This window comes from Canis lupus, chromosome 32 (assembly GCF_003254725.2).
Source record: "Canis lupus dingo isolate Sandy chromosome 32, ASM325472v2, whole genome shotgun sequence".
In the NCBI taxonomy this organism is placed as follows: Eukaryota; Metazoa; Chordata; class Mammalia; order Carnivora; family Canidae; genus Canis; species Canis lupus.
The window spans coordinates 31,978,268-32,554,983 of record NC_064274.1 but is presented as its reverse complement, the minus strand read 5'-3'; the positions used below and the strand labels follow the sequence as shown (position 1 = coordinate 32,554,983).

The following is a 576,716-nucleotide window of genomic DNA, read 5'->3' as shown; positions in this document are numbered from 1 at the left end:
ACAGGAGAGGGAGAAGCAGGCTTCCCACTGAGGAAAGAGCTGGATGCTGATGGGAAAGGAGGCTCCATCCCAGGACCCTGGGATCAAGACCTGAGCCGAAGGCAGTGCTTAACTGACTAAGCCACCCAGGGGCCCCTTAATCAATTACTTAAGTATAAAAATGTCTTGTATGGCTCTTCTCTCAGCCCTAAAATTCTAATTATACCTTTCAGATAAACTGAAGAAAAAAAAAAAAAAGGCATACTGGTGATTTCTGGCACTGCATGAGCATTAATTACACACTTACATCTAAAGTAGACCATGTTTCTAATTCAGGGCAAACTGTTAGCTTCATGGAAATAAGTAAATAGATAAACCACAAATTAAAAAATTAACCTGACATTTGCTTGGGCTTTCTTAGAGCTAGAATGAATTCCCTAGGATTAACAGTGATCCAATCAGTTTGGAGTATTTTGAAGTTCCCACATCCTTCTGAAGAAAATATAGTAACACATGCTAATACTGAAGAGATTGAAGATTGTCCACCTAAAGTATCTATCGTTCAATAAATATGTCAAATTTGTTTATTGTAAACAAGAGTTTACATTTAATCTTTAAAAAAGTAAGAATATATATATTTTAAAAATAAAAAAACACTGTCATAAAAAGTAAATTAGAAAGTTTCTTTCATTAGTATAGCATTTATGAATTTATACAGCATTCAGATATTTCAGAAGTTACTCTAACATATCTTTCTTTTTTCTTAAGATGTTATTTATTTATTCATGAGAGACACAGAGAGAAAGAGAGAGAGAGAGAGGCAGAGAGAGCCACAGGCAGAGGGAGAAGCAGGCTCCATGCAGGGAGCCTGACTTGGGACTCGATCCAAGGACTCCAGGATCATACCCTGAGCTGAAGGCAGATGCCCAGCCGCTGAGCCACCCAGGCATATCTCCATCTTTCTTTTTAAATGGCTTACAACTTTATTCACTATTTTTAAAAAATATTTTATTTTATTGGGGCACCTGGGTGCCCCACGAGGGGCAAAGTGGGGCTCAATCTCACAGTCCTGAGATCATGACCTGAGCTGAAACAAAGAGTCGGATGCTTAACCGATTGAGACACCCAGACACCCTTATTCACTATTTTTAATAGTGTAAATGACATTTGTTACTTCTTTCTCATTATTTTTTTTTTAATATTTTATTTATTTATTCATAGGGACACAGCTAGAGAGAGAGGCAGAGACACAGGCAGAGGGAGAAGCAGGCTCCATGCAGGGAGCCTGACATGGGACTCGATCCCAGGTCTCCAGGATCACGCCCTGGGCTGTAGGCGGCGCTAAACCGCTGCGCCACCAGGGCTGCCCCTCTTTCTCATTATTGATCCAAGATGACAACTGGGGAAAAACAGAAAGAATTAAGAGGAAAATAAAATGATTCAAACTATTATTAATGACAAACCTTGCATCTTCTTGTTCCCCTTCTTTCCCTCACCCACCATATTCGTCAAAAAAGATTGTGAACTCTGTCTCCTAAGTATTCAATACCACCCACTTTTCTCTATCTCCATTGATGGCACTAATCCAAATCACCATTATCTCTTCCAGGATTACTGTACTATCTTAACTAGTCTTGCTAACACTCTTGTCCTCATTCCACTGAAGCACCATACAGTAGCAATTGATAAATTTTAAAGGTAATTCAGATGATGTCACTCATCTCCATAATATCTTTTAATGTGGTGACTGATTACTAATAAACAACTCCTTATAGAAGTTTTTCATCATGACAGTGACCTTTTGTCCAACAAAAATAACCGTTGTAGTTTTTCTCTACTTCATTTTTCCATGGAAATGACACCCCTTCTTTCCTTTTTGAGGATTATTCTGTCTCGTTTCAATTCCTATCTCCTTTTTCCACATTACATTAAGTCCAAAAGTAATTCAGCTGCAAGAGATATTAAAGGCCATAAACTGGGACTCCTGGGTGTCTCAACGGTTGAACATCTGCCTTTGGCTCAGGGCAATAAAATATTTTTTTAAAAAGAACTTAAATAGATAAATGCATAGCAACCCAATATATAAGTGATATTGGCTGTATTTTATTAGGATAAATGTGTTATATAAATTCAAATAGGGGTGCCTGGGTGCTCAGATGGTTGAACCTCTGACTTTTTTTTAAAGATTTTATTTATTTATTCATGAGAGACACAGAGACAGAGGCAGAGACATAGGCAGAGAGAGAAGCAGGCTCCATGCAGGGAGCCTAATGTGGGACTCAATCCCGGGACCACAGGATCACATCCTGGGCAGAGGGCAGGTGCTCAACTGCTGAGCCACCCAGGCATCCCTGAACCTCCAACTCTTGATTTTTTGGCTCAGGTCCTGAGCTCAGGGTCGTGAGATCAAGCCCCACAGTGGGCTCCACTTTCTTTTCTTTTTTTTTTTAAGATTTTATTTATTTATTCATTCATGAAAGACAGAAAGGCAGAGACACAGGCAGAGAGAGAAGCAGGCTCCATGCAGGGATCCTGATGTGGGACTCGATCCCTGGTCTCCAGGATCACGCCCTGGGCCAAAGGCAGGCACCAAACCACTGTGGGCTCCACTTTCAGCAAGGAGTCTGCTCTAGATTCTCTCCCTCTGCCTCTGTCTGCCCCTCCCCCTGCTCTCTCTCTAAAATAATTAAATGTATTTTTTTAATTCAAATCTATTTTTTTTTTTGTAAAGACACTGCATAAGACTCCTCTAAGAAAATAACTGAGCTTATTGTGTGCTTGGCATGTGCTACCTGGACCAGCAGCACCAGTATGACATGGGAACTTGTTAGCAATTACAAATTCTCAAGGCCTAATCAGAAACTGGAGGTGCAAAAAAAAAAAAAAAGAAAAAGAAACTGGAGGTGCAATATCCTTTCATTCATTTTAACAACCCTGCCACCCCAACCAGGGGCAAGAGTGATACTCTCTGAAATCTGAGTGCCTAGGATGAGGGAAGTGAGTGCAGTAACATTTCTGGACAGCACTGAGACCCTTGAGGTTCAGGATTATTAATCTAAAGGACAACCAGGCACCATCATTGTGTATTTTTCTTTGATCAAATTTAACAATGGGGTACAGGCTTGAAGTAAATGGAGATTTTAATTTAACTCAAATTTGTGGTTTTCAGTTATTAAATTTTGTACTTAACATATTTTGGTGTGTAGGCTTTTAAAAAATGTCTATAAATGAAACAAATATATTTGAAAAATAAAACCCAAACTACATGTTTTTCATTCCTAAAGCTGAAACAGTTTTAAACCTAAACTAACAGATCTAATCCAGCTTCCTTATCATACAGGTGAGTAGGCCTAAATTAACTAAATGCGTCCTTGTTTTATTCTAATTGACAAAAATTCCTATTTTAAATAGAAAATTGGACAATGATAATATTCAACAATGACAATGATATTTTTTAAAGACTTTATTTATTTATTTATTCATGAGAAACAGACACACACACACACACACACACACACACACACACACACACAGGCAGAGAGAGAAGCAGGCCCCATGCAGGGAACCCGATGTGGGACTTGAATCCCGTACTCCAGGATCACACCCTGGGCTGAAGGCGGGCGCTAAACCACTGAGCCACCCAGGGATCCCCAACAATGATATTTTTATTAAGAAATATTTTTCTGGAAACTTCTTAGCACACTTGAATTAAACCAATGGTCCTCTAATATTTTCCTCTGTTAATAAAGGAGAAGGCAACAACACAGATTTGTCAGAACAAGTGATTGGAGGAGAGGTGGGGGGAAATTGCACCCAGATCTCCTAGGGTAACATCAAGAATTTGGTAACTTGGCAAAAGGGTGTGGGGAGAACAGAGGTAGCTTTTATTTTTTATTTTTATTTTTGTTTTAGGATTTATTGACTCCTAAGAGAAAGAGCGAGACAGAGACATAGGCACAGGTAGAAGCAGGCTTCCCACAAGGAACCCCTTACAGGACTCGATCCCAAACCCCAGGATCATGCCCTGAGCCAAAGGCAGAAGCTCAACCTCTGAGCCACCCAGGTATCACCAGAGGCAGCTTTTAAAAGCTTGCCTCCCTCTCTGGAATCACTTAGGTATTTTGTTGATAACCTCAAGGTTGAAGGGTCAATCCCTAGACTCATGAGTATCAAATGCACTCCTCTCTGCTTGCTATTTGTAAGCACGTGCCATGGCCCCAAATTAGAGAGCAGTAAAGTAGTAAAACCCAGCACTCCTGCTACAGAAAGGAACCACTCATTCACACAGGCTTGCTTCCAGGCTCAGCCCTGGGTTCTTTCATCTGGAATGCATCCTCCCCTACACCTTACTATTTTAAGTGTTTCACATAATTTAACAGCAGACAAAACAGACTCTTCCTTGCTTACTTTACCTTTGCTTCTCTACTTTCATCGAACTCCTACAGAATGTATTATTTTTACCTTGCAAATCAGAATTTTCCTGAGCCCACAGACTAAGTTAAGGTGCCTGCTAAAATGCTGGCAGTATAGTTCTTACCATTCTCAGAGCCCCCATTAAATTATGAGTTAATCAAATCACTTGAATTGCCTGATGTAGGCTTTCTCAAGACAAGGCTCTTGTACATTTTGTTCAGTTATACAAGTGGTATTCCTGGTGCCTACTACATGCAGTGGCACAGGATAGATGCTTCTCCTTCTGCCTATGTCTCTCCTCTCTCTCTCTGTGTCTCATGAATAAATAAATGAAATCTTAAAAAAAATAAATAAATCAGGGGCAGCCCTGGTGGCGCAGCAGTTTAGCACAGCCTGCAGCCCGGGGTGTGATCCTGGAGGCCTGGGATCGAGTCCCAAGTCGGGCTCCCTGTGTGGAGCCTGCTTCTCCCTCTGTCTGTGTCTCTGCCTCTCTCTCTCTCTGTGCCTCTATGAATAAATAAATAAAATCTTTAAATCAATCAATCAAGCAAGCAAGCATTAGGTCCTGTTAGCACTTTTCTCTTAGCCATGAAAAATAACTAATGTTTCTGAAATATTCCCTAGGTACCGGATATCATTTAATTCTCACAACAGCTCTATGCCACACAGATTATCCCTAATTTACCAACTTGGAAATTGAGGATTAGGGAAATGATTTTAGCCAGTCTGAGGTCACATAGTGAGCAAAATTCAGAGCCAGGATTTGAACCTAGACAGAGAATCTTCAGAGCCTAGATCTTAAAAACACCAAGGGACACTCTGGAAAGAGCTGCCACCACCACCACTACTCAATAGTCATAAGCATGTTAATTGTGCTCCTTAAAGAAAGATTTGCTGTCAACATCTTCTAACTGCTTTTCTCTCTCTAGTTTCATTCAGCAATGCTCCCCTAGGGCTACTGAGACAATGGGCAGTATCACTGCAAGTTAGTCCTTCACCAGCGCCTATGAGCTAGATGATTCATGACCCATTTTATCTCTACAAAGGATTTGCAGGAAAAAAAAGTTAACCCTACCAATATTCAGCACCTTTGGAAATGATGTAATTGCAAGGAAAAGTCTATGTGACCAAAGATTTCTTCTCCACCTGGTAAATGCCTGAAATATGCCATCACAGAGGGGAAGTGACGAAGATCTGCCATATTCTTCTGTATACCAAGTTCTCTGGACTCAATTTCCTCAAACCCTGCACTACTTACTATCTGTAGCATTCATGTGGTATTTATATTCTATTCCCCTTCTTTTCTAATGTGGTAAACAACACACAACATAAAACTGGGACTGTCTTGGGGCAGCCCCGGTGGCCCAGCAGTTTAGCGCTGCCTTTGGCTCAGGATGTGATCCTGGAGACCCAGGATCGAGTCCCACGTCGGGCTCCCTGCATGGAGCCTGCTTCTCCCTCTGCCTGTGTCTCTGCCTCTCTCTCTCTCCGTGTCTCTCATGAATAAATAAATAAAATCTTAAAAAAAAACTGTCTTAACCATTGCAAGTATACAGTTCTGTAATGAAAATTATTGAACATATTAATGAAAACTATTCTATACTGATTAATATGAAGAATCAGAAAATGTACATGACAATATCTTTCCAGTAGCTTAAAATCTGATTGAAAGGAAAAGATATATATATATAAAGATATATAGATATAGGGATCCCTGGGTGGCGCAGTGGTTTAGCGCCTGCCTTTGGCCCAGGGCCCGATCCTGGAGATCCGGGATCGAATCCCACGCCGGGCTCCCGGTGCATGGATCCTGCTTCTCCCTCTGCCTATGTCTCTGCCTCTCTCTCTCTCTCTCTCTCTGTGTGACTATCATAAATAAAAAAATTAAAAAAAAGATATATAGATATAAATAATTACAACCAGGGCAGCCCGGGTGGCTCAAGAGGTTTAACGTTGCCTTCAGCCCGGAGTGTGATCCTGGAGACTCGGGATCGAGTCCCATGTCAGGCTCCCTGCGTGGAGCCTGCTTCTTCCTCTGCCTGTGTCTCTGCCTCTGTGTGTGTGTGTGTGTGTGTGTGTGTGTGTGTGTGTGTGTCGTTAATAAATAAATCTTTTTTAAATAAATAAATAAATAAATACAACCAAGGAAAATCAAATATACAAAATCTCAGTCACAAAAAGACAAATACTATATGATATCCTTGATATAAGGTATCAAGAGTAGCCAAATTCATAGAAACATACATAAAATGGTGGATACTAGAGGCTGAGGTAAAAGGAAATGGGTAGTTGCTGTTTAATGGGCACAGTTTCAGTTCTGCAAGTTGAAAAAGTTCTGGAGACCAGCTGCACCACAATATGAATATATTTAACACTTCTCCATCGTATATTTGCAATGGTTAAGACAGTCAGTTTTATGTTATGAGTTGTTTACCACAATAAAAAAGTAAGGAAATAGAATATAAATACCACATGAATGGTACAGAAAGTAAGTAGTGTAGGGGTTTGAGGAAATGTGATATCCATTCAGTGTGAACGTCAATGTGACAGGAAAGCCTCTTTGTAGGAAATAAAATTGGTGGCAGTCCTTGAAGATGATTGAATCTTGACAGGTAGAATTTGGGCAGATTGAAGACATGAGAAAATCTGGAAGGTAGAAAAGCCATGATGTGTTGGGGGATAGGAAAAGAACTACCCTGATTTCACACTAAACATTATATACAGGGAAGAAATACTTAAAGAACCACAACCAAGGGAATTTTTAATTCATTGTAGTTAGAGTTATATTTCCACTGTGTGTCATTTCTTCATAATTGAGAGAATATATGAGATTGCCCTAAGGAATGAACTTCTATTGCTTCAATTCTAAATTGATAAGAACACATTATGATGTATCATTAGGAACAGCTAATAACAGTAATGATTTAATAAGTGTAATGCAATCTAAGACACTTCACAAATAAACAAAAATTAAACCAAACCGGGCAAAATGCCCAGATTACTTCCTACACATACCAACAAAGTACTATAAAAAAGTGAAAATGAAAAGAAGTGTCTTACAGCAATGGTGGGTATTTTGGGGCAGTGAAACAATAGAAGACCTTCTCTGTATTACTTTTTATTCCCATGTTGTTGTTTTTTTAATTTTTTTTTATTTATTCATGAGAGACACAGAGAGGGAGAGAGAGAGAGAGAGAGGCAGAAATACAGGCAGAGGGAGAAGCAGTCTCCATGCAGGGAACTCAACACGGCACTCGATCCCAGGTCTCTAGGATCACACCCTGGCTGAAGGCAGATGCTAAGCCACAGAGCCACCCAGGCTACCCCACTCAGCCACCCAGGCTGCCCCCCATGTTTTAAAAATAAGCATGAATATTTTTTCTGATGGAAAAACATTTAATGAAACAAATTGCTATTCTAATAAATGACATTGGAAAATGAAGTAGTCCTTGGGATCCTGAAAGAAAAATGATGGGGATCATATTTGATAAAGTGAAGGGACATGTTCTCTTGGTTAGATTCCCTCAGAGTTCTCAGATTACTCTCTACATCTCTGTATCACCAAACAAAGTGGGAATTACAGCTGTTTGGTGGCAAGTGGCTTGTCTTTCATTGATTTTGCATACCCCTAAGAGTTCTTCCCCACATAAGTTCTCAGTAAGTAACTCCGGACAATTAATGAGTTTGATCACTTAATATGGAAAGTCACTCAGCCATCCCTGAGGTGCATTTTGGCCCTGAACCTAACTAGAAAGAGGGAATAGCAGGAATGATTCCATCACTTACTACATTAAGGATAATGTTTTATATAACTTGAAAAGTCCCATCAGTGAGCCAGTTTGGATAGTTGGTTTCCTCCCCAAAAGAGTAGAAGATATAGCATCTTCTCTCTCTCTCTCTCTCTCTCTCTCTCTCTCTCTCTCTCTTTAAAAGCTTTATCTATTTGAAGCAGTAGAAAAGGAGGGTAATAGGGAGAGAGAGTCTCAGGCAGACTCCACACTGAGCTTGGAGCCCAACATGGGGCTGGAGCTCACAACCCTGAGATTATGACTTGAGCCGAAACCAAGAGTTGGATGTTTAACTGACTGTGCCAAAAAGACACCCCCTATTTTTAAAAATTTCTATGCCCCATGAGGCTTGAACTCACAAACCAAGATCAAGAGTCATGCTCTATGGACTGAGCCAGCCAGGCATCCCATTGGCATTTTCTTTTAAGGAAAGTATATAGGTAGGCTTACAACTGAACTCACACTCTTTACTCCTAAAGGAAAGCAATATTATCAGTTCCTTCCATGTCCTTCCACAGATATTCTATGCCTATACATATATGCATGTTACACAAACACACACATATATCATATTGCATTATATATCTGGTCTCTGTTTCCAATTTTCTAATCTCTTTCCACCTCCAATACTCAACCTATACCCATAATATTAACTCTTGATGATCTCAATAGAAGTTAAATTGCTGCAATGAACTGAAAAAAATTTCATGTATTTCTTCCACAAATGTCTAATTTGAGCTAGATGTTCTGTCTATGCCAGTGAACAAAACAGAGTTCATGCCTTCACTAAGCTTAAAATCTAATTTTCTTTTTTTAATATATAAATATTAATTATTTAATTATTTTTATTTATTCATGACAGACACAGAAAGAGAGAGAGATTGAGAGAGAGAGGCAGAGACATAGGCAGAGGGAGAAGCAGGATCCATGCAGGGAACCTGACGTGGGACTCGATCCCAGGTCTCCAGGATCATACCCTGGGCCAAAGGTGGCGCTAAACCTCTGAGCCACCGGGGCTGCCCTTAAAATCTAATTTTCAAAATCATGATAAGTTATTAGCCTAAAACTTACCTAATTTGTTAAAAATATATACATATGTAAAACAACTAGAGAAAAATTGCCAATGAACTCAAATGCTTGCTCACTGGTAGAGTTCTAGGCTACCTGTGGAATAGATACTGAATCTCCATTGGAACCAGCGTCAAGAGACAGAAGTGGATAGGCTTTATTTAAGTGAGAATTTTATATCTGGAAGACATTTTAGATATAATCAAATCCAAATTCCTTACTTTTAGATGAGGAATCTGAATTTCAGGAGAAATAATGAGTACTAGTTAGAGGGAGATCCAGGCTCTTTCCAAACCAGAGTAGCCCATACAGTTTGGTGTTGGTGGAGAACCATGTAGATGACTTCTAAGAGTACATTCCAACCTTCAATCGTGAGGCTGCATTCTGTTTTGTAGAAAACACTGCAAGGAGAGAACATTGCTTTAGGAGCAATCAACAGTAACAATGTAGAGTTTAAGACCATGAACTTCAGGGATCCCTGGGTGGCGCAGCGGTTTGGCGCCTGCCTTTGGCCCAGGGCGCGATCCTGGAGACCCAGGATCGAATCCCAAATCGGGCTCCCGGTGCATGGAGCCTGCTTCTCCCTCTGCCTGTGTCTCTGCCTTTCTCTCTCTCTCTCTGTGTGACTGTCATAAATAAATAAAAAAATAATAATAAAAAAATTAAAAAAAAGACCATGAACTTCAGAGCCTGACTAATACAATAAAAATCTCTTCTGTGCTACTTATTTTTTTTTAAAGATTTTATTTATTTATTCATGAGAGAAACAGAGAGAGAGAGAGAGGCAGAGACACAAGCAGAGGGAGAAGCAGACTCCATGCAGGGAGCCCGATGTGGGTCTCAATCCCAGGACTCCAGGATCATACCCTGGGCCGAAGGCAGGCGCTAAACCACTGAGCCACCCAGGGATCCCTGTGCTACTTACTATCCATGTGACCATGGACAAGTGACCTCAACTGCCCTGGCCTTGATTTCTTCATCTGTAAATTACAACGAGAATGATAATGGTATCCATTTTATGGAGTCATTGTGAGAGTAAGAGGAGTTGGTGCACACAGTGGTGTGATGGCAAATGTTTAAAATTGGTCTAGGGGGTAAGATTGCTTTGTAGCAATTACAAATTTCCTACTGATACAAGGTCAAGCTACCAATGTGAGGTCAATCAGCTCATGGAATTTTTGATATTTTAACAAGAGGCTCTATTGAACTGGTAGATGGCACAACACTACATGTAAAACATTTATAAAACAGGCACTTGGTAAGCCTATTCTACCAATTAACTACTTTTGCAGTTTTAATTTTATTATACATAAAATGTGTAGATATTAGTTACTATACCATACATAATATAAATGAGACCATTTCCTCTGATTTTGGAGTGTTTATATACACTGTAATTTTCAGAATAACTAAATTCATAGTGGTGCCTAGGGTGACTCTTCTTCCCTAGAGGCCCCAAAAGAACATACAACCTAACTAAAACAGTATGTTTGCTCTACAAATTCAGCTTGAAGCCAGATTCCTCCAATGTTTCTGCCCCTTCTAATCAGATTTCCACCTTTAATCTCCTTCTAGATGGAGGAGAGCCACTGAAAATGCATGGATAATTCCTACTTGGATGACATCATTAATGATATGTCATTTATAATTTCATAACAATTAATTGAGCATATCCCATATTCTCTCAATAGATTTCAGTTAGTCCTTACAGCAACCATATTGGGTGGATATTATTTTCAACTGAAGAAACAGAGTTTCAGAGAGGCTTCATAACTTTCCAAAGAGCTTATATCTAGTAAATAACATATACTTGGGTAGCCTGGGTGGCTCAGCGGTTGAGCCTTTGGCCCAGGGTGTAATCCTGGAGTCTCAGGATCGAGTCCCGCATCAGGCTTCCTGCATGGAGCCTGCTTCTCCCTTTGCCTGGGTCTCTGCCTCTCTCTCTCTCTCTATCTCTCCCTCTCTCTGTCTCTCATGAATAAATAAATAGAGCCTTTAAAAAAAAAAACATATACTTGAACCTCATCTTTTGAGGCTGTCTTATGGTATAATCACATATGTGCCGTAATTAGAACAAACTTTGTTTTGTTTTTCAGTTCCATGTAAAAATTCGAGGTAAATAATTTATATAACAGCATTTTAACAATAACTATACTGCACACTACAGTTATTATATGCTGAACCATGTATATAATATTTAATTTTATGCTTAAAGTTGCTAGTAAACCATTGCTGGATACTTATAAACACTAAGAAAATTCATCTTATTATATATTTTCAGTAAATTACTCAATGATTCTAAAATCAAGAAGGCTTAGGGCTGTCTGGCTGGTTCAGTTGGAGGATCATGCAACTCTTGAGTTTGGGATTGCCAACTTCAAGCCCAGGTTGGCTGTAGAGGTTACTTACAAATAAAATCTTTAGGGATCCCTGGGTGACTCAGCGATTTAGCGCTGCCTGCAGTCCAGGGCGTGATCCTAGAGACCCGGGATCGAGTCCCACATCGGGCTCCCTGCATGGAGCCTCCTTCTCCCTCTGCCTGTGTCTCTGCCTCTCTCTGTGTGTGTGTCTCCCATGAATAAATAAATACAATCTTTAAAAAAAAATAAAATCTTTAAAAATAATAAAAATAATAAAATAAGATAAAGAAGTCTTGTACTTTGATTTCTGTACTTTTAAATTTCCCCTTGCAATAACAGAATTCTTAAAATAAGCTTAGTTTCTGACTTTGAAGATATAAACACAATACTGTGTAATATGAAAATTTTGGAAAAATATTTCTTTAAAAGACTGTCAAGATGGGATAGAGTGGGAGGTGGTAAGGGGAGTGGAGGAGAATCTCACTAAATACAGTTTAGGGACTGTGTACAGCAATATTAACATTCCTCTGTTAACTGTAGGAGTATAGAGAGCAAAAACATATATGATTATGTCAATATAATCATCTGCTTTCAAACAAATGACATTATGCCTACAAGTATAGAGAAATATAATACCTATATTTTAGTCATACCAATATGCATTTGTACATGCTCAGTGTCATAACCTGAAACACGATCTGCCTATCCTACTTCCGAGGCCTCATTCTACCTCACCTAGTCCGCTTAAGCTACAATGGCAAGCTCCCTATTCCTGGAATGTATCAAACTGCTCCTACCCAATGGGCTCCTGCCCATTCTCCTTTGCTTAACATCTGACTAAAATGCTATTCCTCTAGATGTGTGATCCCCTCCTTCGTATGCTTCAAAACTCTGCATGACTCACCAGGGAGGTCTTCTCTGACCACCAAATATAAAGTAGAAATCCACACCCCCTTTACCTTCTGTGCTCCCACATCTTTCAACTGTCTTTGTTTTTTCTTTTCTATAAACCATAAAGATAGTTCCTTCTTCCCTTCTTTCTTTCCTTCCTTCCTCCCCTCCTTCCCTTCTTATTTTTTTTAATCGTGGTAAAATATACATAACATACAATTTACTGTCTTAACTTTTTTTTTTAAAGATTTTATTTATTTATTCATCAGAGAGAGAGAGGCAGAGACACAGGCAGAGGGAGAAACAGGCTCCATGCTGGGAGCCCGACGTGGGACTCAATCCTGGGTCTCCAGGATCACACCCTGCGCTGAAGGCGGCGCTAAACCACTGAGCCAGCCGGGCTGCCCTGTCTTAACTATTTTTAAGTACAGTTCAATAGTATAAAGTACATTCACATTGTCATGCAACGAATCTCCAGAACCCTTCATCTTCCTGAACTGAAACTTCATACCCATTAAACAGCTTCCCACTCCACCCTCCCCATAGCCCCTGACAACACCCTTCTACTTTCTGTCTCCATGATTTGATTACTATAGGTTCCTCATATAAGTGCAATCATACAGTGTCTGTCCTTTCGTGACTGGCTTATTTCATTTAATATAATGTTCAAGGTTCATACATTTTGTAGCACATGTCATAATTTCCTTCCTATTTAAGGCTAAATAATATCTCATTATATGTATATACCACATTTTGTTTATCCACTAGTCCACTGATGGACACTTTGGTTGCTTTCACCTTCTGGCTAGAATGCTTCTATGAAAATGCATGTACAAACATCTATTCAAGTTCTGCTTTCAACTCATTTGGTTTTATACCTAGAAATGGAATTACTGGATCATAGGGTAGTTCTGTCTTTAATTTTTTGAGGAACTGCCCTACTGTTTACTACAGCAACTATATCCATTTTACGTTCCCATCAGCAGTGCACAAGGGTTCCAATTTCTCCACATCTTCACCACTTATTTGCTGCCTTTTGATAATAGCCATTCCAATAGGTGTGAGGTGGCATATATTTATTTTTATATCTTTCTTTTCTATCTGTCCTACCCACTACAATATAAACTCCACAAGGCCAAGACTTCATTTTTGTCACTGTTGCTTCCCAAATTCTATAACATTGCCTGGCAGTGTTATATAAGCATAATAGGCATCAAAAAATATTTGTAGCGGCGCCTGGGTGGCTCACTCAGCTAACATCTGCCTTAGGCTCAGGTCATGATCTCAGGGTCTTCAGGTGGGACCCACATCCAGCTCCCTGCTCCTCGGCAAGTCGGATTCTCCCTCTGCCCCCTCCGCCCCCCACCCCCGTGTGCTTGCGCTCTCTCTCTCTCTCTCTCTCTCTCTCCGTGCACACTCTCTCAAATAAATGAATAAAATCTTTAAATATATATATTAAAAATACTTGCAGAATGAATCAAGTGTACCACACCTTAAAGATTTCTTTTATCCTAGAAGCATAATTTTCTTTTTTTCTCTTTTTTTTAAGTAAACTCTATGACCAATGTAAGGCTTGATCTTGAGATCAAACGTCGCATGCTCTACTAACTGAGGCAACCAGGTACCCCTAGCTTAGCATAATTTTCAAGTTGAAAGATAAGAGAATAGTTATCGTAAAAATTATTTTATAGACCATCGCAACAGATTTGCTCAGAATATAGTGTAAAATTGAGGCTCTTATCTCTATTGATGCTATTTTAAAATTTAAATCCAGATGTAATTTCAGTAATGTAATGCATATATCACATCAACTGAGGAACAAATTCTTTCAAAACACATTCCCAACAATTGTCAAGGACCATTTTTGTTTATTCCTGTGATCATCATCTAAACTATGTCCTTTGCTGTTAGTTCTAAAAAAATGCTCTTAGATGATGATGCTTTTGTTCACCATGGAAACATTAACCACAAAGTTTATATCAAGCTCTTTTAAAGACAGCTAAACAGAAAAAAGAATTTAAAAACTACTTTTTTTCCACTGAGCATGATAAATTGAACATAAGATTCAGTATTTAAGCCAAAGTAGTAAATATCTAGTAAATTAGTTGCAGATTCATAAGATCTAAAATTCAATCAAGTTTTAGCTATTTAGGGACACTGGGTGGCTCAGAGGTTGAGCATCTGCCTTTGGCTCAGAGCATGATCCTGGGGTCTCGGGATCGAGTCCCACATCCCGCTCCCTGCGTGGAGCCTGCTTCTCCCTCTGCCTGTGTCTCTGCGTCTCTGTGTGTGTGTCTTTCATGAATAGATAAATAAAATCGTATTTTTTTTTAAGTTTTAGCTATTTAAATGTAGCAGATATTGTTGATTTGCTACCTAACACCTTTCTCTAATCTTCCCCAGCCATTTTGGTTGAATGATAATGTACTCCAACACAACACATGACATCTCGTTATTCATTCCTAGATATTTTTCTAGGGGTGAACACATTATCCAGTTCTATCAATGAAATGGAAGGTTTTTGTGGGATGGCTTCTAGGAAAGATTTCTTTACCCTGATAAAGAAAAAAAAGGAGGGATCCCTGGGTGGCTCAGCGGTTTAGCGCCTGCCTTTGGCCCAGGGTGTGATCCTGGAATCCCGGGATCGAGTCCCACGTGGGGCTCCCTGCATGGAGCCTGCTTCTCCCTCTGCCTGTGTCTCTGCCTCTCTCTCTTTCTATGTCTATCATAAATAAATAAATAAATAAATAAATAAATAAATAAATAAACAAACAAACAAATAAATAAATCTTAAAAAAAAAAAAAAAGAGTGTCACCATCTCCTCAGCCCCTAATCTTATTTTCTGCTTTGGTCAACATTATATCAAGATGTCATGCAACCATGTGATCCTGGGGTTGTGAGTTCAAGCTCCATGTTGGGTGTAGTGAGTACTTAAAACAAGGGGGAGGGGGCAGCCGGGTGGCTCAGTGGTTTAGCGCCGCCTTCAGCCCAGGGCGTGATACTGGAGACCCGGGATCGAGTCCCATGTCCGGCTCCCTGCTTGGAGCCTGCTTCTCTCTCTGCCTGTGTCTCTGCCTGTCTCTCTGGCTTTCTGTCTTTCATGAATGAATAAATAAATAAAATCTCAAAAAAAAAAAAAATGAAAGTGGAGCCCATTGTGGGGCTTGATCTCACGACCCTGAGATCAGGACCTGAGCCAAAAATCAAGAATTGGAGGTTCAGGGATGCCTGGGTGGCTCAGCAGTTGAGCACCTGCCCTCTGCCCAGGATGTGATCCTAGGGTCCCAGGATCGAGTCCCACATCGGGCTCCCTGCATGGAGCCTGCTTCTCCCTCTGCCTGTGTCTCCGCCTCTCTCTCTCTTTCTCTCTCTCTCTCTTTCTCGAATAAATAAATAAAATCTTAAAAAAAAAAAAGACATGATGTCTAGAACTGTAGTAGCCATCTTGTGACCAAGAAGGATGACACAGCTTACACCTGAGGATTACAAAACAGACCCGAGAGGCTTCAATCATAGATAACATTATTAAGCCACTGAACTAATAATCCTGGAACTAATAACTTCTCCTCCTCCTTGTTGGATAAACAGTAGATTCTTTATGGCTTAAGGTAAGATTAGATGAAATTTTTTCTTTTTAAGATTTTAGTTTTTTATTCATAGAGACACAGAGAGAGAGGCAGAGACACAGGCAGAGGGAGAAGCAGGCTCCACGCAGGGAGCCCGACATGGGACTCGATCCCGAGACTCCAGGATCACGCCCTGGGCTGAAGCCGGCGCTAAACCGCTGAGCCACTGGGGCTGCCCCTAGAGGAAACATTTTAAATGGTGCATGTGTATGTGTGTGTGTTTTAGGTAGACTCTCCCATTAAACAGTTAGGATTCTGGACCACAACTTCATCATTTGCAGAGAGAGAGGGAGAAGGATGGAGAGGAGAGAGAGACTGTTCGGTGTTCCAAACTTTAAAGCTTTGGAGACTGAAGTAAGCATAAATTTTTAAAAAGTAGAGGACCAAACATAAGAGAAACTGCAACTATGTTATGTTTGCTGGAGCTGTTCCTGCTGGCCTTCAAGCAATTTAGGGTATGCGGAATGGTGGTAGCTGATTAGAAATCACTCAAATAGGGGTGCCTGGGTGGCTCAGTCCTGGGATCTAGTCCTGGGATCTAGTCCCACATTGGGGTTCCCTGCTCAGTGGGGACCCCGTTTCTCCTCTCTGCTGCTCCCCCTGCTTGTGCTCTCTCTCACGCTGTCAAATAAATTAATAAATTTTTTTTAAAAAAGAGGGCGCCTGGATGGCTCAGTCTGTTGAGTGTGTGCCTTCAGCTCAGATCACCATTCTGGGGGTCCTGGTATCAAGCCCCACATTGTGCTCTTTGCTCAGCAGGGAGCCTGCTTCTCCTTCCCTCTCTGCTGCTCCCCCTGCTTGTGGTCTCTCTCTCTCTCTCTCTCTCTCTCTCTCTCAAATAAATAAATAAAATCTTAAAAATTAAAAAAATAGAAAGAAATGACTCGAATAACATACCTGCAGGGTCAGGGATCTGTGGACATAAAAGTTAAGGAAGCAAATCTCTTTTTAAAGATTTTATTTTTAAGTAATGTCTACATACAGTGTGGGACTCAAACTTACAACCTCAAGATGAAGAGTCAGATGCTTCATCCAATGAGTCAGTCAGGTGCTCCAAAATCTTTATTTAAACAAAATATTTAATAAAAGTTAATTTTAAAAAATGCTTTATGAGATTATGTTTTTTCCATTAAATTTAAGGATAACAAATGAAATCCAATAATAATGCATGTAAGATATGCAAATTCCCTCTCTGATGCTTTCAATTCTCTTCTAGGAGAAATTCACTTTCAGAAATCATTCTAGATGCCATGAGTGTAGATTAGTGTGATCCCAGATGATTCACCTACTCAAACAATGACTTGCTTTTGATAGTTTAAAAAAAAAAAAAAATCTAGGGCAGCCCAGGTGGCTCAGCGGTTTAGTGCCACCTTCAGCCCAGGGTGTGATCCTGGAGACACGGGATCGAGTCCCATGTCGGGCTCTCTGCATGGAGCCTGTTTGCCCCTCTGTCTGTGTCTCTGCCTGTGTGTGTGTGTGTGTGTGTGTGTGTGTGTGTGTGTGTCTCATGAATAAATAAATAAAATCTTTTTTTAAAAAATCTCTATGCCCAGTTTGGGGCTCAAATTCACAACCTGAGATTAAGAATTGCATGCCCTATGAACTGAACCAGCAAGATGCCCCTAATATCTTTTAGAATCACTTCCCCTATTTTCTATTTCTCCTATATTCCAATTTGGAGGCTCACAACCTTTTTCCAGGTGTAGAGGAACACTGTCTTCCTTGAGGCAGCCAAACCCCTGGTCAGCTCCAGGATGATAAAAGTAGTCTCCAATATCTTCATCACAATGGCAAACTCACTTCTAAGAAGCACAGAAGAACTCTCAATCTCCTGCCCTATCTTTTCCTCAGTATCTTCCCTTTCATGTATCCAACCTTTAGAGTGGCCTGGGAGCATGGGTTTTCGAACTCGAGGATTCAGGGATTTTATTTTCTATGCAGCAAGGAAAGGATAAAAAGAGCCCACAGATACTGGCAGAGGTGGGGGGGGTGGGGTTTCCTAAATACTAAAATAAATCCGTAGTACTTTTCAGAAAAACAACAGTAAGTAAAACTTCGAAATCATGGAGTCATATGTCCTTTATCCTTCTCTAACAGTCACAAAGTTAAGTTCTTTTTAAGTACATTATGGGTTTCTCATTTGCCAACACAATCTCTAGACAACAAATATTTGAGTTATCCATTACATAGTAAAGTGCTTTGAAATACCATAACAAACATACATTATAAAACCAAAGTATATTTTTTTCCTTTTATCCAGTCTACATGTATGAAACTTTTTGTGGAGTGGGGAGCAAATAGTGAGATCCTTTTAGACATGTTATGTTTGAAGGGCCTGCGGATAAAGATGAGAAGGTTTTCAGAAGATGAAAATATTAAGTCAAAAGAGGGGTTGCCACTAAGATAGTGATGGAAGAAAGCTCTGCATATGGGTGGGAATGTAGACTATGAGAGTGAATAATTTGTCTGGTAAGAAGTTTAAATATATAAGAGAAGAAAATAAAAAATAGAAAACAGAACCCTGAGAGACACTAATAATAAAATAATGAGTGGGCAGCCCCAGTGGCTCAGCGGTTTAGCACCGCCTTCAGCCTGGGGCGTGATCCTGGAGACCCGGGATCGAGTCCCACGTCGGGCTCCCTTCATGGGGCCTGCTTCTCCCTCTGCCTGTGTCTCTGCCTCTCTGTCTCTGTCTCTGTGTCTCTCATGAATAAATAAATAAAATCTTTAAAAAAAATAAAATAACAAGTGAAGGAAGAAGAAATGATGGAGAATAATAAAGAACTGCTTGGGAAAGCACTGGGAGGAAAATCATGAACGAGTCATGATCATAAATAAGGCTTTTTATGACCTGGCTCTCACTGAATCACCAGTCTCATCTCCTGTGACCACCTACAGACACTCTGTTCTAGCCATTCAGAACTGCTGATTACTCTGTAAAATGCAATATTCTTCCTACTTCTATGCCATTGCACCTGCATGTCCTCTGCCTGGAATTCCCTCCCTGTCTTAATCATGTCGAAAACCTGTACACTTCCCTCAAGCCCCAGCTTCTCTTTGAGGCCTTTGCTGAATTCCCCAAGTAAATAAAGCCCCTCCCCACCCCCAATGTCTAGGATTATACCTCCATCATCCAAATCATCACAATCTGTTTATTTACCATTATACTGTAAATTCCATGAGTAGTCAGTGTTTTCACCTCTGCATTTCCAGGCCTTAACATGGCACCATGGCATGAAGAGGTGGTATTATATGCTCTATTTAAAGATGTGATACCTTAAATGTGGGTATAAATCCCTTACTCAGCCATTAACTTGGTTGTATGATCTTAAGTAAACTACTAAGCCTGCTTCATTAAATTGGGATAATTATTGTACCTATCTCCTAGAATAGATGGGTGAAATGAGAGAATACATGTAAAGAACTTGGCTCACACTCAGGCTCAGTTAAGTATGAGCATCATATTTCAGAGGGAGTTCAATATAATTGTGGAATATATGAATGGTGCTCTACAATCCTACCTGGAAGAGTTTCAGGAAGGAAGGAAAAAACAACAGAATCTAAACTGCTGAGAAGTCTAGTAACATTAGATCTGTCAGTTTGATAAATTTTCGACCAAAGCATCTTTCTCTTCTCAGCAGTTTGGTTTCTTTAATTTCACCATCAGGCTCAATCCTGCTCCAGTCTCTATAACAATGAAGATATAAAGTTGGGGGAAAAAAGGAAACAATTCCTGAACAAAATAACACCCTAGAATAGGCAAAAGGAGTGTGATCAAGGTCAGGATAACTCTCCCTCTGAAATAGGAAGAAAGAAAACAAGAATATGTAAAAATACTATGTTTAGAGGTAGAGGTATGTTTCTAGTCTTCTTTTATATTTGAATAAGGTGACTATAAAAGAGGCATTTATAGATATCACATTTTTTACTCTGAATGAAAGAATTAAGTCAGTAATACAACAACCTAAAAAAAAAAAAAAAACCTAAGCTTTTATCGAAAATAGGAAGGGGATCTCTGGGTGGCTCAGCGGTTTTGCGCCTGCCTTTGGCCCAGGACATAGTCCTGGAGTCCCAGGATGGAGTCCCAGGATGGAGTCCCAGGATGGAGTCCCACATCAGGCTCCCTGCATGGAGCCTCCTTCTCCCTCTGCCTGTGTCTCTGCCTCTCTCTCCCTCTCTCTGTGTCTCTCATGAATAAATAAATAAATAAATAAATAAATAGATAGATAAATAAATAAATAAATAAATAAATAATCTTTAAAAAAAGAAAATAGAGAGGATTTTCTAAGTTGGCATACAAGTTCCCCTACCCAATTAGAATTCTAATTTAGTTAACAGCTCTAGAATTCTTGTACAACATAGCTTCTTATATTTACGAATGTGTGTTTAATTATTTTTAGGTGTCTAAATAAACTGTATGAGCACTTCTTAAAAAAGATTTTGTTTATTTATTCATGAAACACGGGGGGGGGGGGGGCAGACTCACAGGCAGAGGGAGAAGCAGGCTCCATGCAGGAAGCCCGATGTGGGACTCAATCCTGGGACTCCAGGATCACGCCCTGAGCCAAAGGCAGGTACTCAACCACTGAGCCACCCAGCCAACCCTAAATGCATGTAATTTTCATTCTATATTGTGAGTTCCATTAGTCCCTATGAATTATTTATTATCTTCATAAGTCCTACATTAAAGAACCTGGGGGTGCCTGGCTGGCTCAGTTGATAGAACATAGGACTCTCCATCTGGGGGTCATGATTCAAGCCACATGTTGGATGTAGAGCTTTCTTAAAAACAAACAAACAAAACACATCTCTTCCAAGCATTGTTATAAAAAGATATCTAGTCTCATACCTGGATATTAGTCAAGATCCTGGTGCTCAAATAAGCCAAACCAGATAATCAACTCTATTACAACATTCTTTTTCTTCTGAGTGTTCTACAAGTTACATTTGCACAAAATGATCTTAGTTAGAGCTATGATATTAAATCTATTATTGTTCAGCCTTTGAAATAAATTATTCTTTCAACTAAAATCCTTACATGCAATGACAGCTCCAGAATTTCTACTTAGTTGGGACCAAAGGAAGGCAAACCGATAGGAAGACAGGGAGATTCTAAGGAAGCATGGCATGAAGTTACTTATGTAGAATGTAAACATATTGTTTTTCTTGGATTTTATATTACAGAAGTTATGAAAATAGCAACGTTTCCTACTGTTATTTTATTCACATTTTAGTTAAGACTGAAAATATATCTTATCCAGGATTAAGTGATGATGATGATGACAATTATGATAGAGTCAAGCCCTACCAGGGATTCATTTTCTATAGATTAAAGACCAAACACTAGTGAATTAAAGACTCTCCATGATATACCAATTATCTTTCCAATTTTATCTTTCATTAATCACTCCTTGTCTCCTACTCTGTAGCCAGTTTTGATTACTAACCATTCCGACTATTCTTCGATTTTTTTCCAATTTCTGTGTGTTTCTTCATGCACTCATTCTATTTTTAAAATTGTATTTAAATTCAATTAACTAACATATAATGTATTATTGGTTTCAGAGGTAGAGGTCAATGATTCATTGGTCTTTTGTAACACCCAGGGCTCATTACATCACGTGCCCTCCTTCATGCCTATCACCCAGTTACCCCATCCCCCCTCACTCATCTCCTCTAGCAACCCTCAGTTTCCTATGATTAAGGGTTTCTTATGGTTTGTCTCCCTCTCTGATTTTGTCTTGCTTTATTTTTTCCTCTCATCCCCTATGATCCTCTCTTTTGTTTCTTAAATTCCACATATGAGGATGCACTCATTCTAAATCTCAAATGCTTTTTATCCAGTCTCTACCTGTCAAAATCAAACCAATTCAATATACATCTGAAACTTGAACTACTTCACCAAACTTATTATGATTTCTTCCAACAGTCTTTTATCTGTCCTCTTATTGTATTTTTTTTTTTTTAAGATTTATTCACTTACTTGAGAGAGAGCGAGAGAGAGACTGCAGGAAGGGGATGGGCAAAGGGAGATGGTAAGAAAGAACCCCAAGCAGATTCCCCGCTGGGCATGAGCCCAACGTGGGAGTGGATTCCACAACCCTAAGACTACAACCTTAGCCGAAATCAAGAATCAGACTCCTAAACCAGTCACCTCTGTACTCTATTATTGTATTTACCATATTCTATCTATACTATATAGTAAGCTCTATACACTGCTTGATTTCATCTTCTATAATCGGATAGTAACATTCTTGAGAGTAGTGATAAATCTAAAGTCCTTTTTAAGAAAAATTTCCAAATGAACTATAACTTCTATAATCATGGCTTATCTTTTGAAAAACCTGAGGAAATTATCTCTATAATGACCATATAAGGATATATTCCAGGTGACACCTACAATTTTAAATTTGGTTTTTCATTTTAAGATGGGGCACCTGGGTGGCTCAGTGGTTGAGTGTCTGCCTTCAGCTCAGGTCATGATGCTGGGGTCCTGGGATCGGGTCCCATGTTGGGCTCCCTGCAGGGGGCCTGCTTTTCCTTCAGCCTGTCTCTGCCTCTCTCTGTGTGGCTCTCATGAATGAATGAATGAATGAATGAATGAATAAAATCTTAAAAAAAATAAGAGCAACCTTTTCAAATGTCCAATGAAAATGTAAAGGAGAGTTACATTGTCGGTGTATCTTCTATCAGGCAATAGTTAAAATTGAAAATGTGACTGTCGATAGCTCTCTTGTTTGAAAGGCAATAAAGTTCCATTGGTTAAAAGCAAATAGTTACTAATCAGGGCTTTGTTCAGACTGTCATTCATTTGCTAGGTAATCCTGAGCACATTATACTCTATGTGGATCCATTTACCTTATCTGAAATCTAAAATACAGATTATTTACTTTCCAAGCTGTTACAGATATTAGTCATTAAATGACTGTAAAGAATTATACTGAAAGAAGGAATCTGAAAAATAATCACGAGTACCAGAAATGGTACTTGCTAATAACACTGTGGAGTTTGGGGCACTTGGGTGGCTCATTCGGTTAAGCATGGGACTCTTGATTTTGGCTCAGGTCATGATCTCAGGGTTGTGAGATCAAGCCCTGCATTGGGTTCTGAGCTCAGCACAGAGTCTGCTTGAGATTCTTGCCTCCTTCTGCCCCTCCCCCTACTCGTGCTTATGCTCTCTCACTCTTTCTCTCTCAAATAAATAAAATAATAAAATCTTTAAAAAAGTAAACACTCCAGAGCTTAATAATCTAAAGTGATCTAAAGGGGCACCTGGCTGGCTCAATCAGTAGGGCATCTGACTCTTGATCTCAGGACTGTAAATTCAAACCTGAATATAGAGATTCCTTAAAATAAATAAATTAATTAATTAATCAATCAATCAATTCCTTAAAAATAAATAAAGTGATCTAAGAAAAGAATGGACTTAAATCAACGTTTCAGCAAAAGTATGTATAATCTATAATGACTCATCACAATATTATGATAGCTCTTTACCTGATACATTGACATTTAAGCATGTAATAATTAAAAGTGGAAGAAACAAAAAAGGATTTGCAAGATACAAAACTTGGTTGGCAATTGTATACTTAAAACCAAAATTGATGTAATTCAGTTTGTTACTCGGGGTTTCTACCATGTTGAAATATAGTACTCAGAAGTGAGAGGAGGTTAAAAACTAGCCTTTTATGCAACAATTTTACTTCTGGGAATTTATCTACCAATACATGTATTCAAAAACACATTATCCTTAAACAAAATGTGCAAGATGTTCACTGTTGCATAACGCTGGAAACAACCTAAATGTCCAATGATAGAGAAAGATTGAAATGAGTTATGATACATTCATTCAATAAAATATGTAACTGAATAAAAAAGGAAGTGTATGTATCAAAATGGAGTGATGACCAAAATAAATTTTTAAGAAAGAAGCAGAGTACAAAGCAGTGTGCATAGTAAGATCGCATTTTTATGTAAACAAAAGGAGAGAGAGGTATGTACCCAGATACATTTTTCTATAAACAGAATATTTCTAGAGGGAATACATAAGAAGTGGTTGGTTGAGGGGTAGGGGATTACAGAATTTTGGTTTGGAATAAGGTTTACTTAGAGTCATTAGAGTCTAATAATGGGCCTATAGGATAGAATGATAATTATTTGCATTTTATAGATTACAAAACTAAGGCTTAGCAAAATTAAATAATTTATTTACTCATAATAATTTATTTATGCAAATAGTGACAGGGCAGCTATATAAGCCTGACTTCTGACTTTTAGGTCTACTTCTCAGCAAGAAGACCTTTATGTCTGCTTCTGACACTGTCCTTGGGGAAGGAAAGGGGCTAATATTTATTAAGTATTTCATGTATAATAATACCTAAAATTGGGCAGCCTGGGTAGCTCAGCAGTTTAGCGCCACCTTCAGCCCCGGGTGTGATCCTAGAGACCCAGGATGGAGTCCCACATCAGGCTCCCTGTATGGAGCCTGCTTCTCCCTCTACCTGTGTCTCTGCCTCTCTCTCTCTCTCTCTCTCTGTCTCTCATGAATAAATAAATAAAAATATTTTTTAAAAGATAATACCTAAAATTATTTAGTATTTACTAAGTGCTAAGCATTAAGCAAATGCATTGTGCATTGTATTCATTATACTATTTAATTCTTTTTTTTTTTTTTTCTATTTAATTCTTAAACTAATTTTATGCAATGGATACTGCTATGATCCTCACTCCATAAGTGAAGAAACAAGACACAAATAGGTTAAGTAGTTTGCCTAAGGTCACATGGCATGGCCAGTAAGCGCCTAAACCAGACTTTGCACTAGCCTTTACTGTCAAACTTTATCTATATCCTCCACACACAATACTTGGGCCAGAGGTCTACACATTGACCTCTCAGTCTGCTCTTTTTCTTTTCTTTTTTTTTTTTTTTAATTTATGAAAGAGAGAAAGAGCAAGCAGAAGCGGGGGGGTGGGGGGGGAGGCAGAAGGAGAAGCAGACTCCTCTGCTGAGCAGGGAGCCAGACATGGGGCTTGATCCCAGGACCCCAGGATTGTTACCTGAGCTGAAGGCAGACACTGAACCCACTGAGCCACCCAGGCGCCCCTCAAACCATTCTTTAGAGAACAGACTGGAAGGAAAGACTGGTTCCCACCCAGAAGGCAGACTTGAGGTCATTGGAACAGAAAATTCTAATTCCTGACTACCTAGAGCATAGTTTCAAAGACAAAGTGCTGATTCAACACGAGCAAGTTCTTTGGCTCCACACACTCCTCACTTAGTAGGAAAGGATATTGTCAGAGGAAGCCCAGTGGGAGCCTCCACAGGCCAGGGCTTCTGCTTGTGTCTAAGGATAATACTGTGTAACTCCCTCCAAACTCCAATGGTAAAACCCAAATCCAGGACTACTGAGCAACTGAAAGTCAGGCAGAGTATATTTGGTGTTTTCATATAGTGTTTGATAAAGATTTAAATTGGAAAATATTCTCTCTGAAATGTTTATTTAACTAATTGTTGTCACATGTATGTTACCTCCTAATCCAATGACAAAAATAATATGAACATACCAGCTTACTTTGTGTTAACTTCGTTTTCACTCCCTCTGGTAGATCATGTTTCAAAACGTGGCCAATATTCCACATGCTATTCTTACATTGTAATATTGATATTCATCCCTCTCATAGAGTAATGGGATCTATGTCCTCTCCCCTTGAATGTGAGTGAAACTCTGTGATTGCCTCAACCAAGAGAATATGGCAAAAGTGGCCCTATGTGATTTCCAAGGCTCGGTCATAAAGATGCCATTTACTTTTGCTGTGATTTCGTGGGACTTACTCTGAGACCACAGTTATCATGCTGTGAGGAAGAGAAATATCTATATGGAGAGGACTCATACAGGTGTTCCAACCAACGGCCCAGATAGCATTGGCCACCAGATTTACCAGAAAGCAAAGCTTAGATGATTCCTGCCTTCAGTCATAAAGTCACCTCAAGCCTTCCAGTAATCCCAACTGATTCCCAATGTCCTCATCAAGGCCCTGCTCATTTTACAGGTTAATGAGCAAAATACATGATTACTATTGTTTGAAACTACTATGCTTGGGGTGATTTGTTATGTAGCAATAGATACCTGAAACTTTATTTATATATCCTTGCAATAAAAGCTAAGTTTACAGGGGTGCCTGGGTGGCTTAATTGGTTGAGTGTCTGACTCTTGATTTTGGCTCAGGTCATGGCTCAGGGTCCTAGGATGGGAGCCCAGTGTCAGGACTCCATGCTCAGTGTGGAGTCTCCTTGAGATTCTCTTTCTCTCAACCACTGCCCCACTCTCCACTCCCCATCTCTCTTTCTCTCTCTCTCTCTATCTCTCTCTCTCATAAATAAACCCTTTTAAATTATTTATTTATTTATTTATTTAAAAAATTTATTTATTTATTCACAAGAGACACACACACAGAGAGAGGGAGAGAGAGAGAGAGAAAAGCAGAGGGAGAAGCAGGCTCCATGCAGGGAGCCTGAGGCAGGACTCTATCCAGGGTCTCCAGGATCAGCCCTGGGCTGAAGGCGGTGCTAAACCGCTGAGCCACCGGGCTGCCCTCTTTGTTTTTTAAAAGCTACATTTATAGAATACTAAACTCAAAGTTGTATGTGTCACTAGGAATAGATGATTAGCTCCTTTTTTAAAAAAAAAAAAAGTTCTATACTCCACGTGGGGCCTGAATTCATGACTCTGAGATCAAGAGTCTTTTGCTTACTGATTGAGCCAGCCAGGCACCCCCCAACTGGCTCCTTCATATATCATAATCTACCCGTAAAATAACTTTTTAAAAAATAACTCTTTAAAAAACATGAAATGCCAATGTTCTATAAAACTTATACTGAGTTAAATTTAAAGTCCCATTTATGTTTCATTTCATTGTCCATATTGAATATAATTAATCTAGAATTTTTCTCTAAAGACTCTGAAAAATCTCTGTATTTATCAAGTAGGTTCACAACATGATGCATTATCTTGTCATTTTCCATTTGTTACCTTGATATAGTTTTATTGTATACATATTTCTCTACCATAAATAGCTTCCCTCCCAGACATGAGGGCTTGCCTTATACTTTCATATAATGTTCAGATTGAAAATTATGTAAAAAAACATATTAAAAAAATAAAGTCAGGGACGCCTGGGTGGCTCAGCGGTTGAGCGACTGCCTTCGGCTCAGGGCGTGATCCTGGAGACCCTGGATCGAGTCCTGCCTCAGGCTCCCTGTATGGAGCCTGCTGCTCCCTCTGCCTAAGTCTCTGCCTCTCTCCTTCTGTGTCTCTCATGAATAAATAAATAAAATGTTTTTTTTTAAATAATTAAAAAATTAAGACAAAAATATATTAGTATCATTAAGGTTTCCTAAAAATTACATGACATAGGGGTGCCTGAGTGGCTCAGTTGATTAAGCAGCTACCTTCAGCTCAGGTCATGATCCCAGAGTCCTGGGATCAAGCCCAGCATTGGCCCCTCTCCCTCTGCTCCTCCCATTGTTTGTACTCTTTCTCATTCTCTCTCAAATAAATGAATAAAATCTTTTTTTAAAAAATTACATGATACATACCTTTTTCTAAAATCTGAAAAACTCAAAATATCTAATGGGGCACCTGGGGGTTCACTGAGTTAAGTGCCTCCTTCAGCTCAGGTCTTGATCTCAAGGTCCTGAGATCCTGAGATCAAGAGCCACATAGGGCTCCCTGCTCTGCAGGGAGTCTGCTTCTTCACCTCCCTCTGCTTCTCCCCCTAATCATGTGCGCACTCTCTCTCTAATTAAAAAGAAAAATCTAAATCCAGAAGACAAAATCCTGAAATGGACTCATGCCGATATGTCAATTGATTTTTTTATGAAGATGCAAAAGCAATTTAATAGATAAAGCATAGTCTTATCAACAAAAAGTGCTGGAATAACTGGATATTGATAGGCAAAAACCGGGGGGAGGATCTTGAGCTATAAGTTACAAAAATTATCTCAATATGGGTGAAAGACTTAAATATAAAATGTTAAAACTATAAAACTTTTAAAAGAAAATATGGGAGAAAATCTTTGTGACTTTAGATTAGGGAAAGAACTATTAAATATAATAAAAGTGTAGCCCATAAAAGGAACAATTGCTAATTGGACTTCATCAAAATTAAAAATATTTGCTTGAGACAGACAGTGTAATGGGGATCCCTGGGTGGCTCAGCGGTTCAGCACCACTTTCGGCCCAGGGTGTGATCCTGGAGACCCGGGATCGAGTCCCGTGTTGGGCTCCCTGCATGAAGCCTGCTTCTCCCTCTGCCTGTCTCTCTGCCTCTCTTCTCTCTGTGTCTCTCATGAATAAATAAATAAAATCTTAAAAAAAAAAGGCAAGAAACTAAGAAAAAATGTTTTCAAATCATATATCTAACAAAGAACTTAAACCCTGAACATGTAAATAACTCTAAACAATACGAAAACAACAACCCAATCTAAAAGATGGCCAAAGTATTTGGATACTTCTACCAAAAAAATGTAAGGATTGCAACTAAGTATATGAAAAGTGTTCAACAACATCAGTCATTAGAGAAATACAAAAAAGAGAAATTAATATTACAATGCGATGCCTCTACACACCTATTAGAATGACTAAAACAAAAAATGATAACACCAAATGTCAACAAGGACGTGGAGCATTAGGAACTCTCATCGTTGAGAGGAATGCAAAATAGTACAACCATTTTGGATAAGTTTGGCAGTTTATATAAAGTTAAATATATACTTACCATATGACCGAGTAATCCTATTTCTGAGAGAAATACATCTGAGAGAAACTCAAACTTTATGTTCACATAAAACCTGCACACAAATATTTAATAGCAACTTTATTCATAATTGCTATAATCTGGAAATAACCCAAATGTCCTTCATATCGATGGCTAAAAAGTGGTACAAGGAAATACTACTCCATAATAAAAAGGAACAAAATATTAATGCACGCAGGACGTTAGATGGATATTTAGAGCATTATGCTGACAGAGAAAAGTCACCTTCAAAAAGTTATTATTTAGATCATTCCCTATAGAATGCATTCTGGCATTCTGGCAAAGGCAAAAATATACAGACAAAGAACAGGCAGTGACTACCAGGTGTTGGAGAAGGGAAGATCTGTTTGACTACAGTGGAATTAGCACAAGGGACTGTTTCAGGGAAAGAGAATTTTTCTGAACCTAGGCTGTGGTGGTGGATCCACCACTTAAGTATTTGCCAAAACTCATAAATCTGTATAAAAAGTGAATTTTACTGTATGTAAATTTTTAAAAATTAAAAACTCTACACCAATTATATCAATGTATCGCAATATTATTTTCTTGCCTTGTTCTCCCTCCCTTCCCTGTCTAAAGGAACTATCCTTTTGTAACTCAAATACTTTGCATAACATGAAAATTCAAAATATACGTTGTCTTGACAACCATAAACAAAGAATAGAATTAACATCAGATGCACTGAAAAACTTGAAAATATAAGCCTGTTTATTTGTTTGTTTCTTTATGCCTGCTCAAGAAGACTGTCCATTAACCCAACTGATTCTTAGAATTATTTTTTCTCAGGACATCATAGAAACAGCAAGAATAATTGAGGAGTTCTCAGGGGTACACAAAAGCTAAATGAGGGCTTTAGTCTCTTCTCTCACCAACCATGACGCTAACGAAATGCTCTCTTAGAGAATACAGAAGTGAACATGGAATTCAAGTTATTCTCATTTGAAGAGTAAGAGTAATTAAAATTACTTCAACTGTCCTACAGTTATTTTCAAGGTAACCTGAAGGAGAATTTCATAAAAATGGTTTCAGATAGCTCAAAGTAGCAGGAGTGCTAAGATACACTCCCACAGTAGTCACAATGTCTGAAAAAAATTAGAAGGGGAAGACAATAATAGTGATCGTGAAACAAGGCATGGTTAAGACCACATTTTAAATCCCTGAGTTGCAACTTCCTAGCTATGACCTTGGGCATGTAGTTCAATTTCTGTAAACTCATTCTTCTCATATGGAAAAGGAGACTAGCAATACCTCCTTCAGGTGACTGTCGGGAAAATTGTACGTAGCTTATCATCACACCTGACTCATAAATATTTCACTATTACCATGTGCAAGTTCTCTAAGTTTCTATGGTAAACAATGAAGGAACACTAGTTTGCTGCCATAAGTGCAATGACACCAACACTATAAATCTTGGAGAAGGATTGATCATGAAACAAGAAAGACACTAAATGTTACTGGCACCAATTTATAAAGGATGTCTTACAACTTACCAATTCTCAAAGCAATCATTGCTTTGGAAACTCCCATCAGAGTTCATCAGAAAAATGGTTAAAGCCCAGAAAGATGCTAGCAAAGTATCTTAACCTCAAGATCTCAATAAATACTCATTTAATTAATTGATTTAAATTATCTGGCAATGACCACAAGAATCATGTGGGTCTCTTAATATACATAATACAAACTATTTAAAAACTTAGTTTCAAAACTTTAATTTCTTAATATTTTCTTTCACAAAGTGAGAAAATGAATAAAGAATAAACACAAGATGAAATCTAGAAATTTGTCTTTCTATTGGTAACTAATTTGACTTAGATGTTTAAAAAGTAGGTGAAATTTCTGTACCTCAGTTGCATTGCATATAAAATAAAGATAACCTTTTTCTTAAAAGAGGAAAAAAATTACATATCAAGTATCTTAGGAGCCTAAGACAGAGTATATTGATCAATTATCTCTCCCCAAACATGACAGAATGAAGCTGAAGGTCATTTTCCCCTGACCTTCTCATTTTTGGAATCTAGATTTTAACTATACTACATAAAGACACTGGACTACTTTAGCTATTTCATGCTGCATCAGTATTTCCCAAAAACTTAAAAAAAAAAAAACAAAAAAAAACTTTGTCCAGAAGATCAAGTTGTAAAATAATATATATAGTATCTGATATGTAATTCTTATATTAAATAATTGAGAGAACAGAAATATATCAAGTAAATGCAAACATGCATTCAGCTGTACAGTGACTTTTTAGATATATGCAAACTTAGGTATTATTTAGGCTCGTTATTAGAAGAATGATCAAAACAAAATCTAAGAAATAAACATTTTTTAAAATAATGTGGAAAGGACCCTATAAGCAGTTAAAATTTCAAACATTTTGTTAGTCTTTATTAAAAATACGTAGGTACACCTCTTAATGGTAAGATTTTTTTTGTCCACTTCCCTCCTTTATCTTTAGTAATGAAATATTACTTTATGCTGAATAGATGTTTGTTGAATAAATTAATCTTCACATAGCATATTTGCATGGAGATTAGAAGTTAAATACACTAATTTAACAATTATATTTATACTCACCAAAAGCCCTTTTTTAAAGTATTTTTCTTTCTAAATGTTCATTATATAATTAAAATTCACCCCTTTGGACTTCTATGCTTTCTCAAGTATACTTTTTCTCTTAATCATGGTTTAAGAAGGAAGAAAAATTAGATTTTAATTCATTCTGATTCAATCCAGAATTGAGTTGAATTATTAAAAAACAAGGAGAAAGATGTCTGAGAAACAGTGACACAGTTAAAATATACTGGGACTGGGGCCTAACATATTTCACCACTTGCAGGAAAACACTGTTATCCCTTTTGTCTTTTATTTCTAATTTGTTCAAAATCACTTGCAGGCAAATGGTGATACTGCAGTCAGAGGCTGTCAGTATTTTTTTTTCCCACTTGCCTGGATGAATCAGGTAGAATGGAATGACCAATAATTTCAGCAACCTATTTCTACATCCTATGCAAATTAATGCACCAATAGCTAAAAGAGTGCTTCCATAAGGTCAAATAAATGAAAACCTAAACAGAGGACACCAGTCCATTACTTGAATGTTGCAGCATTATGTCATTTATACAGCTTCTAACTGTGAGTCCTCTAAGTAGAGTATCTACTCTGCAAAATAACAATGACCTTTCTTGCAAATTTTTTCTAGTAATTCTTTTCATACATACTATGTCTTAGGTCAACAGGAGTATTCTAAATATAGAATCAGATTTCATAGGGAATTTATGAGTACATATATCCTATATAATTAATATGTTTGTCCTTAATGCTTATATAAATATACATACATGCATATTTGGCCAAATAGATACAAAAATGATTTTTTGCATAGGATGTGCTCTCTCTTACGTTGCAAGTACCAATAATTTCCCCTTCGTTTTTAGATGCATAAATATCACAAAAGACAAATTTAATGATGACTGCCACTACAATTCAGGGGGAAAAAATAGCTCAAGTGCAATTAAAAATGCATTGTCATAAAATTAAAGTCCTGTAACCCATAAGAATTTAAAGCCCTAACAATTTGTTTGCAACACAAAGTGCCATAAAAAAGTATACATTAATTTTTAGTTATGGCATTAAAAATGTACATAAGCAAAGGTTGCCCCTAAAATAACATTTCCTATACATAATAAAATTCAAATGTGGCAAAGACCTTGCTAAGTGTCAACCAATTTCACCGTCAGACTTTCAGAAATTCTGCAGCCCCTGGTATTCGAAATTTCTACATCACCCTGAAGAAAGACCATTCTGTTGGGTATCCTCTTCCCACCCAGTTTCGACCAACCACTTTCACTCTATTTCTAAACAGGAATCCAATTCTCTTTGGTAAAGAGGTTGCCTACTTGGAATCAGTGGATCATATTTTCACGCCCATGCACTACTCTGACCAGGCAGGGCAAGCGGACACTTGCATTTCTACCACGATAACCTAAAGCGGTAATGCTGTAGTTCAGGCAATGACAGCAGGAAACCAAAAAAAAAAAAAAGTCTTAGATACCAAATCACAGATCACAACCAGATGGAGTACTCCCTTGTTTTAATATTACCATACAAACAGAAAACAGGACTCACTCTAACAGTCAAAGCAATGTGCATCCCCCCCCCCTTGCAGTGTTGGGGAAAAAAACTGTCTTTGCACACGAGAGAGCAGGAACACATGTTTTCTCGTGCTGCACGTCTGATACAGGGTTGCAGTTGTCTGGTGTAGCTCTGTTTGAAAGTGAAGAGCTGGAGAGTAACATCCAGACACGGTTCCCTCCCTCCCAAGGGTGGGGAGTGGACGCCTGCGGCAGTCCCTGAGTCCCCCGCGGATCTGGATCTGGGGAGCATTTCCACCCTGAAGGCACGGCGGAGCCCTTCTAGTGTGTAGCTCCGCAGCAGATCATGTGACATTTGGGTGTGTGCCCCTGTGCGCGGTGGGGGGAGAGGATGAGTTTGCAGGGGTGTGTGTGTGTGTGTGTGTGTGCGCGCGCAGAAGTTACACGGCTGGTTTGGGACGACGTGTTTTTCTAGGAGTGTGTGTGTGTGTGTGTGTGTGTGTGTGTGTGTGTGTCTGTGCATGAAGTGGAACTAAGCAAAAAGAGATTCGGAGAACGGTCCTGGGCCGGGCGATGCGGCCAAGTGCGCCTATGTCAGCCCCGCCTCTCGGCGGCCTCCGCGCCGCGGCGAGGTCCCCGTCCCGGGGGGAGGCGAGGACAATGCGGGGCGCCCCTCCCGCACCTTGTGCACCCACCTGGCGAATCCGCGGCGGGTTCGGCGGGGTGCAGGCCCCGCCTTCCGGGGCCGGGGAGGTGGGAGAAGCCATCTTCCCGGCGCTGCGGGCTCCTTGCTCCTGTCACGCCCGGGTCCTGCGCGCCGCGCCCGCCGCGCCCGCCGCGCCCGCCGCGCCCGCCGCCCCGCGGGGCCCGGGAGGCTCCGCAGCGCCGCGCCGCGCCGACGGGCTGCTCCGCCGCAGGGGGCCGGGCGCCGCCGCCCCCGGAGCTCGCCGGCCGAGTCCTGGCCGCAGCGCCTCGCGCCTTCCCGCGCCCACCTACCTCCCGGCGGGGGCACTCGGGGCCATGGCGGGCCGGGGGCGGCGCGACCCTGGCCGCGAGGCTGGGCGGACGGCGGCCGCTCCCGGAGCTCGGTGTGCGGGCGGCGGGGCTTATTCTAGCGGCGCGCGGAGAAAGGAGGCGGCTGCCCTCGCCGCGGCCGCGAGCGCCGGGAGAGCGATGAGCTCATGGACAGCTCCCAGAAATATGTCTATATGCACCACTGACTGCCGAGCTCGGGAGGTGGGTGGGGACAGGGAGGCTCCTGCGCGGCCCGGCCTCCCCCGGGAGGCCCCGGCCTGGAGGGCACGGCCAGCCCAGCCCTCCTCCGCCGCTCTCCGGCCCACCCGGCCCCTTCCATGCGCGCTCCTTCTCCCCCTCTCGTCGGGGTGGGCACGCGCTCACAGCTGGCCCCCGCCGCACGCATTCTTTGTTCTGCCAACCTTATCTCCACCTAGAAGCAGGAATTAATGCATGGATTTTTTAAAAGATTTTATTTATTTATTTATTTATTTATTTATTTATTTATTTATTTATTTATTTATTATGAGAGACACAGGCAGAGGGAGAAGCAGGCTCCATGCAGGGAGCCCGACGTGGGACTCGATCCTGGGTGTCCAGGGTCACGCCCTGGGCTGAAGGCAGGCGCCAAACCGCTGAGCCACCCGGGGATTCCCCTAATTTATGGATTGAACGCGGGTGTGACATGCACTTCAATGTCAAATGTGGGCTGATGGAGTGCCTTAGGCAGTGTGTCATTTCCTATTTGGGCTTCTCCCCTCGCATCTTCATTCACTGTGAGAGAACCTCGTCCAGCTACCAGATGGGTAGTGAGGGCCCCATCCTCACTAAAGTGAAGACCACATCCTCAAGTGAAGCCCTGTGAATAACTTTTTTTTTTTTTTAAGATTTTATTTATTTATTCATGAGAGACACACACACAGAGAAAGAGGCAGAGACACAGGCAGAGGCAGAAGGAGGCCCCATGCAGGGAGCCCGATGTGGGACTCCATCCCAGGACCTGGGATCACTCAAGGGCTGAGCCACCCAGGCGTCCCCCCTGTGAAGAGCTTAAAAGACAGGCCCAGGTTTTGCAGATCTCAGTATGTGCACAAACTTGTGGCAGGAGGAATGAATCCCACACAGGGCCCAGCTTTGTTTGCATTATTGTTTCTCAGGGATACAGCTGGAGCTATCATTGACTAAGCGCAAACCACTTTCCAAGACCTGATCGTTTTTTTCCAATTATTGGCTCAGCTGCCCCATTGAAGTGAGCAATTATGAGCAATTATTTCCATTGAGGTGGAAATTACGGCTTTTTACAGATAAGGTGACCCTCAAGAGAATAATTGTTCCCTGTCTCATGCAGCAATTTCCTCTTTCTTATGGATCTAGATATAAACATACTCCTACCTTTAAAAAAACAAACATTAGGGAGTGCCTGGGTGGCTCAGTTGGTTGAGGATCCAGACTCTTGATTTCCGCTCAGGTCATGATCTTAGGGTGCTGGCCTTAAGCAGTGATAGGGACCAGCGCTCAGTGCAATTGGCTTGTCCCTCTCCCTCTGCTCCCCTCTCCCCCAGCCATGCTCTCTAGCTCTCTCTAAAATAAATCAATAAAATCTTTAAAAAAGAAAATGTTACCACAGATACCCTTCCTTGCCCGCCCTCCCCAGCTAGTGTTGCAGTTCTCTACACCTGTATCAGCAAGATCTTCTACAAAGTTTCAATATCTCCTATCCTTCTCCTTATATTCTCCACTGAACTCAATCTGTCTCAATCCATCCAAGTATTCCTCCATTTATTCCACCAAACTTTATACTGACAAGGTTCCAATGATGTTCATGTTACCAAATCATTTCTCAAGCTTCATTTGGCTTGATCTCAAAACAACATATATATTTTAGAATTTATTTACTTATTCCTGAGAGACACAAAGACGTAGGCAGAGGGAGAAGCAAGCTTCCGAAGCAGGATTCGATCCCAGGACCCTGAGATCACACCCTGAGCTGAAGGCAGATGCTCAACCACTGAGCCACCCAGGTGCCCCTAGAATCTGTATTCTGATTCATATTTCCAAATGTTTATCTCTATCCTCAATTTCCCCTTTAAGTTCAAACTCCTATTGCCAACAGCCTCCTCCTCTACTGAGGTATCTAGGAGTTTCAAACTTACCATGGGCAAACTGAGCTCCTTGTTCTCTTCCCCTGCCAAATCAACTGCTCTGCTATAGCTTTACCCACCGTTCAGATGCTCAGGGCAAAAACCTTAGAGATAGTCTTAATTAAGTCCTTGCTTGCTCTCATGACCCACTTTTGATCTAACAGTAAATCCTGTTGGTTCTACATCCATACAGAATCCAACCACTTGGTTATTTCTACCACAGTCTTACTAGTTCAAGTCCCCATCATCTTTCACTTGCCTGATAGCAAAAATCTCTAATCAGTCTGAATTCTTCCACTCTTGCGCCTCACAGTTGGCTTGCAACAGAGCAGATAGCCCATTCTCAAAGACCTCCTATGTCTATTCACCTTACTCAGAGGAAAAGCAAAGACCTTTTGATATAAAATGAAGTCTGTGTAATCCAACCTCCCTTCCTGCCCACTACCTTTTTTCTACTTCCTGAGCATTCCTGGCATAGTCGGTTTCGGTCCTTTTGTACTTCAACCACTCCTCTCAGAAGATACCGGCAGACATCATTCCTGCACTTCCTTTAGGCCTCTGAGCCAATATCAGTTTATCCATGAGGGGGAGGTCTCCTTGGTGAATAGTGTCTCCCAAAATTTATCTAATGAGTCCGAGTCCCTGGTACCTCAGATTGTAACCTTATTGGGAAATGGAGTGGTTACGGATATAATTTGTTAAGATAGGGTCATAGTGGGGGGATCCCCAATCCAATATGACTGGTGTGCTCATAAAAGGGGTAAGCTTGGATGCAGATACACACACAGGGAGAATGCCATGTGAACATGAAGGCAGAGATTAGAATGATGCATCTACAGATCAAGAAATGCCAAAGTGTGCCAGCAAACTACCAGAAGCTTGGAAAGTGGCATGAAATAGATTTTCCCTCATAGCCCTCAGAAGAACCTCCTCTGCTAACACTGACCTCAGACTTCCAGCCCCCAGAACTGGGAGAGGATAGATTTCCATTGTTTAAGCCACCCAGTTTGTGGTACTTTGTTACAGCATACAGCATCCCTAGAAAACTAATATGTCCTGTAAAATAATAACACTTTCATCTTTCTTCCTCTTCTCCTCAGTATATCCTTCCTGTACACGTGTCCCTAATACAGTTTATATATTTACTTGTTTATTGATGCTTATCTATCACTGGAAGGTAAGTTCCACGAATATAGGAATGTGGCCTTATTCACTATGTTGCTTTTTTTTTTAAGATTTTATTTATTTAGTCATGAAAGACAGAGAGAGAGGCAGAGAGAGAAGCAGGCTCCATGCAGGGAGCCTGATGCCGGACTCAATCCAGGGGCTCCAGGATCATGCCCTGGGCCCAAGGCAGGTGCTCAACTGCTGAGCCACCCAGGCATCACCATTATTTTTTTTTAAGATTATGTTTATTTATTCATGAGAGACACAGAGAGAGAGGCAGAGACACAGGCAGAGGGAGAAGCAGATTCCATGCAGGGAGCCTGATGTGGGACTCGATCCTGGGACTCCAGGATCATGCCCTGGGCAGAAGGCAGGCACTAAACCGCCAAGCCACCCAGGGATCCCCTTCACCCATTTATTTAACAGAGAGAGCACAAGCACAAGGAGCAGCAGGCAGAGGAAGAGGGAGAAGCAGGTTCCCCCCTGAACAGGGAGCCTGATATGGGGCTTGATCCTGGAACGCCAGGATCATGACCCAAGCCAAAAGCAGATGCCCAATAGACCGAGCCACCCAGGTGCCCTTGTTCACTATTTTTTTTAAGATTTTATTTATTTATTAGAGAGAGAGAAAAAAACAAGTGAGCACAAGAGAGGATGGGGGAAGGGTAGAGAGAAAGGTAGAAGCTTTGAATAGGGAACCTGATGCGGGACTCAATCCCAGGACCCCAAGATTATGACCTGAGCTGAAGGCAGTCGCTTAACAAAATGAGCCACCCAGGGGCCACTCACTACTTTTTAAAAAGATTTTATTTATTTATTTGAGAGACAGAGAGTGCTCAAGCCTGAGTAGGGGGAAGGATAGAGGGAGAGGGAACCAGACTCCCCACGGAGCAAGGAGCCAGATGTGGGGCTCTATCCCAGGACTTGATCCCAAGACCCTGATATCATGACCTGAGTCAAAGGCAGACATTTAACCGACTGAGCCACCCAGATGCCTCTCTTGTTCACTATTTTATTTTATTAAAGATTTTATTTATTTATTCATGAGAGACACACAGAGGCAGAGACATAGGCAGAGGGAGAAGCAGGCTCCCCATGGGGAGCCTGATGCAACACTTGACCCTGAGACCCCAGGATCAAGACCTGAGCCAAAGGCAGATGCTCAACTACTGAACCACCTGGGTGTCCCTAAGTTAACATTTCTATTCTAAGTTTTCTTATATGTGAAATGGAAGTAATAGTACTTAAATTACAGGGTCATTGTGATTATTAAATAGATATACAGAAACATTATAAACACACAATGAATGCACTCAATAAGATAGTTATTACTATTAACTTATGTAATGATATCTACCTAGAAAATAGGAGGCTGAGAATAAAAGTAATTAAAAAGGAAACCCTATATTTCAGAGAATAAAGGAAAATTTAGCAAGACAAGTAAGTGTTATGTAATGCTGCTAAGACTCCCTGCTGCCTATGTCATGACTGAGCACATCATAATCCAAAGCAGGGTTTTCGATATCTAGTGATTTGAAGTACCTATTTTATTTTTTTTTATTCTTTTTTTAAGTACCTATTTTAAATTAACAAAAAAAAATGAACATATCAATGAATAACATTAAAGGTTTAAGTAGACAATAGATATGGATATATAGATAATATAATCTTATAAGTAGGATACTACTCCATTTTTCACTTTCATAAATCTTGGTGTCATTTGTCACTTGCTATAACAGTTAATAGTGTTTCAGGGAAGGGGTAAGTTGGGTGGTGTGGTCCATTAAGTGTCTCACTCTTGGTTTTGACTCAGGTCGTGATTTCAGGGTCATGAGATCGAGCCCTAAGACAGGTTCTGTACTCAGTGTTGGGTCTGCTTGGGATTCTCTCTCCTTTTCCCTCTGCCCCTCCTGCTAGCTCATGCTTGCTCTCTCAAATAAATAAATGAATCTTTTTAAAAAAGAAGAGTGCCTCAGGTAAGTGTTACCTAGCTTCAATGGGTTAAGAAAAGACATCATTCAGCCCTTAGAATATAAAGCATTCAAAATACAACACATGGGATCCCTGGGTGGCGGAGCGGTTTAGCGCCTGCCTTTGGCCCAGGGCGCGATCCTGGAGACCCGGGATCGAATCCCACATCGGGTTCCCGGTGCATGGAGCCTGCTTCTCCCTCTGCCTGTGTCTCTGCCTCTCTCTCTCTCTGTATGACTATCATAAATAAATAAAAATTAAAAAAAAAATACAACACATGCCTTTTCCCTTACCCATCCCATCTATCCATCCATATACTTTTTAAATAGTCAGAACCAGCTCCAACCTCTTCATTCCTAATCTACATAAAGTGTCTGACTGTCAGGGCACATGGGTGGCTCAGTTGGTTAAGCATCTGCCTTGGGCTCAGGTCATGATCCCGGAGTCGTGGGATCCAGCCCTGCGATTGGAGTTCCCATATGGAACTTCCACATATGGGAATGTATAATGGAGCTCTGCATTAGGCTCTCCGCTTAGCGAGCAATCTTCTCCTGATCCTCTCACCTCTTGTTCTGTCTCTCACTCTATCAAATAAATAAATTTTTTTTTTAAAGAGTCTCACTGTTAACTGAGTCACTCAAACTAGGAACTTTAGTGTCATGTCTCACATTCTGTAATCTTCACCAAACCCTGTGAATTCTAATATGGTAAAGTCCTGCTTCCTTTTCTCCATGTTCATGGCTTTAGTCCAGGTTAGTTCAGCTACACTTAGTGTATTGTTATCGTTTCTTAATAATGGCCCTTCAGAGCTTTTTCTATTCTGGAACATCCTGCATAATTCACTCAGAGTATCTTCCTTAAAAAAAAAAACCTCCCATTTCAAAAGCCCTGATGGCTTTCCATTGCCCTCAGGATAAAATCTACAACCCTTTGCTTGGAAGTAAAAGCTCTTCTTAATATTAATATACGTTTCATGTATTCAGGAAGATGTTTCTAAAAATGATAGCTAGAAAAAAACATTTTTAAAGGAGAAGTGATATATTTTTCTATATAAAATTGTAAAACTTCATTATATTAAAACTCATTTTGTTATAGGTTATGAAGATACTTGAGTATATATTTGCATGTGAACAGAAAATAATTAAAAGCTAAGTGAAAAGGAAAAATATTTACACAATTTTTGTGGACAGAGGGAATTAATAACCTTGATATATAGACAAGACCAGTACCTTATCAAAGGGGAGGAGGACTTTTAGGAGAACTCACAAAAGAATAGTAATTTCCAATGAGCAGATGGAAAAAATGTTTAGTCTGATTAGAAAGAAAAGAAATGCAAATTCAAATGACAAATACTATTTTCACTTATAAATTGGCAGAGAAGAGAATTTTAAGCAATGAAAATCCTTCCAGAGCTTCAGAAAAAATACTCAGGCATTACTGATAGAAATGTAAATTTGTATGAATGTTCTGAAGGGTATCTTGTCAGTCTGTACAAAAAAAAAGCCATATGGGAGCCTGGGCAGCTCAGTCCATTAAGTGTTCAACTCTTGATTTCAGTTCAGTTCAGGTCATGGTCTCAGGGCCTTGGGATTAAGCCCCACGTCAGATTCTGTTCTTAGTGCAGAGTCTGCCTGTATCTCTCCCTCTGCTCCTCTCCCAGTGCTCTCTCTTTCTCTCTCAAATAAATAAGTAAATAAAATCTTTTTTAGAAGCCATAACAATATATATATAATTTTTGAGTTTGAAAATAATCAACATGAGCAAAACATGAGCAAAGATCTTTTTTATTGCAGCAGTCTTTATAATAGTGAAAACATAAAATAAATAATACCAACGACCTGGAAATCACCTAAATATTCTAAATGAGGGAATGGAGTATATACATTATGGAACTTCCACATATGGGAATGTATAATGGAATGCCATTCAGCCATTCAAGTAATACTTTAGGCAAATGTTTCAGGTATAGTAGTTATCACAATAAAATCTCTTCAAGATATTAGTTGTTTTTCTTTAATGCCCTTCGTGATCTTTTCTGCAACTGGCCTTTTGAGCTTGTTTCCTTCTGCTCCTGACTCACTCTTTGTTCCTGCCACTTTCTTGTCCTTGGAAGCCAGCGTTGACTGTGCCTATGGCCCTCCACATGCTGGGCTCCATCTGTCCAGAATCTCCTCACCTTTATTCTTCACCTAACATCTGTGCACCTTGCAAGACCTAGATCAAGAGAAAGTCTTTCCTTACTCCCTTAGATAGAGTTTTGTTCTCAGTGCCCCCAGAGCAATTTTAGCTCGTTCTATATTAATATTTTCCCATCTGTAATGTTTCTGTCTGCACAATTATCTCCCCAACCAGATTATGGGATCTCAAAAGTCAAGACTAGGCTGTATTTTTTTTTTCTGAGTTTTCAGTGTCTAGCATAGTTTTTCACATTTAGTAAGTGCTCTATAAAGGTTGTGATTTCAAGAAGCACAACTTGAAACAATATTGAATCATAATTTATAACTACAGCTAGCTGTTTGCTTTGAGTTTCCATCAAGCTGTGTGTGTGTGTGTGTGTGTGTGAGAAAGAGAGACAGAGAGAGAATGTGTGTATGTATAGGTAGGTTTGTGTGTTTGTGTAAATAATTGGGAGAGCATTTTATCAAACATGAAGCAAAGAAACATAACTAGATAGTTCTTAACTTACAATTCTCAGGGGTGCCTTGGTGGCAGTAGGTTAAGCAACCAGCTCTTGATTTCAGCTCAGGTTATGATCTCGGGGTTGTGGGATCTAGCTGCTCATTGGGCTCTGCACTCGGTTGGGAGTCTGCTTGAGAGTTTCTCTCTCCCCCTCCCTCTGCCTTCCCCCCATGCTTGCTCTGTCTCAAGTAAATATTTGAGAGAGAGAGAGAGAGAGCAGAGTGAGAGAGAGCATGAATGGGGGCAGGTGCGAGTGCAGGTGAGGAGGGGCGGAGGGAGAAGGAGTAGCACATTTCCAGATGAGCAGGGAGCCTGATTAGGATCATGACCTGAGTAGAAGGCAGACAGTTAACTGACTGAACCACCCAGGTGCCCCTAAGTAAATAAATCTTTAAAAAAAATTTTTTTTTCTAAGATTTTTTAAAAAAATTATTTATTCATGAGAGACACAGAGAGAGAGAGGCAGCGGGAGAAGCAGGCTCTCTGCAAGAAACCCAATGTGGGACTCGATCCCAGGACTCCAGGATCACACCCTGGGCCAAAGGCAGACACTTAACCGCTGAGCCACCCGGGCATCCCTAAAACAAACAAACAAAGAAACAAAAACCTTATAATTCTCAGAAAACAGTCGTCAACATTTCTCAGAGGTGTAGGCTTTGTCTTCTCAAAGACTTATCTCCTTTTATGGAGATACAGAAATTTAAGCATAAATTTGTAAAGTCTCATATTTTCTTAGGTACATAAAACTACCCAAATAGTATTATATACATTATAAATATATTTAAAATCTGCATTAATTACTACTTCAATCAAGCTTCAGAAAACATAAGGCCTACAACTTCTCAAATGTCTAAATATCTACTGATCTCTATTCCAGAACAGAGACTCTTACCATCACTGGGAGAATATATAGATATTTGTACAGGTCCAAAAACTAAAGGTATGTATTTTAGTGTAACAAACTTAGCTTTAAGTATGGATTCTGTAACTTATAATCTGTAACATTAGATAAATCACCCCTTTAAACCTCATAAACTGTGTGTATGTGGTTGGAGTTGGGGATTTGGTTGGGATATAAATCATTTATTGTGTCTGGAAACTCAATGACTGCAAATGTTAGGTACTATTTTCTTCCTTAATCTGACATTCTCATATTTAGAATTACTCTTTTTTTTTTAAAGATTTTATTTATTCATGAGAGACAGAGACAGAGAGAAAGAGAGAGAGAGAGAGAGGCAGATACAGAAGCAGTCTCCATGCAGGGAGCCTGACGTGGGACTTGATCCTGGGACTCCAGGATTATGCCCTGGGCTGAAGGCAGGTGCTAAACCGCTGAGCCAACCAGGGATCCCCCTAGAATTACTCTCCTAAAAAATTTTTTTTTTCATTTATTCATGAGAGACACAGAGACAGAGGCAGAGACATAGGCAGAGAGAGAGAGAGAAGAGGCTCCCTTTGGGGAGCCTGATATGGGACTCAATCTCAGGACCACAGGATCACGACCAGAGCTGAAGGCAGATGTTCAACCATGGAGCCACCCAGGAACCCCTAGAATTACTCATGTATTTGTAGGCTTTTACATGTGTCATATATTTTCTCTTCACAACTATTACGTGGAGTAGTAGGACAGTGTTATCCTTATATTACAAATAAGGAAAATGACATCCAGAGTTTAGATCTATGACCCAAGTGGCATCCTTACTACCGCTATTTTCAGAGCCCTTGTTGGACACTTGCTGCTGAATTATAGTACATTGGAGCTTTATTAAAATTCGCAGGTATTTTGGAGAAGAGAGGAGGAAATCCACAGGTTTTTTTCTGATTCTGACTAAAAGCATTTTCTTTTCTTTTAACTCTGAGGCTTTATTTCCCTCTACCTGCTTTTCCCTATTTGCTAAACTGAAGACCACAAAGGACATGAAATGCATGCTTCAATTTGTAACCAGATTACATCACCTAAAATGCTGAATCAACTTCCTTGGAAGTTATGGGTCTCCACTAATGTGCCACTACTTGACCCCTTCTGATGTTTATCAAAGGCTCAATTCCAGAGGATCAAATTTATGTGATGGTACCATGTGAATGATAAGTAGCCAGAGCTTACAAATGTCAAGTATCAATGCCCTCAGCATATCACCTGGTCACAGTGTTTTAATTCGTTTATAGGTGTTTTCTTCTCTAATTCCATGTGTAACTGGGATAAAAGGCTAAGGACTCATCTTATTCATATGAGAGGATAGTTTTAATATGGCATAATTGGTATTTTAGGCAGGATTGATAGTCTAAAGGCCTTAAACCTTACTCTCCACACTAAACTCTGAGATTAAAAAATGGCTATGTGTGTCAACTTTACTCAAAAAAGAAGAAAGAAAGAAAGAAAGAAAGAAAGAAAGAAAGAAAGAAAGAAAGAAAAGGAAGAAAAGAAAAGAAGAAAAAAGAAAAGAAAAGAAGAGAAAAGAAAAGAAAGAAAAAAGAAAACAAGCAGAGTTGCTGAAGGGGAGGGGAGGGGAATGGGTTAAATGGGTGATGGGCATTAAGGAGAACACTTGTGATGAGCACTGGGTGTTGTATGTAAGTGATGAATCACTAAATCCTACATATGAGGGGATCCCTGGGTGGCTCAGCAGTTTGATGCCTGCCTTTGGTCCAGGGCGTGATCTTGGAGTCCCGGGATGGAGTCCCGCATTGGGCTTCCTGCTTCTCCTCTACCTGTGTCTCTGTCTCTATCTGTGTCTCTCATGAATAAATAAATAAAATCTTTTAAACATGAATAAATAAATCCTACATATGGAACTAATATTACACTGTATGTTAACTAGCTGGAATTAAAAAAAAAAAAAAGCTTGTGGGGGTGCCTAGGTGGCTCCTTTGGTTAAGTGTCCCAACTATTGATTTCAGCTCAGGTCATGATCTCAGAGTGGTAAGATTGAGACCCTGGTAGGGCTCTGTGCTGAGCAGGTGCACTTGTTCTCTCTCTCAGAAAAAAAAAAGAAAAAGAAAAAATTTTTTAAATCTTTCTACAGCTTCCTGACAAAACTGAGAAGGGTAACAAATCTCTAAAGAAAATTGGGCCTATTCCCAAATAAACACATTAAATCAATATGTATAAGGTCCAGAGCAATCTTAAAAGTAATCAACTAAAAGAACAGGAGCTTCACCTACACAAAACAAATCAATAGATTGAAATTCAGATATACCAGCCTACATAGACCTTGATCCAAATTCTATTTCATATTCAATATAGGCTGAATGTTAGGAAGCTGACATTGAAGACTTCACATTAGGACTCCTTTGTTTCTTTCCAATTTTATTTCCTATCTTTTCTTTACATAAACATTTTTTCAGCTGAATTGGTCTAATTCTTAACCCCTACAGAGGCACAGGGCTTGCTCAGTCAGTAGTAGAGCATGCAACTCTTGATCTCAGGGTCTTGAGTTAAAGCCCTGCATTGGGCATGGGGCCTGCCTAAAAAACAAACAAAACAAAACAAAAACTCCACATTTATTTCTGCCTACTAGCTAGAGTATTACTGGATTTCCCTGTATTTTGTAGTGACTTCATCCTTTGCTTATTTATTAGCACTTATTGTCTGTAGCAATCATGTAATTCTATGTGTATATAATACCTGTAGTATAATACTTATAGTTATCTGTATTTTATGTATGTAGTCTATTTCCCAGTTGCTATGTCATTAACATCTTTAAGTCAGGGGTTATGTCATATACTCGCCTTTATTTCCAGAACTCAGCACACATTCTACACAGAATAGGCATGAAATAAATGATTGATACTGATATTTTGAAAAAGTCACCAGAAATGGAAAAATCCCTAGAAATGGGTATTTTTTTACACAAGAACTCTAAAAAAAAAGGATTATTTTCCCATTTTTCAGTCATTCTCAGTTTCTTCAAAATAATAATATAGAGAGACAAGTTTTGAAGAACACATTGGTCTTCAGTTGACAACTTATACTGTATATATATTATTCATTATATTGCATTACATTCATATATTAAATAACAATATACCTTATTACTTGAAGTTATTCCAGATGTTTTGGACCCTTTACTTATTTATTTATCTTTCTTAAGATTTCATTTTTTTTCAGTTGAGCAGATGTTTATTGAGCACCTATTAAGTGCAAGGCACTGTGCTAGGTGCCATAGGAAATACAAAGAGTGAACACAGACGGTCCCTGCCCGTGAGGAGGGACCTCACAGTCTAGAAAAGATTTCATTTTTATTCATGAGAGACACAGAGGAAGCAAGAGGCTCCCTGCGAGAAGCCCGATACAGGATTTGATCCCAGGATTCTGGGACCATGACTTGAGCCAAAGGCAAACAGATGCTCAACCACTGAGCCACCCAGGCATTCCGGACCTTTATATTTATAAGCATATCCCAGTATTTTACAAAATTTTATTAAGATTCTAAATAATTATTAAGCAAGAATTTTTTTTTGTAAAATATTAGTTATAGAGGCAATGCGTGTTTGTAGTAAACAACATACAACATACAAACATGCAAAGTATATAAAGTGAAAAATAAGAGTCCTTTACTTCCCATTACTTTAGTCCCATGCCCCCCCCCCCCCCCACCCGCCGAAGTCAACTACCATAAATTGTTTCTTATTTTTCCTTCCTGGACTCTTAGCATACATGTCTGCAAAGATCTATTTTTTTTTTTTTAATTTTTATTTATTTATGATAGTCACAGAGAGAGAGAGAGAGAGAGAGGCAGAGACTCAGGCAGAGGGAGAAGCAGGCTCCATGCACTGGGAGCCCGATGTGGGATTCGATCCCGGGTCTCCAGGATCGCGCCCTGGGCCAAAGGCAGGCGCCAAACCGCTGCGCCACCCAGGGATCCCCTGCAAAGATCTATTAAGTACATTTCAGGAAATATGCTATGCTACTTTACATGGTGGGGTTTTTTTCCCCTTTTTTCCCCCCACAAAGTGCTTTTTTTTCCTCTTTGCAATATAACACGTTTGCATATCAGTATATATAAATCTACTTAGTTTTTAAAATTTTAATATACTTGATACCCACAAACAACTTATGTAACAGATATATAATAATTAAAATAAAACATGATGAGATGAGCCTATATTGATATAATGAAACCATGAATTCTTGCCATTACTTTTCATTAAATTAAACTTTTTGAGATAATCACATGCAATCATAAATAATACAGCAAAACCCCTTGTCCAGTTTGCCCAGTCACCTCCACAGTAACACTTAGCAAAGCTATAGATAGCACATCACAACCAGTATGGTGCATTGATGCAATCTGCCAATCTTATTCAGATTTCCTCAGTGTTGGTTTGTACCCATTTGTGTGTACGTGTATGTGGGCATGCATATGTTTATAGTAAGTTCTATACAATTAAAAAAAATTTTTTTAAAGATTTTATTTATTCATGAGAGACAGACAGAGAGAGAGAGATTGAGAGAGAGAGAGAGAGGCAGAGAGAGAAGCAGGCTCTCTGTGGGGAGCCCTACTGGGGGCTGAATCCTGGGACCGCTGGATCCCAACCCGAGCCAAAGGCAGATGCTCAACCTCTGAGCCACCCAGGGGTCCCAAATTCTGTACAATTTTATCACCTATTAATTTAGATATCTGCCTATGCAGGCAAGATATTAAACTGTTCCCACACATAAGGATCCTTCATGCTAACCCATTTTATAAACAGTCCCTCCTTAACCCTTGCAACTACCAATCCATCCTCTATATCTACAATGTTGTCATTTAAAAAATGGTCTATAGGGGTGCTTGGGTGGCTCAGAGGGTTAAGCATCTGCCTTAGGCTCAGGTCCTGATCTCAGGGTCCTGGGATTGAGCACCACGTGGTGCTCCCTGCTCAGTGGGGAGCCTGCTACTCTCGCTCCCCCTGCTTGTGCTCTCTCTCTCTCACTCGCACTCTCTCTCAAATAAATAAAATCTTTAAAAATATATATATTGGGATCCCTGGGTGGCACAGCGGTTTAGCCCCTGCCCTTGGCCCAGGGCGTGATCCTGGAGACCCGGGATCGAATCCCACTTCGGGCTCCCGGTGCATGGAGCCTGCTTCTCCCTCTGCCTGTGTCTCTGCCTCTCTCTCTCTCTCTCTTTCTGTGTGACTATCATAAGTAAATAAAAATTAAAAAAAAAAATAAAAAATATATATTATATAAATGGAATCATACAAAGTGTTGTCTTTTGAGATTGACTTAAAAATTTTTTTTTAAATTTATTTAGTAGGCTCCACACCCAGCATGAAGCCCAACGTGGGGCTTAAACTCACACCCTGAGATGAAGACCAGAGCTGAGAGCAAGAGTCAGATGCTTAACCTACTGAACCACTCAGGTGCCCCAGGATTGATTTTTCTTTTAATTTTAACTTTTATTTTAAAAAGATTTTATTTATTTATTCATGAAAGACACCGAAAGCGGCAGAGACACAGACAGAGGGAGAAGCAGGCTCCATGCCAGGAGCCCGACGTGGGACTGTATCCTGGACCCTGGGATCACGCTCCGAGCCAAAGGTAAACGTGCAACCACTGAGCCACCCAGGCATCCCTGACTTTTTTTTTTTTTTAACTAGAACATTTACTGTGTGAATCTTTGTCATTGAAATGCTTAAGATGAACTGGATGTTCCAACAGCTGCCCTCTTGGTTTAGGTTTTGTTCCTTCACAAAATCCAGGCCTGAATCTGCAGAATACAATTTTTAGGTGCCTTATTCAACCTGTCCCAGTGCTATTTTGTCTTTTAGTCTTGGTACTCCTCCTCCTCCTGGCAGGATAGCCACATTTGCCAAAGGTCAACTTCTGAAGGTGGTAGGTCTTTGACCAGAGCAGCAGTACAACATGTGTATCTTACTGCAACACTTTCCAGATGATAACATCTTCATCATCTCGTTTCTGTAACTGAGATCAAGCTGTTGAGATACATTTATTGCTTAGAGAAATTCTCTGGAGATTCAATCAGGTTATTGCATGCATCAATAGTTCATTTCTTTTGATTGCAGTGTAGTAGTAAGTCTTAATACCATAAACAATGTGGTATTATCAAACACCACAGCATCTTCTATCACAACACATTTTAATAAATCAAATAAAAGCAACTCTAAAAGTCAAAGACCGTATTATAAAATTTACATAGGCCCACTGTGACTGCATGCTTTTTTTTTTTTTAAGATTTTATTTATTTATTCATGAGAAACACACACAGCAAGGCAGAGACATAGGCAGAGGCAGAAGCAGGCTCCCCATGAGGAGCCCAATGTAGGACTTGATCCCAGGACCCTGGGATCCTGGCCTGAGCCAAAGGAGACACTCAATCACTGAACTAGCCAGGGGTCCCTGTGACTGCATGTTTTATCATTTGGTCGACATGATACACTTTGACCTTAAGGGACAAAAACAATAATCTTAGATTGAAAGAAATCTCCAGAAGGCTTCTGACCTTCTTCTCCACTGGAATATTTCTAGTTCATCCAGGGCAATATGCCTGGTACATGAAGAGCCCACGTGAAAATCAGCTGAGGAGGTCAAACAGGTGAAGTACTCTTTTATGGACTTGCTCTAGGGTTTGAAACAACTTCTGTTGAAAGACAGGAAGTATCACAGTGTATTAAGATACTATTACTCCTCACCCACTAAACAGATAATACTCACCATTCAGAGCAATTAGAAAACCGTAAAGTAAAAAAAAAAAAAAAAAAAAGAGGAAAACTGTGAAGTAAAAGATACCTGAGGAAAACTGCAAATTGAGGATACATTTCACCTCACAATTGCTGAAACAGCTATAGAAAGTGTTTCTGAAAATGTGAAATAGTGGGTGACAAAACATGAGAGACTCCAAACTCTGGAAAATGAACAAGGGCAGTGGAAAGGGAGGCGGGGGGGGGGGATGGGGTAACTGAGTGACAGGCACTGAGGGGGGCACTCGACAGGATGAGCACTGGGTGTTATACTATATGTTGTTAAATCAAACTTCAATTAAAAAATACGTATTTTTAAAAATATTTTTATTTATTTATTTATTCATGAGAGACACACACAGAGAGAGGCAGAGACACAGGTAGAGGGAGAAGCAGGCTCCATGCAGGGAGCCTGACATGGGACTCGATCCCCGATCTCCAGGATCACACCCTGGGCCGAAGGCAGGTGCTAAACCGGTGAGCCACCTGGGCTGCCCAAAAAATATGTATATTTTTAAAAAAATAAAATGAAAACCCCTTATTTCAAACCCTGCCAGTCCAATTCTAAATGCAAATAAGCTCAAAGCCGTTATGACCCACAAGGAGAAAAGTCCATGAGAAGTGAGCTCAGTGCCCTGGAGAAGCCAGAACCGGATGTGCATGCTGTAATTATAATGTTTATGGTGCCGGCCAGCTGTGGGACACCACTCTCGGCTGTTTCCCATGTGCTGGCAGCCAGTACTCATTGGTTTGTTTGTAAATAAACTTGATAGGAACTTAAAAAAAAAAAAGAAAATGTGAAATAGTACTCTTTCAAAAAGCAGTTTTGTAGGGGCACCTGGGTGGCATAGTCAGTTAAGCATCAAACTCTTGGTTTTGGCTCAGGTCCTGATCTCAGGTTTGTGAGATTGAGCCCCATGCCCAGCCCTGCATGAGGTTCCATGATGGATGGGCAGGAGTCTGTGTAAGTTTCTTTCCTTTTCCCTGCCCTCCCCCCCCCACCTTTTTTGTTCTCTGTCTCATTTATTTGAGAGAGAGGAGAGAGCACAAGCAGGGAGTAGAGAGAGGCAGAGGGAGAGGGAGAAGCGGACTCCTCGCTGAGCAGAGAACCTAATGCAAAGCTGGATCCCAGGACTCCAGGTCCATGACCCAAGCCCAAGGCAGATGCCTAACCAACTGAGCCACCCAGGCCCCCCACACCCTTTTGTTTAAGTGCTTTAAAAAAGACTTTTCTAAAAGAAGAAAGTAGATCAAAAACAATATTATAAAATATATAAGAATTTTTGCCATGTGATAGATTTTTCTTTCCTAATAGATATTGGTTCTTGTTGAGGTGATTAAGAAAATAAAAACAGAGGAAATCAAGTCAGATATAATTTTATATATGAGAGAATGTGGATTTGACACTTTATGTTTTTTTTTTTATCAATTAAAACGTGATCTAAGAATCTGTAAATTGGAGCAGAATATTCACAGGCAACTAGGAAAATTTGAATAGCAAATTTCATAGTTTTGCAGATGGCACATAAATGTAACTGTCTAAAAATAGATCAGAGAGACAGGAAAGAAATAAAGACTAATTTACTTCAGTGCCAAAGCAATGTCTAGATCTGCAAACTAAACAATTATTTTCCTGTTTATGTTAAAAGTGCTTTATATGTTACTTAGCTTTTAAGTATCTCTATTTTTTTTTCAATTTGACATGCAAGCATAGTTTCAGTTGGTGTCCTTGAAATAATTTCTTCACTTCCATGCCTCTTTTTTTTTTTTTTTTTAAGTACAAAAGGGGATAAGGAGAAAAATAATACTGAAAGACCAGGATGAGGATAAAACATCCTTTATATAGGTCAACTATTCAGACCCAGCAAGCACCCCACACAGCAGGACCCAAACCAACTTCAGCTGCTTCTCTCAGTACAAACCACAGTGAAACCCAGAAATTCAGGGATTATCCTAATCTCCTTCTTCTCTTCTACCAATCTTCCCCACATCAGTTATTAAATTCTCTTCATACCAACTTCTTTTGTGACAGTCCCTTTCTCTTTCTTCCCAGTAGCCTCGATTTTAGTTTATTGCCTCTTTTTTTCCATTTTACTGCAGGGATTCTTGACTGCTCTCTCCCGCTCTGATCCTGTGAGTTCCTGTGATTTATCCTACAACGATCTTTCTGAAACAGAAGTCTAATCAGGTGGCACTTCTGCCTACACTCCTTCAAAGGCACTGCATAGGATTCAGGATAAAATCCAAGCCCATTAGTTTAATTGCACAAAGCTCCTCATGGCCTGGTCCCTGCCCGTGGCTATTGCAACATTGGCTACCATTTTCATAAGGTGCACACTGCACACAGCACCCCGAATATGTATCGCTCCTTTCCTGCATCTTGCCTTCAAACACCCTGCTCCCTAGGACTCAAATGCTCTTTCCCTATTTCTATAAAACAATGCTTCCTCAAGGTCCTTCTTCTGGATTTTGATATCCCCACCCACATTAATCTAATTTTAAATCCTGTTTTAGGGATCCCTGGGTGGCTCAGCGGTTTAGCTCCTGCCTTTGGCCCGGGGTATGATCCTGGAGACCCGGGATCGAGTCCCACGTCGGGCTCCCTGCGTGGAGCCTGCTTCTCCCTCTGCCTGTGTCTCTGCCTCTTTCTCTCTCTCTGTGTCTCTCATGAATAAATAAGTAAAATTGAAAAAATAAAATAAAATCCTGTTTTATGTTCTTATTTTACCCATGTTACTCTTCGATTCGTTTAACAGATACTTGTGTGCCTACTACATGCCAGGAATTACACAATACTGTCACTATGCCCTGATGATTTATGTGTCTCTCCTCCCTGCTCCAATGTAAATTCCCTGCATAGTGGATTCAATTTGAATGGTGTCTAGTGGATGGATGGAAGGATGGTTGGATGAACAGAGATTTTAAAGAATAGCTGACAGTGCTCTTTATAAGCACCAAAAGTCTTTTCGTATTAATCATTTTATGTAGAAAATGTTCTAGGGAAAAAAAAAGAAAAGAAAAATGTTCTAGGCTATATTAATTTTATTCTTTATTTATTTATTTATTTATTTATTTATTTATTTATTTATTTGAGACACAGAAAGAGAGAGAGAGAGAGGCAGAGACATAGGCAGAGGGAGAAGCAGGGTCCTTGCAGGGAGCCGGATGTGGGACTCAATCGCCGATCCCAGGATCATGACCTGAGCCGAAGGCAGGTGCCCAACCGCTGAGCCACCCAGGTGTCCCAATGAAATCTTTAAAAAAAAAAAAAAAAAACAATAGTCATGAACTCTAGAGTACTGGACTTTATGACAACTATTTTTATGCCTACTCAGAATACTTTCCTTACTTCAAGATTTTTTTGGTTCTGGATAGCAGTGGTCTTAATGTATCAAATTTTAGTACCATTTTAAAAACTAAGATCCACCAAAATAGAAATTAGTGTGTGAACATATACCTGTTTAAAAAATAGTAGTAAGATATAGTATTGTGGGCATGCCTGACTGGCTGCATGGGTAGAGCATACAAGAGGGTTGTGAGTTCAAGCCCCATGTTGGATGTGGAGTCTATTTTTTAAAAAAAGAAAATATAAATAAATAAAAGATATGATATTGTGAAAAGACAAATTGTAAAATTGATTTGATTTAAATATCTGGCACTGTCTATGATATTCCTCAGTATATGGTGAAATGAAAAGAGCATGAGCTTAAGAAAAGATGATCCAGGCCTAAATCCTTGGTCCCTTTGGGTAACCAGCTATTCTCCCTTTATTTCATTTTTTTTTTAAGATTTTATTTATTTATTTATTCATGAGAGAGAGAGAGAGAGAGAGAGAGAGAGAGAAGCAGAGACACAGGCAGAGGGAGAAGCAGGCTCCATGCTGGGGGCCCGAGGAGGGACTCCATCCGGGGACTCCAGGATCAGGCCCTGGACCAAAAGCAGGCACTAAACCACTAAGCCACCCAGGGATCCCTCTTTATTCCCTAACCTGAAAAATGAAAACAAAAACACTCTTCTTACTGTGTTATGAATAGACTAAGATAATTTAAATAGTCAACAATGTATTTTTTTAAAGATTTTATTTATTCATTCATGAGAGACACACAGAGAGAGATTGAGAGAAAGAGACAGAGAGAGGCAGAGACACAGGCAGAGGGAGAAGCAGGCTCCACGCAGGGAGCCCGATGTGGGACTCCATCCTGGGTCTCCAGGATCAACACCTTGGGCCGAAGGCGGTGCCAAACCGCTGAGCCACCCGGGCTGCCCCAACAATAATGTATTGTACACTTAAAAATTTTTTAAGGGAGTAGCCATCATGTTAGGTGGACTCACCACAAGAAAATGAAAAAAATTTTTAAAGATGATAGTTTGAGGGACGCCTGGGTGGCTCAGCGGTTTAGCGCCTGCCTTCAGCCCAGGGAGTGGTCCTGGAGTCCTGGGATCGAGTCCCACGTCGGGCTCCCTGCATGGAGCCTGCTTCTCTCTCTCTGCCTGTGTCTCTGCCTCTCCGTGTGTCTCTCATGAATAAATAAAATCTTTAAAAAAAATAAATAAAGATAATAGTTTGAGAGCAACTGCTTATTGGGCATTTTCTCTTGCAGAAATGAACTCCTCCAAAATAAGATAGGCGTATATATATCAGTAATTACAGAAAGAAAACTAAAGCCTCACCAAAATGGTAAATCATCAATGTTTTATCAGGTAAATCTTGTAATCCCTTTTAAATTTATGCTATCAGTGCCTCTTTCAAACAATCTTGTAACCTCCACTAAGCTGATTACAGGTTACAGGTTACAGGCTTGCTCAGCCTACTGTCATGAGATCTCCCCTCCTTTACTCTATTTGATTGTCAACCAACTTTGTAGATCTTCCTCTAAGGGCTACCAGGCCATTTTTTGGAGAAGGTGTGTTTTTGTTTTGTTTTAACTCTGAGTTTGTGCTAAGCACTTTATATCCGTTAACTCATTAAATCTCATGAGACAAGTTTTTGGGTTTTTTTAATGTTATCCTTTTATTTTATTTTATTTTATTTTATTTTGAGCTGTAACTGACAAATAACATTGTATTAATTTCAGGTGTACAACATAATGATTCAATACTTATATATATTGAAAATGATCACCACAATAGGTCTAGTCACCACACATAGTTACAAATTCTTTTCCTTGTAGTGAAAACTTTTTATGATTTACTCTCTTAGAAACTTTCAAATATACTAATACAGTATTATGAACTATATTTGCCATGCTGTACATTACATCCCCATGACTTACTTTTTAACTAGGAGTTTGTAGTTTTTGTTTTTTAAGATTTTACATATACATTTTGAAGGTTTTTTTTTTTTAAAGATTTTATTTATTTATTTGAGAGAGAGAGAGAGCACAGAGTAAGAGGGAGAAGCAGACTGCTGAGCAGAGAGCCTAAAGCGGGGCTTAATCCTAGGATCCTGAGAATATGACCTGAGCAGAAGGCAGATGCTTAACCAAATAAGCCACCCAGGTGCTCCCATTTTGAAGCTTAAAATATATAATACAAATTTGGAAGATTTTACAAGGTTGGACTCCCATGAGTGATAAGTATATAGTGATCTTTTCACCATATAAACAGTGTGCATTCATTTTTAAAATATTGCCAATTTGATAGGTGAAATATGACATATATTTTTAAAAGATTTTATTTATTTATTTCAGACAGAGAGTGAGCAAGCATGAGTGGTAGGAGGGTGAGAGGGAGAAGCCGACTCCTTAACAGAGAGCTTGTTGCAGGGCTCAATCCCAGGACCCTGGGATCATGACTTGAGCCGAAGGTAGATGCTTAACCAACTGAACCACCCAGGTGCCCTGTGAAATACTGCATATTGTTTTAATTTATTTTTTTGATAACTAATGAGGTTGAATTTATTCTTTCATTTTTTTTTTTTTTAATGATAGTCACACAGAGAGAGAGAGAGGCAGAGACACAGGCAGAGGGAGAAGCAGGCTCCATGCACCAGGAGCCCGATGTGGGATTCGATCCTGAGTCTCCAGGATCGCGCCCTGGGCCAAAGGCAGGCGCCAAACCACTGCGCCACCCAGGGATCCCTATTCTTTCATATCTTAATGGGCGCCTTTGCTTGGAAGAATACCCTAGAGATTGTTTTCCTCACCTCATATATACATATATGTCTTTGTGATAATAACGAAAGCTAGTATTTGCTGGACACATACTGTGTTTCAGGTATTATGCTAAGTAGTTTATAGACATTATTTGATTATTTTTCTTTTCAAATTTGTATTTAAAGTCTAGTTAGTTAACATATAGTGTATTATCGGTTTCAGGAGAATTTAGTGGCTCATATATAACATTCAATGCTTATCTTAACAAGTGCCCTCCTTTTTTTTTTTTTTTTAAGACTTTATTTATTCATGAGAGACACAGAGAGAGAGGCAGAGACACAGGTAGAGGCAAAGGGAGAAGCAGGCTCCATGCAGGGAGTCCGATGCAGGACTTGATCCTGGGACTCCAGAATCACGCCCTGGGGTGAAGGCAGATGCTTAAATGCTGAGCCACCCAAGTGTCCCTACAAGTGCCCTCCTTAATACCCATCACCAATTTAGCCCATTCCCCAACTTACCTCCCTCTATCAACCCTTAGTTTGTTCTCTATCGTTAAGAGTCTCTTATGGTTTGTTTCCCAATATTTCTCTTTCTCTTTTCCCCCTCTTTTAATATGTTCACCTGCTTTGTTTCTTAAATTCCACATATGAATGAAATCATATGGTATTTGTCTTTCTCTGAATTACTTATTTCATTTAGCATTATACTCTCTAGCTCTCTCCATGTCTTTGTAAATGGCAAGATTTCTTTCTTTTTTATGGATGAGTAATATACCTGTGTGTTTGTGTGTGTGTATACGACATCTTCTTTATTCATTCATCAATGGACACTTGGTTTCTTTCCATAGTTTGGCTATGGTTGATAATGCTGCTATAAACATCAGGGTGCATGTACCACTTCGAATCTATATTTTTGTATCTTTTGGATAAATACCTAGGTAGTACAATTGCTAAGTCATAGAATAGTTCTACTTTTGGTAGATACTATCTGATTTAATTTCTACCACGAAAAAAAAAATAATTTCTACCACGAGCCTACTAGTTACCTGCTATGATTAGTCCCATTTTACAGACAAGAATACTGAAGTTTGGAAAAGTTAACTCCATTGGCCAAGATCACAAAGTCAGTGAAGAGTTGAATAATCTTTTCATTATTACAGTAATTCATATATGAATAAGGCTTATAATATTCAGTCCACCTAAATTGTCTGAAACAAATATATGGAGCATGCTCTGTGGAACCAGTGTTTCTAGGTAATTAAGACTGCAGCAAGGAGATTGAAATAAAATTTTAGGTCCCCAGGAGTCATATTTATAGAGACACAACCTCAGAAAAATATCAAGCAATGGCTACTACCATATTTCTTCTGTCATAATTTATATATAATTTTCAACATAGATTAATGTTTCTCTCTCTCTCTCTCTCTCTCTCTCTCTCTCTTTTTAAAGTAAGCTCTAGACCCAATTTTGGGCTTGAATTCATGACCCTGAGATCAAGAGTCACATACTCTACTGACTGAGCCAGCCAGTAACTACTCAAAATATTTTAAAAAATTCAATGAATCAAAATATTCCTAATTTGGTACACAGGTACATTATAGTATCTTATATACCAGATGTCTAGTAACTCTCATTGTACAGCTCTGCTTACCACATTATCTTATAGCACTAAGACATTTTGGAACTTTTCAGCTTTAAAAACTAAAAGAAGTAACGAACTTAAGGTATCCTTATTACAAATCTTTGAGATAATTCAGAGGGAAGAACTTATCATTAATCTTTTGACCATTAGTAATTTTGTGTTGTAGTTTTCAAAAAATTAATTTTGTATATAGCAGGGAAAAACTCAAGAACATCCCTTGCTTTAATGGAGCTTATATCTAGGGAGATGGAAGGGGAGACAGGTGTGGCAAATAAATATATACAATTTCAGATAGTTAAAGGGCCTGTGAAGAAAAAAAGGACAAAGTCACAGAAAATGACAGGAGAGAAATAGATGTGAATAGTGCTACTTTTAATAGAAAGATCTGGGAAGTCCCCTCTGACATGCTGACATTTGTGCAGGGACCTAAATGAAGTGATGGAGCAAGGCTTGTAGTTATTTTGGGAAAGAGCATTTCAGGCAGAGAGCGAAGCAGGTGCAAAGGACCTAGGGCAGGAGCAAAAAGCTAATGTAGCCAGAACGGACTGAAGAGAGGCAGCAGAGGAGGTTAGAGGGAAGTAGGGCAGGGCCAGGTGCTTGCAAAGGGCCTGACTAGCCACTTTTGATCATTTAGATTGTCATTGAAAATCATTGGAGGCTCAGAGCACAGGAGTTCTGCATTCTGAGTTACACTCTTACTGCTTGTTTGTAGACAGCAAGAATGAAGGTAGGCAGGCCAGCTAAGAAGTTACCGCATTTGCCCAGTTTTACAAGTTTGGTAGTTTAGACTAGAATGGTATCAGTGTCGGTTACAAAAAAGGTCAGCTTTGGGTTGTGTATAAAGAGAAGGCTGACAAAAGCTGAGAATGATCTGGATGTGAAATGTGGAAACAAGTTAGCAGTTAAAGTGGCCTAAATACACAGGGCTTCATCTTATTTCATTTATTCATTTGTTGATTCTTTTAAAGATTTATTTATCTCATATTTCTGCAAGCTGACAGAAAGCCAATAAATGTGCTGGATGCTGGAAAGGTGAGGAAAGAAAGCCTTTCTGTCTAACAGATTTTAAATTATTTATTTATTTATTTATGATAGGCACACAGTGAGAGAGAGAGAGAGAGAGGCAGAGACAGAAGCAGGCTCCATGCAGGAAGTCCGATGCGGGACTCGATTCTGGGATTCCGGGATCACACCCTGAGCCAAAGGCAGACGCTCAACCCCTGAGCCACCCAGTCATCCCTGCAAATTGAATTTAAATTTAAAGCTTTTTTTTTTTAATATTTTATTTATTTATTTAGGATAGTCACAGAGAGAGAGAGAGGCAGAGACACAGGCAGAGGGAGAAGCAGGCTCCATGCACCGGGAGCCCGACGTGGGATTCGATCCCGGGTCTCCAGGATCGCGCCCTGGGCCAAAGGCAGGCGCCAAACCGCTGCGCCACCCAGGGATCCCTGAATTTAAATTTAAAAAAAGAAAAAATTCCACAAGAACAGTCTTTCTCAAATTATTTGTTTGGGGCTCAATCCCAGCACCCTGGGATCATGACTTGAGCCGAAGGCAAATGCTTAACATGCTGAGCCAGTCAGGCTCCCCTATATCTTTCTTTTTTAAATGTATATGAAAAGATAATTATTTAAAAACTTTTATTACTATAGCTTTACTGTTATTTCATATCAAAAGCAATATACTTATTTTTAAAAATTTAGAAAGAGGACAGCCCCGGTGGCACAGCCGTTTAGCGTTGCCTGCAGCCCAGGGCGTGATCCTGGAGACCCAGGGTCGAGTCCCATGTCGGGCTCTCTGCATGGAGCCTGCTTCTCCCTCTGCCTGTGTCTCTGCCTCTCTCTCTCTAGTTGTGTCTCTATGAATAAATAAATAAAAAATCTTAAAAAAAAATTTAGAAAGAACGAAAGAAGTAGGAAAAACAGCTTATTCATTATCCCATGACCCAGTCACTGTCATAGAGAATTCATAGATTTCCTTTCAGTTACTTGTTTAATACTTAGATTACTTTTATTTTTTTAAAAAAACTTATTTTTATTACTATAAATATGATTTTACATCGTGATTTATTCATTTGACATTTTCCTATACTAGTTTTCACAAGAATACTTTAAATGAAAATAATGTTCTGTGGAATTTATTATGGGTATCAATATGATTTGCATTTTACTATTTTTAAATAGTCATCCATCAGAGTTTATTAGATTAATCTATCAAGTCAAGTGTTGTTTTTGTCCTCCCTTAGCACCCCATGTCCATCCAACAGACTTCCAAAGAGTGGAGGTATACTTACAGAAGTCTCCATGCCAGATTTTCCTTAACTATTCACTCATTATTTTGAGTTTCCTTAATTCTATTTTGGTGCTACATTTGTCCTTACATAGGCTTTCCAATTTATTTGTTAGTTTTATACTTTTAATATTTTTGTAAGTTTTCATGTATATTTATGAATTGTCACTTAAAGAATATTATGAAACAGACAAGGAAAAAAAATACAAACACTGTAATCCAAGCAACAAGACTAACTCCTGGAATATACCATTCTACATCTTTAAAAAAATGTTTTTTTTTTTAAGGATTTTATTTATTTGAGAGAGAGCAAGCACACAGAGTGAGAGCACAAGCAGGGGGAGCGGTAGAGGGAAAGGGAAAAGCAGGCTCTCCGCTGAGCAGGAAGCCTGACGTGGGGCTCAATCCCAGCACCCTGGGATCATGACTTGAGCCGAAGGCAAACACTTAACCTGCTGAGCTAGCTGGGCTCCCCTATATCTTTTTTTTTTTTTTTAATGTGTATGTATGTGTATTTGAGCCTTGCACTTCATCTGCACTTATCTGTGTTGTCATTAACAGTGAAGAAAAACCTAATTTTTCATCTTAGAAAAAAAATAAAAGCTGCATCCTTGGAATGAAATTTCATATTCTTGTGATGTTTTTCTCAAAGGGATTTAGGAAGCTTTATCTATTCAGATCAGGAAACAGGAAACACAAAGTGAGAGAAGGTTGATGCTGGTTGTAAAATAAAATGGAAATAATGAGTCAAGGTTGAAGAACAGGTTGAGAGGCCCTGGATCCTCAGCTGCTGCTGCTTCTCATCTTGCACCGGGCCTCCTGCCGAACACCAAGTGCCTGCCCTTGAGGAGACACACGTTATGACATGATAAGACTAAACTCTCGCTCTCCTGTGCTAACCCTACAATGCACATGCCCATGACATTCCAGCTGGTCCTAAATGATTTCTTAGGGCTTCTAGTGATTGACATTGCCTAGGGCACTTCCTTGTGTTTTGATAACATTGGTGCCTCAATAAAAGATAGAACTGTATTGCCACTGAAATACACAATTTAAATAGTTTAATTATGTTTAATGTTCCAGAGAATAATGAACATATATATGTGGATTGTATGCTTGATATATATCGATTCTACTTTGTAAAATAGATGTTCTATTTTCTCAGTACCCTTCCTTTCTTTCTTCTTTCTTTCTTTCTTTCTTTTTTTATTCAAGAGAGACAGAGAGAGAGAGAGAGAGAGAGAGGCAAGAGGGAGAAGCAGGCTCCATGCAGGGAGCCTGACGTGGGACTCGATCCCGGGTCTCCAGAATCAGGCCCTGGGCTGAAGGCGGCATTAAACTGCTGAGCCACCCAGGCTACCCCCATCTGTGCTGATAAAACATGAACTTTACTGTCAGATAAATTTGAAATCTTTCTCCTGACTTTGCCACTTATTAGTTGTAAGAACTGCGTTGAGGATTTTCCAAGCTTCAATTTCCATAGACAAAATGGAGCTAATAATATCTAACCAAAAATCTAAGTCTTTTTAAAAAAATATTTTACTTATTTATTCATGAGAGACACAGAGGGAGAGAGAGAGAGAGAGAGTCAGAGACACAGGCAGAGGGAGAAGCAGGCTCCATGCAGGGACCCAACGTGGGGACTCCATCCCAGATCCTGGGAACACACCCTGCATGGAAGGCAGGTGCTAAACCACTGAGCCACCCAGGGATCCCTAAAAATCTAAGTCTTAAATAAAATAATTTATTCAAAAAGACGAATATATGGCCAGGCAGATAGTTTCTTTTTCTTATTACAGCCAGAATGGTGTCTCATGTATGTGCTGCAACTGAGGGAAATAGATGAGCTCATGTAAACTTGAGTTCAAGTCTTTACTAGTAGAGGCATCTGAGAAATTTTGTAAGGGAGAGAGAAAGCTCTTTGGTCTTTCAATGCTGCAAAGTGGTGCTCAACATTGCCATGTACTTATCCCACACTAAGGAGTCTACTTGGGTGCGTGTCAAAGAAAAGAAAGGGATTGGGAATTTGAAAGTGTGGCCAGTAGGACATGCAGGAGTTTTCTAGCATGTTGCCATAGGGTCTGCACTACTGAATTGACAGCCAAGTTACATAGGACTTGCATTAGCCATCAGCTTCAGAGACTCTGGATATAAATCTGATTCAAGCAGAGAATTTAGAAAGAAAAGAGAAAAGACATAATTTCTCTGCCAGGTCCTAGAAAGAATTTAGGATTCAAAAGGAAAGAGCCATATACATGAATATGAATGAATATGAAGATCTAAGAGTTGGTCAGCAATCTTTAAAAATATTTTATTTATTTATTAGAGAGAGAATGAAAGTACAAGCTGGGGCGAGGGAAAAGCAGGCTCTTTGCCGAGCAGGGAGCCCCACATAGGGCTTGATCCAAGGACCCCAGGATCATGACCTGAGCTGAAAGGAGACACTTAACCGACTGAGCCACCCAGCTACCCCTCAGCATTTTTTTTTTAATGATGAGTTAGCAATAATGGGTTTCCCTTAATGATGGATTTACAGTAAGAATATTTCTGGAACAATGTAATCTGAAACTTTTTATTTCCTATTTTACCTCTTCTCGCTGAAAGAATAGTTTCATTCTCACACTACCAGCAAAATTCAGAGCACTGTATGGCTAATGGTGTCTGTAGACAGAGAAAGAGAGAAAATGAGGTATTTCATAAAGACACGCCCTGCCTAAAAATATCTTTCTATCTCTGAAATTTTTAATTTACTTTACTTTACTTTACTTTAATTTAATTTAATTTAATTCAATTTATTCGTGAGAGACCCAGAGAGAGGCAGAGACATAGGCAGAGGGAGAAGCAGGCTCCCTTTGGGCAGCCTCATGTGGGGCTCAATCCCCTGACCTGGGATCATTCCCTGAGCCGAAGGCAGATGTCCCTATCTCTGAAATTCTATTTCAGAATCTCCTTATTAAATGCTTATCATAGTGCCTGTGCATATTAGTTGTTCAATATATGTTGGTTATTTCTAATATCACTGTAATATACATATTACATATTGTCATTACTTTATCTCTACAATTTTGTAGTCCTAAAAGGGACAGTACTTTTTTTTAAAAAAAATTATTTTTTAAAGATTTATTTATTTATTTATTTTTAAAGATTTTAATTTATTTATTCATGAGAGACACAGAGAGACAGGCAGAGACATAGGCAGAGGGAGAAGCAGGCTCCTCGCAGAGAGCCCCATGCAGGATTCTATCTGGGATCCTGGGATCACAACCTGAGCCAAAGGCAGGTGCCCAATCACTGAGCCACCCAGGCATCCCTAAGATGTTTTAGATCACATTCTTCCTCTTCTTCTTTTTACAAAGATTTTATTTAGGGACACCTGGGTGGCTCAGTGGTTGAGCATCTATCTGCCTTTGGCCCAGGTCATGATCCTGGAGTTCTGGGATCGAGTCCCATGTCAGGCTCCCTGCATGGAGCCTGCTTCTCCCTCTGCCTGTGTCTCTGTCTCTGTCTGTCTCTCTCTCTCTATCTGTGTCTCTCATGAATAAATAAATAAAATATTTAAAAAGAAGATTTTATTTATTTATTTGACACAGAGAGAGAGAGTGCACAAGCTAGGAGAGCTACAGTGTGATCCCAGGAGCTGGAATCATGACCTGAGCTGAAGGCACTTAACTGAGCCCCACTGAGGAGCCTCTAGACCACATTATTCTGCTCAAAACCCTCCAGTGTTTCTCATCTCCCTCAGAATCAAAATATTTTTTTTTGCAGTGATCCCCAAGGCTCCATGTCATCCGACCCGCAGCATCATGCTTGGTCTCATCTCCTGTTACTCTCCCCCTCATTCATTCCACACCATCCAGGCTGGTCTTCTTGTCATAACTTAATATCTGAGGTACACTCCCACCTCAGGGTTTTTGTATTTGCTCTCCCTGAGCTTGAAAGCTTGCTTTCTCCTGTCTCACAATCTTTTAAGTCTCTGCTCAACTGTCATCTTCTCAGTGAGACCAACCCTGAGTGCCTTACTTAAAATTGCAATATCTGTATACACGCCACCCAGTCGAACTCCCTATCTCCTTTCCTGGCTTTATTTTTCTTTATAGTGTGTATCATAATCCTACATAGAATGTGCTTGTGTGTGCATATGTGTGTGTGTATATATATATATATATATATACATATATATATATATATAATACTATATATAATATTTCTTGCTATTTCCCACCCCTAGAATTTAAGCTCAACCAGGGAAGATATATTATTTTATTGCTGATGCTTATCCCATAATAGCTATACAATAAATATTTGCTGAATGAAAAAATGAATCATATACATTGCCATTTGTAATGGAAGATCTAGGAAATATTTTAAAGATTATTTTTTTAAGAGAGAGAGAGAACAAGAGAAAGCGAGAGAGAGTGAGACCACGTGAATGTGCATGGGGGAGGGCAGAGGGAGAAGCAGACTCCCCCCTGAGCAGGGAGACCACTGCAAGACTCAATCCCAGGACCCTGGGATCATGACCTGAGCAGAAGGCAGACACTTAACCACTGAGCCACCCAGGGTCCTAAGAATTTTTTTTTTTTTTTTTTTTTTAGATTTTATTTATTTATTAGAGAGAGAGAATGAGCAGTGGGGAGGGACAGAGGGGGAGAGAGCGAAGCCAACTCCCTGTTTAGTGGGAAGCCCAACCTGGGACTCAATCCCAGGACCTTGAGATCATGAGCCAAGCTGAAGGCAGATGCTTAACCGACTGATCCACCCAGGTGCCCCAGAAAATATTTTAATGAAAGTACAATCACGAAAGGCAGCAGGAGAATCAGATGGACATCACCCAAGAAGGTGAAGGACACAGAATGGGCAGCCCTTTTTTTTTCCCTAAGATTTTATTTTTAAGTATTTTCTACTTAAAATGTACACCCAATGTAGAGCTAAAACCCACAACCCCAAGATCAAGAGTCACATGTTCCACTGGCTGAGTCAGCCAGGAGCCCTGAGAATGGGGCAGTCTTAGAGTCTGAAGATAAATCTGTTTACTTGATCATTGGGCAGAAGGCTAACTCTCTGTAGTGGGCCAGAAATAAGACTGCATTAATCCTGCAATTGAGGGGGAGCCTGGGTGGCTCGGTCAGTTAAGCATCTGCCTTCAGCTCAGGCCATGATCCTGGGGTCCTGGGATCAAGTCTCCATGAGGCTCATGGAGTCCTCAGGTCAAGCTCCCTTCTCAGTGGGGAGCCTGCTTCTCCAGCTCCCTCTGTAGTAGCTTCCCCTGACTGTGCTCTCTCTCTGTCAAATAGATAGATAAATAGATAGAGAGATAGAGAGATAGAGAGATAGAGAGATAGATAGATAGATAGATAGATAGATAGATAGATAGATAAAAATTTCTGGCAATTGAGGAAAACCCAAACCTCATTTCAAAAATTTCACTGCTGTATTAAAACCCTTTTGTGGCCATTTCTCATTTATGTTATGAGATCCAAAAAAAGGGGAAAAAATTACTTCAAGGGCCTAGAAAGGAATGACTAACTAAATATAGCTACATTGTACTGTAAAAAATAAAGCCTGCCAAAATAAGTCTGCCAAAATAAAAGCCTGTCAACGAGGCACACATTACGGTGTTCCTGGTTTCAACTTTGAGGTAGGAAAGTTTAAGAAACTAAGGTTAACAATTCTGTATTTTGCATATAATAATCACAAATTTTAAAAGTATCTGGTATTTGGCTCATCCTTTCAAAGTGCAACCTGGATATTTAAAGGCAAGGACTACGTGACTCCAGGCAAAAATACACTGTATCACGTTGGAAGCTCCGTGTGCCTTCCCAGCTGCTGCAGAACATTTATCATGTGGTGACAGCATTCTCACTTCTGAGAGCGTGAGCAGCCTCAAACCAGTACCTTGGCCTCTGCTACAGTTTCTGTGTCTTCCTGAAATCAATTTTCAATAACCTTTTGAGAGCAGAACAACATAAGGGAGGTCTTAAGTCCCCTCCTACCTTTTCAAACCATTCCAAAGTTAAGTGTATCATCAGAAGAGGCAACAGTTCAATGATGGCAGTTTGGGGCCAGAGGTGTGGTAAAACCCAAACACTTCTTCAGGCCTGCACACAGTCTCACAATTTTGGGATTAAACATCAGCTTTGGATGCCAACTAAAGCAGAGTCATCTTGGGACGACTGGGTGGCTCAGCGGTTGAGCATCTGCCTTTGGCTCAGGGCCTTATCCAGGGTCTGGGGATTGAGTCCCGCATCAGGCTCCCCACAGAGAGACTGCTTCTCCCTCTGCATGTGTCTGCCTCTCTCTCTCTCTGTATCTCTCATGAATAATCAATAAAAAAAATATATTTTTAAATAAGTGTGGTTCCTGGACAAGCAGCATCAGCATTACCTAGGAACAGGTTTAAGATGCAAATTGTCAGACCTATGCCATCAGAAACTTTGCAGGTAGAGAGTTTAACAAACCCCCCACACGATGCTGATGCCACCTTAAAGTTTGAGTACTACAAGATCTCAACCCTAGTGCAGTAATTCTCCAACATTTAATAAGTGCCAATCAACCTGCTGGTAGATAGATCATAACTGCCAATGCCCTGCACAGAATAGATTCTTCATCAGTTCTTGTGACTTGTGGAAGACAGGAAAGGAGGGATGGGAGAGCATTGTCACATAAATTGAAGAAGCAGAACTACTCAACTTCCATCACTCTTTCTTACTTTTTGGCTTTTATTATACTCAAACTTACAGAACAAAAATTAATCTCTAATGCTATTTACATTGTATGAAATAAATGTACATAATATTTTACTGAGTTGAAATCAGTATATACATCCTATTTTGTGATTCAATTTTTATTTTTGTTTTATATTTTGTATATTTATGCTTTAGCTTTATCTATTAATTATTTGAGGCTATTCCTTTTTTTTCACTTGATTTATGTGCCACTTCCATGTATCAGTTTAATCCATATGCTTACTATTTTTATGCTTTACAATCTTTGTTTCCTTTTCAGTGGTTTACAAATGTTAAGCAATTAACTCTGACATTTATTTTTTTTAAGATTTTATTTATTTATTCATGAGAGACAGAGACAGAGAGGCAGAGACACAGGTAGAGAGAGAAGCAGGCTCCATGCAGGAAGCCCCACGTGGGACTCGATCCCAGGTCTCCAGGATCACGCCCTGGGCTGAAGGTAGCGCTAAACTGCTGAGCAACACAGGCTGCCCCAACTCTGACATTTATGACAAGTAGTGGCAATAGCACTGAATCTCCTACAGAGGAGAGCAATTAGCTACCTAGTGCTAAATTCAGCTCAAATAACAAAGAAACAAAGAATCAGTCCCAGCTCCCTAGAGACAACAGTTACATGAAGTAATTTAAAGAACTTAACAAGGACCATAATAAGAAGCACCTCAGAGTTTCAGTGACTGGGGAATATGCAGGAAAAAAATGATCAGAATGGGTAGGCTCCCCAGAGAAAGTTAAGTTTTGGACCAGCACTGAGAGGAAGTGATGGATACAGATTGGCAGAGATGGGGAAAGCATTCCAGGTTTAAAGGATGGCCTTTCCAAGGGCCACAGAGAGGAACTAGCAAGTCATGTGCTGGGTGCTATCTGCCAATTGACTTGGCTCAAAAAGAAGGTCATGTTAGGGAATTACAAAAGATGAGGTTGGGGAGCTGAGAGCAAGCCCAGAATGCTAAGCTGAGAGATACGGTAACCAGTAAACAAGGAATCTTGATAGATTCACAAATGAGGCAGTGACGTGATAAAAAACACTTTTAAAAAAGGCTGACTTCCAAAATGACTATTGATATAGAAGTAATATCCATGAGTTATATTGTTGGCAATATAAGCCATTTAAAGCAAGAATTATTGTGAACAAGATATATAATAACATTTTGCACTACTAGGCCTTTCTCCTGTTGCATCCCTAATGTGCTTTCACAGTGCTCTGTCCTATTTCCTCCAGCATCACTGTGTAAAATAGCCTGTTGAAAATTTGTGCTGGAAAGAATAGCCTTTGACTGATACCCCGAGTTCTATCATACAAAAAAAGTAGTTCAAGTTTTCTTGAACCAATCTCAACACTATATTTTTAAAAATATTTTATTTATTTATTTAAGAAACAGAGAGACAGCATGAGCAGGGAGGAGTGGGAGAGGGAGAAGGAGAAGCCGACTCCCCACTGAGCAGGAAGCCCAACATAGGGCTTGATCCCAGGACCCTGACCTGATCATGACCTGAGCCAAAGGCAGACCCTTAACCAACCGAGCCACGCAGGTGCCCCTCAACACTGTATTTCTGAAATACATCTTTTTTTTTAAGATTTTATTTATTTATTTATTTATTTATTTATTTATTTATTTATTTATTTATTTATTTATGAGAGACACAGAGAGAGGCAGAGACACAGGCAGAGGGAGAAGCAGGTTCCCTGCAGGGAGCCCAACGTGAGACTTGATCCTAGGACTCCATAATCACACCCTGAGCCGAAGGCAGACGCTCAACCACTCAACCACTGAGCCACCCAGGCGCCCATGAAATACATTTCTGAAGCCCCTCCACCTGCATGGAGCTGTAAAGGCTACACTGTTTAAGCCTCATCAAACCAGTGCAGTCCTTGCTTGCTATGAGAGATATAGAGAGAGAGACAGAGACACAGGCAGAGGAAGAAGCAGGTTCCATGCAGGGAGCCCGATGTGGGACTCGATCCCAGGTCTCCAAAATCAGCCGCGGGCCGAAGGTGGTGCTAAACCACTGAGCCACCCAGGAATCCCCCTTCTATGTGATTTCATAGATGCTGGCCTCACAAATTAAACCAATGGATAAAGATGTATCCATTAGTTAAAATATGATTTAAAGAATAACTGAAAAGAATTACACTATTGTGACATAAACTGCTCGGCAGTGCTTCAAGATGGACTAGCAGAGTGCAAGAAAATGTCACTAAATAGGAATCATTTGAAGTTAATAGGATATGTAAATGAATTTTATTTTATTTATTTTTTTGTAAATGAATTTTAATAAAAATAGCTTATTTATTAAAATAAGCTTAGTCTATACTTTTGTCTTTACTTATTTAATATATTTATTTTTTTCACAGAGAGAAAGAGAATGCAAGTAGCCAGAATGGCAGGTAGAGGTAGAGGGAGAAGCAAACTCCCCACTGAGCAAGGAGCCTGACGAAGGGCTCCATCCCAGGACCCCAGGATTATGACCTGAGCGGAAGGCAGAGGCTTAACCAACAGAGCCACCCAGCACCCTTATCCTTTTTCTTTTTCTTTTTTTTTTTTTAAGAATTTATTTTTTTATTTGAGTGCGAGAGAGAGCGAGAGATAGCATAAGCTGGGGGAGAGGCAGATGAAGAAGCAGCAGACTCTCCACTGAGCAGGTAGCCAGATGCGGGGCTCGATTGGAGGACCCTGGGATCATGACCTGAGCCAAAGGCAGGTGCTTGACCAACTTTTATCTTTCTTAAGCGTAGACAACACAATGATTTATGTATACATTGTGAAATGATGATCACAATCAATCTAACACATCCATCATCTCACATAGTTACCAATTTTTAATTTCTTTCCTTTTTTGTGGCGAGAAAGCTTAAGATTTACTTTCATAGTACATTTCAAGTACACAATACAGTATTATTTTTTAAAAAAGATTTTATTTATTTTAAAAGAGAGAGAGAGAGAGAGCACTCACATGAGTGCGGTAGAGGTGCAGAGGGAGAGGGAGAGTGAATCTCAAGCAGAATCTGCACTGAGCAGAGTGCCATTGGTGGCTCAATCTCATGATCCTGAGATCATAAACCTGAGCTGAAACCAAGAAGAGTCAAATGTTTAACTGACTGCGCCACTCAGGAGTTCCTACGATACACTATTATTAACTGTAGTCACCATGTGTACTTTAGATCCCCAGAACTTACTCTGTTATATCTGAAAGTTTATAGCCTTTGACTAACATCACCTCATTTCCACCATCCTCAGCCCCTTGCAACCATCATTCTAAGTTATAATTCTATGATTTTGACCTTTTTGAATTCCACATGTAAGTGAAATCATAGTGTTTCTGTGTCTGACTTATTTTACTTACTTAGTCACTAATGTCCTTCAGGATCATCAACATTGTAACAAATGGCAGGATTTCATTTTTTATGGCTTAATAATAATCCACTGCCTCCATATACCATTATTTTCTTTATGCATTCATCTGTCAATAGACACTTACATTGTTTTCATTTCTTGGTTAATGTGAATAATGTGAATAATGTTGCAAGGAACTTGGGAGCCCAAACATCTCTTCAGGATACTGATTTCATTTTTTTTTTTTTTTGTATATATACCTAGTAGCAGGATTGCTAGATCACATGGTAGTACTATTTTTAAGTTTTTGAGGAATCTCTATACCATTTTCCATAATGGATGTACCAATTTACATTCCCACCAACAGGTACAAGGGTTCCTGTTTTTTCATACCCTTACCAACACTTGGTATCTATTGTTCTATAGATAGCAGCCATGGTAACATGTGTGAGGTGATTTTACTGTGGTTGTGATTTTAATTTCCCTGGTAATTACTGATATTTAATATCTTTTTAGGTACCTGCATACAGTACCACCATCTGTATGTCTTTGAAAAAATGTCCATTTGGGTCCTCTGCCCATTCTTTTAATCAGATATATGTATATACATATTTGGCTACTAAATTATATGATTTCCTTAGATATGTGATTTACAAGTATTTTCTCATTACATATGTTGCTTTTCATTTTGTTGGTTGTTTCCTTTGCTGTATGAAAGTTTATTAATTTGACTTTTTTCGACTTCTTTTTGCCTTTGACGACTAAGCTTTTGGTGTCCAATCCCAAAAATCATTGCGAAGACAATAATCAAGGAGTGTTTTCTTTATCTAGGAGTTTTATAGTTCCAAGTTTTACATTTAGTGAAGCCTTTATTTATTTTAAAAAATGATTTTTACTTATTCATGAGAGAGAGAGAGAGAGAGAAGCAGAGACACAGGTAGAGGGAGAAGCAGGCTCCATGCAGGGAGCCCGATGTGGGACTAGATCCCGGGACCCCAGGATCACACCCTGGGCTGAAGGCAACGCTAAATCGCTGAGCCACCTGGGCTGCCTGCTTTATTTACTTTTTAAAGATTTTATTTATTTCTTCATGAGAGACACAGACTGGAAGAGAGAGGCAGAGACATAGGCAGAGGGAGAAGAAGGCTCCTTGTAGGGAGCCCTACACGGAACTCGATCCCAGATCCCGGGATCACGACCTGAACTGAAGGCAGGCACCCGACTGCTGAGCCACCCAGGCGTCCCAATAAATATTTTAAGAAGGAGAAATATTTAGCAGTTTCTTACTTAGGAATTCATGGACCACTTCCTTTGTACTCCACCACTTGCCTGTCATGAACACTTCTAGAAATTTTTAAGAAAAGATTTTAGAGAGAGAGAGAGAATGAGAGCACGAGTGGGAGGGCAGAGGGAGAAGAGATAATTTCAAGCCGACTCCATGCTGAGTGCAGAGCCTGATGCAGGTCCAAGCCCAGGGCCCTGAGATCATGACCTAGGCCAAAATCAAGAGTTGGTTACTCTACGGACTGTGCCACCAGGTGCCCCAACACTTCTAGGAATTTATCCAAAATGCACACATACCAAATGTCAAGTAATTATGAGTTGATTAATAAGTTATAGCAGGGGGCGCCTGCCTGGCTCAAGTCAGCAGAGTGACTCTTGATCTCAAGGTTGTTTGAGCCCCATGTTGGGTATAGAGATTTAAAAAAATTTTTTAAAAAAAGATTTTATTTATTTATGAGAGAGAGAGAGAGAGAGGCAGAGACACAGGGAGAGGAAGAAACATGCTCCACACAGGGAGCCTGATGTGGGACTCAACCGCGGGTCCCAAGGACGACATCCCAGGCTGAAGGCGGTGCTAAACCACTGAGACACCCGGGCTGCCCTGTAGAGATTTAAAAATAAAATAAATCTTACAAGCTATAGTAGGTACATAATGGTGTAACAAGTAGCTATTAAAAATAATGATGCTATTGTTGAAAGATGCACAACTGACCAATGACTACCATATGCCAAGCATATGCGAGATGGTACATAACATTACCATCTATAACTTGTAGTTTAAAAATCTGCCTTGGAGGGGCGCCTGGCTAGCTCAGTTGGAAGAGCATGGGACTCTTGATCTTGGGGTTGTAAGTCTGAGCCCCATGCTGGGTGTAGAGGTTATTTAAAAATAACATCTTAACAAAACAACAAGAAACCTGACTCAGAGAACATAATATCTATTGACAGAAAAATTTTTACTGTATACTATTTAGTAAACATGGGAAGTTAAGAAAGTGTAAGAACACATATACAATTTTGGTGACTTCCGTTTCTTTTTTGTTCTCATGTATTTTCTAGTTCTTTTTCTTAGTGAATTTGTGTTCTTTATGTAACTCAAAGATAAAAGAATTTTAAGAAAAAATGTTTATTTAAGTAGGCCCAATGCGGGGTTCAATCCCATGACTCTGAGATCAAGAGCTGAATGGAGACCAAGAGTTGGATGCCCAACTCAGCCATTCAGCTCCCCCCCCAATTTTTTTTTTTTTTTTTTATAGTAGGCTCCACGCTCAACCTGGGGACTTTAGCTCACAACTCCAATGGGAAGCCTTGTTGGCTCATTCCGTGAAGCATCTGACTATAGGTCACAAGGTCATGAGTTTAAGCCCTATATAGGATGTAGAAATTACTTAAATTTTAATTTAAAAAATATAAAAATTTGGCCTAGGCAGTTAAGCATCTGCCTTTGGCTCAGGTCACGATCCCAGAGTCCTGGGATCGAGTCCCACGTCAGCCTCCCTACTCAACAGGGGTCCTGTTTCTCAATCTATCTGCCTCTCTCCCTACTCATTCTCTCTCAAATAAGTAAAATCTTTAAAAAATAATTTTTTATAAGTAAATAATACAAAAATTTAAAGTTATTAGGGTGCCTGGCTGGCTCCATCAGTACAGCATGTAACTCAACCTCGGGGTCATGAGTTAAAGCTCCACCTTGGGCATGGAAGCTAAAAAAAAGTAGTAATTTATTATTATTTTTTAATTATTTATTTGAGAGAGACAGAGAGAAAAAGCATGACTGGGGAGGGGAGAGGGAGAAGTAGACTCCCCATAGAGCATGGAGCCTACACGGGGCTTAATCCCAGGACTCCAAAGACTCCATGACCTGACCTGAAGTCAGACACTTAACCAACTGAGCCATCCAGGCACCCCAATAGTTATTTTTAGTGCTCGTAGTAATTTAAAAATATATATTCATTCCTTTATTTAGTCTTTCTTCCTTACTCTTTATTAGACTTCCTGGCTTTTATTTTTTTTTTCTTTTTATATCTAGTGACAGGGCAAATAGTTGGTTTCCTTAGTAATAGCAGCTAAAGCTCCCAAACATTCTTTTCTTTTTGTTTTTTTTCTATTACTTTCTTTTAAAACTGTTTGGATTTCCTGAGTAATAGATATGCATACTAATTATCAGTCTGATTTTATTTTAGGGAACTTGAAAAATCATGACTTTGAAAATGGCCTGATTCAAAGTTAAACCAACAATTTTAACAGTTCAACAATTTTAAGTGGGTCACCGATTACACCAAGAATTTTTAGGCCAAAAATGGTCTGTTGAAAATAACAATGTAATTAGAGTTCACGGGCCAATGTCTTATTGCACAGGTGTCAACAAGGGTTCTCAAATTAAATATGAGGATTATATTTGAAAGATTCTTTACTTCTTACTTATATTTAAAAAGATGAATAAAATTCATGTTTATTAAAATGTGCAAATAGGGCACCTGGGTGGCTTGATTGTTTTAACCATCTGACTCTTGATTTTGGTCATGATCTCAGGGTCCCAGGATGGGGCCCCCAAGTTGGGGCTCCATGCTCAGCACTCTGATTGTCCCTCTCCCTCTGCTCTCCAACTCCCCACTGCTCAAAGGTACTCTCCCAAATAAAATCTTAAAAACAAACAAAAACAAAACACAAGCAGGACACAAAGACCTAAAATAGTATATTTATTTCAGTTCTTCTTCACCAAAGTGATCAGTTATTGATTTCTTGTGTATTTAAAAAATTTTTTTAAAGATTTTAAAATTTGACAGAGAATAAGTAGGGGGAGGGGCAGAGGGAGAAGCAGATTCTTCACTGTGCACAGAGCCTGTCTCAGGGCTCCATCCCAGGAACCTGGGATCATGACCAGAGCCTAAAGGCAAGTGCTTAACCAACTGAGCCACCCAGGCACCCCTAAAATGTGTTTAATGAATGTAACAGCACACATTTGATACATGCTTTTTAAAATTAGACACATTAATATATGTACTCAGACGGGCTCATCATCTATTATTAGTGACTTTTAACATTGTTCCTCCACTTCAATCTTAACCTTTGCAGAGCATTCACAACTGTATAAATGTATGCTGATGTAAAGAACTGGTTTCTTTTTGAGGATTTAGAAGTTTTCTTGGAAAGAGCAAACCAATGACACAAAAGAACATTTAAACATTTGATTCTATTTATATAAAGTACAAAATCAGTTGAAAGTAACCTATGCTGTTAAGCCTTCTCCATTTGTGGAGGGAGGGTGACTGGAAGAGAGGCTCAGGGTGCTTATGTTTCTTCAGTTGGGGGTTTATCCAGGTGTTCCTTTTGTAAAATTTCATTGCGCTTTACAAACTTCAAAGCAGTTTTTTTGTTTTTTATTTTAGAACCATTCACCACTCCATCTTTTTTTTTTTTTTTAAAGATTTTATTTATTTATTCATAGACAGAGAGAGGCAGAGACACAGGCAGAGGGAGAGGGAGAAGCAGGCTCCATGCAGGGAGCCCGATGTGGGACTCAATCTCCAGGATCACACCCCAGGCTGCAGGCGGCACCAAACCACTGCGCCACCAGGGCTGCCCTTTTTTTTTTTTTAAGATTATTTTAAAAAAAGCTCGAGGAGAGGGACAGAGGTAGAGGGAGAAGGATAAGCAGAATTCCCACTGTGCCCAGGGCTCGACACAGTGCTCAATCCCAGGACCCTGAGATCATGACCTGAGCCAGAGTCAGAAACTTAACCGACCAAGCCACCCAGGCACCCCCAGTTCTCTATTACATGTTTTACTACTTCAGGTGCTTTATGCAACATAAAATGCTTAGGTTACTTTTATTGAATTTTAGCTGTGCTTTTGCATATATAAATGACTAGATGACTAATATATAAACCTGGGCAGCCTGTGTGGCTCAGTGGTTTAGTGCCTGCCTTCAGTCCAGGGTGTGATCCTGGAGTCCCGGGATTGAGTCCCACGTGGGGCTCCCTACATGGAGCCTGCTTCTCCCTCTGCCTGTGTCTCCGCTTCTCTCTCTGCGGCTCTCATGAGTAAATAAAATCTTTAAAAAACAAAAAACCCCCACATAAACCTATACTCCGAGACGACTGCTCTTTCATCACAGCTTCAATAGCAGTTATTTGGGGGAAACCCATGTCCTTGTATTTGGCCTCTGCTATTATCTGATTATAGTTTCTATAATTGTCAAACAATTTGTTGGACTTTTTCATGTAGAACTCCACCCCCAAATTAACACATATTAAAAAGCTTACAATAACTTTACACCACCAGCCCACCTCCTGAAAATCAACTCTCATTCTTTTTTTTTTTAAATCAACTGATGTGTTTGGTCACCTAGCCTAAAACCTCCTAGATAGCTTTGGCTCTTTCATTCCTACCATTTTTTTAAGATATCTGACAGAGAGAGAGAGAGAGAGAGAGAGGGAGGGAGGGGTGCACACAAGCAAGAGAGAGAGCAAGCATGCGCACACCCGCTGAGCAGGGAGCCAGATGTTGGGCTTGATCCCAGGAAGCTGAAGGCAGATGCTCAACAGACTGAAGTACCAAGGTACCCCTCCACCAACACTTTTATCTGATCAGTCACCAAGGATTGTCAGTTCTTCTGGTGACCCAGACCTGCATTCACAAAATGTTATTTTCACTGAACTCCCATTTCTTCAAGACTGAAGTATTTTAGTAGCTTTAACCTTGATTCACTGATACCTGTTTCTTCCTTTTTCCCTTCCAGTAGTCGACATATTGATGCTCGTTTTTTGAGACCTATACTTTATCTTTCCCTTGTTTATTTTTTTCTTTCTTTCCCTTGTTTAAAATCTATAGTTGCTACAGGGCAAATCCCTGAATATGACATTCAAAAAATTTCTATACCGATCCTTAGCAATCTTTCTCACTCTTTATCTTGTCCCATTTTCTTTTTACCAACTTTCTTCAGCTGGTAAGATTTTTTCACTGTCCCAAACACACCAGGCAAGTTCCTACTTTAGTATCTTTACATATGCGGTCTTTTAAATTCTAGTGATGTAAAAGAATTAGTAGGTTTGGTGGTAACAAAGGTCAGCTAACAACCTTTGCCTTCGTTAAGAACGAATTATCAAACCTGTAGTTTTAATGTATTAGAGTATCTACTTCTAATTGGTTAATGTAAGAATGCACCTGATTCAAGCTTGATCATCACTGTCTCCTAATCAGGGAACTGGAATTTTAAACTTAGTGTCCATGAGCCTAAAGAACAGTTGCTGAGTCAACTTACAGTAATTTGAAGTAGCCTCTCTAAAAACTCCTGTCAGGAAATCCACAGCTGCCTGGTCTCCTGTACTTCATGAGCTTTATTATTCATCTACTTCCTCAGATTTCACAAGTCTCCCACATATTTAATCTTTTCCTTTGCTTAATCTAGTGCAGTTAGTTTCTATTTCTTGCAACCAAAGAATAGTAAATAAGCAGGGCAAAGGCGCCTGACTGTCTCAGTTAGTAAAGCATGTGACTCTTGATCTCAGGGTCAGGAGTTTAAACTCCTATTGGGTGCACAGCCTCCTTAAAAAACGAGTAAATAATACAATTTCTCACTTGCTCTTAAGCTTTATTCTTTTTTCTGTTTATTTTTCTTCTCTGGCATACTTATTGTATAAATATGCTGCTGAGTCCCATACTGACCTATCCTTACTCCAATGGTGAAGTCAGTCAACAATCACTGTTTATTTCATGAACTGGGCAAGTATAGCACAGTACAAAAGCTCTCTGCTTATTTTTGAGTCTTGTGCATGCCTGAGAAGTAGCATGAGACCTACCGGGCTAAGTATGTGGGAGGAACAGGGATACCTATAAACCTGGAGTAAACGAATGACTTGGAACAAACTGGGATGGTGGCCTACTCAGATAATATGACTGAGACAAATGGGTGCCCCTCCCACTTGGTATTGCATAAGCATCCAGAATACTGATTCAACTTTAAGAAAAAGGGAGAAAACCCTAAATTGATTAAGAATTTTGTGGGATATGAGGCTTGAAATAGAGATTAACCTGAATTTTAAGAAAATAAAGTTGTATTTCTTGCACACCTTAATTTTTGGGCTATTTATATTGCAACAGAAATAATGGATTTTATAATACTTAAGTACTGTAAGATACACATTATTATTTTAGGATATACATTATTATTTGACCATATCCACTGGGTTCAAAATCTAATCAGCTGAATAATGAATTTACTAGTTAAGCCAAGGATATCAAGATTAATTTTAATACATCCATCCAATTTTTGTATAAATCACTTTATTTAAAATACACACTAGGCAGGTATATGTTTGAATGGTTCTTTTTAAAAGTAATTCCAAGAAAAGTTCTTCAAGCATAGGGGGGAAAAAAACCCCTTAAATCATGATAGTTTTTTTAAAGCTGTATGCCCAACATGGAGCTTAAAACTCACAACCCTCAGATCTAGAGTCACATGTTCAACCAATTGAGACAGCAAGGTACCCTTGACAATTTTTTTAAAAAAAGATTTATTTGAGAAAGAGAACATGAGTGCAAGAGGGAGAAACTCAAGCAGACTCTTGATACTGATGCAGGTGCTTGATCACATGACCCTGAGATTATGATCTGAGCCAAAATCAGATCTACACAATCAGAAGTTAACCAAACATATCAAATGGGCTCAAGACATAAAATAGCTTTTTGTTTTCCTGGCATCAGCTACATCTTTTGGAGAGCTATAAGCATTTTGATATTGTTATTCAAGAGGCACCTGAGTAGCTCAGTTGGTTAAGTGCCTCCTTTGGCTCACATCTTGGTTCTGGAGTCCTGGGATTCAGCCCAGTTGGGCTCCCTGTTCAGCAGGGAGTCTGCTTCTCCCTCTGCATCTGCTGCTGCCCACTCCTTGTGCTCTGTCAAATAATTAAAATCTTTAAAAAAAAAAAAAAAGTGAACAAGACTGTATCCCTATTTCCACGAAACTTACCTTCTAGTGATTGTTGTTGCATCTCATGGTAGTGATGTACTGTAGTTTATATAACCATGCTTCTGTTGAACTTGTAGTTGTCTGCTCTTTCTTACTACTATGAGCAATGTGGCAGTTGTCACCCCAACAGTGAGGTAGCCAATCTCCTCAAATCCCTGGCTCCTGAAAGTAGTTTCCTGACTGTAAGTCTTTCCTAATGCATAGAAAGGGCACCAAATCAAAAGTGCACCCAATTTTGGACAAAGCTGATGGAACTGCATATAGTTTATAGCCTAAGGGAATAAACCCCATGGCTGTCCAGAGTACATTTTTGATATTCTGATATGGGATTAAGATGCCATTAATGAATAGGCCCTGTGGGTTCAGTTCTGAGAAGACCTTAAATACTCCAGGTCTGAAATTTTCCTGAATAAAATACACATTTTTGCTTATGGCTGATTTTTAGATTTTTTCCCTCCCCATGTTCACAGCATCTGGTATATGTTATTTTAGACAAAATAAAATGTTTAATTTCATTTATGAGAAACAAACTCAATACTTTTAAAGTTTAACATTTTAATTGGGAACAGTTCATATGGCCCATTTAGTGGAAGCTCAGGTAAGCAAAGTGCAAGAAACAGAATGAAATATCACACATATGTCTCTGTATAAATCAACATGAAAAGATATCCTAGACATTTGAAAAGCAAAGAGCAAATTACAAAATAAGTACAGTGAATCCAATGTCAAACATTTTTTTCTACTATATAGTATTATTTTTGCAAATATTGTTTTTGTAATATAAAAACAACAAAATTAATGATAATGTTGAAAACATTTACTAAATCACTTTGGGGTTGATTTGTGTAAGGTAATTTCAGCAAATAGAATTTTTAATGAAAAGCTGTGGTATACATGTACTTGTCTCAAGAAAGTCTTACAAGGAACAAAAGTATTTCTTCTAATTAACAGAGGTTTCAGAAAAACATTATTTATTACTATAAAATAAAATGTATTTCCTAAGAAAAGTTCAAGTAACCAGTGAAATCTTAAGAGGTGAAGCAAAATTGTTTTTCAATCATATTCAGAAAATCTAATATGTTTACTTGCTTGTTGAGTCTTCGCAAGTCTTATCTTTTCAGCTTTGGTGATTAACTATGGAGAAAGAAATTTAGAAATTAGAATATATTGGACACCTAAAACAAAAAGATAATTAAGAGTAAAAAAACTTCAAAACTATCAGTTTGAATACAATTTTTTTGGAAAGGTGGGGGTGCCTGGGTGGCTCAGTCATTTAAGTATCTATCTGCTTAGTCCAAATCAATTAGAGGGAGAACTATTTAGGTTTATGGTTTATTAAATATAATAGATATTAAATTAAATCTTTAGAATTACTAAAACACTCCCACTATAGTACCACATTACTAATATTTTTTCAATTAAAGATAGCCAATCCATGTTGGCAATTTTTAACCTTTTAGGAGGGTTTGGGACCCATTATTTGTTAGTTGTCTCATATTCCCTTGGGATTCAGTATTAATTACCAATATGTTTCTTAAAGGATACTCAGTCCTTTGTAAATACATAATAAATGAGAATTCATTATTTGAATGAGACATTTTATTTTGGGCTGAGTGCTACACAAACGTTTGCTTACAAATTTGAAAATTAGAATATTCCAATTAAGGATTTGCTTTTAAGAGTACTTATTATTATTTATTATAGCCTTACATAAAGACTTTAACTTTAAAAAATTTTTAAAAAAGACTTTACTTTTAATTAATCTGTTCACTGAACATGGGGCTCGAAACTCATGACTGAGATCAAGAGTCACACAACACACTACACTGATTGAGCCAGTCACATGCCCCTTTAATATTTTTAAAGGCGGCAAATGAAATGTAGAAAGCAGACATCAATATTTCGATGTCAAAATATTCCAAAAGTTTTTTTTTTAAGATTTTATTTATTTATTCATGAGACACACAGACACACACAGAGAGAGAGAGAGAGAGAGAGAGAGAGAGAGGCAGAGGGAGAAGCAGGCTCCATGCAGGAAGCCTGACACGGGATTCGATCCTGGGTCTCCCGAATCACACCCTAGGCTGAAGGTGGCGCTAAACCACTGAGCCACTGGGGCTGCTGAAAAGATTTCTTGATGTAAAATTTTTAATTATATATCCTTGGAAGAAATAAAAATCTTATTCTCTTAAAAATACAGATTCTAATAAAGTATTCACTAGAGTTTCTTTGAGGTGTCTGGTGACTGTGGCTTTGGCAGGAAGTCACTTGATTTATTTTTTAGTTTCTTAAAATGTTTAGTAAAACATTAAAAGTTTACTCAAAATCTAGAGAGTGAGTCAGTCAACAGACTGGCTGGAAGAGTTAAAAATACATGTATTTAAAGAAAAAAAAATTCAAAAGTTGCCCAGGTTACCAAATGATCTGTTTATGACAGAAAACAATAATGGATGGCCACAGTGAGGACCACATTGACCAGTGTCATTTCAAAGGTCTTCGGACTTCAGCAAAGCCAGAATTAAGGCTTGCATCTATGGAAGTAAAGGTTTGGTTACTTTGGAAATGAAAATAGGGGTACCCTGTATTTGTTGTTTTCCTAGGAATTCACTTTAAGATTAAACTAAAAGCTTTTTCATCAGTGAGGTGAGTCAAAAATATAAATATTTATAACTGTTCACAAATTTTGTGAATTCTGTCTTTACTTGCTGAATATCCAAATACCAGTAATTTGTAGAGAAAAGACCATGGTGATAAAAAACATTTCAAATATGTTTTAAAAGCTAATGACAAATGAGAAAAGACAAACTCTGTCTCCAGTAGCTGTTATCTACTCTTACCAAGTGCTCAAAGTGATAGGGAAGACTACAAAGGCTTGGTGTAGCAAGGAGGAGACCCTTTCTGATAGAGATTTCCCTCATCTTACCAATCTTTTGTGGGAGGTCTTACCCACACTTGATTTAAAAAAAATTATTTATTTATTTATTCATGAGAGACACATACACACACACACACAAAGACAGAGACAGAGACACAGGCAGAGGGAGAAGCAGGCTCCCTGTGGGGAGCCCAATGTGGGACTGGATCCTAGGACTCCTGGATCACGCCCTGGGCTGAAGGCAGGTGCCAAACTGCTGAGCCACCCAGGGATTGCCGCCTCACACTTGATTTTTATATGTAAAAATACCAAAAATAGAAAATAACATTTTCCTTCACCTATTCCTCTTTTAATTCCGTATAAACTGAGGCTTAGGAAAATCCCCAGTCTCCTGCCTCATAAGGTGAAAATCAAAAACCAAGATTTATTATCAATGCTTTTCTTTATTCAATTACTGGCCAAGTAATACAATACTACCGTGGAAAGGTTGAGGTGTCATATGAAAAAAGTGCCAATGTTATACTTTTGGCTGCTAATAACATTGAACTTCTGTTACTAAGGTACTTACTCCCAGTATTCTAACTGTAACAGCCTCTTTCCCGTCAAGGCTTCTGTACTTTTTGTTGCCTCTGCCTTGAAAGCTGTGCATTTTAAACTCTCCTGCTGGTGTGCTGACTTTCCTAATGTCACTTTCACAGAGTACTTCCCAGACAACCTCACTTGACTTAAAGCTATCTCATGATATCCTTTAATCTGATTTTTCTACATAGTACTTGTCATCACCTGACCTAAACTGTTCATCTATAAACTTCATGAAAACAGGGAATTTTGTTACTCATGGCTCTATGTCCAGTTCCTAGAACAGTGGTCAACACAAAGAAGCACTCAGAAAATATTAATTTAATGATTATCAAAAAAGTAGACTGACATACTAATTACTGTCTTCTCTGAAAAGCCTGTATAATACCCACTTTGTGTGGCACCTTATGTTCATTTTGTGACAGGAGCCAACTATCACAGTTCCTAGGTCCAGCTAGGATCCTCTATTGTTTACAAATCATGCTAAGAGGGCAGCCCGGGTGGCTCAGTGGTTTAGCGCCACCTTCAGCCCAGGGCCTGATCTTGGAGACCCGGGCTAAAGTCCCAAGTCAGGCTCCCTGCATGGAGCCTGCTTCTCCCTCTGCCTTTGTCTCTGCCCCTCCCTCCCCCCAATGAATAAATAAATAAAATCTTAAAAAAAAAATCATGCTAAGAAAATGCTTGGTGGTGCAACAGATAAATGAGATCAGGAAAAAACGTTCCAACTCAATAATAGAGCTATGCATTGTGTTCCAAATGAATTTATAAAACTCCCTAGTCAGTGCTTACTTCCTTGCCTTAAATTTAGTTTACTGAGGTCAGCCCTTTCTGGAAACAAAATGCTTAATTCCTACTTTTAAAAACATATATAACTTACATGAAACTTCACATCAATCAGAAGGATAACTATTATTTACCAAAATGATTTCATTTTATTTTTTATTTATTTATTTTTTTTTTAAAATGATTTCATTTTAGTTATGAGTTCCGGATCAACAATTTTTTAACATTTAAATAATCTCAGGCAGGCTTTAAAATGAACACCTCATAGACTTGAAAAAGTCTTTAGGGAGGAAGGTAGCCTTCCTACATCTCAGCAAATTAAGTCTGTACTCATGCAAACAGAATTAATAAAGATCAGTAGGAAATCTTCCCTCAATCTCAAATTCCAGTGAATCCTAAGCAATGCAAGGTTGATGAAAAAACACTTGATTTTTATTTGATAAAAACAAAAAAAAGAGAACTGTACAAATAGAACCCCGAAGCAATAAAAATAGGATACAGGAAGTGTGATTTTAAGTGCTAACCAATCATAGAAGAACATATAAGTTTTCAGATTTATATTTTATAACAGACACATTTTAAAATTTTAATAATAGTATTAGTTTTTATGTGCCCTAATTAGTCCTAAGCATGTACTAATCTTTACATGTAATTTGTTTTAATAGAACAAACGTGACAGCTCACAAGCAACAGTAAGCATGATAAATTATTGTTATTTAAAACAAAATTACTGAGAATCTTGCTTTAAGTTGTTTAATTTACGCTTGTTTGTTTCACCTGTTGAGTATTCTAGAGAAAAAGGAATAAAGCTTATCTTTGCTGTAGCAACTATTATGCATAAAGCCTCCCAATCTTATCTGGGGAGGCTCATATCTTTAAAAACTACACTCTTTAAATACATTGGGTTTTACCAATAAGACAATCTTTAAATAATCATTTACTACCAAACCACAAAACACAGCAGCTAGAAATCAATACTGATTAAATTGCCACAACTAGTTACAATAAAAGAATGGAAAACAAGAAAACTCTAAATTGTGTACCCTTACGGGGAAAATAATTCTAATTTCATAGATTTCATGTATGTTAAAATCCAGAAAAACAAATGTTCTGTCGCAATCTACTAAGTCTTTGTTGTGTCTGCATATTATTAACTTTCAGAAAATATTTATCTAAATGTTGAATTTAGGCTATAGAACAATAAGGACGACAACAAAAACCAAAAAATGAATTACCTTCTCAGTGCCTCTTTTCTTTTCACGAGGCTGATTAAGTTTGGCTTGCCTATCTACCAATATCTTCTGCCAATACCTCTGCTCATGGTCACCTTAAAAACAAAAACGATGATCACTGATACATATGAAGAAACATATTCAAGGCATTAATTTCATTTCAATAATAAAACTATAGTTGTCTGATGGCACTTAATACTACTTTTTGTATATTAGAATATGAAAAGAAAACTGGTTTCACTAGCCAAACTCAGAAAATCTAACAGAATCACCCCTAAACAAGAATTTAAAAAGATTATTTTGTGAATTTTTACCAGAAAGGATCTCCAGTTTCCAGCAGTATTTCTTTTTAATTTCTGTACATGCATTTATTACTGCTTGAGCATCTTCAGGACTTTTAAATCTAGCATGGCACTCTGTGTCTCCTTCTAGCAAATCAACATAAACAACTTCTGAGATTGCTGCCAAAGTATCCTGCATTAGAATTCAGAAAAAATTGAAATAAATAATAAAAATGTTTCATGAGAATTCTAAATTATTCACATGGTTTTGTCAAAATGTAGTATACAAATAAGCCACATACAGTTTGAAACGAGTAACTTTCCTACATTAAACATTTCTTCTAAAATATACACAAATATATTCTTTTAAAGATTTATTTTTAAGTAATCTCTACACCAGACCTGGGGCTCAAACTCAAAACCCTGAGATCAAGAGTCATACACTCCATGGACTGAGCCAGCTAGGCACTCCTAAAACTACACAAATACTCTTAAAAATGGACTTGAACAAACTTGAACTCTATTTGTAACTCTTTTAATTAAGCACAATCCTAAAATATTAATTAGAATGGGAACACTGCACAAGGACAATAGATTTGTAGAACATAATGTACAAAAATTTCTCCCAACCCCCAAATCAAGAAGGTACCAAGGTGCTGTAGTTACAATAGTGAATAAAATTAAAAATTATCCACTCACAATGGATTGGTGGGCACAGTGTTTTCATTCACTTGTACAAAATCACTTATGACTTAAAATGTATGTAAAAGACATTCAGCTTTTTCAAACTCACGAATGGAAAAAACGTTTCTTGGGATTCTACAAAAATCCTAGGTTCTCGAGTAGATCTATGGGAATATCTCACTATAGCTCACATGTTCTGATGACAGGCTTAAAAATCTCCTCTGAACAAGTTGTGGTCACCCAGCAAGGAAAAGTTTAACCTATAATGCCTGCTGTGAGGGCAAATTAACAAGATTCCTGCATTCCTAATCATTTTTTCCCCAGCAAGTTCTGAGGTGTAAACAATGCAATTATGCAGGAATGTTAACATAATTCTTCATTCATCAACTTCCATTCAGAAAGCTAAAGAAATTACTCGAGATTCCCAACCTAAGAAAAGGTATTTTACTCAACTGGCTTCCTTTCATTTTGACCCAAATTTCAAGCCACAAGGAATTTAGGTTACTTTTAGCAGTTGGGTTTTTTTAAAGTCTGAAATACAGAAAAAACTGAGCAATACGTGAAAATATTATTTCATCATAAAATAAGGAAAGCTTATTAGATTTTAATAATGATTAAGCAGTAAAAATCTGTGAAGCCAAGGACTAAATTTTAACTCATCCCTACTTTTAGCATACTGCCTATCTCAAAATATACTTAATTCTTCCCATTTCTCTACATACTTAAGTACTAAATTTAGACATAAAGCAAACCATTAATTGATAGCAAGCTGATGAAATCTGAATGTTAAATGGTAGTATGAAGTTTTGTACTAAATTTAGACATAAAGCAAACCATTAATTGATAGCAAGCTGATGAAATCTGAATGTTAAATGGTAGTATTAAGTTTTATAATCGATTCGATTACTACAATCAAAAGATATTTATGATATATATACATTATAATGTTAGGCAAATCTCCTGAATTAAAAGCCTTCTTAAAATTACAAACTAACCTGGTAATCACAGGGGCAAGTCAGGCAGCACTAACTAAATGCCTTATCAATATTTAAGAATCGAAATTTACGTGTTAGTGATATTTTATAGAATAGAAGCAGGGTTTCAGGTAATGAGTGTTTACAAGATTTATGCAAGTTAAGAAACATGAATGATAGGAGTCTATGCAAAACCAAAACATGAATGTCAGTATAACAATTTTAAATATATTTGCCATACCATATGACATTTTACACAGGAATATGCCACTGAGAAAGAAATATTATTGTTTCGGTACAAAAGGCTGTTAGATAAAATAAAATTGTAAATAAAAAATGATTGTAAAGTAGATGTTTGTAAACTGTAAAACTATTTGCACACCAATACAAAACTTTTGTGGCTTTTCACAAAAGATTTTAACAGTTTCTCATTTTTGTAACTATCCAACACAAACTGAAAATAACAAAAACATTTAAAATAAAATTTAACAAAAGCTCTTTTCTCCAAAAAAAATCTTGCATTTCTACCAGGAAAAAAATTTCAATTTCCAAAAGGATTAACATACAAAAAGTTTATATTAAGATAAAAAAATGCAATTGATCCCTTTTATATCAAAATAGTTCTAGTTCTGACTTTCTTTAAGTCACAAAATCGTTTAGGAATGTACTGAAAGCTAAGAGCTCTAATAAAAACACAAACTCTCTAGCTTGCTTCAAAAATCTACAACAGTAGATGATTAAAAGTTCAAAATAATTTCAGAGAACTCTAATGCTGATTAAAGTTTTGACAGAAAGTATTTTCTAAAACCCATTTTCTCTGAAAACAGATAAAGTCTAAATAAGGCATATTATAACAATATTTTACCACTTTTATTCTTTTTTTTTTTTTTTTTTTTTTTTTTTTTTTTTTTTATTTTTTTTTTTTTTTTTTTTTTTTTTTTTCACTTTTATTCTTTTAAGTTATAATGACCACAGTAAGCCTTCGTCATTCAACTACACAACAACCATTAAGGGCACCTTGAAAAATAAGAAAAAAGTACAGTTCTATAAAAGGATGTTTAAACTGTACTCAAGTCTGATCTAGTGTACAATTTTAGACTTCAGATTTTGCTTCAAATCAAACACAATAATTTTTGTGGAATCAAATCATACAAGTATTTTTCCACAGAGGAATAAATTCTAATTTGATTTGCTTGGTTTTCTATAATGCAAAACATTTTCATACAGGGAAATTTTAAAGAGGAAAGAGTTAACAACTACCCCTGACACACAAAAGCATTACCCTGACTTGTTTCCTGCCAGGTAGAGGCTCAGTGCTAATGATCTTCACAATCACGCCACTCACAAACTGTGGTCCCGCTGCATTAACCTTTTCCTGGGAACAACACTCTTCACTGTTTGCTGTTGATTTGAAAAGGAAAGGCCAGAAATAAGCCTCTTACACTTAATAAGTTAACATAGTAGGCCCATTTTAGAATAACAATGAAGACTTAAGCTGATTTAAATAATTAATTCAAACTTAATTTTAAATTAACTGTAAAATAATTTAGTAAGTTATGTTGCCTGTCCTGCTTATTGCAGATTACCATGAAATAAAATACCGTAACTTATACCACTCTAATTGCAAAGTGTTGTTAGAAAAACATTTGTAAAACCTTAAAAAAACAAACCCCAACCCTTTCCCTTAATCAAATAAAAAAGTACTGAACTTAATAGACACAAAATAAGTAAAAAGATTCTATAAACATGATTAAAATGTGAAAAAATTATACTTTCAACTTTTAAGAATTCAAAATAATATCTTAATATATTAGGATAAGTTACGGATGAGAAATTACAATTTTTGTTACTACAAAACTTGCTTAATTCATAAACTAGGCACTCATTACTAAATCTGATGAAGAATGAAAATTTAATTATGTAATGCTACAAAAACTATCATAGTGCTGTTTACTTTTTTCAGTTTTTATTTCAGATGTAGTAGGTACTCCATTTGTTTCCATTTTTGACTCTGATTTCATTTGGGATATCGTTTTTTTTAAGGAAGCCATGCTGGCCTTTTGCAGTGCTAAATACTCTTTTTTCAAATCCATCCATTCGCTCCTGCAATGAAAAGAATGCACTTTTGAAATAGTGAACACAGATGAGCAAAAGTAAGTATCTAAATACATACATTCAGTATCTTGTAAGCGCTCCTAACTTTTCCTTCTTTAAACACACACATTCAAATTACTTCTAGAGTTCTAAGCGATCCAGGAAATATGAAAAGGGAAGTTTCCCCTGACCTAACATTTAGATTAAATGTTTTAAATTTTGCAATTCAATTCTTGAGTATGTTTCAAATATTTTTATTTATGAAAATAAAAATTTTGAATTAATTAACTAGTGACAATTAGTCATCTCTGGGAGAATAATTGCAGATTATAATTTAAAGATTATTAGTTAAACTGCTTCCAATTTGGGAGATAACATCCTTTATTATTTACCCGAATCAAAAGGAATTTCTAAGAAGAAAAAAACACCCCATGGAAGCAATTTATTTATTTACATACATTTAACATGTAGATGTTTCTTCAAACAGCTAGAGGTCCTCCAGATAGAAACACAATGCCTCTCCAGGCTCCACAGGAGCACTCATTGTTACTCTAATCTATGCCATCAAACAAGCAGATAGGGGATTTTTTTTTTTTTTTTAAAGAGGAGGATATCTTGTGGTAATGGTCTTAGCTGTTATTATTGACATCTGTATACTTCAAAAAAAAAAAAAAAAAAGTATCCAGACCCACCCAGGATCGTACATTCCCTGAGAGCTGATACATTAGAATAACAAAAACCTCTTGTAATGATTCTCAGAGATAAAAAGGCAAAAGGAATTCAGCAGTTAAGAATAGTATAAATACAAGTGCCCGAAGTCCTTGCCTTTTAACCTTCAAGGGGAAGACAAAACGCTGGGAGAGTACTATTCGGGGAAAATTAAGAAAATCTTTCTTCCCAAAGGTATGGAATTTTTTTTTCTTTTAACTTGCCTTCCACCCCTCAAGTGGATTGGACTCCCTTTAACTTTAACATGGAAGTACTTTCTTTGACTTTCAAAATAGTAAGTGCTTCCATGTTTTAGTAGAAGTGAACCCAAATTATTCCTCCGAATGTAATAAGGCAAGTTTGTTAATTTTAGAGCCCCGAGGGATTCCCCTTTGCTTTAACATGGGGGTACCTGCTGTGTAAAACAAAAGTAAGTGCTTCCATGTTTCAGTGGAGGTGTCTCCAAGTGGACACGACTTAATTTCTAAGCTTACTTTACAGGTTAAAGAATCTTCACAATTTACGTTTTTCCAAGACTGGGCTCCCCACCACTTAAACGTGGATGTACTTGCTTTGAAACTCAAAAAGTAAGTGCTTCCATGTTTTAGTGATGGTAAGTCTTACTTTTACATTTTAGAAGTTTATAAATATTTAAGACTGCCTCACTGAACTACCTGTCTGGTATACTTACGCTGTATTTTTTTGAGTCTATAAGGAACGCCCTCTACTTTAACATGGAGGCACTTGCTGTGACATGATAAAAATAAGTGCTTCCATGTTTTAGTGTGGTGGTTCCTTTTTAATCCTCAGTCATCCTAATCCCATAATTTATGCAGATCTTGGCTACATGCCATGACTGTTGCTAATATGCAACTCTGTTCAATACAAATTGGAATTGCACTTTAGCAATGGTGATGGAGGGTGTCCATCTACACCAGAACTCTATTGTCTACCTACTTTGAAAGGACTCTTAATGGTATAACTTCTTCTCCCATCTTGTGCCTCTCTTTGTGTTTTTTCTTATGCTTCCTTTTTGCTTTTAAAAGGGATCCATCTTTTACATCTCCAGTATCCTTTTCCTCTTCAGTAGAGACTTCTAAATCTTAAATGCCAGAAAGGAAAGACATAAGTTTAAGAAAACTTTGATTATACAAGCTCAAGATAAATGTTGTTGATACCTTTGTTTTCTTTGGAAACTTCTAAATCTTCTTTTTTAATGTCTTTCTGAGTCACTTTCTTTACTTTTGACCTGGGAGTTGGGGATTCTGCTTCTTCAGAAATACTTCTCTTTCTCTTTCCTGTTCTAACTATAGGTAGGCTGGATACTTCTTGTCTTTCCCGTTTTTTCTTTTTCTTTGAGGGCGGCTTTTGGGGTTCAGTTATTTCTACCTCTGATCCCTCAGACGTGGTCCTCGATCTTTTCATTTTAGCAACACTCTCCTTATCTGTGTCCGTATTTAACTCTTTGGTCTGGATACTGTCTTCCTTCTTCATTCGGCCTTTCTTCTTCTTCTTCTTTTTCTTTTCTTCTGTAACGATGCTATCATTAGTTTTCATTTTCCTTCAACTACATATGCTTAAGTATTAATATTGAATTAAATTACCTGATACTCTAAGGACAGGAATGGGCTTATTTTTTACTGTCTTAGGAAATACACCAGGTTTTCTTGGTGCTTCTTCTGGTGGGTTGTTGAGAAACTGAAAAATCAATAAATTAAAAACCAATTAAATTGTCACTAAAAGTACTCGCTAATTTTTTTGCTTTTCCTTTTAGGTTCTGGACCTACCTCAATAGCTTTTGCTGCTTGTTCTTTTGTTTCAAATTCCACAAAGGCAAATCCCTTTGGATCTCCAGTAGATTTATAATGTGGTATGCTTATATAAACAACATTGCCACATTTCCCAAATACTCTTTCAATCCAGCTGTGATTAACATTTTTGGGAAGTAATTCCTACAATAAATTAGAAGCAATAGTAAAGTCCTCAAGGTTAATAAATTTTTACAAGTCCTCAAGGTTAATAAATTTTTACTAGTAATATTAAAGTGTTTCTGTCAATTTTGTCTGTGATCACTATCTCTGAGCTTTTTTTTAAAATGGCTTACCACATACACTGTCCGTTCATCCTCATCCTTTGGTCGTTCCCCCAGGGGCTTTTTCCTCCGGATTCTGGTGCCTTCCAAGTCCAGCTTTTAAATGGGTACATGAGGTTAATAAACTAATAATTATGTGATAAAATAAATTGTGTAACAATTCTTACCTCTACAACAGAGGAGCTTTTTAGTGCTCTGGCTATTAATTTTCCATCTGTGGTCAATTTTTTCATTTTGTTGAAAGACACGAGAAGTGATATATCAACATCTAATAGAAATACAAAAGTTAATACATTACAGAATATAATAAAGTAACAAGCCAGGACTTCTGGATAAAATATTAATCACACTCCTAAACTAAGTTTTGGTTTTGGAGTAAATAAAATGCCTTTATGCATAAAACCCATAGGAATTAAACCTGTAAGCACATAAGAAAAACCCTGGACTTCTAGGCCCAAAGTAATGCTCAAATTGACCCTGATGTCAAGAGTCTACCTGAGTTGCCAGGAGCTCCACCACAAAAACTAGGATGTTATCAAAGTAACTGAAATCTTGGTCTGAATTTGTTGCATCCTACACTAAGTCCTTTAAGGAAATTCGTGTCCTTTATGAGGGTTTTACGTGGGAAAATAAAAGTTGCTCCTGTATATAATATGTGGTGTACCATAATATATATACTACATTGTTAACATTTGTTGTACAGTAAAATAAACCTACATCCGTCTCTGGACTTTTCTATTTGCTCTCGAAGAAATCTATCTTTGTGTAGATTTGCATCTCCAAACCAGAAGTCCACTTGCTTAGCAATATCTGCCAGCACTTGTTTAACTCGTGACCGTTTCTTTTTTTCTACTTCTTTTTTCTTTTCAGTGCATTCTTCCATTGCCTTTTCTTGATTTCCACCTTCAGTTTCCATTCCTGTTCATTGAAAAAAGGTAAATTTATATAGGAAGACTTTCAGATAATTATTAGCCTTTAATTGTCCGAAAGCTTAAGAGACTGTCAGCTGGCAGAGGACAAACTTTGGGGTAACACCTAGCAATCAGTTAAGGAAATTTTCATTTGACCCATCTTCAGTCTCTTAATTGTCACTTTTCATTTTCCTTGTTTTACCTCTGAATCCTAGCTTTACTTTTTGATGCACTTTTACTGCAGGGCCAGATTATCTTCCTATATAGTATGTCTGTATTACACCAAACTACACTTTAACTTTTACACTTTTAATCCAAACTGTCAAAGTGTAAGATTAAGGGATTCAGACATTCTCCATCTCAAACTCCAAGTAAATAATTTATTCCTGATTATTTAAAAAAATTTTTTTTAAAGAACTTATTTTTCAGCAATTTATCCAAAATGTGGCTTGAATTTACAACCCTCAGGTCAAGACTCCCACGCTCTACTGGCTGAGCCAGCCAGATGCCCCTTAACTGTTTTTCTGTTTAGAAGCGGAACTTAACTGGTAAGCTATAGAAGCGGGTTTTTCTTTTCCAAGGGACCTTTCCCATCCCAGTGTTAAAACCAATCAAGTGTCATTTAGTGCTGAGTAATCCCATTTTTCACCCAAATTCTCCCTTAAACCCATTCTGTCAGGCTTCTCTTTCCACCATTCTAGTGAATTGAAACCCGTGATCTCCATGGACTACTGGAACCCCTCAGGGGCATCTGCAGTTAAACTTCCTTGAAAACCTTTTCTTCATTTGGCTTCTAGGAGAGTTTTCTTAATCTCCTTTACTGGACCATCCTAGTTAGCTCTATCTTTACTTGCTATTCAGTCCTGGGTTTCCATCTTATCTCCACACATATCCTTTCTGAGGGTCTCTGGCTTTAAGCTTTTTAGCTCCATGCTGATGTTTCACAAATCTGTATTTTCTAGAGCTGACTTCTCCCATTTGCTGCCCCCCATTCCATCACTCAATTGCTCATTTGACATCTCCACTTATTTATCTTAAGAGTTTCTCTTATGTAGAATAACAAAAACCCAACTCAAACCTATTTTTTTGCCATGTATTCCCAACTCAGAAGACACTGATCACAACACTGCTGAGAGTAAAATTCTGAAATTCTTTTCCTAATATGCCACAACAAATCTAGGAGCATTTATGTTAGCTCTAACTTTATAAAATATATCCTAAATAAGAATACTTTCTATTTTCACAACCACCTGGTCCACACTATCATGTCTTGCCTACTCTCCTCCAAGAACACTGTAACTTGTGTTTGCTTCTACTCTTCCATTATCAATTCTCCAATCAATCATTATCTTCCATTTTCATCAATTACCATCAATTCTCCAGATAGTAACCAAAACAATCATTTAAATATGTAAATCAGAGCATGCCAATCTCTGGGACAAAATCCTCCAAAGGTTTATCATACTCGAAATCCAAAGCCCTTACTGTGGCCTGCCTGGCACTATTTGATCTGGCCTGGGGATATCTAACTACATTTCTTACAATTCTTTCCAACAGGCTCACTCCAACTATGACATACCATTCCTTAAACATGCTAAGGCCATTCCCACCCCAAGTCCTTTGCTCTTGCTGTTCTCTTCACCCTCCTCCCCACATCTGGAGGGATTACTTCACTGTTCATTCAGGTCTCTATAAATGTCACTTTCTCAAAGAGGCCTTTCACTCAATCTAAAAACATTTCTGTTCTGCCAATCCTAACCCTATCCATTCCATCTGCCACAATTTTGTATCCTTTAAAAAAAAGATATTATTTATTTAGAGATAGAGAATATGAGAGACAGCACAAGCAAGGGGGAAGCAGGGAGTCCCATTGATACGGGCAGGGGCCATCCCAGGACCCTGAGACCACAACCCAACCCAAAGGCAGCCACCCAGGCACCCTACCACTTTATTTCCTTGTATCCTCTTGTTGCTACCTGGAATTACAATTTTATTGTCTGTCTACCCCACTAGAATGCAAAAACTACAAAGGCAGAGACTTAAGCTTAATCACAATCCAACCATTTCTTAAATACTATATTTAAAAGGACCTCCTATTACAAAGTGTTTAGCATTTCAAGTTCTTTTGAAAGGGGGCAGGCTTAAAAAAAAAGGGTAGGATTATAAATAAAATACAAACAGAAGCTATAAATGATCAATACAGGAGGATTCAATGCTAACCTTCTCTTTTGCAAAAACTCCAAATTGTAAAGGACAGACTATCAGCTCTCCAATTCCTTTTGTCAGAACCACTATCTAAGGAAATAGTGGACAGAACTGTAGAAATGCAGAAAGTCCAAATTTTTCCCGAAACCAGATTTTCTCCATCACTCTCATCTCAGAGACCTTCCTTCATTCTCTTTTCTAAGGTTTACTTTCGTGACTTGAAAAACTAAGTTCTAAAACTCTTGCCTAGTGTGCCTAACATTTGTCTGTAATTTGTGATCTTAAGAAACATATCCTGTAGATAATCAAATATATTTTCATACATAAGAGAAAGATACAAGAAGTAACAAGATATGGTATAATTTCACTTCCCAATGCAATGGCTATGAAAATCAAGAAGTCACATAGCAGTACTTTCGTGAGTCTTGATCCTCTGAGTCTACCTTCTCACGTACTTGACAAAATGTAACATTATCGTTATTTTATCATTTACCAATCTGTCACCAAGTCCTACCGATTTAACTTCTGGAATGGTTTTTATTTCCCTCCAATATTTTCCACAAAGAGTATCACTACAATATGGGAACAATTTATAAACCGTTCTAGAAGTCATTCATCCTCCTCATAAGCTGTGTAACTTGTTTAAAACACAGATCTAATTTTTAATTTTAATGTTAAAACTTTTCAACATTAAAAATTCCTTAGTACCTTCTTAGAATATGTAAGTTTAAAAAATTGTTGATGAATCAGTGACATCAAATTGGCTTCTAAACAGGGGCTTTTACACAAACAATAAAGGTACTGTGTAACAATTCCAGTTACTTTAAATATTGTTTTAAATCCTCACAATCACAATTAGGTGGTTCCTTTCAAATTCTTTTTTACAGAGGCTTAAAAATTAAGTGAATTGGCCAAAATCAGCTGGGTAAACATGCTCAGTTAAGTGAACAAGCTCTGGTAAGTCTGACTCCCTTACACTGCCCACCTTTTAGTAGAACCTCTTACAGCCTGTCATGATACATTCTGTATTCTGACCCAGATATTCTTAACCTAAAGTCTATGGAATTTTGGGTGAGTTTCAAACATTCCTATGAATTCTGTGAAATTGATGAAAGATAAATTTTATTATTATTATTATTTTAGATTTTATGTATTTATTCATGAGAAACACAGAGAGAGGCAGAGGAAGAAGCAGACTCCCTGTGGGGAGACCGACCCGGGACTCATTCTGAGGAACCCGGTGTTACCACCTGAGCCAAAGGCAAACGCTCAACCGCTGAGCCACCCAGGTGCCCCAAAAGAGAAATTTTAAACAAAGGAATTTAAATATAAATTAACATAAAATGAATACGTATCAAATATTTTATTTTAGTGAAATTAATCAAGGAATTAGTTAAGTGTTAAAAAACTAGTTCAGGGGACACCTAGGTGGCTCAACGGTTCAGCATCTGCCTTCTGCCTTTGGCTCAGGGTGTGATCCAGGGTCTGGGGGTGGAGTCCCGCATTCGGCTCCCGGCAAGGAGCCTGCTCCCTCTGTCTCTTCCTCTCTCACCGTGTCTCTCATGAATAAATAAAATCTTAAAAAAACAAAACAAAACAAAAGAACTAGTTCTGGAGGGGACACTTGGCTGGCTCAGTCAGTAGAACACGCGACTCAATCCCGGGGTTGAGAGTTCAAGGCCCATATTGGGCATGGGGTCTACTTAAAATAGAGTAAATAAATAATAAATTTTAAAATATTCTATTAAAAAACTAGTTCAAAGGAGAATTAAAAGATCTAAGCAATCAGGAACACTGAAATGAATTTGTTAATAGATGCAAAACTGGTTAGGGACATAACTACAAAATTGATTAACTACAAGACTTAAGTTCCATTATAATCGTTTCCTACAACTAACACAAATGTAAAATAGCTCAATGATAATGAAAGAGAGAACCTGGAAGAGCCAGCTAGAGAAGACATCCAGTATCTTTTTTCTTGGCCATTTCAAGGTGTTCCACAATTTCCCAACAAAATCATACGTAAAATATCTTGACGTGCATGCATCTTCCTAGGATGCTCATCCATAGCCTTTACCATTTTTAGAGGAAACGGTGTCAAAAACGTTAAGTCATTGTTCTACCATGGCTGACCATTCAACGGTACCAGAACACCGTGCCTGTTCTTTCAATTAGTCTTGTCTTTACTTGCCTTATAAACTCCTATTCAATTTTCAAGGCCCACGTTAAATGGCATCTTACTCTCTCCAGCTTTCCACCACCACGTCTCCCCTAATTTATTGCCTCCTCATCTATTTTCCCTCAAGCACATTTATTAACGCATTCAGTACACTCCACTGACATTTATAATTTGTTAGCTCCCTTCCGTAACTGGATTTTTCGATTCTCTGATGACAAAAACTAGAATCCCGAAAATAAGAAAGTGACTTAACTTTAAAAACTTAAGTGCTCACACTCGCTATCGTTTGGCCGCCAACGCTCACATCTACGAGGCCCGGCGATTTCACCTCTGGCTACGGCCCCCCGTCGACACCAGTCCTTTCCCAAGTACGCTGCCCAATACCGGGCGGGCCCCCGATCTCCTAAAGCCGGACGATATGCGCCCCCAATCTCCGAAAACTGGAACTACAAGGGCCGCTGAAGGACCTTTGCGCGTGCGCAGAGGAACAGGACGAGCAAACCGATGGGCTTGTGGGAGGGGACGAAGTGAAAGGGCCGACAGATGATAGAATGGAGCGCGTGACAAAGGACTTAGAAGACTTGAAGCCTCACTCAACCTGAGCGACACGATCTACAGTTTACTTCCAACTTACTCTGTCCAGTTCCCAAAATACTGGGCCGGTGATTTCGTCCTCCAACCTTTCCGTCTCCAGATCCTTATAGAGCTGGTTTCCGCGTCATAGGGTGGGCGACACGCTTCTCCCGTACGCCTCCGAAAAGGCGAGCGCGAGGACGGAGACGGCGCGCCCGGCGCTTGCGTCACGGGCGTGAGCTGGCGCAAGGGGCGGGGCGTCGGGTTACCCGGCTGGCCGAGGAGGCTCACAGACCACGAGAAGTTTTGATTGGCGGTTTGCAAACGTCGGTACTTGTGGGCGGGCTGAGTAGTGGGTCCTGATCCCGTGCGGTCCCGGGTTGATGACGTCACAGCCTTCCGCGGGAGAAATTCGAACGTGTGTTTTACGGACCGGTGAAGTCCTCTGCTTCTCTGGGAGTGAAGGTGGATAGGAAAGGGGATGTGAACGAGAGGCGGCGTCGCAATTTAGGGCAAAGTGTTGAGAGGCTCTATTGCGCCGGAAGCGAGCCGTTGCTGGTGCTGTTTGGAACCAGGTGTGGGGAGTGACAGCCTTTCCAGCCTCTGCGTTGCACTTCCGGCATAAGTGTAAGGACCAGAGAGAGTTTTGCTCTTTGTGTTTATCTAGGCCTGACAGAGGGTCAAGTCTCACTGCCATTCGGTTACACAGAATCATGGTAATTATTATCTTGGCAATGAAATGTGGGCTTCTCTGGGTCATTTGGACTGAGCGACTTCTTAACAGGATACTGGGTTTGAGACTCTGGAACTTTTAAATCTGAACTATTTAGGGATTCTAAAGATCTTGCTTGTTCCAAAATAAAAAGACCAAAAACATCTCCTCGTACTTAAACATAAATAAGACTGGTTCATATTTTATGGAGAACACAGAATTTTATATATGAATGTATAAAGCAGCACAGGGACGTATGGGTAATGTCTTTGGGGAGGTAATGTGCACATCTGTGGTTATATAATTATTGCAAACATCTGAGGTATCCCTACCGCTTTTAAAACTGTGCACGTTGAACTTTTACCCGTTGGAGGTGGGTCAACATTTGACGTAGATGATTTTTAGAAAAAAATTTTTCTTAAAGATTTTATTTATTTATTCATGAGAGACACACACACACACAGAGAGAGAGAGAGAGAGAGGCAGAGAGAGACACGGGCAGAGGGAGAAGCAGGCTCCATGCAGGGAGCCCGACGCGGGACTGGATCCGGGATCACGCCCTGAGCGGGAGGCCGAGGTCTACTCAAGGGCTGAACCACTCAGGCGTCCCCAGATTTTTTCTTTTTTTCTTTTTTGTTTTTACTTTTCACTTAAATGCCATGTTGTTAGCTGATACCATTTCAACTATTTAACGGTAAACGGTATTTTAACTCCTTTGTTTTTTTTTTTTTTTTACTCCTTTGAACGTAGGACTTAGGCCTCTTCTAAAGATTTTAGTATTTTATTTTTTAAAGATTTTATTTATTTATTCATGAGAGCACACAGAGAGAGAGGCAGAGATGCAGGCAGAGGGAGAAGCAAGCCCCTTGCAGGGAGCCCAACGTGGGACTCGACCCCAGGTCTCCAGGATCACACCCCAGGCTGCAGGCAGCGCTAAACCGCTGCGCCACCAGGGCTACCCTCCCTTATGCCTCCTATCAGCAACCAGAGCGATCTTTGTAAAACCCAAGTTAGATTATGTAATCTTATTCTTAAAACCCTACCATTTGCACTCCCTTTATAGAAAATTCAAACAACTTGGCATAGCATAGAAGGCCCTCTGACTCCTATTGCTCATTTTTTTCAATCTTCTCTCTCACTCACTATTCATTGTCTTAACTTGACCCCTTAATTGAACTGAATTCCTTGGTCATGCCTTGGTGTGTCTTTCACAGGACCTTATACATTGATTCCTTTTTGGAAATACATTCCTGGCATCTTCTTTTGGTTATGGTTATTTCAGTTTACAGCTTAGACATTACATTCTTAGGGGGAAGCCTTATTTGATTCCATAGACCCATTTGGGTGCCCCTCCTATGCTTATTTCTGTCATGTTTTATTGTAAATACTGTTTATCAACATGCTTTACTGAAAATGCCTTGATTAGGAATTGTATTTGTTCATTTTAGTACCTCAACCTAGGTGTCTGGCAAGTAGTAAATAAATATATGTAATTTATACATAATATGTATGTGGTATATGTATGAAGGGGGAATTGAATCCAGAATTGTAAATTATAGTTTTATTGAATCTCTCCTAGGTCTTTTAGCCCTGTGTTCTCAAACTTGAGCATGTATCACTAACACCTTCAGAGCATATTAAAACAAAGTATGGGTCCAACCTCAGACTTTCTGATTTAAAAGGTCAGGTGTAGAACCCAAGAACTTGAATTTCTAACTAGTTACCAGGTGGTCCTGATGCTATTGGTCCAGGAATCCTATCTTTGGAACCACTTCTTTAGAAAAATTTTTTTTTCTTTGGGATCTCTGTTTACTTCTTCAGTTCACCAACAGTAGATTTAGATTTCCAAATTTGCCCACAATAACAGTTTTATCCAGTAGCATAGGATAAATACAGTACTTGTTGCAATGATACTGAAAATAATGTTCCTCACACAGGAAATTTGTGTATTAGGTCCTTGGATACTGTGATGTATTGACTTAAAGACATAAAAGGAAAAATTCAAAACACAAGGGGGGCTGTCTTGTGGTGGCTGTAGCATTTCAGAAAATGGGAAGTTGAAGCTCTTTCCATAAGGAATTTAAATGTTGGGGGAAGAGGGATCATTTTCTGATGCATGTTAGGGCACTTGGAAAAGAGCTTTGCACACTGCTAATTATTTCATATATTTTACTTAGTTTTTCTCTTTACTTGGCAAATTCATTTTCCACAGGATGGGGTCACTTTTTTATTGTGTGCTTAGTATCAGATAATTTGATTACACCTGGGTTTCCCTTGGTAGTCACATAGTCTTAGAATTCTTATTCCTTTCTCATGTCAAGAGTTTATGGGGAAAAAAAAGAGTTTATGGGAAACAGTTGAATTTGATATTATTTTCATCAGAGTTGGATATTTCTTGTCTATTTTCATTTTAGATCATATAAATAATTGAATAACCACGACTATTTTCTGGACCAGACTGATTTATAATTTTAGAAGAAATAATGGAAAGCCAGGAATTTATTGTGAGTTGTATACCAGTTTTCACTATTTCCTTTATTTCTTTTTTTAATCCTCTATTTAAAAAAAAATTTTTTAAAGATTTTATTTATTCATGAGACAGAGAGAGAGAGAGAAAGGCAGAGACACAGGCAGAGGGAGAAGCAGGCTCCATACAGGGCTGACTCATTTCTGGGTCTCCAGGATCATGCCCTGGGCTGAAGGTGGCGCTAAACCGCTGAGCCACCCAGGGATCCCCATACTCAAAATATTACCCCAGAGAATTTTGATTATGGGGCTTATATCTATTGATGTCTTTCATATGAGAAATTATAACAAATATAAAAAGTATTTGTTAATTCATTAAAAATAGCCTGTTATATTGAACATAAATCACTTTTTAAATGGAAATAGCTATATTTTCCAAAACAACAACAGAAAAAAACACACTGAAAAGAGTAGCATTGCTATACCTTTTTTTGCAAATCCCCTTAGCATTTGATTTCATAGAACACAGCTAAATTCTTAGATCCACCCCTGCATTCAGTCTGAAATTGAATCTTGCAACATTGCACCTACATAACCCTGGGAGATGACTATGCATTCCCAAAGAAATGAAAGTAAAAAGACAAATAGCATCAAGAAAATAGTTTTGACCTTAAGACCCCTGAAAAAAGTCTTGGAAATCTCTAGGAGTCTCTGGACTACATTTTGAGTATAGATTATGACTATGTGTAACCCAACAGATTTTTTCCTTCCCACTGATGACCGAGAAGCCCCAAATTATTTTTTTTGTTTAGTTTTCAGTTTTCTCCTTAAATTTTATGTGTCCTTTCTACCCTGTTTTTTCTTTTACTACCGAGTTTTGTTTTTTGAAATTGATGTTTTGTTATTTATTTAATGTAAGCTCTATGTCCAACATGGAGCTTGAATGCACAAGCCTGAGTCAAGAGTTGTATGCTCTACCGGCTGAGCCAGTCAGGGGCCCTGATGTTTTGTTGTTATTGTTATGGTATCTTTTATTTCAATAAAAGATACCTAAATATTTTTTATATGTGGGGAAGGGTATAAGGATGTATAATATTTAATACATATAAATAGAAACCATTTCTTTTGTACTTTTGAAAATAAGGTACTGTATACTCATCAAAAGATGAAGAAGTCAAAAGTGTGGCAAGATGGAATTCTGAAGATCACTCACTTAGGAAACAAAGTAAGTACAAAGCAGTTGACTACAGTGAAAGCTAGATTTTTAAAAAGATAAAAAGAAAAAAAGAAAGCTAGATTCTTGCCTTTGATTGAATATTAAGAAGACCTTGTAGAGGATAAAATGTTGGATATGTCCGTAAGCTGGTACAATATGAAAACAGAAGTTACCACATTACGCTGATTAATTTGTGCATTTTAAAAGTTCAGTAAACATTATTTAATTTGCTTTTTGATTTTTAAAATTTGAATTAGATTTTCTATAAAACTTTTTAGTAATTTTGGCACATTTTTTTCTTTGCAGGCAATAAGAATTTAATGATACAAAAAAACCTATATTAAAATATATTTCTAACACCGTAATGCTCTCAGTGAAATGATATATGTAGAGTTGACACACCATTTTAGGAAACTTGCCAATTTCTAAAATTAGGTATAGAGTTCTTCTATTTTCCCTTTCCTTTTCTTTTTTCTTTTCTTTTCTTTTCTTTTCTTTTCTTTTCTTTTCTTTTCTTTCTTTTCCTTTCCTTTCTTTCTTCCTTCCTTCCTTCCTTCCTTTCCTTTCCTTTCCTTCCTTTCCTTCCTTCCTTTCCTTCCTTCCCTTCCTCCCTTCCTTCCTTCCTTCCTTCTTTCCTTCCTTCCTTCCTTCCTTTTCTTTCTTCTTTCTTTCTTTCTTTCTTTCTTTCTTTCTTTCTTTCTTTCTTTTCTTTCTTTTCTTTCTTTTCTTTCTTTTCTTTCTTTTCTTTCTTTCTTTCATGAGAGACACAGGCAGAGGAAAAGCAAGCTCCATGCAGGGAGCCTGACGAGGGACTCAATCCCCAGTCTCCAGGATCACACCCTGGGCTGAAGGCTGTGCTAAACCGCTGAGCCACCTGCTAAACTGCTGAGCCACCGGGCTGCCCTAGAGTTCTTCTATTTTCACATTTTCTCTGAATCATTTACTTTGATTATGATATGATCCTATCAGTCTTGAGAGAATTATTTACTGAGGTTGTCTTTTACTCTATTAGATATGGTTATCTCCTTTATGGGTTTCTTTTCTCATTCCAAGTGTCTCCATGTACTGAATTGTAATTTTTTTTTACCAGTTCTCATAACCTTATGCAACATTCTTGGATCCTCTATTCTTCGCAACAATTCTGAGTTGGAGACTCAGAAAGAGCCAGTGTTTCAGTTTGGGTCAAAAGGCAGGAGAGCACTCCTGTCACAGCTCAGAGATAGGCAGGAATTTTCTCTTACTCAGTGCTTCTGTTCTCTTCAGTCCTTTTGCTGATTGGATGAGGCCCACCGAATTAGGGAAAGCAATCTGCTCTGTTTATTTTTATTGAGGTATAATTGACATTTAACATTCTATTAGGGATTCCTAGGTGGCTCAGTGGTTTAGCGCCTGCCTTTGGCCCAGGGTGTGATCCTGAAGTCCCAGGATCGAGTCCCACATCGGACTCCCTGCATAGAACCTGCTTCTCCCTCTGCCTGTGTCTCTCTCTCTCTCTTTCTCTGTCTCTCTCTGTCTCTCTCATGAATAAATAAATAAAAATCTTTTTTAAAAAACCATTATATTAGTTTCAGGTATAATGATTTGATATTTGTATATGTCACAAAATGATCGCAATAAGTGTAGTTACCATCTGTCAGCATACATAGTTAATAAGATTTTTTTCTTTTCTTTTTTTGTGTTGAGGACTTTTAAGATTTATTCTTAGCAACTTTTATTTTTATTTTTAAAAGATTTTATTTAACTGCTCTTTAGTCCTGATCTTCAGTTAAAGATCTCCCATATTCTTTTTTTGTAATTTAACTTTATTTAAATTCAATTATCATATAGTGTATTATTAGTTTCAGAGATAGAGTTCAGTGATTCATTAGTTACATGTAACTCCCAGTGCTTATTACATCATATGCCCTCCTTAATGCCCATCACCCAGTTACTCCATCCCTCCACCAACCTCCTCTCCAACAATCCTCAGTTTGTTTCCTATAGTTAAGAGGCTTGGGACATCTAGGTGACTCAGTCAGTTAAATGTTTGCCTTTGGCTAGGGTCATGATCCTGGGGTCTTGGGATCAAGCTCTGTGTTGGGCTCCCTGCTCAGTAGGGAGTCTGCTTCTCGGTCTTTCTCTGCTGCTCCTCCTGCTTGTGCTCTCTCTCTGTCTTTTTTTTTTTTCTCTCTTTCAAATAAATAAAATCTTAAAAAAACAAAGCAAAACAAAAAAAAACTCTTAGGGTTTGTCTCCTTTCTGATTTTGTCTTATTTTCCCCTCTTCCTCTACGATCCTCTCTTCATGTGATAATTGTCTTTCTCTGACTTACTCTATATTCTGTTCTTACTCCACTTATTATCTATCATTGTGAAGTTATAAGAGAAGCTTTACAATGTAGAGAGCCTACTTATTATTTGTAAATTAACATTTAATTGATTAAAACAAAATTAAATGAAAAACTAGTTTTGCTTTAAGCCTTCAATTTCAATTTACAAATCCTATTAACTTTAACTTTCAATGGGTTTAGTGTTCAGTCAACTTAGTTGTACAAGCTAGATACTTTTTTTATTTTATTTATTTGCGATAGAGTGCAGAGTAAGAGAGTGAGCAGAGCTGGGGAAGGGCAGAGGGAGAGGGAAAAGCAGGCCTCCCACTCAGCAGGGAGCCCTACTAGGGTAGATCCCAGGACGCTAGGATCATGACATGAGCTGAAGAGAGGTGCTTGACTGAGCCACCTAGGCGCCCCACTAGATACTTTTTTAAAAATGATTTTATCTTATTATTTTTTATTTTTTATTTTTTATTTTTCTTTGAGAGACAGAGCTCTTAAGTGTGAGTGGGCAGAGGGAGGAGAGAGAATCCCAAACAGGTTCCATGCCCAGTGCAGAGCCTGATGCTAGGCCCAGTCTCATGACCCTGAGATTATGACCCAAGCTGAAATAAAGAGTCAGGTGTTCAAACAACTGACCACCCAGTTGCTCTAGTTAGATACTTTTAATAATCTATTAACAAACATAAAAATTTTGAATATTTTAAATTTACAAATTTATTTGATTTTTAAAACATTTTCTTTATTTTTTTAAAGTATTTTTAAGTAATCACACCCAACATGAGGCTTGAACCCACAAACCTGAGATCAAGAGTTAGATGCTCCTATCAAGTTAGCCAGGAGCCCCACACCGCCACCGACTCTTTTTAAAAGTGATCTCTCTACATCCAAGGTGGGCTTAAACTCTAACTCCCAAGATCAAGCCTCACATACTGTATTGACTAAGCCAGCCAGCTGTCCCTGAGTTTCTTTAGCACTTTAGTTGTCCTAACAAACAACAGCCTCCCAATTAAATCCTTCTAGTGTATCTAAGAAATTAAACATAAACATAATTATTCTTAAAATACTGTAAGTTTTCTAATCCTGTTTGTAAACAGTAAAATTAATGTACCATTTTTCAATTAAAAAGTAACACCCAAAATTAATTTCTGAGTTACACATTTAGAGTCATTAAATGTGTAATTTGTCTAATCTGTTAGATGCATGTAAAATGTAAATTGAAGCATTATAAGTTTTTTTTGAGAAAGAGAGGGAGCAGGGATGGCGGATAGGGGTGGAGGGAGAAGGGGAGGCTCCACACCCAGCACAGAGTCTGATGTGGGGCTTGATCTGATGACCCTGAGATCATAATCTGAGCCAAAATCAAGAGTTGGACACTTAAACTGACGAAGGCACCCAGGTGCCCCTACTTTAAAATAAAAAATATTTTTTGAAAATTAAAATAACACAGAATGCTTTAAAATCATTGGTTGCATAATTACTAAAACCTATTCATGATCTTAATTCAAAACATTGCTATATTTGGTTTGAATTACTGCCTTATCACTGTCCATTTCAAATGTTTCAGGAGTTAAAAGGCACTTTCCCATAGGGGCCACCTGGCTGGCTCAGTCCAAAGAATGTGTGACTCTTGATTTCAGGGTCATGAGTTTGAGCCCCACGATGGGTTGAGGGATTACTTTAAAAATAAATAAACAAACTTTAAATAAAAATGTTACTGTCCCAAGTAAATTGGAGTCCTCATTCATATTTTTTCATCATTTGATTTGTCCTAATGAATCCATTCACTGTTGATGATATTCTATGTAATTTTCTTTCTTTCTTTCTTTCTTTCTTTCTTTCTTTCTTTCTTTCTTTCTTTCTTTCTTTCTTCCTTCCTTCCTTCCTTCCTTCCTTCCTTCCTTCCTTCCTTCCTTCCTTCTTCTTTCTTTTCTTTTCTTTTCTTTTCTTTTCTTTTCTTTTCTTTTCTTTTCTTTCTTTCTTGATTTTATTTATTTATTCATGAGACACAGAGAGAGAGGCAGAGACACAGGCAGAGGGAGAAGCAGGTTCCATGCAGGGAGCCTGAGGTGGGACTTGATCCTGGATCTTCAGGATCAGGCTCAGGGCTGAAGGCGGCGCTAAACCACTGAGCCACCTGGCTGCCCTCTATGTAATTTTCTAAAAAACGTTTTTCCTATTTCATTGGGCCAACTCTTCAAAGTCTCACAGATTTTGTAATATTAAAAATCTCTGATTAGATTCTGCATATCCTTCCTGTCTTCGGTACAAATTTATAATATTGGGTCACACTAGTGTTGTAATCCAACTTTATCTTCAACTATAGCATGTATCTATTGAATGTCCATTTTATCCCTTGTATTGATAAGTCTTAGGAAAACAAGATAAATTCAAGTTAGTTGCAGGGATTTTCTGTGATCCATGAAAGTTAGTAATCTCACTGTATACTAAATAACACCCTTCTTCTCAAATCCAAGCCAGTGCTTATTCTCTTGCTAGTATTACCTTTACCTGTCCAAGTCTTTGCTGTCGGGGTTGATCATCTTCATTATTTGAGTCATCATTTAATAAACATATTTTGCTGGTAGGCAATGGGACAATTTAAATAAGACATACAAAGCCAATGTAGAAGACCAGTTAATGTCAAATGGACCTGAGTTTGAATCCTGGCTCTTCACTTATTAGATGTATAATCTTGACAAGTTATTTAGCTTCTCAAGGCCTATGGTCTCTTTAAGTTGTCTTGAGGATTAAATGAGAAAATGTATAAACCTCTTAACAAAGTGCTTGGCACATTGTAAGAATGCAGTAAATGGTAACATTATAGTTTTTGTCTTCAAGGAGCTTTTATCTAAGAACATAAGGATTATAATATGTATAGAGATATGGTTAGGGTTCTATAGAAGCGATATCAAAGTCTGGTTCAGAGGAGTCTTTCCAGATAAAGAGTATTTTTTGAGTATTTGTTTTTTGTTTTGTAAATAGAATTGATAGGTTGGAGGGACAGGAGCTAAAGTTGGTGTCACAGTTATAACAACATGGAGGCATGAAACGTAAACATTTGGGGAGCTAGAAGCCATTAAATACGCCTGGAATGAAGGGCTCGTATTGGGAAATAGTAGAATGTATGGCTTAAAGGGGTAGTCAGGAGTCATATCATGAGAGAATTTGTATAAGCTTTAGGAGCCAGTGAAGAATTATGACCAGAGAGTAGCATAATCATGTTTCTGTTTTAGAAAGATCACTCCGGCAGCAATGTCTAACATAACTATTAAGCTGTGTAGGATGAAAGTTTGAATTTAAGAAGACTGTAAGCTAAAGAATAACACAAAAATGATGGGGATCTGACCAAGTAGTCATTAGCAATGACAATGGAGAGAAAGGATGATTAGAGAGAAATTATGAAAATATTATAGAATCTTAAGTTCTTGGATATGGAAGATGTGAAGAATCCATAATTTTTAGGCTTTTGTATGGTGATTATGGTACTGAATAAGATATCTTGAAAAGAAAAAGCAAGTTAGGGGAAAAATGGTGATTTTTATTTTATTTATTTATTTATTTATTTATTTTTTATTTATTTATTTATTTATTTATTTATTAAATTTTTATTTATTTATGATAGTCACAGAGAGAGAGAGAGAGAGAGAGAGGCAGAGACACAGGCAGAGGGAGAAGCAGGCTCCATGCACCGGGAGCCCGAGGTGGGATTCGATCCAGGGTCTCCAGGATCGCGCCCTGGGCCAAAGGCAGGCGCCAAACCAATGCGCCACCCAGGGATCCCTAAATGGTGATTTTTAAAAAAGATTTATGTATATATAGGGAGAGAGAGAGAGAGAGAGAGAGCGCGCATACGCGCACATGTGCTTGCAGAAGCAGGGGGAGGGGCAGAGGGAGAGAAAATCTTAGGCAGACCTTGCACTGAGTGTGGAGCCCAATGTGGGACCAGATCCCATGACCCTGAGAGCATGACCTGAGCCGAAATCAAGAGTCAGATGCCTAACTGAATGAACCACCCAGACACCCCCAAAATTAAGACCTTTAGTTCCATTTTGAATGTAATGAATTTTTTTTAAAGATTTTATTTATTTATTCATTCATGAGAGACACAGAGAGAGGGTAGATACATAGGCAGAGGGAGAAGCAGGCTCCATGCAGGGAGCCCGATCTGGGACTCGATCCCAGAACTCCAGGATCACACCCTGAGCCGAAGGCAGATACTCAACCACTGAGCTACCCAGGCGTCACTTGAACATAATGAATTTGTAGTGTCATAGGACACATTTAAGTAATTGGCTCTAGAGACCTGGAACTCAGCAAAGTTCTGGACTACTAATACAGATTGGGAGTATATGGCATTTAGATGATATTTGAAGCTTCTGGAGGTGATTCATTCATTTATTTCTTTAACAGATATTTTGTAAGCACGAGTTACACACTGTTCTATGGGATGCAGAGGGAACAAAACACATGAATCTCTGACTTCATGGAAAAAGCAGGGAGGAGACAGGCCAGTAAACTAAATGAATATGTTTTCCTAGTCGTTTAGGCAAACAACTAGGAGTAGAGTGAGCAAGGATAAGAATGGAGATCAAGGGGATTATTTAGGCCTTATTGGTCATTGAAAGAACTTTTGTTCTTGTTCTTTGGGAGCTGTGGAGATACTGGAAGGATTTGAGCAGAAGCATGACATGCTCTGCTTTGTGTGGATGTTATTACTCAAGAATGGGGTATAGACAGGTGCCTGGGTGGCTTAGTTGGTTAAGCATCTGACTCTTGATCCTAGCTCAGGTCTTGATCCAGGGTGGCGAGTTCCATCCCTGTGTTGGACTCCTCCATACTGGGTGTGGAGCTTACTTAAGAAAAAAAAAAAAAGGATAGAGTATAGAATGTAAAGAATAGCAGAGAAAAGATAGAGCCTTTGTAAACACCAATCTTTCAAACAGCTGTATTGAGATATAATTCACATGCTCTTCTTTTTTTTTTTTTTTTTTTTAATTTTTTTTTATTTATTCATTCGAGAGAGAGAGAGAGAGAGAGAGAGGCAGAGGGAGAAGCAGAGGGAGAAGCAGGCTCCATGCACCGGGAGCCCGACGTGGGATTCGATCCCGGGTCTCTAGGATCGCGCCCCGGGCCAAAGGCAGGCGCTAAACCGCTGCGCCACCCAGGGATCCCCACATGCTCTTCAATTAACCCATTTAAAGTATTCAGTTCATTGTTTCTTAGTATATTTACAGGATTTTGCAACCATCATTACAATCTAATTTTAGAACATTTGTCACCCCAAAAAGAAATCTAATACCCACTAATGGTCACTACTTAGTACCCACCTCCCAGCCCTGAGCAATCACTAGTCTACTTACTGTCTCAATAGATTTGCCTGTTTTGGACATGAATGGGATTATATAATTGTGGCCTTTCATTGAATGACTTCTTTCATATAGCATGTTTTCAAGGTTCATTCATGTTGAAGCATGCTTCACTTTTTTTTTTTTGTTTTAAGATTTTATTTATTTATTCATGAGAGACACAGAGAGAGAGAGAGAGAGAGGCAGAGAGACACAGGCAGAGAGAGAAGCTCCATGCAGGGAGCCCGATGTGGGACTCGATCCCGGGTCTCCAGGATCATGCCCTGGGCTGCAGGTGGCTTTAAACCGCTGAGCCACCGGGGCTGCCCTTGAAGCATGCTTCAATACTTTATTCCTTTTATTGCTCAGTAATAGCCTATTGCATGGATATATCATATTTATCCATTCTTCAATTGATACACATTTGAGTTTCCACTTTTTGGCTGTTATGAGTAATGTTGCTGTGAATTTGTGTGCAATTTTTTGTGGAGACAGGTTTTCATTTCTCTATATATACTGAGTGGAGTGGAATTGCTATTTTTAACCTTTTAAGGAACTGCCAAACTATTCTCTAAGATGATGGAATCCGCAGTATATAAGGGGCTAGAGGAGAAACTTCTATTAAAAAAAAAATGGCTAAAGACACAAGGAGAAACCCAGAAAATTATAATTACCTTAGCTTCCTTTTTTTTCTTCCATTCAACTTGTAGAGAACTCTTTATATATTTACTGAAACCTTTTTCAGATATGTGATTTGTAAGTATTTTTCCCAGTTAGTAGCTTTCCTTTTTAAAGTTTTATTCCTTATACCTCATAAACAAGTCTCCTATCCCAATGCTGATGACTTACTTCAAGCATTGATCATCTCCCCAATCCTCCATGCCACACCATTACTGTAATTTGTTTACTCATCTTGCTTCCTGTTTTGCCCTATAATGCATTCCAATTCTGTTTTTTTCCCAGTTCCATTCCAAGATCCTCCTGGTAGAGATTAAGTTCATGAATTTCTTATGCATTTACTTTTGTTTTTTTGCACAGACTGAATAGTTGCTTAGGAAACATTTGAAGTAGATGCACTTTCTAATCCAGAACAAAGTGGGTATTTCTCTCATGATATGATTTACTTATATAAACAGTTTTGATTTGCTATTGAAGATGTTTAAGAAAAGCAGAATTATATTGTTTCTTTTTAACATTTATTTTGTTTTAATATAGGCAGTTTTATATGATGACAAAGGAGAATGTTTGGAGAGTATATTTCTTAAGTGCCTTGAGGTATTTTAATGTTTCTATTTTTAAGTTACTTAAATCTCTATATTTAAGTTAAAAAATCTCTTTACCTCCTTTATGAATATTGTTCAAGTCATGGTATCTAAATTCGATACGGTAAAACATAGACAATAAGACAGACTTTATTGTGTTGGTCTAAAAACTTGAAATAATTTATATAAAGTGCAATTTAGTAAGTTTTTTTAAAAGATTTTTAAAATTTATTGATTTCAGAGAGAGAGAGCTTGAGAGAGAGTGCAAGCAGGGGGAGGGGCAAAGGAAGAGGGAGAAGCAGGCTTCCCCACCGGATAGGACCGAACAGGGAACCTGATATGGTACTTGATCCCAGGACCCTGGTATCATGACCTGAGCTGATGACCTTTAAGAAGACCCTTAACCGACTGAGACACCCAGGCACCCTAGTATGATGATTCTAAAAGTGTTAAAATGCATATTCTTATTATTGTTATGTTGATTTTGGCCATGATGTTAAACCTTTTAAAATTTTATGTGACATTAATAGTGGTTGTGGTATTTTTGTATTTATCAAGAGGGTCTATGAAAAGTACCTGCTCAGTAGATGCTTAATTGGATATAACTACTGTTGTTATTACTTCATTTTAAATCATTTCATTAGAAAAGACTAAGCATATTATCTGTGATAATACACAGATTTTGTATATCACCACTAGGTTGATAATCTTATTTATTTTTTAAAAATTTTATTTATTAGAGAGCAAGCAAGTGTGTGTGCACAAGCAGGGGGGAGAGGCAGAGAGAGAGAAGCAGGCTCCCCACTGAGCAGGAAGCCTGGCCTGGGGATGGATCCCAGGGCTCTGGGATCATGACCTGAGCCAAAGGCAGCCGCTTAATTGACTGGGCCACCCAGATGCCCTGATGATCATTTTTATGCTTCAGTCAGAGACAATAGCGAGTGCTATATTTTGGGGGTTTTGTTAGTTTGTTTTGATTTTTCAAAAAAAAAATTGTTATTAAAGTAATGAAAATGCTTTTTTGAAATATGATTTAAGCAACTGTAATTTATAATAATATTTAATATGTGGTAATTATGAGCATGTAGTTGACATGAATTTATAAAAATGTATCATTGGTATTTGACAGCTCTAATTTTAAAAAGTACATTTAGTTGTATGGATTCTTAGTGCGCTCCTTGAGAGAGTGCATATTTGTCTTGCTTGGTGAGCTCCTTGAGAGAGGGCATATTTGTCTTTTTTTTGTACCTCCTGCAAAGGGTCTCACATATATAATATTGAATAAGCAAATTAGTGAAAATTTTTTTGCTATATTATTATCCTTTTTTTGTGCTTATTGATAGTTAACTGGTACATGAAAATAAATGAAGATTTAGTTATTGATTCATACATTGTAACAATTATTTATTGAATATTGTGTTTTGCTAGTGCTAATGACCTACTGGAACACATAATCAAATAATTAGATGTATGTGATTTTAAATTTATTTTCAAAAATTCTTTAAAATTTATTTAAAATTTAGGTGAAGCCTGGAGATGACTTAGAAGGTGATCGATACTTAATCACAGTTGAGGAGGTTAAAGTTGCTGGAAGCATTGCTATTAAACCGGATGTCATTAAAGAAACATCAGAGTTAAATCCAAGGAAATTTATATCCTCTGGGCGGTCCCTTGGATGTCAGCCTGCTGGTTTAAAAAGGAAGTTTACTGTAAGTTTCTCTGTTGAAAATAAGAAATCAATGTATATTTATATTCTTTCAAGAAGTACTGAATTTGAAATTATTGTACTCTATCATTAAAATGGTACTTCATAATGCAAGTTTAGGTAGACAGGAAGTAAACCCCAATTAGAAAAATCTTATTAGAAATGAGTGTTTACATTTTAATTTTACAAATTTTATATCTTTATTACTTTACCTTGCAAAACACACTCCCTTTCTTTTTTCTTTTTTTTAGCCAATTCACTTCATAGTTTCTTTCTAGATAATGGAAAAGCTAACAACTGTTTTAATATTTTTAGGGTTTTCAAGGACCACGTCAAGTGCCAAGGAAAATGGTTATTACAGAAAATGATGAATCAGCTGCATCACCTGAGGCTAAGAAACCTGGCCCTATTTTTTTTTCTCCCTTCTACAACACACCTCCTTTGTTTTCTACTGCTGGCAAGAAAGATACAAATAATATGCCACCAGACCCTGAGAACAGTGTCATTTACAAGAACAGAGAGAAAAATGGCTTATATTATTCTTCTGTTGTCTCTACTCCATCCTTTAAGAATAACCCAGAAATGCTATGTGAAGAAAATTATTTTTGCTCACCTGTCTATTCTGTAAATAAGCATTCAGATTCTTTACTATCCAATGAGGCCATAAAAAAAGATGGTTTGACATCTCACTGTTTAGGAGTTTCAGAAAACATCAGAAGCAAAGCACAGATATTAGCTCTTCTAAAGTCCAAATCAACTAGTATGGGTAAAGAACTAGATTCTGGGATTACAGAACATTTCCCTCAGATACAACTACAAGAAAGTGTAAACATTCCTTCTAAACCAAAGTGCATAATTGAACAAGACAAGTGTGGTGAGGTGAAGAGCACAGACAATTTATACTACCAGCATCAATCGGAAAATACTATGAGCTATAAAAGCAGATGGGCCATGTATTTATCCTCACAGAGTTCACCTGTACGTTCTTCTACTGAAGATGGAAATAATATAGAAAGGAAACCCAAAACTCAGGGAGATAATGTAAATTTAAATTTGAAAGACCTTGTACAAAAAAGGATACAATTTTTTGAAACATGTACTGAAAAGGGTAAAAACTATAATGAAGACAAGCCAGTAGGTGATAATGATCAATCTTGCGATCAGGAAGTAAAATTGGAAATTCCTTCATTCTGTAAAAGCAACAGCTTACCATTTACCTGTAGCAGTGTAGAGAATGATGGCTTATTATCAGAATCTGACATTCAAAAAAATAATAAAATACCTGTTAGTCAGGATGACCAGATGCGTCTAAAAGGATCAATTCTCATTAGAGAAAATGCTCAGAAGATAAATATATGTGGAACCCCAGAAAAGTATGACCAACCCATGTCGTCCCTGCCAGAATCTGAACATCTACAAATTGAGTCTTCTACAAGTAACAATTCTAGGATCTCTGATGACTTTACCAATATGCTTTCTAAAAGTAATACTGATAATGAAAATCTTAATAGTATTCCTGAACCAATGAGTAATGTAACACAGCCACTTGTGGAGGTGACTTTTAATCTGAACAATTTTGAAACCAGTGACTCTGAGGAGGAATCACAAGAAAATAACAAAATTTCCCAGGATTCAGAGGGTTGGGTAAAGGAAACTCTGGTTAATGATGGCAGTTCAAGTGTTCAAAAGAGATGTGAAAATATAAGCTGTAAGAAAGTTGGCAGTGAACATTTGTCTCATTTAACATCTATGGAGGATAAGCCTACAGAGACATTTCCTAAAGAGACTCTGCTGTCACAGTTTTGTGATAAAGCGTGTATAGGTTTTGACACAGGACCTTGGAAAACTGGAAACAGAAAAGAAATAGAAGAGTATAATGACACATTAAGCAGTTTTGATTCATCTTTAGAGTGGACTGATGATGTATATGTAGATAATAATGAAGATGCTAATAAATCTATACAAAAAGTCAGAATTAACTATGATATTGCTTCACTACCGAGTAAGTCTAAAGGTATAAGCTCAAATTTACATATTCCTCAGTTAAACATAGCCACTAATCAGATTCCTAAAAACAGCCTATTCTCGGAACAGTCTGGGCTTAAGCCTTTTATAATGGGAAATAAATTAGACAAAAATGATGAACAGGTTTTACTGTCAACTTCTAGCAGTGACATCAGTATCCAACAATTAAATGTTAATCAGAATCACTCTGAAGAACCTGTTGCTCTTGGTAAATCAAATACCCAAGTTTCCAATTCTTTGTTGTACCTTCTCGGAGAAAAGCATCCTATTTCCAAAGAAACAGAAGCGTGTATTCCTGAATCCGAAGATTTGGGAAGGATTAGAAGTTTAGACCATGACCATATTGAAGTAGAACCTGCTGGAGAAAGCAAACAACATTGGAATAGTCCTAGGAATCCTTCAGAACTCTCTGGATTAATGAATAACATTTCCCTTTTAAAGTCATTGTCTGAACATAGTACAGCTTTAGAAGGCTTGGAAATATTGAAAAAGAAAAATACTACCTTTAAACAACAAGGAACTCTACAGACATATAATCCAGATAGTAATTCTGAAGGTTAGATTGACATGTTTGTTTTGGATTGTTCTTTATATATCTCAGAGGATGAAAAGTATTTGCTTTGGAAGCTACATTAAAGAATTACAGAATTTTTTTTTTTTTTTTTTTTTTTTTTTTTTTTTTTTTTTTTAAGAGAACGAGAGAGCAGGCGGAGGGGCAGAAGGAGGAGAGAGAATCTTAAACAGGCTCCAAACCCAGTGCAGAGTTTGACAAGGGCTCAATCTCATGATCCTGAGATCATGACGTGCTGAAACCAAGCATCAGTTGTTTAACCAACTGAGCCACCCAGGCTATAATACACACCAAATGGCTTCCAAATTATTACACTATTATCACTACTAGCAAGTTTGTAAAGTTCACAAATCCTTTGATTTTTTTGTTTGGTTTTGCCATGTATCCTACTGAGAAGATATAGTTAGAGTATTATGTTCAGAAGTTGCTTGGGTGGGGGCATCTGGGTGGCTTTGTTGATTGAGCATCCAACTCTTTCTTGGTTTTAGTTCAGATCATGATCTCAGGGTCCTAGGACTGAGCCCCACATCAGCTCTGTGCTGGGTAGGGAGTCTACTTGAGATTCTCTCCTCTCTCTCTGTCCCTCCCCTGCTCATGTGCATGCTTTCTCTCAAATAAATAAATCTTTTAAAAAAGTTACTTGGGTTATTTTCTTTAGTGTGATTATGTTATCATTTGATGTTAATATAGTTAAAGTTCACTGTTTATATTCAGTATGAGGACTTTTTTGCCCATCCTTGTTGATGTATGTAAAATATTAATCTAGTTCAGGAATCGAAGCTGTATAAAACCATAAACTCAGATCTCTTCCTTATGCCTTTCATCCTGTTTTTACCTACCTGTTATATGTAGCCAATATGTCATCTCTGTGTTTCTTTTTGCAAAAATAAATACCTCCATATTTACATTCTTATTCCCTAACTTTTCAACAAAAGATCGTATACTGTATATATTCTTTAGCACCTTCTTTTTACTTACTATGTCTTGGAGATTGCTTCCTATCAATTCAGAGGACATATCTTCATTTTATTGTTTACATCTGTGTAATATTTGTGGATAAACCATCATTTATGCAACCTGTCTCCAATACTTTACTATTACAAATAATGTGATACTAAGTAACCGTGTGTGTGTGTTTGCACATTGTTTGAAGTGTATCTTCAGGGCAAATGTCTAGCAGTAGGGTTGCTTGGTAAATATGTGCCTTTATTGGATACTTCAAAATTCCCTCCATTTCTTACCCCTACCAGTAATGTGGGAGAGTGTTTGTTTCTCCAGTCTTGCCAAAAGTGTGTTACCAAGCTTTGGAATTTTTGCTAATATGATAGATAAGAAATGGCATTTCAGTGTATTTAAATTTGTATTTCTCTTACTACAAGTGAAATTTAACATCTTTTCATATGTTTAAGCATCAGTTGTATATATTTTTCATGAACTGTCCTACCCTTTTTTCCAGATTTTTAATGGCTGTTGGTCTTTTTATTCTCATTGATTTTTAAGAGTTCTTTATATTTTAGAGATGCTAACCTCTTTATGATATGTATTGGGAAAATAATGAAACCAGAAATAACAGTTGACTAAAAATGAAGTTTTAACTAGATTGAGCTATGATTTTTTTTTTACAATAAAGTTTTTTTTATTTAATCTCTACACCCAACATAAGGCTTGAACTCATTACCTTGAGATCAAGTTTTTCATGCTCCCCCACTGAGCCAGCCAGGCTCTTCTGAGTTTCATTTTTACAAATAATAACCACTTTAAAATTATAGTCTTCTTAAAAGAAATTGATATGATTGAATATGTATCTTTTTCTTTAAGAAAAAAAAAAAAAAATCCAGGGCAGCCCCAGTGGCTCAGCGGTTGAGTGCTGCCTTCAGCCCAGAGCCTGATCCTGGAGACCCGGGATCGAGTCCCATGTCAGGCTCCCTGCATGGAGCCTGCTTCTCCCTCTGCTTGTGTCTCTGCCTCTCTCCCTCCCCCCTTCCCCCCTCCCCCCCTCATGTTTCTCATGAATAAATAAATAAACTCTTTTTTAAAAAATCCTATTTTTAAACAGATACTCAAGTAGGTAGTATGGCGTAGCCACCCTGTCCTCTTTTCCATTCTGCAGACTTGTCAATTCTCCTGTTGGCAGGAGACTCTCTGCCTGTTCTGACTTTTGTCTGAACACCTTTATTCCTGGCATAGCTAGTAGCTTTTTCTTGTATTCAGATCTCAAATGTTGCTTCTCATGAGAGATCTTTCTAATCATCCTATCTAACATTATTCTCTATCATATCAACCTTTGTTATGAAGCTCTTTCGTATCATAATCTGAATTTATCTAGTTGTTTAAATTTTTTGTGGCCTTTTGTTAAAGAGACTACTATTTTCCCAGTGCCTGGTACAATGTACTTAGAAGATAGTTGATTTTTTTTTCCTCAAACCAGAGTCAAATGGGTTTAAGATAGATTTAAAAATAGCATTAAGTGCTTTTTTTCTTGTCTGTATTTGCATATAGCAGCAGTTTAATAGTCTTAGCTTTATTCCAACAGTTAATACTTCATTTTTAGCATATTTTAGTATAAGTTATTAACTGTTGGCTTGGTATTTATTTTTCAATTAGTTTGAAAAAAGAAAAGGAAACATTTCTACTATTGACTTAGAAAGTAACCAAAAAAGTATTTTTTCTTGAATTTTTATGAAATGTTTGACTACACATATACTATACAGATATACAGAATAGTGAGTGAATCCTGAAATATCCAGATTCAACAATTATCAAAGCTACCCTATCTTCAAGCTTAAGTTGTATTCCTTGCTTTATAAAAGAGGATTTTTGAAAAGATGTTATTATTTGTAAGTAACTGCTATACCCAACATGGGATTCAAACCTATAACCCTGAGATCAAGAGTAAAAAACTCGGGCAGCCTGGGTGGCTCAGCAGTTTAGCACCTGCCTTCGGCCTAGGGCGTGATCCTGGAGGCCCCGGATCAAGTCCCATGTCGGGCTCCCTGCATGGAGCCTGCTCCTCCCTCTGCCTGTGTCTCTGCCTCTCTCTCTCTCTCTCTCTCTCTCTCATGAATAAATAAATAAAAATCTTAAAAAAAAAAAAAAGTCAAAAATGCTCCACTGACTGAGCTAGCCAGGTGCCCCTAGAGATGTTTTTAAAATATTTAAAAACCTATACGTCTGAGGAATAAAATCATATTTTATTTATTCTAGCTAGGAAACGATCGACTGCAGAAGTTTTGCAAGCTTTACCAAAGTTGCCTCCTCTGAACCAGGATTCTCAACAGGTACATTTTTTCCTATATTGTTTTATTTTGATATAGAATGTTCTGTTCATGTAATGAGATTACAATAATATAGAGAGTCCTGAGATATTTGGTTTCATGACCTGCCCCCTGTATCTCAGTAATTGTTTTCATTACATCCTTTGGGGGAAAAAAAAAGCCTAGCAATTCCATTTATTAGATAGTAGTGAACAACTTACTAAGTATTATGTCCTGGTAATTTTGTAAGCTTTTTATTTTTTCCAATTTTATTGACAAAGTTGACATACAACATTGTACCAGTTTAAGATGTACAACATAATGATTTGATATATGTATATGGATTACTGTAAGCATTTTATTTTATTTTATTTTACTTTACTTTACTTTTTATTTTTTACTTTACTTTTTAAGTGGTCTCCTTGCCCAGGGCAGAACCTACTATGGGGCTTGAACTCAAAACACTGAGGTTAAGACCTGAGCTGAGATCAAGAGTCGGCATTTAACCAACTGAGCCACCCAGGCACACACTCCCTGACCCTGCCTTTTTTTTTTTTTTTTTGTAAGTATGCTCTACTCCCAGTGCAGAGCCCCATGTAAGCATTTTATTTTTAAATACATGCAATAACTAATGGAATATATGCACTTGTTGGGTATTGCACAGCTTCCCAAGCTTTAGAATAGATTAGTTTTCTTGTTCACATTGATTTTCACATGGTAATTGATTTTTATCATAGCAGTTTCTGAAAACAGCTTTCAAAAGATATGCCATTGAAAGAAATGACATAAGATCTGAGGTTGAAACTGAACTACCTTGAGTTAGTTCATTCAATGATCAATAGATGTCAAGCGACACTTTATTTCCCTTAAATTAATTTTTATTTTTTTATTTTTATAATTTTTAAAGATTTTATTTATTTAGTTGAGAGAGAGAGAAACTACACAAGTGGAGGGAGGAGCAAAGGGAGAGAGAGAGAGAATCTTTTGTGTGGACTCTGCTGAGTGTGGAGTCCAGCATAGGCCTCAGTCTCACAACCATGAGATCACAATTTGAGCCAAAACCAAGAGTCAAATGCTCAACCAGCTGAGCCACCCAGGTACCCCTTCCCTTAAATTTAAAACATTTTGTGGAGACCCTGATGAGTTTACTCTGGCACCCCAAAGTACCTTGTTGAGCAGTTTAGGAACCATGGTAATACTATTAAAATTGTAGCACTAATTAGAATACACTGAAATTCCAGAATAAATCATTTAAATTAGTTTTTCTTCTTGGGGATGCTATTATCATATTTGGAGGGATATTCATTATATGGCACTGCTCTTTCTAGAAGACATGTTTGAAAGAAAAGAAAGTGAAACATTTCATTTACCCTTATTTTGTATCTTACTCTATTTTCCATATTACTGTTTTTTTTTTTTTTTAATCTTGAGGGGTGTTTTCTTTTTTAAATACAGAAACAAGTGAAGAAAAATAAAACCTTGCAACTGATAATTATTACTGTTTCCAGCATTTTTTGGCCTATTTTTAAAAATATGGTTAGATTGATGTGTATAGATAGTTTTGTATCTTTTCCTCTTAATATATTATGTTTTTCTTGAGGTGCCTGGGTGGCTCAGTCAGTTAAGCGTCTGCCTTGGGCTCAGGTCATGATCTTGAGGTCCTGGGATCGAGCCCCACATCAGGTTCCCTGCTCTGCAGAGAGCCTGCTTCTCTCCCTTTTCCTCGGCTGGCCACTCCCCCTACTTGTTCTCACACACACTCTCTCTCTCTCTCAAATAAATAAATAAAATCTTTTCACACACTCTCTCTCTCTCAAATAAATAAATAAAATCTTCTCACACACTCTCTCTCAAATAAACAAAATCTTAAAATATATATATAATGTTTCTCACATTATTAAAAGACTTCTTAAATATCATTTATCTATTTATTTATTTATTTTTAAAGATTTTATTTATTTATTATTCATGAGAGACACAGAGAGAGGCAGACACAGGCAGAGGGAGACGCAGGCTCCATGCAGGGAACCTGACATGGGACTCGATCCCGGAACTCCAGGATCATGCCCTGTGCCGAAGGCAGGCGCTAAACCACTGAGCCTCCCAGGGATCCCCCTATCTTTTATTTATTTATTTATTTATGTTTGTTTGTTTGTTTAGTTAACTTTTTAGCTGCTTGGTTTGTAAGTTTATTATTGTCTTTGTCTGAAAAATCTTAATAGAAAATTGTGTTTTGGGTTATTAGCTCTCAGCAGTCTGCTCCTGAGCTCAAAGGAAGCTTGCCTTCCTTTTAGCTACCCAGTCTTTCTTCTTGAGCAAGGGTTATTTTGTAATGGCTCCACCTCTTTCTAACTTCTTTATTAGGCTTCTTCTTTTTTTTTTTTTTAAGATTTGTTTATTTATTTATTCATGAGATACACAGACAATCAGAGATACAGAGGGAGAAGCAGGCTGCCCACAGGGAGCCCAATGCAGGACTTGATCCTTGGACCTGGGATCACACCCTGAGCTGAAGGCAGATGCTCAACGTCTGAGCCACCCAGGGGTCCCCAGGCTGTTTCTCATAGCCTAGATTCTCTCATATAGCAGCATGAGCTTTCTTATACATCTCCATTTTGTCTGGAGTTATGCTCTTTATGTATTGAAAGAGTTGTTTCTTATAAGCATGTTCATATTCTCCCATTAGTAGCACATATAATCTGCAACATTCTGACTCATGATGTGCTTTCGATGCACTTCTGCATTGAATTCCTCGTTTTCTAAATCATAACTAGGGCGGCAGCCCCGGTGGTGCAGCAGTTTGGTACTGCCTGCAGCCCAGGGTGTGATCCTGGAGACCCTGGATCGAGTCCCACATCAGGCTCTGTGTATGATGCCTGCTTCTCCCTCTGCCTGTGTCTCTGCCTCTCTCTCTGTTTCTATGAATAAATAAATAAATAAAATCTTTAAAAAAAATTATAACTAGCGAATCATTTGGTACTGTGAGGGACAGACAAGCCTCCATTCACAGCTCCCTGGAGGGCCCAAAAAGCTTTATTTCCAAGAGTAGTTCTGGCAAGCCCAGCATCCAAATAGCAGGAGAAGGTACCAGTTGACCATCAGTTTTCCAGTCACCTCCACTTGGCCTTCATAGAACTCGGCAATGTCAAACCTATTGAGAACCTGTGGGCCAGTAGCCTGCAGGTACAATATGCTGCAGCGTGATTTGTCAGGGCAACCTTCACTCCATACTCTGGGAGCTCATGATGTAAGTTAAACAAACTATCATATCTCCTATATGGGCATAAGTAATCTGTCAAATCATATCTCTGTTGGTTACACAAACTATCATCCTGTATTAAGATGTGTTGTACCTATTTTTTCCTGAATTATCAAGTGTTTCCAAGCATAGTAAACAGCTTTGCCCTCTCATCATCTTCTGAATTTCACTTGGTATCTCTTAAAGTAAGCCTTATTCTTGACAACTTTAACAAACCCTATCCTGCAGAACAGAGACCACGTTGGCAGCTCACCACAGACCAGCAATTAAATATATCTTTTAAAGGTTACTTACCATCCCATCCTATGGATATCCTATGCTTTGGATAAGCAGTGCCCTATTTTGAACATTTAAGTTATTTCCAGCATTTTTCTAGGATAAATAAAAGTTTAGTAAATGTTTTTGCACATAAATTATTGTTCACATTTTAAGTTTTTTCCTTAGATTTGAGTCCCACAAGTGGAACTGATGACTTGAAAGGCTAAGAACAATTTTCTTGATTTATATCGTCAAAGCTAAAAATCTTACAGTATGAATATTTATTTTACTTCACATTCATCAGTACTAAGATATTTTCAATTCTGGGGCACCTGGGTGGTTTGGTTGGTTTGACATCCAACTCTTGATTTTGGCTCAGGTTGTGATCTCGGGATCTTGAGACCAAGATCAGCGTCAGGCTCAGTGCGCACTCTGAGGTCTGTTTGAGATTCTCTTTTCCTCTCCCCTTTCCCTCATTCTTGTGCTGTCTCTCAAATAAATCAGTCTTTTAAAAGTATCTTCAATTCTTGCTGTCAGAATAGTGTTAAATTAACATTTTGTTTTTACTCATTTGATTATTAGTGATAGTGTTTTTATTTATGTCCAATAGAATTTATATTTTATTTTGTAACTTACTAGTACCTTTTAGTTATTCTTATATTAATATTCTGTTCCTAAGATTATAAAAGAAAATGAAGTTGAACCAAGTAAACCACTTCAGTCTTTGCAGGTAAGTTAATTTTTAAAATATAAAGTAGCCAGAAATTGAATTGTATGTATAGATGTGGCATATTGTCAGCTTTCAGTCTCATTTGTAATTAGTTACCCCTTTATACTTATTTAGATGGGCCTGCTGTCTTATATAAATGGTTAATAGGATTTGGTTAAATAACAAATCTTTTGTCACCAATAAGCTTGTAAACTTGCAAGCATTACTTAATCCAGGAATTGTCATTACATTTATAGCTGTACTTGCAACTCTGTTCCCTACAAGAGAACAAAACAATATTCGTATAGTGGTGGCTCAATTATTTTTCATCCTTATATAATAAGATCAAATATATAAAATCATAATTAGCAACTGCCTTATTACAAATGATCACATTCTTAATTCTTTTTTTCACTTGAAAAAATAGGGCTTAAAGTCTTTCAAGGACAATTATCACAGAGTAAAACTGCAAATAAATACTATCACTTTCCAGAAGGAGTTGCCATTTAAAACAAATATCATATATATATATATATATTTTTTTAAGATTTTATTTATTTATTCCTGAGAGACACAGAGATAGAGGGAGAGAGACAGAGACACAGGCAGAGGGAGAAGCAGGCTCCATGCAGGGAGCCCGACGTGGTACTCGATCCCAGGTCTCCAGGATCAGGCCCTGGGCTGAAGGCGGTGCTAAACTGCTGAGCCACCCAGGCTGCCCCAAATATCATTTATTTTTAAAAAGCTGTTGTAATCTCACAGTACAGAAAAACATTTTACGATCTTTTGCAAAAAAAATTTTTATTTAAATCTTTAGCATTAATATAGGAGCATATTTGCATTTTTGTAATACCTTTCATACTACAACTTTCTAAAAATCTCTTCATGTACATTAGTATAGAAAAAACTGAAAATTTAAAGTTAGGGTGCTCTTTGAGGATATATTTAATGGCACTGCTATTTTATTTCTGCTAATTTTATTTCTATAATTAATTATACATTGTAAAGCAGAAGAAAAAATGTGCTAATTGATTTTTAAACTCATTAAAAAAATAAACTCATTGTATTAGAAAATACTAATTCTAAAATATAAGTTGAATGTTTTCAAGAACTACTTAGTTGGCAGATGTGCTAATGTATTGTTTTTTTTCTTTTTTTAAGATTTATTTATTTATTCATGAAAGACACAGAGAGAGAGGCAGAGACATAGGCAGAGGGAGAAGCACGCTCCTCGCAGGGAGCCTGGTATGGAACCCGATCCCAGATCCCAGGATCACATCCTGAGCTGAAGTCAGACGCTCAACTGCTGAGCCACCCAAGCATCCCTAATGTATTATGTTGTTAGTGGAAAGTAACCATTATTTGAAGAAATACACTACATTACCTCTTCTATTTAGGGAATTTTTTTCTCTATATTTTTTAAACATAAAAGTTTCTCAGTTAAATTCCGTTTGACTATCTAATTCATAGTAGAAATTATGGTTGTTGGGATCCCTGGGTGGTACAGCGGTTTGGCGCCTGCCTTTGGCCCAGGGTGCGATCCTGGAGACCCGGGATCGATTCCCATGTCAGGCTCCCGGTTGCATGGAGCCTGCTTCTCCCTCTGCCTGTGTCTCTGCCTGTCTTTTTCTCTCTGTGACTATCATAAATAAATAAAAAAAAAAAAAAAAAAAGAAATTATGGTTGTTTTATATAGTTACTTGGGGAACTAAAAATTACTAGTTGCTGTTGTCTATATCTTGTTTTTATAGTTGCTAGAAAATTATTCTTTTCTTTTCTTTTCTTTTATTATTTTTAATGTAGCCTGATGTGGGACTCCATTCTGGAACTCTGGGATCATGCCCCGAGCCGAAGGCAGATGCTCAACCACTGAGCCACTTAGGCATCCTTAAAAGAAATAAATCTTTAAAAAAAAGCCATATGCTCTACTGACTGAGCCAGCGAGGCTGTCTGATTCATTCTTTAAATAAACAACACTGTTTACAATTTTTGCTTCTTTGGTTTCTTACTAATTTTTGAATGAAATAATCTGCATTAAGTATTAGATTAGGTGGGTAATTATTGGATATGCAACAATTTTTTCTAGTTTTAAAATACTCAATTTTAACTCAAATTCTAAAATTTTAGAACTAGGGGTGCCTGGGGTGGCTTAGTCAGTTAAACGCCTGCTTTCGGCTCAGGTCATTATCTTGGGGTCCTGGGATGGAGTCCCATGTTGATCTCCCTGCTCAACAGGGAGTCTGCTTGTCCCTCGTCTTCTGCTCCTCCCTCTCACTCATGTGCACACTTGCGCACATGTGCACATGTACTCTCAATAAAATCTCAAAAAAAAGATTCTTTCTCTCCCTTTCCCTCTGCCCCTCCCTATGGTGTGTGCGTGTTGTTTCCTCCCTCTCTCTAAAAACAAATTTTTTTTAAAATTTTTATTTATTTATGATAGTCACACACACAGAGAGAGAGAGAGAGGCTAAAAACAAATTTTTAAAAAATTTTAGAATTAGAATTTTTTATTGCTGAGTTTTAAAAATTAATTAGCATAGTACCTTATCTGCTGGAGAACTCCTTTGCCAGAGGTAGCTGTATGCATGTGTGTATGTATATATGTGTGTATATATACAGAAGCAAGATTGAAATGGCAAGTATATTTTCAAATGGCAAACTTTAAGTTTTGGGAATATTTTCCCATCAAACTGATGTTCTGCCTATAAAACTATTCTAGCTAACACACCTATTGATATTTTATTCTAGTTCTTTTCCTTTGGAGATAAAGAGACTGCTTTTCTAGATGTTATGCCTAAACAATCAGAGAGAAAAACCTGTGACCTTAAGGTAAAATTTGTGAACAACTTTGATTTTCTAATCAACTGTCTTTTCATACCACCATCAGTTTTCATAGGCAGAAGGTTAATGAGCATAATGAATTAATCTGGTTGTAGGAACAAGAAAAACTAACTGATTACTGCTACTCCTTGTTTGATCTTGAGCCCTTTCTCTTTACTAATGAACCAATAATGCATTATGCGTATATATAATGCATACCCTAGGGGTTGGACAGAAAGATAAAGTATAAATAATGAATGTTCTGTGGAGAACAAAATGAAAATCTTTATAGTCTAGAACATACTATAGTCTACTCTACTACTTCTACTTCTGTAGAAGTACATATAACCTAAGCTCTAATAGTGCCACCTACTCCAAATCAAAAATTTATAGAGAAAATAGCTGTAAATAGTTGGGTTTCATAAATACTGATTCTATTTAAAACCCAACAGACTTCTAGAAGAGATCTACAGAGAAGCATAGAAAACAAGGCATCTATCTGCTTGTGGAGAATGTGTATTCCCCATAAAACAAATCAGAAATATACAGAGTCTAACAGTTGAGACTTTGTAAATTGAAATGTGTATGCTTTTAAAATTTAGAATATTTTCAACCAAAGTCTTGTGTAAGAGACATTTTAGATTTGATTTTCCTTTCAAATATGTGATTTAGAATCTTCATTATTATTATTATTTTTGTTTAAAAAGATTTATTTATTAGAGAGAGAGAATGCCTACAGAACAGCAGAGGGAGAGGGAGAAGCAGACTCTTTGCTGAGCAGGGAGCCTCGTGCAGGGCTCGATCCCAGGGTCCTGGGATCATGACCTGAGCCGAAACCAGAGGCTTAACCTAGGTGCTGTAGAATCGTCATTTTTAAATAAGAGAATATTCAGATTATTTATTATTGTAATTTTGTTAATTTATTAGTTAGAAATAAATTTGTCCTTTATGTACATTCCTTTGACTCTATTAGCAATCTTAATTTTCCACTTTCTGGGTAGAGTTTGTCACCCTGTGAGGAACAAAAATTTTAGAACCCTCAAGGGGGCAGCAGAGAAAGCCATTTGAAGCCTGAAAGCTGATCAGGTCTCTAAGGGGATAATAGTACTGCTCTAAGGTACATGCCTGTATTGGCATCATATTCTTGGGCCTTTGTTCTCAGAGCAATAGGATCAGATATTCTGGGAGGCAGAGAGCCCACCATCCCTCTTCTGTGAAGCCTGATAGTTTAAAAAATGCCTGAACAACGGAAAATGCTTCCTCTATTTCTTCCCTTACTTCCTATTATCATGTTTATCGACTGCTTCTTATATGCTACGCATGGTGTTAAAGGCACATGATACCCTGATGAAACAAAAAGGTCTTTTCCCTTAAGGATCTTACAGTATAGTTATGATATAGATGAGAAGAAACTTCATTGTAGTATAATGTGAAAAGTCTATAATGGAAAGTTGTATAACGTACAGAGCAAGCATAGAGAAAAGAACAACTATATCTTTCTGGTTTAATTAGTCCATTATAACTATACTTCTTATGTCATAATAAAAAAGTTCATATTTATTAATGTTGAACTTGAATTCAATTAAAGCAATAACTGAATTATGTTTTATAATTCACATGTGTTAGGATAATAGTTTTTCTGGTTTTCAGTATTAGTCACTTAGATTATTTACAGTAAGTAATATTTAATAGAAAGCTGAATTATGATTTATTTCATTATAGTGACTATATATTAATATGTATTTATTATAATACTAATTTTTAATAATTTACTTGTAGCCTGTTGAGTTTCAAGGGCACCAAGTGAAAGGATCTGCTACTAGTGCTGTAATGATAAGAGGACACAGCTCACAGCTAGAATGCGGTCAGTTTCCAGATAGTATTGGGTATGAAAACTGCACAAGAGACACTTGTTTATTGACACCAAAATTGACCAGTGCTTGTATGCAGATTGATTTCCTGCAGGTAAAAATATCTTTTATAGTTGTCATTTTCTTTATGTCAATACTAAATTTTATGAAGAGATTATATTTAAATCTTTGAACAAACGTAAGTTATCCCTTCCCTTACTTCTTTAAGTATGAACGAAGCTTCTCTCTTTGCTACCAAATAGAGATCATTAAGAGAATGATATGCATATATTCAAAACTATGTCTGTTAAAGAGATTAAATTTTTTCTTTTTTTTAAGATTTTTTTTTTTTTTTTTTTTTTAAGATTTTATTTATTTATTCATGAGAGACACACAGACAGGCAGAGACGTAGGCAGAGGGAGAAGCAGGCTCCATGCAGGAAGCACGATGTGGGACTTGATCCTGGGACTCTGGGATCACGCCCCGAGCCAAAGGCAGATGCTCAACCACTGAGCCCAAGCATCCCAGAAATCTTGTTGAGTTCTTCTATCCTTCTGATTAGGTACGGGTTACTGGAGGAATTCTCAAAGTAGACATAATCTCCGACCCGGTACATGTTGGCCGCCATGTCCGCCCGCCCGCCCGCGGAGCCCGAGCCGAGCCCCCTCTTTTTTTTAAGATTTTATTTATTTATTCATAAGAGACAGAGAGAGAGAGAGAAAGAGAGAGGCAGAGACACAGGCAGAGGGAGAAGCAGGCTCCATGCAGGGAGCCCGACGTGGGACTCGATCTGGGGACTCCAGGATCATGTCCTGGGCCGAAGGCATTCACTAAACTGCTGAGCCACCCAGGCGTCCCGATTTTTTTTTTTTTTTATTAACACATAATGCATGTACAAAATAAGTGCATAATTCAATAATTACCACAAAATGAACACACCCATATAACCTCAACTCTTAAGAAATAGAACATTAAAAAAAAAAAAAGAAAGAAAGAAAGAAATAGAACATTACCAGTATTCCAGAAGTCACCTGGCACCCTTTGAACTGCTACGCTTTTCTGTTCCCTCTGAAGATAACTATTATCTTGACTTATAATACCATGTTAGTTTTGCTTTTATTTTAAGATTTTATTTGAGAGTGAGCAAGTGGGAGAGAGGCAGAGAGAGAGCACAAGCAGGCACATGAGCAGTGGGGGAGGGAGAAGCAGACTCCCCCCCTGAGCAGGAGCCCAGTGCAGGGTTTGATCCCAGGACTTTGGGATCATGACCTGAGCTGAAGGTAGACAACCAACTGAGCCACCAGGCACCCCTTAGTTTAGCTCTTAAAACTTGATGTGAATAGAGTAATATAACAATGTATTTGTTATGTCTGGTTCTTTTTGTTCAACATAGCACTTTTGAAATTCATCCATGTTGTTGCTTGTGGTTGTAGTTTATTCATACTCATTGCTGGTATACTAGTCCATTGTATGAATGCACTCCACAGTTTATCCATTCTTCAGTTGTTTGCATGTGGGGCCTATTACTGATTATGCTGATATGGATTTTCATGTGCTGTCATAAATATGTACACACGTGAACATTTTTCTGTCAGTTATACTACATTGGGGTGGGATTGTTGAGTCACGAGATGTGCATATCTTTCTTTTAGTAGTATATAATGCCAAACTGCTTCCCAAAACTGGTTATAGTTTATATTTCTATCAGAAGTGTGTAAGAGTCCCCATCACTCTATATCTTCATTAACACTTAGTGCTGACAGTTTTTGATTTGAATTTTAGTTATTCTGGTAGATATATAGTGGTATTTCTTTGTGGTTTTAGTTTGCCACAAACTAAATGAGATTGGGACCTTTTTGTATACTTATTGGCCTTTTTTGTATGTTCTTTGATGAAATGTTTATTTAGGTTTCTCCTTCAGTTTTTTTTTTTTTTTTTTTTTAAGATTTATTTATTTATTTTAGAGAGATAAAGAGAGTGATCATGGGGGGAGGGTTAGGGAGAAGGAGAGAAGCAGACTCCTGCTGAGCATGGAGGAACCCAATGCAGGTCTTGATTTCAGGCTGCTAAGATCATGACCTGAGCCAAAATCAAGAGTCACACACTTGGGCAGCCCCAGTGGCTTAGCGGTTTAGTGCTGCCTTCAGCCTGAGGCGTGATCCTGGAGCCCTGTGATCGAGTCCCATGTCGGGCTCCCTGCATGGAGCCTGCTTCTCCCTCTGTTTGTCTCTCTGCCTCTCTCTCTCTCTCTGTGTCTCTCATGAATAAATACATAAAATCTTAAAAAAAGAAAAAGAGTCACACGCTTAATCAGCTGAGCCATTCAGTGCCCCCCTTCCTCAGTTTTTCCTTGATGTGTTTATCTTTTTAAAATTTTTGGAATTCTTCATATAGTGAATATATACTCATTGTTATTTGTATACTTTGTAAATATCTTCTGCTAATTTAAACAAGTGATTATATGAACAGAATGACTAACTTGCATATAGTTTGTTTCACTTTCATAGCAGTGCCAGCTATGTTATAACTATGGCCTGTGTTACAGAGATGTAAAAAATGTCATCAGTGTTAGGGTGCATCCGTTGTTTCAGTGATGTTAAGATATAAAAAATGTGAATTATAAGAATTGATGAAATATAATGTACTCTGCTTTTCCTGAATAGAGTTGGCTTCATAACATATTGCTTCTGTTCTTCTGTGTCTCAAGTTATAATCATGAACTGTGTATGTGTGTGTGTGTGTGTGTGTATTTATAGGAGGTAGATAAAGATACAGATAGATATATACACATACACTTTTTCTTTTTACTGAATAAACTGAGAAATGGATCTGTTTTTCTAGTTCCCAGATGAAAGAAACATTCCAAAAGAAGATATTAGCTTTAATATTGAAGACAATTTTCAAGTGAGAGCTGAGTCAAATAAGGACTCAATTGAAAATGACTGTAAGTAATTTCTAAGTAAAATATAACTTAAAAGGCTACTTGACATTGTACAAACTGTTGTGTAAAAATCTGTGCTTTTTTTTTTCTTCACAGTGATTTTGGATTTCTCTCCTAAAAATTCAGAACATTTCTATCATTATTTGGATTCTAGTTTTAAATCAGCAGAGAAGACTTCATGGGAAGCAAATAAGGTATGATGTAAAGACAGTTTTAATAGTAGAGAGTAAAAATTCTTGGTAATCTTGGGATGCCTGGGTGGCTCAGTCAGTTAAGCAGCCAACTCTTGATTTTGGCTCAGGTCATGATCTCAGGGTCCTGGGATTGTGCCCCGCATCAGGCTCCTCATCAGCAGGGAGTCTGCTAAAGGTTCTCTCTCTTCTCTCCCTCTGCCCCTCCCCCTGCTCGTGCATGCTTCCTCTTTTTCTCTCTCAAATAAATAAATCAATCTTTAAAAACAAATCTTGGTAATCTTAGAAGAAATAAATCCAGCAAAAACTAAAAAGATAAAAATCTTCAGATGATTATTTTAACATGATCAAGAAAATTTATCAATAACCAACCAATATTATTTTAGTGATTAAATAGCAGCATAATTTCTATTAGAATAAATAACAAAATGTGGATGGCTGCTATTTTATTATTCAAAGATGTTTTGAATTTTCTAATATGACATGCTATGAGAAACATACACAATTAGAGAGGAAGAAATAGCATTAAAAGAAGCAGGAAAAAAAAGAAAAGAAAAAAAAAGAATCAGAAAAAAACGAGAAGTTTAAGAAGAATTTTGTAAGGGAGCTAAAGACAAGGTAAACTTGGAATATTAAATGCCTTCCTTTTTTATTATTATTTTATTATTATTATTATTATTATTATTTTATTAAATGCCTTCCTAAACCAGTTAGAAAACATAACAGAAAACGCGTCCCAACAATAGTAACAAATGATACACAATGCCTAGACATAGACTTAATTGAAAATGTGTGGAACATGTGTGAAATAGACTATGAAATTGTACTGTGAAATATTAGATTTGTGAATAAATAGCAGTTCAACAATACTGAATGCCCTGTATAGGTCAGAACCATAAGACTTGAGTATAGAGTGATGGACAAAACAGGTATGATCCGGTCTTTTTTTTTTTTTTTTTTTTTTTAGAGATTTTACTATCTATTTATTTAGAGCAAGCAAGTAGGGGAAGGAACAGAGCAGAGGGAAAGAATCTCAAGCCTTGCTGAGTACAAAGGCAGATGTGGGACTCGAACTCATGACCCTGAGATTATGACCTGAGCTGAAATTAAGAGTTGAATGATCAACAGACTGAGCCATCCAGGTGCTGTGATCTCTGTCTTTACAGGCCAAGGAAAAAGAGGTTGAGTGGGAGACATGTTAATCAAGAGAACAAGCAAACAAATTAATGGAGATAATTGCTTTCTAAGAAAGCTGTCAAAGTACTCTAAAATTATAGGGAAAAATCTACTTTATGCATAATTAGGAAGGCTTCTCCAGCTATGGCAGCAATGAGGGGAAGAACATACCTTGCAATGAAATGGCAAGTGTAAATACCATGAGATTGGAAAAAGTTGAGAGGCTTGAGAAAGTGGAAGAAAGCCAAAGTAGTGGGATTATAGTGAGTGAAAAGGAGTGGTAATTAGAGATTGAAAAAGTGAGCAGGTCTTGCAGGTGAGGTTAAGAATTTTGATAATATTCTATGTTCCACTGGGAAATCCATGAAGGGTTTTCAGCAGAAAATCACCTGACTTAATATACATTTTTAAAAGGTTTGCTGGCTCTGTGGAAGATGGATTTGGTGGGCACTGCTGGTGGAAACCAGTTAAGAGGAGTCTTGAATGATAAATACTTGAAGGTGGGGATTGTGGCAGTGAAAGGAGTTAGAAACATGGATGTTTCTGGATTGAATGTAGAGAGTGGTTAAGGGAAAGGGAGAAGAAAGATTCTTGGCTGTCTGACTTAACAGTTGTGTGGACTCAGGTGGTCTTCACTGGGTGGAATAAGATGGAGGAGTGTATTAGTCTGCTGGGATTGCCATAACAAAATATCATGGGATGAGTCTCTTAAACAACAGAAATTTATTTTGTCATAGTTCTGGAGGCTAGAAGTCCAAGATCAAGGCTTTGGTTAATTTGGTTTCTGATGAGGACTCTCTTCATGTTGACTAACTTCTCATTATGTCCTGACAAGGCTTTTCCTTGGTGTGTACACATGTAGAGAAAGAGAGTAAGTGAATGTAAGCTCTCTTTTTATAAGGACACTAATTCTATTGGATTAGGGCCCCACTCTTATGATGATCTCATTTATCATTTATACTTTGTTACCTCTTAGAGGCCCTATCTCCAAATAAAGTTATATTGGGGGTTAGGACTTCAACATATGAATTTGGGGGGGGGGGGAGCACAGTTCAGTCCACAGCAGGGAGGAGCACATTTGATGAATATACAGACAGATAAGGAATGCCTATGAGCCAGGCAAGTAGAGATGTAAAGTTAGAAGTCGGGTACATGGGTCTGGATCAGAGAAGTTTGGGTGGTCATTTGCACACAGCCAAGTTTAAAGTACTGAGAATGGAGGGGTTCATTCAAGAGTGTGTACAGAAGTGAGAATGTGTTATATCCCATTCTCAGGAATTGGGAGGTGAAGAGGGTTAGTTATGTCAATTACTGTTGTAAAATGAAAGAAACGTGTTCATTTGGCAACTTGGAGGTCATTGGTGACTTTGGCAAGAGCAGTTCCAGTGAAATAGTGAGGGTAGAAACCTGTTTAGAGTGGATTAAATAGTAAATGAGAGGTGAAAAATAGTGACTGTAAATATGGAAAATATGGAAAACTTAAAAAGTTTAGCATATCAGTCACTCATTCCTCAAATATTTTTTTGAGCAACTACTCTATGTGTTACCCTGTTGTACATGCTAGAGGTAGGCCTGTGAATAAAACAGGCAAAGATCTACTCTCCTAGAACTTGCATTCTGCTGAAAGGAAACAGATAATAAGCAAGTATGTAGTACCTCAGAGGGTTTTAAGTGCTATGGAGAACCTTAAAGCTGTATAAAGGGGACAGAGTTCTATTTTATAGGTACAATAGGGCTTCTAATCAAATGACACTGGAGTAAAGATCTGGAAGGAGAGAGAAAAGGAGGGAAAGCATGCACATGTCACGCAGATATCTGGAGGAAGAGCATTCCAGGCACAAGGGATGGCAAGTATAAAGATTTTGAGGCAGAGGAATGCTGGCCAATTTGTAGAACAGAAAGGGGATAGCCCTCTGGAATGAATGAATGAATGAAAGAGAGAGAGAGTAGTAAGAAGTGAGATCAAAGAGGAAGTGAGGGGCCTGATGTTATAAGGCAGCTGCCTCCGACAGCCTTCTTATACTTTGAGAGAGTTTGGGAACCATTAGAGTTTTAATGAAAGGAGTGAAATGATTGAACTTATGTTTAAAAAGAATTCTGGCTAGTTTGTAGAGCATGCACTGCATGAACAAGGTGTGGTAGTAAGTACCAGCTACTTTTGTCGAAAGTGCAATACAGGGCAGCCCGGGTGGCTCAGCGGTTTAGCGCTGCCTTTAGCCCAGGGCCTGATCCTGGAGACCTGGAATCAAGTCCCACATCGGGCTCCCTGCATGGAGCCTGCTTTTCCTCTGCCTGTGTCTCTGCCTCTCTCTCTCTCTCTCTCTTTTTCTCTCTTTCTCTGTGTGTCTCTCATGAATAAATAAATAAAATCTTTAAAAAAAAAAAAAGGAAAGTGCAATACAATCAAGACTGCCTCGGTTTTGAATGCCAACCCAGCTAATAAGCTGGGTGAATTTAAACAAGTTTAATTGCTTACCTACTCTTCTCAATTTTCTCAGTGGTAAAATAAGGAAAATGGGAGTACCGATCTCATATGGTTGTGGTAAGGATCAAATAAGTTAAAAATATAAGGTGCTTAGGTTAGTTCCTGGTACATAGTAGGAGTTTGTTAATACAATAAGACTATTACTATGGTGGTGATTCAATGTAATTTCTCATTGGTTTGTTTGTTTCTTCTACTAGACTGAATTCCTTGAGTGTGGGAATCATGAGTATTCATCTTCACATCTTTATTTTCTAGCACAGCACCTAGAACCAAATAGCTAATCAAGAAAGTGTTTTAAAATGTATATATAAATCTTTTAAAAGATTTTATTTATTTATTTGACAGAGAGAAAGAGAGAACAAGCAGGGGGAGTGGCAGAGGGGCAGGCTACCCACTGAGCAGGGCCTCATCCTGCATTATGACCTGAGCCAAAGGCAGATGCTTAACCCACCAAGCCACCCAGGCACCCCTGTATATAAATTTTATACTTATTGTAATTTACTAAAAAAACAAAACAAAAAAACCCAGATACATTCTAACAAGTTTAAATCATTCAGAAGTATGTAAGGTTACAAGAACTCTTTCCTCTTAATTCCATCTTCATTAGAAACCAACCATTCTTAACAGTTTGGTATGCATTCTTCCAAATTTTCATTATTTTTATTCTATTGTTATGCAAATATATTAAATGTGATCATCATATTAAGCTGATTAATTTCTGCAAGCAGCGAAAAAATTAAATACTTTTATAAGAATAGCATAATGAGTAACATGATTATTCAGGTCTAAAATATATCAAAAAAGTTTACTACATTTGGGAGCAATGTTTTGCAGTTTAAGTCAACTATAGATAAACCCTAGAGCTGTGGACATAAGAAAAACCTGTTCATTTCTTGAGTCTGCAGGAAGTTTTACCTTCACAGCTCCAAACATGAGGTTTAAGTTAGTCTTAAGCCCCACAGACTGGAAATTCATCCTCAGAACCGAATCCCCTTAACCCAGATCTATCTAAATCAGAATTTGACCCATTTCAAATAAATCCAATAGTTTTTATGTTCTGTATTTTACTTTTTATTATTTTTATTGATTTTAGTGAGTTTATTTTATCCTGCCTCTTTGGGAAGAATCTTTGCCCTAGTATAACTTTATATAATGTGCTCGAAAGCATTATTTTTATAATGTAGATTACGAGAATTAATTCAAACAATAGGAAAAAAAAGTAATAACATTTTGGTCAATAGTTTTGTTTTTTCTTTCTGAATAGGTAACATCACCAGAACAGAAGATCTCTACATTAAACCCTGATTCTACTTTTTCTTTGAACTCACGAGATGAAGACTTTGTGCTAGAATTCTCTGAGGAGTCCCTGAAAGAAAGAACTTTACCTGGTGACCTTTACTTCCTCAACTTAGCTACTGTCGTAGTGCTGTAATATCTGTGTAAAATTAAGCTTTTTATATGAGAAATTGTTACTAAACTAAAAATATCTTAGAATCAGATTTAATGTCATACCTCTCAAGCCTTCCCACACCCTGTTTCTATTTCAGATGGCTCTTACTTCCAAATACAACATTCCCTTCTAAGTCGCAGATTCCTTCTTTCTTTTGTCCGTATCTCATCATGGACCTCTGAAAGTGTCTTCTGTCATTACAGTTCTTTTCACAGCTCTAACTCCAGAGCCAGGTCCTTCTATTGCCCTCTTCCCTCCCAGGGGAGTGGTTCATTGTGAATGTCTCATCTACACCATTGGTTGACTTTGGTCTAAAGTTTCCCCTCTTTTTGCTCTGGGATTGTGGCAATATCAGGGGGATCTTCAACTCCTGCTTTCACAGTTGCATTCTCAGGTCTCTGTGTTTTCAAACATTTTGACTCTTCCCTATGAGTAATTTCCTGCTTTTTAATAAGTACAATACATTCTGTAGGATTCTTTCCACTAACTTTTCTTTTCCTTTCTCCTTTCTTAAAATTTCACCTATGGATCTTCCCCTGATTATTTTGAAAAAGGAAATAAAATCTGATTTTTTTTAAGGCAAGTTGGTACTTTTTCATATACATAGCTACTGGTTTTTAGAGCCTAGGTGATGACTAATACATTTTTTATTTAATCAACTCTTTTTTCTTTTTTTCAGTTATCAAAAAATCCAGTTCTTTGGAGAATAAGAACTTTCAAAGGCTTCCATTAGTAAGTAGAACCCGAGTTCCACTAACTACTTTGCCACCTGCTGATTCAGATTCTTGTTCATACGTGATCAACTGTGACAGGCAAGAATATTCTGGTTCCTCCCCCATATTCAACTTATGTGAAGAATCAGGAGTTCTTTCATTTAGCTTGGGGCTTGAGGACCAATGTGAAACTTCCTTCTGTAAAGAATCTAGAGAAGTGACTCCACAGGACGTTTTGCTTCTCAATAATATACCTACTCAAAGCAAGTGGCTGAAATATCAGAACATACCCCAGTGCAACTTCACTACTCCAGACAGAGTTGATAAGAAAGTAACAGATGGTTTCTCTGGTAAAGTTATTTCTGGGACACATTTAAGTGATATACGTGAAAGACAGAGTGGTGCTGTGAATGAAAGCCCTTTAGACTCTATATATTTGCAAATGATAAAAGGCATGCTCTATCAACAGCAGCAGGATTTTAGCTGTCAGGATTTGGTTTTCAGAAAGAAAGCACTCTCATTGAATTTAAAGCTGACTTCCCAGACTGAAAAAATTCAAAACACGTTAAGAGAGTCTGCTGCCTGCTACATCTACAGTGTAACAGGAGATTTACAGGTGAGGAAATGTACCAGTGTATTTTGGTGCATTTTTCCCAATAGTTATTTCAACAAAAGAATTACCAAAATCATACAGGAGCAATGATTTTACTCTTGGAGCTGATGGCTTTTTTTCCCCCTTTTTTGAGTTTTCCAAAATTCTAGGTACAGTCATATCTTCTTTGACTTAAAATCTTCCCTAGTAGTGTGAGCATTAAATGAAATTATGTATTTAAAAGTGTCTGGTGCAGTATCTGGCACATAGTACGTACTTAATAAGTTATAGCTCCAATTGTTTCCACTTTACTACTACTATTAACTGTGATTGTTCTCATTTTTCACTATCAGCTCAGTTTTGCCAATCAGATCATTGTTAAGGTAAAGTTACATCTTATTATGCGTTGGTTGTGCAGCTGTAATTGTAACCAGAAATTGAAATATATAATGTTGTTCTTATCAGCTGAGATTTTCCTAGCAAAAACTAAAAATTTATTAAGGGACAGATTAAAAACATTTAATCTTGTTTATATGATTTAAAGTGCCAACCATAGCCATTCTTGCTATATTCAATGTCTCATTTATTTTTTTTTTGAAAAATTTTGTTTATTTGGGAGAGAGAGAGAGAGAGAGAGTGATCAAGAGAGCACAAGCAGGAGGAACGGCAGAGAGAGAGGGAGAAGCAGACTCCCCACTGAGCAGGGAGCCTAATGTGGCTCAATCCCAGGACCTGAGACCATGACCTGAGCTGAAAGGCAGACACTTAACCAACTGAGCCACCCAGGTGCCTCTCAATGACTCATATAAAATTAGCAAATGATTTTTAAGAATTCTGAAAATTAAAAGACAAATGTGTTAAACATATCTATAGAACATAATTTACTCATTAGTAAACAGTATTTTTCTGGGTGTGCCTAGATGTGTCAGTTGGTTAAGCATCTACCTTTGGATCAGGTCATGATCCTAGGGTCCTGGGATTGAGCCCTGTGGTGGGCTTCCTGCCCAGTGGGAAGTATGCTTCTTCCTCTCCCTCTGCCTACTGCTCACCCTTCTTGTGCTCTCTCTCTGTCTAATAAATATATAACATCTTAAAAAAAAATCAAAAAATAAAAACACAGAAAACAGTATTTTTCTGGAGTTGTTATAATAACTTGAATTACTCCATTTCAGGAGATAAATGCCTCTGAGCTATGCTTCCCAAGTGGGCAGAAAATAAAATCTGCTTATCTTCCCCAAAGGCAAATTCATATACCAGCTGTTTTTCAGTCTCCTGCTCATTATAAGCAGATTTTTACATCTTGTCTCATAGGTATGATTGTTATCTATTTTATTATGATTGGTTGCTGCTTGATATAAGTAGTATAGCCTTGAGAAAGCATATCTTATATTGTGAATTTTCATATTAAATTCTCTACTTGAGATTTGTTATTTTCTATATGTTTCTTCCAGTTTTCAACTGTAACTTGTGTTCTAATTTCAGATCAAATTGAATTTTGTAAGTGGAAAATGACAGTATTATCTTTTTTAAGTTATAAGTTTTCATGTTTTTAAAACTAAAAGTGTTACAAATGGTTAAGAAATTTTAAGCATGATGCATAATTAATTTTGATCTTTTTGCCTTTAAAAAATAGATATTAGCTTTAGGTTATAGATTACTCTCTTAAAAGGCTATTTTCAAATTTAGCTAACAAACAGGACACATGATACAAACACAGTTATTTTGTATTTAATTTTCATCTGTACTTTTTTTTTCTTTTTTCATAGAACACTTAAATATATTGTTGTTTGGGTTGGCACAGAGGTTGCACAAAGCTCTTTCAAAAGTTGACATATCATTTTACACATCATTAAAGGGAGAGAAACTAAAAAATGTAGAAAGTAATGTACCATCCTGCCATCATCATCAACCTGCAAAACTTGTCATGGTTAAAAAGGAAGGTCCAAATAAGGTATTGTTCTCTCTTCCTTGCTTGTTGTCCCACCAATACTTGAAAAAGTTTAGGTACCTATTACTTTATGACAAGCTTAGTTAAAGAGCAAGTCTTGATTAGGAGTCTTCTACCTGGGGTGTTGTGACTAACATACAGTAAACTCCCAGGAAATCTGTGTTCTAGGATACACAAGTGTGAGTTAAGATCATCCTTCAGATTGCTTAGGAACTCATTGCATAGTGGTGGATGGAGAAAAAAACATAAAAGGTAATTTTATATAGTACTGTAATTGATGTAGTAGGAGGGGTATGCCCAAGTTATAGTTAGAGCACTGAGAAGGGAATATGTCCCAACCTAAAGTTTTAGAGAATGCAGAGGTGAGCCTGAAAGAAGTGAAAGTTGAAGTAGTCTGCTATGTGATACCCAGTATGAATAACAGATAAGGCCTGAGTAATATAAGAGCATAGTGATTTAATTTACATTGCTGACAATGTATTATTATGAAGAAGTCAAGTTAGTAAAATGTTTATGTATTGTATATGTGAATTTATTTTAATTTTTTAAAGAGAGTTTTTATTTATTTATTCAGGAGAGACACAGAGAGAGAGAGAGAGATAGGCAGAGACACAGGCAGAGGGAGAAGAAGGCTCCATGGAGGGAGCCTGATGAGGGACCTGATCCTGGGACTCCAAGATCACGCCCTGGGCTGAAGGCAGACACTAAACCGCTGAGCCACCCAGGGATACCTGTGTATGTGAATTTAGATGTAAATTTAGTTGTCTAAAGCAAGAATTTATAAATAATATAACCATAGAATGAAATATAGAACCATCAAAAGTCTTTTTTTCTTTTTAAGATAATTTGATGACATTGTTGTCAGTGTACAGTATGTTGTACTGTAAAGGTTAGGTTACGGAGTAGAAAACACATCATAATCTGAGTTTCATTTAAAACAACAACAACAACAACAACAACAACAAAAACAGGGATGCCTGAGTGGCTCAGTGGTTAAGCGTTTGCCTTCAGCCCAGTGCATGATCCTGGAGTCCCAGGATCGAGTCCCACATCAAGCTCCCTGCATGGAGCCTGCTTCTCCCTCTGCCTATGTCTCTGCCTCTCTCTCTGTGTGTCTCTCATGAATAAATAAAAATAAAATCTTAAAAAGAAAAAACAGTAGAAGTGTATGTATCCTCATGTGCATATGCACACACTTATGTGAGTGACAAGCCGAAAAGAAATGCACAAGATATTTCTTGTAGTTGTTTCTGGGTAGCTTTCTGGTTTTCTATAGTGAATGTTTTAAATTAGAAAACAACAAATTTTATTTTTCAAATAAACTTATATTCTCAAAATAATTTTTTGATAAAGAGAAAGTAAATGGTTTACTTTAATGGTTTTAAACTTTAATGTGTTGTTTAAAGTTAATAAAAAGATTAACTTGTATAATGAATAATTTATTGGAATATATTAATGCCTAACAACTTTTTATATAAGTCTTGACAGACATAATAAAAAAACAATAAAATATAAAATTTTTCTTATTAAATTGTAAATGTTTTTCCTTTTAGGGTCGTCTTTTTTATACCTGTGATGGACCCAAAGCTGACCGATGTAAATTTTTCAAGTGGCTTGAAGAAGTGACCCCAGGATATTTGACACAAGAAGAGTCTCTACCTAGCATAGTTTTAAGTGATATAAAGAGTATTGGCTTATACTTAAGAAGTCAAAATATACCCCTCTTTGAGGAATGTCAGCTTTTGGTGAGGTATGTTTCTTGGTACCAAATAATGAGTGTAGTTATGTCAGAAAATAACCTCATATGATTGTCATCAGGTTTTGTTTAAAGGTTTATTTATTTGGGAAGGAGAGAGTGAGTGTAGGGTGAGGCAGAGGGAGAGGAAGAAAGAATCTTAAGCATACTCCCTGCTGAGTGTGGAACCAAATGTGGGGCTAGACCCCATGACCCTGAGATCAGGACTGAGCTAAAATCAAGAGTCAGATGCTTAACTGACTGAGCCACCCAAGTACCCGAGTTGTCATCAGTTTATTTATTTATTTTATTTATATATATAAATGTATTTTTTAAGATTTTATTTATTCATGAAAGACACAGAGAGAGAGGCAGAGACATAGGCAGAGAGAGAAGCAGGCTCCCTGAGGAAAGCCTGATGGGGAACTCCATCCCGGTAGCTAGGATCACGCCCTGAGCCAAAGGCAGACACTCAACCACTGAGCCACCCAGATATCCCATCATCAGTTTTAAAAAAGAGATTGAGATAGGAAAAATATCTAAAAGTATCTAAAACCTCAATTTTTCTAACTATAAGATAGGAATAATTTTTTTTTTTTTTAAGATTTTAGTTACTTATTCATGAGAGACACAGAGAGAGGCAGAGACATAGGCAGAGGGAGAAGCAGGCTCCCCAGGGTCCCGACCTGAGCCAAAGGCAGATGCTCAACCACTGAGCCACCCAGGCATCCTGGGAATAATTTTCTAAAGCTATTTTGTTCCCCTCTAAACATCAAGCAGTGTCAGCAATATCAAGATGACTCTCAGGCATGGAATTTTTTTTAATACTTTTATGTATGATCACAATCTTAAGGGAAACTCTGTTGAACAAACCACAATAGTTTTTTATCAGTGTAGGATAACAGTGGTCATTCACAAGAACTAGATAGTTTTATAGGGTAATAGAATGCTACATTAGGTAGCATGTCTTATAAAGGTGGAATTATCCAAAATGTAGCTATAATAAACATTTGCATTTTAGTAATATCTATGGGGAGTTTATACATGCTACACTCTTCTAAGCACTTTACATGTATAATTTCATTTAATCATCATAATAATCTATAAAATATGGAACTAAAGGGGATAATTTATTTTAGAGTCTTTGAAACTGAGGTACTCTATTATATACTTTTTAGGTACTTTTCCTATCTCAATCTCTTTTAAAACTAATGATAATTCTGTGATGGTTACTATTATCTATGACACAGCATTTTTAAAAATTTGTGTTACATGTATAAAGTATATAAACATACACTCACCATGGTTCTTTCCTTTTAATATTGTGTTTTAAAAATAAAAAAAATATTTGGGGATCCCTTGGTAGCTCAGTAGTTTGGCGCCTGCCTTCGGCCCAGGGCGTGATCCTGAAGTCCTGGGATTGAGTCCCACATCAGGCTTCCTGCATGGAGCCTGCTTCTCCCTCTGCCTGTGTCTCTGCCTCTCTCTGTGTCTTTCATGAATAAATAAATAAAATCTTTAAAAAAAAAAAAAAAGATTTGTACCTTCAAACTTCTACTTTCAAAGTCCTGGGATTGTAATATACAGTATGGTAACTGTAGTTAATAATACTATATCATACATATAAAAGTTGCTAAAAGAGCAAATCTTAAAAGTGCTCATCTTGGGCACCTGGGTGGCTCAGTTGGTTAAGCATTCAGCTCTTGATTTTGGATCATGTCCTGATCTCAGGGTCATGGGATTGAGCCCCACATTTGGCGGGGAGTCTGCTTGAGCTCCTCTTTCCCTCTCTGTCTATCCCTCCCCCTACTCAAATACATAAATAAATCTTTAAAACAAAAAAGTACTTATCACAAGGATGGCAGTTTGTAATTCTTGTGGTGATGGATATTAACTAGACTTACTGTGGTGATCATTTTATAATATATGTATATATTGAACCATTTTAATCTACACCTGAAACTACTATAGTATTGTATGACAGTTATATCTCAGCAAAAAATGTGCACCTTAATATTTAAATTCATTTTTATTTTTTACTCATTTTTCAGGAAAGGATTTGATTTTCAAAGAAAACAGTATGGCAAACTGAAGAAGTTTAATACTGTAAATCCTGAATTTTATAGTGAACCTAAAAGCAAACTTTATCTTAAGCTGAGTCGGAGGGAAAGTTCTTCAACTTACAGCAAAAGTAAGTTAATCATGTTGGCAACTTGAGTTGACTTGAGTCTAGCCTTGTATCTCAGTTTTTTAACAGCTCTGTAAATTCTTTAAAGAGGTTTTATAAAGTACTGCTTAATAGTAGCATATATTGTGAATTATTGTATAATAAATTGGATCATTTCCAAAAAGCATGTTTTAAAATTTTAGTTTTTAAAGACTTTACTAAAGGCTCCCAAATCTATTTAATTTTGTTTAAAAAAACATAGATTACTATGTTAATTCAGTTGTATCTAACTTAATATGAAAAATAAACTGAAAATGTAGTGATTTTTATTGGTACTTCTGTTACTGTCTGCACAATTAGACAACACTGGACTATAAGATTTGTATATTTGGAAGTAAAATCCTTAAAAGAATTTTTTCTAAGGAGCTTAGATGCACTAAATGGGATTCATCATTGTCTTTGGTTCTTATCATTGGTCCTCACATTGCTTGCTTTAATTGCTTTAATTATTTAATTATTTAAAATCTGAATCTACGAACCAAAGCAAAATCTAGTACCTTTATAGCTACCTAGGTTTAATATAAAGTAACCGCACCAACTCATCTGGCTGTCTCTCCTAACCTAAAGTAATTATCATTTTCATCCCTGTGTTCATCAGCATCTTTCTTCTCTTTGTTTATAGGTTTATGTAAATGAATTTGACCTTTTTTTTTAACTTCTTCAAAGTTTATTAAGGTTTTCTTAATGACATAGTACATAAGGAAATGTTCAGTCCATTTGGAGGGGTTTTTTTCTTTTCTTTTTTTTTAAAGAGTGCAGATTTGGCACTTTATTTTTTAAAAGATTTTATTTGTTTATTTATTTATTTAAGAAAGAGAGAGAGAGATGGAGAGAGAGCATGAGTTGGGAGAGAGTCACATGGAAAGGGGAGGCAGACTCCCTGCTAAGCAGGGAGCCTGATGCAGGGCTCCATCCCAGGACCCTGGGATCATGACTTGAGCTGAAAGCAAACACTTAACCCACTGAACCATGCAGGCACCCTTATTATTTTTGGATTGTATACATTGAGATTATTTTATTTATTTTTAAAATTTTATTTATTTATTCATGAGAGCCACACAGAGGCAGAGACACAGACAGAGGGAGAAGCAGGCTCCCCGCAGGGAGACCGATGCGAGACTCGATCCCAGAACCCCAAGATCATGCCCTGAGCTGAAGGCAGACGCTCATCCGCTGAGCCACTCAGGTGCCCCTGAGGTTATTTTATTATTTTAGGCATTTTAAATTTATATTTTAAATTGCTATTATCTTCTTGGTAAATTGAAACTTTTATTATGTAAAGGATCTCTTCATTTCTAATAATACTTTTTTCTTGAAATCCAGTTATTAATGTAGCTATGTGAGCTTTATTTTGCCAAATATTTGTTCAATACATCTTCTTATCTTTTTGTTCCACCTTTGTATGTTCCTACATTATAGTTGTGTCATTAGCATATGTCTGAATTTTTAAAATTTGACTTGTAAATGGAATAAGTCCAATGGTTAAATTAATTATAATAATTGATATGCTTGGGTGTATTTCTACAATCTTAAGTTATATGTTTATCCCACTTTATCTGCTCTTTTTAATCCTTTCTTGCTTTTAAAAAAAATTGATGCTTAAAATCATACAGTTCAGGGATGTCTGGGTGGCTCAGTGATTGAACATCTGCCTTAATCCCGGAGTCCCAGGATCAAGCCCTACGTTGGGCTCCCTGAATGGAGCCTGCTTCTCCCTCTGCCTGTGTCTCTGTCTCTCTCTCTGTGTCTCTCATGAATAAATAAATAAAATCTTAAAAAAAAAAATTTTACAGTTCAGTAAGAACTTTAAAGCACTGTCTTCACTTGTTTCTTCCTTTTTTTTTTTTTTTAAAGAGCTTGTTTCTTCATCTTTTTCTTTCTTGTTTTTTTTTTAAGATTTTATTTATTTATTCATGAGAGACCCAGAGAAAGGCAGAGAAAGGCTAAGTGAGAAGCAGTCTCCCTTCAGGGAGCCCAATGTGGGACTCCATCCCATCCTGGGATTCTAACATGCCCAAGGTTGAGCCAAAGGCAGATGCTCAACCACTGAATCACCCAGGTGTCCTTGTCATTACGTTTTCTTTCACTTTTCCCTCCCCTACATCTTGTTGATATTGTCTAGAATAGTGCTGCTGGGTGTTATACTATATGTTGGCAAATTGAATTTAAATTTTTAAAAATTAAAAAAAATAGAATAGTGCTACTCAAAGTATTATCAGCACACTGGCTTTGGTATTCTAGTCCACAAACTGTTACTGGTTCCCAAAGAGAGGTGAGGAGCTGCCCCAGAGTATAAATCCATTATGTTAATAAACAGACTAGTTTAGTTGTGTTTCTCTTTGTTTTGTTTGTGGTAAGACTATCTGAATGAAGGAAACATGATGTTGGTTTGTTAATTGCATTCTAGCACAAACTTCATGTTGCAGACCAATAACAAAACTATGTAAAACAGACTACTTTGAATAGCACTAATCTAAACTCATAAATTTTAGGTTAGTATGGATTTTAAGCTCTTTTCATTTAATACTTTTGATCTGCAGAAGCAGCAATTTATGTTTTAACCACATATTAATATGCTTGGTAATGCCCTTACTGTTGAAAAATCTGATGGCATTATGATCCTTACTCCTTTATATTGTTATTTGCTCTTTCTGGCTGGCAGCTTTAGAATTTTAATTTTCTCTCTGACTTTTATATTTCCCTATAATGTGTCTAAATATGGGTTTTAAAAAGTTTTTTCTCCTCTTGGGCACATTATAGGCCTTTTAAATCTAAAGTCCTCTATCTCCAAACTCATCCAGTACATGTATAAATACGTATAGCTTTTTGTATGTCAGTTGTACCTCCATAAAGTGGTTTTTTTAAAAAATTCTGAAGTCTCTTATGGTTTCTCTTTTTTTTAATTCTGGGAAATTGATTGCCATGATTTCTTCAAATAATATTCACTTTATTTTTCCCTCTCTAGGACTTTTATTATTCCAATATTAGCATCTCTGACTCTCTTAGCATTTCTTTTATATTGTCTGGGCTTTTGTCCTTCTTCCTTCTTCAAAATAGCCTCAATATGGTCTTCTAAATTGCTTAGTTATTCCTCAAAAGTATCCATTCTGCTATTTATCCCATCAATTATAACTTTATTTCAGCTACTATATTTTTTCAATCTGGTATTTTTGTTCATTTCTTTTCATTATTTTCTTGTTCTTATTTTGCAATGCTACTATCATCTCTTACCCCATGTAAGAAAATCTCTTTCCAGGCTAAACTTAAATTATTTGCCCATCTGTTCTGGCATTTCCTTTTCTGTAGGACTCTGTAATCCAGTAAGTTCTTCTTTGGAGCCTTTGTTCTCCTTAAATGTCTAATTATTTTGGCCCGTAAACTAATTTCCCCCTGGTGATATCAGCTGTTCTTTCTGGCAATGCATATAGGTGAAGGCTGACCCCAGTCTGGTCAGTTCCAATGAAGTCAGAGAGTTGAGTTCAGTCCCAGATCTGCCATTTACTGGCCTTGTATCTATGGATAACTTACTTAAACTTCTTTGGGCCTCAGTCCTCCTTCATCAATAAAATGGTGATAATAGCTCCTATTTGACATTTAAAATGTCTATTGACCCAGCATATAATATAGGTTACTGTATGAAGGTTTTTTCTTCTTGGTTGTTGTTGTTGTTGTTTTTTAATTTTATTTTTGAGTCATCTCAGCACCCAGCATGGGTGATCTTACAACCCTGAGATCAAGAGTCATATGCTTCGGGATGCCTGAGTGGCTCAGCGGTTGAGCATCTGCCTTTGACTCAGGGCGTGATCCCCAGATCCAGGATCGAGTCCCACATTGGGCTTCTCCAGGGAGCTTGCTTCTCCCTCTGCCTGTGTCTCTGCCTCTCTCTCCCTCTGTCTCTCATGAATAAGTAAAATCTTAAAAAAAAAAAAAAAAAAAAAAAAAAGAGTCATATGCTCTACTGAGCCAGCCAAGTGCCCCTGGGTTAGTGTGTTTTATTAAAAAACAAAACAAAACAGTATTCCCACAGATACATGACTTGCCTGCTAATGGATTCTGATCAATTTATCTATCCCTAGTGGCAGTAGTTATGTGTGTTGCCGCCCCATTTCTCTAGCTCAAAGTCCTCCTGGTAGTCTTTGTTTTAGCCAAAGCCTAACTTACCTTCAAGACAAATCCTAGAGTCAACTGCTCCAAGAATGATAGGATTATTCCATCATCCATTAATTAATGTCTCAGCTGACCTTTTATACCCACAATTCCTCCTTGTCCCCTTGGTTGGTGAGTTTGGGGTTATCCCGGGAATCTGCTGGGAAAACCCTTTCTCCTCCATTCCCAGAATTTCTTTCAATCATCTATAAAGGATTAGGAGTTTATTTATTAAAATCCCTGACCTAAAACAACTTTGAAAATTAACTGACAAATCACGAGTTTTAGCTGCATCAGAAAAGATGATTTACTGCGCTACATTCCCATCTTTGAAAGTCCAATGCATATCAGTATGTTTAAGGTTCTGAAAAATCTTAGATTAAGGTTATTTGCTTAACACAGCACTTTCCAAATTTATTTAGCCACAGAAAGTTAGATGTTGTGTTGCTTTATTTACATTGTTTTTAGTATAATTGTCAAATGACTTTAAAAACATAAAAGTAATTGCATTAAAACATGGAAATAAAATGTATTCATGTCTTAGTTTGGGTGGAATCTGGTAGATGATAAATAATTTTGTGTTTTGAGAAAATATATGACTGAGCATGTAAGAAATCCAAAGTATTTTTGAATTGAGCATAGTTCTGAGTTCTTTAAAAAATGTTTGTCTTTTCAGATGATCTTTGGGTGGTTTCAAAAACATTGGACTTTGAATTGGATACTTTTATTGCATGTAGTGCTTTCTTTGGACCATCATCTATCAATGAGGTGGAGCTACTACCTTTGAAAGGTTATTTCCCCTCTAACTGGCCCACTAACAGTAAGTATTACCATGCCCATATTAATTATATTGAAGAATGGTAGATATAAGATACATTGTGAGCAAGAATGCTAACTTTGTGTGGGATTATTTGATTAAAACCAACAAAAAAACAGCTACCTCCCGGCACCTGCATGGCTCATTTGGTTAAGTGTCTGACTTTTGATCTTGACTCAGGCCATGATTTCAGTGTTGTGAGATCCAGCAAGGCTCCATACTGGGCCTGAAGCCTGCTTAAGATTCTCTCTCTCCTTCTCCCTTTGTTTCTCCCCCTGCCTTCCTCCCTGGCTCATGCGCTCTCTCTCAAAAAAAAAAAAAAAGCATCCATCTCTACTTCCTATTATTGTATACAATGAGTTCCTGAAAATATATATAAAAGTTGAAGATGGGACGCCTGGGTGGCTCAGTGGTTGAGCGTCTACCTTTGGCTCAGGGCGTGATCCTGGAGTCCCGGGATCGAGTACCGCATCGGGCTCCCTGCATGGAGCCTGCTTCTCCCTCTGCCTGTGTCTCTGCCTCCTGTTCTGTGTCTCTCATGAATAAATAAATAAAATCTTTAAAAAAAATAAAATAAAATAAAAGTTGAAGATATAAATATTTCTGCAGTTCAAGTCTCAGAGGGCTAACAATATAATAAAATCTTGAACCCACACTTAAATATTTTGTTAAAGTTGATTCTTTTTTAAAGATCCATCCACTTATTATTTGAGAGATAGAGAGAGAGGCAGGGAAGAGGTATAGGAAAAGGGAGAGAGATTCTCAAGCAGACTCCCCGCTGAGCATAGAGCTGGATATGGGGCTCAATCTCATAGACCACAGACCTGAGCTAAAACTAAGAGTCGGCACTTAACCTATTGTGTCACTCAGATGGTCCCTCAAGTTGATTTTTATATACCTGATTTTTAAAAATATAAACATTAAAAGTATAAATAAGAATTTTCTCAAATAATATCTTACATCAAGTTCTGATTCTCTTGGTTTTTAAATTCTTTTGGTTTGTTAATCTAATAAAGTCCATTTAGTAAACACATCATTTATTTTCACATTGAGAAAGTCTTATAGATTTTGCAGGGATTTTGCCAGCAGTGGAACAGGAGGATATGATTTTTATGTTCAGAAATTTTTAGTAAGATAGTAGGCTACCAGCCTTATTATTATTTTTTAATAAAGGAGCTTTTAGTAGGTTGAATCTCTATCCAGTTCTAAGAATCTATAGCTTTCTATATACATCCTGATCTCTGGAATAATTCCTGATGGTTGAATTTGGCCTATAGCAAATTGGAGACACAACATTTAATGATTCATTTCAAATATTTCATATACATTTTTAACTTTTGATTTTTTTCAAGAACTGAAAAAACTAGTCAACTAGCTTGAGTCCAGTCAAGTCTAATTACTTAAACATTTGTTAATTTGTCACTTTTGTATTCATATTTTCACATTTGTTGCAGTTGTTTCACTATGTCAGCATTCTAACTTTATACTTTCCACATATTCCTTATAAAATAACTGAAGAAATCAAAGAAAATGTTCAAAAATTACACAAATACTACTGTACAACACAAGATGGTATGGTAATTAGTTGGAACTGTCAAGCAGTGTCCCTGTATACTAATTCAGAACAGTTGTTCTTGCTCATTAGTTGTTGTATAGAAGTCCAAATTTGATTTAAGTTGTGCAGTTTATGGATACCCATATAAAAAGTATGAATAACCAGGTATTATAGTAGTTATTGGATAAAAGGACCTCCACATGTACTTAAGGGTTTATTTTATGTCATGTGATTAATTCAATAGCTGAGCTCTGAGTTACATGAACATTTTTGGAGTGGAGGGGTTGAGGTAGAGGAAGAGAGAATCCTAAGCTAGCTGCATGCTCATCATAGCGCCTGACAGGGGCTCGATCCCATAACAATCTGAGCTGAAATCAAGAGTCAGATGCTTAACCAACTATGCTAGCCAACTGAACATTTTTTTTTTTTTTCAACTGAACATTTTTAATAGTTTTTTTTAAATACATTTTTTTCTCATTAAATGTTCATTTTCTGCATTCTCTCTACAGTAGTGGTACATGCATTGTTGGTTTGTAACGCTAGCACTGAGCTGACGACTTTGAAAAACATTCAGGACTACTTTAATCCAGCTACTCTACCTCTAACACAGTACTTGTTAACAATGTAAGTCATTATTTACCTTTGGGTCATTGGTATTCCAATATGTGACTAAATGTAAATATGAAAATGTAATTGAAGTACATTACATAATTTTGCCAATATTATTATTATTATTGACCATGAGATTAATGTTTGTCAGTAGTTAAAAATAAAAGGATGTTACTGCAAATTTTTTTCCGTTTGTCAAGGAATAATATTTTCAGGATCTTTTGAGTGTTGATTTTTTTATTCATTTGTATTTTTATGCCACATATTATTTAATATCTAAAAGAATCCTTTTATAGGTTGAATTCAGTATGTATATTGATACTAACTTTATTCTTGACATAACCTATAACTTTACTTTTGATATTTCAAGTACCATACCCCTTTTAAAATATTGCAAATGATATTCTTTTTTTTTCTTTTAAGATTATTTATTTATTTATTCATGAGAGACTCAGAGAGAGAAGCAGAGACATAGGCAGAGGGAGAAGCAGGCTGCATGCAGGGAGGCCGATGTGGGACTCGATCCTGGGACTCCAGGATCTTGCCCTGAGCCGAAGGCAGATACTCAACCACAGAGCCACCCAGGCATCCCTGCAAATGATACTGTATTAAATTCACTAAAATGGTAGAAAAACTCTAGATTCTAATTTGAAATTTTATGATCTATCTTGTGGTGTTTCATTTTTCTCACCATAATGAAGTTCCAGGTAAAAAATAAAAATCCTTGTGATTCCATTATTATTATCTATGTTACTTAATCTTTGAAATGAATTCATTCTTTATAGAAATAAAACCACTTTGTTTATTGTAGTATTACGTGAAATAGAGGCTATGTTAATGACCTGAGTCAGCCTTTTATAGTAGAACATGGGCTTTAAAGTCAGTACACCACTTACTATCTGTGTGCTTTTAGGGAAAAGTTTATTTCTGTATCTCTATTTGGGGTGGTTATTTCCTAGTCTTGTTTTTAAAATTACATCAAATAATACGTAAAATGCTTAGCATAGGCCTGCACATGGTTGGTAGTCAACAAATGTTAGTTCTCTTCTCTTTCCCCATCCTTCAAATTGGAGCATATATCCATTTGTGCCTTTAAAAAAGTGTTCTCTGTGATATGTGTAAAATGAAAGTTAAATTATGAATAAGTTTACTTACTACTTCAAAAACCGTTTATTTTTTTTTCTTTCTTTCTTCCTTTTTTTTTTTTTTTTTTGCTGCCTTTTTACTAGGTCTTCATCAACTATAGTTAGCAACAAGAGAGTCAATAAGAGAAAATTTATCCCACCAGCCTTCTCAAATATCAATACAAAATTTGAACTTCTCAGCCTAGAAGCCACATTACAGTTAGCTAGTGAATTAATTCAGGCACACAACTTAAATAAGGATCAAGCTACAGCTTTAATTCAGATAGCTCAAATGATGGCATCACATGAAAATGCTGAAGAAGTGAAGAAAGTACAAACCCATACCCTCCCTATCACAATCATACATGGTAAGAAGTAAGAAAAATAATAGTTTTAGCAACTATACTGTTATATAAGCTTTTGTAATTTACTTTGCTTGTAATTTTCCTCGTCAGACAATATTCCAGAATAGCTCTACATAGATTATTTTGAATCTGAACATGCTTTAATTAACTGTTAGATGAGAGCAGAACTGACGATTCTCAAGGAGAGAATAGGTTGCACATGCCTGATGAATGAGTAACATTATACACACATTATTCACAGTGTATCTGGATGGGATTTAGATATCTACATGTTGCACTATCAGAGTAAACTTCACCTCTAAGCAGCAAAGCCTTTTATTACTTTCTAGTCCACTCACTCTTTCATCCTCCCACAGCAGCTATTCCAAACCTTCATTTTCATAACCTCTCCTGGCCCCCGCCCCACTCTCTCTGAAATTCATCTTGCTCTAAAATAGGAAATGGAGTTTATAACAGAAACACCTCTCAATATCCTACCCTCTGGGGGATCCCTGGGTGGCTCAGCAGTTCAGCACCTGCCTTTGGCCCAGGGCATGATCCTGGAGTCCCGGGATCAAGTCCTGCATTGGGCTTCTGGCATGGAGCCTGCTCCTACCCCTGCCTGTGTCTCTGCCTCTCTCTCTCTCTCTCATGTCTATCATGAATAAATAAAATCTAAAAAAAATAAATAAAATATCCTGCCCTCCTCCAATTTACCTAAGTTTGAACCTATTTTTAACATCTTTTGGTTCTGTTCCAGTAAAGGAGCTTTACTCTCCCCTCTTGGAGCTGATAATTCTGTGTGGATTCTCTCACCTTCTCAACTCATGTCCTCTCACAGACCTCCACTCCAGAGCCGTTTTGTGCTGCTTTGAGGATTTACATCACATATACCCTGTCGACCAAGTTAGATATCTGGGAGTCATATTTGATTATTCTTTCTTCCTAGATGAATGACCTTAATCCTCCTCCTACTCTCTGTTTATCTTTCTTCATCAGGTCAGTCACTGAGATATTTTCCTTTTAGTTTCTACTTTTCTTTCATACCAGTTTTCTCCTCTCCAGATCAATAGCATCCCCTCAATCCAAGCCTTCATCATACCTTCATATAACCTACTAATGAGAGGGTGGGCTCTACAGCTAGAATCCTGGATTTATATCCTGCCTCTTTCATTTACTAGCTGTATGATCTTGGGCAGATTACTTACCTCTTTAATTTCCTGCCTTAAAACATGGAATTGATAATATCTATCTCTTAGGACTGGGGGGATTAAATGAGTTAACTAGCTGGTAAAGGCTTAGAATGGTGCCTGGCATGTGGGAGGCACTCAGGAAAGTTAGCATGTATTATTGTTATGGTTATCTCATATTTCTTCCTAGGTGACCTACCTTTAGTATTACCTTTCTTAATGTTTTCACTCAAGTAGTTTTTATAAAATACAGTCTGCCTAAGTAAATTCTATTGTTTAAAATCCTTCAGTGACTTTCCCTGGCCTGCAAGACAAAAGTTAAACTTTTTAGCCATACCGTGGAGAACTCTTATGATTTATCCTCTTGCTTATCTTGTCAGCCTTGTCTCTTGCCTATTTGCTATATGCTGTATAGAAATAGTTAACCTCTACATGCTTTATCATGCCTTTGCCTAGAATGATCCTTTCTTTAAGCAGTCTGGATATGTTATGCTGGAAGACTTAATTCTGCTACTACTTATTTTTAGGAAACATTCCCATCTCTATCAAAGCAGAAAGAAACATTCTTTTTTTTTATATCATAACAGTGTTACTTACATATTATTTTATCATTGTTCCTTTACTTTGTCTATTTTCCTAAGTAGACTAGGATCTCATTAAATTTGGAGGTCATTGGTTATCTATCTACTTATCTCCTGTGCTAAGCATGTAGTGGTCACTCAGTGAATGTTTTTGAATAAATTTATTTAAATGGAGAGAGGAAGGCAGATGGATGAAATGTTTCTTGTGCTTTCATAAATTTATATTGCCTTTATTTTCCCCCCTTCCTTCAAAATAATTAGGTGTTTTTGGAGCAGGAAAGAGTTATTTGTTGGCAGTGGTGATTTTGTTTTTTGTACAGCTGTTTGAAAAGAGTGAAGTTCTCACAGTTGGAAATGTAAGACCTTGGAAACTTCTCATTTCTTCTTCCACTAATGTAGCTGTGGACAGAGTACTTCTTGGGTAGGTATGGCTAGTGTGTTTAAGTAGTTAATATTTTATTATTTTATCTTAATTTAAAAAAAATTTATTTAAGTAATCTCTACCTGCCACATGGGGCTTGAACTCAGGACCCCCAGATCAAGAGTCACATGCTCCTCTGACTGAGCCAACCAGTGCCCCTGAGTAGCTAATATTTTAAGTTATTGTTGAGAGAGGCAATCCATCTTGGTCCCTGAGTGTTCATGCACATTTTTGTCGGTGTCTCAAAAATGTAAGACCTTTGTTTCTGAATTAAGAGCCAGCATCCATGAAACCGTAGTAAACTAACTCATTAGGTTGTAATAGGATAAAATCAAATACCAAACCTGACAATTTTGGCACAAGGATAGGATGCTCACTTAAAAATTAAGTTCAGTGAAGAACACATAGGGCTAAAAGTATATTGTTGAGGGACTCAATCTGCTTTGGGATACTGAGCATCCCAGTAGGGTTTCAGTAGGATCCAAGGCCCAGACCACTATTAGCCAGGACATTTCTCAGTGTTTGCAGCAAGCACCTTGATTGACCAGGTCCAGGACAAAGAACAGCTTGCTTACTGATTTATAAAAGTACTGGCTCTCCAAGTTCGGTATTCCTTTTCTATGGCTCAACACCTTGCATGTGCAGGGATCTATCTGGACTCTCTGGTCTTTCCATTGGACTTGGGCACCAAGGGAATTGGGATCCATATTTGGGGATGCTTATACTGCTTCTTGTGCCATGAATAAAAATCCTTTGACTCAAGAACCTTGGAAGTAGGCTAAAACTACAGAGCCAAATTATGGGTTATTCTCTTATATACCTGTCTGTAGGAACATATAACAGTAAAATAGCTGATCAGTTTAGTCAGATTAAGTTTTTTATTTCAATAAGAAGGATCTAAGGAAGGCAATCACAGTCTGTCCTACAGGTGTAAAATTTTTGTGATTGTGTAAAATTTTATTAAAATGCAAAGAAAGGGGCACCTGTGTGACTCAGTCAGTTAAGCAGTTAAGTGTCTGACTCTTAGTTTCTGCACAGGTCAGGATCTCAGGGTCATGAGATCAAGCCCTGCTTTGGGCTCTACCTTCAATGCAATCAGCTTGTTCTTCTCCCTCTCCCTCTGCCCTACTTGCACACCCTCCCTCTAAAATAAAATATATTTTGCAAAATCGTCCTTCAGAAAGGATCTGCCAGTGTACACTCTTCTAAGTAATCTAAAACAGAAGCTGAATATATTTATTAAGACAATGAGGAGTTACTTGGGGGCTAAACAGGAAAAAGCTTTAGATTGCTTAGCTTGAGATGAAATTTTAACTGCATCCTGTTAGAAAAGAGAAATCATAAAGTTAGAACAAAGAAGGAAGGTAAGTATTGAATACTTAAACATTTAGGAAAGATTCTTCAGTGTTTAAGTTTCTGATAAGGACCTGAGAAATATAGATCTATAATCCATATTTAGTCTGCATATAGGCTAGACTCACGCATTTCTTCACATTAAAATAACACTTAGCAGTGTATTTGGACAATATATTCTGACTGTAATGGACAGGATGGAACAAAGAGTTTCTTGAGAAGAAATGAAATGTACTTTTTTTTTTTTTAAGATTTTATTTATATTAGAGCATATGAGAGGGTGAGGGAGGAACAAAGGGAGAGGGACAAGCAAACTTCAGCTGGGCTGGATCTCAAGACCCTGAGATCATGACCTGAGCCAAAATCAAGAAGATACCTAACTGAACCACCCAGGTTCCCCCAGACATGCTTTTTACCCTATTTTAGTGGTATGATGAGGATATTGCATCCTCTGTTACCATAGAATTAACATAAAATTGCACTGAAAAAAATGTAATCTATGTTTTCAGACTAAAAAAGTAGCTGAGTGTTCTCCAAGATGAGGACTATGAAATATGCAGAAGTTAAAATCTATCCATGTATTGACCTTAAGTAAACTACTTTAAAATAATTTTGGAAAACTATATGTGGATAGTTTATTTAGTTTTCTAGTCTTTAATTTCCCATTTGAGGTGACAGAAGGTGTTGTAGAGGACTGGATGTTCATTGAGCTCCCTATTCTGTTCCGAGCATAGAGCCAGAGCTGTAAGATACAGGAGAGGGAAGGTGGGTGAAAGTTGCTTCTTCACAAAGTCCTAATTGAGGGTGATGTATGTAGAAAAATGATCATAGCCTTTGGAGGTAGACAGACTTGCCTAGGTTGAATCATGGCTGACCCTACTTATTAGTTTTGTCCTCAGCAAAATACTTCACTTTTGGAGTCCTCATTCTAAGATAAAATACTACCATGCAGAGCTTTAATGAGTATTAAATGAGATAATGTATGTAAAGATGAGGTATGCATTCCTAATAAATCCTGATGCTAAGTATATGATAGCTATTGTTTTCCATACTATTATGTCATTAGAGACAATTTTATTTGTCATAAATGCTGACATTGATATCTTATAAACATTTAATGAACCTTCAATACAATTAAAAATTCCCTATAAAATACATTATATATAAATAGGTTTTTTACTTACATTGCATCTACTGAGTTTAAGCATATCAGATTGAATTCTATAACTATAAAATATACCGTTAAACAAAATTAATTTTAATAACATAAATATTAGATGAAACTTTGCTTTATATTCTTTGAAATGATCAGAATCTATTTTACCTTGTTTTCTTTAAAGGCTTCTCAGTCTTGGTTTTGAAAAGTTCGTCAGAGTTGGGAGTGTCAGGAAGATTGCCAAGCCAATTTTACCTTATAGGTAAGAACACTGAATTCCAAAAGTCACAGCGCTCAAAGAAGTATAATAATTTTATATAATTTTAAATTTAGTATTTTTAAAAAGATTTTATTTATTTATTCATGAGAGACAGAGAGAGTCAGAGACGTAGGCAGAGAGAGAAGCAGGCTTCTTGGAGGGAGCCCAGTGTGGGACTCGATCCCAGATTCCAGGATCACTCCCTGAGCTGAAGGCAGACACTCAACCACTGAGCCACTGAGGTGTCCCTTAAACTTAGTCTATGAAGAAGAGTGGAGAAGGTTTTATCTTTTTTTTTTTTTTTTTCGGTTAGCTGAGAAAATCTTTATTTTACTTTTTTACAATGTTGTGAAAATGGGATCAAGAGGGGTATTCTTTTACGTAATTATTTTTTTAGTTTGCATGCTGGCTCAGAAAATGAAAATGAACAACTAAAAGAACTACATGCACTAATGAAAGAAGACTTGACTCCTCTGGAAAGGGTCTATGTCAGAAAAAGTATTGAGCAGCATAAACTGGGGACCAATAAAACCCTGCTGAAGCAGGTAGGTTTGTTTCTTAATTTTATATATACTATTCAGAATCCCTTTATTCCTGCTGATGGAAAATATTTCCTTTAAATAAAATAAATGACTGTGATAGCTTAGATTAAAATAAGGTGTGTGTATGTCTATCCAGTGCATGTTTTATCTTATCAAAGAACATTCTTCAAATTTGTGAACAGATCTAACTCACCAGGTCTGAATTACCTTTCTCCTTTTCCATATTTGTATCTTTTTAAACACTTAAAGAGGAAAGAGAAGGGGTAGGAATAGATTACCTGGCAAGTTAAAAGAAACCTGTTTTTTTTTTTTTTTTTTTAAGGTGAAATGGGGAGGGAAAAGAAGGTCTGACCCTGGGCAAAATACCCAAGTGAGATTTGTCTTTAATGCTTTCCTAGCAAGCCAAGCCTTCCAGGGTCTGTCTATATCTGAGAATCTAGGAGGCTGAGATACTTGCTTCTAAGTATGGGCCAAGACTGAACACACAGGATCCCAAGCTATAACAAGTAGCATCATCCCCTTTATCAGCTTCTGATTCAGGGCAGCTCCCTTCAGATGGTAGCTGATGAGAAAGAAGTTAATGAGTAGCTTCCTCCAGTGAAAGGAGAGCATAAGGAAAAGAAAGAGGAAGGGAGGAAAAGAAGATTGTTGACTTCTTGGACCATGTGGACATTAGTTACTTTCTGCAAAAGATTTGGAAAAATCAACATACTTGGGTCCGCATATTGCTTAGCTATTTCAGAAATAATACTGCTTAACAAAATCTCAATAAGACAACAAACTTACGACTCTAGAGGTCAATTGACATGGCCCCACTGGAGGCTATAGTTCAGGTCTCTTATTCTGAGAACAGCAGTTGCCTATGGCATGATGGCTTTCTCTTGATACATGGCAGAAGTGCAAAAAGGCAGGATGAATCACAAAATACATTTAAAGCTTTTGTACATATCGTGTCTGCTGATACTCAGTTTGCTACAACAGGGTCTTATGGCCAAGCCTAACATTAGTAGGACAGGGAAATATACTCCACCTACTTCTCTAGTGGGAAACACTGCAAAGTTACATGACAAAGGGTATGGATGTATAATACTGTCACAGGGAGGGAGGGAGAAATTGGAAATAACAACCAATCTACAAGTTTTGGTTACAGAAGTCCTTGAAAGGCTTCAGACTAGCTTTCTATTTTGAGTTATAGAAGTAACTCTATTTCCTTCTCCCCAACTAAATCCAGAAGGGCTTGGTTTGTGTTCAGTTAATGCAAATTACTTACCATTTTACTCATCCAACATAATATTGATTTGTAAGAATAATTGTTAATGATTTTTTGATAATTTTCTGATCGTATTTTTTTTCTGGTATATAAAATTTTTTTTGTATATTTTTTAATTGGAGTTCGATTTGCCAACATATAGCACCCAGTGCTCATCCCATCCAATGCCCCCCTCAGTGCTGTCACCCAATGATTTTTTGATAATTTTAAGTGAAAGCCCAGATAGCATAATCTGATATCAGCTCACTGATGTTATCTGTTCACAAATGAAAACTCTTATTTATTTATTTTTAAAGATTTATTTATTTATTTTAAAGAGAGAGAGAGAGTTCATGCTCATGAACACATGTGCGCATGAGGGGAGGGATGGAGGGTGGGAATCTTCAAGCAGGCTCCCTGCAGAGCTCTGAGCTAGATGCAGGGCTCCATCTCACAACCTATGAGATCATGACCCATGAGATCATAACCTGAGCTGAAACCAGTAGTCAGGTGTTCAACTGAGCCACCCAGGAGCCCCACATGAAACTCTTTTATTTTTTTAAAAAAGATTTTATTTATTTAATCATGAGAGACACACACACACACAGAGAGAGAGAGAGAGAGAGAAAGGCGAGAGGCAGAGACACAGGCAGAGGGAGAAGCAGGTTCCATGCAGGGAGCCTGAGGTAGGACTCGATTCCGAGTCTCCAGGATCAGGCCCTGGGCTGAAGGCGGTGCTAAACCGCTGAGCCACCCGGGCTTCCCATGAAACTCTTTTAAAGGGAACATATTGGTTGGGGATCTCTGGGTGGCGCAGCGGTTTAGCACCTGCCTTTGGCCCAGGGCGCGATCCTGGAGACCGGGGATCGAGTCCCACGTCGGGCTCCCGGTGCATGGAGCCTGCTTCTCTCTCTCTCTCTCTCTATGTGTGACTTTCATAAATTAATTAATTAATTAATTAAAAGGGAACATATTGGGCAGCCCTGGTGGCTCAGTGGTTTATCGCCACCTGGAGCCCAGGGCGTGATCCTGGAGACCCTGGATCGAGTCCGACGCCAGGCTCTCTGTATGATGCCTGCTTCTTCCTCTGCCTGTGTCTCTGCCTCTCTCTGTCTATGAATAAATAAATAAAATCTTAAAAAAAAAATAAAATAAAGGGAACATATTAAAAAAAGTTTTGTCTAACAAATTTCTAAGGTCCAATTAGGCATTCAGAGCTAACACTTTTCTAAAGTGATATGTCTTTACAATAAAATTAAATTTTAAAAATGCCTCATAGTTAATTACTATTTCCTAGATCAATAATAAAATCTCTTCAGTGGGTAGAATCTTAGTACAATATAATGACAAAAGAAAAAAATCAAAACATTTTAAAGAAAACTTAGTTCTTTAGGCTTTTGTGTTAGAAATTTCTTTAAAAAAAATTGCTTCCTGGTTCACAACTTTCAGGGTCTCATTCTTAGGTTGTCTTTATCAGATACAGTTCCTGGCAATTAAATAATGAATGATGTTTGAGAGTGGCACTATGAGCAGTGTACATTGCTACGATGGTATCTTCTGCTGGATCATTTTAAAAGAGCTGAATATTTAAAAACTGTGGAATTTCTATATAAATGAGGCTTTGGGATTTTTTTTTTTTATTTTATTTTTTTTAACAAAAAGAAAACCTGACAGAGGGCTATTGTATATGACGAATGTTATTATTATTTTTTAACAAATTATTTATTATTAAATAAAGTATGGTATAATATTTATTATTTCACAGGATATGTGGAGGCAGTATTAATTCATAAAGCATATTTGTGTCAGTCACATTTACTGACAAAAAATATCAGTTTGTGTGGACTACCCTTGCTACCAGAAAGTGGAACTATATTTCAGATTGTTAGGAGAGAAAATTATATATGCATGTGTGTGTGTGTGTAGCTATTAGACTATTAGGGCAATTGACTACATCTAATTAGAAAGTTCAGTGATTTTCCTCTTGTTTATATTTAGTTCAAGAGGCTAAATATTAGCTTTTTTATCAGGCTTTTTGTCTTGAGAATAATGGTATTCTGTTTTAATATTTGAGAATTATTAAATTCAAATATACTTATAGGCCACAAGTACACTTTAATTTACTGTAGTTTAGAAATAGTTAGCCACCTTTATTTTCTTAGATAAGTAAAAAATCCTAGTGTGCTGAAGGTTAAGCAGAGTACAGTTCATTAGCATGTTCGGAGCTCCTTGTGGAGAACTTTGGCCTGTGTTGATACTAATGCATGTTGTATTTATTCAGCTTCCTCTAGAAGGATAAAATATGTATGTCATCCTTAATATTTTAAAAAATCTTTGGTATTGTAATACCTTCCTTGTAATATCAAAACGTGCCTTCTATTTGTTCTTATTAAGGGGGTTGTGGCTTAAGTAGCCTATGTTCTGTGATATCCATTTCCTATGTGGAAATAATAAAAATGTGGAGATAAAGTGACCTGTGATTTTTGATTGCCGATAAGTAAATAGGACAGCTCATTTCTTATTTTAGCCTTAAAAGTTCTTTGATAAATACATTATCTTATTTTCTAAGAAAGTTGTTGATTAATAATAATATTCTTGTTGTAATAAAGGTACGAGTAGTTGGAGTTACCTGTGCAGCTTGCCCATTCCCATGTATGAATGATCTTAAATTTCCTGTAGTTGTGCTGGATGAGTGTAGTCAAATAACTGAACCGGCCTCTCTCCTTCCTATTGCAAGGTAACTTAAAAAATTTTTTTTCCAGAAAACACTTAGCTGTCATAATTATTTCAAATAAATTTGTGCTTCAAACTCTTACCAAACTTTTATGAAAATTCTTAGCAATTTAGGTACAAAGCTGATTTTTTTAAAAGAATGCAGAGGAAAATTTAGGGGGGTGGTTAATGTGTCAAAATTTTGTTAGATCACAGTTTAGATACTTGGATCGCATAATTCTTTTTTTTTAAGTTTTAATTTTAATTTCAATGAATTAACATACATTGTTACATTATTTAACACTTATTTAACCCTTCCCCCCCCCCCCCCCAACCTCCCCTCTGGTAACAACCAGTTCTCTATAATTAAAAGTTTATTTCTTGATTTGTCTCTGTCTCTCTTGTTTTTTCCCTTTACTTGTTTATTTTATTTCTTAAATTCCACATACGATTGAAATCATATAATTGTCTTTCTCTGACTGATTGCTTAGCATTATATCCTCTAGATCCTGTATATCATTGCAAATCGCAAGATATCATTCTTTTTTATGGCTGAATGATACTCCATTACACACACACACACACACATACACCATTTCTTTACCCGTTCATCAATCGATGGACACTTGGGCAGCTTCCATATCTTGGCTATTATAAATAATGCTGCTATAAACATAAGGGTGCATTGTCCCTTTGAATTATTGTTTTTGTATTCTTTGGGTAAATACCAGTAGTGCAATTGGTAGATCGTAGGATAGTTCTGCTTTTAATTTTTTGAGGAACCTTCATACTGTTTTCCACAATGGCTGTACTAGTTTGCACTCCCATCAACAGTGCATGAGCTCCTTTTTTCCCACATCCTCACCAATACCCATTGTTTCTTATGTTGATTTAAGCCATTCTAACAGCTATAAAGTAGCATCTTGTTGTAGTTTTGATTTATATTTCCCTGATGATAGATCACATGATTTTTTAAAAAGATTTATTTATTTATTTAAGAGAGACAGAAAACATGAGTTGGGGGAGGGGAGGGAGAGAAAGAGAGAACCTCACGCATACTCCCATTGAGGATGGAGCCCGATGCAGGGCTTTATCCCAGGACCCTGATATCATAACCTGAGCTGAAATCAAGAGTTGGAAGCTTAACTGACTGAGCCACCCAGGTGCCCCAGTTCACATAATTTTTAAAGCCTTGATAGGTCTAGTGCTCTAGGACCTTGCAGATTTCTCTACTTCATTAAAGGTTCTACTTTAGTCCTACTTTGAGAATATAAGCCAACTGAAGAAGATTCTTCAGTTGCTTACTTTGATAAAATTCCAGTGTTTAGGTTCTGAAAATAATATTTATATTATGAAAAGATATAAAATATATAAAGAAAAATAAGTTGAAAATGTATCTACTAAAATTTAGAAGACTATGACATCTAAGCTGTATCAGCTAATTGAAACATTATGCTTGTAAAGCATCTCTAATTGAGGGATCCTAAAGGTGGCAGAAAGAGTGCTAGACTAGGACTCAGTAGGCCTGAGTTTTAGTCCTTGCTCTATCCCCAATTAATGAGGGTACAGGGTACCAACTCTCATGATTTGCCCGGGACTTGGGAGGTCCTGCATAATGGGAATTTTAGGGTAAACTGGGACAGTCCTGGGCAAACCAGGATGAGTTGGTCACCCTTCTCAGGAGCCAGGAATAGAGGAACAGTAAGGCTTTGCATGGAGGATAGTGGAGTATTACTTGTGGAGCACCTACTGTATACTAAACACATTATATATTTCACTAAGTCCCTAAAACAGTTTTGCAAGGTATTAACACATCCAGGTTACCAGTAAGAATACTGAAGCTTGGAAAAGTAGAATAACTTGTCTTGTCCATAGAATATAATAAAGCTGAGATTTGGATATAGGTTTTTCTACAAACATTTTCCCACAATATCCTACCTCTATTTAGAAAGACATTTAGCCCCAGGAGACTAATTTTTATTTCATCTCTAAGACAAGAGCTTAAGCCAAATAACTTCTAAGAAAACCTCTGAGTTTATAGAATTTAAGAGTTCTTGTTTCTCAAAATGTGTTCTGCAAAATGCTAATTCCATGCAGAGGCAGGGGGACATTTAGCAAGTTTTATGTGGAAAAAAAGTTGTAAAGGACTTTTTACTGAATAACTTCAAATCCCTTTAATACATTTGTTAACATTATTAAGCATTGTTAGTGTCCAGAATTCTTTTTTTTTTTTTTAAGATTTTTAATTTTCAAGTAAGCTTTACACCCAGGTGGGGCTCAAATTCATAACCCTGAAATTAAGAATTGCATGCTCTGCTGACTGAGCCAGCCAGGCACCCCATTTCCCAGAACTCTTTGTGGTATGCAAGTCCTTTGAAATATAGGTTAGAAAATAGTGCAACAAGGGGCACTTGGTGGCAGAGTTGGTTAAGCCTCTGACTCTTGGTTTAGGTTCAGAGTTGTGATCTCAGGGTCATGAGATCAAGCTTGTTCAAGCTCCATCAAGCCTGGTTGGGCTCTGGGCTCAGTGAAGAGTCTGCTTATGTTTCTCTCACCCTCTCCCTCTGTCCCACCACCCTCACCTCTGCTCTCTCTCTCTCTCAATAAATAATTAAATCTTTATTTTTAAAAAAGATTTTATTTATTTATTTGACAGAGAAAGAGTGAGAAAGAGCACAAGCAAGGAGAGAGACAGAGGCAGAGGAATAAGCAGACTCCGCTGAGCAGGGAGCCCAACTCCGGGCTCCATCTCAGGATCCTGGGATCATGATCTGAGCTGAAGGCAGATGCTTAACTGACTGAGCCACCCAGGCACCCCAAATAAATAAATCTTTAAAAAAAAGAAAATAGTGCAATAAATGATGTTGATGTGTGCTTTTTGTTATTGTTGCTTAGATTAACTCTTGGAATTCTGTTTTTAGGTTTGAGTGTGAAAAGCTGATTCTTGTTGGAGATCCTAAACAGCTTTCTCCTACTATTCAGGGTTCTGATGCAGCCCATGAAAATGGATTGGAACAAACTCTTTTTGATCGGCTTTGCTTAATGGTACTACTGCTTAATTCAATACATAATCATCATTTATTGATTATACACTGTATAGATTGATAGAAAATTAAAATATTAGAACTACTCCATGCCCTAAAATAATTTTAACTGGAATTGTTTAGAAAGTACTCCTCTTTTTTTTTTTTTTTTTTTTTTAAAGATTTTATTTATTCATGAGAGACACACACACAGAGAGAGGCAGAGACACAGGCAGAGGGAGAAGCAGGCTCCATGCAGGGAGCCTGATGTGGGACTCGATCCTGGGTCTCTAGGATCACACCTCGGGCTGATGGCAGCACTAAACTGCTAAGCCACCAGGGCTGCCCCAGAAAGTACCCCTCTTAAAGATTAGTAGAACTCTGTAAGTTAAGTGCCCTTTTATAAAATGAATCTTTTCCCTATGTACTTTAGCAGTGGGTAATAAATACATTGCTTTTGCTCTAAAATTTTTAAAAATTCTATAATGTCTCTATTATCCATGTCCCCTATTGTAGAGCTGTTGTAGAGTGCTGCTACATATTTAAAAGAATCTTTTAAATTAATTATTAATATATTTTTAGGGATCCCGGGTGGCACAGCGGTTTAGCACCTGCCTTTGGCCCAGGGCGCGATCCTGGAGATCTGGGATCAAATCCCACGTTGGGCTCCCAGTGCATGGAGCCTGCTTCTCCCTCTGCCTGTGTCTCTGCCTCTCTCTCTCTCACTGTGTGCCTATCATAAATAAATAAAAATTAAAAAAAAATATTAAAAAAATATATATTTTAAAGATTTTATTTATTTATTCATGAGAGACACAGGAGAGAGAGAGAGAGAGAGACAGGCAAGGGAGAAGCAGGCTCCATGCAGGGAGCCCGATGTGGGACTCGATCCCTCGTCTCCAGGATCACGCCCTGGGCTGAAGGTGGTGCTAAACCTCTGAGCCACCAGGGCTGCCCTAAAAAAATATATTTTTAAATTGAAGTGACATTCACATAACATAAAATTAACTACTTTAAAGTGAATAAGTCAGTGGCATTTAGTACATTCACAGTACTATGTAACAATGATCTCTCTCTAGTTTCAAAACATTTTATTACCCTAAAATAAAACCCCATACCCATTTAGCAGTTACTCTTCATTCACTCCTTCCTCCAGCCCCTGGAACCACCAGTCTGTTTTCAGTCTGTATAGATTTATCTATTCAGGAGATTTTATATCATATAGTCTCACAACTTTCATATCATACAACTTGGAATCTGTACAATATGTGACCTTTTGTGCCTGGCTTCTGTCACTTAGTACAGTGTTTCTGAGGTTCATCCACAATGTAGCATATGTCAGTAATATATTACATTTTTTAAAAAGTACATTCACAATGTAGTGCAATCATCACCCTATTCATTTCTAGAACATTTTCCATTATTCCAACGGAAACTTTGTACCCATTGTTTAATGCCCTTCTTTCTTGAACTGATAACCTCTATTTTACTTTCTGCCTCTATGCATTTGCCTGCTCTAGGTATTTAATATAAATGGAATCCTACAATATTTGTCCTTTTGTGTTTGGCTTATTTACTTGGCATAAGCTCATTCAGGGTTCATCCATGTTGTAGTTGTAGTATGTGTCAGAATTTCATTCCTTGTTAAGGCCAAATAATATTCCATTGTGTATAATACCACATTTTATTTATCCAGTCATCCATGGATGGATATTTAGCTTATCTTTCAGCTATTGTGAATAATTGTGCTATAAACATTGGTATACAAATACCTGTTTGTGCTACAACTAGATCATATAGTAATTTAATGTTTTTTTTTTATCCATTCTCAGTTTTTTGTTTTTTTCCATTCTCAGTTTAGTTTTTAAGTTTTTATTCATATTCAATTGGTTAAAATTCAGGTGTACAATTTAGTAATTCATTTCTTTCATATAACACTGGGTGCTTCTCACAAGTGCCCTCCTTAATCTCTATCACCTGTTTAACCCATCCCCCTACACACTTCCCCTCTAGTAGCCATCAGTTTGTTCTCTGTAGTTGAGAGTCTGTTTCTTGGTTTGCTTCTCTCTTTTTTCCCTTTGCTCATTTGTTTTGTTTCTTAACTTTCACATAGGAGTGAAATCATGTTATTTGTCTCTTCGGACTGACTTATTTTACTTAGCATTATACTCTCTAGCTCTATTCATGTCATTGCAAATGGCAAGATTTCATTTTTTCTTATGGCTGAATAATATTCTGCTGTATTATATATACCACTTCTTGATCCGTTCATCAGTCAGTGGATACTTGGGCTGTTTCCATAATTTGGTAACATCGGGGTGCATGTATGCCTTTGAATTAGTGTTTATGTATTTTGGGGGTAAATATTCACAAGTGCAAATACCCTGGATGATAGGGTATTTCTATTTTTAACTTTCTGAGGAACCTCCATATGATTTTTCAGGGTGGCTGCACCAGTTTGCATTCCCACTAACAGTGCACGAGTATTCTCCTTTCTCCACATGCTTAATTTTATGTTTAACCACCAAACTGTTTTCCATATCAGCTGCACGATTTACGTTCCCAACAGCAATTTCCCTACAAAATGTTCCAATTTCCCTACATCTTCACCAGTATTTGTTTTTTTGTTTTATGTTTCTTGGGTTTTTTAAATAATAATTCTCATTGGGTGTGAAGTAGGTATCTCATTGTGGTTTCCCTAATGACTAATGACACTGAGCATTTTTTCATGCACTTATCTTCGGAAAAATGCTTATTCAAGTTTGAATTGGGATGTTTGTTTTTTTGATGTTGAGTTTTATATATTCTTTATATATCCTGGATATTAAATCCTTATCAGATACATTGTTTGCAAATATTTTCTTCCATTCTTAGGTAGTTTTTTGTTCTCTTGACAATATCTTTTTTTTTTTTTTTGAGTGAGAGAGAACACATGAGCAAGTAGGGGGGTTGGTAGAGAGAGAGAGAGAGACTCTTTTTTTTTTTTTTTTTTAAGATTTTATTTATTTATTCATGAGAGGCACACAGAGAGGGAGGCAAAGACACAGGCAGAGGGAGAAGCAGGCTCCATGTAGGGAGCCTGATGCAGGACTCGATCCTGGGGCTCCAGGATCACTCCCTGAGCCACCCAGGTGTCCAGAGAGATAGACTCTTAGGTACACTCTAGGCCAGTACAGAGTCTTCCATGGGGTGTAGTCACCACACTGAGATCATAACCTGAGCCAAAATCAAGAGTTGAACACTTAACCAACTGAGCCACCCAGGCACCCCTTGACAGTATCATTAGACACACACAAGTTTGTAATTTTGATGAAGTCCAATTTATCTATTTTTTTTCTTGTGTTGCTTGTGATTTTGGTGTCATAGAGATGAAATTGTTGCCTAGTCCAGTGTCATACAGATTTCCCCCAATGTTTTCTTTTAAGAGTTTTATGATTTTGGCTCTTACAGTTAATTCTTTGATCCATTTTGAGTTAGTTTTTGTATATGGTATAAGGTACAGTCCAACTTTTTTATTTTCGATGTAGAAATGGTGCTGTTTTTCCCAGCACCATTTGTTGAAAAACTGTCCTTTACCCATTGAATGGTTTTGGCATGCTTGTCAAAAATCAGTTGACTATGTGTGAGTTTATTTCTGGGCCCTCTATTCTATTCCATTGGTCTATATGATTAAATTTTATGGCTGAATAATACTTCATTGTATGTATATACCTCAATTTTCTTAGCTATGTAATATAACTGTTGTTTTGATGCAATAATCTAAATCAAGCTATTTTGATAAGAAGATTAAAATATTAGAACCAAAAGGATTATAGAATATCTGTTGCCAAAAGAAAAATTTTATCATTGTTGCTAGTTTATTTATTATTAATTATTTATTTATTTTTCATTGTTGATAGTTTAAGTTGCATTTAAGGGGTTATTTTGCTGTTTCAACTTTTTTTTTTTTTTTACTCTTTGCAATTCAGTTTGGGAAGTTTTTTGTTTTGTTTTGTTTTTTTAAAGATTTTATTTATTCATGAGAGACACACAGAGAGAGGCAGAGACATAGGCAGAGGGAGAAGCAGACTCCATGCAGGGAGAGCCCAATGTGGGACTCCATCCTGGGACTCCAGGATCACGCCCTGAGCCAAAGGCAGATGCTCAACCACTGAGCCATCCAGGCATCCCTGTTTCCACTTTCAGTAATCTGTACTTTCTTAGCAGAGGTAGAAAAACTGAAATGAAACTAGAAATGATTAAATCTCAAATAAATATTTCATCACCCATAAGAGATATTTTTTCCTAAAAGATCCTCTCACAAGAGATTTTAGACAGATTGATTTCTTTGCTCTAAAAGGTAGAGATATTAGCGTTCTTGTGCTTTCCCTTCCTTTCTTATCCCTTCCATGTTCCTATGTTTTAGTTAAATCATTATTCTTTTCGTTTTACAATCATAATTTGTACAATTATTTAGAATCAGTTCTGTTTTTAAAAAATTCACTACATCTTTTCACCTGGGTGCCTTGGACTTCATCATCAGTTTTCTGTTTGTTTTTAATAATGGCTCATAGATGCCTACTTTCCTGAGTTCTTTTTGTTTCAAAATGTCTATTGCCTTTAAATGTAAATCGCCCTTTGACTTGTTGAATTGTTGCTATTACTGTGAATTTTAGGGCCAGCCTGATTATTTTCCCCTTGTAACAATTTTTTCTACCTGGATGCAAGAACTCTTTATAACCTTGAAGTTGATAAAATTCATTACTGTATATCTCAGTGTGGAGCTTTCTGTAACTAATTCTATCATATAAGTTCTCTCAAAATGGAGATTCTTTTCTTTCTTTGTTTCATGAAAGGTTTTCGTTCCACCTGTTGAATTCTCGATCAGTAGCTTAGTCTGTGCAGCATGCTATAACAAAATGCCATATACTGGGTGGCTTAACCAACAGACATTTATTTCTCACAGTTCTAGAGGCTGGGAAGGCCAGTGTCAAGGTACCTTCAGATTTGCTTCCTGATAAGAACTCTCTTGGCTGTATCGTCACATGGTGGAGAGAAAACTCTGGCCTCTTCCTCTTCTTATAATGAGAATAATCTTTCATGAAGACCCCATCCTCATGATCTCATCTAAACTTACTTACCTTCCAAAGGTCTCACCTCCAAATACCATCACTTTGAGGTTTAGGGCTGTAACATAGGAACTGAAGTGGGGGACACATTCATTCTAAAACAGGTCTCCCAGTTATTCTTATATTGGGTGTCTTTATTTGTCTTCCATTTATGTTACTTTGGTTTCATCTTTATTATCTGTGAAGCTGTTCTACTATGTCTTTTCCCCTTACATTGAGTTTGAAGTTGCATTGAGTTTTGAATTTGGTTATAGTGAGTTTTTATGAAGAAATCCTATTTGTTCTTTGCTGCTCTTAGTTTGTTCAGTTTTTAATAATACTAGAAAATTACTTTGTTTCTTTAGGATTAAAATTTCCTTTTTAATCTTCTTATCTTTTTCATCATCTGACCTCTGAGATTTTATTTCATTCAGTTATATTCTGATTATATTCTAAAGCTTGAATACTTGAAAATTTTCTTGCTTCTTGGTTATAGTTTGTCTAGGCTGGGTTCTATACATATTGTTTTCATTGTCTTCCTTTATTTCATTAATTTGGGGAGAGAAGCTATAGTATGTTTGCATAGTTGCCATTACTGTTTGATTTCTTGATGTTAATGCTTGGGTAGCTCCCTCAGATTTGTATTCTATATTCTCTATTTTCTTAGGATCCTGAAAATATGGTGGTAGTGGAGTATTGTAGGGATGGGATTGGAATAGAACTAAATTAAGAATATGTGCTGTCTTTTTTAGCTTACATGCACTCTCTCATTTCTAAGGTTTTGTTGTATATCCTGTACCAGGATTAACTCCACACGGTTGGAGATATTGTCCCTTTCCCAGATGAGGAATATTCCTGGATTTCAGGTGTCCTCTCAGTTTGATGTTTACTTTGAATTTTGAATTTTGATCTTTTCCCAGGCTAACAATATGTGGTAGGATCCTCTCTCATGATGCTGGGCTACAGCTCCCAGTCAGTCACATGATCATTAAAATAAACAACTCATACACTTATAACCATTCTGCACCCATATAACCATTCTGTTTTTCACTTTCAGTACAGTAGTAAGTAAGTCGCTTGAAATATTCAACACTTTATTATAAATTAGGCATTGTGTTAGATGATTTAGCCCAATTGTATGCTAATGTAAGTATCCTGAGCATGTTTAAGGTAGGCTAGGCTAAGCTATGGTGTTCCATGGGGTAGATGTATTAAATGCATTTCGACTTTTGATAATTTCAACTTATGGGTTTTTCAGGTTGTTATCCCATCATAAGTCAAGGAAGATCTGTATTGCATTTCTCCCTTCCACTTAAAATTTTCTTTCTTGATGACAAGTACTTTTTAAAGTTTATGGCATTGGGTTGGCTATAAACCTTTATCTGTTGCTTGGCTGCTAATTTTTTTCTTTGTTGTTTTTAGTACTTTGTTATCTTCGTTCCTTTAGATATTAGAGAATGGATTCTGCAAGGCAGTTTTATTCTACCTTCTTCAGAAGTTTCCCCTTACACTGAGTTTAAAGTTGATTTGAGGGATCCCTGGGTGGCGCAGCGGTTTGGTGCCTGCCTTTGGCTCAGGGCACGATCCTGGAGACCCGGGATCAAATCCCACGTCAGGCTCCCGGTGCATGGAGCCTGCTTCTCCCTCTGCCTGTGTCTCTGCCTCTCTCTCTCTCTCTCTCTCTCTCTCTGTGACTATCATAAATAAATAAAAAAAATAAAAATAAAAAAAAAAATAAATAAAGTTGATTTGAGTTTTGAGTTGAGTGGTACTCAATTTTGTGAAGACTCAATCTTTCAATTGTCTTGAGATTTTAATTGTAACTGAATTGCACAGCTTTCTACCCCTTCCATGTCAGTGTTAAGATTCTTTTGAGCCAGATCTTTCCAGTGGCTTTTTAAAAACCTTAATTTAAAAAATTATTTAGATTCTTAAAACTTCTTTTTAAAAGATTTATTTATTTTTTCATGAGAGACACAGAGAGAGAGAGGCAGAGATACAGGCAAAGGGAGAAGCAGGCTCTCTATAGGGAGCCTGATGCGGGACTTGATCTTGGATCCCAGGATCATGCCCCGAGCCCAAGACAGATGCTCAGCCGCTGAGCCACCCAGGCATCCCAGAACGTTTTTGAATGGGTAACATAGTCACGTGATTCAGAATTTGTGAAGAGGACCCAAAAGGTAGAGTGAAGACTTTCACTGCTATCCCCCAACAACTCAGTTTCTCTCCTCCAAAGCAACTGTCACCTTTTTCTTGTATCCTTCTAGTGATAATTTACGCCAATGTAAGCAAATACATAAAATATTTCCCTCTTTTTTTTTATTTTCCCTCTTTTAATGAATGCTAGCATACTATGCATGCTGTTATATTAAAAAGATTGTTTTTTTTTACTGTTTTTCTCCCATAAAAAATACCTCATCTATGTGATCATTAATCCTGCCTTTTACTATGTGTTATCATTATTAGAGTACCTTGATGTTATTCAAAATGTTCAAACAGGGCCATGGAAGATTTTTCAAAGAAATAACATGCTCTAGAAGAGTCCTAAAATAGATGAAGTATGAATTTTATGGTGCACTAACAAAATTGGAAACTTCTCTGAAGATTCGAAATGAAAGATGGCTTGTGCCCATGGAGCAAAATTAAGAAATGAGTTATCAACAACACTTTCTTTCTTTTTTTTTTTTTTAAGATTCCTTTTCAATTTAGTGTCAGTCCAACTCTGCATAGGTTATGAAACCTAGGTTATGTTAGGTGCCAAACTTATTAGATAATAAATTGAAGATTTGACATGTTTTATATTTTATAATTTTGTGGTATAATAATAGTTTACCATAAAACTATTTTAAGTAATTAAAAAATTTATTTATAGTCTATTTCATCATGGTTGTAATTCATTTTCTACGAGTGCAATGTGGTGATACTTTTAAATTTTAAAACGTTATTTTTTTTTCCCTGCAGAAAAAAATGCTTCAATTTTTTTTACTTTTCTGCATTTAAATTTCTTAGGGCCATAAGCCAGTTCTGTTGAGAACCCAGTACCGTTGTCACCCTGCAATCAGTGCTATCTCTAATGATCTGTTTTATGAAGGAAACCTTGTGGATGGCATTTCTGAAACAGAGAGGGGCCCTTTATTGGAATGGCTCCCAACACTATGTTTCTATAACATTAAAGGACCTGAACAGGTAAATGACATTAATGTTAATGAGAGTCAACATGGTTGAGTTTCCTGCTTTAATTTTACTATTGCTGTTTATATGGTTTTCGTGGTCTTTCCATAGCCTTTCTGGGAAATACAATTTAGGATCTGTTTCTTATTCCAGATTGAAAGAGATAACAGCTTTCATAATGTGGCAGAAGCTGCTTTTACACTCAAGCTGATTCAATCACTGATTGCGAGTGGGATAGCGGGCTCTATGATTGGGGTGATAACATTATACAAATCCCAGATGTACAAGGTTTGTATTACATAGTATGGTACTTATATATTAAATACTATAATTTTATGTTAAATAATTTTTGATATTACATTTGTTGTAGTGGTTTGGTTTGGTGCTTAAAAACTTTTGGGAATATAGTTAACATATTTTTTAAAATTCAGAGTTTTGTCTGTCTGGCTTTTTTTCTGTATAATTAAATGTAAACCTAACAAGGTTTAATTAAATTCAGTTTACAGCTGTTGGGGCGAAAATGCAAATAAACACATTAGAGGGAAGAAGATACAGTGTGTGCTTTGTGTTTTGGGACAGATGGGATTCAATCTTTGTTTTCCAAAATGTTCTTTCATTATGATTTCATTTTACTAATCAAAGATAGATACCAGATATTAATGTACACATAAGCCAATTACTCCTAGCTACTTTTTGCTTTTTTAAAAAATATTTTTCATCTTATTAGTTTGTCAGCTCTGAATTAGCATATCCAGATAAATTCCCCAGCAATAGATAAATCATCAATTTGATTTTGTTTCCTAATTTATATTTTCCCCTACTTATTTATGTATCATTTTAGAAACTTTCTACCAAATCTGTGCGAATCATAAAAAAAGAAAATGAAAATTACCCATTACCAGTTAAATAAAAATGGTTGCTGTGAATAGGTTCAGGGCTGAAGTTCTTCATGTTCCCTCCCCTGTATGATCTCTTCCTTCTTTCCTCCATAGCTTTGTCATTTACTCAGTGCCGTGGACTTTGACAATCCTGATATTAAAGCTGTGCAGGTATCCACAGTAGATGCTTTTCAGGGAGCTGAAAAGGAGATCATTATTCTGTCCTGTGTAAGGACAAGACAAGTAGGATTTATTGATTCAGAAAAAAGAATGAATGTTGCACTGACCAGAGGAAGGAGGCATTTATTGATCGTGGGAAATTTAGCCTGTTTGCGGAAAAATCGACTCTGGGGACGTGTAATCCAACACTGTGAAGGTAAAATAAAAATATGTTTTATACAAGCATTTTGAATTAAAACTGACTTTTGATGGGCACCTGGGTGGCTGAGTCAGTTATGCATATGACTTCAGTTCAGGTCATGATCTCAGGATCCTGGGATTGAGCCTCATATTGAGCTCTGCCCAGTGGGGAGTCCGCTTGTCCCTCTCCCTCTGCCCCTCACCCCCACTCATATTCTTTCTCAAATAAATGAATAAAATCTTTAAAAAACAAAACAAAACAACTGACTTTTGAGTTAGCACTTGGAGTGGTTCAGGTGGGAACAGCCCTGGATTTGCCACTGTGAGAAATGACTGAAATGGTAGGGGACCACTATGAAATATTGTCTTATGTTTTATATCTTTTTAAGGAAGGAGAGATGGATTACAACATGCAAGCCAGTGTGAACCACAGCTGAACCATCTTCTTAAAGAGTATTTTGAAAAACGAGCAGAAGAAAAGCAGAAAAAAAGTGAAAAAGATAAATCTAAAGATAAATCACATTCACAAAAAGATATGGTATAGATAATTTGTATTTATATAAATTCAAATTCATTTTATACTCTATAATTTTTATTAGCCTAAAACTTTGTTATTAAAAAACTTTATAATATTTAAATATAATTAAATAGCCACATATAAAAGATTTGCTCTTCAAAAAAATGCACTTGCTTATATTTAGATAGGCAGATGTTGAAGGTAATATAAAATCCTACTAATAAAAATACATTTTTTTCTAAAAATTATGGTTTCTGTTTGCTAAAGGAATAAATTTTACAAAAGGCATGGAAAAACCTTCCTGGAGAATACCAGTGTTACTTCAAAAATAAATATCTAAAAATTCATCTATTAGAACATGGCTACAGAGTTGTATTAATATACTACTTTCTAAAGTATATAGCTCTATTAGAATCTTTTAAAAATAAATATATATAGGGATGCCTGGGTGGCTCAGCAGTTGAGCATCTTGCCTTTGGCTCAGGGCATGATCCCAGGATCTGGGATCAAGTCCCACATCAGGCTCCTTGCTGGAAGCCTGCTTCTCCCTCTGCTTCTCTGTGTCTCTCGTGAGTAAGTAGATAAAATCTTAAATATATATATTATATATATTTAATATATTGTAACAAATATATTAATAAATATATATATTTATAAATATATAAATATATTTATATATGATAATAAATATATATAAATAGATATATTTATATATACTTTTATATATTTTATATATATATATATATAATGTCCTGTTATTTTATAAATGAACACATTCACAATAAAACTTTTTAGAAGTATAAAAAGAAGAAAAACACTAGAAATTCACTCCTGGAGTTAGCAGGGTCCAGTACCTGGCCATAGCCAATACCCAGCACATACCTGGTATAGCAGATGCTCAATAAGTATCTGCTGGATGAATGAACAAATGAATGAGTGAAAGACTACCTCTGGGTCATGTCCTTCTAGTCTTTTTCCTGTGCATTTATTCACACAGGAGTTATTGGCATATGGACTATATAATGGATTTTTTTGAAGTATTTTTTAATGCATATATATAGAAAAGTACATAAATTACAAGTATATAGCTAAGTGAATTTTCACAAAGTGAATATATCTTTATAACAAGCACTCTCTTCATGGAACATAATCAACATCAAGGAAGCCTCTTCATGTCACCTCAGTGATACTAAACTGTTATTCTCAGGATATCATAAGTTCTAAAAACATATTTGTAATGTGTGTTATCACGTGCAGACTTTTTATAAATGGAATCACATTATGCTTTTACATCTGATTTATTAAATATTCTCATAAGATTGATTCACATGTTTTGAATATTAATAGTTTTTAATATTCTCATTCCTGTTTAATATTCTGTAAAAATAACAATTCACTTATTTATACTACTCTTTTTTATCCCAGTTTTGAGAAATAATTGACATACATCACTGCATAAGTTTAAGACACACAGTATGTTGGTTTGATTCACATATGTTGTGAAATGATTACCGCAGTGGATTCAGCTAACATCATCTCCTCATATAGATACAATAAAAAGAAAGGAAAAAAGGAAAATATTTTCCTTGTAATGAGAACTGTTGGGATATATTAGCTCATCAACTTTCTTGTCTATCATACAGCAGTGTTAGCTGTAGTCATTGTTTTGTGTATCACATTCTAGTACTTATTTATGACATCACTGGAACTCTGTACCTTTTGATCACCTTCCTCTAATTCCTCCTCCCTCTATACTCCACTTCTAGTAATCACAAGTCCAATGTTTTTATCTAGGAGTTTGGTTTTTTGGTTTTTGATATTCCATGTATAGGCGCGCCTGGGTGACTCAGTGGCTTAAAGTGTCTGTCTTTAGCTCAGGTCATGACCCCAGGGTCCTGGGATCAAAGCCTACAATGGGCTCCTTGCTCAGCAGGGAGTCTGTTTCTCCTTCTCCCTCTGCCCCTCCCCCTGCTCATATCTTGCTCTCTTGCAATTTTTAAAAAAAATCTTACCAAAAATTTTTTTAAATATGCCACATGTAAGTGAGCTCATACAATATTTGTCTTTGTCTGACTCTTTTTACTTAGCATTATACATGCTGTCACAAATGGTAGGGTTTTCTAATTTTTTTTTTAAATTTTTTTAAATTTTTATTTATTTATGATAGTCACAGAGAGAGAAAGAGAGAGAGGCAGAAACATAGGCAGAGGGAGAAGCAGGCTCCATGAACCGGGAGCCCGACGTGGGATTCGATCCCGGGTCTCCAGGATCGCGCCCTGGGCCAAAGGCAGGCGCCAAACCGCTGCGCCACCCAGGGATCCCTTCTAATTTTTTATGGCTGAATAATACTCATATAGATAGATAGATAACAACTTCTATTTTTTTTTAAAGTAAGCTCCATGGGGATCCCTGGGTGGTGCAGCGGTTTGGCGCCTGCCTTTGGCCCAGGGCGCGATCCTGGAGACCCTGGATCGAATCCCACGTCGGGCTCCCGGTGCATGGAGCCTGCTTCTCCCTCTGCCTGTGTCTCTGCCTCTCTCTCTCTCTCTGTGACTATCATGAATAAATAAATAAAATCTTTAAAAATAAATAAATAAAGTCCTTGTTTGCTAATTATAAAAAAAAATAAAAATAAAAATAAAGTAAGCTCCATGTCAAATGTGGGGCTTAAACTCACAACCTCAAGATCAGGAGTTACACCCTCCACTGATTGAGCCAGTCAGATGCCCCTATATCATAACTTCCTTATCCATTCATCCATCAATGGACACTTAGGTTGTTTCCATGTCTAAGCTATTATAAATAACACTGCTATGAAGATAGGGGTGCAGATACCTTTCTGAGTTAGAGTTTTCATTTCCTTTGGATATATTTCCAGAAGCATAGTTGCTGGATCATATGGTACTTCCATTTTTTAAATTTTTGAGGAAACTCCATCCTGTTTTCCATAGTGGCTGTATCAATTTATAATCCTACAAGCAACAGTGCACAAAGATTCTCTTTTCTCCACATTCACACTGGCATATGTTGTCTTTTTAATCCTGGCCATTCAAACAGTCATGAAGAGACATCTCAATGTGGTCTTAATTTGTATTTCCTTAATGACTAGTGATGTTGAACATCTTTTCATGTACCTCTTGGTCTTTCATAAGTCTTTGAAGAAATGTCTATTTAGGTCTTTTGCCCATTTTTAAAACTGGGTTATTTGTTTTGTGGCTACTGAGTTGTATAGGTTGTTTATACATTTTGGATATTAACTCTTTATCAGATATATGACTTGCAAATATTTTTTCCCATTCTGTAGATGTTCTTTTCACTTTGTTGAGAGTTCCTTTTGCTGTGCAGAAGACTTTTACTTTGATGTAGTCCCACTTGTTTTTTATTTTGTTGCTTATGCAACAAAAAAATCATTACCAAAGTCCATGTCAAGGAAGGAAATTTATTCCTATATTTTCTTCTAGGATTTTATGGTTTCAGGTCTTACATTTAAATCTTTAATCCATTTTGAATTAATTTTTGTGAGTATTGTAATATATGGGTCCAGTTTTCTTTCATTATATGTGAATATCCAGTTATTCCAGCACCATTGATTGAAATGATTGTCTCTTCTCTATTGGTATTCTTTGTTCCCTTGTCAACTATTGACTGTATAGCTTGGGTTTATTTTTGAGCTCTTGATTCTGTTCCATTAGTCTACTTGTCTGTTTTTGTGCCAGTACCATGCTGTTTTGATGACCACAGCTTTAGTAGGATAGCTTGAAATTAGGAAGTGTAATGCCTCCAGCTTGGTTCTTTCTCAGGGATTCTGGCTATTTGGGGTCTTTTGTGGAGAAAGAAAAAAGCAGGAGGCATCACACTTCCTAATTTTGTATGGTTCCATATAAATTGTAGGAGTGTTTTATCTACTTTGATTTTTTTAAAAAGCCATTAGAATCTTGATAGAGATTATATATTTTTTTGAGATTATATTAAATCTATAGATGGCTTTAGGTAAGTTTTGACATTTTAACAATATTAATTCTTCCAACCTATGAACAAGAGAAGCCTTTCCATATATTTGTTCTTTGATTACTTTCATCAATGTCTTGTACTTTTCAGAGTAGAGATCATTTACCTCCTTAAATTTATTCCTAAGTATTTCTTCTTTTGATGCAATTATAGTTGAGATCAATTTCTTTATTTCTTTTTCAGAAAATTTATAGAAACACCACTGATTTTTATGTGTTAATTTTGTATTCTGCAGCTTTCCTGAATTTATTGATTAGATCAAACAGGTTTTTGTTGAGTCTTTAGGATTTCTATATATGTCATGTCATATGCAACAGAGACATTTTTGCTTCTTTGTTCCCAACTCCAATACCTTTTCCTTTTTTAATTTTTAAAAAAAATTTTATTGCCTTGTTGCCCTAGCTTAACTTCAGTACCACTTCAATAGGAGTGGTGAGTTGAGGCACCCTTGTCTTGTTCCTGATATTAGAGGAAAAGCTTTCAGCCTTTCATTATAGAGTATGATATTAGCTGTGGGCTTGTCATATAAAGCCTTTATTATGTTGAGCTCTGTTCCTCTATGCCTAATTTGTTAAGAATTTGTTGTGAATGGATAGTGAATTTTGTCATATGGTTTTTCTGCATCTGTTGAAATTATAAAATCCTTTTCTTTCATTCTATTTTTGCAGTGTATCACATTGATTTTTATGTGTTGAACTATCCTTGCATTCCAGGAATAAATCTCACTTGATTATGGTGAATGATCCTTTTAGTGCACATGTAAATTTGGAAAACAATGCATAAATAAAACAAGTTCAACAAGGAAGTAGGCACCATCTGAAACAAAAAACAAAGCAGCAGTCTATAGTTAAAAAATATAACTAAACTGAAGAATTCAATAGTTTCAAAAGTACTTAGCCATGCAGAAGGAAGAATTTGTGACATAGAAGACATTGAAACAGATATTGAAAATTATCCAGTCAGAGGAGCAAAAACTAAAAAATGAAAAAAAGTGCAGAAACCCTATGTGAATTATGACACACGATGAAAAGAAACAATATTCACATTATAGGAATTCCAGGAGGAGAAGAGAAAGAGAAAAGGACAGAAACTATATAGTTAAAGCAATCAGAGACCCTGTGGGAGAGAAATGGACATTCAGATCCATGAGACCCAAAGGACCCCAAGAAGGTTGAACCCAAATGGCTACACTGAGACATATTGTAATTAAGTTGTCAAAAGTCAAAGACAATTTTAAATGCAGCAAGAGAAAAAAAGAAGTTACATACTAGGGAACTTCCATTAGACTATTGACAAATTTCTCAACAGAAACTTTTCAGGCCAAGAGAGAACGAGATGGTATATTCAAAATATCAAAAGAAAAGAACTGACAACCAAGAATTTTATACCTAGTGAAGTTCTTCAGAAACAAAAGGATGCCTGGGAGGTTCAGTTGGCTAAGAATCCAACCCTTGGTTTCGGCTCAGGCCATGGTGGAGCTCCACATTGGGCTCCATGCTCAGCATGGAATCTGCTTCGTATTCTCTCCCCCTCTCTCTCTGCCCCCCTCCCTCCCTTGCTTTCTCTCTCTCAGATAGATAAGTATTAAAAGAAAAGAAAAGAGGGCAGCCCGGGTAGCTCAGCTGTTGAGCTCAGCCTTCAGCCCAGGGCGTGATCCTGGAGACCCGGGATGGAGTCCCATGTCAGGCTCCCGCATGGAGCCTGCTTCTTCCTCTGCCTTTGTCTCTGCCTCTCTGTCTCTCATGAATAAATAAAATCTTAAAAAAAAAAAAAAAAAAAAGAAAATGAAAGATTAGAGTTCCTGAACAAACAAAAGCCTAGGGGCTTTATTAGCACCAGATCTGCCTTATAAGAAATGCTAAAGGAAGTTCTTTGAATGTAACTAAAAGAATGCTAATTAATACCATAAAAACAGTGTAAATCTCACCAACACTTACAATCCTAGTTTAAAAGTCTTTAAAATGGCAGGGGGGAAGTCTTTGGTTTTTTGTTTGATGGTTGCTATTTTCTTGTCAAACTTTTTTTTTTTAATGCATTGTTTTCCTAATTCTGTTTAGTTGTCTATGTTTTCTTGTAGTTCACTAAACTTTAAGGGAATTATTCTGAATTCTTTGATAATTTATAGATTTCTGTTTCTTTAGGGTCAATTATTGTAGCTTTATTAATTTTCTTTGATGGTGTCATATTTACTTGATTTTTCAAGTTTTTTTTCCCCCCCACAATCCTTGATTCCCTATGTTGGTATCTGTACATTTGAGAAATCAGGCTCCTCTTCCAGTCTTTACATATTTGCTTTGGCAGAGACAGTTCTTCACCAGTCAGCTCAGTTTGGATTTCTTGATCTTGTCCTTGGGCAGGTGGGGCATGCTATTGTTTACTTTTGGGTGAGTGCTGAGGATTTGGTGCAGAGGATTTTCCAGCAGTAGGAAACTTTGACCGACTGATGGGTGGTCGGTCGCCATTCGTGATGCTATTTACAAGCCCTGTGACAGGCGGAGGAATCCCTGACTCGTTCAAGAAAAGAAGCGGGATAAATAATGATGATAAAACTGGCGGCCAGCGAAGGTGACCGTGCACCTCATTGGAACTGCCAGCGAGCTGCAGCGCGGGGACTCAGTTCCTGTTTGCCGTGCTTCCAGGAGCATCAAGGGGACCCGCTAACCCTGATCAAAGAAGCCCGAGGAGAATTCTTCGCGGAGGCTGAGCGGAAACTCGGGGCTGCTGGCCCCGCCCCACCCGAAGCCCCGCCCAGGCCACGAGGCGGGCGGGGGCGGGGGGAGGAGGTTTCCATGGTGACGGCAAACAAGGCGCAAGCTGGAGGGGCGGCTGCCGGACTCGAACCCCGGTCGCCATGATCCCCCCCTGCGGACAAAAAAAAAAAAAAAAAAAAAATGGGATCGTGCCCCGGGTGGAGAACGGTTGGTTAGAACTGCTGGTTTGGTTCCCTTACCCAAGTGAGGCTGTAGGATCGTCTCTGCAGTTGCCTGAGCTTTAGGTAAGGCTTATTACATGGTTGAGACTAGGTGTTACATTCATTGCTAGATGGGGCTATGAGTGAGCTTCCCTGCCCTGCCTGGCAGGGCAGCAGGACAGGATCCAGGGCCTATACTGCTCATTGTTTAGGAACCCAAATCAGGCCAGAGTGTTCACTGAATTCCCTGGTCAGGTGAAGCCACTGATTTTTCTCTGCAGATGGCGTTAGCCTGGGCTGTGCTCTCTGCTCTAGTGCCAGAGTAAGTAGTCCTGTTGAATGGACTCTGTGGCTTCCTGTGTGTTAGGTTGTCTGGTCAGACAGGCTGAAGGCTGTATTTAGCCGTGAACAGGGCTATGAATTAGATTTTCAGATGCAGTGGGAGAAGGAGCTTTAAAGCTGCTAAAGCTCTTTGTTGTCTTAACTCAATCCAACCAGTATCCCAAGTTTCCCAACTGAACAGGGCCACTGCCTTTGCTTGTCAAACTATTGGCTCTGCAGCATACCACGTGGTTTGAATGCTTCTGGGCCACACAGTTTCCAGGAGTTGTCACATCCCTGCTGGTCAGTGGGGTCACAACACACTGTTCCAGGGATGGGGCTATGTTGAAGCTCCTTTGTCTGAGTCGGAAAGGGAGGGGCTACTTCAGGCTGCTCTGAAGAGGTTCTCTCATTGGGAGGTGCCAGGAGTTACCCTCAGTATTGGCTAGGAATTAACCCCTCGGCTTGTGTATAGCATAGGAACACTCCACTCCAAGTACTGGCTTTGTTCTGGGGGCAATCAGCTCTGCTGGCCCACTTCTCTGCATTATTGCTGCTGGACTGCACAGATTCCAGGAGCTGTTGCTGGTGCTTCTGATCAGATGGATAAGACACTCCACAGCAGGTGGAGCTGTGGTTAGCTCCTTGATCTGGGCTTGGGGTTAGCCCAGCTTTAGGGTTGGCAGAACTCATTTGAGGAACCAAATTAGGCAGGTCCGTACTGCTGAATTCCCTGGCCAGAGTGTGGCCTGGTCTTGGTTCTACAGATAAGCAAACCCCCTGGTTGAGATAACTAGTTGACATAGACCTTGATGCTCATGCGGCCATTCTGGAGGCTGGTGTCCACAGTGAGGTGAATGGGGTTGGGGGCTTCTCGGCTGTAGTACTCATGGATCACACTGCAGGTGTGAACTCAGTCTGCCTGTGCTGGTTATCATAAGACCCTCTCGCCTTTGTTTCTTTCACATTCCCAGTGGCTGGGTCCTGCAGATTCCCCTATAGTACCCATGGTGTGAGACCAGCGTAGGGGCTCCCTTAAAGTGACCCACAGTGCTAGGGATGACTGGTTGTCCCTCCTGGGTCTCTTTTAGAGAGACTGGAAGATCCAGAGGCTCAGGGCAAACCTCTCCATGTGCTGGTATGTTGGCCTGGGGGACGGACAATGTGGTCAACACGTAGCCATTTCTTTCTCTTCCAGTGCAGTCTGTCTTAGTCTCTGTGTGGCAGGGGATGCTTTTAGTCTCACCTTTGTGTTCTAAGATTCTCTCAGTAATATCTTGTTCTTGAACAGTTGTTCTTTTTGTGAGGGGGAGCAAAATCAGGAAGAGCCTGTGTCACCATCTTGTTAATGTCACTCCTAATTTTTTTTTATTATGGAAAGGATACATTCTCTTTGCAGAAAGTTTGGAAAACATAAAAGAATATACAATAGAAAACCAAAAGCACCTAGGGATCCACTACCCAGAGATAATCATTGCTAACATGTATATATATTAAGTTAATCTGTTTGTTGTATGATTTTAGACATTAACAAAGGAACATTTATTCATTCTATATGGAAAAATGGCAAGGGCTTGATTATAATTAATAACCATGTATGTCTTTTAAAAAAATACTCTACTTAAATTCAATTTGCCAGCATACAGCATAACACCCAGTGCTCATCACGTGCCCTCCTTAATGCCCATCACCCAGTTATATCCCCCTACCTGCCTCCCCTTCTGCAACCCTTTGTTTTTTTCCCAAAGTCAGGAGTCTCTCATGGTTTGTCTTCCTCTCTAATTTTTCCCCACTCAGTTTCCCTCCTTTCCCTCATGAAGTGTTTGTCTTTACCAATTAAAAAAATATGTCAGGCAGCTGGGGTGACTCAGCGGTTTAGCACTGCCTTCAGCTCCGGGTGTGGTCCTGGAGACCCCTGATCCAGTCCTACATTGGGCTCCCTGCATGGGGCCTGCTTCTCCCTCTGCCTGTGTCTCTGCCTCTCTCTGTGTGTGTCTCTCATGAATAAATAAATAAAATCTTTAAAAAAATAAATAAAAACAAAATAAAAAATATGTCAGTGACCCAGGTCATTAAATAGTTATTTTAAAGATGAAGAAAATTGCTTACTTGAATTATTTTACAGTAAAAAAGATCAATCTACTTCTATAAACTATTCGTTTATATTTGGCAGAAAAATAGAGCCAGTATACAAATAAAATGTTACATAATTCTCTAAGCCTTGTCCCAAATGTTACTGATTGTGACAACAATTGCACTTTTAAGCATTTATCCAAACTGTGAAGAAATGAGATTGTTGATTTCTCTTTGAAGATCTTTGAAGGTCTACATTGCTACTAGAGGATTCAGTTTGCTACTTAATGCAAGAAAAACTGATTATCAACAAAAATTTTAATAGCTAAGCTAGTGATTCTAAAAAAATCTTATTTGCAAAAGTTGATTTAAAAAAAATGTATGTTTCATATAATGCTCTGCTGCCAACCCGTCCTTATAGAAATATACAGTTCAGTATTTGAGTCACTTGTGAAAAATCACAAGTTAAAATCTGAGATTATGAAGCCCAGCTTTAAACTTAACAGTAAAATGTAACTTTTTGTAGTGTCCTTTAATATTTGAACAAAAAGAATGTTTGATTTGTCAATGCCCTGCAAATCCCAAATGCTGCATGCTCTTGCTATGGTTTAATTTAAAGACAGCTGTGAAATAGCTTTATACTAATTTGATTTTTTTATATTAAATAAGAATGAAATGGAAATTGGTGATTTGCTCGACAGATATTGGACCTTGAAAATTAAATAATTGTTCTAAAAACATTAGCTCAATGCGGATTTGAAATGCCTGCTTTGTAATTAGTCATGAGTGAAATGTGCATTTAGCTCAAGTTTTGTTTTTGGTTTATATTAGCATGACTTGATTATAAAGTAAAGGAAAAATACAATCCAAATATCTCTGCAAGCCTCTGAGTTCTTTTCATCCTGAAATACTAGTTAAATTGATATTTTTAACTTTTCTGTTAGTCCTTTCTAATCAGGCAAATCTGGTCCTGACACTAGAGTAAATGAGGGTGTGTTTGTGTGTGTGTGTGTGTGTGTAAAAATCAGGAAGCAGTCAACTTTCAGGTTAAAAATCCCGTAGAGCAAAGACTTACTAAGTGAGAATCTTAGGGCACCTCTTTTAAAACAAAAACTTTGAGTACGTATACTTTATTGGCTGAATTATGATGGATTTGTGGCTTTGGGAAATAGAAAGGATTCTTTGGTTCAGTTGAAGTCCATGCATTCATTAAGCATCTACTCTGTGGCTGGCCCTGTATTCAATGGAGAGCAGACTGGTTAGATATTCTGGAACACGTATGTGTGGCTTGTTTAATTTGTCAGCCCAGGCATGGAGTATAGGTGAATTAGTTATGTACCTTGCCCCTACGTGGAACAAGCTAAAGCTTCCTGATAGAGAAATTTGGCGGAATTCTTGAGATAAGAAAATCAAGCTTTTTTGACCCTTCTTTTGGAGTGTATAGTTCTAAATAAACCAAGAACTACCAGAGCCATAATGATGTTGGGAGCTCAAACACAGGATTTCTTACATTCTCAGGTTCCTTTACCCTAGAGTCAGTGTCAGGCTTTGAGGTGTGCGGCAGAGGCCAGATCTTTGAAGGAAAAGACGGCTTTGGGCAGCCTGGGTGGCCCAGCGGTTTAGCGCCGCCTTCAGCGCAGGGCGTGATCCTGGAGACTGAGGATCGAGTCCCACATCGGGCTCCCTGCATGGAGCCTGCTTCTCCCTCTGCCTGTGTCTCTGCCTCTCTCTCTCTGTGTCTCTCATGAATAAATAAATAAAATCTTTAAAAAAAAAAAAGAAAGAAAGAAAAGACGGCTTGTTGTGTATGGAGGGAGGTAACTAGTAGAGAAGACACATGGTTGGCAAATTCTGAGGCATGAAAAGATACCAGGTCTTTCAGAAAAGATGGGGTCTGTGTGTGTTTGTGTGCATGTGTGTATAACCAAATGACATCTCTAACTGTTCTGTGACTCTATTTAGGTATCACAGGCCCTATCTAGTGTTTTGAGTGGATAATGATGACCTTTCAGGCCCACAAGGAGACATCACATGAGTACAGAATCTCAGGGTATCAGACAAAGTGTAACCAACAGTATTTCAGGGTAATTGCTGAATCTATTGTTATATGAGACTTGCTTTCATGTGCCAGGCATACTGTATAAGCAAGCTGACTGAATATAAGGGACTAAGAACAAAATAAAGAACATATTTCAAAGGAATTTAGTGCCAATGGCTCTTCAGAACTGAAACTTCAGTGCCAATGGCACTCTTCAGAACCATATTTTGCATTTCTAATTTGAGATCAGCATGAACAATAGGTGCTCAGTGTTTAACTGAAAATCTGGAATGTTCAGGTGTTGTATTTTCCTTTCTTCTTTTTAAACATTTTCTCCTATATTTTTAAACAAACCGAGCTTATTTATCTTACTTTCTAGTATTTGTTAATATGTATGCCTAATATATATACTTGAAGAATAAATATCTCATTTTGTATTCTGTTTTTATTCATTATGCCATGTTTTCTTTTTCTTTTTTTGTTTACTTTTTAAATATATTTTTGAATAGGTAATAACATGCACATGATTTGATATTCAAGAGGAACAAAAGGGAGTAGAGTGAAAAGTCTAGTGTCCCCCAGCTACCCAGTTTTTTTCAGTCAACCAATATTATAAGATTCTTATATTTCTTTCCAGAAATGTTTTACTAACATACAAGTAAATAAACCTCAGTGGTGTTGCCCTTTTACATGGTAGTCTACTATACACACTTTCTTGTATGTACCTTGCCTTTTTCACTGAACAATATTATCAGAGTTCATTCCATGTTGTCTATACTTTTTAAAAAAATCACTTGCGATTTGTCATCACCATAAATACTCCAAGATGCCACTGACCACAGCCTTTCCCTCACTTCCCAACCTGGCTTCATCATCATGATCTCTCATCTCCTGACTCCTTACTGTTCTGCCAATATATAGGCCTCCTTTGATCTTTTCCTGTCTGCCTAGACAGCATTGTGTCTAATCATGCTCAACTGCCTTGACTCCACTACAAGTGCATTGACTCCACTACACTTTTTTTTCTAGCTGATCAAACTTTAACTATGGATTGATTAGTCCAAACATTCCTTTTCCATTTCTCACACCTGGGCTGCTGGGTGCTCTGGAGAAAATTATGCTAATGTGCAGATGGGTGCCACAACACATTTATGATAACTGATCTCACAGATCTCATGTGCCCAGAAGATCATGTCCCTAATAAGCTCTTCAGCTCATTGTCTCCAGTCACTCTTCCACCAGAATGATTATCCTAACATACAAAAATCCCATGAATTCAATCCCCCCTCCACCCAAGGTTACCACTAATCTACTCTGTCACTATAGATTAGCTTTACCTGCCTTAAAACTTCATATAAATGGGGATCCCTGGGTGGCGCAGTGGTTTAGCGCCTGCCTTTGGCCCAGGGCGCGATCCTGGAGACCCGGGATCGAATCCCACGTCAGGCTCCCGGTGCATGGAGCCTGCTTCTCCCTCTGCCTGTGTCTCTGCCTCTCTCTCTCTCTCTCTCTCTGTGACTATCATAAATAAATAAAAATTAAAAAAAAAAACTTCATATAAATGGACTCATACAGTATCTATTTTTTAAAAAATATTTTATTTGTTTATTTGAAAGAAAGAGAGCACAAGTGGAGGAGAAGGGCAGAAGGAGACGTGGATGGCCCACTGACCAGGGCACCCAATGCAAGACTCCATCCCAGGAACCTGGGATCATGACCTGAGCCGAAGGCAGATGCTTAAGCACTGAGCCACCCAGGTGCCCCAGTGTCTACTCTTTCAAGTCTTTTTACTCAATGTGTTTTTGAGGTGTATCCATGTTATTAGGTGTATCAGCATTTCATCCCTTTTAATTCTAATATTCTATGAACATACAGTAGTTGTTTTAAATCTGTTCACCAGTCCTTCACGTCTGAGGTAATTTCATCATCTCTATTTTCTCTGAAACTTGGTTAGATGATGAACTTCTGGACTGATCTAAGCATTTTATTCTTAATGTTGTCTAATATCTTTGATTCCCTCGCCCCTACACTCAAGGAGATTCCTTAGAATTTATCTTTTGTGGTTTTATTTTTTTAATTTTAAATTTTGTTTATTTATATCTACCCCCAACATGAGGTTCAAACCCACCACCCCAAGGTCAAAAGTCGCATGCTCTTCTGACTGAGCCAGTCAGGTGCCCTCTTTTGTTGTTTTAAGAAACTTTAGAGCAGTTAGGCTTACAACAAAATTGAGAAGGAAAAACACAGATACTCCTGACCCACACATGCCTAACCTTCCCCATTTTCAACATCACTCACCACAATGGTCCATTTTTTTTTACCAAGATGAACCTACATGGACGTACCATAATCACCCAAAGTTTATAGTTTACCATAGGGTTTCTTCTTGGTATTGTACATTCTATGGATTTGAACAAATAATGACATATATCCATTATTATCATACGGAATATTTTCACTGTCCTGAAAATCCTCTGTGCTCTGTCTATTCATCTCCTCCTTTCACCCCTGGAAACCACTGATCTTTTTATAGTTTTGTCTTTTCTAAAATGTCATAGGGTTAGAGCCATATAATTATATACTTTTCATATTGGATTCTTTCACTTAGTAATATGCATTTAAGGTTCCTCCATGTCTTTTCATGGCTTGATAGCTCATTTCTTTTTAGTATTGAATAATATTCCATTGTCTGGATGGACCACAAGTCATTTATCTATTCACCTACTGAAGAACATCTTGGTTCCTTCCAAATTTTGAAAATTATGAATAAAGTCTCTAAATATCCATGTTGAGTTTTTTGTTTGGACATTCACTCCTTTGGGTAAATATCAAGAAATGTGACTGCTGGATCATATGAGAAGAGTATATTTAGTTCAGTTTTTTTTAAGATTTTATTTTTATTTATTCATGAGAGAGAGAGAGAGAGAGAGGCAGAGACACAGGCAGAGGGAAAAGCAGGCTCCATGCAGGGAGCTCGATGTGGGACTTGATCCCGGGTCTTCAGTATCACGCCCTGGGCTGAAGGCTTCACTAAACCACTGAGCCACCCAGGCTGCCCTAGTTTAGTTTTTTTTTTTTTTTTTTAAGATTTTATTTATTTATTTGAGAGAGAGAGAAAGTAAGAGCAGGGGGAGGCAGAGAGGCAGAGGAAGAGGAAGAAGCAGACTTCCCACTGAGCAGGGAGCCTGAGGCAGGGCTCAATGCCAAGATCCTGAGATCATGATCTGAGCCCAAGGCAGACACTTAACTGACTGAGCCACCCAGGCTCCCCTATATTTAGTTTTGTAAAGTTTTAGTTTTTCTTCCTACCCAACTGTCTTCCAAAGTGGCTGTTCCAGTTTGCATTCCCATCAGCAATGAATAAAAGTTCCTGTTGCTCCATAGTCCCACCAGCATTTGGTGTTGTTGGTGCTCTGGATTTGGGCCATCTTATAAATGTGTAGTGATATCTTATTGTTGTTTTAATTCACATTTCCCTGGTGGCATGGTGTGGAGCATCTTTTCATATGCTTATTTGCCATCTGTATATTTTCTTTAGTGAGATGTTAAGATCTTTGTACATTTTGAGACAATAGTTCTTTATCAGATGTGTTTTTTGCAAATGTTTTCTCCCAGCCTGTGGCTTGTCTTCTCATTCTTTCGAACTTTGTGTGTGTGTGTGTGTGTGTGTGCAGAAGTTTTTAATTTTAATGAAGCACAACTTATCATTTCTTTTTTTTTCTAAAGATTATTTATTTATTCATGAGAGACACAGAGAGAGGCAGACATAGGCAGAGGGAGAAGCAGACTCCATGCAGGGAGCCGGATGTGGAACTCGATCCTGTGTCTCCAGGATCACGCCTTGCGCTGAAGGCAGACACTCAACCGCTGAGCCACCCAGGTGTCCCTCATTTATTTATTTTATGAATCATACCCTTGACATTGTATCAAAAAAGGCATTGCCATACCTAAGGTTCTCCGGGTTTCCTCCTATGTTATTTCCTTGAAGTTTTGTAGTTTTGCATTTCACATTTAGGTCTATGATCCCCTTTGCTTTTTTTTGTGTGTAGAATGTAAGGTCTGTGTCTTGATTTTTTTTTTTTTTTTTGCATATGCATGTCTAGTTGTTCCAGCATCATTTGTTGAAGAGACTATCCTTTGCTCCATTATATTGCTTTTGCTCCTTTGTCAAAGATCCATAGACTATATTTATAGGGATCTATTTCTAGACTCTCTATTCTGTTCCATTGATCTATTTGTATAGTCTTTTTTCAATATCACACTGTCTTGATTACTAAAGCTTTATAGTAAGTCTTGAAGTTGGTAGCATCAGTCTTTCAATCTTGTTCTTCTCCTTCATTAATATGTTGGCTATTCTGGGTCTTATAACTTGCACACAAGCTTTGGAATCAGTTTATTAGTATCTGTAAAATAATTTGTGGGATTTTGACTGGGATTACATTGGATTGGTAGGTCAAGGTGGGAGGACCTGACATCTTGAGTCTTCCTAAGCATGAAGATGGAATACCTATTTATTTAGTTCTTTGATTTTGTTCTTCAGAGCTTTGTAATTTTCTTCATATATTGTTTATTTTGATAGATTTATACCTAAGTATTTCATTCAATCAAGTGCAAATGTAAATAGTATTGTGTTCCAGATTCCACTTGTTCATCGTCACTACATAGGAAAACAATTGTTTATTAACCTTGTAACTGGCAACTTTGCTGTAATTGTATATTAGTTTTAGGGAATCTTTTGGATTTTCTGCATAGATCAATCATATCATTTAGGAACAAAGACAGTTTTACATCTTTCCTAACCTCTGTCCCTTTTATTTCCTAGTCCTGCCTTATTGCATTACTAAGGACTTCCAGTATGATGCTGAAAAGGAGTGATGAGAGGGGATATCCTGCCTTGTACCTTATCTTACTGGGAAAGTTTGGTGTTCCTCACCATTACACATGCTATTAGCTGTAGGTTTTTTTGTAGATAGCCTGTATCAAGTTGAGAAAGTTCCTTTCTTATTCCTCATTTACTGAGAGTTTTTATCATGAATGGGTATTAGATTTTGCCAAATGCCTTTTCTGCATCTATTAAGATAATCATCTGACTTTTCCTCTCAGTTCTTGATGTGGTGGATTATATTAATCGATTTATTTAAGTGATATTATTTATTTGAGAGAGAGAGAAAGAAAGAAAGAGAGAGAAAGTATATGAGTAGGGGAGGGGCAGAAGGGAGGAGAGAGAATCTCACGCAGTCTCCGCCCTGAGCATGGCGCTCATCAAGGGGCTCAATCTGTAGACCCTGGGATCATGACCTGATCCAAAATCAAGAATTGACACTTAACTGACTGAGCCACCCAGGTACTGCTACATTAATTGATTGCTGAATATTGAATCAGACTTTGCATATCTGGGATAAATTCCATGTTGTTGTCGTATATAATTCTTTTTGTGCTTTTTTGGATTTGATTTGCTCAAACTTTGTTGAGGATTCTTTGCATCTATGTTCATGAGAGAGATTGTTCTGTAGTTTTGATTCCTTGTTATATCTGACTGATTTGGGTATTAGGGTAATGCTGGCATCAAAAAAAAAAAATGAGTTAGGAAGAATTCCTTCTGCTTATATCCTCTGAAAGAGAGTGCAGGGAATTGTTATAATTGATAATTTCTTCCTTAAGTATTTGGTAGAATTCACCAGTCTGGTGAATGTCTGGGTCTGGTGCTGTCTGTTTTGGAAGGCTATCCATTACTGATTAAATTTCTTTAATAAAGATAGGCCTTTTCCGATTGCTTTTCTTCTATGAGTTTTGGCAGATTCTATCTTTCAAGGAGTTGGTCCATTTCCATGGGATCTGTGATGTTTTCCCTTTTATTTCTGATATGATGGTAATTTGTGTCCTCTTCCTTCTTTTCTTAGTCTGCCTAGAAGCTTATCCACTTTAATGATATTTTCAAAGAACCACCTTTTGGTTTAATTTATTTACTTATTTCCTCTTGAATTTCATTGATTTCTGTTTTAATTCCTCTTATATTTTTCCTGCTTACTTTGGGTTTAATTCTTTTTCTAGTTTCCTAGCGTGGAAACTTAGATTATTGGTTTTAGATCTTTTTTTTTTATTGTTGAATATGTGCACTCAGTGCTATACACTTCCCTAAAGCACTGTTTTTGCTGCATTCCACATATTTTAATAAGTTGTGTTTTCATTTTCATTTAGTTTAAAATATTTCTCTTGAGATTTCTTCTTTGACCCATGTGTTATTTAGAAGTGTGTTGTTTAGGGGCGCCTGGGTAGCTTAGTCAGTGGAGCATCCCACTCTTGATTTTGGCTGGGGTCATGATCTCAGATTTGTGAGATTGAGCCCCAAGTCAGGCTCCTTGCTTAGCCAGAATCCACTTGAGATTCTCTCTCTCTCTCCTTCTCCCTCTGCCCCTCCCTCTGCACAAGTGCACTCTCTCTCAAATAAATAAAATCTTTAAAAAATATATTATTTAGTCTCATTTATCTATTATAATTTCTAGTTTAATTCCATTGTGGTCTGAGAACAAATATTGTATGACTTCTATACTTTTAAATGTGTTATGATGCTCTATGGCCCTGAATCTGTTTTAGCTTGACAAATGTGTATTCTGCTATTGTTGGGTGAAGTAGTCTAGAGATGTCCGTTATATCCAGTTTATTGATGGCGCTGTTGAATTCAACTATCTCCTCACTGATTTTCTGCCTGCTGAATCTGCCCATTCCTGAGTTGGGAGTATATTGAAGTCTCTAATTATAATAGTAGATTCATCTATTTCTCCATTCAGTTCTATCAGTTTTTGCCTCCCTTAAGTTGATGCTCTGTGTGAGGTGCATACACATTAAGGACTGTTATATCTTTTGGAGACTTGACCCCTTTATCATTATATAATGCTCTTCCGTATGCCCGACAACTTTCATTGCTTTGAAGTCTGTTTTGTCTGAAATTAATATAGCTTCTCCTGCTTTTTTTGGATTAGTGTTGGTGTGGTGTATTTTTCTCCCTCCACTTACTTTTAAACTATGTTTGTCTATATTCAAAGTGGTTTTCCAGCAGACAGCATACAGTTTCGTTACGTTTTCTGATCCACTCTGACAAATTCTGTTTTTTAATTGGTGCATTTAGACCATTGGCACTCAAAATGTGATTGTTGATATAGTTGGATTAATATCTACCATGTTCAGTATTGTTGTTGCCATTGATCTTTATTCCCGCTTTTGTCTTCTTGTCTTTTTATATCTTTCTTGGTTTTAATTGAACATTTTATATGACTCCATTTTCTCCTTCTTCTTATTATATCAACTATACTTATTTTTTGTTGTTGTTTCTTAGTTTTGTTTTACTATTTTTAGTGATTGCCCTAGAGTTTGCAATACATATTTATAACTAATCCAAATCCATTTTTAAAAAAGGTTTTATTTATTTATTCACGAGAAACATACAGAGAGAGAGAGAGAGAGAGAGAGAGAGGCAGAGACACAGGCAGAGGGAGAAGCAGGCTCCATGCAGGGAGCCTGACGTGGGACTCGATCCTGGGTCTCCAGGATCAGGCTCTGGGCTGAAGGCTGCACTAAACCACTGAGCCACCTGGGCTGCCCCAATCCAAATCCATTTTCAAATAACACTATACCACCTCTCAGGTAATACAAATACCTTATAATAACAATATAATCCTAATTCCTTTTTTTCATGCCTTGTGTCTTAGCTTTTATTCATTTCACCTATAAATGAGAAGAAATAGGCATATATATATATACACACACACATATAAGTATACATAACAATACATTGTTCTATTATTAGTTTGAACAATTGTCTGTTAGATCAATCAAAAATAAGAACAATAAAGGTTTTCAATTTATCTTCATTTATTCCTTAGTTGATGCTCATCTCCTTTATGTAGATCTGAGTTTCTGAACTACATTATTTTCCTTCTCTCTAAAGAATTTCTTTTAAAATTTCCACTAAGGTAGGTCTACTAGCAAAAAAACCCTCCAGTTTTTGTTTTTATGAGAAAGTCCATATTTTGCCTTCACTCTTGAAGGATAACCTCTCAGGGTACAGAATATTAGGTGGGTGTTTTTTTTTTTTTTTTTTTTTTTTTTTTTTTATGTGTCAACACTTTTTTTTTCTTTAGAGAAAGAGCATGAGCAGGTGGATAGGGCAGAGGGAGACAAAGAATTTTAAGCAGGCTACACATCCATCATGGAGCCTGATGCTGAACTCAATCTCACATCCCTGAGATCATGACATGACCTGAAATAAGAGTTGGGAGCTCAACCAACTGAGCCAGTCAGTCAGGCCCCTCAATTATTTCAATACTTTGAATATTTCACTCCAGTCTCTTCTTGCTTACATAGTTTCTGAGGAGTAGTCAGCTGTAATTCTTATCTTTGTTCCTCCACAGGTAAAGTGTCCCCGCAACCCCAGCTTCTTTTAGGATTTTTCTTTATCTTTAATTTTCTGTAATTTGAAAATGATAGGCCTAGATGGGTTTCTTTTTTGTGTGTGTATGTGTGTTGGGGGAGCATTTATCCTGCTTGGTATTCTCTGAGGTTTCTGGATCTGTGGTTTGGTGTCTAATATTAATTTGTGTGTGGGGGGAATTATTGTTTCAAATATCTCTTCTGTTCATTTCTCAAGGGCATAGGCTTGGAATCCTCAAGTATGGGTACACAGTGTGATAGATTTAGCCTGTGACTGGGATCCTGACCTTTAATTAAAATGCACCCTTCAGCCATAGTTTCCTCATTTGTGAAAATGGTCACAACAATAATGTCATACTTAGGATTTGTGTGAGGGCTAAATGAAATAATAATATATTGCAAGTTGCTATCTGGTACAGTGCCTGACTCATTGTAAGTCTGCCTCCCCTCTACAAGAAATATTTTCTATTTTCTAAGTTTCCATCAGAATCAGATATCAGTCAGAAAACACTATCTCTCTCTCTCTCTCTCTCTCTCTTTAACACTATGTCTTTTGACTGTTCACTGCAACCTAAAAATTTGGGAAAGACTAAATGGAGAAAAAAATGGCAAAAGAAATTCATTACTTTAGAAGACAATTTTGTTAAGATCACTGATTTTGATCTGACACAGCCTTGGCACAGCTATGAACTATGTACTACATAATCAATTTTGATTGATGAAAAGAAAGAGGAGGAAAAAGTGATGGTCTTCACCTCTGTGATTACTATGTTAACCTAAATTTTGACCTGATTCTCTACAATGATTAAATAAATTTACTCTGTGCTTTCTAGTTAGATTTCTCCATACATTTCCAATTGCCAAATTGTGATTGAAATCACTAAGTATTCTTTCTTGGCCAAATGCTTGGCACCAAGACATGTATTACTGACTTCTTGTTAGACTCTATGCATATATTTTATTTAATATTTTTTGTTATTTTATTTTAATTTGGGTGGGGGGTGTGAAGGGCAGAGGGAGGGGCAGAGAGAGATTCTAAAGCAGGCTCCATACCCAGCGTGAAGTCTGACATGGGATTTGATCATACAACCCTGAGATCATGACCTGAGCTGAAGTCCAGAGTAGAAGGTTTAACTGACTGAGCCTCCCAGGTTCAAAAAAGTCTGTATGTCTTATTTGATTTCATCGCTATTTTATGAGACGAAGAAAAAGCACTTTGAGCTTTTGGTATAAGAGGGAAGGAAAAAGCTTTTATTTTAATGAGACACTGCTCCTGGGGTGCCTGGATGGCTGAGTGGTTGCGCATCTGCCTTTGGCTCAAGTTGTGATCCCGGGGTCCTGGGATCGAGTCCCGCATCAAGCTCCCTGCAGGGAGCCTGCTTCTTCCTCTGCCTATGTCTCTGCTTCTCTCCGTGTCTCTCATGAAAAAATAAATAAAATCTTAAAAAAAAAAAAGATACCGCTCCTTAATTAGTTTATCTTGAACAAAAGAATTGTTCCTAAGCATCACTATGGGGGAAGATAAGCACTGTTGATACCTATTTCATGAGACCTGGAGCCAAAAAAATACTCATTCAGAGAAGAAACCAAGCATTATGTGATTCTTTGGAAGCAGCCAGCAATTTATCTAAGGAACAATGCAGTTAACCCTAAAACATATTCTTTTAAGCCTTCCAATGACTCATTTTCTGAGAAAGTGTTGACCTCAAATCCAGTGTAACTCAAGTAATTTAAAGTATAAGGATAGATGTCGTCATATTCATACAAATAATAAACCATATTTTCCTCTAATTTTTAGGGGCATATTAGAGTCTATGATGCTGGGAACCTTAAAAACAAGCTATATTTTCTTTTTCAGAAATTTCTCAGCACACATTTATCATTAAACAACTTTAGGGATACCTGGGTAGCTCAGTGGTTGAACATCTGCCTTTAGCTCAGGGCGTGATCTTGAGTCCAGGGATTGAGTCCCACATCAGGCTCCCTGTGAGGAGCCTGCTTCTCCCTCTGCCTATGTCTCTGCCTCTCTCTTTCTCTCTCTCTCTCTGTCTCATGAATAAATAAACTCTTTTTAAAAAAAAACTTCAGAAAGTATCTCTTGATTTTCCTCCTCAATATTGAATTGTGAGATTATTCTTTTTCTTCCTTCAAGAAAAAATGAACTCTCAAAGCCTTAAAAATAAAAAACCTTGGAGAAAAAGAGAACTTGCTGAGAGGAATGCCATTAACCTCTTGCAAATCCTTTCCTTTCTCTTATTCTCAGTCCTACTCCCTTATGCCTGGACAGTAGCACAACATAGTTCCAGTGTAGTTGTTGGTGCCATAAAAATGCAAAGTTAAATAGAAACCCACAAAAAAAAGAAAGAAAGAAAGAAAGAAAGAAAGAAAGAAAGAAAGAAAGAAAGAAACCCACAGTAGCCTCCTTCAGGGTAAAGATGGGTTCTGTCAACAGAGAAATCCACAACCCTAAAAGCAATGGGAAGGAACATTCAGAATTAAACAATTTCTAGATCTTGATTGTTTTTATTTTATTTTTTATTCATAGAGACACACAGAGAGAGGCAGAGACACAGGCAGAGGGAGAAGCAGGCACCATGCAGAGCCCGACGTGGGAACTCGATCTGGGGTCTCCAGGATCACGCCCTGGGCTGCAGGCGGTGCCACCAGGGCTGCCCAGATCTTGATTGTTTTTAAAATAGAAGCACTAAATGCTGTTATTTTCAAACATAGAATGAGAGAGGAGGAAACTTTTTAATCACTACTGAGAACAGGTCAAGAAGAAATAAAAGAAAGATTAGACACAAAGAAATTTCTGATAACAAGTGTTATTTAAAAGGGGGGATATTGGAGCAGCCGCAGTGGCGCAGCGGTTTGGCGCCGCTTGCAGCCCAGGGCTTGATCCTGGAGACCCTGGAGATGCAGGATCGAGTCCCACCTCAGGCTCTCTGTATGATGCCTGCTTCTCCCTCTGCCGGTGTCTCTGCCTCTCTGTCTCAATAAATAAAACCTATAAAAAAGTAAAAGGGATATCTTTGAGGCATGGGTAAAATATTTTTCTTTTTTTTTTTTTTATTTTTCTTTAGATATCTATCAAAACCTTATCAAGGAAGAGATCTCATCTCTTTGGGAAAATTAGATGTGATTTACCCAGAATACAGAAAATAACAGCATCAAGGAGATTTCCTTTCTCTATCTAACCCCAAGAGTTGTGATTTACAAAAATATTGAAATTAGCACTAAATGTTTCTCTTCTATATAATGTTTACATTGTAGTTCAAGAACAAGTTTTAGATTTTTTTTTTAAAGTCACAGAAGCCCGCATCAAACCAAATGGTCCAGCTACTTGTCCTTAATTTTAACTGTGGAGGACTTCTATGGAATCACTCACCTCATCTCAGACATCTGTAATCTGAAACTTATTTCCAATCTTTGACAAAAACTACAAAAGACAAAGGTGGTCTCCAGAAGGCCAGTGGCTTTTAAATAATAATTTCTGATTTTAAGTGTTCTCAAATTTACCTGGAAAACACAAAGAAGAAAATCGAAATTATGCTACCCAATGGTTAAAAAAAAAAAAAAAAGCGCTATAAATATTTTTCTCTTCAGGGTGTGTTTATATTCCCCTGTAACTATCCAGATATACATATTGTCTACAAATTGGAGTCACACTAAGCATTACAGCATGATTTTAAAGATTAAATATCTGCCAAAAATATAACTTCTGTATGACATTTCATTATTGTGACAGTAATATAATTTATTATTAGTCAGACTCTACTATTGATAAATATGGGCAAGCTTAAAAGATTCACAGGTGAAGTGCTAAAAGCCCAAGTCCTTGCCATCTTTGACACTTGGGCACGCACAATTTGCCTGACAGAGTTAAGGACAAGTAAATCTTGGTGGGAACGAAATAAAAATGGGGAGCAGGAATAGGAATTTGGGCATCTCAATATCTAGTATGAGGCTATGTGCCTCATAGGCCCTTCCCCTAAGGTGAGTGAAAATGTGTATCGTCTATCAATTTGGAAGAGAAAAACATACACCAGGGGGACAACAAGCAATCTGAGGAGGACTCTGAAAAGCTGCTCTGTGTATGTGCGTGGCTCCGTGTGTGGGAGAGAGAGCGAGACCACCTTGTGTTTTTCAGAGGTCCAAAGTCTATTCTAGAACCAAAGTCTATTCTGCCATTCATCCCTACACGTTCTATACTATACAGACAGAATGTACGCCCAGTCGTGCATATGAAGGCCTTTTCACAGTCTGGAACCGAAGCTCTTCCTTAGTGTGTCGCGTCTTGGCCTCACCTCTAGCTGTTGGAGAGAGAAACCCTCAAAACCAAAGTTTCGGGGCCTAGGCCCTCTTGTTCCCAAACTTGGCTGCTGTGAGGACCGCTGGGGCTGGCTGGCGTCTTGGATGTTTATTTCGGCTCCGAGGCCCACACCGCGGACGCTTTGGCGTCTGAGCCCGAGGCAGCCGGCGCCACGCGCTCGTAACCGCAGTCGGGACGGAGGCCCTGGAGCGCGCCCTCTTCCCGGGAGCAAGGCCGGCGCAGGCTCGTCTGCAGCCGGCGGCCCGGGCCCGGTCGTAGTGCCGCGGGATCCCGCCAGGGGGCGCCAGGGCCTCGCCGCGCGCCCGCGCCCCGGAGCAGCTGCGCGGCCCGTAAGCTCTAGGAGCGAGAGGAGGGGAGCGTGACCCCGGGGCGCGCCCGGCGGTAGGGGGCGCCTCCTCCAAGCCCATCAGCGTTCGGGCTCCCTCGGACATCGCCCTCGCGTGAGATCTTGTTTTGTGTTTTGTTTTAAAAGCCTTCCCCGTCCCGGTACTGCTTGAAGGCGTAAATGAGAGACGGTGGGAGGGGCGGGAGGGGGAAATGGAGAAAAGAGGCGCTGGGGGACTGAATGCCTTCTTTAAATTACTGCTGACACCTCGGTTCCAGGCCCCTAAAATCTCAATCAACAATCCATTAGAACTCAACAGGAGTAAAACGAAATCCTCGTTTAAGTGTATTTATCCGATCTCCTTTCTCTCTTTCAAATGCAAAATCCATTTCAGCATATGCCCCCTTCTTTCTCTGGCCTTTCTCTCAAGACTGGCAGCCCATACCACTCTTGTAAATATGAAAGATGCTAATCATATGACATATCACGTCTCCGTCGGAGCCGGAATAAAGCCTTCAGATTTGGGATCATTGCCTCCAGACAACAGCTTCATCAGCCGGAAAGTTGGGTTTTTTTCTCCTTTCCTTCAACCCTCAATCCCTTCTTTGTCTGGAGGAAAATGCAGCCGACTCGAGCCACCCAGGCCATATGGTTCACTCTGTATTTTCTTAGTTGAATTCTGTATTGTTTCTGTGACTTGCGAAGTTTTTTTGGAAGTGCGTATAAAGACATAGAAGAGCTACTTGTGCAGGGAGCGCGGGCCGGGCGCGCCGCGGCCGCCCCCTCCCGGCCCGGAGACCCCGGGCGGCGGCGCGCGGGGCCGAGCGCGGTGTCAGCGGCCGCTTCTCGCCCTGGCCCCGGCCGCCGCGCCCGCCGCAGCTGTCGCCTCCGCTCCTGGCACACAGGAGACGCCCAGAAATGTTCGGGGGCGATGAAAGCATCGGCAACCCCGGCTACCAGGGTGGAGCCCGGATGTCGGGGGTTCTAGAATAGACTTTGGGCCTCGGGAAAACAAAACGCAGCCTCGCGCTCTCTCCCAGCAGACGCGGCTACCGACACTATCACGCTTACTGTGTCTACGTAAGTGGACACTGACTTAGGCGATTTTTTTTTTATCATTATTTTTTACCCGCTAATTTGAATGCAAGCTTGATGGTGCAGGAATCGTGTCTGTGTTGTGCGTTGCACGGTTCCCAGAGGTCGAGGCAGTGCTTGGCACACACTGGGTGCTCGTTAAGTACATCCTGAACGTAGCAAGGAGGGATGACGGAGTGCATGGGTCAAAGTGCTAAGCTGATGGCCTATTCTCCAAAGATAACGGTCAAAGAAACTTCTCTCCTGAAGATTCGAATTTCTATACCGCAATCTCACCCTTTTAATCTTTATCAGCAACAATAAAGAATGCATTTTTTTTTTTTCCCGGAAGAGAATTCGGTGTTTGGGGAGAGGGGTGTTGTTTTTTCTTTAGCCTGGGGGGGGGGGGGGGGAAGGAGAGGGGGAAAAAAATCAGCTTTCAGATCTTTATCCATTGCTCTGAATAAGTTTTGTGTTTTCCAGGTTCGGTACTGTCCGGGCTGGGGAGCAGGCTGCCAAATTTCCTTTCTCTCCGTCTAACTCCTTATACAAACCCCAAAGGGCCCTTTCACCAAATCATTAAATTCTACAGAGGTGGTCAAGCTCGCACTGCTTTTCATGAAACGGAGAAAGAAAAGGGTCCTTGAAGTTTAGAAGATGCCCAAGGAAAACTCCTTGAATGACATCAAAAGAATGAGTTTCCATAGCTGTTGAAGCACGAGGGCCGTGTATCCGCACAAAGGGGGACCGGGGCACCGGGACGGGCCCAACGCTCTGTCCCAGGACAATTGGGTCACTGAAATAGGGAATTAATTACCATTGGAGAGTGGGCAGCCCATTCACCACTGGCTGAGTTTTATTAAACGCCAATATAAATAACAAAACAACTCTTGTGGCTGCACTATTCCTACACGCCAAAGGAAGGATTATGCTGGGGATTAACATCTTAAAGTCTATGAGACTTTCTGACTCAAGGCTCGGAGCTGGTAATCGTGTTTGTCTCCTGGTTCAGCGATTAGTGCTCTCTTTCTTGCACTTTCCCCTGGATAGCCAATGTCCCTTTTTGCAGGCACAGAGGGGTTGGGGTGGGGGAGCCTTCTTTCCCTACCGGGCCCCCGGGGCCCCCATTCACGAGCCGGCTGTTCTTTTCCCCTTACCTGAGGAAAACAATCAGAAAGCTGGCGGGGATTGGCAAAGTCTTCCAACAGCGATTTCTTTCCTTCCTGGGAAAGAAGAGAGGCCCTTGGGTCGCGTCGGGGGCCAAGAGAAGCCTGCAAGGCGCTGCCTCTGCAGAGCGGGAGGGGAGCTGGTAGGCTCGGGGCCTCCCAGCACTTGCTGGGCAGATCTCGCCGCCAGCGAGCCGGCCTTGGGCGTCCAGGTCGGTTTCCGGAGTACGTGGTTTGAGACACCGAAGCCCTTCGCGCGGGCTTGGGGCAAGGGTGTCGGGAAGGGGGCTCCGGGGCCGGGGCATGGCCTTCCCTGCCTCGCGTCTCGTCGGGCAAGGGCTGGTGCGGTGAAGCTCGCGCCTCCCCGGACAGACAGGATGCGGGGGGCGGGGGGGGGGGGGGAGCAGGGGAGACTGAGATTTCTGTGCAGGGGTTCGAGACGAAGCTGGGGCGTGAGTTTACACGGCTATTTCCTCTGGGTTTCCTTGGCTCCCCGGAAGGGGACCACCGAAAGATCCGAGCTCACACTGGCTCCCAGCACTTGTCATCACACACAAGGAACCCTGGCGGGGCGAGGAGTCCCCGGGGGGCAAGCTAATCCCTCCCAGCCCGGCTGCCCCGGCTCCTCTGCAGGCTGCGTTTGTCGCCCCCCCGCCCCCTCGCCGAAGCACTCCCGGTGCTCGCGATTGGCTAACGTGTTCCTGCCTTTTTTTTTTTTTTTTTCCGCCTGAGAGCTCACTCGGAGGATCAGGACTTGGGGTGCAGCCCTCCCCCCCCCCGGCAGGCACGTCACTCTGTCCTTTTAGCAGAGCGTAGACGCACCCTCTTCTTGCAAGCAGGGTGGTTTCCAGGGAATTGGGGGGATAGGCTCGCGGCGCAGGCGAACTTTCCCTGCCGCGCACTCTGGGAAAAGCACCCTCCCTCGCGCCCCCCCCCCCCCCCATTCACCTGCCGCAGCAGGAGTTTGGGGAGGAGACCGTTTGTCCTCTTTAGGCCACTTGTGAGGTCGAAGTGTGGATGGGATGTAGCCTATGGCCCCACAGCAACACCTACCCTAAACTTTAGGGCTTTTGGGTCGCCTCAAAGTTCAAGCTTCTTAGAAGCAACAAAGACTTTCTAAAGATCTCCACCCTCCCCTTACTTCACTCTTCTCTGGCTGCACGCATTCGACCCCCTTTCTTTCGAAGGCTTAGGGATGAGTTTAAATCATTGTGCTCCCATTTCTTGATAACTGCCTGCTTTGAGCTTTTGTTCTCTTAAAGTAGGATTGCACACTGAAAGAGGGGCTGAAGATGAACAGTTTGACCCTTTAGGACAGTTCACGCAGTGGACAGGAGCGGCCCTCGGTCACCATCCTCCCTGATGCTATTCACGCGCTCCCCTCCCCCTTCGCATAACATTTCAGCCTCGTTTCATCTGGACAATCTTTTAGACCACACAAGTGCCTCTTGAATTTATTTAAGTTAAAAGAGTGCCAGAAGAGTCCAGCTAAGGATATTTGGGGCTGGTCACGTCTTCGCAAAGCAGAGTAAAGAAATCGAAATTTCTTTCTTTCAGCAAAACTGGGCAAAATGCTGAACAAATAGAATCCTGCGACTGGGTGTGAATAGTTGGCTTCTGAATTTCACTAGCGTTGTTAAACGGTTCTTGAGGTGGTTTCTTTTCTTTTTTAAAATAATATTCTTCATAGTGGGAAATAGTTCCAGAAGTGTTCTATTACTGAGTGACGCTTCTCTTGAAAGCTACAATATAAACATACAACCAAAATTCTTAGAATTCCAAGATGATCTAGGGGTGATTTGTTAAAACTCTTGTACTTGACACAGTAATCTAGCATACACTACCGCATACACCCAAAGAAGCGCTTATTTCGAAGACAAAATTCTGTAAAGTCCGTGATACCTTTATATTTACATGGATTAGAGGTTGATGTCAATGTTTGAAAATATACAGAACTTTCTTTTCATAATTTTTCCTTTTGAAAGAAACTTCTGGAATCAGAAGTGTGCAATTTACCCTAATAATATTATACTTTTACTAAATATCTGTAGAGGGCACACCTCAATATGCATTATTAACTTCTTACAGACAGTATAAAAAGTTTGGATTTTGACAAGAGAAAGCATGTACCCTTTCCGTGCATCATAAAAACATAAAATCCTGGAGGAACATAAAAACCGGGGAGTCAGACACCCAAATGCTGTTAACAATCAACTAAAGAAATCCATTGTGTGTTTCACTAGCACAAGCATTAGAGCCAGCTTGATCTCTGCCTCTGTTTAGAGTCATACAGAACTGGTCAGGCTTTCCTTTAAGCCTCTTCTTAACTGGTTTCTGATTCTGTTCCCCTCCCCCCCCCCAATATATTTTATCATCAGATCAAACCATCACTTCTAGCCAAACTAAAATTTTAAAACAACCTGTCCAAAGAGGTACCTTTCTACTGATACTAAAATAAACCTTTCTTTGCTTTGTTAGCCTATTAGCTTGTCTTTCTTTGCAGGCAACTCCAGCGCGAGATGTAGCTACCTACAGACTGACATCACAGGTTCCTCCCATCCTCCCAGGATTGGTTTTTAGCAGTTTTTGATCATTTCCTCAGAACTCAGCTTTCTCATCTCCTGCTGCATTCAAATTAACCCCCAAATCCTACATCTACTCAATGTTCCTGTGTTCTTTCGATCTGAACCTTGCTAGCCAAGACTTTGAAGGCTTTCCTTTAGGGAGACTGTGAAGAATATTTACTTGTTTGTTTGCTATCAGTGATCATCACCTGGAAAATAATGCTAAGGTGTACATGCAACCGCGGTAAGCACTTCTGGTAACTTTTACTACGGACACGTCTTCCGCTTGATGCAACTCTTTTATGAGGTTCTGGTTCTGCAGGTTCATGATAGAGAACCAGAGACCCAAAGAAGTGTGAGAGAGACAGATGCTGTATTTTGGAGACTGAAAGTGTCTCTCCCTTCTTTATAAATTTTTGCACTCCTCAAAATGAAGCCCTGAGAAGATGGAGGAGGCCACCTGGGGAAACAAAGCTTCTAAATGTAGGGAACTTGTTTTTCAAAAGGGAGAATAGGCAAAACACAAATATCAGCAAGCAAAATGAAAATCGTAGCAGTTTTACAATCATTTCAAGACCGAAGGAGGTCTGGAGCCTGGAGAGCTGACGTGGGCGAAAGTCTCCTTTGTGGGATTCTAGTTTTCATTTTCTTTACTCTATGCCTTCCAACCCTGCTCATTACTCCCTGCAGAAAATATTAAACAGATGAAAAACATGCCAAAACACTAACAGCCATTTTCATCATGCCCTTCTCCGAAATTTCCAATTCCTACAAACTGAGTGAGACAGACCTGCAGACAATTATCTTTTCCTCTTGACACTTTTCACCTCCCAACATTCCAAATGCGCCTTGCTTAGACTTAATTTGCACGGGGGGTCTCAAGGGCGTCCTGTCCCATCTACCGGAGTCCAGATGCGTCGGCGCTATCCTTGCACAGCCTACCGCTCGGCCCAGCACGCACTCCGGGGGCTCTGCTTCGGTCTCTCCAGCCGCGTCGACAAGAGGGTGGGCATGAGCGTGGGGAGGAGGGGACGGGGGGGGGGGTGCTGGCGAGCAATTCAGGACAAGTTTCCTCCCCAAAGTCCAGTAAGCCTCAGCCCTATTTTCCCGTTGAAAAGCCAGGAGTCCCGGGAGGACGGGCCCCTGTCCCTACAACGCCCCCCAGCGCGGAGCAGAGGTCACGGAAGTGTCAGCGCAGCCCGGGCGCGCGCTGGGGCCGCAGGTCGGCCGCCCCGCCCACCCCGCTCGCTGCCCGCGTCGCCGGGAGCCACCTTGCTGTCTGGCCCTGCGGCAAAGTGGGGTGAACCCCAGAAACCGAACAGAACAGGACAAAACCCGTGTCTGCTCCCGGAGACATTTCACCGTCTGTCACAGGTGAAACGAGGAGAGCTCCTTGGGCTCCAACCCGTGGGGCCTTCCTGCTCACGTCCTCCCAGCGCGCGTCAGGCGCTGCCCCACCCGATCCGTCCCGTCCCGTCCCGTCCCGGAGGCGCCCCGGTGCACCCGCCGCCGTCCTCTGCCGTCCCCGTCGCCCGCCAGCTCTCGGGACCCTAAGCGCGCTTGCCCGCCGGGGGCCCACAGCCCGCCACCCGCAGCCCCCGTTCCGCGCTCAACCAAACGGATGCGTTTTAAAATCATTTGCTGTTTGAGACCGCTCCTGCGAGGCTTTGCCGGCAGACGCCCGGCAGCACCAGAGGGTGGCTTCGCTCCCCCCCACCCCGCCCCGGCATTCTGACCCCCATTAACTAATTCCCCGGATCCCCCGGTCCGCAGCGGAGAGGCCGAGGCCGGGCGGCGCCGGGGAGGGCGCGAGCGCGCGCGCCGGGGCCGGGGGCTGGGCTGCGGCCGCCGCGACGGGGCGGGGCGGGGCGGGGCGGGGGCGGCAGCCTCGGTCTCCCCCACGGCCCCCCGCGCCCCGGCCCCTAATGAGCGGCTGAAAGGGAGCGGGCTCCGGTGCGCGTGGCTCGCAGGCCTCCCGGAGTCCGGGGCGCCCTGATTGGCCAGCTGCGCCTCGCGACCTCCATTCATTAATAAATTAGCGGCACGCTCCAGCCGAGCGCGAGCCACCAATCACAATGGGCAGCGGCCGCGACAACAGCCGCAGCTTGAGCCGGAGCCGCCACCGCGGCTTCGGGCGCTGCGACCGCAGCCTCGAGCTCCAACAGGAGCTTTAGAACCATTTTATGCTGATTAGATAAAGGGGGGAAAGAGGCGGGGGCGGCGGGAGGGGGAGGATGGATGGCAGGCCCGGGCAGGGCGGGCGGGGGAAGTGGGTGAAGAGAGAGAAAGAAATGAATGATGATAATGCAATGAAAAGAATAAACCGGGGGAGGGAAAAGCGGGGGAGCGGGGGTCGGCACAGGGGGGGGAGGAGGCGGCGGCCGGGGGTGGGGGGAAGGTGGGGGCCCCGAGGGCAGATCTGATTGTTTTCCTGGTGGTATATAAGGGGTTTTAAGGAGAGTCGTGTGCCAGACACGCAGCCACTGAACCGCAAGCAGCTTCGCTTTAACTGGAGTGCCCGGGAGTCGCGTGCCAGGAGCCGCACGGCCGAGGACTGACTGACAGACGGACGCGCACCACCAGCACAACACACGAGACCCGGGCGGATCGCCGCGGCCGCCGGGGCTCCTGGCACCCTGGTCCGCCGGTCTGGTCCCCCGCGGAGCCGCGCCAGCCCCGCCGGCCTCAGGGCAGAGGGACGCAGCGCTGCGCTCCGCCCGCGGCGCCGAGAGGCGCGGCACACGCCCAAGGGCGAGCGACGTGAGTATCGGCCGCGTGGCTCCCGACGCGGCGGCTGTTGCCGGGACCCTGCCCCACCAGGCCCGAGCACCCTGGGCTCGAGCCGAGTCTCCGTCCCGGGGGCCGCGGCCGCGCGCGGAGAGCACTCCCGGGCCTCGGCGCCCTCCCGGGCCGTCCTCGCGGGCGCCGAGGCTGTGCCGCTGCCTCTGTATTCACGTCTCCCTCCGTCCTTTCTCTCTCCCCGCTCTCCTCGGTAGGATGTTTGTCAAATCCGAGACCTTGGAGTTGAAGGAGGAAGAGGACGTGCTGGTGCTGCTGGGCTCGGCCTCCCCCGCCTCCGCCGCCCTCACCCCGCTGTCGTCCAGCGCCGACGAGGAGGAAGAGGAGGAGCTGGGCGCGTCGGGCGGGGCGCGCCGGCCGCGTGCGGCGGAGGCCGGGCCGGGGCCGCGGGGCGGCTCGCCGCCGGGAGCCGAGGGCTGCCGGCCGGCGCGGCTGCTGGGGCTGGTGCACGAGTGCAAGCGGCGCCCCTCCAGGGCGCGGGCTGTTTCCCGCGGCGCCAAGACGGCCGAGACGGTGCAGCGCATCAAGAAGACCCGCAGACTGAAGGCCAACAACCGCGAGCGCAACCGCATGCACAACCTCAATGCGGCGCTGGACGCGCTGCGCGAGGTACTCCCCACGTTCCCCGAGGACGCCAAGCTCACCAAGATCGAGACCCTGCGCTTCGCCCACAATTATATCTGGGCGCTCACCGAGACCCTGCGCCTGGCGGACCACTGCGGGGGGGGTGGCGGAGGCCTGCCGGGGGCGCTCTTCCCCGAGACGGTGCTGCTGAGCCCGGGAGGCGCTAGCGCCACCCTGAGCAGCAGCGGAGACAGCCCGTCGCCGGCCTCCACCTGGAGCTGCAGCAACAGCCCGGCGCCGTCCTCCTCGGCGTCCTCCAACTCCACCTCCCCCTACAGCTGCACTTTATCTCCCGCCAGCCCGGCCGGTTCCGACATGGACTATTGGCAGCCCCCGCCTCCCGACAAGCACCGCTACGCACCTCACCTCCCCATGGTCAGGGACTGCATCTAGAACTGCCATCCGCGCCGCCGGCGCCAGGCCTTAGCGGGTCCCCGTTGCCGTCCCTGATCTGGCCCTCCTGCCACCCTTCTGTCCCCTCTTCTGTCTATGCCCTGGAGACCATCTCACTTCACCGGGCAGGCAGTTTTAGCCGTTCTGAATCCTGGGTTGTTTGCTGCATTCCTTGACTAAGGGTTTCCTTCTTTAGGACGGTCTCTAATTTATTGACGGTGTGATGGAGCTTGTTGTCAAAGAGGATGGTACAATTGTGGGGGCGTTTCTTAAGGCAAAAAAAAAAAAAAAAAAAAAAAGATGCTGGGAAGCGCTGAAGGTGGCACGGCTAAGGAGTTTGCAGAGCGGACTGACGCTCCTCCCCCTCTCTGTAAGGCCCGAGGGACTCGGAGCGGTTCGTGTGAATCTCCCAGGGGGAATGCAACTGGTTCCTCTGATCTCTTCACCTTTGCTTCTACATAGAGATGTTAATGTCGAGTAGAAAGAAATGTATCTTAGCATCTGAATGATTTTACCGGTAATAATATTATCCACAGATTTGCAATGGCTGGCATCTGCTTTATTCCCATTGCTGTCTGCGGGCTGTGGGAATTTCACCTGTCAAACCAAACTTTCCCTCTCTGATGTGCACTTTGTTCTGTTTCCCAGATTCGTCACAATGCCCATTGTTCCGTCCTTCTCTTTCCTTTTTCTTCTCCATTTTGCCATCTGTCTCTTATGATTTATAAGGGGAAAAAAGTTGTTTTGTTAGAGGGCCAGGTTAGAAGTCATTGTATAATTTGTAGGCTTTGTAATGATTGAATGCAAGCGTGGAAATTTAGGCTGAACTCTCTATCAAAAGGAAAAATGTGGAGGAAAAGGGAAAAATCAGGAGGGAGGATTGCTTCATGCATTATTTATCTCGACCTTTTAGGGGAGAAGGAACTCCCCCATTCTTTCAAGAGATTAAAAATAAATCAACAGACTGAAAACCTAAGCAGACACGGAGCATTATCAGGATCAGCCACACACGTGTTCCCTTCTATTTATTATAAAGAAATTTTTCATGGGAAAAGTATGTATTTTTTGTATATTTTACAGAGTTTATTCTAGTATGTATTTACATCTGGAACAAAAAATTGTTCTTGTGATTAAACTATAAATAAATATATAATTTTCATAATTTTTGTGTGTTGTATTCTAACTTTTGTCCACTTTTGTGGGTTTTGTGTGTAGAATTTCACTGACATGTAAGATCTAAGAAATCACAAGAAGCAGAATCGTATTTGAGACACTGACACTGACATCAGAGTATAACTGCATACAAACAAAACTTGTTTTTTAAGAAATCAATTTCTGAGCGAATAAGATCAGGGAAAGGGGAGAGAGGGTTAAAAGATAATTAAATCATAATAAATTCCACAGTTCGGAAATCTTGATGTAAAAAAAATAGTGAAGTTGAAGTTTCTTGTTAGAATGTATAGATCTTATACTCTGAGTTTCAGTTATCACCTGTAAATTGTAGGGTTTGGACGGTGATTTCCAAGAGTCCCTTCCAGCTCTAACATCTATGATGTATTTGTAATTCATTATTGGAAGCTGGTTTTGTATTAGCCATTTAGACAAACTTGTTGGTTTGAAAAGTAAACTGGAGAAAAACTATCCGGAATGAACTGGGATAAAATTGTATCTGAGGGAAATAGCTAAGCTTTGCATTATTGTTAAAATAATTACATAGTCAAAACTTCCTCAAAGAGAAAGCAAAAATGGTTTCCTAATCTCCCAAACACATAATTCTATAACTTGCACTTCAACCTCCAAAGCAGAAATGAATAGCACTATAGATCAAAGATGACCAAGTGAAAGTTGACCACATTCTAGGTTTAACCCCTTTCCTTGGCCCAGGGTGTCCACTGAACAACACAAACTTAAAAAAAAAAAAAAAATCACCTAAGCAAAGAAAAGTTGGTTGTTCATGCTCCCCTCCCCCACCCACTGTGGATTTCATTTCTTCCACTCCTCTGCATTAAGTAACAGTAATTTCTCCTGAGATATCTATCTGAAACTCCTCCTCCTCTCTATCTGTATGGAAAATATTAAGTGTTTAATATCTCAATAGCATTTTTTTTTAATCAAAGGAAGAACCCAGCCAGGGGTTTGCTTTTTTTGTTTTCATAGCTGACCATAAAAGAGACCTGTTGGAAAACCCTTCTAATGTAAAGCCTGTGTTGTTCCTAGCCACTCTTGATGCACTGATATGAGGAGAAAGTGTTATATTTTTTATATTCACTTTTATGTTTCTAGGGTTTAAAAAGCTAAGCCAGCAAGTAAAACAATCTTAGTAGGGGAGTCTTAAAACGTCACAGTTTTAATGCCAAATAACTGTTCTAGTGATGATGCTTATGATGATAGAGGGTGCTTCTTTTGGAAGTTTGCCAAAGACACATTTCAAGGCACAGGACTGTGGAGACAAACCCTCAGGGGCAGCTAGTCTCCCAAGACTATGGGAAACCTCCTCAACTGGTGAGGCGATCCCGTAACCAGGTGACCCTAAGTGTTTAGTTGGAGAGGCACGGATGGGGAGATGGTCTAACAATCGCAGCCTTGAACGGAAAAACTGAAACCACTACTTAGCGGAATGGAGCAGCCACCCCTACACAGGACCAGAGACACGCGTGGAGCTGGAGCGTGGAGCTCCGCACACACAGCAGCAGCAAGTCATAAATGGCAGGAATCCCGCCTACCATTTGTAACCTATACTCAGGCTTTCCCTTCCTCACCTACAGCAGACCTTATTTTACACTAAATTGGTGCAATGGTTATTTAGGGCGTCCAATCTCTCTCCGCGGTGGAGGATGAGGTTCCCTCTGCCTCCCCGGGCGCTGGAAGTCGCGCAGCCACCTCCTGGCCCTCCAGGGTAAGCAGGAGAACCTGCCATGAGGCCACAGCTTCTGCAGCAGGGAACACAGTCGCTCTCCTCTTTCATTCATTTCCTCCCCACGTTGTTATGACCGCAACCTGATGAGCTGGGTCTGCCTGCGTGGAGCAGGCAGGTGGGCGGCCGAGCAGCCATTCTTCAGTCTTTCTCTGGCAGCTCTCTGATGGCAAACGTCTCGGACGGGGCCAAGATGCTCTTGCAACGTCAGTCCCACGCGGCCGGGGTTGCTAGATCTTTCCAGCGCCAGCGGCTGCGCTGCGCGTGTTGACTTAGGGGCTGAGAGGTGCGAAGGTTGGTCCTGTCCTCGTTGGAGGCTCCGCTTCGCCATCAGGCTTCCAGGACCGGTGGTATTTATTTGCTCTGAACTCCCCAGGCCTTGATAACTGACTTATTTTTCCTTCACCAGATGTTTAATGAATCCAGCCGAGGGCCAAGCAAGGAGGAAACAAGCGGCAGAGGCGGGCTGCCGGGGCTCGGCCCACGCCGGGACCCAGGCCGGGCTCAGCCGAGGCGGGAGGCGAGAGCAGGGCTGAGCGCCGGGGGTCCCGCCGCCCGAGCAGGGGGTGTGTGGGCGCCCTCGCCGGGGAGCCCTGCAGGCCGGGCTGAGGCCCATGCACCCGAAGGCCCCGGGCGGTCTCGTCCGGGAGAGAGCGAGGGTCCAGTGCGTCCTTCCCCGAGCCCGATTACGCAGAAGGACATGTGGGCCCCAGGCCCGCTGTAGCCGCGCCCGCCCGCCAGTCCGGGTGCAGGGGCTCCGGGCTGCGGCAGCCCAGGCCTGCGCGCCCCCACCCGCCTCGGCCTCCGCACCCCCTGCATTGCACAGCCTTGGGCAGGTTGTGACTTCTGGGCACCGACACCTGGAAGGCGTTAAAAGCGCCTCCTCCTTGAGCCCCGCTCCCCAGCCCCCGCCCCCGGTGTCCCCACCCCCGCTGTCCCCCCCGGCTCTAGGGCTCCCGGGCGAGCTTTGAATGTATTAATTAAATAAAGCAGGCAGCCCTTGAATCGAACCGATGCAGGGCGCTCCCGGGAGCGTGAAAAGTCCCGGCCTCCGAATCCGCAAAAGAAAATGTGTGAAAAGAGAATTAGTGAAATTAGGTTAGACCAATAAAACGTGAGGGCTCCAGCACCCCCCTCCTGGCTCCCCCAGCCTGGGGCTAGAAGGGCTATCTGGTCTGATCTATTGTTTCCCTCCCTGGCAGGGGGTTCATTGTGTGATAAATAATTCCCCTTCCATTTTATTCTTTAAAAAAAAAGGGGGGGGGGGTATTTGCATAATCACTGCTTTGATGTGGCCAGAAATCGGAGGCTTGGTCTCCCCAAGTCTGCTGTTGGTAGCGGAGTAACAAAGCTCGATCCAGATCTTTCACTTCGCTAACTGTGTGGGGGCAGATTGTCAGAAACGGCAGCGTTAAGCTCCCCCTTTTTTTTTTTGAGGATCCATTTTAATGATTACACTTAAGGAATGTCCAAAAATGGGGTGTGTGTGAAAACGAAGGTTTGCACCCCCCTCTACTTCTCTCTGTCCTTTAGGGTTCATTGCTCTTGGCAGTTTTTCCCCCAAAGCCTTTGGGGGTGTGTGTGGGGGGGGACGCGCCTTCCCGGGGGCCGCCCCACGTGGCGCGCAGTGGGCACCGGCCAGGTCCGCCCGGGGGGGAGGAGCGAGAACGGCAGGAGCGGGTCTCTCCGCACCCCTCCCCCACGCCGCCCCGGTTCTCTTTTCCCGGTTGGGTTTATCCAGCCTGGATGAGCTCCTCTTACCGAGGGACGCCGAAGTGAGTTTGCTCTTTAGTCCCCGAGTCGAATCCGGGGGGTGGGGGGATCCTGGGAACGCAACTTGGGGGCAGTTTCAGATGGTCTCCGACGGGAGAGAGGAGCAAAGAAACGCAGTCATCCGGAAAGCAGAACTGGAAAGCCAGTGTGGCCGAAGCTATTATTTTCCTGCGAGGTGGCCGGAGTCGGGAGGACGGAGTGGGAAAGGATCCTGATGGTGCGCGCACTACAGCAGATGACTTTTCCCCCCCCTCTCAGTGCCAGGGTTGGAGGAGGGGGGAGGAAGATGGGAGCGCTCCAGTCCGCCTTCGCTCGCCCGCGGCTGCTTCTCCAGCCCCTCGAAGCGCAAAGAGGGAAAGTCAACTTGGATTATTGGGTAGGAAGGAACACCCCGTGCAGGGCCGGGGGGCCCCGGAGCGCGCGGACAGGCGCCAGCTCTGCGCTGCAGCCGGGGTAGGTCCCACCTGCGGGAGAGACGTTCAGCCCCCCGGGGTCTGAGCGCCGGAATCCCGCGGGGAGGGGGTGCAGGCGGAGCAGGGGGCTCCGGGGGCTTTCCTCGCGCTCTCCGGCCCCCGCCTCTCTCCCAGCGGACTCTCGGCCACTCTTCAGGTGTTTCCCAGCTTTTGGATCGCAGAACTTCAACGGTGGTTAGCTCATTATCAATTCTCTGTTCACTTACTTTTTCCCATTACTTTTCAAGACTGTAACTGTGGAAGCATTAGGTTTTCGTGTCCAGTTTCTCACAAGACCAAAATCATATTAGGAAATAAAAGGACTTCGGGATTTAAGATTCCTCCCCAAAGAAGCATTTTGGTTGGACGTTGGGGACAGTGCTTGAGATTCATGTTACCCGGTAGCCACTGTAGTTTTTCTTCATCTCTCCTTTCTTTTTAATGATTCCATCCTCACCTTCTCTCCTTTGTCTTCACTCTAGTCCCTGGAGGCATACCTAGAGATGTTAAACAATGGAGCAAAGAACCAAAACCTTTCACCTATTTTATTTGATCTAGAAACAATCAAGTAAAAGTGCTGAAGTCCATGTAAAATGGAAACTGGAATCTTCAAAATAAGCAGAGAGAACGCAGGGCTGGTTTCCATGGCAGCAGCTTGCAATAAAGCCTAATTCCTTGTGACAAAGAGGTCATCTTCCTTTTCAAACGTGTTTATGATCCTTTTGTGCATTGTATTTTGGCATAAAAGCTTCTCAGCACTGTCAGGGCTCCACGGGCAGCTCTATGACTCTCAAGGGGGTTTATTGCCTCTTTGGTATAAGAATAGCAGAAAGAAGCCAAACTAGTGCCAGTGTAACAAAAGAGTAACCCCACAGGCTTGCCCTTGTTTTCTTTCTGTAATTCATAAATCTTCGTATGCATTGAATAATTAAAAATGAAGGATTCTGGGTATAACTCTAATTTTATTTCGTGTTTTCCAACCTCTTTTACCGACTGAAATACCATATGCAAACAAATACAAGAAAACCAATCAAATGTAAGGATATGATTAATTTTTGTCTTGCTTTATTTTCCAGATAATTTTGGAAAAGAAATCAAATAGGGTTAAAACCTTGAACATACCTTTAAAACTATGTGGAGGAAAGTCTAACCATAACTTTAGATAAGTATGGTATTAACGCATGAATGCATCTTTCATATCACAATGCCTAGAACATGATCAAAAAGGTTTTTAAGTCAAACCCATCTAAACTTATTTTCCTTAACTCTCAAATTGCCATGGCAGAAATGTGGAAATAGACCAGGAAGAAAACATGATTTTCTTGGGGGAGCAGTAAAGGATCTTGAAGTCCTGAGTTCAAATCCAGTTTCTCTTAATTGGAAGAAAATGTTTCGCCACATCCACGTGACAGTGGGTATGTGTGCAGGAAAGCCCCTCCTAGTTCTGCTTGGCATTTGCAAAAGAAGCTCCTATCCTTTTCAGGAGACCCAAAGAGTTCATCTGACAACATCTTCAGTCTGGGAAGTTCAGAAAGAGTGCAGTGAAAAATGAGTTTTATTTTTTGTGATCAAATAATTTAAAAAGGACTTCAGTTCTACTTGAGTAAAACTGTTCTAGAATCTTAGACTACTCTGCTCTCCTATAACAGGGGAGAGATTTCTAGACTTCCTAGAGTTTTTTCAAATCAAAAGGGTACCGAACTACAGCAGAAAAAGCTGACCCGATGAAGGCACCCGCCAGTGGTATCTTCCCACCTTCACATTGCTCTGAATCTCTTGAACACTCATGTCTTCCATAACAACATGTATAAGATGATAATGATGATAAGACATTACAAAGCAGGCTGGAGCAAATCTCTGTGGTGGCAACTACTGGTTATTGCTCTCCAGGTAAGTGCTACTTATGTATTTTTCCACCTAAAAGAGACCAAAATTCAATGGTTCCCTTTTTCTACCCCAGCAAAGTAAGTGATATCATAAGATCTTTGGTGAGGGACTAGAAGGGAAGTATTCATAAACATTAGGCTTCTCAACTTTTTGGCATTCGTGATAGTTTTGAATTTTAGATTTTTTTTTAATTTTAGAAATTTTGATGGTATGTTTGAAGGGACTAGGAGTCTTAAAAGCAACATTTAACAAGGCAACTATGAATGATACCAGAGTATCCTCACTGCGTCTCACAGAACGTGTAATATTCACAGCCGTTGCCCTTCAGCTTGTGTCATTGAGTAGAATTATTTCTTGTCCTGACAGTGCCTCCCAAATACTCTAGCCATATTCCTGCATGTTCCAGGAAACATAATTTCATTGGTACTATCTTTACACGACTCTGCAACTCTTATTTATTTGTTTTTAAAGATTTTATTTATTTATCCACAAGAGACACAGAGAGAGAGATAGGGAGGCAGAGACACAGGCAGAGGGAGAAGCAGGCTCCATGCAGGGAGCCCGACGTGGGACTGGATCTCGGGTCTCCAGGAGCTGAGCCACCGGGGCTGCACTGCAACTCTTATTTAAAGCTTGTTATTTCATTTCATTCCATCTGACAAAACGCTGCTGCTGGGTATTATGGAGGACCTGCCTGGTCTCCACCAAGTATCTGAGATTCCAACTCTACTGGACATGCTCAGGCCCTTTCCAATTGGGTGGGACCCCATCTCCCACCTCCATCTTTGTCTTCTTTTGAGATGGTGAGGACAAAATATTAAAGCTGGTTGAGCTTTTGAGTGACCATATAAAGAGCAGTGGTTCTCATCAGTCACCTAAACACACAATGGATGTTGAATGAGGGGAAAAAAACTTGCGAGTTATGGGGATCCCTGGGTGGCTCAGCGGTTTGGCTCCTGCCTTCAGCCCAGGGAGTGATCCTGGAGATCCGGGATCGAGTTCCACATCAGGCTCCCTGCATGGAGCCTGCTTCTCCTTCTGCCTCTCTCTCTCTCTCTCTCTCTCTCTCTGTGCCTCTTATGAATAAATAAATAAAACCTTAAAAAAAAAAACTTGTGAGTTAAAAGCCACTAGGTGGGCACCTGGGTGGCTTAATTGGGTGTCCAACTCTTTTTTTTTTTTTTGGGTGTCCAACTCTTGATTTCAGCTCAGGGCTCTCCCGGCTCTCAGATGGAGACACATCTTGGATTCCATGCTGGGCAGGGAACCTGCTTGAGAATCTCTCTCTCCCTCTGTGCCCACTGCCTCCAGCCCCATGTCACATGCTGGTACCCTCTCTATTTAAATAAATAAATAAATAAATAAATAAATAAATAAATAAATAAAAATAAATAAATAAAACCATTATAGGATTTGGTGGTTATTGCATTATAACAGCCTACTCTGATTGATACAGGTGTATATTTACGTATTTGTAGCAAAAAAAAAAGCTTTATAATTATCTAAAACTTGGTGGCTCATCTCTGAAAAAGTTTGAAGATTCTCTTATAAAAGCCATTTTAATTTTTTTCTTTGGCCATGCAAAGAAGTTTCATTTCTTGGAATCTATAGCCATCCTGAAAGTGATTTTTAAAATCATCTTAACCATTTTGTAAGTGTACGGTCTAATGGCTTTCAGTATATTCACATTGGTGTACAAGTAGTCTCCAGAACTTTTCATTTTGCAAAACTGAAACTCCATACCCATCAAATAACAACTTCTCATTTTTCCTACCCTGACAACCACTATTTTTTGTGTCTATGAATTTGACTCCTTTACATACTTTATATAACAAAAGCTATTTTCATTTTTAAAGCACTTGTTGTCCCTGACTCCACTTTTCTCTATTTCATTTTAATAAACTTTAATTTTATTTCTCCATACTGCTGATGTAAAAGTGAACATTGTATAAAGTTCTATCACTTGCCACACCTGCGCTTTCTGCTATGTTGTGGGAAATAATTCATCATAGGGAGCTGTACTCTCCTTTGTATAGAGATGGCTGATTGAGGGCAATTTTGCAGGAGGGCACCATTATCTGGGTATCTGTCCCTCTTGAATGAAGCCACCTAATCTCAAGAGAGTGCTGAAGGTAATTGTTTTTGCCTTATTCTGTCCAGAACGTGACTGAGGTGGTTTGATAGGTTCTGGAGGTTCACTTAAATAGTAGATTGATTCCTGGGACATTGTGGATGAGACTCACTGTGATAATATCATTTGATCCTGTTTTTTACCCAAGCCTAAAGAGGACACGTGGTTAAACTACATGTTTAACTGCAGTACTACATAACTTATTAATTTAGGGTATATGATGAGGCTTTTTCATTTTGGAGAAGCCAGAGCAGTTGATTCAGTCAAGAGGATGAATTCCTGGTGAGAGTTCTTTTTGTTACTGAGTTAGCTGAGTGACCATGAGGAAGTTCCTTAGCCTGATTTGTGTACAGTGGGACTAAGTATGTCCAAAATCTCTTCTAGTTCTGATTATCAAAGGTCTTATAAAATGTAATAAATTTTCTTTTCTTTTCTTTTTAAGATTTTATTTATTTATTCATGAGAGACACACAGAGAGGCAGAGACATAGGCAGAGGGAGAAGCAGGTTCCCTGTGTGGAGCCTGATGAGGGACTTAATCCTAGAACTCGGGATCATGACCTGAGCCGGAGGCAGACGCTCAACCACTGAGCTACCCAGGTGCCCCCCTAACAGTTTTATCTTGATATAGTTTTAGAAAGATTTACTTTTGAAAGAGACATTGACTTCCAAAAATAGGTGGAGGAACCAAATTTTAAGTCACCTTTAATAAATGTGTCTTTAAAAATGGAAACTGAAGGCTTGAAGAAGACAACCGGGAAGTCCCTCAAGCTAGGCTGGTATTTAACACTGACATATAAGACTTGCCATGCACCTTGAATCCCATCTTATTTTCCATTTAGCACTTGCACTGAACAGAAGCCAATCATTTTAGGTGAGGAAGAAAAGCAAACCTTTGAAAAAGAGTTCTGTCTTGTAAGCTGCTTCCAGGCAGAGGACGACTATTTCTTTTATTCAGACTCATATTTCTCAACTTTATTTCTCCTTTATTTCTCAACTTTAAAGGCGTCTCTTGATTTGGACATCATGGATCTATAAACACATCACACAAGTAATTTAAAATTGTTCTTCTTGGGGGGGGGGAGCAGATTAAGTCTCAGGTCCCATGAAAAGCTCTGCTCTCGCCATTTTAATAAAGAAGAGTTGGACCAGTGCTGATGGCATATTTACCTTCATGAGCTAAAAGAAAAAAAAAAAAGAAAGAAAAAAAAAGAAAAAAAAAAAGAAAAGAAAGAAAGAAAGAAAGAAAAAAAGAAAAAAAAGTTAATTACTGCTCCGAGCAAGTTAGTCTGGCTGTCCTGAGCTGTCTTTTATTAGTTGTCCCCTTCATTAATTTCCCTCACTGGATTTGCTGCTAATAGCTGCCTGGTCCCAGTCAGCTCAAAGCCGCATCTGTGCCATTGAGCAGAAAGTAGGAGCCTGGCCAAAGGGGGGGTAGAGATGGGGTGAGGGAGACGCTATTTACAAATCAACTCTTATTAACATGATGGTCTGGTTTGCTGAAGTGTGGGAGAGGGGGGGCCTCAGAGCAGAGAGTTGTAGAACAGGAGAGAGGTAGAGAAATCTGAACTAAACAGCTCCAAGCACTGCAGTTGGGAATTTTTTCTTCACTCCTATGAACTAGGGTTCTCCTAGTATCAACTTAGAATAATACTTTTTTTCCTGAAGGCTGGATGATGAAGTATACTATTCTGTCACTGAATTTCATGAAAAGTAATAAAAGTATATTTTTGTAATAAAAGTATTGATCTTTTAGTCAGAAGGTTTTATTTTCCCTTCATGATGCGGAGACTTTAAGAGATCCAAGTCAATAGGTGACCTTTTTCTTTTATAAACTTGCGGCTTTTTTAGGTACTGATTCAGTAAGAGACAATGTATTAAATACATATATGATTTTTTAAACTTTTGTTCCAGTTATGAGGTACAGTTACTTTGGAAATGTCCAACCATCATTACTTTTCTTACACTTGTAACCAAAAGTAACATATTTTGTATTTTGCTTACATTGTCATCCTCATTAGAATGCAAGCTCCAGGAGGACAAGTGTATGTGTGTGTGTGTGTGCATGTGCATGAGTTTGTGCTTTGTCCAGTGCTATCTCCATCACCTATAACACTGCCTCCCACACAGTAGGAGTTCAATAAATATTTGTTGTGTTAATGTAGACTAAGTAATTTTTTATAGACCAAGAACAGTCAGTTTGAAATTCCTATTTATATGCATACTCAATTAAGACATCCAATATCCCCCTTTTTCTTCAAGAAGAAAGTAGTTTTTCTCAAGTGTTAACCTTTCCCCCAACTTCTGTCATAGATGTGGTCATAAATGGGTCTGTCTAAACAATCATTTTTCTTCTTTATACAGCAATTCATCTTTTCCAGCTGTACCTAGAATCTTCCAGAGCTGAGAAAAGCATATTTGCACGAATACTGTGAAGTAGTGGATGAGGTATGGGTTAGGGGTTCAGAATATATTCCTTTTTTAAAAATTCATTTATTTATTTTAGAGAAAGAGACACACGTAGGGGGTTGGGGAGGGGCAGAGGGAGAGAATCTTCAGGTAGACTCCCCGCTGAGCCTGGAGCCCAACTTGGGCTAAAACTCACCATCCTGAGATCATCACCTGAGCTGAAACCAAGTCTTGGGCTCTCAATGGACTGAGCCACCCAGGCACCCTGTTCATAATATAGTCTATATAAACATGATTATTTGAATAGGTTATAAGGAAATTGTATTGCCTTTCTACATGCATTGTAATATACCTGAGCCTCCATTCATGTTGCTATCACAATAGAACAAAGTTAAATTCGAATACTCTGAGTATTATATGCTTGGTTTGGGAATCAATCTGCTTGATTTCCAATCCCACTTCTTTTTTTGTTTAAAAATTTTATTTACTCACTCAGGAGAGACAGAGAGAGAGAGAGAGAGGGGCAGAGGCACAAGCAGGATCTATGCAGGAAGCCCGACTTAGGTCTCGATCCTGGGACCCCAGGAGCATGCACGCCCTGGGCCGACACAAGGCACCAAACCATTGAACCACCCAGGGATCCCCTCCAATCCCACTTCTAATATATATTATCTGTGTGGTCTTAAGCACCTTAATTTGACCTTAGTTCCCTATGTCTTTTAAAAGATTTATTTATTTATTTATTTGAGAGAGAGATAAGAGTGGGACGCCTGGGTGGCTCAGTGATTGAGCGTCTGCCTTCAGCTCAGGGCATGATCCCAGAGTACTGAGATCGAGTCCCACATCGGGCTCCCTGTATGGAACCTGCTTCTCCCGCTGCCTCTGTCTCTGTCTCTGTCTCTCTGTCTCTCATGAATAAATAAATAAAATCTTAAAAAGAGAGAGAGTGAGCGGGGGGCGGGGGAGAAGGAGAGAGAGAATCCTCAAGTAGGCTCCCCACTAAACAAGGGGGCTCAACATGGGGTTCAGTCCCAGGACCCTGAGGTCATGACCTGAGCCAAAATCAAGAATCTGACACTTAACCACCTGCATCACCCAGGTGTCCCTTAGTTCCCTATTTCTAACAGAGTAAAATGAGCTAATACATATCATTCATGTGTTTGGCACACAGTAAGTCCTAATAAATGGTCGCTATTATTTTCTTGAAATAGTTGAGTACCAAATGTACATGATATTTTAAGTATAAAAATTTTACAGGCTTTAGAATTTTAGTTATTTCAGAAATAACATGAGTTCTATTGAAATATCAAGGAAAATCCATATTAATAAAAATGTAGAATAATCATAACTACCATTGACTTAATTTCTTTTTTTAAAGTATTCTCCATGCCCAGCAATGGCCTTGAGCTCATGACCCTGAGATAGAGACCTGAGCAGAGATCAAGAGTCCCATGCTTAACCACCCCGGTGTCCCACTACCATTGACTTTAGAGTGAGGTTATTTATAGTTAATAACTGTAATTAATATAAGTTTTTGAGAGATGAAATAAAATACTTCATCCTTTGATAATATATCATGAAAAAAGACAGGAGTCTATGTAATGTGGTTTTGAAGGGATTGTTTCAAGAATCAGAAAGCATGTACTCTTAGAACCAGAAATTCCATTTTTAGGAAGTTTTCCTACAGAAACTCTCTCATTATCTCTCTGTCTTTACACACACACACATGGATGTTTATTATAGTGTTGCTTATAAAATAAAAAGCTTGGAGTCAATTTAAATGTTTATTAGAAGGGAATAAGTTAAATGAGGCATGGTGCATTCATGTGCTGGAACACTATACACCATCAAAAAATAATGGAGTATTGCTAAGTGAACTGACTTGCTGGGATGATCACAAGCTCATCTTCCATTACTTATATCAGCAATGTGGTCTCCAGGAACACCGATGGTTTCATTGTCTGCAAAATTGGCTGATCACCAGAATCACTGGTGTTATAATTTATAGATTCTCAGCCCTTTCCCAGGACTTATGGATGACACTTTTTGAAGCTAGAGCCCAGAATCTATGTTTTTTTAAAGAACTAAAATGATTCTGATGCAACCAATTTGGCACCAGTCTGGGATGAGCATTCAGGAATAAGAATAAGACAATAAAAACAAATATGAAGGATTATTTCCAGATGACCTTGGTTAAACTACGTGTATATAATTTGGGAGGCCTCTTTGCCAGAGGGTTGAATTAGCTATAGTCACGCTTCTCATTTACATTATTCCTGGAAAAGTCTGCCTTGGGCAAAACAGGCAAGAGGCAAATTGTCAACAATATTTTAGTAGATGAAAACATCAACTTGTAGAATATTATATATGGAATTATCCAACTTTTTACATGTTTTTAACTTTAAAAATTTTTTTTTGATTTTTTAACTTTTAAATTTTTAAAAAAGATTTTATTTATTTATTCATGAGAGACACAAAGAGGCAGAGACATAGGCAGAGGGAGAAGCAGGCTCCATGCAGGGAACCCGATGTGGGACTCGATCCTGGAACTCCAGGATCATGCCCTGAGCCGAAGGCAGACACTCAACTACTGAGCAACCCAGGTGCCCCTCAACCTTTTTTTTTTGATAGAGAACTTTTTTTATTCACACGTGTTCCATAGCATTCTAGTTAAGAGTACAAAATAGGGGCTGGTCAAACAGCACATGAACATAGCCCAGGAGCCCTCAGCCATCTAGAAAAACATAAGAGTTTCCAAATCTCCATATACTACTCCCCAGTTAAGAAACCACTAGAACACACTAGACCCTTGGCATTTGGGGATTTAGCATTTACAATTCTGTCATTTGGGAATGAGTCCCAGGGTTCAAGACATGTTTTTGAAGCCTAAGTGCTATGAGCCTGGAGTGTGACAAGTCACCAAGCTGATGAACAGATCCACTGTCAACATAGCCTTGCTATTTTCTACCTGTCTTCACATGTCCGAAGATCACATTGTAACTATAACCACATATCTGGGAACTCACAAAGGACTAGATGATGTGCTGCCCATGAATGTCAAGGGAAACTGGAAACCAACTGGCTCCATACACAGAGAAGTTTGTTTTCAGGCAAAGGGACCAAAACACATAAGCGGAGGATAAACTTTTCAGACGATAACAATACTCTCATGATAATATCCTCTCCATGTGGATCTACTTGTTATGGTCACAAAGACTGTGACCCTACATCAAGTATACACTAAAGGAATGTGACATACACCTTAGCAAAGGGAAGACACACACGTTGAATAAGTGACTAAAAAGCAATGAGGGAGAACTAAACTTAAAAATATTCCAAGTTACTTTCAACAGTAATGTGTTTTCAGGACAAGAAAATGTTTCTAATTACATTCTGCACCCCTTCTTTATCAGCTCCAGGCTACCACACCCTTTTCCAAACTGTCAGCCACACACACACACACACACACACACACACACACATTCATGTCCTGCACTTTGGATTTGTCCTCAGGAGATTTTAGCTTGCCATGTCTCCAGGGCCTGGATGTCAGCGAAGCCAGTGCTCTTCCACCCTTGGCACCGCATTCCAGGAACTCTGCTTTGAGGGGCACCTGTGAGAACTCAGATCCTTTGCCTTTCCTTCCCAGCTGAGCGGGGTGGAGGTGAGGCACGGGGGAGGCAGGCAGTACTGGAACTGTCCAGTGTGCAGGGACAGCAGAACAGGTGACTCAAGTGTCGAGTTCTTTCTCAAGCTGCTGCTGAATTAACTTTGTGGATTTTGCCATTGTAATGCAGGATTTTGCCAGTGCAAAGCTTAATGCAGGCATTAAAAATCATCCAACCTAAATAAAAATATCAACATATTTTTTATCTATACCCATTTGTTCTTATGAGCATAGAAAAGCATATGAAAGAATATACACCAAATAATAATAGTAGGGGAATTCCCATTGGGGAATGGGATAGATTGGTGGAGTGTGAAGGGCACTTTTTTTGTACTATATACAATAGGGTATAAAATATTGAAGTTTATATCACCTAGGTAATTAAAAATAGCCAATAAACACATGAAATACGGTCAAGATGAGTCTCCTAAATTTCTGTCAGGGTGTATATTTGGCATTTGCCAAATTGGGGAATGACTCCTTTATTTTATTTTTATTATATTTTTAAGATTTTATTTATTTGACACACAGAGAGAGAGAGAGAGAGAGAGAGAACAAGCAAGGGGAGCAGCAGGCAGAGGTAGATGGAGAAGCAGGCTCCCCACTGAGCAAGGATCCGGATGTGGGACTTCATCCCAGGACCCCAGGATCATGACCTGAGCCAAAGGGAGACAACCAACTGAGCCACCCAGGTGCCCCTTATCCTTTTCTTTAAATCATGCCTTACTTTGCTTCAACAACAAATAAAGAGGGCAGTGATTTCAGGACACCAAGAGACCTGGTGACCTGTCATGGGGTAATCTTACTGCCCTTTTATTTTCTGCTTCTGAACATTCAGATTAATCCAATCAGTTTCAGCCCCTTCCTTGGGAAATTTCTTTTTTTCACATCTATTTAGGCAAATCTAGACTCTCCAGTAGGGTTTTCCCTTAACCTGGCATCTTCTTCAAAGTCACCTTCAAGTCATCTTGATGCTTTTGCTCAGGCAAATAAGATTGGCAATGGAATCATCCAATCCTAACTTCATTTCTTCATTTTAGTCAAAGTGACTCTTGGTTTTTCAATAAACATTAAATAGTAAGCTGGTATAATTTTTGGAGAAAAAAATTACCCAAAGGAACTTGACAAACATTCCATTCCATTTGTTGCTGTGTTGCGAAGCTTTTTTCTTTCTAAGGAAGATGCACAGTGATAATGGTGGGACTTACCTGAAAATAATTTACGATGTGCTATTTCATCTTTTAAAAGATTTTATTTATTTATTTGAGAAAGAGAGAGCACAGGAGCAGGGAGGGAGGGCAGAGGGAGAAGCAGACCTCTTGCTGAGCAGGGAGCCACCAGGGGTCTTGATCCCAGGACCCTGAGATGGTTACCTGAGTTGAAGGCGGACGCTTAACCTACTGAGCCACCCAGGCGCCCTTATTTCACTTTTTAAAAAATATTTATTTGAGAGGAGGGGGGATTGTGTATGAGCAGGGGTAATGTGTGGGCAGAAGGAAAAGGAGAATCTCAGTAGACTCCCTGCTGAGCACAGAGCCCCACTCAGTGCTCTATAGCATGACCCTGAGATCATGACCTGAGCCAAAACAAGAGTCACTTGCTTAATAGACTGAACCACCCAGGCACCCCTGTTATTTTATTTTTTTATGAAAAGGGGATAAAGTCATTAAATATATTTTGAGTATTAAGGGGACTTTAGAACTACGAAGGGCAATTTGACAAAAGGTCTCCCAGGATAAGATGACCACATATTCAAAACATCTGGTGTGCGTAAGGCTCCTGATCAGTTGCTAATTTTTTAAAAACTTTTTTTTAAAGATTTTATTTATTTATTCATGAGAGACACAGAGAGGCAGAGACACAGGCAGAAGGAGAAGCAGGCTCCATGCAGGAAGCTCGATGTGAGACTTAATCCCAGAACTCCAGGATCACTCCCTGAGCCAAAGGCAGATGCTTAACCACTGAGCCACCCAGGTGTCCCGATCAGTTGCTGATCTGAGAATAAAGCAGGTGCATGTGTTGGAAGAAGGTTCTAACAGTGGCCTTTTGCTGTGACAACAGATAGAAGAGAGAATGAGAATTCCTGCAAGCTGAAAAAAAGTCTCTCAAAAAATTCAACGTCTAACAAAAGACCTTCTTGCCTATACTATACTAATGGTTAATAGTTTGATAATCAAAAGGAGTATATTGAGAGAAAAGCACATCATTTGTAATGAAAGAGTTTGGTTTGGGTTTGAGCTCTCTATGTAATTCTGAGTACGTTCTTTAGCCTTTTTGGTTTTTTTTTTGTTTTTTCTTTAGCCTTTTTGAACTCTTGGTTCAACCCCTAGATTGTAGCTATATTTCCTATCACAGGATATTCAAAGTATTTCCGGTTTTTCTTTGGTTTACACATTGCTGTAGTAAATAATAGCCTTGTAGCTAAACTATGCACCAGAATTAATTTTCTTACACTGGGGGAAGGCACAGGAATAAGATATTATGTGTCTTTTTATTCACATTGAAACATCTTCCCAATATATCATTAGATTAAAAGGAGCAGATTATAATAATGTGTGTAAAATTATCACATAATAGGCATAGTAACAGCTAAATTTCATCATGGACTTACTATATGTGAAGGCCATTGCTAAGTCTTTTACATGGATTATTGTGTAAGAGCCTCACAATAACCCTTGTAATGATGTAGGCACTATTATTTCTGTTTTAAAGATGAAGACATTCAAACTTTATGTATGTGTATGTATTTATTTTTTAGACTGTTTATTCATGACAGACACAGAGAGAGAGGCGGAGACATAGGCAGAGGGAGAAGCAGGCTCCCTGCAGGAAGCCTGAGGTGGGACTTGATCCTGGGACCCTGGGATCACATCCTGAGCCAAAGGCAAATGCTCAACCACTGAGCCACCCAGGTGTCCCACATTCAAACTTGAAATATTAACAGTAGTCTGTTAGGGTTATGAATGTTTAAAAATGTATAACTTTGGTTTATTTGGTATTTTCTATTTTTTGACATTGAACACATATTACTTTTTTATTTTGGTAACATATACTTAACATAAAATCTACCATTTTAACCACTTTGAAGTACAATTAGCAGCATTAAATACAGTTACAATATTGTGCAACCATCAGCATTATCCATTTCTAGAATTTGTTCATCAACTCAAACAGAAACTCAGTATCTACTAAACAACAGATTCTCACTCTTTTAAATCTTTAAGATAGAACCAGAAAGACAATCTCTATTTCCTTAAAGAGGTACTTTGTACCAGATGAATCATACCAGAACATGGCTACTTTTCTCTTTGTGTCAGGTCTATATCTGTTAGAGAAATTGAATGTGTTATCTTACAAATTTCCCACAAAAGATAAAACAAAAAATAAAACAAAAGTCCAGGCACAGTTGGTTTTTACTCACAAGATCTTCCAAACATTTAAGGAAGAAATAACACCAAATCTACACAAACATATCCAGAAGATAAAAGAGATTGGAATACTTCTCAGCTCATTCTATGAGGCAAGGATTGCCCTGATAATAAAATCAGACAAAAAAATAAAATAAAATAAAATCAGACAAAGATATTATCATAAAAGAAACTTATTTTATTAGATAATTAGTTTTATAGTTCATTTTATTAAATATTTATTTTGTTTAGTGAATAAATAAATATTCTTGATGGATATTGACACAAGACAGCTTAACAAAATTTTAGTAGGTTGAATCTAACAATATATATATAAAATACATCAGGATCAAATAGGGCTTATCCCAGGAGTGCAAAGTTGGCTCAGCATTTGAGTATTTACCAGTGTAATTCACCATATTAAAAAAAAACTAAAAAAGAAAATCCACATAATTATTAATAGATGCAGAAAAAGCATTTGACAACATTCAACATTAATTCATCAGAAATGCTCCCAGGAAACTAGGAATAGAAAGAAATTATGTTGGTAACCCAATGACAGACCCCAACAAAAAAACCTACCATTATTATAGTTAGCAATAAAAGGCTGTATGTTTTCCTTTTAAGACTGGGAACAAAGCAGGGATGTTTACTCTCATCACTTATATTCAATATTATACTGGATTTCCTAATCAGTGATAATGGCCAGAAATAGAAATTCAAGGATAAAGATTAGAAGGGAAGAAGTAAAATACCAGTTTTCAGTGGTGACATGATTACTTATAAATAAGCTACTAGAACTAAGATAATTGAAAAGGATCAGAGGATATAAACACATACTGCAGAAGTCAAGTATACTTCTCTTAAAACTTATATATATATAAATATATACATGTATATTATATATATATATAATCTGTACACTCAATGTGGGGCTTGAGCTCACAGTCCCAAGAATAAGAGTTGCCTGCTCCACAGACTGAGCCAACCAGGTGCCCCTCTTTTTCTCTTTTTGTGGTGAGAACACGTAAGATTTACTCTTAGCCAATTTCAAATATGCATACTGTATTAACTATAGTCACTATGCCTTACATTCGACCCTCAGAACTTACTCATCTTATAACTTGTACTCTTTTATCAACATTTGCCCACTTATCCTACCTTTAGCTCCTGGGATCCACCATTCTACACTCTGTTTTTACTAAATTAACTTTTTTTTTTTTAAGATTCCACATATAAGTGATCATCATCTAACATTTGTCTTTGTCTGGTTTATTTTACTTAGTGTAATGCCCTCCAGTTTCACTTATATTGTTCCAAATGGCAGGATTTCCTTGAGTAATATTGCATTTTCTGTCTCACATCTTCTTTATCCATTCATCAGTAGATGTACATTTAGGTTAATTCCATATCCTAACTATTGTGAATAATGCTGCAATGGACATGGGAATGCTGATATCTCTTCAAGTTACTGGTTTCATTTCCTTTGAATATATGCGCAGAAGTGGATTGCTCAATAATATAGCAATCCTAATTTTTTTTTTTTGAGGAACTTCCATACTTTTTCTCTAATGGCTATACCAATTTACAATCCTACCAACAGTGTACAAGGGTTTCCTTTTCTCCATGTCCCCACCAACACTTGGTAGTTCTTATCTTTTTGGTCCTAGGCATCCTAACTGGTGTGAAATGATATTTTGGTTGGTTTGCAATTCTCTGATGGTTAGTAATGTTGAGCATCTTTTCATATACCTGTTGCCTATTTGTATATCCTCTTTGGAAAATGTCTAGTCAGTTCTTCTGCTCATTTTAAAATAGTATTCTTCTTTACTTACTTGTTTTTTGCTATTGAGTTGTAGGAGTCCCTTATATATTTTGGATATTAACCCTTCATTGGATATATGGTTTGCAAATATTTTCTCCCACTCACTAGGTGGTTTTTAATTTTTGTTGATTTTTTCCCTTTCCTTTTTAGTTTGATGTAGCCCACTTGTTTATTTTTGCTTTCGTTCCCTGTGCTTTTGGTTTCTTATTAAAAAAAAAAAAACCAAAAAACTGCCAAGACCAATTTTAAGGAACTTTTCCCATATATTTTTTTCTAGGAGTTTTATAGTTTCAGATCTATACATAAGGCTTTTAAAATCTATTTCAAGTTAATTTTGGGGAGTGGAATAAGATAGAGGTCCAGTTTCATTCTTTTGCATGTGGATGTCCAGTTTTTCCAAAACCACTTATTGAATAGACTATCCTTCCTCCATTGTGCATGCTTTGTACCACTGCTGAAGATTAGTTGCCTGTATTTTATTTCTGGACTCTCTATTCTGTTCTATGGTCTATGTGTTTGTTTGTATGGCACTGACATAAAATCATAAAATGATACCGTATCCTTGATTACTATGGTTATGTAATATTGCTTGAAATCAGGAAATGTGATGCCTCTAACTTTGTTCTTCTTTTCAAGATTGCTTTGGGTATTTGGGGTTTTTGTGGTTCCAGAAAAATTTTAGGATTTTTTTTAATTCTTTTTTTTTTAAAGATTTTATTTATTTATTCATGAGAGACACAAAGAGAGAGAGAGAGAGAGAGAGGCAGAGACACAGGCAGAGGGAGAAGCAGGCTCCATGAAGGGAGTCTGATGTGGGACTCGATCCCAGGACCCCGGGATCACGCTCTGGGCTGAAGGCAGTCGCTAAACCACTGAGCCATCCAGGGATCCCCGGATTTTTTTTTTTTTAATTCTATGAAAAATGCCATTGGAATTCTCACAGGGATTGCATTGAATCTATAGATTACTTTGGGTAGTATAGACATTTTAACAATACTAATTCTTCCAATCCAAGAACACAGGATATCTTCCCATGTACTTGAGGCTTCAATTTCTTCATCAGTGTCTTATGGCTTTCAAAGTACAGATTTTTTTCCCTCCTTAGATTTATTCCTAGGAATTTTATTTTTGTGTGTTTTTTTTAAAAGATTTTATTTATTTATTCATGAGAGACACACACACACACACACAGAGGTAGAGACATAGGCAGAGGGAGAAGCAGGCTCCATACAGGGAGCCGGACGTGGGACTTGATCCCAGGACTCGATCCCGGGACTCTATCCTGGGACTTCAGGATAAGACCCTGGATCAAAGACAGGCGCTAAACCACTGAGCCACCCAGGCGTCCCTATTTTTTTATGTTATTGTAAATGAGATTCCTTTCTTAATTTCTCTTTCAGATAGTTTATATCTCTGTTGAAATTCTCGTTTTATTTATATATATATTTTTTACTGAGTTCATAGCATGAACTATGTACTCATTGAATTGCCCTCATTGAGCTTCCTAAAACAATCATTTTGAATTCTTTGTCAGGCAATTGATAGATCTCCATTTCTTTGGGGTCAGTTGCTGGAAGATTATTGTGTTCCTTTGGTGTGTTGTGTTTCCCTAGATTTTCATGTTCCTTGAAGTCTTACATTGCTGTTTTCACTTTTGAAGAAGTGGTTATCTCCTCCAGGCTTTACTGACTGGTTTTTGGAGAGTGATACCTTCACATGTTAGTCCAGCTAGGGATTCTGGAGCTGTTTCAGACCTCCTCTGTGGGGGTGGCTACTCTACACTTTTTGCTCTTAGGGGAAATAACTAAGATTGAATGACTTCTCTCAATCCTGCAAAATCAGGCTGGGTGCTGTGGGCGGTGCCCTGAAATGCTTGGGAGTCTTCTTTAATCTCCTAGAGTTAGTCTGGCTTTCTGAGCTTGCTTGCAGTCATTTGCAAAGTCTCCTCACCGTCTATGGTATCTGGCCCTCCAGGGAGAGAGGAGTGTAGGGCTATGCATGGGGAGCCTTCGGGATGGATATGGGGCAGTTGGGGGCTGCACATTTGAGGTCTCCACAGTCTTTTGTGAGTGGGCTTCCTAACAGAGTTTGTGAATTGGTTAGTAGAAGAACCATGAAGCAGTAGGACCTCTTTGATGAGTTCAGAGCCCTGGCTGCTATACTCTTAACTTCTTCCAACCCCTTAGACTTGCAGATCACCTCTGTAATCTGGGCAAGGCGAGAAAGAAGTAGGTCTCTTGGGTAGCATCCAGCATGGCTAGGGAAGCTGGGCTTTGAGTCACATGTTCTCAGTTTTCCCTATGGGAGAAATCATGCCTGCAGAGTCGTCATGTGGCTCTGACCCATCCTACCTTGGGGGTAGAGTGAGGCAATGTGATACTGTTCCTTTTACCCTCTTCAATGCAACTGTTCTTGGATTCTTCTGCTATAATGGTATGCTTCCTTTCTGCTGGACTCCTGGACTCCCATAAATGGACTCTTGTCTGTGAGTGACTGCCAAAATTGATGTACCATGGAGAGATAAAGGTGGAGAACATTTACCCTGCCATCTTGCTGATGGCACTTCAGTTATACTTCTATGACCTATTGAAGAACAATTGGAAATTGAAACAGAAAACAATAAATAAAATAATACTTTGTGCAATAGCATAAAAATACAACTACTCAAAGATAAATATAGCAAAATATGGGAAAGATAGGCATGATGTAAACTAGAAAATATTTATGGGAACATTAAAGAAGACTTAAATATATGGAGAGATGTATGGTACTCATGGATCAGAAGTTGCTTTGTTGCCACAATAGACAATTTTTCCCTATTGTGACCAGCCTGCAGATGCAAAATTTGGATGTTGAGACTGATGGTGCCGCATATGCACCACTCATGTAATAAAACTTCCTGGGCTTCCAAACACGTCTAAAATGGCTTGAAAGAATGGGCTTAGGTTTTTTTATGGTGTTTAGAGGGTGGTGCTGGTTGAGAACCCTTTCCATAAGTTGGAATTTGCTTCCTGCTGGTGCCAAAGGAAAAAGCACCTGGGCTTTCTGGTCACCTTGTCCAGATGGGGGGCAGAAAAGTAAGAAAAAGTGGTGGGGCTTCAAAGCTGTTAACAATCAAACATCAAAAATGGAGGGGCACTACTTGGGTGGCTCAGTCAGTTAAGTGGCCAATTCTTGATTTTGGCTCAGGTCATGATCTCAGGGTCATGGGATAAAGCCTTGTGTACCAGGCTTGGCACTCAGTGGGGAGTCTGCTGGAGATTTTCTCTTTCTCTCTCTCTCTTCTTCACACTTTGCCCCTTCCCCTGCTCTCTGTCTTTAAAATAAATAATCTTTAAAAAAATAAAAAAAACGGAGTCAGACACTTTATTAGATTTCCAATTTGATCTATAGACTCAATGCTATTCCAATCAAAATCCTTCTTTATCTCTAATAATGTTTTTTTTTTCTTTTAAGTCTACTTTGTTATTACTATAGCTACTACAGCTTTCTTTTGATTAGTGTTTGGTGTTAAATTCCCCCCACATCCATGTTTTCACTATTACTGGTATGATTGGGTTTAAATCTACCATCTTTCTAGTTGTTTTCTATTTGTTCTCCTTTTTCCTCTTTTTCTGTCTTGTTTTTGATTATTTTTTATGATTCCATTTCATCTTTGCTATGGACTAGTAACTATACTCCCATTTGGACTTTTTCATAATGTTTACTCTAGAGCTTACAATATCTACCATGAACTTATCACAGTCTATCTTCAAATAATATCATTTCACTTCATGTATAATATAAGAAACTTACAATAATTATTTTTAATTTACTCTTACCTACCCTTTGTGCTATTATAATACATTGCTATAATTTTTGCTCTATACAATTTTTTAAAAATTTTTATTTATTTATAGTCACACACACACACACAGAGAGAGAGAGGGGCAGAGACACAGGCAGAGGGAGAAGCAGGCTCCATGTACCGGGAGCCCGACGTGGGATTCGATCCCGGGTCTCCAGGATCGCGCCCTGGGCCAAAGGCAGGTGCCAAACCGCTGCACCACCCGGGGTTCCCTCTACACAATTATCTTAAGTGATTACAAATAAGAAAATCATCCTTTACATATACATTTATATTTATTTATTTCTCCTTAATTACTTAGTTGAGTGTAAACATTTCTGCCACTCTGGTTTTTGTAGATTCAGCTTTCCGTCTGGTATCATACTTCTGCATGAGGAAACTCCTTTAACATTTCCTGTAGCACAGTTTTTCTTGTGATGAAAGCCTTCAGCTATTGTTTATTTTAAAATATTTGTCTTTCTTTTTTTACGATTTTATTTATTTATTCATGAGACACACACACAGAGAGAGAGAGAGAGAGAGAGAGAGAGTCAGAGACACAGGCAGAGGGAGAAGCAGACTCCATGCAGGGAGCCCGATGTGGGACTCGATCCCGGGTCTCCAGGATCAGGCCCTGGGCCAAAGGTGGCGCTAAAACGCTGAGCTACCCAGGCTGCCCCTCTGTCTTCATTTTTAAGACAGATTTTCATTGGATATAGAATTCTATTTAACTGTTTTTCCCGTCACTACTTCAAATATATTTCTCCATTGGCTTCTGACTTGTATAGTTTCTGACAAGAAATCTTCTATAATTCTTATCTCTGTTCTTCTGTATGTTGTATCCCCTCCATCTTACCCTACTCACACTGCTGGTCGCTTTCAAGATTTTATCTTTATCGTTGGTTTCAGGAGTTTGACTGTAAAGTGTCTAGGTATGGCTTCTTTTGGTATTTCTATTTTGGGGAATTCTCTGGGTTTTTGGATTTTAATTTTGGAAATTTCTCAGAAATTGCCTCTTCAATATTTCATCTGCTTTATTCTCCACTACTTTTTTTTTTCTGGAAATCCAATTACATATATATTAGTTCTTTTGATACTGCTACACAGCTCTTTTTTTCTATTTAACTCTTTTCATTTAAGTTTGTATAATATATACAGATCTATCTTCAAATTTACTGGTTCTTTTTTTTTCAGTTGTGCTCACTCTGCTGATTAGCCCATCTAGGGAATTCTTCATCTCTGATAATGTGTTTTTTTTTCTTTATGTAAAATTTCCATTCCACTTGAAAAAAAAAGTTTCTATGTCTCTGCAGAAATTCCCTATCTGTTCTCATACATGCTATCAGCCTTTGTTATTAATTCTTTTAAATATCAATCATAGTGATTTAAAAATCTCTGACTGATACTTCCAACATCTGGGTCATCTCTGATAACTAGTTCTGTTGATTGCTTTATTTGTTAAAAATGTTTTTTATGCTTTTTAAAAATTTTTATCATTTCAGCGGTCTTGACATCATTTGTAGAAGAGTAGTACAAGCTGAGTTAAAGAATATATACATATTTTAAGATTTTTAAAAATTTATTCATGATAGACACAGAGAGAGAGAAAGAGAGAGAGAGAGAGAGAGAAGCAGAGACACAGGCAGAAGAAGAAGCAGGCTCCATGCAGGGAGTCTGATGTGGGACTCAATCCTGGGACTCCAGGATCACGCCCTGGGTGGAAGGCAGGCACTCAAACCACTGAGCCACCCAGGCTGCCCTAAAGAATATTTAAATCTGAAAATGGGCATGCTTCTTTTATCAGGCTCTCATGTCAGAGGTTGAGTTCGTTTAGCCAGAAGCTCATCTGGGTTTGGGTTTTGTTGTTACTCTCATTTTCTTCATTGCAGTGTAAGCTTGCTTTATTTTTATTGTTTTTTAAAGATTTAATTAATTAACTTATTTGAGAGAGAGAAAGCATGAACAGGATGGAGGAGCAGACACCCTGCTGAGCAGGGAGCCTGACATTGGGGCTGCATCCCAGGACCTTGAAATCATGACCTCAGCCAAAGACAGTCGCTTAACTGGCTGAGCTGCCCAGGTGCCCTGCAGTGTAAGTTTTAAATTCCTGCAGTGGTGGCTACTGTTCTTCGTGCCTGGAGTTGGGTGGGCCTGGGCCAGTGGACGGTTGTTGTTTTTTTTTTGTTTTTTGTTTTCCTTATTGCTCCTGCTCTATCTTCAGCTTTCTATACTTCCTGTATGCCTGTTTCTCTCACATGTGCTTTATCTTCCTTCAGCTATTAGCTACCATTTCTTATTACTGTCTGGTAGGCTTATGGTGGGAAACGGGATTATTTTTCTGGAATAGCTTCAGTCTTCAGCAGACCCTTGGCCTGATTCTCAAGGACAGGGCTTTATCAGTATTTGCGGGCTGAATTCTGATTTGTAATCATGGATAGAAAAGAGTTTCTTATTTATTCCCAGAAATAGTATACCTATCCTTACACCAGTGCAGGATCCTGAGTCCTAGAGTTTTCCTGCTTTTGCTAAGGGGCATAGGGCTTTTGCTTTTATTCAGCTCCCAGAAGCAATAGGTGTGCCCCCTTCCTTCAGCAAGTTCAGGCTTTTTTGCTTTTTATGAGAGAATGACCCATGTGGCTGGGGGGGCGGGGGGGCTTTCACACTTTTGCCACAGTGACAGCCCCACATTTTCTATATGCCTGTACCACTGATCACCTCCTACATGCCTACTCTGTCCCTAGGTTTTCTCATGAGACTCCAGGGGAAAAGAACTTGTGAATTACGGCAAAGTCCCCTTGTGTTTTTGACTCCCAGCTATTACAAACTCATACTTTAGTCCATACTTGTCCTTTAAGACTTCATTAAGTTGGGACGCCTGGATGCCTCAGTGGTTGAGCATGATCCTGGGATCCTGGATCAAGTCCTACATTGGGGTTTCCCGCATGGAGCATGCTTCTCCCTCTGCCTAGGTCTCTGCCCGCCACCCTGCCTCTTTTATGAATAAATAAATAAAATCATTTTTTTAAAGACTTCATTAAGTTTTTAGTTAATTTTTTCTTAGTGACTTATATCGTGGCCATCTCTTTCTTTTTAAGTGTTGCCAAAGGTCAGAGAGTTTGTGTTTCTTATCTCTCCTTGGAGGGGCTTGCAATTATTTGGGATTTAATTCATTTAGTGGCCTTGTAACCTCAGCTCTTATATGGGCTCAAGAACAATTTGTAGATTTTCTAGCTTTTCTTGGCTGCTAAGGTGGGAACCATGTTTTTCTTCTGGTATTCTACATCCTAGATAGAAGCAAACTCTAGAAATTTAAACTTGAAAGACAGATGGGAGCCAATCAGGGGAAGTGGCTAAGTTATGGGGAAAATCACCAGAGCAAAAATTTACTCACACCTGCTGTGGATCCTTGGATCCTTTGTCTGCTCCAGGTCTTGGATTTTCACATGCAACTACTTCCCTTATCATCTCATACGGACTCAACTTAATTATCTTCAAAGAGTGTCTGTTCCTTCCAATTAAAAACCTTAAAACATGCATGAAACTCAGCATCTCAAAATCAGAAGAACTAAACTCACATTGTGTGGTAGGCAGGATTTTAGAAATGGCCTCCCAAGATTCTCATACCTTGGTTATTCAAACACTTATCTAGGTACCGCTCTAAAGAGATTTTGCAGATGTAAAATCTGACCTTAAGATCTGAAGATTATTATAGTGAACTTGACTCAATCAGGTGACTCCTTTCTAAGCAGAAAGTTTTCTACAGCTGGTAGCAGAAGTCGGAGAGATTTGAAGCATGAGAAGAATTTCACTGTACCATTGGCTTTGAAGGTGGAGGGAGCTCTGCGCAAGGACTGGAGAGCAGCCACATGTGGCCTGGAGCAATCCCTAGCTAACAGCCAACAAGGAAATGGGGACCTCAGTTCTATAGCTGCAAGGAGCTGAATCCTGCCAGTAACAGGAATGAGACTGGAAGAGGGACTTAGGCTCCAGATGAGAACATAGCTAGCTGACACATTGATTTTAGCCTTGTGAGTTGCTGGGCAGAGATCCTAGCTACACCATTCTGGATTTCTGACCTATAGAATTGGGAGATAACAAATTGTGTTGTATTAAGATGCTACATTTGTAGCAATTTGTCAATAGCAATAGAAAACTAATACATGTTGATTTCAGGTGAATGGAACCCTCTGAGGCTGGGCAATGCTGCAGCCCTGATCATAAATGATTTTGTGATCCTTTGTTACCAGAATAAGAGGCTTTTGGAAAGACATGTTTTCATAATCAGGATGTAAGATTCATGATGTTGAATGGACTTTTAGCAGAGATTGGATCAAAGAAAATATGGAGGAGATGCCATGAAACAACAGTGGGATGATGGGGAGGTAACTATACAGAAAGCAGATTCTATCAGTAAAGAAGAATTAGAGCAACTGGCAATCATATAGGAATAGCCTTGGTCAAGAGCAAGGCAAAACTAAGATACTTAAGTGTGGCTCTGCTTTGGTTTAGAGAATGAAAATGTGGTGGATAAATAATAATAATGGTATAAAACAGCAGCAACAATAGCCATTTACAGAATACTCTGCACCAGACACAGTTGTTGAACTTCACATGTGCTTTTTCTAATCTTAAAATCTTTGGGCTTGATGCTATTAGTCTTCTTTTAACCCTTGGGTGGGGGTGATGAAGAATGATCCTGAGATTAATCAGGAAAAAGTCAGGAAACAATCGTAGCATTTTGGTACAGCAAGTTTAAGTGCCTGTTATAGTTTTGCAATGTGCCCTTAATCTCAATAATGCTTATCTGCTCAGGCTAAAAAGGAAGTAAACTCTTTAATTTATGTGATTTGAAAAATATGCACTTAAGACAGACTTAAACAGATGGTTTCTGAGCCAGGATCAATAAATTAGACATTCTGTATTTCTAAAATAATCCATATGCTTTATCTAGAGCATAACATATAATATATATATTGTGAGTTAACAATATATATTGATCATCTTTTTTTTAAGTAATCTCTATTCCCAACATCGGGCTTGAACTCACGACCCTGAGATCAAGAGTCACATGCTTTTCTGACTGAGCCAGTCAGATTTCCCAGCTGATCATCTTAAAAAATTAGATTACCAACACTTCTTGATCACACAGTAGTAAAGTACACCTAGGGATAATTATGCCTTATCACTAGGGTCCAAGAAGAGATGGTAATCAATTCTCCAGAGTTATCTAATTAGCAGATATATAAAATATAATAAAAATCAACATTAATACAATACAATGAACCATTAGTTTTTGCCAGTTTTAATTTGCTTCTCACAGATAATTTAATTTTCTTAATTAAATAAGTATTAAAATCAAAATCATGGAAAATAAGAGGGAACTGAATCTCCTTAAATGATGAAGCACTCAAGCATTTTTACTTTTGCACGTAGACCAAAAAGACCTTCCAAAACAAATAACAAACAAACAAACAAAAAAAACCCCCGTCCACCCAAGAGCTAATCCATTTTCCATGCTCATTATCATTCAGATGAGTCTTTTGTAAGACAAAGATGTCGGCATAGCTTTTTCAGTGTCTGAGAACGCCTTTCTTATTTGGATTGTACAAATAAAGAGGACCCTCTGGATCTAATTAAGAGATTTTTCACCTGCCATCATTCATTCATTCAGTTCACAAACATTTATGGAACACGTGCTATATGCATGGCACGATGTTAAACACTGTATTATACTAAGAGTTATCCCACAATGGGCCAATCATAAAACTACACTCTTCATTAATCTTGAAGATTTTTAATGATTTCCTTCTTTCATTCAACAAGGTCTGATTAACAAGCGAGTGCTGGGCTAGGCCTTGAGGCTGATAAAATGAGCTCATCATCTCTGCTTTCATGTGCTCATAATCTGATGGGGGAGGCAGATTCATAAACAAGAATTTACAGTGCAACTGAGGTCCCACCATAAAGGTTTGTGATGGTGTAATGGAGCCTCTGTGTGTGTGTGTGTGTGTGTGTGTGCTTGAGTGTGAGGAGAACGGCCAGAGAAGGGCTCCCTGAAAAAGTGACAAGCGCAGTGTCTTGATTGACAAGAATTTTCAAGGGGGGAGGTAGGAGAAGGTACTGCAGGCACAGGGAGGAGCCCTGGGATGGCTTGTCACATTTGGGGAACCACAGTCAGGAGAGGCTGGAGGACGAAGGATTATCTGGGAATGAGGTTGGAGAGAGAGAAAATGAGAGGATCATATCCAGGTATTATTTAGGTTGAAATCATATGAATTTGCCAATATTAGATTATTGACAAATAATCTGACTTAAAAACAGCAATTTGATATGGTTTAAATTATATTCCAAGATGATGTGATCATGATGACTGAGCATCAGTAAATATATGAATAGACTCTAATTCTATTGTTATTGGTGCTGTAATTTGCATTTTCCACTTCCCACCCCCATCAGAAATGACTTGTCCCTAGGACCAGGACTGTTTTTGTGTCTGGGGTGATTCTGAAGTTACACACAGGTAAATGGGCTTGGCCGCCAAAATCAGCGTGAGTGGGACTGGGAAAAATGGATTCTGCAGGACAGCACTGTGGAAAGAGCATGGATATAATGATAATAAAACTCTTTCCTTTACTGAACACCAAAATGTGCTGGTTACTGTGCTAAGTCCTTCTCGTGCATTATCTCTAGTCCTCACAACGGCGTCCCTAGGTGTTTTGTTTTTTTTTTTTTTTTTAGATTTTATTTATTTATTTGAGAGAAAGAGAATGTCAGTGGGTAGGGGGAGGGGCAGAAGATGAAGCAGACTCTCCACTGAGCAGGGAGCCCTATGTGGGGCTCGAGCCCAGGACACCTGGGATCAAAACTTGAGCCGAAGGCAGACGCTTAACCAACTGAGCCACCCAGGCACCCACTAGGTGTGTCTTTTTATACCTATTGACATCCTGGAACTCTAAGGCTAGGTGCCACTCTTCTGCTAGGGTTCATTCACGTGATTTCACCACCTCCATCCTCCTTCCAGGCGGCCTGATGAGAGTGACTGCTGGTGGAACCTGAAGGGACTGAGCATGAACTGATGTTTAAGTATTGCCCAGAAAAGGAAAGACCAGATGATGGGTGTAGCCTCATGAATAACTTCAGTGTCAGAAGTCCTTGCTTTTTAATTTGAATTGTTTTGGTCTTAGGGAGGTAGAAAGGGGCAGACGGGAGGAGGCAGGAGATGGGGTTGGGAGTGTGTAAGGCTTACTTTGGTGATATGGGAAGAAAAGCACAGGCAGGCTGCTCTTTCCTCTCTAACCTCCAGGGCAAGCAACCAGCTGGCTCTGTAACTTAACTCTTTGTTTACTGTGGCAAGAACAGAGCACAGTTTGCTTAGTGAAGTCCCTCCTAACAACAGTCACATAGCAGGGGGAGAAAACAGTGTGGACATCATTTGACGAAAACATTTCTCTTGATTTATTGCCTGAAAAAATGCACATAGAATATAATATGTGTTTTGCCAAACGTTGTCAGGAAAACTTGAAGCATGTTACTAAAGGAGTGTTCTCAGCTTGGGAAATTTGAAAGTTAGATGGCATTTCCATTGCTTTGGGATGGCGGCCCAGTTGAGACCCTGTGGTCCCCTGTGGACTTGTAATCTTGAAGCCACCCAGCACACTACAATGCGCAGTGGGAACAATGCCTCAGGAGGCCCATGCAACTCATGAGTATAGCATCTCATCTATTATCCAAGTGGCCTATTCTAGAAACCATCTTTTGGGTGTGTCTTTTCATTTGTTTCTTCTGTCCCACATGCTGAGAGTGATGACAAGGGTCATTTCTAGTTAATGTTGTGGACAGTGCACTCAAAGTGACCTTTCCAATTGAGAGGCAGCCATTCATAGTCTGGATTTTTAAACAGCTTTCTCTAAAACAACAACAAAAAAAGTGAGTGTATTTCCTTAAAGATCACATGTTTGAATTTAGATTTAGGTGCCTCTCTGAGGCTTACTTCTCCCATAAGAAACATGACTTTGTTAGAGTTTGAAAGAGAAAATCACTGTAAGGTTATTTTGCAGGGGCAGAAGGGAAGCCACTTTCAGCAGAGTGGAATAGATAATTAATCCTTCCAATGGAAAACACTACAGTAAATATGCAAACCTCCTAGTAGGGTCCCTTCTGTCTTTTAGCAATTACTTTACCAATGAATCAGCTATACCAAACTATAATCAGCTATACCAATGCTTCCTGAAAACAATATTTTCTTGATAACTTGACCTTCAAAATTTATAAAACATTAACTTTCCTCAAGTATCTTTTTCAGTTTATTTTTAAAAACCATTTGAGATATATTCTGGTTGGTAGATGTTCTGAGCATGGCATTTGGGGCACAGTTTCAAAACCATCAAGGCAGTGAAATAGTTGATATACATCAAATGACCAAGCACTTAATTCATCTTGATCTGCATTTGAGCTTAATTTTTAGGTTACAGATGACAAAGTCTGGCATTCTCCTGACATTCGGGGCATGTTGAGGCTGTCTACCTCCCAGTCATCAGTTGCTGTGTAGCCACTGAATAGCAACAACAAAACTGTTATCGGCCTATAGACGAATATAAAGCAATAGTCTTCTTTCTGGTAACCAAGACTTGAGTGTAAAAAAAAAAAAAGCTAGTATTTAGCGATGCAGAGTTTTAGAGATGTCAAGTATGTGATCACACTGTCTCCAGATACTAGGAATAATCTTTGTTTGTTGAGTGTCTCTCCTTGCTCGGCTCAGACAGTGCAGAGGCTGTGCTGCTAAGGTGGAGGGGCAAGAGGGAATGGGGGGAAGAGGATGAGCTTAGGTCTGTTTTGCAGTAGGTTGTTGAGGCCATGCTGAATTGTAAAGCTTACTCTAGTATCCAGCTCTGTCTCAGGTCATCTTCCTTGGTGCTTGTCTGAAAGTCCTAGGACTCTGATATTTTAAACTGCCTTTGTCAGAATAGTGTATGCCTTCGAGTCTTTGCACAGGCAAGTTTCAAAGGCTCCCGGGCTCCAATGCTCTTAACCTTTATTTATACCCATTGAAGGTTCTTGCTAACTCATCTATGGTGGGGCAAAGAGGACAGCCACTCAGATGGATGCCCATGTGCTGCTCTGGCCTGGCCTGGCTCCTGCTCCAATATGCCCTGCAGGCTGGGGAAAGCTACAGCTGGCCAGAGGCTCCCGTCCCTCATCTACCATCCTCTCTGATGCAGGTGGCTCAGTGACTGCTGTCCAGCCCAAGGGAACGTTGCACATGATCCAGGTGCTCAGCCCAGAGAGAATGTTCCCTATTGAAAGCACATTGGGAACACGGCCCCTCAAAGCCAGTCGCTGTGGGTCCTTCTGTTATTTGGAAAAGACCATGTCAAATGTCTAACAAAAGTGTTTAAACAGTCCTTCTCCTTTCTGGTGATTTGTGTAGGAAAAGAAGGTTGAATCTGGTGTCTGTCCTTGGCAGTGAAAGCCTACATATTCCGGTGCTGGCATTCACTCTTACAGAACACTTCTATGACATATAGATGGTTATAGATGAGCAATGTTTGAAAATTTACTTAGAAGTAGCAGAAGAGGGCATTCTCTGATTCTAAATCCTTTCAACTAGAAAAATGGTCTGTATTTTAAGAAAGCATTTGGCAACAACAGTTGTTTCCTAAAATTCATCAGAACCCGAAAGAAAACACAATACTCTTTCTCTTTAACCTGCATCATTTACAGGGTTAAGATCTAAATGGCAAACCATATATTAAGCCTTAAAATTATTTTAAGTTTTCAAAAATATTTAATTAGAAAGAAATGTATTTTTCCTACGTTAATTTCAATTAATGCACTTATTCCAAAATCAAACACTTGGATACTTATTTTTGTCTTTCTCCTTTGGAAAATTACTTTGTAAAAGCAAATATAACAGTTACAGATTCAACTATGAAAAGAAAATACTATTTTCTGTTATATGATAAATATTTGCCTGGGCTTGGCAAATTAAAGGCTGTCTGTTGTGAGCTCATTTCTGTATGAGATTCATTTAAAATTTTATTACTGTGTAGATCACACAATGGAATAACGGTGTTAATAACTTGATACTGTAGCTGCAGGATTTGCAACCTACTCTTATGAAGCAAACTGCCCCAGGGCCAGCGGCTGCTCATTTATTTCACTATATTTAAATCAATTGAGGAGGCAGTCAGACAATAAATTGTGTGTGTGTGTCTGGTCATAAAATTGGCATCTCAAACTGTAAAGGCTTCCACAAAGATTTAACAGCTCCCCCTTTTGGGACGGACTTTGCTTTGTACCATCTTCCACAGGGAAGGTGTGGAGATGTAAATAACGTTCTTTTTCTGTCTTCCTGTTAAATTCTGTTTCACCACCGTATAGTGGGGGTCCAACTTTTTCGGCTTGTGGAAAGCTCCCACTTACTGCTCGAGGGGAATTCTTTTGTCTGAGCAGCGGAACAAGATAACCGACTTAATCTTCCTAGTAACACGTGAGTCGCCATGTATCATTTTAATCTGCAAAACACTAGGGCTGAGTAGTGTCACATGCTGATTTTACTTTTCTATGAGAAAGTGACTCCCTGGTTCAATGATGGATTGCTTGTTCTCTTTAAACAACAGTCAAGATGGTGAATGCCCCGGGGTGATAGACAGAGTGTGCAATGGGAATGGGGGCAAATCTGATGGCCCGGTTCAAGTTCACCTGACAAAGCTGGAGCAGTCTGCAAGCAGCATTCGAGAAAGGATTATTCACACTGGCATTATAGTTTTGAATGCATTTTTCTCCTTGTGCAGCTGCAAAGCTCCCTCTCACTGAAGGTTTATGCACCATAATAAAGAGATTTATTTTTTTTCTCTCACTCTTGCTTCTTACACTTTACACCTAGTTTCTACTGAACTGTGAGGGCAGAGGACATCTGTATAACCAAACTACACGGACCAAACATCATCTCCAAAACAATAACAGTGCAAAAAGACAGTAACAAAAGGCTGCCATTTCTGATGTCTGAAGGGACAAAAATTAATTAAGTCTCTTTAAGTTGAATCCAACTCTTGAAACTTAGCTTTTTACATATTGCCATTTGGCACTACACACAAAAGATTAAACTAAAATTTAATTATTTATTCAATTTAGAGACACGACGATGGAGTTTTTCTAAAAGTTACTTGAAAATATCCCAGCGGCCACTTTGCTGTAAGAAACAAGCATTAAAGAAAAGGAGTGGGGGGCAGCCCAGGTGGCTCAGCCCAGGGCCTGATCCTGGAGACCCGGGATCAAGTCCCACGTCAGGCTCCCTGCATGGAGCCAGCTTCTCCCTTTGCCTGTGTCTCTGCCTCTCTCTGTGTGTGTCTCTCATGAATAAATAAATAACATCTTAAAAAAAGAATAAGAGTGGGGGAGGAAATTAGAAAATTTTAAACATAAGGAAGCAAAACAACTTTCTTCATAAATTAGAAGTAGAACTGAAGAAATCCTTTCCTTCCAACTTTCCATCCTCCTGTCCATCCACTATATCTACCCATATCCTACCTTGTCCTAGAATGGTTTCCTGAAGTCTGGAGAGCTCAGACATTCTTCTGTAATTAAGACATAAAACCTTATTGCCTCTTGCCTTATGTAGCAAGAGGTAGTTAGCTAATAAGCAGTTATTGAGCATTTAAAATGTATAGACTTAACATCTACTTATTCATTCAATTATTTAAACAAAAATGAGCTAAGCCCCAACTGTTAAGCAGACAGTAATATAAACAAGTGCTGCGGGTACAGAGGGCTCCATTTAGGCTGGTGAGATAGAATGATCTCCAAGCCAGCCAAAGATCCCTGATATTCATGCCCTTTGGGTCTCCTCCCACATCATATCACAGCTGATCTGTGCAGCCAACAGTATATAGAAATGATGGTGTGTCACTTCTGAGGTTACGTCATTAAAGACACTGTGACTTCTGTTTCTCTCTTTCCCTCAGATTTTTCACTCTGATTGAAGCCAGCTGCCATGTTGTGCTAGGGACAGGCCCATGTGGTGAGGCACCGAGGCCTCTGGCCAACAGCCAACAAGGAAGACACCTTCCGCTACCAGTCATGTGAGAGAGCTTGGAGGCAGATGCATCAGTCCCAGTCAAGCCTTCAGATGACTGCGGCCCCAGCGGATATTGTGATGGAAACTTAAGGAGACTCTGAGTTAGCATTATTTGGCAAAGCCACTCTCCAATTTCTAATCTGTAGAAATTTCAAGCTAACAGCCTTTTATAATCCTCTGTATATAATAATCCTTTGTTATTCAAAGCTTCTAAGTTTTGGGTGAATTTGTCAAGCAGCAATAGAGAAATAATATAATAGATAATTAAAATTCAATTATAGTGTAGATAATATGACACAAGTGTGTATTAGCTTCCATGATAACTGTACAGTGATAGTTGCACAATTATTTTGAGACATCAAAGGAGGAGTCCTTTACTTAGGTTGTGGAGAAAAAGAGAATGGGGATAAAGGATATCAAGGAGGATTTTTTCAGGAAGTGTTGGTTGAGGTGAATCTTCAAAGATGAGAGGACATAGGGAGTGACTGTCCCTGCAGATGTAAGAAAAGCACGAAAATAGTCATCAAGTGACAAAGCAGCTTGTAGTGGGGTGGGAGGAGACAGGGTGACCTCATACTGAAACCATTAGCAGTTTGGTGTTTCTAGAGAGTAGATTACAAGACTAGGAGGCATGGTGGGCTAAGGAGAATGATGGGCCCTATACGGTCATCTGATAATGTAGACTTTTATTAAAAAAGAGAACCATTTATATTTCATATTAAATACATCTTTTTAAAAAAGTATTTTATATATTTCTTTATATTAAATTTTTTAAAAATTTAAATTAAATTAGTTAACATATAATGTATTACTGGTTTCAGAGGTAGGGGTCACTGATTCATCAGTTTTTTTTTATAAATAAATTAAAAAATAAAATTTATTTTTTAAAATAAATAAAAAAGGTTTTATTTATTTATTCATGAGAGACACAGAGGGAGAGGCAGAGACACAGGCAGAGGGAGAAGCAGTCTACCTGTGGGAAGCCCAGTGTGGGACCCAGTCCCAGGACCACAGGATCATGATCTGATCTGAAGGCAGATACTCAACCACTGAGCTACCCAGGTGCACCTCATCAGTCTTAAATACTATCCACGCTCATTACATCATGTGCAAATAAATACATATTTGATAAGTGGTGCATGCTTATTCTAAAACATTTAGAAAATATAAATGACAAAGAAGAAAATAATGTCCACTACCATAAATTCACTAGCTAGGGAAAAAATATAATAACCATTTCCATATATTATACATTATATTTTCTACTTACATATACATACATATAGATACCTACATACAGATATCAATACTGTAAATGCTTTTTTTAACTTTAAAATTCATATATAATTATAAATTGCTTTTTTACTTTAGAATTTGTATATAAAATATTTTTGAAAACATTCAATTTCAATGGATGATTAACATATGTAATGCTTTATAATATGTAATACTACTCCCCTACTCTCGAATTTTTAAATTATTTCATTATTTTTAGCTATCATGAGTAAGCTTATGATAGATGCACTTGTATTTGTTCATATTTCTGATTATTTCTTCATTAGAGATTCATAGAAGAATTACTAGGTCCAAGAGTAGACACCATATATTGTCAAGGCATATAGTAGCCTTTCCATTAAGGCTACTATAAACACATTCCTATCATCAGTTAAAACAGGATTTCTTCCAACCTTTCCAGAATTGAGTATTACCTTTTAACATATTCACAATTTGATGAGTGAAAATAGCGAATTTTCTGTTCATATCCTTTCTCTATTTTTTTAACCCCTTATTTGTGTTTCCTGAGAGGAGTTAAAGCAAGTTAATGATGTAGTAAGATTTGTATTTGAGAGAGATCACTGGTGTCTCAGAGGAGGATGTAGGGCAACACTGGAGTCAGAGATCATGCAGGCCTCAATTAAGGTTCTGGTCATGGGGACAGAGAAAGAACTGTATTCAGAAAGAGCTAGACTGAGGGATGTAGTACAGAATTTCCACACAGTACTACCTACTATACCTATTCATGCCCACAGATGTTGCACTCTAGTACCATGCCATGCCACCTGTTACCACAGATAAACGATGCATGCTTTAATCTAATGCTATCCCTTCCACTTGTGTACTGGATTCCATTCCTCTTGCCTCCTCAAGGGCATTGCACCCACAATTCTCCCTTCTCTTTCCCCTGTATCATCATTTCTTCACTTTCTGTAACTTTCCCATTGGCATGCTGTGACTTCTATCTATATAAAAAATATTCTCTATCTCTCTTGATTCCACTTCCCCCACTACCCAGCACCCCATTTCTTTGTTCTCTGTTGAAGAAAAACTCACACAGTATTCCATATCCTTTTGCTCCATTTCTTTTTCTCTCTTCTCCTTTATTTTTTTATTTTTATTTTTTTTTAATTTTTTAAATTTTTATTTATGATAGGCACACAGTGAGAGAGAGAGAGGCAGGGACACCGGCAGAGGGAGAAGCAGGCTCCATGCACCGGGAGCCCGACGTGGGATTCGATCCCGGGTCTCCAGGATCGCGCCCTGGGCCAAAGGCAGGTGCTAAACCGCTGCGCCACCCAGGGATCCCTCTCTTCTCCTTTAAACTCTTTTTTTTTTTTTTAAGATTTTATTTATTTATTCAAGAGAGACACACACACAGAGGCAGAGACATAGGCAGAGGAAGAAGCAAGGAGCCCGATGCGGGACTTGATCCCAGGACCCCAGGATCACGACCTGAGCCAAAACAAAGGCAGCCGCTCAACCACTGAAACACCCAGGCGTCCTCTTTTGAACTCTTTTGTGTGGATGCACCCTACGGGAACCCCCAATGAATCACACCCTTGTATAATTCCCTCCCCTTGATGGTGGGTAGAAGTTGTGAGTTGCTTCTTGATTAAGTTATGTTGCATAAAACTCACTCTGCCTCCTGGAAGGAGGGGATGCTCCTCCACTGGTCTTGAAGAAGTTCAGCCGATGAGATAGCCTGTGGCAGAGTCACATGGTCACAAGCTATGTTGGCCCCAAGGAGCTGAGATTGACCTCAGCCAACAGCTTGCAAAAAAGTGGGGATGTCAGTCCCACTACTCATCTCCTGATGAGTTTTGGAACAACCTGGTAAAGTTGGAAGTGCATTCTTCCCTTATCAAGCCTCCCAATAAAAACATAGCCTGGCCAACCCCTTGAGTGCAGCCTTGGGAGACACTGAGCAGATGACTTGCTAAGCTGTGCCCGGACTTCTGACCCATGGAAACTGTGAGATAATAAATATGTGTTGTTTTAAGCTGCTAAGTGTGTGGTAGTTATGCAGCAATAAAAAATAAATGCATCTTTCTATTGGGGCTTTCACCCCCAATACCCAACTATATCTGCTCACACCAAGGTTACTAGTAAACAATTTAATTCACAGTACTCTTATCTAAGCAGCATTTGACACAATTGATCATGCCCTTCTTGATTCATTTTCTTCATGTGACTAAGAGGATTCCCTCTCCCTCATGGTCTTTTTCTCCTTCTAAAACTCCCACTAGATGATGGTAGACCTTCTTCTTTCCTCCAAATCTCATGTTCTTTCTTTTTATTTTCCATCCCTCTATTTTTCTACTGCATTTTGGTTAATTTCTTCACATTTAACTTGCATTGCAGGAATTCTTTCCTGAATGATGTCTAGTTTGCGGTTTAACATTTCTATCAAATTATAAATACCAATTACTGTAATTTTCATTTTCTATAAAGCCAATCTGACTCATTTTAAATGCTTCTGGTCTTTTTTGTATTTATACAAACCTTAAAAGTATTTTTTTTTTAAAAATTCTAACACTGGATATTTATTGTTGCTTTTACACAAAATACAAATGTATAACAACATTAAATAAAATTAATGTATAACAGTATTAAAGGGAATGATAACCAACACTTTCTGGTTAGTAATTGCCTCTAGGATAGAGGTGGAGGTGAAGATTAGGGAAAGATCATTGGAGGCTTCAACATTAATATTACATTTAATTTCTAAAGCCAGTCATTGGGTATATTGGTGTTGGTGTAAATAGATAACAATTGAAAGAGATTTTTAAAAGGTAATGTTCTGTAAATTCCCCTCAGTGATGCTATTTCTGCTCTTCATGATACAGAGATATGTATTGTTTCATAACCTTCCCTCCTCTCAAAGCCTTGACGTTGCTAGCCTCATTTCATTCAACAGGTAGCTGGGCTTTCAACTTTACAAAGAAAAGGGTGCTCTGACACATGCTTTTCATCAACCTTCTTTATTGCCTCCAATTTCCAATTTCTTCATCCATTGTTGTTACCTCCTTTTCTTTTCTGTTGGTAGGGACACCCATATTTCTTTGCAAATTTAGACATCCTGACCTTCATTCCTGATTTCATCTTCTACAACAAGAGTTAACAAACCTTTCCTGTAAAGGCCCAGGTAGTGAATATTTTTGACTTTGAAGGACACAGTATCTGACACAACTGCTCAACTCTGCCACTGTAACACAAAATCAGCCACAGATAATATGTAACTGAGTGAGTGTGGCCCTGTTGCAATAGAACCTGGAATGGTGGTGATGGGATTTGGCTCAGGGGCCATAGTTTGCTGATCTCTATTCGACAATATCCAAAAGGGCACTCTGTCAATCAAGGGCTTGTTTTTGCTGTCAGCCATCTCTCTTCATTATCCTCAGGACCTCACCTAGTACATACTCTATTTCTTCTTGATTTTTTGTTGGACTTTACATAATTGACACTTCTTATATTCTTTTCTGATTAGCTTATTTGATACACATCATAGTATTCATCATCTCTATTTTTTACCCATTCTTTGGATGATTATCCTTGGTATTTCTTCCTTTCTCTGACCTTCTGATTTGAAAAAATTGTGGACATTTAAAAATAAATACAAAAGGAGAAAGACTAATATAATGTATCTCCTTGTACCCTTATCCCTGGTTCAATATTATCAAGAAAGAATCAAGTTTTTCTTACTTCCACTTTCACTTTTTTTTTTTTTTTTGGCTTTAGTGTTATTTTAAGATACCACTTCACTAATTTTATCTAACACTCAGTAAACACTAAAAATCCCGAACTATGCCCAAAGTGTTATTTTATCGTTGATTTATTGTCCCACTTTTGGTGATACAATTGACTGAGGTGTGAGTAGCATCAGCCTGATTCTTCCATTGTAAAGTGCCTCATCAACTATTCTCCTAATAGTATTAGCAGTTATCAATGATTTTTGCCCAGGTCCATTATTTCATTAAGGGATGTTTGGTAATTTCCTAATTCTATCATTTTTTCTGTGTTTATTAGCTGGAATTCCTCTAATATGTTTTTTGGGGGGGAACCCCTTTGTATTTCTCCTTTGCTCACATACAATAACACCACATTCACAATACTTCTGAAACCAGATGTGTGGGGTTTTCTTCCCACACCAATTAATTCTCTGATACCAGCTGGATGTTCTCTAATTTAATTTGTGTCTAAGACTCTCTACCTGGAATTAGTATCAGATCCCAGAGGCTAAGGGCTCAGTCTCACAAGACTCCCCCACTTCAGGCACTAATTGTAGGTCCTGGGTGTTCCCTGTATTTCTTACTGAATGGCTCCCAACTGGGATTCTCATGATCCCCTCCTTAGGTTTGATACTATGCTAGACTGACTCGCAGAACTCAGGGAAACAGTTATTCACTGGATTATTATAAGAGGATATGAGGAAAGATATAGATGAACCTCAGGTGGAAGAGATGTGTAGGGCAGGGTGTAGGGGGTGGTAATGCCATAGGGCTTCCCTTCCCTCTGCAGCAGCATCACCTTCCCAGGACCTCCAGGTAGGTCAGCACCCTGGCAGCTCTCCCAAACTCTCCCACCCTGGCAGCTCTCCCAAACTTCAGGGATTTTTTACAGGGGCTTCAGCATGTAAGCATGATTAATTATTAACTCAATTGCTAGTCCCTCTCCACTTCTAGGAGAATGGGAGTTGAAGTTGGAAGTTTTAAGTTTCTAATCATCGCTTGGTCTTTCTGGTGACCAGTCCTTATCCAGAAGTTATCTAGGAGCTCATCAAGAGTTGCCTCGTGAAAACAAATGATACTCTTATTACTCAGGAAATTTCAAGGGGTTTAGGAGCTCTCTGTCAGGACTGGAGTCAGAGACCAAATATTAGAACAAGAAATGCTCCTAGTGCTCCTATCACTTAGGGAATTACAAGGCTTTTAGGAGCTCTGTGCCAGAAACCAGGGTCAGACACCAATATACATATTTTTAATTTTTTCACAAATGTTGACTAGAGTTTGGATAGTGAGCAAATGTGTCTTGTTCCTTTTCTCAAATGTAAAAAGTTAAATGTTTCACTGTTAATTATATTATTGCTTTAAAAGAACTAAAAAAGTCCCATTATTAGATTTAGAAAGCTTTCCTTTATGCTTGGTTTGCAAAGAGCTTTTCACCAAGAATTGGTTTTCATTTTATTAAATGACCTTTCTTGCATCTTTTGAGATGGTATGATTTTCCCTTTTTAATTTGTTATCAGGATGAAGTTTTTTTCCATTTCTTTAATAAACTTGTGTTGGTTTGGGTTGTTCTGGAAGCAGATACCAAAAAGATATTAGACAAATAAGATATTTATTGGGAGAAATGACTCTAAAGGCTATGTGGTGGGAACAGGGGTATGCAGGTGTGGTACCTGTGAAAGGAGAGGGCAAAGGAGGACTGGGCAGGAAGAGTCTCAGACGACAGCACAGCATTAAGAAGGCTGTGATCAGGCCACCGTGAAGACTGTGTGGATGGTCACCTGTTCAGAATATTCTTAGCCTGGTTTCCTGGTCTTGCTGAGTCACTGGCTGAGAGCACCCCGGGGAGCATGACTTCGTTTGAACACAGTGGTGGGTCCAGAGGGGTGGAAGTTGGTATATCAGTCAACTACACTCCCAACCCCCCAGGAGGAGCTCCATAAAGGTTCTCACTTGCCCCAAATGCAATTGTGGACAGACTTGTACAGTAACTCCAAACTCTAGTTAGAGAAAGCTCTAACTATCAAGTAGACAGAAACCTCATGTCTGTAGGTCTGAGTCATACCACCAGGTAAGCCACTAAGACTTGCTGAAGTAATACTTAAGAATGAGGGAAATTGGGATCCCTGGGTGGCTCAGTGGTTTAGCCCCTGCCTTTGGCCCAGGGTGTGATCTTGGGGTCCTGGGATCAAGTCCTGCATCGGGCTCTCTGCATGGAGCCTGCTTCTCCCTTTGTCTGTGTTCTGCCTCTCCCTCTCTCATTAATAAATAAATAAAATCTTAAAAAAAAGAATGAGGGAAATTAAGTAATTAATAGTAGAGGGAGAGTGAACACCAATTGCATTCCTAAAAACTAACCTCAGTAAGGGAATACCTCACCAATATCATTTCTGTAAGTTCCTTTTAGCAAGATCATGGATGAGCTGCTCCCAAAATCTTTGTGAAGAAACAGATCTGTGTGATGCAAGGAGTGGACTATCATGGCTGTTAAAATATACCATTCTTCCCTTGTACCTTTTCCAAATGCAAATGTACTAGAAGAAAATATGGTAGGATTAAGAATAAAGAAAACCCATGGCAGGGAGGATTTACATACAACATATAACCTAGAAGCCATAAAATAAATACAAGACTAAAGAATTCAACTGTATAAAATAAATACTGCATGGAAAAAAAGTTTCATACGAAGTCACATGTCAGAAGACAAACAGAAGAAAACTGAAATTCATATCACAATATCCTGAATTCTTTTATACATACAGAGAACTCCTGAATGAGTAAGAAAACACTCATAGTATCAGTGCTGATAGACAGTGAAGAAAACCTCCAAATCTCAATGGCTTAAGCCATAAGAGTTTATTTCTTATCTGTTTTGTGTCCATGATGGGTCAGTGGAGGCCTCTACCATGTTGCCCTCACTGCAGGACTTACACTGATAAGCAGCTATATCCTCCATACATTCTTGGCAATTGTGGCAGGATGAAAGCAACTCCACGGCATCTTGCACTCACAATTATTTTTTTCTTTAGAGATTTTATTTATTTATTCATGAGTGACACACACAGAGAGAGAGGCAGAGACATAGACAGAGGGAGAAGCAGGCTCCATGCAGGAAGCCTGATGTGGGACTCTATCCCGGAACTCCAGGATCATGCCCTGAGCCAAAGGCAGATGCTCAACCGCTGAGCTATCCAGGAGTCCATGCCCTGGCAATTAAATGGGCCTGAAGTTGATACACATTCATCTCACAAATTATTAGCCAGAACTAGTTCAAGGCCCTGACTATGCCCAAGGAGACCAGGCTATGCCATACCGTGTGTGCCTGCAAGGAGAGGAGGACTTGACACTGGTGTGGAGTGCCAAGCTCATCCCATTACCGTGCCACATAATCTATGATTTATTTGGTTTCTCAACTGAAGGTCTTGTCAGAGAAAGACGATGGCATATTTCATTACATTCCACGTGCTGGTGCTTAAAAAAGTAAAAAATTCCTTTCTTTCCAAAATTGGTAGAGACATCATTCTGATCGACAGAGTGAATCTGGGGATCTGTCAGATAGATGACCCCTTTTCCATTACCAGTCACCCAGCCTAAAAGAGAAATAAACATGTCTGAGAATTAAATCCTCTATAAATGTCAGTGAAGTAGTTCAGAAAAATGAAAATGTATATACTTAAAGAGGTACTTTAATAACTCAGTCATATTGAGGTTAATGTTTGATAAGTTTCTGTTAAGGGATTTGTCTTGCGTATTCCAATTTTTGGTTTAAGAAGGGAAACTGAATATTAGGTAATTAAATTTGTCAAATATGACATACCTAGACCACCAGTTTTCAAGGAATTAGAGAGCAATAAAATGCACTTGGTTTAATTACTAAAGTCACAATATATCAAATATTTCTTTCATGATTCGTAAGTTGCTTTAGTGTCTAACTCATTAGTTCATCTGTTTAACAAATATTTACTGAGCATACATACTACAAGACACTGTTTTGAGTACTGAGGATTTAACAATGAACAAGTGAGTAAAAAATCACTATACTTACTGAGCTAACATTCTAGTAAAGTGGGACAGATTAATAAGCAATATAGGTAAGCAAACTATATAATACAACAGAGTGATGATAAATGCTATGGAAGAGGATAGAGAAGATCTTGGGGGATGGTCATAGTATCATTACTAAAAATAATGATAATAAACCTCATTTATCATTTAAATGAAGTGAAGAGTATCGGCTAATAATTCTGAGAAATAAAACACTAGATGAACTGAAATAAAATTAAAATATAAATGCAAAAAAAATTTTTAAAGTCAGATTTAAGTACACACAATTTTCTATTCTATAATGAATATCACACTTGTAATAAAGGTAAAGTGTTGAAGAAAAGAAAGGGTGGAAAGATTTTCACATATCAAAACATGCAATATTAAAAAACCTACATTACTCAAACACACAGGTGAAATTTTAAAAAGTCACTGTGGATTTGCACTAGAATTTCTTTTTAAAGATTTTATTTATTTATTCATGAGAGACAGAGGGACACACAAACATAGGCAGAGGGAGAAGCAGGTTCCATGAAGGAAGCCTGATGTGGGACTTGATCCCAGGACTCCAGATCATGCCCTGGGCTGAAGACAGACGCTAAACCGCTGAGCCACCCAGGGTCCCTCATGATTTGCTCTAGAATTAAGCTCAGTAGAATATGAGCCAGGTTTTCTTACTGATTATGTGACCCTGTAGACACTTGCAGAAGCTTTTTTTCCAGACATCATTTGCTACATACAGTAAAATCAATTAATTTAATTACAAATAGTAGTCTAGGCATTGAACGAACAGTCTATTATATAATGACTGGAAAGAGCTAGTTACAAGACCTCACATTTAATATGAATAGCATTAACATAAAAAAATAAATCTTAATTTCACATACCTTGTAAATCGACTACAACATCTCTATGATTAGAAAACTCGTAGGAAAAATGGCCATAAGCCAAGCCATATTCTGTGGCTTTGTATTCTGTTTTAACCACTTTTGTGTTATTCGATAATTTTACAAATTCCCCCAGTATGTAAGGTTCCACACTGATACATCCCTTTATTGTCTTGCCTTCCAAAATCTGAAAAATAGAAATGGAAGACAATGTACCATTATGGCTACGAAAGCCTCTGGCTTTGGGGTTGGGTAGACCTCACTTTGCCACTTGGGAGCTCTACTACTTCTGGAGATTTTGGTTTGCTCATTTGTAAAGCAGGTATTAAAATAACAGCTACCTTATACCATTGTTAAAAGAATTAAATGTATTTTTTTTTAATTTTTTTATTTATTTATGATAGTCACAGAGAGAGAGAGAGGCGCAGAGACACAGGCAGAGGGAGAAGCAGGCTCCATGCACCGGGAGCCCGATGTGGGATTCAATCCCGGGTCCCCAGGATCGCGCCCTGGGCCAAAGGCAGGCGCCAAACCGCTGCGCCACCCAGGGATCCCTGTTAAAAGAATTAAATTAGAAAAATCCATGTAAAGTGCTTAACACTTTATGTGGCATATAATAGAACCTAAAATTATTATTATTCTTTTATTAAAATGCTCACTTAAAAATGAGGCCATGAAGTGACCTACCCTAGGGAGCTAGCTCGTCAGGACATGTAGATAGATCATGCATTGGAATGCTGGGCTGGAATATCATCTCAAGCATTTGTGTGTATGATCTATTTTGCAGTTGTTTCAAAGGTTAGAGTTAATGTGCTAAATGCCTGGTATAGTGCTTGACACAAAGAAAGTGAATGATAGCTATTATTGGAAGTAATAAAATATGAGTCTAAAAATGTCTTTGGCCAAAGTAAAATAATATGTATCTTTTAGGTGTGAATGAGCTAAGGATCCAATCTATTTGGGAGGCAGGGTATTCTTAATCCAAAAAAGAGAACAGTCTGTGGAGATGGATGGTTGCTTTTATATAGTTAAAAACAGATTGGTCTCAATGACCCCACAAGGCGGAGCTGTAATTCATAGGTAGAAATCAGAGGAAGAGAGATTTGGGCTAAATCTAAGAACTTCCTAACAATTGGAATTAATTGAAAGGGAAAAGGGAATAATTATTTTTTCTACATAAAAGTGTTTAAGCTAAAGTAATTACTTAGTAATTACTTTGTTGCCAGGGATAGGGACTAACAGATGTAAAACAGGGAATTCATGCATCATGTTGGGATAATTTGCACTTCATAAAATCTTTAGGGTCCTTCTTCTCTCTTTGAAAGTACAGACAGTACACAGAGAAAGGACGCTAAAATCGCTAACTTGACCATGTGGGACCAGATACCAGAATTAAAAGAGTGACTTGGAAGATCCAAATGATGTATTCAGGGTGTAGAAGGTCATGGTTCTTACATATTTCTCGAAGTAGATGAAGCAGATGAAGTAGGTGAAGGATTCTGGTAACTGAGTTTATTGGATTTTTAAAAAAGATTTTATTTATTTATTCATGAGAGACACAGAAAGAGAGGCAGAACATAGGCAGCAGGAGAAGCAGGCTCCCTGTGGGGAGCTCGATGCGGGACTCAATTCCAGGACCCATCACGCCCTGAGCCAAAGGCAGGTGCTCAACCATGGAGCATCCCAATGCTCAGGCATCCCAGGCATCCCAAGTTTATTGGATTTTACCAAAAATCTAACCTAATATATACTTAGAGGCCCACTTAACCAAACCCTAGCTCTCTTCAATCTTACCAGCAATACCGTGGATGGGATATAGAATATCTGTGTTGGAATATTTTGTTCATAAAGTCTCTTGTTAAATTCTGTCACATAGTGCTGGGCGGTCATTTGCCGTTCCACATCAGTGAAGTGGTGCCAGAGTCCCTTCTGCTCCTTATATTCTTTCCCAACATATCTATGACCAGAGAAAAAAAAAACACACAAAAGAAATGCAAAAGTGATCTTATCACAGAGTAATGAGAGTGGAGACCAGAGGAGATATGCAAAAATGCTTGAAAGATGTTACTCTTTCTCTACCTTAGACAGTCAATATTCGTTATCTTGACTTATCTCAGGACTCAAATAATTTCGTAAGGCCCTCCTGAACAACAGAACATAATTCATGTTGGCTGACGGTGATGGTTAATTGTATGTGCCATCTTGACTACAGTGTGCCCAAATATTTGATCAACCATTATTCTGCATGTTTTTGTGAGGGTGTTTTTGGATGAATTTCACATTTAAATCAATAGACTGAGTAAAGCAGGTCTCCCTCCCTAATTTGAGTGGGCTTAATCCAATCAGTTGAAGGACAAAAGTAGAACAAAAAGACTGACCTTCTCCCAAGTTAGAGAGAATTCCTCTTGCTAAACTGCCTTTGAGCTGGGACACTGGTCTTTTCCTACTTTTGGACTTGAACTGAAACATCAGTTCTTCCTGCGTCTTGAGCCTGCTGGCCTTTGTCCTGAAACTATACCATTAGCTCTCCTGGGTCTCCAGCTTGCCAGCTGTAGATCTTGAGATTTTCTGGCCTCTATCCATGCAAACCAATTCCTGACAATACCTCTCTGTCTATATGTATATACATCTTCTTGGTTCTTTTTTCTGAAGAGTACTGTCTGATACACTGACTAAGGATGATACTGATTATAGAGAGAGTGTCCACGTACTGTAGCAGTTTGTCAGACTTCCTTGGTAAGCCAAGAGAGCCAGGATGGACCCTGGAAAGTGCAGACTCTGCAACCAGGTCTTTTACTACCTGCAATGTGGCCATACACAGGTCAATTAATCAATCTGAAGCCTTCCTTTATCCTTTCCTTATGTGATTACTTCGTTACAAATACTTGTTTCCATCATCACCTATTATGTGTGTAGCACTGTGCCAGTCCTGAGTGTTTTAAAGGAAGTGTGAAATATTTGTATATTTCAAGGACTTATGCATAGCTGGAAACAAGATATGAGGCAGTCAATGATTAGGTGCTGAAAGGAGCAAAACAGTAACTGTCACACCTTACCATAGTTTATATTTTGCTGTAAGCTAGTGTCAATTTACAAGGAATTTGCATGTGTCTAGATCGACCTCCAAAAATCAAAGAGAATTGTTAGTTATAGACTTCAACTAGAGAAAACTCTCTCCAGAATGTCCAGCTCTTGGTTTTGGCTCAGGTCTTGATCTCAGGGTCATGAGATTGAGGCCAGTGATGGGCTCTGCACTCAGTGCAGAGTCTGTCTGAGATTCTCTCTCTCTCTCTCCCCCTCTCTACCCCTCTCCCTGCTTGAGCTATCTCTCTGGAAAATAAGCAAACAAACAAATAATAAATAAATAAATAAATAAATAAATAAATAAATAAATAAATAAAATCTTTAAAAAAATAAAAAAAAAAGGAAATCTGACAGAGGAGGAACCTCTATGGCATCCGAAAGCAGCCAGTAGAGGAGCAGTTGTCACAACGGGGGTCCTGTGCTGCAAGCATTTCTACTACGGGCAGACCCTGGGCCTGCAATAACTTTGAATCAGTTCAGAACTCTGAGCAAACCCCGGTACTGGAGCACTTCCCAAATATTCTATCAGAGGACCTCCAGGGCTAGGTACAGGATCATTAATCTGGGAACAGAGGCTCATTCTTTCTGGCATCTTATGCCATTTTGTGGGGATCATTTTCTTTAGTAAGGATTTGTTATTTGTAAACTCTTTTTTCTTTGACAGCTTTTAAGATTATTATAAGATCTTTATCCTTGGTGTTCTGAAGTTTTATTACTATGTAGCTAGAAGTGGATTTTTGATTGCCTGCCCTCTTTTCTTTTCTTTCCTCCTTCCTTCCTAGTTTCTTCCTTCCTTCCTTCCTTCTCTATCCTATTTAGGATTCACTGTGATTCCTGTACTCAAAGATTAATGTGTTTTGACAATTTTGGGAAATTATCACATATTATCTATTCAAACAGTAATTCTTCTCTATTTGCTCTGTTATTTCTTTCTGATCAGACATACGTTGGACCCTCTCAATCCATCTTCCACATTTTGTATGCTCTCTTTAATTTTCCAACTCAGCTTCTCCTATGATGCATCCTGCTGTATTAGTTTCTTAGGGCTGCTATAACCAAGTGCCATAAATTGAGTGATTAAACAAAAGAAACTGATTCCCTCACAGTTCTGGAGCATAGAAATTCAAGATCAAAATGTCAGCAGGGTCATGTTCCATCTGAAGCCACTAGGGAAGGATGTTTTCCAATCCTCTCTCCTGGCTTTTGTTGGTTCCTGCCTTGTGGCAACACAACTACAATGTTACATGCATCCTCCTTGTGCATGTCTATCTCCAAGTCTCCTTTTATAAGAACACCAGTCATAGTGGATGAGGGGCCCACCTAACTCAAGCATGACCTCATCTTAACTAATGATATCTGCAATGACTCTATTTCAATAAGATCACACTCTGAGTACTAGGGGGTAGGACTTCAACATATGAATTTGAGACTACAGTACAGAACTATTAAAAAATCATTTCGGGTCCCTGGGTGGCTCAGTTGGTTGGATGTCTGCCTTCAGCTTAAGTCATGATCTCAGAGTTCTGGGATTGAGCCCCACATTGGGCTCCCTGCTCAGTGGGGAGCCTGCTTCTCTCTCTGCCTCTACCCCTGCTCGCGTTCTCTCTCTCTAATAAATAAAATCTTAGAAAAATCATTCAATCTATAACACATGGCTTCATCACCTGGATATGTGATATGGGGCAAGTAACTTAACATCTTTGTGCCTCAGTTCCTTCTTCTGTACAGTGGGGATAATAATATTTATCTCATAGTGTTTTGTGATGATTAATTAAACTAGTATATAAATTATGGGCGGCCCGGGTGGCTCAGCATAGTTTAGCGCTGCCTTTGGCCCAGGGCATGATCCTGGAGACCCGGGATCGAGTCCCACATCAGGCTCCTTGCATGGAGCCTGCTTCTCTCTATGCCGGTGTCTCTGTGCCTCTCTCTCTCTCAGTGTGTCTCTCATGAATAAATAAATAAAATATTTTAAAACATAAAAATAAAAATAAATAAAATAAGGCTTGGCACTTAAATACTTGGTAACTATATTTACATGTTTCTATTATTATTATCATCATCAACAACCTTTTCAAGAAATAAACTTCCACTATTTAAAAATCACCCAATTTCTCACTGTCTCTCATTCCCTCTCTTCCTATTTATTTCTTACATTATTTAGATTTGGATAAATAACAGGGTCCACCTTAAAATTCTGGCTTTACAGATCTTTTTAAATACACAGATGATGTAAAATTAGGCCTCAAACACAATGGGGACCACCTGAGGTGACTAACCTTTTCAGGTGAGCTTTTGCTTGAAGTTGTCATCAAGAACTAAGGCCAAACAAAAAATTTTTCAAGTGTTTACCTCAGTGGGGTGTTTTTAGAATTTTTTAAAAGATTTATTTATTTATTTGATAGTGAGAGAGAGTGCAGGCAGGTGGAGGGGCAGAGGGAGAGAAAAATCTCAAGCAGACTCCCTCTTGAATGGGGAGACTAATGCAGGGCTTGATCTCACAACTCTGAGAGCATGACCTGAGCCTAAATCAAGAGTCAGACACTTAATCAACTGAGCCACCCAGGCACTCAGAGGTGTTGTGCTTTTTTTTTTTTTTTTTTTTTTTAAGATTTTCTTTATATATTCATGAGAGACAGAGAGAGAGAGAGGCAGAAACATATGGGACTCGATCCCAGGACTCCAGGATTACACCCTGGGCTGAAGGCAGTGCTAAACCGCTGAGCCACCCAGGAATCCCTGTTTGTTTGTTTGTTTGTTTGTTTTAAGATAGCTTTTTCCTTCAGTATGTAGCCATTCCTGCATCCCTGCTTTATCTGGATGGTCTCTAAACTCACTCCCTTACATGTGTAACTTCATATTACAGATGTCAATGCCATCTCATCCCACCCCACTCAAAACTTCTATAGTGATGTCGTAAGGGCTTATGCACCCATATCCCTGGATAGTCTTCATCCCTAGCCTCACAGAATTTTCCTACCTTTTTTGCAGGCTCATTTATTTACGTATAAATGGTTTCCATAGTTGAACTAGACTTCTTGCCAGCATTTTTAGTGGGAGTGTTTGAGGCTCTCTGTTCTGCCATATGGCCAGAAACTCCATTTTTCTTATCTTTACAATGAGAGTAACAATGTCTCCCTGAGAGGTTTGACATCATGTACGTCTATGTAAAATGGCTGAATAATGTTGGTCAGTGTGTGGTAACTTGCTATTAATTAATGAGGAGGAGGAGGAAGTAGGAATCTGAAAATATACAATGTGGACAACTTTTCCAGCCCTTTCAAAATCTCATAAATGATTAATTAGCAAAAAGGCATAAGTAGCCCATTTTACATTAGTGGTATAGATGTTTTAAAGAAATACCTCCCCAGAGTTTCTTCTTGATGAAGATGATGAACCCAAAAAGCATTTCTTTGTCTGCCTTTCTTCTTCACATTCAGGTAGTCCCCCAAATATACAATAGTTTCTTGGGCTGTCCATAATTCTGATTTTTTAGAGTATTTTAATAAAAGAGCATCTGGGAACAAAAGATAAAATAAAAATGGATGTTATTTTCAAAGAGATGTTACAATTCATGAATAAAATCAATGTGACACAAATTTGAATCCAGCTTGTCTGAAATCTTCAGCTTCTTTAGTCATTTTCTCATATTTCAGCCTCCTCTCTGACTACTACTACAAAGCTAGTGTAGTACAATAAAAAAGTAAATATAACAAAGATTCGCAAAATCCCTTGCTTATGATGGCGAGAGATTAGGGTAAGACCAGAGTTTCTATATGAAAATGGTGGAAAACAAATGGCTTTTTATTTATTTTATTTTTATTTTGTAAAGATCATTTATTTACTTATTTGAGAGAAAGAGATAGAGATAATGGAGAGAGCATGAGCAGGGAGGAGAGGGAGAAGGAGGCTCCTTCCTGAGCAAGGAGCCCAATGCAAGGCTCAATCCCAGGACTCCAGGATCATACCTGAACCGAAGGCAGATGCTTAACCAACTGAACCACCCAGGGGCCCCAACAAAGGGCTTTTTAAATAGCAAAACCCCAGAGACCATCTTGGAAGAGTGATATATGCTTGCACCTTCTAATTATCTGGGGGCGCCAGATAATGCAGCCTACTACCTGTGCCAAATGATATAGATCAAAATAAATGAAATATATCTCAGAGATTCCTGGCAACTCCAGAAATCATGGTTACCCAGAAGAGTGCACCTTAATTTTCTCTTGTTTTAAGTTGGGAAAGTCCAGGAATTACTTGACAAAACACAGCTAACTGTACAAAGATGCTACTCAACCAAAAAAGGAAAAGATAAGAAGGAAAAGCAAAGGGGGGAAATCCCTGGGTGGCAAAGCGGTTTAGCGTGTGCCTTTGGCCCAAGCATGATTCTGGGGTCCCAGGATCGAGTCCCACATCGGGCTCCCTGCGTGGGGCCTGCTTCTCCCTCTGCCTGTGTCTCTGCCTCTCTCTCTCTGTGTGTCTTTCATGAAGAAATAAATAAAATCTTAAAAAAACAGAAGGAAAAACAAAAAGTGTCTCTACCTTAAGGAAAGGCAGAACAGTGCTAGCAAGAAAGCATTTATTTGAGAGGAAAGACATGAATTCTGAGGAAGAAGTGCAACATTTTGGGATCCAAGTTAAAATGAAGTGAAAAAGGACCTTCTGTACCAAGGTTGTGATTATGAGTGAAGTTACAGGAGACTCAGGAGAGAAAGTATGCAAAGTAAGATAAACTCTCAGGTCTGGGGCTGGGGAGGGAGAAGACTGGCGGCTGTGAAGAGTGACCACATTTGGGCCTCTCAATCAGAGAAGCTGAGGGTGGAAACAAGGTGAGCTGCTTGCACACACTCATACGAACGATAATGAGCTGAGGGAAGAAAGAAGGAGGATGTATAACTTGCTTTGTTTCTTTGGGCTTTCTCTGTTTTTCTTATCTGAACACTAGGGATGGTAATGTTCCCATAATGGGTTTGAGATCATGTACATGTGGCTTTTTACCCATAAACTGGCACATAGGCATAACAATAAAGCAGTTACCTAACTCTAAGAAATGTGATTCTGAACCTACAAAATCCCTAAAAAGGGAATAGTGAATAGGGAAAACCTATTATAGAAGAACATTTTGCTTCTTTTTTAACAACCTGGTCTGTATTTTAGTCTTCTCAAGGCAGCAGGCCAAACACTGGAATACTTTGAAGCAAAGTTACTGACATTGTCTTTCTAAAAACTCACTGAAGAGCTACTAAAAAATACTGATGCCTGAATCCAAACCTCAGACACCCATTAGACTGGAATCTCAGGGGTGAGGTACTGGAAATTTAAAAAGCTCCCTCCCCCCAGGGGATTCTTATATGGTCCCAAGATTGAGAATCACAACTTTATTTTATTTAATTATTTATTTATAGATTTATTTACTTGAGAGAGATTGAGAGAGAGAGAGCACATGCATGAGTGGAGGGAGGGACAGGAGAGAATGAGAGAGAATCTTCCAGCAGACTTCCCACTGAGCACAGAGCCTGATGCTATGCTCCACAGGGTGCTGGATCCTAGGACCCTGAGATCATGACCTGAGCTGAAATCAAGAGTTGGATACTTAACTGACGGAGCCACCCAGATACCCAGAGAACTACTGCTTTAGTATCTAGTGCTTAGCAACCCAAAGAGTTGTTTCTTTCTTTTCAAATAATTCTTCAGTATCTTGGAGGGTGCTATGATGTGATCCTCTGGGCTAAGAGAAGAATCTTCTTTGGTCTTCTTCCCAGACTCTCCACCACTTCTAAGCTGTGATAGACACACTGACTACTGGGTGGCTCCAATCCAGGCTCCCTGCTATGGTAAGTGACCTTGAGTTGTTCCATAAGCAAGAAGTAGTTGCTGATTGCAACAGTAGGGGGCACTTGCTCAATTCACTGGCTGGAAAGAAACCTTGTGGACAGGTGTGAAAATCTCTGCCTAGCAGAAGAGTGATGTTTAGGTCAAACTGCCCTCTAGAATCTGAAAGGGAAAAACAGAAATCAGGTGATTGGTAATGAGAATCCATGGAAAAGACAGATGCGGAGTGGATATGGCACACAGAGCTGTTTTAAATCCTAATGACTGTTCCTTTGCCCTGTAAGATTCTTGTCTGCCTTACTGCTTTGTGTATCTTTATAGCAAGCCCCCAATATATGAGGTGGCCTGAGTAAGCCTCTAGTCTTTGTGACCATTACAGTCCACCACACCAAGAGTGAGGGAAATCCCTGAAGTACATATTTTCTGTATATTCACAAAGCAACTGGGGTCTGTGTCTTTCATGAATTTTAAGTGATCTACATATCAAGTTCTTCAGAGGACCCCAAACGTACATAGAGGCTTCCTGAGGCTATACCTACTGAAAAGGTTGTACTCACTGTGTGCTTGGTGGAGTTGATTAGGCTTAAAAACTCCAGTATTCTCCAGTCTCTTTAATAGCCAATCATGTCTCACCCCTGCCAAGAGTTTTTCAAAGTCATCAGGGTGCAGGGTTCGAGCCTCTAGGATCTCTTGCCTTGTCATTCCTGGCAATGAAACAAAAGAACTTCCACTGGAATTCAGAAAGGACCATGGGTTTTCCCCCTCAGAAGAACCGCTAGAAAATGCGGGTGATTTCAACCACCATGCTGAAGATGAGCTGGAGTTCTGGCTGCAGTTTAGAATACTTCCTGGCTTGTTTCCTTCCTCCGTGGTAGTGCAGTCCTTGCTAAGATCAAGGAAGGCAACATTACTACTTACAGATGGGTTAGGGGTCTCAGCCCCCTGACCATGCGGCTGCCTCAGAGCACATAGGCTAGAAGAGCCACGTCCACTTGTGGGGTGAATGTCTGTGCTGTCAAGCAGTTGGCCCTCCTCATCTACTGTGGAGGCCTCAGGGTCAATGTCCTGCTCTTTCACTGAGCCACTACTCTTTCCTGAGTCAGGATTTTGAACAGGCCAAGGAAAAGTGAAAGAGCTACATGCCATCATGGAACTTTTGTCCAGAGAATCCCCCATGACTATGTGAGAGTCTAAGGGCATAGCCTCTTCTTTTTCCACTGTTTCTCCTTCCGGGTCAACCCAGGAGGAGATATCTTTAAATGTAAGGTCCGTGCCTCTCTTGATTTCTTCTCCATGCCTGTCTCTGGCATCACAGTTGATTTCTGGAGATTCAATTAGTTCAAAGGTTTCTTCTTCTTGGACCAAAGGATATGTGGCTATGTTCTTGGGCCAAACAGAATCAGAAGAGGACAAAGAAGCAGAATCAAACAAGCGTCTGGAATGAGAAGTATTTCTGGATCCCGTGTTTCTGACTTTCTGTACACCTTCTGGAGCTCCTAGCAGCTCTGCACCAGAGGCCAAGAACATGCCTGTTGTATTATGAGGACAAAAGGTTGTCAAGGGCACATGTTTTTGTAGCTGATTTTGAGAAGACTCTAAACTGTCATCCTTGGACACTTGGAGAGAGAGACCATAAAGCTTTGAAGACAGTGGATGTGAAGCTTTGTTTTCCTCATTGAGCTCTACCTCTTCAGACAAGGCAGTGGAACACTGAATATCCACAAGATGTTCTTCTTTGCAAGGCTCCTTTCTGGTTGGCCTGTCATCAATATAATTTACTTCTTCCCAGCTTGTAGAAGAACTAACCCTTGATAACTTGCTCCAAGAACTAGAGCAATGACTGTCACTCAGAGACTTGTTCAAAACATCTCCTTCACCATGGCTGTAGTCTGGTGGCTCAATCTCAGTCTCTACATCTTGATCCAAGGAGACTCGAAATGTATCAGAATGAGTCCAGTTTTTCCTTCCTTTCCTCCTGAGTTTCTCCTGATTATTCTTAACCATTTGGGAGGAAGATATTACCATGCTTTTTTGAAAATGTGGTTTGTCTTCAGTAGTACATACAGTATCTATGTTTCTTGTCTCGGTTTTTAGAGTAGTGATACAGACTTCTGTTTTTGTATCTTTCTGTTTATTGTTGTTTCCACAAGAGCTTTCAAATACTTGACACACTGAAGTATGGTGCTGTGAATAGGCTTCAAGGATTTTTTGGAAATCCACTTGCCCATGCAAGATGGGTTTATCCAACCCATGCTTGAAATTCTCTGGAACATAAGACTTGTCATCTAAATTTGAGAAGCTTTGAATTTGTAAATGATCTTTTACATGGGCAATAATTGACAAGATCTCCTGAGAGAGAACTTCTCTCTCCTGACTTCCAGAGGAAGTACTGAAACTGTACAGCTTTCCCATAGCTTTATTACAGAGCTGACTTGCTACATGGATCATCTCTGTTTCCCCGTAGAGTCTTTGGTGCACTGTGGTAAGGCCGAAAGCAGCTTTGAGAAGACTATGAAGCTCTTGTTTTCCAGTAACTGGCTCATCATATCTCTTGGTGAGGAGGCCAATTTCAAACGCTTCTTTGGCCTCATGCAGATATGAATTTTTCATTTCTGGAGGACAGTCATTAGAACTGCTGTATGACAACAAGCATGTGCCACGGATATTCTGAGCAAAATACCAAATACAAAATCAGAAATTGAATTAGAAACTGGAAGTGACAGGAAAAACTTCATTCCTGGGGGGGGGGGGGGGGGCAGTAATTAGAAATATTTTAGGAAAATAAACACTTGCCAGATATTCTAAAAAATATATACAATCAAGTATTGAGTCAAGGACCTAATATCTTTTTGGTGAATCAGGAGCAGGGCCTGGGATACATGTGATTGGTTGGCATGAGGGGGAAGAAATTAGTTTTAACTACAATCTTGCTGTTTGCTTCATACTTTAAAATTTTTTTTTTATTTATTCTTTTTAGTAATGTCTACACCCAATGTGGGGCTCGAGCTCATGACCCTGAGATCAAGAGCTGCATGCTCCTTTAACTGAACCAGCTGGGCGGCCCCAGGCCTGATACTTTTTGATCAAAGATGATAAATTTGTTGTTGCTGTTACTGTTGTTGTTAGTTTCAACAAAGAGAGTCTATATATGGGAAATGGACATAGTAATTTTCTCTGTGAAAAGGAGGCTGCTACATACAAAAACATCATTTATTTAATAGTACTCAAAACAACAGAGTAGCAGCTTCCAAACCCCTCTGCACCTGGGCAGTATTTCAAAACGAGAGATTTCGGGGTACCAATCCCAGAGATTTGCATTTAGTGGATATAGGGTGGACTAGGAATGTGCATTTCTAAAGGACTCCTTGGGCAATTCTGATGTGCTTGGCCATTGGTCTAAGGCAGACAATATCATACCCCTAGGCTGAATTAATTTAGCTTCCAACAGGATGTCACTACTCTGATAAAACTTTTCTACACTTAAGGCCTGATCACAATGATCTAATGATGTGCACAAAGCCCACTTTAGGTTAGACCTTCCCTCTCACTGGTTACTCCTCTCACTGGGGAGCAGTTCAGCAAGGGGCTGCACCCTCCTTACCACAGCTGTGAGCACAAACAGAGGTGTGTAGGGACTGAAGGCAGCTGCCAGTTTGCAGGCTTCTGCAGCTGAGAGCAAATGGTGGTCAAACTCCTTCAGCAAACCCTGTGAAAAAATAGGAAGCCAAGTGTTGTATTAACAATTATTTGTTCATTAGCAAAAGTCAGGCTATGAAATTCCTTTGCTTTTCTTTCAGTATTCTGAAAAACACTGTCCCTCATCACAACCTTTTCAGAACAGTGCCAAGAAAGAGTTAAGTGGCCCCAAACCCCTAGATTGTTGAGTGAGTGTCCTTTCCCCCAGCACCCATACACAACCTATCCCCCCCCCCTCCTCAGAGAGGGCCTAATGTGTGCAAAAATTCACAAATGCCTGCCTATACAAAATAGTTTACACAAGTTTCTCTGGAGGATCATGCAACTCTTTGTTCACAGGAACTCTGCATATTTTGCAGCCAGATGAGCTGATGATTTCTACACTGTTCTTAGGAAAGAACCTTTTAATGTATGATTTCACGGCAATTAAGATTCATTCATTCATCCTAGAAATGTGTGTACCTCCATGTGCCAGGCACTGTTCTAGACATGAAGGAGACAGCAGTGAGTCTACAATAAACTTACTTCCTGTTGAGGGGAAGAGATCAGTCAATACACAAAATGAGTAAAATGCATGGTATCTGACATGGTGATAACTGTTCTAGAGAAAAAGCGGGAAGGGGCCACAAAGAGGTTCAGGGTAGGGAGGCAGTTTACAATTTTAAAAAATTTAATTTAATCTTTCTTTCTTTCTTTCTTTCTTTCTTTCTTTCTTTCTTTCTTTCTTTCTTTTTCTTTCTTCTTTCTTTTTCTTTCTTTTTTTCTTTCTTTCTTTCTTTCTTTCTTTTCTTTCTTTCTTTCTTTCTTTCTTTCTTTCTTTCCTTTTCTTTCTTTCTTTCTTTCTTTCTTTCTTTCTTTCTTTCTTTCTTTCTTTCTTTCTTTCTTTCTTTCTTTCTTTCTTAAGTAAGCTCTAAACCCAATGTGGCACTTGAACTCACAACCCTGAGAACAAGAGTCACATGCTCAGCCAGGCAGCCTGGCAGATTATAATTTTAAGCAATCATCAAAGACAACTTCACTGAACAAGGGATATAACCCTTTTCTTGTGTGTTGGTCTGACAGCAAAAGCAACATTTTGCTAAGACTCAGAGTGCTAGCAGCAAGCTGCATGTACTCTTATGCTACACTAATTACTATTAAATATGGTTACTATGTCACTTTAGTATTTAATAAAGATGGCAACCTTCATGATAATATTAAAAATCTCAATACCAGTTCAGTGCAGGAGAACAGGTCAATGTCTATGCTAATGCTCTAGACTGGTCAGAGACCTGGGTTCTGCTCCTAGTATTCTTTCTTACAGGGTGCAAACTATAGAACTCACTTAGTTTCTCAGGACGTCAGTTTATTTTTCTCTAAAATGAGAATGATACATTTTGCTCTACCTACCTCATAGGGTTTTATGTGCTCCTATATATTAAATTGTAAAAGAATAGATAAATGCTAGTAATCATTATTACTAAGGATAAAAACCTAGACAAGTAACTCATGGTCTTATTTGAGTAGAGGGTAATTAAAGTTTTAAAACTGTTATCCCTTTGGGGCACCTGCCTGGCTCAGTCAGTAGAGCATGCAACTCTTGATCTCAGAGTTGTAATTTCAAGCCCCATGTTGGATGTAGAGCTTACTTTAAAAAATGAAATCTTTAAAATTGTTACCCCTTTACCTTATCACTGAGGTGCCCCAAGTGTGGAAACTGAATTTGTGATGATTTGAAAGGAAGTAAGTGGGATTCAAAGCATTTATCACCTCAATGATATTCATTCATTCACAAGTCATTTTTTTAGTACCCTCGTATGTCTGGTACTGTGCTAGGTGCTAGGTAGGACACCAATAGAATTGTACCCAGGATTGTTCATGTGACTTTAAGAGGGGAGACACTGTGCTCCCTGACTCCTGGAGAAGGAATGAGATTGATACACCAATCACCAAAAACACTGGCAGTTTTGTAAGTGATGCCACTCTGCACCATGATTTTGACACTTGATAATTACCAAGTTAATCTGTGGATTGTTTTTAAACTTTTCATAATCTTTTTTGCTCATGGAAACAAAGATGTCTGCCAGTATACCTAGTGACGTGGAAATACCCTGTAAGAAAAATACAAACAAAACACAGATTAGGAATTAATGGTCAATTACTGCTCTCATCTCAAGGCCTAAAGTCAACAATTAGTTCTCCAGATTACCTACTGCTGCTGCTGATTCTTCTTAGTCTTATTGTTATTGTTATTCTGACTGAAAATACTTCTAAACTGGATGCCACAGGGTTTGAAAAATCATCACATCCTGAGGACACAGACCCAATGTAAACACAACTATTTCTTAGTTGGGCTTTACTGGACTGTCAACACTAACTTCTCCATACTGCTAGGCCTAAAGAATTGGGACAAAAGGCAAGAGGCCTTTTGTCCCATTCTGTTTGGGTCATAAAAGGATTGTAGGCAGTGGCACTGCTATATAGCTCAGGGAAACAAGATGACCCAGTGTTCCAGTTAACAAGGAGAATATTCCTACAGAGGTACAGAGAATGAAAACATCAAGTAGGAAAACAAATGTTGCTTCTCAACTTCTTGGATAAAGATGCCACATAAACAATTAATTGAAGCCTGTCCACTCAACTCAGGAAAAATGATTTTATAAATAAGGAACTTGGCTATTTCAACTTTGCTATGGAATCAGGTAAAGACTAAATCTATAATAAAATAAATAGATGAATGGATCATAGAAATAAATATATAAATAGATAGTTAGAAATGAATGCAGAAACACTAAATACATGCCAGGAGTCTAGCTGTGAGTGGGGACAAGGCAAGACACAAGAGAAAGTTACCAAATGTTTCTGGTCCTATGCCCATGAAGAATCGATAAAAATAGAACCAATACAAAGAAAAATAGAACCAATAAAATTAATAAATGATACAGTGAATTGTGCTTTAAGGAGATAATCATCCAAAGACAAATGTAAGAAAGGAGAAAAACAAAACAAAACACTAGATATATCACCTTTCTATCTGGCTGAGGAAGTGTCAAATATCCTATGATGGAGGTCCATATTAGCTCTGCTGCTTCATACCACATCCCTGAAAAGAAAAAGGGGAGACGAGACAAACTGCTAGTATCTGCCTATTGTGTTAGAAAATATCTTTGAAAACTAATACGGAAAGAAGATTCATTGTTTCCTGTTAGGAAAATTTAAGGCTGAATTACACTGACGGCAATCAATCGATAGCAATCTGCTGGAAAAACAGCAACCTATTTTTCCAGTTGGTTCAGTACAGATAATTCTTCCCTTTCACAGAGAAACAGAAAGAATTATTATATATCATATACAATATATATAAATAAAAAATAATTAGCCCCATAATTAACAAGAATACTAATTTTCTGTGTTAAAAATTTTCAGATGTGCGCAGCCCGGGTGGCTCAGTGGTTTGGCACTGCCTTCAGCCCAGGGCGTGATCCTGGAGACCTGGGCTCGAGTCCCACGTCGGGCTCCCTGCATGGAGCCTGCTTCTCCCTTTGCCTGTGTCTCTGCCTCTCTCTCTGTGTCTCTCATGAATAAATAAATAAGATCTTAAAAATTTTTTTCAGATGTGTTTGCATACTTATTTATTTATTTGAGCACCTGCAGCTCCTTTTTATTCTTCCTTTTTGATGTTTTTGAAAGTCTTCTGTGTTCAGGTGGGGATAGGCTAGGAAGCCCACAGGGGCCCCAGAAGCTCCCTCCTCCCTCCCAGCGCATCTCCCTCCGCTCTCCAGCCTACAGCAGAGCCTCAGCCCTGTGTCCCTCCCTCCTCAGGACCCCCTCCCCTAGTGCGGCACACTCACCATCCCCCCCACTCCCCCAAGTTCAGGTTGCCCTGTCTGTGGGGGCAGTGCTAGAAGCCCTCTTGTGGACTGTTGGCACAGCACTCAGCTTTGCCCGGCTATAACCAGCGGGGGCGGGGCCATGCATTTTAAAGCCCAATTAGCATTCTACAACTTTTGTTTGACAAAGTCAGGAATGCCCTCTGGGGAATGAATGGGTATGGTGTCAGGGTGGTTTACAATAAGGTGTCACTCTAACACATGGGGTCCTGTAGAATTGAAAGCCAGACGCCAGAAATAATCTTGAGAACCCTAGGGTTAATATCACACAGCTGTGTGTTTCTGTAACAAAACTCAACAGACAATATTTTATTTTATTATTATTATTTTTTAGGTCTTATTTATTTATTTATGAGAGACACAGAGAGAGAGAGAGGCAGAGACACAGGCACAGGGAGAAGCAGGCTCCACGCAAGGAGCCCAACGCCGAAGGCGGCGCTAAACCGCTGAACCACCCGGGCTGCTCAGAAAATATTTTATTAGTGTTTGTAACACTTCTGGGATCTTAAATGTCATTTTCTTTTTGATGAGGAAACTAAACGATGTGGAGATTAGTAATTTTAACCAGATACAATACAAAAATTCCACAGTAAACTCTCACGGCCGGACTTTGTAAATGAGCCCTGAGAGGAGCAAATGTTTGATGACCGTACCTAACTTCTGCAGAATTTGCCCTCTGATCTGTATGCAGACTGACTGTACCAGGACCTTGTCGCTTTCATTTCTGTACAGCCAGGTACCTACAACAAAAGAGAGAAAACAGTAAAGCAGTTTTAGCATTGAATTATCAAGGAAATAGCCTGGTGAAATGACACCGTTTTCTCACAAGTCTTCATGAACACAAGTAATACAGATTCCAGAGACCATCTTTTCTCTACATATAGGGAAAGGTCCAAACTCCTTGCTGTAACCTCCAAGGCTTCACAGAAATGAACTCCTGTCTGGTTTCCCAATGGACTGTGTTCTGTCACACTGACTTCATTTGTGTTCCTTATCATTGGAGCTATCTCTTGCTTTATGGCATCTGCACTAAGAGGCCTGGGATCCTCTTCCTTCTGGTTCCTGAGGAGACCGGCGATTCTTTCCAATCCACCCCAAATTGGTTGGGAGGTTGGGACTTGATGCACACACATGACAAGAAGGTATGAAAAGACTAAGTACTCATATAATGAGCCTTTCTGGCAGGCAGACACCCAAGCTGGTCCTTTTGACTTGAATGAAGAATGGTGAGTGGCTTTGGTTTTAATTGTGATTAGGGTGTGGGGCTGGGGTACGGTCTCCCACAAGCTATGCTCAGTTTACTGATAAGTATGTTTAAAACAACCCAAAAGGGCAGCCCGGGGGTCTCAGCGGTCTAGTGCCACCTTCAGACCAGGGCATGATCCTGGAGACCCAGGATCAAGTCCCACGTCAGGCTCCCTGCATGGAGCCTGCTTCTCTCTGCCTGTGTCTCTGCCTCTCTCTGTGTGTCTCTCATGAATGAATAAATAAAATCTTAAAAAAAAAATAATAAAACAACCCAAAAATAGCCCCCCCCCATGCCCGCCTGCCAAGTTATGGGACTGAAAATTGTTGGTGGTCAAACACCAAAAATAGAGTCAAATTCATTATTACACCCCTCTTGATTTTGTGTCACATCACCTTCTCTATTTTCTCCCCAGCTTTTAATCCCAGTGTGTGTGTGTGTGTGTGTGTGTGTGTGTGTGGTGTGGTGTAGAAGATGGGAAGTGTGCACATCCTAGGTTAGTGATGGCCACAAATGAGGGGTATGTAGTTAAGGTCTGTATTTCAAACTGCCTCCCCACTGGAAGTGGCTACAAGTGTCAAGAAACTTGGGGCCTTGTATCCAAACACATTGGGATTAAAAGTCTACTAGAAGTTGTCTTCAACTTACTGGGAAACTTGTTGACTTTAATGCCCAGAAATTCAGACAAGATATCTGGAGGTATAAATGATATCTTACTCAACTAGTAGGATGCGCTTCCTTTTGTGTATGATTAAATATTGAAAGAAATCCACTTCAAAATAAGCTCTTATTAAAATACATATAGAGTAAAATCAAATTTATTTTCCAAGGCATTTAAATACATAAACCCATATATGTATTTTTCTTAATTTACAGGCTTTATTTCCATTTATAGTTCTCCTAAAGAGTGCTACTAAGTCTCTTCTGAGGCCCACAGAGTTACATGCTTTAACAGCATATTGTTCATTAGACAACACACTCTACAATAAAACAGGGAAATATTAGAACTTTGGTTGTTTTGTTTTCATTTTTAATTGGAGAAAACGGAGAAACAGAGAATTAAGTTTCTTGACCAAAGCCGCACGTGAAGGTCGTTGTGAAGTTAGGAAAGCACTTTACCTGTTGCTCCATTATTGCTTATTAGACTGCTCAGGATATATTCTGCTTTTAAAAGTTTCCCTGAAAAGAAGCAACCAAACATCACACAATTAGTTCTGAACAGGTGCCTTTAATATTACTAGTAGTTTATGTTTTAAGATTAACACATTATAATAGGGAACATAACCTGTCTTGGAAACATTCTATTTTAAAATTTAAAATCAGAAGTGCCTGGGTGGCTTGGTTGGCTAAGTGATGGACTCTTGATCTCCGGTGGTGAGATCGAGCTCCACCTCTGGCTGCACACTCAGCAGGGAGTCTGCTTGAGATTCTCTCTCTTCCTCTCCTTCCACACCCCCCCCCCCAACGCATGTGTGTTCTCATGTACTCTCTCTCTAAAATAAATACATCTTTAAAAAAATAAAATTTAAAATCAATAACTACATTATACACAAAAGTGAACAGAAAAGATAACATTTCCAGGAATTGGTAAGGTGGAAAGTTGTACTATATCTGAAATGGCAATTAGATCTATACACATATACACACACATATACATGCATTCATATAGAATAAGGCTTAAGAAGTAAAGGCAAACCCTTGTAAAACGTTACGTCTTCTTTCAATGAATGAGACTATGAAAGGGGAAGGAAGGAAGGAAAGAAGGAAAGAATGTGTTTAGAAAGACAGCATGAAATACCTGTGTAAATGAATTTTACCAAAGGTATCTTTCTTCTTAAAAGTTATATTTTCTACTTAGGTATGTATGTATGTATGTATGTATGTATGTATGTATGTATGTATGTATTTATTTATTTTAGACAGAGCACACGAACAGAGGAAAGTATAGAGGCAGAGAGAGAGAGAGAGAGAGAAAATCTCTAGCGGACTCCCCACTGTGTGGGGAGTCCTATGTGGGGCTTGATTCCAGGACCCTGAGATCATAACCAGAGCCAAAATCAAGAGTTGGACGCTTAACCAACTAAGCCACCAGGTGCCCTTCTAATTAGGTTTTGCTGCTAAGGATGGCTATTTTATTTTATTTTATTTATTTTTTTATTATTTTTTAAATAAATTTTATTTATTTATTCATGAGAGACACACAGAGACACAGGCAGAGGGAGAAGCAGGCTCCATGCAGGGAGCCCGACGTGGGACTTGATCCCAGGTCTCCAGGATCATGCCCTAGGCTGAAGGTGGCGCTAAACCGCTGAGCCACTGGGGCTGCCCCAGCATGGCTATTTTAAACATATATTGATTTGTAATCACCAAACTTGCTGAATGCCTTAATTCTAATAATCAGTGTATTTCTTGAAGTTTTCTATGTGAGCAATCATACTGTCTACAGATCCTGATAGTTGTGTTTACGCATTTCTAATCTTTATATCTCTTATTTCTTTTTCTTTTTTCATTGCATTGGGAGGACTTCAGGTCAGTATCACATAGAAGTGATCATAAGTAACATTTTATTCTTTACTTGATTTTAAGGGGAATATTTCTAATTTTTTATCAGTAGTTTTGCCAAGGTTTTCAGTTGCTTCCTTTTATCAGGTTAGGAAGTTCCCTCTTGGGGCTCCTGGGTGGCTCAGTCGGGTTAAGCATCTGCCTTTGGCTCAGGTCATGATCCCAGGGTCCTGGGATGGAGCTCTATGTCAGGCTCCCTGCTCAATGGGGAGTCTGCTTCTTCCTTTTCCTCTGCCACTCCCCTTGCTTGTGTTTTCTCTCTCTTTCTCTCTGTTAAATATAAATAAATACAATCTTAAAAAAAAGTTTCTTCTTATGCAGCTATCAGATTATTGCTGTTTAGTTCCAAATTCACCCTTCATTGCCTGCTTTGCAATAATGGGAATAGATCTTATAAATAATTCTCCTTTACCAGCTTCGTCATTGGAGGGTGTGGAGAGACACTGCAAGGGGAGGCTGCTTCTCTTTCTGATTTAGTGTGGAATTCCTGCCAGGCTCCTGCAGTGCATATAGCTTCTCAAATGCCCGCCTCCTGCAGCATTCCTGGCTTCTCCTGTGCCTTCCTCCTACAACATAGGTGGCTTCTCCAGCACTTGGCTCTTCAGTGTGCAGAGGTCAGCAGCACCCCCGGCCAGCAGCTTCCCACAGCATCCTCTCAGGTGATTCACAGTACAGTGCTGCCAGTGAGGGACTTCCCCATGAATGTTTCCTCCTGCCATTCCATAAAGGCAGCTTTGTGGTGAGTTCCAAGGCATCTTTTTGTCAACAGGGTCCCCCGGCACCCAAAAAGGTGGATTTCCAGTGAGTTTTGCTGGCATGGAACCTCCTTGACTTCTCTGCCATCCAGTAAGTTATGGCTGTGCCTTTTCCAACAAGGTCTGGATCATACTCCTGATGTGCCTGGCTGTAGGGTTGTGAACTTTTTCTTGCATGCTCTATCTCAGTACAAGGGATAGTGGCTATTCCTTATAACTGCTTATCCTGTATTCCTTATAGTTCTTTTTACTACTTACTAGTAATCCCTCATTAACCCCCTGATATAGTTAACAACTCTTTTCTTTTTTTAATTTTTATTTATTTATGATAGTCACAGAGAGAGAAAGAGAGGCAGAGACACAGGCAGAGAGAAGCAGGCTCCATGCACCGGGAGCCCGACGTGGGAATCGATCCTGGGTCTCCAGGATCGCGCCCTAGGCCAAAGGCAGGCGCCAAACCGCTGCGCCACCCAGGGATCCCCGAGTTAACAACTCTTCATATTAAACTTTCCTTGTTCAAATTACTGTGTTGTTTTTGGCTTCTGACTGGAACCTGATTAATTACATCTCTAACTCTAGTTTGTATTTTTATTTATTTATTTTTTAAATTTTTATTTATTTATGATAGTCACACACACAGAGAGAGAGAGGCAGAGACATAGGCAGAGGGAGAAGCAGGCTCCATGCACCGGGAGCCCGACGTGGGATTCGATCCCGGGTCTCCAGTATCGCGCCCTGGGCCAAAGGCAGGCGCTAAACCGCTGCGCCACCCAGGGATCCCTAGTTTGTATTTTTAACTTAAATGGGCTGAAAATTTTATAAAACACTTCTCACATCAATTTAGGTGAACACATAGTTTTCTTGTTTATTCCGTCCACAAGGTGAATTGAATGAATCAGTTATTTTATTATTATTATTATTATTATTATTATTATTATTATTATTTAGTAAGCTCCACACACAAGGGGCATGAACTCATGACTCTGAGATCAAGTCACATGCTCTACCAACTGAGCCAGCCAGGCACTCCTGAATGAATCAACTTTTAAATATTTAACCATCCTTATATATGTGGAACAAGCCTTCCTTGACTGCAATGTATTATTATTAATTGAATCCAATGTTTGTCAATTTGGTAATATTGTAAGATATTTGCATCTGATAAACTATGTGATACTACTATATAATTTCCTTTTATTTTTGATCTTAATTAGTTTGACCTGTGCATTTACCAATTCTTTACCTACCATTGCTTTTGGAATCTCCTACTCCATTTTTATGGATTCAATTTCCTCCTTCACAATTCACAAAATACATTCTTTAATGTGTGTGTGTGTGTGTGTGTGTGAGAGAGAGAGAGAGAGAGAGAGAGAGAGAGATGTCTTGAGGGTAACAAATATTTTTAGTCTTTATCTGAAAATGTCTATTTTGTCCTCACTCGTGAATGATGACTTTGCTGAGTATATATTCTAGGTTGGAAATTATTTCCTCTCAATTTTTTTTTGGTAGATTCTATTGCTTTCTGGACTCTGTTGTTCCTGATAAGATGATGCTTTTTGTCAGCCTAACTATGGTTCCCATATATATAAAACCTATCTTTTCTCTGTTTCCTTTAAGATTTTCTCATTGTTTGATTTTCTGTAGTTTCACCACAGTACGTCTAGGTGGTTTTCTAAAAAAGTTTGCTCAAGGTTGGGTCCCCCTTTTCAACACAAAGACATGTTTGTCTCCAATTCAAGTCCTCTCAGAAGTCCTATTATGCTTCTGTGTTTTTTTCATTCTATTCTCCAAGTTTTAAAAATTGATCTTTCATATCTTCATCTATCTAACTCTACATGTTTCATTCTCAGTATTTTCCTTAAATATAATGTCCAGTTCCATCACTTTCTTTTGCTGTTAGGCCTGCAGCAGGAATGAATTTCAGATAGGTCAGTTAGGAGGTTGGAACACCTGAGAAACTGGCCCAGGAAATTTATCTTTATTGGAAGGTTGTTACCATTCACTTTTAACAGATGGGCACGTATTTAGACTTTTTGGATAGTCTAAAAAATTATTTATTTATTTTAAAAGATTTTATCTATTTATTTGAGAAAGCAAATCCACATGTGAGAAAGCATAAGCAAGGGTGGGGAGAGGCAGCTGGAGAGGGAGAAGCAGACTCCCCACTGAGCAGGGAGCTTGATCCCAGGATCCCAGTATCATGACCTGATGATCATGCTTCTAACCACTGGCTTCTCCTGTGCCTTCCTCCTACAACATAGGTGGCTTCTCCAGCTACCTGGAGATACCTGGGGACCCAAACTTGAGCAAACTTTTTAAGAAAATATATAACCTCTTTCATATTCCTTATAAAATCAATCCTCTCATTTCTCCATTCCAGGAGTCCCAACTGCTGAGAATGGAGACCCCTTTTCATGGTATCTTCTTTACTAGGACACCACGCCCACTCTAAGTCCCTCTCTCTCTGAGACATCCAGAGTATGGGGAAGCTTAAGAGTTGTTTGCAGGGGAGTGCCTGAGTGACACAGTTGGTTGAGCCCCTGACTTGATTTTGGCTCAGGTAGTGATCTCAGAGTTATGAGATTGAGCCTGCGTGGAGCTCTGAGCTCAGCATGGAGTCTGCTTGTGTTTCTCTGCCACCTTCTCTCTGCCCTTCCTACTCATGCACTCCCATTCTCTTTCTAAAATAAATTAATCTTAAAAAAATAAGAGAGTTGTTTAGGGGCAGAAGTTCACAAAAATCATTTAACTCTGAGGGCTTGTATTCATTTTCTTGTGGTTCTTCTGATAGTATTTTTGAGGAAAAGATAATCCAACTGTTGGGAGTAAGATCTAGGATTTTATCTTAGACATAGGATGTGTATCAGCAGAGGAGCGTACTGCTCATGATGATATCTAGGCTCACTTGTTATCATGGTTAGAAGCATGAGAGAAACAACAAAACAAACAAGTGAAAAGAACAGTTTGACTGTGTAAAGCAAAGCTATCAACATGCCTGTTTACCACTTGACCTCAATTTCCATGTCATACTATAGCAAATCCATATATCATAAAATAGGACACAATAACTGTTCCAAGTTCTTTTTTAAAAGATTTTACTTTTTTCCCTTTTTTTACAGTTATATTTTATTGGAGTTCAAATTGCCAACATATAGCATAACACCCAGTGCTCATCCCATCAAGTATCCCCCTCAGTGCCCATCACCCAGTCACCCCCACCCCCTGCCCACCTCCCTTTCTACCACCCCTTGTTCATTTCCCAGAGTTAGGAGTCTCTCATGTTCTGTCTCCGTTTCTAATATTTCCCACTCATTTTCTCTCCTTTCCCCTTTATTCCCTTTCGCTATTATTTATATTCCCCAAATGAATGAGACCATATAATGTTTGTCCTTCTCCAACTGACTTATTTCACTCAGCGTAATACCCTCCAGTTCCATCCACCTTGAAGCAAATGGTGGGTATTTGTCGTTTCTAATGGCTGAGTAATATTCCATTGTATACATAGACCATATCTTCTTTATCCATTCATCTTTCGATGGACACCGAGGCTCCTTCCACAGTTTGGCTATTGTGGACATTGCTGCTATAAACATCAGGGTGCAGGTGTCCCGGCGTTTCACTGCATCGGTATCTTTGGGGTTGATATCTATCGGTATCAACAGTGCAATTGCTGGGTCGTAGGGCAGATCTATTTTAACTCTTTGAGAAACCTCCACACAGTTTTCCAGAGTGGCTGCACATGTGGTTCACATTCCCACCAACAGTGCAAGAGGGTTCCCCTTTCTTCACATCCTCTCCAACATTTGTTGTTTCCTGCCTTGTTAATTTTCCCCATTCTTACTGGTATGAGGTGGTATCTCATTGTGGTTTTGATTGTATTTCCCTGATGGCAAGTGATATGGAGCATTTTCTCATGTGCTTGTTGGCCATGTCTATGTCTTCCTCTGTGAGATTTCTGTTCATGTCTTTTGCCCATTTCATGATTGGATTGTTTGTTTATTATTGAGTTTAATAAGTTCTTTATAGATCTTGGATACTAGTCCTTTATCTGATACGTAATTTGAAAATATCTTCTCCCATTCTGTGGGTTGTCTTTTAGTTTTGTTGACTGTTTCTTTTGCTGTGCAAAAGCTTCTTATCTTGATGAAGTCCCAATAGTTCATTTTTGCTTTTGTTTCCCTTGCCTTCATGGATGTATCTTGCAAGAAGTTGCTGTGGCCAAGTTCAAAAAGGGTGTTGCCTGTGTTCTCCTCTAGGATTTTGATGGAATCTTGTCTCACATTTAGATCTTTCATCCATTTTGAGTTTATCTTTGTGTATGGTGCAAGAGAATGGTCCAGTTTCATTCTTCTGCATGTGGATGTCCAATTTTCCCAGCACCATTTATTGAAGAGATTGTCCTTTTTCCAGTGGATAGTCTTTCCTCCTTTGTTGAATATTAGCTGACCATAAAGTTGAGGGTCCACTTCTGGATTCTCTATTCTGTTCCATTGATCTATGTGTCTGTTTTTGTGCCAGTACTGCACTGTCTTGACCACAGCTTTGTAGTACAACCTGAAATCTGGCATTATGATGCCCCCAGCTATGGTTTTCTTTTTTAATATTCCCCTGGCTATTCGGGGTCTTTTCTGATTCCACAGAAATCTTAAGATAATTTGTTCCAACTCTCTGAAGAAAGTCCATGGTATTTTGATAGGGATTTTAAAGATTTAATTTATTTATTCATGAGAGACACAGAGAGAGAGAGACACAGGCAGAAGCAGAGGGAGAAGCAGGCTCTATGCAGGGAGCCCGATGTGGGACTCGATGCTGGGTCTCCAGGATCACACCCTGGGCTGAAGGCTGATGCCCAACCACTGAGCCACCCAGGCATCCCTGTTCCAAGTTCTACCTGAGGAGAAACCAATGTTAGAACTCTGCCTGGGCACACCCAGCCCTCATCATTCTGTTCTCCCCACAGAATGCCATGCACACACATCATTGCCATCTGATGCCATCCGAAGGAACACAAAGTTCGGTTTCACTCATACCCCAGACAATATAAACCCCAAACATTGTAAAATGTCCCAAATTAGGGATATTGTAAGTGAGAAGTTTTCCTAAGTTCAACTCCGTCCCTGCAGTTACTCTAGAAAAGCAATAAACACGGACACAATTTATGCACAGCTGCAAGAACTTGAAAGTGAATGAAGTTGGGCTTTTGAAAAGTTAACTTTCACAAGCCCATTTCTCTCATGTCTTTTTTTATCTCTGCGGCTCTCTGCATCTAACAATTGTCCCATTTAGTATGTCTGTACAGTTCCTTTTCAAAGGAAATGAAGTAAAGATATTTTAACCCTTTGAAGGGCCAGACTTACTAAAACAATAACAATAGCTAAAATCCATTTAAAGAATGAGCCAGTCCTGTTCCTGGGAAAGGCAAATCTGCCTTCTACTTTTGTCTTTTATTCTTTCACTCTTAGAAATGAGAATAGCAGGCTACACATTTCTAAACCTCGAGGTTATCAGTAATTTAAAGAATTCAAAAATTCTATAGAAGGACACTTCACTGTAATACATTAGCAGGCCTTTTTCTCCCTCCAACGCCCCTCCACATTACATCCTAAGTTAGAATGTCAGCCTCATTTTTCATTTCATTCAAAATGACAGAAGGAAAAAAAAAAGATACTTTAAGGCCTAATCAGGTACTGTACCGGTGTTCCCAGTGATGGAAAAAAACCCTCAAATTACTTCAGTGGATTTGTCAGCTCTATTGTGAGCATAGTCAAGTGGCCCTACAGAAAGGAGACAGGAGAACTAAGAGAAAATAGTAGAATTTTAATCTGCTTTTTAAAGGCTCTTGGTCAGAAGTATAGCAATTCAGATACCCCTGTTTGAAAGCAGCAGGACAGATTTGTTAGAAGACAAAAGCTCCAATTAGTATTTTCCACACCCTTTCACAATTTTCTCTACCGCTTTTGGCTCTGAAACCCTTTATGCCAGGGCCTTTGTGCTGGCAGGAGGCGGGTGCAAGGGCACCTCTGAGGGCCGGGGGCGGGGAGAGCCCGCAGCTTGAAAAGATGGCCCCGCAGGCCTCGGGCGCCCGCCGGCCTCGCGCGGAAGTCAGGCAGCCCCGGGGGGCGGGCGGAGGGAAGGCGAGCCGCCGGCCCGACGGCGCCCGGCGGGGAGGGGCCGGCGGGGAGGGGCCGGCGGGAGGGCGCCTACCTGAGTTGACGCAGATCCGCGCTTGGCGAATGACCAGCTGCGGGGCCATGGGCGTCGCGGGCCGCAGCCGGTGCAGCGCCTGGGCGACCCGCAGGAGCCCGCCCGAGACGTCGAGCCCGTACAGGAAGCGGTCGCTCAGGAACACAATGGCCGCCGCCGTCGCGCAGTCGCCGGCGAGGATGGAGGCTTTCAGGGACGCCTGGAGCAGCAGCCGGGAAGCAGGGAAGGCGCCAAGCTTAGCCTTCTAGGCGGGTTTTATCCTTTTTTTTTTTTTTTTCCCTTAAGATTTTATTTATTTATTCGAGAGAGAGAGAGAGAGAGACAGGCAGGGGGAGAAGCAGGCTCCATGCACCGGGAGCCCGACGTGGGACTCGATCCCGGGTCTCCAGGGTCGCGCCCTGGGCCGAAGGTGGCGCTAAACCGCCGAGCCACCCGGGCTGCCCGGTTTTTATCTTATTTTTTAATCCAAACAAGAACAACAAAACCTAGACCTAGGGCAAGAAAAATCTATGTATGGGCGGCTGAACCGAAAGAAAAAATGGATGAGGAAAAATCCAATTCACTTGTGAGAGAGAACCTTTCTTTCATTTCATTTTCCCCACCACATTTCTAGAATTATGCAAGTGATAAATGCATATTTCCCGTTACTAGAAAATTCGGACCACACAAGGTAAAAATGAGAAGCGCCCCTTAGTTTCCCTACTCTTTGCCTGATGTTTCCTCCCCCTCCCCCAATCTCATTCTCATTCAAGCTCATAATGGTTTCAGAGCGATCCTTCTAGAAACTTATACTCTTAGGTATATTTAGACATTGATTCCTTGTCTTGCCTTACTCTTTCCCCTGTCTCCTCTCCCTCTTTTTCTCTCTTATTACATGAGATTACACCAGATATGTTATGCTGGTTGGTTCTTTCAGTCATCTTAACAATTTAGAAGAGCGTTCCACATCAGTTCATGACATTTATAGGCTTCACGTATTGCCTACATTTTAACTAAGAAGAAATGTAGGATATTAGGTAACGTTTTAAATTTGGTTTATCTTATATTTAGTTAAATGAACGAAACAAGAAAAAGAAGGAAACAGGCATGAACTGAAGGGGTAACAAGAGTGAGAAGTAGAGATAAATGAGGCAAACTTCTATGGAAACACATCATCTTTTGGTCTCCAAGGTGTTATACTAAAGACCTGCAAAGTCATGTAGCCAACAGCATCAGTGAGTTTCCCACTCAGTAGTCCTTTCTTCATTTGCTAAACTAAATCAAGCAGTGTTTTCTGAGCATGTTAGCTCACATAGGAAGTCCAAGAAAGCACTGTTTATTTTCCCAGTGCAATGTTATTACACACAATGCCCACATAGTCCTAAGTACTAATACTGGGTAAAACGAGATGTGGGGCACAGTGCTAAGTGCTTTCCGTGTACTAATTCACTTACTCTTTCCAACAATCCCAATGGGTAGATTCAATCAATACCCCCATTTTACAGATGGGAACCCTGAGACTCATAGAGGTTAAGTAACATGCCCAAGGTCACATGACCTGTGACTAGTTGGGGAAATTTGAACACAGGATGTTTAGGTCCCAGTCTCACATGTTCAAGTCCCATGTTGTACCGACTTTATTTTAGGAAAACAGGAGTTGGATATCAATTATCTGATACTTGCAGTGATACCAGTAAATAAATACCAAATATGTAATCAGTGTTGTTACATTTGCTGGTCTGAGCATAACTTACTTTAACAAATTGAAACTAAGAGAAGATGCATTAAAATTGCGAGGGAGTAACCTCTGCTTTTCAATTTCTGCCTAGAACTGTTCTTTTAGAGTTTTAATTTGATACTTGTGTATGTATCTCTAAGTAAAACAGGCCTAAACTTTTATATCTGGTCCATTCTAGAGTTCTATCAATGGTGCTTATTCACGTGATTTGACTTTTGATATATACGTTTTGGTGTGCTGATCTATAGCACTGCATGTAGAACATAACATTTATATTTATAGGTATTCATCAATCAGGTAATGCCTACCAACAACCAGCACAATAACCTCCCTATTTTCATACTGATGCATTCTTAACTCATTAAGTCTTTTAAACTATCACTGTGTTTATTAAGTCTAGAAAGTGATAATTTGCACTTGTATTTATTCTTTTGTTCAAACCGATCACTGTTCTCATTGTGATAGAGATGCCAATTATAGGGGGTGGGGGTAGGATATCTCCCTTCCCCTTGGTGTTACCTTCCTTGTGAAGGAAGCTTACTTATTGAAGCACTCCTGGCCTCTCTAGTCCTTTACCCACTCTGCCCCAGGGAAGGTGGAATGACTGACTAATATGATTGGGAAATTTGGGAAGAAGAAACTGGGCATGCTTGACTTCGCTCTTCTTTTTTTCCCCCGTGGGAACAGCTGTCTAAGGGAAGCAGGATACTCTGCTCTTATGTATCATGAGTCTTACCTAGAAAGCCACCCTATATGTGGTGTGCTGCTTGCCCTAGTAATCTGTGTGACTGAATGAGGATTGTCTACATAATTCTGGGGTTCAGCTAGCAGACCTCCTGTGTTTTAATATGAAGCTACATCTCTCAGTTTAGCCTTTATCAGAAATAAAGGTAATGTTTAACCTCTCATTTGCCTAACTCTTGTTTTATTTCTCAGTCTGCTCAGAATCCAGGCATGAAAGATTCCTGGATCTTTTAAAGGTTCCAACGTTAATCATTGCCTAATATACCATAATCCTTTCTAAGGAAAACTGCTCTGCTCACAGTTCCTGCCTTTGAAATTGGCATGCATTTTGCTACTCAACCTTGACCCCATTTCCAATGCCCACCAGTCAAAGCTAACCTAAGATACTCATCTTATCCCTGGCCCCATGACTGTGGCCTGGCTTGAAAAAATGAACTTTCAAATCTGAACTAAGGAACATAGAAAGAATGGTAGTCAGGTTAGAAAGAAGCAGAAAACAGAATGTAGCTAAGTTACATTTATGGGCAACAGCTGACTGAAGATGGACAAATGACAGCTCTGAATCCAAATGTACTTTTTCATGACTGCTATTCTTAGAGTTACAGGCCTCCTTTATTTTTCCGTTATGTTTTTGTAAAAATGTACACCTCATTTTGTGAATTTGCTCGAGTGAACCTCTGTTTCTAACAACCCCCCCCAAAAAAACTAAAACTGAAATGTTCAAAGCTTCTATTGAGAATTGTCAAATTTTAAAACATGAACAAGTCAGCCAACTGACATTCATAAACTCTACATTCAAATGGAAAGGGAAATTTATGGTTTTATGTATGCCCCAGCTCTGTTCACTAAGGCTGGTCTCTAGTCAAGAGTCCTTCCTATGCTAGGTACCTGTGACACAATTCTTTAGTTTGCAGTCTCAGCTGTTATCTGCAGAACTGGCTGGCAGCCTCTTCCACTGCTAGGTTTCCTGAAACTTCTTGGAAAGAGCAATGCTATTGCTATCACGCTGGTCATGATTCAGCAAGCCATAGTGAATTCCCTCTCTTGGAGGTTGCACTTTGGTGTATGCCTGATGGTCAGTTCTGCTCTCCCTTCTCACAGCTGCCCCACTTCAGTTTTAGGATAATTGTATACCTACTTGGGATGCAATGCTTAGTGACAAGCTATTTTCTAGAGGTGATTCTCAATCTTTACCTCTCTGATAAAAATGGTTTCCATCATTGTAGCACCATCTGGTTTATGAAAAACATTCACATACATTATCCTACTTAAATTTATAGTAACTATAAAATCTAAGTAAGGTAAGGAAACAAGTTGAGAGGTTAAATAACTTTCCAAATTTACAAAGTCCAAAGGGTCAGGGTCAGGCAGGAACCCAAGTCTATATCTTTCTTTAAAAAATTATCTTATTGTGGTAAATAACACATAACATAAAATTTACCATCTTTACCATTTTTAAGTGTACAGTTCAGCAGTGTTAAGCATATTGTTGTGGAATAGATCTCTAGAACTTTTCTATCTTGTGAATATGGAAGTCTATACTGATCAAACAATAACTCCCTTTCCCCATTATATTCCAGCCGCTGGTAGTCACCATTTTACTTTCTATGTCTATGACTTTGTTTTTTTAATTTATTTTTTTAAAATTTATTTATTTATTTATTTTTTTAATTTATGATAGGCACGCAGTGAGAGAGAGAGAGAGGCAGAGACATAGGCAGAGGGAGAAGCAGGCTCCATGCACCGGGATCCCAACGTGGGATTCGATCCCGGGTCTCCAGGATCGTGCCCTGGGCCAAAGGCAGGCGCCAAACCGCTGTGCCACCCAGGGATCCCTATTTTTATTTTTTTTAAGATTTTATTTATTTATTCACAGGGACAGAGAGAGAGAGAGAGGCAGAGACACAGGCAGAGGAAGAAGCAGGAAGCAGGCATCATACAGAGAGCCTGACATGGGACTCGATCCAGGGTCTCCAGGATCACGCCCTGGGCTGCAGGCGGTGCTAAACCGCTGTGCCACCGGGGCTGCCCATCTATGTCTATGACTTTGAATACTCTAGGTCTTCAAATAAGTGGAATCATATGGTATTTGTCTTTTTGTGACTGACTTATTTCATTTAGCATAATGTTCTCAAGGTTCAACCATCTATAGCATGTGACAGAATTTCCTTCCTTTGTAAGGCTGAATTATTCTATTGTATGTATATACCAAACTTTGTTTATCCATTCGTCTGTTAATGGACATTTGGGTTGCTTCAAACTGTTGGCTATTGTGAATAGTGCTGCTAAGAACATGCACATGAAAATATCTCTTCTAAATTCTGCTTCTTACTGTGGCTAGATATCCAGGAGTGGAATATATGAATCGTAGTATAATTCTATTTTTAATTTTTTGAGGAAGTTCCAGACTGTCTTCCTTAGAGGTTGCACCATTTTACAATCCCACGAATAGTGAAAGGAGTTCCAATTTCTCCATATTCTTGGCCAACACTTGAGGAACACAAATGACTTAAGGGTCAGTTTTTCTTCTGTTTTCTCCCTATGGTTTGATCGAGATGATTTTGCTCAGTGCCTAATCTGGGCAGAGGAAGCTGGTCTTTGGAGGAAGGGCTAAACTTGTCACTCACTGCCTCCAAACAGTTTCTAAGGAAACCATATCATTTATTGTGAGGAGCAAATTCTAAAAGGGACAAAAAAAGGTACCAATTTAAAAGAGTGTTTTCATTGTGTCTTTTAAGTAAAAGAAAGAAAAGAAAACTTTATAGGAGATGGCCTTTAATTTCAGTATTTTAAAATTCTCTAGTAAAAGTTGGTACCCTGAGAGCAAATGATGATTTGGTGATTATCTGGAAATTATTCCAGTGGACATTCTTCATACTAAGTTGTAAAGACATTTTACGAGTCCAGTGGAAACTATGAGGTGATCTTCCTGACTTGAGACACTGGAGCTTCTAGGAGCCTGGGAGTTCACAGAGAGAGCTGCATAAAGCAAGAAGTCCAGAAATATGAAGAGGGCTCATGCATGGAAAGAAACTACCCAAAGCTGGAGAAAGAACCACCTGAAGGACTAGAGGAAACAGTCCCCAGGCTTCATGTAGGCCTTGTGTTTCCCACCAACTGAAAAGGAAAATCTTGTTGTTCACATGGCATTGGATAGAGTATTCAGAAGTGCATCACTTCAATAGTGAGAACAAATCAGAATAAGATGGCTCTTGGCCCACTCCAAAAGTTTAGAAGCAAGTTTGAAAAAGATCAATTTCCTAACTTTATTGAGTCCCAAAACAAAGCTCAAGCATATTTATAGGCTCATAAAATGCCCATCACCCTATGTGGTGAAATCTACAATGTCTGGCATCAAGTCAAAAATTACCAGGCATGAAAAAAAGCACATATTGCAGAGAAAAATAAATCAATAGAAACTGATCTCAAAATGATGGTTATTTTATACCTGTATTTATTTCATCAGTTCCAGAAGGTAGAGTAAAAATTAAGTGGAATTAAAAACATGGGAGGGGAGGATGTAAAAATGATCCAAATCAAACTTCTAGAGATTAAAAAATATACAATGCCTGAAATGAAACCACAGATATCTGAGTTTGTCTCCTAGCTGCCATTTATTCGCCATGGCAAGTTATTTAAATTCTCTGAGTCTCATTGGCTTCACCTGTGAAATGTGGATAATATTTATTTGCAGTGCTATTTCAGGATTAGAGGAAATGTGAGTCAAGTGCTCAACACAGAGCCTGGCACATGGTGGGTGCTTAATAAATGACAGGAAACACTGTGGGGAAAAAATAAGGAAAAAATCAGTTTATGCATTCTTACTCTCCTGCATGACGAAATAACAAGAAAAGACAGGCTCTGGAAATCAATGTCAGTGGAATTTTCAATAGAGCAAAAAGGAAATAATAGATCATGTATATAGCATCTATAAGGCTTATTTCAGAAAATGGCTAAGCCTCTAATTTCTTTTAATCTCTTTTTTCTCTTCACCAACTCTGAGGAGCGATGTTACTAGAAACTGAGAAAGAGAAAGGAAAATGAGCAGGCTTTATGGAGTTGGTGAGGGAAAGCTGGTTCCTGAAAGGGGGCCTTCTCAGCACGTGCGAGTTGCTTTTGCCTGTGGCCAATGGAGGAATCCCTCCCCAAGCACCTGTAAACTGATGCTGCAAACACCCTATTCTGCATCCCGCATGAACACGCCATATATTTGAGCAGAGAACATTGCCTAATCTATTTTTCCCCCTTCTACTCTTAATAGATTGGAGCACAAAAGCCTGAGAGAGGGTGACCTGCCAGACAAAGGCCCTTTGAGTTCCTTGGAAAAGTAGACTTGGAGGAGGATGGAAGGAATCCAAGTGGCCCTATTATTTCCACTTGCACTAATTAGACATTTTTCTGTCAGCTATTGAGCACTGCTGAGAGGCCAAACTCACTGAATTCATTTCTAAAGTGTTTACAGAAGTTTGCATCTGTTTGTGTCTCTTCAGGAGGAAAATAAGCACTTCAATAGCATTGTGAAAAATCTAAACGAAGCATCCTATTCTGGAGGACCTGGCATCCCCACAGCTGCATAATTTAACTCCGTTCAGGGCCGAACCTCTCGCATCTCTCTCCAAAACCTAACGATGCAAAATGCAGAGAAGTCAACTCAGGAGAATCTTTTCTTTCTTGCCATTGTGTTTCCTCTCCCTCTTTTGAAACAGCAGCATGCTGTGCACTACATACAGATTTAGGTGGGTATCATTCTTGTAGCCCCTCTCTCGCGTTTCTACCAGCACTCTGAGAAATTAATACCCACTTTCATTTGCTGCCAAGTAAGGGGATAGTAAATTCCTCGGCAGCAATGCAGAATACATCACCATCCTGGGAATCTCCCCCAAATGTACGCCGGGGGAGCACTGTGACTTCAGAGGGAGGGGAATGAAAGGAGGCCAGAGAGTGTGGCAGGGGAGGACACTAAAAGAGAAGGTTTCCCTACATGGTCAAATGTGCCTGGGTTATGCACAATTAGATTAACATGAAAGAGAGTCCCTCCCCCACCCCCACTTCCCAAAAAAGAAAGAAAAAGAAAACAACACAAAAACCCTCACCCACTGCCTACATGGGCAGTGCCTTTGAAATGCATATTGGTCTACATGGAATTTGATTCAGGATTCTTTTGTTTGGGTTTGTAGGCCTATGACTGACCTGCCATCACAGAGGACTCAAAAATATGATCTTTTTTAGACACTCTCACAGTAACAGAATTTTAGTGTTGGAATCAATGTAGGATAACTCAAGAAAAAAAAAAAAAAAACAAATTCTATCCCTTTGTCTTCTTTCAGCCTGATGGAAGGGATGTCAGATTGTCCATGTCCACAAAGCCACCAGATTGTTTCTCTTGCTGACTGATCATGTTCGGATACAAATATGTAGATATAGATAAGAGAGTGTGCTGGATTTCTAGAGACAGGCTTACAAATGTACTTGTGCATGTGTGTGTAACAACTCAGCAGTTGTTTTTTCACATCTGTTTTCAGAATGGAAAGACAGGGTTCTAATTGAGTTTATGGCACAAAGGGAACTTCATGGCTAGAAAGCTGAGTCAGGTGGTAAAGGAATTAAACTCCACAATGAGATTTCAATACACAGATGATTGAAAAAATGCTAAAGAGCCTTTTCTAAGGGCTTTGGCTGAACAGCAGCAAGGAAAAGTGTGTGCCGTTTTCATGGTTCCTTGCATTAGTGCTAGCCCCTCCCAACGCCAAGCATCAAGTTTGGATCCCAGCTATGGGTTCAAAGCTGGGATGTGTTCGCAGCAATGACAATGGCAGCTGTTCTCTAGGGGGGCTGGGTGAGAGGACTCAGAACTGAAGCCATCTGGCATTGCAATTGGCAGGAATAGTGTAAAGGGAAATTATTGCTGCATAGCAAATTGGGAGATTGGAAAAAGGCAGGGGAAAGTGCAGGGAAGATGTCCTGAGGTGAGGAATTAGCAGAATAAACAAATAAAAAGTGATGATGCCTGCATAGTTATACATCAGCAATGGAAGAAGAGTAAGAGTAGAAGCCATCGAACTGGATTTTGCAAGGTCAGTGGAAGACCAAGCATGTCGTGCTCCGTATTTGTCCACCCACTGAAACGTGAGGAAGGAGGAAGGGAAAAAAAATCCTGAACTTTCGTAAGGTTTATGCCCAAGGCCCGTTAACATTTAATCAACCTTCCTTTGTTTTACCTGTGGGACATGCAGATTCAAGTCCTTTTGGAAAATAGTTATATATTTCTCCATATACCTAAAGATAACATTTCAATCATCTCTTTTCATTCTCTGTCAAATCTACCGTAGATGTAATTGACTGTCTTTTAAAAGAAAAAGAGAGTTTCAAAACCGAGAACAACCTACCCAGGATCACAGTGAATCTCATGGCCCCTGGGAGCCGGGGACCTCCATGCCTTAGTCTCTTCCAGGTTGCTATGGCCACCATGAAGCCAGTCATCATTGGTCATTTCAACATCCACAACCATGATTCACTCAGCACACTGGTCTTTCTTGCTACAGTCCCTGAATCTCCAATGATTTTGTTCTACACCCAGCCTTGGTCCCTAAGACTATGGTATGTACGACTACCATGGTCATTCATACCCTAGAACTTGCCATTTTATCGGTGGCACAGTCTGAACCTCAACTTGACTACTTGATTCTCTGATCTTTATCTTGTATTCTAGCTGCCTTTCTCAATAGCTCAACTCCAACAATTCTGCAACTCTTTAGGGACAACGACATAATTCACTGACCCTATTTCTTGCTGTGCTACCAATCCCCTCATGTTCTCACTTGACTCTTAAAATTCCCAAGGTGCATTAATATAGTGACTTTTTAAAAAAGTATTCTTGATTCCTTTGTCACTTTCTGCTTCTGGAGTTTGTCAGAACTCCAATCATATTTATTGTTAGGGGAAAATGCCGGCCTCATATTAAAATCACCTCGGGGGACTTTAAAAAGTTCAGATGAGGGGCACCTGAGTGGCTCAGTGGTTGAGCTTCTGCCTTCAGCCCAGGGTCTTGGGATGGAGCTCCACATTGGGCTTCCTGTGGGGAGCCTGCTTCTCCCTCTGCCTATGCCTCTGTCTCTCTTTGTGTTTCTCATGAATAAATAAGTAAAATTTAATAAATAAATAAATAAATAATAAATAAATAAATAAATAAATAAATAAATAAAATAAAATAAAAAGTTCAGATGTCCAGATGGCACACCAGACCAGTTAAATCAGACTCTCTGGAAGTGTACCTACCCATCGATTTCTTTTAATATCCCCAAGGTGATTCCAAAGTGCAGGTACAGCTGCAAACCCCCGAACTAGCCTGTCAGCCTTTCCCCATCCCTCATTTCCTCCTTCTTGCTAAAGATGGAATGAATTATCTAATGAGAGTGGCCCACCTGCCTCAGACCCTCCATTCCCATCTTTTAAAAATTACCTCCCTGTTCTGACAAGAGAAGGAGCCCACTAGCCATAAGATAAGTCTGGGATAGAGAATTTACCAACCCACTTGTCTGAATACCTAAAGCTACATTCTCCTATCCATTTTAGAATAATGAAGGTTGCTCTTTTGCATCTATCTTTCAGTTGGTTTTGAACACAGGAGGTGGAGATGAATGTTATTTATTGCCACTTACAATCCCCAAATTATACCTACTTCTCTGCCCAACCCGAGCTTCTACTCAAGCAATTGAATGTGGCTGGAGAAAAACACACAACCATGACACTTTATTTTTTTTATTTATTTATTTATTTATTTATTTATTTATTTATTTATTTATTTATTTTAACCATGACACTTTAAATCTATGACCATAACCTTATGTTGGCCCTCGGCACCTGACAGTCTAGCTATGCTCACACTTTCTGCTCTCTTCTCAAGCTGCCACACTCCCCATGGACAACCTGGCTTCTTATTTCACTGAGAAAGCCCTCAATGAGAAGTGACTTTCCGCATTATCTTACCCAGACTTATCAACCCTTTTGCTGTGGAGCCCATGTTCCCACCTACCCTCCCATTGGCAGGTTTAAGGTCAGCCTCCCCCTTATATACTCATTTCTATCCCTTCCTCTTTGCTCTAGGACACTGCCTGTAAACACCCTCTTTCTTTTTCTGCATTATTAATTTCCTCATATCTGCTGGGTCATTCTCATTCAGCATCCAAATCTAGTTATCTTCCATCTTTAAAGTTTTCCCCCACCCATACATCTTTGTCTTTGTCTATTCACACTCTATAACATAAGATGCCATAAACTGGGTGGTATAAACTCTGTTATAACCGACAGAAATTTATTTCTCAGAGTTCTGGAGTCTGGGAAGTCAAAGAGCAAGGCACTGGCAGATTTAGTGTCTGGTAAGAGCCCACTTCGGAATTTATCTTCTCTCTGGGTCTCCCTGGGTCGTCTTTCATAAAGGCATGGATCCCATTTATAAGAACTCTGTCTTCACAGCTTAGTCACTTCCGATAGCCCTCACCTTCTAATACCTTTTCCTTGAGGGTTAGGATTGCAACATAGGAATTTGGGGTGGGTAAGGGGATGTAAATACTTGGTCCATGATAATCTCTCCCCAGCTCCTATCCCATTGTCTCTGCCTACTTTTACAGCCAATCTCAAGAGTTGTCTAAATTCACTGTCTTTACATCCTCATTTCCCATTCTTTCTTAAATCTCTATCTTTCATCCTCAACATTCCACTGAACCCATCCTTTTCAAGGTTGCCAACAACTTTCAATGACCATTTATTAATGACCATTTATTAATCCTCATTGTAACTCCTAGAAGTATTTGGTTGAGCCAATTAATCCCTCCTTTTTATTGATGTGATTTCTGGCATTTCACACTCTCCTGGTTTTCTTTCTACTTCACTGGCTTCTCTTCTTCATTCTACTTTGTTGGAATTTCCTTCTTTTCCAGCCTCTGAATGTTGAATGCTCTAAGATTCAGTCCTGAAACTGCTTCTCTTCTCTAGCTACATTCACTTAGACTATCCCATAGCCTCAAATATAATTTCTGTTGGTGAACTCCAAATTTGAATATCATCCTAAGTCTCTTCCCTGAAATGCAGCCTTGTATATGAAATTGCCTAGACAATAGCCAACTTGTCAATTAGGTATCTCAAACTCGACATATTTAAAACAGAGATCTTTATTTTCTCTTCTGTACTTGCTTCTCCCTCTGTGTCTTCCAGCTCAGTAAAGACAACCCATCCATTCATTTGCTTAGGACAAAACTTTAGGGTTTTGACTCCAAGTTTATGACTCTTCTCTCGTCCCATCCATCAGCAAATCCTGTTGGCTATGCCTTTAAACTATGTACATATGTCTACAATATTATTGATGCTAATGTCATGGTTATATGTGGTGACAAAGAAATATTAGTGAAGCCTGAGAAATTGTAATCGTTATTCTTTCTTTTTTAACTATGAAAATGTCTCTAAGCTTATAGCAAAACTATTTTCTTAGAGGGCTTTTTCAATGGAAATAAACATAAAATGAAAAGCAAAATCAAAAGTCTATATTAGTTGATGTAACACTTGTCTGTGGACACAACTTAACTGATTTGGGGTCCACGAGCTTAATCTCAAAAATGTGGGGGATCTCATCATTGCAATATACACTCTATTAATAGAGGAAAACTTTGCACATGAAGCCTTACAATGTAGCAAATAATTGTTGGCATATGGTTTACTGAGAATGCATTCATTCACCAAACAAAATATTTCCTGAGCATCTCCTAGATGCATCTTATAGGCTTTGAGTATACAGTAATAACAAAGACACACATGGTGTTATCTGATCGTAAACATTCTGAAGATGCAGATTCCCAGAAAAATGGATTGGGTGGCTTTTAGAAAATATAAAACATATGAATGTCAGGGGTAAAAACAAAAATTTAATATTTAGACCATACGTTTAGCATTACAATCTCAGTCAACACGTTGAACGCAAGTCCAAAAATGGGTCCCTAGAGGAAGGATTATTTGTTGAACAACATATATTCTTCTCCCATGTCCTAGCCACCTTAGCTCCTGGGGAGATGCCCTCCCTTCCCAAAGGGTACTAAGGTCAAAGGCAAAAGTCCTTCTTATCTAACAGTGAATTGGAAGACTCTTGTAACTAATGTTACAAGGTGTTCTTTTGTTTCGTGGGAACTAAGTCTACTTCATGTGGATATTACTCCTCTTTTTTTTTTTTTAAAGAGATTTTATTTATTTGACAGAGACAGGGAGAGCATGAGAGTGCAAGCGTGAGCACGGTGAGCAGCAGAGGGGGAGGGAGAAGGCTCCCCACTGAGCAGGGAGGCTGATGCAGGGCTTGATCCCAATACCTTGAGATTATGACCTGAGCTAAAGGCAGACACTTAACGGACTGAGCCACCCAGGCACCCCAGTATTACTCCTCTTAACAACCAACAGATTCTGTGAGAAGGGTTATAGCTAAGAAGTCTTAGGCTTTGCTCTTAAGGCATTTCAGGGAGGAATCCAAAGTACTGGGTTACCACCACTTACGGTTTTTTGTTTTTGTTTTTGTTTTTTTAAATCTCAATGGCTGTTATCAATGGTTGCAGAGAAAGAGTCCAGCTTGACAATCACTTCTGAAGTCTGGGGTTCTCTCATGGCTACATTAGTGAGAACTTTTCTCTCTCTCTCTCTCTTTTTTTAAATAGTGGTGGTGTGTGTCTGCTGGTAGTGAGGGAGGAACTTATGAAGAAGTTCCTGTCAGACTCATTAACATACTATTTGGAATGTTAAATTCTTTGCATTGTTTAACACGTTGCTTATGTACATTAATAGATAAGTCTGAAAATATTTCAGTCATTTTTGATGTCTTGATAGCAAAATTTGGCTAGAGGCTTAATTATTTGATTTTACCTTCTGTCTTTTTAAAAAATTTACATTTCATTCATTTTTTGTGTAGATAGTATAGTCATACAGTTCAAAATGTACTTAGGAATACACTGAAAAGTGTGCCACCCTGGGCCCAGGCTCCTACCTCCTCTCCAAGAAGGTGATTGACCTTGTCAATTTCTTATGTGTCTTTCCAGAGAGGTTTTTTTTTGTTTTTGTTTTTGTTTTTTTAAGATTTTATTTATTTACTTGAGAGAGAGAGAGAGAGAGAGAGAGTAATTTAGCACAACAATGGGGAACAGGGGCAGAGGAAGAGTGAGAAGCAGGCTCTCCATTGAGGAGGGAGCCCTACGTGGGTTTGAATCCCAGGACACTGGGATTATGATGTGAGTCAAAGACAGGTGCTTAACTGACAGAGCCACCCAGGTGCCCTGAGAGGATTTTTAGGAATAATAATTCAGTCTGTTAACAACTAAATAGTATGTTTAAAAAATATAAATGAATAGTAAAGGTAACATTGGAATATCAAAATATTTGAAAATTCACAAAATATTTTATATTTGCCTTCTTTTTTAATGTTATGACTTTTATTCTTATGACTTATTCATTCTGTAACTGGAAGCTTTTATCTCCCACTCCTCTTAACCCATTTTTCCTGTCCCCTCACTCCCCTTTTCTGGAAACCATCAGTTTTCTCTCTGTATATACAGGTCTGATTCTGCTTTTTATTTGTTTATTCGTTTTTAAAATGATTCTACATATAAGTGAAATCATATGCTATTTGTCTTTCTCAGTTTGACTTTTTTTACTTAGCATAATGCCCTCAAGGTCCATCTATGTTGTTGTAAATAGTATGATCTTTTTTATGGTCGCATAATATTCCATTACATATAAAATACACAGACACACAGACACACCCCGTATCTTCTTTATCCATTAGTCTATTGATGGACATTTAGGTTGCTTCCATATCTTGGCTATTGTAAATAATGCTGCAATAAACATAGGGTTGCATATATCTTTTTGAATCAGTATTTTTGTTTCTCTGGATAAACATCTAGTAGTAGAATTACTGGATCATATGACATTTCTATTTTTAACTTTTTGAGAAACTTACATACTATAATTGTACCAATTTACATTCCCACCAACAGTGTATGATGGTTCCTTTTTCTCCACATCCTTGTTAACAGTTGTTATTTTTTGTCCTTTTGATTTTGTCATTCTGACAGGTATAAGACAGTATCTTATTGTGGGTTTGATTTGCATTTCCCTGATGATTAGTGATGTTGAGAATCTCTTCATGTGTCTGTTGACATCAGTATATTTTCTTTGGAAAAAATATCTATTCAGGTCCTCTGCCCATTTTTAAATCAGATTGTTTGCTTTTCTGGTGTTGAGTGGTAGAAGTTCTTTGTATATTTTGGATATTAACCCCTTATCATATATATCATTTGCAAATATCTTTTCTCATTCAGTAGGTTGCCTTTTACTTTGCTGTGCAAAGTTTTTTTATTTTGATGTACTGCCAATAGTTTGTTTGCTTTTGTTTCCCTTGAGCTTCTGTCTTGCCTCATAAGTATAAAAATCTCATCTATTCCTAGGCCATGTCCTATTGTCAATTGGCTTATTCCATTATCATAGCTACCATTTATTGAATGCCAGTCATTCTAAGCATTCCATGTTATCCACTCACTCAATCCTCTAGTCTATGAAGTAGGTACTGTTGTTGTTGTTGTTATTGATGCCGTTTACATGGGTTGCCCATGATGACAAGCTAATAAGGGGGCAGCACCTGGATTCAAACTCAAGCAGTATAGCTACCAAGTCAGCTTCCTTAGCCCCTACCTATACTGTCTTAATTTTAACAAGATTGTCATTGTCATTGTTAAAAAATATATACTAGAATAGTGGCAATATAAGTACAAAGAAAACTGTTTGGACCTCATCGTCCATAGGGCTTTTACTGGTTCTTAAAGTATTAGTTATCACTGAAAGGATTAAAAGCTTACTTGTGCCTGTTGCAATTTTAACAGCTATGCATACTTAGGGAAACAAATGGACTGATTTGTCACATTAGAATCTTATAGTCCAAGGGAATCATATTCACATAAACAGGGCAGAAATAAATGTTCAATCAATCAGTAAGGGTTAGCCTTATTTTAATAAAACCCTTATTAAGAAAAAAATCTCAGATTCCTATACTAGAAAATGTCAATGTAAGGAATGATTATTCATGTCACAAAGTAGTCTTCATGATTCGCTATAATATTCTTGAATTAGAGCTTCTCTAATGTATTTTAAATATGATTCAATTATAAATATACTACTAATGACAAGATACTTTAAAAAGGGAGTACAATAGTGAGATTTCCATTGGGTTGTGCATTAGAGTCATTAGTGATGTTTTATTAATACAGATTCTTAGATCTCAATAGAGATCTAAAATCACAATCTCCAGGGAATATCTTAAAGAAGCTGTCCTTTCCCCATCCTCCCACCCAACTCACACACATATCCTAGATCATCTTGATTCAGTCAGCTCATTGAACAGTATTTGGAATCTCTGGCATAAGCCATTAAAGTCATAAACAGGTATAAGTAATGCACATTTCAAGTATATGAAGGGAAGCTGTCACACTCTTGTGCTCAAAATAATAAAATGAGAAACCTGCTGAGAGAGAAGGTTATGACTTCTAAGCAAGCCCTTTTATGGTTCCACCTGACACTGACTCAAGAAAGCCCAGAGATTTCAATTTCATATATAGTGTCAGTGGGAATAATTCATGCCTAGTATGATAAATTTTCAGTAACCATAAAGCATATTTTGCTTCCAGTCTTTAAGTTGAGTAAATATAACTAGTTACAGAATGAGTTGGTAATACTTTCAAAATGGGACAGATTATGCATGTATCTAGAAAAGAAGCCAACTTGTTGAGGGTATTCTCATGAGGAAACTAGTCACCTCAGTTGCTACAGTTGATACTGCAAGCAAGTGCAAAAGTGGGTGCTTTGAGTCTACTGAGGTACTACCTGACTTGGGGTAATTTTTTGACTTTTTAATTTCAACTTTCTTATATATATATAAGGATAATAATACTATGTAGATTACTGAGAAAATTAAAGAAAATGTATGTAAAATGCTCACTAGTAGCTGCTTAAAAAATAATAACTCATAATTTTGAGAGTGGATTGGGAGTAGGTCTATGGAATCAGTCTTTCAGATCTCAAAATAGAAAGAAAATTTACAAAAAATTCCACTGAAATTTACCAGTAAGAAGGAAATTAAACTTTACTGACATTTAAAAAAAAAATAAAAAAAAAAATAAACTTTACTGACATTTAAAAAAATGGATGGACACCAGCTCCTTACTTTGCCTGGATGTCAGATGGCCATTTGTCACAGATGGTCCTTGGGGAATTCCTCATCTTGGAGGGGCCAACAATGAGAGTACTGAACTCAGTTTTTAATTGCTTGTATTGCAGTTTATACATACCTACTTAAGTAGATTGGCAGATTACATTATCACAAGTCATAGATACTTTGGAATAATTCATAAGGAGAGAGGGAAAGACTACAGACATCTGAAGGCAAAGTTCTTTAAAGAATTGTCAAATTTGAAGAGTTTAGACATTTTCTTTTATAAAAAGACATGTTCTCCAAAATTTCCCCCTTTTCCTGTGATAGGTGGCTGACAATAGTGTTCTATCCAAGCAGTATTTTGAAAAAATATTTTTCAGATAATAAGGGCTGGAAATGTTTTTCATCATTGTGATCTTCATACCAAAATAAAGTACCACATAATAATAACTCACACAAATGGGAAACTTTTAACCTGTTTAAAAATCTTCCACACGAAGAGTTTTACATCCTTTGTTAAAAAAAAAAAAGATATCTCCCAATTAACTTGCAAAAAGACACAACTGACACTAAGGAAGGTGGAAATTTAGTAGCTGAATTTCAACAAATGATTCTTCAGGATTGGTGGATGAATTGAAATATGAGTGGCACAAATTAACTGACCTCTTTTTATTTGGATCTACCAAGCTTGGAAGCATAATTTTTTTCAACTATGACTGCCATTAAAACTTAGTATTGAAAAAAACCTGTCCTAGCCACATCTTCAAAGTACAGTGCTAAGATTTCAAAAACTACTTAAATATACTCAATTATAATTTTAACATGAACAAAAAGATTCTCATGCCAATAATGCAATTTATTTATTTTTAAAAAGATTTTATTTATTTATTTGAGAAGGAAAGAGAGAGAAAGACATATAGACAAATAGAGAGCTCATACACAAGCAGGGAGAGGGAAAAGCAGATCCATGGTGAGCAGAGATCCCCAACCTGGGATCATAACCTGAACCAAAGGCAGACCCTTAATCTACTGAGCCACCCAGGTGTCCCAATAATGCAATTAAAAATATTCTAAAATAGTCATTTAATCTTTGTGTTGTTTTTAAATTTTCATTCTATAGAAATATATAACATAAGAATGCATAGTACATGCATTTAACATGTTTGTTATATGAAAAATTAAATGTATATCAGGGTGCCTGCTAATAAGTTTTTACTGATGGGATGAGCAATAAAAAAAAGATTAAAGGCAACTGATTCAGAATAAATTTATCAGTGGGATAATTCAAGTCTCTTTTTTTGTGCTATACAAATACATCCTTAAAAAAAAGGGCTAATTCCAAATACCTGTGAAATTTGTTGAGCTTAAAAATTTTGGATGTCTGCCCTTGAGAGTGAGGCAAGCTGGTTTAATAAGCCTGGTAGGTGATTCCACATGATAACAGGATGATGGCAGGCAAAGGGAGGTGGCACAAGGGAGAGGTCTGGGTTATATCTCAGCCTAGCCACATTGTAGTGTGGCTTAGGAGAATCTCTCAAGCTCCCTGAGCCAATCATTTCATTTGCAAAATGGGCATAATCAAATTTACTTTCCAGGGTTTTCCTCAAGAGTGTATGTTGTGAAAAACACATCAGATTGAATCATATTAAATTGCCACTATTTGACATTTGTTGACATACAAAGACAATATTTTCATATCGTTTAACACAAACAGCGTCAGTATATGGAGATGTATTTTCAGAGATAATATTATTGTTTAAGCTCCTTATTTAATTCACATATAAGATTTAGGTGATGTTATTCTTTCTTTCTGACAAGAATAAACAAACACACCCCTAGGACTTACCGTTTTCTGAGAGTCATTGCTTTTTTATGTCTGCCCAGTTTTGCAACCTGTTCATTTCCTGCATTTTGAACTGGGCTGCTCTGCCCATTCATCTTAGTCGGATCAACTCCTCCAAGGCTTGGCTCAGCCTTTGGGTCTCATTATGGGGAGACATGAAACTCATGCCACAGGGTTAGCCCTCATCAAAGGGATAACTCGCATGCCTGATTCTGTGGCAACCAAAGTTTCGTTGGTAGAATTTTAAAAACAAGTCATCGTTTTAATTTATCTTCCATTGAAACTTGAAAGTGCCGTATTAAAAGGGGCAGTTTTTGGCACAGTTTTAGAGCAGGGCTTAAGTCCTTGGTGATTTTAATCATACTCTATCTTAAAGTCTGAAACTTCATAGGCCTTGGGGCTAATATTTGTCTTCCAAGGGCACCTAATTTTCACTTATTAAATGAAACTTTTGATGAACCTGAACATTTTGTCTGGCTGCTTTTCAAGAGAAGAACTAGAAGTTCTTCTTTCTTCAGTAGAAGAAACTAAAGTTTTAAATGTTGATAACTGGAAATTAAAATTTGTCTTAACTGATTCTGCTCTGAGTAAAAAAGTCCAGTCATGTTAACAGAGGGAATGCCGAGGGCAGATTACAGGGAAGCAGGAAGCATAGCAAGGTAGCAGGGAAAGGCTGGCCCAGTCCTACAACTGGCCTCTGCAAAGGATGGGACTGTGCAGACTCAGAGAGGAAACGTCAGGGTCAGGATCAGGAAACCTGGTTGCCATGTTTTTGGCAACCTGTTTTGCTCCTGTTGTTCCTACAGACTGGCTCTGTGATTTATGGTGAGCCGCTTCTTTCTCTCTGGGTTTCAGTTCCCCTACTATCAAATAATGGGCTCAAAATAGATGATCTCTAAATTTCCTTCCAGCTTTCATATTCTATCATTTGATAAAGAAATAACTTGTATTGGTGAATACCAATTATATAGATATATACACATATATATTCCATATGTGTATGTGTGGGTACACAGCTGTGTGCATTTAAAATGATCTCCAGAGACAAAGCAGGAGCAGAATGATACCTTACAGCAGGCCATCAAATGGGAATAGAAGATTCAGAAATAAGAATATTCCTTACTTTATCAATGAAAGATGCCTTGTCTGAATCACCTAATTAATGACGTTAGCTTGTTCATTGTTACGATACAAGCAATTCAGTATTTGTTTTTGCTCTGAGAGAAGTAGTGCAGCATAGCCTTAGTATCCTTACTTAGGTTTTTCTGAACATTGGGCCCTATCTAGATTTAAAGGTGACTGATACAGATACGCTTCTCTCTCTCTCTCCCCTTCCTTTTTTGTAATGGTAAGAGATGTTTAATGGGAAGAATAGAAAAATATATAAAGAATAAAAGTAACTAGTAATCCTATGACTTTAATGAAAACGTTTCATCCACATTTATTTAGATTTTGTTGTTCAGGATTAGTATTAACTACTTTTGTAAGATTATGCTAAAAATTTTTTTTTTAAGTTAATTGAAATTCCTCCCAGTGATTTAAGCAAGAAAAAGGGTCAGACTGCTATTTTAGAAAGATGATTTTGGTTGCAGTGTGGAGTAAAGCTATCAAGCCATGGTGATAATGGGTGCTATCTGCCAATCTTTTTCTGTGTCTCCTCCTGAGCACTTGGTAGAATTGTGTTTCCCTGACTTCTCGAAGTGAGGTGTGACTGCATGGCTTAATTTGACCCATGGTCACCACCAAAACCACCTTAAAGTGACCTATGGTCATTTCTGTATGTACGTATTCAAAAGCCATAGTGCAATTCATCATTTACCCTTCCTCCTGCCCTGGCAACCAGCAATATTTTAAGTGGTAGGTATTCCATCAAGCTGGGTCCCTGAGGGAGAGTGACATGAAGCAGAGGTCTCTTCTCTGCCCCCTCCCCTCGGACAGACATACAGAAAGATGAAGAAACAAACCTTTATTGCTTTAAGTCTTTACAGCTTTGGCATTGTTTTTTCTGCAGCATAACCTTACCATGGTTATTTATACAGAGGACATGACTAGAGGTAGGAAGAGGGGTTGGATATAACCTCGGAAGGAGATGTGATAGTTGCAGTAGGCTTGCAGATGGGAAGATGTATTTGACAGACATTTAAGAGGTAACAGCGGGGCTTGATAATCAAAAAGATATGAGGATTGAAGGGGAAGATAGAACTAAAGATGATTCCTAGGTCTTGATTTGGGTAACTGGGAGGTTCATGGTATCATTGATATTGTGATCACTGAAGGAGAACAAAATGTGGTTGAGGATATGAAAAAAAGTTGGAAGATGATGAGCCACTTTGGGCCCTAGTAGATTTGAGATATCTGGGACATCTGAATGGAGATGGTTAATGGGTGGTTGACTGTACTGCAGCCCAAAACTGAATGAAGTAGAAAGAATAGTACGTTTTTTCCAATCTATTTTCTTCACTCATGTTTAAGTATGAAATAATATAGTGAATACTATACCCTACCTTTTTGTGTTTGTTTGCTTTAGACACTATTTTTGTTGAAATGTTCTTTTGAACAAATTTTGTTCTTGATTGTGGACTGTGGTGTATTTTGCCTTCTTCTCTATAGAGGCATAGGGCCACATACTAAGAATCTTGAAGTTGTTTGACAGCTTTCTTGCCTTATTATCTTCCACATGTACATCATCCAGCTTTCCCTTAGTGTATTAGTTTCCTGCCACAGCCATAACAAAGTATCACCAATTGGGTGGCTTAAAGCAATAGAGATGTATTACTTCCAAGTTCTGGAGGCTTGAAGTCCAAAATCAGGTTGGGAGCAGGACCATCCTCTCTCTAAGGTTGCATGCTTTTCCCTCAGCTTCTGGTGTTGCCAGAAATCCTTGGCATTCCTTGGCCTATAGCTGTCCAACCCACTCTCTGCTCCTGTCATCACATGGCATTCTTTCTCTATCTCTGTGTCTTCTTCACATGGCCATCTTCCTATAAGGACACCAGCCAGATTGGAATAAAGGCTTACCATAACTAATTACATCTGCAATTACCCTATTTTCAAATAAAGTCATATAGTGTGACACTAAGGGTTAAGACTTCAATGTATTTTGGTGGGGATAAATTAACCTATATCACTTGGTAAGACTGTGATAATCCAAAAATTTCAATGCCTTTAACAACAAAGTTATTTTGGTTGATGTTCATATTTGGCATTGGCTGCAGTTTGGCTCTAACTCTGAGACTCTGCTCCATGTATCTTGCCATTTTCAGGATCCAGGCTGAAGGAGTAGTCACTATCTTGTTCATGTGGCAAGGAAAACTTCCAATGGCTGAACTACACAATGGCTTATAAAGCTTCTGCATATGTCACTTCAAATCACCCTTCATTGGCTAAGACAGGTCATGTTGCCAAGACTTTAAGAATTAGAAGAATATGTATTGAGCACCTGCCACATATTAGGTGGTCAATAAATGGGAGGAACCATTTCAACAGCGAGTCTTTTGACAAAAGGTTGGTTGCCCCATCTTTTCATTCTGGTAGTTTTTCCAGGACATGAACTACATCTTCTTTTTCTTTTGTGTTTCTCTCCATGTTCTATATATCAAATGTCTGGCACATGTTAATACCCAATAAAGTTTCTGTGAATAAATGAATGAATATGAAGCTTGCATTCATCTTGCTTTTTACATCCTGATGAAAAAGATCTCAGCTACTAAAACCCCAAAGCACATAAAGATGAACATTTCACTTGAAAAAATCACTTGGTAAAAACTCAAAATCCAAAAATCACCTATTACTTCTTTTGAATCTTCTATTATTAATATGAAAACTGCTACCTGAAAACATTTTTTTTTTTTCACATTTTTTAAAAGATGCATTTATTTTAGAGAGAGAGCAAACAAGCAAGGGCAAGGGAGAGTTGCTGACTCCCTGCTGAGCACAGAGCCCCACATGGGGCTCCATTTCACAACCCTGATATCATGACCTGAGCCAAAATCAAGAGTCAGGCACTCAACCCATTGAACCATCGTGGCACCCCTCTAGTGGCCACATTTTTAAAAGGGAAAATGGAAATGAATGTTGAAACCATATTTTACTTAGACATATATCTAAAATGGTATGTACCAGGAATCCCTGGGTGGCTCGGCGGTTTAGCGCCTGCCTTTGGCCCAGGGCGCGATCCTGGAGTCCCGGGATCGAGTCCCATGTTGGGCTCCTGGCATGGAGTCTGCTTCTCCCTCCTTCTGTGTCTCTGCCTCTCTCTCTCTCTCTCTCTCTCTCTCAAATAAATAAATAAATAAATAAATAAATAAATAAATAAATAAATCTTTATTTATTTATTTATTTTTTTTTTATTGGTGTTCAATTTACTAACATACAGAATAACACCCAGTGCCCGTCACCCATTCACTCCCACCCCCCGCCCTCCTCCCCTTCCACCACCCCGAGTTCGTTTCCCAGAGTTAGCAGTCTTTACGTTCTGTCTCCCTTTCTGATATTTCCCACACACTTCTTCTCCCTTCCCTTGTTTTCCCTTTCACTATTATTTATATTCCCCAAATGAATGAGAACATATAATGTTTGTCCTTCTCCGACTGACTTACTTCACTCAGCATAATACCCTCCAGTTCCATCCACGTTGAAGCAAATGGTGGGTATTTGTCATTTCTAATAGCTGAGTAATATTCCATTGTATACATAAACCACATCTTCTTTATCCATTCATCTTTCGTTGGACACCGAGGCTCCTTCCACAGTTTGGCTATCGTGGCCATTGCTGCTAGAAACATCGGGGTGCAGGTGTCCCGGCGTTTCATTGCATGAAAACATTTTTTAAATGAGTTTTAAGAACTTTATTAACCCAGAGTTTATTCGTGGAAGGGAATTTTATTGCTCCCAGGGATAGCATCTCGCCTTTCCTAATCCTCACACCATGTATCTTTCTTCAACTTGATTTTTCATTATCTAATAAATTTATGCTTATTTTTGCTAAACACTCTTGCCCCTCTCTGTTCCTAGGTTAATTACACTAGACATTTTTGAACCAGTTCCCCGCAATATTGTAATGATCAACTCTTATATTTACTCATGTTTATTTATGTTTTAATTTTTGACTCCTTAGTATTTTAAATAGTTTAAAAATAAAAATATCAATAAGTTAAAGGCACCAAGATTAACTGAAGAGACATATTAGAAAAATATTCTGGAAGATAAAGATATCAAACTGTATTCATCCACAAAAGTTTTTACCCAAGATAGGATAGGAAAACAAGGGACGCCTGGGTGTCTCAGTGGTTGAGTGTCTGCCTTTGGTTCAGGGCATGATCCTGGAGTCCCAGGATCAAGTCTCACATCGGGCCCTGCATGGAGCCTGCTTCCCCCTCTGCTATGTCTCTGCCTTTCTCTGTGTCTCTCATGAATAAATAAAATCTTAAAAAAAAAAAAAAAGGATAGGAAAACAACTAATCATTTTGGCGGGGAGGGGGTAGCTCTTCAAATTACTGCAAGGTAGCACAGATATTTCTAAAAATACTTGTGGAATAAAAGTTTATCAGATTACCTATTTTTATGGTTGTACAATTGAAAAGAAAATAGAAAAAATATCTTTTTTCTGAGACTGTCTTACCTCCTTGGACCTTACTTTAGTCAACCTCTAAAAATTACTGTGTATCTTTGCAGAGGCACCACACGAAATTTAGATTCCATTCCTTTAGAAACAGGGCTGAGGAGAGGCCAGTTCCTCACCAAGATCAGGGCCCCCAAAGCTGCAGGGAATGCTCAAAACCAGGGCCTACCCAACACTTTTTCTTAGCCTGGCAATCCAGCTTGCTCTCAACTGCCACAGATATGCAAATCCAAGCATGTTCTTTATCTCCTCTTTAGAAGTTTTATTTTCATATTCAATTCAATTAAAGAATTGTGCAGAAATTATCTTTTTTAGAAGTGTAAAAATTACTGGAAAAATTACAAAAGTTGGCATCTACACTGAGGCTGGTGCCATCATTCCTTGGCATCTCAGAAGCAAGGATAGCTTTACTACTAAGAACTCTACTGTGCCTGCCTAAGAGCAAGCTAAACAGAAGCTAATGGTAAATGCCTTCAATACTTTTTGAAAAAATCCATCAAAGGTTTTGCTGAATGATATTTATAAGGGCCTTACTGTTCTCTTTCAAAAACTGAAATGCCCTTCTCCGACACTCAAAAAAAATCACTTGTGCTTTTCATCTTCCCGTCTTAGAGTGTAAACATTGTTTTGAGTGAAAAGAGCTGAAGGAGCGCTTACTTTCCCTTGAAATTTTATTTTTAAATAAGAGAGGGAGAAAATCCTTTTTCTGACTAATACTAATAATACAGGTCAAAGTGTCAGGCAATATACAATTAAATGGAAAACAAAAAAGGTTCCCCCTCTTTTTCCCACAGCACAATGGCACTGGAATATAAATTACCGATGAAGATGAAATAATACTTCAAAGCCTGTAGGGCAGGGCAGTGCAGTGTTTACAAAGTATTTTCTATGGCATGATGAGACATTAAAGATGATGGTAACCCATGGGCTTGAGAGTGTTACTGAATAGTCTCAAACTAGCATGAGGTAGGATTTTAGGTCCCTATAGCCCGTGACCCCATGATATGCTTTGTTTCACAGGGCAGCTGCAGTTATCAACAGATGTTTCAGCAATAAATAATTGGTATCATCTCAGAAAAGACCCATCTACCTGGGGAGAGGGCATAATACCAAAAACACTGCCCAGCTATTACAGCCACATTCATCTCCCATCTCTCCAGGTTTCTTGGGGAGCGTACTGCAGGTGTTTTTTCTGGGAGAGAGTGAACAAACTCTCTCAAGTCAGCAAGCTTTGTGTGGAATGTAAAAGAGGTTGGCCCCTGCCATAAATTTCTGTCTGTGGCCACACACCAAAGGAGAAAAGATTGGGGGTAGGAAAGGAGGGGGGTGCATATAGGGAGGTAGGAAATGAGGGAGGCTGTGGAGAACAGAAAGAGAAGCGTACAACATATATAATTTTCTTGATTATGTTCAGTCTAAGGAGAATAACATTATAAATGACTCTTAATTTCACCAAAACTCAGGCACTCAGCATAAGTCTATGCTTAACTTTGATCTGTTATTCGTGGAATTAAGTTTAATTAAATTAAACTTAGCAGTGTTTACACTCTAAGTGTAATGCGAATTTTAAAAGTAGAGGGGAAACTTTTTATGGGAAGGATTCATTTCAAGGCAAAGAAAACCAGGGCAAGTTTAGATTTGTGAAAAAACCATAAGAAGAGATAACTTGGCTGAAAAGACAAGGTCAGCAGCCTTTGACTAATTTTTTATTTCAGAACAGAGTTTCGTAATTAATTGATTATTAAATCAGGGCCATCCAGCTTCAGTAAAGTATAATATTGAAATCAATGGAGAATGGGATAAAAACAAATCACGGAATTCACTTGAGATACTTTTGACAAGCTAAGATATCAAAAGTCGCACGAGTTCACAGAGTGCTATAGTTCTCTTATTTACAAAACAGAGTGGTTTGGTAATTGTGCACTTGGGGTCTGACACAATAGGAAAGCATCCTAAGAGTCTTTAGGAGGTGTGGTTACTTAATTTATAGCTTGCTGGGGAAGCTAAAGAAAATGATGCTGAGAGTTCAAAAAGCTCCCAGGTTAAATACATCAGGGGCCAAAGAAGCCTAATGGACTGATTCTTAGAGCTGCCACTAGTAATCTTGTGAGCTGGACACAAACATCTTAAATTCCCTATGTCTCCATTTCCCCCAACCATGACATCCGTGCAGTATACAGAGGGAAGGTAGAAGAAATAATAAATGGATCCTTAAAACGGTCTAACTAAGCAGCTTGTCTCCCAACTCACATTAACCCCCAAATGCACCAAGACCAAATTTTCAAAAGTTTTTCTGCAAAAGTCACTATCAGCTTCATGCACTGAGGGGGATCTGGTGGTTGTGGGATGGACTGGTTATGGTGGTGTGCTCTGTCATCCCCACTTAGCCTATGTTTGAATTTCAGAGGAACTTTCTAAGCCCCAAAGGTCAAAAGCAGGGTTCCCTCCTTCTCTGAAGCGATCCTGTTCTCACCTTCTTTGGAAGCCTTGAGAGTTCTATGCCACCAATGGCCAAATCACCCAAGGCTCTCCAAGCAAGTAAAGCAACCATTGGCTTTTCAGGAGCTGGTCTCAGTCTAAACAAGTTCCTGGAATTGATGGGAAGGAGAGTTTGCTTTTATTGTTGGTCTCCTGCAACCTTCACATTGGAGTCTCCTTTACACCTTACCTTGCCCCTTCTCCCCTCATATCCCTGGTCAGGCTCTCTAATTTTCCCCTTCGCTCTTCATTCTATTCTTTTATTTAGAAGGCTGGTTCTCAAACTCAGGCATGCACAAGAATCATCCGGAGAGCTTGTCTAACGCTCATTGTTAGACTCCCAGCCCCAGAGTTCTTGATTTGGTAAGACTGGGGGCGGAGGGTAAGAATCTGAATATCCCACACATTTCCAGGTAATCAAGTGCTCCTGATGTGAGGTCTTATTTTAAGCATCACTGCTGAAGAGCTCCCCGTTCAATAAAATAGTAGCCCTAGTCACATGTGGCTATTTATATAGAAAATGATTTAAAAAGTTAAATAATACTTAAAAAAGTCAGTTCTTCAGTCATACTTGCCACTTTTCAAGTGCTGGAGAGCCATAGGTGGCCAGGGTCTAATGTATTGGGCAGCAGAGATATGGAACATTTTCATGATTGCAGCAAATTCTACTGGACAGCCTTACATCTTGCTTTAGAGTAAACAAGTCTCAAGGATTCCACCTGACAGAGAATTGGCAGTGAGATGGAGGAAGGAGTAGTGCCACCACTCACTGGTCTGTTCCCCTGGACACATTAATTTCCCTGCACCTTAATTTCCTCATCTGCAAAATGGGGATGATGATGGTAATAATCACCGGAGGGCCGTTTTGAGAATTAAATGAGGTGATTCATGTGCAAGCACTTTGTAAAATCTACAGTGACAGACAAATTATAGTTTTTATTCCATTCTGCTTTTCCACCTATACCAAGACTGCAAATTTAAAATCCCTGGCTCATCACTGCCTTCTTTCCAGATATTCATTCTCCTTTGCCTGCAGTTCCCAGTCTACTTAGCCCCAGTCTATTTGTTTATTTTTTGGGGGAGGGGTGTGGGAAAAGTGGGGGCTTTACTATTTTTATTAAGCCTCCAAAAAATGCCATTTTATGTATGTAGATCAGGGAATCTTTCTCAGATTTCTGTTTTGATAGGCAAAGACAAAGTCTATACATTCATTTTGAGATGATCCAAAAACACATTCCCATATAAACTGAAACAAAGATTTTAGGATATCAGTGCTTGTAATGCCTGATCTCCAGATAATTAATATTTTTATATGAGAAAAAAAATATAAAAGCTAATAGACTCTCTTCCTTGGCAATTGTCAGAGAGACTGTAGGTAACAAACAATGCTACCAAAAAGAATAGTGGCACTCCCTGTAGCATCCCCAGAACCTAAGGCTGAAATCTGAGCTCAAGTCTGAGTTCATGTGCTATTCCTGAGTCCTTCTTCTATCCAAGGTAGAGATATCAGTTTGATTAATTTCCAGTAAGAGAGCTGAGGAATAAACAGGTCAGTGACTCTGATTCCATGCTTCCTGAATAGCCTGTGTCGTGAGGAGATAAGGGAGTGAGGAGGATCCTGGGTTTGGGCAGGGGGTGGTGGGTGTGCGGCAGACAGCAAGTCATATTGATGAAATAATGGTGAATTTATTTTTTTAAGCTAGTCAACTTAAAAAAAAGCATTTCAAAATAAAAATGTTATGACATATGGCAGGATCAAAACTACCGCTTCCAGCCTACCAAGGATATAATACATATTTCTGGATGACAGGTTTCTTGGTAGACCCACTGACCACCCTTCTTCACTTTTACTTGATTTGGCTTTCCAACAGAAGGCCTTATAGGCAAGCAATGTTTCTAAAAGGTATTTCCCCCACATTAGTCAATCTGGCAGAGCTGACCATAAGGGTAGGGGCTGTCTTATGCTTCAAAGAAATTTAATCTATTAGACCACTTAGAGACTAAATGCCTCACTTTGGGGTGTCAGAGGAACAGGTGGTGTGGCTTTTCCTACCAGTAACTGCTGCAACCCGGCGCCAATCACATCCTGCAGGTTTGTTTTGTCCTCTGGGCCCACGGCTTGTTTGTACTGCCACTTTTCAGGCACGAAGGGCCACTTCATTTCCTTTGCCTCCTGGATCAGGGTCCTTAACTCGCTGGGGAGTGAAGCTGAAAAGGTCAGAGTTCAGGTAAGGAAATGGCAGTCAAAGAAAAGGCTGTTGAGTTACCAATGTTATGATGAAGCACCTCAGTGGCAAAAAAAAAAAAATTTCTTACCTCTTGCTGGTTAGTCTAAAGCTGGTGGTTCTGACTCAAAGAATAATAGCGCAAAGCTATCTGTCAGGGGTGGCCCTGGTCTACTTTGCCCTTCAGGTAAATTGGGGTAGTCAGGCATTAAGAAAGGTTTTTAGCAGGAAGTAAAACACTTCAGTGACTATCTCTGCATGAAGAATCAGAGAAAGGAATGAAGGAAATATTATTTTCCTTGTAAAATGAGAATGGGCCTGTGATGGAATGACACCTGGGACTTGTGGCAGCTGGGTAATGCAGAGTCAATTTGTACAAACTCTTTTTACTTCTCCAAGACCTCACCTCACTTCATCTCATACTTTCACTATGGACTACATTTGAATATAGACAATTAATACAAAAAACCCAAATGCAATTTGAAATGGTATCAATGTATTGTGAAATGTCCCTGTTTTACATTAGTAGATACATTTGATCTCTTCCTGGGTGCCAAACCTAATTATAGAGGTCTACAATCTCCTTTCCAAACTTGGAAAACGCAAAAAGCTCTGGAAACGAGAATGTTTTTTCTTAAGTTTAGCATCCAAACCAGACTTGAATTGACTAAAGGCTCTTTATGGTCTTGTTTATCTTACTTAGTGAGATTAGCCAAAAGTTTTGCTGCAAAGATTTTAATGTTTGACTGTAGATGCTGCCCCAACTTCTGCTGGAGTGTGAATGTAACAGATGGCCCCTGCACCAGACTATCTTCCTAACATTTGAAAGAATTCTGAATTCCCAAGCACATGTGAACTCCCAGTGTTTTGGATATGGCGTTATGGACCTGATTATATGACTGCCAATTATAAATCCTTAGGTGCTTGTCTTGCAGACATTTCATACTTAAAAAGTATCCAAAGTTGAACTCACCATCTTTTTTCTAAATCTGTTTCTCTATTCTTTATTTTGATGAATGCTACCACCATTCACTGAGTCACCCAAGCCGAAATCTAGAAGTCAGTCAAGGCTTTTTGCTTTCTTCCTCCCTCAATCTAACTGGTTATCGGGTTCTATAGATCCTAAAAATCCATTTCCTCGTTTTCATTATCAGTAACTCTTGTCTGAATCACCACTTCCTGTCTTGCTCCATCCACTCCAACTTCCACACTGTTGGTCCTCATTTTGCTAAAACACAAGATAGACCAGGCCATTGCCCTGTATAAAATTCTTTAATGGTTTTGTATATCTTGTCTTCATTTTTTCATTGCTCTCTCCCAGTTTTATCATGATCAAGCTCAGGCCCACTGGCTTCAGGGCAAACATGGCTACTTCTTATCAGCCTGCCATGATTACCCTGTGGAATTAAAATGTCTCTCCTGAGTGCTCCCAGACTCCAAAATGCATGGCTTTTCAGTGTTCATTCCATTGCTCTGTAATCACACTGTCCTCTCATTGGACTTTGAGCTCCCTCAAGACAGGCATCATGTCTTATCATTGCTGTAAATCACACCATGATGGTTAAAAGAAGGATTAGTCTTATATCTACATGAGACATGCTAAATAGGAAAAAAGAGATATGATAGAGTGAAAAACAAAAAGAAGAGAAGGAAGAAAACCTAACTCTGCCTTAGTCTATGATGCCCATCTGTGTCCTTGCCACCAACTGGGCAAATGTAAGGAATACTGCTGATGGGAAAACATTGCTTGGTATTGAGGAGATATCAAATGGGCCACAGCAATGAGTAATCTGTATGGACTTCTGAGGATGATTTACAAATATCACACTGAAACCATTGCTCTCTGATTCAGCAATCCAAAACTACTGAGCACCAGCTATGTGATAGCACTCCTCCAAAGAAAGCAGAGCCATATTAGGAGGCTATGTGGTCATAATCTGTTAGAAAGCCTGGCCCTCTGATGGCCAAAAGTGTTCCAATATATATGTAGAGAAAAAAATTAAATATTTTATTTATTTGTGAGTGAGAGAAGAGAGAGAGAGAGAGAGAGAGGGAGAAGAGGGGCAGAGGGGGAGGGAGAAAGAATCTAAAGAAGATTCCACACTGAGTAGAGAGGCCAATGCAGGGCTGAAACCGACGACAGTGAACCCATGACCCAAGAGTTGGCCATTTAACTAACTGAGCCACTCTTGGTGCCCCTAGAAAAAGTTTCTTAAATGATATTTCTAAATAGTAAGGATTAGGATCACTATTTAGTCCTATTCACTTAGGTCATTCCAATGGGGTCCCAGTGTACTTACTAATAGTGCTCCTTCTCACTCTCAAGTGTCCCATTTGACTGATAAATTGTTTGGACATTCTGTCCATAAGGATCAAGCTCAAGAGTCAAATGGGTAGTCAAATGACAACTGGAATCTGATTTTTGGATTCAAAGAATTTCACCATACACTGGCACTATATAAATATTTTCTTTTTTTTTCATGATGACAGAGAAAAATCTATTCCATACAACTCATTTTTGCCTTCCTCATACCACACCTTTCCCTGAAGATCATGCCAGAACCTGGATAGTCCACTGTGACATATTGAAGTAAATGGTGCCTTTGAAATACATTTTAAAAATATGTCTACATTTAGAGTTTAGTTCCTTCTCTATTTTTGAGGAAGTTGCTGGGGGTAGTCTCCCAGGTTGACAGGGACAATTTCTGAGGGAAGAGTATAGGGTTGAGAGGAGGAGAGGGAACAAATAAAATCACAGAAATCATGTTCAAGTCCTCTGACTTGTCCTGTCACCATAGGTGACCTTGTAATAATGCTTTTCTCTTGGAGTACATGCGAATGACAACTTTGGTGGCAGCACAGTCTGCCCACAGTCTGCCCACCTGTATTAATCAGAAACCACCTACTAAGGGAAGAACTGAATGCTCAGACCACATTCAGTTGTACTGATGGTGCTTGGAGTGGATCATGCAGCTTGCCCCCATGGGGATCAATTAATGCTGAGATAGATTGTCAATGGCTCAGCATAGATTTCCTCTCCCATTGGCTTATCAGATTCAGCCAAGCCCAGCAGTCAGCCCCTGAAAGAGCAGTACCCTCTTCTGCTTCTCTACTCCAAGCAGCTTACCTGAAGGGCCATTGCTAATTGAGTGATTTTGTGGCCCTAATTTGCCATACCTGGAACTAAACTGATTATTTCTCCTATTCTGTGGCACTTGGGAAGAAAAAGAAGAAAATGCTACCCAATTGGGGGCTCTGAATTTTCACTAGGGAGAACACAAAACTTAAAGGAATTTGGGCTGAAGAGACAAAGGATGCCATGTAACAAAAGGACAAGAGAAAAACTTCAGTAGATAGAACACAACATACTGCCCCTGGGGAGAACTAGAACAAGCAGCAGTGAAGCATGTTCTGGAGGTACCTGCTGTTCCCTGACAAGGGGCTAACACCTGCCACTGTGTGCTCAGGCTGATGGGTACAAATAACTAGCAAGCAAAATCACACTGTTGTGTTTCTGGCCAGTAAATAAGGAAAATGCATAAACTAAGGTATTGAGAAACAATGGAACATAGGGCACTTAATCTTGAAAGAAGCATAAATGACAGATTACAAAAAATTTAAGACATCTATAGGTACCTAAAAGTGACTGTAAAAAATGTGTGTGCCTATATACAAGAATGTAGGGCAAAGGCTCCTCCAGAATGTTTTCCCATCACATAATCCTCAACAACAAAAGAAATGGGAAGTATGTATTTTGTGTAGTAATCTTATTTCTGCAAGGAATAGAAAATCACTAAAAATACAAAGAAAAATATTAAAAGGCCATAAAAGGGACACACTTGTAGAAATAGAGGAAAATTTATTCAAATGCTAAAAAGAAATCTAAGGAAAAAAGATTTTCTCTCCAAAACTGGCTATGGAAGAAATAAGAAATACTTTAACTCTCTAGACTTTGTGATCAAAACTTCCCAAACAATGACCTATCTAAAACCATGAATGGCATAAACTATGAAATGAGCAAAAGGCCAAATTCTTATACCCCAATAATGATGCAATCAGTATTTATCAGTAGGAGAGGATTTATTTTACAAACGGCATGTGAATGCATCATGAGAAATGTGTCAATTGAACCAATGAGATGACATATTTATGGAAACCATAGAAGCCTATGAAAACTGATGAGGCACAAAAGCCTAGTTTGAAAAAAAGTATGTGCCACCATTCAGAAGTTGCTTCAATTTTTTAATAATTGAAATTTACGTGCACCAGCCCACTTGCACGCTTTGTTCTTCTTGAACTAAACTGTTTTCTTGTAGCCTCATGTTTACTGAAGCCTAAAATTAGAACTGACAGCAATTCACTGCAACAAAGTGGGCTTCCTCCCCTGCCCGTCCGCCTGCAGCCCATGTCCCATTCATGCCCTAGAAATCCACTCATCTCTCGGTGGTCATCTGCCAAGAGAAGAAAAATAGGGCAGAGATGAAAACATGTCGTTCAGGCAGGGGAGTTGAGAGCAAACCTGCTGGCTTCCCCCTTCCCCCAGTGCCCCCCATCAGGACCTCACCTCTGTACTGCTGGTCCTCGCCCTTGTCCTCCTGCGACACATCTGACGCCTCCAACAAGAGTTGGTCCAGCACTTGCTTGCACTCTTGCAGTAGTGTAGCTATAGCTTTTTGATTATTCATGATAATTACTCTTCCTCAATGATGAGTCAAGTGTCCCCGGGTCTATGGTGATCAATTACTCAGAAGAAGACATCGATTCTCAATAAAAGAGTCCCTTCAAGGCGGAGGTACCTGGTGAACAAAGGCGGGAGAAAGATGATTAACTGAAGCATCATCAATTATCTGTAAGACTCAAGCAGGGAGGGATAATAGGGCAAACACATGAAAATACATGACAGCCCCTGAAGACTTTATTAGGGGAGTGTGTGAAATTACTGCAGGGCCTGGTCTAGATGGGCAGCACCTCGAAGGCGTCAGAGAGCAAAAGGGAGAGGCTCCTCGTGCAGACCTTGGTTACCCGCAGTGATGTCAGTGGAGTCCCACGAAGCCAAATGAAATGAATATACCCTATGATTTATGTATCTCCTGCATACTTTACATCAGTGTCTCTGGATCCCAGTGGCACCACACTTTCTGTCTGTCTGGAAGTCTACAGGAAGCATCTGGCTAACAGTTCTAATATTCAGATACAAGCCCATGGTGATACGAAGTTTACCATTCTCATAACCCACTACTGATTTCCCCTGTGAAGTATTCTTCATGGTACTTAGCATCATATAATTTGGACCAAGATAGGCAATGACAGATGCCAAATTTAAAGCTCTTCACAGCCAGGCAGGTTGCCAAATAAAATAGAGAAATGTATCTTAGATAACTCAATTTCCTAGATCTATCATATGGATGAGTTTATCATATGGATGGGTGAATCTACTTATATTGCTATTTCACATATGTACAGTTGAGAGATTTCATATGTAAATGTGAATATGCTGTAATAATCTATGGCAGTCAAGGTAATTTAAAGAACAAAATAAATTACTGACAGTACAAAAATGCCTGGCAAATAAATACCAGAAAGTCACTAGATTAACAAATCTTTTTGTCTGCCTTCCCTTTATTAAAGAATGTACATTGTAAACAAAACAAACTTCCTTTTGTTTTGTTTATAATGAACAAATGAAACAAAGAAACTCTTTCTGAGTTTGTCAGAATAGAATGTGGAGCTGCTGTCTGGTTTAGACACCCTTAGAGGGCACATAGAATTTTATTACCAAAGCAAGAGAGTCTGAAAGGGAAGAGAGTAACAGATAAATGGATGGCTCCAGTCCCTTTGTCTTCTAACTTAATACATGCAATGAAGTAATCACTGAAAATCTTAAAGCTGTGAATTATTGTGTAAGTGTTGGATAAAAAGGCCTCACTTTAAGAAGCTAGTTTTGAATTTCAAAAAGCAAGATAACATTTTTTCTATTTTATTTTTATTCTAAGACTTAACAGGAACACAAAATGAAGGATGAGCTAATTGTATAATCTACACTTTTCATTTTTCATTCTAACGTGACTGGTATACTCTATATGCTTTGGATTTAAACACACACACACACACACACACACACACACACTCTTTATACAGATAAATGGCCAAAACAAAATTTTAGGATGTTACAGGCTTGTTTCATTAAAATAATTGTGTATTGTTGGTGAAGAATATAAGTAGAGTATTTGAATACAAAATTCTTATGACTTGAAAGAATATTCACAAAAGTTGAGATCATAACCCCCCCCCAAAAAAAGTTGAGATCGTGAGGAATTAGTTACTAGAAACATTTAAGCATAACTATAAATTAAATTTCTCTTCTGTGTAAGACGTTTGAGAAAGTACTCCTGTATGGTTTGGGTTGTTGGACTAACTGTTTTTCAATGTCCCTTTTAGCTCAAGTGTTTTTAAGTCAATGTTGTGTAGTAAGAGCTGACCATTAGCTTGTCTTTCTACGAAAGGAATCAAGAAGTAAGGGCTGGTCAGAGAGCTAATTAGTGGACTACTGTGCGTAAGAGGCCATGTAGCTATGGCATTCCATTCCCACCATTCTTGAAAAAGGGAGATGTGGCTAGAATGGGAGGTTAGTATGGTGATTGAGAAATGCAGTTGGTGATTGGGAAAGTTAACAAACTTTGCTTGCAATTAGCTATGGGTGAATAGGACGCATTCCCTTTTCTTCAAATAAAACCAAGAAGGAGGTTCTTTTTTTTTCTAGGATCCTTTTTAGGACTTCGTGTAGAAAGAGGGGTATAATAAGTAAATATGAAGAGTTCATGCACAAAGAAATAATACTGTACTGTAATATACTTTTACATCATCCCTTTGTCTAAAAGGCATATAGTAATGTTTTATTGGTGCCATATTATCCTTTTAAGGTAGAAAGCTGTCTTTTGTTATACTGAAAAATTAAAATAAATCTTAATTGCTCTGTTTCTGTAAGTGTTTAAACAGAAATAGCATGTAGTAATAGAAAGCAGACTTGGTTATAGGAAAATTGTTACATATAATAGTGTTCAACAGATATTTGTGACTAATTCTATTTCATTCTCATCTTTAAGTATTTGTGATACCTTTGAGATTCACTTTGAGACTCATTTTTCTTCTCTGTATTTTATGGGGGTTAAGTGGGAATAATTGCTAATATATTTCTAGGTCTTAAATTACATACTCAGCAGCCTATCTATTGCTGAAGAACATCTGATACTTATTTACTGAATAATTCCTGGCTCTTTTGAGAACACTTAAGTATAATATTTTTATGTACACTTTTTTCTGTGGTTTAGAAATGTTGGCTTGAATCTTAGAGGTGGATTACTAAATAAATATAACTCTGCTTTTGTTCCCTCACTTGAAACCCGGATGCCTAATGCACAGGATCATAAATCTCCTCCTTTTGTCTAAGTGCTGTGAAAGAGAGATAAGCTATGTGGTTCTGTGAGGGAAAACAACAGGACTTGACCTAATAATTTGGGTAAAACAAGAGAAGGTGAATGGGGGATTCCCTAAGGATGTGATGTTGGAATTAAACTCTGTAAGAAGAACAGGGCTTAATGAAGTTAAAATGGTGAAGAACAGCCCTGATGTAGAAAGAAATATAGAGGAAATGAAAGAAGGCCAAATTAGTTGACCTAGAGATAAAAGGAGAAAGTTGATATGGGGTGAGTTTGGAGAGTTAAGTAGGGGTTGTTCAGGTTGTTTAGCTGGCACCTGTGTGCCAGGTAAGGAATTTTGTGCTTACCCTAAGTGTCATAGGACACTACTGGTAGCAGGAGGAACATGAGCAGATTTGCATCTGGAAACATTCATTCTGTTTGGATTGTAGCGTATATTAGGGGAAGAGAGGAAGAAGGTGATTGCAGGTAGATCAGTTGGGCATTTATTGCAACAATCCAGGTGAGAAATATCAGATCACCAGACCAGAGTAATAGAGATACAGAAAATTGGACAAATTTGAGGGCTGTTTAGAGAATAAATGCAGTATTGCTGTTGGATGGATATGAATGTCCTTGAAAAGAATCCTGAGTTTTTTTTACTTTACCATAGCTCAAAGTGGAATGGATAATTTTACCATACTTTGAGACAAGGAACATAGAAGAGATCTTCTATGAAAAGATATAAATACATCTTACATTTTGTATTTCTAGCAATAAAGACAGTAAGGAAGATAGGTCATACTGTCCAGAATAAGCAATTGGATTTTATTTTATTTTTATTTATTTATTTTTTTTAGCAATTGGATTTTAACCAAGAAAGTATTTCTAAAAAAACAAAAAGAGATTTCTGAGATAATTAATATTTAGTACTTGTGACTTCCCAAAATGTACTGAGGATATTCTTTATACTTTTTGAAAGTTATAGCATTTTCTCTTTTCCCTGCAGAATTCAGGAAAGACAATAGGAAAAAAATACTGTAACATGAGAAACACTTTGGAATCCAACCATCTGTCCAGACTTGTATGGTTCATTGTTAAGCATAACAGAGGCTGAAGCCTAGGAAATTTTCCTTCAGGCAACAGTCCTGCTGGAAATTGTGGTCAGCTTCCTTTATAAAAGAATCATTTTCAATTTCAAAACATAACAATTTTTGCTCCCTGAACTGTGGCATTCTGCGAGCTGTACTTATTTCTAAATTGAAGAACGTTAGTTTCCCTATATTTTTTGTAATGTATGGATTAGTTTTTCTATTTTGACATCCCCCAATATATTTTTTTCTAAAAATTAAACAGAAAGAGGTCAGCAAAAGCAATAGGACATACAAGTAGATACCTTTAGAATAACATAGATACCCAACAAAGTTTAGAATCTAAGGCACACAGGCATACCCATAGCCAAATGATCACGTGTTCATACATTCCATGTTTGATTTTGATACTTGTGTACTTCATTTCTATTCGTGACCTAGAATTTAACTGAGTGGCTGAGTTACAATTGACAAATCAGCAATCATTAAAAGTTTTATTCAAAGCCCCATTTCTTTTGGAATTCGTGAGGTTTTTTTCCTTGGACAATTAGTACCCAGATGGGGGATAAATTAGGGAAAATAAAAGAGTTCCAAAGATATTCCATGGTCTACCGGCTGACATTCTGAAATAATCCACTGGCCATCTACTCATAATTCTTAAACTAGAAGATGTAGGGAAGATAAAGAAGTAGGAAAGATGGTCTATACTGTCAAGGAGTTTATAAATTACAAGAATAAGACATAAATACTTTGAAATGAACCACACAAGGCATATTTAATATGATTATAGTCCAAAAGCTCAGTCTAAAATATCTTTGTTGGAATTCAATTAATGACCAGTTAGATTCATAAGCAAACCCACAGAGCTCATTTAATTCATATGTACATAAATAATTACACTAAACATACTTTTTGATCTACATTCAAAATCACCTATCATATTGCTTCTATGAGAAAATGTATTCTGGTCTTCAACATAGAACAACAAAATGCATTTCTCCAATCAGTCACTAGCAATGACAATCCAGCTTTTTTCTACCCTTTCACCCTCCCCTGAGTAACCCTACACACAAACTCTGACCATACTGTCTCTGGTACTGGTTGGTGCAAGTAGGGAAACAAAAGGAGAAAGAGAAGTCTGATTGGAGTGTAAGACAACTGTGTGCCTTGGATAGATATTTCTGGGTAATGGCCATTGTTAGCATTTTAAAACTGAATAGAAAGGGATAAGAGAAGGCAACTCTAAGTCACCAAAACCTGAAAGAGTAGACTTCTATTTCTAGCAGTATGGAAGTCTAAACATCCTGACCAATATTCCCACTGAAAACAAGTAAAAATGCTGGAAAAACACTTTAACATCTCTAAAATGTATCAATAACATGGTAAGAAAGGAGAGACTACTCAGAAAACACCAACCAAGTAAAAGTGGAACCCAGAAAGTTAACGAACACAGAAGCTAGCTTTTGTCTTGAGTGTATTTGCAAACACTGTAAGACGAAACTTTGGTTTTCACTATCTTGGAGTGTGGAAAGAGAGGAAATAAAACCAAAGGCCTCCCCAAGGTGGGACATATAAGAGGAAACTCTCCCTTGCATAAAACTTATGTCCTAAAAGGTTGAATCTTCAGTGTAAGGGTGAGCTAAAAATAAGTCCCCATCCTCTCCTGCCACCTCCCAAGAAATTTGCCTGTGGCAAAACATACTCCTTCTTAGAGGAAAATGAAATGTTTTCCCCTTGAGAATTTGAAGTCATGAGATCCACAAAACCTCTACCTGATAATTACTTTAAAATACGTTATTTAAAAATGATCCTAAAGCTTCAGGAGGACACACCTTGTAAACTCCAATTTATAACATAATGACATCCCCACCTTGAGGATCATGCAGATTTCATGTAAATTCTTAAATTAACTATGTTTATTGAAAACATGTCAAATACCTAGACATCTTTTTCATTTATTCTTTAGCTTTTATACAATGTTTCTCAAGATCTCCAGAGATAAATAATATTCTAACCCTGTGTTTGCTATTTAAAATAGCTATAGCAAATAAGAGGTGATTTTACATATGTGAAGTCCATGGAAAAAAAAGAAAGGTTCTAGGTTTGTAGTTTTCCAGGCAATTGGTGGAATGAAACATAATCTTCTCAAAAGGAATCCGGCTTCAAAATAAGCTTGAAAGAATTTCCATCTTTAAAATACCAAGAAATATGAGTTCTTGATCAATGTTCACAAAATGCATAAGGTAAGAGGAAATAATGGGTGAAAGAAGAAACAACAGATAGATCAGAACTTCAAAGAATTTAGGTAGTGGAATTATCACATATAGACTATAAAATATACATGTTTAAAGATCTGAAAGATTATGTTGAATGTATGAGTTATGAGTAAGAAAGTATAAAAAGGCATAGGAAGGTTGAAAAAGAATCAAATAGAATTTCTATACATTAAAAAATAATAATTTAAAATGTAATATTCCATGAATTAGGTTTGGTAAAATACTAGTTCTGGTTGAAGTCAGAATTTTTAAACTCGTTGATAAATCAAAACATCTCATCTAAAATGCAACAAAAGAAGACAGAGAGATGGAAAATTCAAAAGAGAAGTTAAGAAACAGAGAGCATTCATGGAAAAACTCTAACATGTGTCTCATGAGAATCCTAGATGGAAAGAAGGGGAGGAAGCAAGAGAAATGTTTGGAGAGATAATGACTAAGAATTTTAGAACAGGAGAAAGTAATTAAAATATCTATAATCTTCAAGCAGGTTAAACAAATAAATAAAAATCTATACTTAGAAATATCTTAGCAAAACTAGGGAACACCAAAGGCATACAGAAGATCTTTAAAGTAGCCAGAGAGAAAAGACAAAGTAACTTCAAAGAAACAACAATGAATTTATAGCTACCTACTGAAAGCAACAATGGAAACTAGAAGACAATGAAAGGATATCTTCAATATGCTGGGGGAGAAACCTTGAAAAATAAAAATATTTAAAAATAAACATCAACAGGTTGTTACTAAACAAATCTCTAAAGTATCTACTTTAGGTAAAAGGAAAGTGATCACAGATGAAGGGCCTGAGATTCAAGAAAAAATACTATGCAACAAAAGGTGACTTGTTGGCTAAATATAAATATTGACTGTATAAAGCTACAACAATAACAACATATTATGAGATGAAAAATTAGAAAAAATACACATACAAACAGCATATATATCAGGAAGAGAGTGATGTTAAAGTGTTTTAAGATCTTGGATTTTGTAGGATGAAGGGAGATATTAACTTTAGACTGATAAAAATTTCTAAGGTGATCCTTAAAACCTGAAATAAAAAACTATAACTTTTAAACTAGTAGAAGGTAAAAGCTTTTTGAAAAGAAAGAAAACATCCAAAAGAGGCAAGAGGGGCACCTGGATGGCTCAGTTGGTTGAGTGACTCACTTTTGATTTCAGCTCATCATGATCTTAGGATCTTGGGATCAGGTCCCACATTGGGCTCCATGCTCAGTGCAGAGTCTGCTTGTTCCTCCCCACTGAGCAAGAGCCCTGCTCATACACTCTCAATTCCTCTCTCTCTCATAAATAAATAAATAAATAAATAAATAAATAAATAAATAAAAAAATCTTTAAGAAGAAGACAAGAAAAGAAAGGGGAAAAAACTAATGAAGAGTCAGGATAAATTTTTTTTAAAAGATTTTATTTATTTACTTATTTGTGAGAGAGAAAGAGAGTGGGAGGGAGAGAGAATCTGAAGCAGATGCCATCCTGAGCATAGAGCCTGATGCAGGGCTTGATCTCACAACTCCGAGATCATGACTTGAGCTGAAACCAAGAGTCACTTGCTTAATGACTGAGCCACTCAGACACACCAGAATAAATTTAAAATACAACATATGATGGTAGAAATAAATTTGAATATATCAGTATTTCCAATAAATATAAATGAACTAAATGCTACAGTAAAAAGATAAAGATAGATTTGATTTTTAAAAATAGTTACATGGAGGGGATCCCTGGGTGGCGCAGCGGTTTGGCACCTGCCTTTGGCCCAGGGCGCGATCCTGGAGACCCGGGATCGAATCCCACGTCGAATCCCTGCCTGTGTCTCTGCCTCTCTCTCTCCCTCTCTCTGTGTGACTATCATGAATAAATAAATAAAATCTTTAAAAAAAAATAAAAATAAAAAAAATAGTTACATGGATTTACTTAAAGCATAAGAATAAAGAAAGCTCAAAGGTAATAATATAGAAAAAGCTGTTTTAAAAAAATACTAACTAAAAGAAAGTATACGTATATTAATATCAGACAAAATAGACATTAAGGCAAAAAAAATGTTAATGAAGATTAAAAAGCCACTTAATGATACATGGTTCAGTTCACCAGGAAGTTATAGTAGTTTTAAACTTGTAGCATCTAGAAGCATAGCTTTAAATATATATGAAAAAAAAGTGAAAGAACCATAAAGAAAAATATGCAAATATATAATCATAGAGATAAAATGTGGAATTCAAAGTGGAACATAGAAGGAAAATTTTTTTATTATTATTTTTTAAAAATATTTTTATTTCTCTATTCATGAGAGACACACAGAGAGAGGCAGAGACATAGGCAGAAGGAGATGCAGGGTCCCCGCGGGAAGTCTGATGCAGGACTCGATCCCAGGACCCCAGGATCATGCCCTGAGCCAAAGGCAGATGCTCAACCACTGAGCCACTCAGGTGTCCCTTTATGAAAGGAAATTTATAAGCAAAATACTTAGAAATAAAGAATGTTCGAAAATTAATGAGTTGAGCTGAAATAACCAAAAGTAAGGAAATAAATAGAAAAAATAAATGAAAAAAGTAAAAGGAAATAAAAGTAAGAACAGAGATTAATGTAATAAAAAACAAATATTCAAAAGGAAGCTTCACAAAATAAAGTTCTTTCAAAGGACCACTGAAATTGACAAATTTTTGGTAAACTTGTTCAAGAGATAGAGAACAAATCATTTTAGGAGGGGGCATTACAGATTCTACAGAGATTTTTAAGAAGCAAATAAGGGAATATTAGAAACATTTTTTTACCAACAAATTTGAAAACAATAAAATGGGCAATTTCTATAAAAGCATAACTTACTTAAAAGTAACCAAGAAGAAACAGAAAAACTTTATGGTCCTATAATCTTTTTTTTTTTTTTAAGTTTTTATATATTTATTTGAGAGAGAGTGAGCAAGCCAGAAAGAGAACATGAGCAGGGGGAGGGGCAGAAGGAGAGGAAGAAGCAGATTCCCTGCTGAGCAGGGAGCCCGTGCTGGTGCTCCATCATGGGGCTCCATCGGGGAGCTTGATCCAGGGACTCTAGGATCATGACCTGTGCCAAAGACAGATATTTAAACAACTGAGCTACCCAGGGACCCTGTATGCTCCTATAATCTTACAGAAATGTAACTAGTAGTTGAAAAATCTTCCTACAAGGAAAACACCAGGAATATACCGTTTTACCAGCAAAATCTTACCAAACATTCAATAGGCCAATAAATCCAATCTTATGCAAAATATCCTTTAAATCAGCAACAAGTGGCTAGAAAATGTAATTTAATAAAAATATGTCTTTTACCATGGCAAAAATATGTAAGGTATAATAAAAATATATATGTGTATATATATGTGTGTATATATATACATATATATATAAATATATGAGGTAACCTAAGAATAATTCTAATAATAAATATGTAAGACTTCCAGAGAGAAATTATAAAACCTACTTCATTGAAAGACATTAATGAAAATCTAAATACATTAGGAGATATTTTGTGGTAGGGTCCTGGAAAACTCAGTATTGTTAAAATATCAATTTTTCCCAAATTTATCTATCTTTATGCAATTCCAATCACTACAGCTCTGTGTGTATTTGTGGTCAACCTGAAAAAATGATCCTAAAACTTATGTGGGAGGATAACATTCAAGAATATTCAAAATACTTTTAATGAAAAATAACAAAGAAGGAGGGGGAATGTCATAATTTTTGTCAATAATTAACATAAAATCATATTAAATGATGCAAAAGTTATTGGCACTAGGCTAGGCAAATTGACTTTCTAAATAAAATAGAGTCCAGCAAGAGACATATGTATATATGGAAATTCAGTTTATTACACTACCTCAGCATATGGTATTGAGCTAATTTATTATTTGTTTTTAGATTTTATTTATTTATTTGACAGAGAGAGAGAAAGCACAAGCATGGAGAGCGGCAGGCAGAGGGAGAGGGAGAAGCAGGCTCCCCACTGAGCAGGGATCCCAATGCCTCTGTCCCAGGACCCTGGGATCATGACATGAGCTGAAGGCAGATGCTTAACTGACTGAGCCACCCAGGTACCCTGCTAATTGGTTATTTTTTGAATCAATGCTAGTTAAAGACTTACATGTAAAAGACAAAAATATCTAACTTCTAAAGGGGAGTATCTAAGGGAGAACATCCTTTTGATCCCTTAGTTAGGGAAGAATTTCTCAAACATTTGTTAAAAAAAAAAAAAAAAAGCAAATGACCAAAGATTGATATTTAATTGGAGGGATAAACTTCTGATTAGTAAAATGACACCATAAAGAAAGTGAAAAGACAAGTCCTAAACTGGGAGAAAGTATCTGTAATGTATGTAACTGACAAATAATTTCTCTTTAGAATATATAAAGAATTCCTATAAATCAATGAGAAAAGGACCAATCACATAATAGAAAAAGAATAAGCAGGCTTCCAGCTGGGCTGTGAGATCGTGGGGGAGATGGCCACGGGGGCAGACCAGGTGGTGGGACTCGGCCTCATCGCCATTAGCCTAATCATCTTCATCTACTACACCGCCTGGGTGATTCTCTTGCCTTTCATCGACAGTCAGCATGTCATCCACAAGTAGTTCCTGCCCAGAGCCTATGCTGTCGCCATCCCACTGGCTGCTGGCCTCCTGCTGCTCCTGTTTGTGGGAGTGTTCATCACCTACGTGATGCTGAAGAACCAGAAGGGGACCAAAAAAGCTCAGTGAAGGCCCAGTGGGGCTGAGGCTGGTGGCACCCCTCTGCCACCCCTCCAAGGGTGGGGGTGCACAGGACCCATCCAGGCACCACGGCTCCCTCAAGCCAGGGCTCCCTTTGGACATCCCGGGGATGGAGCTGTTCAGGACCTACCACATAGGCCTGCTCCTTCCTGCTCAACTTTCCAGAAGCCAGGAAGGAGGATTACTGGGAAGCCTCCCTCCTAACCCTTTCTGGTTCAGGGCCTGAAAGATGCTGGTTGTCTCCCTCTCATCTTCAGACTCCCTGTCACCTTTTCCTCTGAGTTCTATCTTGTTTCAGTTTCCCTCCTGTCACCTGCTGATGTTGGACTTGGTAGGTTCTGAGGCACCATGCAACCTTCCCCCACGTGGCCTGCTCCTCCTCTGAGGCAGCTTTCTTGGGTCTTACATAGCCCCAGGCCCCACCAGGACTTCAGGACCTGGAAAGCCTAAGGGGAGGACTGACAGGCCCAGGGGTTACCACCAGGCCTCAGGGCACATTAGGGGGGCCATAGTGGGCCCCCAGACCAACTGCTTCTCATAGAGGCCCAGCCCCCTGGGCCCAGCACTGGCCAGTTGGGGGAAAACTGAACAATAAATGTTGATGATGTGTTAAAAAAAAAAAAAAAAAAAAAAAAGAATAAGCAAAAGACTTGAACAGACACTTCACATAAGAGAAAACATTAATGGCCAATGAACACATGAAATGTGTCCAACCTCATTAGTAATCAGGAAATACAAATTCAAACCATAACTATTCACAACTTCTTAATTGGGAAAAAATTTATGTTGGCTAACAGTTGTCAAGAACAGTCTATGTTACTTCCATTCACCACTGTTAGAAACTATAGTTTGACATTATTCAGTAAAATGAAAAATGTGCATAGTGGGTACACTGTAACCCAGTGTCCACTCTTTTTAAAAAACAAAGAAGAGGGATCCCTGGGTGGCGCAGCGGTTTGGCGCCTGCCTTTGGCCCAGGGCGTGATCCTGGAGACCCGGGATCGAATCCCACGTCGGGCTCCCAGTGCATGGAGCCTGCTTCTCCCTCTGCCTGTGTCTCTGCCTCTCTCTCTCTCTGTGTGACTATCATAAATAAATAAAGATTTAAAAAAAAAAAAAAAACAAAGAAGATTTTATCTACTTATTTGAGAGAGAAAATGCATGAGTAGAAGGAAGGGAGGGGCAGGAGAGGGAGAAGCAGACTCCTTATTGCCTGATGCAGGGCTCTATCTCAGACTTGGGATCATGACCTGAGCCAAAGGCAGATGCTTAACTGACTTAGGCACCCAGGTGCTCCATCCGATGTCTACTCTTAGACATATACTCTAGTTTAGAGAATATCTTGGACCTGTGTCTAGGGAATATAAGCATGTTTACAGTGACAGTTTGTAATAGCAAATAAGCAAAAGGAATCAATCCATATGTCCCTCAACAGGAGAATAGATTAAAAAACTGAAGTGTATTCATACACTGGAATAGAATAAGCAAATAAATGAAAGAATTACAGTTACATATAGCAATATGGATGAATCTTAGGAATATAAAAGAGCAAGTCACAGATGATACATGCATAAAATTTAAAACATTTTTAGCTAAACAATATAACATTATAGGATACAAACATATATGGTAAAGTTACAAAGAAAAGGATGTGAATGATAAACTAAAAATTCAAAACAGTGGATTTACTGAGGAAAGAGTGAAGAAGATGTGAGGGAAACGTATGAACACAGAAGACTTCAAAGAAAGTGGTATGTTTTTTGCTTAGATTAATATCCATCCATCATGTTCTGGGTATATTACACCTATTTTATAATTTTTTGATATTGATATTTAATGAAAAAATTAAAAAGAGGGAAATAGAAATTCCAGTCTAGGAATATTGTATAGGTAATAAATATCAGTTCCTGTCCTTAGGGTTGGACTCAGTGATTCCACTGAGAGATAGTAAAGGAGCCTTTCAGAGCATGGAGGAGCACTTGTCTTAGGACTTCTCATGGGACTAGGACTTGGAATAGCTGGGAAAAGAAATGAGGAAAAGAAACCTAGCTGGAGAGTGATGTGACAAGAGACCTTGAGGAGGAGATCCTCATCTTGTATTAAGGATCCATGAGTTAGCAGGGCCTATTGAAATAAAGATGAGATAGGCAGTTTGAACCATTAGTTTAACAAACACTAGATTGCCAAGAAATTCACCTTTTCCTTCCACTTACAAAGAAAATGAAGAAGTGTGCTGTGATTAAAAAAAAAAAAAAAAAGGTAGGGATTTCTATAAGTGAAAGAGAAGTTCTTTCCAATGGCTCTATTTATCTCAAAAATTCCAGCCTAAGCACCACACCTTGTCAGAGTGGGAGAACTACTCTTCAAGTTGTCTGTCCCTCATGCCTGTGTGCCCCACCCTCTCCAGTTCCCGGCTGCTCAAGGTGTTTATCAAATGTGACTGCACAGAAAAGTGCAATCAGAATGTTCCGGGTCACGAATGGGTTACTTGCTGGCCTCAGGAAGAAAGAGGAGGGGAAAAAAAGGTCATCATCACAGGGGCTGTTGCTCACACTCTCCAGCTACGGTTACCCACTCCATCAGCTATGGTGACATCCGAAGAATCATGAGCCTGGCCCCCATCGCTAGAAGAGCAACATCTCAGGTCAAGGTGAGCCAAACCTGCCATCTGGTCTGTTCAAGAATCCTGTACTTCCAAAGGGTATTTTCAGTAAGAGCTTTCTTTGTATTTTTGCACCTTAAATGAGAGAAGAGTTGCCACATATACTAACACCATATGTTCTCAAATCCAGAGCTGCTATGACACTAGGGGGCCTTCATAAAGCAGGAAAAAATTACCTTACAAATTTTGATTGGCCTTCAAACTGAGGAGTATACTCTAGGAGGCAGATGTTGTCCACCCAAACTCTGAGAATCTGAGTCAGGAGGAGGTTGAGTAACTTGCCCAAAGTCCCAAGCAAAGATCAAGATTAAGAATTCAGGGGTTCTGACTTGTCCTCAAAACACACTTACCTTCTCATTAAATAGATATCAGAGTTCTAGAGAAAAACACAGCAAGAATAAATTCACTGGAAGAGAAATCTTTAAAAGGAGAAATGGTGCAGACTCAACTGTTATTATAGCCTCTGCTTTGGTGGTTGAGGCAACTGAAATGCTCTGTTTAACAGTCGGAAAGGCAAACCTATTGGATGTTTCCAGGGGTGGAGTAGGAGGCAAGTCCAGATGATGGTGTGGTATGTATAAGGAAATGGCATGTAGTATACTATGATATAAAATTCCCAAGGCTATGAAGCATTACACACTTTTGATGAAGCCAGCAAATGTAGGGATTATGGTTACTTGTGCAACAATACATTTTCAAATTTCTATTCATAATTCTCATAGCCAGGAAAGATATTTTGCAAAGTCAACATAGATTTTGAGTCAGAGGTAGCTTACAAAAGAAACAGTCTATCTCGGAGAAAAGGCATGAGTAGGCTCTGAAATGACAGAAGCAGCAAAATGATGATTTTAAAATGAAGAATTGTACTTTTGCTCTCTGAGCCATCAGCAGGTAGCCAAGGAAGGCACATGCATTTTGCAATTAGGGTTCTTGGGTTTAAATTTCAGTTCTGTTGCTTGTTAGCTGAGCAGGCTTACACAAGTCATATCTCAGCTTTCTCATCTGTTAAAAAAGGGTAGTAATAGGACCAATCTCACAGAGTTTTATAAGGATCAATTGAATTATATTGTAATATTGTATAAATATAAAAATGTAAATATATATGTAAAACACAAGGGATACGGCCTAGCATGTAATATATGCTCCATAGTTATTAGTTATTGTTATCAATAAAATTTTCAGGAAATGAAATTTAACTTTTTGAAGTTAACCTAATTTTTCATTATCTTATTTGGGTTTGATCTGCTTGTTGACTGAATTAGCATTTATGTTCTTAAGACAGAAAATTGCTTGGCTACACAGTTTTTGGAGTCTCGATATTTTTCCCAGTGTAAAGTCCTATAATAATTGTATTATTCCTTAAGTAATTCCCTAGATCCACATTCAATTAATGAATAAAAATCTGTTAGAGAATTGAAATATTATGGCCAGTTAGATATTTTCAGGAAGATGTGAGTTTTATCTGCTTAAAAAAAAAAAAAAAAAAAGCCCTTAAAACCCAGCCAACTTGGTTTAACCAGCTGTTTGTGTCCAGCACTCAGCCATTCTTCCCTCTGTCTGAGGTGGCAGGAAAGTGAGCCCTAAAGTGGCTAAGGGAAAGAGAGTCCATGGGATTACAGATCAGACTGAAACACCCCCAGGCCCACATCATCTTCTTCACCCTGAGATACACACAAAGCTCTTTATTTATTTTTTACTTAAAATGTCAAAGGCGCCTGGGGGTGGGCTTCTGGATTGGGGATTGGCAGACCACACTCCTGGGCTGACATAATAAAAGTCCACCATGTGGCCCTGTGATTCACACAGCGTGTGCATGTCACCAGCAACGGATGGGTCTTGGCAGGGAGCCTCCTACTGGCCTGGGAACAAATACGACTTTCATTTTCTCTAGTGGCAAGAGTCTGTTGAGGCAGAACCACCAGGATATCCACACACTTTGAGGGCACAGAGGCAAAAGTAACATTCAGTGAGGCAAACATCCACACACTGAACTACTTCAACACAGTGATAACCAATAGAGCCCAGAGGCAAGAAGATCTGTAGGACAGTTCACAGTAGGATTTTACTATTCCTGTGTGATTTGTAAGGGGGAAAAGGTGTCTATAGAGAAAAGGCGGCACATTTATTTATTTATTTTTTACTTACCTCTTGACAGCTCCTATGCATCCTACGGTATATACAAATTACAGAGTCCTTAATTAACATGGGTCATTTTAGGAGCCAGAAAGATTCTATTAGAAAACCAGACTTAATTCTGCTCTCCCTTTAACCTGCAGAGAGCTTTGAGGCCCTCCTTTTATCAGGCTGGTTTGGAAAATGAGTATAGTTTTAGAATGTCAGGATTCTCCACTTTTTCTATAAGAGTTCTGTTACTGGGTAAAATGTTGCTCAGTCACAGAGTGAATGTGCTCAGGGCATCAATCACCTGATTTGGGGGATAACTTGATTGTTTTTGAACTACTCCACTCACTTTCTTTGGTAGTTCCTCAAGCAGAAGAACTCACATTTTCTCTTTTCTTTAATGAGGAGGATGAAGATCTGAGACTTAGTGTTAATTCTATTCTTTGCTTTTAGCTAATGAAGGAATATTTGCCACTGTAGAACTAACAGAAAAAAATTAAAAATAAATAAATCAAAGTAAGCAAGAGAAACACATTAGTTTTTATACAATCTTTTTTTTTTTTAAAGATTTTATTTATTTATTCATGAGAGACACACAGAGAGAGGCAGAGATACAGGCAGGGGTAGAAACAGGCTCCCTGCAAGGAGCCCGATTTGGGACTTGATCCCAGATCCCAGGATCACACCCTGAGCCAAAGGTAGACACTCAACCGCTGAGCCACCCAGGCATCCCTTTATACAATCTTTTACTGGCAAAAATTAATGATGTGTTTCCTACTGTTTCCTTAAAGTTTGGCTTTAATAGCTAACTTACAGGTTTAAATTATAAAAATAATAGGTACTGCCTTTGCAAACTCCTGAATGATAGTTAAGCATATATGTTGAGTACCCATTCATTATATATTGTACTTGATACTTCTGAGTGTTGAAACAGAATAGACACCCCTCAAAGACAGCCTTATTGGGGAAGTAAAATAAGTTTATGATTTAGCTTATAAAAAATTCCAAAGCAATATTCTGACTCATCAGGATGAGTTTACTTACATTTAGACAAGTTGGAGAATTCATTCTATCCTTTCCACTATTACAGAAGCAAAGGCATTCATATTAAATCTTGACAAAAGGAAATAGAATTATCTTACTTTTACAAGATTACAATGAGGAAGATAGCTAGTAATATGGCCCCCATTTGAGGATAAAGTCAGAAGTTCAGTGGTTTGTCCAAGTTCAAATGGCAACTTACTGGGATTATCCATAGGTGTTAATACAAGCTTTTAAACATCCAATGCACTGTGGTTTTATGTGAGACCATTCTGAATCCCTGGCTTTTGTGGGGAAGGAACCAATAAATACACTGAAAAACAGAATGCATTACTTTGGTAGAATATTGATTCTATGACAGAAATGTGTATGCTAGGCTGTTTAAAGAAACATCTTGCGGGTTGATTCTCAAATTTTAAAGTGCTGGAATAACAACGGCTGTGTTTTTCCTGGGGAAAAAGTATCCTAATTTTGACCTTATTCAAGCTACAATATAATTCCAGAGGGACCAATGAAGGGGAAGGAAAGAACTGATGAGGTCTAAGTGGTGATTGCATTTATAGATTAATCCTGACAGGGAGCAAATACATCTCCTCCCAGGAGGCCCCAGTATAGTCAACTAAGAAGTGGGGCCATTATTTATGAGCACAGTGGATTTTTCCCATTACAATAAACATTTTAATTACTTTAAGTGAAACATTCTTTTTAGTGGTAGTAAGCTTAAAAATTACATACTGTACTGTCATTTTTGGTCATTTCAACTGTGTATGCAAACCTCTCTTATTCTTTACACTGTTTCATGCAGTAATTTGTCTTGCTCTAAAAGCAAAATGGGAAAATTGTATACATTTATAAAAAGGCATTTCACTTACCAAAACCTGCAAGACCCCACATGGGGAAAGACTGGGCCAAACGAGTGGTGGGCAGCATGGCCCCAGAGCAATTTCATTTCCATCCGTTTTACATAGTGGCTTTCCATGTATAATTTCATTTGAGGCTAAGTTAGGAAAACACTTATCCAAATGAATCAATGAAGGTGGAGTAGGACTAGAATAATGATGCAATTTTTATTTTCCAATAAAATGACAACTTTTCATTCTAGGAAGATACTACCATATATCACAAAACATTGCAACCACATAAATCAACAATAAAAGTTGTTACAAAAGAGTACCCATGAAAACTCTTGTGTCAAAAAAAAAAAAAAAAAAAAAAAAAAAAAAAAAAAAAAAAAAAAAAGAAAACTCTTGTGTCATGGGAGCAAATTTGTAACATGAAAGCCAAATAATCCATTTCCTTAAAAAGGGGGGGCCCCTCCATTTTCTCACTGATTATATTAAGTCACAATAAATGATATTAAGTAATTAGTGTTAATTTTTAAGGTGAGAGAACAGTACTGTGGTTATGTTAAAAAAAGGAGTTTGTTTTAAAAAAGAAAAGAAAGGGGTTCATGTCTTTTAGGGAAAATATCTAATATTTAAAATTAAATATTATTAAATATTAAATATTTACAGATGAAATTGCAAGTAGTTCGAGATTTGGTTCAAAATAATTTGGGGTATAGAGGTGGGGAGAAAGTGACGGTACAAATTAGACAAGATTGGCTACAGATTGTTACATGTTGAAGCTGAATAAAATATATGATTTCTTATACAACCCCCTCCACTTTAATATGCTTGAAATTTCTTATAATAAAAAAAGTTTAAATATTGTTTCAAGGACTGTAAGCAAAAAGAAATGGTCTTAATAAACTCTGAGAAACAGAAAAAGACCATTCTGAAATTATTTTATATCTGCCTAGTCCCAGGTTTAGATAGCCAACAAAACTGGGCTTTAGCCTTCCTGATATGAACCCTACTCTGTAAAGTGAAGCCACTGCTTCATCTGATTCTGTAATTAAGTCCAGACTATGATTACGTATATTTCAAGTGTTTGCTTAATGAGTTATCAACAACATGTGTTTTTAATCTCAGCCCATTCCACCCACATCCTCATCATATAATTTAGGCTTTTCTGTTGCACTTCCCAGTTAGTAGTGTGTGCTTAGAAATCACAACCCAATTTGAATATTATCTGAAGTAAAATATAAACAAAAAGTTAAACGTGTGCAAAAATAATCATACCCAATACTTCAAAGCCATTAGCACGGGTAAATGAGCACTGTCTACAAAAACAAGAGAAGCACGCCCCCTATTAACACTGTCTTGGGAAATCACAGGCTACTCCTGAATGAGTAGAGAAGCCAAGCCGGATTTTAACAAAACTATGTCACACACTTCTGTTATTCTACTTTCTACAGAATTAAAAATTTAAACAACTCAAAACAAAAATTCCAAACTGTAGAAAGAAAATCTCCAACTTCACCTCTCTTTAATTTTTTATTTAATGTGGAAAAGTAATCTGATGATTTGAATGCTTGGAGTTTTTAAACTAAGTTAACCAATACTTTTAATATATAGTTCGCTCTCATAGACACTGCCAAAAGGGAGGGTGGAGAGGGAAATTATCATTGGTTGAATCCTTTCTGTATTTTAGGTACTATGGGAGATACCTCAGACATATAATCTTAAAGGATAGGCTTTATTATTTCCACTTTAGAATTGAGAAAGTTGAGGTTTTGGAGGTTAAGTAACTTGCCCAAGGTCTCATACTTCATAAAAAGCATATTCAGACTTTCCAGAAGATTTTGACAGGATGGGTGTTTTTAAAACCTTTTGCCTCCCAGCTTAATTGGCACAGTCCTGAGTATTTCAAAATATATAGAAAAATAGGATTAATGGAAGTCCTTTTAAGTACTCTTAGATTCCCAAATAAAAGAATTCTATAAACATATATGTATATATCACATATGTGATATATACTTTTCTAATGAATCAATTTCTACCAGCCTGGTCCAAAGTAACTTAATCAAATTCCATAATTTCCTCTAAACATACTACAAAGAGACAACTGAAAAGTCAGAGACTAATTCAACTGGTCACTCCTACTATTTTCATGTCAGAAAGACAATTGCGTACAACTGAATTTTCCCTAGACTCTGGGCCAGAACATGCTTTCCTATCACACTCTATCTTCTGCACGTTCAGGGGAGTTTTGTCTCCTAACAGATAATTAAAGACATAGCAGTGCCACTTGCTAGGATTTCTCTCTTTTTTACATCTTATAAAAGAAGAAACTTTAGTTTAAAGATTAGATTTTTTTTTTCCTTTTTCTAAAGCTGGGTATACCAACTGGCATCGGCTGTATTAAAATCAGGAGAAACCTCAATCAAAAAGCCCCTCTCGGAAGGCAGGCTTTCTTGTTAATATGCACCAACATGAAAGGCTTTCTTTTCATCCTATACAACTACAGTGTGTGTAAATTGCAGGGGGCTCATTGGCATAAATCTCGGCTGCGACCTCTGAGGTAAACTGGATTTACATTACTTTCTGACAAGAATTAAATGAAGGCCTTGTGGATATATGAACAGCCTTCTAGGCTGCAACAGATGGGCATGAATGTGCTCCCTAGGAAAACTATCAGTGACATCTGTGTCCTCCAAATTCTGGTGGTCTCAGCCAATTAACGGGGGGGGGGGGGGGGGGGGAGAAAAGGTGGGGGTTGGGAGGCCACTGCACAGCCCCCAGCCAAAACCGAGGCAGAAGTGTTTGTGTTTGGAGATGGGATCAGGCTGGCCCTGGCCCGCAGCAGTGAGGTTAGCACTTTATTGTTATCATTCAAATGGAGAATGTGGCTTACAAGCTATTTGTATACCACAGTGAGGATAATATGATTTTTCTCATTTGACCAGAGGAGATGGCCCTCTCTTGCAGCTGATATCATATTTCAGTGCAATCTCTTTGAAATGAGTTTACTTTTGTCTCTTCTGAGGCAGGCTGATGGTGTTGCTGCCTGCCAGTTTATGTGTGGTGTATTCATGTGTCACAAAGCAGGTGAACTCTAAGACAAAACACAGATCTTTCCCCAAATCATTCTTGCTCAAAAAGTACTCCTTTCCTCCTCCTTCCTGATTTCACAAGGAAGTCAAAATTAAGATTTCCTGGTTAAAATGAAGTCAAGAGAAATTACATCAGAGGTCTGTAGTGAATTGGTGGAGGGTTCCTTGAAAAGAGCACGATGAACCATGAACCCCACTGTCTGAATTTATCAGATTTTTGGCATGTCAACCCCTCTGTGTTTGACATGCAGGCGGAAGGAAACCTGGATTGACTCCCCTCATGTTCTTCTTTCCTTCTTTCTTTTCCCATTTTCTTGGATTGTGTGGAGCATGGGACCAGGATTGGGTAGCTGAAGGATGGGAAGGAGAAGAGAACTAACACTTACTTGTTCAGGACCGGGAGATAGTCCAGATCCTACGTCCTCTAGGCCCTAGCATTAAGAACAAAGGCTTTGTAACCAAGGTACCCTAGTCTGGGTCTACCACTTATTAGATATGAGATAATGGGTAAGGTACTTAACCTCTCTGTGCCTCAGTTTCTTTCTGTGAAATCGAATTAACAATAGTATCTGTCTCTTAATAAGGATAAAATAACCTGATACATGAAAAATGTTTCTGACATTTGCATTGAGGGCTATTTTTTATCCTGACTTTATAGAGAGGAGTATTATGGCCTAAGGGTAGAGTCCCAAACATATAAACTAATTTTTCAAAATGAAAAATGTTCTACTAGTCTTTGGAAATTCAGAAAATGGACTTTTCAAACAATTTTTATTGCTTTTAGGATCCTAAGGTCATGCTTTTAAATTACATGTTTCTTTTAATATGTAAGATTTTATTTATTTGAAAAGATTTTATTTATTTATTCATGAAAGACACAGGCAGAGAGAGAAGCAGGCTCCCTGCAAGGAACTCGATGTGGGACTTGATCCCGGATCCCGGGATCACACTCTGAGCTGAAGGCAGATGCTCAACCGCTGAGCCACCCAGGCATCCCTAATATGTAAGATTTTAAAATCATGCTTTGCTAAAATGAACTTTCTAACTATCAAAAGCATCTGGATATCTCTAAATTATAAAAGAGTCTGCCAAGAGGCTAATAATATACATTTAGACAAAAAAAGAAATTAAGCTGTTTGTTTTAATTCCCTTTTTCTTTTTTTTTTTATTATTTATTTATTTATTTATTTATGATAGTCACAGAGAGAGAGAGAGGCAGAGACACAGGCAGAGGGAGAAGCAGGCTCCATGCACCGGGAGCCTGACGTGGGATTCGATCCCGGGTCTCCAGGATCGCGCCCTGGGCCAAAGGCAGGTGCTAAACCGCTGCGCCACCCAGGGATCCCTAATTCCCTTTTTCTAGTTGCAGAAACGGAGTAAGTACCTTGTTCTGTCCTAAATTGAAGTTATTATATGTGAAGTGTTAGAAGACAATGGTTAATCATGATAGTTCAGATGTAAACTCTTTACTTCTTTGTCCCAGGTGTTGTTTAAAACACAATAATTCCACATAGCAATTGTTTTGAACAACAACAATAGCAACAACAAAAGGAGGGCAAAGAGACAGTAGACGTTCTAAACAAGAAAAGCTACTATGGAAGCTGTAAATGCTCATCTTGCTAGGTTTTTAAACTAAATTTTCACATATGGATTCCTACCTTCTTATTTTCTGCTCTCTATGACTAAGATTCAGTTTTAAGAATTTTAGCAACCTGAGCCTCAGCACAATGTAAGATTGCTTCTAAGGGAAGCCAAATTATTGGTCCATGAAGAAGTCACCCACTCTGTCTCTATCACTCATACCCAGGCTTTTGAAATTCATGTAGTCAGTGATGAGAATGAAAACAATTAAAGGCACAATTTTTATACAAATTGTGAAGTTTTTATCTTTATTAGGTTCTAATACCAAATATAATTTTGTCTTATCCTATTGGTATTGATATCTTTGTGTTGGGTGATAAACAGCAGAAGGGCCTTTGTGCGCACAGGGATTCAGAAGAGAATCGACACTAAACAAAAGCACCTGTTGTTTCGTTCTTGTAATGGCCTTAGAAGTGACCAGTTGGCTGCATTTTCCCCACACTCCTCCTTAGGCTTTTCCCAACACTACCATCTCACACATCATTACTGGACGTAAAAGGAGAATAATTGAGGAGAAGATCAATAAATTTAAAGGCTCTTTAAGGAAAGACATAATGAATTTGGTACAGCACATATTTTTAGATCAAAGATGCCTTTGAAGTGACAAAACCCTAATCCATAAACTACTGAAGCACTTCCTTTCTCTCCCAAACTGCTTGTTGTCAAATAAAATGGAAGTTAAGGAAATTATCTTTATCTGAAAATGGCCAAAAGAAGCCATCACCTAATGACAGCCTTGTCACAAGTGACAATTGGGGAAATTGTCAGGAAGGCAAGGCCTAACAAGCAGAGGAGTGGGCTTGCTGTTTGCACTCATCTGGCCATGCAGCCCCCCCACACAATCCCAGTCAGCTTGCTGTGTGAAACAGCTAAGGCTTTGTCAGTGGTAGCAGGGCCTGGAAAGAGCGCTCTTTCATGAATATGTATCACCATTCCTCCTCTGGGTCTGCAGAGACAAACCTTCAAAACTGAAGTATAACACACACACACATACACACACACACACCACTGACCAACAAAACTAAGAGAACCTAAGCTACTCAGTTGAGTGTAGTGAAATGCTAGTAACTAACGAAAGAGCACATAGCACCTGGTTCTGTGTGTTTCTTAGGATCTTTATTTCCCAGCAATTCGAATGAAATTGTTTAGGGGACTTTCAGTCTTTGGGAACCCTGTGTATGGATTTCAGGTTGCTTCACACTTCCAAGTTACATGGATTGCAAATCACACATCTTATAGTGAATTCACCTTCTCAATGTCAGATATGTTCTGAAATTCTAAATATGTGAAAATAACTTTAATATTAATTGAGTGCATATGCAGCTTTGAGAGACTAAGTCTCATACTGGCTTCCTATAAGGTAGTAAAAACACTGAATGGAAAATTATGATAAAGACACAAAATAGTTCAACATTGAGCAATAGGACATTATGCAGAAAAAATTTTAAGGTGAAATGGAGTGGGGACCTGCTCTGCAAAGCCCTTTGTAAACCTAAAATAGCATTTAAAAAATAGTGTTAAAATATTACATTTTTTATTGCGTATATATATTATGTATATATCCTTTTCTACAAATATAAACTATTACACATCCATCTCTGGGCATAGATCTATCAAGTTGTTTTTCAATGACTGAACTTTGGTTTTTCCACTGACATTAAAATTTAATTTAAATATAAATATATGTATATATATTTAAGTACACTTTTTATAGAAGCAGATACATAAAGCAGAAAAGTGGAAGGTCGTTCCGTTTCTACTTCTTCTGATGATAAAGTTTGTTTTCTCACTCTGCAAGAGACAAAGCTCAGTTTTGAGGGTTTTTGATATTACGCAATGTTTGCCTTGGACATTTACATTTCATTAGCATATTCTACTCTACATGAAATCCAGCATTGAATGCTCCCAGCCGCTAAAGCTAATCCTCTTTAAAGAGCTACAGGCTATATTACATGTGGCCACAGCAGCGGCCGTGCCATCGCTGCATCACTTTGAAGACGATGAACAGAGTTCTCTTGTACGTCTGTCTTGTACCCAGCCTCATAAACCACTGCTTTCTGTGCTGTGAAATCCTTCTATTTTCATCAAGGACAATTATGAGGAGGCTGAAATCCACGTTACCTCTCTGAAAGCTGGACTGCACTTGAAGAGGAGATATTATGCTGATTTCACTTTTTTCCTAAGTGTCTATCCACAATCTTTTCAACTAAGATTAAAATGAACTATATCCAAGTATTTGGGGTCCTTTGATTAGGATCAAATGCTAACCACATCTTCTGTCTAGGGAATCTGATCCTGGATAATCAGGAGAAGGAGACTCAGTGATGTCACAGGTCTTTTTTCCTTTACCTTATTTTTACAGAATAACATTTAGATGTTATAGGATAACATTTAGATGTAGTAATTTGTAGGTAGCTCCTATAGACGAAGATGATTCAGATGATGGTTCCCAACTAAAGAGCAAGTAGATAATCCAGTATCCAATTTCTTTTCTTTTTTTAAGATTCTATTTATTTATTTATGAGACACAGAGAGAGAGAGAGAGACAGAGACAGAGACAGAGACAGAGACAGAGACAGAGACAGAGACCCAGGCAGAGGGAGAAGCAGGCTCCATGCAGGGAGCCCAACCCTGGACCGGATCCTGGGACTCCAGGATCATGCCCTGGGCTGAAGGCAGGCATCAAACTGCTGAGCCACCCAGGCTGCCCCAGTATCCAATTTCAGTAAAATATAACAAACATTGAAAATTTTATGACATTGCAGAAAATGTATGTAATTTTTTATTTAAAGCAATGGAAAACAAGTGAAGTTCATTGTTCTATGATTGATGGTATTCCCTTACTAATGCTTAGATTTTTTTTTTTAAAGGAAAGTGCTATGCTATAAACAAAACCAATTTTGTTTTCCTTATTTTATCATTAATTTGTAAAAAATAGAATTGGTTTGTAAATTGTAAGTTTGAAAATAATTGTTTTGTAAAAAATTGCCATTGAAGATGTTTATTATACTGCTTAGTGTTATCTTTACTTAAAGTCCCAAATAATAAATTCTCATATGATTAAAGCAGGAGACATTCTGATTTTCATACCAAATGGATGCATTTCTTTTTATTAGATTATGAGGATTTAAACCCCATCACATTGTCCCTTTTTGCCTTTACTCCCAGGAAACTCAGAACCAGGTTCTATAAACAATTCCATGGGTGTCCTTCACTTAGATAATCTTGTACAAATCATCTAACTCAGGCCCTTCATTATTTGGCCTACATTATTTACCCTTAGTTTAGTAGCTCTAGACACATCTGTGGGGATCCCTGGGTGGCACAGCAGTTTGGCGCCTGCCTTTGGCCCAGGGCGTGATCCTGGAGACCCGGGATCGAATCCCACGTCGGGCTCCCGGTGCATGGAGCCTGCTTTTCCCTCTGCCTGTGTCTCTGCCTCTCTCTCTCTCTCTGTAACTATCATAAATAAATAAAAAAATTAAAAAAAAAACCTATCTAGACACATCTGTGTTCTCATTACAGGTAATTTCAAATAATTTTGAACATGTGTGCAAGTTAAAATATATTTCACAATAGTGTTCCATATTTAATTTGGCCATATTCTTTATAAGCATATGGTAGAAAGGCTTTATGGCAAATGGAAAGAATTCAGGGTTTAGAGTTAAGTAGGCCTATATTTGTCACACATCTACTATGTGGCAGGCATTATTTGCCTGCTCTTCTGAGATGACTAAGCTTTGAGACAGGTGACCAATTATTTCTCTTGCTGTGAGCCACTTGGGCACTTTCAGACGGTAGGAAAAAACTTTGCTATGAGTTGTCATGCTGTATGCCCTTTAATCCCGGTGTCAATTAAAATCGAACTGAAGTCTCATTTATAATTAGTATAATTCTCTGCTTATTTTTATATCCTGGTCATTTCTAAGGTTAAACATACTCTGAAAGATTTTACGTTAATCATCTAGGTATTTTCTAATACCCTTCCTAGATAGTGTGCCTTTTCTATGTCTGTGCCACTTTAAAACTTATTAAAGCATCTCTTTTGTGTGATTGTTAGTTTTCACATATCTTCCTGATTGACTGTTTATTATCACCTTCTTTCCATACTTCTAATTCAAACAAGGTAGGAAAATAAGTAGAGAACTATATTTAAAGTTAATGATATTTTACTCAAAAGTATCTTCAAAAAAAATCTCCATTCAGTATAATTATACTTAAGAATTAAAATGACATAAAATAGCTTATTAATCAGAATGACTTAAAAATGCAAGCCCTTCAGCTTTTATCCAAAATATATATTTAAATGTGTGTTACCATTGAGCATTTAAAAAATTAATAATACAGTAGTCTTAGAAAACATCACAAACCCCCAAAAGAAAAAATTATTTGGCCATAATTCATAAAAGCTCTAAATTACTAACAAAAAATTAGATTTTATAATTGGCCTGCTTGCACATTTCAATAGCATTTTCAACTCACCTTATTGCCTTTTTCCAGTATATTTCCAAACTTAAAGAATGCAAAGAAAACTATACCCAGAAAAAAAAATCCATGGCTTGGTAACTTTTTATAATAAAAATTAAGAGGTATAAACTATGCTTTCATATTAAGGAAGTGGAAAGGAAGTAACGAACTAAGTCATAGGGAAGTAGAAAGAATAAACATAAAAATTTTAAAAATAACGATTTATGAAATAGCACATAAATCAAAATGGTAGCTAATTGAAAAGGCCAATTAATTGGCTTTCAGGAAAACCTAATAGGAAAAAAGAAGAAAGAATCATTTCAGAATGGGAAAAGCGGTATAAACACCATTATGATTAAGATTTTAGAAGTATGGGGCAGCCTGGGTGGCTCAGCGGTTTAGTGCCGCCTTCAGCCCAGGGCCTGATCCTGGAGACCTGGGGTCGAGTCCCACGTCAGGCTCCCTGCATGGAGCCTGCTTCTCCCTCTGCCTGTGCCTCTGCCTCCCTCTCTCTCTCTGTGTCTCTCATGAATAAATAAATAAAATCTTAAAAAAAAAAAAACCTTAAAAAAAAAAAAAGATTTTAGAAGTATGGGATGCCTGGGTGGCTCACCGGTTGAGCATCTGCCTTCCTTTCAGGGTGTGGTCCCAGGATCCAGGATTAAGTCCCATATTGGGCTCCTTGTGGGGAGCCTGCTTCTCCCTCTGCCTGTGTCTCTGCCTCTCTCTCTCTCTGTCTCTCATGAATAAATAAATAAAATCTTAAAAAAAAGATTTTAGAAGTGTAAGAGACTATCATGGGGTGCCTGGCTGGCTCATTTGGTGGAGCATGCAGCACTTGATCTCAAGCTTGTGAGTTCCAGTTCCATGTTGGGTGCAGAGATTACTTAAAAATAAAATCTTCAAAAAGAGAGACAGGGAGAGAGAGACAGAGAGAGAGGGAGAGAGAGAGAGAGAGCTATCATGTACAAATCCTTCTAAAAAATGTGAACATTTGTCTATAATGTATTATTTTCTAGGATAATTGTGATATACCATTAAAATTGAAGAAAAAAATCTAAAATCTATTTAAGACTAATAATGAGTAAAAAAAATTATCTATTATTTCCAAGAAAGGTGCCAGTTTCAGATGATGTCATAGTTAATTTTGACCAAATCTTTTAGAAATATGTAATTCCTAGAAAATTTATATTATTACAGAGGATAGAAAAATATGAAAGACATTCGCATTAATTTTATAAGGCTGAGGTAATACTATAATTAATACCTGACCAAAACAATGAGAAAAATACATAACTATAATAGACATAGTTGTTGCCTACTTCTATCTCCAAAATATAAATTGCCAAGTATAAAATTACTAAGAAGTGGATTCAAGCTATAAGTGGAAAGAAAATTTTACTGAAGTGAGTAGAAGAACAACCAACCAAATAATTGCCTCAATATTTTAATGATGTAATTCTCTCCAAAATCATCTACACCTTTAATAAATTTAATAAAAAATACTAACAGGATGGGATCCCTGGGTTGCGCAGTGGTTTAGTGCCTGCCTTTGGCCCAGGGCGCGATCCTAGGGACCCAGGATCGAATCCCACGTCGGGCTCCCGGTGCATGGAGTCTGCTTCTCCCTCTGCCTATGTCTCTGCCTCTCTCTCTCTCTCTCTGTGTGACTATCATAAAAAAAAATAAATTAAAAAATACCAACAGGATAAATTTAGACTTAGTACATATTTAACAGCCACTTTTCTGGGAGGGAAAATAAAAAGCCCTGGTTTGTAGCACATGCCAATTTCTGTGGTGTAAATATTCCTTCCATAGGTGACTTCAAGCTATTGAAGTGGGATCACTGAAAATAGCTTTGGGAAGAGATGTGCAGTAGCACACCACTATGTAGTGTGTCTACTATGCAAATATAATAGACATAGGAAACTTCAAAACATAGATTATAGTAAAATGCCATAAAATAATTAAGAAATAAGTTTTGTCTTTGTCTTTAAATAGCTAATTTTAAGTTTATATATTTAATTTTGGGGTTATGTTTAACAAGTTGCCCATAAAATTCCTGAAAATGTAATAATTATTCTCATAAACCCCTGTATGAGACAACCCCAGCAGACTACCAAGAGGGGTCCCGAAGAGTTTCTAATAGAAGAGGGACTAGAAAAAGACAGAGCTTTAAGAAAATTAACAGGATGGCAGAGAGTTAGTTTCTCTTCAAGTTTTATAACTCCCATTCCAAATATTTTAAATGATCCCAATCATATCTTTTCTTTAAGACTTATTTATTTATTTATTCATGAGAAACACAGAGAGAGAGAGAGAGAGAGAGAGAGAGAGAGAGAGAGAGAGAGAGGCAGAGACACAGGCAGAGGGAGAAGCAGGCTCCATGCAAGGAGCCAGATGTGGGACTTGATCCCAGGTCTCCAGGATCACACCCTGGGCTGTAGGTGGCGCTAAACCGCTGCGCCACCGGGGCTGCCCAATCCCAATCATAGCTGTCATTTTATCACTAGCAATAAAGCTGGCATAAATAAACACACGTGATTGCTTTTTCTTCATAAAATTATATTCCCTATTGTCAAAAAAGGCAGAAAATAACAGAAGTTGGCAAGGATATGGGGAAACAGGAGCCTGCATACTATGCTAGTGGAAATATAAAATGTATAGCCACTGTGGAAAAAGAATTTGATGGTTTCTTTAAAAATTAAACATAAATTTATCAAATCTACTGAAAAGAAATGAAAACATAAGTCTTCCTAAAGACTTGCCCACAAATGTTCATAGCAGCATTACTTATAATGGCCCTAAAGTAGAAACAACGGAATCAGCTGATGAATGGATAAATAAAATGTAATCCATTAAATGAAATATTTGGCAGTGAAAAGGAACTTGCTACCACATGGATGAAATTCAAAACCATGCTAAATGAAAGAAGCCAAGACACAAAAGACCAAGTATTTTGTGATTTCATTTATTAGAAATTTTAAGAAAAGGCAAATCAAGAGAGATAGAAAGTAGAATTAATATAGTGGGAATGAAGGTTGGGAATGGGAACAATGGTTAAACGTAAATGAGCATAAGGGATTGTATTTGGGTGACTAAAATGTTCTAAAACTGTCTTCTGATATTTGCACAACTTGGTAAATTTATCTTAAAAATTTAATGGTACACTTACCTAAATATATTTTATGGTTTATAAATTATATCTCAGTAAAGATGTTATAAATTTAGCTAAATTTCATTCATTTATTTTTGGTCATCCTTATGTAGAGAATAGGCAAAGGAGACTCACTCAAGGAGATAATTAAGTAACTTGCTTACAGTTAAAGCTTTTTTTTTTTTTTTTTTACATTAGAATTTATACCTCCAAATATAGTCTCTGTCTGAATCCTGTCTCTGATTCAATACTGAAAGACATTTAACTGAATCTCATATTACCTGCTCTATTAGTGAATCTACTAATTCCTTTTCTATCCCCAGTGTATATGGTTGTTCATTTGATTATTTTTCTGCTGGGGAAACTATGCCTAAAAGGAACAAGTGAAAGCCTAGACTTTAAAAAAAAAAAAAAAAAAAAAAAAGATTTATTTATTTATTTATTTGAGAGAGAGAGAGAGAGCACTCAAGTGAGGGAGGGGCAGAGGGGGAGACTCTTCAAGCAGATTCCTCTCTGAGTGCAGAGCCCAGGAGGGGACTTGATTTCAAGACCCATGAGACCTGAGCTGAAACCAAGAATCCAGAACTTAACTGACTAAGCCACCCAGGTGCCCTAAAAGTCTAGACTTTTTATTCATTCATCTACTCACTTTCATCTAGATATTCAACAAATATTTACTGAGCATCTACTATGTGCCAGACCCTATTCTAAGCCCTAGGGATACAGCAGTAAACAAAAGAAGCCTTAATAGTTTTGAAAGAGAGACTCAAGTCAAGGGCCTGGGTTTATTGTTTGTTTGTTTTTATCTATTTTTTCCAAAATGCAAAGCCACATGAAAAATTCATAGCGAAGGACTATAAACAATAAACATTTTCCCCATCTATTCAGGCTGGATAAAGATCCCAAGAACTCATGCAATGAATCAAAGATGTTGAACTGACCTTCTGTGAAAGCCTTGTACCTATCATCCTCAGAAATCCAAGAAAACCTGGAATTATTGGAAAAAAATGTTTGTTATTAGAATCTGCTTGGACTTAATTAGGTCAACCGTTCCCATATCCCAGATGAAATGGCATATTAATATTGAGATTATATTAAGTCATTGAAAAATATAAGAAGCTAGATTTTTGCTTCTTGTTTATGTGGCTTTAATATATCTATAATGCAGTTCTCCCAAAGCTGAGATTCTGAGACTCACTTTCATACTGATATTAGTTTCTGTCCTGCCTCAAATAGAATCCCAATGAGTTCACTCCTTTCTACCCAAGCTGGCACCAGCTTCTACTCCAGCTAAAAGCATCCAATATTCCAGGAGACCAGTATCCCAACCATCCCATACACCTCAAAAATATTAATGCCCATCTTTTGAAGAATGAAAAGAAACTTAACCATCTGGATTATTTTTTCCTTTCAGATAAGACTATATCTCAATGATTAGAATGACAATAATAAACCCCCCAAAACAAATGGCTGTTTTCTTCTAATTCTTACTATAACTACCATGAAGACTCCCTTGCCTCCCTGTGGAATGTGACAGGACTGACAAAAGCAAATGCACAGATTTTCATCATCCAGTCTGCCTCCCTGGTTCTAGCAGAAACAGTATATAAGAAATAAAGATTTATAAAACAAATTATCCCAAGATTTTTTCTTATCCAGCTTCTAGTAGAGTAATCAGATCCAAAGGGACCCTATAAGCTCAAGGAATTGGGTTAACTTAGTAAAGTCTCTGAGTTACCTGGTTTAAAATAATATGAAATATTCATCCTTATCCTGACTTTCCACTCTCGGAGATATATATCCCCTGCTAATATACTAAAATTCCTATATATCCAGAACCATGCTGATCACTTTCTAAAACTTAATATCCCCAAAGTTTACACTATTTGAATAACTGTTTAAATATGTGCTAGTTTTAACAATGGTCTTGACAAAGTTTCAATTGTTGGCAGTCTGGACTAGGAACACTATTTCCCTTTGGGACTATGATATGCTGCTAAAGCAGTGCTTAGAGGGAAATCTGTTCCATATCCTAATTGTGATGTTGGTTATTACACAGATCTATATATGTGTTAAAATTATAAAATAAAGGCCAAATAAAAGGTCATTTTTACTGTATATCAAGTTAAAAAATAAAAATAAAGCCAATATATGCTGCTTACCCAGGAAAAGGAAGGAGAGAAGGAAGGAAGGAAGGGAGGGAGGGAGGAAGGAAATATAAAAGAAACAGAAAAGAAGAAAGAAAAGAATTAAGGAGCTTCAGTGTCTTATTTCTTGGAACTGCAGGGTGGAGGTATCTAAATACAAGGAGAGTCTGACCAGGTTATACCTAGAGGAGACAGCTTGTATATCAAAAGACTTGTAAAACTTTTCTCTATAGCAGAAGCCAGGGAATTTGTGTGAAAATGAATTCTAAAATGCTAGACTAAGGAGGAAAAAAGCAACATAGCTCCTTTGGGTCAAAATTAATTTTTTAAAGATTTTTATTTATTTATTCATGAGAGACACAGAGAGATGCAGAGACATAGGCAGAGAGAGAAGCAGGGTCCATCCAGGAAGCCCCATGTGGGACTCAATCCCGGGACCCCAGGATCATGCCCTGGGGCAATGGCAGACGCTCAACCACTGAGCCACCCAGGCATCCCTGGGTCAAAATTATTAACATGGGTACTTTTACCAGAGGTTCTGGGTTCCTTGTGCTAGTTCCACTAGGTGGGTTTGGCTATCACAATTTGGTCAGAAAATAACAAATACATAAGATGCCTTGATAAGAAACATATTTGAGGATAAGAGATAAATTCCATGAGAGATCTACTAATTCACTGATGTTTCTGGGAGTCTAGACATCTGGAATATTTAGAGGTATCCTCTCCAAAGTGAAAGACAATTTGCTATACCTTGTATCCAGCTCCATGAAGAAAGTGGCAGAGCCACACACATTTGGTGGGCTTTAAGTATTACAGAGGCAAAATAATGTTGTTACAATGGTGTTGTTTCTTCCTACTTACCAAATAAACCATAAGGCTCTTAATTTAAGGGAAACCCAAAGCAAAAGAATATTCTTTAGCCAGTTCAAAGAATAAGCCACTCTTGCTACTTAGATCTCGTGACTCAGAAGTCTAATGTGTACAAAGTGTCTGTAATAGTTCATTGAGCCTATAAAACTCCCCAATAAGAGAACCATAGTGCTGCCCCATAATTGAGAGCAAAGCCATACTTCTCTGACAAATAACTATTTTCCTTGAGAAACATCTCCTGATGTTTACTGTTGGGTTCTGGTAGAGACTAAATATCTGGCCATGGGAAATGAACTGGTTATGAGACCTGAGCTGCCTTCCAAATTAAATGGTATTTGATTGACCTGTTCTCAAATTTGTCTGTGCACTGCAGCTCTCCATCCTCAACTTGCAGTGGTATATACAAAAGCAGCCTGAGCAAGTTCTAAATGCACAAGAAAGTTTCATGAGAGAATTGCTTCAACTCTTATGGCACCTAATCCTGCTGCAATACCACCTCTCCCTCACTCATTAATGTATCCTTATGGAATTTCCCTGTAGGCAGAGAAAAAAAGATTCAAAATTTAGTAGTGATCATGAATACAATATACCGGGACCAGCCATAAATAAATTGATATAGCATTAGAGCTCTTCTCACTCTTGGCTACAAAGGACAAGTAGGGAGATAAATCTTCACAATAAGCAGAACTTTGAGAAGTAGATCAAACTCCACACTTTACCTAGAAGGGAAGATTCTTATAGTGAAGATTCATACATAGAACCTAAAGGTTTGGTTTGATGAGGAGGAAGCTGAAAGGAACAATATTGGATTACAAGAAGGTTTAGCATAGAGGTACACTCATGGACCTCTCAAAATACATTGATGGTGTGAGAATGCTTGCGTCTGAAAGCTCACCAATGGGCAGAGAAGACTCTCCAGAATCAGATGGGCAAGAAGACTTGAATTGCAATTGTCATCTGTCCTCTTTCCGGGCATCACTAGTATTACTCAGTGGGTTCAGAAACAGAGTGGCCATGGTGACAGAGAGAGAAGTTATTCATGGGTTCAACCTCATGAACTTCCCCTCCCAAGGCAGATCTGGCTATTACCACTATTCAATGCTTAAATTGCCAGCAGCAGAGACTCATGCTGAGCCCTGCATACAGTTCCAAATGTGAACAATGCAGGTGGCATGACCAACTTCCTATTGACTGATTATATTGAATCCCTTTCATTGTGGATGTGGTAGCCATTTTTCTCACTAGAGATTTTGGATATAAATTTGACTTTCCTGCTATGCTTCTATTAGCAATATCTTCTGTGTACTTACGAAAGGCTTAATTCACCAACAGTAATCCATATAACATTGCTTGTGGTGAAGATGCTATAGGCCATCTCCCACAGGATTCACTAGTCTTACCATAACCCAGGAGCAGCTGGCCTTTAGAGCAAAGCAATAGTCTACTGAAGACTCAGTTACAGAGCCAGCTGGAGGACATCTTATGAGGTGAGGGTACTTACTGGTCCAGAGGAAACGGTGTATGCTCCAAATCAATAACCAATATATGGTGTTGTTTCACCCAAGGACAGATTACATGGGTCCAGAAACTGTAGGGAACAAGTAGAAAAAGAACCACCCATACTATCTGCCTCCTCTTTACTGACAGTGCAGGCAGTAAAGAAGTCATAAATGTTTCTCATAATTAGTTGCATACATGGGGACTGTAGTCAATATTTATATTTTCTCTCTTGAGTGGTAGTGTGTATTTTCATAAATTAACCCCTTCTCCTCTCTGTCCTTGACACCTATTATTTTATATAGGGTGTGTTGTTGTTGGTTACCTTTATTGTTCGGTATATGAATAACATGTATGTAGCTTTTGCAAAATGCATTAAATGTCTTCTTCCTCTCATTTAAGTGTCCATGCAATAAATTCTTTCTAGAATTAAGTTCCAAGAATAAGTCTCCATTTCCAGGTGAATTTACAAATTTCCCTTTACTGGCTGATGAGAATGTACAATCTAGCATGTTTCTCTTTTGAACTGGTTTCAGGAAGCTCTGAGCTTCCAATAAGCTCTACTGTAATGATCCTCTTGACTCAGGTTTCCAGGACGTTGCTTTTTTCCCTTTCTTCTAAGTACTTTCTGCTTTAACTTTTCCTACTCCGATTTATGTACATTTTAATAGTGCACATCACTTCAGTTCCTTCTTAGATGTAGCTAAGTAAATACATAAGTAAATAAATAAACCCTGCTGTTAGCAAAGCAATTCATGACTTCCCTTAGCAGAAGCTCAGGCACACAATGGCCTGCTCATTCAGTCAGCATTACAGAGTGGTTACTATGTGCAGACATGACTGTCCTACACTCTCCATCCCTGTGTATGGTCCTTATGCCCTCTGCCATCCCTATTATTTCATGTCAGATGCCCTATGGCAAACTCCATGGATAACATTTTGGGGTAGTGTGGGGCTCCTCTTATTTGGACTGTCTTTCAGAGCCTCTTTTTGTTTGTTGCTCACTCTTACCTTCTAGAATATGGCTTTTCACCAGTGGGATCTTTAAATCCAAATCTACTCTTAGATAAGATCTTACAATTTCTGAAGTTTCTGATAACTTCTCTATCTACCATATATTAGAGTAATTGCAACTCTTTAGAAACTTTTAGAAGTTACTAGAAAACCAGAACTGTCTCATCCTGAAAGTTAAGGCCTTTCTTCATTTTGAAATGAATGAAGATGTGAAATAGATGGGATTGGGTAAGGGCAATGCTGTAAGCTGGACACAAATGTACTGGGCTGAACACAATCTACTGCTGTTTTCTTTTTTTCTATACTTTTTGGAATAATATTTGTCTAACATAGATACAATTCCTCATGGATGGTTAGCTTATCTTCCTCTTTTTTTCCTAAATTGTTCTGCTCTCTCTTCCATCTGCCTTCTCTTATTCTTCAAAGTGCATATACTTATTCTTTAATCCATTCAACATTTTCATAAGTATCTACTATGTGCCAGACACCATGTGCTTGAGGATAAACAGATGAATATGGTACAGTTTCTGGACTCCAGAAGTACATAGTTGTGGGGAGGCCAATGTGTAGGCAATAATTACTCCTTGTGATAAATGACAGGACAGAGGCATTATAGAAGTCTACAGATGTCCCTTCACCTGTCCCACAAACTGAGAGGTGCTTTGGGAACAGTGACCCTTTTATAATGCAGCAAAAGGTCATCAGTCCATCATGTTGGGTGAGTTACTAGGCTTTTTCACAACTGGAAGAATGAACAAAACATCTCAAGCCACTGCATGAGTAGACAGTTTTCGAAAGTCACATGAATTTTCCTACTAATTCATATATTATATATAGTTATGATCTGGTCAAACTAGTAAATATGGTAAAACTAATACCCCAAAGTAAAATTTTAAGGAAGAAAATGTTTCTCAAGCAGGCACATAGGTTATATGTAAAGTACCACAAAGCTCCCTTAGGAATCCTGAATGCCCTTTGTGGTACTCTAGAAATCTCCATCAGCCAGGGAGATGATGTCAATAAAGGGCGGTAATTGGTCCCTAAAGGATTGCCTTGGGAAGTGTATAGAACAAATACTCAAGAGTGTCAATAAGCGGGCAAAGGAGGATATAATTATTTATATAGTTGAAAAGATATGGATACTTTGGACATGTACAGAGGTTCAGATAATTAAAGTGTTACATATGGTTATTCGGAGAGGGTAACATTTCTGTTTTCTTCAAAAGACTTATAAGAAATATAGTTATTAAAAAAAAAAGAAATATAGTTATGTTCCCTACTTGATACTCTGTTCTTTTGTATCAGGACTAGCAACCAGTTCTCTTGTATCAGTGACTAATAGCCAGCATGAATGCTGAACCAAGAAACTAATGTAAAGTCTTGTCCTTTGACAGCATATATGACTAGTGGTAGACTCACTTCAACAGGCAGATGGATGGTCCCTTTAAAGGAAGGAACAAGAGTGTGTCAGCAAAGAATTCTCTTGTCTTCTTGTAGCGTATAGCCTTTATTAACGTATCAATTTTACTTAGTCCTTCCTTTAACAAAACAAAAACCATTGCTTTCTTCTCTAGGTAGGCATTGCTTAGGTATTCACCCTATCCAAGTTCGCCATCTACAGGTCATACAGTTTGCAACTACTTTTAAGGTCAGAAGATTGCCTGTGAGAATTCAGATGTGCCTCCTATTTAGGGACCTTCTTCTTCTCCTTTTTTAAAAGAAAGTTTATACTTCTAACTGTTGGTTGATACCACAATCAAAGGCTGTTTACTGTACAACTATCATCTTGTTAGATATTTACTGGTCTTTTTTTAAAATATTTTATTTAATCTCAGAGAGAGAGAGAGAGAGAGAGAGAGGCAGAGAAACAGGCAGGGGGAGAAGCAGGCTCCATGCAGGGAGTCCAACGTGGGACTTGATCCCAGGTCTCCAGGATCACGCCCTGGCTGAAGGCAGGTGCTAAACCGCTGAGCCACCCAGGGATCCCCTTTACTGGTCTTTTTTATATTACTCTATCATGTAGAGATTTATGTTAAAAAAAATAAAGAAGAGCTATTATTTATATGTTTTAGTGACATATTTCTTTAACTTAAAAAAATATCAGTCTCCCTTTGGTCAACATAAAATGATACACTCTTCACTAATGCTTGGATTACTAAGTACTAACAATCCTAATCATCCCTACCATTTACTGAGCACTTAGCTTGGTACCCTGGCCAAGAAACTTACAGACGTTATCTAATTTAATATTTATAGCTAATTTACAAATTATTATTTTCATCTTGTACATGAGAAATCTGAAGTTATAAGAGTTTAGGCAGCTTAATCCAGGGCATAGAGCTAAGTTAGTAAGTTGGATAAGTGGTTTTGGAGACCTGTCTCACTTTCTATGTTCTTGGCAAACCCACCATACTGCCTCCGAGTATTTTATTTTCTGTTTTTCAACTCTAGAATGATTGCCTATGGCTTTTTTCAACTACCTGCTTCCCCTTTCAGAGGTTATACTGCCTTCTCAAACAGGCATTGTCTTCCTGCTACTTTGGTGAACAGAAAAGAATAACCTTTCTTCTCCATGTGCTGTATAATAATGAAGACTACAACTAGAAACTACAAAGAAGTCTCCTGCGTCACCAAGTTTAGTCCAAAAGCATTCCAGAAGTCGAGGTGAAACTGACCTGCTCCTCCACCACCTGGAGCTTAGGTTGGCAAGTGTCTCCTGATCATGCCTGATCTTTAATAAAGTCACATTCAATCAACAATGCCTAGGGCCTGGCCCTTTCTGCAAAAAGATCTTCAGGTTGAAGTTTCTAGAGCTCTTCTTCAGAGGCTACTTAAAAAAAGTTTATTTATTTATTTTTGTAATCTCTACACCCAACATGGGGTTCAAACCCATGACTTTAAGATCAAGAGTCACATGGTCCTCCAGCTGAGCCAGCCAGGTGCCCTGAGAGGTTGTTTTTTAAAGAAGACCGTCAAGCTTTATTTTTGGAGGTAATTCCTTTATTTTCAGGTCAATTTGCATTTCTACTCTTTTCCTTGTCCCAAAAATGTGAGGTTCAATTAGGCAAAGTGGAGTGCCTACTTCTGGAACTCAACGATTTCTGGACAAGTCATCAAGATTTCTGGTTTGCATGAGGAACCATAACTCCTTGGGGACAGGTAGGTTTTAAAGTCTAATGATTAGGAACCTTATATTAAGAGATCTTTAGGTTTAATTTAGCTATAAGAGGGATCCCTGGGTGGCGCAGCGGTTTAGCGCCTGCCTTTGGCCCAGGGCGCGATCCTGGAGACCCGGGATCGAATCCCACATCGGGCTCCCGGTGCGTGGAGCCTGCTTCTCCCTCTGCCTGTGTCTCTGCCTCTCTCTCTCTCTCTCTCTCTCTATCATAAATAAATAAAAATTAAAAAAATATGTTTAAAACATGCTTTAAAAAAAAAATTTAGCTATAAGGAACATAACACACCCAAACTAGCTTTAGTTTAAAGGAGGATTTATTGGATAGATACAGGGATCTCTTATGGACATAAGAACAGGAAATGCAGATAGCTCTCATGAGGGATTATAGTCAGGAATAGAAAGCTGTTAGAAGCAAAAGTAATCTCCTTCTCTCTCTCTCTAACTCTCTTTCTCTTTTTCTCCCTGCAGAGTCTGTTTTATTCATTCCACCAAGACTTATGGAGAGCCTACTATATATCAGGTACCATGCCAGGTTGTAAGAGTATAGAGGCAAACAAAAGAGACGAGCTTTATTCTTCTCTATAGACCATTCTTATTTGATCCACTTACCATGGTTTTACATGACCTTCTGATTCAAACTTTCAACAGAAACTAACTCAGTCTCAGCATCCTTAGTTCAAAGACAAAATCTTAGCACAAACACATGGCTTGTTACCTCTGGCATCAACTGTCCACTGGTCCACTCAGGTATAGCAACAATGACTCTGATAGTTCAGGGAAGAGGCGTTTCATGGGACAATCTCAGCAATTAGAGGAGAATAGAGCAAATGGTGTGAAAAAGGAATGTTGGTAAAGAGGATGTAATTGGTGAAGGAAATGATGACAATCTCTATTGTAAAGAAAAAAAATTTTTTTAGATTTTATTTATTAATGTGAGACACACACGGAGAGGGAGAGAGACAGAGACAGAGACAGAAACAGAGACAGAGGCAGAGGGAGAAGCAGGCTCCATGCAGGGAGCCTGATGTGGGACTCGATCCCGGGTCTCCAGGACCACGTCCCAGGCTGCAGGCGGCGCTAAACCGCTGCACCACCGGGGCTGCCCTATTATAAAGATTTTCAAAGACAAATGGATGATGAAGGTTTCTATAAACTTGAGGAAAGAAAAGGAAAGTGTCTCAGGAAAGCTGAGAACTCACCTTGGAGTAGAGAAGTGTTCCCAGATGTATGGCCTATCTAGGGACACCAGTTTTGAGTTTGAGTGTAAATCTCTGAGTGAGGCATGGGTTACTCAAAAAGTCTCCTAACTCCGCTGCCTCAGGGGAACCTGGGTGACCTTCCTTGGGAGAGTAGAGAGACTATAGATCTTAGACACAAAGCCTTCCTGTAGTAGCTGCTTAAAAGTTCAAAGAATCTGAGTTTGCCAGAAACATTTGTGAACCCTGGAGGCAATCAATCTCCAATTTTGAGAATAGCAGATGGAGAACAGAGTACTGCAACAGTAGTTTGTAAGGACTGGAAAGCATCTAGAAAAGAAAGGAAAGAAGAGATGCTAAAAGTTGAGATAAACAGTAACAAAATTTTGTGACTGTAGCTGAAAGTTTTTTAGTCACTTGGGCTTGACAGACAAGAGTTATAATCATCAATTATAAACTTCCCTTACAAATCTGGACTTCCAACCTGCATGCCTCAAATATCACATTTCTATACTCTGACAAGATACTTTATTATTTTTTTTAAAAGATTTTATTTATTTATTCATGAGAGATAGAGAGATAGAGATAGAGATAGAGATAGAGATAGAGATAGAGAGAGAGAGAAGCAGAGACACAGGCAGAGGGAGAAGCAGGCTCCATGCAGGAAGCCCAATGTGGGACTCAGTCCTGGGACTCCAGGATCACACCCCGGGCAGAAGGCAGGCGCTCAACTGCTGAGCCACCCAGGGATCCCCTGACAAGATACTTTAGGTTAATTCTTTCTTCAAGAGAATCTTGATCCATTAGGTTGCCTTTTTGTTATTGATGGTTTTCTAAGGCAACCTACTGAATGGGAGAATATATTTGCAAATGATATATCTGGTAAGGGGTTAATATCCAAAATATATAAAGAACTTATACAACTCAGCACCAAAAAAACAAAAATTCAATTAAAAAATGGGAACAGATCCTAAATAGATATTTTTCCAAAGAAGACATACAGATGGCTAACAGACACATGAAAAGATGCTCAACATCACTAATCACCAGGAAAATGCAAATCAAACCACAATGAAATACCACTTCATATCACTCAGAATGGCTAGTATCAGGGTGCACCTGGGTGGCTTAGTAGTTGAGGGTCTCTACCTTTGGCGCAGGTCATGATACTGGGGACCTGGGATCGAGTCCCGCATCAGGCTCCCTGGGGAGCCTGCTTCTCCCTCTTCCTCCCCACATTATACATTTCACATTCTTTCACATTCTTCTGCCTCTCTCTTTGTGTCTCTCATGAATAAATAAATAAAATCATAAAAAAAGAATGGCTAGTGTCAGAAAGGCAAAAAATAACAAGCGTTGATGAGGATGTGTAGAAAAGGGAACCTTCAGGCACTGCTGTTGGAAATGTAAATTGATGTAATTACCATGGAAAACAGTATGCAGGTTTTTTAAAAAATTAAAAATAGAAATACCATGTGATCTAATAATTCACTACTGGGTATTTAATCAAAGAAGACGAAAACACTATGCATAAAGATATATGCACCCCTATTTCTATTGGCAGCAATATTTATAATAGCCAAGATATGGAAGTAACCCAAGTGTCCATTGATAGATGAATAGATAAAGAAATTGTGGTATATATGAGAGAATATTACTCAGCCATAAAAAAGAATGAGATCTTGCCATTTGCAGCAATATAGATGGACTTAGAAGGTATTATGCTAAGTGAAAAAGTCAGAAAAAGACACCCAATGATTTCACTTATATGTGCAATCTACAAAAAAGACAAATAAACAAAAAGATAAACTCCTAAATACAGAGAAAAAAACTGGTGGTTGTCAGAGGGGAGGTGGGTGGGGGGATAGGCAAAATAGATAAATGGAATCAAGAGGTACAAACTTCCAGTTTTTAAATAAATGAGTCATAGAGATGAAAAGTACAGTATAGAGAATTTAGTTAATAATATTGTAATAACTTTATATGGTGACAGATGGTGGATACACCTATTGTGGGGAGCACAAAGTAATGTATGGAATTACTGAATCAGTATGTTGTACAACTGAAACTAATTTAATACTTAATTATACTTTAATTTTACTTATTTATTTTTTTTAAAGATTTTATATATTTATTCATGAGACACACACACACACACACACACACACACAGAGATAGGCAGAGGGAGAAGCAGGCTCCATGGAGGGAACCCGACATGGGACCTGATCCCAGGTCTCCAGGATCAGGCCCTGGGCTAAAGGCGGTGCTAAACCGCTGAGCCACCAGGGCTGCCCTAATTATACTTCAATTTTAAAAGGAATCTTGAGAGGTTAAGATATTTCATTTGTTTGCAACTTTTAAGGCAAGTATTTAATTCTGATCAAACTCATTAGCATAATCTACTTTGTAGTTCAATTCACCATTTTAAGAAATGTGTGCTAATAGATCCCAAATGAGCACAGTGTCTAAACTTTCAACGAAACTTATTGTATGGCAAAACTCTGAAGATGTAAAGAACTGTAGTTATTGTAATACTAATTTAGCAAGCTACAGGCATTGTCTTAGGTTTTTTGGATTTAATCTGATTGCTTTGTATATGAGTCCTTCTCACTTCCCACGAGGTGAAATTTTTAGAAATCTTATTTATTATTAAGCCAGGTGGTCTACAAAGTCTTAGCTCTCATTACCCTTCTGATTTTTCCTCCTAATCAGATCGAAATCTAGAACTCTTCCCTCAGGGATTCACTCTATTCGACTTTTTAAATTCCTCAATGGTTCCCCTTTTTCTCACTAATTAATTAATTTGATTCAACAGATATTTATTGAGTCCCTCCAATGCACCAGGATAACCAAAAGTCTTACTCACACAGAATGATTTTGGGAAAGGCAATCCACCAAGGACTGTGGGCATCTCTGCAAGTTCTTGCTAAGTGTGTCAAGAATACCAACCTCATTTCCCTTCTCCTGGGCTATTAATCAGGTTTGTATTTGTAGCAACCTTGAGGAATGAAGTAATGTCTCACTCTGGGACAAAAGCAGGTTTGCTATAAAAGCAGTGGCTTCCTCAAGATCAATGTTCTTGGCTTCAGCACAAACCCACCCACATCTACCTGGACTGCTCTGTATCACTCCTTTGTGACTTGGAGAACATGAGAAACTGATGTCTACATGATGCTCATGATGCTTGCTGTGCTTTCAAAAATAAAGTCCTTTATCTTTGGCCCAAGAGTCTCATGTCTTTTGCCGGCACCCATGGAAAAATAGCAGGCTAATATATTAACTTTAAAGAGAGTAAAAGAAATTCCCAGACCCTGAAACTTGATCTTCATTCCCAAGAATTTCATCACCCCTAAAAAAGGCCCTTACAAAGCAAAATTTTATGCAATCCTCTAAAAATCTGCCTTACCTAAAATAGAACAAAGGAAAAATGTTAACCATATTTGATGTAAATTTGTTTTCTTACTTCCTATAGTCTCTCAAATTTGAAGCCTGCACATTATAAATTTCACACTCTTTATAATTCTTAAAAATTAAGGTCTGTGACACTTTTCTTCCAACAATGCAAATTAACCAAAATTTCTAGGGTTTCTCCTATGTGTCAGGTCCTGCAGGAGATAAAGATGAATAAAACACAGTCCCAGCACTTTTAGTCCTCAGGGTTTAATACAGATGACAAACATAAATGTGTATCTCAAATACAAGATTGAGGGGGATCAGGTATGTTTGAATTCCAAGCAAAGAATGGATGAAGAATGGGGAAGGTGAGATTTAGTTAAGTTCTTGTTTGTTAAGAAGGCCAAATATGAGCTAAACACTGAAGGATAGGTAGGACTCCAACAAATGGAGAAAATGAGAGAGGCAAGGTCTGGGGAACAAGAAAAGTGGTACAAAGAGATGCATTCCAGAAGATGGGCTGGGATGAGAACACAGCAAGAGCAAAGGCACAAGAGGACGTTGCAGATCATGATTAGAGTTAGCAGGTGGCCCGGGGTGCATGGAGCACCACTGAGAGATGCTGAGTCCAGCTCAGTTCTGTTTTTTTTTTTTTTTCCAGTTCTAAGTACCCATAAATCTTGTAGAGAAATGAAGCTCTCTGTAAGAGGTGGGAAATGTGAGTCAAACTCAGGAGAGACATTTTCACAATATTAATTCTGCCAATCCATGAGCATGGAATATTTTTCCATCTCTTTGTGTCTTCCTCAATTTCTTTCAGAAGTGTTCAATAGTTTTGAGGGTATAGATCCTTTACATCTTACGCTTTTGGGTGCAATTGTAAATGGGATTGACTCCTTAATTTCTCTTTCTTCAGTCTCATTGTCATAAAGAACTTATTAAACTCAACACCAAAGAAACAAACAATCCAATCATGAAATGGGCAAAAGACATGAACAGAAATCTCACAGAGGAAGACATAGACATGGCCAACATGCACATGAGAAAATGCTCTGCATCACTTGCCATCAGGGAAATACAAATCAAAACCACAATGAGATACCACCTCACACCAGTGAGAATGGGACAAATTAACAAGGCAGGAAACAACAAATGTTGGAGAGGATGCGGAGAAAAGGGAACCCTCTTACACTGTTGGTGGGAATGTAAACTGGTGCAGCCACTCTGGAAAACTGTGTGGAGGTTCCTCAAAGAGTTAAAAATATACCTGCCCTACGACCCAGCAATTGCACTGTTGGGGATTTACCCCAAAGATACAAATGCAATGAAACGCCGGGACACCTGCACCCCGATGTTTATAGCAGCAATCGCCACGATAGCCAAACTGTGGAAGGAGCCTCGGTGTCCAACAAAAGATGAATGGATAAAGAAGATGTGGTTTATGTATACAATGGAATATTACTCAGCTATTAGAAATGACAAATACCTACCATTTGCTTCAACGTGGATGGAACTGGAGGGTATTATGCTGAGTGAAGTAAGTCAGTTGGAGAAGGACAAACATTATATGTTCTCATTCATTTGGGGAATATAAAAAATAGTGAAAGGGAATATAAGGGAAGGGAGAAGAAATGTGTGGGAAATATCAGAAAGGGAGACAGAACGTAAAGACTGCTAACTCTGGGAAACGAACTAGGGGTGGTAGAAGGGGAGGAGGGCGGGGGGTGGGAGTGAATGGGTGACGGGCACTGGGGGTTATTCTGTATGTTAGTAAATTGAACACCAATAAAAAATAAATTAAAAAAAACTCAGGAGAGAGAGAGATTAAGACTGGAGAAGAATTTGGGGATCATTCACATGGGGGTAACAATAGAAGCCACTGCACTAGATGAAAGGAAGCAAAGGTAGGATATGAAGAAGACATGGACTTCTAGAGAATGCCTCCTGTTGGGAACCAAATAGCAAAATAATGGCATCCAAAGAAATAGCTAGAAATGTGAGAATGGTGGAGACATGACACTAGGCAACAATTTCCACAGGAAGCCCCAGAGTAACCACTAGGAAGAGGGGATTAGATCAGGTGTTTGGAAAGTTCTTGTTGATCACCTAAATAGATATTTCAGAAGAAGGCAGACCAGAAAAAAATGGATGGGCAAGTGCTACACAAGTGAAAGGGATAAATATAGACTACTTTGAGAAGCACTGTGTTAAGGGAAGGAGAAAGACGGAATACAGTCTCAGGAGAAATGAACATTTCTTAAGAATCATTGGATGTGAACATGTGTGTAGGCCAAGGAGGTGTCAGAAGGCAAAAAAAAAAAAAAAAAAAAAAAAAAAAAAAGAAAAGAAAAAAGGTGAAAGAGAGGGAATATGAATGAAAAAAATAACAAAAGAAGTTTAAAAGGAGTTGGTTTAAGAAGTCAGAAGGAATAGACCTAGGTACAAGGTAGAATATTGTCTCTCTGAGGTAGAAGGGAAAGAGAAAACTTGAGAGTTCATCATGGATAACCCAGTATCCCAAGTCAAACAGATCAAGATCTGGAAGGTAAGGTGGCAGGAGTGAGTTCAGCTTGAAAAGGGGGATCCTGGATTGAAACAGGGGCTGTAGAGAATTGGAAAGACAGTCAGTTAAGGATGAATAAAAGAATCAGTGATGGTCCAGCTGTGGTTCATCAGCAATGGATCCTATCACAGAGTCAGCCAGGGGCTGTCTCAGTTAATCTACATCTGGAAAGTGTATACGGTAGAAGGAAGGAACATAATTCACGTCAAAAGTGCCTTTAAAAGTAGAGATAACCAGACAAACCATGAGAAACAACTAACTCTGGGAAATGAAGAAAGGGTTGCAGAAGGGGAGGTGGGTGAGGGGAAGGAGTAACTGGGCGATAGGCACTGAGGAGGGCATTTGATGGGATGAGCACTGGGTGTTAAACTATATGTTGGCAAGTCAAACTTCAATAAAAACAAAAACCAAGCAAACAAACAAACAAACAAACAAATTAGAGATAACCTTTTGAGCCAAGGCGTCCAGGCTCGGAGAGAGGCTGGAGGGCCTAGAAGTGGGCTCCTAGCCTGGGCAAACTGGAATGTCAGAGATGCCAATGATAATGAATGAAAAGGCTCTCTGTTCCTCCCTGTTCGACAGACAGCCGCATCTTCTGGTACAGTGCCAGCCACGACCCCGAGACACGATGGTGAAGGTCGGAGTTAACAGATTTGGCCATATTGGGCACCTGGTCACCAGGGCTGCTTTTAACTCTGGCAAAGTGGATATTGTCGCCATCAATGACCCCTTCATTGATCTCAACTACATGGTGTACATGTTCCAGTATGATTCTACCCACAGCAAATTCCACGGCACAGTCAAGGCTGAGAACGGGAAACTTGTCATCAACGGGAAGTCCATCTCCATCTTCCAGGAGCGAGATCCCGCCAACATCAAATGGGGTGATGCTGGTGCTGAGTATGTTGTGGAGTCCACTGGGGTCTTCACCACCATGGAGAAGGCTGGGGCTCACTTGAAGGGCGGGGCCAAGAGGGTCATCATCTCTGCTCCTTCTGCTGATGCCCCCATGTTTGTGATGGGTGTGAACCACGAGAAGTATGACAACTCCCTCAAGATTGTTAGCAATGCCTCCTGCACCACCAACTGCTTGGCTCCTCTAGCCAAAGTCATCCATGATCACTTCAGCATCGTGGAGGGCCTCATGACCACCGTCCATGCCATCCCTGCCACCCAGAAGACCGTGGACGGCCCCTCTGGGAAGCTGTGGTGTGACGGCCGAGGGGCTGCCCAGAACATCATCCCTGCTTCCACTGGCGCCGCCAAGGCTGTGGGCAACGTCATCCCTGAGCTGAACGGGAAGCTCACTGGCATGGCCTTCCGTGACCCCACCCCCAATGTATCAGTTGTGGATCTGACCTGCCGGCTGGAGAAAGCTGCCAAATATGACGACAACAAGAAGGTAGTGAAGCAGGCATCGGAGGACCCCCTCAAGGGCATTCTGGGCTACACTGAGGACCAGGTTGTCTCCTGTGACTTCAACAGTGACACCCACTCTTCCACCTTCGACGTTGGGGCTGGCATTGCCCTCAATGACCACTTCGTCAAGCTCATTTCCTGGTATGACAATGAATTCTGCTACAGCAACCGGGTGGTGGACCTCATGGTCCACATGGCCTCCAAGGAGTAAGAGCCTCCTGGACCACCAGCCCCAGCAAGAACAAGAGGAAGAGAGAGGCCCTCAGTTGCTGGGGAGTCCCTGCTCAACTTAATCCCCCAGCACACTGAGAATCTCCTGACCTCCAATTTACATCCTAGACCCCGAGGAAGGGGAGGGGCTTGGGGAGCCCTACCTTGTCATGTACCATCAATAAAGTATACTGTACTCAGCCAAAAAAAAAAAAAAGAAGATGAATGAAAAAGAGGAGGTAGCAGATTATATTTACACAAGTGTTCTCTAGGTTTGGGACCTGGGATTTAGAGTGGACCAGTGAGGACAGATCCTCAGTTGCAGCTGGGGCCAGCCTGATGACTGACACGGTGTTTAATCAAGTTCAGGCAGTCAGAGAAACCCTGGGGCATTTTACGACACTTTTTTAAACTGACTGTGTTTTATTGCTGTATATCAACTACCCAAATACTCTTTTGCAATGTTATTTTCATTAATATGTAAATTTCCCCTTATTCATTTTATTTATTGTTAAAGGAAATACATAATATAAATAGGTATCAAGAACTTTGAGTTGTTCTTAAGTCCTATCTTCAATTTTATTTAATTTCCAGTTTTGAAAATGAACCTAAATAAGTTTACTTAAGGCCCTGTGGTAGACTGCTTTCCATTTTTTTCTCAGTTGTAACTATGCTTTAATTTGTGGTTTTGTTTAATGTTGATCTTCCCCACTATAATAAATACTCCAATAGGGCAGGGCGTGTGTCTGTTTTGTTCCCTTCCACAGTCTGGAATATTTAGTACCTGGAATAATTCCTAGCACATATGAGGTACTCAAAAAGCATTTGTTTTCGTTAATTGTTTATAAAAGGAGATATTAACTGAATCTAGGCAACCTCTCTTAGTTGCTTAATCCTATGCTTTGCTTACTATATATTTGACAAATTGGAAATATTTCTTTTTATTTCAGGGATATCTGCAATGTTCAAAGAAAATAAGATTCCTCCTATTGTCTTTGTAAACTATTAAATTCTCTGCCTACACTCTTAAACAAGAAAAAATTCTAACTTTTAATCTATTTTCTAATCTTTTCCCTTCAGACTGATGTAAAATTTTCAGAATACTTCTCAGTGTTCATGGTCATCACTCTTTTTTTTCCCCTAAAGATTTTATTTATTTATTCATGAGAGACAGAGAAAGAGAGAGAGAGAGAGAGAGGCAGAGACACAGGTAGGGGGAGAAGCAGGCTCCATGCAGGGAGCCCAATGTAGGACTTGATCCCAGGAGTCCAGGATCACACCATGGGCTGAAGGCGGTGCTAAACCGCTGAGCCACCCAGGCTGCCCCAATGGTCCTCACTCTTAACAGGAATTCCCACACATTTATTACCCTATTGAATTATGAGAACATTATCTGATGTTTCTGAAATTGTGACAATGTTTACATCATAGTCTCTGGCTCAGAAAATGAATCAGTTAATTAAGATGTCAGCCCCAACAAATGTTTATGTCATTTACAGGATGGTCTTAACTGCCTGCAATTTAAGGGCCTGTTGGTTCTTTCTAGTGCCTCACTGCCACCCTCTTCTGGTCACACATAACAATACAGGCATGAGAGATTCCACTTAACCAGATGTATAACTTTGCTTAATAAAGAAAATGAATGCGACTCTACAGGACAAAAAAGAACCAAATCAATTTCAAGACTTATTAATAACCTAAGAAAGTGGAAAACTTTTGTGAAACATTAAAATTGTTTTGCTTATTATTTTCCTGAACCCCATTTCAGAAAAAGGTCAATCTTTTGAATTTCATTCTAGAAAAAAATTCACTAATCCATTGTTTCAAAATCTATGATGTTTCAACACAACAATGATAAAAATTTCACTTATATTATATATGTAGAAAGAGTTTGCTAACAGAATCAATAGTGTACATAGCATTGCAGGCCATTGCTTGGGAGAAAAAAAAAATCCAATAAACTATTAGAGGATTTTAGAATAGCTAAATAAATAAAAGGAATACTGATAGTTCAAATAACATTCATCACTTATTGATAAAATGCCAAATGAGTCCTTCACTTATAAGCAATGTAGTGGTTCTGAATATACATATATATATATATATATATGTGTGTGTGTGTATGTGTATATATATATATATATAACCTGAAGCTTTTGTTTATGCTGTTCTCTTGACTCCTAACTTATTCTCATTATACATCTTACAGCCAATGAATTCTGCTATCTTCTTGTAAACATGGTCTCTACTCTCTGTCACTTCTGTTTTTGCCTGTACTGGGTTCCCTCCATCTCTACTTGGGACTGTTAGCTTCCAGACCAGTTTTCCTGCCACCTATCTCTTCCCATGTTCCCACACTCTGTATTTCACACACTGCCAGATAGCTTCTTAAAAGCAGAATTAACCTTGTCACTTCCCTACTTAAAAATGTCTGCTGCCTGTCGGATGAAGTCCAAACATCTGAACTTGGCATGGAGAATCCAGGCTGCTGTGCTCAGCATGGCCTCTGCCACTTTGCACTTGCACTAAGTACCCTGGAAGAATGTCCCCCAGCACTCTGCTTTTGACTCTGGCAGAGCTTGGCACCAGGTTCTGTTGTACATCAGTTACTTAACTGTCTTTCAAGAGACTGATTCCTGAGGGTGGTGGTCAGTGTCACACTCATTCTTTTTCAAATCTTCACTGCACCGCTGGAGCTAGCTGTGTGACCAACATACAGTAGAAGCTCAATGCAGATTTGTGAATGGATGAATGAGTGAACGTTGCTCTCTTCATTATATCTAATGAAACTCTCAGTTTTCAAGTCTTAAATTATAATGCTATTTCTCTAAATCCTTTGTTGACTCTTTTCTAGCAGAATTCATAACTATAATAGTTTTTGTTCACATTACACTTAGCTATATGTATCGTCTCTTGTTCTAGGTTGTAAGTGCTAAAAGGCAACTAGTGAGAGTGAAAAGGCATAAGTTTTAGAAGCGGTTAACCCTGAGCTGTATCTCAGCCCTGCCATTCACTCTTTGTGTCATGTCTGACAGCTGACTTCAGCCTTTCTGAAATGAACCTTATATTCCCCATCTCTAAATGGAGTTAACACTACTTCCTCTTAAGATTAATGCAAACATTAAAACAGAAAGTGAAAACTCATGACACATACTAGACTTTTGCTAAATTTTAGTATTTGTTCCCTTTCCCTGAGGATGAACATCATACCTAATTTATATCTAGGTTTCCAGGGCTTCAAAAATACTCAGTTATGTGCTGAGTAAATAAATGAATTCCAGAATCAGAATTGTAGTTGGTAATAAATAACATAAGGATTACAGTCTTGTATCAAATTTTTCTCATTTTTATGTTTATAGTATCTAAAGTATACCAAAATCACATAATTTGAGGTAGAAACTTTTCTAATCTTTCAATTACACTTCCATTTGTACATTTTCCTTTATGTCATTATTGTAAAGTACATTTATGAAAAATTTAAATTAAAAGAAGTAATGTTTATTTTATATTTATTATATTTTTAGAAAGGGGGGGCAGAGGGAGAAGGAGAGAGAAAATCTTAAGCAGACTCCATGCCCAGTGCAGGGCCAGGTGTGGGGATCGATTTCACAACCTTGAGATCATGATCTGAGCTGAAATCAAGAGTTGGTCACTTAACAAAGTCACCCAGGTACCCCAAGAAGTAATGTTTATTTTTAATAAGATATGTATAATATTAAGGAAGAAAAGCAGAACATATCATTGTTCACTCAGTGTGACAGCTATGTTTAAAAAAAAAAGTCAATGAAGATCAATGACATTTTTTCCAGAAATAGAAAAAAATCCATCCTAAAATTCATGTAAAATCTCAGAAAGCCCAAATAGCCAAAGCAATCCTGAAAAAGAAGAACAAAGTTGGAGATTTCACACTTCCTAATTCTAAAACTTTCTACAAAGCTACAGTTATCGAAACAGTGTGGGGACACCTAGGTGGCTCAGTGGTTGAACATTTATCTTTGGCTCAGGTTATGATCCTGGAGTCCCAGGATGAAGTCTCACATGGATCCGGCTCCCCACAGGGAGCCTGCTTCTCCCTCTATGTCTCTGTCTCTCTCTCTGTGTCTCTCATGAATAAGTAAATAAAATCTTAAAACAAAACAGTGAGGCATTGGCATAAAGACAGACATCCAGACCAATGAAATAGCACAGAGAACTCAGAAATAAACCTTCACATATATGGTCATATGATTTCTAACAAGGATGTCAAGACCATTCAGTGGGGGAAAGAACAATCTTTTCAATAAATGGTATTGGAAAAACTGGATATCCACATGCAAAAGAATAAAGTTGGACCCTTACCTTACACCAGAAACAAAAACTAACTCAAAAACATCAAGCCTTAAACTATAAAAGTCTTAGAAGAAAACAGAAGAAAATCTTTATGATACTGAATTTTGCAGTGATTTCTTGGGTGTGATATCAAAAGTACAGATAACAAACAAAAACAAAAACCCAAATATGTTGGAGTACAAGAAATTTAAAAACCTCTGTGCATCAAAGTTCATATTAAACAGAGTGAAAAGGAAACCTATGGAAAGGGAAAAATATTTGTCAAACATATAGCTGACAAGGAGTTAATAAACAGAATATATAAAGAATTCCTACCACTCAACAGTAAGAATACAACCTAATTTAAAAAAAAGCAAAGGACTTGAATAGACATTTCTTCAAAGAAGATATGCAAATGGTCAATAAGTACATTAAAAGATGCTCAACATCACTAATAATTAGGGAATGCAAATAAAAATCAATGAGAAACCACTTCATATCTATTAGGATGGCTCCTGTGTGTGTGCGTGTGTGTGTGGGGGAACAGAAAATAAAAAAGTATTGGCCAGGATGTGGAGAAATCGGAATCTTAGCACACTGTTGGTGGGAATATAAAATGGTATTTCTGCTATGGAAGACATTACGGTGTTTCCTCAAAAAATTAAAAATAGAACTATCATATAATCCAGGAATTCCACTTCTGAGGACATATCCAAAATAACTGTAAGCAGGGATTTGCAGGGACATTTGTATACCATGTTCATACAACACTCACTTACAGTGGCCAAAAGGTAGAAGTAACTTATGTTTCCTTCAACAGATGAATAAACAAAATGGAATATTATTTAGGAATATTATTGCCATGCTATAGCATTTGGGAATATTATTTATATTAAATTAAATATTATTCAAAAAGGAAATTCTGACAAATGCTATAACATGGATAAATTTGAGGACATTATACAAAGTGAAATAAGCCAGTCTCAAAAAGACAATATTGCATGATTCTACTTACATGAGGTACCCCTAGTAGTTAAATTCATAGAGATAGAAAGTAGAATAGTGGTTGCAAGGGATGAGGGAAGAAGGAGAATGATAAGTTATCATTTGATAGGACAGAGTTTCAATCTTGCAAGATGAACAGAATTCTGTGGATAGATAGGAGTGATGGTAACATAACCATTGAAGGTAAATTAGTACCACTATACTGTACACTTTAAATGATTATGGTGGAAAATTTTATGTGTATTTTACCACAATTTTTTAAACATAAAATAATCAGAAAAAATTGTCAAAATATTAAGAGTCCAGCTCTCAGTAATACTTTTCAATTATTTCCCCCTTCTTTTAATAATTTCTACAATGACTGTGTGTAGCTATATAATTTAGGAAAAATAATTAATTCAAAAGTTTCATGTAGAAACATCCAAAACTGGTGTTCATAATTTTGATCCATTCCTAATTTAGAACTTTCTAGTTTAAAAAATATTAAACACAGAGGATTTTATTATAATAAAAGAATGGACAGCATAAGGAATAATCTCTACTCTTTATTTCTTGCATTATGTCATCGGCATTGTTGCATGATTGCTACTTGAAATATCCAGGTAAGAAACAGAGGAACTCACCTTCCTGAGTACCAAATGAGAGTGGAGAAGTTATAATTGGTCATTCCTGTTCACCACTTTAGAAACACATAGAGGAAAAATGTCAATCAAGGAAGACCAAATCCCGTCCAAAGTGTGTAATGGAACAAATCTCTCCCCTCATTCCCTTAAATAGAGGTAGGGTTTCAAATCTCTCCTTAGACATTTTAGAAACCTCACTATCAGAGGTCTAAATAATCAGGGGTGGTACTGACAATTTTGTAATGAAGAAATTATGAAATAAAGAGATTTTGCTGAAAAACCTTTCTGAATGATATTTTATCTTGAAGTTCTGAACTTCTACTCAGTAACTTGAAAAAAAAATCTATTTATTACTTTTTGAGGATTACCAGAAAAAGAAAATCCTCCTGGTTATTTTTTATAAATATTTTGCTAAATGAGTTTGCAATAATAATTACTACTTTTTCATATGCTAGAAATAGCAATATATTACATATCATAAAGTGCTTTACATTTTCAACTACCTTGAAAAATCTCTCAAGGTGCAGCTTATGCTTGTAAGCCCCTGAACCACTGGTTCTAAGTGAGCAGCCTCCTGACCATTGCCATTTTTGGACTTTGCTTTTACCTTCCTTGTTTAATTTGCATACCTCTCCCTAATCTTTGAATCTTATGTCATCACCCTCTGCCTCTCACTGTTAATGCCAACTACCAGCTCCTAGGACATTTTAGATTCCGCATCACTGTTACTCTCTCTAAACACCTCTATTTTTGGATATTTCAACAATTATTTAGTGATTAGGGACTCTTGGTTTCTTGAAATCCTTCCCTCTGAAGATCTTGTCCTTCACCTAACCTCAGGCATTCACTTTCAAGGTCATACTGCCTAGACTTTATTTTTAGCAAAAATAACAACTCTTTCATGCTCTCAAATTCATGTATCCAACTTTCTGTCCAATACCATCCATCTTGTCTTCTTTTACTCTCCCAAATCCAACAATCCTAAAATCCCACTGGGACCTATATAATCCATTGATCCTACCCTTTCTATGGGTCCACACCAACTTGAGGTCCTCTCTCCCCCTTTTACCCAGTTTAATTTCCGTGGTCAATCATGATAATCACCACATGCATACACTTTTGATTCCCTTGTTTTTAATATGTGCATGTCAAAATCATAACTCCAGTTAAATACAACTTTTACACAGCTGAACAATGCTGGAGAAAAAAATAACCATGCCCCCTGATTTAAATTTCTGACTCTAAAACTCAGTGATGCCAATAATAGTGCCCGGCAATCATACTGTGATTTTCAGGTCCTTCCACTCTTAGTGGCCTATTTCATGCTTTCTCTCCCTTTGTCCTCTACTCTCATTCTCAGCAATCAGAAGAGGACTTCCACAGACTCCCACTCACCTCTACCAATCTAACAACAGCTGCATCCCATATTCTGACCTTCTATTTGCTTTCAGAGATAAGTCATCCATTCTCTTATCCAGAACCAGTCACTCCATTCAAACAATAATTCCACCTTTCTTCCTATTCAATCTCATTGCTGAATTTTCTCTTCTGAGTTTTTGCTCTCCATTGGTTCATTCTGATGTTTACAAACATGCCATTATTTCTCCCATCTTAGAAGTCTCTTGACTTCGCTTCCATCCATAGCTATTGCCCTTTGCAGCATAGTTCCTTGAGAGAATTGCTCCTACTTGAGCTTTCAACCTGTCTCTTCCCATTTTCTCTTAAATGTACTTCAATCAGACTTCTGCTCCATTACTCCACTGAAACTGCCCTTGTCAAAGTCACCGGTAAACTTCAATTGCAACACCCAATGGTCAATTCTCACTCCTCTTCCTTGGTAACCTACCAACAGCATGTGACACAGACCCTTCCTCCTCTATTGTCCATCAGTACACTACACTCTCAGGGGTACCTGGGTGACTGAGTCAGTTATTCATCTGCATTAGGCTCCAGTCATGATCCCGGAGTCCTGGGATGAGCCCATCATCAGGCTCCTTGCTCAGCAGGGAGCCTGCTTCTCCCTTTCCCTCTGCCTGCTGCTCTGCCTGCTTGTGCTCTATCAAATGAATAAATAAAATCTTTTTTAAAAAAAGGGATACCACACTCTCTTGATGTTTATTCCTCTACCTCACTGATCTCTCCTTCTCTGCCATTTTGGCTGGTTCATCCTCTTCTCCTAGACTCCTTAATGTTGAAATGTGCAAAGGCTCAGTCTCTGACCCTGTTCTCTTTCTTATCTAAATCTACTCCTTGGTAATCTCATTCAGTTCATAGTTGTAAATATCATGTATTGGCTGACAATCACCAACTTTGTATCTCCAGTCCAAACTTCAACTGTCAAAAACTCTTGAAATTTTCAGATGCATATTTTCAACTGTTTATTGGATACCTGTGCTTGGATATCCAGTAAACATCACATTCTCAACATGTTCACTTTGAACTCCCAATCAGTCTTAGTTAATGACTCTACCTTTCCAGGAAAGTGAAATGAAAGGCCAGCTCTTAGATGAGCTGTGCATTCATAAGAGGCTGAATGGGAACAGATAGGGACACAGAATCTAAAGGGACACATCTTTTTTTTCCCCAAATTTTTATTTGAATTCTAGTTAGTTAACATACAGTGCAATATTGGTTTCAGGAGTAGAATTCAGTGATTCATCACTTATATACAACACCCAGTGCTCAACATAACAAGGGCCCTCCTTAATATCCATCTCCCCATCCAGCCCATCCCCCACCCAGCTCCTTTCTGCAACCCTCAGTGTGTTCTCTATCGTTAAGAGTCTTTTATGGTTTGTTTCCTACCCTTCTCTTTTTTTCCCTGAAGGAATACATCTTTTGGAGAAAACTTGGCAAGGGGGAACTCCCTGGCTCCCTCATGTTCACTCAGCCTTTCACACTCTGTGCATGTGCAGCTGTGGTCTAAAAAGCTTTTCCTTGACAACTGTGATTTGGGGAATGAGTGTGTTGAGATACTGTAAGACTTCTGAAATCTATGTTGCATAATAAGTAGCACTTTTCTTTTCTTTCACTGTAACTTGCTTTTTCATACACAGTGGCTTCTGGCTCACAAGTGAGAGGTATTACCAGTCTACTGGAGGTCTTCCAATAGGCTCCATCAAGTATTTGGGTCATGAAAATCCTGAAGATTTTAGGATAGTGGTCTCTGATGTATTTTTAAAGATCTAGATTTTGAAACATTTCATTATAATGAGTGCAAAATGGTATTATTTAAAAATTTGGAGAAAAAATACAGTAAAAAAGAAAATAAGAATTACCCATAGTCCCACTAAGAAATAAGCACTATACAGCCACTCTGGAAAACAGTGAGGAGGTTCCTCAAATAGTTAAAAATAGAGCTAACCTATGACCCAGGAATGCACTATTGCATATTTACACCAAATATACAGATGCAGTGAAACAATGGGATGCCTGCACCCCAGTGTTCATAGCAACAATGTCCACAATAGCCAAACTGTGGAAGGAGCCACGATGTCCTTTGACAGATGAACGGATATTAAATATGTGATACAGGGATGCCTGGGTGGCTTTGTGGTTGAGCATCTGCTTTTGGCTCAGGTCATGATCCCAGAGTCCTGGGATCGAGTCCAGCATCAGGCTCACTGCAGGGAGCCTGCTTCTCCCTCTGCCTATGTCTGCCTTTCTGTGTGTGTATCTCTCATAAGCACCCCCCACCAAAAACTATATATATATACACATACACACACAATGTAATACTACTCAGCCATCAGAAAGGATGCATACTTACCATTTACATTGATGTGGATGGAACTGCAGGGCATTATGCTGGGTGAAGTAAGTCAATAAGAGAAAGACAATTATCATACGGTTTCACTCACATGTGGAATATAAGAAATAGTGAAAGGGTTCATAAGGGAAGGGGGGGAACTGAGTGGGGAAGAATTAAAAAGGAAAACAAACCATAAGAGACTCCTCACTCTGGGAAACAAAGGGTTGCAGAAGGGGAGGAGAGTGGGGGGTATAGGGTAACTGCACGAGCAGCACTAAGGAGGGCACTTGATGAGATGAGCACTGGGTTTGCCAACATATAGTTGAAAAATTGAATTTAAATAAAATTAAATAAAAAGAAATAAGCACTATAAAATTTTGATATCGTTTCTCTGCATAGATATGTTTATATGTTTGTTATATATACACATATATCTTCATATTTATAATAAACTTTTTAAAAGTGTAAGTTTTCAAAACTTAACTAAGTATTCTTTGACAACAATTGAGCACTCTGATTTTTGCCTCTTAATTGAGGTGCTTAAGTGTAGTCAGAGTGATTTAACAAAACACTGTGACACTGAACATATTTTAGTGACACTTCCTTTCACTCATGTCTTATGGTTAACTTAAGCATGCTTTCTGCATGTATCATCTTCCATTTTTCTTTCAGCCTTGCTTTGGAACTAGACATTCTCACCACTCTGCTGCCCCCTTTACATTCCATCTAATACAAGTGACTAATAATCCCAGTAGCCATCCCTCATCAGTGAATATTAATGTTTATCAAAACTTATCCTAGGAAAAGGTTTCTCATACTGTGTCTAGGACAAGCATAATGTAAATGTAGCAGGATGGAAGAGACTGGAGTGGGGCCAGAACCTCCTCTGGAGCTATTCATTTACATCAGGAAGGTACATTGAAGAGCAGACACATCTGCAGCTACTATAGACACAGATAAGGAAAATCTTGTCTGGCAAGTATGTCATCTCACTCAAAAGAGCTATTATTGGACAAATGGCATAGTTGTAGTAAACAGCTAGAATTAGATATGGAGGAAGTATATAGAAATGAGGTAGAATAATGAAGCCATGCTAATGACAACGTAGCAAAGAAATGGAAATAATTATTACCATTTATTGAACAAATACTGCTGATAATAGTACCTGACTCACTGTAATGACTATTAAATTAAAAAATATATATAAGTCTTGTAGCAAAAAAAAGAAAGGACAAAACTGACTCTAACAGGGGTAATCAATTTATCAGAGCAAAAGCATCCTGTATCATAGGATAGCACTTATACTTGATAAAAGTAGCCTAGAATAGATCTTTTTTTCTTTTTTGACTAGACAGTAAAAACTTAAAAAAAAATAACATAATAGCACAAAAGCAAAAACTAGGCCATGCTATGGACAAGCTGCTTTAAAATGTGAGCCTGTTAATACAGAATATATAGTATTCCTTTTGGGAATCCTTATATATATTTAAATGGAGCAAAAATTCTGGATTTTTTTTTAAAAACAATACCAAATTAGAAGAGGCATTTGCCAAGGCCCAGAGCCTCTTAAATGTCTCAACCTCCTACTGTCTCTAGTGGAGTAGATATCATTATATATGTGTGGAGAAGTGGATGCAATTCTTCAAGTGTTGAGTTGATGGATTTATTTTTTTATTTATTCCGGGGAAAAATTACATCCTTTGTGAGCTAGGGAGCTTTAGGTAGTGCTAAGTCTCATTTAAACAAAAGAAATAGGGCAGAAAAGTAGGAATCCAAGAAATTTTTATTTAGCAAATTCATATTAGTTATCTACAATGTGTCGTGCACTGGGCTAGGAAATGGGAATTCAGATAGAAGACATATCTTACTTTTCCAAATGGTTACTGCAAAATGTTCTGGGGTAGAAGAATGTTCTGGGTCCTAGGAAATGTCTAATCCAACAGGACAAAGGCTAGAGGCTGAGGAGATCAGGATATGCCTTGAGATGTTGAGGGCCTAAACCAATAATTAATAGATATGGGTAGTTCTCAAAGATATTTATGAAATCAATGTAACTTTAAAATTGATTAGACATTGTTGGTAAAGAAATAAGGGGTGTAGAGAGCCCCACGTGTTGAGCTTGAGCAAGTACATGGCTTTTAGTGCCAGATATCAATGTAAAAAAATACTGATGGGAGGTGGTAAATGGGTCTACTGTTGAAAATGTTATATGTGAGATGCCTGTGGGATGCAGAATAGAGAAATTTAGTAATAGATGTTTACACTTGGATGTAAGAGTCCAGAACTCTGGGAGAAGAAACACAGGGGCCTTAGTGTAACCTGGTATAAGTGCAGCAACGGGCACTCATCCAATGTGAATATGCAGCAAGAGAAAGAGGAAGCAGAGAGCAGAATGTAGTAAATGAAGTGGGCAGAGAAAGAAAATATAAAAGGGAACTGTAGCCAGAGAAGTAGGAGAAAAGTCAGAAATGCAAGGGGATATGGAAACCAAAAAAGAAAATTTGCAGAAGTCAACAGTGTCAAAATTGTAAAAAGAGAGAAAGATGAAGTCTAAAAAGTGACCTCTGGATTTGGATTAAGTAATGAGAGGTCATTTTATTGAGTGAAAACATATTTAAAGAATATGTCTCAAGAAATTCCTAAGGAGAGCTACAAAGATGACGTGCTTTGCTACATCTACCTTAAAAGGCTGGAGCCTGCAGCCTGGAATTAATTGGGGAGGGGTGTTTCTGTCTGCTTCTCAGCTGCTGACAAGCTGGGCCTTTAGAAGCTCCACCTAGGGACACCTGGGTGGCTCAGTGGTTGAGCTTGAGTGTTTGCCTTTGGCTCAGGGTGTGATCCCGGAGTGGGGACCACGCCCTGAGCTGAAGGAAGTCCCACATCGGGCTCCTTGCGTGGAACCTGCTTCTCCCTCTGTCTCTCTTTCACTCTGTCATTAATAAATAAATAAAACCTTAAAAAAAAAAAGAAGCTCCACTAATTCCTGGTGTCCTCCCAGTCTCTCTTGCCCACTGGGGAATAGGGGAGGAGGAGTGGCAGGGAATCTGGGCCCAAAAGGCTTCAGATGTTTCTTATTAAATAATCTGCAACTTTTGGAGATGTGAATCAGACCTGATGAATATCTCAGAAGAGGTGCTATTCACTCACATTTTATTATCCCTCGCACTAACTCGGTACATGATTTAGGGAAGCAAATTTCTGGGTAGGAATATAGTTATCTTGGAAAATGATGACTGATAGCAGCCAAGCTTTAACCAGAGATTAAGTCATTTCAAACAAATGGTCAAATAAAAGGACATATGATGAGGCTCTAAGCATTTTTTTAAAAGATTTTATTTATTTATTCATGAAAGATACACACACACACATAGAGAGAGAGAGAGAGAGAGAGAGAGAGAGAGGCAGAGACACAGGCAGAGGGAGAAGCAGGCTCTGTGCAGGGAGCCCCATGCGGGTCTCGATCCCGGGTCTCCAGGATCATGCTCTGGGCTGAAGGCAGCGCTAAACTGCTGAGCCACCCAGGAATTCCCTCTAAGAATTTTTTTATAGAAAAGAAAAAAAACTATGAACAGACAAGACTTTTATTGAAGACTTTGCATATTTTCTAGTGCTTATAATGCACTAGTGGAGAATGTACCACAGTAACTAGATGCGCTAGGGTTAAGATTCTAAGCCATATTTTCTGGCCAAGCCAATGACATGATATACTTTGAGGTACAATAATATGTGCAAAGATACGGCAAAAATGAATGTAAATACAACACGTATATGTATAAATGTATGAATCCAGGTTATGGGAATTCAAGAGAATGAGAAACAAATTAGGAAATTATTAGCATACATATCAAGTAAAGTTCCCATTCCTCTTTCCCTTCTTTCTTCCTTTCTTCAAAATAGAAGTATACGTTGACTGCAGTAAAAACTATGGCTTAGACAGAAGCGATTTATGCAAGAAAAATCAACTGATAGTATTTCAATTGGTTTTTCTATGTTTTCTGACTCTCCTATGTTCATTCACTCTAGCACTGAGACTCAATCCTCTTTTTCAAATAGCTAGTTATTTGTATGCCAAGTAAATAAAGGTAAGATTTATCTTCCAAAGACTGCACAGTTGTAGTTACTGTATAGCAGCATAGTTTTATTTAACACATTCTATTAGTTTTGTCAAAAAGTAATATATAAGTATGTTATAAAAAGTTAGGGTAAAAATACATATACAGACATAGAAAAAAGAAAATGAAAAATTAGTCACTGTAAGACAATAACCACTTTTAGAATATTTGTGAATTTATATCTATCTATATCTATATTTTATATGTATTACATAATTGTAAGTATAATAGTTCATTGACCCTGAATCTGTTTTTGACTCAGAATTTTAAAAATATTTTATTTATTTATTTGAGAGAGACAAACAAAGATAGCAAGAGAGAACACAAGCAGGGAGAAGAGGGAGAAGTAGGTCTCCAGAGCAGGGAGCCTAATGCAGGGCTTGATCCCAGCACCCTCAGATCATGACCTGAGCTGAAAGCAGATGCTTAATTGACTGAGTCATCTAGATTCCCCTCACTTAGCATTTTCTACGCTGGTATTATTATTCATCTTGTCTTACAGATATACAGTAGTTCCCCCCCCCCATCCTTAGGGGATACATTCAAGACCACGGATGCCTGAAGCCATATTGAAACCTATATATACCATATTTTTTCCTATACATACATACATAAAGTTTAATTTATAAATTAAGCACAGGAAGAGATTAACAACAACAATAAAATAAAACAGTTACAACAACATACTGTTAATAAAACATGTGAATGTGGTCTCTCTCAAAATATCTTAGTGTACAGGTATAACTTGAAGATATTTTGGGTCCAGTTTTAGACTACCATATTAAAGCAAATATTGCAATAAAACGAGTCAAATAAACTTTTTGGTTTCCCAGTGCATATAAAAGTTATTTTTACACTATAGTCTATTAAGTGTGCAATAGCATTATGCCTAAAAAAATGTACATACCTTGCTGAAAAAAATACTTTATTACTGGAAAATGCTAATCATCATCTGAGCTTTCAGTAAGTTGTAATCACTCATCACAGATCACCATAACAAACACAATGATAATGACAAAGTTTGAAACATTGAGAGAATTACCAAAATGTGACACAGAGACACAAAGTGAGCAAATGCTATTGGAAAAACTGTGCCAAAAGACTTGCTTGACTCAGGGTGCCTTAAACCTTCAGATAGCAAAAACATCAGTATCTGTAAAGTGCAATAAAGTGATGACAATAAAATGAGATATGCCTGTACCATACTCACCGTTCTTCTTCTTGTGGTGATATGAGCCAGTAAAAAGCCTATGTGAGGAGAGTAAGAGAGGTGAATGATGCAGGCATATGACGAAGTGTCAGAAGGAAGATCATCTGCTTCTGGTGATGGTTGATGGCAGATAACTGAAACCACGGAAAGCAAAACCACGGTTAAGGGAGGGAGTACTATACTATAATTTGCTTAACCTTTCCCTTTTGTTAGAATGCTTACAATTCTTATCATAAATACCTTTATGATAAACACCTTTGTGAATTTTCTCTATAATAAGAATTATATCCTTCCAAGAATGGATTCCTCAAAAGAAATTGCCAGTATGGTCATTTTTAAACGGCCATTGACACACTTCATGATACATTAATGACCCTTGACCTAGATGATGTTTATGGTCCCACTCTCTTCTTCACCCTTTCCTCATACCACCCCTCCCTGCCTTTCAAAGATATCAGTGTCTGGGTGAAGCAGGTTGAGTAGAACTCTATAGTGCTTACTCTGGGATGATTCATCATCTTTATGATTCCTCTTTTTTTTTTTTTTTTAGATTTATTTGTTTATTTTAGAGAGAGAGAGCAAGCCAGGGAAGGGGCAGAGGCAGAGAATCCCAAGCAGGTTCCACACTGAGTGCAGAGACCATAATGGGCGGATCCTGTGACCCTGAGATCATGACCTGAGCCAAAATCAGGTTGGTCACCCAACTGACTGAGCCACCCAGGTGCCTCTATTCTCTCCATGATTCTTTTTTTTTTTAAATATTTTATTCATTTATTCATGAGAGACACACAGAGAGAGGTAGACACATAGGCAGAAGGAGAAGCAGGCTTCCTGTGGGAAGCCTGATGCGGGACTCAATCCCAGGACCCTGGGATCACAACGCAAGCCAAAGTACTATGTTAAATAACAGGGGCACCTGGGTGGCTCAATGGTTGAGCATCTGCCAGTGCATCTCAGTGGCTTGCTCAACCAGGTTGGCTACTTTCTAACTCCCTTCAATTTTTTGACAATTCATGAGGACTGCAGATATGCTAAAATGATGAAGCATTTTTAACCAACTATTTTGTATAGCTATAATTAAGAAATTTAACAGATCATATTATTATTTTTAAAGATTTTATTTATTTATTCATGGGGGAGAGAGAGAGAGAGAGAGAGAGAGGAACAGACCAAGGCAGAGGGAGAAGCAGGCTCCATGCAGGGAGCCCGACATGGGACTCGATCCTGGGTCTCCAGGATCACACCCTAGGCCGAAGGCGGCGCTAAACTGCTGAGCCACCTGGGCTGCCCCAGATCATATTATTAATTGAGCTTTATAACTAAGGACCAGTGAGGTTCAAATTTCTGCACTGGTTCAGAAAATATCCACTTATCAAATACATCAGTTCGATATTTCCAAAACTTCAGCTATTTACATGCCACCTTCACAACTTTTACTATATCTGCATATTATCTATGAGAGTATTTATTTACTCATTTTCTTTTTTTTTTAGTGTACGTGCTGCTGAAGCAAGCACAATTTACTCATTTTCTTGAAATCAGTAGTAAACACCTCACTTTCTTTTTACCTAACATCCTCCTGAGCAATAATATCCATGAAATCATAAATGTTATGAGTTAATTATATGGTTTTTAGAAAGATTTTACTTATTTATTTACCTATTTAGAAAGCAAGCGTATGTATAAGCGGCCAGGAGTGGTGGGGCCGCAGAGGGAGAGAGGGAGAGGGAGAGAGGGAGAGGGAGAGGGAGAGAGGGAGAGAGAGAGAGAATCTCAAGCAGACTCCACCCTGAGCTCAGAGATTGACATGGGGCTTGATCCCAGGACCCTGAGATCATGACCTGAGCTGAAATCAAGAGTTTGCTTAACCAACTAAGCCATCCAGGCTCCCCTGATTAATTATATTTTTAATTCACATTAAATTAAGGATGTAATTCAAATTTTCAAAGTTTGGACATGTGCCACCTAAAATCAATAGTTTGTACACTATACTTTGAAAAACTGTATTAATATATAACTGATATTAAAGCTATAATCAGCTTTGTTCTTTAGACATAGAAGGGTAATAGCACCAGATAATACTCTTACTTTTATTTTTTTATTATTTTTTTTAATACTCTTACTTTTAAATTTGTCTGACAGAATTCTATGAACACAGGAAATCTCAACATCCTGCAAGAATCAATGTCACTGTCAACAAGAAACAAAGATTCCCCCATATAGAGAAGCAATAGATACAATAACAAAAATATGGAATGAGTTTACAACAAAAGTTTGAATGTACATCCCTATTAAAATTCTTCAAAACACGGGTACTTAACATTTCAGGAAAACATTTTCAATAAACATTTTATGCTAAAAAGCCATCCATCTGAAAGAGATGAAAAAGCAGTATATGTACTGTGTTTGGGGTAAAGGGGTTAGTGAAATTATTTTGGAATGGAAGGAACCATGGAGTTTCTGAAATATTTTGAAGTAAATACATTTATTCTTAAAGAAAATTCCAGGTTCTAAACCCAAACTTAGATCACATAGGACTTAAGTGGAGATTATTATGCTTAATATGTCGAGTGTGTTCATTACACAGTATTATTCTATGTGAGATTTTATAACATCCATCATGATTTACATATGGCTTTAAAATACACATATATTTAAAGTTTAAGCAATTATTGGCCCCTTACTTGAAAGGAATCTAATCAAAGCCCCCTCCCCAGCCAATTCTATAGACAAAACTCACAGGTGTTTATACCTGGCCATAACTCTTTGTTTTCTAGGTCATGGTACTCTTTTTTTTCTCAGAAAATAGACCCCATCTACAAAACATATTCTTCTCTAGCTTGACCACAACACACATTCTGGACAAGCCCTGGACAGAGCTCCTCAAGAAACCTGTCACTTCCTGCTCTACCTGGCCAACAGTTGGCCCCCTTCCTCCAACTCCCCGCCCTCCTCCTCAGAGGCACATTTTCAACCCTCTCACAATCCTTCAAAACCCCTTAAAAGGGGAACCCCGGGTGGCTCAGTTTAGCGCCACCTTCGGTCCAGGGCAAGATCCTGGAGACCTGGGATCGAGTCCCACGTCTGCATGGAGCCTGCTTCTCCCTCTGCCTGTGTCTCTGCCTCTCTGTGTCTCTCATGAATCAATAAATAAAATCTTAAAAAAAAAAAAAAACCCTTAAAAGGTCCAGCCTAAAAGAAACTCAGGCTAACATCTCTCTTGATGTCTGGCCTTTATCCTCCCTTGGAGAGTGAATAAACTCTCCCTTGCTTGTTGCCCCACTCTTTGTAAAATTCTTTGTTGTTCCCAATACCAGCCACCCTGACATGACTAGCCATCCTTCATGCTAGTGAAGGATACTATAAAATTCTGGTGTCTTGTTGGGAGAGAACTTGGGGAATTCATTCATCTTGGATTCAAAAGATATTTGAGATGGCGAGTAAATTATTGCTAGAATAATTTTAAATGTTTTGTTTCTCTTGAGGCTGCAGGTTGACAGAGTTTGGAAGGAGGAGGTGGAAAGAGAGAAGTGGAAATTATTTTGATCAGTGGATATAACGGCTTGACTTGGCATTTGTTGAGGTCTGGTTGGTGTGTCTCTCAGGTGGTAAGTTGATCTATATCCACCCCGACCCAAAATCGTGCTCACCATACAGACATGTAATCTGATGACACCCCATCTAGAAAGAGGTGCACAGCTTCTATGGTACAATTACTCAATTGTATTTGAGGCCAAGAAGGAAAGAGGAAAAACTAAAGAGGGTGGAGACTATGCTGAAGCATCACATAGAGACAACAGCAGAGACTCGAACAGCAACAGTGATTATGTGTTAAGGAATTTAAAATGTTTTTAACAATGAGGTATCAGCTAACCAAAAGCAGATATTGCTTCTCATAAGAACAGTAGCTGCACTAAGTAGAAAGAAAAGACAGAGGGAGATAGAAATAAATATTCTAGAGGTGCCATTATGTTGTGACATAAATTCCCTCCTTCCTGACACTACTGCCTCTGCACTCTCACCCACCTGCAAGTCCCAAACTATCTTAAAGGTCATAATTTGTGGCTTTCCAAAGTGATTTAGAGCCCTGATTTCAAATAAAAAAATGTGTTAATGAAGGGACTCTTTTGCATAAAGCGTGAAAGAATTTAATTTTTCTAGATCCTTTCTGTGTACATAATGCTTCATCATGCCCAGAATTCCTATCAGTTCTTCCCATATGAAAACAGTAATTCTCCACTCTTATCTGTTTCCTGGAAAAATCATTGAGGTCATCATACAAGTGAAGGCTTCTCTTATGATTACATATGTACTTGAGGCAAAAGTCCCAGGTTACTTTTTCACATAAGTGAGCCTACCTCTTTTAATGGTTTAATCAAACATCTTCATTCAGTGACAAACTCAGGTGTCCAGTAGCAAGCTCCTTGACATAGGACTTTGTTATTAAAACTTTCTTTAAAAATCCTCACATCTTCTAAAAAAAAAACAGGTCTTTTTCTCCTTTCTCTAGAAATCTACATTTACTGGTCCTTCCTCTTCCCAACCCTCACCCCCTTTCTGTGGCATTTTTAGAAGTGCAAGTATTCTTAGAGCTCTAAAGTTATTTAAATGTAAACAAGATCAGGAATTAGAAACAAGGTTACAGTTCAAAAAAATACTGTCTATACATTATACCATCTTTTGTACCCACATCTGTGGTTTGTCATTTAAAGGCTGATACTCACCTTTGTCTCGAAGAAAAGGATAAGTAAGCACTTATACTGCCAGCAAATCTAACTCTGAAAACGGTTAATTTTAGCACAATCTCCCTGAAATACACTGTTTCTCATAAACAGCCTCGGTTTCAGGAAGTAGAAATTTGAAAGAAAACAGTCTGTCATTGTCTCAGAATCCGATTGTGTAATTCGACTCTGGGACTTTCAGCAGTTTTGCACCATAGGACACACCCCTTTAGGGATGGCTTTGGTGAGATGTATTCTGGGAGTTGTATTACTACGGAGAAGATTCTTCTTTTAAACAAAGTCCAAGGAAACTCCTTATTTGAATTAAGTCAGAATGGAGAGACAGTCCTCTGAGGGCCAAGGAAAGAGAATGGCAGTAAGAAGCAATGAACATGGCATTGTTTTTGATCTATTATCAACAGACAAACTCATGTTAGGGATCCATTTCAAAGTGGGAGTGGTCAACAGCACTAAATGGAACAGAGAAGTGAAAAAGGGTCAGGACAGAAAAGTGTCCACTGGCTTGGCTAGTATAGTAAGTCAAAGATAGCTTTAACAGGAACAAAATCAGTGAAGTGGTGGCAGAAGGCAGGTGGAATATTTTTAAATACAAAAAAGTAAGAAATAAGTAGAGTAGAAAGAGAACCTTTCCATCCAAGCCTAGGTTAAATAAAATATGCACATGGAGCCTACTTTCAGAGGCGGTTACACTTCTGAAGTTATTTCAGGGTTGAAGCAAGATGATCTCAAAACTAACTTTACCCTTTAATTACATTATATAATTTATTATATAATAAACTTGAAGGCCACAAACAGCAAGTAATAGAGACATTTCTATGGGGACATGGCCAGAATGTCATTCTGGAACTTTCTTCCCAGAATTCTGTACTTAGTTGGAAGCGCAATTATGGTAAACATCAAAAGAAAACTAGAAATAAAGGATAGATGGAGAACTTATTCCAAGTATGGCATTTCTCCAAGGCAACATTTTTTTTGAGAAAATAAAATCACTGAATTATAAATTAAATAATGTATAGCTTCTGATCCCTCGTTAGTAGTATAAAATGTTATTTGTTAGGATGCTAGCGATTCCTTAAATCTTAAAAATTAATCAAGAAGCACTAACAAATGCATTGTAAATATTAAGTATTATTAAGTATTAGTAAGTACTTCAGTAATACTAAAGGAGGGGGGGGGGTTTGGATTTTTACTTTTTTACTAAAAATTACACCAGTAAGGAGTACTATATGACAAAATTTAGATTGAACAAGAAAGATTAAGTTACTTGGTTTAAAGGATATCTGACAGAAATAATGTAACCCTCCCAAACTGGCCCTTTTCCTGTTTACAAAGCCACGAGATCTCATAATGGGTTATTAGTACCAGGATCTACTGGGAACTCTTATAATCCACTGATTTCTTTTTTTTTTTTTTTTTAAGATTTTTTATTTATTTATTCATGAGAGACACACACACAGAGAGAGAGGCAGAGACACAGGCAGAGGGAGGAGCAGGCTCCATGCAGGGAGCCCAACGTGGGACTCGATCCTGGGTCTCCAGGATCACACCCTGGGCCAAAGGCAGGCGCTAAACCACTGAGCCACCCAGGGATCCCACCACTGAGATCTAACAAAATAAACTATACTAGTGTTCTATTGTTGCATAAAAAATTACCACAAATTTAGCAGCATAAAGCAGCACTCATTCAATTATCTGTTCTATAGACAAAATGTAAAATATTTCTAAATGAAGATGCATTTTATTTATTTTTTAAAAAGATTCTATTTATTTTTTTAGAGACAGCACACGTGTGCACCAGCAGGGGGAAGGAGAGGGACAAGCAAATTCCCTGTTTAGCGCTGAGCCTGACCCACTGCTCAATCTCATGACCTTGAGACCGAGGCCTGAGCCAAAATAAAAAATGGGTGCTCAACCAACTGAGCCACCCAGGTGTCCCATGAAGATGTATTTTAAATATCTGTAAATTGTATCATAACTCAAACATGGATGTTATATAATATTTAAAAATTTAGAGGAAAAAATAATAAAGGCTCTATGATACACAAAAACAAAAACAAAAAAACCCAGCACCCATTTATTATTTCTATGTTTCTGTTGGTCAGAAGTCTGGGCCCATTATAGTAGAGCATGCTAGAGTTCTAATCTGAGGGTTGGGGTCTCCTTCAAGCCTCATTCAGATTGTTGGCAGAATTTTAGTTGTTGTTCCTTGCCATGTGGTTTCCATAGGCAGTTCCTGGTCAATCTGGGCGTGTGTCTCTCCCTTTCTGAAGGGCTCAGTCCGTTTTAAGGATTCATGCGATTAGGGCCAGCCCAGCTAGATAATTTCCCTTTGAATTATCTCTCAAAAACAAATGATTACAAACCCACTCATAGGAGTGGTATCCCATCATATTCACAGGGTCTGCCCACACTCAAGGGGAGGAGGTTATATAAATTGCTTTTACCAGTGGGTTGGTATCTTAGGGGCTATCTTAGAACCCTGCTTACCACCGGAACTTTCCTACAACTGCCTCCAGGAAGGCACAGAACAGATGGCCCCGAACAGGCTGACTCTTCCTCCTCCACCATCCGGTGCCCTGCCTTCACAGGCTCTAATTTCTTTCTTTTTTTTTTTTTTTCTTTTAAAGATTATTTATTTATTTATTTATTTATTTATTTATTATTTATTTATTCATTCATTCATTCATTCATGAAAGACACAGAGGGAGAGGGGCAGAGGGAGAAACAGGCTCCATTCAGGGAGCACAGGCTCTAATTTCAACCTTACCTTCTGACCACACTCTTGGGAACCTGAGTTCTACTGCAGCCTTCCACCTTTTGAGAAATATTGAGGCATTAGAACGTTGAAACCTATCTCTTGGGAGGCTTCTCTTACCTGGCTCTTCTTTTAAAAGCTGGGTTTTTTTTTGTGTGTGTGTAACCATGATGCATGCAAATGAGACAAAATAGTATGAAAAAGCACACAGTGAAAAATACCTCCCCACATATTTGGAGGCCTTCTCCCTCCAAATTCTTTTTCTCAGATTAATCATTCTGTTTTGAGCTTTCTTTGCAGATAGTTCACTCATTTACAGACAGGTTGTTTTTTTTTTTTTTCCTCACAAATGAGCAGCATCTTTGTTCAGCACTTTGATTTTTTCTTTAGTAGTGCATCTCGCAGATCTTTCCGCATAAATCTAAGTTGTTTATTTTAATCATAGTCACTTGACTCCAGGAATAGGGAGGAGGAAGAGAAGTCCACACTAGCTTTCCTTTGTCTCAATCTCAACACTTTGGGTATCCACATGTCTCCCTCCTTTGGAGAATAATGGAAAAAGTTAAGTGAGTTGTTTCAAGTAATTCGAAGTATTTTCATAGGTTGGTAGAGAGCTTCAGCCGTGGAGTGAGGCACTCTTGAGTTGAGTTACCCCAAATCTGAGTATCTGAGCTGGGCAGTGGAGAGTTAGAGCGCATCCAGGAGGGTTAGAGTGTATTGAATAGAAGGTGGGTTTCATATAACCCAATTACCAGCAAGCAACAAAAACAAGCAATGCTTCTTTTTTTCCTTCTCTAAGGTGTGACTGTATTACCACAATTATTTTTCGATCTTAGTGAAATGCAATAGGTTTTCAGGTATATCTGCTAAATTATGGGCTACTAAAAGTATCTAAAACTATTTTTAAGATTCTTTCCATGTAAAAATATACTAGATTGTGGGCATTTTATGTTATTTTTACATTAAATGATTCATCACGGATAGTTCAAACAGTAAATCACTCTTTTCAGAATCAACAACATATCTGCCTATTATTTTCTTCTATTTTGACTTGATAAACAATTCCAGCCTGACTTATGAGATATCCATTTCCCTGAAGGTTCCTTTTAATCTCTTCCTAAATCGGTAGCCTAGGAATAATGTAAGGGAACAGCAAAATGAAATAATATTCAGCATCATAAATTTTGGCAATTATTGCATTTTCTTTATTCGTGCTATTAATAGCATCTACTATACTAGTCCTTTGCCACTTATAAAGCATTTTCAAATCTTAATATCAAAGGTTGGAGATCAGAAACTACAATTCTGATAATGTTATTTTATTGTATAGGTTTATTGGTATAGTTAAGTTGTGTATCTTACCTTCTACATGCTCTAATGTTCTTCAGCTGAAAGATGATACTCTCGCTATCTCCACTCCAGAGAAGAAATAATAAATGCTGATGATTAACAAACAAAATTGCAGCCTTACAGGAATCTGCTTCCTCTGTAGTTATACTCTTCCTTCCTCAGGTTTATGGTTCCTAATTATACCTAACCAACTCTGAGAGGTCAAAATTTAGCCCCCTCAAAGAATCTCTTTATCAGATGGGGAAGTAGCAAGTATCAATGTCGTTTTACGGCCAGTGAAACTGACCTGCAAAGGAGCAACTCTCCTGCAAATCAGGGTCAGAATCCAGACAGATGAGTAGTTTCCATCTGACACCTACCAGAATTGGTGGGTAGATTCCGAAGCTCCGAGGTAAGTGGGCCAGTTTAACCTTGGTCACTGCTAGCTTTGTCCTCTCTCCTCAGTCTTTCACTCTCGATATAGTCTTACTCGTACCCCGCTCTAGACACTGATTGTCTTTAAGTTCCTCCACCTGTAGTTTATTCCGAACCTTCTCCCTGAGGCAGAAAAATACTATTACTTTTTTCACTGGAGGCCCTAAAGGACTCCTGGGCGGGTTAAGCGTTTCTCAATGCACCTTGCACCAGCCTATACGTGCGGAACCCCAGACTCTGGATGATGAGGGAGAGATCCCTCCAGGTGGACGGGGCGGAGGAGGAAGCCCTGGACTGCTCTGGTGTAGGGTGGGTGCTGACTAGGAGCTCTGCGGCACCCCCAAACCCGGTCTCTGCCCTGGCTCGCTCCACGGGACACTTAGCCACCCTCAGGGCTGCAGGTCACTCACCCGTAAGGGGGACCCACTCTCCCGACCGCGAGGATTAAATGAAATCCTACAGGCCGTGCACCTCGCTTGTCTAGGAAGTCACTTCGACTCTCCGCCCACCCCTACCCCGTCCCGGGCCCACACTCGAGGTCGGGCGGCACAGGGCGGGGGCAGGGCGTTGAAGCGACTCCGCTCCCTTTTCAAACTCTAGCTCACTAGCCCCATCCTTTTGAGGGGCCACCTGTTTGGGGAGGTAAGGTACTCGCCAGTTTTACTGCGCTTCAAACCTGGCCTGGAACCTCAGAAAGACGGCCAGGGGGCTGGGCCTCTCGCGCACCCCGCCTCAGCAGCCTCGCACACCCGGCGGAGAGGGGAGGGGGCGCGCGGGGGCGCGCGGGGGCACGCGGGGGCGCGCGGGGGCGGGGCCTGAGAACCGCCGCGCCACGCTCCGGCCTTTATAAAGGCTTCGGGGCGTCTACAGGGCGCACTTCGCCGGGAGCGGGAGGAGCGGTGCGGGCCCCGCCGCCTCCGCGCACCGCCCCCGCCCCCGCGCCCCCGCGCCCCCGCGCCCCCGCTTCGGCCCCGCCCCCTCCCCTGGGCTCCCAGCGCCCTCTGGCGCCCCCTGGAGCTGCGGCGGGGGGCGCGCGGGGGGCTCCGACGGTCGGCGGACTCCAGCCTCCGCGCAGGCCCCTTTAGTCTCGTGCGGGGCCTGGAAAAGCGAAGCCGCTCTGGGGAAGCCAGTTCACCGACTCCCCGGCCCCGAGGTATCCGGGCGGGCTGCGGTCTGGGGGTGAAGTGCGGAGGGTGTCTGGCCTGTTTATCGCCCCGAGAGGGAAGCTTCCTTTGTGTAGGGGTCTTTCGGGGTGCGCTACAGAGAGTCACAGCCCCTGCTCCCGCCGGCCCAGCGCGCGGGCGCGCTTGAGCAATTACAGCACGGCCCCAGCTTTACGAAATTTAGGAATATTTATAAATGCGATGGGGGGAATACTGAAAGGAAATACCAGAAGATGGGGTGTGTTTTCTTTGTGCTTTTCTGTGCTTTGCAAGGTGTCCCCCCCCCCCAATCAGAAAACAAAAAAGAATTCCATTTATCAAGTGTAGCTCAGCAGTGGTGCGTGAACCCCCGGGCGTCCCCCAGGCCCCTTTCCACCTGCAGGGACTTGGCTACGGGGCCGCGGGCTCCCTGGAGCTCTCTGCTGCGGGGTCTTCCGGCCCTGGCCTCCTTACCTTAGCTGTTCCTTAGAAAAATAGGGTAATCGGCTGTTTTCTGGGACTTCCCAGCTTTCAGATTGAAAGGAGGAATTTCCCAAATCCTCCGGAAGCCAGAACCCACGCTGTACCTCATAGCGGATGTCCCCAGCCACCGAAGAAGCTGGACTCTGCAAATCTGATTGCGTACAGGCTCCTCAGACAGAGCGGGACAAAGAAGACACTGTCTTTGGGAAAAAGTGAGCTCTCTCAAGGTTTTTACCTTGCTCTTTCTGGTTTTCACGACCTTTTTTTCCCCTCTTTTTTTTTTCAAAACCTATTATTTAAGAGTTGATTCTGCTGAACAGTAGTAGAGTTCATAGATGTCTTCGAATCCACACTGGGGTGATGACCCCAGTGTGGGGGAGTTGGTCAGGAGGGAGGTTGGTCGGGAGGAAGGTGGTCAGGAGGGAGGATGGTCAGGAGGAGTGCCCTGTCTTTTGCTGTGCTTCAGAGTTTCTCTTCTCTCCTATGAGCTCAGTGTTGAGTGTTGGTGGTGGGGAGAGCCTTTGAAAAAAGGCTACTTGCAACAAGACAAAAGTCATACTTTCTCTTGAGATTATTGATAGTGGGAGCTGAGGAGGGATGAAAGTAAAACTTTTAGAATACCTCCCTTAACACGTTGCTCAGAACACACTCCAATATTGCAGTAGATCTTATCTTAAAAAACAAACTTAAAGCATGAGAGTCCTCTTGGCATGCATGACCACCCAGGGGCACCAGACTTTCTGTTAAACTGCTTGGACACCTGGTTCCTCCTTTGAGCAAAAATATCTTTTTGTTCATGACAGTTGAGGTTCAAACAGTTTTTTTGCAATGTTAGGGTATCATCTCTTTACTGGCTTTGCCCAACTTTGGGAGGGGTGGGTGGTGTGTGTGTGTGTGTGTGTGTAAGAGAGATAGAGAGGTGGAGGGGGAGGGAGAGTTTCAAGCATGGGGGGTGTGGGAGTGTGAGCAGGCATAGAGAGCATGTTTTTGCACATAACACCTCTATACGTATATATCCTTTATTTCCTTCGAGAGGAGGAACCAGCAAAGGAGAGGTTTACTCTTCTTCTGACACTCAAGGATGGAGCACTCGCCTTCTGTATTATGCTTTCTGTGATAAAGTTCTTGATAGCGGGGCTCATTTTTATTTCTATATATTTATCTATTTGTTGTAGTTCATTTGTGAATGTAGATGCTACTGTGTATCAGATATCATCGCAATGTTTTACCACTTTTTCTTTTTTCTTTTTTTTTTTTTAATTTATTTATGATAGTCACAGAGGGAGAGAGAGAGAGAGAGGCAGAGACACAGGCAGAGGGAAAAGCAGGCTCCATGCACCGGGAGCCCGACATGGGATTCCATCCCCGGGTCTCCAAGATCGCGCCCTGGGCCAAAGGCAGGTGCCAAACCGCTGCGCCACCCAGGGATCCCTACAACTTTTTCTTTAAGTAAACTCTGTACCCAACGTGGAGCTAGAACTCAGGACTCTGAGATCAGGCGTTGCATGCTCTACTAACTGAGCCAGCCAGGCGAACCCTTTTTACAATTTTTTGGTGTCAGATATCACAGTTTCCCATTTCAATACTTAGCTAATCTGCACCTCCATGTAATTCCATAAGAATCACATGGTTTGTAATTTTGTAAAGAAAATATTTGTTTTATGTTTGGTTAGATATTAAGTACACATGGTATACAATTTCACAGATACAGGGTATACAATGAACAGTCTTCTTTCTACCCCTGACCCGTTTCCCTCTCCCAAGGTAACCACTGTTACTGGTATTTAACCTCATTGTTCTTCTGTCTTTGATAATTTATGTCAAACAGATTTCAAAAAGCTGCCTTTTAGCATTTGTACACTAGTGATTTCTTTTTTAAAAAGCTCTATAAAAAAGATCTACCAATCTTAGTTTTAGGTTTTATTTTTTTTAAGATTTTATTTACTGATGAGAGAGAGAGAGAGAAAGAGAGGCGCAGAGACATAGGGAGAGGGAGAAGCAGGCTCCATTCAGGGAGCCTGATGTGGGACTCAATCCCAGTACTCTAGGATCGCGACCTGAGCCAAAGGGAGACGGGCTCAACGGGCTCAACCGCTAAGCCACCCAGGCATCCCCTATTTTAGGTTTTTTGTTGTTGTTCGTTTCAGTCTTTCCTGTTTTTCTATTGACCACTCAGAAATGGCAGAGATTCAGGCCACTTTGTAAAGGGAACTTGCAGCTCTGGAAATTAACAAATTCTCAGTTCCTTGAGTTTAGAGACCGTGACCATGATTTATTCAATTTTGGAGCTCCCCAAACAACCTGCAAACAATTACTGGTGAATACTGGGTCCATGCTAACATCCATAGGTAAAGACTGAGGGATAACTAATACAGTAACATGCTGCTACAGAGCCTCTTTCTCTTATGAGGCAGCAGTAACAACATCTTTCCCTCCCGAACACTAGATTCTAGGTTGGTGTCTTGCTGGTTTTAGTAAGCTTGCATGGCCCTCCTCTCTACAGATTAACTGCTAGAGCTTGTGGAGTAACTGGTAACAGGGAGCCTTATTTGTTGTGGGTAAGAGAGGGTGTTTTTCTGTTCTATTTGAATCTTGACTTTGATACTGGGTTTGTAACCTGGCTAAGTAGCCCAGGTTAACCCTCTAAAACTTAGCTCCCACATCTGTGAAGTGGTGATTCATAGGGTTATTTTGAAGATGAGACAATATGTGTAACTGGCATGTGAAGGGCATACAGTAAGTAGTAACCCTGTTAACTGTCAGGATTTGCAATCATTTCATACCTTCATTGGCTAGGTGAACGCATGTCAGCCCAGGCTACGTTAGGTTTCAGGAACTAATGACTTAAAAAGAGCAGATTTGATTTCTTGCTCATATTACATGTTCTTTTTGGTTCTGTCTTTGGCTCTTCCCTCTGGAATGGAGACTGAGCTGCTTTGGGGGACTGCCAATGTGGTAGAGGCAGAGAAGATTGGTGGAACCTCACAGTGGCTTTCAAAGCTTCTGCTTGGAAATAAGCTTCTGTGTCACTTCTATTCACGTTTCATTGACATGGTTGTATTATCTCTCTTAAGGAGCAGAACCAGTAGGTGTAGGCCTGGTAGGGAAGGGCAGCAAATATTTGACAGTTTTACCATCTACCTCAGTATTTTTGGAGGGCCACAGTTGTGATCCCAAAAGTTTATCAAACCCTGAGAGTTGATTCACACCAAGATATTTGTAGTCACTGATTTGATAAACCAGAATGCCAGTTTTTTTTTCCTTACGTGAATAATATATCTACCCTGAGAACTCGGCATAAGAACTTGTATGAGAGAAACTTTTCTTGGTGGTAGATTTGCTCAAAAAGAATGAATTCTAGTTCATTCTAATTCATATAAGAAGTTATATGAAGTAAGAAAACAAAATTTGGGTGTTACCAAAAAACTGTGTCCAGAATACACCATTGTTTTTATTTTTATATTTTTTTAAAGATTTTAATTTATTTATTCATGAGACACACACACACACACACACACACACACACAGAGAAAAGGCAGAGACACAGGCAGAGCGAGAAGCAGGCTCCATGCAGAGAGCCCAACGCAGGACTCAATCTTGGGTCTCCAGGATCACACCCTGGGCTGAAGGCGGCGCCAAACCACTGAGCCACCTGGGCTGCTCTACACCACGGTTTTTAATCCAGATGTCCTTTTGGAACTGTCATTGTCCAAAGTCCAAGAATGAACTAGACCGATAGCAGTATTTCCTAGATAAACCTGAGATCACTGACAGATTCTTGCCTTTCCTTTTTAGGTTCTTTACTTGTTAACAGCTCATTCTTTTCTTGCCAGCCATTAATTGTATCATCTGATGATTTTTTGTAAGTATTCTCTTTAATGTTGTCAGCTTCTTGAATAATGAGACTTCATTATTATAATTAGACTATTTTCAGGGGTGTCTGTGTGGCTCAGTCAGTTAAGCGTCTGCCTTCTGCTCAGGTCATGATCCCAGGGTCCTGGGATCAAGCCCTACATTGGGATCCCTTCTCAGTGGGGAGCATGCTTTTCCCTCTCCCTCTGCCTGCCACAACCCCCTGCTTGTGCTCATAAATAAATAAATAAATAAATAAATAAATAAATAAATAAATAAATAAATTCTTTTTTAAAAAGTATCTTCAAATCACAATTCTACCTATTGTGTGATTTTTCTTTCTGCCTTGGTTTCATAGTAATTTTTACCATTGTTGGCCCATGATTTTGAGGGTTCCTCTCACATTTTCTGCTTCTAGTTGGGCATGTCTTATCTGCTTGGGTAATGTGATATGAAGTAATAATGTCCAAAAAAGAGTATATGACAAAAGTAAATTTAAAATTAAAGATATATTTCCAAATCAGTAAAAAAGGAATTTTGCTTAGCTGTAACATTTGTTGAAAAATTGAATAAATTGAGTTTGATTTTTAGCATTCACTCGTGTGGAACTTAAGAAACAGAACAGATGGGGATCCCTGGGTGGCGCAGCGGTTTGGCGCCTGCCTTTGGCCCAGGGCGCGATCCTGGAGACCTGGGATCGAGTCCCACGTCGGGCTCCCGGTGCATGGAGCCTGCTTCTCCCTCTGCCTGTGTCTCTGCCTCTCTCTCTCTCTCTCTCTCTGTGACTCTCATGAATAAATAAATAAAATCTTAAAAAAAAAAAAAAAAGAAACAGAACAGATGAACATAGGGGAAGGGAAGGAAAAATAAAATAAGATGAAAATAGGCAAAGCATAAGAGATGCTGAACTCCAGCACCTGGGTGGCTCACTCGGTTAAGGTCATGATCCCAGGGTTGTGGGATGGAACCTCCAGGGAGCCCTGTAGTGTCTCTTTCTCTACGCATCCCCCGCTTGTGCACACACTTTCTCTCTGTAAAAATAAATAATTAAAATCTTTAAAATAAAAAGAGAGAAATGCTGAACTCTAGGAAACAAAGTGACGATTACTGGAGCGGAGGTAGGTAGGGGAAGGAATAATTGGGTGATGAACATTAAGGAGGACACTTGATGTAAATGAGCACTGGGTGTTATATGCAAATGATGAATCACTAAATTCTATCTCTAAAACTAATAAATAATACAGTATAAGTTAACTAAATTGAATTTCACTAAAGAATTTTTAAAAAGAAAAATAGCACCATAATTTTGCAAAACAGGAGAAAAGATCATATACTAAAAGTAAATAGCAAGCATAGAAAGAAAAGGAAAGCATTCTGTTTTTTTTAAACTGGCATAATAGTTCTGATACTAACATCTAATATAGATGGCAGACAAAACCACAAATCAACTTCACTTAAGATTATTGATTTCCAGACCCTAAACAGTTTTTAAGGAATGCAGGGAATACTCAGCATCACTCTATTGGTGTAATTTATCACCATGCTAGATTAAAGGAATTCTGTGTAGCTATTTATTTTTTTAAGATTTTATTTATTTATTCATGGGAGACACACAGAGAGAGGCAGAGACACAGGCAGAGGGAGAAGCAGGCTCCTTGCAGGGAGCCTGATGCAGGACTCGATCCCAGGACTCCAGGATCACGTCCTGAGCTGAAGGTAGATGCTCAACTGCTGTGTAGCTGTTTAAATATAAGGCATGTCTGTATGTGTGGATATGGTAACAAATCACCTATTTGTATTATTAATTTAAGAATGCAAGGTCTAGAACTGAATATAGTGTATTCCTATTTGTGTAAGAAAAATTTTTCTCTATGTGTAGAAACAGGTGTTTGCATCTATGAGCACACCCATAGTTATGCTTGTATAAAGAAAATTTGTTTAAGAATAAAAGCAACTTTTACAGTGGTTGACTCTAGAAGGATTGGGGCGGAGGGAAGGCAGTCTTTTTTTTTTTTTAAGATTTTATTTATTTGAGAGAGAATGAGCATTGGGGAGGGGCCAAGGGGGAGAGAGAGAGAGAGAGAGAGAGAGAGAGAGAGAGAGAATATCAGTCTCTCCAGTGAGCAGGGAAGGAAGCCCAGCCCAGGAGCCAGAGATCATGACCTGAGCTGAAGGCAGAAGTCCAACCGACTGAGCCACTCAGGCATCCTGAGAAGATACTCTTTTTAAAAATCCTTTTTTTGCTGTATCAATTTTTAAATTGTGTGCATTTAATTCTTTTGAAATAAATTAGTTTTGAATGGCAGTTCTGTATCAGAATAATCTCTCAAAGATTTTGTTAATTAATTATCCTGTAATACTACTTTACTCCACTGATTTTTAAAGATACATGTAAGCAAGTGTAGGTGGAAGGCACCACAGGGCCAAGAGCTCGAGAGGGATGCTGTTAACTCTTAACAGCAGTTAGAATGTGGTTAATGAAAGTTTGTCCAGTCATTAGGAACAATTGATAAAAGTAAATAATTCCAGTAGGAGTGCAGACTATAGAACTAACTTATGTAATATCTAATTTAAAATTATAAAATAAACTTTTAAAGCAATTGCTAGGGCATCTGGGTGGCTCAGTGGTTGAGCATCTGCCTTGGCTCAGGTCGTGATCCTCAATCCTGGGATCAAGCCCCAAGTCCCAGCTCCCTGCAGGGAGCTTGCTTCTTTCTCCCTCTGCCTATGTCTCTGCCTCTCTCTGTGTCTCTCATGAATGAATATATAAAATCTTTTTTTTTTTTTAAGTTTTTTTTTTTAATTTTTTATTTTTTTATGATAGTCACAGAGAGAGAGAGAGAGGCAGAGACACAGGCAGAGGGAGAAGCAGGCTCCATGCACCGGGAGCCCGATGTGGGATTCGATCTCGGATCTCCAGGATCGCGCCCTGGGCCAAAGGCAGGCGCCAAACCGCTGTGCCACCCAGGGATCCCGAATATATAAAATCTTAAAAAAAATAAAGCAGTTACTATTTTTTTTTAGTGTAGTTGTTGTACAATGTTCCATTAATGTTACATTAGTTTCAGGTGTACAATATAGTGATTCAACTCTTCTATACTTATGCTCATCACAAGTGTAGCTACCATCTATTACAATACCATGCTATTACAGTATTATTGACTGTATTCCCTATGCTGTGCCTTTTATTCCTGTGACTTACTCATTTTGTAACTGGAAGCCTTTATCTCCCACTCCCCTTCACTCATTTTGTCCAACCCACTGCTCTCCCTTCTGGCAACTATCAATTTATTCTCTGTATTTGCAGGTCATATTCTGCTTTTTATTTGTTTATTTAGTTTTTAGATTCTATATATGAGTATCATCACATGGTATTTGTCTTTCTCAGTCTGACTTATTTCATTTAGCATAATACCTTCTAGGTTCATCCTAGTTGTTGCAGATGGTGCAATCTCATCCCTTTTTTATGGCTGCATAATATTCCTGTGTGTGTGTGTGTGTGTGTGTGTACACCACGTCTTCTTTACCCTTTCATCTATTGATGGACACTTAGCTTGCTTCTCTATCTTAGCTAAGCATTTATTATATTTAATCCTTTACCTACTAGAAATCTAAGTGAAGATGTAAAGCATATTTAAATGTTGCAATTATTTGTTTATAATTTTTGAATTTCTTTAATCAGGATTTAAAATTCAGAATATATCTAATTATAATCTAGTTAATAAACTGTAGGCTTTCTTTATGTGTATATCCTCTGAGGGCATTCAAACCAAAGATATTTATTCCTGATTTAAAAAATGTAACTGTCATGTTTTCTCTGGGCCAAGTCACTCTATTTAAATGAGAAAGGAACTGACGTTTCTTTATACCCCTGCCAAATCACTTTGTTATTGACAAGCATTCCTTATTATTGTCCAGATTTTATGTATGGTCTTATTGTCAAACTAGAAGTGAGAAATAGAGATAGAAAAAGTTAATACACCAGATCTCATGGGAGTTGGTGTAAAATTTCACATTTGTGTTGTTTAATTGAAAGTATTCTGTGTATTGTCTTCTTAAAGTCTAAATAAATCACCTATCAGAAGATTTTCATAAAAGAATTAGAATTAAAGACTTTGATGCCTGAAGTATGGGAGTAAACTAACATGCTGTTTTGATTATTGCAGGCAGATCAGATTCTGAAACACATGATGTCCAATTTTGAAGATGCTGACACAGAAGAGACAGTAACTTGTCTCCAGATAACTGTTTACCATCCTGGCCAGCTGCAAAATGGAATTTTCCAATCAATAAGGTTTTATAACCGAGAAAAACTTCCCTCCAGTGAAGTAGTGAAATTTGGCCGAAATTCCAACATCTGTCGTTATACCTTTCAGGACAAACAGGTTTCACGAGTTCAGTTTTCTCTGCAGCTGTTTAAAAAGTTTGATAGTTCAGTTCTCTCTTTTGAAATTAAAAATATGAGTAAGAAGACCAACCTGCTTGTGGACAACAAGGAGCTGTGTTACCTAAACAAAATAGACCTGCCTTACAAGTGCATGGTCAGATTTGGTGAGTATCAGTTCCTGATAGAGAAGGAAGATGGAGAGTCATTAGAATTTTTTGAAACTCAATTTATTTTGTCTCCAAGATCACTCTTACAAGAAAACAACTGGCCAATACAGAAGCCCATTCCTGAGTATGGCAGTTACTCATCCTGCTTCACCCAAAACACTTCTCCTACAGAAATGGATGAAAATGAATTGTGAACACAGCTAAGAGGAGAATCATGAAGGATGAAGAAATCTGTAAATGTCTTATAGAGACTTCATAGTTTATTAGTATATTACTGTCATCTGTTGTCAAATTTGGGATCTCTTATTATCATTTTGAAGTCTTTAAATTGTATTAGTCATTGATTTAGTCATCTGTTGCATTCCTAGATGTATGAAGAATGTTTAAGTGTATTTGAGTATATATCTGTGAGGGCTAATGTACAAAAAGTATCTTTGGTAATGAAGGAATAGTGTTCTCAAGGTTATATTATTTTCTTTTTATGCTTGCTTTTAGTTCTATGTTTTATTTTGTAAGGAACCATCTCTTGGTTTGGTCATACTATTTCACAAGCAGCCATTTGTTTTCAAGGTCAAGGCTATGGGCAGGTTGTTACTGGCAGTGTAGCCTGTTGGTACCTGCAGTACTGGAGTACTACTGTAATGTGTTTTGGAGCAATGTCTATGAATCATTGTGGTTTTAATATGGAAGCTTTATTTGAACAATAATACCTTTGCTATGATTTCCTTTCTGTAGAATAATAGTGTTTATTTCCAAAAATACAGTTCTCATGTATATTCAGCATCTAAAACCAATATTTTGGACATTTTAATGAACCATTGCTATGTTTAGAATTCTTTTTCAGTTTTCTCACCAAATATTAAATTGATTTTTATGTACCACACATTTTTTAAATTCCATGAATTTGAAATTTTAACAGCACCCTTACATATAATAAAGTCAAAGTTTAATTCTGTAACCATGTTCTTTGAAACTCTTTCTGAAGAAAGGAAAGAACTATTCTTTGGCTGCTTACTCTAAGGGAGGAGTGCCAGAAACCTCAGGCAGAGGCTGTGGCTGGGGATTAAGATGCCTTCAGCTCTGCCCCTCAATGCATATTGGCTCATTTTCCATGTTCCTCACTCCATATGGTGGCACATGGTCACAAGTAGTTCCTGTAATAGCACATTCTTTGGTTTCTGCATCCCTCCTGAATCTGTTTCTTCTGGTTGTTTCTCTACCCCTGACCTCTAACTATCAACACTTAGTTGGGCTTCTCTGCCTATATTGTTCCCCAGGGTGATCTTACCTAGTATAATGACTTAAAATACCATTTACCTATTAATGACTTCTGAACTTGTATCTCTGCCTTTTCTGAACTACAGACATATATCCTATCACTGTCTTGATGTCTTCATTCAAATTTCACATAAACCTCAAATTTGACTTCCAAAACATAACTCTTAATTTCCTTTACCTTCCTAAATCTGTTCTTCCCACTATATTTATTAAGTTAGAAACTAAGTTATTGTCAAGCATAGTTGTAGCTGCTAGGTTGGCTGTCACATTTCCGTAGGTTTAACCAGCAAGGAGACCAATGAGCTCGAATAGACTTAATTTATTACTTACACAGATAGCAAAAGCTAAATCAGCATGGAGTCAGTGTCCCACATCCCTGGTCACTAGAGATGTCCCTAAGACATTGGACCAGGGAGGCCAAATGACACATAAATGGAAGGTAGCTCTGTTATTGAAGAGCCAACTCTAAACTCCAGCCAAGCAGTTTTATTAGATTATATCTGTAGTGAATGGGAGTGAGGTGGAAATCCCTGCTTCTCTAGAACCAGGGAGTTGGATAAGAAATTGCCCCATGGCAGCCTTCTGCAAGACAGAGGAGCTGATGATAAATGGCATTGTCACATCTCAAAGACTGCCTATCTTGCCATGGTCCAGGGAGGATCACAGGGCTTTGTCAGGTTGAGAGTTGCTATATAGGTATGCAGTGAGCAAGGTCGCCAGGGTACCATGCTGGATGCATTACCCCTAGTTATCTTAGATTTCACCCCTTCTTTTGCCTCCATATCTAACCCATCAGAAAATTTTGTTAATTCTACCTCTGAGGTTTATTAGCTCTGCATTCCTATCATCATTATCAAGTCACACCACGTCCCATTGTAAGTATCATACATACACTCTTGTCCTCTTGTATAACCGTTCTCTACAGAGCAGGTAGAGGAATTTTTTAAAAATGCAAATCTGATCACTGTACACCCTGGCTTACAAAAAAAGTCAGTGGCTTTACACATCAAATAAAATTAGCTCTTAACCATGGTCTACAAAACCTTACATGATCTGGCCCCTAAATACCCTTCCAAAATAATTTCATATTACTCTACCTCACGATGCTTCAGTCTCAGTGGTCTTTTCATTCTCAGAACATAGTAAATATTCTCTATACCTCAGGAGCTTTATAAACATGCTTCACCAAGCTTTTAAAGTTAAGGCTGGTTCCTGCTCAACAGTTAGGTCTCAGCTCAAACGTTATCTCAGAGAAGACTCTCTTGACTTACCAAAGTACGCATTTGGTCCCCAGCTATCCTGCTTCTTATCATCTTTTATATTTCCTAGTTGTATTCTGTGGTTTTCTTATTTATATGTTTATTTGTTATTATGCTGTCTTGTCTCTCTTATTAGACTGTAGGCAAAAGAGGTTGTACATTGTATGTCTTTTTACTACTATGTCCCTAAAACCCTATCAGACACAGTAGATTCTCTAATATCTGCTGAATAAAAAATGTTATATCCAATGTTTTTTATAAATATATAAAACAGGAAAATTAGTATCTTTCCTTAGCAGTTAAAGCACAAACATTTTCAAATTTAGTTCTATCCTGCTTTCCTAATTCACTCCTTTTGTCTTCATAGCAGATTTAATAAAATAATTTTATCTCCTATATCAGTCAGAATTATTACATGTTTATAGAACAAAACTAGTAATAATCAAATAATTTATTATTTTTAAATGTAAAAATGTGTTTATTCACAATCCTTGAGAAGTTACCATTCCTTCAAAAAATTTTTTATGAACAAAATGCCAAGAAAAATTACAATAGTAGCTTATGCCAAACCAAAAATATACATCTGATGTATACAAACTTTAAAAAGCATAACACAGGCAATGTGAATATAGATTACCTTTAAAATATTTCCAGTGACAAAGCTACAACTTAAATCATGTTAAGACAGTCATAAATAATAGCATTACCTAATATATTTACATATTTAAAGTGTCCTATTTATTTCTAGGAGATTAAAAAAAAGATGAAACTATAGATGTCATTGCCTAGCAGTTCAAATATTGAAAGGGCCACATGATTTTTTTTTTAAGTACAGCAGGAACTTTAAGTTACTATTTATATCTGGACCTTCCTATATTTTTGAGAACATGCACTGTCATTGCTGCAAGAAAAAAAGAAAAAAAAAAACACCAAGGAAAAATCAGAAAAACAGTTTACTTACTAAGATCATATGCAATCCTCAGCAAAATTAAGACAAGCAATTAGGGAGTGCTTTATAGCCTTGGCCTTTCAAAGTGATACATAAACTTTAGGGAAAAGAAGAGTTCATTGTACATCATGAATACAGTTATATATATTGATAGACTTAGTTCCATCCCATTAAATCACCTTGTATTACAAGGCAAAGGAAAGCTTAATAAAATCAATGAATCCTTTCACACCAGGAAGGATTTTATTTTGAAATACCCGTATTGCATTTTTAGGTTTCCTTTCTTAATAAGTCATGCACAGAGAATGTTCTGTGTAAAATCTTTCTAAGACTATTCATCGGAAATATAGAATTTAAAAAAACACCTAGAAATTTAATATATCAATTAACTTAAAGTAAATATTCATTTATAGTGGCAGCATGTAAAAGGAAGTGAAAAACCTAAATATATATATTTTCTTAAATATTACTTTTGATTACTAGCTTCAAGCGTCTGAACTCTGAAAGCTTATTTTCACATACATCCTTTGTTCAGACTAAATCATCATTATTGTATTAGGGTATGCAGTAGGTATAGAAAAAAAACGGATATTTCAGCATTTCTTTAGGGTCATCTACTCAATTGTGCTTACTATTAGATAATGAAATTTAAATAAGTCATAGGAATTGATAATGCTGGAATAGGTGGAAAAGGGAACACCACTATAAATCTGATCTGGCAGATGGTCTTCATGCTCCCTTCACGTCTGCTGAGAATAAACATAAAATGCCTTAATATTTTCACAGTCAACTACTGAAATAGGCTTAAGAAAGCATTCAAAGTAAAATTAATAAAACTATTTTTAAAAGTGAAAATCTACAAATAGTAAACAGGAATGCTACAAAGAGTCGAAATTAATTTAATTGATGACATGACAGAACCATTAAATTGTTTTTGAAAAGCAGAAGGCAGATGATGAAATTGCACTTAATTCTGAAGCAACTCAGATATAGCCTATCATTTCTATTCCTTTCTAATAAGCACTTACAACATGGTTTCTTATCTCCCTCTTACAAAAAGGCTCAGCACAATCGTTTATACATTCTAGTTGGTTTTTAACATTTGGTCACAACTAATAAACAGGGTCATATGATTTTACCCTATCGTTTCTGTTGATCTGTATCAGATTGCTTTATGCCAGAATCAGACAGTTCTAATACAGGATTTACAAATCCAGAATACTCCGAATTGCCATTATCATCCATTTCGGCACTAACAAAATCATTCTCCCATTCCAGCCCGTTGGAATCATCAGAGGCTGATGTAGGATTACTTCCAGTCTTCTTGCTGCTATACTTAAGTGCTGCTCGAAGAATGTCTTCCTCTGTTTTGGAACGTTCTCTCATTGGAAGCATGCGATTCATTCCTATTATTTGGAAAGAGTTATTAGAATCTCAGTGAAAATTTTAAAAGCTACATTAAGAGACTCTACAGTTTAATAATATTTATTTAACAATCAGACTTGATTTGCAAATTTACTTGAAGAGTCAGTCCTATGGAGGCCTTGTTAAGGGAAGGTTTCTAGTAGGTTCTGTCCTCTACCTATTCTAGTTTAGTAACTGTGTTAACAACCTGAATAAGAACCTCAAAAGTCATATTATCTACAAATCTAATTAGCATAGAGTGTAGATGACAGAATCAGGAATTAAAAGATCTAAAAGATCAAACTGAACAAGATGCTACAATAAATAAATTTTATTAAAGTCTGCTGATTGGGATCCAGATATGAAATAACTTAAGTACAGGATTGTGGAAACAGTGCTTAGCTGAGAAGAAGACTTAAGTAAGTAAATAAGTTAATGCAAGCTTTGGTAAAGTTATTCAAGGCCCTGTATCTTTGTTTCTTTATTGATAAAAGAAATGGCTTGACTAGAGGACTAGTCAAAGTTCATTCCATCTCAAAATTCTATGAACTATTTAATGCTTAGTATTTTTCTTAAAGTCCTACATTCTGTAATTCGTTCTTCATTTTCATGGATTACCTAGTTCTTAAAGTAAAAATGAAAACTTGTGAAAAAATCCACATTTTAGCTACAATTCTTCACATTTTAGCTACTCAATTCTTGAGTTCTTGCTATGTGGCACACCTTGTACCTGGTGTTTTATATAAGTTTTATTTCATTCTCACAACATTCAGATGTTTATTTGTTCAACTATTTACTACTTATTATGTGTTAGGAATTTTAGACTCTGGGTATACAACGGTGAATAATCATCCTTTAAAGTAGGTTTATTATTAACTTTTTATGCTGGACAAACTGTAGCTTAAAGAGAATAAGAAATCTACTGAAGTACTAAAGCTAGGAAGACATACCAGCTAAAATTCAAACCCATGTCCGTGTTATAGCTTTTGAACTATACAAGAAAACCCCTAACAAACAGCTAATTCATAATGAACCAAAAGATAATAAAATTTTGGCTTTAGGTTTGACCACAAGGGGGCAGTAATTCTTCTTACTGAGTAATAGAATAATCTGGGCTGGATTACAGAAACCTTAAAGTGAAAAATTAACATTTATTTTCTAAAGCTCAAGAAACACTAAGAATTAAGCAACTTTCTAAACCATTTACTAACAAATGATAATCACTAATACAGTAAGAGACTAAGAAACTTTGATACTGATATTTTTAAGGCCTGAACTCATTTCAATTTAAAACATCAAGTAGATTTCTATAGATTAACATGGATTAAAATTTTCAGGTGAAATTGTGAATAAAAATACCTTCTTCATCTTCCCACTCTAGATCTAGGGATGTGCTGTCATCATTTCCACTTGTTGATTTAGTTTTGGTCATTAAATCACAACTACTTTCTGTATTTGGTGTCAAAACTGTGGCATCTGATGACAATCCTAGAACATACACCAAATATAATGTGGTCATTTGTACTCTTTTACCACAACCATTTATTTTATAATATTTTCTCCAAATATTATTATTCCTTTTTAATATTTTCTCCAAATATTATTATTCCTTTTAACATCATAAGAAACGATCACTGAAATCATCACACTGGTAAGTTTCTGTTAGGAACAATATAAGGCTTTTTTCCCCTTTCTTATTTTTTTTTGCCACGCAGCATGATAAATTGCAAATTTAAATGAATTATAAACTTTTCCAATATAATGAACTGTAGGTAATATTTTTAATAGTCAATTATAAAAAGGTACAAAAAATAAAAATGAAAATAGTCTGTTTTCAAGAGAAACCACAACTATGCTTCCATTATTGGAAGCACAGGAGTTCTGACTTTTGAAACTTAGAGAAAAATACTTTAATCTTATAAATTGATTTGTAATCAATTTGTAATAAGTAAAATAAGTACACTTTTGTACTACTTCCCACCTTCCCTTTTTCTGGGAGGGGGAGACGTAGAGTAGAAATGGGAAAAATGAGTGCCTGACTCTCCATCCAGATGTACAGCAATAGCCTGAGGTTTTTCTTTGCTCCAACTCCCTTTTAAAAAGGAAAGAAAGGGGTGATTGGGTGGCATGGTCGCGTAGAGTTCAACTCTTGATCTCAGTTTAGGGCGTGATCTCAGCTTAGGTCATGAATTCAGGCCCCGCGTTGTGCTCCACGCTGTGGGCGGAGCCTACTTAAAAAATAAAAATGTTTTAAAAAGTTAAGATAAAGTTGTATAACTAAGGTTGTATAACTAACTGACCTATCTAGAAAAGACAAATTTAAAGGGCAAGGAAGTTCTTCTATAGGAACAGAACCAGAATCTCCAATTACCTGTTTACTATGGCATAAAGTAAAAAAAAATATGCATATATTTTAAGACACTTACTACTACTTCGAAAAACTTCATACTGTGACTTTATATTTCTCAAACAAGATTCAAAGTCATCTTCTGGTCCTGCACTGTAATTAAAGTAAAAGAAATATATTCATAGTAGACACAACATAATGTATGCTTAAGTTAATTTATGGCATTTTAGTTTGAAGGTCTATTCCATATAAGTTTATAATTACAATTAGAGTAACCTACTGAAAATAGATCTTAATTTTCTTAATGCTAGCAGTAAACTCAAAATGATAACACTTTGGTTAATCTTGACATCAAAGCTTAGTAATAAGTCCATCTTCATAATTTACAATAATGAATCATGAACAAGTTTCTTTGAATGAGTGTAAAATGTGACTCTGGAATGTGTCTTTTAAAAAACGATCACAGAGATGCCTGGGTGGCTCAGCGGTTGAACGTCTGCCTTCGGCTCAGGGCGTGATCTTGGGGTCCCAGGATCGGATCCCACATCAGGCTCCCTGCATAGAACCTGCTTCTCCCTCTGCCTATATCTCTGCCTCTCTCTGTATGTCTCATGAATAAATAAATAAAATCTTAAGAAAAAACAGTGTTGAAACATTTACAAAAATAAGTAAAATAAAAAATGTCACATATAAACTTTATTATAAGAAAATGAGACATGTTAAGGAAAACACAAACAAGGCAAGGCATAAGCAATTTATCCAAAGGCATTCAATGTGTTACTGCATCATTTTCTTTCTTTCTTTTTTGCATCATTTTCTGTATAGAAGATACGACCACTCTAAAAAATGCAATGAAATCAATTCAAATAAATAATGATCACTTTCCTATATAAAGAAAGCAAATGTTCTCAGCATTCTTACAAGGTAGTGTCTCTTTTTTTAGGGAACACACAAACATAGTATGTATATAAACACCCAGAGCTGAACTGTGCTCTCTTTGGAAATAAGATTTTCTACCACAAAGTGAAGTAATATGTTTCACTATTTACCTCTGATATTCTCCATTGTTTGAAGGATGGTATCGCTGCACAACTCTCTGCCTTTCTTGCTTTGGAAACATAATGCAATACAAAATCACTCTGTTGTAAAGTTATACTTTAAAAAATCATTCATCATTCATGCAACACCCAAAGGTATTTTTTTCTAGTTCCTAAAAAAACCACCAAACTTTAAGTTATTCTATTGAAGTCTTTTTCCTTAAATATATCATTGTTCATTTCTATATCCTCTTATCTATGGGTGGAATTTCTCTCAATCTTTCAGTGTATAATCCTTGAGGGGTCAGAATATTTGCAGTGTTATTAAAAAATAACTTTTAAAACAGATATATATTGGTGTACTCAACATTCTTATTATACCTAAGAACATCTAATAACTGGAAGGATGAGGGGTAAGAAAAAACTTGTTAAAACAGCATATGAAACTCTATTTTGGCTCAAATAAATAGCAATAAAACAAAAGATCCAGAAGACCTGGCTGAGCTGACTCAGAAATAATAAAAGCAAAGGATTTAGAAGACCTGTCAGATAGTTAGGGCTCTGACAGTTATCATTTGTGTATTGGTGGCACATCCTTTACTTTGTTTCTTCATCTGTAAATTATAGAGATAATATAGATAGGCTATAATACTGCCCTAGCAAGCTCATGGGGCTATTGTGAAAATCAAATGAACTTGTATATATCTGTATACCTTTGTGTGCCAATGTATGTTGTACAGACTGTTAGGTGTTCTTGCATTAGTATTTAGTCAGGGAAGAAAACACTCAGAAAAACACTCTGGAAAAACCAGAGAACCCAAATAGATGCTGCATATGGAATGCTTTTGTACCTTTGGAGGGGGAAGAGCAGCAAAACAAAGTTTATTGAGTGATGGTAAAGTTTATTGAATGACAGTACAAAACTCCCAAAGAGAGAGTGGGAACCCGAGAAAGCTGCCCGGACTGCTTTTGTCTTTCAAAGGTGAGCAGTAGAGACTTTATAATAGTAAAAAGAGTTATCTAAATTAGAGCCAGAAAAATATTTTTATTTTTTAGAAGGTGAATTAATTTTTAAATTTTTCCACTAGATAGAACTAAAAAAAAACAAAAAAACCCCGAAGCAAAGACCCCATTCTCCCATGTAATCTAATTAATCTGCTGAAATAGATTAATCAAAATGCAGGGAGAGGGAGAAGAAGAGAGAGAAAGGGCACAGGTCACATATAAACTCATAGCAATATGACACATGATTTTTATTTTCTAAGTTACTGTAATTATTAAGTGACATGATCTTTGTACTACTTCAGTGAATATCACAGCAGAGAGTTCACATAGGCAAAATATAGAGAACAATGAGTAGGAGAACTGGCTAAGCACCACAGTACTTGAATGCTGGCTCTACCACTTATTAACTATAGGATCTTATTAAGCAAGTTATTTAACATTTCTGTCCCTTGGCTTCCTCATCTATAAAATGAGGACTGAAAATGATACCTATCTCCTAGGATTGTTGTGAGGCTTAAAGTAAAACGTAAACTAATTAAAACAGTAATACTATAAATGCATGTTTTTAATTGTGATCTGGTATTACAGTAATACCATACTAGCAGATAGTATGGTGAGATAAAATAAAAACTCAAATCCCAAGTCTCTCAAAGACACAAGAATAAAGATGAGAAATACACAATATTCGAAAATGAGGCATTTTGCCCACCTTACCGGATTCAAAGAAGTATAAGAAATTCCAGCAGTTCAAGGAATTGTTTAAAAAAATACTCACAAAAGTAAACTAAAAAAATGCTGTAGAAATTATATTTAAAGACTAGTTTTGCAATGTTTCCACCTAAGAGTATATTTATTTTTCCCAAATACTGGATTTTGGAAAGCTACATTTCATCTTTGGGATAAACAAAAATTAGCTTCTGATAATTTAAAGCTAAACAGCATTCCATATCAAGCATATACTTTGATGTTATTTTTCGTTGTTAAAGACAAGCTAATTTGCCTTTAAAATTCCTAAGAATATATACATAAATGCATTTGTTGTTAAACAAGAAGCCCTTGATTCTAGAGGGGGAAAAGTCTCAACTAAGATTTGTCAGAGAAAATCAGGAGAAAAGCAGCCTTAATATATGTTGGGGTCTTTTCCCCTCACCTCCAAGAGCTTTCGCTGCTTTGCTGCCCTGGCTGCTTCACGCTGTGCAGCGTATAAAGCTTCTTCTTCTAGTCTTAACTTCTCTTCTTGTAAGGCTAACTGTATATGAACAAAACAATAAGGATTAACAAAAACCAGAACCTGTCTAACTGCTCTAAAAATAAAATGTTTGTTTGTAAAATTAAAAATAAATTATTAAAAAAATAAATGATCTCTACAAAGCATAATAGAATTGAAATTTTTGTGACTTATTTCAATTTCTCCTTTTACAAAATAATTCAAATGATACCAGACATATTATAGAACTCTTTAGAAGATTAATGATGAAGTAGTAGCATTTCATTTGCAGAAATACAAAATTGTTTCTTCCTTTAGAATATGCAGTGATCTTCATTCTCAAAAATGTTCCAATGCTTATCCCCCTGACTAATTTAATGGTATTGGCTCTTTTAAGTCCAAGGTCTTTAAACTAAGGCCAATTATATCACCATCTATCAAAGTGAAGTAAGCTTTCACAAAGTTGATGTCTCACTGATGTACGTATCCTGAATTTTATTACTAACAAGCTATTAAAAAATCACTTTCAAATTTAAACTCTTGCCACTCATAATGGCATACAAACTGTTTTAGTGATAATCTATTGCACATCAAATTAAACTTAAAAATAAAATTTCAACATTTTCTTTAGCCTAATATCTATTAGGCTAAATCTACTGCATAGCTTAAATTAATGCTGTTGAAATCACGAATTGGTACTTAACAGGCTATTCTTAAATGTATAACAGAATATGACTAATTCCATTTAGTGAATAGCAAAACTAAATTATAGGTCATTCCCATAAACACATTAAAATAAATATAACATTTGTGATTATAGTTATGGTTCACTAAGAATAAATAAGCCTAAGACAAACAAAAAGACAAAAGGCAAAAAATATTTATTGTGAAACAGACTTTTTAAAAGTTGGTTTTAAACACAAAAATACATGTATCTTGCCAGAGATTCTACTTGTGAATTAAGAAATTAGGTTTTAGAAGAGTGTATTATCTTCATTTTTGGCAGCATGATTTCTGATAAATTAAAATAAAACAAACTATAATAGACTAGGATTTTTTTTTTTTTTACTTTTAAATAATTTTTGTCTGTATAATATCTAAATGCAGGTCCAGTGACTGTCCATATACATTATATTAATGACAACTTTCTCCATGGTATAAACAGAGGCTTTATGATAACATATACTTAAGCAACATAAAAGACTATTTACCTCTTTTTGAATTTTCATATCAAGATCTTTCTGTTTTTCAGCAATAGAATCATAATGCCTCTCTCTTAGATTAACAATTTCTTCCTCAGTAAGAGGCCTACAGAAAAAATGAGGGAGAAAAAAGAAAGAAAGAAAAAAAAATTCTGATGAGTACAAGTCCAAAAGAAAATCATCAACCAGAAAAATACTAAAATTTTATTGTCAAAAATGTATTAAATGCTATAATTTCAATGGTTAAGAGTAAAAAGACATACATTCTAACACTTGCCATAATTTAGCATATACATCGAATAGAATGATATATTATCAGAGCATTTTTTAGCACTACAACCACTTTTAGGAAATGTGGACTCCATTTACCTTTACTTTGGCTCTGCTTCAGCCATCTGACCATATCCCAAAATGTTCACCATATAGTATAAATTTCAGTACGCTATGCTCTGATAACCCTCTTACCATCCTGGGACTCTTAACTCTCATACCCATTACCCTCTATTTATCCTGCTCAATCACTCTGGCCAGTCCAGGCCCTTGGTCTTTCCCTTTTCTCCTAGTCTACCGTGCCACACTTCACATACAGCCAACATGGACACCATGGCAAATTTGAAGTACTTTCTTACCACATACTCACCTTTTTGTACTCCTATCATGATACCTTCTTCACCCAGCTTACATTCTGACCTTGGATCAGTTCCATGATTTGCCCTTTCTCCTGAGAGCTGTTAGAGAAAATCTAACATCTATTTGTTCCCTACCAATAACCCATTTCTTAGACATAGTCAACTCCCTCTCACATCCTAAGGTGGCTATTTCAAATCTTCAAGTATGCTAAGTTCCTCATTCAAACTCTTCTCTTAAAAGTCAATTTCACCCCACTTTGAGACATGGGGAGCATCAAAAACCAACTCCTTCAACTTCTTGCCACTCCTCTTCTTACTTAACTATTCTCTCTATTCTTCCCTCCATCCTCTGAGGAGGTGGCATTCTTCAACTTGTTCAAGGTCATCTGCTACACTTACACTCTTAATTCTTTTTTTTTTTTTTGAAAATTGACCCGTTTTAATTTTTTAAAAACAAAAAACACAACACAACATCAAATTATTTTTACCAACTACAATTCAGTTATATCCAAACATTCTAAGACCAAACAGAGTCCCCTGCCCAGAAGCGGGGGCTGAAGACACATGAAGGTGAATGCTGGAGGTGACAGTCCCAGCTGCAGGTCACAAGTCTTCCAACACGCGCCCGTGCCTTTCGTCTCACAGTTTGTTCACGTGTTTTACAGGAAGCTCTTTAAAAAGAATTTCATCCCAGACACCAGATTCCTTCAATGATACACAGCTCCATGACATTTGTGTTTTCATCCAATTGACAGGAATAAAAAGCATTTTTTGTTTTTGCCTTGTTTTGGTAGCGCAGAGAGAGAAAACTATCCGCCAGATTCCTTTAGTAATAAATGAGGAAAGGAGAGGTAAGAAAAGATCTGGGCTGTGCTGGGTGCTGGCTTCTACTTGTCTCTTTTTGAGAATGTGACTTCTGAAGTGTTAAATCACACTCATGCCACTACAATTAGTACCAGTAATCTTTTTTCAGATGATAAAAAGGAAAAATACCCACTGGACATAAAAATGGTCAAAAAGATTTTACCGCAGGTCAATCCCCCCCTCCCCCCAAAAAAAGATACAAAATGAACATATAATTGGGATGGTAACTCAGTTAGACATTCCAATTCACCCGGTTGCTTGTTCACCAGAGAAATAAGGAGAACAGGCGATAAGTTTTATTAGTATGTTAGAGTAGTAACCAGACGTGTTAATGGCAGCTTATTTGAGGTCCATCAATCCTTGGAATACGTGTAGGAAAGCATGGCTATCCTTCTCCGACTGCCCACATCTGAACACATTCAGCTACCATGGAAACTACAAAGGAAGGAAAAATATATTTATTCCAAGATTCATGTACTGGGATTCTGAAGCGCCCTTTCTTCTGTAAAGCCCCGGAGTGGTGATAATGTGCTAGGGACTGCTGTGTTTCCCAGCATGAGCTCCCATCCTCTGAGGGTCCTGAGAAGGATAGTGGATTGGTCCTGGAGCCCTCATGAAAGGAGGGGGTGGTCCCATTGGGTGGAACATGTGTGGCCCAAAACCTGGGGGTGGGGGTGGGGCAATACCAGGGGGAGGTGGCAGTGCAATGTTCACCACAGCTGGAGGACCACTCGGGGGCAGGTTGAAGTAGTTGGCAGAGGTTTCTTCTTCTGCTGCAGGAGGAGGAGGAAGAGCTCCTGGCAGTCCCGGAACGGGCCCTAGCTTGATCCCAGAGTCTGTGGTCCCATCCTTCTCTTTTTCTTTTCCTCTGGCTGCTTGGGACCTTCCCCATTTCACGTTGAGTCTACGGCCATTGACAATCAACTTATTAAAGGATTTCTCCGCAGCCACCTCTGCAGCCTGCCTCATGGCAAACTGGATGAACGCACACTGCTGTCTTTGCACAACAGTGATCATCCGGATTTCTCCAAACTGGTAGAAGTGATTTCTTAGATCGGTCTCAGTAATAGTATCGCCCAGACCACCAACATATAGTGTGGTGATAGTCTTGTCCTCTGGCGGGTCCAGACGAGGCATTGTGGAAGCTCGCTTTAGAAGCTTATCTGCCACAGGGTCATTGATACCATAATATCGGTCTTTAATGTTCTGATCAGCAAGGGGGTCATCTGGATCTGTTGGGTTTTTCATGTCTGTATGGACATTCCTCTCCTCTCTTACATTCTCCTTTTACCCAGAAGGAGCAAATGTGGGGTCGATTCCTCTTGTAATAGGGTGTGGTCTGGGCCAGCTTGAGCAGCATGTTACTGGTGGATGTAGCTTTCCCCAACATGCCAACTGGTCGCGTTCCATCAGAGTTAGAAATTTCTCTCTCCATATTCTGTGTGTAGTACTCTTTGTTGACATCTGACTTTGGCATGTCATCCTTAAAAGACAATCCTGCATCACGAACCTGGATGGGCAGGCCGTACTCAAGGTCCAAAAGGCAGGTCTGACAGACATTCTTCAATTTACTACAGGTTTGGCACACTTCAGTTTTCTTGAAACGCATGCGGACCCCGGGGCACCAGCGAAACACTGTGAATGGCCTGGCACAGATTTTACATTCTTTCCCATACTTTTCTTTGGTCATTCGGATATATGGGTTTTCTCCTAGACACGTCTGGCAGAATGGGGAAGTCCGCATCCTCCCAGTTCTGCCTGTTGTAGGTGTTGGAACCCATAGAGGTCGCCATCTTGAGAGCGTCTGGAGGCAGCGGCGGCTCTACACTCTTAATTCATTCACCACTGATGCCACCGTCCCTCCCCTACTCTAGGGAACTCTCTGGGACATTGCTCTGTCATTTAGCACTTCTCTTTCATGTTAGCCTACTTTTTCTTATCTGTCTTTACCTCTCTTTCATGCGAAGAGAGGAGGAAAGAAAGAAAAAAAGGAGAAAGAAAAAACCTTCCTTTGACCTATATTTATCTTTAGCTACTGCTCCATCTCTCCTTCACATTTAGTGAAACTAAATGTACACTGATAGTGCATCTAGAACTTACTGTGTCAGGTTCTCTTCTGTGTGCTTTACACATATTAACTAATTTTAATCCTCACACCAACACTATCAAGTAGATATAGAGATGATATATATGAGGGAAATGAGGTGAAGACAGATTGTGTCCAATAAGTCACATAATATGTGACAAAGCTATGATGTGAATCCAAGTAGTCTGGCTCCTTGCTCTTCTGTGCTTATCTTACTTTCTATGTTCTTATCTCCCATTTGCTCATTACCTCATGGCAGTCTTTCTTTGCTTTCAACTCTAATAACTCTAGCAAAGGTGACTTCTACGTTGCCAAATACAGTAGATACTTTTAGTTCTTATCTTCTTTAGTTTGATGCAACAGCGTTGGCCATTCCCTCCATTCCATCTGTCTGCCAGTTTGTCTTTATGTCCTCCCTTGGCTTTCCACGATTACTTCTTTTTGCTCACTGAGTCTTGGTCGTCTTCAGAATCCTCTTATGATATTTGCCTATTCAATCCTCAGACTGCTGCTCTCTCTCCCTCCATGCTCCAACCATCCCACTTCCTCCTGTTCCCAATCTCAGGTAGGTAATCTTGATATCACCATTATCATGGTTTTAACCATCAGTATAAGTAGTATCTCTTACTTCTGGTTCCTCTAGCCCCTAACTTCTGCCAAGGTTTTTGTTTTTTTTTTTTTTTGAGGTATAACTTACATAAAATAAAATACAAATTTTAAGTGCTCAGTTCGTTAAGTTTTGGCAATTGCATACACTCTAAGATCCAAACATATCCATTCCTCCACAAAATTCTCTTGTGCCTCTTTTCAGTCAACCCATATTTTTCATGCAATTTCCTCTGTCAGAAAGGCTCTATTCCTCTGTCTGAAAGGTTGGTTATCACTAGCCAACACTTCCAGGATCAACCTAAGTGTTATCTCCTTAAAGCAGTCTGCCTGGACATACATCTTCTCACACATTTTGGACAAATGGTCTCTCCTTTAGGTTTTCTTTGCATGTTTTAGAACTGCTATTTAATCTCTTCTTCCATCTTATGTTGACATTAGTCATTTATACAAACTACCTCCCAGACCAGAATATTCTTCCATCTAATGTAGAGAAACATGTTTGATTTTTTCATTTTAGTGCCTAGCACAGTGCCACATAACTGCCTAATAAATGTTTGCTAAACTAAATAAGGTAAAGAATATGCATTCAAAATACAAAACAGTGTATGAAAATATTCTCTTGATATTAAGAATTCTCGTGTTAAAGACAGATGGTTCTTTTTCAAGTAGTTCATATGATTTTAAAAGAATCTGAAAAGGCAGCTTAAATAAATTAGAGTATCAAGGTTCTAGTTAACCTAGTTAGTAAAACAAGTTTTAGAATGTGATGAGGAAGGAAAAGGGGATAATCTTTTAAAAATTCAAGGAAATGTATTTATTGATATTCAATGGGTTTTTTTTACACTAAAAAATACGTGACTTAGGTTTAACAAGAGAGCACTAGGGACTTAAGTACATTAAATTCTTTAATGTCAAAACAATACTTTGAGATGTTATTATTTGCTTCAAACTTACAGAAAGAGAAAATTAAAGTTCTGAGATGTAAATTATTCAATGCTTCCAGCAAGCAAATGATAGAGCCTCGATTCTTAGAAAGCTTCTCCTGGTTCACACAGATATTGTTTAAAAAAAAAATTAAAAGCCTTACCTATGACTGCTTCCTGGGCTTTCCCCCTGTACAAAAATTAAACAATTAAAGAAATTTCTCTAGCTGAATTCTATGTAAGGCAAGTCAATAAAATTTTTATTTAATCAAAATACTTTCTGCTTATCTGCTTTTATCATAGTAAGCAAATTTTATTTATCATAGTAAACAAATTTTATTATTAAAATGTTTTAAACAAAAAACTTTAAAATTTTACTATTTCTCAAAAGCAAAATTTAATATCTAAATTATATAACAACTAATTATTGGACATTTCTTAATTTTTTAAAATAAATATATACTCTATACCAAATAAATTCCTAGAGTCAGGATGGTACTAGACAACATATTTTCTATGCTCTCATCATTCACAGTTGATCCTCATTATTTATAGATTCCATATTTGCAAAATCACCTGAGTTAAAACATATTTGTAACATCTTTAATAATCTCTGTGCTTTTGAGATCATGAAAAGACTTTCACAGAACAGCAAAAACTTCAAGTTGTCCAATATGCATATTCCCTGTGGAGGGAGGAGATGGTGATGCTCTGCCTTCTTGTTTCAGTTCTCACACTGTCGTCTTTACAGTCTATTGAGTACCATGGTTTTTTTGCATGTTTATCCTTTTTCTTGGCGTTTTCACTGTTTAAAATGACTCCCCTGTGTGGTGTTGAAGTGCTATCTAATGATCCTAGTACCAAGAAGCCTGGAGCAAGGCTAAGGGAGAAAATGTCGGTGTTGGACAGGCTTCTGTTCAGGCATGACTTATAGTGCTGCTGGCCAGGAGTTCAAAGTTAATGAATCAATAATATATATGAAAATAAGTTGTCAAAAAGAAACTTAAGGTAATTTACTGATTGGCTGATGAAACTGTTGTGACTAGAAGCTTACAGGAATCTAACTCTCTATTCCCCCTGAGAGTAATGTTCTAGTTGGTATTTACTAATTCAGCATTTATGACAACTTTATAGGACATAACTACCACAAATAATGAGAATCAATTGTTTTTTTTTTCATATGGTCAAGAAATTACCTACAGTTTTTTTTTTTTTTTTCCTCCAAAGTAAACCATAACTACTTTCAAGACTGATTTGGACTTATATATCTTTCTTATACATGTAAGCTATTCACATGTGGTAATTAAAATACATGGTCAAATAACAGCAGGAATAAAACTCTAAATGATATGAAATAGCACTATAAAACAAGATGATGTTCAACTAAACCAAACACAAAATATGAGAAGAAAGAGGAAAAGACTGGTTAGTAAAAATGAAAGCGAACAAAAATTCAACCAAACAAAAAGTATCTTAAGGAAAATACATGAAACCACATTCTTTTAAAATGCAGTGTGATGCTGAGATGAAACATAATAAAAGTTGAAATAACTCTTACATTTAGCACTTTTAAAGTTTAGAAACTTTAAAAATATTATGTTAAGTATTTGCTTATACTTATTTTAAAAAATTCATGGAATTAAAGTGACTTTTGAAATGGGAAAGAAATTAGGTTCTTTACATTGAAATATTTAGGAGACGAGCCATGGGTGGCTTAGTCAGTTGGGCATCTGCCTTCTGCTCAGGTCATGATCCCAGGGTCCTGGGAATGAGCCCTACATCAGGCTCCTGGTTCAACAGGGAGCCTGCTTCTCACTCTTCCCTTGCTCATTCTCTCTCTCTCTCTCTCTCTCTCTCTCACAAATAAACAAATAAAATCTTAAAAAAAAAAAAAAAAAAAGAAATATTTGGGAGAAATTTTACTGGGACACAAAAGGCTAAGCTAGTTTCTCAAATATATTTTACTTGATAATAAACATGTATTATCGTTTTAAAAAAGGACTTATACCCAATTAATTTGAGAAATGCTAAGTTGAATAGATTTAAATAATTTTCTCAACAGTTTAATAGTTCTTAGAAGCTTTAATGTGCTAATTTTTCATTCTGAGACTAGTATTCTGTTCACACTGTGGGAAATGTTGGGCTAAATAATAATTTAAATTTAGGTTGATACATTTTCCTCTTTCCTTAGAAAACAAAAAGTGACAAAAGGTCAGAGCTTATAGTAGAACTCATTTTAGGGTTGTGTAAAGTAGGCCCAAGGGAGGTTAAGTAACTTTTACACTCATATAGTTAGTCTAGTGAAGTTGAAACTTAGCTCACGGGCAGCCCGGGTGGCTCAGCGGTTTGGCGCCGCCTTCAGCCCAGGGTGTGATCCTGGGGACCTGGGATTGAGTCCCACGTTGGGCTCCCTGCATGGCGCCTGCTTCTCCCTCTGCCTGTTGTCTCTGCCTCTGTCTCTGTCTCTGTCTCTGTGTCTCTCATGAATAAATAAATAAAATTAAATTAAAAAAAAAACTTAGCTCACAAACTAAAATTCAGTTCTAACTACAATCAGTGCATAAGAAATATATACCACATTTCACTAATTCTAAACCATACTTTTTTTTTCAAATTTTCACATATCTGTACTTGGAAGTGATCTTACATTTAAGTTTTAGATGAGATGAAATGCAAAAAAATCAATAAAAAGAATAACTGTTTAAAAGGATAATGGTCACAGTCAGAAAGTGATCGTAGAATGGACATGTATAACTTCTACCCTGAAAAATCTATGAAAACTATTGTTAAAGAGTGGATCTATCCTGGATTGTTGAGGAATTTAACCTGCCTAATGGCAAGAGGTTAGAAATATCCCTCTTTAAAGTTCCTTGAGTTCTATAGTATGCTTTAAAATATGATATACAAAAAAATAAATAAAATAAAATATGATAAACATATAGTTATATATAATACATGGAATAAACTAATAAACCTATGTATACCATACATCTATTATTATATATGTTATATATGAGAAAATTCTGAATTATATGCTAATATAAATTAGTAAGAGGACATAATAAGTGACTAAAGAGTAAAAATAAAAACCAAAAAGTAAAAATTCTGAAATAAAAGACAATAAAATCAAAATTTTAAAAATAATTGCTAGAATTAATGAGATGCCTCAAGAGAATAAATATAGGTTTTGTATTACTATGGAAATACTTACTTCATCACTTTCTACTAGATTCTCAAACTGAAAGAACAAGAAAGTAAATGTTAGAAAGGATATTTGTTTAAGGTACACATCTCACAAAATATTGTCCCTTTTTTCTTAAAAAATAATATACTTTTATACTTTTAAGATATTTGAGTCATGTGTCCCTTCATACACTAGTTGATATATCCAACAAGCCTACAAGATAGCCAAGATAAGCATATACTGTTATTTATGATTTTTATGAAAAACAAAAAGGAGAATTATAGCAATTTTTTCATAAATCAGAAACTTTAAAACTTATAAACTAAAACTTTTACCGAATTATTTTATATGGGTGTTTTAAATCCACAACCAGAATTTTCCATTTGAGTTCAGAACAAATTTAATGTCATAAGAAGGAGAATTCACTCAAGAAACAGGGACTTCAAAGATAACCAAATAAGAATTTATCTGGGTGCCTGATTGGCTCTGTGGCTGAGCATCTGCCTTCGGCTCAGGGCATGATACTGGAATCCTGGAATTGACTCCCACATCAGGCTCCCCACAGGGAGCCTGCTTCTCCCTCTGCCTGTCTCTGCCTCTTTCTCTGTGTCTCATAAGTAAATAAATAAAATCTTTAAAAAATTTATCTTATAATGTTTATTCATCTACTCATTCATTTAACTATTTATTAAAAATCTGCCAGATGGTAGTCACTACTCCCAAATACAGTTTAACTTTTTACAGCTTAGGGATGTAAACAATTTGATGATGATATGATAACACTATTATGTCAAATGACCAGATGAAGTCATTACTACTAAATTGTATAACAAAAATATTTGTATTTTAAATATACTGGGGAAAAAAGTTTTATTGTTAACATTGTCTTATTACTTAAAGATCAAGAAAACAATGAATTCAAAAGGTTTAGAAAGACAAAAATTACAATAGCCAAACTGTGGAAGGAGCCTCGGTGTCCATCGAAAGATGAATGGATAAAGAAGATGTGGTTTATGTATACAGTGGAATATTACTCAGCCATTAGAAATGACAAATACCCACCATTTGCTTCAACGTGGATGGAACTGGAGGGTATTATGCTGAGTGAAATAAGTCAATCGGAGAAGGACAAACATTATATGTTCTCATTCATTTGGGGAATATAAATAATAGTGAAAGGGAATATAAGGGAAGGGAGAAGAAATGTATGGGAAATATCAGAAAGGGAGACAGAACATAAAGATTCCTAACTCTGGGAAACGAACTAGGGGTGGTGGAAGGGGAGGAGGGCAGGGTGTGGGGGTGAATGGGTGACGGGAATTGAGGGGGGCACTTGACGGGATGAGTACTGGGTGTTATTCTGTATGTTGGCAAATTGAACACCAATCAAAAATAAATTTATTATATAAAAAAAAGAAAGACAAAAATTTATAGAGATGACTTAAAATTATTTAAAATTGTTATCTTGAACTTTTTTTTGTGATTTAAAAACAAAACTATTTCCTGGTTTACATGCTTCCTTATTTAATATAGAAGGAAGTAAAATACAGTGTTCAAGCTCTGAAGCCAGGCAGTTTGGGACTGGAATTAGGTTTGTCACTTACAGGCTGTGTAATAAAGCCCAACTTCTTCAACTTGTCCAAGCCTCTGATTCTCATCCATACAATGGAATTACTGCCACCCATTCAACACAATTGTATTAAAAATTATGTGTGATGATATTTATAAACTGTATATTGATGTAGGTGGTACACAGCAGAGGCTGAGGAGATTCTATTATATTTTACATACAAAGAATAAGCAGCTCAGTGATTCATACTGTAGAGTTGCTTAAAATCAGCCTTCTGCTTTGATCTTGCTACACCTCTCTCCTGGGGCAGGTCAAACATCTATCTCTAGAATCAATGCCTACTGAGCCATTGTAACTGCTAAAAGAGTATACCCTCTCTGAATTAGGTGGGGTGAAAAAAAGACAAAAAACAAAAACACCACTTCTTAAGAAGAAATAGCAATTCTATTAGAAGAACAGGACCTTAATCTTCTGCAAACTTCTCCCTGTTCACCGCTCCCGGTGAAAAAAAGACAAAAAACAAAAACACCACTTCTTAAGAAGAAATAGCAATTCTATTAGAAGAACAGGACCTTAATCTTCTGCAAACTTCTCCCTGTTCACCGCTCCCCTCACCACCTCAATTTTTTCCCTCTTCACTAGCATCAATAATATTGAAATAGAAAAATCCACACTAAATTTAACAAAAGGAAAAATGTGCCTCCTGCCTTCCTGAAGGGACTTTCATCCAATCAGATTCATGACTCTACTCACCTCTATAGTTAAGTGCTCCCCTCTTGAGCATGTTCTAAAATACTTGGATCTGGGAAGATAAACAGAAAAAATTTAAAAATCACAATTAATACTAAAAGCAAGCCAATATAATAGAATAAAAACATTTCCACAAAAACATTTTCCAGAGTTTCAAACTAAGTTACAAGTTTAAAAGTGTTCAGCCAGTATTTTTCTACTGATACTAATATTTACTAAACCTGTAATAACAAATTAATTTATTGTATTTACTACATAGAACAGAATACAATTTTAAAAATTTACCTTATTATTTTTTCTATATCAAGGAAAGTATCATGTTAAAATACTGATGTGTTAAATGCGTAAGAGTATGTCTTCAATTTTCTTAAATATATGCAAAACAATAAAAATCTGAAAAGATATATGCCAAAATGCTAAGAGGGGTTACCTCCAGATGGTAGTCTTGTGTTTATACAAAGCTAGATGCTTTTTATTCTTTCCATGCCCATACAAATTTTAATCATTCTCTTCTGTGCCTATTAGTGAAATTTACATGTAATCAAATAAGAATCTCCTTTGTTATATTTGCTCCAAAGACCTGTCCATATTCTATTAACTCTATGTCCTCTATTATAGCATGAAAGTTGGTTATAGGGCAGAAGTACCCAAACTCCTTTACTACTGGAAGTGCCAGGAGATTATAAGACTTTAACTTATAATGTGGTTCCTACTATAGCTGCTCAAATTACTGGAAGAGAAGACTTCCATGTCCCCACAGAGATCAAAAGTTACACTGAGGTTTCCTTATGTGACAGGATCCAAAAGAAAATATCCCTTTAAGAGATGAGAAGAATCCTGGGGTTGTCATTTCACAGATCTATTAATTTATGAAACATATCCAGTACAAACAAAATAATCTTAATTCTCTAATCATTTAGTTGTCCCCATTCTTCTATTTTCCCTATTTTTCAGACAAAAACAAAAATGAGTTAAGCCTTCGAATAGCACTGTGTTCTGGCATTATGATTCATGCTTAAAGTACTGTATGCTCTCTCCTTGTAACTATCATTCTCTTCCCAGGATGAAGAATCTGTCTCTGATTTATCTGTTTCTCCTTCCAGACTTACTGAGTGATGTAACTGAATAAATAAACCATCAGTGTGACTTCATTGCTAAAGCAGAGCCTAAAGCCAGGTGGTACACTGTCCAAACCAAGGGAAGTAATACTATACTTCCTATTATACTTATTAGATGGCACAGCACTGTGCTCTATTCTAATTATACACAGATCCATGCCTAACTTTAGTTGAAGTCCAAGGTGTTGGCTGTGGTAAATGTCTGTTTTCTGTCCCTTTTATCCACATTTAATTATAGTGAGGATACTCATGCTCTTGCATGACTCTGACTCTCTGATTATCTGACCAAACTAGACCATAGCCCACCCCCAGACCTCATTTGATTGATTCAGTTATACAGAAACTAAGCAGAGAGACAATATCTTCCTGAGAGCTCTAGGGAGGTGCTAGGAGTTAAGCATCTAAAAATCTGTAAAGAGAAGAATGAAATCAATCAAAAGAATGTTCTGATAGTGTTGAGTCATCCCTAAGGACCAGCTACATTCCTACTCTGCCCATGGTTTGGTTAGTAGTTGAGAAACCTAGTATTCTTTTAAGAAATTCTACCTTTTGCTTAAGATAGTTTGATCTGGATTTCCGTCCCCACAACGGAAGTCCTCCCTAATAAATAAACATGAGTCTATGTAATAGAATGGCAAAAGAACAAATTAATAGGAAAAACAAAACAAAACAAAACAAACAAAAAAACCAAAACAATTAAAATGGAAGGTAAACAGAAAAGGAAAATAAGTGAAAAAACATTTCTGCTTTCCTTAAGATAAACTGAGACTTTATTATTGACAAAGAGCATATATTATCTCCTACTATCATAAATGCCAAGATTACATTAATAGATTAAGGCAACTACTCAACTTGGCAAACTCAGGGGCAAATTTTTTTATTAGAATAGCGTTATCTTGGGATTTTTCTGAAAAGTCAAGAAATGTGATCTACATTTTCAACGTAATTAGAAAGGCAACTGTTTGAAAGAGCATTTCAGATTTCAGAGAACTCTCCACTACTTAATCAGTAAATGAAAGAAATGAAAACTAAAATCTTTCCATATTATTGGCTGCTTTCCATATTATTGGCTGCTAACACATTTGGAATATAACATTTTTAGTGTTTCCTGTAATTAACTGACCTGATGTTTTGTATTTTCTACCTCACAGTTTTGTTCTACAATAAGGAGTGAGGCTCTTTGGCAATCCTTTACTACTCATTTCTAGATATAGATGAGAATACAAGTGAAAGGTTTAAGTAGAACAGAGGAGAAGAGGGAAAAAAGTACTTATTTATCAAATGTGGCCTCAAATGTTTATATTTTTATTTCATAAATATTTATTGAGTACCTAACTGCCTGGCACAGCTCTAAAGTGCTGACAATACAACTGTCAGTAAACAGATAAAGAATCTGTCGCCTTGCAGCTAACATTCCTGGGAATGAATGACAATAAGCAAGTACATAAATGATCAGGTGATGGGAAATGCTATGAAAAAATAAATACCTCAGAGTAAGCAAAGATAGTAGCTAGAAGAGGGAGGTTATTTTATATAGGGTGGTCAGGGTCTTTCTGCTAAAGCAAAATTGGAACAATTTTGTTCCAAGTCTATGATAAGGCCAACCAGTGAGACAACTGGAGGAAAAGAATTCTAAGCAGAAGAAAGACAAACACAAAAAGCTCTAAGGCAAAATTGTGCCTGGTATATTCTAAGTAAATGGGGGACCTGAATGTCTGGAGTTCAGGAGAAAGAAGTAAGGTCTGAGAAACACCCAGGGTCCTTGGGCCTTTGTAGGCCAGGAAAGGGTTCTGGAGTTTATTCTTAATAGCTGAGAATTCACAAAAGATATTTCAGTCTTTGGCATTTATCATTTTTTGTTTTTAGTTTTTATTATGAGAATTTTCAAATATACACCAAAGTAGAGATAGGAAGCATCTTATACCCATCATCTTACTTATAGAGTTACCTTTTTCCCAATCTTATTCCTACAACTCTCTTTGTGTTTTGGTAGAGTATCTTAAAGCAAATCCTAGACATGTTATTTCATCCTTACCTCAGTTAACATCTCTATTGGTTAAGAACCTTTAAACAAACAAACAAACAAACAAACAAAAAAACAACTAACCACATAATCACCTAACAAAATTAAAAATCATTTCTTTCTCTAACTCTAACAGCCAGTCTATATTTTAATCTCCCTATCTTTTTATACATGATTTGGTCAAATCAGATTTCCAACAAGGTCTACACACTGCATTTGCTTGTTAGGCCCCTTAGGCCTCTTTTAGTCTATAACAGCCCTCCTTGCTACACCATTACCTTTTCTCATGCCACTGATTTGTTGGAGAAATTGTGTCATTTGTCCTGGAGAATTTCTCACTTCCTAGATTTGACCGACTTTTTTCCTCTTGGTATTGTTTGCTTCCTCTATTCTGTTTCCTATGTACTAATAATTTGATTTAAATTGAGTGCAGTTTGTTTTTTTAAAGATTTTATTCATTTATTCATTAGAGACACACAGTGAGAGAGAGAGAGGGGCAGAGACATAGGCAGAGGGAGAAGCAGGTTCCATGCAGCGAGCCGGATGCGGCATCCGATGCTGGGGCTCCAGGACCACACCTTGAGCCGAAGGCAAACGCTTAACTGCTGAGCCACCCAGGCATCCCTGAGTGCAGTTTTTTTTTTTTTTTTTAGATTTTATTTATTTATTCATAGAGAGAAAGAGAGAGGAAGAGTCACAGGCAGAGGGAGAAGCAGGCTCCATGAAGGGAGCCTGACATGGGACTCTATCCCGGGTCTCCAGGATCACACCCCCGGCCGCAGGCGGCGCTAAACCGCTGCACCACCGTGGCTGCCCCCGAGTGCAGTTTTTTAAGGCAAGAACACTTCATATGTGGTATTTGCTACTGAACCAAATTATAAGGAATTTTATTTTTGTCTGCCTTACTTTTACTGATTCTAAGAATGATCTGTAGCTTCAGCTATTATCAGCCTAATTTATCCATTATAAAGCTTCCCATCAACCTTTTATCAAATGATTTCAGCATCCACTGCTAATCACTGCTTAGCTCCATTATTTCATGAGTACAAAATTATGATTTTCTAATTCTATCATTCCTTAAGAATTTATTAGCTGTATAAGAACTTCATTGGAAGATCCTGAATAGATCTAAGTTTTAAGAGGCCCATTAGAAATCTTTTACAATAGTACAGCACAGAAATGATGGTAGCTTGGATCATCAAGTTGAAGTTCTAAGAAGCAGTTCTGAAGAAAAGACTGACAGAATTTGCTAATGAATTAGTCCTAGGAGCGTATATAAAAAGGAAGAATCAAGGATGTCTCCTAAGTTTTTATCCCAAACAACTAGAAGAATGAGAAATTGCTATTTACTGAGAGGAAAAAGGCTAGGAAAGAAGTGGACTGGTATTTTTAGATGCCTTAAGCTTGACATACACACAGAGTTAAGAGTCTGGATGAGAGTCCTCTATTCAAATTCTAAGTCCAGCACATTAAGATAAAAACCAGTCCATAAACCTCTTATACTGTCTATAATTAACCCTGGGGCTACTTCTCAATTCCAGATCCGTAGGAACACCATTCTTTTCTTTTTGGTTTCAAACCCAGGAAATTTATCTTTTTTTCTTCTCCTGTCTAAAGGAAGATTTCCTATTAACAAAGATGCAATGCCAGCAATTTTTTTTCTCCCATACGTCTGCTTCATGTTATCACAAATATATATACGTGCCTATTGTTTTTTTAAGGATTTTAGTTCTAACTGCTATGGAGAAATAGAAATATAGCTTATTCTTGGGAAAGAGAGGAAGAATGAGTTATTTCCCAAGAAGATGGAAATATAAGAAACAAAAATTAAAATGATAAAAGCAATATCCCATTAATGTACCTGTTATCTTTACAAGCTAAATTACCTTAAAGAAACAGAATGGCTCCTGGATTTTGAGACTTAAAGTACAGAGAAATAGTTAATATCTAAAAGAAAAATATGTTAAAGTGGAGGAAATGGAAGACAGAAAACAGAAAAGCAAATGTTAGGAGGGTTAATCCAAAACCTATCTGTAGAAGAGTCCCTGGTTCAAGGAACTGAGCTGTCTGGCCCTAGTGGTATACTGACAGTGCTCCAAGGTGATGGGTTATTTGAATTGCCTAACTTTTTCTGAATCTATAGTCACTAAGAACTTCCATCCCATTATTCTTTACTCATAGTGAAAGAATGTCCTTAACTGAAGATACAAGTACTATGCAGTTCCTGGACAGTTATATTTCACATTTTTAATTACCAAATATGTTTTCTAGTTTTCTCTGCTTGACCCAGTGAAGCTGCGAGTAAGAGCCTGGGGCAAGGGAAAATCACTAATGTGATTGTTGAGACAAAATTACTATGTGTTAATGAAACAACAAAACTAGCCATAGGAAAAATCCTAGAACTTGTCTTATTCAGGTCTCCCAAGTCCTATGCAGTAATATTTCATTAGAGTACATAGGTCCTAGTTGAGAATATTTTCTTCAAGAATGAAGTTTTAGTTGTATATAAGTGTCACCATTAAAAAAGAAGAGGAAAATGAGATAAAAAGAAACTGGATCAGTCTAAAAGAAATTCAATAACAACTAAACTACATTTCCAACAACTTTTGATCAAAATTAAATCTTAGAAGGAAAGATAAAAAACAAAATGATTATAATCAGCAATGTCTACTGCAAAGGCCTACCTCTGGATTACTATTACTTGGCTTAGAGAAATAACATCTTGCTTTCTTCAATTTGAAAAAAATGTTTTATTGACTTGAAGCTTCCTAGTATATATAATGTTACAAAACCAAAGTATATAACAACCTTATTACTGTAATGGTAGGCAAAGAGATTTACATTTACTGAGTACCTACAATAGGCCAGGTATTATTATATACGTATGAACAGAGTTTTTTTAATGAACTTGAGTTTTTATATGTATATTTATATACTTGCCTTTCCACAGTAATCCTATGAGGTACTGTAATCTTCTTGATCTGCACTGTTCAATATGATAGCCACTAACCATGTGTGGCTATTGAGCACTTGAAATGTGGCTAGTCTGAATAAAGAATTCAGTCTGAATATTTCAAATAGACACTGGATTTGAAGACTTCGTACAAACTGGAAAAAAAAAGTAAAATGATCTAACTCCAATAACTGAGCTCTTTTCAACAAATATCCATGATCAAACATAGATAAATATCTTTTAGATCTTCCTTAATTCCTCCTTCCTCTAAGTTCAGTTGGTCATAGTTCTTCAGTTGAAAACACTGATGTGCATGTTCCAATGTGTGTAGCTTAGAATCTAAAAGTATGCTAATTTTGGGATCCCTGGGTGGCGCAGCGGTTTGGCGCCTGCCTTTGGCCCAGGGCGCGATCCTGGAGACCCGGGATTGAATCCCATGTCAGGTTCCCGGTGCATGGAGCATGCTTCTCCCTCTGCCTGCATCTCTGCCTCTCTCTCTCTCTCTCTCTCTCTCTGTGTGTGACTATCATAAATAAATAAAAATTAAAAAAAAAATAAAAGTATGCTAATTTTATATGTAACTTTGCTTACAATATATGCTTTTACTATTATCCATAGAGTATTTGTTTTATTATTAATAAAGTTCTTCACTAAATATTAGGGGTAAATAAATCTGATGACATTTAAAATTATAAGAAAATTTGGTCTAATACTTTCATTAACTCCTTAAGAATCTAAAAATAAAGAATAGCCATCCTACTTTTGTAGACCTATTGTTAGCATATAAGTGGGTCATGTTGTACAAAGCTCCCTAAATTTCACTAAAAAAATTTTTGAAGTATATCAGTACAGAACAATTTAAGATTTTTCATTAAGCAAACATAACTGCTTAAAAATAAAAATAGGCAGCTAAAAACCATACTCTCTCCTTTAGTATTTGTTACTCTTGAGTAACACTATTGAATCTCAAATGCACTTAATTTATAATAACAAAACTCCAAGAAAAAATTCTCAAGCTTGTACAGACCAGAGATTTTTGGAGGAGTGAATATTATTAAGTATGAGAGAAAACATGAGAAAATAGCAACAGTAAATCTAGGAAGGCATCCATTCCCCATCCTGGGGGCAAAAATCAATTAATAAGTTATTATTACTGACAGGAGACTGTTGTACACCTCTGATAGTTGAGATAAGGAAGAAAAAAAGTGAGTCCCTGAACTGGACACAATACGTAAAAATACCTCCAATAATATACACTTAGTTCTAATCGCTGTTTTAGTAAATCAGCCATTCTTATACTTTGGCATGTAACAATCACTTTGTTAAAAAATTATTACTGCGGAAGCCTGGGTGGCTCAGTTGGTTAAGCATCTGTCTTTGGCTCAGGTCATGTTCCAGGGCTCCCTTTTCAGTGGGGAGTCTGCTGCTTTTGCCCTCTCCCTCTGCCCCGCCCCCTGCTAATGCCCCCCCCTTCTCAAATAAATAAATAATTTTTTAAAAAATTTTATTTATTTATTTATGATAGTCACACAGAGAGAGAGAGAGGCAGAGGCACAGGCAGAGGGAGAAGCAGGCTCCATGCACCGGGAGCCCGATGTGGGATTCGATTCTGGGTCTCCAGGATCGCACCCTGGGCCAAAGGCAGGCGCCAAACCGCTGCGCCACCCAGGGATCCCTTTTTTTATTTTTATTTTTTTAATGAAGATTACTGAGCTCCCTCTCAGGTTGATATCCAAAGTCTGGGGAGTATATCCTGTTCTACTTATCTATTCATCTAGCCTTATGCCAATATAACAGGGTTTTGATTATTAGAACCTATCTGATAAGACAAGTTGCCTTCCTCAAAATTTAGAGACTATCTTTGGTTTCTTGTTTTCATAAAATTCATTGGAATCAGCCTGTGATGTTCAGTGCAACTGTTGGAACTGCACTCAATTCTTATCTTTCCATCCATAAACATGGCACTATCCTCCATTTATTTCAGGTTTTTGTTTTTAAATATTTTGGTCTTACATGTCCAACATTGATATATTCCTTGTTTCTTATGGTTTTCATTGCTAGCATGGAAAATGATTTTTAAAATATAAACTATCTGTTTGTTGCTGGAATACAGGAATAAAGTTTTAGTATAATTTTAGATAGGATTTCTCATTGATAGGGAAAAATATTTGACAATACCAAGTGTTAGGAACTGGAACAATGAAAACCCACTGCTGGTAAAAGTATAAACTGGTAACATTACTTTGAAAAGTCTGAAATTTCCTAATAAATTTGAAGATGCATGCCAGCTATGCAATTTCATTCCTATGTATACAGGTATCTAAAATATCTCTTATATACATATACAAAGGGATATTTTTAAAAAAACTTTTAAAAAAGATTTTATTTATTTATTCATGAGAGATACAAAGAGGCAGAGACATAGGCAGAGGGAGAAGCAGGCTCTCCTGCAGAGAGCCTGATGTGGGACTTCATCCAGGACCCCAGGTCACGCCTTGAGCCAAAGGCAGATGTTCAACCACTGAGCCACCCAGGAGTCCCTACAAAGAGTCATTTATAAGAATATGAACTGAAGTAGTTGGCAATAGCAAGAAAACCTCAAAATAATCTAAATGCTCATCAATAAGAGAATGGATAAATTAATTATAGCCTATTTATATAATGACACACGAAACAGGAGCATAAATGAATGAATGAACCAGAACTGCATGCATGAAAGTGGAAATTCTAAATACTCCAAGAAAGAATCAATATCCTCAAAGAATTAATCAATGTTTACTGTATTCAGACTATAGGGGAATAAAAATACCACTCTTCCTTTCAAATTAGGAGAAAATTTAGGCCCACATAAAATTTGTTCCTCCAAGTGCCAGGAACCATGTAACTCCTAGACAAATAAGGAGAGATAAATGCATAAAAAGTGAATGCATAAATAATGTTTACAAATGATGATAGGATGTACTATAGTGGAGTCAGTGAGAGAAATGGATAGATGAAAGAAACATTTACAAAATAAAAATCATCTGGGTGGAGGATGGACTGGAAAATGACATGATGGGGAAAGTCAGAATCCTAATGGGGATATAATATGAAAGAAGCAGGAGCCAAGAATGGAGGTACAAGAGAAAAAATAAATGTGGCAAATCCAAGGCATAAGACTTAAATGCTAGAGGTGAAAAAAATAAATATGATATGATAAAGTGATAAATAAATGATGTGATAAAGTGATAAACAAATAAAGTGGTATGAGAAGCTGGAAGAATCCTTAGGAATCCAGTATCACAAAAAATAAAGCTAAGCTATAAAGAAAATGGTTCAAGTCACATCATGTGTGCATTTAACTTTCATGAATTCAGCCATATGCCCTGGAGGGAAAGGGGAGGTTAGAAAGAATATGGACAACAATCCACTATTCTATTTAAGAGCATATATATTCAGGCATATTAATTGTGAAAGCTGAGCTGCTGAAATAAAGTGTCTCCAAAAACAATGATTTAGAGAAAGTAGTAGGTTATTTTTCCTCTTCCATAACAGTCTAGACCTTCCTAAAGGCATCTATGGACATTCATTTAATACATAATCCTTATATCCCTTATGTCTCTAAACAAAATAAAGTTTCTGTTTATTCATTCTATTACTGCTGAAAATGTGAGAGTGAACTCAAAACATGTAAAGGGTATTAAAGAGGTAGAAAAGACAGGTTATCATGTTCTGAATGGTGGTGGCACATAAAAAAAAATTGGAAGGGTGGGGCACCTGGGTGGCTCAGTCGGCTAAGCTTCTGACTCTTGATTTGGCTCAGGTCATCATCTCAGGATTGTAGGATCAAGTTCTGTGACAGGCTCCACACTCAGCAGGGAGTCTGCTTGAGATTCTCTCCATGTCCCTCTCCCCTCCCCACTGCACGTTGTCTCTCTAAAATAAATAAATCTTTTTAAAAAATTTGGAAGAGTTTAAAAGTAAATGTGTTACGTTGAAGATTCTTGCATATCACTGTTATCAAGGCAGATATCAAGATGACTGTTCAAAAAGAATAAAATCAGTCTCAAAGAATAGACTGAAAATGCAGGTTTTTATGCTTCTACATGTTATTTTGCATAGCAGGTACTCTTTTACACCAAAGTGACTTAAGTAAAAGATAACTGAAAAATTTTCAGAAATCCTACATTGATATTGCTCCTTTTTTCATACTGTCCTATATATGTTAAAATAAATAAGAAAAGTCTTTCCTTACATCTTCTGTTTGATATCATAAATAAATAATGAAGAACCATGGTAAATTGTTCCAAAGCATATTAAAAATTAAAAGCTTCTCAAGACTTTTTTTTTCTCAACAAGATTGGAAAGGTTACAAATCAGATGCCCTACAAAAACTGTTGCAATAAAGGTGACAGACACATCATTTTTCAATTATTATCAAATCCTTCAATGGGGTTTTTTTAAAAAAATTCAAATCCCAAGGGATAATCCATCAATAGATTTTCCAAGTAAGGATAGTATCAAAATAGGTAATTTTAATAAAGTAATAATATTTACTGTTTATTAAGTCCCTCATTAATTAAGATAAATTTAGGAAGAATAGATGTTCAGAAAATTTATTTTATGTCTTGGAAGAGAAAGACAACTCTTTCTGCTAAGTATGTTTAAGACAGAAAACATGGGTTAAAAAAAGGTCATTGCTCTTTTAAATAAATGTTTAATTCCAGTATAGTTAACATACAGTGTTATAGTAGTTTCAGATGTACAATATAGTAATTCAACAATTCCATACATTGCCCAGTGCTCATCAGGACAAGCGCCCTTATTAATTCCCATCACCTATGTCATCCATCCTCCCACCCACCTCTACTCTGGTAACCATCAGTTTGTTCTCTTTAAAAGTCTGTTTCTTGGGACACCTCGGTGGCTCAGGGGTTGTCTGCCTTTGGCTCAGGGTGTGATCCTGGAGACCCAGGATTGAGTCCCACGTCGGGGACTTAAAATCTTTAAAAAAAAAAAAAAAAAAAAAAAGTCTGTTTCTTGCTTTGTCTTTTTTTCCCTTTGCTTGTTTTGTTTCTTAAATTCCACATGTGACTGAAATGTTATGGTATTTGTCTTTCTCTGACTGCTCTATTTCACTTAGCATTATACTCTCTAACCCCATATATATTGCAAATAGAAAAATCTCATTTTTAAAAAGATTTTATTTATTTATTCATGAGTGACACACAGAGAGAAAGAGGCAGAGACACAGGCAGAGGAAGAAGCAGGCTCCATGCAGGAAGCCTGATGTGGGACTTGATCCCGGGTCTCCAGGATCACACCCTGGGCTGAAGGTGGTGTTAAACTGCTGGGCCACTGGGGCTGCCCAGAGAAATCTCATTCTTTAATACAGCTGAATGATATTCTATTGTATACCCCACATCTTCTTTATCCATTCAACTACAGATGGGCATTTAGGCTGCTTCCATATCTTGGCTACTGTAAAATAATGCTGCTGTAAACACAGGGGTGCACGTATCCCTTTGAATTAGTGTTCTTGTATTTTTTGGGTAGACCTAGTAGTGCTGGATTTTAGGGTAGTTCTATTTTTAACTTTTGAGAAACTTCCATACTATTTTCCTCCGTGGCTGCAACAGTTTGCATTCCCACCAAAAGTGCATGAGCATTCCTTTTTCTCTACATCCCCACCAACACATGTTGTTTCTTGTGTTGTTGATTTTAGCTACTCTGACAGCTGTGAGGTGGTATCTCATTGTAGCTTTGATTTGCATTTCCCTGATGATGAGTAATGATGAGCATATTTTCATATGTCTTTTGGCCATATGTATGTCTTCTTTGGAGAAATGTCCATATATTCTGACCATGTTGAAATTGGAATGTTTTAGAGTTCTTGAGTTTTAGAAGTTCTTTAATATTTTGAATACCACCCAATATCAGATATGTCATTTGCAAATATCTTCTCCCATTCTGTAGGTTGCCTTTTAGAAGCTGTTGATTATTCCCTTTGCTGTGCACAAGCTTTTTTTTTTTTTTTTAAATTTATTTATTCATGAGAGACAGAGAGAGAGAGACAGACAGACAGACATAGGCAGAGAGAGAAGCAGGCTCCACGCAGGGAGAGACACACACACACACAGGCAGAGAGAGAAGCAGGCTCCATGCCGGAAGCCCAATGAAGGACTTGATCCTGGCACTCCGGGATCATGACCTGAGCCAAAGGCGGATGCTCAACCACAGAATCACCCAGGCGTCCCTGTGCACAAGCTTTTTATTTGGATGTAGTCCCAGTGTTTTACTTTTGCTTTTGTTTCCCCTGCCTCAGAAGACATATCTAGAAAGAAGTTGCTATGGCTGATGTCAGAGAAGTTACTGTGCTTTCTCCTACCATTTTTATGGTTTCAGGTCTCACATTTAGGTCTTCCATCCATTTGGAATTTACTTTTGTGTATGGTGTAAGAAAGTGGTCCAGTTTCATTCTTTTGCATGTTGCTGTCCAGTTTTCCCAATGCTATTTGTTGATGACATTGTCTTTTTTACCATTGGATATTCTTTCCTGTTTTGTTGAAGATTAATTGACCATAGAGTTATGGGTTTATTTCTAGATTTTCTATTCTGTTTCATTGATCTATGTGTCTATTTTTGGGCCAGTACCATGCTGTTTTGATCACTACAGCTTTGTAATATAACATGAGGTCTGGAATTATGATGCCTCCAGCTTTGCTTTTCTTTTTCCAGGTTGCTTTGGCTATTTGGGTCTTTTGTGGTTCCATACAAATTTTAGAATTATTTGCTCCAGTTCTGTGAAACATGCTGTTGGTATTTTGATAGCAATTGCATCAGATGTGTACATTGCTTTGGGTAGTATAGACATTTTAACAATATTTTTCCAATCCATGAGCATAGAATGTCTTTCCACTTTCTTGGATTTTCGTGAATTTCTTTTGATCAATGTTTTATAGTTTTCAGAGTACAGGTCTTTCATCTCTTTGATTAGGTTTATTCCTAGATTATCTTATTCTTTTTGGTGTAACTGCTAATGGGATTGTTTTCTTAATTTCTCTTTCTGCTGCTTCATTACTAGTATATAGAAATGTAACAGGGACGCCTGGGTGGCTCAGCGGTTGGGCGGCTGCCTTCGGCTCAGGTCGTGATCCCGGGACCCGGGATTGAGTCCTGCATTGGGCTCCTGCAAAGAGCCTGCTTCTCCCTCTGCCTGTGTCTCTGCCTCTTTCTCTCTGTCTCTCATGAATAAATAAATCAATCTTTTAAAAAAAAGAAATGCAACAGATTTCTGTACATTGATTTTGTATCCTAAGACTTTCTATTGGATTCAATTTTTAGTTCTAGCAGTTTTTTGATAGAGTCTATATATAGTATCATGCCATCTGCAAATAGTGAAAGTTTTACTTCTTTACTGATCTGAAGTCTTTTTATTTCTTTTTGTTGTCTGATTTCTGTGGCTATGACTTCCAGGACTATGCTGAATAAAAGTGGTGAGAGTGGATATCCTTAGCTTCTTCCTGACCTTAGGGGAAAAGTCAGTCTCCCCCCAACAGGTATGTCGTTTGGTGTGGGTTTTTCATATATGATCTTTACTATGTTGAGGTAGGTTTCTTCTAAATCTACTTTGTTAAAGTTTTTTTTTTTTTAAATCATGAATGGATGTTGTACTTTGTGAAATGCCTTTTCTGCATCTATTGAAATTACCATATTGTTTTTATACTTTCTTTTCTTGAGGTGATGTATCACACTGATTGACTTGTGAATACTGAACCACTCTTGCAATGCACGTATAAATGCCACTTGATTGTGGTGAATGATTTTTTTAATGAATTGTTGAATTTGGTTTGCTAATATTTTGTTGAGGGTTTTTGCAGCTGTGTTCATCAGAGATACTGGCCTGTAGTTCTCTCTCTCTCTCTCTCTCTCTTTTTTTTAAGATTTTATTTATTCATGAGAGACGGGGGGGGGGGGGGGGGGGGGGGGGGGAGGGAGGGAGAGGGAGAGGGAGAGAGAGAGAGAGAGAGAGAGAGAGGCAGAGACATAGGCAGAGGGAGAAGCAGGCTCCTAGGACCTGGGAATCATAACCTTAGCCAAAGGCAGATGCTCAATCACAGAGTCACCCAGGTGCCCCTTTGGTCATGTCTTTATCTGGTTTTGCTATCAGGTTAATGCTGGCCTCAGAATAAATTTGGAAGTTTTCCTTCCTATTTTTTTGGATGAGTTTGAGAAGAGGTATTACCTCTTCTTTAAATGTTTGGTAGAATTCCCCTGTGAAACCATCTGGTCCTGGACTTTTGTTTGTTTAGAGTTTTATTACAGAGTGATTTCTTTGCTGATAATCAGTCCATTTAAATTCTCTATTTCTTCCTGCTTCAGCTTTGGTAGGTTATATGTTTCTGGAAATTTATCCATTTCTTCTGGGTTGTCCAATTTGTTGGCATATAATTTTTCATAATATTCTCTTACAGTTGTATTTCTATTAATTCTCCTCTCTCATTTGCAATTTTGCTTGAATCCTGTTTTTTCTTGATAAGTCTAGCTAAAGGCTTATCGATTTTGTTGATTTTTTTTCAAAGAACCACCTCCTGGTTTCAGTAATCTGTTCTATTGTTGTTGTTGGAAGTTTACATATCATTTATTTCTGCTTTAATCTTTGTAAATCCTTCCCTGTGCTGGTTTTGGGTTTTGTTTGTTGTTCTTTTGCTAGCTCCTTTAGATGCAAGGTTACGTTGTTTGAGATTTTTCTTGCTTCTTGAGGTAGGCCTGAATTGCTATAAACTTCTTCTAGAACTGCTTTTGCTCCATCTCAGAGGTTTTGAACTATCATCTTTTCGTTTTCATTTGTTTCCATGAATTTTTTTATTTCTTCTTTGATTGTTTGCTTCACTCATTCATTGTGTAGTAGCATGTTATTTAACCTTCATGTATTTGTGGTCTTTCCAAACTTTTCCTTGTGGTTGAGTTCTAGGTTCATAGTATTATGGTCAAAAAGGATGCATGGTATGAAGGTCACTGCTGTTTATTAGGGGCTTGATTTAGAGGAAACTAGTAACTAGAAAGGACTTTAGAGGTCTTTTGGTTCTTTCTCATTCATCCTTTGTAATCTGTGTGTAGCATCTGAAATTGTTGACTACCTTCTTTTAGAAATTGTTGCTACTTATATATCTATGATATTGAACTTTCTAATTCTAACTGAAGTTCCCTGGATTACTGAATGACAGGCATAGCTTTTTGTTAAAGTACAAAACTGAATAAAAATAGAGCCATGTATCCAAGAGGCTTAGGATCTAATGGGATGGATGCAGAGGTAAATTAACAACCACTGTGCTTTGAATGGCACATGTTCAGATGAAGGGCATCAAAAATCAGCTGGAAGGGGAATTAGCCAGGCCAAGTAGTAAAAAAAGAATGCTTCAGGGCGTAGCAGGTACCAAAGGCAAGGGGGAATGAAAAGAGTAAGATACATTTAAGAAGCATACTCATTCTGTGATCAAGTATTTATTGCCTACATAGGACATACTATGCATATAACTTGGAGCTGAGTATTCAATGGTCGGCAAAAAAAAAAAAAAAAAAAAAAAAGTCATGGACTTCTTCCTTTACGTTGAAAGCAGAAAACAGATATTAACCAAATAATTACACTATGTCAGGTATAATAAAAACCTGAAGAAGTGCTCAGAAGAAAAGGAAGATGATTCAATGATGGTATGATGACTTATCCCCTGAGAGTAGAAGGTGGTTTAGGAAGCCTTCTGTGGGAAATAATCCTTCACCTGGCATCTATAAGATGAGCAGGAGTTACCTAAGTAAAAAGAAATGGATTCAAGGTAGAGTATAACACAGGTGAGGTCCCCCCACCCCCCAAAAAGGAAGGCAAAGAATAGATAATGTAAAGCCTTGAAACCTACAAGACGCCACTGAAGAATTTTAAACTGTGTTTGTATTACAGATTTGCACTTATGATTACTCTGACTCCAAAATATATGATCAACTGATAAAGGTCAGAAATAGATGTGGGTGGATGGATCCAAAGGTAATCTACCCACTCAGTCAAGAAATATTTATTGAGTGCCTAATATGAGGCAACCACTGTTGCTATACTGGATATATAGAAATAAATAAATATAAGTCTCCGACCTCATAAAATTTATACTTCATTAAAGGGGAACAGACAACAAACAAACAAATATTCAGATTTTACAAACTCATGGAGTGGTAAGTGCTATGAGAGCTTAAAGCAGTGTCAGAAATTGGTGAATGAGGAATAGTATTACTTTAACACAGAGTATTGGAAATCTAGGCAAGAGATGAGGACAGTTTGGGACAAGGGGGCAGTAGTGAGAGAAATGGGTAGGCTGAAAAACTATGAGGTACCAAAAAAAAATCTGGTTATGAGGATTGACTAAGAAATGTGGGATGATGGAGAACACAAAGATGCTCCTAGATTAGTGACTACATGCATCCAATGCTTTAAGAAAAGTAGAGTAGGAGAAGAATCTAGTTCAGTTTTGTTTTGTTTTGTTTCTAGTTCAGTTCTGAAGGACTCCAACATTTAATGACTGAAGCGAGGAAAATGGACATTCATACGAGATAGGGAAGATAGATCAATTTAAATTGCACTACCCAGGGAGGCAGATATAAAATATGGTGAGTGGGAAATTACAGGAGCTAAGGGATGAGCCAACAACATCAAATGCAGCTAAAAGATCAAGTACAGTAAGGATTACTAATACCTACTGGATTGTGATGGCTGTTTTGATGTTATGCAGGTGGAGCGCAACAAAGGCAGCAGTGGCTGGGAGAATGAATTTTAGCTGTCTCGCAAACTGAGTGAGAAGTGAGGAAATGGAGATATCAAGAATTTTTTAGGTTGTTAAAGGGAAAGGACAGGAAATGGGGTAGTAGCTACAGAAGATGCAGGAGTCTAAGTAAGTTTATGTTTCTTTCTTTTAGGTTTTCAAATTAGAGAGACATAAACTCAAAAAGGTATCAGCCACAGAAAGAGCTACAAATTTAGAAGACGGAAGCATCTGTACAAAGGCAACGATGATGTAGAAGTTGGAAAGATGTAGGTAGGGGCATTCAGAAGGTATAATCTACAGGATTTGGCAACCTGGATTTGTAGCAAAATGAAAGGGAGGAGTTTAACATGATTCTCATGGCTTAGGTGACTATACATTTTTTGCCACTCACAAGGTAGCACACAAAGTAGCAGAAATGGTTGGGGCTTTAAAAAAGAAAAAAATGAGGAAACGGCTAGGAAGGAAAGAAAGATGAGCTCAGCTTTACGAACTGAATTTGAAGTTATGTTTGATAAACCAAATGGAAATACTGAGTGGGCAATCTGGTATTTCAGAGCTAACACTGAGTTGACCAGGCTCATTAGTATGCACATAATAGGTAAAGCCATGTGTTTTCATGCCATTACCCAGAAAAAGTACATTAAAGAAGAAAAAATACATTAAGGAAGAACAGAGTGAGGCTCAGAACAGAGCTCTGGGGGAGTCTTTAAGATAAAATACAGAATATTCAGAGATTCATATCCATTTAAATCTACTGTTTTCCTTCCTAATTTCTGAAATTTCAAGAGAAATATCTCATATGTATTTTCAAAGCTGGCAAACACGCAGAAAACCAAACTAAATCTCTCAATAATGACACTATTGATTATCATTTTAGCAACACATATAATGATAAAATATTAAATTCTCATTGGTACTCTATACGGTCATTTTTTTTTTTTTAACTAAATCAACATAAAACTGGTAGGATATATTTTTAACTCTGTGAATGAATGATGTTGTTGCCAAAGTCAATTGCCTAAAAGAAAAAGAAGGATAAGAGAATACTGTTTTCTATCTCAAAAGTTCAAAAATAATACTCTGGCTATTCATTCAACAAACACAAGACACTGAGAATAGAGAGAGATAAAGATAAAGCAGAGTCCCTGACCTTGAGGAGCTCTCAACCCATACCATGGAAGATGCTAAAAATCAGCAAACTGTGGTCCATTGGGCCAAATCTGGTCCAATGCCTGTTTCTGAAAGGTGAAGTTTTATTGTAACACAGTCACATATACTTGTTTACATATTGTCTGTGTTTCTGTGCTAATACAGCAAAGTTGAGTAGTTTCAAGAAAGACTGCAAAGCCTAAAATACATATTATCTGTCCCTTTACAGGAAAAGCTTGCCAATCCCTGTCATAAAGCAGATTTAAGCCCATAGAAAATACTATTTCCTCAGGGAGATTATATTGTCTCAGGGGGCTGGAGCAGGTTTCAAAGAAAAAGCAATACTTAAGGATAAGTAAAAGCTCACCAACAACAGGAAAGGAAGAAATATTCCACACAAAGGCAAGGATGAGAAAACACTGTATTTCAGGAAAACAAGAATGCATATGGTCTACCTAGTATATAGTATACTGGGGATGTGGCAAGTGAAAGAATGGCAGAGAATACTTTCACTGATTTTCCCTGCCTATGCTGCCAAGCTCATGTGAGTAGAAGTAAAATCTACAATTTTAACGGTATATTCTAGGAAAAATATCATTAGAAAACACAATTAGGCTGGTATAATAGACTAAGATTAGGTTATCTCGTTGGGAGTTGGTTTGTTTATTTATTGAGTGAGAGAGCACACATGCTGCGGATAGGAGGGATAAATTGAGAGGGAGAGATAATCTGATGGGGCTTGATCCCACAACCCTGAGAACATGACCTGAGCCAAAATCAAGTCTCAAACACATATGGACTGAGCAACACACGCACCCTTGTCAGGAGTTTAAATTTGATATTACTCTCAATGAATGGAAGGTTATCATTTATCAAAAAAGTTAAGATATGAAGGTTTATGAATGAGTTTAAGTTTTTTAAAATTAGAATAGAGTAATTGTTTTCCTTTTAATGTTATTCTCACTGATTTGTATTCTGACATTATTTTCTGAATTGGAGAACAAAGAATTATCCCCAAACAAGGAAACTGCATAAAATCCTGAGCATACAAATGGATATTATGTCACACATCTGAATGCCATGCAACTCATCATCTGTCATAGAAGGGAAAAAGCCTGAGCAAGTTAGCTGTAGGAAATAGGACACAGAGAATGTGGTTAAGCAAGGGCATGGTATGATCTAGTATGGGTTTTAGAAAGCCTAGCTTCAATAACAGAAAGGGAAGATGGGACTGAAGTATGAGAGATACAAGAGGGAAGCACAGTCGAGAAGAAGGGGAGATTTGACTCGAAAGACAAAGTTTAAGACACAAGTACCAACAAAGGAATTGGATGGCTTCAGTATGTATTAAGGAGAGACTAACTTAGTTGATGAGAAAGAGGTAGAGGACTATGAAGTTGAGTTTGTAGCTTGGAAAACCATAAATGTAACTGTTAAGGGAATGAGAGAATACACAGAACATAGGAAAAAGAAATTTTGAGGAAAAGACCTATCTATTCTAGATATTTGTTGGAACACAGATATCAGATATTTGAGATAGGCCAATCTGAGGAGGCTTCATATATCCTAGTGTATCCCTTCAGTAGGCAACTGAATATATGGTATTGAACCTTTGAAAAGAGATCTGTTCAGAGAACGTCATATTTGGAAGTTGTGGTGGTTGAAATCATAGGAATGGATGAGATTTCTTCAGGGGTGGGTATATGTGTGAAGGGAACTAACTAAAGCAAAGAAGAGACAAAGAATAATTTTGTATTCAATAGGCAAACGGAGTAAGGTCAGGACAGACACAGGAAAATAATAAAAATGATGTGGCAGAGGTCAAGTCCATAGTTTCAAGAAAAGAATAGTTTTATCCCACAGAATTGCCAAGTTTTTCAGATGTATGCATATATTACCTACAAAATAAAGAGCCATGAGCTATTAGTGTTTAAGGATAAAGGCTCTGAATTCAGAGCTCAATCCCAGTTCAGCTATCCTGAGGAAGTTAAACTTTCCACGCTTCAGTTTTCAATCTGTAATGTATATAATAGTACTTATCTTCCTCACAGGATTGTGGTGAGGAATAAAGGAGATAATGTAAAGTACCTATAACAGAGCCTGCATAGGAAGTAACTGAATGCTGGCAGCTATTTCTAATATATATACATACATATATATATATATATATATGTATGTATGTATATATATATATTTTTTTAAACCAGGAAAGAAAATGAAAAATCACTGTAAACTTTGTCTGAAGGCAACTTGCCACAGGAGCCTAAAAGCCAACAAAACTGGAACCACTGTGTGGAATTATACGGCAAGATAAAAATGATAATTAAAATACAACACAACAAAACACAAATGAGTCTTCAGTTTGAGAAAAAACTAACACCAAAAATATCTATACAAAAGATTTCTATACTACCTAAAAACCGACCAGCAGGTGGAGCCCTCTAAAAATGTGTTGGTAAACAAAACTCCCTATAGTGAAAAAGGATGACTCATTAGGACTTCTAAATTTTATTCCTTAAAGATATTTAACTCTCTTTGCTTTAATCACCAAATAATTTTATTAGTAGCAAGGTTCCTGACATATCTCTATTCTCATATTAATATGACTAGTGAAAGATATTCTAGAATGTAAAACCCAGAATTCTCTAATATCTTATAAACTAAAACATTAGTAATTCTGGTTTTGAAACTGGATAGTGAAAACTGAGTGATCTGACTTTTGAGATGCCCTTGAGAAATCTATCAGGCTAAGGCTCTAGATCATAAAGCATTCTTGTGATGTCCGGCTTAAAACAGTCTAAGAAAGCCCAGGATTATTCTACCTGTGGCCATTACAGTGACAAATATAAATCAGATGAAGTCTTTGTGATCATCCCTAAATTTTATGCCCTTAGACGAAAGATTACTTAACTGTTTAGACCTAAACCTAAAAGAAAATCCGAATTACCAGGTGATTAAGAAAACAGAAAAGCAACTAAAATGAGAGGCAAAGTTGAACTTTATTCTGTAAATAAAAATTAACTATATCTACCTGTCCTTGCATGCTTACTGGAGGCTCTTAAAATAATGTTAAAATTAATGTAAAACAGTAAGTTATTCAGAATATTCAAGTAAGTGAACTGCCTAAACTTCTGTTTATGAACTGAAACAAACAGTATCAGTATCACCAAAATATGGTTTTAGATGACAGTGTCCACACCCCCAGATGTTCATTGTTTCAACAAGGTTTGTTTGTTTACATTTTGTCCATAACAAAAGAATAGAGATCCAACTAATATGTTTTTGACATATCTACAGACAATTAACACACTAATCCACTGTCTTCTCTCAGCCCCTTCCCTATGCTGCCAAGCTCACCTGCTCAGGGAGTAAAATCCACAATTTTAACACTACCCTCTAAGGAAAACATAATTAGTTTGTAAAATCACAATGAAAGAACAAAACAAAAATCCCAGATACCACACCGTAGTTCAAAATCAAATACAAACGATTTTTGCTTACCCAATTAGAGTATAAGACCCCATTTCTACAATAGGGATTTAACAAGCTACAACAGAACTACAAATAAAATATTAACAAAGCCAGAGACTTTGTGGTATTTAGTCTTTAGGCAAACAAATTTATGCACGCTTGACTACACAGGTACACCTGCACACAAAAATCAGAAATAAATTAGACGATTCTCTCTGACATGATAAAAACAGCTGTCATGTTCCCCTTTGACAATAATAGCTCTTAAGTCAGGGAAATCAAAATATTAAATCAGGCACAAAATTTTTAACTCCTTATTTTTCCATTCAGGTATACTTAGTCTATAATCTTGGCTACTTTGTATCAGAGAGGTGACTCCATGAACGCAATCAATGAACTAAAATCAGTGAATCACATGTAAGATCCAAATTATAAATCGTGTAGCTTCAGTTTGTGTATTCAGAACGCCTTATTGCCTATTAACGTCGTTTAAAATGAGACAGATCCTGAAAACTCGGCAATCTGTTCCATAAAGTGCAAAAAAGTCTTATTCCTTACATAAAGCGGTTTGCTTCCGGTTTTTGATTCAAAGTCTAAATTTCTGGGAAACATTTCACAACAACAAAGCCAGCTTCAAAGGAATCTGTTCTAATTTTTCTCAATACCCTAAGAAACAAACAAACAAACAAAAAACCCCGCAAAAACCGGAATATCATGAAATTCTATTATCCTATGGATGCTGTGGGTAGAAAAACCTACGCAGGTCGGTTTTACATATGCCAGTTTTAAACAAGCGAAGTAAGGTTCTGAAAGACTTACTCCTTTATTATTATTGTTATTATTAATTATTATTATTATTTTACTTCTCTCTTCTTACAGAGCTTGTGGGTAGTCATCACAGCACAGCATTTCTCTGGAAATAACCAAAAAAACTAATACGGAAAAGCTACGCACTGCTTCTCTGGTTACCGGTACCAAGAATGCGACTGCCCACTGGAAACCTTGCAATTCGTCAAGTCTTCGTCCACGTCAAAGAGTTAACTCAATGTCCGGAACCGTATTGTACTACAGCATCCAGATGACTTTTACTCAAATTCCCTCTGTGGTACCTAACTTTCTGGGGCCAGGTTCTCCGCGGCTCTGTCAGAGCCAAAGGGAGGATCAAATCCGGAGCTGCCACCTCTGGCATCAAGCCCCAGCCCGACGCAGGGTGTGTCCGGGTCGTTGTGTCGCCGGCCCCACTGCCCTCTCGTGAGAAGGGGCCTCAGGCTTCCCGGAGATGATGCCCTTCAGGGCTCCCGCCCCGTGTGGCCGCGCGACCGGAGGGAGCCTTGCGGGAGGCGGCAAGAGCGACGACGCCCGCCCCCTTCTCCCGCTCTTGCCCTGGGAGGCCCCTCGGGCTCGGGGCCTCCCCTCCGACCGCCTGCTCGACGCCCGGCAAGTCGCGAGGGCGGAGGGGCTCCCGGCCTACGCCAAGCGGTTGCAGCCAAGGCAGCGAACGGGGTTCCCCGCGAGGGGCCGAACGCCAGGGGCCAGCAGGAGCCCGGCCCCTCCCCCCGGCGGGCTTACCCTCCACCGCCTCCTACACGTTGCAGCCGCCCCGCTTCCTTGCGGAGGAGCCCGAAGCACTGCGTCCAGCAGCAGTTCCCCATCGCATGCCGCCCAGGCGCCGCCGCTGCTGCTCCTCCTCCCGCTCCAAGCCCACACTCAGGCCCGGCAGCCGCATCCGCATCCGCGCGGCACGAGCCGAATGAGGCTTCGGGGACCGAGGGCGGGCCAGCCGGAGCGCGGCGGCGTGAGGGGCCGGGTGACGGGAGGCTGGGCGCTCGGAACAAAGGCAGCGGCTACTCCAGCGGCCACCACGCCGCCGCCGCTCGAGGGAGGAGTGTCGGGCTCAGGGCTTTGCACTCCCCGGCCGTCCGCATGGCCGCCTGCCCGCCTCGGGACCCCAGCCGAGCACTAGTGACCGCCTCCAGCCGCTGAAGGAAGCCAGTCCGCGCGACCGGCGCGCTCAGGCCCCGCCCTCCCGCGCGCCCGGGCCGGCGCCTCGCGGCCGACGCTGCCACACCCCCGGCCGCTCCCGGGCCCTAATAGGGCGCCCGCCCTCCGCGGCCCCGCCTCCTCCGGCCACCGGTTCTTACGTCACTTCCACAAGCGCCGGTGTCCGCGGCTTCGGCCTTGCGGCGGGTTCAATTCCCGCGTGGGGGGGTGTTTTGTTTCGTTGGACCTTGACCTGACTAGAAATCTCTTTCTCCTCGCTTTTCCCGCCTCTAGGTCCTGAACGTTTTCTGTCGCGACGGTTAGGGCTGAGCCTTCGAACTTTGTACCAAAGCCTTGTGAGCAGCTCGGCTGGAGCCCAAGGCCGGGAGTCGTCGGGTGTGCGGACGGGCGCTCCTCCGTGGGGCGTGTGCTCAGGTCTTGTTAACACGGCACCGTGAGTGGCAGTCAGGGGGCTCGTTGAAGTTTTGAACCCACCAAGAATTTTTCTCTCGTCTGGTCTCTAGTTTGCTTTTCTCCCCCCGTACTGTTGAGTATTTTATTTTATTTTATTTTTATGTTTTATTTTTTGTTGTTGAGTATTTTAGAGAGACTTTTTAATGGCGACCTACTGGCCTCTTTTTGTTTTGTTTAAAATCAAATCTTCAAATAATTTCGGGGGGGGGGGTGTTGTCCAGAAGCAGTAAGAGGGCCCGGGTTTCTCAGGGGCACCAGCGTTGAGGATCCGAGCGTGCGGCCGGGAACTCTAGTAGGTGGAGAGAGACGTGGTGGTTGGCCTGACAATCGAATTTAGGGGTGGGGAAATCGGGTATAAGGCGTGGTTTAATAAAACACCTCGTCCTTTGGATAAAAATGCCTTTAAAAAAAGAAACAAACAGCTATTTTTAAGCCTGCATTCATTTACCCTAGGAAAATTGTTACATTTTAGAAAATTGTTATTTGATGGAAAAAAATGTTCTTTGAGCTATTCATTTACTTGTTTCCTGAAATCTAGGCCGACCTGGGTTTCGAGTTTAGAACTGCTACCTAAATAATTTTGACCTTATTCGGGTCTTAGTCGTTTTTGTAATTAAGTGCGTAAGTATATATTTGGCTCAGTAGGCTGCAGCCAGTGATTGTTAGTGGAATGACTAAATGACTCCCTAAATAGCAACTATATTTTCTTTTCTTTTTTTTTTTTTTGTATTTTTTTATTGGAGTTCGATTTGCCAACATAGAGCATATCACCCAGTGCTCATCCCATCAAGTGCCCCCCTCAGTGCCCGTCACCCAGTCACTCCATCCCCCTGCCCGCCTCCCTTTCCACTGCCCCTTGTTCGTTTCCCAGAGTTAGGAGTCTCTCACGGTTTATCTTCCTGATATTGCCCACCCATTTTCTCTATCCCTCTTTCAGCCCCTAAAATCAAGCAAATATATTTGTGAAATCTTTAAAACTTCAACTATAAAGCTCTAAAGAAAGCTGTGGAATACTACTCAGCAAGAAAAAGGAACATGCTATATCAAATGGATACACGCAAATTAAATGAATCTACAGATTATATGGAATTGAAAAGCCAGTCTCAAAAGCTTGCATATTGTATAATTCCATTTATATAACATTCCAAAAATGACAAAATTATAGGAACAGAGAACAGCTTATGTGGTTGCCAGGGGTTAGGAGGAGGGAATGGATCCTTGTGGTGATGGAAAACCTGTGTCCTGGCTGTGTCAATGTCAGTTTTCTATTTGTGATATTACGTTGCAGTTTTGCAAGATATTACCATTGAGGAAAACTGGGTAAAGGATATATGTGGTGATTTCTCTATTATTTTTCACAATTGCATTTGTGACACCACAATTAACGCAACTATGGACACTTGATGGATACTTTTTGCTTTAGGCATTCGTATAAGCCTCTATTAAAAGTAGATCTGGGGGGATCCCTGGGTGGCTCAGCCGTTTAGTGCCTGCCCTTGGCCCAGGGCGTGGTCCTGGAGTCCTGGGATTGAGTACCGCGTCGGGCTCCGGGCATGGAGCCTGCTTCTCCCTCTGCCTGTGTCTCTGCCTGCCTCTCTCTCTCTCTCTCTCATGAATAAATAAATCTTAAAAAAAAAAAGTAGATCTGACTCTGTTGAGGATATGAACGATCCTCAGAATCAGTACAAATGATTAAAACATTTAAAACTTGACCTCACTAATCAAAACAATGCAAATCAAACACAAAGAAAAGTTATTGTTTGTCAGGTTGACAAAAATTTACAAATGAAATTTTCAGTTTTTGCAAGTAGACAGTGAAATAGTATTCTCCTGAACTGGGGATAGTGAAACTCATTCTGAAAAATCGTTTGGAAATATGTCAAGAGCCAGAAACAAACTTAATGTTCAATAATTGAAGGATGGTTAAATTTGCTGGTTTGGTCTTATAATATTATATAACCATTTGAAATCTATTTTGAAAAAAACTAATAGCATGGCAAAATGCTGCAGAATAATGTATGAAAAAAATTAGGATAGAAAATTATATATAATGTGTGTTCCAAATCATGTTTAAAACAAAGCATATACATTCTTAAATACATAGACATTCTTTCTTACATATATTCCTAGGGGAAAATAAGAGCTATTTGGTAAATAACAATAATAGTTATATCAAGAATGTGAAAAAAAAGAATGTGGATTTGGGGGAATTTTTTTCTTTATGTTTTCTCAAATTTTTAAAATAATCAGAAAATTTTTTTAATCTGTCCTATCAGCAGGAAGGATTAATTGATAGTGAGCTTAATTAAATTTGATGGTAAATGCAGACATTTAGAAAGTGATGAGGATTTAAATGTTGATGGATTCTAATGAGTTGAGTTACTTAATGTTTTTCCAGAAATATATTAAGTTATGAAGCATAAGAGGTTACTGGACTTTATCATGCAGTTTTTCACCAGATTTGACATCAAGAATCTTATCTTCGTTGTAATGTAGCTTTAAAAGTTTGTAAACAATCAGTTGAATGATCTGCTATTAGTTAAGCAGAATTAGCAGGGAGAAACCCTGTAACTGGAAGGGCTGTTTTGTAAAGCAGGTGAACTTCATTTTATAGATGAGAAAGAAGACTCCTAGAGCAATTAAAATGATTTGCACAGAGTCACTGAATTAAAGGCAAGACATGAAGAAACTCCAGGTCTCTGGACAACAAAGCTTGTGTTTCTGCCAGGGCACAGTATTGTGTAATCCTACATTTGGGCATGGCTATGAAATCAGTAAAAACAATAGTCAAGTATATTCTGTTAATTCTCACACCTAGAACATTGAATTTCATGGCGGTTTGCCAGGCAGATTATTCAATTTACCAGTAAGAGACATAGATTAGTTACAGTGATGGCCACTTATCAGCTTGCTAGAGACCTCATCTACCCACCTTCCAAATAGCAGGAACTTTTCCTTCCCCATGCCTTGCAAAGTTCCTTTCTCTCTAGTGGTTTATTCTGAAGTTGAAGAAGAGTTTATCTCATGGATACTCTGGAGTCAGCATGCAATCTATACCTTTAATTGTCTTCTGGATTATATGGTTCCAAATACAATCCTTTTTTGCTCAGAATTCCTGTATTGGCTACTAATCACTTTTTGTTGTTTTGAGATCAGTTGCTACAATCATGTTTTTCTGAGGATTAGGAGGTCCCTTCAAGGGGAAGGATTCTGTGCTCCATTACCACAGTGGTCCAAACATGGACATGAATACATTCTTTTAATTCAGCAGAGCAGGATACTAGATACAATGGCTGTAACTTACAGATAATGAGATAATAAAATTTACCTTATGAGTTTGTTGTTAACAATAAATGATTAAGCATTTAACTGAGTGCTTAGTATAATATTAAAAGCAAGGGCTTGGTATAATATCAAGTATAATATACTATTATATTAGTATAATATGATTATACCATAATTTCTATAATGTACTATATATACCATAACTATAATTACTTATAATACCCTAAATATAATATAAATATTAGCTATTGTTTTTATTATCCTCAGATTGAGGGAGATGTTAATCAACAAGTTATTTTGTCCTTTGTAGTTATGTGTCTAGCATTCTGTTAAAAATGCTAACTTTTTCAAAATACTACCTCTTAGACATGCACTCAGGCATGCTCCATACCACTGCTTGAAGTCAGGGTCTAAGAAAGTGTGGCCTACAGGGAGGAAAATATTCACCTCTCAGGTTGTCTGTCCCATGATCTGCTTCTTTTCAGGATGATTGAAAGTAAGATTATTCACTGATTTATGGGGAGACCTCACTCCCTACCAACTAGGAATATGTGTCTTGGGAACACTAATAGAACATTCTCTTCATAATACAATAATCCAGTATCATTATGGTTCCTAAAGTCTTATATATTTAGTCTTAATAATACCTGAAAGAACAGTAGTCCAAAAAAAAAAAAAAAAGAAGAAGAACAATAGTCCAGTCTAGGTTAACTTGATCCAGCATTGTGTAGTTCTTTTGTACATATTTATGTACATTATAAAGTGAAAATTTAGGTTCACTAAGCCCAGCTGCAGCAATGTAGTGCTCAACAGTGGTTCAAGGGAAAACATATTTCCATCAGAATGAGTAACATTTTGCAGGCACATCATAGCTTAATGTCTAAAAGCCCAACATTTCTCCAAAAAAAGTCCAAGTGAACCAACTCTGCCAACAGTGCAAACCTTTGCATTGTTATGCAGAGTGGTTTAGCTCTTTAAAAATCTCTGCTCTCAAATGCCTTTATTTCTGCAATGGTCTTTTAATTTATATTACACACATACACAAACATACCCCAACTAGTTATAGCTATACAGCCAATAGAAGAGGTAAAGGGGAATATTAAAAGCAAGGAAATATGATAAAGAACTCAATCCAAAAGAGTGCAGTAAAAGAGAGAAAAAGAAGGATGTATTGATAGGACAAATGAAAAGCAAATTAGATGGTAGACTTAAACCAATTCTATGGGTACTTTATTTTTTATTTTTAAAAAAGATTTTATTTATTTATTGGACAGAGAGAGCACAAGCAGAGGGAGTGGCAGGCAGAAGGAGAGGGAGAAGTAGGCTCTCCTCCACTGAGTAGAAAGCCTGAAGTGCGGTTTGATCCTAGGACCCTGGGATCCTGACCCAAGCCAGTCAGATGCTTAACTGACTGAGCCACTCAAGTGCCCCCTTATAAATAATTACTTTATTTTTTTTTTAATTTTTATTTATTTATGATAGTGAGAGAAAGAGAGAGGCAGAGACACAGGCAGAGGGAGAAGCAGGCTCCATGCACCGGGAGCCCGATGTGGGATTCGATCCCGGGTCTCCAGGATCACGCCCTGGGCCAAAGGCAGGCGCCAAACCGCTGCACCACCCAGGGATCCCTAAATAATTACTTTAAATGCAATTGGGCTAAGCACACCAATTAAAAGCTAGGGATCCCCCACCCCACTGTAAAAAAAAAAAAAAGACTTCACCACATGTTCACAGTGATGTACTTTTAATGTGAAAACATAGATTAAAAATAGGGATGAAGAAAAATATAACCATATAAACACTAATCATGGAGCTGGTGTGATTATATTAATATCAGACAAATTACACATCAATATAAAGAACATTACTAGTGATAAACAGGTTTAAGGAGGAAAAATTTTCATTCTACCCTTCTAGGTTCTGTGACTGGTCTAAAAGTTAATATGACAAAAGACAGATTTTAACAGAAAAACAAACTTAATAACATATGTATGGGAGTCCCCAAAAGGTATGAAACTTAAAAGGCAGCCAGACAACTGAGGTTTCTGTACCATCCTGAGTTAAGGAAAAGTACAGAGGTCGGGTTATCAAGGGGGGGGAAGCCCATTCATAGGAAGGGGAGAAGAGATGTCTGGGAAAGCAATCTTGTGCTGTTATGCACCAGTTTCTTAGGTAAAAAGTTATCTCTGATAATAGTTCTCTTTCTGGTACAGGCCCACTTTCTGGTATAAATTTCCTTTGTAATTGCATAATTTCACCATAAATGGGGAAATTTTTATTTCTTTTATACAGGTAAGAGGGAAGTAAAGATTTTCCTGAGGCCAATGGGTCTTGATTGCCATTAGTTCAAAATAATCCCCATGCCCAAGTGGCATATTTTGGGGAGACTTTCTGAGCCTCTTCAGAGGGTTGTTTCATTGTGAGAAGAAGGTGAATTAATTAAGAAAGCATAGCAATCCTAACTTGTGTATATATATCTAGTAATTGACTGAGAATCCAGCTGCCATAAAGAGACCATGTGGAGGAGAACTGAAATGCTCTAGCTGACAGCTCCTGCTGAGCTTCCAGCTGGCAGCCAAGACAAAGACAAACTGCCAGCTATGGGAGTGAGATCATTTAGCCCCTCTAGTTGTCCAGCATCTTAGCTGATATTTTATGAAGCAGAAGAACCATCCTATTGCCTCACAGTATAGTGAGAAATAGTAAGTTGTTTTAAGGCAATAATTTTGGGGGCATTTTTTATGCAACCATAGATGACAGAAATACTGGCCTCCATTAGATTTTTTTCCTAATTCTTATATTACTAATATCTTTACACAGTTGCTATCTCTATTATCTCTTACTGAAATATCATAAGTAGATTGAACCTCCTCCTACAATCCAAAAAAAAAGAGCATAGCATTGCAATGATTGCAACTAGCTCTGCATTTAGGTAGGCTTTCAAATCCCACCTCTTCAACCAAAGTTTTTACTATGTTTTAGTATTGCCATTTGTAAAATGAGAGTGATAATGATTATTATCCATCCAAATGCACTAATATATTTTACAGTGATGCCTGCACAGAGCAAGCAGTATATAATTTAGTCCTGATTTTTTATTATAAAAACAAATGTGTGCCTGTGAGGGAGGGTATATAAAATAGGTTTTTAGCAAAATCATCCCATTTAATAAAACTGAAAATCAGTATGGTACTAAAAAAGGGCATCCCTTGGCTCTAAACTACCCATATGGGTCTGCCCATTCTCCATGGCTTCATTCTTGTCACAGAATATCTTCTGTGCTGGAAGAACTTGTAATATTTGGCCAAGGACAAAGGTGGCATTCGTTACTGGCTATTAAGTGATTTCTCTGTTTCTCCATGGCTTCTCAGAGTCAAAGTCCTAAGGAGATTACAGTTCCCTTAAGTGGCCATTCAAAGGTGACTCCAAAGGGGTACCAGCCTGCAGAAGGTGGCCACAGCATTGGGAAGGGAGCCAGAATGGTACTGGGCATTTGCCTCTCATAGTACAAGTGCTGTTACAATGGAATAGAGGCCCACTTTAGCTGGTGAACTTTGCATTATGGGAGCTAGCACATGGCAGTCCCAGCAACCTGGCTTGTAGGCCTCTAGGCTGACAGGCACCTACATATATTTTCAGTAACCCACAAGGACTTCCCACCACCACTTGGGTCAAGTGATAGACTCAGGCAAGGAATAGGCCAGTTCTTTGGGGGTTCCCTGGACATCCAATGGTAGTGCCTCGGATGTAGAATTTGGCAGAGGCAGGGCCCAACTAATCAGGATAGACACCAATCACAGGGCTGGAACAAGGTCCTGGAAGCCCCTTTATATGCCAGGCATTAACCTTCTAATGGCTGGATTTTAGAGAGAGGGGAGGGAATGTCCTATGGGACATCCAAAGGACTTGGGGCAATAGCTATTTACCAACCAGTATGAAAGCATTCTGGTTATCTTAACAGTAAATGCCATAGTTGTATGGCTTTCTTACCTTTACTTTGCTCTCACTGCTGAACAATATTTTAGTTGGTTCTTGGTTTTAATTCTCTTAAAATTATTAAGAGAACCTCTCTAGGTATTGGGATAACAAGTTACTTACTGATTTTCAATTTAGTGAGGAATTTATTAAAACAGTTTGACATAGTTTCCAATATCAAGTTATGACTAAGAGACAAGTGTCACTTAACTAGGGACACCTATGTAAAATAAAAGATTGCACCAGCAACTTATGAAATTCAGTAAGTGATTTGGAAATTAGTAGAATGATTTAATGAATGATGCACATTACAACTTATACTACTAACAAGCAGTTTTATATAATTTTATAATATATTTAGGGGATAAAGTACATTTTAAATCTGTGAATCCACATATTGATTTCTGTATTAATTTAGATGATTTCAAATTGTAAAATATTTTTATTAGTATCTTGGAATTTCTTGAGAAAAGGAGGGGGAGCCTACCAGTGCCAGGGTGCACCTTCTAAGATTTGATTTAATCCTTCTAGTCTCAGTACTCAAGCATGAGTATTTTTAAAAAGCTTCCCAGTAACACTAGTGTGCCACCAAGGAAGAGAACCACTGTTCAACAGCAGATTGACAAATGAAGCCTACCGTTGCCTATTTTTGTAAATGAAGTTTTATTAGAACATAGCCATCCTTGTGTATCATGTGTCATCTATATCTACATTTGTGCCACAACAGTAGAGTAGGTGCTACAAAGACTATATGGCTTATAAACCCTGATACTTTGTATCTGTCTCTTTACAGAAAAAAAATTTTGCCAATTCTTTCTGTATAGCACTGAAAAAAATGAACTACAATATTTTTTAAATCATCAATAAACACTTTAATGAAAAACAAGCCACAGAATGATATTACAGTGTAATACAATTTATGTGGAATTCCAAAACACGCTACTACCATACAGGTACTGATAAATGCAGTACATGTTTTTTAAAAAGTCACATACGAATAATAAGCACAACATTTAGGACAGTATGTTTATCTAGGGAAGAAGGAAGGGAAATAAGATGGTGAAAAACAGAGGGAGAGGAGAGGAGAGGAGAGCTTTAAAAAAGAAAGAAAAACCGAAAGAAGCAATATGGTAAGATCAACCAGTACTAGGGGATAGGTACATGTAGGTTTATGTTATCTTCTATACTTTTCTAAATGCTTCAAAAATTAAATAATTCAAGAGTGGTGGACAGTGAGGTTTTTTTTGGATTTAATGTGGTTCATTATAACAATATTTTTTAGTATATTAACATGTTTCATTCTCAAAATAATCCAGTGAAACCTGTTTTAGTGTTAACTTTGCAATAGTGAAGACTATACCCATATTTGCTCACTATTGAATCCCTACCAATGCAATGGCTAGTGTATAGCATATGATCAGGAAATATTTGTTGAATAAACAAGCTAATGAATAATGAATGCATTTGTAATTGTAGAAGCCCAGACAGCCAAAGTGGCTTATACAAGTATAACTATTCCTTCACGGAAAGGCTAGCATTTGAATTCAGTTTACTGACAGCTAGACTAGTGTCTTTTTTTAATATTCTAAGTTAGTTTCTTCTCTCCTTTTCTATAATCTGTTAGGCCTTTGAACCAACAGCCTTAATTAGAACCATTAGCAAGAAAAGAGGATTGAACTCATGTTTAGCATTTTCCTGCAATTATCAGATACACAATCTTGAGAACATCCATTTAATGATTTTTGTGGTTTCTCTTCTTGTTTAGTATATATGAGAATGAGCATATAGCTCAGTTAACTGTTTTCTATGAGGTAGGCATGTTTTATGAATTATAAATCTGGAAAGAAGGGCTAGCAAGATTCACTGGTTAAATAGGATGGCTGCCTAGAAGGTGAATGGATTTAGTATATAAGTCCAATATTAATATTAGTAATTGCATTTGCTAGTCATTTATTGAATGGCAAGAAAGCATGCCCCATCTAGCCTCTTGTATGCTGCTGTTGTAGTAATTTCTTTTTTTTTTCTAACATCTTGATTCTAATGATTATGGAAAAGGTAGTAACATTATCACTCTTACCATCACATCAATACTTAACCCTACCATAAACAAAGCACAGTTGCAGAGCCCTTGAGAATCCTAAAATAGTTTCGGTTACTTTTTTAAAAAATTTTTTCTCAATGAGGTAGGTTAGATTTCCAGATGAGAAGGCTAAAGTTGAAAGAATTAGATGGTGTCATCCAAGTTCACAAAGCCAACACGGGACAAAATCATGACTTGGGTCTGAATAGGATTTCTTTTTTTCCTCCAAATTTTTATTTAAATTCCAGGTAGTTAACAGTGTAATATTAGTTTTAGGTAAAAAATTTAGTGATTCATCACTTATGTACAATCCAGTGCTCATCACAAGTGCACTCCTTAATCCCCATCCATTTAATTCATCCCCTCCCATATCCCCTCAATCAACCCTCAGTTTGTTCTCTGTAGTTTAGAGTCTGTCTTATGATTGGCCTCTCTCTCTTCCCCTGCTATGTTCATTTGCTTTGTTTCTTTTTTTTTTAATTTTTATTTATTTATGATAGTCACAGAGAGAGAGAGAGAGAGAGGCAGAGACATAGGCAGAGGGAGAAGCAGGCTCCATGCACCGGGAGCCCGACGTGGGATTCGATCCCGGGTCTCCAGGATCGCGCCCTGGGCCAAGGGCAGGTGCCAAACTGCTGCGCCACCCAGGGATCCCTGCTTTGTTTCTTAAGTTGCACATGAGTGAAATCATGGTATTTGCCTTTCTCTAACTTATTTCACATAGTGTAATATTCTCTAGCTCCATCCACATCATTGCAAATGGCAAGATTTCATTCTTTTTATGGCTGAATAATATTTCATTATATATACTCTCTCTATATATACATACACACACACATACCACATATTCTTTATCCATTCCTCAATTAATGGATTTGGGCTTTTTCCATCATTGGGGTGCATGTATCCCTTTGAATAGGTATTTTTGTATCCTTTGGGTAAATACCTAGTAGTACAATTGCTAGATCATAGGATGGTTCTATTTTTAACTTTTTGAGGAACCTCCATACTGTTTTCCAGAGTGGCTGCACCAGTTATCATTCCTACCAACAGTGTAAGAGGGATTCCCTTTCTCTGCATCCTCACCAACACCTTTTTTCCCCCTGTGTTAATTTTAGCTGTTCTGACTGGTGTGAGGTGGTATCTCATTGTAGTTTTGATTTGTATTTCCCTGATGATAGGTAATACTGAGCATCTTTTCATGTATCTGTAAGCCATTTGTATGTCTTTTTTGAAAAAATGTCTATTCATGTCTCCTGCCCATGTTTTAACTGGAATATTTGTTTTTTGGATAGTAAGCCTTATAAATTCTTTATATATCTTGAATACTAGCCTTTTATCAGATATGCCATTTGCAATTATCTCCTCCTATTCCATAGGTTGCCGTTTTTTGTTAGTTGTTTTCTTCACTTTGCAGAAGCTTTTTATTTTGATGAAGTTCCAACATCCCATGCTCATGGATTAGAAAAACAAATATTGTTAAAATGTCTATATTACCCAATGCAATCTACACATCTCATGCAATCCTTATCAAAATACCACCAACATTTTTCAGAGTTGGAATAAAGAATCCTAAAATTTGTGTGGAACCACAAAAGACCCCGAATAGCCAAAGCAATCTTGAGAAAGAAAAGCAAACCTGGAGGCATCACAATTCTAGGCTTCAAGTTATATTACAAAGCTATAGTGATCAAAACAGTATGGTACTGGCATGTAAACAGACACATAGATCAATGGGAGAGAAAAGAAAACTCAGAAATGAACCCACAATTATATGGCCAATCCATCTTCAACAAAGCAAGAAGGACTATCCAATGGGAAAAAGTCAGTCTCTTCAACAAGTGGTGTTGGGAAAACTGGACAGCAGCATGCAAAACAAGGAAACAGGATCACTGTCTTACACCAAACAGAAAAATACATTCAAAATTGATAGAAGACCTAAATGTGAGACAGGAAATCATCAAAATCCTAGAGAACACAGACTAACCCCTTTGACATCGATTGTAGCAACTACTTACTAGATATGTCTCCTGAGGCAAAAGAAACAAAAGCAAAAATAAAGTATTAGAACTTCACTAAGTAGGATTTCAAAATCACTTATTATTTTTAATTCAGAGTACTTAGTGAATTCTAAAATTGTGTTGGGCTGTAGGCCAGGGTCAGAGTTCTAGATACACACTCATAAAGCCTGTACTTGCTAATGAACAAGTTTTTACTCCACAATGGACTACTTTCCAATCTGTGAGCTCATGATGGTTAGAGCTATGCTTCTAGGGCTGGCTCGAAACCAGTGACTCAGTGATTACAGGGAACATCAGCCCAGGTTTGTCAGTTCATGTAATGTATTTTCCTTAGCCAAATAAATTTTCACTGTTGTGGATAGTAGCTATATACAATATTTAACTTACTTTTGTAATGACATAATAGACATGAAAAGTACTATTCTAAAATAATAAATACATTCATTCATGGATCTACAAAACAATTTTAATATTCTAAGAGGAGTAATAGAAAATTTGAGTTAATCTTTAATTATATTTGAAATTTATGCAAGGTAAAATATGAAAATCAGAACTTGTTCATATTTTTGTCAGTAGGGAGGAAAATATTTTCAAATGCAGATTTTAAACTATCACTGACTCTCTATGGAAGACCGGATTTTTCCATGCTTTTTCTTTCAGGACTTAGGAACCATTGAGTATATGATGGCTATCAGACCAAAAGATACAGTATTTATTCCAAAGTCAAATTGTTTGGTTTACTTCTGCCCTCTTTTTGCAGGTCTTCTAATTGGCATAAATTCTATTTCTTATGACTAGATTAAGACTCTAGTACTGGGACACCTGGGTGGCTCAGTGGTTGAGCATATGGCTTCGGCTCAGGGCATGATCCCAGGTTCAGGGATCGAGACACATAGTCCCATTTTGGGCTCCCTGTGAGAAGTCTACTTCTCCCTCTGTCTGTGTCTCTGCCCCTCTCTCTGTGTCTCTCATGAATAAATAAATAAAATCTTTTAAAAAAACAAAACAAGATTCTAGAACTATTTAGACTAAAAATTAGCAGCCAGTCACCTCATTTCATAGCAAGGAAACCACAACCCAAAAAAGTTAGGAAGTAGAGTTAGAACTGAATTCAGAAGTCCAAATTAAGAATGCTAACCCTACCTTCCCTAAATAATTCAGTTGTTAAATCTTGTTGAAAATTATTTTGAAATACTGGATTGATCTAACTCTTTCCAAGTCCACCGTTAATCCCTCAATCTAAGCATTTAATGCTCCTAGATATCTATGGTATTTATTTATTTATTTATTTATTTATTTACTTACTTACTTACTTATAGATATATTTAAAGATTTATTTATTTATTTATTTGAGAGAGAGAGACTATGGTGGAGGGGCAGAGGGAAAGGGAGAGTACCACAACCAGACTCCTTACTGAGCCTGGAACTTAATGCAGGGCTTGAAATCATGACTCTGAGATCATGACCTGAGCCAAAATCAAGAGTTAGCCACTTAACTGACTGAGCCACCCAGGTATCCTGATATCTACAGTATTTTAAATTAGACTTTGTGCATCTAGTTTCTTTTTACACCAGTTCATCTTGTTTTCATTTCTGAATTTATTTATTCCTTACTAAGTAACCCAGATAGTTTTTAACAATGTTTTAAATGGTTATGAAATATTTAATCTTTATAATGTAGTCTTAGATCAAGAAATACACTCTGGAAGGGAGATTTATGCTTAAGCAGTTTACTGGGACATGCTCTTGGAGTCAGTACCTTTAAGGGGAGTAAAGAAAGTCTTGAGAGTGTTTCTTAGGTTGCTTCTATAGCTTGGCTATTGTAAATAATGGCACAATAAACATAGGGGTGCATATATCTTTTCAAATTAGTGTTTTCATTTTCTTTGGGTAAATACCCAGTGGTGGGATTACTGGATCATCTGGTATTTTTGTTTTCAATTTTTTTGAGGAAGCTTGATACTTTTTTTCCTGTGGTTGCACCAATTTACATTCCCACCAACAGTGCACCAAAATTCGCTTTTCTCTACATTCTCACCAACACTTGTTATTTTTTGTCTTCTTGATTTTAGCTATTTTGAGGTGCAAGGTGATATCTTATTATGGTTTATTTTTGCCCTTTTCTGATGGTGAGTGATGTTGAGTATCTTTTCATGTGTCTGTTGGCCATCTGGATTTCTTCTTTGGAGCATCTGTTCAGATCCTCTTAGCATTTTTAAGTTGTTTGTTTTGTGTGTATGTTGAGTTGAATATGTTTTTTACATGTTTTGGATATTAACCCCTTACCAGATAAGTTATTTGCAAGTATGTTCCCCTATTCAGGGCTGCCTTTTTTTAAATTGATGGTTTCCTCTACTTGGAAAAGCTTTTTAATTTGATATAGTCCCAATAGTTTATATTTGCTTTTGTTTCCCTTGCCTTAGGAGACATATGTAGAAAAATGTTGCTGTGACTGATGTTGGAGAAATCACTGTTTGTGTCCCTTTCTAGGATTTTTATAGTTTCAGGCCTCCACTTAAGTCTTTGATCCATTTTGAGTTTATTTTTGTGTATGGTGTAATAAAGTGGTTCAGTTTCACTTTTTTGCATGTAGCTGCCTAGTTTTCCCAACACCATTTGTTGAAGAGACTGTCTTTGCCCTGCTGTATATTATTGCTTCCTTTATCATAGATTAATTGACAGTATAATTTTGGTTTATTTCTGATTTTTCTGTTCCATTGATTTATGTGTCTTTGTTTCAGTACCATACTGTTTTGATTATACAGCTTTGAGTGGATAAAGAAGCTATGTCTTTAAGGGGATAAAGGACTTTGAGTGGATAAAGAAGATATAATATGTGTTATACACACACACACATACACAGGAATATTAAGCAGCCTTAAAAAAGGGTGAGCTCATGCTACTTGTGACAATGTGGATGGACCTAGAGGGTATTATGCTAAGTGAAGTAAGTCATACTGAGAAAGACAAATACTATATGATTTCACTTATATGTGGAATCTAAAAAAAACAAAAACAAAAAACCAAAAAACAAAGAGCAGACCTGTAAACATAGAGAACAAACTAATGGGTGGCAGTAAAGGGGGGGTGGGAGATGGACAAAATGGATGAAGGGGTGTGGGAGATACAGGTTTCCAGATATGGAGTGACTAAGTCACAGGAATAAAAGTTACAGCATAAGTCAGTGATACTATAATAACATTGTCTGGGACATATGGTAGCTTCTCTTATGGTGAACATGGCATAATGTTTAAACTTATTGAATTACTATGTTGTACACCTGAAATTAATATAATGTTGTGTGTCAATGACACTAAAATTTTTTAAAAATTAATTTAAAAAAATCTTAGAGACTTTACCAAAAAAAGAAAAGATTTAAGAGAGGGAAGAGTTGAGTATCTCTGGAGACCAGGCTTTGTACTCCTATATCTACCAGTCATGGGATGCAGGCTTATCCTGGGGAAAGGGCAAGGCCTTGGGTGAGGTGACTTTCTTTGGCTAAGGGCAATTCCTGGAGAGAACTCAACGGGGCTGTCAACTCCCCAAATCTCCCAGAAGCCAGGGGAAAGAATGCCCTAGGTCTGAACAGAGATCTGGGTGGTACACCACAGGATCTTTTTTTTTTTTTTTTAAGATTTTATTTATTTATTCATGAGCAACACAGAGAGAGAGGCAGAGACACAGGCAGAGGGAGAAGCAGGCTCCACGCAGGGAGCCTGATATAGGACTCAATCCCGGGTCTCCAGGATCAAACCCGGGGTTGCAGGCGGTGACTAAACCGCTGTGCCACTGGGGCTGCCCCACCATATATATCTTTTATATATATATGACTGTATAACATATATAATGTAATATATGTAATATATACATCATATATAACATATATTATACATATGAATATAACATATAAATGGGACATACAGAATAAAACATACAACCAGTATGTTGGAAAGAATAATGCAACTGTTATGTCCTAATCCCTGGAATATGTGAATATCATATCTTACATGGCAAAAGAGACTTTGCATGTATGATTAACTTAAATAATTTGAGATGGGGCTATTATCCTGGATAATATGTGTGAGCCTAATGTAATCATAAGGGAAGGCCAGAATCGGAGGAGATCTGATGATGAAAGCAGGGATGGGAGCAATGTAGCAGCAATGAAGGAATGTAGCAGACTCTAGATGATAGAAAAGCCAAAAAATGTTCTCTCCTCTAGATCCTAGAAAGATCTTAGCTTTGCCAACATTTTGATTTTTGCCCCATCAGACCCATTTGTTTATTTATTTATTCATTCACTCATTCATTCATTCATTCATTCATTCATTCATTCATTCATTCGAGACACAGGGAGAGAGGCAGAGGGAGAAGCAGGCTCCATGCAGGAAGCCCGACGTGGGACTCCATCCCGGGTCTCCAGGATCACACCCTGGGCTGAAGGCGGCACTAAACCACTGAGCCACCCAGGCTGCCCATAAGACCCATTTTAGATGTCTGAATTAGAACTCTGAAAGGTAGTAAATTTGTGTTGTTTTAAACTACTAAATTTATGGTAATTTGTTACAGTGACAATGAGAACTAATATACCTAAGTATCAGATCCCCACGTTGATCAATAGAACATTAACCATGCCTCTAAGAACACCTGTATACCTTTCTCCAGTCACATTTCTCTCCTTTTCTACCAAAGGTAACAACTATTCTATTAATCTTATCATTCCCTCACTTTTCATCATAGTTTTACTACATACATATTATATACCATTAATACTTATATATCATATTAACAAGTATTATTAATATATAAAATGCATTATATATTAATAAATGTTTCTAATGATATATTATTAAGTGTTTATGTTTTTATAGTATTTTGATATTGCTTTATCACTCAACATAGTTTTGGAGGTTCAGGGATATGAATGTGTGAAGGTGTGGTTCATTTTTTTACTGCTGTTAATATTCTAGTTCTTTGAGTATATGGTAATTTAACTATCCTCCTGTTAGACATTAATCTACCTTGATTTAATCAGCAAATTTCTGCTTTCCAAACTAGCAAGGGAGAAGTCTGAGGAAAAGCACTTTGGGGAGATCAATGTAGTATCACAGTCTTTCCCTTTTTATCGACCTTGGTTTCTTTCCTGGCAAAGGAATAATATCTTTCTCATGACCTAACTTACATGGTAAGTTCCTAGATGATAGAAATTGCAATAAGCATATGTTTTATATTGTATAATACCTCAACAGCATTTTGCTGGTGCTGAATAATTTTTTTTAATTTATTTATTCAGAGAGAGAGAGAGACTGAGAGGCAGAGACACAGGCAGAGGGAGAAGCGGGCTCCATGCAGGGAGCCTGACGCGGGACTCGATCCTGGCTCTCGAGGATCAGACCCCGGGCTGCAGGCAGCGCTAAACCGCTGCGCCACTGGGGATGCCCTGAATAATTGTTAAATAATAGCAATAAATGTTATGTACTTCTTGCATGAAGTGGTCAGGACCTTTTGGTTGCAGACTACAGAAACTACAGAAACTCAATTTATACAAGCTTAAGCAGAAAATGTATTGGTTTAGCTCACATCTGGAAATTTCTTTCATCTGTAGGAGGAGCTAGAGTTTTAAGACACATCTAAATACAAGGGTTGAAATGATGTCATTAGGACTCTGTATCTGTCTGTTTTTCAGATTGCCCATCTCTGCCTGACATTATTCTCAGAAAGAAAATATCATAATGGAAAGATGCCTGTTGTTAGCTTCAGATATGCTTCATTTTACAAATTATTTTTTCCAGAAAAAGAGAATATCCTACTTTCTCCTAGTGACCACATATGAAATCTCTGATGATTCAGAGATATTTTGATTGGTTTTGCTTACGTCACAGTAGTCCTACCTGCTTTACATGAACTGAAAATATTAATGTGAAATGGGTGAGGGTCCTCCAAAGGAAAGGATGCTGAGTAGAGAAGAAATGTCCTCTACCACATTTATCAGGAACTTTTCTAGGTTTAATGCATTTAACACTTTGCTTAATGTGAAGATGTTGAGATCTTAATCTAATAAAAATGATCTTTATAAGGATGGATTCCCACAATCATAAAGCTGCAAATAGAATTTCTATTTAATTATTATTATTATTATTATTATTATTATTAGGTTACATTTCCTCTTTGATAGCTAGAATGTTCTTAAAGTAAATGGAAAAATCTATGAGGAACATGTCATTTTGTTGAATTTTGAACCACGAAAATTTTAGGCTTCAAATGCTGATTTTCACAGTATGCATGCTGTGAAAAATACCTGTGACAAGACTTATTTCACTTTCAGTTTAGTGCTTCTCTAATTTGGAATATAGATGTTTCTTATTTTAGTTTGACTGTGATTGTGTGTATTGGGCCATATGAATAGACAAAATGATTGACTGGATCTAAGAGCAGAAGGGCTGTGAATAACAAGGCCTGGGTTCCCACAAAACTATATTAATAAAGCTTTACAATAATTACACACGTTGCAATTATCCCCCATGTTGCAATTTATCCTTTTACTTACTGAATTTAATCATCCAGTAGGATGTGAACACCTCAAGGTCAAAACAAGGATTATGTTTTAGTAATTTTTAAAAAAAATATTTTATGTATCTATTCGTGAGAAACACAGAGAGAGAGGCAAAAACATAGGCAGAGGGAGAGGCAGGCTCCCTGTGAGGAGCCTGATGCAGGACTGGATCCTCTGACCCCGGGATCACCCCCTGAGCTGAAGGCAGATGCTCAACTGCTGAGACACCCAGGCATTCCATTTTTTAGTCATTTTTGTATCCCAAACCAAGACAAACATCTGGCACATAGAACTCACTGAAAAAAGATATATTGAATTATTATTGTTCAATTAAAATCTATTTCCAATTTGTCTTACTTTCATCATTCCTTTATCGTATTTATTATGCAAGCTGACTTTTATCATAGCTTTAATATAGTAGACTTTGGTGTTATTGTAGTATGGGCTCACCTAGGTGCTCTAGTTGCTAATTTTCTTATCAATAATAATAAAGTTGCTTCAAATAAAATTTCACGGGCAGCCCGGATGGCTCAGCGGTTTAGTGCCTGCCTTCAGCCCAGGGCCTGATCCTGGAGACCCGGGATCGAGTCCCATGTCAGCTCCCTGCATGGAGCCTGCTTCTCCTTCTGCCTGTGTCTCTGCCTCTCTCTCTCTCTCTCTCTCTGTGTGTGTGTGTGTCTCTCGTGAATAAATAAATTTAAAAACCTTTAAAAAATTTTTTCACAATATCATTGGATTATTTGCCTGAAGGTGCTTGTGATACATTATACTCAGCAGTTTTCTGAAATTTTTGATGTCTCATGATGAACCACCTTCTTTATGCAGGGTTTTAATGGTAAATATATAAGTATTAATATCCTGAGTAGATTTTATTTCCAACTGTAAGTTCTCATTAGTTTTTTTAAATATTCATAAGTACTTTAAAGCAAAACAAGAAGGTATATTTCAATACATAATGATACTTGTTCAAGAATGGTGGGTAAAATGAAGAGAGAGAATGTGTTAAGTACTCTATGTATAAATAACCACTAGGAAGTTTCAAAGTAGAGACAATCACAACCTGTATGGGGAATCATTAAACTTTCATGAAGAGGTTTAAGGTAAGGAGACTGCATTCCTCAATATAGGTTGGATAAAATTTAATAGTTTTAATTGGGCAGAGAGAGTGAAAGAAGGCTATTTCTGGTTGAAGAAATATCATGTAAAATATAGGGAAGCTCAGAGAATAGAATTAATAAGGCAGGGTTATTCATTTCTTTCAACAAATACTTAGCAACTGTCAACTATGTAAGAGGCATTGTATAGGTGATGGGTGACCCAGTTGTCCCCGAGCTGGAGGAGACTTCACACAGGAGGCTGTTGAAGAGATTATACTCTTCAGACCTGTACTACATCTGCCTACTTGACATCTTTGGATGTTTCAATCTCAACACATCCACAGCTGAACACATTTCTTTTGGTGGCAAGGTTCCCGCCCCCCACTATTTGTAAGCTTAGAAGCCATAGAGGCTGACTCCTCCCTTTTTTATGTCTTCTAATAAAAAACATGGGCATATGAGCTAGACTTCACCATCAGGACATTCCTGCCAGGGCTTTACATCTGGAACAAGATTTAAAGGCAAAGATTAAAGGATGGTGAGAAGTCATTTACAGTAGTGCTGGCATTATCCAGTAGTAGTGGCAACAGTGATGTCTTCTATTATCCCCTACTTGAGATACTTAAATGGCATTCCATCACCCTACAAATAAGGATAACATTCTACAACCTGGTTTAGAGGGTTCTGCATGATGGGTCTCTACATCTCTCCAGAGGCATTTTTATGTTTCTCTCTCCTCACAGCCCTAGCCACACTGGCCTATTCTAAGTGCCTCACACTTGCCAAGACCATAGGATCATTTTGTGTATTGTTTCATCTGCCTGTGATTTTTCTCCTCTCTCTTCATTTACTAATTCTGTAGTTAAGAGTGTGTACCCTAGAACCAGACTTTATAATAATCTCATAATTTATAAATATAATTTATAATCTCAATTTTACTACTAAATGCTGTGCGATCTCAGGGCAAGACACTTAACTATTATGTACCTTAATTTTTCAGCTGTAAAAATAGGAGAACAAAAGAACCAACTAAAGCAATGTTGTAAGGGTTAAATGGGTTAATAACACATGTGAAACACATAAAATAGTACCTGGCATATAGCATAGCTATGTAACTGTTGGCTGTTAGTTGATTAATCTCAGATTAGGCATGGCTTTTACAGGGAAGGCTTCCAAGTCCAACAACATTATTCTAGGCTCACTGTACCTTTCTTCATAGCACCAGTCATAGTCATAGTTTTGTACTTATTTATGTGATTTTTTAAAAAACTGAGATATAGGCTACACAGGTGTTTCTTTTATTCTTTTATTTTTAGGTTTATATACTCCTATAAAATTTTGCTATTGAATATTTAGTAGTTTTATTAGTGTAAAATTAACAGGATAATCTGCATATATTTAAAGCATATGATTTCATATAGCTTTGATGTATGTGCACAAAGTATCACCACAACCAGGCCATATCAAATTTTTTTAAAAAAGATTTTATATATTTATTCATGAGAGACACAGAGACATAGGCAGAGGGAGAAGCAGGCTCCATGCAGGAAGCCCGATGTGGGACTTGAACCCGGGACACGCCCTGAGCCAAAGGCAGATGCTTAACTGCTGAGCCACCCAGGTGTCCTGGCCATATCAAACTTTTAAGTGACCTTACTCCCAATGTTTCCACGGAGGGTGGAATGTGATGACTGTTCTGATTCCTTGTCTGCCTGAATATATCTTTATTTCAGCCACACAATTAGATACATAGTTTAGTTTTATGTAAAATCCTAGATTCAAAGTTCTTTTCTTTCACTATTTTGAAAATATTTTTTCATGCTCTTCTTACATGCCAGTTTTATTCTTGTAGCTTTTATGTGATTATTTAACTGATGTCTTTTTCCACAGGGAGGCTATAATCTCCAAGACCACAGGTCTTGATTGGTTTGTTCTTATCATTTTATCTCCTTGTGCATCCATCACACTGCCTTGGCACTAATAGATGTTCATTCATATATGTTGAATGAATGAACAAAGGCTTAGGATGAGGCAAGTTTAGAAATATATTTGGGATAATGTTTTGGATGGCTCTGAATGCTAGTTAAAGAGTTTTAATATGATTTGGCAAACAATAGAGTTGTACAAGGTTTTAAAATATTGTAGTGTAGTGACATAATTAGAGCAGCACTTTAGGAAGCTTATTCTGACAGCAGTATATTAGATACATTGGAGTATGGGAAACTAGAATCATGGAAACCAATTATAGTGCCATAGCCACAATGTAGGCTAAGTAATGAAGGGCTGAACTCAGATGCTGGATGTGGGAATTACAAACTGAAGATATATTTGAGACAGGATAGGACTTGACAAGGGTGATTTTTAAATTTCAGATCTGGATGACTGAGATACAATATTCCATGGAAAGAAGTAGGAGATCTCAGAGAAGCAGATAGTTTAGATGAGGCTTATGTTCTGAGTTAGGATTTAAATGATTTCGATTTGAGGTGCTCTTGGGATATTCATATCAAGATGGACAGGAAAAACCTGAAAATATGGCTGAGGAGCTGAGCATATAGATCAAAACTAGAGCTATGGTTTTAAACAGGACAGGCCAACTATGACCCATGGATATCCAGCCTACTGCCTACTTTTGTATGGCATATATGCCAAGACTGTATTTTACCTTTTTAGATGCTGAAAAAAATCAAAAGGGGAATATTTAGTGATACATGAAAGTTACATAAAATTAAAAAAAAATTTTTTTGGAGCAGAGCCATACTCATTCATTTCCATAAAGTCTATGTCTGCTTTTGTGCTACCAAAGCAAAGTCAAATAGTTGCACCAGAGACTATATGCACTGTAAAGCCTAAAATATTTACCATCTGGCCCTTTGAAGAAAGAAATAAAACTTGCCACAGTATACATACATTACTGATTTGTCAACTGTTGTCACTCTTCTATAAAGCAATCTGACCAGAACAAAAGACCAAAAAATGAAAATAGCTGTGTTAAAATAACAAAATTATGGAATTTTCTCTCCTTTTACAATTGTTTTTCAAGTATTTAGGTAAGACACTGATAATTTTTCTTAAAACAAATTTTATAAAAATTCATTCAAGAATTTCAGGCAAAAGCAAATGGATTTGCTATTTGAATGAAGAACAAAATTCTAGGTCAATAATAAAAACTGGAACACTTTGTTAAGTCATACCAAGCAGAATTTTACACAAATGAAGCTTATTATAAGATGTGGTGGAGGAATGAGAAAATAGATTCCTCTTGCTTAGCCACAAGGAGGAGCTCTGTCATAAATGGGTCAGTCATCTCTGGTTAAAGGCCCAGGTCTTAGCTTCAAGACACAGGAATTCAATTTTTCAATTATCTGGGAGTTGGTTTTTTGAGTGTATTTCCTCCCAATAAGAAAAACAACTTGGTACACTAAAAAGAAAAAGTGGATAGATGAGCGTGTGTAAAGTAGTTATCAAAGTAGAATAACTTCTTACTATAAAGACATGGTATGTCTGACCCAGGTGCTTCATTGATCAATCACAATACCTTCTGCTATGGATAAAGTGGACAAATATTGGGAAATCATTGTTCTCTTATTTTAGACTCTATAATGATCATTATCCTTCAGTTACTTACCATTACACCATTGTAGACAACAATAAAAAATACCAGAAGTTTATTTTTATATTTATTCTCTTTAATAAAATTAAGGAAAGAGTTATAATCTTTCTGATGGAATTTGGGGGAACACTCTAACACTGTAAAAGTTAATTCAGAGAATGATTTTTTTACTCTCTTCCAAATTTTGTGAAATTCATCCTTTTTAGGAATTATATTTTCATATGTTTAACTTAAAGCAGGTGCTTAATATATTTTGTGATTTTTTTTCAGCTCCCTTTATTTTCCTTTTATCATGATCAATAATATAGTAAGGAATATCAAATCAGGGATCCCTGGGTGGCGCAGCAGTTTGGCACCTGCCTTTGGCTCAGGGCGCGATCCTGGAGACCCGGGATCGAATCCCACATCGGGCTCCTGGTGCATGGAGCCTGCTTCTCCCTCTGCCTGTGTCTCTGCCTCTCTCTCTCTCTCTGTGACTATCATAAATAAATAAAAATAAAAAAAAAAGGGTCATGTCCCCATTTAAAAAAAAAAAAGGAATATCAAATCATTAAAAATATAATTTTATAGGGTTTGAGGTATATAGAATTATGTCAATATTGAAATATGCTACAGTACTTTCTGTGGTAATTTTTTTAGGACATATTTTCTGTTGTGATATAAAATGGCAGCTGGAATGGCATAAATGAATGTGTAAAAGTATAAATGTATGCTTCCTATGTCAGGCATATCAAGTTTGAAGGGCAAGTGAGGACAATATATAAAAAAAACAACAAACCAGAAATCTGTTGGAAATGTATACCTCAATATGTGGACAAAGATCAGGCCTAGAGATACTAGAATTGAAAATCAAGACAGAGCAGAAGAAGGCAACAAGAAATATAAAGAGAGGCTATGTGCTGTGAAGGTAACGTATATAAAAGTTTCTACCATAGTGCCTGGCACATACTGTGCAACTTATACATGATTATATTAAGAATGAATGGGGTAGTTGAGGAACATTAGAATTATGTGAAGAAAAAGAAGCCATCAAGAGTGATTTAAGAACTGTGTGGAGGTTCCTCAGAGAGTTAAAAATAGATCTGTTCTACGACCCAGCAGTTGCACTGCTGGGGATTTACCCCAAAAATACAGATGCAATGAAGCGCCGGGACACCTGCACCCCAATGTTTCTAGCAGCAATGTCCACAATAGCCAAACTGTGGAAGGAGCCTCGGTGTCCATCGAAAGATGAATGGATAAAGAAGATGTGGTTTATGTATACAATGGAATATTACTCAGCCGTTAGAAACGACAAATACCCACCATTTGCTTCGATGTGGATGGAACTGGAGGGTATTATGCTGAGTGAAATAAGTCAGTCGGAGAAGGACAAACATTATATGGTCTCATTCATTTGGGGAATATAAAAAATAGTGAAAGGGAATAAAGGGGAAAGGAGAAAAAATAAGTGGGAAATATCAGAAGAGGAGACAGAACATGAAAGACTCCTAACTCTGGGAAACGAACTAGGTGTGCTGGAAGGGGAGGTGGGCGGGGGGTGGGGGTGACTGGGTGGTGGGCACTGAGGGGGACACTTGACGGGATGAGCAATGGGTGTTATTCTATGTGTTGACAAATTGAACACCAATAAAAAATAAATTTACTAAAAAGTGATTTAAGAAATAGTGGAATCTTTTATTAAGGACTGGAATATTTCATAAAATTTCTTCATAATTGGAGTCCTTCCAAGATTTAAATCTATACAAATATTTCCAATAGCTGGTAAAAAGAAAAAAAAAGAAATATAGAAAGAAAGAAAAGAACACACTCGATTCATTTGGCAAGAAAATTCACTTCTCTACACTGAGTGAAGTTAACAACAGCAGCAAATAAGAAGACTGCTAAATGCAGAGGTCATGGAGTGGTTATACAGAAGCCTAATGGTAACCATATATCAAAACTACTAATAAGGGATACCTGGGTGGCTCAGAGGCTGAGCGTCAGCCTTCAACTCAGCCTTCGACTGGGGTCCTGAAATTGCTTCCCGCTTCAGGCTCCTCACAGTGAGCCTGCTTCTCCCTCTGCCTGTGTCTCTGCCTCTCTCTGTGTGTCTCTCATGAATAAATAAATAAAACCTTAAAAAAAACCTGGCTAATAAATATGTAAAGAATAAAGAGAAAGAAATCCAAATATCACTAAAGAAAATCAGTAAAACATGAAAGATAAGAAAGGATCAGAGAAAATCTTCAGAAACAACCACAGAACAAGTAATAAAATGGCAAATATATATCTATTAATAATTACTTTGAATGTAAATGGACTAAATACTCCAATCAAAAGACATAGGATGGCAGAATGGATAAAAAACAAGACCCATCATTATCTGCCTTCAAGAAAACCATTTTAGACCTAAAGACACTTGCAGATTAAAAGTGAGAGGATGGATAAACATCTATCATTCAAATGGATTTTTAAAAAAGCCAGAGTAGCGGGGATCCCTAGGTGGCTCAGCGGTTTAGCGCCTGACTTTAGCCCAGGGCGTGATCCTGGAGTCCTGGGATCAAGTCCCACGTCGCCTCCCGGCATGGAGCCTGCTTCTCCCTCCTCCTGTGTCTCTGCCTCTCTCTCTCTATGTCTATCATAAATAAATAAATAAATAAATCTTAAAAAAAATGCCAGAGTAGCAAAACTTATATTGGACAAAATGGACTTTAACACAAAAATTGTAACAAGAGACAAAGAAGAGCACTATATAATAATAAAGAGAACAACCAGAAGATATAACAATTATAATTATAAATAATTACAATTATAAATATTTGTGCCCCTGAGATGGGAGCACTCAAATATACAGAAAAGTTAATAACAAACATGAAGAGACTAATTGATCAAAATACAACAATAGTAGGGGACTTTAACACCCTACTTGCATCAATGGATAGGATATCTAAATACAACATCAACAAGGAAACAATGGTTTTAATGACAGATGGAAATAGATGGATTTTAAAAAAAATATTTTATTTATTTATTCATGAGAGACATAGAGAAAGGCAGAGACATAGGGAGATGGAGAAGCATGCTCCCCCCCAGAGAGACTTATGTGGGACTCAATCTCAGGACCCTGGGATTAGGACCTGAGCCAAAGGCAGATGCTCAACCACTGAGCCACCCAGGTGCCCCAGATAGATGGATTTAACAGATATATTAAGAACATTCCATCCTAAAACAACAGAATACATATTCTCTGCAAGTGCACGCAGAATATTCTCCAGAATAGATCACATATTACCACAAAACAAACCTTAACAAATGTAAGAAGATTGAAATTATACCATGCATATTTTCTGACCACAATGCTATGAAACTAGACATCAACCACAAGAAAAAATCTGGGAAGGCCACAAATACTTAGAGGTTAAAAATCATGCTACTAAATAATGAATGAATCAAAGAGGAAATCAAAGAAGAAATTTTAAAAAGTACATGGAAACAAATGAAAATGAAAACACTATGGTCCAAACCTGTGGGGTGCAGCAAAAACAGTTCTGAGAGGGAAGTTAATAGCAATACAGGTCTACCTCAAGAAGCAAGAAAATTCTCAAACAACTTAAAGAGCTAGAAAAGGAACAACAAACAAAACCCAAAGCTAGCACAAGGAAGGAAATAATAAAGATTAGAGCAGAAATAAATGATATGGAAACTAAAAATAATAGATCAATGAAATCAAGAGCTGGTTCTTTGAAAAAATAAAATTGATAAACAAACAGAAAGATTTCAAATGAAATCCCAAATGAGAGAGGATAAATAACAACACCACAGAAATACAATTATAGGAGAGTATTATGAAAAACTATAAGCCAACAAATTGGACTACCTAGAAGAAATGGATAAATCCTTAGAAACATAAAAACTACCAAAACTGATACAGGAGGAAATAGAAAATTTGAACAGACCCATAATCAGCAAAGAAATTGAATCAGCATTCAAAAAACTGCCAAAGATCAAAATTTCAGGATTAGACACATTCACAGGTGAATTCTACCAAACATTTAAAGAAGAGTTTATACCTACCTATTCTTCTCAAATTATTTCAAAAAATAGGAAAAGAAGGGAAACTTCCAAATTCATTCTATGGGGCTATCATTACTCTAATACAAAAACTGGATAATGACACCACTAAAAAAAAGTGATACATACAGGAGAATTTCCCTGATGAACACAGATACAAAAATTCTCAATAAAATACTAGCAAACTTAATTTAACAATACATTAAAAAAGAATCATTCACCATGATCAAGTGGGATTTATTCCCAGGCTACAACGGTGGTCCAACATTTGCAAATCAGTAACTGTGTTACATCACATCAATAAGAGAAAGGATAAAAACCATATGATCACTTCAATAGATGCAGAAAAAGCATTTGACAAAGCACAACATTCATGCATGATAAAAAACCTCAAAAAATAGGGTTAGAGGAAACATACCTCAACAGAATAAAGGCTAGCTATGAAAATAACCCATAGCTAACATCATCCTTAATGGGGAAAACTGAGAGCTTTTCCCCTAAGGTCAGGAAGAAGCTAAGGATGTCCACTCTCACCACTTTCATTCAACACAGTCCTGGAAGTCACAGTCACAGAAATCAGAGAACAGAAAGAGATAAAAAGACTCCAGATAAGTAAAAAAGAAGTAAAACTTTCACTGTTTGCAGATGGCATGACACTATATATAGACTATCAAAAAACTGCTAGAACTGATAATTGAATTCAGAAGTCTTAGGATACAAAATCAATGTACAGAAATCTGTTGCATTTCTATATAATAATAATGAAGCAGCAGAAAGAGAAATTAAGAAAACAATCCTATTTACAATAGTGCCAAAAATAATAAGATATCTAGGAATAAACCTAATCAAAGAGGTGAAAGACCTGTACTCTGAAAACTATAAAACATTGATCAAAAGAAACTCAACAAGATCCAAGAAAGTGGAAAGACATTCTATGCTCATGGATTGGAAAACCAAATATTGTTAAAATGTCTATACTAACAAAAATTATTTATTTATTTATTTATTTATTTATTTATTTATTTATTTATTTATTTTTAAAAGATTTTACTTATTTATTTATTCATAGAGACATACAGAGAGAGGCAGAGACACAGGCAGAGGGAGAAGCAGGCTCTATGCAGGGAGCCCAACGCGGGACTCAATCCCTGGTTCCCAGGATCACACCCCAGGCTGCAGGTGGCGCCAAACCGGTGCACCATCAGGGCTGCCCAACCAAAACATTTTATACATCTAACTCCATTGCTATCAAAATACCAACAGCTTACAGAACTGGAGCAAATAATTCTAAAATTTGTGTGGAGCCACAAAAGACCCAAATAGCCAAAGCAACCTGGAAAAAGAAAAGCAAAGCTGGAGGCATCACAATTCCAGACCTCTTGTTCTATTACAAAGCTGTAGTGATCAAAACAGCATGGTACTGGCCCAAAAGTAGACACATAGATCAATGAAACAGAATAGAAAATCTAGAAATAAACCCATAACTATATGGTCAATTAATCTTCAACAAAACAGGAAAGAATATCCAATGGTAAAAAAAAAAAAGACAATGTCATCAACAAATAGCATTGGGAAATCTGGACAGCAACATGCAAAAGAATGAAACTGGACCACTTTCTTACACCGCACACGAAAGTAAATTCCAAATGGATGGAAGACCTAAATGTGAGGCCTGAAACCATAAAAATGGTAGGAGAGAGCACAGGCAGTAACTTCTCTGACATCAGCTATAGCAACTTCTTTCTAGATTTGTCTTCTGAGGCAGGGGAAACAAAAGCAAAAAATAAAACACTGGGACTACATCCAAATAAAAAGCTTGTGCACAGGGACGCCTGGGTGATTCTGTGGTTGAGCATCTGCCTTTGGCTCAGGTCATGATCCTGAAGTGCCAGGTTCAAGTCCTGCATTGGGCTCCCTGCATGGAGCCTGCTTTTCTCTCTGCCTATGTCTCTGCCTCTCTCTCTCTCTCTCTCTCTCTGTCTCTGTCTCTCATGAATAAATAAATTATTTTTTTTAAAAAAAGCTTGTGCACAGCAAAGGAAATAATCAGCAGGACTGAAAGGCAACATACAGAATGGGAGAAGATATTTGCAAGTGACATATCTGATATTGGGTGGTATTCAAAATATATAAAGAACTTGTAAAACTCAACAGCCAAAAAATAAATAATCCATTTAAAAAATGGGCAGAAGACCTGAACAGACATTTCTCCAAAGTAGACATACATATAACTAATAGACACATGAAAAGTTGCTCATTATCACGGAAATGCAAATCAAAACTGCAGTGAGAAATCCCCTCACAGTTGTCAGAATAGCTAAAATCAATAACACAAGAAACAATATGTGTTGGTGAGGATGTGGAGAAAAAGGAACACTCATGCACTTTTGGTGGGAATGCAAACTGTTGCAGCCACGGAGGAAAATAGTATGGAAGTTTCTCAAAAGTTAAAAATAGAACTACCCTAAAATCCAGCACTACTAGATCTACCCAAAAAATACAAGAACACTAATTCAAAGGGATACATACACCCCCTATGTTTACAGCAGCATTAATCACAATAGCCAAGATACAGAAGCAGCCCAGCATCCATTGGTGGAATAACGGAGAGAAGATGTGCTATTTATACACAATGGAATATTATTCAGCCATAAAAAGAATGAAACCTTCCCATTTGCAATGACATGAATGGAGCTAGAAAGTGTAATGGTAAGCGAAATCAGTCAGTCAGAGAAAGACAAATGCCGTATGATTTCACTCCTATGTGAAATTTAAGAAACAAATGAGCAAGTGGGAAAAAATAGAAAGCAAGAAACAGACTTTTAAGTATAGAGAACAATCTGATGGTTACCAGAGGGGAGGTCGGTGGGTAGATGGGTTAAATAGGTGATCGGGATTAGGGAACACACTTGTGACGAGCACAAAGTGATGCATGAAATGGTTAAATTACTATATTGTACACCTGAAACTAATCCTGTATATTAACTGTTTTCTTTTATAGCTGCAACCTCTTCCTTTTGTGCTGTGCCAAAGATGAAACAATTGTATGACAGGCTAGCATCTTTGGGAGTTCTAGAGTCTTCATTCATTTGTCAGTGCTTTTCCATTGCCATGCTCTCAGATCTCCCTACTCACATCGAGTCTTTCTTGTAAAGACCAGGTAGAGCCACACAGACATAAAAATCTGTCCGCTTTCTAGACTTTTCTCAAATGCAAAACAAAAACTGTAAACCTCCAGGGGAGGGCCATGAAACCATTCTGTTCCTAGGACCCAGTCAAAGATCTATTGCCTCAGCGTGTGTGTGTGTGTGTGTGTGTGTGTCGGGGTGATGGTGGGGGAGTGGGTCGTGTTGGACCTAGGCAGAGATACAGGTCTGCTGAAGGAGGGGTAGAAGCAAAAGCCATTTGTCACAGAACTTCGAACAGGAAGCCCTTCGCCACTACCATGAGCCCTGCACTAAGGAAATAGGAAAGGGGTTCTGGAGGAGTAATAGAAAACTCCAACCCGACTACCAAGTGTTTGATTCCTGGGCCAGGGTGAGGCAGAAATACTGAAAAAGCCCATAGCCAAGGTCCTGAAAACTCATAGCCTGCCTAAGGCCAAAGATAGACAGGAGACATGAGAACCCTCTCTATCCCACTATGAGCTGCCCATCAAGTAATAAGCAATGACAGTCTAGTGCTGGGGAAAAAGGAAACAAATAGCAAGGTGGTAGATTTAAATTCAATTATATAAGTATTTACATCAAATATAAATGTTTCTACCACCCCAGTCAGATGGCAGACTTGGTTAGACTGAATATAAAAACAAGACCCAATTATATTTGCCTAGAATAAGTGCAACTTAAATTTGAGAACATATACCAGCGAAAAGAAAAAATGTCTCACAAAAATTAGCCTTGCATTAGCTAATTAAAAGTAAGCTTGAGTGGCTGTATTCATATGAGAGAAAGTAGACTTTAGAGCAAGAAATTTTACCCAAGATAAAGAGAAGTATTATATAATGATAGAGATCAACGTATCAGAAAATATAGTAATCCTAAATATCTACACACCTAATAACACAATTTTAAAAAACCGAACCATAAACTGATAGAAATGAAAGTGGACAAATCCATAAATATAATTGGAATGTCAATATTCCTATCCCAGTAATTGATAGAAAAAGTAGACCAAAAATCATTAAGTATCTAGAAAACCTAAACAATCAACTTGATCTAATTGTTATGTATAGAGTATTCCATTCAATAACATCAAAAATATTTTTAAGTACAGATAGAATATTCACCAAAGTAGACTGTATATAGAAATCTTTACCAATTTAAAATGACTGCAGTCATAAAAAAGATATTCTTCAACCACAAAAGAATTAAACTGGACATCAGTAGCAGAAAGTTATCTGGAAAATCCTGCAATATCAGAAAATGAAAGAACACAATTCTAAATGGGTTCCTTGGGAAAAAAGGAAATTATAAAGAAAATTAGAGAATATTTTGAGTTGAATAAAAGTGAAAACACAACATATCAAAACTGTGGGACATCTGAAGCAGTTAAGAGAGATATGTATAGCATTAAAAGTATATATCATATTAAATGTCTGTATCAAAGGAAGAAAATTCACAAATAATGACCTCAAATTTTACCTTAAGAAACTAGAAGGGCAAAATAAGCAGAAGGAAGGAAATAATGATAAGAACAGAAATTAGTGAGATAGGAAACAGGAATATAAAGAAAGTCAATAAAATAAAAAGCTGTTTCCTTGAAAACATGGATAAAATTGTTAAACTGCCAGCTAGACTAATTAATAAAAGATAGAGAAGACATATTACCAATATTTGAAGTGAAATAAACACAATTACTACAGATCTCACAAACATGAAAAGGAAAATAAGCTAATGTGTAAACAACTTTATGCCAATAAATTTGATAATTTCAAAGAAATGGAAATATTCCTTGAAATATGCAAAATACTAAAGTTCAACAAGGGATAGATCAAGTAGATAGATCTATTTAATTTAGATAGATCTATTTTTAATAGATCAAGGAATAGATCTATTAAAGGAGTTGAATTAGTAGTTAAAAACTCCCCACAAGGAAAATTCCAGTAGTTAAAAACTCCCCACAAGGAAAATTATAAAATATTATAATAATATAATATTCCAATTATATTTATGGATTTATGGCTCCACTAGTGATTTCAACCAAACATGTCAAGAAGAAATATAAGTATAGATGTAAATGTCTTCAGCGAAATATTAGCTAATCAAATTTAATAATATAAAGAAAAGATAACACATTATAACCTAACTGGATTACCCTAGGAATGTAAGGTTGGTTCCAGTTCAATAATTAATCAGCATAATTCCACATATTAACAGACTAAAAAGAAAAATACATATGATCTTCTCACTACATGCAGGAAGAGTATTTGGCAGCATTTAATATCCATGCGTGATAAAATTTTTTAGCAAATGAGGAATGCAAGGAAACTTTCTCAGTCTGATAAATGGAGTCTATTAAATACCTACAACTACTATCATACTGAATGATGAAAGAGTGAATATTTTCTTGCTAAAACCAGGAGTTAGGCAAGGATATCAGCTCTCACCATTTCTATTAACATGGAAGTTCTAGACAGTGAAATAAGGCAAGGAAAAGAAATAATGGCAATGCAGATTGGTAATAGGCATTCTTTGTCTTTATTCACTAATGACATAATCTTACATAGAAAATCTCAGTGAATTTACAAAAAATATAGTAATGCCAATAAGTGAATTTAGCAAAATTTTAGGATATAAGATCAATATATAAAAATGAAATATATTTCTATTATACTAAAAACAAGTGATTGGAAATTGAAATTAAAAACATACTATTTACCAAAGCAACAAAACCATAAACTACTTAGGTAAAGCTAAATGTACTTAATTTTTTTCCTTTCATTTTCTGTCCCTAATCCCATTTCCTCTCCTCCACAGACTCTAGAATTAGTACATGCAATACATGCTCTTCCAATACACTGTCCTGATACCTATTAAGAAATATACGTATCCTTGACAAAATAAACAGTGGTCTTTGCATATATTTATCATTTTTTAAAAAGATTTTTAAAATTTATTTGACAGCGCGCGTGAGAGAGAGCACGTGAGCGTAAGCAAGGGGATCAGCAGGCAGAGAGGGAGAAGCCGTCTTCCTGCGTAGGAGGGAGCCAGATGTGGGGCTCAATCTCAGGACCCTAGGATCATGAGCTGAGACAAAGGCAGATGTTTAACCCGACTGCGCCACCCAGGTGCCCCTCATTTTTTAATGTAATGAGTATAGCGCTTGTTCCATCCACCCAATCCTGGCATTTCATGATCTGAGTTACAGTACACCAATGGGTTCTAACAATTCAAAACTTACAAAACAACAAAACAAGACACAATCCTCAAAGGTTTAAGAAGTAACTGAGAATTGCTACATTGGAAGACATGTACATACATTTGTTATTTTGTTTCTAATATGCCCCAGGAAAGTATTTGTTTTATATTTTTTGAGAATTAACGGTATTTTGAAAAATTATATACTTTGGTATTATATGAGAAATAACTGAAAAACAATTTTGCTCTACTCCTACCCCCACACCTTTTTAAAGTGAGAGCTTGACATCATGATAGTGTAGAAATTATTCGGACACATTCCCATTATATATCTAGCAGAAGCTGCCACCTGCAGGCAAAAAATAAAATAACAAATCACTGGTCCTTTTTTCTTTTTCTTTTTTCTTTTCAAATAAAGTTGAATTCATTATCAATACCTATTTTTCTTAATTTAAAATAATCTGGCTCTCTCTTTATTTCACTGATTTACTGATATTTCCTGCTTTTCCTTTGTTGCTAGTTTTTTTAAAATTCCCAATTCTCATTTGTTGTTTTGAGCAACATCATCCTCTTCACCTCCCTTAATCTATTTTCTGGTACACCAAAAGACACCTGTGACAAGATTTCTAAACAATAGTGATTGGATTTAAGAATTTAATTTTATATTATTTGATATGTAAATAGCCCTAGGTTATGTGACATGCAAAACAATAATTTATCTCAGACTGTACTCTCCAAAGATTACGAATATGCTTATTTGTTTTTTGTCTTCACTCATCCATGAATTATTTTTAAGTCTTAGATTCAGCTTTAAGAAATACTGGAGTAAATTCAACATAAAATCATGAACTTTCATTGTTTCTCTTAATCTCTGTGTTTTTCTTAGATTGAGTTGCCATCCTTATTTCTTTCTCAAAGTTTCTTTGTTCTTGAGGTTATTTTTCTTTATGTCTACAATTAGACTATAGTTAACTGAGATTCAGTATGAAGCTCCATTGACTGGATTTGAATATTCTGGTATCGGTTGCTTTCATTTATTCTTGAAAGGGAACACCTTAATTTGCAGTAAGGATAAAAACATTTGTTTAGGACATAAGAGAATTATACCTTTAAATATTTAACTAAAGCATTAGCAGTATGAATTAGTCACCTTATGAGTCAGAGTCACCTATGCTCTGCTGGATAAAAAAAAATCAATCCTAACGTTTTAGTAGTTTAACACAGTATATGATTACTTTTCATTTACAACACAGTCCAATAGCTGTTGGGACATCTTCCTTCTTGTAGATCCACAGCTAGAACATGTGCTATTCATGGTCGCCAAGGGAGGAAAGAAGGCTCCAATAAAGCAACCCAGCCTTATCTGTCTCAGCATGAATGTGACATTCATCACTTCCACTTACATTTTATTGTTCAGAACCTATTATATGACCTCAAACAAACTGTAAGGAAGGCTATGAAATTTACAGAAGCCCTGGCATGTTTGATGAGAATTAATAGTCTCTGTCACATTGCTTTTATTGTTAATCCTTGACTTTTTCTTTCAGAAAATAGTGATATATGAAATAGAGGAAATTTTTCCAAACAAAAGAATTAGAGTCCTATTATAGAACTTCCAAAGTTCACTTAGTCAAGTAAAATTTGGAGCCAAATTAATATATATATACAAGGTTTATTTTCAATGCTTTAACTATAATTATGCTAATTAATTGATTTTAAAGGGCTTGTGGAGGTTTAAAATTATGTTCACAAATTATTTGCTATTCCTCTCTTATGAAGGTAGGGCCTAATTCACCCCTTTAAGTGTGGGCTGGAATCACTTTATATTAATAAAATATGGTGGAAATGGTGATATGTGACTTTCAGGACAAGATCACAAAAGTATCATGGCTTCTTTCTTGCTCTCTCTTTTGGGTCACTGATTTCTGGGGGAAGCCAGTTGACAGGTTTTGAGGATACATTAAAAAGCTCTATGTATGTTCAGTGATGAATTGAGGCCTCCTGCCAAAAGCCATGTAGGTGAGCTATTATAGAAGTGGATCTTGTAGTCTCAGTTAAGCCTTTGGATGAATGTAGCTCTGACAATCTTATGGAAATTTCTGAACCTAAGTCATCCAGCTAAGCTGCTATGAAATTCCAAACTCGGAAAAACTGTGAGATAATAAATGCTTCTGTTTTAAGGCACTATAATTTGGGGGTAATTTGTTATGCAGCAGTAAATAGTTAATTCAGCCTTATAAAATAATGTCTTCTTTATTGGCTTGTAAAATAGTCCTAATAAAGTGCTAAATAAAAATGTTTTAATTAGCACTTTAACACTTCTAAGTAAAATTTGAGTACTTGATGTGTATGGGGGAGGAGAGGGACATGAGGGGTTGAGAACTGTTATTCAGCAATTTTATTTTCCTTTTACAATGTTATATTAACAAATAACTCAGGAGACAAACCAAGAAAATTTAGATGTTTTTGTTGAAATAGTCAAAATACATAGAAATTGAATAAACTACAGTGTACTTTCAATATTGAAAAAGGATTATAATTTTAAATCTGTCATGATAATGTTTAGTTTATGTTAATAAAAACACAGATTGCACAATCTTTGTGTATAATATAGAAGGAAATATATTGATGGATATTAGAAGTCAAGACTTGGGTCATATTTCTCTATGCTGTCACACACTTGCTGTAATACGTCCAATTTGATATTTGAGGCCATATTGTTGCCAGTTTACTCTGTGTGGTAGTTCAAGCTTGGTGATAAGAATTCTACAAACAGCCAGAACCACTATACTGTTACAGTAAAAGTTTGTAAAAAAAACCAAATTTGCTGATATTTGTGTGTCATATTACTTTTCTTTTAGTAATAAGTTCCAAAGTAAACTTTAAGAATTAGTTTACCCCTGAAGAGATTTTAAATATGGTCTGTATTGCATTGGGTTAAACATGCTATTTAAGAAGTAATAATATCATCATGGTCTCCTAAAGAATCAGCCCTCATGATTCTTATGCCATTGGGTCAATAAATTTAGGCAAGCTCATAATGAAATTAAAAAATTCATTGAGATATAACTCACATACCACAAAACTCACTGCATGAAAATATACAATTCAGTTTTTAGTGCCATCACCACTAGGTTGTTATAATTCCAGAACATTTTCATCACCTCTAAAAGAAACTCTGTATCTATTAGTGGTCACTCCCAATTCCTCCTCCCCTCAGCTCCTGGCAAACACTAATCCACTTTCTATCTCTGGACATTTCATATAAATGTTATCATGCAATAACATGTGGTCTTCAGTGTTTGGCTTCTTTCATTTTTTTTTTTAAGATTGTATTTATTTATTAGAGAGAGAGTGAGAACAAGACAGATCACAAAGGGAGAGGAAGAGGCAGAAGCAGACTCGCCGCTGAGCAGGGAACCTGAATGCGGGGCTCGATCCCAGGACCCTGAGATCATGACCTGAATCGAAGTCAGAGGCTTAACTAACTGAGCCACCCAGGAACCCCGGCTTCTTTCATTTAAATGTAATGTTTTCGAGGTTCACTTATGTCGTAGCATTTATTAGTATTTCACTCCTTCTTATGGTAAATAATATTCCATTTTATGGATATACATTTTATTTAGCCATTCATCAGCTGATGGCCAAATGTGCTATTTTTGCTTTTTGTTTATAATAATCCTGCTATAAACATGTACAAGTTTTTCTTGTGGATATGTGTTTCATTTCTCTTGGGTATATATGTAGAAGTAGAACTACTGGGTTATATGGGAATTCTAGGTTTAACTTTTTGAGGAACTACTAAACTGTTTTCCAAAACAGCTGCATGATTTTATATTCCCATCGACAATGCATGAGGGTTCCAATTTCTCTGCATCCTTGCCAACCAGTGTTAGTGTCTGTTACTAATTATAGTCATTCTCATGGAAGAACTAGTATCTTGTGATTTTCATTTTTATTTCCTAATGATTAATGACGTTGAGTATCATTTTAGGGACTTATTGCCTGTCCATTTGTATATTTTCTTTGGAGAAATGTCATAATGAAAAGTTTAGAAATTTCTCATGTCACCTACTAATCCAAGACATCAGTAGGTATAGGTACAAATGTTTTAAAGACATTTTATTTATGAAATATTAATTTGTAAACTACTCTTTGTTAGCTGCATCTCCTTCTCTAAGACCAGCCTTGAGTAGATAATATATAGAAATTAACCATGTTAAAGCATCTTAGGGGTGCTACTTATCCAATTTTGTACTTCCCAGACACCTCAATATCCAGGGGCAGGGACCATTTAATTCAAGAATCTGTAATAATGCCTGATAATAAGGGTCCTTTAGATGTGGCATTAATGAAGAAAACAAAAGAGATTAGTTGAAAATGAATACTGTTTAATGAGAACTGTATTTAGTTTTCTATATTGTTGACTTAGGTGAAATTATATTCAACAACTAATAATATATAGTGGGAATATTGATATTACTAATTTTATTTATTTTGATTTATTGGTTATTCATTATTTTTTGTTTTCAGAGAAATTTAAAAATACATATTTTTGTGATTATAAATTAGAAACACATTTACTGTAGAAAATTTGAAAAGTATAAAATACAAAAGAAAAAATCCAATATTAACATTGGTATGAATCCTTTTAGATGTTACATGCATTCATTTAAAAATTGTTTGCTTTGTTTTTTAAAACTAGTTAATGCATACTCATGAAACAAAATAAAAAGGGTGCACAGTGAAATGTTAAGTCTCTCTTTCTTCCCTGTGTCCCAGTTTCTCTACCCAGAAACAACCTCTTTTATCAATGTCTGGTGTAATCTTCCAGAGATATTACACACATATACATAATACATACACACACAAGTGTTTTAAATTCCCCCTCTTTCAGGTATTGGTGAAAGTTATAAATCACGGATGATTTAAGACAATGGTTTCTTTTCTGGCCCAATATAGTTTCTTTTACTTTTTACTTATTCCACTTCTATTGGTCCTATTCTTTGTCTATTATTTTGTGGGATTATCACTTTGTGTATGTTTCAAATTCACTTTAAGTTCTGAATTTTTATAAATGGTATTCCTAAGAAAGTTTACTTCTACAATATGCTCTGTAAAAGCACTAGAAATTCCTATGCCACCATTTTGCTGATGTCCTCCTCCATCTAAGTATAGTCTAACTTTATCATATTCAGCCACAGAATCGGATTTATAACCTATTTCTACCTCTTGCTGTTGCTATTAAAACTTTTACATTTATTTCTGATTTCTTCAGCTAGATTATAAACTGTAATAGTAAGTACTAGGCCTTGTAACTTGTATTTCTTAGAGCATGCAATGTCTGTGTTGCTTTGCAGATTGTAGGTGTTTAGTATTTGTGGATTGAGTGATTCAAAAGAAAAAGCACACCTCCAAAATCTTAGCAGAAAAACAAAACAAAACAAAACAAAACAAAACCAAAATCTCAGCGCAGAATGCATATGCCAAGTAAAGTCACAAACCGCTTCCAAAGAGTTCTCTTCTCTATCAAATGTCTGGATAACATACAGGTAAGAACTTTTTACTTTGACCATTGTTTTGAGAGAATATTGAAAGAAGTAATAAACCTTTTAAAAATCTGTATTTAAACTTGATTTTTACTTTTGCAGTGTTTTAAGTAATAAGCTCTATATAAATTGACATGAAAGGAAATAAAGAAAGCGGAGGTAGGGCTTGGTAGATAGACAATTAATTGTCCATAGATAAGCAAATCACTTGTGAGCTGGACCAAATTTTTTGGTTTCAGCTGCTATGCCTAACTCCCAAGGCTATCCAGAGTGTGGGAAAGCCGGGTCGAACAGGTATGCAAGGCGCTTTGAGTATCACAGAGGATATAAGATTTAAGAAATAAGAATTTGGGGCTTGTTATTTATTTGATCAGTTAGATTAAAATAGGCATTATTGTCGACTTGAGGGTAAAAACAGACTGCTTCCGCAGATGACCCAAGAGGGCTTCAGAAGGAACTTCTTTCAGCCTTGGTTTGGAATTATTCCTTTCCTGCCTGGCATTCTATTATGGTAGGATTTAATAAGCAGCAGAGGTAGAGAACTTTATCAAACATTGTTCTCAGGGGTTCCAGAATTTAAACTGATCCCAGGCATGAAAACAGTTGAAGAAAAAACTGTATAAAAATTAGGTTCAAAGTAATTTGACAATAAGTTCTCGGTTCAAATAGTTTTCAGTGTTACAACTGACCTTTCCATGACATTAAGTTCATTTTCTCAACAACCAATTATGCCATCACCTTTGGGGCACTTTGGGCCCTCATAGACAAGGTGCAGTGTAAAGAAAACAGCTCAGCATCTGGTCCTTATTATCCTTTTTGTCATCCAGGCATCACCAGGTTTTCCCATCTGTGTTTAGGCCTGACCACTCATGCAATTTTTATAGTAGCGAGTGAAAATAGTTTGGAAATTTCCATCTCGAAGTCCAACACCTCATGGAAAACTTTGAAACGCATTTTATTTATTAATAGAAACTCAGTATATTAACATTCTTAGTATGTATTTTTGTAGCTTTTCTATTTCATTAAATAGATTATCCTTTTAAAAACCACTTTTCTCCAGGCAGGGAACAGGTAGAAAGTAGAGAAATTTAGTGCACTTGAACGCACAAAATAGCATATATTAAAAACAATAACCTTGTATTATTAGTGTACAGGTAATATAGAAGATAAATTAAACAAAAATATTAAATAAAAATATGTCCACCACTTGAAGGTCACCACTATTAGCACCTTACTATACTCCTGGAATATGTTTATAGAAAATTAAATGTAGTACACATTTATAATAAAAAATATATTTAATATATAAATATAACCAAATTAATTTAAATTTAATATTTAACCCAACTCAAGATTTTTTTAAAACCTTGTCTGATAATATTTTGCCTCTTTGAGAGTTAGATCAAATTGACAATTTACAAATAGGAAAGCCAAGACCCAACCTGATTCCTAGAGGGCAGGAGTTAAGAAATACATAGTAAGTGCAATTCTTTTCTCTATTATGTCATCTGTTCAATGTACAAATAGTCTTCATAATAACCATTGGATATTCAGAGTGACCTTCAAAGTATGATATAGAGTATCCTGGAGATATTTAGGCAGAAATGTTTTCAAATTCTCGTAAGCCAGAGGTCTCTTACTAAGAAAAAAACAGGTGCTGCTGTCAGAAGCAGCTATCAAATCTTGTTAAAGCCTTACACTCCAGAGAGTAACCAGTACCTGTTATTTCCTCCTGGGAGGGGGCCTCTCATTGATATGAAGACATATTGAGGATGTTCCATGGCTAGGCAGGAGTACAAATGGGGTTGCCAGGTTGCAGGACTTCTCCCTGCATGCTTCCTCTCCAGGGTCCTCTAAAGCCACAGGGCCACATTGATATCAACCCTGGCAAACTGACCTAAAAGACTTTTTAAAATGTTTTGGGGCCTCTGAACTCTCTTATTGGTAGACTGTCTCTGAGATTAAGGCTGTTCCTTGAGAGTTGGTGAGGGAAGGAGAGGGTGTTCCTGTACAGTGTTTACCAAAGCAGATAATTTTCAACAGTGGTGAGGCTCTTCAGGTCCTCTAAGCCAATAGACTCTTACTGACACAGCCTGATCACTTCCAGGGTGTTCTAGAGGCACACCCCATACTTACTAGGAACCTCTACAAGTATGGGGTTATGTCGAACACAAAGACCCTCTTGAGTGTGAACTAATCGCTTTTGTATTGCAACAAGTAGATTCCTATTATTTCTTGCCACCCCCCGGGAAAATTATTAAATGTTGATCGGATGCTCACATGGAAAATTACAGATCGATGTTTTACAAAGGAGAGTGAGTTGATGTGAATTTTATATTGCTGCTATAAAATAATATATAAAAAGGAAGTAAAACAGCAGAAGTCATTAGAAACTCATGATTTATAACATAAATTATATTTATTGTAAAGGGGATAATAGGTAGTTACTGACATGACTAAGAGATCAGGTAGAATTTATTTAATTACTTTTAAAAAAATAAACTTTTAATTTTAGAATAGTTTTAGATTTACGGAAAAGTTGTAAAGATTACACATAGGGATCTTGTATATCTAGCATGCAGTTTCTCCAATTGTTAACATAATATTTACACATTTACACAGTACATTACATTTGGTGTAACTATTGAACCAATATTGATACACTGTTATTAATTAAAGTCCATATTTTATTCAAATTCCTTAGTTTTCCCTAGTGTCTTTTTTCTGTTCTAGAGTCCTTTCCAGGATACCACATTACATTTGATCATCATGTGTCATTAGTCTCCACTTGTCTAGGACAGTGTTTCAGACTTGACTTGCTTTTGATGACCTTGACAGTTTTGAGGAGTACCAGTCAGATATTTTGAGTTTGTCAGATGTTTTTCTCATGATCAACCTAGAGTTATGGTTCCTTGAGAGGAAGACCACAAATGTAAAGTGACATTCTCATCATATCCTATCAAGGGCATATGCTGTCAACATGACTTATCACTGATAGCATTAAGCTTGATGACATGGCTGAAGTAGTATGTGCCAGGCTTCTTCAATATAAAGTTGCTCCCTCTACTCTTTCCATACTGTACTCTTTGGAAAGTAAAAGCTCACATTTAAGGGGTGGGAAGTAATGCTTCACTTTTCTGAAGGGGCATTATCTCCATAAATTATTTGGAATTATTCTTCTACAGGAGATTTGTTTATTCTTTCCCATTGATTTATTTATGTAATTATTGTTTAATCAGGATGAACTTGTGGATATGTATTTCATACTTTGGGTTATAATCCAAAACTACTTTATGTGTTTTCTTGCTCAAATTGTTCCAGCTTTGGTCATGGGAACCCTTTCAATTGCCTCTTATATTCTGTGTCTGTGTGATTTTAGCACTTCCTTACAAACTGGCACTACAAGTTATCCCAGGTTCATCTTGTATATTCCCTGCCCGGTCCTAGAATTGGCCATTTCTCCAGTGATCCTGGGTTCCTTTTATGGAACAATAGTATTAGACATGAAAATCTGGGTGCTGGTGTGCTGGTTACTACTGGGACGTTGTTATTTTTAAGTGATCTCAACTTGGATATACATGGAGTGTATATTATAGGCAGAAAGACTATCTACCCACCTCCCACCCCCAGGTTTTATTAGCTGGGTCTATGAAATAAACTGACAATAGACAGATTGACAGGAGAAAAGGTGTACATTTATTAATTGTTATTGCATGCACAGAGGTATCACAGGAAAAAAAAGTGAATACCCCCCAAATCAGTGAGAGTTGAGAATTTATACACTATCTTAATAGAGAAAAGGGAGTGGAGATGTAGGGATTTGGGGACAGTACATGATCTTTAGGGGAGATAATGGGCTCTTGGAAGAATAGATAGGTGATATGGTCGTTTATGACAAAGTTTATCTGGGTGTGGTGTCGAATTCTAATCTCCTCTCTTATGATAAGAGTTAACGTTCCTTGGTTGGTGAAACAGCCAGGCAGGTTATGACAATTGAGTTCCCTTTGGAGAATCTGTCTTTAGGTAGAAAAAAGGGAGTTCAGAAAATGCCTTTCCCTGCATTTGCTGTCTTTCAAGTGCCTTTAGCTCAAAATAATCAAGGTACCAAAGTGGCATATTTTGGGGTGGCATGTCGTGAACTCCTTCAGTACAAATGCTCTATCTATCTATCTATCTATCTATCTATCTATCTATCTATCATCTATCTATCTATCATCTATCTATAATATAATGTATAATATGCACACATATCTATACTTATTTCCATATTTTTAAATCTGTATCTATATTAAACTGAACATGAGAGTTCATACTGATGTCCCTTGTTCTGTATTTAAAAGAAAAAGTTGGCAACAGATGGTGTCTCACAGCAAGTTTTATTTCAGTCTTGTTCTGATTGTATGTGCCAAATCGACTCAAAAAATCATTGTTCATCCTCTGGACCTCCTCTGAAGATTAGATTGCTTTGAAAAGCATAGTTCTGCTGGGAAGAAAGTGCTGCATTGAACTAGAAGTGCAGTAGACATTAGGGGTATAGAAGAGCCAGGCAGGTGGTGCAACAATCTTGTTCTTTGAGTAGGTGCCAATGGAGATATGAAATATCAAATATAGATATACTTTGAGGATACAGCATTATTATTTTTCCTGGTATGAACATTTCTGACAGTAACTGATGAAGAGAAGTGACTCACCTGGTAAAGGTAGTTTTAATAGCAGTTTATTATACTTGACTTGGCAGAGATGAAGCAGGAGCACCTAGCACTAGTAAATGGTATCAGTAAGGTGCTTGTAATTTAAGACCAGTATTAAAGTTCACGTCTTTTTGTGTCTGAATCTTTCTGCATTGCAAAAATAATGTCTTCTTTGTTAGTTTAGGGCCTCTCCAAACCATGTTAGTGGGAAAAAAGCCCATGCCATTAACTTGGTGTCAATGATATGGTGAGAGAAGGAAAAGCACAGTAGATTTCCATTACAGAGGGAAGTGATTTTGATGAGCAGGTAGCCAGGCATGGAGCTCTTATGAAATGTTTCTTACAAGTTGAAAAAGGGAGAAACGCCTGAGGAGAACTGTATTTGGCCAACATCAGCTCTATCTGAGCATCTTATAAAAATATCTGAAAGCATAAATTGACAGTTAAGGAAAATGTGGGAGAACCTGTTTTGAAATGCATTAGGAGATGGCACTAAAGATATGCCATAGCTTTTTATAAAACATTCATGTCTGTAAACATCTGATTTGAGAAACTGCCACTTTCCAGGTAGGGAGAATTGTTTGAAAGAAAAGGAAATAAGAAAGAGGAACCCAGTAATTGAAGATTTGCTAAAACAAAGATTAGCTAAGATCATGCTAAGCCTTTAACATGTTTTCACAGACTAAAAAGACAAGACTATGAACTATTAATATTCTTGTAAACACTTCATATTAATAGTGTTTACTGGCTTATACTATGTAGCTATACACAAAATGTATCCATGTGTATAGGTAGGTACAGGATTTTTTTTTAATTTTTATTTATTTATGATAGTCACAGAGAGAGAGAGAGAGAGAGAGGCAGAGACACAGGCAGAGGGAGAAGCAGGCTCTATGCACTGGGAGCCCGACGTGGGATTCGATCCCGGGTCTCCAGGATCACGCCCTGGGCCAAAGGCAGGCGCTAAACCGCTGCGCCACCCAGGGATCCCAGGTACAGGATTTTTTTAAGTGAGAGTAACATACAATTATAATTATCTTGGTAACACATATCTAGTTTGTATTGAAAACATGACATAACAGATCAACAGATTAGTCTGAAATTTCAGTTTGAAATCAAAGCAAGCTAATGTTTGTGATTCTATAAACATAGCATAATACTCTTGGCCTAATGCAATTGGAGTAAGACAGAAAAATATTCTTGGAATTGATTTTATTTTGTGAATTTTTCAAGCCCACAGCAGAATTACCCATGCACTGGTGAGTGTAATTCTGCACATAAGTTTTTACTAAGGCAAAGGAGCAACAGAAAATGCATGGGATGGTAGTACGTAGATGTTTAAAGAAAACATAGTATCTCATTAAAGAAGGTGTGGTTGCACAGAGCACATTTATTTCATTTGTTCATCAACTCTTTAGGTTCTTCATTCCTGCTTTTTATGATCATTTTGATTCATGAATCACTAATAGTTGACACTAATAAGAGAATTCAGAAAGATTTCAATCATGAGGATTTGGGATTACAGCATAGAATTTCCTTGCATTTATCAATATTTTGTCAACAATAAAATAGATCAGGACTTTTATGGCTCTCAATGTATGAGCTTTCTTCCATGGATAGTGAAGAATGTCCTCTCTTAAATATGACTTTATACTTAATAATAACAACCAGTATTTATTGAAAGCTTGCTATGTGTAAAGCACAACAGAAAGATAGGCAATTATTTTTTTAATTATGTTACCCCATTTTATGATGAGGATCTTGGATTTTAAAGAAATGAAGGTATGACTTATACAAACCATACCATTCGTCAATAGCAGAACCAAGTCTTAAATTCAGATCGTTTTATCTGGAAGTTGGTTTGCATATTGTTTGAATATTTTCATATAACCAAAGGGGTAAATCATGCCTAAACACTGCTATAGTTTCAGTATGTAACTGGCTTGCAGCCACTGTCTTGCTTGATCTTGCCACCACCTAAGATTCCAGGAATAAAAATAGCAGCTAAAATTATACTTAGGGGCCCCCCAAATATTCTGTGCCAAGACTGGAGAAAGCTCTTTTTAAGTGCCGACTCAATTACCAATTCCGGTTGCTGAGAACTTTTGTGCTAAAATTAAATAGGAAAGTCATGATTAGGGCCAAATCTCCAAGTCATAAATCAGTCACAATAGTGTGTTGGGGGTTGGGGAAGACACAGCTTCTTTACAAGTGAGTTCTGCTCTGCTGTTGAAAATCTTATTTTAAACATGCTCCAAAAATTTGAGAATTAAAATTGCTTTGGAACTTGGTAAAGAGGCCAGAAAGCACAAAGTCAACTTACCTATATCTAGGCTTGAACATACCCAGCTTCCAAGACACACCCTAATTAGGATTTGTCCTGTTGTCTTGTGAGGCCCTATCTGAGGGACTTATTAGCTTATAGATCATCTTAACAGTTTATATATACAATATCTAATGGATTTCCTACTCCTAATTTTAAGTAATGGGCTTTTCTGTCAATTATTTGTTCACCTGTTCCTAGTAGCTTCAAGCCTTTGCTGAATCCTGGGCATAATGCTTAGTCAACTAAAACTTCATTGTAATTGAAGACCTGAATCTTACAGTAGAAGCAGGCAACACAACAGACTAAAGCCTCAACCCGTATTTTTTTAAAAAATCCATCTTGATTGATGTGTTTATGATTTAAATTAGTCATCTTCATATTGTACTCTGAAGAGTGGGGTTTTTTGAAAGTGACTCAGGTATCATGGAGGGCAAGGTGAGAACAAGAATGGATAGTGGATGCTGTATTGGGCAGCTCAGATCCTCTCTTTAGAGCCAAAGGATTTACTCTGTTAACTGCTAGGAGGGCTGCCAGATGACAAGCCCCAGCTGTCAGCTCTCTTTGGGAACTGCTTTTGGCTGAAGAGCTCTCCTGTCCCAACATAGGTCAGTGATTAAGGGCTGTCTCTGTTTGAGGGCACCCCATAGCGTCACTGAGGCCTTGCTGTGACTGTATTGCATACCTCCCTTTGTTTAACCCTGTTTCTTTTATTTCCTTCACAGTTGCTGATCCCAGAGCACTCCCTAATAAACTTCCTGCATGTTAATTTCTTCTGAGTCTGTTTCCCAGGGAACTGGACCTACAGCAAAATCAATTATAGCAGCTCTGCTTTTATCATTTATAAATATTGGCTATTCATGTAAGATTTCACTTAGGGCAAACCAAAATAAAAATCTTTGAAAGCCACTGATCTAATGTTTAAGTAAATGCTCCACCTTATATGAAAAATCATTATTATAGTTTTATGCAAGATCAATGTAAGTTAATCCTTCCAAACCAACAGCTAAGCCCTGTATTTTCCTTTTGCAACTGTTTCTTCTTAGCCTTTATTTGTATATTGCATTTACATATATACTTATGTGCCTGATAAAGCTGAAAATACACTAAATAATGAAATCGTAGGTATTTTTGGTATTACATATGTAAAACCAAGAAACTATACAACAGAAGCAATTGTAGCAGACCAGAGAAGGGCATTCAGTAGATGGCATATATACTCAAATATTGATAGAAGTTTTTACATATCCCATCCCCTACTCTCAAAAAATAACTAAGAGTTTGTCTTAAAACAGGGTATAAATAAGGATATTGTAAATAGAATTTTCATTCTTCTGTAAAAAACAATTCACATTAAAAAACCTACCATCAAGTAGTTTCTTGTAATAAAGCAGTAAAGGAGTAAATCAATAACAAAAAAGGACCATGGTCTTATGATAAAGTTCATTGTATTCTGTGATACATTGGAAAGCTATCAAGGAAATTTCCAACTAATTAAGTTGCAGAAGGCTAAATGATCAAACTTAAGCTGCTGAAAAGATAACTCAAGTTTAATAAGCATGTGTATGACTAAGTTCTGGATCTTAGCAGGTCCCTGCAGAGCTCATTCACTAATTCTAACTTACACAAGAGTCAAGGCAACAAAGGAGAAATACAGTTTGAATGCAGAGGTTGATCTCGAGCTAGGTTTTCCTACCACCTGGGAAGCCATACACACATCAGGCCTTAGCTTTTTGCTGCAGCATTAGGGATGATTCACGCTCAGGTACGTTGTTGCTTTAGCAATTTCCGAACTGGATGTGGCTGTAATTAGCTGATACACAGAACATGATATCGGGAGTCAGAAGAGAGACTCAGGATGCAGGGTTGTGAAAGAGTATTATTTATTGGAAAAGTAACAAAGTACTTTATATACATGTTATTTAACATATATGATCTGGGCGACTAAAACATTTTAGAGCGGATTTATTCTGCAGCCTGAAATACCCAAGCTTAGATACTTGAGAGTTCCTGATCACAACTTCTGAGTTTTTTTTAAAAAATTAAAATTTAGTAGATAAAAGTCCATATTGAAAAATACTGGAAAAATATGAAATTTAGGTAGCATCAGTGACCATATGCATTCTAAAATATTCCTTTTGAAGAAATAGTGATTCCACTAAGTACAACACTGAAAATACATAGTCTCCTAAAAATATGCAAGTGTATAGTAGTAATACTGCATATGCAAATAATAGCAATATTCTTCCATCAAAAGTGAATAAACCTTATAAATGATAATATATACATCAATTCACTTTCTTTATGCACTATAAGCATACTTTTGGAGTGAAAGAATTCTAAAATACAACCAATGCTAAATTTTTGTTAATGCACCACAGGAAGTACGTGAATAAATGAAGTTGATTTATTAATTTGCCAAATATTTTGAGCATGTATTATGTGCCAGGCATTGTGTTAGACAATGCAATTTATGAACCAGATAGAAATGTTCCCTGCCCTTGTGGAGCCTATTGTCTAAAGGAAGAAGCTGCCAGGGGTGCCTGGTTGGCTTTGGTAGGTTGGGTGGTGGACCCTTGGTTTCCGCTAGGGTAGTGATCTTGGGTTGGAAGGATAGAGCCCTGCCTTGGGCTCATGCTCAGTGCTAAGCCTGCTTGGGATTCTTTTCTCCCTCTCCCTTTGCCCCTCCTCACTCCTGTGCATGTGTGTGCAGGTGCCCTCTCTCTCAAATAAATGAATAAATCTTTTTTAAAAAAGGAAGAAACTGACAAGCTATTACAATATAGCATGATAAGTGCTGATAGGGGAAGTGCTGGGTTCTCTGAAAACACACGAAATATCAAACTGGAGTTAACAATCAGAGAAATTTTCCTGGGGGACATTATGTCTAAAGGTCTTAAAGTTGTGGATATGTTAGTCAGTTTGGGGGTGGGGTTAAAGAGAGAAGCTAAAGCAGGTACAGAGTTCTGGAAGTGAGTAAGCACATCTCTCACAAGGAACTGAAAAAAAAATTTCAGTAAAGCTGTGTTGGAAAGGGACAGTAGTAGTACAGAGAGATGAAGCATGCAAGAACCAGAGGGGCCTTGTAAAATATATTAAGGAGTAGGGTCTTTATCATAATGGAAACAGGAAGCCATTGGCAAGATTTAGGCCAAGGAAATCAGAATCATGATTTAGAAAGAGTATTCTGATTATAGAGTGAAAAATGAAGGCAGGGGAGACCAATTAAGATCCTGTGATAGCAATCTAGGGAGATGATGGTGATATGAACTAAGTTAGTGATACTGGGAATCTGGGAGAGGCATAAAGATTAAAGACGTTTTTTAGGAAGTAAAATAGACAGGACTTGTCAACTGGTTATAAGTGGGCAGTGTAGGAGACAATTGTTATTTGCTGAGATTGGAAAAATAGGAAGAAAAAGATGGTTCGGGAGAAGGATGCTGAGTTCCTTTTTATTTTATGTATACCAGATCTGAGGTACTAAGGGATAGGCAGGTACAAATATTGGGCAAGCATTGAATGTGTGGATTTTATATTCTCAACTGGAGATACAGATTGCAATGGTAGCTGAAGCCATTGGGGTGGTGACATTGTCCAAGGCAATGTGCAGGGTGATGAGAGAATAGGCTATGTTTTCCTTATATTCTCCTTGGCCAAGTCTATTACTGGAAATATTAACAGGTATGAAAGTCTTATTGTTTTCTCTTTTCTGACCTTCTGAAGCCATGAATTGCCAATAAAAACATTTAAAATAACCTGAAATCAGTAAACATTTATAAAATAACTGTTAATATACTCTACAAACCATATAAACAGCCCTTGATTGCTCAATACCTAGCTTTGACTATTTTGAGCTTTCTACTTTACAACAAACCTTTATGCTGTAATTTGCCTTCCATCAGTTCTGTAACTGTTTATTTCCTGATCATTTGGATAGCCTTTAATGGATGTGCAGCTCAGTGACAGCCCAGAGAGATTTTCTCTGATCAAAACATGTGATTATAGAGATGTGTTTGTGTTGGTCAGAAGACAACCATAATTCATAATTACCACATGGAAAAGATCCAAATACAGTTTTGGATGGATTGATGGGAATTTGCCTCAATATGCTTCCTTTTATATCTGTAGAAGTCAAAATAGGGATGTGACCTCTAGAGTGGCTAATAGGTGGCATGCAGACATATGTTTAACAACTGGCTTGCTAGGAGAAATGGGCCCTGATTTATTGTGTTTGCCAATTTTGGTAGCATAAATTCTCCCCTCATAGACCATTTCAAGCTACCAACTGATGCCACTGAAGGAGGACTAGGGGGAAAGTATGTGTAATTGTTATTTGCAAGTAAGTGCAAGCTGGCTCCAGTACACTACTGGACCAAGTATGATTTGACTGGTGGCCAGGAATGGGAAAATACCTTGCATATCACAGCTTAAGATATGAGAGGACTGAATTCTATAAAACACTGAGTTTCTACTTTAAGGAAAATTGACTTATTCATCTAGCCAGTTTATTTGTAGATTTTAACCTTTTCCATTTTAATTGAGAACTGTGATATGAATGATGCATACATTAATAATCTAATAATCTTAGCATTGTAACTTCTATGTCCTTATTCATAAGGAATAACAGTTTCTAAAACTGGCTTGGATCTGAGATTGAAATGACTGAGAACCATTTTCCATCTAATTTCTTATACCATGAACCAAAGAAATAACCAGTTTCTTTTCATTTCAGGGCACAAGTATAATCTACATTCTAATATATTTCATAAAAGAAAATATATTATTTCTATAAAACAAGCAAAGTTTGTTTTTTTCCCTACCAAAGCAAACAATTTGATGGTATACTGCTCTAATAAAAATTTTAGAAAGAATAGCAGCAAAATATCTCATTTCTTTATGTGATTTAATATATACCCTATTAACAGCAGTGTGCAGATACATAGTATTGACAGTATACTTTAAATCATTACTATTCAAACTTAAACATTTTTTTTCAATATTAGCACTGGTGGAATTAGAGCTATTATTATGCATACTGTATCTTTTTTATATTCCAAAGGAAAAATTAAAATTCTTGGTAGCATTAGAAAAGAGTGCACTTTTTAATATTTAATGCAGATATATAAAATTTCATTACTTCTATTAAAAACCTCTCAATTCTACTGTGCACGAATGAAGACACCTTTTCAAATAGCTTGCCTTTATGCCAAATTCATAAAGGTTTCTATAAAAATATTTCAAACCCAATAAAAACACAATGATATAGTACAAAGTCTTTCTCTTTTGTCAAACTTTAAAAGGTCTGTATTTATACAAATCCACAATACTTTTTAGTGCCCTTCAATTGGTATTTTTGTTCAGGGGTTATCTGATTTTAGAAATTTAAGTTGAACATTTTTCATCAGTTTTCTGCTTCAGCATGGAAGACACTGAGAACTTATAAATTTTTAAAACAGGATTGGGTAAAAACTTTTCAAAGCAGAATATTAAACACTTCATATACTTTAGTAACTGCGCTACCAAAGATAAAAATACTGAATTGTCCCATTTCCCTCTTATAACTTGAATTTCTAGATAATTATCTTTAATACTCCTCCTTTGTCTATATAGAAGGACTCTGAGACACAAGTGTACAGATTTTAGGCTCTTTAACAAAATCCAAAATATCACTAAGCCATTTTCTATTTTTAAAGTGTATTCAAAGAAATATAAAACCCCAAAGTGCTGAATTAAGACAAATTAATAACATGACTGGTAAATTAATGATTTGGCTTTAGCCTTAAAGGAATACTATTACATTGGCTGTTAAATTTCATTAAGCATTTGGTTTTATACCGTAGTACTGTATTTTCCAACACAGATACGAAAGAAAATGAGCTGATTTTTTTTCCTTAAAGGCATAGTAAAATATTTCAGCCATAATACAAATCAATTTTTTTGGGGGAAATATCCATGCCAAGATAAGAAAGAGATTTTTTTTTTTTAAATCTTAAGATAATTGTTATAAAAGAACTATAAAATGTAAATTTCTGGAAAAAAATACATGGAAAATGTTTCTCTAGAAAAAAAATACATAACTTGTTAGATACAAGAAAATATAGCATTACCATGGGGTGCAGCCAGCAATAGACATGGCTTATGAGACTTAAAAAATTCACAAAAGGTAATTAGCACCAAAATTGTCTAAAACTTCAAATGATGTACTGAAGTGATTTGAGGCCCAAATATTGCATCATAAAAAAGTTACATATACTTTTCATCCGTGATAATAAATATATCCTTTTCAATCTTCAGAAAATGTGCTAGGTTTACTGATTTTCATCACAATATTAAGGTAGTGTATCATAATTACCATTTATATTGGTTTGGCTGAGCAGGAACAATAGACATCCAAATTATTTCTCAAATAATAAGGGGTTATTTGGTGGGTGTGGTTGGGGGCAATTCTCCCATTAAAACTTATTTTTTAGTTCCTTGTTTCATCCTTTTTCTTCTAAAATGTTTTTTGGAATTCTTTCAAGACCTATATTGCCCAGTTTGAATTCCATATCCCGCTATTTTCCTGCTCACTTTTTGGTGGTGTTAAGATTTGGCATGGGAATAAGGGAAGGGTGTTTAAAAGTGGGCACAGATCACAGTAGTAAAGACTTGAATAAGCTACAAAATATATTTTCAACCCTGTTATAATCAAGAGTTGAGTTTAACTTTAAACAACATCCACTTACAAATTACAAAACAGCACACAATTTGAAACAAGGCAAACTTCTCGGCTTCCATGTAGTGAAATATATAACTTCACTAATCACATATATGGCTACCAGATGTCAAACAACAGCTTATTCGGCCATATTTTACTGTTGCACATAAATAATGACAAGGCAAAGAACAGCAACTAATCCAAGAGCTTGTAGGCCAAGGAACCACAGCATAATCCAAAAGAAAATGACTATTACTGGTTCCACAATTCTTTCTCCAAAATACATCCTTGTGAAGCCCATGTCGATGAGGCTTTTGTTCAATTCACCAAAAAGTGTTCCCATCTTTTTGTAGTCATCTCCAACAGGCTCGCCAGTGTGGTTTTGTGATTCTTCAATATCCTTTAAAACAAAAACAAAAACAAAAAACCACAAAACAAACATAAACATAAAATGAGAAATAGGTGAAGGTCTGTAAGAATAATGACTATCTCATAGTTCTCTGGGCTGATAATCATTCAGTAAATATTTGGGAATGTTCCTTTTGATTGACCTATAGAACAACCATGTCTGTGCCCACCTTTCAGGAATATGGAAAGCACTGATTTATTGATTTCTGTAGAATCAACACTGGACCCTCAACTACCAGAACACTGATTTGGAGATTTGGAAAGGAGCTGATTTATTTCCATTCATTTTCTAGTTTCCTGAGATTACAAAAGAGGAATTGTGTTCATACTGCCCTTATCCTTTACCATGATTTCAAAATAACCTTCCTACCAACCTCCAAGCCAGGGACCCAGAGTGCTCTGTCTTGTGTAAGTAAGCTTTTTAGTCCATTCCCTTGACACCGAGATTTTAAGGAATGTAGCCTCAGCTGACTTGAGAGAGTCTTGTTGCTAAGTATTGAGCAATCCTTAAGCCATCACTGCTGTGATTGTTCAGTCTTAGCCCTAGCTAGGGAGACCTCATTGTAGGCCCTTGCATAGTTTCTTGTCCAAATTCTAGAAATGTCCTAAGTGCAGCTTATTAATCTCATCAAGAGAAACATAGTTTTCAAATAGGAATAATTTTGTACAATAAGTCCAAAGTCAATCTAGGATCTGCTCCTAAGAAAATGTCCAAAAAAAAAAAATCCATATGTACCCAATATACACACCAAAAAATGTTTACTATTTCCAAAAAAGTTTACTATTTCTATTACCTCTCAATCTTATTACAAGTAAGGCCTTCATGCCAGTTACTGAGCTATTGTCTCTCAGCTTGAAACCAATCCTTAAAATTCTACAAATATTTCTGGCTCCTGTTCATCTCTGCCAATAGAGGGATCAATGAGACATTGCACAGCTGGAGAAAAAAGAAGGGATTTGCTCTTGTATACTTCTGGTGGGTTTGTCGGTGCTGTCAGTTTTGTTCTAGCAACAGTTCTTCTTCACTCTGGTAGTAGAAATTTCTTCCACCAGCAGCCACTGGTTTCAAGTTGGGGATTTCCCAACACTTGCAGAATCAATCTCAATGTGCCATCTTGAGACACTAGATCCAATTTGTGGGCACCTATTCCTCAGATATCTTGTTCTTAGTTCTATGGGGTCCCCCCTCTGAGCACAGAGACACTACTACTGGGTGAGAAACGATGGATTCTTGAAAATCTGAGTTTCAACTCCACAGGGCCTTTCCCCAATCTTCTCAGTTTTAGTAATTCCAGCTCTTTTCTTTGCTGCCCTGGCCTAGGAGTGGTGGCTGCTTCCAGCTGTTGTTACCTACATGATTTTTAAATTTTAGCATACTTTATAATCCCCTAGAGGGCTTGTCACAGCACAGATTGTTGGACCTATCATCAGGGTTTCTGATTCATAAACCAAGCTAGGGCTTGGAGTCAGAATTCGTATTTCTAACAAGTTTCCAGTGGATGTTTATGTTGCTGGTCTGGTGACTATCATTTGAAAAATCACTGCCTTACTGTTCTCTTTCTGCCTTTTCCATTCTTCAATGCCTAATTAACAACTCTTTAAAATAAATTATCTTTGTTGAAAATATTGGTATAATTTCTCCTCACTAGACCCTAATACAGCCACAAAAGAAAAACTAGTCATGTAGGTGACATAGTTGTCATCATAATTTATTAAACTTAATTGTATTTAGAGTCATGAATCAAATCAGTAATTGTTTACTGAAGACCTATTAGCTCACTGTAGGTACAAGATGGAGAATTATTCATATAACAAAAAATCTTTAGGTATAGGTATAGGGTTTGACATAATAAAAAGAAAGTCCTAAGTATCATTAAGTATGCTATCTATGCCAGAAGAAAGTAAACTTAGAAGATAAAAGTCACCTGCCAAAAGAGCCAATGAATTTGAGCAAGTTTTGAGGCATTCGTCAAATATATGAATCAAACTGAGATTCCTTTAGTAGAAACCAAAGCTTGATCATTTCAGTCATCAATATATAAAAATATTTTTTCCTTTAAAAATGCCTATTATCTAGTCTACATACATACAATTTAAAGTATTTATTGAAGGAAAGAAAGAGTGAAAAAATCTAATTTTTGTTTGTAATAGCAGATAAAATGATTTCAAGAGGACTTTAAGGTGATCATTACCCATAGTACAGCAAATTACTGTAGAACAGGGGATCGTTGATGAAGTAGTAGAAAAATAAGACATCATTTTTAAGTCTATATTTTAAGTTTAAGCCAGAATTATTATTGAATTATATTTAAATATAATTTTAAAATACGTTTTAGACTTGCATTTCTATCAAAAAGAGTGAGAAAAACAAAGAGAAGTGTAGAGAGAAGTGAAATCCAGGGAGTTCAAATCCAGGCTTCGTCACTTAAACTGAATGACCCTGACCAACTCACTTTTGTGAGCTTCAGTTTCTAATCCATAAAATGGATTTACATGATTCCTTTTGATACTGATAATTTTGTCTTGAATTATAATATATTTGTTAACCCCTTTCCTTAGTTTTTGTGTTTCATTTCTAAATTATTTTATTCTTCACTGATGTGCTATGATTGGGTGAATTTTATGTTTTTCAGCTTCTCATAATTTTATGTGTTCCATGATAATATTTTACATTATAAAAGAAAAAAAATTTGTTTTTGGCTGAGAGCGAACCCTTCTCTCTTTAGACAGAACCTGAAGACTATTGGATTTAGTTTGTATTTCTTCTAGTGCCTCATTTCTTTCTATGCCTCCAGTGTCTTGCATTGTTGATACCATTTCTGGCCTCCTTTTTCACTTTTTGTTAAAGTTTGTTTTCTTTTTTACTTCTTCCAATCTCTTTTAATCTATGTACTCAATGTACTTGGGGTTTTCTATTGCTACTTAGGATTTTTTTTTCAGTATTTTTGTGGTTGTAGTACAAAGAAAGTACCCTAATCTGATATGGTTCTTTCTGAAGATTTGCTTTAAGTTTTTCTACAGATTGCTTGTCGGTTTTTCAGGGAAGTAGGTGTTGCAAGACTTAATGAAAACAAGGAATTGGTTAACTCCTAGAGGCCAGGTGGGGAGGCAGCAATGGATCACATCATCTCAGATCCTAGAATACCTGCTGGGATTGAGACTGTAAATGGAAGACCCAGGAAGGGACTAGTCTGGGCAAGATGTGGCTGCTACAGCCTCCTTCATTTTGTAATAGGAAAAACTTCAAGTGCACACAAAATTAAAGAAAAATAGTACGATAATCGTCTATACACCTATAACTAGATTCAATAATTACTAAAATTTTGCCGCTTTACCACAGCACTTCTTAATCTGGGCAATCTAAAGGAGAGGAAAAAGTAAAAATCATTAGAATAATGCCTAAGAGTGGCATATCTTCACAAATGAAATTCTGTGGAAATATCCAAAATACCTAGCAATGAATTAGATGGGTTTCAAACAATCCTAAAGACAAGACATTTAAGAACATGGAAAAAAAACAGGCAGCATTTTTAAATCAGTGAGATTAGTCTCATGACTGTATTTTCTATATGCAGCATATCCACCCCAAGTATCATAACTTCTAAAAGGTACAAGCATTGGCGTGCTGGTAAATGTTTAACAGTAGGATTTGTTGAGGCGGGAAAGTAGGGGGTGGGAGTTGCAGTGGATGGATCTCTGATTTAAGTTGTTTGCTGGTTCCGTAATTTTTTCCAGTTTCCGCAGCTGGTCCTCTCACTGTGGTCATTTTCAAGCTACTTACAAGTAACTTGCAAGGTTCTTGAAAATTTAACAATTGGCTCTTGAGGTCTGGTAAGAGCTGCCATCAGTACTTCACTGTAGGAACACTAGTTGAGATAAAGACCTGCATGGTTATAATTGATTAGTTTGATCAATTAGTGCATTTACTGAGGGCTTTTTTTTAAGTTTGCAAAGTTGGTAAGTTGGGATACTTAAATAGAATTACTGCAATACAGGGGTGCCTGAGGCATCTCAGTTAGTGTCTGCCTTTGGCTGGGGTCATGATCCCAGGGTTCTGGAGCCCCTCATTGGGCTCCCTGCTCAGTGGGGAGACTGCTTCTCCTTCTCCTCCCTGCTTGTGTTCTTCTCACTATTTCTGTTATGTCTCTCTCTCTCTCAAATAAATAAATTAAATTAAATTAAATTAAGGATTACTGCAATACAACATATTGAAATTAGGAAAATTGTATTAAAAAAGAAATGACACCACCAGAATCAAAGATCAGAAACCTGAGGCATTCGTGACTCCTCCCACTTCCCCTCCCCTCCACATCTAGCTCATCAACATATCTTCTTTATTTTACCTTCTAAATATTTTCTTATTGTGTATATTGCTATTCCATCTGCTGCTGCAATCCCCAAACAATCTTTTAACATATCTTACCTTGACTATTCCAGTAGTTTGCTAACGGTCTGGCGTTTATTTCTTGGCTCCCCTATTTAATACATTGCAGCTGAAGTGATCTTAAATTGCTAATCCAATTACTCCACCTACACCCTGCTTTTAGGATAAAGGCCAAAATTTTTAACATTATCTATGAGGCCCTGCTTAGTCTGCCTTCTCTCTGGATCTCTGGCCTCACCCCATCGTCAGCCTCCCTCTGTCTTTTTCTGTTTCAGCCACACTTCTTGAACAGGCCATGCTTTTGCCTGCCACAGATTTACACATGCTATTTTCTCTGCCGAGCACGCTCTCCTCCCTCCCTTGCTCAGTTAATGCCTGCTTCTCATTTAGTCTCAGTTTAAGTCTCAACTCAATCTCAGAGCACCATATAATGCCCTGTCAATGTTCTAAATCGGTGTAAATGTGCGTGTGATTATTTGATTACTGTATCTATCCCTCTACCTGAGGATATGGACAGTATCTATTTTTGCTGACCATTAATCCTCTAATATCAGTATACAGGAGGGGCTGCCTTGGGAATAGCAGCACATAGAAGAAGCTCAATAAATATTTGTTGAAAAAACGGAGAAAATTTATCATGTGTCTGTAAGCACTGAAGTTAATACCTTGATAAATTTTCTACCTTGCTTACTTCTTGCCAAACAAAAGATGTTCTTTATTTTCAAAGCATTTTTATTATAGTAATTTCTAAACAATGTATAGGTTTTAATGGAGTTAGCAGTTTTGAAAATGAAGCATGTATTCCCTCTTTCTTCCTTTTTCTTAAAGATTTTATTTATTTATTCATGAGAGGCACAGAGAGAGAGGGGCAAAGACACAGGCAGAGGGAGAAGCAGGCTCCATGCAGGGAGCCCGATGTGGGACTCTGGGGACCCCAACATCATCCCCTGAGCAGATGCTCAACCACTGAGCCACCCAAGCGTCCTCCGCTTTCCTCTTTCTTATTAGAACCTCTTCCAGCCCACATTCCTCAGGTGAGGCAGACCCCACCTACAGCTCTAGAGATGACAAGTCTTAAGAGTAATAAACTTCTTTCCAGAAGCTGACTTTGGAAAAAGCACGTGATCCACGCTGGAACAATAACTTTTGTGAGTCTTCCTGGAAAAGTCTTCCTAGCTCTTCTGACACAACTTTGAAAAATGATTCTTCTCTTCTTCTATTTCTCCAATTTATTGTATTTGTATTAGTTTTCTATTGCTGCTGTAAGAAATACTATAAATTTAGTGGCTTAAAACAACAAAATATTATCATTTTATAGTTCTGTAGATTAGAAGTCATGTGAGCAGGATAGCATTTCTTTCTAGAGGCCCTAGAAGACAATCTATTTGCCTATCTTTACTAGCTCCTAATGGCTGTCCACATGCTTTGGCTCCTGGCCCCCCTCCTCCATCTTCAAAGCCAGCAATGTTGCAGCTCTTCTGACCATTCTTCTGTAGTTAACTTTTCTTTCTGACCACAGCAGGGAAAAGTTACCTGCTTTTAAATCACCCATGTGATTAGATCTAGCCTAGGGGGATAATCCAGGATAGTTTCCCCATCTCAAAATCCTTAAATTTAATCACATCTTCAAAATCTCACAAATTCTAAAGATTAAAATATGGACACTTCTGGGGAGGCATTATTCTGCCTACCACAATATTTTATTATAAAAATTATTTCTTTATATATCTATTTCCTGTCACTAGCCTTGATAAGAAGGCATTGCCATTAAGGGCAAGAACCACGTCATAAATTTTAACATGATTACTCAGTCTATTGCACTGTCCTTGGCCTATTGTAGGCTCAGAATAAGTATTTGTTGAATGAACAATAGAAGTATTTTACAATAACAGTATGTTAGGCAAGCAAAACAAAACAAAACAAAAAACCCACAAAAAAGCCCACAAAACTTACATGTAACATCAAATATTTTATTCCTCCATGAGTAAGATGTGAATTTGTCCAAATATTTATAAATAAATTCCATACTAGATTACAAAATATGGTAGCTGCTAGCTAAAATTTACATGCTTGGGGCGCCTGGGTGGCTCAGTTGGTTGAGGCTCTTGGTTTTGGATCAGGTCATGATTTCGGGATTGTGAGATGAAGCCCACCCCTCAGATCCACGTGAGGTATGGAGCTGGCTTGGATCGTCTCTCCCTCTGCCCTTCCCCCCACCACTCATCCACATACTCTCTATAAAATTTTTTTAAAAAAATTTACATGCTCAGCTCAATTCCTAAACTATTGGTATTTTTTAAGAGTAGAGAGTAATACAGAGTTGTTCTTGAGTACTTGACTCTCTCACATGTTTGTAGTTTTCAGAGTAATAGTAATAGTGGTAGTATTATCAATGAGTGCCTCTTATGTGCCAGGCACTGCGCTTTACAAGCCTCATATTGTTTGATCTTTTCACAAGCTGTGGTGGCATTATTATTTTCCCTCATTTGCAGATAAGGAAACTAAATTTCATAGGTATTAAATGTCTGCCATTGACCCATTCTTAGTAAATGATGGAGCTTTTACTCCAAAGACCACACTATTCATTTATATGTATACTATGCTCCTGCCAGTTATTATTATAGTATTAATAGCTAGTAGCTGTCTAATGTTGCTTAGTTTTCAAAGAATTTTTACATATCTGAGCTCTGCAAAAAGAAAAACTATGTAAGCACGTTTTCATTTCTTACAGAATGAATACATTTAACAAAGTGAAATGATCATTAGCATGTTTTTTGCTTTACATCTTTACTCACAATTTGCAGCATATTGGAAGTGAGTTTATTAAGCAAAAAATTACTCAAAAATTTTTAATCTTATATAAAAATGTAAACAAGGCAAAGCTATTTGCAACAGTTCAGTGGATTTTTCATAGTCCTTTCAGTATTGACTAGATTTCAGATTCAAATGTGGAAAAAAAGATTCCAAACAAGAATGCAGAGATATACTTGGCAGAGTTGCAATAAGGCAACATACAATAAAAACTAAAAAAAACCAACCAAACAGAACACTTCATACGTAAAGGGATGCAGAAATTCAGATGGTGCTTTTCCCTCTACTTTAATATTAACCACTTTGTGTATTTGCCAAATTTTATTCTTTGTATGTGAGGTCCTGATGAAAGAACATTTGTCAAAAGCGCAGTTTCCTTCATGACCATAGAATAATGCTATGACCTGCACACTCAAGTATTCTTATAAAGATAGTGATATTATTATTTTTTCATCCATGATTAAAGACATACATAAAAATAAAAGTGTTATAATTGATTCAAAATCTTCTTAAGAGATACAAAAATTAATGAGAAATTAAAGGTGGGCCCTTACATAATTAGGATTTTTAAGAGACAAGTATCCTTAAAGGTAATTAAAACAAAATCTCCTACTTTAGAAGCAAGGAATAAGAGGTTAAGTCACTCTGCCCGATTATTGATAACATAGGCTTTGGAAGCACCGAGAACAGAGTCAAATGTTGCTCTGCACACATACAAGGCAAATTACTTAACCACTCACCCTCAGTCTCCTCACAAATAAAAGGAACATAATGATTACCTAACTCACAGAGTTGTGATAATAAAACAAATGGATAAAAAGCTTTTAGAGGGATGCCTAGGTGACTCAGTGGTTGAGCATCTGCCTTTGGCGCAGGTCGTGATCCCAGAGTCCTGGGATCGAGTTCCGCATCAGGCTCACCACAGGGAGTCTGCTTCTCCCTCTGCCTATGTCTATCTCTCTGTATCTCTCATGAATGAATAAATAAGATCTAAAAAAAAAGCTTTTAGAATACACATACTAATCATTCAATATATGGTAAATATTATTATTACTATATTTTTGATAGATTTATATTTGTGATTTTTACTTCTTTTTCTATTGTGCCATGTTGCTTGAGATAACTAATACCTTAGTGATCATCTTTCTATGATAATTAAATTCAATTGCATTTTTCTTCAAGTGTTATGACATTTAATTATATAGAAATTGAGGTGGGATGTTTTCTGTGGAACATCCTTAACCTATGACACAATCTGTGCATATTAGTATGGGAAGACCTCTGTTTTCTCACTTTAAGAAAAGTACAGGCTGTATTATATAAACAGGCTTTTGCTAAGTGGGTGACAATTTAAAATGTACTTTCAACTGTTCTCCTGTTTGCAGTATTACATTTGTATTACTGCACAGAACTATATGTGCAGTATTGGAAATCTGCTGGTTTTGCCTCTGGCATTTATTCCACCTTTTCCTACTTAGCAGAAATTTGATTTAACTTTGGAGAAACCATCCCCCATCCACTCTCAGTCCCTGTGTTTTGGTTGAAGATGTTCCCATTCCCCAGTTCGATTCCTGGCCAATTGGAATATTCCATTTCCTTGGACATATGATTAGTTAAGGAATTAGCATGTAACCCAAGACAGGCCAATGAAGCACCTCTACCTAAGACTTTCGCTGCAACTATTAAAAAAGAGACATTTTTCTTTCACTGCTACTGGTTAGCTGGTAAGATGTAGGGCATATTATTACCATGAGGGGGAAAGCTTGTTATTAATGAAACCAAGAAATGATATAGTTGATATAGTTTCAATACCTGTGTCTAGATACTGCATCTACCTCTGGTCTTTTTAATTACATGAGCCAATAAATTCCTATTTTGCAAACTGTAGCAGGAGTTGAATTTTTGTCCCTTGGAACCAAGAGTTCTGACTACAGATGATGATGATGACAATGATGATAAAAATAATAGCTATTATTAACTGGATTTTACTATATGCTGGAGATTATGTTAAGTACTTTATATTCATTATGACATTTAGTCTCCATTTTTTACAGAAAGTATTGTTAATTTCAAAGCCTGTGTTCTTTGTTCTTCACTATAGTGCTCAACTACTTCCTCACTAGTTTGGATTATTGTTACTAGCAATAACTAATATAGCAAATGTATTAATAATATTAAAAACATCAATTAATGAGGGTTATCCAAGTGGAAATTTTTAGATATAACTTTCTAAAAGTTGTTTAAAAAACTGAATTAGAAACACATGGATAAATGGTTATTGTACATATTCAGACAACACAAGAAAATATAGGGTAAAAACTAAAATGCTGATTTCTCCTTGCTACTTTTGGTTGGTCTTCTCTAGCTATCAAGGAGAACCAGCCACAATAAAGTAGACCAAGGAAACTGTTACTGGGTAGGTAAATTATATATTTTAAGGATACATCTCAAGATGCATACCAAGCAAGAGGACAATAATTTTTAGATGGCACATACTAGTCTGTGAATTGAGATTTTTATTGAATGAATGAATGAACTAATGAATGAATGAACAACTCCTAAATCTTCTCACTGCAACCTTTTCTCCTTTCACCTTGTTTTTTTTTTTTTTTTTTTAAAGATTTTATTTATTTATTCATGAGAGACAGAGAGAAAGAGAGAGAGAGGCAGACACACAGGCAGAGGGAGAAGCAGGCTCCATGCAGGGACCCCGATGTGGGACTTGATCCCGGGACTCCAGGATCATGACCTGGGCCAAAGGCAGGCGCTAAACCACTCAGGAATCCCTCCTTTTACCTTGTTTATTCAACAACTCCCAATGAATGTTTTTCAACCTCATTGGGCTTGTGGTCCACTGATCTCTAACTCCTCTCAACCCACTAGCCCAGTCCATTCCTTTCTTCTCTATCCCCATTCAGCTTGAGTTCTATGGCCCAGAATTTCAATAAAATTTTAAACTCCATTGTCTTATTGGGCAAAACCTTAATTTTAGGGGAACTTAACTATTTTCTCTGCCTGAATCTGAGTGGTGCTAGAGAAAGTCATACCATTGGGTATATTGGTACCACTAGTTTCTTACCATTAACCCCCAACAGATCTCCAAAGACCCTTCATTCCTACTCCATTTCTCTGCTCAGCTTATTTTTTCTGCTCTCTCCACAGACTATTTCAAACTTCTTTCTTTCAAACCTCTGCTCCTCTATTCCCCTCCTCCAGCAAATTACCTGACCTTCTACTTCCCAGGGAAAAGAGAAACAGTCAGAAAGAGCTTCCTTAACTGTGATACTAAATGTAACAACCACTTCAGTTTATGTCTCTCTTCCCTGAATTCTCTATTACACATAAAGAAATGAGGAAGTGTTCCTTCTTCTCTGTCCAATTCCTCTTACCTATCTGTAGGATCTTCTCCTACCTTAGATTATCCATCTTCCATTATCCTCTGTCTTAAATATATTCGATCTCTCCCCCTCAACTGGCCCCTCATCAATACTTACACGTGCTTAGCTCTTACTCTTCTTTACGAAACTCCCTCCATGGTATATCCTCTATTAGTTCAGCCTTATATTTTCTTCTCTTTTGTAGCCCAACCATTTGAAACAATTCACTTGGCTAGTTTCCATTTTTTCATGGTATCAAGAACTGTAAGAGACTGATTTTATTCTACATGCAAGCCAACAAATTAGCCTATTATAGTTTCATGGATGCTTGCAGACAACATAAGACGCCTGGGTTGGAGGCAAAGGACTTTATTCCTCAGGCCACATGAAGCGGCATGAGTTTCATGTTGAGATTGGTTCCCCTTTCCTCCTAAGTCCCACAAGGTGACATAGAGTGGCACAGGTAGATGCTGCAGGCAGTAGGTATGCATCACAGCCGAGCAAGTCTGAACTTAGAGAACTCTAATCTTTTATTATGGGCTACAGGCAAAACCTACCTGACCTTTGTCCCAGAGGGAGACATTATCTTTATTATACTGGACAGCAAACAGATTTGTTCTCTGTTCCAGAGGGAGACAGTGTCCCTATCTTCCAAGTCTGTTCATTTAACAAGTGCCCTTGAAAAAACAGTCCTGAACAAAAGCTCTTAGTTCAAGAGATCCAGGGAGAATTACTCCATCCATTCACAACTTACCCTACTCCAGTCTGTCTCTGTCCCCAGTACACCACCAAAACAGCTCTTGAAAAGGTTGCCAATAAACTGTCATATCAATAAATTAAATAGATATTTTTTCAGGTCTCATTTATTCCATTCTTAAGTTGCATTCGTGATGACCGTTTTTTTCCTTTTCTTTTACATTTTATGACATTACATTCTCCTGGTTCTACTTTAATCCATCTGGCTACGCCTTATTAGTCTCCTTTGTGGATTCATCATCCTCAACCTAGCTATTAAATATTGACCCTCAACCTCTGGTCCTAAGCCCTCATCTATTTTCACTCCACATTTTCCCCCTAAAAATTAGTTATATTTACTACCAATAAATCAATTATATAAATATTATGTCCAGCTCAGACCTTTCTTTTGCACATTAGACGCATATATTCAACTGCCTTCTTGACATTTACACTTGAATATCTTGAATATACTTCAATATTCAACACATTCAAGGCCAGACCCATCATTTCCCTCCTCAAAACTGGCCTTCATTCAATGAACAGATTGTCAGGAATGAAATCCATCTTTAATTTCTACAAGCCAGAATCCTAGGAATGATCTGCAGAAGCTTTTCCCCTCATTTCCTACATCCAATTTATCAATAGGTCCTGTTGATTCTAACATCTAAATCCTAAATATTTCCTTAATCTACCTAATTTTTCCTACATGATTCTACTTGCTTTTCTCACTCAGCCTCATCTTATACTTTGCTCCCTCCTTCACTTTCTTCACTTTCTCCTCCCTGTCCTAATTTGCATCTCTCATACTCACTTGCTTTTCTTGAACCAAAGCTTTTTAAAGTTATTTCCTCAGCTCAGTATGTTCTACCTTTTTTTCATCTATTAACTCCTATTTATTCTTCAGATCTCAAGAAAGTCTGTCCTGACTTCTGCTAGAAAAATCTCCTTATTAAATGCTCTTATCATACCACATAGCTATCCTCACATCAGATGAATTTTGTGTTTTGTTTGTGTGATTACCTAATTTATGTTTATCTTTCTCAATGGCTTATATGTAGCAAAACAGAAAAATCATGTTTTTCCCCATTAACTTTCTAATTCTCAGTGTCTGCCATATATTAGGCACTTCCATCTAGATTACAAAATCTTATGAAGTATTCTCTGTAACCATTTTACTAATTCATCTTTCTAACTGTCTCATAAAATAAATACTATTCTGTTTTTTTAAAGATTTATTTATTTATTAATGAGACAGACAGACAGACAGACACACACACACACACACACACACACACACACAGAGGCAGAGACATAGGCAGAAGGAGAAGCAGTCTCTTCGCAAGGAGCCCAATGCGGGATTCAATCCCGGATCCCAGGATCATGACTGGAACCAAAGGCAGGCACGTAACTGTTGAGCCACCCAGGTGTCCCAGTAAATCCTATTCTGGTCACATCTCTCTGTTCTCTGCATCCTCCCCACTCACATTTAAGGCTTAAGGTAACAAACATTGTATTAAACACCTGCTAATCTCTGTCTCCTATGTTATTCTATTTAAAATCCAAAATAACCTTATGAGGTAGGTGTGTTAAGATGTGTCTGAGACTACTCAAACAGAGATCTGTAATAATATGTATTTGGTACATGGAAGAACCGGGATTGAATTCTGGACTGATTCCAAAACTATGGCACTCTACTGGTTAGGTAACACTATTCCCATTTTAAAACTCAGTATGTAGAAGTTTCACTATAGCTTAGCCACAAAGTATACATTGAGCATTTATAAAGCCAAAACCTAAATTTTTAGATAAGACAGGAAATTTGGGGACTGGGACAAGGATAGCCTCTTAAATGGAGGAGATTTCCTCTCCATGAGGATTAATGCATGAATACTGAAGATCGGTAAGATGTAATTGAATAATAGTCAAGATCCCAATTACTGCATGCCAAGGAAAATCAATATGTGAGAAACACTAATAAATTGTACTTTATCAATTAATTAAAAGATTGAATCCCAGAATAATGTTTTCCTTACTGCACTAACCATAGCACCTGGCAAGATTATGTACTTTAATGGTTCAAGGGGCTTATTTTAGTTTGTATGCTCCCTCCTCACAACACACGCACATGCGTGCACACGCACACATGTGCACAACCCTTGTCTTCTATTCTAAATCTTGTCCTCTGTCTTTGTAAGTGAACTTCCCTAAGTAGGGAAAAGGTACCAGTTCCTAGTCATAAGCAATTGCAAGGAAGTGTCCTCAGAAGAAGATAAAAGAACAAGCATTTATAGATTTTTAAGTATCTTTTGATCTTTGGCTGGTATAAAATCTGTCTTCTCAACATCGCTCCCTCTCTGGTTCTTTCTATTTCTTCCTGTGGATTTGAGTTACGATTTGGTATCATTTCCTCACTCTGATAAAAGCTCTCACAATACCACTGCCTCTCTTGTGCTGATATTATCAAGTGAACTATATTTCAATACGTCTTAGACCCAACAATGCAATTATATATATTGTTTTATGCAATTGCTTTTTAAATCAGTTGAGAAGATGTATGTACTTATACTATCTTTTGGAATTATCTACATAATTACCTTTACAAATGTTCTTTGTTTTTGTGTGGGGGGTTCAAAGTACTCACTGGGGTTACACGCTTTCATCCTCATAACCTTGTTTGATCCTTGTAAGCCAGATCTGTGGGCAAAACATTCTGTTTTTGTTTATCTGAGAATATGTTTTACCTTCATTTCTAAGAGATAATTTCACTGGAAATAAGACTGTTCATTGACAGGTTTTTACTTTTAGCACTTGGCATGTGTTGCCCTATGGCCTTCTATTTTCCAGTATTTCTGATGAGAAGTCAACTATTAATTCTTACAAGGGTTCCCTTGTATGCGATGAGTTGTTTTCCTATACTGCTTTCGAGATTGTCGTTTTCTTTCTGTCCTTTCAACATGTTAAGTATGGCATGTCTGCTGAAGTGGACTGCTTTGTGTTTATTCTATTTGGACTTCATTGAATTTCTTGGATGTGTAACTTGATGCTTTTCACTAAATTTGAGAAAAAATTCAGCCATTTTATCTTAGAATACTTTTTCTCTCCTTTTCTCTCCTCTCCTTGTTATTCCCATTATTTGTACATGGTGTGCTTATTCATGTCCCACAAGTCTCTGAAGCTCTACTCATTTTTTCCCATTATTTTTCTCTCTGTTTTTTAGAATGTATAATCTCTCTTGATCTATCTTCAAATTCACTGATTTTTATCTTCTACCAGCTCAAATAATTTTTACTTGATTTATTATATTTTTCATTTCCATAATTTCCATTTAATTAAAAATTTTCTCTTAATATTCACTATTTGCTGCGACACCATCATTATACTTTCATTCTTTAAGCATGGTTTCCCTTAGTTCTTTGAACGTATTTATACTACTGCTTTGAAGTCTTTGTCTGCTAAGTACATCATCTGGGACCCATCAATGGCATTTTCTATCTCCCTTTTTCCTCCGTTTTTGGGTCATACTTGCCTATTTCTTTCCATGTCTCATAGTTTTGTGTTGATAATTGGGCATTTTGGAGAATATATTTTAGCAATACCAGATGCTGATCTCAGGTCCCCTTCTCCCCCCCCCCCCCCAGAGGTGAATAGCTGTTGTTATTTGCTTGATTGTCTATTTGCTTAGTGACTTGCCTGAACTAATTCTGCAAAGTCTGTTTCCCTGCAGTGTGCAGCTTCTAATATTCCTACTCATATTTTCCCCTGCTATTTTTATCTTTTAGCCTCATTATTTAGGGGTTGCTCCTGAGTTCGCACAGCCACTGGTTCATGGTTGTGCCTAAGCCTCTTTTGCCAGTCAATTTTACTCTGGGCTATCGGCTGTATCTGTGGGTTAGACGTTGCTATCCTAGTTCAGGGATTTTAGTTGTTTGCCCTGCATGCAGCACAGGACTAGTGGTTTGGAGGTTCCCATTCTGGTTGCTCCGAGAGGGCACAGCCTTGGACATGTGCACAGTTTTCCAGAATGCCAGGGATGATTGTAATATTATTTTGGGGCCTTACTTCCTAGGAGTTAACTCTGGGTCTGAGTAACTTACTATTGTTCGAGAAGTGTCTGATCACAGGCTGTGCTGAAGCCCCTTGTTCCTGTGAGGCTTCTGCCCTGTGTAGATGGGTCTGTGTGCAGCTTGGAGAATGCTTTCAAGTCTGCCCCACATCCTGCTCTGATTGCTCCTCAGTAGGCGCAGCTTTGCACATGCACATTACCTTCCTGATCATCACAGTTGATTTTGATGCCAGGAGGGTTCTTCTGGGCTGACTCTTACCCTGGTTCTTTCTTTAAAACTTTTGGCTGCTCTGTTGGTTTGATGCATTATGGAGCTATGCAGTCTCCTCTCAATTGCTCTTCATTGCTCCTCTCAATGTTTTATACACCCTTAGGCATGAAATTCTACACTCCTTACAAATAAAGTCATTCTTCACTCATATGGTCTGTCTTTACCCCTGGGCAGAACCTCTCCATCAATGCACTGGAGTTGGGGATAGAGACTCTCTTTTTCCAGTGATAGCCCTGCTCTACAAGTATACCCTGAAAATGGGGGAGCAGCTCTGGTCTTGGGTTGCCTCATTTGGTGTGGAACCCCTACCCTATGGTGAGTTAGGACAGGATAATTAGGCCACAGTGTTCTCAGCTTGCTCTGCTGAGAGTAGGGACTGGCTGAAGAAAGAGAAAGTTGGTCCTCTCAGTCATGCCTATGTGGAATAGAGTTCCTATAACGTGGTGCTGATGGGGGTAAGGGGGGCGATGAGAAACAATGGTTTCTCCTCCATAGTCAAACTACAGCTCTAAGCAGCTAGGGGGTAGGGAGTGAGGAAACTTCATCTTCTTTTTGGCCTCTTGGCTAACATGCTAGGGTTAGAGCTTCTGTAACACAGCACTGTGAGGGGGACATAATGAGGGAGAGATAATGGGTGGTGGCTCAAATGCCACAAAAACTCACTGTTCTGATATTTAGTAGATTTTCTCTAATGAATGTTTCTTGATATGCTGTATGCCCATAGGATAATTCCCAAGGACTGAATAATTGCTGTTTTTAAATAATTTTCACCAGTTAAATTGTTGTTTTGCTGGGGGAAAAGCCCACTGAGTTCCTTACTTCATTGTTTTGGAAATCCTGCTTTGGTTGTTTCTGGACATTAATTGTTTTTGATGATGAAGTGAGGTACAATTCCTGTAAGAGTAAATTGGATGATCCTGGATGGTGGATGGCAGGGTTTTGTTGTTGTTGCTCTTTTTTTAAGAAAGAGAGCAAGAGAGCAGGATGAGTGGGTGAAGGAGATGGGGGCAGAGAGAGAATCCTAAGCAGGCTTCATGCCCTGCGTGAAGCCTGACACAGGGCTCGATTCTCACATCCCTGAGATCATGACCTGACGACTAGTCTTTTTTGATTCAGTCCTGGGATCTTAAGCCTTTGAAGAGTGTTTATTATTTTTCATATGTCCTGTAATGGTCAAATTCTGAGTACAAAAGCTCAACTTCTGAGGATCCATTGAATCAAATGGTTCTTCTACTAAAACTTAAAAAAAAGTCTTTATTTACTTATATTTAAAGTTTAACAAATAAAAATCAATATGTTTCTTCCTTTCTCAGTTCCTCTCACACCCAACATTAAAGAGGCAATGTTCCTTCTTTGTTTAGCAGAGTCTAGCAAGTATTTTAGCTGATTTAATTCATTTTTTAAAGGAAAATTAACCAGAAATTAAAATCTCAGAATACTCCTGTTTTTCTCTAGTTGCTATCAATACATTAAATGTCACACCTAAATCTGTTTTTTGAAATAATGTTTAGCATAATTAAAATACTTTTTAAATAATACTTTTTAATTAGTATTTATAAACCCTTAATTAAAAATACTTTTTTAATTAAAATACTTTTTAAATAATACTTTTTAATTAGTATTTATAAACCCTTGGAAATGTTTTTAAAAGATGCAGAAATGTCAGAAGTAAATCAAGAATGCTCTGAGCATTGTGATTCCTGGGTGACTCAATCAGTTAAGCATCTGACTCTTGATTTTGGCTAGGGTCATGATCTCAGGATTGTGAGACTGAGCCTCACATCAGGCTCCAGCATGGACCCTGCTTAAGATTCTCTCTCCTTCTACCTCTCCCACCCCCTCTCTAAGAAAAAAAAATGCTCTGAGCATTAAAATCATTGCCCTCTTCCTATTCCCCACATTAAATCCCTGGTAGCCCCCAAAGAAAATAATAAGCAAAGAAGAAAATATGCCAAATATATATAAGAATAAAACTACCTTAAGTTATCATACATATTCAATGTAACATTTATAATTATATTGCTGTAAAAACACCTTTATTTATAGAACCAATTCAATGAAAAAAAGATTTTTCTGGCGTGTACCTGGGTGGCTGAGCCAGTTGAGCATCTGACTTTTGGTTTCAGCTCAGGTCATGATCTCAGGGTAGTGGGATAGAGTCCCACATTGGACTCTGCGTTCAGCATGTAGCCTGCCTGAGATTCTCTGCCTCTCCTTCTGCCCCTCCCCACCCCTTGTATATGCATACTCTCTCTCAAATAAATAAATCTTTTTTTAAAAAATAAATAAATCTTTAAAAAAAATTCCCAAACCAAACATTTTTCTGGTGCCTGTAATGTATTAGATAAATGAAACTCTAAGAAGCTAAAAATTTAGTAAGGAGATTAACATTTATGTAAAAATAAGTATATTCTAAGGCAAAATATGTGTTTAAGAGTTGCAAAGTACTTTTGACCTTTAATTCAAAAAAGGTCAATTTGGTTAAAAAAATTAAATCAGGAGAGTTGGCAAAAAACCACCACCAGCAGCAACAAAAACAATCATTAACAAATGCTTTCAAGTATTTAAATGATGTTAAAGAAAATTATATGGTGCATTTAATTGCTTTTGCCTTGTTATATAATAGAACAGTTGTATATAGCACTAATGTACTATAAACTGATTCTGTGGTTATCAAAAATATCTTTACTTCAGCATTTAATCACCTGCAAAAACTAATTTCTGCTTTTTATTTCTCTTCATCTTAAAGGCTGGCCCTATGTAGAGATCCCCTTATAAACAACTAAATAATGTTTAACTGAAGTTTTTAATGAATTTCACAACATATTTATTAATTTAAAAAATCTTAACATTTACTGAATATGACTTCGATCTTCAAAACATAAAGGAAACTGAGGAAGAGGGATTATGTAATTTTGTCAAGATCACCTGGTAACTGGTGGAGTGAAGACATACATTCAGGCATTCCGCTTTAAAGTCCATATTCTAAAGGCCTACACTATATGTTTTCTTATAAATATAAAATCAATCTTGTAATTTATTCACATTCTATTTGTTTTAATATATCAATTTTTATCAGCAGTTCAAACAGTTGAACTTGTCTGGATTCACTCATGTTCAGCAAAAATTAACGTTAAATTATTAAAAATGGTTTTGTGGTGTTTACCTTTGCTTTACTCTAGAGTATAACCCCTGGTCTCAAGTGTAATACTATTTGACTAGGATTTAAAACCTGTCTTTAAAAAAAAAAAAAATGTCAAACCAATCTCCAATTCTTTTTTTTTAAGATTTTATTTATTCATTCATGATAGAGAGAGAGAGAGAGAGAGAGGCAGAGACACAGGCAGAGGGAGAAGCAGGCTCCATGCCAGGAGCCCGACGTGGGACTCGATCACGGGACTCCAGGATCACACCCTGGACCAAAGGCAGGCACCAAACCGCTGAGCCACCCAGGGATCCCCCCAATCTCCAATTCTTAATCCCACCACTGCCCCCTACCTCCAATAAAAGAAAAGCAACATAAACTAACATAAAGACTAAGCACATAGAATACTTAATGGACAGATTTTTGGGGTTTCATTTTTCTAACTATATTCAGTTAAAAAAGAAAAATGTATCTTATTTGGACAGAAAATAATCCCCTTTTATTCCCTCCTGCAATTGTCTTGCCTTAGTAGTATGAACAATAGTACTAACATAGTAGAATGTGCTCCAATTATCACAGGAAGACTGCCTTTATAAATAACATAATTTCAAATGAATTATGGAGAGACAAAAATGAAGGAGGAAAAATGATAGGACCAAGCTGGGAGTCAGTTTCAGAGGCATTTTTAGACTGAGGAGTTTCCCTCACTTCCAAACCCTGGTATTCTTTTTCGTTCAATCCACTCCACCACTATCCCACTCAGCCTCTCAAAAGAAAGACATTTTTTTTGAAAAAGATCTTGTTACTTTCTTTCAAAAGGGCAGGAATCTCACATTCCCAAAACACCAACAAGACACAGTATCATATAGAGATAAACAAATACATGAAAACAAATAAGAAATTAGTAATTATAAATTATAAAAACAAACAAGCAAAACCTTCTGGGTCAGTTACAGATTAAGCCTTTTTGGGTTTTATTTTCTCCTTGCAATTTAGAACTGCTTACCATTTCAACTATAAATTCATAGTCCCATGTTCTCTCCCACTCCCTTTTAGTAGCCTCCAACTGCTCCTTTTTCTAGTCTGTTAAGGTAAAAATTGTGCTCAGATGCCTCGTTATAAGACACTGTTGGTTCAGGGTTCCTGTTACTCTTTCCATACTCTCAAGTCCTTTCAGCTGCTTCTTGCTGTTAATCCAATTCTTCCTATTTATTGTTCCAAACCTTTCCTACTCTTTTATCTTCTCCTTCCTAAGAGGTATCATTATTTCTTTTTCAGGTTAATCTATATTCATAATTCCAAATGCTCTCACTCATACATCTAAGTACAAAAATGGATTTTATACTGTAACAGAACACCTTCTTATTCCTAAAACAAAAGAAACAAAATAGAGATCCTGATTGGAATTATAACACTTATGGATTACGCAAGTCATACTTCCTTTAAAAAACAAAACCAAGAAAGGCAAGGATGTTACAAAATTAGAAGCACTAGTCAGAATCTAAAGCACCATCTAGATGAAGATGGATTCTTAAAAGTACTGTTCTTAAAAGATCTATTACTGAAGGCTGTTGTTCTGGTTGCTGGAATCCACTAAAAGAATCATCAACATTATGACTTCATGAATACCTCTTTTAAATCAGATTCTAAAAGAATGAGATTTTGCCATTGCTACAATGTGGATGGAGCTAGAGGGTATTATGCTAAGTGAAATAAGTCAGTCAGGGAAGGGCAAATACCATATAATTTCATTCATATGTGGAATTTAAAAAATAAAACATGAACACGGGGGAAAGAAAAAAAGAGGGAGGCAAACCATAAGAGACTTTTTTTCTTATTATTTGTGTTTACTTATTTGAGAGAGAGAGACAGAGTGCTTGCACATGGGGGTGGGGAGGGGGGAGAGGGAGAGGGAGAATCTCAAGCCAACTTGGTGCTGAGCACAAAGGCCAATGTGAAGCAATCCCACAATCCCAGATCATGACATGAGCTGAAATGAAGAGTCAAAAGCTTAACTGAAAAAAAAAAAAAAAAAAAAAAACAACTTAACTGACTGAGCCACCTAGGCGCTCCACTCTTAGCCTCAGAGAACAAACTGAGGGTTGCTGGAGGGGAAGTAGGTGAGTGATGTGTATAAAGGAGGGCAATTGTTGTGATGAGCACTGGGTGTTATATAGAAGTGATGCATCACTAAACACTACTTTTAAAACTAATACTACGCTATATGTTAAGTAACTGGAATTTGAGTAACTTAAACATTAGGAAAAAAATCAGATTTTAAGACAGGAGTTGTTAAGTTTGTACTTAGGCCACAAAAGTATAGCTTTATGAAAATTTGAAAATTCTACTTATGTTATTAATATCTTCTCCAAAAATAAATAAATAAATAAATAATCTTCTCCATGTTACATGTGAAGAGTGAAAGGTAAACATGATTGTTATGTCTAACAGAACTGTGCAAATATATGAACCATTCTTGTTGGAATTAAGTTGCCTTTAAAGTTATCTCTTTTTTTTTTTTTTTTTTAAATTTTTATTTATTTATGATAGTCACACAGAGAGAGAGAGAGAGGCAGAGACACAGGCAGAGGGAGAAGCAGGCTCCATGCACCGGGAGCCCGATGTGGGATTCGATCCCGGGTCTCCAGGATCACGCCCTGGGCCAAAGGCAGGCGCCAAACCTCTGCGCCACCCAGGGATCCCTAAAGTTATCTCTTTATCATTAATTTCTTACTAAGGTCTATAATGAGATTTTTGTCTCAGTCTCATAGCAAAGTTAACAGTACAAATGAATATGACAATTTTTCAAAAAGCTATGAAAATGCCACTCATATAACAATGCTTGGAACTTGTTTATTGTGTTGTACAATAATAGCTTCTTGTTTTTACACTGCACTTTTTGTCAAATCCAATGATTTGGATGATATTTTTCTTTGCAGTTCTGATTTAACCATCGTGGAGCAATTCTTTTAAAAGGAAATGCCTATTAAATTATTAATCAACCATTTAGATGGAGGGAAAGTTTGCTCTTCATTGTTTATGGCACTAAAGAATCTGTAGGAATCTGGTGTTATAAATAAGGGAAAGTATTTGGGTTATTACATTTCTCCTGGAAGAAAAAGTTTGAAAACAGTGTATCTACATAAAGCTACCTTATTTTATAATGAAGTATATATAATAGCTGTTTTAATTTTAGGTAAATGGTGATAGAGTGAAAATGACTACAAGTTTTCTGACCACTATAATAAAGTCTGTAGTTACATTCTAAAGTCATGATCCTCTCCTCTCAGCATGTTTTGCACCTGCATTTTATGCAAGATGTGTTATGCCCTACTTGTGGCAAACCTGCACAGACCTGACTGATTTACCAGACTGACAGCTACTTACTTTCAGGAAACCACACTCTGGTTCTTGGTGTGTGTCACGTCCTCCCTGAGTACCTCTAACCTTTGATTACTTAACTCCAACTCCAATAATTCACAATCCTTGACTCACAGAACAGCCTGGCTTTAGTCAAATTAGTTTAACTCAATAAATAATAATTTTTTTTTAAATTTTTTTTATTTATCTATGATAGTCACAGAGAGAGAAAGAGAGAGAGGCAGAGACATAGGCAGAGGGAGAAGCAGGCTCCATGCACTGGGAGCCCGACGTGGGATTCAATCCCGGGTCTCCAGGATCACGCCCTGGGCCAAAGGCAGGCGCCAAACCGCTGCGCCACCCAGGGATCCCAATAAATAATAATTGAATGCCTACCATGAGCAAGGTAAGTGCTGTGGAGTACACAAATTAAATTATCCATATTCCCTCCCATTAAGCTGTTTAATATTTAAGGAAGGATATGTACTCAACTTACCATATTAAAATACCACTGCACTCTCCCTTACTAATTAAAATGACCTTCACTTTTATAAAAGATTCATAGTTTCCTTTTATTTTTCTGAGCATTACTCTTCAGCTCAGGCAACTCTTCAGATTTCTAGACTTAATGCTCAACTCTGTATTCAACATTTCCATGTAGATGTCTCTTATAGGAATCTCGAACTCAACATGCTCTGTACCAGATTCATAATAATTTCCCTAAAATTGGTCTTCCTCCAGGGTCTCCTATCTCAGAGAATGGAACAACCCAGAAGTACAAGCAAGAAGCCTGTTAGTCGTTCTAGATGTCTTTACTTCCTTTGTCCTTTTTGGTCTACTTTTGTTGGCTCATTTTCCTTTGAGTTTATGTTAGAACTCTTCAGAGACTTATCTGTAGGCCATCTTCTCTTCTTACTCTATAGTCTTTCCTGTTGAAGATTCCATGTACTCTAATGATTTTATTCCTGGTTATATGGTTTATGTGCTGAAGACTCTCACTTTTAAAATCACACCCTGGCCAAGAGAAAAGTATTAGCAAAATATTTTTAAGCTCTTCAGTAAAAAAATAAAATAAAACAAAAAACCCTGTAGTTTAATTTTTATTTTTCCTCCATTTTTTAAAAAGAGTTTATCTATTTATTCATGAGAGACACACAGAGAGAGAGAGAGGCAGAGAGAGAGGCAGAGATACAGGCAGAGGGAGAAGGAGGCTCCATGCAGGGAGCCTGACATGGGTCTCGATCCCGGGACTCCAGGATCAGGCCCTGGGCTGAAGGCAGCGCTAAACTGATGAGCCACCGGGGCTGCCCTTTCCTCCATTTTTAAATGGAATCCCTCCCCCATTTTTATTTGCTTATTAGTCATTTGTTCAATAAACTTATTAAACACACACATTCCAAGTTAATAAACTTATTAAACACACACATTCTAAGTGTTTGGTCCTCCCAATACACCATTAGGTGAGTGTTGTTAGACTTCAGAAGCCAAGTGACTTCCCCAGAATCAGACAACCAGTCAGGATTTGAGGCAGGAGGCTTCTGACTATAAAGCTGAGCTCTTTCCAACTTTCCAATAAACTGTGATGCAAACCTTCATGTAAAAGAATTGAAGCAGGCATTAAAAAAAAAAAAAGGAAATACTTAAATTCATTATAAGGTGTGATTATATATATGATACTCCTTAAGAAATATATTTTTTAAGAGACGAAGTTTATAAGTCCATAATTAATTTACTTTTTCCTCTCTTCTTTCCACAAAGGATTTGAATTTACTTACAGTAGGAACAAATGAAATAATAAAAAACAGAGAACTGGAAGGTAGGATGGGTGGGAAAGAATTGAGAATCTAGATTGGGGAAAGATAACTTACCACAATTACTAAAACCAAACTTCAAATTTGGTTCTACCCTCCTAGGAAGTCAAAGCAAAAGAAGGGGCACAGCCAAGTAATTCTCACTTCCTTTAGTTCTCTGCTCAAATATCACCTCAGTGAGGCCTTCCATGATCACCTTATTTAAAACAGCAACCCTACCCCATAACCACACTCCCTACCACCTTCCCTCCTTTCATTTTTTTCCATAGCACTTATAACCCTGTTACTTGCTCATTTATTCATTGTCTTTCCCCCTACTACAATGCAAGTTTAATGAGGAGAGCAATTTGGGCTTGTTTCTGTTTGTTTCTTTGTATCCTGGGTACCTAGAACAGTGCCTGGAAAATAGTAGATGCTCAGTAAATTTTTTGAATAAATGAAAAAAAAGCTATGGAGAAAATATATGCTAAACAGAAAAATAAGGAACAAACAATATAGAAAACTACCTATAATACAATAACTATAATCAGTTATTAAAGCATCTGATGTTTACTATGATACAAATGGAGAAAGACAATATCTTCAGTATATGGACAGATTGTTAAAGCAACTGAAGTCTTAAAACAATAGCTAAGTATAAAGTGTGAAAGACAGATTTCTAAATAGTTAATCATTTAAAACTCCAAAGGTAAAATATTATTATTCAGAAATGGCAGAATTGTTATATCCTTTTAATTATATTACTGTTAAATATGCATACATATTGAATAATGAAGAAGTTTGGGATCTAATTTCCTCTTCATATATTTATTCTCCAGTGTTTTATACTGCATAACTTTATTGATACCAAAGATGGTCATATTAAGTGGTTAACTCTCTATGAAGAAATCACTTTGTTCTTACCCTTTTGTAAATTTAAAAGCTTAAACTAACGTACTTTTATACTCCTGTGAAACTCTTGAGTTGACAAAGTTGGCTTTGAAGTCAATAACCATTCAAAACATGTTATGATGAAACGAACAAGCAGTTGGGATTTATGTGCTAAATAAAACTCGACATAGATATGAAGCAGCAGTCTTGTTCTCACCAAAATTTTTCAGTAGTTATGTTAGCATCAGGTGAAGTTTAGCTATATAACGCAACAGAAAGAACTTCAAGTTTAAATCAATTTTTTCTTTTCACATATATATATATAAAACATGTTTTTTCATATGCACACTGGATGTTTATAAACAGTATTACCATGGGAAAAGATTAGAATAGAATTAATATTTTCTAGCAGCATGAGACAGTGTAAGAGGAGAGATCAAGTATTCTTACTATCCAAAAATTAATCTATCCATGTAGCAAATTTTAGAGATTTGTTTCTTTATTAGTACAACTAAGAATAAGTAAAAAAAATATGAAAACTCTGCATTGTTTAGAATATTGTTTAGCCTTCATAGCTTTTGAGGTATTTTATATCTATAATTACAGATAACCAATAGCAATGAAAAATAATCTTTATCCATAGACACACAAATAAATTTTGTTCCAGTGGAGTTCAATTGTTTTCCCTCTCCTGCCTATGGGAAAAAGCCAGCTTCTAATCCATTTGTAAGTTTATTTCAACATATCTTTTCCCATATACATTTTTTTTTTTTAATTTTACCTGTGAATCAGTTGTAACATTTGCTTGGTTCCCTCATTAATGATGAGTTAAATAAAATCCTTAACATGTGATCATTTTCTATTTAATGACCACTAAGCTTTTTTGAAAATCATCCTTTAGGGGATCCCTGGGTGGCTCAGCGGTTTAGCGCCGCCTTTGGCCCAGGGCGCGATCCTGGAGTCCTGGGATCCAGTCCCACGTTGGGCTCCTGGCATGGAGCCTGCTTCTCCATCCTCCTGTGTCTCTGCCTCTCTCTCTCTATGTCTATCATAAATAAATAAATCTTAAAAAAAAAAAGAAAATCATCCTTTAACAATACATTTATTAAAATGATCTGAATTTAAAATTTTATGTTGTCTCTGGGTTTTTTCTACTATCTTCTATGTTGAACTCAAGAAAAATTAAAAATAAAACTGCAAATTTAGACCATTTACATAACTTAATACCAGTTAATATTCCAAGATCCTATGTTCATTAGCCTTTCACCTCCTCAATAATGTGGTAGTTTTAAAATATAGCCTATCGGGACCCCTGGGTGGCTCAGTGGTTGAGTGCCTTTGGCTCAGGGCATGATCCCTGGGTCTTGGGATCAAGTCCTGCATTGGGTTCCCCACAGGGAGCCTGCTTCTCTCTCTGCCTATGTCTCTGCCTCTCTCTGTGTCTCTCATGAATAAATTTAAAAAACCCCACCATTAAAAATTATAAAATATGGCATATCAAGGAACATAATCCTTGCCTAAATTCTTACAAGTATCTTACCAGGATCCTTAGCTCAATGCACAACACTACTGGCTTCTTTCCTGTTGATTCTGACAACGGAGTATGTTCCTGTTATACACAAAGTCCTTTCTCTTTCAAAACTAATTTTTGTCATAATTGCCCCTGGGAGCCACATTACTTCAGCCAAAACATCAATTGAGGTTTTACCAGTAGTGTTGTTTTGGATAGAAGTTTTTACATACTCTGTACTACACCTCAGAGATGCCACAATAATTGAAGCATTTGCCACATGATATGATCTCTGCTCTCATGTTCTTCTGTGAGCCTGTGAGTGGAGAGTGGAGGGTGGCAGAGAATAAACAATTTAACAAACAAATTTTAAGATAATTTCAAATAGTTACAAGAGCTATGAGGAAAATATAGTAGTGGAATAGACAAAGGTGAGGTGGGTTGGAGGTTCTTTCTGCACTGTAAACCAAGCTGGGATCTCAGAGAAGTAACAGGTTGATGATGGATCTGTCAGGGAAGTTCTAGGGAAAAGAGGCCAGCCAAAAGCCCTGAGACAGAATGGAGCTGGCTATGATCTTGATCTTGACTATGATCCATATCAGAAATATGTTTTATACCTTGACCCAGCACATACCAGTACATATAAACTAAAATTCTACAAAATGATACTCATACCATGTATGACAGACTTTTTGACTATACTATCCTGTTCACAATCCATTAAATTTCATGGCCCAACACTGGCTTGATAGTTAAGAACTTAGGCTTTAAGCATGGGTTTGAATCTCAACTGCACAATTTACTAGCTGTGACACTTTCAATTAATTACTTAACCCCCCTGTGCTACAGTTTTTACATCTTTAAAGTGGGGGCAATAATAGTATATATCATGAGATCTGACACCAGATTTCCCTCCAGAAACACTGAACCAGTTTATATATTTAATTGTAGTGTATTCTTTAGATCATATAATTTCTCTAAACCCACACCACTTATCTTTTTAATCTTTAACAATTTATTAGATGAAAAATAATTCCTAATAGTTTAAGTTCGCATTTCTCTTATTTCTAGTGAGGCTGGGCATGTTTTCCTGCTCATTGGATATTAAATATAGTTGCATTTTCATTTCATACAAAATGTACAAAAATACAATGTTAAGCATATTTACTATCTAAAGCTTCACCTAACTGCAGCATTATATATTATACTTTATAACATGTTTATTATTAGGTTTATACTTGTTTGCCATTTCTCTTTCTTTTTAAAGGTTTATTTATTTATTTTACAGGTGGGGGGAAGTGGCAGAGGGAGAGGAAGAGAGAGAAGAGAAGCAGACTCCCCACTGAATGCAGAGCACAATGTGGGGGGCTCAGTCTCACGACTCTGGTATCATGACCTGAACTTAAATCAAGAGTCAGATGCTCTACTGACTGAGCCACCCAAATGCTCCTTGTTTGCCATTTCTAACTAAATGCTAAAGTTATAGCACTTATTATTAATTTCCACTTAACTCCCACTAAATTACATGGAACCAGTAAAGGAAAAAAAAAACTTTTTGAGGAGAAAAATCAATGAGAATATCAGCTAGTTCTTTTTTGTTTGTTTTAAGTTAGTTTGGTTTATTAAGGTATAATTTAAATATAGTTTGAGTCACCCTTTTTAATATACAGTACTGTAGGTTGTTTTTTAAAAAATTATTGAAGCATAATTGACACACACATTAGTTTCAAGTGTACTATTGACTAGTTCTTGAATTAGTCTGTTAAATTACTATAAACCAAAAAATACTAAAATTTGTATTCATTTCCATTTCAACCAATAGGATCCAATATTTTATTTTATTTTACTAAGTTTTAAATTTTTAATTCCAGTGTAGTCAACATACAGTATTATATTAGTTTCAGGTGTACAATATAGTGATATGACAGTTCTATACATTACTCACTGCTCATCATGATAAATGTACTCTTTAATCCCCATCACCTATTTTACCCATCTCCTACCCACCACCCCTCTGGTGGCCAGCAGTTTGTTCTCTATAGTTAAGAGTTAGGATCCAAGCTGTTAAATCACAATTGCAAATATACCCAAATGAAACCATCAAGTATTCAAAAAGATAACACACAATTTCAGCCAAAGCTATTAAACATATTTAAAAAGTTGTCTATGGGGTGCCTGGCTGGCTCAGTCAGTAGCGCATGTTACTCTTCATCTCAGGATTGTGAGTTTGAGCCCCTCATTGGGGGTAGAGATTACTTAAAAAAAAGCTACCTATTATAGAGGAGGAGAATTGTTACATAATAAAAAATATAATTAAATAAGGGATCCCTGGGTGGTGCAGCGGTTTGGCGCCTGCCTTTGGCCCAGGGCGCGATCCTGGAGACCTGGGATCGAATCCCACATCAGGCTCCCGGTGCATGGAGCCTGCTTCTCCCTCTGCCTGTGTCTCTGCCCCTCTCTCTCTCTCTCTGTGACTATCATAAATAAATAAAAATAAAAAAAAAATTAAAAAAAAATAAAATAAAAAATATAATTAAATAAGAAGAAAAGGGCTATGCATGAACTAATTAGGCCATAAAGTGAAGAATATGATTAATTCAAACTACAGGTTAAAAATTTCTACATTTTGTACTTTTCCTAAAATCTACATATTTTTTAAGATATGAAGTATCTGGTGACATTAAATACCTCGTATGTGCAGGGCGGTACACTACATGTTACCACAAGAGGGAACAGCTTGTCTACTGAAAATAGTCAAAGTCAAATATGTTTCCTTAAAAATGATTCCCCCCCCCTTTTTAAGATTTATTTATTTGAGAGGGAGTGCACATGCACATGCATGAGCAATGGCGAGGGGCAGAGGGAGAGAATCCTCAAGCAGACTCCTCACTGAGCACGTAAGCTGACAAGGGGCCTGATGCCACAACCCATGAGATCATGACCAAGAGTCCGATGCTTAAATGACTGAGCCACCCAGGCACCCTGACTTTCCTTTTTAACTCTCAACTTGGGGAGAAATAATAATATTTCTATTATATGTTATTACTTCTGAGCACCATGAATAAGGAATTCTGAATTCAATCAGATTGACGAAATTTGCTGGTCATGGGAAATCAAATATAAGTTCCCTGCCTCTGTAGATGGTCTGTGTAAGTTCAAGTGAAATTTTGATCCAGAAGATTAAAAAAAATCAATTTTTTCAGATGAACTGAAAAAAGAATTTAAAAATCTCAGAGATGTTAAAAACATAATATCAAAGAGAATAGTAAAAACCACAAATAGAAATTTAATTTAAAAAATTTTTTTATTTATTCATTCATGAGAGACACACAGAGAGAGGCAGAGACACAGGCAGAGGGAGAAGCAGGCTCCTCGCAAGGAGCCTGATGCGGGACTTGATCCCTGATCCCAGGATCACACCCTGAGCCAAAGACAGACGCTCATTCCCTGAGCCACCCAGGTCTCCCAAAATTTAATTTTCTTAACACTGTGTTTAGATATTAAGTATTAATGATTTATCCTACATTTTCCATAAAGTTCAAAACATTTGCAGTCTGCTTTCCCTTTGATCAGAACACTGATAAGCTATAGTTGATGCTGTAAGAAAACAGCAACAACAAATAAAGCCAATCATCTCCTCCTCCTTTGCCAAGATAGCTGCCAATGAGGTTAAATGGGAAAAACAAAAACAAAAACAAAACACTGTGTATGGGGAAACAGAAGACAGAATACATCTTTTGCATCAAGTTAACTAGAAATTCAGTTTCTCTGCTGAAATGAAAGCACTCTTTGCTTGTCTTATCATTTCCCTTAAACACACACACATATACACACACATCTCACACAAACACACAACATACTTAACGAACCAAAACATGACTAGTAGGGACTCCAAAGTTTTTTGAAGGCTGCTACAGCAAGATAAGATTGCAACTCTAGAGAAGAAGGCAAAAAATGAAGATAGTGTCCTAAGGCTTGAAGAAGGTGGGAATAAAGATAAAGAGTTTCTTTACATATACTTAGGCCTCTTTGGACAAGCTAATGTCATGGTACTTTCATTTTTTTCCTTTAACTTTGCTTTATCACTTCTGTTGAATAGGAAATTGAGAATAACTTGTACAGAGGAAGGTGGATATTCTTTTTCCTAGGAAGAATCAGTGACTCACAATAGAAAAAGTAATCAACTGAAGATACCCACTATCATAATTTAGGTTGGCAAGTTAATTTTTTTAAGATAAATATTAAATAGCTAATTTATTTCATTTTTAGATTAGCAAATCTTAATAGTTTATTCAATACATAAGTAATACTTATTCTATAAATCTGAACATTATATATACTAAGTTTTATGATGTGGTTAGTTGAGAGGGATAAGAAGGGAACCAGAGGAAAAAAGGAGAGGAAAAGTGAGGATATAATAAGGAGCTAATATTCATTGAAGGTCTACTATATGCTAGGTATTTTGTACACAAAATGTCACTGAATTTTTATATGAACTTTAAGAAGTAGGTCGCAATATACTCATTACAATGAGGAAATAGGATCTCTGAAGGATTAAGTGATTAGAATGACAAGGCTGGTGAAATAGTAAAGCCAGAATTCAAACTTAGAACTGTTATACTCCAAAACCCTTTTCATTGTTCCATAATGATTAGCTTCTGCAGAGGAGAGAAGGTAGGAGACAGGAGATGTATGGAGAAAAAGAGAAAGTAGCTGAGATGGTTAGGGAGAATAAAAGACTGTGGGAGAATGAGACATTCAATGGGAAGAGAGAGAAAGGAGATGAATAGTAGGAAGGAGGGGTGGAAAAGGATGTGAGAGAGAAAGCAAAATATAGAAAGTTGTTTAAAAGAAGTTGTTGAAAGAAGAGAGAGGAGAAATGATCAGTTGAGGGACTACATGTTTGGCATGTAGATTTCAGAAAATAAATAAATAATTTTTATTATCCATTGAAATATCTATTAGCAGAGTAATTATTTTCAACAACTCAAACCACTGTAACCTAATACATCTTGAGATGGGTTTCTCAAATTTGGCACTATTGACATCTGGGCCAGATAATGTTTTGTTGTAAGGGACTGTTCTGTGTAGTAGAGGATGTTTGGCCATACCCCTGGACTCTTTCTATTAGATGCCAGTGGTATCCCCCTAGTCTTAACAATGAAAAATATGTCTAGACATTGCTAGTGTCTCCTGTGAGCAAAATTGCCCCAGTTAAGAACCACTGATTTAGAGGTTCCACTCTGTATAATGATAAAAACAAATAAAAGATGCCTACCATATGTGAAATTATTCCCTGAGTTACTCTAAAGACTGGACGCCCTTGGGAACAGGATGAGGTTAAGTTTAAAGCTGAATTCACTAAGCTCATAATACTTGTTACAGTTATTGCTTGAAAACTTGAGAAGTATGAAAGAGAGCAGATCTTGCTACTCAAAGTGCAGTGCCTTCACCAGTGGCATCAGCATCATATAGGGACTTGTTAGGAATGAAGCACCTTAGCCTCACCCCAGATCTACTGAATCAGAAACTGCATTTTAACAAGAGGCACGGTTATGCTCTTGGCTTTTTTCGATGACGATTTTGGACTTATGTCCCTAGCAATCTTAGGAAAACATCATCCAGTTTCCTCAATCCAGACCTTGGGACCCCCTTTTCCCCAGCATCACACCCACCTGATTGACTGAAACACTATCTAGGACATACCATTCGGCAAGATATGGTAGTGGAGCCTGTCTTTAAATCTTTTGACTGAGGGACTCTTGCACAACACAAAGTTAGGGTGGGCTATGGGGTTCTTGGAAGATTGGAGGGTAGAACGGAGGCAGCCACCAGTCTGCAGCTCATGTGTTGTTGCTGATCAGCTGCCTCACCTGGTCAGCACAAAGCAGCAGCATCTGGGCCCGCAGTTGCTTTCCCTTTCCCAGGGTTCTCCTCAAGCTTCTCCAACTCCTCATCCAGATGTGTGTGTTTAGCTATTTGAGAAAAGGCCCTGGCTGCTGCAGGTCATCCACACTGGCAAGAGGGGAAGCAGTGAAAATCAAAGTTCCAGTTAGTTCTCATGGAGTTTCAGCACATGCTTATGGGTTCTAGGCTGCTCCTGATTCTCTCCATTATCTACATACATTTCCTTCCTAACTGCCTGCCCAGTGGACCTCAAGCTCCAACATCAGACTTACAGACTGCTTAAACAGTTCCCACAATTGCTTAAGACCAAATTCCTCTATGAGAGAAATAATACACATGTAAAAAAATAAAAGTGTGAAAAGTAGTAGATATAACCAGATAATCTAGTTTTGAACTACGCAGTCTAAGGGAGAGCAGGAGCTTTGTAGAGATTGTTCTCCCATTATGCTGGAGTCCTCTCTGCATATATGAACACACTAGCTTTAGGATTTGGAGACCTGGGTTCTGGTCTTCTCCAGAACTAGTTAGTTGTAGGATCTAGAACAAATCACTGGCTTGAGGAACAACTGTTGATTTCTTATACCTCACCAAGAGCTCAAATGTACCCTTCTAGGGAATAGTTAAATGACTTCCTTATATCTATATCTACTATGTCGAAGGGCAAATATGGTGAATACTATGGACTGACTTGCTATCCTGTATTCTCTTGCTACTCAAAAGTGCAGAATGTGGACATAGCATCAGTATCACTTGGGTGCTTAACAGAGATGCAAAATCTTAGGCCTCATCCCAACCAAGGAAATCACAATTTGCATTTAACAAGAGATGATTTTAATGCACATTAGAACTACAGAACCCCTTCCCTTTACAGTGACCTAAATGTAGAGGCTAGAAAACTTGAAAACCTCATTTCTTAGATTTCTTTTTAGTGTGGATTCTGTTTGAAAATTATGCCCCAAAGCAATCATATATATGATTATTAAGTGCTAGGGATTGCTGTAAGCACTTATTAACTTATATAATCCTCCCAACAATCGTATAAGGTTGATACAATTATTATTCCCTTTATACAGAGAAGAAACTAAAGTCTGGAGAGGTTAATTTACTTGCCCAAAGTTATAGTTAGTAAGTGAGATTTCTATGGAACATACTCTGGAAAGTGCTTTTATTTTATTTATTTTTAATTAATTTATTTAAAGAGAGAGCATACAAGCATATGCGTGACAGGGAGGAGCAGAGGGAGAGGGAAAGAGAAAGAATTTCTCCAGTAGATTCCTGGCTGAGCGTGGAGCCAGGGAGGACTCTAAGATCAAGGCCTGAGCTGAAACCAAGAGTCAGACACTCGACTGGCTGAGCCACCCAAGTGCCACTGGCAAGTACCTTTATAAAGGTTTCTTCATTTATTCACCTACATATCTATGAATTAGCATTGATCTGAAAGTTCTAGGTTTCACAAAGGCCAGAAATAAAAATGAAGCATTACCACTCGAAAGGAAGCAAAATCAACCTTATCTATAGACTGGATGATTATATATCTAGAAGATGCAAAAGAATCAAAAGAAGATGCAAAAGATACTGGTATTTATTAACATAAGAATTAACAAAAGAATTCAGAAAGGTAACTAGTTAAAAACTAAATATATAAAAACCAGTAGCTAGAAACCAGCAGCAAAAGGATGATTTGTGGGAAAAACATCCCTTTCACAAAACCAACAAAAACATAAAAGCTTAATATAGATTTTAGTATTTGTAATTACTATAAAGGATTGTAAAACTAGGGAGAAAATGGATTATTCAATGATTGGGGGAAAAAAACAGATTAGCTCCATACCTCACACAATACTTAAAGTTATTCTAAAGAGACTAAATATACAGAGTTTTTTAAAAAATAATACAACATAGAATACACACACACAAGAAAATATTGGTGGATATTTAACTTGGGATAAGCACCCAAGTGATATTTAAATATTTAATATTTAAAATATTGGTGGGTATTATATTTAATATTGGTAGGATTAAAAAGAACGTTCTAAAGATATAGATAGATATGTGTATATATATATTGTGTGTGTGTATGTTTGATAGACGTGGACGAAGTTATCAAAATAAATTCCTTTAGCTGATAAAAACTTAAAGCATTTCTAAATCAAAAACATCATAAACAAAATGATAGTCAAGAGCAATCAGGGAAAATATTTATAATCAATGTGAAATAAGAGATTAATATCTTATAATAGTGTCAAAAAAGGTCAAAGAACATGATTTTAAAAAATGCAAATGCTCAATAAATACATGCACATGCAAGGTTTAGTAAACCTCTCCAGCAATATTTTACAACATAAGATAATTTTGACCTACTAAATTGGCAAAGATTAATAATCTATAAATAACACCATTCCTTACAGGCATGGATGGCACTCATACACCCATGCTGGAAGTGTACATTGGTGTGACCTTTCTTGAATGCAATCCTATAGAATGTTCCAAGAGGCTTCAACGAATTTGACTCATTGACCTAGTTCTTTCATTTCTAGGAATCTATTGCAAGGTAGAACTCTGAAGATTTACATGCAAAGGTTTTCATTACAGCATTATTTAAAAAGAAATTTTGAAGCACCTTAAATGTATATTAGTAGGAAAACGGACTGTTAGGCAGCCTTAAAAATAATTTTTACAAATAATTTTTCATAACACAGGAAAATGACACAACATGCTAAGTAGTCAAAACAAGAAAGTAAATTTCATATTATACTAAAACATGTTAAAAATATATGTGTATATACATATAAGTATAGTAATATAAGAGAGAGGGAGAGATTAATAATACCAAATGTATGAGATATATTTTTTAAATATTTGATATTTTTAAACAAAATATTGCTTGGATTGGAATTTCAAATGCTTTTGTTTTCTTCCTTAGATTTTTCTTTATTTCTACATTTTCCAAAGTACATTACTTCAATAATCATAAAGAAAGGCCTTAGAGCTAAAGATAATGATTCTAATGTCAATCTGAGGATAATGGGACCTCTATGCTCTAGGAGGTAAGAAGGGCCATCTTAGGTTATTCAGGTTGTGAACTGCCACATCTAAGCAGATGCTATTCACATTGTAGGCATATTATAAAAGGACTAGAGATGTTTGGCCTTTCAGTTACGCAGTAGTTCAGACTCTTTTATATAAAGCCACCTAATGTTCACAGTCATGAACATACTTGAACCATGTCTCATGTACACAATGAACAACACATATGTGGGATAGTTATGCCCTCTCCCTTTGTTCCCTTGGGCATTTTGCCATTCTCCCTTGCTTATCTCTTTTAGATGCCTGACATGTACTTCAAACTTGACACAGTTCCTTCATCTAAAGGACTTGTTCGATTCTTTTAAGTCCTCCTTTCTTAAGATATTTGATTTTAACTAGGCCTCCTTTGTCAATCATCCTACCTAGAGAGACAAAAGAACCTTAGTTTTCTCAAATGGCGTGGCATTTAAGAACAAGTAGTAAGGGGGAATGCCTGGGTGGCTCAGCAGTTGAGCGTCTGCCTTCAGCTCAGGGCATGATCCTGGAGTCCTGGGATCGAGTCTCACATCCGGCTCCCTGCACAGAGCCTGCTTCTCCCTCTGCCTGTGTCTCTACTTCTCTCTCTGTGTGTGTCTCTCATGATAAATAAATTAAAAAAAAGAACAAGTAGTAAGGGAAAAAAAAATGATGCTGACAATCTTAGTTATTAAGAAAATACCTATATTACTATTTCTGTGTTACTTGAAATAAATACCAAGATATAGACCATTCTGAGCTGGTATCATATCAATGAGCCAAAGGTAGGTTTTGTACAGTCAAAGCTGATACAAGAGACTTCCCAAGATGAGGGAAGGGCATAAACCTTTCTGACAGGAATGGAAAGAAAAATCAGTGAAGGAAAGGATGCCTGTGGAGGAGCCTTTAGCCTGGAGAATAGCTAATGGAAGAAACATGCTTCATCAAATTATCAGGTAATGAAGCAAACAGAAATAGGAAGGAATTTAATACAAAAAATTAGGGGCTGAAAAAAAAATCACTGACAGCTGGAGGAGCAAAAGTCAGATGTCTTCTGGAACTATTGCGTTCAAGAGCACACCACCACAGCCTGGATCCAGACGTAAGGGAGCTTCTGTGGAGGCGGCTACCATCGCCACCGCTACCACTGATGCCACCAGTTCTCTTTCAACATCCATAAGGCTGAGACTGTGGAACACCAAGTGAGTGTGCCAGGCAGAAAGGACACCAGGAATATGGCCTCTGCCTCATTTCCAGCTAATTAGTTTTAGTTCCATTTATTTTATATCATTGTTTCTGTGGAAAAATTCACTCTAAATTCTAAATAACTAGTCTACAAACCAAGTTTTCAAAAATATTCTATTTTGTAATCTGGAGTCTGTGTGCCCTTAAAATAAACAAACACATACCATCCTAAGGAAACCAAAGGAAACCAAACCTAAGGAAACCTAAGGAAACCAAACACATCCTATGGAAAAACTAAATGAAACAACTCTTTAGGTTATATTTCATAGTCAATGAATTCATTCACTTCTCCCTCAAGTATTTTTATATCTGTAGTTACCATCAATGCAAGGGAGTGCATAAAATTTTTAAATTTCAGTTGCAGGACTTGCAAAGAAAAGAAGAAAACAAGCCTTGGTGACAATATTATCAACAAATGATTTATCTCAAAAGCTTACTTCTTAGACCAAAGGGTTGTGTTGTCCCAATTTTTTGTTCATTTTTGGTTTCTTGATAAGAAGTTCTTCTTTGGTGCTGATTTGGGGTAAGTGCATATCTCAGGTGTAATTTTCCATTACTATGTATGTAGGCTTAGGGTACGTAAATACATTATCTGATAAAAAAAATAACAGTTTCAACATTTCAAAGGAAAGAAATTTCCATGACAGGCACTGAAAGAAGCAGGTGTGCGGGGATATGTTTTCTAGGATATACGTATCATTTATTTTTGTTTGTTTTCATCCTTTTTCATTGTACCAAATAATTTTGGTAAGACCAGAGATACTAATGATGTGAAATCTACAGAAGTATAAATGAAGCAATATTTTACATGCTCCCTTACAAACATTCGAAAATGTACTTTAAGAACCTCAATTCTACTGTACCCCCCTCACCACCACCACCAAGGGAGTTCCTTGTAGCTTGCTGTTTTCTTCACTTTTCCAGTTGAACAACTAAAGCAAGAGGAAACTAAGCCCTTTAGCTACTGAGTCATGGTCCAGTTGGATGGTACACTAGGAAGGGAACAGGGAAGATCTCCTAGAGACTAATTATTTGCTTCAGTCACCATGCCATCTCTTATATTGTCATAAGGATGAAAACTTACAATAAATAAAATATTTTTTTAAAAAGGATGAAAAATTACACCTCCACATGGTAATGAGCCTGATGCTAGGGCATACTTTGTATGTGCCACACAATGGTATTTCTGTTTTCTAAATAAAATGTTGAAATACCAGAAGTTACACTTTATCTACTAATGCATTTAGTGATGCTATTGGAGTTTGCGAAATGTGACAAAATGACAGACGGACAATGATGAAAGGAGACAGACATTAATGGATTGTCCCGACAGTACAGGCCGTAGCAAAGGCAAATAATCATGTGACTACTCCTTAATGTGATGCTGAAGGTAGGCTTATTTCAGGTATTTCTGAGAGTTTAATTACTGTTTTTTGCTGGTGAAAATCTACCCTACATATAATCCAATTTCTTTTTATTAAATCTCTTGCCTAATCTTGAGGACATCTGATATGTTGTAACGCCTATTACCATACTTCATTTGGTGAGAACAGATTCTGAGAGTTTCAAAAATTACCCAACTTCTCCTTTTCCTACCGCTGTCCTCTGAATACTTCTTTCCCTTCGGTGCTAACTGAAAGCAATTTTCTTGCTTTTTCACTTTTAAAATGAAGTTTTGATTTCGTTTGCGTTCATGTGAGGAACCTGCTCTCTTGGAGAGTCCCAGGCAAGGTATCTATCGCAATACCCGCTCCTACACACGCTTTCAGACCCTGACTGCACATCTAGAGAGAGACGCCCACACCTCCTCGGAGGCGCTAGGTGTGCGTTCGGAACTGCCAAGATGGAGGGCGGGGAGGGAGCGGCTGTCCCCTACACCACAGCACAGGGGTTTGGACTGGAGGTCGCAAAAAAAAAAAAAAAAAAAAAAAAAAAGTGTTTACATGTGAGGCTTTTAGGTAAGTGACCGTTACGGAGGGTACTTCCACAGAGCCCGGGGCGCCGGCCTGCGCCCGCCCGCCCGACAGCAGGGGCAGGGCCGCGCCGACCCCGCCAGGCACGCGACCCGGGGCACTCGCCGCCGCGCACGCACGACCCCGCAGCCCGGCCCGGGGCGCGCCGTCCAACGGCTCCTCGCCGCAGCGACCAGCGACCAGCGCCCCACGCCGAGCAGAGCCCAGGCGCCGCCCGCCCGCCTACTTCCCTCCGCCGCCGGGTGGGGCTCGGCAAACCGGCCGGGCCGCGCCGCCCCCCCCCCCGCTCACCTGCTCGCGCTCCTCCAGCGGCCGCTGCCCGCGTCGCCGCGGGCTCGCCCCGGGCTCCGGCTCTGTCCCCGCCACCGGCCGCTCCGCCAGCGCGTCCCGGTCCTCGTCGCGCTCCCCGCCGCCGCCGCCGCCGCCGCCGCCGCCGCCGAGCAGATCCCCGGCCGAGCACATCCCGTCGCCAACTCCCGCGGCCGGGACGGCCGCCGGAGGAGCCGAGCGTGAAACGCGAGGCAGCGCCGCCAGCCGCGGGCCGCCCGGAGACCGGCCGCGCTGCCCACAGACAGGAGCCTCCGGAGCGCCCCGCTGGCCAGCGTGCCCGAAGTGCCAGCCCGGCCCGGCCTCTCCTGTCACTGGCTCGCCCCGCCCGGCCCCGGCCCCGGGGCGGGGCCCACCCGGGGGCAGGGCCACGGCGGGGGCGGAGCCGACGGGGGCGTGTGGGGGAGCCCTGAGAGCGAAGGCGCGTGTTCGCGCGCGTCCGTGAGGCCGCGTGTGTGAGGCGATGTACACTGAGAGGCCGTAGGTACGTGTGTGAGAGAGATGGTCTGTGTGTGAGGTTGTGTGTGTGAGACGGAATGTGTGAGTATGTACGTAACAGGTTTTAAGAAATTGTGTACGCGTGAAACTGTTAGGAGTCTGTGAGAGACAGTGTATGTAAGAGAGGGTGAGTGTGAGGGAGAGAGGAGAGCGTGTGTGTGTGTGTGTGTGTGTGTGTGATGCACAGTTACACTCCAACGGGGTGGTCCTGTTCTTCCGCGGCACGGAGGCTGTGCCTGAGTGTGCTGCTGGAGGCCTGCCCTGAGTGCCGTCCGTCCTTTGCAAGTAATACACACTTCTCTGTCTCTTTTGTTCCTTTTGTCTTCTGTGTAGTATCTCTCGGAAGGTGTGTGTCTTTGTCTCTGTTAAGTGTTTCTCCGGGGTGTGTTGATTGTTAGAGCCTTGGAGCATGTATGCACTACCAAATGCTCCCAAGGCCTTGGTGTGTATTTCTACAAATGGGCCAGGATATGTCTGTCTCTCTCAGTGGTTGATAAAGGGGATACTAACTCATAAATCTTTTCCTCACTACCCGTGATATTGTGACTTGTAAGAAATATATACAGTTGGCCCATGAAGGATGCAGGGATTAGGGACACTGACCTGCACAATCAAAAATCCCTGTATGACTTTTGACTCCTCCAGAACGTAATTACTAATAGTCTTGTGTTGACTGGAAGCCATACTCCTGACATATATAGTTGATTAGCATATTTTGTATGTTACATGTATTATATACTGTATTTGAAAAGGATATGCTCCTAAGAAAATCATAGGGAAGAGAAAATGCTAATAGTGCTGTAAAAAAATCCAAGTATAAGTTGACCTGCACATTTCAAACCTCTGTTCAAGGGTCAGCCCTGGTGGCTCAGCGGTTTAGCGCCACCTTCAGTCTAGGGTGTGATCCTGGAGACCTGGGATCCAGTCCCATGTCAGGCTCCCTGCATGGAGCCTGCTTCTCCCTCTGCCCCTCTCTCTGTGTCTCTCATGAATAAATAAATAAAATCTTAAAAAAAAAAAAAAAGAGTCAACCATATATTTGGTTTTCATTCCATTTTGGGAACAGAGCTCCTAAAACCTTGGAATTTCCTACTTGAGGAGAGCTGTAAACATCTCTTGTTTTGCTAATGAGGACACTTTTGGAAGTAGTTAACGAAGGATGGGGGCTAGTTGCCTGGAGAATAAAAATGTTGATTAGAGGGTTAGAAATTTTAGTCCCAACCCCTGAACTCCAGGAGGGTAGAGAGGGTCTGAGTTGAATCAATCAATGGTGGTCAATGATTTAATCAATCGTGTCTATGTAATGAAACCTTCATGGAAGCCCAAAAGGACAGAGGTTCTGGGAGCTTCTTGATAAGCGAACATGTGAACAGGCAAGCAGAGTGGTTCACACAGAGAACATAGAAGCTCAGGACGCCTTCCAACACATCTTGTACTGTGTACCTCTACATCTGGCTGTTCATCTGTATCCTTTATATTATCCTTCACAATAAACTAGTAAAAGTTTCTCTCAGTTCTGCGAGCTGTTGAACCAAGGACCATGTCATTGGAAATCTCCAATTTAGAGCCAATTGGTCAGAAGCACAGGTGACAACCTGGACCTGCAATTGGCATCAAAAGGAGGGCAGTCTGTGGCACTGAGCTCTTAAGGTGTGAGATCTGTGACCTTATCTCCGGGTAGACAGTGTCAGAACTGAGTTAACTGCTTGGTGGTGTTAGGAAACACACATCTAACTACCCTACCTATTCTGTGGAAGGGAAGTTGGAGGGTGTTTTAAAAGCAAACAAACGAGCTTTTTATATCTTTCATCTGTTCTTTGAGAAAATTATAGACTTGTATAGATAAAATATGAGGCTATTTATCAATGGAAAATAAATATGCCTGTGTATGGAGAATGAGTTATTTGGGATCTTCTATTAAAATGTTTTCAGGCCCAGAGAGGGAATTAAAATAGGCAGAAATTTAAAGACGTATTTTAAAGACCTATTTCCTGTAAGCAGGACTATAGAAACTAGAAAATATGCCTTTGAATATCACAAATTAGAAAGAAAATGAATCTGGTTTATTTCCTTTCTTAAAAGCCTTTTAAAACCCAGGGGGAAAGTATTTAATATTATATATATAATCAGAAACAAATGTCACCATGGAAAACCAAAAACATTCCCTGATGGGCCTCTTTGCTTTACTCTAATGACAACATTTTCATTTTTGAAGTTTTGCTTTGGCTGTCAGTAGTGTTTCTTATGAAAAGTGGACTTATACATTTTTTACTAAAAGCTTTATAATTATATATAGTGGCACAAAGACCATCATCCTTTTACTGCCAACTCTGTGGAGCTTAAGGCACATTTTGAGGTCCCCCCCTCTTTGGGCTTATGTCTGACAACTTGGTAAGTCAAGAGGCTATGCACTCTTCAGTCTGGGTACAGAGTGAACAGAAGTTCCTTATATACATGAGGACTCAGAAGGCACAGAATATATATATAGCAGGGCAGGTAAAAAGAGTAATACAGAGCTTAGTTTTGTTCAACTTGAGGGTCAGGTCTTAACAGAAGTCCTTTAGTCTAGAATATATTATCCGGCCTTTCAGAGATTCAGGCTTCTTCTTCAAGAATTGTATTCAGTCATTTAACACATATTTATTGAACACTAGTAGACATTAGACCCAGGTTCCTACTCTTAAAAAACTTCCATTCTTTTTCAAATTCTAGTCTGCTATCTGGCAAAATCCAAGAACTTCCACTAAAGGGTGGCCAGAATCCTCTGATCCTAGTCCAGGATTGATGTCCCAACTTTTTCCTTTTCTTAGTTTTGTCTACCTTTCATTTAGTGAATGAGTTTCAATTTGAACTGTGATTCTTTTGTTCATAAAGACTTTGGAGATTTAGGGAATCACTTCTTTAAAAAAATCTAATAATAGTATTTTGTGAAAAAGACATTATTCAAGTTACATCCCAGATAACATACTTTCTTATGGGAGGGGAAGGCTGTTTTCACTGGTCTGCATAATATGGATTTTATACGTATAAAACTATTATTGCTGGTTTATGTGGCAAATATATTTGCTATTGCCCAGGCAACTATGACATATTGGTCTCAAATTGTGTGTAGTTTAATTGTGATTTTATTAGTGCATTTACCTTGTGTTTTCACAGTAATTAGTAAGTGGCAAGAAACTGATGCCTGTCCAAGGAGTGGCCTATGTAGTATAAATCTGTCTTGTGCAATTGCTATGGGAACAAGAACTTTTAATCTTTCACTTTCACACTTTTAATATCTTATTTTTAATGTTTTTCCACTCTTATTTGGATGTCTTTGCAGAGGAAAATGAACAAGTTGGAGCAATCTGTACTCATTTAGTAATATAACCTTAGAAAAACAAGTGTGGTTATTTGTGAAAACTTCATTTTCAGTTTGATTTTTTTCACATTACTATGATGTTAATTTATTATGTTTCCTGTGCTTTAATATTTGCTTCATATATGATTTTTTTTGTATCTGCTTCTTTCCTGCATAGTAGAGCCTTCAGTATGGGGAATTATTTTTGAAATGTTTGGAATCTGAAACAAAATCCCAGGAAAAAGTATGGCTTCTGAATTGATATATGTGAATTTAAAGGAAAAGGAGCTTATTGGAGAACCCTCACTTTCTTTAGCATTCCTTCAGTTTCAGGAAGCTATATCAGAGACATGTTGAACCAATGCTTGCTCAATATTCTCTAGCCTTTCCAGAAACTCCACTCTGATTCAGAGGAGAAGTTCTCCTTCTTGGAATTAATTTTTATACTCTCTGTTAAAGAACAAAATTCAACTGAGTAGATTTTAAGGATCATATTGGCTTTATTCAGCGATTCATGAATTGAGCAGCATCCAGTATAGCAGATAGAAAGGAGTTCCAAAGAATTGTTCAATTTGAGAAAGTTTTATAGACCAAAGTGAGCAGGAGCAGGACAGAAACATGGCATTTGCTGATTGGAGCAAAGGGAAGTTTGGAGCAGGGTTAGGTAACTTGTGTTGACTGGTTGATCTAGGCATTTGGTTCCTCGGAGAGCTGAGCATAGAAGTTTAGTTAAGTTTTGGCTTGCTAATGTGGGCCTAGCTTGAGTGGACTCCAACTAGGGCCTAATTTGGTTACTTTAACACTGTTTTATTTTCTTCCTTTGATGTGACTTTACAACATGTGCACTGCTGAGTCACTCCCTACAGTAGGAATGCAGATTAAGAGTTGTGTTTAGCTTAAAATAAAAAAAAAATGGGAATTCTATTCCAACTCATTAGTAGAGGGGAAAAAAAGTAAATAATTATAAAGTACCAATTAATATATATTAGCAATTTTTAAAATGTTGAAGCTAATATGGACAGTGCCTTAAGGAAATGTTAAACTCAGTTATTGCTAATAGCACTGCAAACTGCTAACATTCTTTTTGGTAGTACATGTTTAGAACCATAAAAATATCCATAGCCTTTGGCCCACTAACTCCAGACCTAGGAAATAATTCAAAAGGGGAAAAGGCTGTTTGTATAAAGATGTTCATGGTAGAACTATAGTGAAGAGTTCAAAGAAGCCTGAATGCTATTCAACAGGTAAATGGCTGAGTAAATATGATACACCAACACAACTGAATGTATAAGGTGTTAAAATGTTAATAATGGAGATTTTGTATCAAATCTGTTTACTACGTATGTTTAAACATGTAGTAAACATTTTTAATATAATGCTAAGTGAAAAAGTATAGCTTGGTAGTAGCAGAGCCACCCAGCTATCCTATATCCTAGGAGCTGGGAATATAAAAAGAGTAATGCAAAAGTTAGCTCTGTCCAGTTAGGGAGTAAGTCTGGTAGAAGTGAAATTATGTAAACCTACTGATCAAATTTGAAAGAGAAAATTCTGAAATTTGGGGGAGAGGGTAAAATTCCCTTGTAAAATTAACTTTAATGTTGTAATTTAAAAATAATCATTTTTAAAGATTTGTTTCTATTTTCCTTATAAAGTGGGATGGATGACACCCAAAGTCTGGTTGATTCAACTTCATAGCTGAAAGTTCTATTACCTTTTGTTGAATAATTTAGTTTTTGAATGGGTTTGGATCTTTTATTCATGCTGTTCTCAATAATTTAGAATTAGAGTTGGAAGGAATCTAACAGGCAGTTTAGAGCAACCTCCCACCCAGTATAGGGATCCCTTCTATAACATCCCTGACAGATGGTCACCCTCCTTCTGCTTGAAGGCTTCCAACTATGGGAAACTCATTACTTCATGATGCCACCTGCTCAGTTACTGGATATCTTTAATTGTTAGAAAGTTCTTCGTGTCTACTGAATTGAATCTGTATCCTTTTCTCCTCTGCCTATTGGTCCTTATTTTTTCCTGAAGTATAAGAAAACAGATTAGTCTTTCTTTTCTCAAGATACTTTTTGGGTGTTTTTTTAAAAGGCAATTTTTGTCTTCTCTTAACTTTTATTTTTTCAACTGTTACTTATGGATAGATGTTGTAGAATTTTTGGATTTTGCCATTTGTTATCTGTACCTACTTCTTGTGTTAACAGTATGCCAGCTTTTTTTTTTTTTTTTAATTGATCCAATTCTCTTCTACTCTCAGTCTGTGATTTCAGGGAATATGATTTTATTCCTGAGTCTAGGACCAGGGAATATGACCTTTACTAAGTAAATCAAATGCATTTGATCTTCTTTACCTCCCATAGGGATTGGTTAAAGGATGGGCACATGACCCAAGTCAGGCTGATCAGGGTCAATAAAATTTAATTCTGGGACTTTTGTTCATATTTTAAGAAAAGCAAAATCTTATCTACAGGATTGGTGTGTGATGCTATGAAGTTGGAACTACAGGAGAACCATCTTACAGTCTAATAATGAACTTGACCTAGTGGAATATATGACTGAGAGATGAACATTTTTAGCCAGTTCCTCTAAAAGTTAAGTTACCTCTGTATGCCTTTTTCAGTCATGTTGGCCAATGAATCTATCACCATAATGTTCACTGTGCCCCACACCGCTTTTCTCATAAGCAATCTTGGGATGACTTTGTCACTTTATAAAGGAATTAGAATGATACAGGCTCTACTGAGATATAGAAGAAATGAGTAGTTTTGCTGTTATCAGATTGTAGAAATTTGGACAGTTCATTTAAAGTCTGGTATTGAATTCCATCATCAGTAAAATGAGCAGATTGAAGTAGACAATTTTAAAAACTTCTTAACTGCTTTAAAATTCTATGATTTCCATATGACTTTGCCTCTAGATCTAGCCTGTGTGTCTTGGCTGCTGTCCTTTGCATTTATTCCAGTTGGTCAAATTGTTCCTATTAGAGAACAACTATTCTCAATTATTCTCAGAAGCAAAAGGATAGAAACAATTATTCTCAATTATTCTCAAAAGCAAAAGGATAGAAACAGTTTTTCTATGATGCATATTCCCTTATCACTCATATTTAAATTACATGCAGTTATTTTCTGTACCCTCCTTAAATTTTTAAAAATGTTTTAATGAACATGTAAATTGTCCTATTAATATTCTAAGGCATCTATAATTTAAAACCCTTTACTTTAGCAAAAATTAGGTCTATAATTCTTTTGTCTCCAACTTGTTATTTTGAAAGATTTCAAGCCTTCAGAAAAGTTGCAGGAAAAGTACAATGAATACCAAGAGTTTTCTTCTACATTGGCCAGATGTTAATGTTTTGTCATATTTGCTTTCCTGTGTGTGTTTTCCTGAGAAAGTCTATTATTCTCAATGTATGTTTAAAATAATGTGTAAAGAAAACTAAGGACTTTAAAAAAAAAAACAACTAAGGACTTCTGAGAGGGGTGCTACCCTTAACTGGGAGCATTTAGAAGGATCTGGAGAAAAAAACAAAACAAAACAAAACAAAAAAACAAACAAACAAACAAAAAAAGAGAAGGATCTGGAGAAGTGGAGGAGTGGAGGTAGTGAAGGGTACAAGTTAACAATTCAAGAGTCTTGACTTTGCCTGAATTCTAATCCTGACTCTCTCTGATCCTCATTTTTCTTTTTTTTCCTAATAATTTTATTTATTAATTTTAAAAGATTTTATTTACCTACCTATTTGAGACAGAGAAAGGGAGAGAGAGCACAAACAGGGGAAGAGGGAGAGGGAGAAGCAGGCTCCCAACTGAGCAGGGAGCCTGACATGGGGCTTGATCTCAAGATCCTGAAATCATGACCTGAGCCAAAGGCAGACATCCAACCAACTGAGCCACCCAGGTGCCCCATAATCTTCAGTTTTTGTATTTGCATTATACGGGTATTATTGGCACTCAAGTTCATACTCAAAACATATTAATTAGTATTAATGTTATATGAGTAGAACTAACAATATGAGATGTATGTGATTTTTCATTGCATATGGAAAGCATATAGTTATTTCTGCTCTACAGATGAGCTTGGACCTTAAGCTTCCTAACATAGGAAATAAATTAGTGGTTGGCCCAAAAGGGAATATGAAGCGCTTAAACAGAAATTAAAGAACATGTGTTTTTGGCTGGGCAAGAAATCACACCCCATGCTGAAAGTTTCAAACAGCATCTGCCAATGTGGTACTAGTGGAAGTAAATCCAGATAAAGGAAGAAGATAGGTTTCATCTCGTGCCAATTACTCTTAGTGACTGCCTGGTATACTGTATAAGATGGCTTGTGAGAACATTTTGGGAAAAGAATGACTGCCATGGCAAGGGAAATATGAGAGATGACACAAGTGCTTATATTTGCCATCTTGGATTTAGATATAAAAGAAAAGGAGGCGTGTTTTAGGAATAGGGAGTGACCTTGACAATTGGCTAATATATACTATTAAGACAGTTGAGAGTAAAAATTAGTAGATTTAAATGAAATGTTCCATTAAGCCTGTTAGTAAACCAATATGTGTATATGTCTGTTCTAGCATTTGCCTCATTATAGTAACTCCTTTACTTATGTGTTCCTCTCTCTAATTGAACTATATGTTTCTAGAGGGAATATCCACTGTTTTCCTTTGTGCTTTACCAAGTGCCAGGTATGTAGTAGGTGTATAATCAATGTTTGAGCTAATTCAGCCATTTCTAAATTTTGATTAGGTTTGGGTTAAAAGGCCTACTCTATAAAACTCATCCCATGTCTTTGTCCATGTTTAGGCCTCCTGCTCTGCTTTGTTTCCTATTAAAACTATTTTTGGGAAATTGCCATCTTGTATTAACCAAAGTAAGACCAAAAAAGGTGTTTGCCAAAGTTTAATCATTATAGAGCAGGAGCAGTAAGCCCCTGATGGTTAAATTCTTTTTTGGAGTTCATGTAGAACAGAATTTAAGTAGGGAGTAGACTTGAGAGACTCTAGACAAGTACGTTTAGGCCTTCTGTGACTACTAACCAGTTCCTTTCTGCTTCTGCAGCACACTGGACATATTATCGATTGAAAAAAGAAAAAAAATTGGAGCACCTGGGTGGCTCAGTGGCTGAATGTCTGCCTTTGACTCAGGTCATGATCCTCTGGTCCTGGGATCAAGTCACTCATCAGGCTCTCCACAAAGAGTCTGCTTCTCCCTCTGCCTATGTCTCTGCCTTTCTATGTCTCTCATGAATGAGTAAGCAAAATCTAAAAAAAATTAAAAATAAAAATTCAGTGATTCCTTACCTTCTTAAATATTCAAATTGTAGGCAGTTGTTAACTCACAATTTCTTAGAGTTTTTCCAACTTGCACTTTCTACATATTAATTGACATATTAATTGACATATTTTATAAATAAAATGTGTACTCTGATGTTCAGCAGCTGGAGAATGATTCTTTTGAGGCATTAGAGGAAGAGGGTCAATAGATTAGTTTGGCCCCACTGCATTCTTTTTTGGAACAAGTGACAATTATCAATTCAATTATTATTAATTATTCAATTATCTATTCAATTGAATTTTGATATAACATTTTAATAGATAAAAGAGGCACTGTGCTAGAAAAATAAAAGTTCTGTTGAGACATTTATAAGTATGTACGGGCCTCATAAAGTTAATTGTAATTGACAAAGGTCAAAATCATCAGGCATGTCCCTCATGGCAGAGTTTTGGCATCGACAACACACTATTTAGCTTTAATTTGTTCAGTTCATCTGTGAGGTACAATTATCAGGGAAGACAAGAGTAAAAAGTTGACACAAACTGGTAGATATATATTTTCAAATTACACTAATGAGATGTGTGGATCTAAAGGATTTTTGTAACAAAAATGTAAATATTTAACCCTCACATAGAATTATAGCAATTCATTATGTGCAAAACCAGGGGCTGCCTCTGTTTATTTTTTTGATAGTTGCTTCTTTTCTTAAATCGCACTTGAGTATCTTCAGTTTTTTCTGTGCTAATGATGTTTTTTCTATTTTGTATCTCTGACTCTTAATATTATCTATGCAGAACACAGGAATAAGGAACTAAGCAAAAACCTGAAAAACCATTAAATCTTTTGAACATTATAGTACCTCTACTGAGGGAAAAAAAAATGCTGCTTGGGTCCTCAGCCTGTTGATTTATAATGTATTCACAATTTTAACAATTTTGGTGCAAAAAGATACCTAATGGATTATTTAAGTTCTGTATGCAGTGTGATTGTGTATGGGGTCACTTATGGGAAAAGTGCACAAAGAATATGGAGACCTGTTTTTTTTTTTTTTTTGAGACCCGTTTTTATTCTTAGTTGCTTTAACCTTTACAAGGCACATAAAACATTTATACAACCAAGAGAAAAAGCACTGTGGAATGAAGAAATGTCATAGGGAATTACAAATGAAGTGCTATGTAGTTCAGAAGAGAGGGAGATTAGTTACCTAGACTCCATACCTACAGTATACATATGAAATAGAAAACTTAGAAGAGAGAAGAACTGTTGGAAGCAGGCATGTTGTCAGCAGCTACTATTACAGCTGATAAAATAACCAAGAGAGAACTTAGCAAATAGGTATGTGAACTTAAAATGTCCAGGAGTCACTTAATGTAAGGTCAACTTTAAGAAGCTTTGAGGATATCATTTAATCATACAGTAATCTGTATTATAGTGATTCATAGGCTTTTAGAATAGAAGTTCTCTTAAAGGCCATCTAGATTCCATATTTTTATTTTATTTTTTTAAAGATTATTTATTTGAGAGAGAGAGAGCAGAGGGAGGGGCAGAGGGACAAAAAGACAGAATCTCAAGCAGACTCCCTGCTCAGAGGGGAGCCCAACGTGTGGCTTGATCCCCAGACCCTGAGATCATGATCTGAGCAGAAATCAAGAGCTGACCACCTAACCAACTGAGCCACCAGGCACGCCTAGGCTCCACGTTTTATTAATGACACTTAGAATAAGTTACTTGCCGTACAGTCTTGCAAATGGGTGGAGTCATCCTTGGATCTGTTTTCCTTCCCAATCCTTTTCTATCCTCCCCACCTGCCATACCCATCTAATCAATCATCTTGTCTTTTTGCCTCCATTTTTCTCAAATTTGTATTCCCTTTTCCATGTCAATTTTCACTGCCTTTATCAGATCTCTGATATATCATACATGGAATTCTTCCATAGATACCTAAATCCTCTTTCTCCTTCCATTTCTTAACCTTCTTAAAATTATATACCACTTATCCAGCCAAGAACATCTGACTGAAATGCAAGTCTGATAGTGACACTCTGTGACTTTATGTTACAGCAGCTTTCCGCTTCCTGCAAGATGAACTCCGAACTGCTGTCTGCTCCTTCCCTGCTTTCTATCAACTCCTGATACTATATGTATAATTAGGGGGAGACTTAGTACATTGCCCACTTCTCCCTTCTCATTCTCACTCCAAATTCACTTGGCTAATATCTCAATCTTTAGGATTCACCTCAGATGCCGTCTTCTCCAGGAAGCTCTGGCTAGAATAAGATGTCTTTCACTGTCCAGTGATTGTTTTTCATGGCATCCTGTAATTGGATTGATTCACTGTACCATAATTATGTATTTGGCTCCCCTATTTGAATATGAACTCTTTGACAGACCATGTTTTATTCATCTTTATATACCAAAGCCCATTTTCAGTGTTGAATATTAGGACATATTAGATGCCAAATCAATGTGTATTGAGACATGGGCAACTATTACAAATAAAGCTACCTGAATACTAATAGTTAAGCAAGTGTTCTTTCTCTTATAGTCGGTTGATGAAACTGGCTCTGAATCAGAATCACCTGAGAAAGTTTTTAAAAAGCACAGGTTTCTGTGCTTTACTCCTGCCCTAGAAAATCAGAATCTTCACCCCCCTCTCTCTATATATATATTTAAGATTTTATTTATTCATGAGAGATACAGAGAAAGAGGCAGAAACACAGGCAGAGGAAGAAGCAGGCTCCTCAAGGGGAACCTGATGTGGGACTCCATCCCAGGACTCCAGGATCACACCCTGAGCAAAGGCAGATGCTTAACCACTGAGCCACCCAGGCAACCCTCTATATTTTTTATGAGGCATCCCAAATGATTCTTATCAGTCAACCTACCACCTGATCTCACGTTGAAGTTTGTAAATCATTGCACAATGTTTCTTATCAAAAACTTTTAAGAATAAGCACATTTAAGAAGTCAAAATGATATACAGTAGATTTTAGAAATATTTGCATTCAAGATGGTTAATTTTTTTTTTTTAGAGAGTGCACACACGGGTGCGGGGAGAGGGAGAGAGAATCTTAAGCAGGCTCCATGCTGGGGTCCCAACTCAGGGCATGATCTCACGACCCTGAGGTTATGACCTGAGCTGAAATTAAGAGTTGGGCACTCAATTAATTGAGCCACTCAGGGGCCCCTAGATGGTTAAATTTGTTTTAAATCTGTGTTAAAGGATATACTTGCAGCTCTCTGAAAACTCTGCATACCTTAATTCAATCACTAATGATTCTGGAGAGACAAACTTTTAATTTTTTTTACATCACTCCATTTATTTTCTTATAACCTAGTGCCTTTGAAAGGGATTTATTTCTTCATAGTAGTTTTCTTTGTATGACCACAGTTGACCCTCACACAATGCAGGGGTTATGAGTGCCAACCCCTGTGGAGCCAAAAATCTGCATAGGACTTTCGACTCCCCCAAAACTTAACAACTAATAGCCTACTGTTGACTGGAGGCTTAACTATGAATAGTCAATTAACACATATCTTGTATGTTACATGTATTATATACTGTGTTCTTACAATAATGTCACCTAGAGAAAAGAAAATTATAAGAAAAATACACTTATCACACTATAAATAATCTGTGTTTAAGTGGGCTTCTATAGTTAAGTCCGTGTTATTCATGAATTTGTGTGTCATCCTTGCACAGGGGCCATGCTAATCTTCTCTGTTTTGTTCCAATTTTAGTACATGTGCTGCCCAAGTGAGCACAAACCCATGTTATTCAAAGATCAACTATACTTAATATCTTTTGCTCCTTTCTCCATTTATAATTAAGAAAACTCCATTCCTTCATGCCTCAAATCTCCTTTTCTAATAAAATGCTCCTTTTCAACTTTTGCTTTTTAAAACTATTGATGTTTCATTAATCTACTCTGGGGGCTTTGTTGAGTCTCTGCAATGTACCTAAACATTTCCATTTACAGGAGAAGTGGGTCTCGGCTTTCATCTTGCCATCACATTGAACTGATTGGTTTCTGTGGGTTGTCAGGGAGCTGCTGAGGATAGGAACTGAAGTGGGTGGGAATTTGGCTGACTCCATAGTTTTCCATATGCACTGTGTGCTCCTCATGCTTGAGCAGGAAGCTGGTCTCTATGGGCAGCCCTGGTAGGAGGAAGACAGCCACTGTGTGGGTGGTTTTGAAGAAACCTCCCTCTATTTTTCCTGTACCCAGCTGGTTTTAAGTTTTTGGATAGTAGTGCTATAACAACCTTCAAGTTTTGCCTTTGATTTAATACAATTTCTGGACTGTGTTTAAAGATGCCTTTGATTTTGGACGTATTTTTTTATACAATTTACAAGTCAGTTTATCTCCAGCTTTGGCTTTCTATTCGATACATTTTGCACAAATGTTTACTTTTAGCTTTGTGTAATTTTGTATACATCCCAATTTGATATGGCCTCCCGATGGAAGTTTATACTACTCTCAGCATAATTGTAGGAGGAAAATAAATTGGTTATAATTTATGTTAGTATTAAGATTTACGTGAACTTAAGTGCTAGATGAAAGGCACAAAAACACTTAAGTCTTTTCTAAGATATTTCCTAAAGTTTATAGCTTTTAGATCACCAAGACTCTAGACTAATTTAATATTTACATCCTCTGATATTATTATTTTTGTTATTTTGCTAGCATCACGCATTTGCTTAAAAGATCTTCCTTGTTATTGAGTGCTTAAAATCTCACAGGGAAAAAAAAATCTCACAGGGAATACAAAGCATTTATACAACTAAGAAATGTTTTGGAGCTGAGAAAATGTCAGAATGAGTTAGTGGGACATCCCCAGGGTCTTCAAAGACTTCTATTCTGAAAAAAAAAAATTCCTTGTCCCAGACCTAAATTAGCCAATTCATGTAAGGAAAGGAGGGCAATTACAGGCAGATACCCTATGGTTGTTTATGTTTGTTAACTATATACTTACTGTATAGTTCTGAGCATATAAAATGGCATAGTCCTCAACAATTTTATTTAAGTGTTGGTGAAGTGATTCACTTTTGTTATTTAATGAAATGCCCAAATTTGGCTTGTTGTATCCATATATCTTCAGGAAAATCTGCATTATAATCTTTCATGTTAACTTATAATATTAGGTTTCAAAATTGTTAGTTTTATTTTTAATTTTTTAAAGATTTTATTTATTTATTCATGAAAGACACAGAGAAGAAGAGACATAGGCAGAGGGAGAAGCAGGCTCCTTTAGGGAGCCGGATGCGGGTCTTGATCCCAGGACCCTGGGATCACAACCTAAGCTAAAGGCAGACGCTCAACCACTGAGCCACCTAGGTGCCCCTCAAAATTGTTAGTTTTAAAAATTCACTATAGTCTATGACTTTCTCTCTGGTGGTATTTAGGTAATATAAGGTGGGGTCTTTAAAATGACATTAGTAAGGGGAACCTGGGTGGCTCAGGAGTGGTTGAGTGCCTGCCTTTGGCTCAGGGCTCAGGGCGTGATCCTGGAGTTCCCAGATCAAGTCCTACATCAGGCTTCCTGCATGGAGCCTGCTTCCCCTCTGCCTCTCTCTGTGTCTCACATGGATTAAAAAAAAAAAAAAAAAGAATGGTATTAGTAGGAACTGTATGTTGGGCTAATGTAGCTTCTCAATACTAAAAGCAATTGACAATTGAACACCAATAAAAAACAAATTTATTATTAAAAAAATAAAAATAAAAGCAATTGACAATTTCACATTTAAATTATATTTTAAGATTTAAAAAAAACTTCAATAGGACTTGATTTTAAGTACTACTTATAAAAATATAGAATGATTTCTAGGTTGTCATTTTAAAATTCCTTTCAGATGGAGTCACATCCCTTGCGATTGCAGCTATTTCATATTCAAGAATATAGTTCATTATGAATTACTCCTTCGATGATTGGTCTCAACAGACTTGATATATTTAATATGTACTAACAGTAGTTGAATATACTATATTTTCCCCATCTAAACCAAGAGAGTGGCTTTTATCATTTACCATGATAATAAGCAATGAAGTGATTGTGAAAGAGGGATCTTTTATGACACCTAGGAAATGTAATTTTTTTAACCTCAGGGGTACTGGTGAAATGACAGCTAAGTTCAAAGCAGGGACATTACTTAGTAAATACATTAGCTTTAATTTAGCAGCAGTGAAGAGCCAAAGCTGTGCAGTCAGACTGAGTTTTGACCTTGATTCTATTATTTACTAGCAGTATAACCTCAGTCAAGTATTTAAGTTCTGTTTTCCTTGTCTATAGAGTGGAACTAAGATATGTACCTCTTTGTGATAATTACATAAGAAAATACATTATGTGCTTATTAACACAGTGCTTGGCATATAGTATATATGCATGTTAGTTATATGGTTGTCAGTAATAATACATTTTAACAATTTATGCTTCAAAATTAGGTTTTGGTAGATTGTAAACCATTAGTGACTTTTAATCAATTAAGCTTATTTGCCTTTTACAAATATACTGTGATTTTAAAAATCTTTTTTTTTTTTTCTAATCAGGAAGATTAGAAAACTTTACATAGAAACATTTCTGATAAAAAGCACTTCCATTTTGGATTAATAGGATGGTAGAGCTGGAAAATTTAAAAAAAAACCTTAAGAGAGCATCTATCTATTCTACCTATGGATTTACTGGTAAGGAGACTAAGTCCTATATATTTTTTTTTTAATTTTTTTTAACTTTATTTATTTATTCATGAGAGACACAGAGACTGAGAGAGAGGCAGAGACACAGGCAGAGGGAGAAGCAGGCTCCATGCAGGGAGCCCGACGTGGGACTCGATCCAGGGTCTCCAGGATCACGCCCTGGGCTGCAGGCGGCGCTAAACCGCTGAGCCACCCGGGCTGCCCTAAGTCCTATATATTTAACTGACTTAATCCACTTGAAATATGAAAGGAAAAAAAAATCCATAAATTTGGTCATTTTTTATGGTGATGGACATTAGTTCTTTGTGAAAAATGGAAAAATGAGATGGTTATCTGGACAATAGAAGTCTGATATATTAAATATTTAATGATAATATTTTCTTAACAGATGATGATTTGTCTTACTGTAATTATTAATGCTCTTTTCACCCTCAAAAATGTCTCAGTTTGGACAATACATTACACAATCTTCCACTTTATTTTTTATTATTTTTTTTAAATTTTTTTATTTATTTATGATAGGCACACAGTGAGAGAGAGAGAGGCAGAGACACAGGCAGAGGGAGAAGCAGGCTCCATGCACCGGGAGCCCGACGTGGGTTTCGATCCCGGGTCTCCAGGATCACGCCCTGGGCCAAAGGCAGGCGCCAAACCGCTGCGCCACCCAGGGATCCCCAATCTTCCACTTTAATTGTATTTATACAGGCAAAGAGTAGCAACCATCTAGTAGTTTGTGGACCGGGTAGATCCCAAAACAGATTATGTTTTTTCTCTGGTTCTAAAATTTGGAAATGACTAGAATCTGGACAATTACTCAACACTTTCTTAATCTTCTGAGTGCAGTTCTCTCGAAGAGGAGTTATTAATTGATGGCTTTGTGGGGACGAAAAGATCTATTAACCTGCTGAAACTATGTGCAAAATGGTGTGTGTGTGCGTGTGTGTGTGTGTGTGTGTGTGTGTTGTGTGTGTGTGTGTATTTTTCTGGGAAATATGTTCATATTTTCAAAGGTACTATTTTGCTCCAGAAGACTAAGGAGCATTGTTTTACCTTTTATTCCATTCACAAATAACTGGCCCTGTTGACCTGTTACACTTTTTTTTAAAGATTGATGTATTTATTTGAGAGAGAGAGAGAATGAGCAGGAGAGGCAGAGGGAGAGGGAGAATCCCAAGCAGACTCCATGCTGAACATCATCCAGGTACCCTACCTTGTTACACTTTTTAAATATCAAGTCTGTAAGAAATGGGAGGAAATTAATGTCATATAGTGCTTTTATAATGAATATAGTTCTATATTCTGGTGAAATATTATTAAATTGACCCACATAAAATGTTGACAAATTTACTTAAATGTGAGGTGCCTGATAGGAGAGCCCATCTACAGGAAGAGAAAAAGCTGACACTCGAACAGTGGGTTTCTGATATGCATTTGGGCCAGGGTAATAGAATTCTTAGTAAATTTTGACCTGAGGAAATTGCCATTTCATATGGTTTAACTGATGACATCACAGGTGAATTTAATTCAGTCACCTGTATTGAAACCTCCTTCATGAAATCATTATACTATGATCAAGAGCTATTCAAGGAATATAAATATAGAGTAGATATCCTTTCCCATTTTAGGAGAATTTGAAGAGATTTAAATTGGGAAATGAGTTAGTTTCTATTCGATGTGACTTAGTGGTATTCTGACACATTAGTCAAGGAAATACAATTCTGATGGGGGAGACAGACATTTAAGTAATATAATGCATAGCAGAATAAAATAAGCATTAAACAGAGTCTCAAGTAACACTGTGAGTACACAGAGGAAAGGCAGGGTTAATTTTGACTGCAATGATCAAGGAGAGCTTTGTGAGTAGGCAGTGATCTTTTATGGAGAGCAGATGGACATAAAGACTCAAGGAACTTGATTTACCAAGCTTTTTTTTCTTACTGGTTTATACTCCCTATCTGCTCTGATCAAATTATTTTTTCTTAGCCTTTATACTTTTTCTTGAAGGGGGAAGGGAAAAAATGGTTTCTTAAGATGATTAATAGGAGAACATGTGCTTTCAGAGTGCAAAGCACTCAGCTCCCTAGGATAAAGAGTCTAAATATATACCTAAATCCAAACATAGATAGATAGAAGAGTATCTGCTGTGTTTCAAGGGAGTACACTGACCAGCTGAGGGACGCTTGCTTTATTCTTTGTTGTTGTTGTCTTTTAAGTGCCATGAGTTTTTGAAATGATAGCCATTAGAAGAAAAGACAGTACAATTGCTCAATTTTAAATAACTGCCTAACTTGGGAACAAAGTCCCAGGAGACGGCTGGCGGAAATAGCTCATGCTTTTTTTAGCTGCCTGTATTTTAACTTTACACAGAGAAAAATGAAATCTATGTAATCAAAGTATGCATAAGTATATATATAGAAATCAGAAGGCCAAGTTGTCAAGTGGGTAAAGATTCCTTCAAAGAATACATAAAAATTCAAATATGATATAATAGGGCAGCCCAGGTAGCTCAGCGGTTTAGCGCCGCCTTCGGCCCAGGGTGTGAATCTGGAGACCAGGGATTGAGTCCCAGGTCGGGCTCCCTGCAGGGAGCCTGCTTCTCCCTCTGCCTGTGTCTCTGCCTCTCTCTCTCTCTCAAGAATAAGTAAATAAATATAAACAAACAAAAGTAACTTTAAAAAAATATGATATAATACACATGCACACAGGGTTAGAATTATATATTTTAGCCTAGTGATAAAAAGACACAGGTTTACAGGAGAAAAAGAAAAGCATAATATATAATTCCACATTTAATAAAATGTTTTGTTAGAAAATAATCCTTATTACTATTTATTTAATTCATGAACATTAAAGGCCTTTGAAAATTTGATTCTAAAGCTAACTTTCCAGGGAGACATGTAGATGCTGGAGGTCATCTATTCCAATTTCCCTCTTTCACAGGTGAGCAATTGGAAACCCCGAAAGAGATGAAGTGGCTTGCTTAAGTTTTCTCTTCCATTGGTTATCTAGCCCCATAGTCTCTCCTGTCTCAGTTGTTTTCATGAGTTTTCAAAGTTCTTGACAACCATAACTGTAATTAGAAATCTTAATAAGAATGTCTGGGGGCAGCCCAAGTGGCTCAGTGGTTTAGCGGTGACTTCAGCCCAGGGTGTGATCCTGGAGACCCGGGATCAAGTCCCACATCAGGCTCCCTGCATGGGGCCTGCTTCTCCCTCTGCCTGTGTCTCTGCCTCTCTCTCTCTCTCTCTCTCTGTGTCTCTCATGAATTAAAAAAAAAAAAAAAAGGATGTCTGAAACTTGAAGTCAATGATTGTTACATTCCAGTTTTCTATATATCCTCATTGTTCCAAGAAAAGAAAGATAAATTTTATGTTTTCAATACAGGTTCTTTGACTGTAACTGTACTTGGAAAGGAAGAAGAAAATGGAAGTAAATATTGAAATCTTAGCTCTCAAAATAAATAACAGCTTTATTGAGATAATTCACATATCAAAGTTCACTCTGAAGTGTGTGATCCAATGGTTTTTAGCATGTGCACTATGTTGTGTGTTTATTACTACTACCTAATTCTAGAGCATTTTAATCTCTCCCCACCATATCCATTATCAGGCATTCCCCATTCTCCTTTCCCCTCCAGCCCCTGACAATGACTAATTTACTTTTTTTCTCTCTGAATTTTTCTATTCTGAACATTTAATATAAATAGAATTATATGTAGCCTTTTGTGTGTGACTGCTTTCACTTAGGATAATGTATTTAAGACTCATCCATGTTTAGCATGTATCAATTCTTTATTCATTTTAATTACAGCATAAGCATTTCACTGTACAGTTATAGCATATTTTGTGTCATTCATTAAGTAATGGACATTTGAGTTGTTTTCACTTTTTGGCTATTGTAAATAATACTGCCATAAACATTCATGTACAAGTTTTTATGTGGATGTATGTTTTCATTTTTCTTGTATATGCCTAAAAATGGAATTCATGGTCATATGGTAACTCTATGTTAAACATTTGAAAAACTATGAGATCATTTTTCACCATTTTATAGTCCCAACAATATATGAAAGTTCCAATTTCTCCACATATTTCCCAATACTTATTAGTGTCTTTTTGATTATTGCCATTCTGGTAGGTATGAGAGAGTAGATCATTGTGGGTTTGATGTGTATTTCCCTAACAACGATGATATTGAGCCTCTTTTCATGTTCTCCTTGCAATTTGTGTATCTTTGGAAAAGTGTTTAAGTCTATGCCTAATTTTAATATTAGATCATTTGTTTTATGTTGTTGCTTCGTAAAAGTTCTTCATGTATTCTGGATACAGGTCCCTTATCAGATACATGATTTGCAAATACTTTTTCCCATTTTGTGGGATGTCTTTAACTTTCTTGATGATGTTCTTGAAACACATAGGTTTTCAACTTTGATGAAATCCAATGTACTTTTTATTTTAATTTTATTTTTTAAAGTGTTTTATTTATTTACTCATGAAAGACACAGAGAGAGAGGCAGAGACACAGGCAAAGGGAAAAGCAGGCTCCCTGTGGGGAGCCTGATTCAGGTCTTGATCTGATGTCCCTGGAATCATGCATGCCCTGAGCTGAAGGCAGACGCTCAACCACTGAGCCACCTAGGTGCCCCAATGAATTTTTTTATTTTGACACTTCTGCTTTTGTTTTCATAGCTAAGAAACTATTGCTTCATCCAAAGTCAGAAGATTTACTCCTATCTTTTCTTCTAAGACTTTTATTCTTTTGGTTCTAAACATTTAGACCAATTTAAAGTGAATTTTTCTATATGATGTGAGGTAGGTCTCCAAATTCATTCTTTTGAATCTTTGCATATGGATATTCAGTTGTTGCAGTAGTATGTGTTGAAAAGATATTCTTTCCCTTTGAATAGTTTGGTACCTATGTCAAAAACCAATTTTTCCACAAACTTCATGATGTATTTTTAGAGTCTCAATGAATTTCCATTGGTTTGTATTTTTATTGTATTTTATTGTAATGTTATTAATTTTTATTGATCACTGTAGCTTTGACATAAGTTTTGGAATCAGGAAATATGAGTCCTTCAACTTCTTTTTTTCCCCCAAGAGTGTTTTGGCTATTCTGGGTCTTTCACATTTCCATATAAATTTTAGGATCATCTTGTCAATTTCTGCAAAAAAAGAAAAGAAGAAAAAAAGACAGCTGGAAATTCTCAATATTTACTAAGGCATAGTTTATTGTAAAAATTAGGCACCACAGAGACTACTAAGATGAAACATAGTTCTTAGTCTTAAAAGAACCAACAATCTAGGAATTACACAAATGTGTCAATTATCAACTTACTACCTCTTACCTTCAAATTTGTTCTTCAGTATATGCTGAAATGGACAGAATTCTTTTAAGTACCTCTTTTTTACAGTAAGCATGATGCCAAGCTTTCTCAGTAGAGGCTTTTAGGAGGGTGTCTCCTGCTATTTCCAGCTGGTGGAGTGCATGAGGACATCTGGTGGAGCTCTGCTTTAGCCATATGCCTGTAATGTGTGATCAGTAGGTGATCTTGCAGCTTCAGTCTAGCCTGGTAATAAGATTCCCATAGCACCCCCCTCCTTGACGTAGAGACTGGTGTCCTGAAGGCTTCCTGCCCACATCAGTGCTCTAATTCCCAGTGCAGGCCTGCATGTGGATTGTCAGGAGCCTGGAGGATTTTCATTCCAGGAGCCATCACTCCCTCTTCTAGCCCCTGTGAACTGCCTGTTCCCAAGGCCCCCTTCCGTTGTACACACCCACACCTCTGGCTGCTGATCAGCTATCCTCAGAGGAATACCTCCTGTTCCCCGTCACCCCAATTAGCCCTGGCTAGGGCAAACTAGTGAACTCCTTTTTTATCCAGTGGGCTAAACTATATCTTCTCCAGTGAGATCTGAACCTCAGCCTTAGGAAGAGGAATCCTTTTCAACTTTGTTCTTCCATGGCTACTCTCCCTCCACCCTAAGCTACCACTTAGCTTCCTTATACTTGTTCCTAAATATTCATGTATCAGAATTTAATAATTATTTATGTTATACACTCTCTGTTTAACCCACTGTGTTACTGGGCCTATACTGATGCAACACATAACATTTGCAACTTAGCATATAGATATAGTGTTTAAGAGAGGCACCTGGGTGGCTCAGTTGGTTAAGCGTCTGCCTTCAGCTCAGGTCAAGATCCCGGGACCCTGAAATCAGCCCTGAGCCAAGCTCCCTGCTCAGCGGGGAGCCTGCTTCTCCTTCTCTCTCTATAGCACCCCCTGCTTGTGCTCTCTCTCTGTCAAATAACTTTTTTTTTTTTTTTAAAGAAAAACATCTGAACATGAGATAAGGATTTGGAACTCACAGTCTGTTGATAGGATCAGTAAAGAATTAATGGGGGAGTGCAATTTGATGAACTTTGAAGGATGGATAAGGATTTCCTTTTGCCATTGGAGAGCTTATGTGTTTAAAATGTTTTTAAAATCATTGCCTCAGATTTCCATTTCAATGGTAAAGGCACTTAGAAGTTGAATTATAATATTTGTCCCAAATAGCACTCTACTACTTCTGACAAGCTCACCCTCAGTTTTATTATGGTCCAAATGGAATTGCTAAAGAAGGTGTTAGAGATAAGCAGAAGAGACCGTGGGTCTGAGTTGATATCTGACTCCAAATAGAAAGTTTTTACATAGCATCATTTCATTGGAATTTCTTAACCGAATGAGTAAAAGAAAGGCTTTGATGGAATGTTTAGTATGGTTAGAAATGAACACCCACAACCATATGTACCAATTAATTTCCTCTCCAAATGTTTTTATACTGTCGGGTAGATGTGGCCTATGTTTTGGAAGGATTTTTTCCTTTGAAGTAGTCATTACACTGTTTTATTTCCTATATGAATGCCAAGTGCACATTACTTTTTATTTCCCTTTTTGCTTGCCAAAGCCTTTTCATTTTCTTTCATCTCTTCACAAATATCTAATAAATACTTAGGATTTATAGATCCATTCAAAGCGTGGTCCCTGGACCAGCAGAATTAGCATCATTTGGGAGTTTATTAGAAAAGCAAATTCTTGGGCTCCACCTCAGACTGACTAAATCTGAATCTCTGTGGGGTGGGGCCCTGAGTATGCAGTTTAACTAGCTCTCCAGGTGATTGTTATGCACACTGAAATTTGAGGAGCACCAATTAAAATTTTACTCCTTGTATTTCATCTGAGACACATTCTAGAATTTAAAAAGGATCTGGAGTCTTAAAAGCCTTCTGATCATTCAAATCAGGAGTGTGTGTCTCCTATATCTGTAACTTCTTGACATCTACTTTCTGCTTAAAATCTTTTACTGATGGGCGCTCACCACATCACAAGGTAACATTTGGGAACAATTCTCCTTATTGGAAATTTCTCTTATTATGTATGTCACCCAGATTGACTTGATTGTACCTTTTGCTCATTGTTGCTAATCTTTCTCATGAGAAGCATGAAATAAATCTGGTTTTCCTTACATAACCCAGATGTTTAAGACAGCTGTCTGCTCTCTCCTATGAGTTTTCTTCCTAAGAGATAATTCTTAGTCCCTTTAATATCCTCACCTGAAAATGGCTTTTGGATCTTTCCTTCTTAGAGTGACATATAATATCAATATTCTGCTTAAAATATCATTCCCGGGATCAAATATAAAGTGCTCCATGGAGTTTGCTCAACAAAGGCTGTTCCACCTGCTGTAGAAGTAAACAAAACACTTCCCTGGGCTTTAGAAATTTGAATTCCAAGTCTGACTTTGTCCCTTTGGACTCAAACAGGTCACTCAATTTCTGTGGGTTTAGTTTTATTTGACTAAAATTTGGGATTACTATATGGCACGAAACCTGGGGAAGTGCTAATGTTTAGGAAGTAGGCATGACAGGTAGAGCTATTGAAAAGAATGGAAATAGAGTTGTTGGGGGGATCCCTGGATGGCTTAGCAGTTTGGCGCCTGCCTTGGCCCAGGGCGTGATCCTGGAGTCCTGGGATCGAGTCCCGCGTCGGGCTCCTGGCATGGAGCCTGCTTCTCCCTCCTCCTGTGTCTCTGCCTCTCTCTCTCTCTCTCTCTTTGTCTCTCTCTCTCTGTCTATCATAAATGAATAAATCTTTAAAAAAAATAAGAGTTGTTGAAAAGGCAGTAAGGGAACTGGTAGAAGGTGCTGACACACATAGGTGATTCCCTCTTTGCCAAGGGTGTTCTGTGGGCTCAGCCTGGACAAGTCTCAGGAGCCTGAGCTGGGCTCCAAAGCAGGATGTTTCTTAACCCATGGGATCAGAGTTCTCCATAGTGAGTTAGTGAATAATTAGCAGATGCCCTGTACTGATGGTGTGCAAGGTTAGAGTCAGCATACAGTCCAAAATTGGGTTACATAAATCTGCATGAAAAGAGATTGCTGGTGAAAAAAGGAGAAATGGTTCTGGATCGATAGCAATGTTCTGTGCTGTTTATGTCTCTCCATGCTTGTTTCTGTGGATATGCTGCATACTTTAAAGAGCAGAAGAGGAGTGAAAGGTTGAAGCTCAGGAGGACAAAATTCCAAAAAGGGATTGGCAGTGGTATCCTTAGCAATGGTACCAAGAGTTGAAAAAACAGAACAACTCAGGATGGAAAGATGTTGAACCAGATAGGAAAGCTTTTGTTGTAAGTAAAATATCATTGATTTTAAACTGACCAGAAAGAGAGAGAGAAAGACTTATTTATTCACACACCATTTTCAAGAATAGCTTTATCAGGACTTTGGACCCTTTTCTGAGAATCTGTAGGCTTTGCCATCCTCCTTGTGTTAGGTTTATCTTTAGGCTGACTTTTCTCAGACTGCTAGAGGCCACTAGGTCTCTCTCTTCCTGGGAAAGAGAGAATTGAAAGTCCTAAATTTGGTTTTAATTGGATTACTTCTAGATCAGCACCCTAGCCGGGGGAATGTTTTGCACTGTAGAGAGATGGAAGAGTTGATGTTTTTTAATCCTCTCAAATCCCATCACTAGTGGGAGAAGAGTGGTCTACCATTTGAGAAACCACAACTCCAGGATTTTATTGTCCTCATGCCCTGTGACAGCAGCAAGAAGAGTAGACCTTTTTCTTGCTCCTTCCAGCAAAAGTTCAAGGAGAGCTCTGGATGACAAGGGTTGTGTATTTGCAGCTATAGGGAGATGGGAAAGGTCAGTGCCACTCAAACCACATGGAATGAGTTCCATACAACTATCATAGTTCACACCAGTAGATTAGCCTGATTAATAGTAGTGATACCACTGTTAGAAAATATTCTCCATTTTCTGTTCCAGAAAATACTTCTATTTTCGTTTTTAATCCTGTGTAGAATTTACTTATATTTTTTTTATAATTTGTAGACTTGGATTCCTAAAAACTCCTCTTCCTTTCATTCTTATGTGAAGTGTCAGTGACTTCTTAGTAATCTGCAAATAAATGCCTCCAAAGCAGTTGCTTTTTTTTTCTTTTTTTAAAGAGGAATTTCTCTTCCAGACTTCTTATTACCAGTCCAATCACAGATATTCAGTAGTGCACTAGAGGTAGCTTCTTCTGGCTCTCTAGATACAATAGTTAAATGTTCAAGTATTTTGTGAGCTGGTTGTTACACCATTAGTACCTTAGAATAGTACAGGGGAAGTATTTACACCATGGAAATTGGAAATTCTTATAAATCAGGATCTCCACACATATCACCTCCCACCCTCACCTCATGCAAGCCAGTTAGCTGTAAACCACTAGTCTTACATCAAAGCATATTATTATAAAAGATGTTTCTTGCATTATAGTTTATCCTTTAGGAGGTAGACTTTAATTCCAGTTAAATTCACTCTGCATTATTACCCAGAAGGTCTAAAGTTTGTGTTTGAGGATTTAAAAAATAAAGTTATTAGGAGATTAAGTATCTTTCTTACATAATATTGAGTTAACGTTTTTTCCCCCATTTTAAAACCTAAAGTCTTTTTTTTTTTAAAGATTTTATTTATTTATTCATGAGAGACACGGGATGAGAGAGAGAGAGAGAGAGAGAGAAGCAGAGACACAGGCAGAGGGAGAAACAGGCTCCATGCAGGGAGCCCAACGTGGGACTTGATCCCAGGTCTCCATGATCAGGCCAGGGCCGAAGGCAGTGCTAAACCGCTGAGCCACTTGGGCTGCCCTAAACCCTGAAAGTATTAAGAAAATTAAAAGACAAGTCACAGGTTGGAAGAACATATTTGCAAATAATATATCTGATAAAGTAGTTGCATCCAGACTGTATAAAGAACACTTATAACCCAATAATTGTAAGACAAATTACTCAATTAAAAATGGGCAAAAAGATGTGAATAAACATTTCATGAAGAAGATATAGAAATGGCTAATAAGGGATGACTGAGGGGCTCAGCGGTTGAATGTCTGCCTTTGGCCCAGGGCGTGATCCTGAGGTCCCAGATCGGTCCAACATTGGGCTCCCTGCAATGGAGCCTGCTTCTTTCTCTGCCTGTGTCTCTGCCTGCCTCTCTCTCTCTGTCTCTCATGAATAAATAAATAAAACTTAAAACAAAAAGAAAAGAAATGGCTAATAAGCTCATGAAGAGATGCTCAATATTATTTGTCAATAGGGAAGTGCAACGTAAAACCATGAGATACTACTACATACCTACCAAAATAGCTATAATAATAATAATGATAAAGCAACAATAACAAGTTTTGGCAGGATATGTAGAAGTTGGAACTCTTATGCATTGCTGGTGTGAATACAAAAATGATGCAGCTGCTTTGAAAGTAATCAAAAAATAAAACATAGAATTGCTATATGACCTAGCAACTAGAGAATTAGAATCTTGTATCCATACAAAAATTTTCACATGAATGTTTATGCAGCTTTATTTATAATAGCCAAAAAAGTGGTAACAATCCAGAAGTCCATGAACTGCTGAATGGATAGACAAAATATGGTATATCCATCCACACAATGAGATATTTAGGAACAAAAAGGCTTAGCTATTGATACATACTACAATATGGATGAACCTTAAGCTTATGTTAAGTGAAAGAAGTCAAACACAGAAAACTACATATAGTATTTCATTTGTAAGAAATATTAACAAATGACAAACTTCTAGAGACAAAAAATAAATCCATTGTTGCCTGGGACTGAGAGTAGGAATAGGAATGGCTGAAAATGGGTATCAGGAAGTTTTTGTGGGTGATGGAAATGTTTAAAAATTGGATTGTGATGGTGGCTGCACAGCCCTATAAATTTGCTAAAAATAATTGTATACCTACAACAGATGAATCCTCTGACATGTAAATTATAACCCCATCAAGTTGATTTAAAAAGCCTTAAAAATCACAAATTCACTTATATATTTCTTATTACTAAATGGAAGCAATAAATACATATTCCGGGGATTTGACCTTTCAGTTTTCAGCTTCTTTCATCTGCTGGCTTCAGTCTTTAATGAGGAAAGTGGGTCCACAAAACTAAATAAGTATAGTTTTTTGAAGAAAAAGATAGCTCTCTGCAATTTTAAAAACTAGTTTCCTGAATGAAAATGTTTTTGAGTTATGCTAATAATCCAATAACTGCTCTTATGGAAATCAAAATATTACAAAGATGATTGGAAAATATTGCCAATGACATGTTTACCAAAGCAGAAAAAATTTTAATGATATGAAGACATTATTAAATAAAAACACATCACACACACACACACAGAGTAAGGAATTTATTTTCAAGGATAACTTTGAATTTCTTTACCTAATCTTATTCTACGTGCTCCTAAGGGAGGCAATGAATAAAGATTTATCACACAGTGGCAAAAAGATAATCAAAATGTTCCTTAAATCATTCAAGAGAGATTATTATTTATCTTTTCATAATATTTTCAAACATGAGGGATCCCTGGGTGGCGCAGCTGTTTGGCGCCTGCCTTTGGCCCAGGGCGCGATCCTGGAGACCCGGGATCGAATCCCACGTCGGGCTCCCGGTGCATGGAGCCTGCTTCTCCCTCTGCCTGTGTCTCTGCGCCTCTCTCTCTCTCTCTGTGACTATCATAAATAAATAACAATTAAAAAAAATACTTTCAAACATGATGCATTATCATTTCTTTTTGGCATTCATTTCATTATTTTATTTTTCTGATAGTCAGAAAATCATTCTCCATGCAATGTGAATTAAAACCTCCCTTCCTAGGGATCCCTGGGTGGCGCAGTGGTTTAGCGCCTTCCTTTGGCCCAGGGCGCGATCCTGGAGACCCGGGATCGAATCCCACGTCGGGCTCCCGGTGCATGGAGCCTGCTTCTCCCTCTGCCTGTGTCTCTGCCTCCCTCTCTCTGTGTGACTATCATAAATAAATAAAAATTTAAAACAAAAAACCTCCCTTCCTAGAAACCTGCCCTGGGGAAGGTTTTGACTCTGTTCTGAAAATGTTCCATGGCTGACCTGACAGCTGTAATTTTAAAGTTTCTGCTGACTCCTACACTGTGTAATGGGAAGCCCTGAGATGAGTTTGAAGGAGAAAGTTGGCGTGACTTTAATTTTTCCGTATAAGAATATATGACTTTTTTCTCCTGTGAGGGATGGAGCCCGAGAGAGAAGACCTAGAAGCCTGAACAGCATGGCAGGAAGCAAATGTGGAAAAGATCACAGGTCTTTTAGGAACAAAAATGTAAAACTTTATTTTTTTAGATGCTTATATTTTCTCCAAAGTAAATTTCCTCTTTTTTCCCCAAATTTTGACCATCAGCTTCTCTCAAAAGCACCTGTCAAAGTATATGAATGAGTGGTTGTGTGTGTGCGTGGTGTGTGTGTGTGTGTGTGTGTGTGTGTATGGTTGAAGGAATGGGATGAAGAAAAGCAAGAAAAGGAGCTAAGCTCCTTATGTGAACCCATCCAAGCTGCAAGAATTAGCAAATGCAAAATGGTAATTCAGTTAGAAACAGAACCAAAAATGATCAGAGACAAGCTTCCTGAAAATTCCTAGAGATCTGGGGGAAGGGAGGTGTAAGACTCTTTGTATACGGGGGTTTAAAAGAAAGCATCAAAACACTGCATTAATACATAGTGATTCTTCTATTTTCAGAGGTCAGTGAAGGGATGTCTGGTGAGACATATAGTGACATTCTTGAATATATTTCTTCCCTTGGCTATATGAATACTACAAACCCGATATAGGAAAAACTTTGAGAGAAAAGAATTGGCATATGCATATGTGTAAAACTGTAAAACAGTCCTATGGTAATGTTACCTTTAATTTTATGACAATAATCTTAGATGACTGAGGCCAAATCCAGTTTATGCTTTTAGGATACCTGCAGTATGATATAGAAATTATATTCACTTCTATGTATCCCGAAGGCTACTCAGTCCCATGCTGTTAGCTGATTTCCCTGGTAAGAAATTCTAGATTTCTAAATTTTATTTTTTTTATTTATGATAGGCACACAGTGAGAGAGAGAGAGGCAGAGACACAGGTAGAGGGAGAAGCAGGCTCCATGCACCGGGAGCCCGACGTGGGATTCGATCCCGGGTCTCCAGGATCGCGCCCTGGGCCAAAGGCAGGCGCCAAACCACTGCGCCACCCGGGGATCCCCTAGATTTCTAAATAATGTGCTCATACTGCTGTTTCTCAATTTGTCATTTGGGATATAGGTTTTCTCCCGGTACCAATGTTCAGTTCTGGAAACTGTGACTCTTCTAGGCATTCAAGCAGAGAACTAGGTGATTACCAAACTGTTGGGGGATGGGGCAGGCAATAATTGAATGTGAGGCAAAGGCCAGCCCAGGACTATTGGATTCAATGGCATACCAGATAGAGTACAGTGCATGGCATACCCATAAAGTCCTAAATAGACATTGGAATGTGAAGTCTGTCCCCTGCAAACACTCTTATCTGTTCAACCTTGTTTACCAGTAGTCACAGCCACAAGGAAATGGCCTTTGGCACACTGTGGCCTTCCAAATCTCAAGCAAGTGCATCTTATGACAGAACTTAGTTGTATCCAGAGCTGTAGCTTCAAGGCTATTTGGAAAATATGGCCATTTTTAGCTTCCCAGGCCCCTGTAATTAAGGAGGTATATTGAAAAGGTGAGCATGTATATTGAAGACCAATCATACTTAGCACACTCCCACGTCCAACCACTCTCCTTCCCTTACCTCCAATGTAGTACATGATAATTTAGAGCTAAATCAATACTCGCTGTTAACATTATTATGACTGTGCAAATGTTATGCACTCTTAAGCCATGTTGTACACCACACCTCTTTCTCATGGAATACTTTTTCCTGAAGTTAATAATAATTCTCTCATCTTTTCATCTACTAAAGTTGCTAAGATCCTTTTGTTAATTTTTCCAAATATTACGTCTCTGTCATATGCTTGTCAGCAACATTTTGAATATATTTAAATGCAACATGAATTGGGAAGTGAGGGTAAATGTGAGGGAGTGGGTGTGTATGTGTAGCTGCTATTCTGAAAGTAGGGTAGAAAAAAGTGGCTGAAAGTCTCAGCTTTCAGTATTCAGATTTTCACTTAATCCTATTAAATTAATTCTATTCCCCACATGGTTCTTTGGTTTCATGAATCCAGTGCTTCTTTGAGTTATTTTCTAGTCCTTTATGAGTGAGATGGGATGGGGACCTAGAATTCTATCTGCTTTGTATACACACACACAGACTCTGGACTAGGCCCTTGTTTGGTTTTAGCTTGAGCTATACTTTCCCCTGCACAGTGTTCCATGGGAACTCAAATATCCTAAACCTGAGCCTCCAGAGAACAAATTGGCTGTTTACTTGCATATGTCTCTGCAGTTAGGTTACAAATTACATTGCTAAATTAGTTATCCCCTCTCCATCTTCTTTTTTAATAAATTTGTTGAAATAGTTCTCATTTGCTGTTGTCTATTCTTTGTTTTTTTCTTATACTCCTTCAATTTCCTTTCTTACATCTCCTTTTAATTCTTCTTTTTTATTCATTTAGGAAAGAGAATAGAAATATGCCTAATTAATTATGCTTTACTGGAAATCTATGTCTTTTCCCCTCTTAACTCATATTTTCCCAATAAAGGCTTACCCTTAGGTAATTAGAAAACCTTAGAAATGTTTCAATACCATATACATACAAATAAATTGAGGCTTAGAAATATTAATTAATCCAGTTAAGATCAAAATGGCAAGAACATAGCAGAGCCAGAAGTAAAAATTTGCTTCATGGATTTCCAGGGTAGCACCAGCATCTGGAAGTGGGACCGGCATTATGGATGCACTATAATATTGATAGAATAAATAAGTGATTTTAATAGATTTTCATCTAGACTTTGAGTAAACTACCCCATGAGGCATACTGGTAGTGTTCTGTGTCTTTACCTGGCTCTCATTTTACAGGTGTGTTTAGTTTGTGAAAATCACATTTTTAGATATTTCTTATGAGAGGGAAGGACCTGGAAGACCAGGAAGAATCAGGACTTGGAAATGGAGATGGAGAAGATATTGAATGGATGACCCTTTAGGGAATTCTAGGAGTAAGTCTGGCCTAAAATCAGATCATGGTATAAAAATAGCTATAACTTGGGTCACTTGGGTGGCTCAGTGGTTGAAAGTCTGCCTTCGGCTCAGGGCATGATCCTGGAATCTGGGATTGAGTCCCATATCAGGCTTCTTTCAGGGAGCCTGCTTCTCCCTCTGCCTGTGTCTGTGCCTCTCTTTGTGTTTCTCATGAATAAATAAATAAAATCTTTTTAAATACCCGCAAAATAGCCATAACTAAAGCAGATAAAAAGCAATTATAGATTTTTAGTAGGTATTAAGGCATATACACTGAAAGGGAAGATAGGAACCAAGATCGAAAGTGTTGGCAGGTTTTCAAGGATATATATACGATTCATTTCTCAAGTCATCTCTAGTTTTCTGATGTCCTTATAAAACCATGGTGATGGTTTATCAAGTGCTCTAAAAGTACTCTACAAGTTTCTCAAAGAAATGAGAGCAAACTACAAAAACAAATGTGAAGCATTATGCAAAAAGACTATTTTAAGAAAAAGTACTGTGCCTATTTTTGTGTAATACTTTAAACCATTTTAATTTAAAAAATTTAAATTACTCAATTCTACTACCTTTTTGAATGTATAAATAAATGTGTATAACAAATTTACTGACAATGTCTAACTGGACTGTAAACATTAGCTTACAACTGATAGCTACATTATTGTTTAAATATTTTATGGATATCTAAAAGCATACCTAAAAGTAATCATATTATAAGTGGTAAAACTCCAGGAAATTCTCACAAACTCAACACTGCTGTATCGTGTGGCTCTATTGGGTCCTCTGCTTAGTATCTAACAAGGTGTTGGCAGGACTAGGAACTTATCTGGAAGCTCTATTTCCCTGAACTCATGACAACACTGGGTCTTATTTTTAAAAAGGAATGCTAGGGGCACCTGGGTGGTGGAGTCAGTAGAGCATCCCACTCTGGGTTTCAGCTTAGGTTGTGAACCCAGGGTCATGTGATTGAGCATGAGAGCAAGGGCTGGGGTAGAGGGAGAAGGAAAGAGAATCCTAAAGCATGGAGCTTGAGGTGGGGCTTGATCCCAGGACCCATTTTCTGCTGCCATTGCTTTTATTTATTTACTGCCATTCAGGGTTTTACAATTTTATGAAGTTAAACTTAACAGTTTTCTTTTATGGCTTTGATATTTGGGGCTATGCTTATAAAGGCCATTCCCCTTTCAAGATTAGAAAAGAATTCCTCATTTTTTTCTGGATATTTTATGGTTTCTGAGGGAATATAACAGAATCTTAGGTGTCTAATATGTTATAAAATCATAAAATTGAAAAATATCCTTGAAGACAGCCAGTCTAATATCTTCTCTGATTTAGTTATCTTTCTACAATATCTCTGAGTAAATCTTCAAAGCTCTTCTGTCAGTGATAGTTAACTCACCACCATTTAAGGTAGTCCGTGGTATTACCAGATGGTTTTTATTGTAAAATATTTCTTTCTTGTTCTGTCATAAATGGACATAAATTCAAAAGGGAATAATCATGATGGTGAAGAGACATGGGATCATATCACATAAGAAATATCTGTAAGAGACTGGGGATGTGTTTTTTGTTAAAGAATATATCAGATGAGGGATCCCTGGGTGGCACTGCGGTTTAGCGCCTGCCTTTGGCCCAGGGCGCGGTCCTGGAGACCCTGGATCGAATCCCACGTCGGGCTCCCGGTGCATGGAGCCTGCTTCTCCCTCTGCCTGTGTCTCTGCCTCTCTCTCTCTCTCACTCTCTCTCTCTGTGACTATCATAAATAAATTTAAAAAAATTAAAAAAAAAGAATATATCAGATGAGATAGGCAGCTGTCTGAGAACATGTAAAGGACTTTCTATAAGGACTATTCTATAAGGTGGATTAAATTCGATCTGTAGGATCCCAAGATGATTTTGGCAGCAAATAGTTAACAGAGTTGGTTAAGGATGTAATGGCTGCTTTAGGGGCATAGTAATATCCTTATCACTACAGAGGATTGCTCTGAGGTCACCATACTTTGAGGAAGCTCAGGCAATAAGGAGAGGCCTCATGAATGTGTTCCAATTGATACCCCTGTTGATATCACAACTGACAAATAACATCAACTAGCAGACCATATATGTTTGTACTACTCTAGATGATACTACTATATCAGGACAGTTCCAACAATAGATTATGTGATGCTATGAAATCTTGCACTTATCCTGGACCTAGGGAATTCTCCCTATTAACTCTAGTTTCAATGTTATATTTGTTTTCTAGGAATACCATAACAAAGCACTGCAAACTGGATGGCTTACACAACAGAAATTTATTGGAGGCTAGAAATTTAAAAAGCATAAATTATTCTTTAGAATTCTTCAGAAACAACTTTATTTTCTGGAGGGTAGAAGTCAGAAATAAGGCATTGACAGAGTTGTTCCTTCTGAGGGCTGTGAGGGAAGAATCTGTTCTAGGATTCCCTCCTTGGCTGATAGATGGGCATCTTTATGTTCACATGGCTTTCTCCTTGTATATATACTTGTCTCCAAATATCCCTTTTATAAGAATACCAGGCCCATTCTAATAACCTTATTTTAACTTGATTACCTCTGTAATAAACTTTATCACCAAGTAAGATACTGAGGTACTATTTTGAGGTACTGGAGCTAGGACTTCATTTGAAGTTTTGGGGGACACAACTCAACAGATGTATAAGGGAAAATTGGGCTGATAGGCTAAAGAGACTGGTGGAGTTTGTAAATTCTAGAAATTAGCCAGATTGGTCAATATTTTGCAAAAAATCTATTGTACTGACTATTGTCATGTAACAAATTACTTCCAAATCAGTAGCTTAAAGAAGCATTTTATTATGCTCACAGATTCTGTGGGTCAGGAATTTGGACAAGGCATAATTCAAATACCTTGTTTGTGCTCATAGTCTGGGGCCTCAGTTGGGAAGACATAATGGCTAGGGGTGACTCAAGGGCTGGGAGCTGGCATCATCTGGAGATGTCTTCTCTCATTTGTCTGGTGGCTGATGCTATTTGTCAGCTGTGATGTCAACAGGGGTATCAATTGGAACACTTTCACGGGGTCTCTCCTTCTTGCCTGGACTTCCTCTAAGTTTGATGACCTCAAGGCAATCCTCTCTGTGTGACACTCAGGGGTCCCAAAATTAGTATTTAAGCAAACAAAGTAGTACTTGTAATGCCTCTTCTGACGTAGCCTTAGAAGTCATGCTGTATCACTTCCACCTTACTATATTGGTTAAAAGTGGGTCACATACTCACCAGAGTTTTGAAGAGGAGTTACAAGTCCTATATATCTACTGACAGAAGAATTTCTGATCATTAAAACAAAACAAAACATGTATCTATCTTAGGAAATTTAAATTATAGGACATATTATAAAAGACATAATTTTCCTTAAGAAAAAATATAAGCTTCTTGTCTTGCTTTTGGGAAGAAATAGAAAACAGACTGCATGCAGAAAAGAGAGATTCATATAGAGCTTACTCTAGCTTATTAGTGCCACTTTAGCTCTCATCATGTATGTCTTCTTACAACAGAATAATTTATGCTTCTTAAGTTAATCCCATGTTGCTTAACACTCCCTGGGCTTCCGGGAATTACTAAAAAATTTTAAAAGAATCCAATACATTTTTAACAGAAAAGTATAAAATAATGAGGAGTTATTTTATCAGTGTATCAGTGTAACCCAGTTTTTCTTCTGTTGTTGTTGTGTTTTTTTTTTTTTTTTGTGACTTGTCCGAATGATTGTACTATCTCATCTTTTCATTCATAATATGAATCCTAACCTGAGCAGTCCAGGGATTTTAGCTTGCCTCAATACAGCCACCAGATGGCTTTTGCGCTCCTTTTTATTTTTTTTAAGGTTTTATTTATTTATTTGACAGAGAGAGAGAGAGAGAAAGAGAGAATGAGAGAGAGAAAGCATAAGTGGGGGGCAGTGGCAGAGAGAGAGGGAGAAGCAGACTCCCTGCTGAGCAGGGAGCCCGATATGGGTCCCAGGACCCTGGGATCATGACCTGAGCCAAAGGCAGGCAGACGCTTAATCAACTGAACCATCCAGGTGCTCCTGGCTTTTGCTTTCTATGTAATTCCTGTTTTCTGTTGACTCCATAGCTCTTGTTTTATATCTGCTTCAAAAGACATTATAAATTGTGTAGTCATTGATCAAACAAATTAAACTCTGTAGCGTGTGAATTATTTTCTATTATTTTCAAACTTACTTTTGGACTTATTCTTTCCTGATCTGAATGAAATGCTTGGTAGGTCTAACAGGTTTCTGATTTCTTCAATCAGTAAGGATTACCCCGAGGTCGCCACACTTAGAGGAAGTCCAGGCAAGAAGGAGAGACCCGGTGAAAGTGTTCCAATTGATACCTCTGTTGACATCACAACTGACAAATAGCATCAGCCACCAGACAAATGAGAGAAGACATCTCCAGATGATGCCAGCTCCCAGCCCTTGAGTCACCCCTAGCCATTATGTCTTCCCAACTGAGGCCCCAGACTATGAGCACAAACAAGGTATTTGAATTATGCCTTGTCCAAATTCCTGATCCACAGAATCTGTGAGCATAATAAAATGCTTCTTTAAGCTACTGATTTGGATGTAATTTGTTACAAGACAATAGTCAGTGCAACAATAGCATCCACAACTCTTTCAAAGGCATTCTCTGTAGTCTTCTTGAACAATGAAGATTGAACAATGTTGGCAGAATCAATTTCATAGTCCTTAGGATGTATTGCTTAGTGGTCTAGCACCTCAATCAGACATTATTCTTAGGCTTTGGGCCACTGGTGAAACTTAAAGACAAAAGAGCCCCATTTTAATATCTGACTATTTCACAGCCAGGATGGATCAAGCAGAAATGCCACTTCTTCCATACCGGGGTTTAATAAATTTTAAAAATGATGGTCAGGCTTGCCAAGTCTAGGGAAAGAATTTTTAGGGATATTTCAAAGCCAACAGAGGTTGCATGGTGTTTGGGGGAAGTTTGTGTGAAGAAGCTTGTGAAGGGAGCAGTCAGTGAGATTTCAAGAGGCCAGCATTCTTTCTGTAGTCCAAATCCTTGCCTTGTCTCCCCTTTAAAGTGTAGCAAATGGACCATTCTGAAATGAAATCCTATTTGTGTAATTCCCTTTTAATGTTTTCTATACCTCTTAAAAAAAAAAGCCCCCCCCCCCCCAAAGCCCACATTCTTTAGTTTTACATAGAAGATTCTTTAGGTCTAGTCCTTGCCTACCTTTTAGTCCCTACCTCTTTCTCACCAACACCCTCGAGGAAAAAGGAACCCAGGCATAGGACAGGAGTAGATGAGCAGAACTTGCCTTTCTCCTTCCCAAATCACTTAGGCCAAATATGGCAGGTGCCAGGAGGGAAAGAAGACACAGAACTGGACTGAAATGGAAATGTTAATATTTGAATTAGACTAGGTTATTAGACATTAAAACTGGATGTGACTGGAATCTACTTAAGATGTTAAAATAGGAGATTTTATAGAATATGGTTAAAAAGAGAAAAACAAAAATCATTTCATGTTTGTACTGCACTGATATTTCATATTTGTACTGTACTATTATTTGATAAATAATTTAAAAGATGTAGGCATCGTTAAGCAGAGGCAGGGCTTATGGGAGTGGTATGGGAGAGTGTAGAATATGACAAGTTGGAAAACAGGCTTATTTACATAATTTTGCTAGGAACTTGAAATTTAAATTCACATTGTAAATTGTCTAGAAGGATTTTTTTTGAATTGACTTTCTGGAAAAAAATTTGAATTCAAAGAAGTTATATGAGCTTAAGTTCTTAGGCTAGGATTTTCCCCATTGTTCACAAAGTTCTAGCATATCGGACTTTCTCAGTTTTTTTTTTTAACATTTTTTAAAAATTTAAATTCAATTTGCCAACATATAGTATAACATCCAGTGCTGGACTTTCTCTGTTTCTTAATGTGACAAGGTCTCTCTTGTCCTAGGGACTTTATATGTGCTCTGCTTAGAACAATCACCCCCCGCCCAAATCTTCACATAGCTAACCACAGTGGAATGCTGTAGGTCTGAAATTACATATTCTATTTTAGAGATAGATCTAAAATCCATCAGCATCAGTTGAGCACCTCCTTGTTATAATAACATATGCTTTCCTTTCTTCTTTTTTCTCATTATAATTTGTAATTATATATTTTTTGTTTGTTTATTTGTCTCATATATGCTTCCTCCACTTAATGGTGAGTCCTATGAGGATGAGGTGATAATTGTTTTGTCACTATATAAGCAACACCTAGCACAAGGCCTGAGATAGAGGGTATTCAATGAATATGTTTTTGAATCAATGAAGAAATCAAGATGTTTGCTTGATTATGTTAAAACTTTCACAGTATTTCTGTGAGTAGTCTATTAACAGAGAGAGGATGAATAATTTAGAAAATGGATATCTAGACAACTTCACTTTAGGTGGTATACAGCACAAATTAAAGGATAGAAGCACAGACTTGAGGCAAGGGATTTTAAAAAATTCTCCAACTAGTCTCAATGAATACAAGCTAGATATTAATTGTGGTACAGACTTCATTTCTTATGCTACTTGATTCTTCATCTCTGAGAGACCTTGAAGGATGTTGATGAAATGACCTATTCTCTATAAGAAAGCAATGATTTTGTGCAGAAAGGGATTTTTTTCCTATTTTGCTGGAAACAAATTGGGTATGGTGGAAAATGTGTAGAACTGAAATTATGGGAGATAACTCTTCACAATGATTTTGAATCAAGTATTGACTAACTATGCTTTATAAATAATAGTATAGTAATATACTGTAAAGTAAGAGTGGCATGTGAAAGGAAATAAAGGCCAAATTTTGGCATTAAGGGGTTACATACTATTTCAATACAGAGCATGTCTACATCATTATTATTAGATCCATAATAAAAACAATTTCAGAATTCACAGAATAATATGCGTCTTTGCCATTTAGGATCATACCTCAAAAGTGCCAAATGGGCTTACAAAGGAAGTTATTTTATACATTTTTGGGAAGTCAGGATTAGGTAAAGAAGAGAGTTCTAATAACCCTACATACTTATATAAGGTTACAGGGAGGAAGATTTATTTATTTATACCCACAAGTTGAGCCAATTCCCAGATGACAAATCTAGCCAGATTCCAGAGGAAACGGCTGGTGACCTTTATTTCTTGTTTGCTGCTGTTGAACCTCTGCAATTCAAAAACAAAAGTCTAACTTTTAAGTTGCCTTTGGCTGGGGCACTGGGGGACACTTCCCTGCCCCAGCTTTTTCTATGTGATATAAGGGACCTCAGCCATCTTTAACAGACATGTCCTGAAGTGTCATTTCCCATAATAACAAATAATATGACTAATATCTAACTTTGAACTCTTCATTCTGTGCCATGTGCTATGAACTAGGAGCTTTCATATGAATTATCATATTGAATCCTTATTAGATATTTCTGATGTACATATTATTATCATCATCTCCATGTTATGGATAACAAACAACTAATAAGTAGCAGAGGCCAGATCTGAACCCAGGCAATTTGATTCTAAACCCTATTTTCTTCTCTTAATGGCTGGTCATCAGGGAATTCACTCTCCACGATGGATGTAGTGCAAGCTTAATGGGCAGATTGGAAGATGAGTGCCAAATGCCAAGTGACCTGCATTAGATTGACATGAGTAGAGTGGAGCTGCCACAGGTCAGGATTGTTTGGAGATGCATAAACAATCCATATTGTTTATTCTCCATGTATACCTTACTCCCTAGGAATCCTACACCCACCCAGTTTCTCCAGATCTCATGATCAGACTTGTGGGTTGGAACTGGAGGACTGCCACTAAAGTCATTTTGTGGTGTTGTTCCTCTGACTTCTGAAAGAACAGGAGCTGGTGGACAGACTATTATTCCCACCTTCTCTACCTCTCCGGGGGTAAAGTGGCAGGGGAGAGCAGGTAACAAGCTGTCTGAGAAAAATTGTGGGTACGGTGGGCTACTCTTTCACCACCATTTTTGGGACCTTGTACTGAACTCAAATCCCCTGAGAATCACCCCTCAATAAAAGGCTATACTCGTTCAACAGTTTTTTTTGTTTTTTTGTTTTTTTGTTTTTTTTTTCTGAATCATTAATGCAGCAGGTTCTGGGAAATCGTCCTTGCCTACACAGGTACTTTTGTGCCAAAAGTTTTTAAGTTGAATATAAGTAATTATTTGTTTTGAAATTTGAATAAATTTCAATTTGATGTTAGCTTGTTTTTATTACAGCAGGACATACAAAAACCTACTATTTCCACTTTTTAAGATTTTTCTTTTCTTTCTTTTTTTTTTTTTTTTTGGAGCTCTAACTTTTTGAAAAAGGTTATAGGGAGAATTAATTAATTATATAGATGAATAGGGGGATCCCTGGGTGGCTCAGCGGTTGAGCACCTGCCTTCAGCCCAGGGCGTGATCCTGGAGACCTGGGATTGAGTCCCATGTCGGGCTCCCTGCATGGAGCCTGCTTCTCCCTCTGCCTGTGTCTCTGCCTCTCTCTCTCTCTGTGTCTCATGAATAAATAAATAAAATCTTAAAAAAAATATATAGATGAATAGTTTTTTCCCCATAGTCTTTATGAATTGTGAACATTAAAATAAAATTAGAGTTAAAAAAAGTAAATCATGTCATTCTAATTTGAATGAAAGAGGTTTTTGTTTGCCAATATAGAAAGTTTTTTGATGGTTTTATTATTTTAATGTGTAAAATGTTAAGGACAAATAAAAAACTAAAACATTCCCCATAAAATAGCTGTACTTGAAGCAAAATAGCAAAAAATCATGGAAGATTGGCTCAAATAAAGCAATTTCCATAGCAAGGGTCAAAGACATCAGTCCAGTAGGAGAGTGGCCCTATACTCCTGACTGTGGTCCCTGCTGCTGGACACCCCATATCATGTCACCCTGCTGTGTTGTCTCAGAATGTCTGAGAATGTCTCTCCTTGTTTCTCCAAGGAATTCGGTTACCAGGCCCTTCTCTCCAGTTCTCTGACACTTAAGATTTTGAGTTATATTTAAAGTTGCTACTACCATACAATGGAGGACCTTACTGAAAACTGTAGACTCTCAAGTAGTGCAGTCATAAACTTCCTTTTTCACAATTAGATCCTGAGAAAAATAACAGCAGTGCTCTTCTGCTTTTACATCCTTCTCCTCTTGACAAAATAGAAACCTAGATTTGTTATAGATTGGTTCTACTTCCTGTTGCAACTGCACACGATCAGTGTCATATGTGCACACTGAATTCTGCTTCCCTCAGCAGTTAATTTCTGAGAGTTTTAGATTCACAGCAGTTGCACCTTATGCATTGACTAATGAATCAGTTATGAAATTGTTTTCCCTATTTTTCCCTGATGGGAAGTAATTTATTTATTTATTTTTTATTTTTTTATTTTTTATTGGTGTTCAATTTGCCAACATATAGAATAACACACAGTGCTCATCCCATCAAGTGCCCCCCTCAGTGCCCGTCACCCAGTCACCCCCACCCCCCGCCCACCTCCCTTTCTACCACCCCTTGTTCGTTTCCCAGAGTTAGGAGTCTCTCATGTTCTGTCTCCCTTTCTGATATTTGGGAAGTAATTTAAAACATTTCTTGACATATTTGAATATAGCTTTAAGAAAATTCATGAAACTTAAAAGGAATTTTACTTTTGCAACGGACAGTTTGGGCTATTTTCTTTCTCAGTTTTATTCTTTCCCCCAAGTTTTAGTCTCTAAGTCTCATTTCTTTGGATAACTTAAAGTAGCCGGGATGGACTTATCCATTAGGTATAATAGACACAGTATATAGGAGCCCTGACACTTTCAGTGATCCACAAAGATATTTTAAACTCAGATGAAAATGTGAGTAAAATAATAATATTTAATAATTAATCCAGTTTAGGGGTGCCTGGCTGGATTAGTTGGTGGAACATGCTACTCTTGATCTCAAGTTCAGGAGTTCAAGCCCCATATTGGGTGTGGAGCCTTCTTGAAGAAAATTAATCCAGTTTGGAATAGATTTGTCTTTATTTTATATATGATATAAATATAATGGAGGAAGAGACCCATGAAAGTAAAAGTGCCCAAAGCCCATGAGTCATAACACACTGAAAATAGCTGGCTGCTGTAGAGCAAATAAACATCTTAAATGGCAACCGTTTTTGACATTCTTCAGAGTTTTTAATGTTTGGTGGCTTTCATGATCTGTTTCATTGCTGGCTAGGTTATACAATTTACTGGTCGTAAATTAAAACTAGTAGAGTGTAAAAATCGGAGTTATATAAGTCTCGGACAAGAAATAGACTTCAGATATTGATCTAGTTTCCTGATTTGGTTTTAGTCTTTCTTTAACACAGTTTTTCTTTTCTTAAAACAAGATACTGACTTTACTGTCATTGGTGTTGCCCTTGTTTTTTTTTTTTTTAAACCAAAACCCTGGCGCCATCTGCTGGTAGTTCTAAGAACAGTTTTATATGCTTAGAGGAAGGAAAACCGAGTTGAATCGTAAACCTATGTGATTTACAGAACTAAGAGTGCCAGCACACACTACCCTCTTTTCTTTTGATGATTTGGTGCCTTGTTTTCTCTATTCTGTTGATTAAAAGTCAGGTTTCTATTGAATCATAATCTCCAAATCGCAATCCATATTTTTTCCCTTAAATTTGTCTTTTCAATTTATGATTGAACTATGTATCTTTTCATCAATAGCTTGATTACAGATGCTGTTAAACCATCTCCTTGGACAATACCTTGTACAGTTCAAGAAGTCTACCTCTGCTTCATCTCTCATGGGACACTTCTCCGTCTCACATTTTCTAATATTCTAGAAACTGCCTTCTGTGTCCACATCTTCTGCTTTTTTTTTAGTCCAACTCATTTATCTAATTCTCATCTTTATAATCTATCCTTTACTCTATGGAAATTTTCTGACTGTCCTTTTTCTGGCTTCAGAACTTCTTCTTGACTATATTGTGCTTTGCTGGCTGGGTATTTCCTGACTTAATAGTCAAATGCTGTGTTCTCTTAGGGACCTAGAGTCTCAGTTTGGATAAGTCCTTGGTTTACCAGTAGTTCCCATACTGGCTGCTAATCAGAGTGCCTGGGCCGCTTCTTGAAGTCCAGATGTCCAGATCTTTCCCCAAGGGATTTGATTCAGTGAGTCTGCTGGAGGTCCTGGGAATCTACATTTTGATAAAAACATTAGGAGGTTTCTGGTGCAGCTGTTGTTCTTAGGATCCACAAACCCGCAGGGTAAACCTCTCTTCTGAGGACTCAAGGCTCCATATAAGAAGCCCAAGTTACACCTGTGGTCTTATATTTTGCCATATCTACCTGTCATTCTTATGCATACATTTTCCTTCTTCATCATTGTTTCTTTTCTTGTCCCTTTCCAGCTGTAAAATTTCTTCCCATCTTTTAAATCTCAAATCAAATATCACCTACTTTTTGGGGGTATTTCTCTTACCCTCTTCCTGTTTTCCCTTTTCATGGAGCAAAATTAGTCTGTTCCTTATCTGTGCCACTATATTTTATTAGAGCCCATAGTACATAGATTCATACCCAAATCCAGATATTCATGGAAACCTAGGAAATAAATATAGGACACCTAAATGAAAAATCACCTATGTGATTTTTCAAAACACATCCCATAGAGCTCTTGCCTCAGAGTCATCTACGGTTTATGATCACTGAAACATTCCCACACCAACTCTGTTGAATCAAAATCTCGGGGAGGGGGGTACAGTCTGCAACCAGTAAAACAAATATTGCATATCAATCTCTTCTGTCCTTTAGAATTTGGGAACTATTGCTTTATCAATTGCAGAAAATCAAGACATTACCTGAAATGGCAATTTCTCCATGAACTGCATTAATCAACAAGACATTTGCCAGAAGGTCAGAGCACTCATAGCTTTATCGCAACAAGGCTAAGGGATTTGCTTCTGTTATCAGTGTTGTAGTTAATGGTAGTGGTACCAGAACTTAATTTAGTTTAATTTTTAAAGATTTATCTATTTATTTGAGAGAGAAAGTGGGGGGGGGGGCAGAAGGAGAGGGAAGGAAAATCCTTAAGCAGTTTCCATGCTGAGTGTGGACCCTGACATGGGGCTTGATCGCAGGACACTGAGATCATACCTGAGCTGAAATCAAGAGTCAGACGCTAAACTGACTGAGCCACCCAGGTGCCCCCAGAACTTACTTTTTTTTAAAGTTGATTTTCTTTTAATTAGGCTTCCCAATTAAAAAAAATGAGGTAAAAGAAAATAATCTTGAGAGCAGCAACTTATTTATTTATTAAACTGTAGATCTCTTCCCAAAACCTTAAAACTCCCTGGGTTTATAGTATGTCTGAATCCTAAATTTAAGAAAATGATCTGAGTAATAGTTATTGTTATCTTCATTTTTTCCTTATGCTTTTTTTTTTTTTTTGAGAACAGGGACTGCTTCTTATTCCTCCTCAGTCTTTTTTAAATTATTTTATTTTATTTTATTTTTCCTCAGTCTTTTTAATGTCAAGTTTCCATGTATCTTGTAAAAGAACATTCTCATTTTTTATCTTGGGGGAGTTTATTAGGTAAATAGGATTAAATATCTTCTTAAGGTTCTTTTGTGAACAATACTGGGAACACTTTGTATTCTCTTTCTTGGACCAGTGCCCTACTGAACTCATTTTCCCATTTACTCTTATAACAATGCAAACAATAGAAACCCGTCAATTAAATGGACACACATTTTAGACGATAAAAAAATAATAAAACCAGAAAAAACCTGATTTGACAATTCAATAAAGCCTCTAATATTTTTAAGTACCTACTATGTGCCAAGAGAATCACAAAGAACCAGTCATAGTCCCTGTCTTTGAGAATTTGCAAACTATATGGTGAAAAACATGTTCATATGTAGCCATCATACAAGTGGAGATGAAAAATCTCTTCATATCTACTTTTAAGCCAATTATTGTTGGATTGCATTTGATAGTATTTGCTACTGATAGATAATTTAGAAGATTATTTTAGTATAAGAGCAAAATGGGTTTGATGACTGAACCTGAGAATATCGCAGAGTACTTAACAGGCGATGGCAATGGTAGATTTGCCCACGTTTTTCCAGCAGCTATTTTTTTCCACTGTAAGGGCTCATTCAACTTGTCACTGTGGGAGCAAAGCAGATCCTATGTTCTCAAAGAACTAGCTCTT

At 38.1% G+C, this 576,716-nt stretch overlaps 10 protein-coding genes, 5 long non-coding RNA genes, 1 other non-coding gene and 2 pseudogenes across 62 annotated transcripts; 9 read left to right on the top strand and 9 right to left on the bottom strand.

Moving 5' to 3' along the window:
• Window positions 1-78,589: 78,589 nt before the first annotated feature.
• On the bottom strand, window positions 78,590-96,478 carry LARP7 (La ribonucleoprotein 7, transcriptional regulator). 6 transcript variants are annotated; one of them, XM_025465963.3, is made up of 13 exons: window positions 96,283-96,478; window positions 91,071-91,271; window positions 90,521-90,621; window positions 90,366-90,449; window positions 90,049-90,213; window positions 89,866-89,959; window positions 89,440-89,790; window positions 89,219-89,363; window positions 87,414-87,562; window positions 86,742-86,860; window positions 83,835-83,994; window positions 83,524-83,615; window positions 78,590-79,185 (listed from the first exon to the last, which is right to left on the bottom strand). In XM_025465963.3, the coding sequence occupies exons 2-13, from the start codon at window positions 91,267-91,269 to the stop codon at window positions 79,105-79,107; spliced, it is 1,740 nt and encodes a 579-aa protein (XP_025321748.1). In that variant the 5' UTR covers window positions 91,270-91,271; window positions 96,283-96,478; the 3' UTR covers window positions 78,590-79,104. The 6 variants fall into 6 exon arrangements, with proteins under 6 accessions (XP_025321748.1, XP_025321751.1, XP_048960819.1 ...); XM_025465966.3 differs by having other exon boundaries at window positions 89,440-89,787; XM_049104862.1 differs by lacking the exon at window positions 96,283-96,478 and adding an exon at window positions 95,902-96,110 and having other exon boundaries at window positions 89,440-89,787.
• A 22-nt stretch (window positions 96,479-96,500) lies between these two features.
• ZGRF1 (zinc finger GRF-type containing 1) lies at window positions 96,501-173,106 on the top strand. 11 transcript variants are annotated; one of them, XM_049104833.1, is made up of 31 exons: window positions 96,513-96,937; window positions 99,348-99,437; window positions 100,544-100,624; window positions 109,490-109,549; window positions 111,060-111,245; window positions 111,557-113,822; window positions 117,042-117,115; window positions 121,288-121,338; window positions 124,066-124,146; window positions 125,917-126,102; window positions 128,830-128,932; window positions 129,026-129,123; window positions 134,046-134,169; window positions 134,911-134,963; window positions 135,890-135,919; window positions 136,709-136,847; window positions 137,303-137,487; window positions 139,038-139,234; window positions 141,271-141,410; window positions 146,269-146,412; window positions 148,474-148,588; window positions 149,803-150,065; window positions 152,074-152,233; window positions 154,927-155,004; window positions 155,399-155,546; window positions 159,402-159,529; window positions 162,426-162,549; window positions 170,624-170,800; window positions 170,939-171,073; window positions 171,778-172,039; window positions 172,413-173,102. In XM_049104833.1, the coding sequence occupies exons 2-31, from the start codon at window positions 99,417-99,419 to the stop codon at window positions 172,565-172,567; spliced, it is 5,964 nt and encodes a 1,987-aa protein (XP_048960790.1). In that variant the 5' UTR covers window positions 96,513-96,937; window positions 99,348-99,416; the 3' UTR covers window positions 172,568-173,102. The 11 variants fall into 11 exon arrangements, with proteins under 11 accessions (XP_025321740.3, XP_048960790.1, XP_025321741.3 ...); XM_025465955.3 differs by lacking the exon at window positions 135,890-135,919 and having other exon boundaries at window positions 96,501-96,848; window positions 134,911-135,560; window positions 172,413-173,104; XM_025465956.3 differs by lacking the exon at window positions 135,890-135,919 and having other exon boundaries at window positions 134,911-135,560; window positions 172,413-173,104.
• Window positions 119,333-120,580, bottom strand: LOC112671682 (60S ribosomal protein L5-like; annotated as a pseudogene).
• Window positions 173,107-195,124: 22,018 nt separating the features above from the next.
• On the bottom strand, window positions 195,125-197,082 carry LOC112671678 (uncharacterized). Its single transcript, XM_035709617.2, has 4 exons — window positions 197,055-197,082; window positions 196,626-196,987; window positions 195,707-195,837; window positions 195,125-195,325 (listed from the first exon to the last, which is right to left on the bottom strand). Exons 1-4 carry the CDS (start codon window positions 197,080-197,082, stop codon window positions 195,148-195,150), a joined length of 699 nt encoding a protein of 232 aa, XP_035565510.1. The 3' UTR covers window positions 195,125-195,147.
• A 3,560-nt stretch (window positions 197,083-200,642) lies between these two features.
• Window positions 200,643-211,351, bottom strand: LOC112671676 (uncharacterized). Its single transcript, XR_003143775.3, has 2 exons — window positions 210,272-211,351; window positions 200,643-200,958 (listed from the first exon to the last, which is right to left on the bottom strand). It is a non-coding gene; the product is annotated as an uncharacterized LOC112671676 (long non-coding RNA).
• Window positions 204,176-205,789, top strand: NEUROG2 (neurogenin 2). Its single transcript, XM_035709747.2, has 2 exons — window positions 204,176-204,540; window positions 204,777-205,789. Exon 2 carries the CDS (start codon window positions 204,778-204,780, stop codon window positions 205,594-205,596), a length of 819 nt encoding a protein of 272 aa, XP_035565640.1. The 5' UTR covers window positions 204,176-204,540; window position 204,777; the 3' UTR covers window positions 205,597-205,789.
• Window positions 210,776-242,631, top strand: LOC118353126 (uncharacterized). Its single transcript, XR_004811416.2, has 5 exons — window positions 210,776-210,930; window positions 211,218-212,625; window positions 217,117-217,200; window positions 240,267-240,375; window positions 241,850-242,631. It is a non-coding gene; the product is annotated as an uncharacterized LOC118353126 (long non-coding RNA).
• A 7,347-nt stretch (window positions 242,632-249,978) lies between these two features.
• ALPK1 (alpha kinase 1) lies at window positions 249,979-386,074 on the bottom strand. Of its 20 annotated transcripts, XM_049104848.1 has the most exons (20): window positions 384,970-385,123; window positions 384,264-384,437; window positions 383,917-383,970; window positions 375,058-375,191; window positions 369,754-369,791; window positions 365,985-366,040; window positions 343,503-343,549; window positions 312,563-312,794; window positions 307,827-307,981; window positions 279,142-279,340; window positions 270,740-270,799; window positions 269,028-269,114; window positions 267,511-267,587; window positions 266,500-266,595; window positions 264,411-264,515; window positions 261,367-263,476; window positions 258,344-258,497; window positions 253,691-253,853; window positions 251,897-252,083; window positions 249,979-250,555 (listed from the first exon to the last, which is right to left on the bottom strand). In XM_049104848.1, the coding sequence occupies exons 8-20, from the start codon at window positions 312,681-312,683 to the stop codon at window positions 250,356-250,358; spliced, it is 3,714 nt and encodes a 1,237-aa protein (XP_048960805.1). In that variant the 5' UTR covers window positions 312,684-312,794; window positions 343,503-343,549; window positions 365,985-366,040; window positions 369,754-369,791; window positions 375,058-375,191; window positions 383,917-383,970; window positions 384,264-384,437; window positions 384,970-385,123; the 3' UTR covers window positions 249,979-250,355. The 20 variants fall into 20 exon arrangements, with proteins under 20 accessions (XP_048960805.1, XP_048960801.1, XP_048960806.1 ...); XM_049104844.1 differs by lacking the exons at window positions 365,985-366,040; window positions 369,754-369,791 and adding an exon at window positions 382,567-382,613; XM_049104849.1 differs by lacking the exon at window positions 369,754-369,791.
• On the top strand, window positions 323,257-323,987 carry LOC112671674 (dolichol phosphate-mannose biosynthesis regulatory protein-like; annotated as a pseudogene).
• LOC112671671 (glyceraldehyde-3-phosphate dehydrogenase-like) lies at window positions 358,756-360,124 on the top strand. Its single transcript, XM_025465946.2, has one exon. The coding sequence runs from the start codon at window positions 358,943-358,945 to the stop codon at window positions 360,047-360,049; it is 1,107 nt and encodes a 368-aa protein (XP_025321731.2). The 5' UTR covers window positions 358,756-358,942; the 3' UTR covers window positions 360,050-360,124.
• On the top strand, window positions 386,016-395,307 carry TIFA (TRAF interacting protein with forkhead associated domain). Of its 3 annotated transcripts, none has more exons than XM_049104866.1 (3): window positions 386,016-386,155; window positions 393,962-394,346; window positions 394,426-395,307. In XM_049104866.1, the coding sequence occupies exons 2-3, from the start codon at window positions 393,983-393,985 to the stop codon at window positions 394,551-394,553; spliced, it is 492 nt and encodes a 163-aa protein (XP_048960823.1). In that variant the 5' UTR covers window positions 386,016-386,155; window positions 393,962-393,982; the 3' UTR covers window positions 394,554-395,307. The 3 variants fall into 3 exon arrangements, with proteins under 3 accessions (XP_048960823.1, XP_035565706.1, XP_025321738.1); XM_025465953.3 differs by adding an exon at window positions 389,739-389,805 and having other exon boundaries at window positions 386,017-386,155; window positions 393,962-395,307; XM_035709813.2 differs by having other exon boundaries at window positions 393,962-395,307.
• Window positions 395,308-397,336: 2,029 nt separating this feature from the next.
• On the bottom strand, window positions 397,337-440,169 carry AP1AR (adaptor related protein complex 1 associated regulatory protein). Of its 8 annotated transcripts, none has more exons than XM_035709809.2 (10): window positions 439,723-440,167; window positions 416,656-416,704; window positions 414,360-414,386; window positions 413,471-413,625; window positions 406,047-406,143; window positions 404,779-404,877; window positions 402,636-402,694; window positions 401,666-401,739; window positions 400,599-400,727; window positions 397,337-399,241 (listed from the first exon to the last, which is right to left on the bottom strand). In XM_035709809.2, the coding sequence occupies exons 1-10, from the start codon at window positions 439,803-439,805 to the stop codon at window positions 398,976-398,978; spliced, it is 1,038 nt and encodes a 345-aa protein (XP_035565702.1). In that variant the 5' UTR covers window positions 439,806-440,167; the 3' UTR covers window positions 397,337-398,975. The 8 variants fall into 8 exon arrangements, with proteins under 8 accessions (XP_035565702.1, XP_048960820.1, XP_025321733.1 ...); XM_049104863.1 differs by having other exon boundaries at window positions 413,471-413,619; XM_025465948.3 differs by lacking the exon at window positions 413,471-413,625 and adding an exon at window positions 411,313-411,338 and having other exon boundaries at window positions 439,723-440,164.
• On the bottom strand, window positions 407,071-411,241 carry LOC112671670 (pre-mRNA-splicing factor RBM22-like). The gene is given in 3 exon segments (XM_035709808.2): window positions 407,071-408,769; window positions 408,771-409,257; window positions 409,259-411,241. Coding segments are annotated over 3 exon segments (1,260 nt in total). The 5' UTR covers window positions 409,324-411,241; the 3' UTR covers window positions 407,071-408,061.
• A 33,200-nt stretch (window positions 440,170-473,369) lies between the features above and the next one.
• On the top strand, window positions 473,370-487,494 carry LOC112671666 (uncharacterized). Its single transcript, XR_007407721.1, has 3 exons — window positions 473,370-473,573; window positions 479,004-479,195; window positions 486,932-487,494. It is a non-coding gene; the product is annotated as an uncharacterized LOC112671666 (long non-coding RNA).
• Window positions 487,495-488,072: 578 nt separating this feature from the next.
• Window positions 488,073-532,280, bottom strand: FAM241A (family with sequence similarity 241 member A). Its single transcript, XM_025465928.3, has 2 exons — window positions 532,110-532,280; window positions 488,073-493,303 (listed from the first exon to the last, which is right to left on the bottom strand). The coding sequence occupies exons 1-2, from the start codon at window positions 532,278-532,280 to the stop codon at window positions 493,058-493,060; spliced, it is 417 nt and encodes a 138-aa protein (XP_025321713.1). The 3' UTR covers window positions 488,073-493,057.
• On the top strand, window positions 509,749-520,282 carry LOC125754172 (uncharacterized). The gene is made up of 3 exons (XR_007407719.1): window positions 509,749-514,220; window positions 515,678-515,866; window positions 516,202-520,282. It is a non-coding gene; the product is annotated as an uncharacterized LOC125754172 (long non-coding RNA).
• A 222-nt stretch (window positions 532,281-532,502) lies between the features above and the next one.
• LOC112671665 (uncharacterized) lies at window positions 532,503-568,094 on the top strand. Of its 4 annotated transcripts, XR_007407717.1 has the most exons (7): window positions 532,537-532,629; window positions 540,631-540,673; window positions 540,792-540,858; window positions 541,047-541,238; window positions 547,811-547,945; window positions 549,065-549,158; window positions 567,792-568,094. It is a non-coding gene; the product is annotated as an uncharacterized LOC112671665 (long non-coding RNA). The 4 variants fall into 4 exon arrangements; XR_007407718.1 differs by lacking the exon at window positions 540,631-540,673 and having other exon boundaries at window positions 532,503-532,629; XR_007407716.1 differs by lacking the exon at window positions 541,047-541,238.
• Window positions 544,921-545,027, bottom strand: LOC112671764 (U6 spliceosomal RNA). Its single transcript, XR_003143846.1, has one exon. It is a non-coding gene; the product is annotated as a U6 spliceosomal RNA (small nuclear RNA).
• Window positions 568,095-576,716: the final 8,622 nt, after the last annotated feature.

Coding starts and splice junctions, on each gene's coding strand:
- TIFA (XM_035709813.2), top strand. CDS start 393,983: ATGATGTCCAATTTTGAAGATGCTGACACAGAAGAGACAGTAACTTGT.
- LOC112671671 (XM_025465946.2), top strand. CDS start 358,943: ATGTCAGAGATGCCAATGATAATGAATGAAAAGGCTCTCTGTTCCTCC.
- ZGRF1 (XM_025465955.3), top strand. CDS start 99,417: ATGGAAAGCCAGGAATTTATT. Junction 134,170..134,910: donor GAAAGAAAGAACTTTACCTG/GTGACCTTTACT, acceptor TCTTTTTTTCAG/TTATCAAAAAATCCAGTTCT. Junction 155,547..159,401: donor ATAAAACCCTGCTGAAGCAG/GTAGGTTTGTTT, acceptor GTTGTAATAAAG/GTACGAGTAGTTGGAGTTAC.
- NEUROG2 (XM_035709747.2), top strand. CDS start 204,778: ATGTTTGTCAAATCCGAGACCTTGGAGTTGAAGGAGGAAGAGGACGTG.
- FAM241A (XM_025465928.3), bottom strand. CDS start 532,280: ATGTGCTCGGCCGGGGATCTGCTCGGCGGCGGCGGCGGCGGCGGCGGC. Junction 493,304..532,109: donor CGCTGGAGGAGCGCGAGCAG/GTGAGCGGGGGG, acceptor TTTGTTTTAAAG/GATATTGAAGAATCACAAAA.
- LARP7 (XM_025465963.3), bottom strand. CDS start 91,269: ATGGAAACTGAAGGTGGAAATCAAGAAAAGGCAATGGAAGAATGCACT. Junction 89,960..90,048: donor AAGCAGCAAAAGCTATTGAG/GTAGGTCCAGAA, acceptor TTGATTTTTCAG/TTTCTCAACAACCCACCAGA. Junction 83,995..86,741: donor CTGGCAGGAAACAAGTCAGG/GTAATGCTTTTG, acceptor ATTCTAATGCAG/GATACTTTGGCAGCAATCTC.
- AP1AR (XM_035709809.2), bottom strand. CDS start 439,805: ATGGGGAACTGCTGCTGGACGCAGTGCTTCGGGCTCCTCCGCAAGGAA. Junction 416,705..439,722: donor CGTGTAGGAGGCGGTGGAGG/GTAAGCCCGCCG, acceptor TTATCTTCCCAG/ATCCAAGTATTTTAGAACAT. Junction 400,728..401,665: donor TGAAGTTTTTCGAAGTAGTA/GTAAGTGTCTTA, acceptor TGTATGTTCTAG/GATTGTCATCAGATGCCACA.
- ALPK1 (XM_025465929.3), bottom strand. CDS start 312,683: ATGAATAATCAAAAAGCTATAGCTACACTACTGCAAGAGTGCAAGCAA. Junction 269,115..270,739: donor AAGCAATAATGGAGCAACAG/GTAAAGTGCTTT, acceptor CTTTTGTTGTAG/GTACCTGGCTGTACAGAAAT. Junction 267,588..269,027: donor GCAAATTCTGCAGAAGTTAG/GTACGGTCATCA, acceptor TTTTCTTTTCAG/GGATGTGGTATGAAGCAGCA.
- LOC112671678 (XM_035709617.2), bottom strand. CDS start 197,082: ATGTCCGAGGGAGCCCGAACGCTGATGG. Junction 196,988..197,054: donor GGGAGCCCGAACGCTGATGG/GCTTGGAGGAGG, acceptor TCTCGCTCCTAG/AGCTTACGGGCCGCGCAGCT. Junction 195,326..195,706: donor TTACAGATGTCTGAGATGAG/GTGAGTGATTCC, acceptor ACTTTTTTATAG/GTTTTATTTATTGAGACAGA.